The sequence below is a fragment of the Anabrus simplex genome, chromosome 1, assembly GCF_040414725.1.
Source record: "Anabrus simplex isolate iqAnaSimp1 chromosome 1, ASM4041472v1, whole genome shotgun sequence".
NCBI classification, from domain to species: Eukaryota; Metazoa; Arthropoda; class Insecta; order Orthoptera; family Tettigoniidae; genus Anabrus; species Anabrus simplex.
Window position 1 is genome coordinate 1,570,887,571 of NC_090265.1, and position 483,317 is coordinate 1,571,370,887.

At 39.0% G+C, this 483,317-nt stretch overlaps 1 protein-coding gene across 1 annotated transcript; it reads right to left on the reverse strand.

The window, feature by feature from the left end:
• Nucleotides 1–114,642: 114,642 nt before the first annotated feature.
• On the reverse strand, nt 114,643–435,830 carry bora (aurora kinase A activator-like protein bora). Its single transcript, XM_067153480.2, has 8 exons — nt 435,279–435,830; nt 363,018–363,154; nt 342,792–342,973; nt 267,711–267,796; nt 214,424–214,486; nt 171,621–171,692; nt 145,996–146,268; nt 114,643–117,556 (listed from the first exon to the last, which is right to left on the reverse strand). Exons 1-8 carry the CDS (start codon nt 435,669–435,671, stop codon nt 117,419–117,421), a joined length of 1,344 nt encoding a protein of 447 aa, XP_067009581.1. The 5' UTR covers nt 435,672–435,830; the 3' UTR covers nt 114,643–117,418.
• Between the last annotated feature and the right edge of the window lie 47,487 nt (nt 435,831–483,317).

Below are 483,317 nucleotides of genomic sequence, written 5' to 3' on the forward strand. Positions count from 1 at the left end.
AGAGTCTTAACATTTGAATACAATAGGAATCCATGATTAACTTGGAACGAATACATTTCAAATGCATTGCAGAACAGAGCAATGTCAAGCGAATTGCTTAAAAAACAAGTAAAAATTATTGAAAATCTTACTTGAAAAACTGATCTCGAGGAGACTAGAAGCAAATTGCTGTTGCGGCGTAGAAGAAAGGAAGTTATAGAAATTACGGCAGAAGATTTCATGATAAGTTATAATTTTGGAATCCAGAAATACAACGAAGTGCTTGAATTATACACGAGAAAATTTTCATCAACAGGCCAGACGCCGTACAGTGATTATTTCTCCTATCAGTTCCACCGATTTCAAGACTTAGACTCAGCACAAAGCGAATTAGAGGCCATAAAGTCTATCCAGAGGCAGTTTCCACCTGAGGTGCAAGGATTGTTGGCGGCCTCAAATGTAGAAACTCCAGTCGGCATGGAAAACACGTTAAGGCAGATTTACACGACAATATATTCGATAAATAGGAATCCATGGAATACTAGCCAAGAGGAGACAATAAACGCTATTATTCCTGAGGATATGAATCATAGAGAAAATAAGAAGTCGGGGAATTACAAGAAAGAGGGCAGAAGAGGTGCAGTTATCAATATAGTGGAAACCCAAGTGGAGGATATGGGCAAAATGTTAATAGATATAATCCACATTATAGAATTAATCCACGATACAGAGGAAATAGAAACTAACAATACCACAGAAATAAGACACGGTTCAGCGACAGACGAGGACAATAATTATAGGAGAAATGAAAAAAACCGAAGGTATATCCAAGAGTTACGAGAAGAGAGATGAAATAAAAAATAGTTGGGAAGAAGCTATCAGAGACAAAGATATAAATGGAGATATCGAGGGAGCAGAAAGCCTGGAACTGCAGAGTTACAAACGTAGAAACGCAGAAGAGGGAAGGTTAAACCCAGATACTCCAGAATTTACAAAAAGTTCAGAGTTATCTGAGAGAGAAAAAACGCCGATTTCAAATTGAGGAATGGCGATATTGTAAATAACGAAAGAAATGAGAACTCGGACAAAATTCAGTTGGATTATCGCACAAGTAGATCATTGGGATATTCAACCGGATGATCCAGTTGAGGATAATATTCATGGCGAAGAAAGATCAAAATTCAGGTACCAGTGATAATAGTAACAGTGGCTGACGTTAAGTTACATTGCTTTGGTAGATTCTGGAGCTAGCATCAGTGTAATAGCGTATGTACTTTTTCAAGAGCTGAGTAAGAAAATTTATGTACCGACAATACCCGTATCTGGAGTGAAAATTAGGGGAATAAGTCGGTAGAATGTAAAATGCAAGCATATCTGACTATCATGATCGGAAAGCATAAATTTGAGCATCCTTTCATGATTGTGAAAAAATATATAATACAATATTTTCGGAATAGATTTCATGCTAGCAACACGGATGACTGTATACATGGAGAAACGAGAAGTTCTATTTCCAGTGATAAGAGAGTGATGGAATACAATCAATAGAAACAATCCAACTCAGTAACACCATAGATGAGAATGAACATCTAAAGATAGAGGGAAAGGAAGTTTATATTATGACCAAAGAAAGTCAGGAGCCGGATAAAGTTGACTATAGTCAAGAGATGGATTTAGAATTAATCGAAAGAATCGAGAAAATAATTACTGTCGAGGAAGAAGGGGACTCTGAAATTTGGAAGAGTATTGTTGAAGTATCGTCTGTGGAAAAACAAAAATTATGAGATTTTAGAGAAATATATGGAAGTATTTAAGAATAAACCAGGACAAATACACAATTTTAAGTATAAACTGTTAGTCAACGACTGGACACCTTATAAAGAGAAGATACACGACGTCCCAGAAAAAGATTCTTCTGAAGTGAAGAAAATTATTGATGAAATGTTAGCCGATGGGATAATTACAAAGACAACCACTCCATATTTAAACCCACTCGTCATAGTAAAGAAAAGTAATGGGAGTCTGAGGCCGTGCCTTGATGCAAGAAGGCTTAACGAAAAGCAAATCCCAGAATACAACCAGGTACCAAGGATTAAAGAGATTTAGAGGCATGCGATACTTCTCTAGTATGATTGTACCTCATCATTTCATCACATCGTATTGGAGGAAAAGTCAAGGTTATTAACAGGATTTATGTTTAATAACCAGACATGCGTACTGCAGTTTACCATTCGGTCAGCCTTAGGGTACGAACATATCGAAGATGCATCGCAGCTCGCGGTCGGTGCCTCCATGTCACCTCCTGGTAACACAAACACAGTTTTAAATGGAACAGTTCATGTCAAAGATGCTCGCTTCCACTCACCATCGCGATTCACCAGGAGGTCTAGCGCGATTACAAGAAAGTTTGTGTTCTCATCGCTGTAGAACTGGCGGCATCGATGTAGCTTGCTCCTGATTGGCTTATCCGAATTGAGATCACGTGATATATCCCCCGTTCTACTGTGCCGTTGATCTGGGTGTTCACAGAGCCCGCGTGTGTATTCGTGTGGTAGTTATTGTACTTCACAGTATCAATTTTTGATTCCACATTGTTGTATATGTATTGGAACGTCTCAGGAAGACATTCTCATATGAATGGAATCTGTCCGCGTGGTGTTTCAGTTCTTCAAATAAGTTGAGATATTCCCCCAACGCCTGCCTTCTTTTATTTATAAGATGAGCATTCCACTGGCGGGTTTACTGATTTGAAAGTAGCCACCATCGTGTGCTTATGCTTATCTCCACTGTCCTCTATACTTGTAAAAGCTCAGATCTAAACATAAGCGGAGATTTAAACATAATGTCCACTCACTGTAAACACATCTCGGAAAAGCTGAAAGGTAAACCTCCCCGGTGTTAACCCTCCATCGACCGCGACGTAAACCGCGAGCTGCGATGCATCTTCGGTATGTTCGTACCCTTAGACAGAAATTTAACAACTGAAGTGAAGGAATTCGTGAACTGTTATGTCGATGAATTGGTATTTGTGCGACATTCGAGTGAGAAATTGGAAAAATTATTAAGTAACTTACAGAGAACCAGATTTAAGATTAATTTGGCAAAGTCTAATTTCTGTCAAAATCAAGTACTTTTCGTTGGACATGTGATAGACGACGAGGGAATAAAGCCTAACCCGGTAAAGATAAATGTCATTAGTGAATTCCAACGTCCTTCGAAGGTAAAACATGTTACGCAATTCCTAGGAATGACCGGATTGTTTTCTGACCATTGTGAGGGTTATACCGAAGTAGCCGCACCGCTGCAGAATCTGTTAAAAGGTAAACAACACGTGAAAATGGAACGAAGAGACTGAGCAATTCTTTATCAATATGAAAGAGTTAATGAGGCAAAGCATGAACAAGTCATCAACATGAAAGAGTTAATGAGGCAAAGCATCAAACTAGGATACCCAGACTATGAGAAATAATTCGTTATCCATGCAGACGCATCGAACATTGGTGTTGGAGCATGCTTATCAGGAAGCAAAGGAAGATCAAAAACGGACGTATCTAGCATTTACTAGCAGAAATTTACGAAAACATGAGCAGCATTACACAACATAGCCAGAACTTGTTGCTATCGTACATGCGCTGCAGCAATGGAGACGAATCATTTACGGATATTCTGCGATCATCAGAACAGATCATAAGGCACTTACTTTCGGATTGAATGCAGTAATGGTAAGCGAGAGGGTAACCCGATGGATGTTGTTCACGACCAATTCAACATCAAAATTGAGCATTGCAGTGGTAAAGAGAATATCTTCGCAGATGCATTAAGTCGAAATCCGGCAGACCAAGAAAATATTTTACAAATTGTGTTAGATAATCAAGATGAGGAATTGTTAAAGAAGTTAGAAAATCAGGAAGAATTTCAAAAGTCGGATGAAAAATTAAAGTCCATTATTAATAAATTAACGGATGATGAAACGGAATCGTTATTAAAGAATGAGTACGAAATAGTGGGTGGCATACTGACAAAATATATGGATAAGAAAGAGGATAGTTGTACCACAAGAGCTGCAAGGAGGATTGATATGGCATGCACATATAATAACAGGTCATGCGTGAATTGATAAGGTAATAGGCAATTTAGCAGAAAATTCACCTGGACAGGACTGAGAAAATTGGTCACGAACACAGTAAAAACGTGTGACATATGCCAGCGTGTTAAACATAACAATTTCATTAGTAGCCACCAGCCTATTGCCATTTTACCATCAAAGGTCAGAAAAATCTTGCGATTGACATTTTTGGAAAGTTACCAACAACCAAGAAAGGAAGAAGAGATATATATTGGTAGTAATCGATGTCTTCTCAAAATACGTATCCCTACAGCCTATGCAACAGGCAAATACAAAGCAAGTTCTACGATGCTTAGTAAATAAAGTGATACCTGAAATCGGAAACCCCGACAAAATATGACAGACAGGGGAACGCAATTTTCATCTATAATGTTCCGTGAGCAGATGAGAGGTATGGACATAAAGCATATACCATGTTCAGTACCACATCCCTCAGCTAATCCAGTGGAGAGATAAATGAAAGAGATCGCATTTTTCTGTAGAATTTATTGTAGTCAGTGTCACTGGAGATGGATTGACGTACTAGAAACCGTAGAGGAAAGCTTAAATAACACAGTTAACGAATCAATCGCCCAGATTCCAAACGTGGTACAAAATAATAAATATCCACACAGAACATGGGATAATATACTCAGTATACCACTAAAAAAATAAGCCAAATGTTCAGGAAATCACTAGAATGGTCCAGGAAAGGTTATCAATCAGAGAAGAGACTTAAGGGTACGAAATAAATGATTCCGCGCACCATTTAAGAAGAACGACCTGGTATTGATTAGGAAAGCACCAATATCAAATGCACCAGCAAAGATATGCGCAAAATTCATTCATTTATAAGATGGACCATATAAAATTGAACAAACCTTTGGGAATAATGCATATCAGGTAGTGAATATGAACGGCAGATACAGAAATATACATAACGCAAGTAATATGAAGCCATATTTCCAAGAAAGCAAGACCGATGAGACGGAAAATAATTTGAAAATTATCAAAGATTGAATTCGGACAAAATGTAATGTTAAATCAGCTGATATGCATACATATCCTCAGAGAAACCAAATAACATCAGTAATGAAATAAGTATAATCGATATTATTCTATAGAGGAATAAAGATCTAATACTCAATGAAAGACAGAATTTACAGAAAATACAAAGACACATTTGTTAATCAAGTTTCGAAAGAGTAAATATATTGCAAGCAATATCTTTAATCCGTTTCAGAGAATAAAATGTGCCGTTTCCATTTTCGGACGTGTTCCATCAATAGGAAAATCGATGAAGGAATCTCGCGAAACCATTCAGTCAAAGATTACGTCACAGGTGGATCGCGTGTGAGAAGTGAAAGATAGAGTCGAGTTATTCCTTGTAAAGTAATTTTGTTAAATGCACAAACGCAGTATTTAAGGTTATGCATCATAACTTTTTGGAAGAGAATTGATCAATGTAAAGGAGTATTTACGTGCAGAAGAATGTTATGTCTCAATAGTTGCAATTAATATGAAGGAGGTTATGAATGATGAGAAAGATGAAATGGAATAAATTCAAGGTTTTATTAGGTAGTAACAAGATATATGAATTTATTTGAGTATGATAATGTGCGTCATGGTAATTATGAGACATATATATGGAAGGCAGATGCTAAATATGAATAATATTGGATCAGTTGGACGATGCAAACACAAGGAAGGAATTACATCGCGAGAGTGATATGAAATAAGGTATGAATGGTAAATATACATATATAGTTGAGATTTGAGAGGTGTGTTGTGTTAAATACAGCTGGTCTTATTAAAATTTATGAATCTTGTGACGTATGTGAAGTGTAAGGTATGGTAATACAATGTATAGTAGAAGCGATGCATATACATAGTACCGAGATATCATAACGTAGATACATATTGTATTACTTGCACATATGATATACTAGAGATAAATTTAACGAATGAATGCATATTGAGCTGAATAGCAGTATATTAAGAATTATTTAGATAGAATAGTGAGATAGATTATTTATATTTTGAGTGTTGTTTTATAATTCATGATATAATGTGAAATGAGGAGATAGTAAATTAGAACCCGTGATTTAAGAGGCAATAGGGATGGAAACCTTAGCACGTCAGTCATCATAATACAGTTCTTCGCCAATGAAGTGATATATTAACGAATTCAGATTTCGTGATTTTAAACTAAAATTATTAGTAAGAATTCCAAAGTCTTTTATTATGATGTAATTGTGATACAGTGATGCATGTGAATGACTAGTTTAATTTTTCAAAGATGATTATAGATATGGAAACTTGAGTTCATTTCAGACATGGAGAATTCATTATATCATATTTTGTTAATAAGGCAGCGCTGACTTAAATATTGAATTTCACGTATTATTATTGATTTTAAGTAACGATTGTGGAAGTTCATAATGATGCGAGTTCTCAATTCTTTCTTAGTTTAATAAATATGTTTTCTCATAATTTTATAATACAGTGAGTGATAATTTGTAGTAGTTGTAAGTAGATTAACTTAGTCTGTAAGGTGTTTATTATGCGATATACATTACAATTATGCGGGAAGTGATGAATTTACACTTCTATGCGATAGGATGGACACATTCATCGGTGATTATAGCGTACGGTCCCTGCGTTTTTATCTGAAATCACGTAAAGCCTAAGCGACAAGAAAAATTACATATTTTTATTTTTCAAAATCAAATCAAATCAAAATCTCTTTATTTGCAAATGAGGTGTGTACCTCGGTGGAAAATGGTACACTAAAATACATTAATGTCAAGCACTAAATTTTAAATTAACAGGAGACGAAGAAACTTTCCTAGAATACAATATTATACAATTTACGCTAATAATTTTTTCTATTAAACACACACATCATCCTTAATAAATTTATATTGTTTACAAAATTCTACTTATAATATCTTACAAACATAGTCAACTCATATACAGTACAGTACGGTATGTGAAATTACGTCTAATAATACTATACAACTGGTATAAGATTAAAATTAACATTGAATTTATTTACATATTTATATTTTACCCATTTTGGAACCTAAGTAGCATAACGACCTGCTGCGTCTTAACCAGAGCCCCTTTTGCCACCACTTTTCAGAGTTCCTAAGGGCCTTCACAGCTACCGTAGCGGTCCCAGGGCCCTCGAAGTCCCCACTGTACTTCACCCCTACAGGCAGTCCCCTACTTGGGCTGTCCAAACTCCTTAGACCAGGGGATGGAATTAATTTAATCACACACATTTATTATTTACAATATCCTGCACTGGTCGAATGCCATCTAACATTTAATTTATTATCTCTGTTGTTGTTTATTCTCTTCTTGAATATCTGTACAGATTTTGGAAAAGGATCAAACACTACCCCTGGTAAACTGTTCCACTCCTTCACGCCCTTCCCAATGAATGAAAATTTACCCCAATCGCTTCTGCTAAAATTCCTTCTAATTTTGTACTTGTGGTCAGTTCTACCAATATAATTATTTTCCAACCGAAGCCTCTCACGGATATCTCCCCATGCTTCTTCTCCTGTATAGGCTCTATATAATCCTATAAGTCTACTTTTCTCCCTTCTCTTACTTAAAGTTTCCCACCCAAGTTCCTTTAACATTTCTGATACACTACTCTTTCTCCTGAAATCCCCTGTTACAAACCTTGCTGCTTTCCTCTGCACACCATCTAGTTCTTTTATTAGGTATTCTTGGTGAGGATCCCAAACACTGTTTGCATATTCCAATAATGGACGAACCATACTTAAGTAACTTTTTTCTTTTAATTCTTTGTTGCATCCTTTAAGTAGCCTCATTATGACATGTAACGATCTGTATGCTTTCCCAACAACGTCATCAACATGACCCTTCCAGTGCAAATTACTTTCAAATCTCACACCTAAGTATTTGCACTTGCCATCTTTTGGGATAACTACCTCATCCAAAGTATATTCAAATTCAGTTTTAAAGCTCCTGTTTGTAAATGTTGTAACAGTTGATTTGCCTCCATTAATCTTCATATTATTTTCTTCAACCCATTCTTTTTTTTTGCTAGGTGCTTTACGTCGCACCGACACAGATAGGTCTTATGGCGACGAACAACCCATTCTTGGATACTGTCAAGGTCCCTTTGTAATTCTGAACAATCCTCAATGTTATTTATTTCCCTGTAAACAATTATATCATCTGCATACTGTACCGGGCGGTACACCTCTACTCTGTTTATTTAAAAGTTGCGCCAGTTGAAACTCCTCTTCTGGAGGAAGTCTGAACTTTATCTACACTATTAATCTACTAATTTCTCAGAAGATGTCACTACCTGGAAATTTTTGAGTTTGTGAACTGTGTCATTTTTGATGTGTTTTTGTTTCGCTTGAAGTAAGAAGTGTGAACTTTCTCTTCTAGAGGACACTACTGAAGATCAACAATAGTGCGACCTAGTGCGGAGTCAAAGAACTATTTTGTTGGAGAAATTTTTATTTCAAGAGTTTGTTCTTGGTTAAATTTCTTTCTGTCATTGTTTAAGTTGGCTGTATACCCCTCTTTTTCCCCTTATTTTGGATCTAGCCAATCCCGAATTTCTTTAATTAATTTTCCACCAATAATGTGTTTCTTCTTCCTCTATGTAGGGGTTTCTTTTCCCTAGCCAATAAAATTTTTGTGGGAGGGTGTTTTCTTTCCCCTAACGCCTAGAATCTTCCGTGAGAGGATATAAACTGCTGATTTTGGGGTCTCCGGGCCACTTCTGTTCCATCTTTCAGTGTATTAAGTACATAGCAGGAGGCGGGGAGCGCCTCTTTCCTCGGCGGCGGTCAACAATAAGGTAATGGCCGATTAATAAATTCTTTCTTTTCTTGCTCAGCAGTTTAACTTTCGGGGCGGGTTCTAAGCGTTCAACCATGTAATCTTTTCCTAAAATGTAAAAACAACTGGTATCTATTCTATTTTAAAACGACATATCGGGATAGAGAGTGCTTAACCCTCTCGAGCTCCCACTCACATCGTCTTAAGGTGAACTTATTTTCTCAACCAATTCTTCCGTAATGTAATGTAAATTGCTATTAAGTCACCTCTGTAGTATGGGATTAGCCCTTGTAATAACGGCCTAGTGCCAAAGTAGGTTTTAAAAAATCAAAGTGTATCAGGAGTGCGGTTAGCCTCCTCTCAAATTGTTATTTTAGAGGTCATGTAATCAACCTCCTTTTCATGTAATAGACCTCAGTAGGTTGGGTATTTTACCCCTGTGAATACGTCCTTAGAGGACAGCTTGAAGGTAGAGTTTGGTGTGGCCTTTGAGAGGCTTAAATTTTAAGAGCGGATCGCTCTTTTGAAAATGGAGTGTCATATGCCTCGTGGAGGCTTTTCTGTGTAATTCGGAGCCAGGGGCTCCTAGGGATGAATGGGGTTTTCCGCCCCTCTGTTAAAACTTGTGTTTGTGGTAAAACTGAGCTGATCGCTGAAGTCAGGGCGTGAAGCCCAAAACCTGTAAATATTGTAACTCCCCTTGTTTTGCTACATTGTACCTGCCATATCTGTTATTGCTTTGTTTTTGAAAAGAAAATATAACCTTGTTAAATTTTAAATTAATTTTACATGCACTATAATTTCGTAGCTTGAAACCCATTCACACCCGCACCTTCTTTTACGCATAACTACCGCTAAAACACGGTAACAAGTGGTAGCAGAGCATGGTTGAATGGGTCTCAATTTAGCCCCTTTTGACGGCTAAACATTGCTTTGATTCGAATTCTAACAATTGTCTCAGTTGCTGGAATTTTTTGAGTTTTTCAAAATTGTTCTGTTATCATGCCCGGCCCTCGCGATGTTCTCCTCCTTAACTATTTGCGCAAAGAGGAGTTGATATACGAGTTAACTATCAGAAATGTGCAATCTGGAGGCACGGTTGCAATCGACACCAACAAGCTTAGAGAGTCCCTTGATTTGCCCATTTCCATCCCCAATTTGGGAGAGAAAGAAATTGATGATTCTCTTTCCACGATCGTCGAGAATATTACTGGGCTAGCATCTGTAGTCAGCTTTTTTGATGAAAACGATCCGTCTCCTAATCAAATTAAGCGTGTGCAAGGCAGGCTGTATCACTTTGCAAATAGAGTTAATGATCTGTTGTCTCTAAAGGTGAATGACGTTCAGAGGAAGGACGCTAATACGCTCCTTGAAACTATTTCTGAATTGTCTAATAAGGTTACTCAATTGCTAACCGGCGAAGTTCCTCCCAAAACTGATCAACCCGCCACAGTGAACGTAGGTAGTGATGAAGAGCCTCCTCAGGGAGAAGTCAATAGGATAACCGTTGCTGCTCAAACTATCTCTGCCCCATCGAACAACGAATCTGAACGCCGTGCGTCATTGGGTAACATCCGCTCTGAATTAACTTCTTTGCCATTGAAACCTTTAACGACTATGTCACCTGGGTTCAGTAGCTTGCCTCATCCATTGGCAATGTTGCTTAGAGGTATCTCTAAGTTTTCCGTCAACACCACCAGTGATGTAATTTCATTTTTAAGATTTCTAGTGGAATTTCAGGATCATGCTCTTGTTTTTTCTCTTTCGCCATGTCAAATTTTGCAAATTATCTATCCGTATGCTATTGGTATTCTCTCTGATAAAATCGTAAGAGCCATTGCCGAGCAATCATCTATTGAGGATTTCCATGCCCATTTGCTAGCTAACTTCATCCCGGCTAGGGCCAGGTCCTCCCTGATTCAGAAATACTATTACCGTGTACAGCGCTTGGATGAAAACTTGGCTGATTTCATACAAGATATCAAATTCTACACTAGGGCGTTTGCTCTGCACTTTCCTGAAGATCAGATTGTGCAGGCTATTGTAGAAGGTATTTCACCATCCTACAGGTCATATTTGTGTTTCGCGGCGTGTCCGCAAACCTTCTCTGAACTTGAAGCATTGGCCGTCTCAGCGGAAGGAGTTAGATACGCCGATTCTTTGCGTGTCGCGAAAGAACCCCCGCCTTCCTTTAGTAACACTCGGCCTCCACCTCGCCGACCAGTCAATCTCCGTAAATGTTATGCTTGCGGGTCGCCTGACCATCTGCGCAACAAGTGTCCACGGATCAAGCCAAGTGGGACTAGGAATGGAGCTGGTTCATCACAAGGCTGCTTTAAATGTGGGGCTTTCTCACATATCGCCAAGAATTGCCCAAACTCAAATGGCACCCCCTCCTGCTCTGGTGCAAATTCCACCCATCCCAATAATAAAAAGTGACTAGCGGCTTCGGCTGAGTCGACTAATTCTGCTTTCCAAGGCTCAGCCCCGGGCAAAAGGGTCGAGAATTCAGGGAATGAGCAATCTTCAAATTCTTTTTTTGAATGCCCCAGAGAGTGTCTTAGGATTGCGGCGGATACCCCCGCACCTGTTCCTTTTCTTAGGATTGAGTTGAATAACGAGCCTATAACAGCTCTCTTAGATCCAGGCAGCGTTTGTTCCATTATTTCGGCTGATTGGTATTCTAAATTGAAATCTGTTTGTAAACTCCCTGACTATGACTCACCTCCTGTTAAATATGTTTCGGCTAATTCATCTCCATTAGAAATTCTAGGTTCCTTACATGTCAAAATTCGTGTTTTTAAATTTACATGGAAAATCAAATTGTTTGTGGCCAAGCATTTGTCTTGCCCCATCATACTGGGAGCGGACTTCATGTCTCACACTGGTCTGGTGCTCGATCTTCAGAGTAAGTCGTGCACATTCAAATTTGCCTCTAATTGTAAAATCCCTCTATTAAAGTGTAATTCTGCATCATGTTCATCTATTTCGCCTACCCAGGATGAGATGTTGTTAGACCTTAGACATCTACCTGAGGAGCAGGCTGATAGTATTCGCAAATTGTGTCAGTCGTTTCCCGAGGTGTTCTCTGATACTCTTGGTGTTACTGACCTTATTGAATACAAAATTGAGGTCACGGATTCGATTCCTGTTCGCTTTCCACCGTATAGGCTATCTCCACCTAAAATGAAGGCTCTGAAAGAAATCATCGATCAGATGTTGAAGGACGGTATTATTAGGCCCTCTAAGTCAGCGTATTCTTCGCCTATTTTTCTAGTACCGAAACCTCAAGGAGGTTTCAGGCCTGTCATTGATTACAGGGCTCTCAATCGGAAGGTGGTGTTACAATCTGTGCCCCTTCCCGACCTTCATTCTTGTTTTTCATGGTTTCGTAAGGCCAAGTTCTTCACCATCTTGGACTTAAATCAGGCCTATAATCAAATTCCCCTTGCCGAAGAGTCTAAACACCTTACAGCGTTTGCCACGGACTGGAATTTATACGAATACAACCGCGTGCCTTTCGGGCTCCCCACGGGGGCAGCTGTGCTCACTAGGCTACTAGATAGGGTCTTTTCCGACATCAAATTTGAGTACTTATATCACTACTTAGATGATGTCGTCGTATTTTCAAAGACCTTTGAAGAACATCTAGATCATCTGCGAGAAGTTCTCGATCGCCTTCGTAAGGCTGGGTTAACTGTTAAGTTGTCCAAGGTTGCCTTTGCTAAGCCCTCTATGTCATTCCTAGGGCATATTGTGTCACCCGATGGAGTAGCAGTCGATCATTCTAGAACACAGGCCATCCGTGATTTTAAACCTCCCAAGGACATCAAAGGTATCGCCAGGTTCATTGGTATGGTGAATTTCTTCAGGAAGTTCATTCCTAACTTTGCTAATAGAGCGGCGCCCTTAAACCTTCTTCGTAGGAAAGGCATCAAATTCGAGTGGGGACCTTCTCAACAAGCCGCTTTTGAAGATCTGAAATTAGCTCTCTGTAATGCCCCTGTACTTGCTATGCCTGATTTCTCGAAGAAATTCATCGTCCAAACCGACGCATCGTCGTCAGCAGTAGCTGCAGTTCTTCTTCAAGAGACTGAACTAGGGAGGCGACCCATCGCCTATGCGTCTAGGACATTGTCAGCTCAAGAAGCAAAGTACTCCATATATGAGCTTGAAGGTTTGGCAGTCATATTCGCCTTAGAAAAGTTCCGTCTCTATCTGGAACACGTCAAATTCGATCTGGAGACAGATAATCAAGCCTTAAGCTGGGTCTTAGGTAGGCCGCGTCGTACAGGTCGTATAGCCCGTTGGGCCATCCGTATTTCTGCCTTCCAATTCGATGTACGGCATATCAGAGGTACTGAAAATGTTGTTGCCGATGGACTCAGCCGTATGTTTCATAACGACGTAGAGACCCACGAACCGGTCGACAGTTCATCACCTTCCGAGTCCATACTATCTGGTGTTAATGCCATCTTAACAGATGCTCCCATGCTTTTTAGGGATATTGAGAAATACCAACGTGAAGATCCGACGCTGGCTCCGATAATGGAAACCCTTTCTTCTGGGGAACATGCTGTCCCTTATGTTCTGAGGAATGGTGTTCTATGTTGCCCTTCGAGGCATGATAAGTTGATGAAAGTTGTTGTTCCAGCGGTTCTTGTGCCTATGATCTTCAAGTATTATCATGAGACCCCATTAGGAGGGCACCTGGGTATCTTTAAAACTCGTGAAAAGATTCGTGAAATGTTCATCTGGAAAGGTATGGACGGTGAAATTCGGGAACTTGTAAAAGCTTGTAAATCTTGTTTGATCAGTAAACCCACCATGTCCACTAAAGTAGGCCTTTTGTCTTCTCATCAAGCGTCGCGCCCCATGGAACGCCTGTATATTGATTATGTAGGACCCTTCCCCCAGTCGAAGGGAAATGCCAACAAATTCATCTTTGTATGTGTAGATGGTTTTACCAGATTTTCTTGGTTATTTCCGACTAAGCTGGCTACCGCTCAGTCCACCATTACTTGCCTAAATTCTATTTTCGCTTCTTTTGGTCCGTGCCAATACATTGTATCTGATAATGCTAAGGCTTTTACATCTAATTTATTTCGTAAATTCTGTTTTGACTTGTCCATCTCTCATGTAACTACTTCCGCTTATTACCCTCAACCATCTCTGGCTGAACGGGTTAACCGTAATCTCAGGTCCGCACTTATTGCCTATCATCATGAAGATCATTCTAGGTGGGACACGTCCCTGCATTGGTTAGCTTTTGCTTTGAATTCGGCGGTCCATGAATCACACAAATTTACTCCAGCTTCTTTAATGTTCAAGTTTGTTCCCAACTCGCCGCTCTCTAACCTCTGGTCTCTGAATGACATTCTACCCGAGATAATAGATCCGGACAACATTAAAGATCTTTGGAAGAAGGCTAAAGCCAATCTTAAAGTGTCTCATGAAAAGGTTAGGGAAAGGTATGATCGTGGACGGAGACCCACCCCTTTGAAGGTAGGCGACCAGGTTATGGTCAAAAATTTTGTTCCCGCGGGCAAGCTTGCCCCCAGATTTCATGGGCCTTGTATCATTCTCGATTTTCTTACGCCGGTTACCTTATTGCTAAGTAATCCAGCCACCGAGAGGATATTTAGAGTTCACCTGTCCCAGGTGAAACCGGTGTAATTTCTGTGTTAACTTGCTTCATAGTATTTTGAAAGGATATGAAGGTTATATTTTTTTTGAGTTTCACTTTTAAGGCATTCTGCCCCTTCTGTAATATTTTGGTTTTAGATGTAAGCCTTGTGTAAAACCTGCCCCGACCCGTTAAACTGCCATCCTGTTCTTGCCACGGCCATTACCACGCTCCCGTCTCCTGCTCCACCTTACACTGTGGCTTCATAATAGTAAATGCCATGGATATCTACACGCCGCTGGCCCCTCAACCTCTCCACAAGCCTGTACCCTCAAAGAAGATGATAGTCCAACACAATTCTGCCGCCTAGCTTTAATGTTCCAGCGCCCCCGCAGCCGCGCAGCGCTGTGCAGCGACTGGGGAGGGGGATGGGCCCCCTCCTCTCCAGCGAGGACGACATGTGCACGGCGAGCCGGAGCTCTCCTCCCGGCCAAGGCTGATGTGCGGCGCACGACCTGCTACATGCCCGCAGCCTGTATCTGTTCACCGCGGGCGCGGCGTACTTCAACACCTCTGCTCCCCTCATAGTGCGGGCGAGCGGTATCTCAGGGTACTTGAGGGGTCCGAGCGGCCTCCGTTGGACGCAAGCTGCAACGGCCGGTCTGGCCATCCGACTCAATCTACATCAACTACATGGACAGTCACCATAAGTAATGATTACACTTGGGAATTCAACACCATATTTGGTGGACATTGCCAAATTTTTCATCACCTTCAAGTATTAAAAGTTTATCTTCAGAAATTCAACTTCTAAAAACAGAAAGACTTTACTTCACCTGCAACAACAAATTGGGAAACTGAATCGCACAACATTCTGAAAATCTTGTAATCTATTTTCATATTCACTTTATAACTTGGAACTTGTTTCAAACTGATTTCATGTGTCACCCCTGGAGGAACTTTTGGGGGGGGGAGGTCTGTACCGGGCGGTACACCTCTACTCTGTTTATTTAAAAGTTGCGCCAGTTGAAACTCCTCTTCTGGAGGAAGTCTGAACTTTATCTACACTATTAATCTACTAATTTCTCAGAAGATGTCACTACCTGGAAATTTTTGAGTTTGTGAACTGTGTCATTTTTGATGTGTTTTTGTTTCGCTTGAAGTAAGAAGTGTGAACTTTCTCTTCTAGAGGACACTACTGAAGATCAACAATAGTGCGACCTAGTGCGGAGTCAAAGAACTATTTTGTTGGAGAAATTTTTATTTCAAGAGTTTGTTCTTGGTTAAATTTCTTTCTGTCATTGTTTAAGTTGGCTGTATACCCCTCTTTTTCCCCTTATTTTGGATCTAGCCAATCCCGAATTTCTTTAATTAATTTTCCACCAATAATGTGTTTCTTCTTCCTCTATGTAGGGGTTTCTTTTCCCTAGCCAATAAAATTTTTGTGGGAGGGTGTTTTCTTTCCCCTAACGCCTAGAATCTTCCGTGAGAGGATATAAACTGCTGATTTTGGGGTCTCCGGGCCACTTCTGTTCCATCTTTCAGTGTATTAAGTACATAGCAGGAGGCGGGGAGCGCCTCTTTCCTCGGCGGCGGTCAACAATAAGGTAATGGCCGATTAATAAAATCTTTCTTTTCTTGCTCAGCAGTTTAACTTTCGGGGCGGGTTCTAAGCGTTCAACCATGTAATCTTTTCCTAAAATGTAAAAACAACTGGTATCTATTCTATTTTAAAACGACATATCGGGATAGAGAGTGCTTAACCCTCTCGAGCTCCCACTCACATCGTCTTAAGGTGAACTTATTTTCTCAACCAATTCTTCCGTAATGTAATGTAAATTGCTATTAAGTCACCTCTGTAGTATGGGATTAGCCCTTGTAATAACGGCCTAGTGCCAAAGTAGGTTTTAAAAAATCAAAGTGTATCAGGAGTGCGGTTAGCCTCCTCTCAAATTGTTATTTTAGAGGTCATGTAATCAACCTCCTTTTCATGTAATAGACCTCAGTAGGTTGGGTATTTTACCCCTGTGAATACGTCCTTAGAGGACAGCTTGAAGGTAGAGTTTGGTGTGGCCTTTGAGAGGCTTAAATTTTAAGAGCGGATCGCTCTTTTGAAAATGGAGTGTCATATGCCTCGTGGAGGCTTTTCTGTGTAATTCGGAGCCAGGGGCTCCTAGGGATGAATGGGGTTTTCCGCCCCTCTGTTAAAACTTGTGTTTGTGGTAAAACTGAGCTGATCGCTGAAGTCAGGGCGTGAAGCCCAAAACCTGTAAATATTGTAACTCCCCTTGTTTTGCTACATTGTACCTGCCATATCTGTTATTGCTTTGTTTTTGAAAAGAAAATATAACCTTGTTAAATTTTAAATTAATTTTACATGCACTATAATTTCGTAGCTTGAAACCCATTCACACCCGCACCTTCTTTTACGCATAACTACCGCTAAAACACGGTAACACATACAATCTTATTTTCGATGTTATATTGTTCCCTAAGTCATTTGCGTATATTAAGAAAAGTAACGGACCGATTATACTACCCTGTGCAATTCCCTTCCAGACTTTCTCTTCCTGTGATATATTATTTCCTACTTTGACTTTCTGAACCCTTGAATTTAGAAATGTTCTTATCCAACGTATAACCCTTACGTCCAATCCTATTTCCTCCAATTTCTTTAATAATATTCCATGTTCCACTCTATCAAAGGCTTTGGAAAGATCTATGGCTATGCAATCTAACTGGCCTCCTGAATCTAACTGATCTGATATGTCCCGCTGAAATCCCACCAGTTTTGCCTCGCAAGAAAATTTCTTTCTAAATCCATACTGGCTCCTCATGAACCAATTTTTATCATCACATATCACTCTGATGTACTTTGCTATTAAACTCTCCAGTATTTTACAAACTATACTGGTCAGGCTGATTGGTCTGTAGTTCTCTGGTTTCCTTTTATCACCCTTTCCTTTATAAATTGGTATTATTATAGATTCCTTCCATTCCTTTGGTATTACACTATTATTTATGACAGTCAAAGAGAAATTTTAAATAAGGCACTATATACCACCCCATTGTCTTTAATACCTCCCCAGTAATTTGATCACTTCCTGCTGCTTTTCCTTGCTGAAGCAGTTGGATTTCTCTGAAAATATCTTCATTTGTGAATGAGAAGCTTCTTGTTTCCCTCTGTGTTTCTCCCTCTCTATCTTCTGTTACGGTTTCCAAGTCCTGACAATCTTCTACTGAATCTCGGAATTCCCTACTAAAGAGGTTTGCTTTCTCAGTATCTGTTAAATAGTGTTCACCCCCTTCTGCCACCATTGTAGGAATTTGGATTCCTTTTCCTTTTTGAATCCTAATATATGAATACAGCTTTTTCCATTTCCCTTTGTGGTCATTACCCTCTTGAAGAATGCCATTCATATAATTCTCTTTGCTTCCTTTTTCACTCTATTCAGTTCTCTCATTAGTTGTTTTCTAGTTTCTCTATTCTCCCTACCTTCTTTGATTTTCCTGTTTACTATTCTACATTTTCTTTTTAATTTTCTTATTTCCCTTTGTAATAAACAGGGCCTGAGGTCATTTTACCCTTCTTAACAGGTACAAATCTCTTCTCTCCTTCCCAAATGATTCCTTTAAATTTAGCCCAAAGTGTATGCACATTATTCCCTTCACTTATCCAACAACTGAATTGTGATTTAAGGTAAGTCCCAAATTCATCAACTTTAGTTTTTCTGTATAATTTCTTGTCTTTTGTGACCCTCTTATTAAACATTTTTGGTACGAGTCCTACATCCATTATTACAGCCTTATGGTGACCTATTCCTTCAATTACCTCAGTTTTATCAACAATTTCCCATGGTTTAACCAAGAATACATCTAGCAAGTTATTGAGACGAGTTGGTTCTTGTACTACTTGTGTAAATCCTCCCTTCCAAATTAACTTATTTGCCAGTTTCTGTCCATGGGCTTCACTTGCAGCTCCATTCCATTCAACTTCAGGCAAGTTTAGATCTCCCCCAATTATTACCGTATCATTATTGTTTTTATGAGTATAATCTATTATTTTCTCAAATATTTCCATATCTCTTTCCTCTCTTCCAGGCCTATATGTTCCTATAATTCCCACCTCCTTCATATTATCACAAACTAATTTTATCCCTAATATTTCATCCCTTTCATCAGTAAACCATTCATGCGAACAATAAGTTTCCTTCACCAGAATAAATACCCCTCCTTTTTTATCTCCTCGGTCTCTACGATAGACTGTATACCCTTCTGGAAATACTTCTGTATTACCCACCCCTTCTCTCAACCACGATTCCACTCCTATCACCACATCCGTCTCATAAGATTCCATCAATGTACCGAATTTTAATTGTTTATTTACTACACTCTGACAGTTTACCAAGAGCAATCTCAGACCTCCTTCCTCCCGAAAACTTGACTGTTGCAATTGGGTAACGTTTGACTCATGAGTTGAGAACTTCCCTGGAACCCAGATCCTTGTACATAGATCTTGATTTAAGGGTCTGGGTCTTCTGGCAAGTTTCCCTGTATGTGCCACTTTAGTGGTATGGGTTTTCTTAAGTACCGATTAGTTTGCAAATCTCTGTTGATAATTGTAGCAATTTGTCTACAGAGAGTTGCTTTTCCATTACCATTTAGATGTGACCCATGTCTAGTGAACATTTGCCTGCCAAGACCTAAAGTATCTACTACATAGACATTTCTAAAACTCTTACATAATCTCTTAATTTTTATATTTACATCATGTACAGCTTTGTTCACACATGAGTCCTCTAAAAGGTCATACCTGGGTGGCACATTTACTACAATTTTTTTTGAGTAAGGTAGTTTGGAAATCTTACCTCTGAGAGTCGTAATTAGTTCCTCACCTTCATTTGCAGCAATGTCATTTGTACCACTCACAATCACCACATAATTGTCCTTCTCTAACACAGGATCACAACTTGGAAGGACGTCTTCAGTTTTGGCACCTGGTTTTATTAGTCCTAAAACCTCAGTCTCTGGATTCTGCAGCTCATCCTTGATGCCTTCTGCCATACCCCGCCCTTGACTGTCTGCGTAGAGATGAATCTTTGGCGATCTTGACTTTCGGTTGGTTTTCTTACCTCCACTGGATTTAAAATTATTTGGAAAACTTGGTGTGTCTTCTTCTGGAACTTGCTGCAATAACTGAAATCTATTTTGGCATTGCAAAGAGTTTTTTCCCGGTTTTAAGTTGTACGTAGTTTCTCCCATATGTTTAACATTAGGCCTAAAATGGCCACGCGTCACTTCCGTCCACGGCGATCTTTCTTCTCCAATGTCTTCTTTATCTTCCAGTTTCTTTATTCTGTCTTTTAAGCATTCTTTTGCATACTTCAGAGCGCATAAGTCCTCTTGTAGCACTCCTAAAATCTTAATTATAGTTTCGTAAGTCTCTCTTTCTTGTTATTCTGCCTCACTATCAGTTTGTTTACACTCGGGACACAGCCACTCACTTTCTTCAATATCAGTCCTATTTACAATATTTGCACAACGAAAATGGTACCATTCATCACACTTACGACACAGAATCCCATTTTTTGATGAGTTACCCTGAGATTACATCTGATTGTCGGGAATGTATAGCTGTGTCGTACCTGGAAGCGGGAAGGGCTCAACCATAAGTAAAATGTTTTGTTACCAGGCGAGTTGGCCACGCGGTTAAGGCCGCGCAGCTGTGGGCTTGCATCCGGGAGAAAGTGGGTTCGAACCCCACTGTCGGCAGCCCTGCAGATGGTTTTCCGTGGTTTCCCATTTTCACACCAGACATATGCCGGGGTTGTACCGTAATTACGGCCACGGCCGCTTCCTTCCCATTCCTAGGCCTATGCCCAGTACCAATAAGATACAAAACGAAGTTTGAGGCATAGATCGCGACTGGGAAATGCCTAAATGCAAACAGCCTTCAACTGGAAACAGCCTCTTGACACTAATGGTAAGAGACAAAATTTATAAGCAATAAAATTCAAAATACAGAAAATAAGGGTTTATTCAAATCATGAGACAAAGGTAGACGGGAAGGGAATTAATTCAAATAAAAAAAGGATAAAGAACGCATGCATACATACATGATCAGTCCCGACCGAACTGTAGGAACGACATTATTTCTTGAGCATCAGGTCACAAAGAACCATATTTAAATATTAAGCGGGATCACTCAATTAAGTACAGTACCTTTAAAATGGTGCAGTATTTACATATCTCAAATGGCGCACCAGATCAAATGACAGGTCGTTCTTTCCAACGAGTATATTCCATATTATTTCCACTCAACAACGCCCACAAACCACCCTCATTAATAACAATAACCCCTCCTACCCCCACGCATCAAGGAGAAGACCCAGAGTTTAAAAAAGTCGTAGGATTCCAGTACGATATAAAAGAGAAATGACTCTGAACCAAGGAGATAATATATTACAAAGGGGAAAATCCCAGTCATGCACATAGCCTAAATGAACGAAAGATAAAATAATCCGACCAAAAAGGTAGACGAGGAGGCAAGATAGGTGTAAAAGCACCATACGAAAATGCATAAATAAAATAATGCAACAAGATCAAAATACAAATTCAACTGATTGATACGTCCTTGTTACACTCCCCTCTCATACTAACACCCCTGCACACATTCAGACACAGCCAGATTCGGCAAACAATACAAGCAGCAGTGTCAATTAAATGACGAATTCAAATTCATATAACATGACCCCAAGGTCAAAAACGAGGTCTCATTTATTCCAGAAGTTGCGTACGCAGGTCAAACGAATTTAGCAGTGGGATCAGAGAAATCCTGCACTCATGCACAAACCCATCAAGGTTCGCACTTTGTACGGCACGAGTGGAAGCTCGCGCCGACACAAAGGCCAAACAGTCATCAGATGGCGAATTACATAAATATGCAGCGCGTGTACACAGTAGTAATATGAGACCCTACCATCAAACATATCATAATCCCAACAATCACAAGGAAATATATGCAGTCCATTCATACTGCAGAGCGAACAACACATATCACCTATATATCGTTGAACAAATATTACGAAAAAACACCCATACCTGGAGTATATTAACGGTCAAAGAAAGGAGAAGGATGGTAGTACAGGGTAAGTTTGAAGCATTTAAAAATTTTCTGTATATCAAAAACGCTACTCCGATATGCGTGGAGTCCATAACATCTCGTTGGAAAGATACGACCATCAGTGCCCAACATAGAGTTAGCTGCCTTCTCTAATATATTCATGGAAGTTATTAAGTCGTCCAAAGTGAGCAAAGTTAGCAATAGCCGAACTGTAATAATTGGGAATTAGCCGTGCAGACACGGCTCATTTTCGTGGTGTTTATGGTTTTATTACCCTTATGCGTCTGCACGGAAGGTAGGCACATCCGTCTATAACTAAATAATGGAAAGAAAAATGTTTGCTTACCTTTGTATTGTGAGACAAGAAATGTTAATTTCTGATTGTCGAAGTGTTGTGAGTGGTACTAGTTATTCTGCAATACTGTTAAATGTATCGCAATCGTTCATGTAAAAATTGTCCAAATAGTTTCTGCTATGTTTGTGGGGAATTCACTTTGAAATCACAATGTCGATAAATCACAGACAAGGAAAAATGCATAATACTTATATCTTGGCTTAAAGTAGGTGATCAAGATAAAAATTGGGCACCACACGTGTGTTGTGTAACGTGTTACGTGAAATTAACAGAATAGTTGCGGGGGAAAAATAACAGTATAGCTGAGACGGGCTACGCGTACCCAGCGGCATTCGAAGATTTCGGCAAACGTTTGATATCCCTGGCCTCTTACTTGCCTAGTAGGGGTTGATTTATGACTGCAGTGGGCTTTAAAACGGAAGTTCGCATTCCCCTTCAGAAATCCTCACAGTTCTGTTGCCAATGCACCTCTTGTTAAATAGACGTCAGTCTCTCTTTTCAGCTCAGACAATTCACACTTGCTTTGTTCGCTGTTTGAAAATTTTGGATTATTTCTTTACTTCGTTAATTAATATTTGTGAAGTGTGTTGTTTTTCACTTCGCTTCACGCAGTAATGTGGAGGCCCGTGGGAATCACCTGGAAATTATCGCATCAGAAAATCCTGAATTAAATCTGCCAGTGCAGGCAAACGATCCCCAACCGAGCACCGGTAACAGTGATATTCGACCGAGTAGTACTGGTTCCGTGTCCGCGAGTGATACTCAGCCGAGCAGCAGTGGTTCCGCGCCCGCGAGTGATATTCAGCCGAGCAGCAGTGGTTCCGTGTCCGCGAGTGATACTCAGCCGTGTAGCAGTGGTTCCGTGCCCACGATTGATATTCAGCCCAGCAGCAGTGGTTCCGCGCCCGCGAGTGATACTCAGCCGGGTAGTAGTCGTTCCGCGGAGAAAAGAAAGGGGACTAAAACTTTAAGTAAGCAAAGTCAACGGCTGGTATGTAACGCATACGAATACGTCATGAAGAACAACGTTCGCAAGGGTTATATTTCTGAGACAGCTAAAATGTTGAAACTTAACAGGAAAACTGTAAGTAAAATAGTAAAGAGGGGACCTACAACTCCGAAAAAGTGTGGCAATAATAGGGTTATCTTTAATAAAATTGATTATTTTTGCTATGACTTGGTGAGACGCGAGGTATATGCATTCTTTACTCAAGGTAAGTCACCAACCGTACAGGAAGTGTTAAAAGATCCGAAGAATGTGTGTGGCTTTCCTTATGAAAAACTACTCTACGACAGCTGTTGAAAAAACTTGGGTTTTGTTTCCGTATTCTGAAGAAAAAACAGATTGTAATGAAATCTGCTAGAATAGTAGCTTGGCGATGTAAATTCATAGACCGTCTCCGGAAGTTGCGTTCCGAGGGATGCAGAGTTGTCTATCTAGATGAAACTTGGTACGATACTCATTACATTGTGAACAAAGGGTGGGATGATGGACCTTGTAATTGCATACTGAAAGCACCAACATCGCGAGGCAAGCGTATTATGGTATTGCATGCTGGAGGCAGTGAGGGCTGGGTTGAGAATTGCCTTTTTTATCGCCTAAAACATTGGAGACTGCAAAGCTGATAGCCATGACGAAATGACAGCTCAAGTTTTCGAAAACTGGTTTAGGTCTCATTTTCTTGGGAACCTACCACGTGACAGAAAGTGTGTAATCGTGATGGAAAACGCAAGCTATCATTCGCGACAGCTGATTAGGTTTCCTTCCATGAACACTAATATTAAGGACATTATTAAATTTATGGAGTACAATAACATTCCCGTGCCAAAACCTGTACCCATCAAGGCAGTTATGTTGCAGGAAATCAAATCAGCCAACATCAGTAAAAGGTACGCTGTAGAGGAGATCGCAGCCTCACGTGGACACGAAGTTTTGCGACTCCCTCCATATCACTGTATTTTAAACCCCATAGAAATTATCTGGTTTCAGCTGAAGACGTATGTCAGGAAAAATAATGTTACGCCAACTTTGAGTGCTAGTGTGTATCAACTTCTTCGTGAAGGAGCTGGAACGATCGGTCCAGAGAGGTGGTCTGCTTGTATTCGAAGCACCATTAAGACAGAAGTGTAGTAGATGAAACAAGCCACGGATAGCAACCAAGATAGATTTGTAATTCACCTAGCAGACAATGACGAGGACAACGAATAGAGGTAAGATAAATACTGCATTTGTTTTAAAAGTAGCTAAGTTTGCTGGCTATGTTTTATCCGAACTACATACTCCGATATCTATTTTATTATTATTATTATTATTATTATTATTATTATTATTATTATTATTATTATATTATTATTATTAGCGTATTCTCCCAGTAATGGAAGACGTTAAGCAAACAACTCAATCAAGTTTTCTTTGGGTTCTTCTTGTTCTTCCAATAGGCTTTCATTCCCTCTGATAAGGCTTGTTTACTTTCTTCCGACCATTTCGGTCTGCACTGTTTTTGCTTTGGTTGCTCTGATGTAACTTGACACTTGTTGGCTTGTGTCTGAAGGTGTCTCTTTCTAAAATGTCTGTTGCACATATGTTTGCGTTTTTGAGGTCCTTTCGAAATTCGTCCAGCCAAGGTGTTGAATTCTTAAGTGAGCTAATATAATTTAATATTTTTTTTGACAGTCGATTTTCTGGTAATCTTGTGAGGTGTCCAAAGAATTTAATTCGTCTTTTCTTAATGTCAACTTCAATGTTTGAAACTTTTTCTGTTGTTTTGATTGATTGTAGCCTGTTACCATCTTGGGTATATCTTGCTCCTAGGATTTTCCTGATGATCTTCCTCTCTTGTTTTTTTATTTCTTCTAATTCTTGTTTACTGTTAAGTGACAATGTTTCACTTGCGTAAAGTACTGTTGGTTTTGATGACTGTGTTGTAATGCCGACTTTTTGGCTGTCTTGACATGCATTTTTTGTTGTAGATGTCTTGAACTAACCCTAATGCCTTCTTGACTTTTTGGAGACGGTTTTGCTGTGAGATCTTCTCAAGGCCTGTCGGTTCGATGAATTCTCCGACGTATTTAAAGTACGAGACCCGGTCGATTTTACCGTGTTTTGTTCTCAGGCTCGTGATATCTGTCTTTGAACAGAAGAATTTAGTTTGCTCAAATGAAATCTGTAGTCCCACTTTTTCTGCAGATTCCTTAAGTATCTCAAGCTTCTTGATGGCAGTCTCCTCATCCTCTGTTAAAATCGCCAGATCGTCCGCAAATGCGGGGTATGGTACGTAGAGGTTGTTTTTGGGAAAGCCCAATCGGATCGGTTTCCAAGATTCACGTTTCTTGAGTTCCTTCTCCAGTACTTCCATAACCTTGTCTAGGACGACGTTGAACAGAATAGGAGAGAGTCCATCACCTTGTCTCACACCTGTTTGAATGTCGAAGGGTTCTGAAATTTCTCCCATAAATTTTACTTTAGATTTTGTGCCCATTAGTGTTTGTTTTATGAGTTCTAGGGTTTTGGGATCTAGTCCTCTCTCTTCTAGAATTTGGAATAGTGAGGGTCTGTCTATCGAATCATATGCCTTTTTGAAATCTACAAATGTGCATACTGTAGGCTTTTGTCTGAGGGCTCGTAGTTTAAGTATGGTTTTGAGGTTGAAAATTTGTTCTGGGCATGAGCTGTTTGGTCTGAATCCTGCTTGAAATTCTGATAATTTGGGTTCTAATTGTTGGTGTGTTCTATGCAAGGGACAGGCTGATAGTATTTTGTATGTGACTGATACAAGTGAGATTCTTCTGTAATTGTTTACGTCTAACTTGCTGCCTTTTTTATGTAGTGGATGGATTAGAGCAATCTTCCAGTCATCCGGGAGCTTTTCGGTTTGCCAAATGTTTTGGATTATTTGTGTAATTTCTCTGAGTGAATTTGGGCCTAAATTTTTCCGAAGTTCAGCTACAATTCCGTCTTCCCCTGATGCTTTGTTGTCTTTAAGTTTCTTGATATGTGAATAAATTTCTTCTTGAGTTGGTGGTGACGAATTTTCCGGTATGATTTCTGGTTGTACTTTCGGGAATCTCTTTTTGGGTTCTGGAAAATTTAAAAGCTGTGAAAAATATGTAGCTAATTCTTGGCAGTTTTCCTTATTTATCAAGGCTAATTTACCATCTTGCTTCCGAAAGCAAAGGTTCTGTGGGAAATATCCTTTAATTTGGTTCGCAAAGGTCTTGTAGAAATCGTGCTTGTTGTAATTTTTGAAGTTGTCTTCAATTGACTTCAGTTGGACATTGGCGTATTTCCGTTTATTTTGTCTTAAAATCTTGGATACATGCTTGCGAACTTCGAAGAATTTCTTCTGTGTTTCTTCTGATTTGTTACAATTACAGTTTTGAAATGCCTTTTTCCTTTCTTCTAGTGCGTTCTCACATTCTTGATTCCACCAAGGATGTTTTGGTTTCTTGCGAAGTGGGATTAGGTCCTTCGCCGTTTCGATGATTTTAGTCTGGAAATTCTCCCAGCTCTCTGCAGGTCGTTTTTCCCATTCTTCTGAAATTTTGGAGTCCTTGATTTTGTGTAGATCAAATTTTGGAATCACCGATGTTTTCCTGTTGAATTTCCCTTTGGGTGTGAATTTAATTTTGATTCTGCTTAAATAATGATCCGAATCGATGTTAGCACCTCTGCGCACTTGCACATCATGAATTTCCTTTTGGTAATCATATGATATTACCACACGATCAATCTGAAATTCTCCTAAATGATGGATGCGTAATCGCCAAGTTTTTTGCTTTTTGGGATTCTTCCGGAGTGATGTTGACATAATTTTGAGGTTATTTTGTTGGCATAACTCAATGAGGCGTGTGCCAATTTTATTGGTGAATTCGTGGCCTGGATAGTCTCCCACTGTCGTCCTGTATTTGTATTCCCTGCCAAGCTGTGCATTGAAATCACCGAGTAGAATTTTCACATCATTTTTAGGGATTTTTGCCATTTCTGTTGCAAGTTCTTCCCAGAATCTTTGTTTTTTCAGGCTCCTTTTTATTGTCTCCATTTGTTGGTGCATGCACATTAATAAAGGTGTATTTTTTGTTCGTATGCCTGATTCTTAAGATCATAAGCCTATTGTTGATGGGTTTCACCTCTATTACTGAATCCAAAACTTTTTTTCTACACAGAAGGCCATTCCTAACAATGCTGCTCCTTTACCAATTTTCTTGTTTGTTCCACATTTGAAGATCCTATAATTATTGTAATCCATCGTTTCTGAATCGGTGAAGCGTGTTTCTTGTAGGGCCAGAATTTGGATTTTCTGCTTTGTAAGTTCTGTTGTGAGATTGTGCAGTTTTCCTGTTTGAATCAGTGTCTGAATGTTGAATGTGCCAATGAAAGTGTGAGTCTTTCGTGGAAGTTTATCAGAGCACTCCGACTTGCTCTCTCGTATTCGCCCAAGCTCCCCAGAATCCGAATGCTTGGTTGCCACTTTAGAGTGGGTGGATTGTCCACCTGGGGTAATTTTGTCTTTACTTGTACGAGTCATGTCTGCTTGTAAGCAATCTTCTAGCTTTCCCTAGTGGTGTAGAACCAGGGATTGTTAGTACCTGGAGCATATTTACAGCCGCACCTCTGGTGATCAGACGCAGACCACTTGCCGCTTACTACAAGTCAGACACGAAGTGAATGTGATTCGGTTCTTCCGCCCTCTCTGCCATTGGGATATGTCCTCTTCTGCCGTCGAGGCCGTTGACCATTTTTCTGTTTACCTCAGTTGATCTGCGGGTGCTTATTTGGCTAAGCCTTATTCACACCTGTCCTGCATATCTACAGGAGCTTCCCCTATCAGCCATATGGGACGCGCCGTGTCGGGGTTGAGGGCCCCCACCCCAGTGTCTTACGCAGGGTTATGCCTAGCTCCTACTCATTTCAGAACCAGACCCCCACGTAAGCTGACCGGGCACGGCGATATTTATTATTATTATTATTATTATTATTATTATTATTATTATTATTATTATTAATCTGCTTACCCTCCAAGGTTAGTTTTTCCCTCTGACTCAGAGAAATCCTACCTCTACCGCCTCAAGGGCAGTGTCCTGGAGCGTGAGACATTTGGTCGGGGGATACTACCGGGGAGAATGACCAGTACCTCGCCCAGGCGGTCTCACCTGCTATGCTGAACAGAGGCCTTGGTGGGGAATGGGAAGATTGGAAAGGATAGGCAAGGAAGAGGGAAGGAAGTGGCTATGGCCTTAAGTTAGGTACTATTCCGGCATTTGCCTGGAGGAGAAGAGGGAAAACACGGAAAACCACTTCCAGGACGGCTGAAGTGGGAATCGAATCCACCTCTACTCAGTTGACCTCCCGAGGCGAGTGGACCCTCTTTCAGCCCTCGTACCACTTTTCAAATTTCGTGGCAGAGCTGCGAATCGAACCCGGGCCTTCGGATGTGGCAGCTAATCACACTAACCACTACACCACAGAGGCGGACAATTATTATTATTATTATTATTATTATTATTATTATTATTATTATTATCGCAGTCCCTAGTTCGTGATTTTACTTTTACTTTGCCAGGCGAGTTGGCCGTGCGGTTAGGGGCGCGTAGCTGTGAGCTTGCATCGGGGAGATAATGGGATCAAGCTCTCAAGCTCCACTGTCGGCAGCTCTGCAGATGGTTCACCGTGGTTTCCCAATTTCACACCAGGCAAATGCTGGGGAAGTACCTTAATAAAGGCCACGGGCACTTCCTTCCCACTCCTAGACCTTTCCTAGCCCATAGTCGCCGTAACACCTATCTGTGTCGGTGCGACATAAAACATATTGTAAAAAATTGTTGCACTTTTCATTTTTTTACTGAAAGCGAGACACTGATATTAGCAGCATAAAAGTAATATTTTAATGGGCCTACTTTGGTATCAATTTAAGTTTAGTCTTTGTCGAGTTTATTTGCCAATGCCTTCTTCCTGTTTTTTCTTTCTTTCTTTCTTTCTTTCTTTCTTTCTTTCTTTCTTTCTTTCTTTCAACATCTGCGACCACCGCACGGGTTAAGCACGAAACAAATTATTCTGCGATATTAGTTTGTCCTGTGGTTGATTATCAAGTTTATATATTTATATTTTGACTTTAGAATAAATTAACATGTTTAAATGATCGACGCAAAATATGACAACTTTGCTTTTGACAGAGCTCACTTGCCTTTCAATCGACACGCGCCTCTTGTGTCCAGAGGAAAGGAGCCGACTGTCAACTCTCATTATCACTAGGGCGGGCAGACTGACAACCCTCATTATTACCAGGGTGGGCCAAGTTTTGAGATCAGAAGATACCGCTTGGGTATGCGTTGAGCGTCAGGACTATATGTCTTTTGCTGTTCCAGTTATTTAGGGACAGCATACCAGTCATCTGGAAAATTGTTACTTCTGTACTACCAAAATAGAGGGATTTTCAAGGAAAACTAAAGGTAACATTGTGTATCCTAATCTGCCATCAGCCACATTGTTGTATACAGGCTGAAGATGCCCAAATAGTGGGAGGAGCATGTACCTGATCAGTCTGCATAAAATCATGTAGATTAAAACCACAGTAAACGTGGAAAGTATTGAATAGGTGGTTTTATTAAATTATCCTTGAGATTTTATGCCCAATTCCAGAGGAAAACTAACAATCAGAATCCTCTGACTACCCTTCAACTTTCGCTGATTCTACCTACATTCCCAAACACCATAAAACACATCATCTGATACAGCAGGCAGAACTTAATGATCTAGTTAGGGCTTTAGGTCTTTCCAAGCAACATGCTGGACTATTAGGTTCTAGATTACAAGTATGGAACTTATTAGCAAGAGATACCAAGATTTCAGTGTTCAGAAAACAAAATGATAAGCTGAGGGTACTGGTTTTGCTATGGAAAATTCTGTCTTCGCGTGCAAAAATGTGATCAGGCTGATGGATGATTTAGATATTGAATACAATCCAGAAGAATGGAGACTGTCCATCAATTCATCAAAACTAAGGTTAAAAGAAGTTTTATTACACAATGGCAATACAAAACCGTCCATTCCATTGGTTCATTCTAATGCTAAGAAAGAAACTTATGAAGAACTGTAACTAATTTCGAATGCAGTAAATGTTAGTGAACATCGCTGGGCAATTTGTGGTGATTAGAAAGTAACAGCTTTGTTGCTAGGATTACAAGGATTGTTTACTAAGTTTTGTTGTTTTTTATGTTTGTGGGACAGTCAATCAACAGCACAGCATTATATGGTGAAGGACTGGCCTATCAGAAAAGATTTATATTCTTGGTGAACATAATATTAAGTATCCTCCAGTAGTACAATGTAAAAAGTACTTCTTCCGCCTCTGCATATAAAACTAGGGCGTATTAAAATTTTTGTGAAAGCTGTAGATAAGAGTGGAGAAGCCTTCCAGTACTTAAAGACTTCGTTCACTAAAATCAGTGATGCTAGATTAAAATATGTCATATTAATTTCTTGGTCCACAAATTCGAAAACGTTTGAAGGACAGCATTTTTGAGAAAAAGTTTAACCCCAAGGAATTATGATAATGGAAATCTTTTGCATCGGTTGCTGTCAAATGACTTTTAGGGAATCACAAGGAAGAAAATTACCGCCAATTAATAGAGACGTTACTAAGAAACTACAGAGAAATGGGCTGCCGTATGTTGCTGAAGATCCACTGCTTACATTCACATTTGGACTTTTTTCCTGAGAACTTGGGGCTGTAAGTGATGAGCAGGGAGAGCGATTTTACCAAGACATCGCTACAATGGAGCAACGGTATCAGGGAAGATGGGATCCTCCGATGATGGGCGATTAATAGTGGTTTTTACAGAGGGAAGACTCCAGTTCACATAAGAGAAAAAATAAGGTATTTTCTCTATTTTAATTCATGAAGAGTAGTTTTTATAAGTCTTAATAGCTGGTCAATTATTAATATACCGGTTCTATCATATCTAAGCTACCCTTGAAAATTTTCATACAAAAATGAAAACAAAGTAATTGTTAATAGATCAAAAATCCTGATTTATTCAATGTATCAAGTTTATCCTATAAGACACAAACGTGACATATTACGAACTTTTCTCTGTCATTTTCATGTTCAGCGCATGCAGATTAAGGTCAGCCTATTTTATTAATGTTGTGGGGAAAATGTTCAAATTTGTTGAGTACGGTAGTGATTTATTTAAAAGTCTGCATTGTCAATACAATGACCATTATGGTCAAGCTTTTAGATATTGCCTTCGAATGTCGACGACAGAACTTCCTAGTGCACATAGTGAGAAAACTATATCAAGGATAATAGATTGCATTCAATATAATCGCTGAAGGACGTAAATATCGCTAACAGAATAAATAGCGCATGCTTAATCGCTCATAGTAACGGATGCATCAGTGATAGGGTTCTCACTGTAACATAAGTATAATATACAGTTTAATATAGGAATTTTCAACGGACAGAAAAAACCTGTCATAACGGGGTTCTTGTTATAGTGGACTTACACTGTATTTCTAATTTGGTGGTACTCTTTTAAATATAGTGTGACCTTTCGGGCATCTCGACTTCAGTGTTCAAGTCGAAAATGTTATGCCTCGGCTGGTGTCACGCGGAGATGCAAAAGATTCCACTCAAGGGACGTGCATGTTCGTCGAGCCTGGTCATAGTATCGCACCGTTTATTCTTTTAGGATCTAACTGACGTATGAAGATGCGTGTGAATTAATTACTTAAACTAAACCATTATAATATAAACTTATCCTGTTAATGAAATATTAGAGAATAATACTTTTCTTGGAGGGATCTTATATAAACTACAAAATTAACTGGAGAAGCAACACACATGGATGTCTAGTAGTAATCGAAAACCATAATTAATTGCAAGCTATCCAAAATCTCTGACTTTTGTTGGTTATAACCTTTACAATGTCAAACTTTTATCGTACCATCAAACATATTGGTTGCATCATTTATCCTAAATTCCAATAAATAGAAAGAAAAACCAACATACAAATTGCTGAAGGCTTAATTCAAGTTATAAGTTCATTTTCACTTCATCTGTCTTCCGGTCAATGAAATAAATCGTATTCACTTGACACTCATATTCACTGACCTCAAAATATATGTCTCAGTATCCCGTTATTTCTTTAAAATCATCATCAAACTCATTAAACTCTAGTAAAACAACTTAGACACACCAATAACCTGTTCGTAGCGCTATCGCTCATATCAACATGTGATCACGAAATATAGGACAACGTTATGATCCTTCCAAAAGCTAAGGTTGCATAATAAAATTAATGAAATCAGTCTCCTTTGGAATCCTGCAACAGCTGCACCTAGACAACAAATTCCTGAAAATACAGTTATCACAAATAATTATAATAATTCAAAATATCCGATGACTCTGCGACCTCGGGTGTTCTCCATGAAAGAAGCCTGCAAAATCTACTTTCAACACTGAGCACCAACTTCGTAATCTATTAGAAGAATATTGGCAGGAAGATCAATCACTACTCATAAGTAATATCTACACATCTCATTTGTGACATGGCTCACATCTGCATAGTGTCATCTATTAGCAAAGATCCTATCTCATCCTTTCATATTTGTGCGTAATTAACCTGTATTCAATCTCAAATTATGGCATCTTTGACGATCATCATACAAGCAACTTCAGTACTCCTCGAAAACATTATCACAAAGTTCACATCCGTGCCTAAGTACTCATCATTCATTACCATCATTAAATTCATGTGCATGTCGAAACACCAATCTTTTCTTCAAATAATATGTCACAGCGACTTTCTAAAAGTGCATCATTCTATTAAATGTGTAAACCCAATGAATTATTCTCCATCAAACCATACAACATTAATCATTCATATTATTCGACGATCCTATTACAAAACCTCTATCATCTTACACGCATGTCATGCTCAACGAATTCTCACTTCATCCTTTAAATACTCAAGCACATTATTTCTCGAAGACTATTAATCCTTGCACATCTATTAAATCAATACCAACGCGATAATATTACTATCACATTCGCGAAGATTACCTAATACGAAAATACGATCGTAGATGACCCTAATCCACGCACATGTTAATCACTTCATGATTACCTTCAAATAATATATATCTGAGCAATAAATCTCACACTGAGGTTCGTTTACAATGATATTATTATAGTGAATGCAGAGTCCATGCCTAAAATTTTCCTGCATAATATCTACTATTGGCCGCTTAGATTCCCGTAATATAGCATACGGTGGATCATAATTTCTAGGATTATTTATAGTAAAATCACAACATTCCCTACTCATTATGAAGTAGTGATCGACGACCATACGGTAGCATTCAGGTTGTCTGTCTATGCATATCACATTTTTGACACCACGAAATTATTCTACTCTACCTTAAGCAACTACATAGCAGGGTAAATGTAAGACATTTATTTTGGGTACTTATCGGGCTGTTGACTTCGGGAAGACGACATCTCTCATTTCTCGGTCTTAATTTTATCCATTGTCATCCATCTCAACACTCTCCAGATCCGTCAGGACCACTCCTTTGGATTAGATCCTCATAATTGGCTTTATATAAATTCCTTTCGTGTTGCTCGACATCGTAGTACCTGAAAATTGTAAGATTAGTACAATGTTGTATACATAAATACCGTTCACAATCTTTTTAGTTAACACTCGCCTCAATATTTTGGGAGAGAATAAGATATATATTTTCACTTTACCATAAGTTACTCGTATTGCTTGTACAATAATCTCGTAATCATGGTCAGCTTTTATCCAATTCTTTCCTAAACGTGTGCGATAATTCTAAAGCTTTTAGAATCCTTTCTCAATTATCTATATATTGTTATTTTTGAAACAAAATCCAATACTAGACTGCAATAATAAAAGTCGGCTTACATTTGAAGACTCTTCCAAATTCTATAGCCTCCCAAGTGATTTTGACGTTAAATACATAACCTCTTTGATGCAGAATGCTCTTAAAATCATTGACATCGGCAAAGGAATTCATTTAACAATCCGTCACCTTCATAGTTTGACGTACCAGTCCACTATCTCATGAGTTTCGATTCTCGAATTACATCGTACTAGATAGATAAGGTATGACCACCGTATGTAGACTGAACTTAGCCCATTTGATCCAACTGATTCCATGGCCTCCGCCGCTACACATTTCCGTCGTTGATGTTTCACGCCATTTATTTACATTTGTTCATCTTTTGCCTGAAGAAACGGCAATGTTTATTCAATACTATCTCATCGTACTATGACATTCCATTACCGACCGTAATTTTATAAGATACCACGGGGTTCTGGGCTTATTAATTCACTGGTACCTTCAATCCGTTATCTGTAATTTGTTCAGTTAAGCGAGTTACTGACGTATGACAAGTGGACGTATGATTTCATTAACTTCACATTTCTATAAACTTCCAATGTTCTCTTTAATTCTAATCCAGCATTCATTGGAAGGTTATAATGGGAATGAAGTTACCGTACATTAAATGGGCAGTGCTGCCCAGAAACAGCAGCTTTGCTCATATAGCATCACCATTGTGCCGTTCCATTTTCCTGATTGTCAGTACACGGAGTTAATATGTTATGATTTACCGAGAATAAAGTTAAGAAATACGTATTTTAATCGTCAGAAGAATTCAAGTCATATAGTTCAAGCGCAACTCGAATCATAGTGACCGTGACCAAGACAAAGTGTATCTTCCGAAGTTGTTAGCATCAACACAGAGAACCAAAAAAAAGAATGATTTTCAGAAGACCGGCTAGAAAAACGGCAGATTCGATTTCAGGAAGAAATAAATTATTTTTGAAGTAAAACGACAAATGTATCGGCAGAAAACCGAAGGGATATCAAAGATACACTTCCACACAAGACTGAAAACAGATAAAATATATAATAGAAATCATCTTGACCGTTTGAAGGGAGAAGAGGGAGACTTTAAACGGACCTGACTTGCATAAATAAAGCAAAGGTTTCGTTAGGAAGCATATTTTAAAATACGCAGTTGTATAAGATAAAATACCATTGAATGAAACGAGATAAAGAAACGTCAGACATTTTGGTAGTCTGTATAATAACTTACACATAGACGTTATATTAGCGAATATAAAACAAGGCAGTAGTACGAGAAGGCTTTGCATCTGACAAAATGTTGTTATTAATATTCTCTTTGAATCTGTGTTTCCTGAATCAACACCTCCTAGATAATAATGCCTCACAACTGTTCCGCATGTCTACCGTGACGTCACTACCGGGAGGCAAGCTTGAACCTTCTCAGTGTTAAGAAAGCAATGAGTGTGGCCATGTGTCGGTGCAATTATGTAGACGTGTTTTAATTATTTTAATTGTCCCAGTTGCGAATCGTTGTGTACAATGGTGCTAAAGTGTTGTGTGCCCAACTGCAAGGGAAATTACGATAATGATAACAAAGTCCATGTGTTTAAGTTCCCGAAAAATGAGGTTATGCAGCAGAGATGGTTACGTGCAATTTCAAGACAAGATTACAGAGTTACTAAATACTCGGTGGTGAGTAACTGTTACTTTTACATTCTCACATAATCATAATGCTCATAGGCCCATTAGGTATTAAACTACACGCAGCAACTGGTGATATGTAGGTATGTTTACTCTCGTAAGATATGAGGTTATGTTAGCTTACAATCAAGGGATACATTATTATTATTACCCGAATTAGATTTATTATACACACTAAAATACATGCCTACATATGTAGGCCTATTCACTCTGTAAATGCATGAAGTTGGCTCACAGTGGTATCTTATTTTATAGGTATGCCACAGACATTTCAAAGCCAGTGATGTCTTGTGGGAAGTAACTGCTACTGATTCAAAGACAGGAAAAACTGTATCTGCTCCTCTTCCAAGTCCACGACTGTCAAAGAATGCAGTCCCCTGTATCTTTTCCAACTGTCCATCATATTTATCTTCACATTCTACCAGTTCAAGAGAAGAACCGGACAAAAAGAGAAGTAGAATAGAGAGGGAATCAATAAACAGAGCAATTGAAGATAGTATCAACAGTCATGCCTCATACACAGATAGAATTTCAGTGCACAATCTAACACAACTGAAAAGTAAAATAAACATGTTGATGTTACCTGATGGTTGGTGTACTGTTATGAAGGAAATGCAAGTAATTTTTCTGTACACGGATACATTAAAGCAACCACATTGCATAGCATATATAATAATTGAAGAGGACATGACCTCAAAAGTGTATTCTAAAGGGGTTTTATTGCAGTGTAAATTTTCTAATGTAGACAAAATTACCAACACAAGTGAAGTACATTCTTTAGTTACAAAATTCCATAGGTACATTACAGGGAATGAGTGTAACAGTGTGCAGAAAGATACAACAAATAAGTTAATTCTAGACCTAGTGGGTGAATTGATCACTGAGGAAGATGACCCCCACGTTTAATTTAATAAAATCACAGTTAAAACTTTCCTTAGTTCCTAAGCACAAAAGGGAGTATGATAATGATTTTCTTGTTATTTGTTCAATCTTCCAACTGATTTCTCCTCATGCTTATAAATTTATGAGACATAGAATTAATTTAATTTTGCAACATGTTGATAATTTGAAAAGAGTATGTTCCAGTCTGAATGGTAGCCCAATATTAGAACAGAACCCTACATATTTTCTGGAATATATAAAACAGAAAGTTCAAGGTTTTCAACAAAATGACAAATTTGTAACATTGATGGTAGATGAAATTCACATTAAACCATACATGGACTTCAAGGGAGGGAACATTGTAGGCTCATGTGCTAACACTACCAATGTTGCAACATCAGCACATGTATTTATGATCCAGAGCATTTTATCATCAAAGAAGTAAGTAGTTCATATTCTCCCTGTGTCCAAGTTAACAGGTGATGATTTACACAGTATCATGTCAAAGGTTATTGTTGGTTTGGAATCTATGGGATTTAATGTTCTGGCTGTTGTGACTGATAATAATGCTCTCAACACCAAAGCAATGTCAAAATTTTCAAATCCTCCTCAACTTAAAACTGAGTATTGTAATCCTGGAAATCCTAACAAGTCTCTTTTTTTATCTCATTGACACTGTGCATTTATTTAAATGCATCAGAAATAATTGGCTCAACCAGAAAACTAATGGTTTGGAATTTGTGTATCCTGACTTTGATGATTTTTCTAAAGTTAAACTTGCATCTTTCAAAGCTATAAGGGACTCGTTTGAGGCTGAAGGGAATGACCTTGTAAAGCATGGGTATGGTTTGACTGTCAAAGCTCTATCCCTTCAGGTTTTGAAAGACAAAATGTGAAATATGTGTGTCAGTTGTTTAATGACCATATAGTAAATTCTTTACTAGTTGTAGGAGAAAAGCACAATTTAACATCATATGAGGGCACAGCTGAATTTGTAAAAGTAATCACTACCTGGTGGCAGATTGTTAGTGTAAAGACCCCTTTCAAAGGTGTAAGACTTAATGATAAATTTCAACAGCCTCTCTCCAACAAACCTGGTGATGAACGGAAGGGTTTTTTAATGAAGTTTGTTCAGTGGTTAGATCACTGGGATAATCTAGGTCTGAAATGTGGCTAATTGTCTAGTCAAACGCATAGGGCTCTTACTCAAACAACTCGCTGCCTTATACAGCTAACAGAGTTTTGTTCTGAAGTACTGAAATGGTCATACTTTTTCCTGGAAAGTTTCAGACTGATGCATTAGAGGCACAGTTTGGTGAATACGGGCAACTTGCAGGTGGCCAATACCATGTCTCTGTTAGACAGGTGTTTGAAATTGAGAAAAAAAATAAGAATCTTGAATGCAATTGAACTGCCCATTTCTAATGGTAGGAAAATTGTTGTAAATGATATTGTTGATGAAGATATACTGTTAGATCATGATTATTGTGCAGTTTCCTCATTTCAAACATTTACAGGCGAGCTCAATGTAACAGACTCAGATCTTGACAGCACATCTGGTGTTGCAAGTGTTTTAACATACATAGCAGGTTATTGTTGTCATTCTCTTCTCAAGAAATTAAATTGTAATTACTGTGCAGATTTCTTAGTTTTTAAAGATGTTACTGTTAGAAATAATCATCATAATGTTATTGACAGCCTCAATAGGGGCAATTTGAAATATCCTGCAGAAACAGCTGTACACTTAGTTACATACACATATGTCATCATAAAAAAAGATGTTGAGGCCAGAAAGTGAGAGAAAATTCCTTAGCTTAAATAACCATAAGAAGTATGTAAGTGATGTGACCCTGCAAATTGTTCTCTCAGCTGATGAATGTATAGACGACAGGAATGAATGTAGGGAGCACACTTCAGAATATTTGTATTACAACATTATTTGGAAGTGTACAACTATTCTAATAAATAACTACTGCAGGAACAAAACTAATGAATCCACAAAACATTGTACAAATTCAAGAAAGTCTGTAATTTTCTCAAAATAGGTGTCTACAGTACTCTTGTAATAGGCAAAAGTATCGAAGTCATTTTGCATTACTAGCATGCTTGATATATGATGATGTATATCTTATTAACTTTAATGCCAATATGTTATAATTTGGACCTAGGCCTACCTACAGACCAGGTGAATGTTATGCTCCTCTTCCTTAACAATATTAACTCAGTGTCTTTCTAAATTTCCCCAAAATGGAAGGTTGTAAATAAATGTGAAGTTAGTGTATCATATTTTTGTAGTACAGTCTACATGTTAGGCCTAAACTAATTTTATTCGTTCTCTTTTTATTTTAAAATCATTTACTGTCTATTCAGTGCCTATTTCAATTGAAATATGTTTGTGAATTTCAGTTCTGTGCCAGCCTGGAGTAAGTTAACATTGTAAATGCTGCCGTGATTTAAAACAGTGTGTTGTTTATCTTTAATGACAGAGTCTCTACGATACGGTAATAACGGCAATATAATTCAATGTCCTCTAAAATTTAAACTTCATTTGTTGGTAAATACGTTATTCCACAAGCTAAAAGTATTAAAATCATGTTTGTGTGTAACCATGCTTTGCGTTTCTTTGGATTGCGATCGCCTCCGTAGCGTTACGTCACAGCGCTGTTGTGAGGCCTTATTATCTAGGAGGTGTTGCCTGAATGCGCAAGAATCCAACGTAATGGACCTGTAAATCGAGAATGTGGTTGACGATCGAAGGAGACCAGCCGACATCACCGGCAGATGAGAGCTCGTTTCCCGCAAAGGAAATCCTAGATGACTGAGCCCAGAACCAAAGGAGGGCCAGTGGAGCTGACGATGTGGCAGAACCAACACCAATCCCGGCAGACGAATACAGAATAAAAAGTTCTCGAAACGTTATCAATTTTTTCTTTTTTCTTTGTAGAATGTAGTTGATGAATATTTTATTTGGAAAGGAATTGGTCGTTATATCTTGGTGATATGATTCAATACCGTGTATTTCCACGCGAGTGATCCATAAGTGACGTATTTAGGAAGGTGATATGTAGTCTTCAGCATAAATAAACTATATCCTAAGATAGGGAAGTGAGCATATAACAGTGAAGTGTTACGTTGGCAATATTCAGTTATGATATACCTTGCAATTGATAGGAATTTATGATGAGAATAGAATGTGTTACATAATAATATCGAGTCGTAGGATATCAAGTTCATAAAGATTGATCATTTATTGCCACTAATAAATCAAAAGAGACTGAATATGGATGCATATGGATGAATAAGGTACATATTGGTAGAAATGAGAGATAGTTATTGATCCGTGAAATTATGTTTTGGTTATGTGAGAAGTGAATTGAATTCCGCGTTACGTTGAATTTAATAAGAAATACCGGAATATGATGCGGTATAGACATATAAAAAGAAATATGAGGAAGGAAGTGTGAAATGATGGAATGTTATATGAAGGAAAGAATCGATGAATTATGATAAATGAGAGGAGATATGAGAAAGGATTTTCATATATGAATGAATAAAGAGGAGTTAATTAACGCAGATGTGGATCAATGGTAGACTGTGTGGTAATATTGATGTTTATGAAATAAATAATCCATATCGCATGGCAAATGCCAACTTGGTATTGAACTTACGAGCTAATGATAGGTATTGTTCATCAAAATTAAATCCAATAACCCACGATCATCAATCATATGGCAATTTGAATGATAAATATATATTTATGTGGTTTAAGCTGATTGTAGCTAATATAACAGGTTGTTAGTGGAATATACAATCGTAATGTCTTAATAAGATTCTGTGACTAATGAGGACTTCGAAATTTCATCCATGGTATTCCTTATCAACCTATGCTAAAATGATTGAAATTTATGAGATGATAAACTATCATTGCAATCTGACAATGAAGCTACCGTGTATATTTAGAGCAATTTCACTTATTTCCAGAATAGATATTGAATGTATATGTATTGATGATTATAATAATTTAGAAAATATTATATGCTATATAGCCAGTGGATGCTACTCATGATTGAAACTGTTGTTATTCTGTATATGTCTAATATATGAAGGCAGATCAAAGCAATCGTTCTTAATATCAAAACATTTTGTTCACGTCATGATACGGTATCTTATCATTACAATATTAATGTCATAATTTTTGGTTTTTAATATTTTAATTTCTTAATAACTTAGTACCTCATCATCGGAAGGCTAGTTCTTGAATATGTGAGAGACAATTTTGTGCTATGAAAGATTAATTTCGTTTAAGAAGTTACAATCTACGAAGACTTATATGATGATAATTATGTAATTTTATAGTGATACGTTGAGGATAAACTGAGATAACTATTTTTCATTCCAATGAATATTATGACAGTTTGTATGATAGGATGATGTTATTGAACAGATACATTTAAAAAATATTTAAATTTCAACAGCAATTTCGAACCTCAATTAAATATTTAATTTATCCATCATATTTAAATTTTCGAACAAATGATAGTTACTAAGATTAACTTATTATTATTATTATTATTATTATTATTATTATTATTATTATTATTATTATTATTATTACGATAGATTTTAGTATAGTACGTAAATTAAGATTTTGGCAATGCGAATATATTTTTGCTAAAACTGCAATAGACTTATGATAGCAAAATCCGTCGAATTCATCTAGCATTAACAGAAGCGTTACGTCGGATAATCCGCCCTGAATTCACATTAACATTTTTTTACTATTTGCTACAAATCCTGAGATGCTCATCGACCCTAACCGTGGATTTTTCTTGAACGCTAGGAGACTTGGACTGGGAATGGCCGAACCATGCAGCATTTCACCAGTCATTCACATGCTAAACATAATGTGTTGGGTATTCGAATTGTAGAGTACTTGCGTTAATCATTGACATCAAGCTGCAGAAATAGAAATCTCCCTGCTTGTGAATTATTTTTGGTGCTCATGCAACCCTTTTATTTCCCTCTGCATATTATTGCTTTCAGACAATGATCCAGACCAATATTGTATTATCACATCAGACACGTTTGGTTGAACATGATTACAATTTATCTTGTTACGTCACATCCCTGTCGTTCAGATTTCACATAAAATTGAAGATCACAATGTCAACAGTTATGTAAAACTACAAGGTTTCTTGCATATCTTTCATCTTGATTTTCTTCTTAATAGCAGCTTTAAGGAGGGGCTTTGCTACGACATTCTGTAAATGTGATCCCATGATTTTCACACTTTTGTAATTATTTTTTTAGTACAGCCTAAGTGCTCGACAAGCGAGGACGTGTTGAGTAGACGATCCCGGTAGTAAAAGAGGGGAGTGCCGGAGGGGAGTGTAAGAAAGAAGTGAGGACTTTTAAGATGATTGGTGTTGAACAATACAGGGCAGTAATTGGAAGATGGCTGGGGAGAAAGAAGAAAGACGAGTAGTAGGGCTATAGTGATTCTAACGCAATTTCAAGGTCATCCGGTCTCTCGAGCCAATGAGAGGCCCCGCAAGGGGTCACGTGTGTGCTCTTAGCTAATGGGAGAGCAGCGCAGCAGGGAATGCTGAGGATGGGGGCGTGGTTTGGTGTTTCCCGCCATTCTGAAAGATGGTGGCTTGGGCGTTGGCTGGTCACGTGAGTGCTCTAAGCGAATGGGAGAGCAGTGCAGGAGGGATTGGTGTGTTTGGGGGTGTGATGTGGCGTTCGCTCCATGCTGGAGACGAGGTGGGGTTGGGGCTGTTGCTAGGGCGCTGGCTCCCCCCGAGACGCTATCTTGAACTGAAGCTATGATTTACTTTGTTGACTGTCGATGCTCTGCTATTGATTGCATTGTGATAAGATAGAGTGCACCAATAGAGATTGTCTGTAACAACCGCTGGAATGCGAGTGTGTTAGACTTGAGTTCTAAAAGATGATTAAGTTGACACGATACTGTGCTAGAGAGTGGTGTGCTTTGCCATGCCAGGAACGTTGCTTGTTTATGTCCAAGGTTTTAAAGTTCATGGAAACAGATTTGTGTTTAAGGAACTGGCTGTGTTGGATTGCACCACGTTGTGGACACCAAAAGTTAGCACTTTCGTCTTTGATGCTCCGTTTCCCTATCACATGCAGACTGATGAGGATAAACGGCAGACACAATGGATTAGAAATAATTTTGGACTGCGGTGGGAAGAAGAAGGTATTCCTTACTACTTCCTAGATATGATTATGAATTCTTATTTATCCGGAGCGGCCGTAGTGGTTGTGAAAAGAAGGAATGGCTGCGCAAGTATGTATCACCAACTTGTGAACTACTTGATCTACACGAACTAGGATGTCCGTCATTACAAACACATGTTCAAAATAGAGAACAACGTTGATACGATTAGGAAATCCTTTCTCCATGTGTGTTTGTTTTTTGATTGGTTATGCTGCAAAGCATGCCGGGAGGTAAGAAACATGTGTAAAACACCGTGGTCTAGTGTCAATGATAGCAGTGAGAAGGATACACCTGTGCATTGAACATCGCAGTATGTCTATTTCATTTTTATCTGACACCGGATGTGGCATAAACAGTATTGAAAAGGCAATTGTAAAGTTCTTCGCATGTAAGAAAAAACTGGACACATTTACTGAGGACGAGTTGAATGTTTTACCAAAGGCATTTCTACTGTATGTAGCTGCGAATGCTGTCAAGGAGATCTGGAAGCAGGTGCCGCGTGCTTGGACACAAGATCCTGTTTTATCGGAGCTTCAACCTTGCAGTGTGTAAGAGCATCACCATCAAGTGAGTTTAGCCAAGATACAGTCGGTGAGGCAGTGTCGTACATGTCAACTAATCAAACTGTATCACGGACATAAAAGTAAGTCGACTACATTTGTTAACAACTGTCATGGTTGTAAAGAAGGAGAGAGTAACTCAGAAAGTGCGAAAAAGGAAGACGATGTGTGTTGGGACAATGGTGAAGAAGCGTGCTGGGCGTGGTCATTGATAGAGTGATTGCTCTTCTTCCTTTTGAGCTTCATCTACCCTCTTACCAATACTGTGGGCCTGGAACCTGACTAAACGTTCGCCTGGCACGTGGGGATCCTGTTATTAATATGTTGGATGCTGCTTGCAAGGAACATGACTTGGCCTATCGTGTTAGTAAACGAAACAACAAACCTGAACTGAGACGTGTCGCTGACGAGATTCTGCTTCGTAAGGCTATGCATGCAACGAGTGACGTCACCTAATGCATCGGTTGCAGAGAAGATGGCTGCATTGGTTGTCGCTGGTGCTATGAAAGGAAAACTGATGATAGGTGGTGGTATTAGGAGTCGAAGAGGAAGGCAGATGAGAAAATCCATGTAATAAAACTTTTAAAATGTTAATCTCATGTACACGTGCAGAAATAAAGATGCTTTTAAAACATCATGGTTGTTATTTAATATATCCTAAATGTAGTTAGGAAAAGGAATAGGTTTGTTGTAATAGGTAAATAAAACAATATTATTTTAAAACTTATACTGACAAGATGATAAGAGTATACAAAGTATATAATCGCAAATAGACACCATCATTATTTACAGAGATTATAGTGTGCAAAGTACATAAAATAGATACATCATTATTTACAAGCAAATAATTTAGGAACTATTATAACCCCATGGCAATCTGGTAGAACGAACGCCCTTTGCTTTTCTTACTGAACGAGAATTGGCTGTTTGATACGGCGTGTACATTTTAGGTGCTAAGCCAATAAACTCCGTCATGAGATTGCTACCACATTCATCTTTCATGAGACCTATTACTTTTTTATTAAGTGGCTGAATGTGAAATGGATTGTCAATACCGTAGGAAGACGTGTCAAAGTGTTCAGAATGGGTTCGCATTACATCGTAAACGTTGGTATTGCGAATGCAGTAAATGAAACTGACCGTGTCCATGTAGAGTAGAGAGACATCATCAAAGTGTTGTTTTGCAAATCCGTAATGAAAGTCATACATTTTTAATTTTGAGTAATCAAGGATAGCCAAACCTAAATAAATTTGCTTTGTATAGAGCAGTTCTGTTTTACCCATTTCAACGGTGAGGAGATCGCGGTCAGCTTTGTGGGTTTGAAAATTGGGTTTCGCAATGTACCGACGTGCACCGTATCGGCCTCCCCACTGATTGACTAATCGAATGTCACGATGCTTGCGGATATTTTCCATACTTTTGCCGTGTATACAGTTATTCATCAACTTGAAAAAATTAACCTCAAATTCGGTAGTAGCTCGTTGACGATGTTCCGTATTCAAGTCCATATACGGCTTAAGCCATGCTTGTTGAGTAAACCTAACGATGCGATGAATTTTCACTAATTGTAGACCATAGGTTAAACATTGAATCAGACTTTGTATGTGAATGACGTACCGCTTTTTAGGGTACAGTGTGGCTAATAGCTTTTTGTGCTTGGATTCACTGTTTGGAGGAATCATTTGCTCAACACAAAATGGCAAGTCAGAATGAGCATTGTGTAATGTAGATGGTTGGATAGGTCGACCTCTAAGACATAACCACGGGTAGGTTCACTAGCAGCGGCATGAAGGTCAAAACGTTGAATTTCGCTCTTTGTTAACCAGGCAAAATTTTTGCACGGTAGAGGCTGAGACATTGCATATCCGTACAGATTATTTACGTCATAGTACATGATGTAAGAATCGATTCTCTCTGGATCATAATTATCTAGGTACGGATTATTAGCCGTAGCATGTCTGGTAACAAGAGAGACTAGTCCTCCCCGAATGCCACGTTCAAAGAACAAGAGCATGTCTACATCGGTAAGGAGATCTAATTCAACACCCGTGTAAAAAAGCATAGCATCCCACGAAAGACTTGGACTTGTGTAGTAGTGACATGGATCTAAATGGTAAATAGACAAACACATCTTACGGAACTTCTCAAACACGTCCGTAAGTAGAAGGGTGTCTACTTTTAAATACAAGTCGGCATACTCACCTAGTGATTTTATGCCGAACTTGTTCCACACGTTACAGGCGTGTGTATACACTTTATCCGATATAACACTGGTATGTGTGGTACTGGATGATGTAGACTGCTGATCATCTAGCGATGGAGTACTGCTTTTATTCAAAACACAAGTAAAGGCAGACTGAGGAGGTATTTGATGTTCATCTAGTCTTGACCAATTGTCAACATAACTGTATGGGAAAATTCCTTTCCGAATACAGAGTTGAAAGTGTTCAGAATGAGGGAAATACTGTCTGATGTAATGTAACTCGTCGCTAGGAAGACCTTTGACGAGGGCGTCAAGAGAGGAACTCATAAATTTGTAAGAGTCTAGAAAGCGAATGCTAATGTCCCCTACGCGTCTTGTAAAGCTAATAAACCGCTCATGGTTTTGAGCGATCACATTAAACTGACCACATTGTAGATTAGCAAATTCACGTATGATGAAGTGTGAGTCGTAGCCGGAGAGGTAGTGAAAGAAACATGGAATGAACTTTGCTGCTCGATACGTACTGTTGCACGACTAATGAGCCGGTCCTCGGTAACGGCCTGTAAAATGACAGTGGTCTCTTACCTTAATCTGAGTAGGCGTAATAGGTTGCTTACAGATGTGACATTGATTTGTTTCATCATGAGCTACTAAATTATCCAATACCATTTCAATAGGAACCGGAGTTTCTAAAATTGTATGGACATGGTTGGCTAGATCCTCGAGTTCCTTTAGCAACCATGCGGTGCAGTTAGGTCCTCTAAACACATTACAAAATGATAGTGAGGTATCGTAAGAACAAACGACATGATAGGCCACCGAAAAAGGTGAATGCTTTTGAATCAGATCTGTATAAGGCCGGGAGGGATCTGGCTGACACCGTTCAATAGGAAGTGTTAAGGATTCAAAATCAGCATAGATCACAAAAGGAACCGGATCCTGTCGGTGATTATTACGAAATTTCATCTTTGCTGCCTCACCTTCGGGGAAAACGAGTTTTACAGCGGGTTGAGTTACACAATCAATCAGGTGATTGCTTAACCTTGTCTGAGAAGAAAATTATTGTAAACAGCGTTCACATATGCACTTCTTTGTGGCGGCTTTAGAGAGTTGCGAACCTAGCAAGCGGAAAAGGTTTGTTATAAGAATAATGGCTGCTGTCATCGTTAGAAATGTACAAGAGTTGAATATGATGCTGCTTATGATTGGTAGCTACATGCAAGGGTCCAACGATATGTTCTCCCTCTAAACCGAATACTTGGAATGAAAAATTTGGGTTATTTGTATCGAATTTAGCAATGGCGGACACATCCATAGGGAAGGTTACGTCAGCAAAATTTAAGATGTGGAGTAATTTATTAAACGTTTCCTCATGTTTTGTTGGTCTGTGGCTATCCTTAGTGACCGGATTTAATGCGGCAGCGATGCACCAAAGGAAACAAAAATCACCGTCATTCTGAATATTGATGACAGCTTTTTTATTTTTTATTGATAAAGGAAGTGCAATAAACCGTGAACCAGAATTCAGTGTATCGTATCGACAGGTATTCTGTTGAAGGTGTAAAATACTTTCTAACGATTTACCGCTAGTCCCTTCCTGAAATTTATAAAACTTAGAAAGCAACGCGTCTACGATATGTTTGCGAAACCATTCCGCAATACTATCAGATCGCAAGAGCTTTTTCATTTTTGTAACTAACCCCTCAGCGCCGACCTCTATACGTGGTATAGACCCCCTTTTCTTCCGTAGCCGCCGACCTCTATACGTGGTATAGACCCATACATGGTTTCGCATTTACGGCTATAGCGCCAAGAGTTTTGGTGTTATGGATATGCAAATTGTTTTGTTTCCAAGAAGACATTTTCGGGTTTATCAGTGTTCTAAATAAGAATTGAAAATCGTTAAAGTGTAGTTGCTTTTTCAAGGATAAATATTTGTCAATTATGTCTGAGCACCAATCCCTGCTTTTTTAATAGTCCGTTTGCTTCATTCTTTCCCACAGAATAAAATAAAGAAATGATGATCTGAGAAGTTCGTCTTTTCGTGTGATGTTCTTTGCTCTAATTTTGTATTAAGAGTGCGGTTTGTTTATTATATTTGTCTTCATTTCTCAGCATGTAGTCTTTTCGTAACTCTCCACGAGTGCTCTGTGTAGGCATCAGTTAGTGCTGCTTTCTGTCATACGACACGAGAAGCACTTGTGCATGGTATATATCTCGTTTGAAAGACGATGTATCGACCTTTTAATCTGAAATATGTATCGAGTTGGTTTGATTCGTCATAAGTGTTATTCCCCTCATTCAGTTTCGTCCTGACACTTTCGGTCCCGCTGCAGCTTCATCAGCTTCTGTGACGCACCACGCTCAATGGCTAGCTCCTGCTGAGAGTAACGTGCTTGAAATATTGTATAATTCAAATGAAAGTTTGGTCGGAAGTAGTAGTGGCAATATTAGCAGTAGTGATAATGAAACAGATGATGTGGCTGTGGCCGATGCAGTGGTAAATGATGAGAGTGACGATGAGGAGGAACCAGTACTTGGAAATTTCGTGTAGGAGACTATAGATACGCATGCAGGTCAAAGGGAAGTTTTCAACAGTGAATTATGATTCCTAGATTCTCCAATAATATTCAGACAAGTCACAGGGACAAACATTGAGCAGTTATCTTATCAGTATCAGCTGATGGAAGGTTTGTTTACGTAATACAAAATACGCTTCTCGGGCGGGAAACGAAATATTCAAGGCCGGCGCGCATCAGATAATACAGTTCCAAGGTTGCAGGAAATACGTTTTATCAGGAAATTAGCACCCAAGAGTGAGAAATCCAAACCTCAAAGACGTTGTATCGCGTGTTCAAAACACGGTGAAAAGAAGACATCGGTGTACTGCTGCCAGAAGTGTGCCTTGGGTCTCTGTCTCGAAGAGTGGTTCGAACTCTATCACACGGAACTGAATTACTAAGGAAATGTGAAACAATTATGTAATTATATTCATGTACATAGTTCTACCATAAGGAATTCCAAATTTCGTGAATATCGGGCTACTCTTATACTAGTAGTAACGCTTTAAGTGAATCAATGTATTTCAGTCGCGCGTAGTTGAAATCTCATCCGGTTGCGGGGTAGGAAGCTCTTTAAACGGCTGCGACGCTGAAGGGTTAAATAAAAGGTTTCATGTACTTCATTGTCGCCTTTGTATAATACAAACGTACAAGCCAATTCTCCGTTTAGTTTAATAGCAGCGTGTAAACCCAACCATGCCAACACTTTACTGAGAAATACATTATAACACAAATGCAAAAATGATAGGGTCTACGATATTGTGGGAGTTTTTTATAACACCACTTGCAATACGGGTTGAAAAGCAAGTGCTGACATCTTCCCAGTAACCATATGTCATGGTAATAAAGGATTATACTTCTAGTTTTTATGTCTAGGGAGGGTTAGAAAATATATAAACATTTGCAGTAAGAAAAAAGACAAAACACTGATAGTCTTACACTATAATATTACAATAACTATTCTAAGTGTCTTATATTAAACTATACACTATTATAGACCTTGTACGGGTCTTATAGTAAGAGCATGAATATGCTAAACAATTTAAACAATTGTTCCCTCTGTAAAGCGGAGCATACAAGCGCCGTTTTGAATGCCGAGATACTCCAAAGAAATGTTGCGACTGTTGATATCCACAATAGTGCTGTCCGATAACGTGTTAAAGCGAGCTGGAAGAAACACCACGAAGGAGTCACAACAGCAGAGTATACGGGGTTCGTAACGTGTGTTGAGCTTCTGCAAAGATGTGACAGGAAACGGTTGATTGACCAGCAGGTCTCTCAACCTCTTCGTTTCCAACCCTGCAGACTGCCCGAGATTATTTAATTCAATGATAGGATCCATGTTATACTAAAAAACAAGAAAACTCGAGTTATGTCATGAAGATCCTATGGTTATCATGCATAAGAATAAATCTGCTTATACGACTTGCTCCCGTGTTTACTAGGTGAGATCAGAGAGAGAACTGATAGCGATGGTTGTCTTCGAGTGATATTTATACCTGGTACACAAGGAAAACCCGTAGAACAATAGGTTACTAAAGAGTTGTTAATACAAAAATAACCAACCATCATCGTATGGTATCAGTTACCGTGTGCAGACATTTCTCAACTGTGTGATTTTGTCGCATGCACACACCAAATGTGTTACCAGAGATCTTTTACATGCCGACATCGTACGACATGGTGTGTCGAATAGTTGTATGCTATAACCTCTACCGGATTTGAACATATAATTATATCATCAGGTAGTTGACACACAATAAGGAACCGGTTATAAAACCGGAAAGGCATTTGCAAAAATATCATTTCGAAGTTGAATAATATTATCAGTGTGCCTCTTGAAGTTGAGGTACTGCGCAGCATCAATATGACTAGGTCGAAACAGAGGAAGGTATTCTTCAGGTGAATTTCTAGTAGAACCCGACCGTGGAACCTGAAGCAATGACCAGGGCAAATCATCCTACTCAAACCTCCAGAGTCCTTCTTTGCAACAACTGCACCAATACTGCAAATCTAACAGTTGCTGTAGAAAGTCGTTATAGAGACCAACTTCAGTCTCTGAAATTTTGTTTAACAGGTGTATTTGTGACACACATTTCACACAAATATATTGCGGAATGCGTGTCGCCTTTTCAATATAATAATCTGTTGTAAGTCGTGTTTCACCTAGTCGCGGACCGGCACCGGTGGAATGCAAAAACGATACTTCGATGATGTTTGAATCGTTTTAAAAATATCATATTTCATGTCTCTCTTTAGTAAGACATGCTGATATTTCTGTTGGTCTACAGGATTCATTTTGTGTACTTACGCAGGTAGTTAGCTGAGCACTAGTAATGAAGCATGGGTACTAGTAGTACTGATGGTGAAGAACTGTCGTTTGCTTGCTAATCTTATATAGTAACTAGAAGCCTTGGGAAAACTGCTTTTACTATTTACTTTTCTTTGACAACGCCCTAAAACACCCTTGACGAATAATATAAAATAAACACCAACAGCAATAGAGGTATCAGTGATCCAGCATAGTACGGTATCGTACAGTTCTCAATCAGTATGGCTGAATTTCAACTCTGAAGCAACAACATCGAGAGGAAGTAGAAGGTATTTTTACTCACGGATACCTTTAAAAGAAATAACTCAAAATTTATTTTCATGGAAACTCTGTATGCAAAGCAATATTGCTGCTGAAAGAACTGATTTGTATTGTTACGAATCTTTAGAGGAATATTCAGAAAATGTACTGCATCGTACTAACGAAAATGTTCATCATAAATTTCTATGTCCTGATGCAACAGTTCAAGTATTTTATTGTGTGGATTGTGTCTCTCCTGACAAATACAAGCATATAAAATTAACACGGTGGTTTTCGAAGAAGCATATATATTGTTGTACATGTCAGTATTCACTCATAATACCGAACTGCATCATGTCTGCTTGTACTTCAACTAATCAACGGTGGCGGGCTGCATTTAAGTATCTAAACATTACCGGTAATTTAGACCTGACGCTAAATGTATTCTTTGCAGCACGAGAATCCGTAACTGGGAACAGTCCCAGACGGAATCAACAACTTGCAATAAACGAAAGAGAGCTAGCTGCTCTACATCACTACAGGTGAAAAAACATCGTGGAAATCCCGGTGTGAAACGTGTGATTTTGTATGATAATATTACATATAATTTATTTAAACAGGTGATTAATTCAGACAAACATGATATTATTTATCCACAGTTACCTGATACAGCAAAGCAAAACACAGAATTGATAACGAAATTTTATTTAGATTGTATTCTAGATGATATGTATTATTGTTTGCCCTTACGATCTGTCTGAAAACCCAAAATAATGTAGAGAGGTTTTTCTGTGAAGCGTGATGTTTTTACAGCCCAACTGTGTTTGTCTGTTGTCGGTAGCACAGGATACTCGTGCAGTTCCCAACTTCGAAAGCGTGTAGGTATTGGAGTATCATTTTTTACAATTTTAAGCAGTCGAATTTTTTCTCGATCGGATAGTGTTACTTGAGGAATCCTCCACAGAATACGATGTAGTGTAATTTTTGAATCAACAGGTGCGGTTGCTGCTTTAAGAGCATTGTAATCACTCCGATCACGGATTAAAATCAGTTCCTGTTTTGCATTGATGATGATACGTTTATAATCTTCGGCAAAGCCTAGAATGTGTTTTAATGGTAAAATTCCTGCAAACGTACCATCCGCATTACTCATCCAGTCGTTAGTAGCATTAGGGCACCACCCTACCATACGTAACGTTTTAATTTCTTCACTGCCAAACGAAGGGTAGAGTTTCATTGCACTTGTGATGCCAACATTCTTTGTATTATCTACTTCGACATTATTTACTTCAAAGCGTGTCTCCGAAAAGAGAAAAGCAAGAGCGTTGTTATTTAGTTTTGAAGTGCTTGTGCCACTTCCATCTGCCTTTTCTATGCGACCTTCGATGTAGAGGTAACTTTCATGCGGTAGAGTGTATACATCCTGCTGGTTGATAACCATGCGAATTTCATCATTGTTATTAAGTCCAAACGTAAAAGGCTGATAGGAATGAAGCTCACTTCGCACTACGCCTTCCTGGGTTAATGCTGAGCTTATAATGTCTAGCATTTCTTCCATGTTGTTTTCGTAGGGTATAGCCTAAGTCTAGGAGAATCTTTTTATGCACACGTGTTAACTTAATGGCTCCACGTAAACAAGTGTTGCGCTTCATCGATGCACACCGTGTTTTGTAGATTTGCTTCATACTGGTTTGAGGTGAAGTTTATAGCTGACGTGGGTGTGTGGATCTAAATTAATAAGCTGGTTGCGTTTATTCACAAGGCGAAGGGTAATGTCACTGATGCGTGTTACCGTCACTGGATGATAGAGCACCACGGATGGCTTCTCACGTATATTGTAGCCACCTTCTTCTGTGATAACAAAGTCGTGCAGGGCGTGTGAAATCCGTTGATTGCTGTACACGTCTGTAATAATGTTACAGATAATAGTCACGTGATGATCATCCAACAGTGTTGTCGGTTGGTCAGACCCGTGGCGGACGTTCGGTGCTAGTTCCCTTGACGAAAATCCAAGCAACGGCCCAATCGAGTCGGGTTGTGATTTAAAGTCGATCTTAAACGAGGATTCGATAACACACTTGTGTGTGACGTTGCTTGCTGTAAGAGAGAACTTGCGCTTCTTAGTAATAAAGTTCTCGAGACCAAACTTCTGAATCAATATATATTCAATATGTTCACGAATATCGTCTACCGAGTATGTGCCTGGAGGTAGAGATAGCACGTGATCGTCGTAATAAAACTTGTTTGACCCCTCTCGAACGTTATAGATTTTATTGTAGCCTTCAAACGAAACTAGTCCAAGTTCGTGTGGCCGATGTCCAAGTTCAATCGGTGGGTTGAAGTACACAGTAGTTTCAGGTCCTTCCCCACGAACGGTAAACGTTCTTGCAACACCGGACATCACTCCTACACTGATAATCCTCGTCTTCTGTCTGTGCTTCATATAGGAACATTAAGCATAGTCGACCACACATGCGCGTATTCCATTGTTGTACACGGTTTATATTGTAAACAATAACAGCACTGCTTCCGAAGTATTCAACGAGCTCCGCCGGTGGAGGTAAATTTCCATAACTATCGAAATACCACACCTTAGTTCCGCGTTTAACGTAGGCTACGTAATGAGTTCCCAAACCATCACTGTCATCCAAATTAATCACGGCACTATCGCAGTCACGTGGGTGTGTCGGTAACTGGTCTCGCATAAACCCACCACGAAGATAGGGAATTTTTAATTGTTTAGCAAACGCGGCAACATCCTCATGGGTCAGAGCCCGATTTGGCAGTGCTTTCAGTAGGCGTTTTTTGGTGACATGTAGACGCCAAGCCCTTTTTGTATGGAGCCAGCTTCATCTGTACTCCTTTGCTTTGCAATGCAATTGCCTCCATAGTTTTATTATGTCGTTCACTCTCCTTCAGCTGCTGTTTTGCTTCTTCTACGGCCTTAACTGTTCTTGCTACAGCACTAGCTCCACCGAGGAGGGAACCTAATGCAGCTAGTCCAGCAAACAGTGCTGGTAAAAATCCTCCACGTTTCGGTATAGGAATAACTCGTGCACGCTTGTGAAACACTGTTTTGCTCCTAGGGCTAACTCTTGCTCCTGCTGCTCGTAGTGCCTTGGTGATGGCTAACCGGGGATTGGTTTCTCCTCGATAGGCTTGTCGCGCTCCTTTTACTGCTGCTTTCCACCCCACTGCCTTTGTTTTCCCCTTCATGACGTTAGGATTAACTTTGTTTCAACATCCTGCACACCTTCACTCGACAACACCAACTAACCAACTAATACTTACCTCTTTCGTTTATCTATCCTGTTACTGCTGAATACTCTAGAATTTTTTTGGTTTGAATTCAATGCGGTCGGAATTGCTTACATCCATTTTTTCCATATGCAACGCAAGCCTTTTATCCAAGTATTGTTTGGTAATGACATCCAAAGGATTTTTAGGATCAGTTAGGTCAGTTAGTCTCAGCTTGTTCATATATATTGTACCATATTGAATTGTTCCCAGTTTACTCAATTCAAAAGCTAGGTACTGTTTTGTACATACGTCTTGTTCATTAGCAGTATCAGCAACTTGTATCAACGTTATTGTTTGCCGAATAGCCTTGCTCAGTTAGGGTTGGCACTATTCGATGTAAACTATTTACTCTACTATCCACATAATCCTTTCTAGCTGCGTCCGTGTCGTTTGTTGGGGGAGCCAATCGTATTACTCGACGTTCCTTCATGTCATAGTTATTGTCTTTTGTTGTTACTACAGCATTTGCTTCCAGGTACGCTTTCGTGCATACGTCTTGAGGATTTACAGGATCAGCCACGTTCGTGATTCGTTTCTTTTGGGCTTCATACTCTCCTTTTATTCGCCTTAAACGGTAATAGTCTATGTATTTCTTTGAACACGCATCTGAAGGGTGTGTAGGCTCATGTATATTAGTTAAACGCTTTCCTTTAAAATCGCAATCTAGGTATGTAGTGCGTGGTAATGCAACTGCATCTACATAGCGTTTGTTCGCCGGATCAGTGTCTTGCTTAGGATCCTCAACGACCTGTAACACACGTTTTCTTTTCGCTGAGCGTGTTCTTCCAAACGCATCCATACTGTTACTGCTAAACCAGTGACTCGTCCGTCGCTATATATTAGTTTCCTCTTTACCTCTTAAATCAGTCAACATGAAGATTATTAAGCAACGAGACACATTGCCTGTGAGCAACGTAGTGTCTCATCTCCTACCTAGCTCTGATACAGCCTCGCTACGTCGTCACGGAAAATTGTTTCCTTCTACCATTCGATGCATTATCGCTGGGCCATCAGGCTGTGGAAAGACCAACCTCCTACTCACCCTCATTACCTCCCCTAACGGGGTACGATTTCAAAATACTTACATTTTTGCAAAGTCGCTCTATCAACCACTGTATGTCTTTTTACAACTTGTTATGCAGGATCTTGCAAGTATGAGCTATTTTCCGTTCCATGCACGCGAGCAAGTCGTTTCACCGGATGATGTACTTCCCGATTCTCTTATGATCTTTGACGATGTGGCTACTGAACAGCAAGACGTCATTCGACCCTACTTTAGTATGGGGAGACACAAAACGTAGACTTTTTATTTATGTCAAACCTATTCCCGTATACCCAAGTAGTTGATACGTGACAACGCTAATATGATTGCGCTTTTCCGCAAAGATGAGGTTAATATGCGTCACGTGTATGACGATCATGTTAACACAGACATGACTTTTAACGATTTTAAACACCTGTGTGCCACGTGTTGGTCATCACAGCGTTACGGCTTTTTAGTTATCGATAAAGAAAGTGATGTTGATCACGGTCGGTATCGCAAAGGGTTTGACCATTTTATACGTATTTAAGCATGCGGGTAGGTTCTGCGGACCGCACTCGACCTGCATCCGACATCATGTCAACGTCCAACAAAGCGGTTAAGCAACGTATTATCCGTGTACGAAACAATATTCGGCATAAATTTAAAGAACTTAAACGTGTTCAAGCAGACACCGATTTATTTTTCAAAACACAACTCGGTACGCCGTTGCAAGAACTGTTAAAATCTACGTCTTCACCAAAAGCACTCACAAGTTCTGTTACTACACAAACATCTCAATTCGAGGAGTAGCAGGATAAAGAAGAGGACGATGTCTTTACACCGCCAAAGAAGCTTAAGCAGGTTAAGTTTATACCTACAGACATTATTGCAGAAACACCTACCAAACAGCAGGAAATAACCTTGTCTGATCTTGTCTACACCAGAATACCACAGTCAGTTAAAGCAATTTCTTCAAAGCACCTACAATTCACTCACCGCTCCCTACTTAGAGAAACTATTTACAAAAAAACCGATACTACCTATGGTATTCGCTATGAGGAGGATCGTTTTCGTATCGGTAATGCTGATATTAAGATTGATGACAGCAGTCTAGTCGTAAAGAATGTAACCTACAAACCTACCAAGGGCCTCCTCGAACTTCTGTTTTCACGACTACCTGACCCCGATATCATTTCTGGTGTTGATTTACAGAAATATAGATCTATTCTTGTTGCTACAGAAGCTTTTCGACGTAATTACGAGCGTTCAGAAGCTGTCAATGCTAACAAGAGTTATAAGTATCGAGAAATTATTTCTAAACTGTTTCCTACACGTCACTTTTCTGCACGAGGTCTCCGTTTTACCTATAAGCCCCTGTTACCACACGTAGATGTGATGTACTGGAACGATCCTAACCGACTTGTAGAACGTTTACAACTATTAAAAGCCTCTAAACACGCTCATCATACGGGACACGACACAGAGATTCTAGAAATAGAAGAGGAATTACGTCACGCGGGCATTATCGAGTAATGGCTTCTCGAAGCAAGATCTCACCTATAAAGTTTAGCATCGCTCACGAGTTACATAAACGGGCTCACCGCAGCTACCGTCGCAGACGTGTTATCGCCCGTGGAAAGGATGATCTATGGCAAGCTGATCTTGTTGAAATGATTTCTTACGCCCGCAACAATAACGGCTACAAGTATCTACTCACCGTCATCGATGTGTACTCCAAGTTTGCCTTTGCCGAACCCGTTCGCTCTAAAACAGGTACTCTCGTCACAGAAGCTTTCCAGCGTATCATTCAACGGTCACAGCGTCGCCCGCGTCTTCTTCAAACAGATCAAGGTAAGGAGTTTTACAACAAGGTGTCTTCTTCTTACCTCAAAACACTTGGCATTCATCATTATTCCACCTACAGCAACCTCAAAGCGAGTGTAGTAGAACAATTCAATCGCACACTCAAAACACTCATGTGGCGAGAATTTACCTCTCAAGGCACGTGTCGTTGGATCGGAATCCTACCTAAGCTAGTGTCCAGGTACAACGATACACCTCATCGTACCATCGGCACAAAGCCTTTCTTGTTATCAAGAATACACCTCGCTTAGATGCCATTTATCGTGTTATCAAAATAGCCGACCAACGACGTCTTCGTTTTCAAAAAGGTGATTTTGTCCGCATCAGCAAACACAAATCCGTCTTCGCCAAAGGATACACCCCGAACTGGAGCACAGAAATTTTTCAAATCAACAGAATCAAGCTCACCAACCCGGTCACCTATTTACTCAATGATCTTAGTGGACAGTCCATCGAGGGAGGTTTCTATGCCGAAGAGTTGCAGAAAACCAAGTACCCTAATCATTATTTAGTAGAACGTGTTCTCCGTCGGCGTGGTAATAAACTGTACGTCAAATGGCTCGGTTTTAATAACACTTTCAATTCCTGGATCAATAAAGAAGATGTACTTTAATATTTTTTCTATAGTAGCCTGTTAAGGAACGAACAGCCAACGCCCAACCATGGCCTCGGCTCAAGATGACGTCTTAGCCGGAAACCGACAGCCAACGCTCACCCAAGGCTTCAGTTCAAGATGGCATCTTGGCGGAAGCCAGCGCCATAGCAACAGCCCCACCCCCACGTCGTCTCCAGCATGGAGCGAACGCCACATCACACCCCCAACCACACCAATCCCACCTGCACTGCTCTCCCATTCGCTTAGAGCAGTCACGTGACCAGACAACGCCCAAGCCACCATCCTTCAGCATGGCGGGAAACACCAAACCACGCCCCCATCCTCAGCATTCCCTGCTGCGCTGCTCTCCCATTAGCTAAGAGCACTCACGCGACCCACTGCGGGGCCTCTCATTCGCTCGGGAGACCGGATGACCTTGAAATTGCGTTAGAATCACTATAGCCCTACTAGTAAGACGTGAAATTAGGAGGGTGTAGTATTGGGAATAAGGGGAGATGATGCTGACAGCGGCGGTGATCATAGTAATGTTATGGATCGGAGGAGTTGAATTGAACCCCAGGCCTAACTCCAGCGGGACGCGGAGCTAATCAAAAGAGTTGTTAAAGAGGTGATTGAAGATGTGTGCATATTTGAGCAATTTAAAAATTTGATTTAAGAGCAAACGAAAAAGTTCGAGAAAATGAAGAAATGGCTTCGAGAGAAGGCAAATGACACAACAGCCAAAGTGAGAAACAACTCCAAAGAAGTGGCATCATTAAGGGAGAAAATAAGAACATTAGAAGAGGAAACACTGAAGCTGAAATCAGAAATAGAAATCAGTACACAAAATCAGAAAGAAATATCTATTTATATATGGTGGCCCGAGGAGAAGAGGGAGGACAAACTGCTTACAATTTATAAAGTGGTGGAAAATTAATTTCAGAGAAGTAGACATAGACGATGTGGCGAGAATAGGGAAAGTAAGAGGAAATAGGCTGCTTAAAGTGCAACTGTTTTCCACGTTGATGGCCGATATAGTGATGGGAAATGCGGGTAATATACAGAGGGAAAAAATATGGATCAGGCGACTCAAGGGAAGTGAAGGGATCAGGAATGCTAAAATTCTTAAGAAGCATATGATTCGGACCAGACACCAAGATTTGGGTGCTTTTATCAGGGGACAGGAACTTGTAGTGACACATGGCTGCTGGAAAAGGATTTGGACCGTGACCAAATTAATGGACCTGGAGGAAAAGATGACACAGGAGGAAGATAAGGAGATAAGTATGGGGAAGAGAGTGCTAGAAATGTAAGTTATACACAGCAGTGTTGGAAAAGACGGACAAGATGATAAGGAAAATACCAAGGAAAACAGAAAAAGACAGAGAGTTGAGCCTAGTGAAAGTGTGATCTTGAATAGTGAAAAGAGCAGAGCGGTGGAAAATGGGGTGTGAATAGCAAGGTTTAGGGATACAGCTACGGGCACAGCAAGTGAAGAGGGATATCAGAGATGTGAATGCCATGTCGTACGGGATGTGCAGAGTGAAAAGGACAACGCAGAAGTACCCAGGCAGAGAACCGAACTGTGTTTGAGCAGAGGAAGCAAGTCGGTATTAGGAAGGAACAAGAGCTTAAGGGACCTGTGGGGAATAAAAAGAAATGATCAGGGTATTGAAACAAAAACAAGTAGTTGTAGTTAATGTTTTGGAGGAGAGATTATAGTGGATATAATGGTGTGATTATAGTGGATAAACGGTATTTGGTATGTAAGTGATCGGTGGATTATGGTGAAAGTAGGATGAGGTGATGATAAATTGTTGGTGAAATGTGCTCCGAAGGTGTGTTTAGATTGGCACGTCGATGGTAATTGTGATTTGGAAGTAATGGTGAGTTGATGTTATTAGTATGGAGGGAATATGGTTTGAAGGAGTGATTATGATGAAATTGTTGGTGAAATGTGTTCTGGAGGCGTGTTTGAGAGAGCGTGCAGAAGCATAGAGTTAGTATATTATACACTAGAGGTAGCATTGTCGCTGCAGTCGCGTGCGAAGTTGAACGAGCGCGCTGTTTGGCAAAAGCTGGATTGTTTGGCACTGTCACTACTGGAGCTTCCCGATAAATTGAAGTGTATACTTCTCTGAAGGAAAATGCCAGTCTCCTGTGCAGCTTATGGCTGCATAGAGAGGTTCACAAGGGGCAGTGGCGTATCATTTTACAGGTTATGTTTCCTTGAATTTCATTTCCATGCGTATAAAATAGTACATTGCGGACACTTATTGTCATGTGAATTGTCCTACTTGGGCTTACTTCGCGAATGATTCCCCTGTCGGCGTGAATGAGATTCTTTGGATCTTTCTTTGAAGACAGAAATTAAAGTTTTAGAAAATATAAGGGATGCCATTTTCCTTTCACTGAATGGCCATGCCTATGAAAGCGAATATGCAGAAAAATCATGTACATGTTACCGAGCGAGTGGCTGCAGGCACGTAGCTGTCAGCTTGAACCCCACTGTCGGCAGCCCTGAAGATGGTTTACAATTTTTACACCTTAATTAAGGTCACAGTCGTTTGCTTCCCACTCCTAGCCCTTTCCTATCCCATCGTCGCCATAAGGCCCATCTGTTTCGGTGCGATGTAAAGTAAATTGTAAGAATTATTGTATTTTTTTAGTTCTCTTCAATAAGATAATTTACCACTTTCCCCTTTCCATTAGCAGAAATCATTTTACAAGTTAAAATCTTAAATCAAATCATACATTTTAGGAAAAGCTAAATAAAAACTCCATAATAGGCTGAAACCGCAAGCGAGTGTCATATTTCCACTTCTAATCGCATTTAGAAAACATCGATAATAATAATAATAATAATAATAATAATAATAATAATAATAATAATAATAATAATAATAATAATAATATCCTACGGGAGTTTTTTCATGTGCCGGTAAATTTATCTACAAGAGGCTGACATATTTGAGCATCTTCAAGTATAACCGTACTGTGTCTGGCTCGAACCTGCCAACTTGGCTCAGAAAGCCAGCGTCTAAACCGGCGATGACAATATTTTGTCTACTTTACCCCAAAATCTCGCCAACGCTTTTAGGCCTAAAAACTCTCTCATCCGCTTCGTACGAGAGAGGACATTTTCGGTCATTAGGCAGAATTATAGCAGTCCTGGCCATTTACACAAAAGATAGCGAAATATACGTGCCCTCCTTCTAAACGTACCGTAAGTTGTTAGAAGACTTAATATGAACAGCAAATTGACTTTGTATTACTTAACTGCAACTGAACACCGTCCTCTTTTATCACGCATTTCTGTTGAATTTATGCTTTTGGGGCTTTCTTTTTTACTGGAGAGAAGCACGCAAGTATACTGTAGTATCTGAGAATGTTAACATGTAAGAAATTTAAACCGTATCTATATCCACACAGTTTTAAAAGTCCCCAATGTACATTGATGAGTACGGCGGAGTGAGCTTTTTGCCAAACAGCTGCGATTTCAACATGCTCCGCTCGCAACAGTGATTCGCTCGTAGACGGTGGCGCCAATGCTACCTCTAGTGTCTTATTTACTAACTCTATTTGCAGAAGGTTTATGGAGGTAGGTGTTTGTGTTTTGAGTATAATGGATATGATGAAATTGTTGGTGAAATGTGTTCAAGAGATGTGTTTATGGTTAGAGAAATAATGAGAATGAGGCAGAACTGATGGTTTATGGACGTAAGTGTTGATATTTTGAGTAAGCGGTATTTGGTAAGTGTCGGTGGTTTATGGTGAAAGTATAGATGAAATTAGTTTGGGAAGTATAATGGAATTGTTGCTATGGTGAAAGTATTGGTGAAATGTGTTTTAGAGGTGTGTTCATTGTGAGAGAGAGGGTGAGGATGAGGTGGAGTTGGAGGTACATATTATTGAGTCGGTAAATGTTGGAGAGAGTATGTTAGTGATATAATGTTATCTGTATGGAGGGAATCCGTTGAAATGTTTATGGAGGAATGGTGGTGCAGAATTTAAGTGCTGAGAGGGAGGAGATTTGATAAGTGATGCTTGTCTGTAGGAAGTGTGATTGTGTTTATTTTATTGAGTTGGTAATAACAAACTGAATGTGGAGAATGGCTGGATATTTAAATGAGATTAAGCATGGTGAGATATGATGACTGTAATCGAGTGTAGTAGTGTAAGGAATAAATTGCAACATAAGCGGCTGGTGATGAAAGACTTGACTCAGCTAGACAGAGTGGGTCAAGTGAGGAATGAAATGTGCAAAATGTTGCGTGACGACACAGGAGGCACAAGAAGGTCGTTGACATTGGACATGCCATGCGGGGACGGAAGATGACTACTGTGGTAACTTGCATCTTGGGGGTCACGTTTCCGGAGTATCCGAAGGACCTCATGGCATGTCCAAGGAGAATCGTGTTTCCTTGTCCTTTATTAATATTATTATTATTGTTATTGTTATTTTGTTTTGTTTATTTACCCTGTTTTTGATCGTTTATACCCATTGCATGCCAAGGCCTATGGATCACTAATAAGGGTTGATCAAGGCCGTATGGCGGTGCATATGGGGAATGATTGCCCTTTATTTTCAGTTTATTTTATTTGGATGTTTTTTATTTTGTGTCATTTAGGCTATACAAAATTTGAACCATTTATTAGGTGGAAATGTGTGAGGTTCTGTAAATGTAAATCTAATCTAAAAAATCTAGTTATTTTTAAGGTAATAAACCTGAATAATGTTTGTAATGATTATAAGTTAACTAGTTATTCTAGCTTAAAGTAATGGAATTCTGTTACGTTTACAAAGAGGTCCATTGTATTTGTGACAGATTTTGTAGAGAAAAATGTGTTGTATTTAGATCGTTTGTAGAGAAAGAAAAGAGACAAGTGTGTGGTATTTGGGCCGTTTTGTGGAGAAAGAAAAGCGAAAAATGTGTTGCATTTGGACATGTAACTATGGCTAAATAGTAAAGGGTTGTCATTATTGTTAGGTGATATTCTGTTTTAAAATACTAGCATTCACAAAAGAATTTCATGTACAGAGTGCACTGATGGTTTTCAGAAGTCCCAGAGTCACTTTACTGACAGGCATGGTTATCTTAAGTTGAACTTCCAATGTATCTATATAAAAAATATACATGTCACTATACCACACGTCCCTTCAGCAACTTGAGGTATTCCAAAGTTTACATATAAACAACCTAGATGTATTTTGTTTTTAAAAAGTTGATATGCATATAACATTTCAAAAATCTATTTACATTATTCCAAAATTGCTTCAACCATTTTAATTACGTCCACCAAAAAGTATGTATTACACGTTACTTCCACAATCTGTCAATAATCCATGTCCCATTCACTTTCTTGAAAGAAAGCGTCCACTACCTCCTTCATGGTAAGATTTGGAATAAGTTGATCTGGTGTCAGTTTTCACTCTAGTCAGAGGATCGAAGTCGCCCAACTTGACCACTGGTTATTGCTGATGATGCGGTTGCCGACACGGCCGTTTGGCAACAGCCTCCGTACAAGTTCAGTCTAAACCTGGTCACCAAGCAACTTGCAGCGCAGCCCATCTGTATCTTGAACCAACAAGTAAGAGGCAGAGAAGAAAGGGGCAGTCTAGCAAGACTGCCACCACCTGGACATTTGGCCACTGGATTGCGGTGCCAGATTGTAGCGCCCAAGTCATACAGTGTGCCCCTCAACTAGGCACGTCAGGTTGAAGCAATAATCGCACCGACTGCAAAATAAACCAACACGCAGCAGACAGAGGAATACTTGAGGCAAAGCCACTCTGCCGGACTAAAAGATCTTGAAGAGACCAAAACAGGTCAAGGGAGGATTTTCATAATTTTCTTTGTTTAATTTGCTAACTCACCCAACCGGTGGTTCAAGGAACTTCGTGTAGAGACCCCCTCCCACACCAGGGACTTGGAGCGCACAGACCCCGAGGCAAGTACTATTCATACATTTTAAATAAGATAAAGATGTGTGTATATATCAATACAGGAGTTTACCCGAATGCACAAATGTTAGGGGAAATAATTCCAATTAGTGACCCTAGAACTAAAACCTACCTAACCTTCTTATCATACTAAACTCGTTACATTAAGAGAAACAACTGCTTAAGGAGGATACCTAAGTATTTATACACAACAATTACAATTCCTATTACTAAATTACTCTAATAACTTATGACTAGGATACAGAGATGATATGTATGTGCTGGCCAACATTTATCTTACAACTAAATCTAAATGGTCACAAGAAACGGAATTTACTCACCAGAACTTCCGGTATTTTGACCTGTGAACCCCTGCGGGTGGGGGACTCACATGTAGGTAGCGCCCGCGGTATTCCCTGCCTGTCATAAAAGGCGACGAAAAGGGTCGACCTAGGCGCGGGGATGGATTTCTGTTTGATATCAAGTGATATAGATGTTGTTTCCCACATACATACATACATACATACATACATACATTATCATTATAGACTGTTATGCCTTTCAGCGTTCAGTCTGCAAGCCTCTGTGAATTTACTAAACGTCGCCACAATCCTCGATTTGCAACTAGTGTTGTGGCCTCATTTAGTTCTATACCTCTTATCTTTAAATCGTTAGAAACCGAGTCTAACCATCGTCGTCTTGGTCTACCTCTACTTCTCTTACCCTCCATAGCAGAGTCCATTATTCTCCTAGGTAACCTATCCTCCTCCATTCGCCTCACATGACCCCACCACCGAAGCCGGTTTATGCGTACAGCTTCATCCATCGAGTTCATTCCTAAATTAGCCTTTATTTCTTCATTCCGAGTGCCCTCCTGCCATTGTTCCCACCTGTTTGTACCAGCAATCATTCTTGCTACTTTCATGTCTGTTACTTCTAACTTATGAATAAGATATCTTGAGTCCACCCAGCTTTCGCTCCCGTAAAGCAAAGTTGGTCTGAAAACAGACCGATGTAAAGATAGTTTCGTCTGAGAGCTGACTTCCTTCTTACAGAATACAGTCGATCGCAGCTGCGAGCTCACTGCATTAGCTTTACGGCACCTTGATTCAATCTCACTTACTATATTACCATCCTGGGAGAACACACAACCTAAATACTTGAAATTATCGACCTGTTCTAGCTTTGTATCACCAATCTGACATTCAATTCTGTTCAATTTCTTACCTACTGACATCAATTTAGTCTTCGATGGGCTAATTTTCATACCATACTCATTGCACCTATTTTCAAGTTCCACGATATTAGACTGTAGGCTTTCGGCACAATCTGCCATTAAGACCAAGTCGTCAGCATAGGCCAGACTGCTTACTACATTTCCACCTAATTGAATCCCTCCCTGCCATTTTATACCTTTCAGCAGATGATCCATGTAAACTACAAACAGCAAAGGTGAAAGATTACAGCCTTGTCTAACCCCTGTAAGTACCCTGAACCAAGAACTCATTCTGCCATCAATTCTCACTGAAGCCCAATTGTCAACATAAATGCCTTTGATTGCTTTTAATAATCTGCCTTTAATTCCATAGTCCCCCAGTATGGCGAACATCTTTTCCCTCGGTACCCTGTCATATGCTTTCTCTAGATCTACGAAACATAAACACAACTGCCTATTCCTCTCGTAGCACATTTCAATTACCTGGCGCACACTGAAAATCTGATCCTGACAGCCTCTCTGTGGTCTGAAACCACGCTGGTTTTCATCCAACTTCCTTTCAACGACTGATCGCACCCTCCCTTCCAAGATGCCAGTGAATACTTTGCCTGGTATACTAATCAGTGAGATACCTCGATAGTTGTTGCAATCCTTCCTGTTCCCTTGCTTATAGATAGGTGCAATTACTGCTTTTGCCCAATCTGAAGGTACCTTACCAACACTCCACGCTAATTTTACTACTCTATGAAGCCATTTCATCCCTGCCTTCCCACTATACTTCACCATTTCAGGTCTAATTTCATCTATTCCTGCTGCTTTATGACAATGGAGTTTATTTACCATCCTTTCCACTTCCTCAAGCATAATTTCACCAACATCATTTTCCTCCTCCCCTTGAGCTTCGCTGTTCACAACACCACCAGGATGATTTCCTTTTACATTGAGAAGATGTTCAAAATATTCCCTCCACCTCTCCAGTGATTCCCTGGGATCTATTATGAGTTCACCTGAACTACTCAAAACACTGTTCATTTCCTTTTTCCCTCCCTTCCTAAGATTCTTTATTACTGTCCAGAAAGGTTTCCCTGCTGCTTGACCTAGCCTTTCCAGGTTGTTACCAAAATCTTCCCATGACTTCTTTTTGGATTCAACAATTATTTGTTTCGCTCTGTTTCTTTCATCTACATACAACTCCCTATCTGCCTCGGCCCTTGTTTGGAGCCATTTCTTATAAGCCTTCTTTTTACGTTTACAAGCTGCTCTCACTTCATCATTCCACCAAGATGTTCGCCTTTTCCCGTCTTTACACACAGTTGTTCCAAGGCATTCCCTAGCTGTTTCTACTACAGCATCCCTATATGCCACCCATTCACTTTCTATATCCTGAACCTGCTTAATGTCTACTGTTCGTAACTTCTCACTAATCATATCCATGTACTTCCGTCTAATTTCCTCGTCCTGGAGATTTTCTACCCTTATTCGTTTGCAGACAGATTTCACTTTCTCTACCTTAGGCCTAGAGATACTTAGTTCACTACAGATCAGATAGTGGTCTGTATCATCGAAAAATCCCCGGAAAACTCGTACATTCCTAACAGATTTCCTGAATTCGAAGTCTGTTAAGATATAGTCTATTATGGATCTGGTACCCCTAGCCTCCCATGTGTAGCAGTGAATAGCCTTATGCTTGAAGAATGTATTTGTAACAGCTAAACCCATACTAGCACAGAAGTCCAGCAAACGCTTCCCATTCCCATTAGCTTCCATATCTTCCCCACATTTACCAATCACCCTTTCGTATCCTTCAGTTCTATTCCCAACTCTCGCATTTAAATCGCCCATTAGCACTATTCTATCCTTGCTGTTTACCCTGACTACGATGTCACTCAATGCTTCATAAAACTTGTCAACTTCATCCTCATCTGCACCCTCACATGGTGAATACACGGACACAATTCTAGTCCTAATTCCTCCAACAGACAAATCTACCCACATCATTCGCTCATTTACGTGCCTAACAGAAACTATGTTCCGTGCAATGGTATTCCTGATAAAGAGCCCTACCCCAGACTCTGCCCTTCCCTTTCTAACACCCGTCAAGTACACTTTATAATCTCCTATCTCTTCCTCGTTATCTCCCCTTACCCGAATATCACTTACTCCTAGCACATCCAGATGCATCCTCTTTGCTGACTCAGCCAGTTCTACTTTCTTTCTTCCATAAGCCCCATTAATATTGATAGCTCCCCATCGAATTCCATTTCGTTCGCCAAGTTGTTTCCAAGGAGTCCCTCGCCTGTCAAATGGGAGTGGGACTCCGTTACTCCCATAGGTCCGAGGCTTGTTTAAAATGTTCTGAGGGAACAAAAAATACTTGTCCTGAATGAGTAAATTTATAATACCAATATAATTGGTCCGTTATTGGACATTATAAATTTTCCAGCTAACTCATTCCTGGTTGCCAGCTTTTCGCCCCAGTGTGCTAATTGGGCTCATCAGTTGGTACATAGCACACTCACCAAGACGCATGGCTGGTGCATACAGTGGAAGCCACTGCATAGGATACTTGGAGCCACCGGCAGTGCCAATGCACTATGAGAGACTTTGTCTCATTACCAAAAATTGATGCCTGCTTGGACATCAGATGATATAGATGTTGATTCCCATAGGGAACCTGAAATATTTATCCTGAATGGGTAAATAATACCAATATAAATGGTCCGTTATATTATACGAGGATAGGGGCAAAAGGCATGGCAACTATTTTTTTCTTGTAGATATGTGAACGGATCACAAACGTATATGTGTCGTGTGGAAGTTCTGCTGGCATAGTGTGTATGCAGAACAACAGATGGCTCTGTGATAGCTGGTAGTAGCGCAGCGAGGGCTGAGAAATCAGTCAATTGGTGAGTGTCGTGCGAGATGGAAGTAACCCGTGTTGAGCTGCGCGCTTACATCAAAATAGCCGTTCTCCGAGGCAGAAATGCGATGGAATATCACAGTGAATTAGTGGAAGCCCTTGGAAATAATGCCCTACCGTACCGTACAGTAGGACGGTCGGTGAGAAAGTTTCAGCAAGGACGTGTGTCAACCAGTGACGAGCAACGTTCGGGACGACCTGTCAGTGTGCAGACCGACGTGGCAAATGCCGTCATCGAGCAGCTCTTGGATGAAGACAGACGATGGAAAGGTGTTAGAAAGGGCAAGTAGAATCGAGAAACGCACCATCCACAGGATATTGCGTAATGAGCTGCAACTGCGCAAAATCGCATCGCGGTGGGTACCGCATGCATTGACGGATGTTCAAAGGTGGGTGCGCTATGCGATATGTTCCAACCACCTTGAACGCTGTCAACAGGGCGGCGATCAATTGTTGTCACGAATAATCACCATGGATCAATTTTGGGCCAGGACATACGAACCAGAACTGAAACGTCAGTCCGCGGAGTGGCGACATGCTGTATCACCAAGGAGGCAGAAGGTCTTTCAGAATCCTTCCCCAGACAAATTGAAGGATATAGTCGCGTATGACGTCAGGGTGTCATTGTTTCCCACTTCATTCCACATGGCAGGATAGTGACCGCACAGAACTGCAGGGACTTCCTGGTGCGACAGGTGCGACGTGGCGATCGGGAGAAACGTCCGGATCTTGCGGACAGTACAATAATCCTGCATCACAACGCAAAACCACATAAAGCAGAGTGTGTAGGGCAGCTACTGCTTCGTTGGGGATGGGAAGAATTGAAGCACCCACCGTACTCTCCCGACATTTCGCCCTGTGACTTTGATCTCATTCGAAGGATTAAGGAACCACTACATGGTAGGCGGTTTGCAACACGAGAGGACATTGCTAACGCTGTGCACCAACAGGTGACCCGAATCACACATGGTGTGGCAAATGCTGAGGCAGATGATATTCAGCGCCTCCCACATCGTTGGCAGCGTGTGGTGTCAGTACCAGGGGACTACTCTGACGGTCTTTATGTCCAGGTTTGTCATGTCAATTTTATGTGTACTGTGTTGTCATTCTTTTGCACCCGGAAGGCCATATTGCCCTTTATACTACCGTAATAAATTAGTGTGTTACGATATTTCAGTGCTATTCATTGTCCACACATGTAGTTAACACCTTGTTCTTTCGTATGTATACACTGCTGGAAAAATTAATAGCATCTCTGTGAATTTTCTCCTCATATCAAACTATTTCATGTTTCAGTGTGACAGGTCATTACAAAGTAATACAATCTATATATTGCACCCACCCCTACCCATAAAGGCTCCGGCTTGAGATCAACAGGGTCGTTCACGGGTGAAAGAATTACAGTAATTGCCCAACGAAATATCATAAAAGAAATTATATAAATGCGGAACGAACACCCGGGTTCGAACCGACCCTCACTACGATACTAGTTGCCGTGCTGATGGAACAGAACCATCGCCTACGCTAATTATACACATGTCACATAAAACAACTCACAGAACCACATATTATATACACTGAATACGTGAGGCACCCCATTCATCATGTTAGCACTGTGAGATACCAATGCCTGCGTGTAGAATCGAATTGACGACTCCTGAGATGGGAAGAGGGTACTGAAATCCCTAGCTACATTATACTCAAATAAGCACAGTAATAATCTGCATATACCAGTATCAGACATCGTGTCATTTATCATCGAGTACATCATTCTGGTGTGTGGAATATTTCTACTCATTAGCGGACTCATTCAGGACCTTACATTCTCAACAAAGTGCTCCCTCACTAGAGGCAAGTCACACACAAAAAAACAGGTCAAACGTCTCCACCCTCTTACCACGGGTGGTCAACGGCCTTGCCCTTGACAAGCATAACAAATCGTTTCTTTAAATGAACCCCGTTCCGAGGTACGTAAACTGAGGCATATTCCTCATTAATAACATCGCACCGGCTTCCAATTAATTACCTCAATTCCACAAATATTTCTCATAGCCTACCCATGACTTCAAACATCACACCTATCTTATAACACAACACCGGTTTCCTGATACTTATATCTGCACGATTGCCACTATTATTATTATTAGTATTATTATTATTCCTCCCATCTTTACCCTGTCTTCCTATGTGATTTAGCTGGTAATTAGATCATACTGAATCGTCACACGGAGCTTCATCATAATTATAAGGTAATTAAATATCCAAACGGCAATGAATTTCATAATCGAACCCTAATTAATTTCTGACTAACACATAATTAATTTCCAATTGATTCATAACACGAAAATGAATTAAATATTCACACAGTAATCAACTCAATTAATTATTCACACGATAATTACTCCATTAAAAATACACGATTAATTATCCACACGATAATTACCTCATCCTCAGGTTGTACTTAAATTGTGACAAACCTGCCAACTTAAATTGTAACACTCCCTATCTAAATATTTCAATGGAGGCCTGGGGCGTCAGTTCCATAGTCATATCTCGTAGTTCTGGGTCGTCACGGAGTAAAATCACACTAGTTACCAGCCATGCATTATCAACGCTGGACTAACTACAAACTAACTTGAATTACCCTAGACTACTAAAAATTGGTCACCTGACGCATCAATTGATCACAAGTTTCCCCAAGGAAAATGAATAAGTCTATCTACTACTGCATGCAAACTTATCTGATCAGAGCTTTATTTACAACTAATCACTCAGATCTGTTATTAATTAAATAAAATAAGAAATAGAAGCTACGTGCATCATGACAGCACATGTACATTAAATTAAGTTACAATCTCTATCATTATAGCGTCAAGTTATGATCAATGGTTCCCGCCCCGTCTAATCATGTCATATTAAATATGATTACTCATCTCTATCACGTGATGACACCTTTGTCAGCTCGGGAAGTTCATCCTGGTTTTACTGCTGATTCATTGGCACCCAGATGATCATTGGTTGTCCCATTCCACCTTCAGGCGGGAAATCCATTGTTCCTGGTTGATGAAGCCGCTAGCAGTAGTCCTGTGTACACAACACGACACTTATTTATTACACAATCCGATCAATTGCGTTCAACGTGAACGTCGAGCCACGGTTTCAGATAGTAATTCGTAGTCCACGGTTCTGTATCGAACTCTGTGCGCCTCTCTGCCGCAATACTTTCGTGACTACAAAACACAGTCGTGCTGTAATAATAGTAATAATAATAATAATAATAATAATAATAATAATAATAATAATAATAATAATAATATAATAATAATACAATTCGCACCGAAGGTTCGCTACACGTCACAGTTTTAAAAGTTAATCATTGGCATCACGTCTATGAAAGAAATTATAATATTTGCATGAAATTCACTATTTCATTTCAAATTTGAGCTTAAAGTCACATAAACAAAGAAATAACGGGAAATTAGCTAAACATAGCTCCTCCCTTGGCAGCTGAGAATCCCGAATGAAAAGCTTCCCTTACTGCAGTCGTTTTTACAAGGAGGCGATTCCCCCTTCCCCAAATCTGTATATTGCCTATCCACGGCACATAGAGGTGTAATTGTACGACTATCAGGTGACCAGTATTCGCCTGATGTGGTCAAGACATATACATTCAATTATCCTTCTTTGGATCTCCTTTAATTAATTAATGTTTGTCCTGCTTCCCCCTCTCTACTAGGATGAACTCCCGTGTCGAGGATGTGTGGATCAGGAAACGACTCCAGAATTCAAATTTGATTAATTTTTTCATCGTAGATAATTTGGCTAGTCCGAATTAAAGACGGCTCCCTTATTTCGTTTCGAAAAATGTTGTTTCCCCTCATTCTCTGAGTCTTGAGGAAGGGATGTCTTCTCTCGAGTTACGTCACGCTGAATCCCCAATCGTAGCCCCTCCTGGTTCTAGATGGGCTTGCCTTCTGCTGCGGGCCCCCGCTGCATGAAGAAATGTATTGCGCAATAGGTCGCAAACAAAGAAATCCTGTAAAATAACTTTAAAAGACTCAATTTGTCTGTCTTAATGATGCGGATATTAATTAATTTCGGTCTCCCTTCCTTTAAATAACATTGCGTCCATAATTTCAAGGATCAGTATTAACCAAAGGTCCTTGGATCATGCCTCTGTCGGGTGCAATATTTTCTGAAAGCTTGTTTAATTTCCTCTCTAATGCAAGGTAACAAATTTATTTGTTGCCCTACACATTGCAGTCTGTGTAGCATGTCTTAATTGAAGGGAAAAAAACAAAATTGTACACATCAGTATTTACTTCCTTATCTCAGCTCTATTACTTGGTGGGACAGCCTTTTGACCTCAAAAATTCTTGACACCTCCTTGGCATGGAATCTACTAGATTTTGGAGAGTTTCAATGGGTAATCCATGATACCAGATATTAACAATAGCCTTAATCAATCGTCCATGTTTGTTTACAATGAGCTGCAAACTGAGGTGAATTTATTTTCCATATTTCAGCTCAGAGTTACTATTTACACAGAGAAAGTAGCTTCATCTATCATTTGACATCAATCGGATAGGCTGGAAAACAAACAGAATACATTTCTCTGACCAGCTAACCGCGACAATTAACTTATAAATATTCTGTGTAAAAATGATAATAACCAGAACCAGCTATTTGCTTCTTAATCTATAAAACATATGACTACGAGATCCAACATCGAGATAATTATTTATCCCCACATCAAGATTTTAAAGACCTTTAAATACCCAGTGCATCGTTCTTAGGTGATATTGAAAAAAAGTTTGTTTTCTACATCATTTATTTGCTAGTGAATTTTTTACCTTGCAACTTTTGAATAATTTAAAAGACTTTTGAATACCCAGTGCATCTTTCTTATACGATATTGAACTTTCGTCATCTGAAAAAGTTTGTTTTCTACGTTCTCTTGTTATTTGCCAGTGACTTTGCACCTTTTGACGACAGGCTGAAGATGACCCTGACTAGAGGTAGAAACTGGTCACAATTGTGATTGACTTATAAATGTAACCTTGAATTAATAAGTTTTCTTGTATTGAATAGTTGGAACCACAATATATTATTAATTTAATTGTAATCTCAGTTCAAATTAGGACCAAATGCAATTATTATAATTCAATCCAGTGTTGCTATGCAACTGAAGTGTTTTTAGATTGTATTTTATCCATTCTAGGAACAAACCTATGCCACGTTATTGTTATTTCTATTGGCATGTCGGTGTATAATTCTTTTCTTACTTCGAGATAATGCTATATTTGCATATATCTTAAAAATGATTCCCTTCAAATGTTTGAAATCTACATTTCATTGAATTATGTGATTTGGTATAAGGGAAAAATCTCTTTCATTTTAACCCGTGATGGGTCGCGTCCGGTGGTTTCAAACATTTCTGTTTATTTTGATCAATCCTTCCGCGAACACTGTTTATTATACTTCCTACCACTCAGTACCTTTCAATGGAACTCATCCACACTTCTGTCACACCGCTGTTATCGTGACTAGCTGGCTATCCGATCGTTTCGTTCGCACGCGACTCCTCGCGGTACCTGTGTCCGTTCTATTCAACCATACGCGACTCATGGCGTACACTTATTCATAATCAATACAACAGATGATACAAAACATTCCTCGACATAGACATAATAAAGAACTCGGAAGAAATTGAGAAAGCAAGGAATCTAATACAGAAGACAGAACTGAAGATGAAAGGCCTAGAAGTGGGAAGTGGGAAGGTACAGCCCCAGTGTTTGCCTGGTGTGGAAATGGGAAACCACGGAAAACCATCTTCAGGGCTGCCGACAGAGAGGTTCGAACCGACTATCTCCCGGATGCAAACTCACAGTTGCGTGACCCTAACTGCACGGCCAACTAGCCCGGTAACAGTTTTTCTGCCTTGTGCAGTTGTAAGGGTCGGTGCTAAATTGCGCCCAACCAAGAAGAGCGGAAGTGAGCAGAAACAAAGGGTAGGTGTGCTGGAGGGTTATTGGGGATAAGATAATGCAGGTCGTATCGATGAGGATTTTGAACAAAGCTGGCCGAGAGCTTTTGAAAAAGAAACGAACCTTCGTAAAGACGAGATTTGGCATATAATAAATTGTCTTTCCCGGTCCCAGATTCGAAGACAGAACTCAGGATGAATTACGTCGCTCGGTTTTACGTAAGAGGATTTGAGAGTATAATAATAAATTCGTGGGAATTAAGTAATAGAATTTTTTTGATAGAATGTAATATATGTTCTTGTATAAGTGATTTAAGATTTCACTACCAACCACTATAGAAAGACGCAAGAGTGTTTACTTTCCTCCGTATATAGCTGGCGCCAGTAAGGCTATCCGGCCATAAAACAGTGTCAAATCCACATATCATAGCACTCACAGGTGCGGAAACAGCGGTATAATAATACCGTAATAATAATAATAATAATAATAATAATAACAATAATAATAATAATACGTACGTCCTGTAGCTCAGGCGAAAGATTACAGCCTTGTCTAACACCCGTAAGTACCCTGAACCAAGAACTCATTCTACGATCAATTCTCACTGAAGCCCAATTGTCAACATAAATGCCTTTGATCGCTTTTAAAAAATCTACCTTTTATTCCATAGTCCCCCAGTATGGTGAACATCTTTTCCCTCGGTACCCTGTCATATGCTTTCTCTAGATCTACGAAACGTAAACACACCTGCCTATTCCTCCCGTAACATTTTTCAATTACCTGGCGCATACTGAATATCTGATCCTGACAGCCTCTCTGTGGTCTGAAACCACACTGGTTTTCATCCAACTTCCTCTCAACGACTGATCGCACCCTCCCTTCCAAGATGCCAGTGAATACTTTGCATGGTATAATAATCAATGAGATACCTCGAGAATTGTTGCAATCCTTCCTGTTCCCTTGCTTATAGATAGGTGCAATTACTGCTTTTGTCCAATCTGAAGGTACCTTACCAACACTCCATGCAAATTTTACTACTCTGTGAAGCCATTTTATCCCTGCCTTCCCACTATACTTCACCATTTCAGGTCTAATTTCATCTATTCCTGCTGCCTTATGACAATGGAGTTTATTTAGCATCCTTTCCACTTCTTCAACCATAATTTCACCAACATCATTTTCCTCCTTCCCATGAGCTTGGCTGTTTACAACACCACCAGGATGATTTCCTTTTACATTGAGAAGATGTTCAAAATATTCCCTCCACCTCTCCAGTGATTCCCTGGGATCTATTATGAGTTCACCTGAATTACTCAAAACACTGTTCATTTCCTTTTTCCTCTCTTCCTAAGATTCTTTATTACTGTCCAGAAAGGTTTCCCTGCTGCTTGACCTAGCCTTTCCAGGTTGTTACTAAAATCTTCCCATGACTTCTTTTTGGATTCAACAACTATTTGCTTCGCTCTGTTTCTTTCATCTACGTACAAATCCCTGTCTGCCTCGGCCCTTGTTTGGAGCCATTGCTAATAAGCCTTCTTTTTACGTTTACAAGCTGCTCTCACTTCATCGTTCCACCAAGATGTTCGCCTTTTCCCATCTTTACACACAGTTGTTCCTAGGCATTACATTGCTGTTTCTACTACAGCATCCCTGTATGCCACCCATTCACTTTCTATATCCAGAACCTGCTTACTGTCTACTGTTCGAAACTTCTCACTAATCATATCCATGTACTTCTGTCTAATTTCTTCGCCCTGGGAATTTTCTATCCCTATTCGTTTGCAGACAGATTTCACTTTCTCCACCCTAGGACTAGACGTACTCAGTTCACTACAGATCAGATAGTGGTCTGTATCGTCGAAAAATCCGCGGAAAACTCGTACATTCCTAACAGATTTCCTAAATTCGAAGTCTGGTAAGATATAGTCTACTAGCAAGATACCCGTGCTTCGCTACGGTATTATACTGAAATTTATAATTGAATGCTTATTGTTTTAGATATATAATCCGCCGAAATTCGCGATCTGGCTCGTTCTCTGTGAGAATCCACCAAAATTCCCGATCTATTATTTTACGGCACGTTTCCTCCCATTTTTAAATCTTCCTTTCCAGCAATCTATTTCGTACTTCCCGGGTTAGGCTCAGGTATTCCTCCAGGTCAGTTGGGTCCGTAAATCTTTGCCACCTTTTCCTATAATATTTTTAATACGGATATAATCCTTCAGGAGATCCGGCGTGCTGTCATACTGGGTGCCTTGGCGGCACTGAACCCGCGACCGGACTGCATTCTTAGTCATTACCCGTCCAGGAGCCGTTTCCATCGCGGTCCGCAATTTGACGACGGTCCGGAATATTATTATTATTATTATTATTATTATTATTATTATTATTATTATTATTATTATTATTATTATTACTATTATGTGTTGCTGGAATGGCTGATGACAGGGAAAACCGGAGTATCCGGAGAAAAACCTGCCCCGCCTCCGTTTTGTCCAGCACGAATGCCACATGGAGTGACCGGGATTTGAACCACGGAACCCAGCTGTGAGAGGCCGTCGCGCTGCCGCCTGAGCAACGGAGGATCCTTATAAGTACATTAAGAACAGTAAAATCAGTTGGTCTCACCTCCTTCTACACCCCACCGCCGTTAAGTTTATTTACAGCCACCCCCCCCCCGAAAAAGAATTAAAAGGATGCTTGTTTCTTTATGTTTAAGGGAGATTCCAAACACCAATGTTCATGCCTATTACCTTCAGTTTTGAGATATAAGTATCCACATAAAAATAATTTACTTTTTTTCACTTCATTTCACAATAATCTCTCCTCCCCCTAAATGAATTTTCCCGCAAATAATACTTGTTTCTTTAATAGTAAAGGATCTTCTAAATACCAATTATCACGACTCTAACTTCTTCAGTTTTTGATTTATGTGTCCTCATGAAAGGAATTCAACTCCTTTACACTCCCGCCCTCCAAGATGGTTTTCCCACCAAAACGCCTTATTCTTTGTTTTTAAAGGAGATCCAAATACGAATTTTCACGTCTGTAACAACTTTAGTATTAGATGTATGTATTCTCATACAATTAAGTCAACTAATGTTTCAATTCTTTCACCCCCCCCCCCCACTTCATTGGATTTTTCGAGAATACGTGTTTCTTTACTTTTAGAGCAGATTGCAAATATCAAATTTCACGTCTGTAACATCTTCATTTTTTAGATATCAGTAGCCTAATTAAAAGAATTCATCACCATTTTCAGTCACTTTTACCCCCCCCCCCGCCCTCCACCCAAGTGGTATTTCCGAAAACTAAAAATACACTTTTCTTTATGTTTAATAGAGATAAAAATACCATTTTTCATTTCTGTAACATGTTAAGTTTTTTAGATATCCGTAAAAATTCTCATTTTAAAATTTCACCCCTTTTGGTTTCCCCTTAAGTAGAGTTTCCAAAAACAAATAACCTATATTTCTTTACATTTACAGGAGATTTACACCCACTTTTTACGTCTGTAACATTTTACGATTCCAAGATATTCTGTAGATATAGTCTTTCAAAAAATTCACCCCAATTTGTCTCTCCTGTTTAACCGCCATTAATTGGCTTTTCCAAAAACTAAAAAATATGTGTTTCTTTATTTTTAAAGGAGATCCCATATGCGAATTATCAGTTCTGTAATATCTTTCGTTTCTGAGATATGTGTATCCTCATTAAAGGCATTCAACCTATTTTTCACCCTTTTACACCCCTCCTATTAGGACTTACTGGAAACAAAAAAATACGTGTTCCTTTCTTTTTAGAGGAGATTCTAACCACCAATTTTTACATCTGTAAATTTTAAAGTTTTAAGATGTAGACACACTCATTTAAAAAAAATCACCCCCGTTTTCACCCCCCAATATTTGGATTTTCAAAAACGAAAAAATACGTGTTGCTTTACTTTTAAAGTAGATCCAAAATACCAATTTTCAGGTCTGTAATATCTTCAGGTTCTGAAATATAAGTATCCTCATGAAAGGCATTCAACCCATTATTCACCCTTTTACACCCTTCCTATTGGATTTTCCGAAAACAAAAGAATACGTGTTTCTTTATTTTTAAAGGAGATTCTAAATACCAATTTTTACATCTATAAACTTAAAAAGTTTTGAGATATAGATACACTCATTTAAAAAAAATCACCCCCTTTTCACCCCCGATTAATTGTATTTTCCACAAACTAAAAATACGTGTTTATTTATTTTTAAAGGAGATCCCAAACACCAATTTTCAGGTCTGTAATATCTTCAGGTTCTGAAATATAAGTAGACTCATGAAATGCATTCGACCCCTTTTTCAACCTTTTCCACCCTTCCTATTAGGATTTTCCGAAAACAAAATATACGTGTTTCTTTATCTTTAATGGAGAGTCTAAATACCTATTTTTACACCTATAACCTTTAAAAGTTTTGAGATATAGATACACTAATTTTAAAAATTCACCCCCTTTTCACCCTCCCATTAATTAGATTTTCCGAAAACAAAAAAATACGTGTTTCTTTATTTTTAAAAGAGATCAAAAGTACCAATTTTCAGGTCTGTAATATCTTCAGTTTCTGAGATATAAGTACCGGTATCCTGATTAAAGGCATTCAACACATTTTCCCCCATTTTCACCCTTTTTCACCCCTATTGGGATTTTCTGAAAACAAAAAAATACGTGTTTCCTTATTTTCAAAGAAGATTCTAAATACCAATTTTTACATTTGTAAACTTTTAAAGTTTTGAGATATAGGTGCACTCATTTTAAAACTTCACCCACCCTTTTCACCCCCTTAGCAAGGGAATATCCAAAAATCCTCTCTTAGCGAGCACCTACATCTTAATATGAATGTATCCCCAAAATTTCGTTTCATTATGTCCAGTAGTTTTGGCTCGGCGATGATGAATCAGTCAGTCAGTCAGGACAAGCTATTTTATATATATATAGATAGATTATGGATCTGGTACCTCTAGCCTCCCATGTGTAGCGGTGAATAGCCTTATGCTTGAAGAATGTATTCATAACAGCTAAACACATACTAGCACAGAAGTCCAACAAACGCTTCCCATTCCCATTAGCTTTCATATCTTCCCCACATTTACCAATCACCCTTTCGTATCCTTCAGTTCTATTCCCAACTCTCGCATTGAAATCGCCCATTAGCACTATTCTATCCTTGCTATTGACCCTGACCACGATGTCACTCATTGCTTCATAAAACTTGTCAACTTCATCCTCATCTGCACCCTCACATGGTAAATACACGGACACAATTCTAGTCCTAATTCCTCCAACTGACAAATCTACCCACATCATTCGCTCATGTACGTGCCTAACAAAAACTATATTGCGTGCAATGGTATTCCTGATAAAGAACCCTACCCCAGACTGCCCTTCCTTTCCTAACACCCGTCAAGTACACTTTATAATCCCCTATTTCTTCCTCGTTATATCCCCTTACCCGAATATGACTTACTCCTAGCACATCCAGATGGATCCTCTTTGTTGACTCAGCCAGTTCTACTTTCTTTCTTCCATAAGCCCCATTAATATTGATAGCTCCCCATCGAATTCCATTTCGTTCGCCAAGTTGTTTCCAAGGAGTCCCTCGCCTGTCAAACGGGAGTGGGACTCCGTTACTCCCATAGGTCCGATGCTTGCTTAAAATGTTCTGAGCTCGGTAAATTCATGAAGCAGGATGCTACCCTACTTACACATAGTCCAAGTGAGGATCTCTCATCTAATGGGTTATGTACCACCGGTGAATTGTATAAGTTAGTCCTAGCCGCCTGAGCACAAGGAGGGCCAGGACTCAGAATATGTCCGAGATGCCCACACACATTCCACAGCAACTAGTATTCCGACCCTCAGGACCACTTACTAGGCCACTCAGCCGTTGCCCATGGTTCACGAACTAGGACGTGACTACAGTAACCCACAAACATTTCATTTGTTATGAAAAATATTCAATTAATCAATTGCATCATTAGGATAATAATTAAATTGAAAGGAAATATTAATTATATCTTTGATTAGCATAACTCTCAATTCATTTCCGAATGTTTTCTTTAAAAATCACGCAGTCTGAATTATTATACAAATATCCTTAATTCATCGATATTTTTGTGGAATGACTTGCTAAAGTTACTACTCCCTATTCCTTCCAAAATTTAGGCACCCATCCTCTTAGTCTATAATACTTACGTATTAAAAATATAATAATCATGAAACACCTTTCAAAATATGAAATAATCTATATCTCATTTCTAACTAAAGTAGTTCTTAATTAGCCTTATTGACTTCCTCTCAATATGCGTTTAACCTTTAACGTAGCCTAAATTATCATCGCAAGTTTATCTATGTGACTCCTCTAAATTTTTGTTATGTTAGCTCGATATTATCTATGTTATTCAATATACAGCTATACTCTCATTTCATCTTTCATTACGTGCATTAACACAATATGACATTTGCTATAAGAATTTCTTTACAACACAGCTGTATTTGACATAGCAGAAAACATTTATTCTCATATATGCATATGGGTTTACCATGCATACATTGTCTTATGTTATTCCCTCGAGGTATCTCTTTCAATGTACTTGCTTCACATAATTGATCAATATTCTGAATACAAACATTTATCAACCCTCCTTACGTCTTCATTGCAACATATCTTCCTAATACTCACTACAATCGCTTCACGTAATACCATTCTCATCTATATATCGCTCAATCAATTCAATTATATCAACAACATAATCACTTTTCCTTATATCATAACCTCTTCATAAATAATACAATTAATAAAACGTATAAAACTTCGTTGCAACTATGTTCACTTATTTGGAACATATTTCTTCTCATAGAATAATGTTTAACTTCTAGAACTTCGTAATTCCATCTGATGACGTAATTTGACAAGGAATAACTCATATAAATTATAATTCTTCTCTATATCATCACATAATGACGTTAACTTAGCATGATTGGCTTCACAAAACCCATTAATGAAATCTAATGGACGCAAATACTCTCATCCTGCTGTGTATAATCTACATTCCTTCTCGCAAACATTCATATGTCAACATATGCTTAGAAAAATTAAATGTCGTATGGCTTTTTTTAGTGCCGGGATATCCCAGGACGGGTTCGGCTCGCTAGGTGCAGGTCTTTCTATTTGACACGTGTAGGCGAACTGCGCGTCGTGATGAGGATGGAATGATGATGCCAACACATACACCCAGCCCCCGTGCCGTTGGAATCAACCAATTAAGGTTAAAATCCCTGACCCGGCCGGGAAGCGAACCCGGGACCGTCTGAACCGAAGGCCAGTACGCTGACCGTTCAGTCAACGAGTCGGACATATGCTTAGTAAGATATAAACATGTCACTTCACCTAATCACTTCTTTTTTTAAATACTTCACACTTGTTGTAAAATATAGCAGATAATTATGTCTAACCCAAATAAGAACCAATATTTAGCAAACTTAGCTTGCCATTCAGCGAGTACGGGGCTTCTGTAGTTCTCCGTGTCACATCTCTGGTCCTTGGCCGGCTGTGGTCTACGGGACGGCTGGAGTATTCACCCTCATCAGGTCTGGTCTGCTGGCTGGTTCATGTTCATCTCCAGGTTGGTCCACTTCGAAATTAGCACGGCATATTGTACCAGGAAGGCAATGGCCTGGCACATCATTTTTCTAAGTCATTATTTATTAAAGCACTGCTCAGCTTTAGCGTCTGAAACAGCTGTACGCACGAAAGTTCCGGACTCCGCTGCTTGCTGCAGGGGTGAGAGACACAGCGCGAGAGGGGAACAGGCTGAGTGACGTAATCACCACATGTTCTCGACTCCCCCTATGGAATACTCTGGAAACATTTCCGTAACATTTGCATGGCTTAAGATACAGAAATGAGAGCTACACCAATGTGAAGCCCAGAGTTCGAAAGGATAATAGCCGAAATTTGGGGTTAATCAATCCAGTAACTTTGAAGATATTAAAGATAGAACTTTCTCGTACGAAACCACTTTTCTGTTGCTTGGTGCAGCGAGCCAGCCCACAGCGGGGTATATAAGGTCAACGACTTGACAGGTATACTCAAGTAGAAATCCACAACTCAACCATGGGAGAAGATTATGCTGCTGCATCGCGTTACGCGAAGTTAAAATGAATCGTGTCGTAATACTTAGAATTTCGTCGTGCGAGACCGCGATACTTTGAAATTTCAACCGCGTCGTGAACGGATGAAATATTTTAAAGTACCGGTACTTCAAATTTGAACTTCGTGTTACAATACCAAGTTCTACCAAGTTGCGAACTGGTGATTTTGAAGGTGTATTCAGGTTGAATTTAATACAAGTGCTATACTTGTCAATTTTCAGCGCATTGTAGAATGAACTATTTTTAATCTATGCGCGACTGTTGAAAGACTCATGAATTTTGAGACGTTTCGACGCGTGTTTCGTCTGTAAATATGATTTTGAACTGTTCAAGGTGTTATGCCAATCAAATACTCAGTGATGAGTAAGATTAAATGTGGTCAATTTTCACGTATTTTGTGAATGTTTGAACACGATCATTAGAAAAGAGACTGAACCTTCTGAACATTTTATGTCAATAATAGGAAATATGGAATCTTGTTAGGCTAATTTACACAGAAAATCTACTTAAGAAGTGAATTCTAGAATTTTACAGACTGTCGCATACATCGTGTGAACTGAATTTACGCATGATTTTCCATTGACTGTGACCCTAATATTCATGCTGAACTTACTACGTGATTTTTGAATATTCTGAGCTGTGTCCAGTGTTCAATTCCATGTTATACGACTGTGCATTTAGAATTCGCAACTTAAGAAGTGATTTCATTTTATCGTAAATATTTTCCACAGAGGCCTGACTTGTGTTTCAGACTGTGCTAAAAGACTGTGTTGTTTTGAGTCACATGTTAACTGCTGCGTTATAAAGTGCAAGTATGAACTATGCTTTCAAACTCAGCTAAGTGTAAAGTGCAACTAATTACTATTAACTGACAGTGCTACGTCTTGTATTATCGTGCCAGTTGAATTTTCCCTTGTGTCCATTCTCTCTGACAAACACCGGAAATCTTGGCAAAATGTCGAAACCTCGTATTACTTCAAACATCGAATCCAGTGTTGTACAGGCTACATAATTGGAGATACGTGGTAACATCGAGGGATAATATGTCGTAACATCGAGGAATAATATGTGGTTCGCCGCCGTTGGTCCTGAGTTCGACCTGAGATTGATCGTCGCGGGAGTTCCAGCTGTCAGGCTGCGGAGCCGCATTTCAACCATTTCTGTCGATGTATTCAGGTGATATAAGTGCATATTGCAATCTTTCTTGGGTGAATAATCTCATCATATTGCACTAAAACATTAATTGACATATTGCCAAGGCACTCTATCAACCATAATACACTAGTGCTACGTTAGTCAAGTGCAAGTGCCTAATGCATAAAAATATTTTGGTCGTGTGAATTTCAATTCTACTACCTATTGAAATTGTAGGAAGTAAATTAACAGAGCTGTAAGTCTATTTATATCTATTTAAAAAGACTTTAGATTTAAAATCATGCTTAATCTATTTAAAAAGATTTTAGGATTTCTGAAGCAAGTGTAATTTGAAATCATATTTAATCTATAACGACTTAGACAGACTTTAGGATTGCACAGAAGTGATTTCAAGATTTAATATTTCATTTGAACTTTGAGATCTTAGTCAGTCGGTGAAGTAATTTAAACTTAAGTTTTATGAACAGTGTTTATTTTGAATTTTATTTATATTGAATTCGTGAGTGAAAATTTAATTGGACTTTAGGTTTTATTTAACTGAAGTTATTGAGAACAATCATTCATTTTGGACATTTTACAAACATCAAGTGGATATATGCAACGAAGATTATATTTTGTTCAATCTTAACAGCATTTAAAATTCTGCAATTTGATTTCAATCTGAACATGTTAATGGAAGATTTACTTTTAAGACATTCTTTAGTATTTGAATGAATTATGGAAGCAGGGTGATATTTCTTCATTAATAAATGTATCAGAAAAATGTTAATACCATCTACTATTCGCCCTGCCAAGCTTCCTTCTCTGTACCTGCTCCAGAAAGACCATACACTACCTGACATCCTTCGTATGCTCTTGTGCCTAATAACTTTTCCTGGTACAATATCCTTCTTCATTCTTGAGCTAATGTTAAAATCAAATAATTCCAACGAGTTAATGTTCATTTTGGAGCCTCTTAAAATTATAATCTCTCATCAGTATCCCTATATTTTTCTTATTAATCTGATCAATCAAATATTTAACACTTGCATCATATTTTTTCTCTTCCCTAAGCTCTGCTTTTAATGAGCTTCGACGTGTCGAATTGCTTCGTATCGGTCCAACCGGTGAATGTATTTGATTCAAAATGTCTTATTTCACGCCGCGATTCCTCTCTTCGTCGTTGAATAAATAACGTGTATTGCACCGTATTTTCTTGTTTAACACGGGTACCGGTAATATTTGCGTAATTCGTCTATCTTAGCAATTAGTCTTCCTTTCTGTCGCAGCTAAATTGATGTATATCCGTTCTCTGTCTCATCAGATTAGTAAGTGTAATAATAATATCTTATATTTTACGTGTTTTCTTGAAACAATTCACTTGATACTGTTCTGTTCTCTCCTCACAGCCTTTTAAAATTGTATGATCCTACTTGGCCTTGGCTCCTGTGAACTTCTAACTTATGGTTCTTTTCTTATGATTTCGGCCTGTATGGTCCATACCTCCACTTTGACACCATTTTGGAACACGTCAGAAAATTGCAATGGGCACAATTGTAATCTTCTTATCCTGTGAAGCCTTGGTTTTGATAATCTGTTCCGCAAACGTGATATATATTGTTCAAACTTTTTATGAAGAAGATCCATTTCAGTGTCAGACATGGATTTTTTTTTTGCTAGTTGCTTTACGTCGCACCGACTCAGATAGGTCTTATGGCGACGATGGGACAGGATAGGGCTAGGAGTGGGAAGGAATCGGCCGTGGCCTTAATTAAGGTACAGCCCCAGCATTTGCCTGGTGTGAAAATGGGAAACCACGGAAAACCATTTTCAGGGCTGCCGATAGTGGGGTTCGAACCTATTATCGGCCGAATACTGGATACTGGCCGCAATTAAGGGACTGCAGCTATCGAGCTCGGTGGATTATTTTTAAAGTACAACATGACACAATTACTTTTAGACGAATGTTTTAATCTTTCAAAGTGATTTTGGTATGTATACACATTTTATTCAATATTTTTGTGCAGTAATTTTTACGAAACCACATTATCAATACCATTAAGTGTAATTTGTTGAGATTTCTCAGGCCAGTGTACGTTTTAAGATAGAACAAGGCTGATGATGCCCAATAAAAAGTGGGCAAAACATGCACCTTAAAAATTCTAGTAATGTCTATGTGTATTTGACCACACAGTAGTGGAATAAATTGTATTGAATAGGTGGTATTATAAATTAAACCTTGTGTGAACTTGGTGATAAGCGGTATGTTCCAGCTGTCAGCGGAAAGATGGTGTGGAATGACATTAGTAGACGAATAAGTTGAGTGGCCTCTTTAAAGGTAGGAAAGATCACAATATGAAGATAAAGTTGGAATTCAAGGGGACAAACTGGGGCAAATATACATTTATAGGAAGGGGAGTTAGGGATTGGAATAACTTACAAAGGGAGATGTTCAATAAATTTCCAATTTCTTTGAAATAATTTAAGAAAAGGCTAGAAAACAACAGATAGGGAATCTGCCACCTGAGCGATTGCCCTAAATGCAGATCAGTATTGATTGATTGGTATTAATTTTTAATATCGTCATAATTCATTGATTTAATATAATGTAAAGATTTATTTCAACCGTTCACATGGACTCACCCTAGGATAATTATTTGTAAATTGGATTGTATTTCACGGACATGTTGTTATCATTGTTCAAAATGTGCCATTGTTAAATATCAATACCGCCGTTATCATCAACTTCTTTCCCTTCAACAATGTAATGTTGCGCCTCCACAATACAAAAGGATGTAAATAAACCAGCCATCCCATATTTAATCTTATCATTTGTAGATAAGGAATCCTTTTATAACCCCTGATTTAGATTAAATTGCTCCCATTGCACGAGACACCTGTCTGTCTCAAGTATTATTCTGATTTTAGTGGTGATTACACTAGCCTGCAAAAGAAACCTTTTTGTGTGCGGTAAAAACGAAAATGGGTGGTTTTAATGAATTTCTTAACGCAGAATTCGAGAAAAAAATAATTTTGGCGTATCACGTCTGGTTTAGTGGCAATTTTACAAAATGTTATTTTTTTCTTACGTAAAATTGTTGATACTTAGTATTGATTAAATCTGACATATTAATGTAAATTTCAGCTTGCAAAACGTAATCATATTTTAATGCATTAAATACACATAAAGGCTGCTTTGTAGGCAAGTATATGGTTTGTATTATATTTTTAATGTATATTGAAATTCATGAAACTGAAGCATAAAGCGCCTATTTAGTTTCGGCTGTACAGTTGCTTTTAAATTAATATAACCGTACCTTGAATAAAAAGTACACGGTTAAAATACATAGTTTTGTTATTTACATTATGTGCAGGTTACATTCACACCTGCGACTCTTTCCGTTTTCCGAGGAATTTCCGGGTTTTTGAAGTTCTTGAATGATCTCTAGAAGGGTCGTCCCGTGCAATCGACCAACAGTAATCGGCCATCATATTCACATCCCAGCGTCCCTGATAGCGTCGTTCTGCATCTCTGAGATCCTGGTGAAACCTTTCACCTTGTTCTTCACTGACAGCTCCTAAATTTGGAGGGAAATGTTCCAGATGCGAAGCTAAGATGAAGCTTAAGACTCATATTACAACCGGTGTTCCTTAAACTTTACCAACATTTTCATTACAATTTCTTTGTATTGAGGGTCCTTAATGTTGCCAAGGAATATATTCACTACATCTTTGAATGCGTTCCATGCTTCCTTCTCAATTTTGGTCATCCTATCGGTGAAATTGTTATCATTCGTCAGTTTACGAATCTGTGGTCCATCAAATACGCCTTTTTTGATTTTTCATCTGATAATAAGGAAAATTTAGTGGATAAATATTCGAAGCATAGGATACTTTTATCTAATGCCTTGACATACTGTTTCATCAATCCTAATTTGATGTGCAAGGGTGGAATTAGAATTTTTTTACGGCCAATAAGACTTACATTCAAGACATGTTTGGATCCTGGTTGTAGTTGTTTCCTTTCTGGCCAATTCACTGTATCCCAATGTTTACCCCGTGCCCTGCTATCCCATTCACATAGTAAACAGGGAAATTTTGTGTAGCCTTTTTGTTGTCCCAGCAACAATCCATTGATCTTCAAATCACCGCAAATTTGTCACCCATGCTCGTGATATTTAATTTTTTCAAGCACCAACTGTAAGGTCCCGTATGTTTTACACATTTTTGTGGAGTGTGCAAGTGGTACGGATGCCATGACATTTGTATTATGAAGCAAAACAGCCTTTAAACTTCTTTTGGAAGAGTAAAAACAGACGCCAGGTACTAGGCTCATACTCTTTCTCTCCCAATTGACGTAGATGAGTTGAAACATCCGTACAAAGTACAAATTCCTCTTCTTGAGTATAATACTTTCGGAATTCTTTGTCACGATTTCGGTACCAGGAAAATGTAACACCGTGTGCCAACATATTTTTTCGCGCAATTTTGAACCTAGTAATTCACTTTTTTCTTTGGTTAGTTCTAAGTCCCTTATCAGATCATCCTACATACCTCGCGGTCTATTGCGTATCTGGGGGAGTTTGTTATGAATTTACCAGGAACCCACGAACTACAAAATTAAAATTTAGACAGCAATAAATCTATAATAAAATGCAAACAATAACAAATCAAATCACATAGTTGTATTCTAAAAATGTTGCCCCAGAACATCTGTCAACATTACATCTTACGAATTCATCCAGACACTAAAACACCGAATTGCGTCAAAACTAGACGTGATAGGAAAAAATAGCATCATTTTCGGAATCAGGGCAGCGATTTCCATAAGAATTACACATTTTCTATTTTACCGCAAAATCATGTTGGCTATTGTTATCTGTCGTGAGAACCTACCCTTATGAGATCTGAATCTTATGTGTTGCCAGAGCTAGGATATATTTTCATGGTTATTCGCCAACCCTACCTGTATAATTAGAGCTGTGGTTGCGCATGGTTACTATTAGTGCAACATTATTTGGTCGCAATTCGACGCCCGATTTCACCACATTTGTTACATTTTTATGACCAAATTTGGGGCAACTTTAAGGGCCATTTTTTGCATTTGTAACGCCCAGTGGTGGGCACTTTAAAGACCTTTATTTACAATTTTAACCCCCAACTGTGCGGTTTGATCATGACAGAATAGGTTATATTATTTGAAGGGAATTACTTACAATGGCTAATAATAATAATAATAATAATAATAATAATAATAATAATAATAATAATAATAATAATAATAATAATAATAATAATAAATATTGGCAAATAAGCGAGGAGATTTTGGCTAAGAGTAACGAGAAAATTTAGTCCAAACATATGACTTGGTGAATTATTTATGTTGTTGTCATCCGGATTGGGAATGTCCAATGCCGTTGGTTATTAGGAATTCTATAGATTGAGCTGGAATATCTTTTGCATACCATTATTGATAATGAACTTAATTAATATTACGAAACTAATTATAGCGCAAATTAAAGTTATGTTGGAAGACTTGGCAAACAAGATGAAGAAGAGTCCAGAACAAAGAGAAAAACAATTAGAACAAGCTCGGAAGAGTCAGGAAGAGGCTCAGAGAAAACAGGAAGAGGCTCAGAGAAAACAATTAGAAGAAGCTCCGAAAAGGCAGGAGGAAGCACAAGAACAAATACATGGGACCGAAAGAAATTGTAAGCAGTAGCCAAGAACAAGCACAAAAATTAGAAGAAGTCGCAAGGAAACAACAAGAAGAAGCCCAAAGGAAACTGGAAGAGATTGTAATGAACAACCAATAGCTCAAGAACAAGCATAAAAACAACAAGAAGAAACGATTAAAATAGTCATGACAGAGATGCAGAAAATTCACTCCGATAGTGGAACGACTGCCATGGAAATGAAAGATGATGTCGTAAATTTGAAGAATGAAGGAACAACAGCAATCAATGTCAACAATTAAGATATTAATGGGAATATGAACACGTTACGAGAGGAGCTAGTACAGAACATTCAGGTGATCAAGGGTCAAGTGAATCAAGATATAGATAACCTCAAACAGGGAATGAACTTACTACAGGAGCGGAGTCTTGAACAATGGAAAGGATGCCAAGAACAAATATTCAAAATAACCAAGCATGTAGAGATTACTAACTTGTCAGTTCAAACGCAGATGATCATAACAAGGGATCAAATAAGCGATAAAGTTGAACTGTTAACCGATGAAGCAGAACAATATAGATCGAAGATGTTAGAGAAGACCCACTAAACCTAGATATTTAAACCATACACAAAGAACTACAGGGAGTTAAGATTGCAAATGAGTCAACTAAATCATTAATCTCAATGTTAGGGCAATGACAGAAGATGAGCGAAGGCTTGGTAGCTGAAAGAATATCAACATCCACAATTGTCAATGACATTAACTTAAATGGGAATGAGAACTGGACAATCAGTACTCCAATTGGAACTCTAAATCATTAACATAATTAAAACTTATGATGATAGACCAAAGAAATTTACAAGAGGCATTGGTCTGACTCCCAAAGGATTCATTGGAGAGATGAAAGCGTACTTTATGGAAAATAAAATACAGGAGGAAAGGGAATTAAGAATCGTAGAGAAATATCTGGAGGGAAATTCTAACACTTGGTTTTACGTTTTCCGCTTTACATTCGTTGACTTTAACGAGTATAAAACAGCTTTCCTGAAAAAATTTGGGGACTATATACGCAGCAAGATCTACGTCTAGAATTATACTCTAGGAAATACTAAGAAACAATGTTAGGTTTTGGTCCACCCAATCAATACGCGTCACTTTACAAGTGAACGATTTAATTAAAGACATATTAAAAATATTTAGGGACATGTTTCGTCAGTTAACGTAAGAAATGAGTTAAGGTTTTAATTATAGATTTAACTGGATTTCATGCTAAACATTTTAAGACATGTCATGAATTTTAAGGTTGCCTATTTTCCGAAAAAGCTGAAGATGACGCAAGTCCGCGTCGAAACTAGTCCTGTGAAATTTAATATGTTGTAACTGAATAACAGCATTAAAATTGTATTGAATAGGTGGAAATATCAAGTTTATTTATTGTAGTACATGTTCCGTCAGTCATAAAATCACGTGGTAGATTACAAAACTCAAATCAGAAACTGAACAAAATGTAAAATAGAAGAACTCAATATCTTTTAAAGGCTATTTGGGGAATGCAAATACATAAATATATATGAGGGATTGTCGGCAAGAACCCCAGTAGTCAGAAAATCCCAATTGTGGGAAAACGAGAAAAACCGCATATCTTCGTCCCATAAATAGCTTATTTGTTTTTGTTTTGTCTAAATACTCTGTAGGCATCAGGAATGTTATCAGAACTCACTGAGTGATACCAAATTATATTATCTGGGCGTAAAGAAGGAAAATATATTGGACTAGTGTTTTTTTTTTTTTTTGCAGAATTCAATACAACACTAAGATAATGCCTAATAATATTTATATACCATATGAATATAAATAATTATTTATTAAATAAGGAGGAGGAAAATGTGATATAAAGCATACAATGACAACTCAAAACATTAATCATCACATCCATCAGTATTGTCATCATCGTCTGTTTCATAGTCACAACTTGTTGTAGGTACGTCCACTAATACAGCTGTGCCAAAGATGCTTGAGTAGTACTCTTTGCTTGCAGGATTTGCAAGGTATTCAGCAAATTTTAATATGTCCTTAGCCTTCGCAGGTTTCACTGCATGAGGGGATGTGAAAGCTCCTGGTAAGTTGATTGTATCAGGAGTTTTGAACTTTGGATCTGTGATGATGTGGTGACGGCTCCAAGGACCACGATACGTTTGTTGCAAACATACAGTTTTATATTGTGAAGTCACGCCGCATAGATCGAACACCCTGAAGCCTGAATGCTGGCTTTATTTTATTACAAAACAAACTGTCAGTTACTTTTTAAAAAATCATTGAAATCATGGTGGGTGAATATCTCCAGACCAAATGGAGATAGACGCGTTCGGGCCTTCAGAATCCTTTCATCCCAGTCATCAGGAAGTTCGGCGACGGTAGTCTTCCTGCGTTGAGCAGAAATAAGTGAAAAGTCCTGGTAGTTTGGTAGGTAGCTATGACCACGAACGGGAAAAAGTATGTAACCCTTTTAAAAAGTTTGAGAATGTGCATTTCACAGAAGAGGAAGTAAATCACTGTTTTATTTTTGTTTTGCTCAGGACAGGTGTCACCTATTAAAACCAGCTCATCTGTTAACTCGGAGTGTGGGATGCTATTTATGAAATGTAGCAGAATTGAGATAACCTCATTGGACCATTTGTGTCCATATTAACGTAAAACCTTGGCTTATGAGTGTTTTGTCGTGGGTTGACCAGAGCGCTCTCGCAGCACATGCCTGAAGCACCACTGACTAGTGGTGTTCTCGCTAGGAATGCTGAACACAACAAGATGGCACCTATAACGCATTTTTCGATTTTTTTTTTTTTTTTTTTTTTTTTTTTTTTTTTTTTTTTTTTTTTTTTTTTTACTAGTGGGGTTCTTGCCGGCAACCCCTCATATACACTACTAACACAATTGACCTCACTTCTTGCAAAAAAACTTTTGTCTTCAATGTTAGAAATGAAATTAAGTGGAAACTGAAAAGCCTGCCATTACATTACGTACGGAATCAACGTCCATTGTTGCTGTCCATATTTGAAATGGAAGTAGCCTACCATTTTTAAAGTATTGAGAAAACATAGGAGAACAAAGTACATATATTAGACGTACCGTAGCTTAAAACTCTTGCAAACAATCTTACAGCCAAGTTAAATATGAACGATTTTACTCGAAAAACGTAACCGTTGTTAGAATCTGGTAGTTTCAGTGTGTCGACTGGGAAGATCGAAATTCTGGCCTCGGAAATGTATTGTACTAAATCCATGTCAGAACAATTAAAAGAATAGACTTGTAGAAAATTAATTCAAAATTTAGCTAATTTGGTAGAAGAAATCTGAAGCCTTACGAGACCACCTGTCGTACGGCAAAGACCAGCGCTGCATGACCACCGTATTCGTGGCTTAAATTCTATGAATAACCCTTTTAGAAAGAGGCAAGGTCGTAAATGACTTCCCCACAGCTGGTTTAAAACCTCGCTTCTCGCCACGCTTATTATGATATTACATCAATAGTTAAGAAACTGCTTATGGAAACTCAGAATTCAAGATATGACATGACTGGAGTTGTACGAACGCAGCAAGATTATACTGCCTTTTGTTTCTATACTACCGTACTCACTCTTGCTTCGGATGAGAATGAGACCACATGGGAACGTCGAGCTTTGATATACAGTATTTACATTCATAACCACCGTGTTCCACGTACGCATATCATCGCCGAGTACACGACAGAACGAGTTGCGAACTGTCGTATGGTCAGATTGCTGGAATTCTAATATTAAAGAAAATTATTAACTGCGATTCTTCAAATATTGCACCTGAAACAATTTCTCGATTGCGTCTGTTTTATGTTAAATAATAATATTTTTCAGTTCTAGATGAACGCGAAAGTTTTCTTAATTTGTGTGTGCAACATCAAGATGGAGTAGACATGTGAGGCATAAGGACAACGCCCAGGATAGATTATAACACATCACCAGACCACGGTGGTGGCCGGTTCATCAAAAAGACAAGTCCTTGCTTCATTATTTAATTTCTAGTATTCTCTTTCAGGTAGTGCGGTTCCTCTTCGAAATTCACGACAAAAGTTTATCTTGCAAAACCTAGTCCCACAATAGATTTAATACAAATGCCAGTTCAGAAACGAGGCTCTGGCAACGCTGTAACGGCATGCACTTTGTTTCGTCCATGGCACAAATAAAGCCAATACATAGAACATAATAGTGGATACAGTAACATCGTCTCTATCCTATACGGTACAAGGAAACACAATACAGTACAGTAGGTAGGCTACACTGAATTGCCCATTACGCTACGCACAATAATTCCATAGTGTACATGTGACGTCCAGTCTTATCTTCACAGATCCAGTACGTACATTTACGAACAACATTCACTTCACAGCAGATGTTCAAAGCGACCACCTTGCATTTGCAAACACTTCGCCACTCGCTGGAGCATACTTTGCCGGACCCTATGCAACACACCTGTATCCACCATTGCCGATGTAGCATGCATGCGAGCTATTATGACTTGTACATCCATGGGTGGAGTGCTATAAACATGTTCCTTTAAGTGTCCCCACAAATAAAAATCTAATCCGGGGAACGTGGAGGCCAGAACATTGGACCTCGATGACCAATCCATTTCCCTGGAAACGCTTCATTTAACAAGTTACGCACAGTCATTCCAAAGTGTGGCGGTAAACCGTCATGCCGAAACCATAGCTGTCGCCGAACACCAAATGGAACGTTTTCTAAAGCCCAGAAACGTACGATAGTAGGGCGCATTCAATTTGTCCAGCAATAGGTAAGGGCCTAAAAGTACTCCTCCCATGATTCCAGCCACAGGTTTATGCCAAACCGTGCCTGAAAGCCACGTTCACAGGTGATGTGTGGGTTGTGGTCAGACCAATAATGGCTGTTGTGATGGTTGAAAATACCTTCCTGAGTGAAGCTACATTCATCACTCCATATCATATTCTTTATAAAATGTTTGTTATCTTCAACTTGTTGCAAAAGCCATTTCTCAGAACTGTACTTGTTGAATGCGGTCTTCTGGCCGCTGGTTCTGAGTTAAACGTGTAATGATATGGATGCAGTTTTACGTTGTGCAACACGTCAACAACCAATGTTTGAGATACCTGGAACTGCCTTGCAATATCACTGGTACTTCACTGAGATGATTGGTGAACGGCGTCAAGAATGTTGTCCTCTGTTCGTGGAGTACGTCTAGTCCTTGGACGACCTCTGTCCACTACTTGTGGACGAAGATTACAGTTTTTTAAAATTTATTTATAAATATCATTTTTTTTTCTTTTATGACAATTGAATACCGGTTTCCCGCAGGCGTTGCTCAAGGCGACGAAAAACATTCTTACCGGGATGGCGCCTTTGAGGGTACCGTGCTGCATACTTACGAGTAGCAGCAGAAGCTTGGTTATCGGATGCACCCAACACTAAAAGCGTATCGATGTATTCGCCGTTTGTGTACTCCATCAGGAAGCTGCACTACATGCACTTGACAGGACCAGTTATGGTTGTGCACTGCGTGGTTAGTCGACTCATGCATTCAGTTGAATGGATCACACTGTCATGTGTTCGACTATTGTCATGTGACAACAGGATGTCATGCTTACAAACGCAGTTACACGACAGGAACTAGGGACCTGATGTCACACACACAATAGAGAAAAAATAACCTGGTCTAGATTCGAGCTGTAGCTCCATGGTGCATGTGGGTTTGATAACCCAATCGTCTACTCAGTGAGCTGCGATGGGGGGTACGGTAGAGCGGGATGATGCACGTTTCTCTATTATATTCCGATGCGCTGCAGGATGTGACAGTGTTGTCAGCTTCTTGTTTTCAACTTGTTTTCCAACAGCACCAGATCCAATCTGGCTATAGAATCTTTTATCTTGCAATGGGATGAGGAATCATATGCTGACCTCCAAGTGCGGCATTTTTTGTTCACCCTGTATATTTTTGTAATAGTGAGCAGAACATGTAGAATATTTAGAAATATGAAATTGATATCGTGTCATAGAGTGAAGTCAAAGTATCCAGGGATCTTCTTTCAATAACCCAAAGCCACGCGAGATTTCAATAATTTAATTGTACAATTCATAGTATTGAATTTCTGGAAATCATTCATCAATATATATGAATTTTAATGATGTTACATTGGTCAGACTAATTAGGATTTTTGAGATGATAGTTATTCATCGTAAAATTACTTGATTTTGTGCCTGTGTTGCTGTGTAGAGCAGGAATTTTATTTCAGTGTAGTCCAGCAGAATTATGGTAGAATAGTACGGTAATTTTATTACTGGAGGAGCGAAGACAGTGTTAGCTACGTGTTTATTGTGAATCTACGTGTCATTGTGAAGCTACATGTTTATTATGAGTCCACATATTTATTGAGATAGAGAGGAATTTGTTGAATATAGAATCTTCGCATATGAAAACGAGTAGGTCATTTACAGTAATGAATTAATATGAAGGCGACAGAATATAGCAATCTTCGATATGAATCACAAAATACAGTAGGTATTAGAAGCCATATATCATGTTCTGCTCTTGTTATTTCTTCTAGGTACATTTCTACGGGAACCTGACCATATCCTGTGACCAGCATCATTATTGTAGTATTGTGCATTTGCATGATGATTTCTTACAGCTATTCATGATGGAGTGATCCACAATCATCGATCCAGTGTGCCTATGCAACTGAAGTGTATTTTGGGAAAGTATTTTATCCACTCTAGGAACAAGCCTATGCCATGTTATTGTTATTTCTATTTGCATGTTGGTGTATAATTCTTTTCTTACTCTGAGATGATGATATATTTGCATTTCATATCTTCAAAATGAATCCTTTCAATTTCATGATATCTACATTTCATTGAATTATGTGATTCGGTATAAAGGAAAAATCTCTTTCATATTTTAATGAATATCTAGACGTTGCTGCCATTGATGTAATGTTAATTTATATTTGTTTTAATTGGAAACAACCTGAAGGTGAGTACTAACATTGACGTGAGGATATTTTTCTTTTGAACCGCGGGTGAAGGAAACAATAATTCACCAAATCATACAACCCATATATTTATGTTTCAAGTCGTATATTTATATAGTCATTTAAGTCATGATTTCTAATGGCATTTAATGTCTTTTTTCTTATAAGGTTTCTAAATATTCGTTTTTAATATTGTCATAATTCATTGATTTTATATAATGTAAAAATTTATTTAAAACCTTCACATGGACTCACCCTAGGATAATTATTTGTAAATTGGATTGTATTTCACGGACATGTTATTGTTTAAAGTAGGCCATTGTTAAAAATCAATACCGCCATTATCGTCAACTTCTTTCTCTTCATCAATGTAATGTTGCGCCTCCACAACAATGCAAAAGGATGTAAATAAACCAGCCATCCCATATTAAATCTTATCATTTGTAGATAGGGAATCCTTTCATATCCCTTCATTTAGATTAAATTGCTCCCATTGCACGAGACGCCTATCTGTCTCAGGTATTATTCTGATTTTAGCGGTGATTATCTATTGTGAGAACCTACCCTTATGAGATCTGAATCTTATGTTTTGCCGGAGCTGAAAATGAAAAAAATGAAAACCTACAACCTGTTTTCCAGTCATTTGACCGGGTCAGGGATGTAATGAATGAAGCATATGTAGGCTGTTAGTACGATGGGGTCGCCACTCCCAAAGTGATATTAATGACTGATAGATGCTATGAAATGATAATGGAGAGTGATGCTGGAATGAAAGATGACAGGGAAAACCGGAGTACCCGGAGAAAAACCTGTCCCGCCTCCGCTTTGTCCAGCACAAATCTCACATGGAGTGACCAGGATTTGAACCACGGTATCCAGCGGTGAGAGGCCGACGCGCTGCCGTCTGAGCCACGGAGGCTCCTTTGCCGGAGCTATGATATGATATTTTCATGGTTATGCGCCAACCCTACTTGTATAATTAGAGCTGTTTGATGACATCCTATTTTGACGATAATTTGATTATATTTAAGATGTACATATTAATTGTGATGATAACCAAGTTTGCTAAGATGCTGTCATATGATTAATATTGGTTGTGCATGATTACTATTAGTGTAATATTATTTGGTCCCATTTCGACGCCCAATTTCACCACATTTGTTACATACTTGATGCCCAAATTTGGGGCAACTTTAAGGGCCATTTTGTTGCATTTGTAATGACCAGTGGTGGGCACTTTAACCTCTTAGCATGAAAGCCTGAGTATACTCGGGGTTTTATATATTTATATAAAATAAAATCCCGAGTATACTCGGTTTATAACATGTAATATACTTGGGAATGTCGCTCATTGGTCGGTACCTAATTTAAAAGCCCGAATATACCGTACTCGTTTCTTGTTGTTTCTCAATATTTCCACCAGATGTTTATGAAATTATTACTTTAGGGTCCTATTTTTGCCAACAGATGTCTCTGACTCAACCGTAGTGGATGCCGGTGACTCAGGCAGTTCGTTTTCGCAGCTTTCCAGCGATGTAGCATTGTGTGTTGATCCTTGTTTTAAGGCATTTCACACAGCCACAAACATTTGAACAGTATTGAGTGTCATGTTGTATTACTTGCCATCTGTTTAGTGCTGTGTTATTTATTTTAGAACCCATAAAAAATATCACGAGTATACTCAGGATTTTAAAGCAGGAAATTTTCGGTGGCTTATATTTCATTGTTAAGTTCGAAAAATGTATTTTTATTGTTACCACTGTCATTAGTTTTCAATAAATAGCCCATTTTAACAATAAAAAAATTAGGTAAAAAAAGATCACAATTTTGTAAATAATTGGTATGTTAAGAGGTTAAAGACCTTTTGTTACACTATATATACGACTTGAACTGTCTCTTGGTTCTTCCTTTCCATTACTTATAAATTATTATTTATACATATACTGTATATATAGAGCACTTTCGTGTCCTGTTGTCCTCTGCTGTGTGGAAACCAAAGCCATCTGAAGTACCTTATCCTAGCACAGCACATGTTTTGAGACCTCAGTTTGAGTCGTATGCCACTTGGAGGTGTCAATTAGTCTCTAGCCTATCACGGTGTTATATGCCTGCTTTCAGTGATATTATATGTAATTAATTAGCCTTTACCATTGCTTGCACAAAGGTAATTCAGTACTCCAAGTTATGGAAAGGAAGAACCAAGAGACAATTCACGTCATATATAGGAAGACGGGACATGAAAAGGAACAATAGGATAAAAATAACTGGACAGCATCGGAAGAAGCAGGAGTGAGGTGCTTGGTATGGATAATACCTCATCAGATAGGTGACAAACCTCAGTACCAATATTACGACTTGTGCACCAGCCTGTGAGTGACCAAACATGATTTACTTGTACGTCTTTTCTTGAGATTAAAATATGACTAAAATAAGTATTCCAACGGATGAAACTTCTTACATTTATCAAGCTGTAAATGTATGTGGAAAATCTTTGAGAGAAAATAATGCAAGTAGATAATGTATTCCTATATTTTTAATTAAAATTTTAACAACAGTAAACTGTATACAATGTTTTGTCATTCATAAAATTCATATATAAACAATAGTACTGTCAATCAATGCAAGAATTTTAGCAATGAAAGAGCAGGTGGCGTTGATGAATAGAATACACTTTTAGGTATCATGTTTATGGGTTGCTACCAGTAGTATCAATTCATCTTTTCAGCAATTCATGCTCTAACCTATGTTAATTAATTGCCAGCAAAATGGATATAAAAATAATGAGATTCAATATAGATGAGAAATTAGAAACATTCTACAAAGGTTATATCAAGTTCCAGAGATTCGGTATCAAAAGAAAAAGGCTACCATACCTCCAAAAATAAAAAGTCCTTGTTAATGCAGTCATATTATTGTCATCATCATACCCCAGCTCCAATCCATTTGTATGTATGTAGTATGTATGCATACTGATTATTTTTCTATACAAATGTACAAAGAGGTATACTTTGTACATAATGGCTAATCTCAGGAACTACTGGACTGATTCTAAAAATTCCTTTACTATTGTAAATATACATTATCCCTGAGGGACATGGGCTGTATTTTATTTTCAAAACAATTTCAGCAGGGGGGTGTGGGGTGGGCACGGGGGCAGATATAAAATAATACGCTAATATAGGAGAAATATCAAATTTGTTGTACAAGGGCGAGGCAAAGCTCATTTTAAGCCCCTTGATGCAAAGAATAAAACTTGGTAAGTTACAAGACACTAGAATCATTCCGTATTGACAGTTTTCACTTTACAAAGGTAAAATTAAGTGTATCCTCCTAATTCAATAATATACAATTCCATCATTAGATGGAGTAATCAAATTCAAACATATTTCGACTCGTTTGAGCCATCTTCAGAGAAAGAGGGGGGGGGGGGGGTTTGAAGTAATTTACATAATACAAGCTAAAAATGTGCCAAAAATCATATTGAAGAAATAAAAGAGAGACATGGCAGGAATAAAAACAGCACAATATACAATATTTACTTCATCATATGGAGCAATAAACAACTTGCTGCGATAAAATTCAGTGAAAACAGGGGTTAATAACATATAATTGAATCTAAAAACTGTGTTAACCTAAGAAGAAAAGAAAAGATAACAAATGATACAGATGGAAACGAACAATAAGTGCACATAGCAAAGCTGCGGACCTCTTAGTCTACAAAATTTTGGTTTTATAACTATTGAAAACAGGATAAAATCACTGTGTCGAAAATTCAGGCCGAAAGTCTGCCTTAGTAGAAACACCATCACATCGAATGGCTAGGAGGGGAGCGGGAGCAAAAAAGTTTGAGAAACCAAGCCTAAGATAACGTGCAGGCGAAATGCTGTAAAGTAAGAGAATGCCTGAAGGAAGAACCACTGATCAACCTCATCGAAAGGAATTCCTATATTAAGGGATGTATTCACTACAAGCACACAGGCCCCAAGTCAGAGGAATTAACCATATGCAGTTAAAATTCCTGGAATGGCTGGGAATCAAACTTGGGGCCCTCTGAACCACAGGCTAGAAGCACTGACCATTCACACATGGAGCCCAATGATCGTATAAAATCCGAGCAAGTTGGCCGTGCGGTTAGGGGCGCGCAGCTGTGAGTTTGCATTCAGAAGATATTGGGCTCGAATCCCACCATCGGCAGGCCTGAAAAGGATTTTCTGTGGTTTCCCATTTTCACAGTAGGCAAATAGTGGGGCTGTATTTTAATTAAGGCTACGGCCGCTAGCTTTCCAATCCTATCCCTTACCCATCCTTCCATTGCCGGAAACCTTTAATGTGTTAGTGAAATGTTAAAGTAATTTTAAAATGCAGTAACAGAGAAAGCCAGATAAGATTTTTTTAAGCTCGGCCAGAGGGAACAAGAATTGGTGACCTATGTTTAACTGCATAGATTCGTCACTCATGTAGCCCAAGATCTTTGAGATTGTCATGATTTGACCTTATGAATAGCTGAGCTTGCTCACTTCCCAGTGTGAACACTAGGAAGCTTTCACCAGCCAATTGGCAACACCATCACATCATGTTTAGGCTGACAATTATCACATCACCCTCTAGAACCGTCCCCACGCGCATACAAGCTGCGGTCTTTCAGGCTACCTTGTCTTTGGATCACCGAATTTCCGAGAGTGTGTGTGTAAAGTCAGGCAATTCAACCGCTAAGGTAATGGCCACCTGTCTTATTTTTCTGTAGCTTCCGCAGACTTACATGAGGTGAAGGTTCCAATTTCTAACTATGTAACCTACTGGTTAAAAAAAAATATAAACCCTCTTTCGGCTAATGTAAAATATAATAAAATCTTAAACTGTAAATCAGGGATAGACAGTACGTTACCCTTCAACTTAGTTTGAGGTGACTATGATTTTGTAACTTTTTCTCTTTCCTGTAAAGTGTTAAATTAACCTCCATTCTAGTCACCTCAGTAGCTTGGGATTAGCCTCTGCATCATCGGGCAGAGAGCCCAATTAGGGTTTTTAATTTTCTAGGAGTGCAAGTGTACGCCTCCATTCATTTTGTGTTTGGGCCAGTTATTTAACCTGTTCTTCTTTCCACAAAGGCCCAGTAGTTTGGGTAATAGATACCCATGTGTACAAATTGTAAATGTTCGGTTGGGCCTAGAGAGGCCGGAAGGTGTTAGATGTTGTGTAATATTGCCTTGAGTAGTCAGTAAGAAATTGGGAGCGCAGTCTCCTTGGTTAATGTTGGAGAGCATGAAAGCTCTTTTCTGAGTTTGTGAATTTCCTGTAATAGTGAGGGGTGCCTCTGGAAAGCTATAGATTTGTAACCTTGGGAGCAAAGTGCTCTTAAATTTGGGAGATTTCTGTCCTTGTCTAAATAATAACACTTTTGCGAAATTGTAAATTTGTAAACTAGGGGCTTGAAGCCCAAAAATGTCAAATTCCCTATTCTGGGGTTTTCTAATTTAACATCCCAATTTGCCATTGTTATTTCACTAAGTGAAAAGTTGTTAAGTTTGTTTCTGAAAAGAAAAGTTTTAACTTAATCTTTGATATAGTAGTTAGACCCATTTAAGCCCACACCTTCTTTCACCTCTTTCTGCTCCACGGAATCTTCGTAACAAGTGGTAGCAGAGCGTGGTTGAATGGGTCTAGATTAAGCCCTGTTTATGGCTAAAAGTAGGATCTGTTTCGAACTCTAAGAATTTTCTCGGTCGCTGGAAATTTTTCTAAATTATTAACTTTTCTGTCAACATGTCTGGTCCTCGCGGAGTCCTCACCCCAGGGTACTTGCACAAGGAGGAATTGATCTATGAACTCCTCATTAGAGAGGTCCAATCTGGAGGCACAGTTGTGGCAGATATTGCCAAACTTAAAGAGTCATTAGAACTGCCTATTTCTATCCCAGTCTTTGGGGAAAAAGAAACTGATGAGGCTCTATCCACTATCACAGACAATACCACTGAGCTAGCATCTGTAGTGAGTTTTTTTGAAGTACACAATCCATCTGCTAATCAACTTAAGAGAGTACAGGCTAGACTGTTTCATTTTTATAACAGGGCTAGGGACCTCTGTCAAATTAAAAGTGGACCATGCTAAGGAGGCTAGTAATTTGGTTCAACATCTCTCAGATAGGCCTATGTCAAATAGAGTTAGTCAATTGCTGACTGTGGCAGCTGCTCCCAAAACCGACCAAGTTCCTTTGATAAACATGGCTACGGAGGAGGATTCGTGCAAAGCGGTAGAAAGTAGGAAATCTGTGGCAACTCAACAAACTTCGGCCCCATTGGGAAAAGAGTCTGATCATCCTAGACAAATTCCACCTTTCTTTCTAAATAATGTTGTGTTAGAGACCTCTCAACCTTCTATGCCATCACCAATTATGTCACCCGGTTTCAGTAGTTTGCCTCATCCATTGGCTATGTTGCTTAAGGGAATTTCTAAATTTTCAGTAAACTCCACTAAAGAAGTCATTTCATTTCTCAGGTTCTTAGTTGAATTTCAAGATCACACACTAGTGTTTTCCCTCTCTCATTCTCAAATACTTCAAATTATGTATCCATATTCTACAGGCGTCCTATCGGACAAAGCTATAGCGGATAGATCATCCATAGAAGACTTCCATGCCCACCTCCTGGCAAATTTCATTCCGGCTCGAGCCATGTCATCTTTGATACAAAAGTTTTATTTCAGAGTGCAGCGATTGGATGAGAATCTTGCAGACTTAATCCAAGACATTACATTTTACACCAGGGTCTTTGCACTCCATTTTTCTGAAGACCAGATAGAGCAAACTATTGTCGAAGGTATCTCTCCTCCCTATAGGTCTTACCTATGTTTCGCGTCTCATCTTCAAACCTTTTCAGAGTTAGAGGCTATGGCTGTATCAGCCAAAGGAGTAAGGTATGCCGACACCTTACGAGTTGCTAAGGAGCCCCCTCCGTCTTCTAATAGTTCTCAGCCTCCACATCGCCAAACTTTCACCACCCGCAAATGTTATGCTTGTGGTTCAACGGAACATTTGCTCAATAAATGCTTATTGATAAAATTGAGTGAGACAAAGAATGGAGCAGGGTCATTTCAAGGTTGTTTTAAATGTGGCTCATTTACTCACCTTGCTAAGAAATGCATTAATGTCAATAGCACCCCCTCCTACTCAACTTCTGGTTCAACCTCCGTGAACTAGTGACTAGTGTCATCGGCTGAGTCGGTATGTTCATCTTCCCAAGGCTCAGCCCCTATTGAACCCAGTAAAAGCTCTGGTAAGGGTGAGGTTATTTCTAATCTATAATTTGTAAGCCCCAAAGAACGCCTCAGAATTGCGCCAGAGACCCTCCACATGTGCCATTCCTTAAAATTGAAGTGAATAATGAACCCGTCACTGCTCTATTAGACTCAGGGAGCGTGTGTTCTATAACCTCGGAAGAATGGTACTCTAAATTAAAAACTGTTTGTAAGTTTCAGGACTATTGTTCCTCTTCTGTTAAATGCGTTTCGGCTAACTCTTCTACATTAGAAATTTTAGGTTTCACTTTTGTTAAAATTCATATTTCGAAGTTTACTTGGAAGGTGAAGTTATTTGTTGGTAAACACTGTAATATTGGGGGCCGATTTCATGTCTTCTACTTGTTTGGTGCTCGACATTCAGACCAAGTCGTGCACCTTCAAATTTGCTAATAATTGTAAGATTCCTCTTTTAAAATGTAATTCTGCATCATGTTCTTCTGTTTCGCCTACCGAGGATGAGATGTTGTTAGATCTTAGGCATCTACCTGAGGAGCAGGCTGAAAGTATTCGTAAATTGTGTCAGTCCTTTCGTGATGTATTTTCTGATACTCTTGGTGTTATTGACCTTATCGAATATAAGATTGAGGTTACGGATTCAATTCCAGTTAGGTTTCCACTTTATCGACTGTCCCCACCTAAAATGCAGGCTCTTAAGGAGATCATCGATCAAATGTTGAAGGATGGTATAATTCGACCTTCCAAGTCGGCAGATTCATCGCCCATTTTTCTTGTGCCGAAACCACAAGGTGGCTTCAGGCCTGTAATTGATTACAGGGCTTTGAACCGTAAGGTGTTGTTACAATATGTGCCCCTTCCTGATCTTCACTCTTGTTTATCATGGTTTCAGAAAGCCAAGTTCTTCAATCTTAATCAGGCGTACAACCAGATACCTCTAGCTGAAGAATCGAAACATTTAACAGCTTTTACCACGGATTGGAACTTGTATGAGTACAACCGCATGCCTCTCGTGCTCCCCATGGGGGCAGCTGCTCTTACTAGACTGCTAGATAGGGTCTTCTCGGACATCAAATTTGAATACCTGTACCTATACCTCGATGATGTCATCGTATTTTCTGAGACCTTTGAAGGACACCTAAATCATCTAAAGGAAGTACTCAGTTGCCTTCGTAAGCCTGGGTTGACTGTGAAGTTATCCAAGGTAGCTTTTGCTAAGCCTTCCATGCCATTCTTAGGGCATACTGTGTCATCCGATGGTGTTTCCATTGAACATTCCAGAACACAGGCCATCCGTGATTTCAAACCTCCTAAGGATATCAAAGGTATTGCCAGGTTTATAGGTATGTTGAATTTCTTCAGGAAATTTATTCCTAACTTCACCAACAGAGCGGCGACCTTGAACTTACTACTTAGGAAAGTGTCAAATTTGAACGGGGGCCATCCCAGCAAGCTGCTTTTGAAGATCTGAAATTAGCTCTTTGTAATGCCCCTGTATTAGCAATACCAGATTTTTCGAAGAAATTCATTGTCCAAACCGACGCCTCATCATTGGCAGTTGCTGCTGTCCTTCTTCAGGAAACGGAACTCGGAAGGCGACCCATTGCCTATGCTTCTAGGACATTACTGGCTCAAGAGGCCAAATATTCCATCTATGAACTTGAGGGTTTGGCAGTTTTGTTTGCACTAGAGAAGTTCCGCCTCTATCTGGAACATGTCAAATTCGACCTAGAAACAGATAACCAAGCCTTACATTGGTTATTAGCTTGGCCTCGTCGTACTGGCCGTACAGCCCGCTAGGCCATCAGGATTTCTGCTTTCCAATTTGATGTGAGGCATATCAGAGGATCTGAAAATGTTGTTGCGGATGGACTAAGCCGCATGTTTTCTCATGAAGTGGAGACGACTGAACTGGTAGATAGTTCTTCTCTTCCCATGTCTGTACCTTTGGGTATTAATGCTATTCTAACCGATGCCCCTATGTTATTTCAGGATATTGAAAAATATCAACGTCTTATTTGAATACTACCTTTGCTTATTTTGGTCCATGTCAATATATAGTTTCTGAGAATGCTAAGGCATTCACATCTAACTTATTCCGTAAATTTTGTTTTGACGTGTCTATCTCATACGTTCAGCTTATTACCCTCAAACGTCTCTGGCTGAGCAGGTCAATCATAATCTCCGATCGACTTTAATTGCATTCCATCATAAAGATAATTCCAGTTGGGATACTTCCCTGCATTGATTGGCTTTTGCTTTAAATTCGGCGGTTCATGAGTCACACAAGTTCACTCCAGCATTTCTCATGTTTAGGTTTGTACCTAACACACCGCTCTCTAATCTTTAGTCACTTAATGATATCTTACCAGAGACAATAGATCCCAATGATAAGAGATCTATGGAAGAAGGCTAAACACAACTTAAAGGTTTCCCATGAAAAGGTTAGAGAAAGATATGATCGTGGACGTGGGTCCACCAATTTAAGAGTCGGAGATCAAGTCATGGTTAAAAATTTTGTTCCTGCGGGCAAGATTGCCCCCAGATTTCATGGGCCATGCTTTATTTTAGATTTTCTAACACCGGTTACATTATTGGTCAGTAACCCAGCCATGGAGAGGATATTTAGGGTTCACCTCTCTCAGGTGAAACCTGTATAAATTCAGGGTTGTTTTTAATTTGCCACTAAACATTGGCAGGAGTCGAAGGTTATCTTTCTTTTTAAGAAGCGTCGTACTGCTTAAAATTTATGTAATTTAATAGGGTGGCCTTCTGCCCTCACTATAAGAAGTATGTAGTGAGATTTCTTCTGTAAAACCTTCTCCCCTGAATATTCCTGTTGTCTACTCCCAGGTGGCAATTACCTAGCTCCCGTCTCCTTCATCCACCCATTGGTGTCACACACTCACAATCTACGCTGCCTGTCCCTCTGCCTCCAACAAATAAAAATTGTACTCGCATGCTCCAGCAAAACAATCTCTGTCGCACAGATATGATTGTTTCAGTACCCCCTCAGCCGTCGGCAGCCATGCCTCAACATCTGGCGAGCGATACCAGAGTGGGGAATGTGCCCACTCCACTCTAGTGAAGACTCCTTCTGAACGGCGCGCTGGAGCTCCATCTTTCCGGCAAGGCCTGAGGTGCAGTAAATCTACCGTCAACCCATCTGGGGACTGATCATGTACATCTAATCTGCGGCGAGCATCACGATGACTACCCCTCTCACAGTAGTGGGAGAGGTGTATCTGAGGGAACTTGGGGGGTCTGGGCGACCTCACCTGGGTATCAGCAGCGACAGCAGGTTTTGCCGTCAAACTTAATCAGCATATAATTAACTTCTACAATCACAAGAAGACTTCAGATATGGTTTTCCAAATTAATTTTCTAACAAAGACATTTAGCAAGATATCTTTCATCTATAAAATTTCAATGTGAAAATTTTCTCTTTTCAAATTTCTTCTGTGTCACCCCAAGGAAGGACCTTTGGGGGGGGGAGGTCTGTACCGGGAGGTACACCTCAACTCCGCACATTCAAAAGAAGTGCCTTAAAGAACTCTACCTATCAAACAAAACGTGAAACTGCTACTGCATGACAGTGGGACATTAATCAGAAGATGTCACTACTGAATAACTGAGAAGCTTGTCATTTCTAAGTTTCCTAAACTGATTGGATTTGTTTTGTTTTGGTGTACATCAAGAAGTTCAAACTTTTCTCCATAGATGTCTCTACAAAACTGAGGTCACGCACTCTGGTGCAAAGTGGAATAATTTGTTATTGAAAGAAATTTTGTGTTTATAGGTTTTCTCAAGTAAATTAACTTTCATTTATTTTTTATATATATTTCCAGGTTTCCAACACTTCTTTCTCTTCCTGCCAGCTTTGGTGTCTGGCCAATCAAAATTTTTCTGTAATTATTTTTCAGCCTATCACAGGCTTCTTGTTGGTTTTTGGGTGTAACTTTTGATTCTGCCAATAAAATTGAGAGGGTGTGTCCACATTAGTCCAGAACCCTCTAGAACCATCCCCTCGCGTATATAAGCTGCGGTCTTTCAGGCTACCTTGTCTTTGGATCACCGAATTTCTGAGTGTGTGTGTTAAGCCAGGCAGTTCAACCGCCAAGGTAATGGCCACCTGTCTTATTTTTCTGTAACTACCTCCGCAGACTAACTTTAATAATAATGCTATTTGCTTTACGTCCCACTAACTACTTTTTCGGTCTTCGGAGAGCTGAGGTGCTGGAATTTAGTCCCGCAGGAGTTCTTTTACGTACCAGTAAATCTACCGACACGAGGCTGACGTATTTGAGCACCTTCAAATACCACCGGACTGAGCCAGGATCGAACCTGCCAAGTTGGGGTCAGAAGGCCAGCGCCTCAACCGTCTGAGCCACTCAGCCCGGCAATTTCTAACTATGTAACCTCCTGTTTTTAAAAAATGTAAACCCTCTTTTGGCTAATGTAAAATTTCATAAAATCTTAAACTGTAAATCGGGGATAGAGAGTACGTTACCCTCTCGAGTTCCCCTTTAACTTAGTTTGAGGTGACTACGATTTTGTAACCCTTTCCCTTTTCTGTAAAGTGTTAAATTTACCTCCATTCTAGTCACCTCAGTAGCTTGGGATTAGCCTCTGCATCATCGGGCAGAGAGCCCAATTAGGGTTTTTAATTTTCTAGGAGTGCAAGTGTACGCCTCCATTCATTTTGTGTTTGGGCCAGTTATTTAACCTGTTCTTCTTTCCACAAAGGCCCAGTAGTTTGGGTAATAGATACCCCTGTGTACAAATTGTAAATGTTCGGGGCCTAGAGAGGCCGGAAGGTGTTAGATGTTGTGTAATATTGCCTTGAGTAGTCAGTAAGAAATTGGGAGCGCAGTCTCCTTGGTTAATGTTGGAGAGCATGAAAGCTCTTTTCTGAGTTTGTGAATTTCCTGTAATAGTGAGGGGTGCCTCTGGAAGGCTATAGATTTGTAACCTTGGGAGCAAAGTGCTCTTGAATTTGGGAGATTTCTGTCCTTGTCTAAATAATACCACTTTTGCGAAATTGTAAATGTGTAGACTAGGGGCTTGAAGCCCAAAATTGTTAAATTCCCAATTCTGGGGTTGTCTAATTTAATATCCAAATTTGTTATTGTTATTAGACTAAGTGAAAAGTGGTTAAGTTTGTTTTTGAAAAGAAAAGTTTTAACTTAATCTTTGATATAGTAGTTAGACTCATTTAAGCCCACACCTTCTTTCACCTCTCTGCATTCCACAGATATTCCGGAACAAAAAGAATGAAAATTGCACGCGTAAAGGGAAGTGTTGTGCCATGTTACGAGTCAGTTAATAAATAGTCACCGCTTGATTGTTGACGAGGCGTATGTTTGAGTTTGCTGTGTGTTCCAGCTATCACAATGGCATACCGTAAGAGGTAAGATTCGCCTTATAATTTTATGATTTAGAAATAATTAACCTCTTGTAGGAAATCCAGAAAGTAAATTCATCAGAGTTTGAATGTAGCATGATTCCTTTTACAATTAGTAACTCATAGGTGAGTGAGATCCACATATTCCTGGCGTTGCATATTCGCAATGCTAGGCGGATCCATTGAAAATCACTTCCTTATGTACCAATTTGGTATTGAAGGGTTTGTTATTGACATAACAACCCTTCGTTGCTGTGCATGCAATCCAAACTCATATACCAGTTTTGTAATGCAGATTATTAGGCTATAATTATTATTATTATAATTATTATAAGTATTGTAGGAAATTTTATCTCATATATAGGAGGAAATCATAGTTGAATAGCGCCATTTATTCGATTCACATTTATTTCACGAGCCTGACATCATCAGAAATTCTCGAGGAGGTAGAGAAGCGAGATGAAGGAGTAGATACTATTTATATAGAACCTCCAGAGCTTACACCACTTTCGAATGAAGACTCGGCAGATGAGGACGAGGGAGGGTTTATTGACAACCTGAGTCATAGGCAGCTTGCTGGGGGAGCTGAAGTTGTTCTTTCCAACCAAGAAAGACTGGAGGAAGATTGCAATGATGAGTGTGATATTGTCCCGCCTAATTATAGTATTGCTTCTGCAGCTGCTCATTGTGTTTCTAATCGAAATCCATTCATACCTCAAGTTACACAAAACTGGACTGTAACAGACTTTTCACCACCTTCCGGTATCTTTCCTGATAGTGACTTTGCGAAGTACAGTGACTTTTCCTCTGTTGAACTATTAGAACTGTTCTTTGATGATGATTTATTTGATTACATACTGCAGGAAATATGAAATTATGCATTATTCAAGAACTGTTCAGATCCACTTGTAACCAAGAATGAACTGAAGTGCTTTTTTGGAATACTCGTAATGTCAGGTTATAATGTGCTACCTGGTGTGAGATATTACTGGGATTCGTGTGGCGATATAAAAAATATTTATATAACTAATTCAATGAGGCGGAACAGGTTTATTCAGATAATGAAATTTTTGCATTTTGCCGATAAAAATGACCTTGACCCAAATGACAAGTTGTGGAATTTGAAACCTCTTCTCAAGAAAATAAAAGAAAATTTTATGAAGCACTTCGTTCCCACCCGACAAATAAATTTTGACGAATCTATGATAGCATATTATGGAAGACGCTCATATAAACAATTCATAAGAGGCAAGCCCATCAGGTTCGGCTACAAAGCATGGTGCCTAAATACACAGGGAGGATACCTAATCAATTTTGATATATATCACGGTAAAGGTCCAGGGTCTCATTATAATATTAGTAAACACGTTGGAAAATCTGCATCTGAGATGATTCACTTGATAAATGAATTTCCCGACAATATCAAGTGGCTACGTTTTGATTTCTACTTTGACGACTTGTTTATGAGCATGAACTTGCTTTCGTATCTGAAGTCATGTGTGTACACAGGCACTGGAACTGTAAGAGAGAACAGAGTCCCAAAGGAATGCAATCTAATTTCTACAAAGGAAATAAAAGGAAAAGATAGAGGCACATACGATTATAAAGTAAGCAATGATGACTTGATAATTGCTCGCTGGCACGACAACAATGCTGTAACTGTTGCTTTTACAGTTCACCCTGTCTTCCCACTAGATCTGGTCAAGAGGTTTTCCAGGGCAGATGAGTCATCATGGTAGAAATCCCTGCACTATTTGGAATTTATAATACATTTATACGAGGAACAGATCTCATGGACGAGAACGTCAACAGATTCCGCGTGGTGATTAGGAGCAAAAAATGGTGGTGGGCAACTTTTTCCTGGATTTTAGACGTCAGCCTGCAAAATGCTTGGTACCTCAGCAACATGTCCCAGCCTAAAATGACGCAGCTCCAGTTCAAGCGGGAAGTGGTGCAATACTACATCAAATCCTACGGCACGGAGCCCAGGGGAGCGGGGCGCTCATCGCTCTCGCGCGCGGGGGAAGGTCGCATACACGAAGTTGTACGGTATGACGGGCGAGACCACCTTTTGATGTATATCCCAGACAATAAAAGAAGATGGTGTGCATATGAGAAATGCTCTAGCATAGTCCATACAGTGTATGTAAAGTGTGACGCTGGGCTCTGCATAAGTTGCTTCATTCTGTTCCACACAAAGGGACATACAGATCACTGAGCCTTCAGAGAAACCCACAGCAAAATGTCTTATTGTATATAAACTATTTTATTTTGTCTCTTAGTAAATAATCAACTCAACAATAACTTATATCTTCTTCTCCACACTCACTGTCCTCTTATTTTCATTATTTTCTCAAAGAAAACAACACATGTGTTGGTACCTTGCAGACTACTACTGAAGCACCTAAGCATATATGCAACACCCTATATTTTCGAAACTAAACATGTTTGCTTCAAAATAATGGAACTTCCTTGAATAATACCCTATCCTAAGAAGGTTTATTAAGAAAAATTGAACATTTCAAAAAATAAAAAATTCGGGCATTCGAGGGTTAAACATGCATTATTTGAAATATTCAGGTTCACCCATAATGTAATAAAGATTTCTTCCATTTTTCTAAGTATAATACTACCAGAGGTATGTAGTCAGATGGTAAAATACCGTACAATCCCGAATACCACCCGCCACCGAATAAAACCCACACCCTAAATATGAAACGGCAAAATACAAAAAAAAAAAAAAAAAAAAAATTAAAAAACTTACATACATATTTAATTTTCTTCAAATATACCACAAATATAAATTCAAACAGTTTACAATTAATAAATCATCACAAAAATCGTAAATAAAATCAGTCCAATCCTCACCGTTGTCTTCTGAAGTTTCACCACAGGAACTTCTGTCGCTGGCAGCTGGCATCATTCACAAAATTTAATAGTCGTCCTCACTACCGTCTACTGAATTTGAAATTTCACATTTCTTAAAGCTTTTGGACACTAGATCGTTGGGAATGCGCGCTCATGCGGTCTTGATCCAGCTGCAAATTAGTTCCACTTCAGGCCTCTTCACTCGTCCGGTTGGTGTTAACGCGTGATCACAACTGTTTCATTGCAGTTTTGAAAGGTCGGTTCACTCACACATCCAACGGCTGTAGAATAGAAGTGAGTCCTCCAAGAATTATCACAAGATCGTTTTTTTTTTTTCCCTCATCATATCTTTTACGGCATCAGTTGCACGTCCTCGGTAACTGTCCAACACAAGCATGTTTCGTTTTTGTAACAAAGCTCCAGGCCGACGTTGCCAAACACACTTCACCCACTCCTCAACTAATGCACTGACCATCCAGCCGGACTCATGTGTTCTAACAATAACACCGGACGGCAAGTTTCCTTTCGGAAGTGTTTTCCTTTTCAGAACCACATATGGAGGGAGTTTGGTTCTATCCGCTAATACGCACAACATTATCGTGCATCGTTGCTTTTCGTTACTACCTGTTCTGATGGTTACATTTTTAGAACCCTTCATATCCACTGTATTTTCCAATGGCATTTCAAAATAAGCAGGTGTCTGGTCAGCATTCCCAATTTGCGACAACAAATAAGAATTTTGCTTCTTCAAATTAATAATGTGATGCTGAAATGCCGTTAATTTTTCTTCATATGCCCCAGGGAGACGTTGTGAAACAGACGTACATCTCCAAATGCACAATCCCTTTCTCCAATAAAATTTTCGGATCCATCCGCGGCCTGCAGTAAAACCCTGTGTTTTGAGTTCTTTTGAGATCTCTAGTGCTTTCAACTGACACATTTCACTAGAAACACCATATCCTAACTCACGTTTCTCTATCACTAATTTGTGGAGTCGTTCTTCAATTTCCAGGAACACTGCACTCTGCCCGCAGAACGCTCTGCGATCGCAGTAACTTTTTAGAAGTTTTTCCTTCTTCTTCTTCTTCTTCTGCCAATCACGAATACACGATTCATCAATATTGTACTTTCTGCCAACGGCATGGATTTCTGTATATTTCAGCTTCGCTTACAACTTCAAGTTTCTCATGCACAGTAAATAACCGCAAATGCCATTTTGAGTCCATCGCTTACTATCCACACAGCACTTTCACGGGACAGGTAACGGAACTCGAATGTGAGCGAGGTAGACATCCATAACCAATAGCCTCGACTCTCGCAAAGTACGATATCCCACAAGATCAGCTATTCGCGCACCCAACATGCCAGCAACACTTGTGAAACAAATGAAGATCGAGCATCCACAGCAGCAGCTTTCATATTTACCGCATACTTACCCATATTCTTTGATTTACCGTATTTCATTACAATAGATTTCGCATTTACATGCCGCTGTAACTGTACTGAGAAAAACATCGATCTTGTTTTCTAGAACGCAACTAAAACTACAATAAGACCTGAATGCCCATTTACATGTGGTAAATTGAGTACAGTAACCATATTCAAATCTATTTCAATACTCCATGTAAACGTAGTAAATATTTACAAGAATGAACGGCTTGAATACGACCTGCACCCAAGATTTAGAGCCAATATTTTGGGGAAAAAATTGTGGGTGGTATTTGGGATTATACAGCAATTGGTTTCTTTCTCTTCTTCTAAAGGGTGAAATTTGGTTGTCATTAAGTTATCTTATTTGTATGTCTTCTAATTTCATTTTACAAGTTTTCTTTTTAATATGTTTAGCGATTTTGAATATTTCCCTCTCTTTGTATACTTTGTGAGGAGCATGATTTTCACTGGAGGAAAATCGCTTCGGAAAACTCGAATGGGGGTGTGTTGAAAAATACTACATTTAAAAATATCCATTTCATAAATTGAGGTGTGCAGCCAAATAAGGATCTATGTTACATCCAGCATGGTTGAAATTATTAACCTGTAAATTCTGAAAAGCCATAGCATGTCTGACATCAAGGCAAGTCTACAAGTAAGTGTTATTTGATACAACCTACTCATCTATCACAAGAATATAATAACAGAAGTTTAGGGAAGACACTACTTTTTTTTTATGGTAACATGTTACTTATTTTCTTCGTTTGATTATTAACACAGATTGTAGTTTAACCGGGAGATGTTAGAATGAGTTGATTTACAGTTTATAAGTAGATCTGTAACCATATGACGGTGCATAATATAATTTTATAGATAATAGATCTTAGATTTTTATGCAATTTATATAACCACTGAAAAAAAGAGAATTTATGCTCTCGAAACATGTATGGACGTTATGTAGTAATAAACATTTAAAATATAATTTTAATTATTGACTACGGTGATGGTATATGTATGTGTGATTTTAATCATAACAAGGTATCTATTCAAATCCCAGCTGGCCATGTGTCCTACGGTCAGTTTTGATACTTCTGGTGGTATTTGATATTAAACATGCATTGATAGCTTGGATGTTGCGGCATTGCATGAATTTTGGCAGCAGATGTGACGAGTACCTGCTGCTGCTTTCTTTTTAAAGGTGGAACTTCTGATTTGGTGAGTAGGCTGGGAATGGGGCTAATAAGGAAAGCTTGGGTTGTTGGCCTATCTCCACTATGGTACATACTAACTAAAAGATTCAGCGTAGATCCTATTGCTAAACTGTAAGCCACACTACCATAGTCGATCTGGGAAAGGACCATAACCATGTAAAAACATAGCAGCACTGCATGGTCAACCCTCCATGAAGAGCTGCTGGGAACTTAAACATGACACCATCTGAGTCTGGATGACGCAGTGTTGCTTTGCAGTCTATTGATGTATGTCTATCGACTATCGTGCATTTCAGTAACACTTGTTTGTTCCATATTTTGTCAAATTACTTGACAGAAATTGTTAATTTCCTCATCTGCTGAACCTTTGTTTGATATTAAATTACCATATTATTTAAATTTCCAGTATATGCACATACACACACACTCATTTGCAAAAAATTATACACCATGAAAGAGCCATCCCATGGGCATGAAAATGGGTACAAACACAGGACATGGTAGTATAAAGAAAACATCAAAATATTGCACCATATGATTTTCAAGGTAACAAACACTTGCAGGATGCTTTAGTATGGTGTTGGACAACCCTTACCATGGAGATAGATGGTTCTCGGGATGCTTTAGTATGGTGTTGGACAACCCTTACCATGGAGATAGATGGTTCTTGCTAAACAGGAAAGCAACTTGTAGAATGCACAAGTGTACACAAGACTCCTTCTCTTCTACCAACTAAATTTTGAACAACATGTATTACTTCTTCTGAGTGTATACAATATCAACAGTATTTTTTATCTTCTACCTTTGTTCCATAAATTTCCTTGGAGTGGCCAATCCATACTAGGCTTTCAGAGTAAACACCATATTTTGTAAACTGGACCATATATTCACTATGGGTGTAAAGTGAAAGAGCCATAGATTGCTCAACTAAAATGTTATAAAACATTTAGTGATCTGCAGTGCAGAAGTGAATTGTTTACCAGCAGTAGGCCTACTGACCAGAGGAGAACATGGCCTTCCAAAGAAAAAAAACTACTAGCTATGTCTGTCGAACCAATTTATAAAAAGACCATCTTGTAAACAAAGAATTCAGCTACATGATTTGCAAGGTAACAAACACTTGCAGGATGCATTAGTATGGTGTTGGTGTTGGACCACCCTTACCATGGATTAGATGGTTCTTGCTAAACAGGGAAACAACTTGCAGAATGCACAAGTGTACACAAGACTCCTTTTCTTCTACTAACTAAATTTTGAACAACATGTATTACTGAGTGTATACAATATCAACAGCATTCTTTATCTTCTACCTTTGTTCCATAAATTTCCTTGGAGTGGCCATTCCATACTAGGCTTTCAGAGTAAACACCATATTTTGTAAACTGGACCATATATTCACTATGGGTGTAAAGTGAAAGAGCTATAGATTGCTCAACTAAAATGTTATAAAACATTTAGTGATCTGCAGCGTAGAAGTGTACTGTTTACCAGCAGTAGGCCTACTGACCAGAGGAGAACCTGGCCTTCCAAAGTAACCAATTTATACAAATAAGATATTGTCATCTCAAAAAATGGACCATCTTGTAAACAAAAAATTCAGCTATATGATTTCAAATTCCTGAACTTCTTTTCAGTCAAGTATAACCCAACCAAGGCGAGTGGATCCACAGAAAAAATGTGAACTAGTGCTGTGATGTTGGCGCGGCGCACGGAACTACCGTATAGTCAGGTTCAACGACATAGAATAACATGGAGATGCTGAAGCGCTGCCTGGCTGAAGCTAACAGAACGATTCTCCGCCATGTTTCCAGTGATCACACAAGCTAGGGGGCGTGGCTGTCGAATGACTAAAGATGTGAAAAATGCGCATTATAGAATCAAATGGAAATTCTAAGTTCCCATGGAGGGAATTAGATTCTTTTCCACCAATAGAGCATATCAAAAATCAGATCAAAAATTAAATTTTTGATCTGATTATAGAATCAATGGAACAAAATTAAAGACCATTAGATCATAGGTCCAGTTAGATGATCTGCTTCAACACTTTTCTTTGATATGCTGCATTTGTTCGGAAAACTTCAGAACTTTGAGACTGATTTAGCTAAACCCCTGTGAATCTGTTTAACTGAAATAGCAGGCACATGATATATATGTAGTTTGAATAAAGAAGAATAAAATGGGTAGTTTTATTTCTGTCCTAACAGTCTAGTTAAGTTCTGTTATCGGCTAGTGATGGAGCGCGAAGTGAATAAAGTAATAAGAAGTACTATCACAAGCAGACTCAAAAGAATGATTTCACAATTATTACTTTAAACACGTAACCACAATCGCATACAACCCGTGCAGGGCCCGTGTTCGCGGCTATATCGCCGCTAATGGATACCTGCCTTAAGGTCTGAGTATTGTAGTCGCTCTTGGTTAATGCTCCAGTTGTTCTCCTTGGCTGACTGCACTGCGATGACATCATACTTGTTACTAGTGGTGCTGTGTTGTGCAGGACTCCACTCACCTTGGTCGGGTAATAATTATAGTTTGAAACCTTGCTCTCAATTCAATGGAAATCTTTGCTGTAATATCTCAGATTTTGGAATTATGGGAACTGCCAATCAGGACTGAAACTGATTCATGGCTGAAACAATGTTATAAGAAAGCCAAAACTGATAAAAATACAAGTGGTGGCATATAATAGCACAGTAGGGGTGAAGTGATTGCAAGGTCCTTTCGAATGGTTGAAAACAATAAACATACACATTTTCCAACAAGGCTTCATAAATCACCAAAATGTTTTTCTTAATAATACATCAACGTATCCCGCCACTATAAAATAATATGATATGATCGTATAAACCAATATGGTTTTAAACCGAACATGACAGTCGCAAAAACCTTTTGACTGTGCCTAGTAACTAAAATATTATACAAGAAGAAAGCTCCATACCTAACCATCCTTAAACAGGAAAGAGTTTGATCGTCCTGATGTACAATGGTATCAGAAGAAATTTTTATAACCTATATGTATAGTCACCAAATATTAAAGGAAAAAATATATTTCTTTAAAAACTCACAATAATTTTAATGGAAATCCAATGTATGTTGTGTTCTTCCAACCCTCCTTTTTATTGAATAAATATTACTCCTTGAATCATGAAACATATGCAAGCCTACGCGTCAGTAATTTGAAAGACGTTAATAGATTCTACACAAGACTGAAAGTTGAAAACATTATTTCAACAAATATATTGCTGGTTCGTTAGGCATTATTAAGACGATGCATTTCAGTTTTCCATTATTTGAGATAATGTAGCAAACATTTAATAAGGATAATCATTATTTCAAATTGTCTTCTCTCAGAGAAATGCTCATTTTCATATCTTTTAGCCGTGTTATTATCTGTAGTCTTTGATAATATACCTTAAATGTATCTGGATCTACCATGCACCTGTAGACCTTGCTGAAATTGGCATCTCCATCTGTATTAAAAATACTGAATAATCAACTTGAAGTTGAATTTCAAACTCATCCTCTCCAAATATCTCGTGTTAAAATAGTGATCTTACTTAACCCTCCCCTCAAATTCATGGCACGTGACATGTCTCACAATATTTGGGAATATTTAATATTTCATTCATAGGAATCATATTCATCCCACTGAAAATTGAATGATTTGCACATTTCTTGCAGAAAGGAATATATTATTTAGAACATCTCTATGATCAGTATTCCTAATGTGAGATAGGTCAAGCATCATGAGCTAATATATCCCTTGTCTATGGAAGATATGGAGTTGGTGCTCATGTTCAAGTTGTCTTCTTCATGGAATAACTTTCTTCTCCGGATGTATGACGAATTGAGGCTACTGACTTCATCTCCCTCAGACTGATCCTGAAAGAAAAAAAATTAATAAACATCCTAGAACTGTTAGAAAATATAAACTTTTAACTAAATTTCTCCTTTCCAATTTACTGTTAACAAGGTTTATTTATAGTTTGAAGAGTCAGTTATTCAGAGAAGAGACTACTTTTATGGTCTAGGGCAGAGTTTTCCAACCTTCTCCATTTCAGTGTCCCTAGAAATATTTAACTAAACCTTGGCTGCCTGGAACATAATATAATTTAGAGCAAAATATAAAATAGGTAGTATTGTATACTAAGCGAGTTAAACTGCAATTCATATATTCTTCAATAACATTTTGGAAGAGCTTTTACCCTCTTCCTCTGTGATCCACGTGACGATACCATGGCGGGGAGGCATGCGTGTCCCAATGTAGCAGATAGCCGAACTCTAGGTGCAACTATGTAGGAAGGGTATCTGTCGAGAGACCGACTAACAAAGGGTTCATCGAAGCGGGGTAACAGCCTTTCGGAAGTTGAACAAGGGTGGCAGTCTGGATGGTTAACTGACATGACCTTGTCATAATATTTAACATGGTATAGCTGTGTTAATACTGCTATATAGCTGAAAACAGTGGGGAACTACAGCCGTAACTAACTCCCGAGGATATCCAGCTCCCTCTGTATGAATGAATGAATGATGTATTGCGAAGCAATCGCCAAATCGTCAAAACTCATCATAACCCCTCAGCGGCACTGCATCTGAACTCTGCGGCAGTTGCTTTCTTAGTGAAAGTTGAATAGCTTTGCCAAACCTCGGATAACATAATCGCCATTCATATTCTCCACGTTTCTATGAGCTTCCAGAATGTTCTTCCACCCCTTCAAATGTGTGTCATTCCTCCCCACCCCACCCCTCCGCTTTGTCCTCCTCTCTCCAATACATATAAATACTGCATTATGTCTTCAGCTCGTCGAGACGTTCTTCAGCCTGTTGGAGGGAGAGAGAGAGAGAGAGAGAGAGAGAGAATGACTTCCCTGGTGCTTGTCTCCAGTATCTGTACATAATTTGTATATCAGGATTATGTCTTGGCGGGTGAAGCACGAGGTATGAATATTTTTCACGCTTTGTAATTAATCCCTATGGGGACTCCAAGTGATGATTATGATAATGGTGCTTGTTGTTTGAAGGGGCCTAACATCGAGGTTATCGGCCCCTAATGGTACGAAATGAGACGAAATGGAATGACAAATTAAAAGTCCAAAATCCTCCACTGACCAGAATTCAAAACGTGAGGATGAAGAATGAATGGATTGATGGATATGAATTTAAAACAATCAGTGGAACCAGTCCGACTCGTTGGCTGAGCGGTCAGCATACTGGCCTTCGGTTCAGAGGGTCCCGGGTTCGATTCCTGGCCGGATCGGGGATTTTAACCTTAATTGGTTAATTCCAATGGCACAGGGGCTGGGTGTATGTGTTGTCTTCATCATCATTTCATCCTCATCACGATGCGCAGGTCGCCTACGGGCATCAACTAGAAAGACATGCACCTGGCGAGCCAAACCCGTTCTGGGATATCCCGGCACTAAAAGCCATACGACATTTCATTTCAGTGGAACCGACCCGCAATGTCTCGCATTCACAGAAACCGATGTGAAACAATAGTATCACTGACCAAGGGACTGCGTCTATAGCATAATAATGAATTGATGATGCTTTTAGTCTAAATGGGTCCAAAATCCAAGTCGTCGGCCCCTCATAATGGTACTTATCGCCAGGAAAGTAGAACCATGGTATTTGTCATGTTGCGATACTAATCAAAAGTAGCGTAGACTCGCAGTATTCCACATAGTATGGTACTATTCACAGGTAATGAAATTCGCACATGGAATACAGACCTATGGTGTTTCGCACATTGCGGCGCCATTTACAGGCAATGCAAAAATATGGTGTTCATCACATACGTGTACTAACCACAGGGACCCGCACTATCCCGTGGTGTTCCTCATATAGTGGGTACTAATCATAGGCAAGCCAGAAGCATGGTGTCGCTCCCAAAGTGTTACCAATCACAGGTTCTGTAGAAGCCGGCAACGCACTCCGTTGCTACTAATCCCAAACCTATTTGGTACCTAACATAAAGGTACTACACGCAAGTAAAAGCGACCCATGGTGTTCCCTGCGTGGTGGTACTAATCACAAGTAGTTTCATGGTTCTAAAACAATCATCCTTTGGTCGCCCCTTACGACAGGCAGGGGATACTGTGGGTGTATTCTTCATCTGCATCCCCCACCCACAGGGCGTTGGACTCAAGTGATCCTATTTTTATCCACTCTGAAAGAGTGCTAATCAATAGAATTCCTTGTCGAAGGTGATATGATCATGTTCAGCAGTTGAAAGTGAAATTCCTACTATTGCCCTAATAGATTCTGGAGCTTCTATCTCCCTAATTAGTGATACCCTTATCAACAATTTAACACAGTTATATCTCAATTTGCAACTTGCACCTACAACTACTCAATGTATCCCACTCTCTAATAATACCTTAAAAATTGGAGTCATTCAGCTTACTGTTAAGCTTAACCAGTTCTCCTGGTAACATAAGTTCCAAGTTATACACAACCTTCCTTTCTCTGAATTTTTTTCATTATACTGAATTAATTTGTAACTCTGTGGCCTCTTCAATTTCTTTCAACTTTCAACCTGAAATTCACATACCATTGGTTAATAAGTTTGATTATCCAACCTCTGACCAGTATTGTAATTTGTATTAAGTTCTTTATGGTACTCTAGTATAATCAAAAGATCAATCAATTATTCACTACCTTTTCTGATGTTATTTCAACCAAATTAGGTACGGTTTGTGATTATACTGCTCATATTGATCTCTCAATACCATTCCTTTTAGCTCTCCTCTCTTATCATCTAAGTCCCCCTCGGATGCAGGTTATGAATAAACTGATGTTTATTAGATGTTATTAGATTCCACCACTGTACCTTCTAAATCTAATTACACATCTCCTACTTTCATTATGGATAAACCAGATGGATCCTCCTGTTTCTTAATTGTTTATAGAAAGGTTAATGCTAAAATTGTGTATGATTCATAACCTATTACTAAATTGCAAAATGCTTTTCATCGTTTCTCTAATGCCAAATACTTTTTCAGTTTGGATTTAAATTCTGCCTACCATCAAATCACATTAAATGACGAAAATCGAAAAGTAACAGCTTTTATTGCACTAACTGGCATATATGAATTTACAAAAGTCCCCATTGAACTAAGCCTTGGATCCTAGATCATACAATGTCTCGTAGATAATCTATTTGCTCACAGTAAATTTAGTAAATTTAAATTCATTTGTCTGTATATCATTCACCTTCTGTACGATGCAAGAGTAATGGACTAGTATCACTTGGAATTAATTCTCTAACCTATACGTAAATAATAGAAATATTGAGCTTGATTATTATTATTATTATTATTATTATTATTATTATTATTATTATTATTATTATTATTACTTGTGAGGTGTGGCTATAAAGTTTTTTACATCTTGTAGTATTAATATTTATTATTATTATTTATGTAATTGTGTACAGACTTTATTTGGTATAAATCATGATGGTATTATTTGTGGTTAAGTTATGAAACATCTGCTGTATGTTTATTAATATGAGTTTACTTAATGTAAGAACACATACTTAATAATATATAATTATTTATTACCTGTAAATATGATGTATAAATCCAGCATAATGTTGTGCAACACACTGTAATAGTCCAGAACAACACATCTTGCCACTGGAATTGTGTAGAAAATTCCTTTCATTGTAAATAAGCTATTGGAGACTCTCGAAATTATGAGAAAACATGTTGTGTCATATTCTTCTAGAAGGAATAGTGCGGTAGATTTAAGCTCTGTCTGCTTTGCCTGCTTTTTGAACTTACTGCAGTAAGTAAATGTAATTTTTGAAAATAGTCCCTTAACCCCAAAACTGTACCATATGTATATATCTTAACAATAAGTAATTTTAGAATAGTGGTATCATGTTTATTTATTGACATCCTTGTTTAATTTTAACTTCAGTAGGATTTATTCTGTACAGTCGCTATTAAGTAGGTTCTCTAGCAGCTGAAGATGACCTATTTACAGGTCGAAACAGGTACTGTCTTCTTATGTAAATAATATTGACACTATGTAAAATAAAGTATCGATTAGGTGGAGAGCTCATCCTTCATACTTTTACTGGGTTTTCAAATTGTCAACTGGTAATTTCTGAATATCATGAATTAGGTTTTGTACAGACTTTTTTCATCCACTTTACCCCATAACAGGGACATTGACCAATAATTTTAATAATAATAGTAATGTTACTTGCTTTACATCCCACTAGCTACTTTTGCGGTTTTTGGAAACACAAGGCGCCAGAATTTTGTCCCGCAGGAGTTCTTTTACAAGCCAGTAAATCTACTGACACAAGACTGACGTATTTGAACACTTTCAAACACAGTTGAACCTGACTTATACGTATATCAAGGGGAAGAGAAAAGAATACAGAGTGTTTACAAATGAATATCGGAGTTTTAACGCCTTATAATATTGAATACATTAAACTTACAGTTATACATTATATGTCAAATGAAAGAGCAACTCAAACAGTTTTGTTTATTGGCACCAGTGCGCATGTACGCGCAATGGTTTCGCCGCAATCCGCTAGACAGCGGTAGTAGCAAAGATGGCGACTAGTGAACAGAAAGCTTTTTGTGTTTTGCAGTTTGCAAATACAGAATCTGTAGTTACTGTGCAATGTGCGTTCCGCATTATGTTCGGTTGTGATCCTCCAAGTGATAATAATATTCGCAGATGGTATCATAAGTTTGAAGACACCGGTTGCCTTTGTAAAGGGAAGAGCAAGGGACGACCAAGATTAAGTGAAGAGACTGTTGAGCGAGTGAGAGAGTCATTCACTCGTAGCCCAAAGAAATCAGTCCGGAAGGCTAGTCGTGAATTACAACTTCCTGCATCGACCGTTTGGAAAGTTGTAAGAAAACGCTTACAGCTACGTCCTTACCGTTAACAGTTATTACAGGCTCTAAAGCCGGCAGACCACAGATTACGTGCCAACTTTGCAAACGACATGTTGTTACATGATTATGAGTTTATGAATCGTGTTGTTTTCAGTGATGAATCGGTCTTTCACCTTAGTGGACATGTAACCACTCATAATGTGCGCATCTGGGGCTCAGAAAATCCTCACGAGTTGGTACAAATGCAACGAGATTCCCCTAAAGTGAATGTTTTTGTGCCGTATCCCGGCGTAAGGTTTATGGGCCTTTCTTTTATGGTGAACGTACTGTAACTGGTACTTCTTACCTCGATACACTAAAGCAATGGCTCTTCCCTCAGTTGGAAGAAAATGAGAAAATGAGCCAGAGAACTTAATTTTCCATCAAGATGGTGCGCCACCTCACTGGCATAACGACGTACTACTACCGCTGTCTAGCGGATTGCGGCGAAACCATTACACGTACATGCGCACTGGTGCCAACAAACAAAACTGTTTGAGTTGCTCTTTCATTTGACATATAATGTATAACTGTAAGTTTAACGTATTCAATATTATAAGGCGTTAAAACTCCGATATTCATTTGTAAACACCCTGTACTTGTAACTCAGAATTCCTCCTCTATGAACCATGTGACCTTGCCACGGTGGGGAGGCTTGCGTGTCCCAATGACGCAGATAGTCGAGCTGCAGGTGCAACCATATTGGGTGGGTATCTGTTGAGAGACCAGACTAACGAATGGTTCATCGAAAGGGCAGTAGCAGCCTTTTGGAAGTTGCAAGGGCGGCAGTCTGGATGATTGACTGATATGGCCTTGTAATAATACTCAACATGGCTTAGCTGTGTTGACACTGCTACACGGCTGAAAGCAACGGGAAAATACAGCCGTAACTAACTCCCGAGGACATGCAGCTCTCTCTGTATGAATGATGTACTGATGATGGCTTCCTCTCAGGTAAAATATTCCGGAGGTAAACGAGTCCCCCATTCGGATCTCCGGGTGGGGACTACACGAGAGGGGGCGATCATCAGGAAGATGGATACTGACATTCTGCAAGTCGGAGCGTGGAATGTTAGTAGTTTGAATCGTTGTGGTAGGTTAGAGAATCTGAAAAGGGAGATGGATAGACTAAAATTAGATGTAGTTGGTATAAGTGAAGTACGTTGGCAGGAAGAACAGGTCAGATGACTACCGAATTAAGAACACGAAATCAAACAAGGGAAATGCAGGAGTTGGTTTAATAATGAATAAGAAAATAGGGCAGCGGGTAAGCTACTATGACCAGCATAGTGAAAGAATTATTGTTGTCAAGATAGACACCAAACCAGTGCCCACCACAATAGTGCAGGTCTATATGCCTACTAGTTCAGCAGATGACGAGGAAATTGAAAGAATATATGAAGAGATAGAACATTTAATACAATATGTAAAAGGTGACGAGAATCTAATTGTGATGGGAGACTGGAATGCAGTGGTAGGCCAAGGAGGAGAAGGTAATACAGTAGGAGAATTCGGACTGAGACAAAGGAACGAAAGATGCAGTCGGCTGGTTGAATTCCGCACTGATAATAATTTAGTCCTTGCCAATACTTGGTTCAAACGACGGCTGTATATCTGGACGAAACCTGGAGACACTGTAAGATATTAAATAGACTTCATTATAATTAGGCAGAGATTCAGAAACCAGGTGCTGGATTGCAAAACTTTCCCAGGAGCAGACGTGGACTCTGACCACAACTTGTTGGTCATGAAAAGCCATCTGAAGTTGAAGAAACTGAAGAAAGAAAAGAATGCAAAAAGATGGGATCTAGACAAGTTGAAAGAAAAGAGTGTGAGGGATTGTTTCAAGGAACATGTGGCACAAGGGCTAAATGAAAAGGCCGAAGGAAACACAATAGAGGAAGAGTTGATAGTCTAAGAAAAATGAAGTCAGTAGGGCTGCTGAAGAGATGTTAGGAAGGAAGAAAAGATCAAGTAAGAATCAGTGGATAACTCAGGAGATACTACGACCTGATTAATGAACGACGAAAATACAAGAATGCTAGAAATGAAGAGGGCAGAAAAGAATACATGCGACTAAAGAATCAAGTGGATAGAAAGTACAAAGTAGCTAAGGAAGAATGGCTGAAGGAGAAGTGCAAGGATGTCGAAGGTTGTATGGTCCCGGGAAAGGTAGATGCTGCATACAGGAAAATCAAGGAAACCTTTGAAGAAAGGAAATCTAGGTGTATGAATATTAAGAGCTCAGATGGAAAGCCACTTCTAGGGAAGGAAGACAAAGCAGAAATATGGCAAGAACATATCCAACAGTTGTATCAAGGTAAAGATGTAGATAATTTGGTTCTGGAACAAGAAGAGGCTGTTGATGCTGATGAAATGGGAGACCCAATTTTGAGGTCAGAGTTTGACAGCAGATGTGGTAGCAGGTAGGGACGCTCTTCGGAGGCAGCCCTACCCAGGGAGTGGCGCCCCTGCCTATGTGAGTCCCAGAGCACACTGACCCGGTGTGTAACATCTGGTATGGATCCCAGCTCAGGGTTACGAGTGAAGACCTCAACGGCATCTACGGCGGAGAAGGTGGACTTCGGTATGGCGGAGATGGCGGAAGGGGCATACCTGTAGCGTCTGTACTCCAGAGGAGCGGCTACGAAAGGCGTCTGTCTCCATGTTAGGGGCGGCCTAATTTTGAACCTGGCAGTAGGTATAAAATGCCTTTGGGTGTGGCGAGCCCATCGTAACAATAGCCTATATGGACAAAGCAGATATGGTGCCTCGGAAAAGGTTAGGGCGTCCCCTGCTAAAAGCGACGCGCAGCTCTTCAGGTGCTGGGGGAACTGTGAAAAATCGGCAACCAGCACCAAACGACATCAAAATTGCAACAGTTAATGTACTGACACTGACGGGAAAGACAGAAGAACTGGTTGACTTCATGATAGAAAAAGATATAGCCATACTTGGACTGTGTGAGACCAAGAAGAGGGGTACAGGGGAGATCCCTCTGAGAGAAGGATACAGGCTGTATTACAGCGGAGGACCTGAAGCAAAAAATGGAGTGGCCATCATACTTAGAAGAGAAATCCAAGAATATCTGGAATATACAAAGTACTTCAGCGATAGGATGATGATGATGATGATGATGATGAGACTCCAGTTTGAAAATGGCGTGAAAGATCTATTTCAGTTGTATGCCCCACAAACTGGTTGCATAGATGAACATCTAGAGGACTTCTTAGAGGAAGTGGAGAGACAGACAGAAGATAAGAAAGTACTATTGATGGGAGATCTAAATGCACAAGTTGGAATGGAAAGACAAGGAAAGGAAGATGTTGTAGGGCCCTTTGGATATGGAAATGTAAATCCAGAAGGCGAGTTGTTGGTGGATTTTTGTATGAGGAATCAAATGATTGTTGGAAACACCTGGTTTAGGAAGAAGAACAGTCAGAAGATTACAAGGTATGGCTGGGGAGACAGACGAACAAAGACCATGATTGATTATATAATCATAGAGAAAGAACACCGGAAGAACCTTGTAGATGTAACAGCCATGCCTGAAGAAGCCTTTGGTGGAGATCATAGAGTTGTGATAGGAAAATTGAAAGTTGGAAAGACTGAAAAACCCCAATTAAGAAGAGAGAAAAGCATACAAGAAGAATTTCAAAGGGAAATAATACCCTTGGTACCCAAGACAGAGGTGGGGAATGTTGAAGAGGAATGGAAAAGATTTAAGGAAGCACTGGTTGGATGTGCAGAAAAGGTGTGTGGTAGAACATCAGGAAATGTGAAAGACAAAGAAACACACTGGTGGAATGATAGGGTAAAGATTAAAGTGAAGGAAAAGAAAATAGCATGGAAAGCATGGAAAACATCTAAGACTGAAGAAAGTAGAAGAAAATATGTGGAGGCAAAGAATTTGGCCAAGAAAGTAGTGGAGGAAGAAAAGAGGAAAAGCTGGGCCTTATTCACACAGACATTGCGAGGTGATATGCAGGACAGCAAGAAATTACTGTATGGTATCTTAAGAAACAAAAAGAGAGATCAAGTAAACACCAGATTTGTGAAGGATGAAGGTGGCATAATTTTAACAAAGTCAGCAGAAATAAGAAATAGATGGAGAATTTTCAGAAGCTGCTGAACATAAGAACGGATGACAGTCATTCAATGGACGACCACGAAAGGCAATTAGTTGACGAAGAAATGGATAAAGAAATTACAATGAATGAAATTGAAAAGGCAGTAAGAAAGATGAAGAATGGAAAAACTGCTGGAATAGATGAAATTTCAGTGGAGATGATAAAGGCAGCTGGAGCTTTAGGCCTGCAGTGGACATATCGGGTTCTCAGGAATGTCTGGGAAAATAAGGAGGTCTCTGAGGATTGGCAAAAAGGAATAATCATCCCAATTTTCAAGAAAGGTGATAAAGTTTTGAAGAACTACAGGGGAATTACTCTAATATCCCATGTTGCTAAGATAATGGAAAGGATACTGGAAAGTAGAATAAGGTTGAGGGTTGAGAAGCAGATACAGGAAAATCAGTTTGGTTTCAGAAGTGGAAGGTCAACAATAGAGCCCATTTTCATTATGAGACAACTAATGGAAAAGCATTGGGAGTACAGGAATGATATGGTGATGACATTCATTGATATTGAAAAGGCATATGACAGTGTCCCTAGGACGAAAGTTTGGGACAGTCTGGTGCAAAAAGGAATTGGACAGGGATTAATAAAAATGATCATGGCATTGTATAAGGAATGTTGTAGTTGCGTTCAAACACAAGTTGGCAGGACAAGTTGGTTCAAAATAACTAGTGGGCTGAGACAGGGAAGTGTTCTATCACCAATCCTGTTTACAATAGTAATGGATGACATCATGAGAACAGCAAAAGCAGCATATGGAGGAAGGGAAATGAACATGATGTTATTTGCAGATGATATTGTGATTTGGGGAGAAGATGACAGGAAGGTTCAAGAACAGTTGAATGTGGTGAATGGGAAGATTGAAGAATGTGGATTGAAAATAAGTGTAGAAAAGAGTAAAACTCTTGTTATGACTAGAGGGGAGAAAGAAGGGAAAGGTCAGATTAGACTTGCAGACAAGCCCCTGGAAGTAGTGGAAATGTTTAAATACCTGGGGAGTGAATTAATGGAGAATGCTCGACTGGATGCTGAGATTAGTAAAAGGATTCAAGCTGGAAGTTGTTTCTATCATAGTGTAAGAAATATGTTATGGGACAAGGATGTGCCAATGGAAGCAAAGGATACTATGTACAAGATGTATTACGTACCCATAACAACTTACGGAGCACAAACTTGGACAATGCCAAAGAAGGATGAGAGTCGAATACAGGCAGCCGAAATGAAATTCTTGAGGAGTATGATACAGAAGAGTAGAAGAGACAAAATAAGGAATGAGAAAATCTGGGAAGAAATTGGAGTGGAAAAAATGAATGATAGAATAGAGAAGAGCCGACTAAGATGGTTTGGGCACATAAAGCGAATGAGCGACGAAAGAATGCCAAAAAGGGTGATGGAAATGCAAATCCAAGGAAGGAGAGGCCGTGGACGACCACGATTGAGATGGCAGGATACCATCCAACGCAGCATTATAGAAAGAAACCTGGACTGGGACACAGTGTTGGAGGAGGAGTGGTGGAAAGACCGAAGCAAGTGCAGAGGAACCATATTTGCCCCTACCCGGCTACAGCTGGATAAAGGGAAATGATGATGATGATGATGATGATGATGATGATGATGATGAGTTTGACAGAGCTGTGAGAGACCTAAATAGAAACAAGGCGCCTGGAATTGATGACATTCCTTCTGAATTACTGACTGCCTTATGAGAAAGCAGCATGGCAAGGTTATTCCATTTAGTGTGCAAGATGTATAAGACAAGAGAAGTCCCATCTGATTTTTGGCAGAATGTTGTTATGCCTATTCCCAAGAAAGCCGGTGCTGACAGGTGTGAAAACTACCGCACCATTAGTTTAGTATCTCATGCCTGCAAAATTTTAACACGTATTATTTGCAGAAGAATGGAAAAACAAGTTGAAGCTGAGTTGGGAGAAGATCAATTTGGCTTCAGAAGAAATGTAGGAACACGTGAAGCAATCCTGACTTTACGACTGATCTTAGAGGATCGAATCAAGAAGGACAAGCCCACGTACATGACATTCGTAGATCTAGAAAAGACATTCGATAATGTTGATTGGACCAAGCTATTTACAATTCTGAAGGTGATTAGGATCAGATACCGAGAATGAAGAATTATCTACAATCTGTATAAAAATCAGTCTGCAGTGATAAGAACAACTTTTACAAACAGGAGCTTTAAAACTGAATTTGAATATACTTTGGATGAGGTAGTTATCCCAAAAGAAGGCAAGTGCAAATACTTAGGTGTGAGATTTGAAAGTAATTTGCACTGGAAGGGTCATATTGATGACATTGTTGGGAAAGCATACAGTTCATTACATGTCATAATGAGGCTACTTAAAGGATGCAACAAAGAATTAAAATAAAAAAGTTACTCGAGTATGGTTCGTCCATTATTGGAATATGCAAACAGTGTTTGGGATCCTCACCAAGAATACCTAATAAAAGAAATAGATAGTGTGCAGAGGAAAGCAGCAAGATTTGTAACAGGGGATTTCAGGAGAAAGAGTAGTGTATCAGAAATGTTAAAGGAACTTGGGTGGGAAACTTTAAGTAAGAGAAGGGAGAAAACTAGACTTACAGGATTATATAGAGCCTATACAGGAGAAGAAGCATGGGGAGATATCCGTGAGAGGCTTCAGTTGGAAAATAATTATATCGGCAGGACTGACCACAAATATAAAATTAGAAGGAATTTTAGCAGAAGCGATTGGGGTAAATTTTCATTCATTGGGAAGGGTGTGAAGGAGTGGAACAGTTTACCAGCGGTAGTGTTTGATCCTTTTCCAAAATCTGTACAGATATTCAAGAAGAGAATAAACAGCAACAGAGAAAATAAATGAAGTGTTAGAGGGCATTCGACCGGTGCAGGTTATTGTAAATAAAAAAAATGTGTGTGAATAAATTAATTCCATCCCCTGGTCTAAGGAGTTTGGACAGCCAAAGTAGGAGACTGCCTGTAGGGGTGAAGTACAGTGGGGACTTCGAGGGCCCTGGGACCGCTACGGTAGCTGTGAAGGCCCTTCAGGAACTCTGAAAAGTGGTGGCAAAAGGGGCTCTGGTTAAGACGCAGCAGGTCGTTATGCTACTTAGGATCCAGAACGGGTAAAAAAAAAAAAAAAGTAAATAAATAAATGCAATGTAAATATTAATGTTATACCAGTTTTATAGTATCATTTGAAGCAATTCCACATACTGTATATCAGTTGACTATATTTGTAAGTAGTACAGGAGATATTATAATTAGAATTTTGTAAACAATATAAATTTATTAAGGATGAGCTGTGTGTTAATAGAAAACATTGTTAGCGTAAACTGTATAATATTGTATTATAGGAAAAATTTTCTTCTCTTGGTAATTTAATATTTAGTGCTTGACAATAATGTATTTTAGTGTACCATTTGCCACCGAGGTAGACACCTCATTTGCAAATAAAGAGATTTTGATTTTGATTTGAAGAACCGAGGGCTTTGATAAAGAAGCAGCAATCCAGAAAGGAGTGAGGCAAGGCTGCAGTTTGTCCCCCCTCCTCTTCAATGTTTACATAGAACAGGCAGTAAAGGAAATCAAAGAGGAATTTGGAAAGGGAATCATAATCCAAGGAGAGGAAATCAAAACCTTGAGATTTGCCTATGATATTGTTATTTTATCTGAGACTGCAGAAGATCTCGAGAAGCTGCTGAATGGTATGGATGAAGTCTTTGGTAAGGAGTACAAGATGAAAATAATTAAGTCCAAAACAAAAGTAATGGTGTGCATTCGAATGAAGGCAGGTGATGCAGGAAATATTAGATTAGGAAATGAAGTCTTAAAGGAAGTAGATGAATATTGTTACTTGGGTAGTAAAATAACAAATGATTGCAGAAGTAAGGAGGACATAAAATGCAAACTAGCACAAGCAAGGAAGAGCTTTCTTAAGAAAAGAAATTTGCTCACTTCAAACATTGATATAGGAATTAGAAAGATGTTTTTGAAGACTTTCGTGTGGAGCGTGGCATGGTATGGAAGTGAAACATGGACGATAACTAGCTCAGAAAGAAAGAGAATAGAAGCTTTTGAAATATGGTGTTACAGAAGAATGCTGAAGGTGAGATGGATTGATCGAATCACGAATGGAGAGATACTGAATCGAATTGGCGAGAGGAGATCGATTTGGCTAAATTTGACAAGAAGAAGAGATAAAATGATAGGACACATCTTAAGACACCCAGGTCTTGAGCAGTTGGTTTTTAAAGGAAGTGTAGGTGGTAAGAACAGTAGGGGTAGACCAAGGTTTGAATATGACAAGCAGATTAGAGCAGATGTAGGATGCAGTAGTTACGTAGAAGTGAAAAGGTTAGCACAGGATAGGGTAGCATGGAGGGCTGCATCAAACTGGTCTATGGACTGATGACTCAAACAACAACTCAGAATTACTTAGAAATCAGACTTGCACAATACATCACATATTTACTGAGAAACCAATGGAATAGACCTACATGTGTAAATCCTTGCAAATAATAAATACATTAAGACAGAAAATATTATTTTGAACTTGGTCCAGCCTTAAAGAAATCAGACAGTTTGGCTCGTTTCACTTTTCTTGCATTAATTTCAAAGCATTTTCACTACAACGTTTTGCATTGATGTAACGCCTACACACATCAATTACACTTAACACTTCACTCAGTTCAGGTGTTTCAAGATTCAAGTCGTTATCTCATTCTCCATCACTGTCACTATTGCTTGTAGCTGGTCCATCACCACCGCGTTTTTGGCTTACATCAGCAGTAATCTCTTCATCCGGCAGTTCTCCACATACAGCCAGATTAACATCGAAATGCACAAAAGTATCGAATATTACACCCTCCGTTAGCATTAGCACATTGCCAGACAAAACTTCATCCTCATAATCATCATTAGAGGCAGCCTCTTCTAGTAAGACACCAGCTTTGCGGAAACAGTTGCTGATTGCACTTCCAGGCAGCCGAAATAAAGTCCATGGCTTTAGCAAATTAATGAAGAGAAGTTCAATTTCCTGCATCACTCAGTGTTGCAGCATTTTCCATAATGCACTTTGAAATTTGCAACGATGCTGAAATCAAGTGGCTGTAGAACACTGGTACAGTTAGGAGGGAAAAATTCCACTCAGACATTCTCCAGAACGATTTGAGGTGGATGTGGAGCACATCGATCCATAAGAAGAAGGATCTTTTTCTGTTTCTTTTTCATTTTAATGTCCAGCATTTTCAACCATTGATCCATTATAAGTGTAGTCATCCAAGAATTTCTGTTGGATTCATATTCCATAGGATTTGTTTTCGCACCCTTAAAAGACATCGGATTCTTCGATTTTCCTATCACAAGTGGAGGAAGTTTGTCAGATCAATCTGCATTGTTGGTAAGAAGTACTGTTACACAAATTTTACTTTTCATCCCTCCATGGCATGAGTCAACTTTTTCAGCTAATGTTTTATTAGGAAGGAGATTGTAGAATAGGCCGGTCTCATCACAACGGTAGATGTTTGGAGGCTGATAATCGTTTACGATACCCGGCAGAACCTCTCCTTTCCAGTGTTGCACCGTGACGTTGCCCACAGCTTTTGAGTCACCGGAAATTTTTCTCCCTGTGATTCCATGATGATATTTAAATCCTTTGCAGCCATCCTGATGAAGCCTTGAAATCAGCAGTGATACTCATTATTTTAGCTAAATCTATCGCCTTTGCCTTCAGCATGTCGCCACTAATTCGTAGAGCTGCAGCCTACTTTTGCTGGAACCATGTGAATAGTGCTTTCTCCAAATCTACATACCTTCCTTCTTACTGACGGCTGTGCTTTGTTAATTTTGAGCCCAGTTTTAAGAACTCATCCAAAATAGCGTTTCTTTTACTGATGACTGTACATAGCGTGGTATAAGCAATCCCTAAGTCTGAAGCAATTTCAGTTTTTGTTTTGTGTGGATTAGTGTCCACTTCTCATATAAATTTTACTTTTTAATCTAGGGTATAACTTTTCCTTTTCCTGTACTCCATAACTAATCAAAAGCAACTGAATGACAAAACTACTGTTCAACAGAAAACACAAGATACCGGCATCGTGGACATTTTACTTCTCCGTTGTTCCCACGAAAGAAATTCTCATATACAAACAAATTTACTGTATTATCTTTTGTTTCTGCATTGCTTGTAATGTATCTTTGGTGGCATTGTGAGAACATCTTATACTAAAAGGATGTGGGGTAATAAGCTTACTTTTGACAACATACCTTATAGGTTCTGGGAAAAGGAGATTGTCGTTTTGTTTCCCCATTAAATTTGGGGTTATATAATTCTACTCTTGAAATAAAACAATAAATTAATTTGATAGAACAAAATTTATTCTTGAAATAATTTCAATAAGAATAGTAAAAACTGCTGTGATAAAACAGATGAGAATATAAAATTATGACATTGCAACTAAAAGAAACTTGGCATAAAATTTGAATTCTTCTTGACCGGACATTTAACAATTATACACAAAATGTATCCCTCACTGGTTCACTTGACTGTACCTTCAACTCTTTGAATGTAATTACGACGTATTCCTTTGAATTGGTGTTTTGCTATAGGTGTCTCCAGCCTAATTTGGTGATGTATCCTTTTTGTTTCACTGACGACTAAGTATCAATTTGACTGCTTCTTCTCCATCCAGATGACTAACTACTATCATCTCATTACAGCACTTATTGGCAAGTGTCTCCATCCATATGACTTCTTGGCAAGCCTATCCTTCTATGACTTCATGGCAAGCCTTTCCTTCCATCTGCACTGACCGACCAACTGTGGCCTCACTCTCCCCATGACCACTGACTAATGACTGACTGAGGCCTTTCCATCCTTTTGACTGACTCTATACGACACTGGACCAGCTTATATAGACATTAGTTGACACACCTACGCAATCTCCAGAAATAACTACGATAGTCCCACCCTGCTCCAAATGTTACATACAATGGTGAAATTGCCCAGGGCAGCCCTTTAACTACAATCATACAAGCGATCATCATTGCATAATTGAACTGAATAATAATAATAATAATAATAATAATAATAATAATAATAATAATAATAATAATAATAATAATAATAATATTGTAACCGTATGAATGTAAGATCCCCAAATTTTTAGGTTAGGAAATTTTCGGAATATAGTTCGTAATATTGAAATCATGTAAATAATGTAATTTCATTTATTTATATGTAAAAATATAATATTACAAGAAGAATTTGTAGTAGGGAATTTTGTATATATATATATATATAACTTTAATTCATGTAAGAGTCTGCACTTGGCATGGCAGTGTAGGTTGCTCAAGAACTGTGCAACATGGAAAACAGTGGCTATATCGGGAAAGACGGTTAAAGTCAGTTGAAAGTTTTGCAACAAAGTGGCTTGGAAACCCATGGTACGGCAGGTAGTATAGGCTGAAGATTGGAGTGGATCAATGCGAATGTATGAGTGGACGTTCTATATCACATCAGACACACGATAGCCAATACAAGGGCTTTGTTTTAAGCGAGGTTGGGTTGACTGAGTGACGCGTGAAGATGTGCCTGTGAGAGCGTTGCTACCAGTAAACTTTTCAGGACGCTATAACCACGTGTAGCAGGCCTATATAAGTATGTACGCGTGCGGCAAGTCATTCTGATTCTGATTATGCGTTTTTCTCTTTCGGACCGGTGCGCGGGAGCTACATATTTTGCGCAGTTTCCATGCGGTCTTCCATTGTTCGTGAGTATCTTTTACGGAGTGAACATGGTATAATCACAGATGCTAACGAGTTTCCGGCTTTGCGGTGGACGTTCTGTAAAAGACGCTACTAAGTGTTGCCTATACTACAATTCTTCTATAAGATAATGTACAGTGGATGTGGTGGTGCATATGGAATCTACATTATAATTGTATGCCCTCGCGGACCAATTTAGTAGAGCTTGAACAGCTCTACATTTCTTGAGAAAGGAATTCATCGTCGGCCGAGCATGCAGTTTCAGTTGGAGAAATGTGAGGCGTCACACTAACCTGTGCAGCAATCGGGAAGGATTCAAGACGTTGATGAAGAAGTGTGTAAATAAGGTTAGGGATGCGCTTCGTAAAGAAGGTTGCATCCGTACGTGGAGAAAGTCGTCGTACTTTTCTTCTGTAACAGTAGAGAGTGTAGTGGGACTCTTACCTGGAGGTAAGTTAAGAAATGTATACATAGTGAAAATAATTTTCTTGATGGTTTTTAGTGTGTATATTTGCCTTTGTAAGTGACAAATGAGTAGGTCTCAACAAGTTATGATTTTGTTGGTGGTAGTAGTGTATATATTTGCCTTTGTAAATGGCAAACACGAGTAGATCTCGTCAAGTAATTATTTTGTTGGTTTTAGTTGTCTGTATATTTGCCCTTTGTAAACGGCGAACAGGTGTTGGTCTCATCAAGTGGTGATTATTGTGGTATTTGTTATATATTTTTTATTATTTTGGGAGTAAACTCATGGAATGAAACTTGCACTAAGTCTTTTATCAGTAGAGTATGGATGAACCTGGCATGCTACCCAAATTTAATTTCAGGGGTTAAACAGCAACAGGTAAGGTTATAAAGTAAGTCTGGAGCTTTGTCAGCCTGATGACCGTCGCCTTGAGAGAGGGAGTTTCTCGTTGCTCTACAGAGTTAATTATTCCTGCAATTGTTTTGCGGGTGGCGCCCATTCTTGTTATTTACACTTATTTTAGTCACCGTTTATTCATTTGATTATTTCAATAGCTTGCAGATGTTACATGCAAGCGATCATCATTGAATAATAATAATAATAATAATAATAATAATAATAATAATAATAATAATAATAATAATAATAATAATAATAATAATAATAATAATAATAATAATAATAATAATAATAATAATAATAATAATAATAATAATAATAATAATAATAATAATAATAATAATAATAATAATAATAATAATAATGCACCATTTCACTGTTCTCCAAAAGATACAACCGGAACAAAAATGGAGTCTAAATTATCAAAACGACGATTTTTTTTAAACACCTGACAATATTACAAACTGAGGTAGTAATATTTTCGTCAAGCGCTTGGCGAAAGAACGGAACATAGAAGAAGAATGATGTATGAAGATTGTTACGAGTTATTATTATGAAAATTTTAACATTCACTACTCAACTTGCTTATAAGAAGAACGTCACAGTCGACTACCAGAAGGAGATAATATCATCACATCGGAATTCTATTCCCAAGACCGAAAGAAATATTTGTTCATGGCTGTTCCCTACAGTATTAGCGGTATAAATTATTTCACTCCGCGAAATTAAATTGCTCTGGAAAATATAAAAGATTCCACTGTGATGTGTCACACTACACTCCTTAGACGACGTATTAGCCGATATCACCAATTTAGAACAGCTAAAGGATTGTATAATCGGCAAGAACATTGAGAAAGGGAAATATATTTATAAAGAAGGAATCCTCACATTTTGAGTGGAATAATTACCTTTGCCTATCCCAGACTGTTAAAATATTTTTGATATCAACTCTTCCAAGAACAAGTTTATTTATCATAGGCAAATAGTAACAGAAAATAGCCATAAGATGACGACATTGACTGAAACGATGTATTATTCTGTTCCAATTGCTCAAGCTACTACCATGATGCACTAAGAAGATGAAGGCGAGACTGCCCATATGAAAGCAGCGCAGGATGACGTTGCCGGCCTATGATGACCAGTAACCAGATGAAAGCAGCAGGATGACGTTGCCGGCCCATGATGACCAGTAACCAGATGAAACGGTCCCGAATGTTCCCAAACACCTAAGGGAAATGCAAGGAGCTATGTCCGCATGTCCAGCCACCCGGACATGAGACGATTATGGGAGTTGCAGAGCAAAGATAAGTTCACTTTAAGTCCAATGTACAAGTAAGAATTTATTCATTCTCTTTTTATTAAAGTGCTATTCTAGTTAGTGTCAGTGCGATAATTATAAACGAGTAGATGATTACCAAAGTTAGGTTAAAGGATGTTAGGTATTCATCAAGCCTAGACGTCAAATCCACATATAGGGTACAGTCATCCAGTGATAATAAAGCCTTCGTTCGTAATGCTGTCAGTGTAATGTGAGAGGAGGTTAATATTTAATTTATTGGTGAATTTCATATGACGTTGAGATAGAAGTTAGGCATACGTGAGAACTTATGTTACCGAATGATCGTAGAAAGGAGATCGTATGTATGAAGTGCTTACTATATATAAGGATGTGGTAATATCTTTTGGAATTATGAAAGGATTAAAACTATGACAGAGTAGATAAGTTCATGAACCATGACGACGGTAAGAAATACGTCGAGTCAGAATGTGATAATGCATATACTGTGAAGTGAAATGTGATATTTATTTGAAATGTGAAATGAGGGTTATTTAATGTGAGTAATGATATGAGATACGGTAATTAATGTTGGTGATAGGTATCGTTCTTTGTGAATATGGTCATGGTTGTGTTGTTATGGAAATAATGTTTCAAGTTATGTATTTTTGAAGTAATTAGTGAATTTATTCTGTCTTCAGTCGACTATTTATCCATGAGTAAGCCATGAATAGGATAGAATGCGATCTAAGTGCCGTCCGTATCTTGACATTTATATTAAAGATCACCAAATGATTCATAATGAGGAGGATGAAATTAAATTAGCTGACATCCGTGTGTATATCTTCTAATAATAAGATTTTTCTCACATGTTAGGCAGACTTTGAAGTTTATTTTAAGGCAGTACCCAATATCACTGGTGACTTAACTGCACAAATAAGAGTCATTAATTTGAAGTAGAGTCTTTTCACAAGGTAGACCACAAAATTATCGTATATTTTGGTGGAATTATGATTACATACATTTGATAATATATAAGGATGTGGTAACAGCATGGATACGCACTTGAATTTATGAATGATCTCAAGTTAAGAGAATAATTTGCCTAATTTTCTAGATGTAATGTTTGATCATGATCTTTTTAAGAGTATACACTGGCTTAAAGGGGGGTTATAGATGCTTATGCAAGATGAAGCGTCAAGAAACATGAGCATAACTTGAAAATACGATATCTGTCAAATATTATGAATGTTATGAGGATATTTTCCCAGGTTAATTTGGTTGTGTATCTGGACACAAAGAATGTGGATCAAGAGAAGTTAACACATGTCCATAAATTAACGTAAATGAGACGAGAGAAACAGAACATTTGAATTTAATTTTTTGAGATTTCAGTTAGGAAAGATGTGATTCCAATTTTTTAAAAATAGATATATGACCAAATATGAAACTGCGTCCTACATTTTTCTAGGACAATCCTCAATCTACAATACTGTACATAGTATGTTGTGATGTAAATTTTCATTTTCTTTCATTAGATGCATCTAATATACTAATTATCTAATATTTTAATTATCTGATATTGTTATTATCCAATACTTTTATTATCTGATACCTTTATTTAACTTATTTCTTTTCTTTTCAACTAGATATTTTCCAGACAAATAATTCTTCAATTAAGACCTTTTAAGGTCATGATTATTTGTTTTTCGAGCATCCTAATTGGATATTTCATTTCTTTCTAAAGAATTTAACTTAATGTTACCAGAAATTAACTCTAAGATAAATGCATAGTTCGACACTCGTTACCTTTTATTCCAAAGAGAGACTATGATGATCTTGCTACTGATTGAACTTAGTTTATAATAAATGAAATATGTCAAAAATCAACCCTTCTTTTAATGACTTTTAAAGTAGTTCCTTAGCTGTAAGCACTTATATTTTTGGCGATCTGATAAGGTATAGGGAATTCTAGCTAAGAAAACGAGTAGGAGACGTCCTTCTGTGTGAGTTAGATACGTATTTCCCCGAGTATAAATCGGTGTTCTTTCCTCTCAGTCGGAACTCATATAGCCCGTAAAAGACGAAATGACAATTATTATCATAATTTGAGCTAGCCTGGATCTCGTGCGTCCTTACCTGGATGCAGGAACGGCGCAATAATAATAATAATAATAATAATAATAATAATAATAATAATAATAATAATACAGGTATCACCTTGTAATGGGATTTCAACCGTTACAATTGTGAATGTCTAAAACGACAAAGGTAGAGGAGGAACCAGATAGAGAGAGAAGGGGTCTCGCCCGGTTGGCCTTTGTTAAGCCGCCAGTAAGTAAGGGTCATCAATGTCACTCAGCAAAACTATTTGTGTTCTGCTTCAGCACCGAAACCCGACCACTCTACTTCCGCCTATGCCAACAAAGAGGACACTTCGTAAATACAAAAGTTTCTTTTAAAAAAGCACGGGCTCATTACAATTACGCAAAACTCGGTTATATTTCAAGGAGATGACTTCAATCAATCAATCAATCAATCAATCAATCAATCAATCAATCAATCAATCAATCAATCTATCAATCAATCAATCAACCACTACTGATCTGCATTTAGGGCAGTCACTCAGGTGGCAGATTCCCTATCTTTTGTTTTCCTAGCCTTTTCTTAAAAGATCGCAAAGAAATTAGAAAATTATTGAACATCTCCCTTGGTAAGTTATTCCAATCCCTAACCCCCCTTCCTATAAATGAATATTTGCCCCAATTTGTCCTCTTGAATTCCTTTATCTTCACATAGTGATCTTTCCTACTTTTAAAGACACCACTCAAACTTATTCGTCTACTGATGTCCTCCCATGCCATCTCTCCACTGACAGCATGGAACATACCACTTAATCGAACAGCTCGTCTCCTTTCTCCCAAGTCTTCCCAGCCCAAACTTTGCAACATTTTTGTAACACTACTCTTTTGTCGGAAATCACCCAGAACAAATCAAGCTGCTTTTCTTTGGATTTTTTCCAGTTCTTGAATCAAGTAATCCTGGTGAGGGTCCCATATACTGGAACCATACTCTAGTTGGGGTCTTACCAGAGACTTACATGCCTTCTCCTTTACATCCTTACTACAACCCCTAAATACCCTTATAACCATGTGCAGAGATCTGTGCCCTTTATTAACAATCATATTTATGTGATTACCTTTTCTTATATTAATACCTAGGTACTTACAATGATCCCCAAAAGGAACTTTCACCCCATCAATGCACTAATTAAAACTGAGAGGACTTTTCCTATTTGTTACACTCACAGCCTGTCTTTTAACCCCGTTTATCATCATACCATTGCCTGCTGTCCATCTCACAACACTATCGTGGTCATCCTGCAGTCGCTCACAATCTTGTAACTTATTTATTACTCTGTACAGAAAAACATCATCTGCAAACAGCCTTATCTCCGATTGCACTTTTTTACACATATCATTGATATATATAAGAAAATATAAAGATCCAACAACACTGCCTTGAGGAATTCCCCTCTTAATTATTATAGGGTCAGATAAAGCTTCACCTACTCTAATTCTTTGAGTTCTATTTTCTAGAAATATAGCCACCCATTCAGTCACTCGTTTTTCTAGTCCAATACTACTAATTTTTGCCAGTAGTCTTCCATGATCTACCCTATCAAATGCCTTAGATAGGTCAAACGCAATACAGTCCATTTGGCCTTCTGAATCTAGGATATCTGCTATATCTTGCTGAAATCCTACAAGCTGAGCTTCAGTCGAATAACCTTTCCTAAACCCAAACTGCCTTCTGTCAAACCAGTCATTAATTTCACAAACATGTCTAACAATCAGAAAGAATGCTTTCGCAAAGCTAACATGCAATGCATGTCAAACTGACTGGCCTGTAATTTTCAGCTTTATGTCTATCACCCTTTCCTTTATACACAGGGGCTACTATAGCAACTCTCCATTCATTTGGTATAGTTCCTTCAACCAAACAATAATCAAATAAGTATTTCAGATATGGTACTATATCCCAATCCATTGTCTTTAGTATATCCCCCGAAACCTTATCAATTCCAGCTGCTTTTCTAGTTTTCTACTTTTGCATCTTACTGTAAATGTCATTGTTATCATAGGTAAATTTTAATACTTCTTTAGTATTACTCACCTCCCCTATCTGCACATTATCCTTTTAACCAACAATCTTTACATACTGCTGACTGAATACTTCTGCCTTTTGAAGATCCTCGCATACACACTCCCCTCGTTCATTAATGATTCCTGGAATATCCTTCTTTGAACCTGTTTCTGAACTTAAAGTACTTAATACGTATAACAGCGAATTACGTATAGACGGATTACATATAAATAAGGTTTAATGAACATGCTTTTAAATTACATTTTGTCGGGACCAAAAGGAAATTACATACAAATACGAATTACGCAGAACAGAGTTACGTATAAAGCAGGTTCCATTGTACCTCCGGACTGAGCCAGAATTTTACCTCCCAAGTTGGGGTCAGCAGGCCAGCGCCTCAACTGTCAGCCAGGCACCAATAATTTTGTATGTACGTGATATTGTACAGTCAATTTTCCAATATTTAAATTAAAGTACATTTCTCATGCAGATATATACAAAGCAAAATTCAGTAAAATGTTGTTGTAATGAACACTAATGTAACAAAATATTCAGAATTGTGAAATTATTTTTAGGCCCCTTCCCTTTTCCCTATTTAACGTGTGTCAAGATATTTAATTTTAACAAATTTCAAGCTTCAGTATAACGAATGAATATTTAGCCCTTTTGCCTACATTTAAGTTTTATTTTGCAAAATATAATTGAAATTCATCCTGTTTTACTCGTCAGGCATTTTACACAACATATTCCTATGTAGCTAACACCAGAGAGCAGTCACATTATAACACAGTAATGTTGGCTACTGAGAGTATGATTCGAAGCAGTGTATCGATTCATTCAACTGTCCGAGTGAATCGAGTTGCAGTAACAGCGAACTCACGGCATATGATTCAGATGACTGACAGCAGAGAATGTTAAGTGGCACGTGCGTGGATCAATGAGACACAACACACACGGTTCATTATTGGAACACTGGACATTGTCGGGAATCTGAACTTCCATTGCAGGCGAGACACTGAGACTACTGTACGCTATAATGCACTCTCGCTCTCACCTCATTCGAAAATAATACCCACTTGCATTCATTATCATCTTATTACAGGGAGGTTTAAGTAATCGTTGGATTTATTTTCAGTGTTAAAATGGTAGGGGCTGCCTGGCTGAGGCGGTAAAGGTGTGTTCGGTTCGCTCGGAAGGACGTAGGTTCAAATCCCCGTCAGGAAGTCGTAAAATTTAAGAAACGAGATTTCCACTTCCGGAGGTGCATAAGCCCTGAGGTTCACTCAGCCTACACCAAAAATGAGTACCAGGTTAATTCCTGGGGGCAAAGGCAGCCGGGCGTAGAGCCAACCACTCTACCCCATCACGTGCCAAGGTTAACATTGGTGGAAGCCTTTACCTTCCACTCCTCCACGGGCCTTCATGGTCTGTACAGAGGTGACTTTGCTTTGCTTTTTTTTTGTTAAAATGGTAGCTAAAACATAATTACAAAGTAGCTAGTAAGTGCAATAGGTAGACTATTAGGTTTTTCTATTTATTACTTTAATGAATCTTATTATTATAAATTAGTCAACATTTGCCAATTTATTCAACTCAGCTCTCTATACTGAGAGTCATCTCAAGACCTAAGTGGTCCCTTTGATGTTAACCAGATTTCTGGTCAGTGAAGAAATTTCCGTAGCGGTAAATAGTTCCTATGATTGTTGCTTGTTGCTGCAGTCAGGAGAATACTTCAGTTTGGTTAGATATTCTGGTGAACTGACTTGACCAATTAAAAATTTTTGCACTTTAAAAATATGGAAAATATTTCACAAGTTGTATGATATTCGGGTTCGTTACCACTTCTTATATTTCATACGTAGATGGCTGTGAATAGTTATTGTTCTCGGTACTGTATGTAACAAAATAAATAATTATTTAACATGAGTATGGTATCTTATTGCATTGTGTATTTTAAAGCTTTGTTCGAGTTCATTCCATTGCTGTATAGTTCGCATAATTTTTACGGCGCTGAAGATGGATCCAAGAAAACTGTTGGCAGTACTGGCTGCAATAGCATGCTCAATATTCATAATGGCTGCCAGCTGTGAGCAACACGTGGGTGATGCTGTGACGCTTGAGTTGCAAGTGAAATATTAAAGCTAATGAAAAAGGGAAGAGGGCGGGAATTAAGTAGGAAGTCTAAACAAATTGTTATGAACATTTACAGTAGCCTACGATATGAGAATCCACTGTGGATTGTGGAAGAAGTGGTGAAAACACTGCGCAGCTGACCAGGGTTTCTACGTACAGTGTTTACAAGGTTCGCGCGGGATTTAAAGGAATTTGTTTGTTTTCTTGTGGTACCATATCGTATATGCTGGCCTGTGGTGGTTTATATATGTCGTGAGGGTTTATGATGATACGTCTAAAGCCGCTGAAAATTTAGTTTTAAGAAAATGTCTGAATTATGTAAACAAGCAATCGAGGCGATAATGAAAGTGAAATAAAACGTAACTCAACTAAGCTGCATGCCAGATTTATGTGACAGAGAACGTTTGTTCGTTTGACTGTTCGTTAGTAGGCATTTGTGTCAGTTCAGTTCGAACTATGCACTCGCCGTATAGGATCCTTAACGTACTTGAAATAATAATAATAATAATAATAATAATAATAATAACAATAATAATAATAATAATAATAATAATAATAATAATAATAATAATTTGTACTCTATTTTCGTAACTGCCCTCTGTCTGCAGAAATGTTATCATGAGGGGATCATGAGTTCGCTTTTACCTTCCGAATGAAGAAAATACTATATTTACAACATTCCTGGAAACACTGTATTTTGCAGTCCCACTCAGAGGTGGGTTTTCAGCTTGTTGAACTGTGAAAAACTGCCACTGACACTCATACGAGAGAGGAATCATATACTTATGTCATCATACTTTTCGTTGTAAGTCCCCATGTGCCTCACACAAATTGCATTATGAAATAAAAGTAAACCTTGCTTCTGTTGCCTTGGTATTCACCAGTAATCTGTAGGTTTTACAATGTCAATAAAGGAATAAATAGGTATGGTATGTAATCGATGTACAACTATATGAAAGGAAGCGACTTCTTTTGATACTACTCTATTTGAGAATGTAGTACTTGTAAGTTAGATGCAAGACGTCAATAATAAGCTGGCTGTGGCGGAGAAGGAGAACAGACACGGGAAGGGGGAACAGGGGACGTGCTCACATGTGGAAGGATACTTTTCCTCAGCTCTTGAGTTGACTTTCAGTATAGCTTACCCTATGATAATGAGTCATACTCATGACCACTCAAAATGATCTGTTTTATATTGGGGAGAACCACTCAATATTCTCTCAGTTCATACATTGCATCATTGCATAGGCCTAAGACTTAAATCACCGAATCATGAGATCACCAGTGTAACGTGGATAGTGAGTATGTCAGCCGACTGACTCAATTTAACTAAACAGATGTTGAATCAGAAAATTGTGAATCCAGTGATTTTCTAAGTTCTTTGAAATCATTTAAGAAAAGACTGGGCAAACAACTGATACGAATATGCCACTTGGGCTACAGCCCTAAATGCAGATCTCTGAGGATGTGTGTACAGATATGTTTTAATCTAATTCTATATACTCTGTGGGGGAAGACTTTGTGACATCAAAACTTGATGCGAAGAGGTGACGGCATGGGAATTCTGAATCTGAAAGCTGGATGATGCACAGGAAAGTAGTTCATAGAATAATGACAGCACCGAGCACTGAATGCTGTTGCTGCTGTTTGTAGGTACATACTACACAGATGTAATAGGAATGGTGACTCTATTGTGTAGTGAATCGGATCACTGTATCGATTCAGTCATGAATGGAATCAAATGAATCTATTCAGTAACATGGATGGAATCAAATGAATTGATTTAGTAAAATGAATCTAATATCACATCACCACAACACAGGTGAAACTAACCAATTACAAATTTCAGGGGAAGGTAAGCAAACCACATAACAATTCTGATCAGCGGGTTTCCTACTCAAGAACATGTGAAGATTAAGATGCGTTTTGTAAAACAGACTACAGCATTATGTAGGTTTAATTTCTTGTGAATAAAACATGAATTAAAGCCATTTTCCTGTGTAATATTGTCTCAGGGAGACATTGTCAACATTTAAAAAAAAAGCTATTTGTTCGGGGCATCGACCTATAGAGATCTTTTGCACCTACTTGCACCATATGATATGAACCTGCGTGTAATTGGAATTGCGGAAGTGTAGAGTGTTGAATGTGAGGAAAGGAGCGTTAAGGATGGCGCAAACACCAAGTCCCGAGGCCAGGGATATTAATAATTTACAATTAAAAACCCCTGACCCGGCCAGGAATTGAACCCGGGGCCACCGAGTGACAGGCCTTCTACACCGCGGGGCCGGACTTAACGTCAACATGCTTGAAGCAATGCAGATGTTTCAGTGCTGCACGGAGATCACTGAAAGAAGAAGTCATTACAAATCGCTTTAGAAAAGCTTGAGTGGTTTAAGCAGAAGACTACATCTCAGAAAGCGAAGTGTTGGATGATGCAGAAAAAGAGGAAAACAGGAAGATTTTGTGTGAAAAGTTGGATATGCCAACAAATGTGAATCTTGCCGACTATGTCAACATGGGACTGTGATGTGTCAAAAGAAAACATTGATGATGAAATTGTAGTAGATATTACGAGTGATAGAATCCATGTGATGATGAGGTGGAAGAGGAAGAAGATGTGCATCAGTGTTCTACAGAATCTGGCTCTTGTGGAGGCAACAATCATGGCATGTAGTCTTCAAGATCTTCTTCTGACGTGAAGTGCTGTGCCAGAATCTGTCTTAAATTCATCTTGAATGTTCTTTTGTGTCTGAAGAAAATCAGACTTTAAAAAAACCTGTACCAGAACAACATATATCCTAACTATCCTATCATCTAATAAATATTAAGCCTCTTTTATCGGTAAATTTATACTGAAGTAATGTAGATCCTGAAATGGAAATAACAACAGGTGAATTCTTAAGAACTGACTTTGACTTTTTCAGTATAACAAAATTTCACAATAACAAATTAATTTCTGAGGACCCCAAAAGTTTGTTTTACTGGTATTTTAATGTATTTTCCCTATACTGTACAAGAAAAAATTAACCCCTACCAGAGGTTATTACTTTATGCTGGTACATGAATTAATTATGAAATAAGAAAAATACAATACCTGAGTAAAAGTGTGATATGGTTTCAACGCAGCTTCTACATGACTTGGTACTGTACGAAGAAGGCTGAGGTTGGTTTGAGACCAAGTATGGGCACCACTGTCTGATGGAATCTCCTCGCTATAGCTATGCCAGTAACTAGGGCTTTCATGATAGCGACGGCTCTTGGAAACAGCACTTACAATAGGAGAAACTCCTATTGGTGACAGCATATTGGAGCAGAGTCGTAATGGTGTCCCAGAGGTGCGAGTCAGCTTCAGTACAGGAGTACGGTACTGTAGCAAACAAGATCAATTATCATGACAGAAAAATTCTTGTAGAGTTTTCACTGACCAAGCAAATGGTACTATAGTCAAATTCTAAGTATAAAAATGAATATCTATTATGAAATATCTATTTTTCTTCTGTAAAAAAATAAAATTGCATAGGGAATGACATGCCATAGGGTAATTAATTATGTCTTTTTTTTTTTACAATATTTAGTTTTTTTTGTAAAATGGTATCAATGAAGATATAAAATAACAGCCTTTTCATAATAGGCTTTATGCACTTCAGCTTAGCATTCAAAAGGGCTAACATGATCAGCTGCCATTTTATTATACTTAAACATTTAACAAGACTGTAAATGAAAAAAAAAAAAAAAAATATTCCCTTCCAACAAGAAGCTTTTTATCTCAAATTAACTGTTACACCAGTGATAACAATAGCATATACAGTGTACAGACAGAGCTCTGTGTGACAACGCAATACAGTAAATATTCCATGTGATTGAGAGTTAAGTGATATGTTCTCGAAAATAAGATGTTAGTGTTAAATTTTCTTTTGCGATGAATTTAAATGTAAAGGATGAAATCAAGTGCACAGGAAAGCTTTAACTTGGAAGGTAGGAGAAGATGAAGCTTTAGAAAAAGGCACATCATCACAGGATGTCAAAGCAAAACGGTTGACAATAAAGAACTATGTCACTGAGGCTGCTGAAGAAGTACTGGGAGATCCATCAATCTCTGCCACACAATCCTGGATCACAGTATATTCTCTCCAAGATCAAGGAAAGGAGGAGATTGAAATAGGTGAATACAGGTGAAGGGAGAATGGCATACAGAAGGCTCAAAATTAAATAGATCAAGAATGTAGAAATGCCAAAGAAAAATGGCTACATTTAAAATGTGAAGAAGTCAAAGAACTGGAAAGACAAGGAAAGAGCAGTTTGGCATTTACCAAAAAGAACACTAACCACAGCGTTGCATGACAACCAAGGCTCAATTATCGCTCATGAAAAACTAATAAAAAACCTCTGGGAAATGTACATTAAAACTCTGTAAAATAAAGAATTTGAGTATTTGCACACAATGAGTCACATACAAGTTTAGTTACACCTTTAACTGCGACTAAAAATGAATTTGAGTTGGCAATGAGGACACTAATGACACTAATTAATGGGAAAGCTCCAGGCATCAATAACCTCCCTACTGAACTATTTAAATCAGCTGGTGATAAAATCAATGAAAAACTCTATGACCTAACTTGAACAGTCTTCAAAAAGGGCATTTGGCTATCTGAATTTTGGAACTCCATCACTATCCCCTTAGATTGTAGTATGTGCAGAACAATTAGTTTCGTTCCTCATATATCCAAAATCATGCTCCAAATCACAAAGAAAAGACTAGAATGGGCGGTCTGTGGCTACATCCAAGAAACACCGTTTGGTTTCCATTAAGGAGTTGGTACCCAAGATGCTATTGGCAGTCTAGAATTCTTAGAGAACATGTGATGAGTAGGAGATGAAATCTGTATGTATGCTTCAATAACTATTCAAAGGCATTCAATAGAGTTTCCTGGTATAAATTATTCCCATTATTGAGGAATATATGAGTGGAAGGACAGCTCATCTCACTCTACAAGTCAAAGTGCAGCTGTAAGTTTGAGAGAAGGTCCTACAAATCCAGTCACTATCAGAAAAGGAGAAAGACAAGGATGTCCTCTCTCCCCAATTCATTTTAATACTTTTGGCAAGTTGATGACGGGGGAAGCTCTAGAAGGCACAAGTTTAGGAGTAAAAATCTTTTAAAATTTAATTCATTAAGTTAGTAGCACTCGGCAAATAACCTCACTCCTTGTGGGTGGGGTTAACTTCCAATAAGTAACCAGGGGAACCTGACCCCTAGCGCGTCCCCAGGTGGCAGATAGGGGGCCCTTACAGTATGTAGGGCTGGTTTGAAATAACCAATACAACCCACGGACCAACAGGTAGCCCAATTCCTGGGGGCTTTAGAATACTGGGACACCCTCTCTCCAGGGGTTATAAATATGGAGGGTCCTTGTCCTGGGTCAAGGGTGAAGACCTCAACGGCATCTATGGTGGAGAAGATGGACTTGGGTACGGTGGAGATGGCGGAAGAGGCAACCCATCCTTCTGGGTGCGTACAGATGGAACCTACTGCCTTGTAGGACGAGGAAGGCATCCTCAAAGGCTAAGGGAGTAAACCCTGAAAGAGAAAATCCTCTTATGCGTTAGGCCTAGCAAGTCAGCAGGAGAGTATTGAGTACAGTCGCTTTCAATAAGAAAAAGAGACTCTGAAAGAAAATTATAGACCGCACTGACACGTCCTCTCAGACAATTGTAAAGTATGATGACCGTAAGGCTAATGATATACAATGTTCTGAAAGGTAACCCAAAATAAATAAGAGATTCAAATACCGAATTGGAACTATGAACATTCTATTATTAACTGGAAAGGTAGAAGAACTCCTAGACATGATGGATAGAATAAAAATATCAATACTGGGATTAAGTGAGACCAAATGGAAAGCGATTGGAAGTAAGACACTTCGTGGAGGATACAAATTATACTGGAGTGGACAGGAGAAGGTAGTGAAAAATGGTGCTGGATTCTTAATTAACATAGGGACTGATGCTACAGCTGAAGTTATCTGCAAAAGTGACAGAATCATTAAAATGTTAATGAAACTGGAGAAGACAAAGAGAAATTTTGGCAAGACCTAGAAGATACAGTTAATGAGGAAAACATTATTATTATTGGAGATCTAAATGCGCAAGTTGGGGTAGACAGACTGGGGTACGAGAACATCATTGGTCCACATGGATATGGACAAAGGGACCCAGAAGGAGAACAACTATTAGATCTGTGCAGAAGAAATGATCTTATAATCAAAAATACATTCTTCAAAAAAAGAGAGACAGTCACAGAGTAACAAAGTACAGTTGGGATGGCCATTATAGAACATTGATTGACTACATAATCACGAATAAAGATGGTGGTAGATACATCACAGATGTAAAGGTCATCCCTAGTGAAAGCATGGATACTAACCACAGATTGCTGGTAGTAGACTTCAAACATAAGACTAATGAAATGCAGAAAATTATGAAAAACCAAGGGTTAAAACTTGGAAGTTGCAAGTCCAAATAAAGGAAGAATACAAACTAAGGATTCAACAGAGTCTCCCGAAGGTTGAAGTGACCAACGTTAATGAAGAGTGGAAAGCTTTCAAAGACACCTTTGTGGAAGAAGCCAAAAACCTACGTGGAGTTACAAGTTCCATCAAAAGAAAAAAGGAGACACCAGGGTGGAACGATAGAGTGAAAAAACAGCGGTGAAAGAAACCAAATAAAGAAGGCACTGGACAAGGAAAAACAAAAACAGGGACAAGAATGCAATGAACAAGAAATACAGACTCCAAGGAGTATACAGGAACAAGAAACTTGCTGTAAAGAACATTGTAAGGGAAGAAAAAAAAGAGAAGAAATGGAATGAGTTTGCAGACAAACTGGAAGAGGACAGCAGAGGAAATATGAAATTGCTATACAGAGTAGTGAAAAACAAGCGAAGAGATCAAGAGACAACAAAAGCAATAAACATGAGGATGGAACTCTGGCACAAGAAGAGGGAGAAATTAAACAGGAACTCAAGATCTATTTTGAAAAGTTGCTGAATGGAGATACAGAAAACATAACAACGGATAGAGGAGAGCCAAGTCGAGGAACCACAACTTGAGGTTGAAAATGCACTCAAGAGCATGAAGAAAGGAAACGCAGTGGGCGTAGATGAACCAAGTGCAGATATGCTGAAAGTGGCAGGAATTCCAGGAATCCAATGGCTCTACAGACTACTCAACAAGATTTGGGAGGAAAATACTATTCCTGAGGACTGGAAGATGGGCATCATTGTACCTCTGTTCAACAAAGGAAACTGACGAAAATGTACTAATTATTGTGGTATTACACTACTGTCTTATGTCCTGAAAATATTGGAAAAAATAATAGATACCAGAATCAGAGATATTGTTGAACCAATTTTGGAAGAAGAGCAGTATGGTTTCAGACCAAGAAAGTCAACTACAGACCTTATATTTGCAATTAGGATGCTAATGGAAAAATACTGGGAGAAGAACAAGCCTTTATTTCTAATATTTTTGGACACTGAGAAAACCTACGACAGTGTACCAAGGGAAAGAATATGGCAATGCGTGAAAGAACTTCAAGTTCGAGACAGCCTCATAGACAAAGTGAAAATGTTGTATAGTGGGAATAGAAGTTGTATTCAAGTAGGACATGGTTTGTCGGACTGGCTTGAAACAAAAAGAGGAGTACAGGAGGCAGCTCATTGTCACCACTTCTATTTATCGTCGTGATGGATGTAGTAATGAAATCTATTAAAAGGAAAGAACGTGGAGATATCAACGCCTTCATATTTGCAGATGATGATGTGATCTGGAGTGACTCAGAAGAGGAATTGGGAGAGAGAATGCAAAGCTGCCGGAGTACATGTGAGTTGTTGGCATCTCTGTATTATACATCCTTCTTCAAACAATTCTTGCATACCTTTGCATGATAAATATGCTTTACTCAACTCATGGTGCTATTTCCCAGAATGACATTTTACACACTCTCCTACCAACAATATGACCTCTTTTGAACTACAATTTCAATAGATCACTGGTAAACAAGCAACAAGAGTTAAGCCCTCAACCACAACATTTTACCCAATTACAATCCACTTCCATCATGTGATGCTGCCACAAGTCACAAGTCTATATATGTGGACTTATGAGAATGCAGAATTAACCTTTTAATTAGCTCTGCATAGTAAAACTATTGAGACATTAAGACATTTATCATGATACCTTCACAGTGCATTTTAAATATTTTGAGAGAAATTCAGCCTTTTCAATACTATAAACAATGTATTTACTTGTTAAAATACAATTAAAATCTACTGCGACAAGTTTCGTCCCTTCCTCCGGGACATCCTCAGCCACTTATTACATGAACATCATTCCAAAAGCACATAAAGTTAAAATGTGTCATAGTGCGATGCTGAGTGTATCTAAAAACATATCACAATAAAATAGGTTATCTCTCATTAAAAGTCTTTAGAGATGAGGTCTTAATATTGTTGAACAGTCAAAAGAGCCCATGCAGGCCAAACAGTATTAGCACAATTTACAAAGTGAAGTACAATTAGTTGTGAAAAAACTTGTATCCTTAAAAAACAGGTATGCTTGTTGAGAATATGTATGTTCTTAAGTGAACAATAAATTACATTTTATGTAGCGGTTTTTTCATTAAAGGCTATTTCACAATAAAAAAGCATAGTCTTGATGTTGGAGGACAGTCCTTACAAGCTTGTGGTTATATGATTAATTAAACATTTTCAAAGTTACAGCAGAGTGCTTCCAGATAACAATATGCTGTATATTTCTGTAAGTAGAACTGGGAGGAACTCCTCTCAAAGAATTTGAAGATCCTTGAAAAATCAAACTGATGAAAAAAGTATGTTGAATGTGCTAATGATAGATGCTACTGCAGATTGTTTTGATGCTCATGAAAACATATATAAATACAATGATTTTATTATTATTATTGATTATATACAGTCGTATCAGCACATACTTTATTAAAACATAAGGTCCATCATCGGTGTTAAAATTTAAATTTAATTTCACATAAGTGTGTCGTCAAAATGAGTTTAAAATTGTAGCCCTGTTGACATCAACAGTTGATGTATGCTGTATCATGATAGTATGGTAAGTATTGCTGCATATAGGTCGATGAATTGCTTCCAGTGAATTCTATAGCTCAAGAGATTCTGCACCTTCTGTCAAGAGATTATTTATTTTGTACAACATTGGCGCAGAGGGTATATATAGCTTGCTCGAAGTCCAAATGTAATATAGTTTATAATGGTGCAGAAAAAGATGTATACAGGCTGGATATAAGTAGCTTCTTGTGGTATATAAAGTTCTGCATATGGTGAGAGGTGGAATTCTCAGTTTAAGATGGAATCAGATGGAACCTGATGATGAGAAAAGAAAGTTGAAGGTAACGCGAGGCTCTTGAAAGGAAAAGAAAAGGGAGGAAAACCAAGGAAAAGAGTACTCACCTTGCGCAGCAATATGATCGGCTTGAACGGTGGTGTGCAACTGGAATGGGGATGTGTTGGAAATGACAAGGAAGGTAGGAGGGGAGGAAGATAGGTGACGGGAGGAGCTACCAGGTAGAGCGGGTAGCATGGGGTAAAGGTGCGAAGAGAGGGAGGGGGTTAGGGGATTGACTTAATGCAGGGCCGAAGGATGTGGGACTGATGGTAATTGTTTCGATGAAAAACCTTTAATTAACATTAGAAACCATTTTTTATCAGCTAAATTACTTTTTCTGAGAAAAGCAATAAATAAAATTGGATTTCTCCATGAATTCGTTGATGTTATTGGCATTAAAGTACTGGTCTAGGTGTATGTAGTATTTTTTCATTATGTTGAGTGAAGGACCTTTGTTTGTTATTTCCACGACGTCCATGTCCTGTTCAATATTCGTAAAATTATGATTGTAATCAATCTTGTGTTGGCCGAAAGCTGAAAATTTATTATATTTGATAACATTGATATGTTCATGGTATCTTATATTAAAATTTCACCCTGTCTGCCCTACATATGAAATATTATTGCAGGAAATACATTTGAGCCTGTAAACACCCGATTTTGAGAAACTGCTGACCTTGTTGATATGTGACATGTTATATAAAATGTGCATACTGTTATTATTGGTTTTGAAGGCTATTTTATTATTTATTTATTTATTTACATAGTTTACGCCCACATTGGAGCACTTAAATCAAACCCAAATACATTTACGTTAACAAAGAATTAACTGAAGATTTAGCTTGCATCATCTTCTTCCTTTCCCAAAACCTCTTCATTCTGGTTGACCTGGCTGCCCTTTCTTCATCAGATATGACATATTGTTTGTGTTGTACAGTTTTTAATGACAATCTTATTTGTTTGTTCTTGAGAATCCTTTTTTCTTCTCTATTTTCAATTTGCTTCATTGTAATATTCAGCTCTTCTAAATCATTCTGAACTTCCTTAAACCAATTATTTTTTGTTTTTCTTTTCCAAAAGTAATTAAATAGTTGTTTTATTATCCTATTATCATTTAATCTAGAAAGATGACAGAAAAAGGCAATTCTTCTTTTTCTCATCGTATCTATTATAGATTCACTTTCCCTATAAACCACTGCATTAGGCAATAATCTCCATTGTCCATCCACCTGATGTTTTTTTTAATGATTGTTCTGAGTATCCTAATGTCAACCTTTTGCAGTGTATCAGTTGTGGCTTTGGTGTTCAATTTAAATAGTGTTTCACAAGCATAAGTCGCTTCAGGTTTAATGACGGAACAGTAATGTTGAAGTTTAGCATTTATTGAAAGAGATTTTTTTCTTGTACATTGGCCATGTAATTCGTTGTGCTTTTTTTTAACTTAAATGTTCTGCTTTCTATTGATGATTTTTCATTGGTGTTCCAAGTTATAATTTCACCAAGATATTTAAACTTATTCACAAATTTAATTTGTTTGGTATTGGCTAAGGTAATGGTTGGTGCTGTAACAGGGAAGGTTGGCATTATTTCTGTTTTTTCATATGAAATTTGCAATCCAACTTTTCTTGCTATGTTATCAAGTTCTTCTATTTGCAATTTAGCTTCTTCCATATCATTAGCAAGTAGTGCAAGATCATCAGCGAATGCTAAACAATTTAGTCTTATTTTTCTGCCAATATTGATGTTAGTCTGACAGATCTTATTCCATTCCCGCATGATTTTTTCCAACACACAATTAAACAATAATGGTGAGAGTCCATCTCCCTGCCGAAGTCCAGTATTAATGTCAAATGGCTTTGAGAGTTCATTTCTAAATCTGACTTTAGATTTCATGTTCTTAAGGGTAATTCCAATATAGTGAATAAGTTTTGGATGTAAACCAAATTCTTTTAGGATATTCAATAATGACTCACGATGGATTTATCAGCCCTTTTAAAATCAACAAAAGTGATAACTAACTTTTTGTTTCTAACCCTATGATGCTTCATAATCCACTTTAAACTGATAATTTGATCTGGACAACTTCTCCCTGGACAAAAGCCTCCTTGGTATTCTCCAAGTTCACAGTCAAGTTGTTCTTGAATTCTCATGTATAATAACTTCGAAAATTTTTTGTAAGTGATATCCAGCAATGACATCCCCCGATAATTGTTGGGATCTGATCTATCACCTTTTTTATGTAAAGGGTGTATTATCGCCATATTCCACTCTTTGGGCATTTTTTCAGTATTCCAAATGTCTATGAGGTATTTATGTAAATTCTGAATGGTTTGTGTATTAGCATTCTTCCATATTTCTGCAGTTAGTTGATTCTCCCCTGAAGCTCTGTAATTTTTAAGTGAATCGATGGCTTTCAACACTTCATTGTTATCTGGTAGTATAACCTTTTCTATTGGTGTTTTATTTTTTGAATGAAGGTCATACTCTAGGTATTGTGTTGGTTCTTCGCTATTAAGTAATTCTTGAAAGTAGTGAGCTAAAATTTCTGCATTCTCTTGGTTACTATGTGCCAGTTTTCCATTTGTATTTCTCATCATAAGTGTTGGTGGAGTATAGTTTGATTGGTATCGTCGAAACGTTTTATAAAAATCCCTTGTCTTATGTTGTATGAATGCTTCATCTATGCGTTTAATGATTCTTTGTGATAAGTTCTCTTAACCCTTCTGATTTTTTTGGCTGTTTGTTTTCTAGCATTATTTAGTTCTTCACGGGACTTTTCTGTTCTCTTTTGTTGATCATTCAACCATGCTTTGTACCTGTTTTGAATCGCTGTGTCACACTCCACATTCCACCAAGCATGTTTCTTTCGTTTTTTAACAGGAGCAATTTCTTCAGCTATGGTTTTTAAGTTTTCAATTACCGTCCCCAAATTGTCACTTAGAGGAGTTTTAGACCTTTCAAAATACAGTTTATTATTAATTAAATAACTAGGGTCGTACTTCTTCCTCCTACTGGATTTGGATATTTTGTTCTTCTTTTTTTGGCGTTAATTTTATTTTAATCTTGGAAATATAATGATCTGAATCTATGTCTACCCCACGGAGTACTTTCACATTATAAATTTCTTTGTGATAATTCTTGTCCATGGCCACAGGGTTAATCTGTAACTCCCCCAATTTAATATTAGGGCATTTCCAAGTCATTAGTTTGTGTGGTCTTCTTTTAAACCTTGTAGATTCCAAAATTAATCCATGATCTATACAAAGATCAATTAATCTTTGACCATTTTTATTTGTAAATTTATGTGCTGGCCATTTACCCACTACTGCAAGAAATCGTTTTTCTTTTCCTATTTTAGCATTAAAGTCACCAAGTAAAATTTTAATATGTGTATCAGAGATACCTGAAATCAACTGGTCCAATTCTTCCCGAAATTTTTCTGTTTCTTCCTTTTCTTTGTTATTTTTGTCATTCGTTGGGGCATGGACATTTATCAATGTGTATGTTTTATTCTCTACTTTAACTGTTAGGAGTGCCTTTCTTGGGGAGGTCGAAGAAAAAGCTTCAATTGAATCTAATATGCTGTTATGGACCAAGAATCCTACTCCAAATTGAGGAACATTCTTCATCACTCTTTTCCCTGGAGGACCTTTGTAAAGGCGATATCCTCCTGATTCTAATGGGCCCTGATCTGTATTGCGCAATTCTTGAAGAGCTGTTATTACTATCTTATGCTGGTCCAATACATCTGTTAAATGTTTTAACTTGCCAACTTTCATAATTGAATTGATATTTAATGTTGCAAAAAATGAAAATTGTCCTGGTTTATTGAATTTCAGTCTTTTCTTAACCGTATGTGTCTGCATGTCATCTGTTCGGCTTCTTGATCTTCTACGTGACACCCCACCGTATCCAAGTGGTGTCTTTGTTTGGACCTGCTGATTTTGTATGTCCAAACCGGTGGTTTTATTTGTGAGAAGACTAATCATATTTTGCTGATTATCTGATCAATGATCAATGTTTCTGACCGTAGTCAGGGTTTACCATTCCAGATGTGATCTGGAAGGATGATTAATGAATGATGAATTTGTGGAGTGAAAAAAATGGAAGGGATCCGACACTTCGAAAAATGAAGATATCGGCCATAGGAAGACAAGGGCCATGAAGTGCGTGAAAATGAAAGACTCCCTAGCCCTCGCAAACCTAATGGCGTAGGGGTCGGAAAAGAACAAGAGTTGACCAAGAGAGGTCAGATAGGATAGATGAAAGTGAGGAGCCCGGCACAAGTAAGTGGAAGCAATACCAGGACTCAGCTAAGGGCCCCGTGGTCGCCAACCCACACTCCAAAGTTCAGAGCCTGTGGGGCCCCTTTTAGTCGCCTCTTACGACAGGCAGGGGATACCGTGGGTGTTATTCTACTGCCCCCACTGCTATTTTAACATCCTTCTTCTTAAAAATATTAGTAATCTTGTGAATTTCATTGTTAAAAGTGAAGGTAGGGAAAGATTCATATTTAGGTATTTCTTTCTTGAGTGTTGTTTTACGGCAAAGTTTATGTTTATTAATTATGCTTTCTATGAAATGGCTACTGAAGCCGTTGAATTTTGCTATACTGCGGATTATGTTCAGTTCATTGGATAGATCCTTCTCGGTCATGGGTATGTTGAACGCTCGATGAACTAAGCTACTATATGTGATTCTTTTATCGGATTGGGGGTGCGCTGAGTCTTGACGAATAGTAGTATCGAATTCAGTGAGTTTCCCGAATATTTTATGTTATTTTATGTTAAAGAATCTGAGTGACTTGTGATAGTTAAATCTAGGAAATTTATCTTTTGGTGTATTTCTGATTCTAATATGAATATAATATGGGAATTTATACTATTGAGCCCAAGAATGGTAGTGGAAGCGTCAGCTGATTTTTCATCCATGATTGCGAAGACATCATCAACATATCTAGCCCAGAAGTGAATGTTTTCAAATTTATTGTCAATTCTGTTGTGTTCAAGGAAATTGAGGTATATTTCTGCTAAAATACCTGAGGCCGGCGAACCCATTGCCAGACCATCCTGTTGGTAGCAAAAATAACACTGCCGTCCGCTATGACAGTTGAAGAGTGGTGGTGATGGTGGTTATTGTTTTAAGAGGAAGTACAACATGGCAACCATCCTCTCTTAATACTAATCAGAGGGGAAAAAATGGATGGGGTCCAACACTTCAAAAAAAAAAAATGGTGGTATCAGCCAAAGAAAGATAAGAGCCATGAAGGGCGCAAAAATGACTTCCTAGGCCTTGGAAACCTAATACCATCGAGGTCAGAAAGGAGTAAGAGTTAACCAAGAGTGGTAGGATAGGATGGATGAAAGTAAGGAGCTTGGCACAAGTAAGTGGAAGCAATGCCAAGAGACTCAACTAAGGGCCCTGTGGTCACCAATCCACACTCTACAGTCTAAGAAAGATGGTGATGTGAAAAGGACTGCTCATGAAGCTGCTCGTGCCTGTTTTGGAACAATGAAGCTAGAAAGGTCACAGATCAACAAAGATATAAGGCTTTGGAGCAATGACGTAAAAGTTGCACTTCCTTTAATATCATGAGTTTCTTGATGACAAAACACTACTTCACTGGAACATTACACAAGACTGAGCTAGGTACAAACCCACTGACTTGATCTCAGAAGGACAGTGCTCTACCGCCTGAATTACTCAGCCTGGCAGTGAATGAACATACGTGAAGAAGCTACTTTTAGAAAACACACTAAGAAATTCCTCACCCTATCTCAAATACCCACCACCCACAACACAATACTGTAGAAGGGCCTCTGCTGAAATCTCAAATATCTGAGGCATTGAAAGAAGCTTTGATCACATAGATGTAGACAAAATCAAGACTGCTTTGAAGCAAATGTAGTCAGGCAACACCGATGGCCTACAAAACCTTGCAGCAGAGCTGTGGTGTTGTCAAAGAGGGATGCCAAATAATCTTTTCAGTCACTTTACAAGAAATCATGTCCCAAGCGCACAATATCCACTCACAAAGGAGTTTCACAGTCAGTTTCCAAATCTTGTGATTGGAGTAAGTTCGTGCACACTTCTTGACATCCAGCACTGATAGAGTTTCCGCACACTCTCCTCGAATGATTTATCAAAACATCCACAAGGGTTGAAATACTGATGTCAATCCACCACAAATCACTACCAAATCTGTTTTTCAAGGTTTCCATTAATTTCTTAGGGTCTTCCATCAGGTGGCCATGACAACTGTCCAACATAGGAAGGCTGGGCATTGACGCAGGAATCCCGCTCAATTTCCTCAAACTATTCGTATCCAGTCGTTTATGATGAAAGACGTGTCAATCCACCCATGGATATCCCTTGTGGAAATTTTACTTTCAGCACTGTTTTATGTTTCAGAACAATGTATGGTGCAAGCATTCTGCCATCAGCTTTTACAGCAAACAGTGCAGTACATCGTTATTTTTCGCTTCCAGTAGTTCATATAATAACACTCAATGTCCCTTTCCTATCAAATGTTCGACTCTCTGGCATGTTGAAACTAACTGGCATCTGATCTGCATTTCCTATCTGGGAAAGCAAATATTTCTTTACTTTCCACTTCTCTCATCACAAAGCTCATGAAAATCAATTAGACCTACTTTTTGGTTGAAATCATTTGGCATTCCTTGGCATAATGATGTTCAGTTCTCTTCCGAAAATGAATCATCCAACCTTGGCTAACCTTAAAATCCGAGACACTGATCCCATGTGTTGCAGCTATTTCTCGTCCATTAAAACACAGCATTTTGTGAGAAATGGCACATCCATTGCTGTGTAACAAAACTGCATATTTATGCAGATCCTCACTTACTTGTGAAAACTTCCTTTGTGAGACTTGTTGGTTTCTGTTCTTCCAGTAGCGTAAGTTGCACTTGGATACTGACTACTTACAGCTCAATGCCCTATTTCCATGTGTTTTGGTGTAACTGATGCAGTATGCAAATACTATGACAAAACAGGAGGTTATATGAAGAAAGAAAAGAAGGAGGAAATCCTAAAAGTGGTGAGTATACTGAAAAATTACTTCACTGTGCAGAAAAAGGCTCAAAAATCAAAAAACAATGATGAAAACCTGCCATCAATGGAGGTTAAGGGAACGCAAACAGAGAGCTTACAAGAGAAGAACGACATCTGCGTAGCAGGACAAGTGGCGCCATCCAGTGACCAAGAACAAGAGTTAACAAGAGGCACCAAGCACACGCTGCCACCTACTGGAGAAACAGATGATCTGAAGACCGAGCTACATCGAACACTAGAATACAAAATTACCGAAAAAATCAACAATCAAATGAGAGCAATGATAGAAGACATCACACACAATATAAAAAATATGATTGAAGAGGAAATGGCAGCTACAAAGCAGCAGAACCCTGTACCACCAGAATTTGTAAGAATAAATAAGAACGACATCACACGAGAGAGAATCAACCGTCTCACGGAGGAGAGTAGTGGAAGGGGAAACCACTCCACCTGGGAGCAAGAACAACAGCCGTATGCAGAAGTATTGCATCAACACCAAGAACAAAATCAGACAATGGATGAAGAAGAGGAAAAATGGACAAGACAAACCCACAAAAGGCACAGACGCCCGGAAAGACAGCAACAAACCATGAACGGTACAGGAGCAAAGGACGATGACTTACAAGCAGAAGAAAAGAGGGCCTGGCTGTATGTGGGAAGACTAAAACAGGAGACAACTAAAGACGCCGTAAAAAGCTTCCTAGCCAAAAAAGGAATCACAGAGAACGTTACTTGCGAAGAAAGAGAAACAAGATACAGCACCAAAGCTTTCAAGGTAGGAATACAGTACCTTTCAAATTCCTAGAAAGTGCAAACAAGAGGGAATTCTGGCCAACAGGAGTAACAGTTAGACGCTACCGTTTTATTCGGTCTTTTCGAAGGGAAACGGGGACATCACTTGAATAAAACAACTCAGAAGCTCTCGGAAATTACAAGACTTGGAGAAATCGATGGGAGAAGAAGCATGAAAATAATGTTATGGAACGTAGAAGGATTAAAGAGCGCAGCATGCATAGCTCCACCAGACTTTCTTGAAGGATATGACACAGCTATATTCATGGAAACCTTTCTCACAGATCATTGGCAGCACCCGGAATACTATAGCATACACCTGCTAGAAAAACAAGGGGAAAGAGGAAGACCCCAACGAGGAATAACGGTCCTTCTTAAACCGTGGATAACACCAATTGTATCAACATCAGAGCAGAACCACTACATTCTAACAGAGACAAAATACATCACAATATTAGCAACCTACTTTCAGCCAAATGCAATGGCTATAGATATAATAGACGAATTGACAAATAACACAGAGCAAGAAAGACATCCCTCTAGTTATTGCAGGGGATTTAAATTGTCGGTTGGACATACCAAATCACAAAACAAAATTAGTAATAGATTCACTGCAAGAAGAAGGTTTCATCCTGCTACATGACACTAATATCCCTACATATATTTGGCACAATGGAAAAAACACTATAGACATCGCCCTCATAAGAGGAGAATTAAAAGGGGATATCAACCCACTTTGGAACCCGAACCACATACCAATAAGAAAACACATTCCAATGAGCATCAACATACAAAGTGACTGGAAGGAAAAGAACAAACAAGAAAGGAGACCACTCTCAAGGAGATTGGATGTTAGAAAAGTGGAAGACAGCCAAGAACAGATGGAACAAATCAAAACACTAATCGACAACTCAAATGTAGAGGAAGCAGTGCATGAACTGAAGAAACTCTTAACACAAGCAGCCAGCCCCAGGAAAGTGCGAAGAGCAAAAGCATGGTTCGATCAAGAGTGTTTCCTATTAAGGAAGCTCTACACCAACTAAAATCAGACGTCGAGAATCATACACTCCTTCAGACATACACCGAGGAAAGAAGATGCTACAAAACACTAATACGGGAGAAGAAAACAGCATACAGGGAAGAAGAAGGAAAAAGAATAGTTGAGGAAGCCAGAAGAGACCCATGCATAGCAATCCACCCTCGAAAGCAGGCACAGACCCACTATATCAGCATGGAGGAATGGAAGAGACATTTCAAAGACACCCTCAACAAAGAAGGAAGAGAAGGAACACCGGAAACCAACCAAGTGCATACAACGCATGAGACGGCAGCATGGTCTCCACTTACTACAACTGAGGTTTAAAACATTATTGAATTCACAAAAAAGAAAAAAGCTGGAGGACCGGATATGATATACAATGAATACCTGAAAGACACGGCTCATCTACTAGGTCCTATTTGGACGAAACTTTATAATAAATGCATAGAAACAGCCAAAATCCCAGATAAGTGGAGTCAATTAATAGTAAAGGTAATTTTCAAATGGAAAGGAGACCCAAAGGACACAAATAAATACAGAGGAATAGCCCTGGAAAACAATCCTTTTAAGGTACTCACAAAACTAATCACAGAAAGAATAAGGGACACAGTAGAAGACCACCTCCCAGAATCTCAATTCGGGTTTAGGAGAGGAAGATCCACTCTTGCAGCGGTGGAACGACTGCTAAATAACATATGGGAAGCCATCGAAAGGAAGGAAAAATACTATACAATCTTTATAGACTTCACAAAAGCCTTTGATCTCCTGGACCGAGCATTAGTACAAAGGAAGCTCGAGGAAACTCTAGGAAGAGACAGCGTCTGAACAAGAATCATAAACTCCATAAATGAATGGAACAAGATACGGACCTCGGACAGCCTAGACCTTTCAGAACCAATAGTTCAAACAAATGGTGTACTCCAAGGGGACCCACTAAGACCTCTGCCGTTCATCCTGGCAGCGAAGGACATTAAGGAAATTGCACAAAATTAAGATGTAGCAGCATACGCCTATGCGGATGATATTGTGATTGGTTCAAAAAGCTTCAAGAAACTGCAGAACACTATAAACGAAGTGGGAAAATGGTGTATTGAACACAAGTTCGAAATTAACACCGAGGAAACAGAAATGATGGTGTTCAGATCAGGAGGGCAAATACCAAAATCGACAAGAATCAACCTAGAAGGGAAAATAATATCTATCACCAAAGAATACAAATATCTAGGGATAACACTCCAGCCGTCTGCGAAATGCTTCACTACGCACACAATAGAGAAAGCAACACAAGCAATTAGAGCGATGAACGAAATAAGCTTCATCAGAGCACTAAATCTTGACACAGCAATGGCGCTCTTCAAATCGAAAATCATTCCAATACTTACATATGGGACTGAAATTATATGGACACACCTGAATGTAAAGAACTTAGCAACACTGGAAAGAGTTAAAGCAACATACATCAAAAGAGCAATCGGAGTGGCAAAAACAACAAGATCCAGATTAGTCTACCTTCTTGCGCGGGAAACCTTCCTCATAGAGGATTTAACGGCATCGGAGAACCTACTAAGAACACTAATAAGGAAAAGAGAAGAAGTTCCCATGGAATTCTATGAAACTGGGGCCATGATCGACCATACATGGACAGCAGCAAATTTTGAGACGAGGCATGTGTTTACAAGACTTGCAGTACATGGATTCCACCATGTCATTTGCGAAAACCCAACATACCACGAACCGTCAAACTCATGCAAGTGTACATTATGTGGACATTTATGTGAACGATATCACTTAGAATTCTGCAACAAGAGGACTAGATCAATCAGAGACTATGCGACCAATGGTGCAAGTGTTATAACACCTTTCACTAATGTATGGCTCTTTTGCTGCAATAAATGTTTTAAATATTTGCTCACTGTGGATTAACATACAATTCTGAGATCACAGAACATGCGTGTACCCGAAACACTCATAAAAATCATAAAATACATTTCTATACTAGACTGGTGTCATTGGTCAGGTCTGCTGATTCACTCACTGAACGAGCCCAGTGGTACTTCCTAAAGCAGGAAGTTTCAAAGTATTTGGAATGGCAGGTTTTGCAATAGGAAGACTGCGACTTGATATCTTTATTTCAAAACACATTGACAAAGTGGGTGTGTCAAACATGCAAACATTTATTTTTTTTCTGCACTTTGAACCAAAAGATATTTTGGCATGTCAATTATGCAAAGGTGTTAATTATGCAAGAAAATACAGTAATAGGTCTTGACATAAGCATAGAAAGTCCTGGAGATGTGAAATATCAGATGTATAAATACAAAAAATATATTAAGTGGCTGTACTGCAGAACATAAATCTATATACATAGAAGTGAATGTTGGTATATTTGACGTTAACAGACTCAAAAATTCCTGCACAGATATAGCTGAAAATTTCCCAATTTGTTCTTATTATTTCTGAGAGTGTTTGGGAAGTGGTTTGAATGAAATAGGATAGGTAGTTTTATTATGATGAGTAATTTTATATAATTAATTTAATTACAAAGCCGCACCAAGATTGGATCAAACTTGATGGACAGACTGTCGCCAGGTGACAATGGCTTATGCTTTATCATGATAGTACGGTACGAATTGCTGCATATAGCTCAATGGGAAGATGTCGCCATGGTTTTCTTTTCTTTTTTTTTTTTTTTGCAATTTGCTTTACGTCGTGACGATGGGACAGGAAAGGCCTATAAATGGGAAGGAAGCAGCCCGTGGACTTAATGGAAAACACCATGTTTTTTGAGCCAAACTTAGTACAAATATGACTTGCTACGTGGAATGACATAGTGTGGAAGTAAGACATCCCTACCTCCTGTAGGGGAGAGGTGAAATGTAAAAATAATAAAAAATGACCGATATTAGTGCCATATTCATAGTTTTCAGGGTCGCTGAGATGAATAAGTGACCACCAGATGTCATTTTTTTTTTTTTTTGCTAGGGGCTTTACGTCGCACCGACACAGATAGGTCTTACGGCGACGATGGGATAGGAAAGGCCTAGGAGTTGGAAGGATGCGGCCGTGGCCTGAATTAAGGTACAGCCCCAGCATTTGCCTGGTGTGAAAATGGGAAACCACGGAAAACCATCTTCAGGGCTGCCGATAGTGGGACTCGAACCTACTATCTCCCGGATGCAAGCTCACAGCCGCAGATGTCATTTTAACTCCAAGTTTAGCCACATTGGCATGGGGGTGAAAGATGGTGGTGGTGGTGGTGATTGTTTTAAGAGGAAGTACAACAAGGCAACCAACCTCTATTAACGAAGCAGACGGAAAATGGAAGAGATCTGACACTTCGACAAATGAAGGTAATGGCCAAAGAAAGAACAAGAGTCGTCTAAGTGAGGTCGGATAGGATAGATGAAAGTGAGGAGCCTGACAAAAGTAAGTTGAAGCAAAAGCAGGACTCAGCTAAGGGCCCCATGGTCGCTAACCCATGCTCCAAAGTTAAGAGCCCCGGAACCCTTTTAGTCGCTTCTTATGACAGGAAGGGGATACCGTGGGTGTTATTCTACTGCCTGCACCCACAGAGGAACATGGGAGTGAGAAGGGGTGCAAAAGAAAATATACAAAATGACAGATTACAGCAGAATGTGTGTATGTTCCAGCAAAGCTCTCAACTAAACTTGATACACATTGTATATAATCTCTGTGAAAAAATGTAAAATGGCGGCATGTGTGTGTAATTGTGTCTCATGTTAAGGAATCTGTAATTTAAGTGCAATAAACGTGTGCAGAATCATAGTTTAATATCAGTGCGTTCTTGTAATGTGTATTCAATTTTCCATACTGCAATAATTACTAACTCTCTTACATAATGGCGACCGTGACAGGACGGGAAAAATTAAAGAAAGAAAGATCGCATGTGAGACGCATGTTTACGCGGGCTATCGGCCAAGTGAAACAAAATCTACAGGAAAATATCGTAGATAAAGTGGAATTGGAGTCGTCGTTCAACATATTGGAAGATAAGGCAAATAGTCTCTTCAAACTGGATGAAGAAATCCGTGAATCTTGGTTATGTGAGAACAAAGCAGAAGAGGAAGCCTACCAGAAAGACTACGATGACGCAGAAGCCTACAGAGATGAGTATATTATCATCAAAACAAGGTATGAAAATGTTATTCAAGTTCATTCTGTAGCTGCAGACCAGGTCTACGAGATAAATAGTGCCATAGTACAGTCACCTAACAGAAATTTCCGTCTGCCGAAACTGGAGCTGACGAAATTCGACGGAAATGTAAAGAACTGGCTTGGATTTTGGGGTCAGTTTAATAAAATTGATGCCGACAAATCTTTAGACGACGATGATAAATTTCAGTATCTTTTGCAATCGATGGTACCAGGTTCGAAAGCTAGGGAGCTGGTGGAAAGTTTCCCTCCATCAGGCGCCAATTATCGTCATGCTATTGAACAGTTAAAAATCTCGCTTTGCAAAGGATGAACTCCTTATTGAAATTTATGTACGTGAGCTTTTGTCCCTTGTTTTAAATCAAGCTACTAGGGGGGAAAGTATGGCACTAAGCACTTTACATGATAAACTGGAAACTCAGCTGCGAGCTTTGGAAACCTTAGGAGTTACCCGGGAGAAATATGCTGCCATGTTATACCCTTTAGTGGAATCTTCATTGCCAGAAGATGTAATGTTAGCCTGGGAAAGAGCACGAAACAACAGGAGTGAAGCAGATGATCAGGATATTCTAGCTAGCCTACTGGCATTTTTGAGGTTAGAAGTTGAAAGTGAAGAACGCTTTGCGCTCGCTAGATCTGGTTTCAGCTTAAGTTTTGATGCTAAGCGTTCTGCGTCAAAGATAGATAAAGTACCCACTGCTGCATGTATTTTAGCGAGTGATAGTAAGTGTTCTACTAAGGATGCATGTCTATGGTGTGATAAATCATCTCATACTTCTGTAGAGTGTTTTAGTGCCAAGAAGTTAACGTTAGAGGCCAGGAAGAATTTACTAAAGCAAAAGGCAAGATGTTACTTGTGTCTTAGAGCAGGGCACAATGCTAAGAAATGTAAATGTTTTGTGAAATGTTTGATCTGTGATAAGCGCCATGTTACAATAATGTGTCCACAGTTGTGTACGGAAGTAAGACAAGTGTCCAACAATACACACAGGGATTCACAAACCAACGGAACAGACAGTTTGCTATCTCAGCAGGGAGGACAGACATTGCTACAGACACTTATCGTAACTATAGTCACTGGTAGGACGACACGCTTGGCAAGGGTTCTTCTAGATTCCGGCTCACAGAGATCATACATTGTGGATCACATACCCAGAGAACTCAATCTGAAATGTTTAGGGGAAGAGACATTAAGTCATAACCTTTTTGGTGGAGGCGAATTAAGGGAGCGGGAACATAAGGTCTACGATATCAAATTACGAAGTTTAGACCAGAAATTTGAGTGTTGTGACGGTATTAGATCAAAGTAAAATATGTAATTTTGTTCCTCGACTGAAAAATCAGAAAATATTTCCACAGTTGAAAGAGGCAAACATCACACTCACAGATCAAGGTTACAATGCACCCGACGTTGAAATCCTATTAGGAGCAGATGTCCTCGGTAAACTTTGGACTGGCAATACCATGAAAATTGATGATGATATTATGGCAATTGAGACACGGTTAGGATGGACCATCATGGGATGCAGGAAGAATATAAAAGGTGGACAAGTGGTTGGGCTCACCAATGTGAATTTCAGTTTGCGGGATCTGTGGGAACTAGATGTCATAGGAATTCAAGACCAGGCAGAGCTGAAATCTAAGATGCGAAAAGAAGAAGAGATTTCAGAATTGTTGCAGCTATCTACAGCTGAAGACAACAGATATGAAGTCTGCTTGCCATGGAAGAAAGGACATCCTGAGTTAACAGATAATCGGACCACAGCTGAGAAAAGACTACTGTCGGTGACAAGACATCTTTCCAGAATTGATAAGCTTAATGAATATCATGAAGTTTTTGAAAATTGGTTGAAGGATGGCATCATTGAGATAGTTCCAGACGCAGAAGACAGCAGGTCAGGATACTTTCTCCCACATCATGCAGTGATCAAGGAATCTAGTGAGACAACAAAGATACGCCCAGTATTTGATGCCTCTTCTCGAGATACTCGAGGCAACTCGCTGAATTCGTGCTTGGAAACAGGACCAAATTTAATAGAATTGATTCCGAGTCTACTACTTCAGTTTAGAAAGAATGCAATTGGAGTTACTGCAGACATAGCCAGAGCATTTCTACAGATCAGCGTGGCACATGAGGATCGACAGTTTTTGAAATTTCTCTGGTGGAAAAGCTGTGACTCGCGGGAAGTGATAACATTAAGACATTGTAGGGTGGTATTCGGAGTTGCGCCAAGTCCTTTCTTGCTAAGTGCTACTCTGCGCCATCACTTGGAACAGGCACAAGAGGAAGTGAAGGAAACAGCTGAAAAACTGAAGAAATCGTTCTACGTTGATAATTGCGTTACAAGTGTTGATTCTGAGCAGGAGTTGAGAAAATTCATCAAAGAAGCAAAGGAACTGATGTCCACTGCCAAATTTGAGCTCCGAGGATGGACTAGCACACAACTTCATAAGGATGCGGAAAAGACTGGAAGCAGTACAGTATCATTGCTGGGACTACTATGGGAAACTAATGCGGATGAGATCTTCTGTGATGTCGATACTATAGGGCTCACCAGTAACCGAATTACAAAACGTATGCTGCTGTCCATCGCTCAGAAAGTCTTTGATCCTCTCGGTTTTGCTAGTCCAACGATGTTAGTGCCGAAATTACTCCTACAGGAAACATGGAGATTAAATACCACTTGGGATGAAGAATTGCCGACAGAGATATTGGGCAAATTTCTGGCATGGCTGAGAAATATGCATTGGCTTGGGAAATGTCGGGTAAAACAAAGATTAGCAGAGGACACGATCAAGCCAGAAACAGTTAGCCTACATGTTTTCAGTGATGCCAGTAAGAAAGCATACGCTGCTTGTGCTTTCTTGCGTACAGAGCATGATGGGAAGGCAACCGTGCGTCTCGCACAGGCCAAAGCAAGAGTGGCACCTTTAAAGGACTGGTCTATCCCTCGACTTGAACTGATAGCAGCCCTTATTGCGTCGAGGTTGTGCCGTGAAGTGAAGAAGAGCTTAGGAATAGAAGGATGCAAGACATATTGCTGGAGTGATTCGTCGGTCGTTCTTGCATGGATAAGGAGAGAAGATGATTGGAATGTCTTTGTCAGTAATAGATGCAGAGAGATCAGACAAAACACTTCTCCAGATGAATGGTATTACATTCCTGGTGCTCTCAACCCGGCCGACTTGCCTTCCAGGGGGTGCGATGCAAAGGTTTTGTTCCTCAACCGATGGTGGGAAGGTCCTGCATGGCTTCAGGAAGAGAAAGGACAGTGGCCACAATTAGAGATACTTGCTCCAGAACAAGATGTGAATAAAGAAAGAAAGAAGACGACTTTGTGCACTGTTTCCAGCGGCAACTCAAGATTCAGTGATGATCTCCATTATTTTTCCAGTTATGTGAAGATTCTAAGAATGATTGCTTGGATACTGAGATTTCGACATAATTGTGCCAGTTCGAGCAAGAGGACAGGAGAACTTCACTATGAAGAAGTAGAGAAAGCTGAAATAACGTTGTTACAATGCATCCAGTTAGAGCACTTCAGAGATGATGAATCCAAAATCCCGAAGGCACTCCAGACATTCAAAGATCAACATGGGCTGATTAGAGTCAGAACAAGATTATTGCTTAGCGATGAACCAGACGAATTCAAGCACCCAATACTCCTACCACAGGAAGACATCATAATCCATCGAATGGTATTTGAGAAACACTGTCAAATGCAGCATGCTGGATGCCAGATAATGATCGCCAACATCAGGGAAAGGTTCTGGATTATTGGCATCAAGAGATTAGTACGGAACATAGTGAGGAAATGTGTAATTTGTAGACGATATCAAAGCAAATCAGTGGAACCCCCTTCTGCACCATTACCGAAAGACCGCGTTAAATGTGCAGCAGCATTTGAAGTGACTGGCATTGATATGGCAGGTCTCTTATACCTGAGTTCGGGAGATAAGGTATGGATTGTACTATTCACGTGCGCTGTCTACCGAGCAGTGCACCTTGAGCTTGCCAAGTCCCTATCCACAGAATGCTTCATGATGGCCTTGAGAAGATTTATTGCCAGACGAGGAAGAGTACAGGTCATATACACTGACAACGGCACCAACTTTGTAGGTGCGAGCAGCAGCCTGAAACAACTGAATTGGCAGGAAATAATTGCTATGTCCTGCATACAGAAAATCAAGTGGATCTTCAACCCTCCGGCCGCACCATGGTGGGGGGGATGGTGGGAGAGATTAATCCGCATGGTAAAAGAACTCCTGCGAAGAATCCTAGGCAGAAAGGTTGTAAGTTTTGAAGAGTTGGAAACCATACTGTGTGACTGTGAAGCCACATTAAACTCTAGACCATTGACCTTCATAGAAGACACGGCAGAGACACTGAACCAATTGACTCCAGCTATGTTTGTGCAAGGTCTACCAAGAAATGATGTCGTAGACTTGGATGAAATGGATGCCCGCAGCCTGAACAGAAGGCTGAGATATCTTCAGAAGCTCCGAGATGACTTCCGTCAGCGTTTCCGCAATGAATATTTGGCCATGCTGGTCCATCAGAGGGTGCAGAAGCCGGGAACTCTACAGGTGGGAGAGATTGTGCTGATCGAGTCAGATGGGGTGAAGAAATTCAACTGGCCCCTCGGTCTGGTGTTAGAAACCTACCCAGGAGCAGATGGCAACGTAAGAGTGGCAAGAGTAAGGACTGCTCATGGTGAAAGGATTAGGCCACTTCAGCAGCTTTATCCTTTGGAGGTGTGTGCAACAATGAAGCCACTGCTTGTGGAACCTGATTCTTCATTGAATGTCCAGCCAAAAGATTCCGAGGTGTCTGAGGTTGGAGGGAAGATATGTACAACTACAAGATCAGGGCGTTGTGTGAAAATACCTGACAGACTGAACTTGTGAGGAAACTGGAAAAGGTTGCAATTTTGTGTTACTTTTAAAATTGCAAGGTGGAAGGATGTATATAATCTCTGTGAAAAAATGTAAAATGGCGGCATGTGTGTGTAATTGTGTCTCATGTTAAGGAATCTGTAATTTAAGTGCAATAAACGTGTGCAGAATCATAGTTTAATATCAGTGCGTTCTTGTAATGTGTATTCAATTTTCCATACTGCAATAATTACTAACTCTCTTACACACATGACTTACTGTCTGAAAAAATGACCGTGTGGGCAAGACACCACTAGTGAACTTAGGGGAGGGAGTGCCATGTAAATTAAATGAAAACGATCGATACTGGTGTCCAATAAATAGTTTTCAGGACTGCTGAGAAGAATAGTGACTCTTTGGATGTTGTTCAAGTAAAAGTTCAGCCCCCATCGGCATGGGGGCAAGAAATGCTAAAGAGTAAAATGTCCAAACTGACCGAGAATATTTTTTCGCACTTATCCACTTTATTGTAACTGGCCACAAGATACAATGCAGCATATCTACTTCTACACCGGTCAATCAATCGCAACAATCATATTGACATCTCAGTTCTCAACAATACCAAATAGCGACTGTAACTATACAGGCCAAAGAGATGACCCACCATTGTCTCGCCAGGAGAGAGATGGTCCATAGATAATATGACCACAAAAATGGCTCCCAAATTAGCTATGAAACTCCATTCTAAGAGCAATCAGCTATGTTTCTAGAAGGCCATGGCGAGTGCACATCTTGCGCTCGTTGAAGAATATTTTATTGCGTATGGGTCTATGTGTGTGAGCAACTGAATGTAGATTTAGCACTGTAAGAAGAATCAAGTGTTTCACCGATCACCATGGGAGTTGGCACATATATGTATTTTTTTCAAGGAGAAGGTTTTTATACTATCCACTTTGTTGTAACTCACCACACAACTTGTGCTCCTTATTGTTCATTCATGTGAATTATTAATTTAAAAGTGTACATAGTTCATCATGAATTTCTATCAATAAAAATAATGGTATCTCATCAGTATGAGCTATCTTTCATTTTTCCACAATTTTCTTCAATGAATTATAGAAACTAGATTATGTATAGATCATCCATTTTTATATGTGCAGAGGTAAATAAATATACACAGGCAGGACAACATCTGCCAGGTTTTGCTAGCACATTATATGAAAAAGGAGGCAAAATGAATAATACATTTAAGACCAAAATTATTAAGATAATACTAAGTTTACCTTCCTGTTAAGTAACCCAGCTTTCTCTTCAGTGGGCAGAATGAATACTTACACTGCTACTAGGGTTGTTCACCGTGGAAGAAAAGAGACTGCTCTGTAGAGGACTATTTACCATTTGTTCCTCCTACAAAAAGAAAAATGCATGTAACACAAATTAAACTGTTTAACAAAAATGGACATTTTAAGAAACTTTCTAAATACACAAAGTAAAACTAAACTGACACTGTATCAACAAGATTAGGTACGTTCTAACAAAAATTTACACTGGTATGCAACAAACAAATTATTCATAATTCCCCGATCCTCCAAGATAATTAAAAAATAGAAGATGAGAATTCGACGATGAGAAAAGTGAAGAGATTTGGGGCCACTGGCATACAGCAGAAAGAAGTACAAATTATTTATGCCAGAGGAACCAACTGGTAATAGAAAACACAAAGTTTATGACAAAAATAGATTGTCAAATATGAATGGGAAAGGTTATTTAAAAAACGGGTAACATTATAGCCAAGTTTAAGAAATCGTTCAGTGAATCACAGAGTAGTAGTAGTAGTAGTAGTAGTAGTAGTGCTGGGCTGAGTGGCTCAGACGGTTAAGGCACTGGCCTTCTAACCCCAACTTGGCAGGTTTGATCCTGGCTCAGTCCGGTGGTATTTGAAGGTGTTCAAATATGTCAGCCTCGTGTCAGTAGATTTACTGGCACGTAGAAAAACTCCTGCAGGACTAAATTCCGGCACCTCGGCGTCTCCGAAAACCGTAAAAGAGTAGTTAGTGGGACGTAAAACAAATAACATTATTATTAGTAGTAGTAGCAGTAGCAGCAATAGTAGTAGTAGTAAATATGAAATTAAGTGGGATTATACAATTACCAGTAATAATAATAATAATAATAATAATAATAATAATAATAATAATAATAATAATAATAATAATAATATTTGCTTAACATTCCACTGACTACTTTTACAGTTTCAGGAGACACCAAGATGCCAGAATTTAGTCCCGCAGGAGTTCTTTTACATGCCAGTAAATCTACCAACATGAGGGTGGTGTATTTGAGCACCTTCAAATACCACCGGACTGAGCCAGGATTGAATCTGCTAAGTTGGGATAAGAAGACCAACGCCTCAACCACCTGAGCCACTCAGCCCGGCATTATCAGAAATAACAGAGTGAAAATTGAAAGGTCAGAAGGTACAGGAAGAATTTTACAGAGACTAAAACAAGGAAGGAGGTTGCAAATGTTAAAAATAATGGAGTAATTCTTAGAGTGAATTTGTCATTAGTGCAGAGTAAAAAGAAAAAAAAGTATGACAGGAAGTGACACAATGTTGGAATGTCAGAGAGATAAGGTAGAAATTGGAGAAAATGGAAAACAATGAAGAATATAGGACCAGGACCACTGAAGCAGAAATAATATGTAAGAATGTAGGGTAACTTCAGAAATGAAAAACTTGGGAATTGCTCACTCAGGAAAGAGATGTTCCAAATTGGGAAATGACATTTTTACACGTAATTATAAAAAAGAGTGAAAATATTACCACTAGATATCTGAAAGACCAATAACAGCAACACTAGCAGGAAAAAAAAAAAAAACCTCAGACAGAAACATTATTTTGATGATTTGTTACATACAAGGGCATACAGTTATCAAGCAGAAAAAGAAGTGGCAATTAAAAAGATAAAAAAAAAAAGGAGAAATCTGTGGACAGACTGTTCAAAAGTGTATGGAAAGAGAAACAGAACCAAGAAGATTGGTAAAAGGGCATCATACTACCTGTTTTCAAGAAAGGAGATATAGGAGTTTGGGAGGGGAAGGTGGGGTCCAGGAGAGAGAGAGAGAGAGAGAGAGAGAGAGAGAGAGAAGAAGAAGGAAAGGAAATCTGTCGGGACAGAGGAGAGAAGGAGGGAACATAGTGAAAGAGTGGAGAAGTACTGGTAAGACAGGAGGGCAATGAGAGCAAGAAAATCGTGAAGTATCTTCACGTAGTCCACAGCTGGCAAGACTGAAGAAAGAAGAATTAAAGAGCTATCACAATTATACAGTATCTCACATTAACAAAATCTTGGAAAGGATCCAAGAATAAAATCGGCAAAAGTTTTGGGAAAGTCTGATTCAGAAAGATGAAAAGAAACAACAAAAAATGGTACATGGAAATATTTTACTTGGTGTAGTTGCGTGAAGACACAAGTAGGCAAAACAGGAGATTAAAAAAAATAAAGCTAGCAGTCAGTCAGTATACATATTTTTCATAAGAAACATCAGCTCACATACTGTAAGTGACCAAAAGGACCCTTAATAATACAGGAATGCCAGTACACATACTGTAAATTTTATTACAATTTGAAAATAGTCATTTATTTATTTACTTATTTACTTCACTACACAGTGTATATTCTAGATCTTATTTTAAGGGCTTTTTTTAGTGCATTACTTGGATTCTTTTTGAAATAATAAACATTACTCAATGATAACACATACACAGATATAGCACTATCATCATATATTACACTGTATATTGAGAAGTTTTTCACATCAAAGATTCTTTAAAACAAAATTAAAATAACAAAGTACTATTGCATGCTTTCATGTCTTTTTCGTACCCTACTAAAAAATTGCATATACCGGTATTTACCGAACTTTATAGTCCTAAATTGAAATCTGTGTTAAATATAGACTTTATTGTCACTACCTTATTCCTTTTCATTACTTACAAAAAACAACATAAAGTCACAAGGCCTGAATTGAAACAGAGTAACATATAACTTGGCAGATTCAGGAATTGAACCAGCCAGACAACGCTTAAATTCAACTTCATTATAGACTGTTATGCCTTCAAGTGTTCAGTCAGCAAGCCTCTGTGATTTTATTAAACTTTGCCATAATCCTCTACATCTAACAAACTCTGTCGCCTCGTTTATTTCTATACCAATTGTCAGCATAAACACCTTTGACTGCTTTTAATAATCTACCCTTAAGTCTGTAGTCCCCCAGTATGGCAAGCATTTTTTCCCCCCTCAGTGCTCTGTCACATGTCGTTTCTATAGAACTCAACGTTAGCCCCTGACAGGACGTACTCGGGCTCCACCTGGATTCCACGGCCGAACCCTTACGGAGCACGACGAAGATTTCCGAACGAGGCACTGGCTTTAAGTTGAGAATGCAAAAGAACGAACTGTAGGAGATCTGCAGAACGAACGAATGAACTGAACTATAGTAGTGTTTATGAGGTACACTACAAATACATACGAAGAGAACCGGGCAGTGACGATTTCGTGTTGACAGAGGGAAAGTGTATTTCTTGTACGAGTGGACTGAGAAGAAAATTACGTGTGTATATTTTCGAATATCTACTTGTGCATAGTGTTCGTTACTGTACCTGTGGGATTAGTGTATTTCGTTTGGTGTGCCCAACTATAGTGTTTATTTAGTTTTTCTTCAGTTTAGGTAAGCCTACTTACATAGCGTTATAATGAGCAATGTTAAGCAATACTCGTGTTCTGAATGTGGTAAAAGCCATGAGTATAATAAAAATCTTAAGAAACATGTTTCTAAAGCCCATCCAGAGAAACTAGATGAAATTGTGCCTTGTTTAAAGGGCGAGACATCTCTTCTGCACCAGTGTAAATTTTGTGATAAACAATTCACGCACAGTTATAATTTAAAACAGCACGAGCATCAGTGCCACACAAACTTAATTGGAGGACCTGAGACAGAGGATAAACAATTTCCTTCTTTCTCAAGCTTCCTAGAGTGGAAACATCACATTGAAAGCGAAACATGTTCACAGTATGTAAAGAAAAGGGGTTCTTACACTGCAACAGATAACACAAAGAGACATTACTATGTGTGTCATCGATCAGGCTTTTTTGTATCTGAAAGTAAAGGCATCAGGCACTTGAAGCTTCAGGGGAGCAACAAAGTTGATGAGATCTGTCCAGCAAGTATTTGACTAATTGAACACGAAAATGGAATGTGTGAAGTAAAATATGTTCCCACTCGCAGATGTCATCAAAATGATGAAAGCCATCTTGCCCTCACAGATGTAGAGAGAAAAACATTAGCAACAGATACTGTATTGCCAACCAGATTCCCTTTCAAGCCATTCTGGACAAAATTTGCAAATCTGTGACAGACTCAAAGCTTGAAAGAATTCATTTAATCACAAAACAAGATTTGTATAATATTGAGCGTAGTTTTAACTTGAACTCTAAATCTGTCAGACATCAGGAGGATGGTACAAGTGCTGAGGCCTGGGTCAATGAAGTTAATTCAGGTGACAGTCCCTGTGTATTATTCTATAAACCTCAGGGGACCACCAGTGAAAAGCATCCAAACCTCAGAAGTGATTACTTTATTTTAATTATTATGAACAGTGCTCAGAGTGAAATATTAAAGAAATATGGTAGTGATTGTATATGCAGTGATGGAACACATGGGCTTAATAGCTACGGGTTTTAGTTAATAACGCTTTTAGTTCTGGATGACTTGAGACAGGGTTTTCCTTGTGCATTTCTGATTTCCAATAGAAGTGACCAGGAAATATTGTCTCTATTTTTCACCTACATTAAGAATGAGGTTGGTTGTGTATCCCCAAATGTCTTCATGTCCGATTTGGCATAAGCCTTCTACAATGCTTGGAATGCAGTCATGGGACCTGCAACCATGAGATTATTCTGCTCATGGCATGTTGACAGAGCATGGAGGAAGAATATTCAGACCAAAGTAAATGGAAAGGAAAAACAAGGAAATGTTTATAAAATACTGTGAACAATAATGCAAGAGACAGATTCAGTTGCTTTTGAAAGAATGCTTCCTGCTATAATAAGTAATTTAATGGATGATCCTGACATCCATGAGTTTGCTGTATACTTCCAAAATAACTACAAAAGAAATGTAAGATCCTGGGCGTATTGTTACTGCCTTAATAGTGGACTTAATACAAATATGCACACTGAGAGGATGAATGGTGCAATTAAGTACATATACTTGCATGAGAAAAGCGTGAAGAGATTAGATAAGGCGATATATGCATTACTGTGCTTTGTGAGAGACAAGCTCTTTGATAGGTTAATTGTGCTGAATAAGGGAAAACTGACAAGTAAGATGAAGGACATAGGACGGAGATATAAATGTAGCCTTGAGGTCAACAAAGACTTGATAATTAAAGAAGAGCACAAAAAGAAAGAATGAGTGGGATCTTAAGAATATTTGTTCAATTAATACTAGATGGACCTGGCTGTTCCGGCGCCTGTCTTATCACCATTTCTACTCCTGGTGTTGTACTGGTGCGGTAATGGTGGGATCCCTCCCAAAGACCAAGCAACACATCAACGGGAACAATTTTTCACACAAGACTGTATCAAGTATCTAGGATGTTCCTTCTCAATTAAGCAGCAGCCTAAAACTATGAAACAGCTTAATATTGTACTCTTGTCAATTCCTTGACGTTACATGAGACCCAAAGTCACGACGCTAACAGTTTCATTCACAACGTTCTTGACCAGTCTACCTACAACAATCGGCTTTTAAAATCTCCACTTGTGCATGACAACACATTTAAATATTAGTTACGTCAAGAACATGAAAATGAAAATCGTGGGTCAAATAAGCCCCAGTTTTAATATCACCCTTTCTCAAGACTTATGATAAAAAAGAAGATCCGTTTCATTTTATTTTTATTTTTGAACATTTTAAGTTAACCAGAATAGAACTGCCAAGTTAAAACACATTTAATTTAAATTTATATTTTCAATCTTGACCAACCTACAAGCAACAATCAGTTCAAATCTCCACTTATTGTTGACGACACATCCTGTCACCAGACACGGTACGTCAAGAGCTTAATATGATATCGGGGTCACATAAACCCTGATATGTAATCCTCTTTACCGAAAAGAAGATCCATTTTAGTTTTGGACATTTTTCATATTAGATAGATTAGGACCAAAAAACTTAACTGTATTAACTTATGTTACCCATCTTAAGAGTTCATTAATGTTTGTATATAATGTATATATTGTATATAGTGTATATATTGGTATGTTTATATTGGTTAAATAATGTTACCTCTACTACAGTGGTAACACCAAACAAGGCACAAACACAGTTAAAAGGGGAAGGTAAGAGTACAATACACAATATAAGAAAACACTACACACTTGGAAAAACAGTAACTAGCCTTTACGCGGATCTCCAACAAAACAAGTACGTAACTATCAGTAGGGCCAACTAGTGAACGACAAAACGGGAAGATGGAAGGGCTGGGAACCTACCAAAGGCATGGACATGGCTTAGATAGCGGATTCCGAAATGAATCACCGTGATCCTTAGTTTTTAAAATATTATTTACAAGATAATTCTACATATACATTCCAAGTTATGAGCTATAAGTTCAGTGATATACATAGGTTATTCGTAGCAGTGTAAATTCAAATTACAAATCAACTGTACATCTAGTTACCAATGCAGTAGTACAATGCAATTTACAGGTTATCCAAAATCTAGCGTACCTAAAGTGATACAGAACTATCAGAGGCAAACCCCAAGGGAAATACTATTAAACTACAATATACATATTTTAGTGAAACAAAACGGGAATCCCTCGGAAACGAACAGGTAAGTCCAGCAGAAAAACTAAGGCGTAATAAGTAATTAATTTGGTGAATCTAGGCGAGGTTAAGGCAGACTCCTGTATGAAAAGCAAATCGGAACATTACGGAAATTTTAGCAGGAACGGAATTCAAGAGTGCTTACCCGAGGAGAGCGCCATCCCGAAAACCGGGGGATGTCAACCAGATAGGCTGCTCGCAGACAGATAGAACAAAGCCGACAGAATTCAGGATACAGAATTCATTCGAACACTGCCTCGCTCACTATATATAGGAATTACTGGCCTTGGAGGCAACCAATCAGCGTACACGTGTTCCCTATCGCCACCTAGATTCACCAATTACAACCTTACTTTCGATCGAGAACTTTGACTAACATTCTAGAATACGCATGATCGCGAGTCGTATTTTTCCACAATAGACAGAACACGCTTTCTAGAACACATACCAACAAAGTAACACACCCTGTACAAAAGTTATGTAACTCTCTAGATCTTTCCAGGAACTATAGACAGAATTCTACTATTTACAAATGCCTATGTTACAATGTTACAACATTATACAGTACAGGTTAGGTCAATAAAAATAAAACATCATATTGTATTTTACAAACAAAGACTTCAAAAAAAAAAAAAAATACATTCCACTCGCATTACATATTTCACTTGTAACAAATAAGGTCCGAAACCTTGACCTAAAGGTTGTTTACAGGCTGAAGATGCCCAAAATAATGGGTGAAACATGTACCTGACCAAATAAGTCTATATAAAATCATGTAGATAATAACCACATTATTGATCCCCAAAAGGAACTTTCACCCCATCAACGCAGTAATTAAAACTGAGAGGACTTTTCCTATTTGTGAGACTCACAACCTGACATTTAACCCCGTTTATCAACATACCATTGCCTGCTGTCCATCTCACAACATTTTCGAGGTCATGTTGCAATTGCTCACAATCTTGAAACTTATTTATCACTCTATAGAGAATAACATCATCCGCAAAAAGCCTTACCTCCGATTCCACTCCTTTACATATATCATTTATATATATATAAGAAAACATAAAGGTCCGATAATACTGCCTTGAGGAATTCCCCTCTTAATTATTACAGGGTCAGATAAAGCTTCACCTACTCTAATTCTCTGAGATCTATTTTCTAGAAATATAGCAACACATTCGGTCACTCTTCTGTCTAGTCCAATTGCACTCATTTTTGCCAGTAGTCTCCCATGATCCACCCTATCAAATGCTTTAGACAGGTCAATCGCGATACAGTCAATTTGACCTCCAGAATCCAAGATATTTGCTATATTTTGCTGGAATCCTACAAGTTGAGCTTCAGTGGAATAACCTTTCCTAAAACCGAATTGCCTTCTATCGAACCAGTTATTAATTTCACAAACATGTCTAATATAATCAGAAAGAATGCCTTCCCAAAGCTTACATACAATGCATGTCAAACTTACTGGCCTGTAATTTTCAGCTTTATGTCTATCACCCTTTCCTTTATACACAGGGGCTACAATAGCAACTCTCCATTCATCTGGTATAGCTCCTCCGACCAAACAATAATCAAATAAGTACTTCAGATATGGTACTATATCCCAACCCATTGTCTTTAGTATATCCCCAGAAATCTGATCAATTCCAGCCTCGTTTCTAGTTTTCAACTTTTGTATCTTACTGTAAATGTCATTGTTATCATATGTAAATTTTATTACTTCTTTGGCCTTAGTCTCCTCCTCTATCTCGACATTATCCTTGTAACCAACAACCTTTACATACTGCTGACTGAATACTTCTGCCTTTTGAAGATCCTCACATACACACTCCCCCTATTCATTAATTATTCCTGGAATGTCCTTCTTGGAACCTGTTTCTGCCTTAAAATACCTATACATACCCTTCCATATTTCACTAAAATTTGTATGACTGCCAATTATGCTTGGCATCATGTTATCCTTAGCTGCCTTCTTTGCTAGATTCAATTTTCTAGTAAGTTCCTTCAATTTCTCCTTACTTCCACAGCCATTTCTAACTCTATTTCTTTCCAGTCTGCACCTCCTTCTTAGTCTCTTTATTTCTCTATTATAATAAGGTGGGTCTTTACCATTCCTTACCACCCTTAAAGGTACAAACCTGCTTTCGCATTCCTCAACAATTTCTTTAAACCCATCCCAGAGACTGTTTACATTTTTATTTATCGTTTTCCACCGATCATAGTTATTTTTTAGAAACTGCCTCATGCCTGCTTTATCAGCCATATGGTACTGCCTAATAGTCCTACTTTTAAGACCTTCCTTTCTATCGCATTTATTTTTAACTACCACAAAAACAGCTTCATGATCACTAATACAGTACCATCTATTACTCCAGTTTCCCTATAGAGCTCATCTGGTTTTATCAGCACTACATGCAGGATATTTTTCCCTCTGGTTGGTTCCATCACTTTCTGAATCAGCTGTCCTTCCCATATTAACTTATTTGCCATTTTTTGGTCATGCTTCCTGTCATTCGCATTTCCTTCCCAACTGACATCTGGCAAATTCAGATCTCCCGCTACAATCACATTTCTTTCCAAGTCGTTTGCCACATTGCTGACTATCCTATCAAATAATTCTGAATCCTCGTCAGTGCTACCCTTTCCCGATCTGTACACTCCAAATATATCAAGTTGCCTATTATCTTTAGAAATGAGCCTTACACCTAGAATTTCATGTGTCTCATCTTTAACTTTTTCGTAGCTTACAAATTCTTCTTTCACCAGAATGAACACTCCCCCTCCCGCCATTCCTATCCTATTTCTACGATACACACTCCAGTGCCGTGAGAAAATTTCTGCATCCATTATATCATTGCTCAGCCATGATTCAACTCATATTACAATATCTGGTAAATATATATCTATTAAATTACTTAATTCTATTCCTTTCTTTACAATACTTCTACAGTTCAACACTAACAATTTTATGTCATCCCTACTTGATTTCCAGTTCCCTGTTCCCTTATCACCGCTCCCTAGGCCATCCCGTTTCCCTGAATATACCTCCCTCTTACCCTTCCAAACAAATTTCCTAACTTATACGTACCACTGCGGTTTAAATGAAGGCCATCTGAACGCAGATCCCTATCTCCTACGCACCCATTAGGATCTAGAAATTTCACTCCCAGTTTCCCACATACCCACTCCATAGTCTCATTTAAATCCCCAATCACCCTCCAGTCAGTATCCCTCCTACACAGTATTCCACTAATAACAATCTCCGCTTTCTTAAACTTCACCCGTGGTGCCTTTTCCAGATCCCACACATCTCCAACTATGTTGGTACTTATATTAGCTTGCCTTATATTTTTGGTACCAACGTGAAACACTACCACATTCTCTTTCCCCTCCTCCCTCTCTTCTACTTTCCTCAACATCTGCCTCAACCTAATTCCTGGATAACATTCTACACTCGTTCCCTTTCCTCCACACACTTTCCCCACGTGCCTAACGATGGAATCCCCATGACCAGAACCTCAACCCTACCCACTTCATTTGATCCCCTCCCCTCCTGGTCAGCCCTGTCTTTCCTGATAGCTGCAGAAGCTACTTCCTCCTCCCTTTTCTCTTTCCCATGACCCTGTTCCACCTGTTTTTTCCTATCCTCTACTCTACATTTCTCTTTCCTACCTTTTCCCTTCCTCCTACTTCCACACATCTCACCAACAGTTCCCTGTCCCTCATCTTCCCTCTGTTGTTCTACCTGGAGTGACTCGTACCAATTTTGCAGACACCTGTCCTGAATTCTGATCCTGAATAGAGCCCTTAGCCCGCTATCTCCTTCCCCTTAGAACATTTAGACCACCTGTCTTCTACAACTCCCCGCTTTCCTTCCCCTCCCTCTTGTACACCTACTGTAACCTGTACATTGTTTGAGGGAGTCCTATCTTCCTTCCTGTCTTCTGTGAGAATCCTAATTATCTTCCTCAAACTTTCCAACTCCTCCCTCATACCCCTCAATGCCTCGCCACACCCACAGTTCGTACACTCGCGCTCCTTAGCCATTCTTTACAGAAAAAATGAAATTAAAAATAAAATAATTTGCAAAAAATAAATGAACGGAGGGATATATTGTCTGGGATAGTACACAACAATAAGGTAATTAATATACGACTACACTACAATACTACTTAGTCGTGCTCTATTTTTTTATCCTACAACCCCTAACAGGATAAAAACTGCTGTTAATTACTGAATATCAAATGTAGTACACAAGAACTACACAATTCCAAACTGCAATTAAGCCTATCCTAATTACAACAACAGTATTTTAGTACTAGTTTCTACGGATACCTCTACTACACCAGTACTACACAAATATTTTACAATAATAAAATAAGCACACTAAATTCTAATAGGATATTTACTCGTATACTACTGTATAGTACAATACAGTAATTTTTAAACTACTTTCAGACGTATCCTAATTACAATACCGGTACCGTATGTCACTACTAAGCACAAACAGAAATGAAATTTGCAAGAACTACTCTACTCAAAGATTACCAACGAAGCTAAATGCTTAGACAAATTATTATTAGTATTACGGTCTAATACACACGAAAGATAACACACAAATATAACAGGCAAGATACGGCACTATCTAAATGTACTGTATCTATACTACAATGTATCTACACTACCGGTACACTACACTGAGTTTATTTAAATGCTTAAGTAGCGAAAGGATTGCCGTACACGAAGAAAAACACAAATATAACTGGCTAGATACTATCTGATATATTATACCTTATCTTCACTACAATTCTACTGAAATGTGGTTATGTGATGATTACAGCTGGTGGATTACTATTATTTTCCCTACTCCACAGGACGGAGAATAAAAGTGTCCTTAATTAGGCCTACTGAAAAATACTAGGTTGTCTACAATAATTTCTCAAATATTTCTATCAAAACTACTCCTACTACTTCAGGGACTTGAACTGCAATTACTGGCATATATGAACTTTATTATTATTATTATTATTATTATTAGCTTTTGAGGTTATAGTAGGTTATTGTTCATTACTTGAAAGTGCTTTAGCTGATGTATGTTGTGATGGTAGGTTATTACTCCTTATTTGAAAGTGCTGCAACTCATGGACTTTTGTAATAGTACATTACTGTTCATTACTTGAAAGTGCTTTAGCTGATGTATGTTGTGATGGTAGGTTACTGTTCCTTATTTGAAAGTGCTGTAACTTATGGACTTTTGTAATAGTAGGTTACTGTTCATTACTTGAAAATGCTTTAACTGATGTATGTTGTCATAGTAGGTTACTGTTCCTTAGGTATTTGAAAGTGCTGTAACTGATTGAGTAAGTTATTATTGTGATATTAGGTTATGGTTCATTATTTAATGGTACGTTGTAATTGATGGACTGTTGAGGTGATAGTAGGTTAATGTTCATCACTTTTTAGTGCAATGTAGGCTATCTGATGGACTTCAAAATCAAATCAAAATCTCTTTATTTGCAAATGAGGTGTCTACCTCGGTGGCAAATGGTACACTAAAATACATTATTTCAAGCACTAAATATTAAATTAACAAGAGAAGAAAATTTTTCCTATAATACAATATTATACAATTTACGCTAACAATGTTTTCTATTAAACACACAGCTCATCCTTAATAAATTTATATTGTTTACAAAATTCTAATTATAATATCTCCTGTACTACTTACAAATATAGTCAACTGATATACAGTATGTGGAATTGCTTCAAATGATACTATAAAACTGGTATAACATTAATATTTACATTGCATTTATTTATTTACTATTTTTTTTTTTACCCGTTCTGGATCCTAAGTAGCATAACGACCTGCTGCGTCTTAACCAGAGCCCCTTTTGCCACCACTTTTCAGAGTTCCTGAAAGGCCTTCACAGCTACCGTAGCGGTCCCAGGGCCCTCGAAGTCCCCACTGTACTTCACCCCTACAGGCAGTCCCCTACTTTGGCTGTCCAAACTCCTTAGACCAGGGGATGGAATTAATTTATTCACACACATTTTTTTTAAATTTACAATAACCTGCACCGGTCGAATGCCCTCTAACACTTCATTTATTTTCTCTGTTGCTGTTTATTCTCTTCTTGAATATCTGTACAGATTTTGGAAAAGGATCAAACACTACCCCTGGTAAACTGTTCCACTCCTTCACACCCTTCCCAATGAATGAAAATTTACCCCAATCGCTTCTGCTAAAATTCCTTCTAATTTTATATTTGTGGTCAGTCCTGCCGATATAATTATTTTCCAACTGAAGCCTCTCACGGATATCTCCCCATGCTTCTTCTCCTGTATAGGCTCTATATAATCCTGTAAGTCTAGTTTTCTCCCTTCTCTTACTTAAAGTTTCCCACCCAAGTTCCTTTAACATTTCTGATACACTACTCTTTCTCCTGAAATCCCCTGTTACAAATCTTGCTGCTTTCCTCTGCACACTATCTATTTCTTTTATTAGGTATTCTTGGTGAGGATCCCAAACACTGTTTGCATATTCCAATAATGGACGAACCATACTCAAGTAACTTTTTTCTTTTAATTCTTTGTTGCATCCTTTAAGTAGCCTCATTATGACATGTAATGATCTGTATGCCTTCCCAACAATGTCATCAATATGACTCTTCCAGTGCAAATTACTTTCAAATCTCACACCTAAGTATTTGCACTTGCCATCTTTTGGGATAACTACCTCATCCAAAGTATATTCAAATTCAGTTTTAAAGCTCCTGTTTGTAAAAGTTGCAACAGTTGATTTGCCTCCATTAACCTTCATATTATTTTCTTCAACCCATTGTTGGATACTTTCAAGGTCCCTTTGTAATTCTGAACAATCCTCAATGTTGTTTATTTCTCTATAAACAATTATGTCATCTGCATACAATCTTATTTTTGATGTTATATTGTTCCCTAAATCATTTGCGTATATTAAGAAAAGTAACGGACCGATTATACTACCCTGTGCAATTCCCTTCCAAACTTTCTCTTCCTGCGATACATTATTTCCTACTTTGACTTTCTGAACCCTTGAATTTAGAAATGCTTTTATCCAACGTGTAACCCTTACGTCCAATCCTATTCCCTCCAATTTCTTTAATAATATTCCATGTTCCACTCTATCAAAGGCTTTGGAAAGATCTATGGCTATGCAATCTAACTGACCTCCTGAATCCAACTGATCTGATATGTTCTGCTGAAATCCCACCAGTTGTGCCTCACAAGAAAATTTCTTTCTAAATCCATACTGGCTCCTCATGAACCAATTTTTATCATCACATATCCCTCTGATGTACTTCGATATTAAACTCTCCAGAATTTTACAAACTATACTGGTCAGGCTGATTGGTCTGTAGTTCTCTGGTTTCCTTTTATCACCCTTTCCTTTATAAATTGGTATTATTATAGATTCCTTCCATTCCTTTGGTATTACACTATTATTTATGACATAGTCAAAGAGAAATTTTAAATAAGGCACTATGTACCACCCCATTGTCTTTAATACCTCCCCAGTAATTTGATCACTTCCTGCAGCTTTTCCTTGCTGAAGCAGTTGGATTTCTCTGAAAATATCTTCGTTTGTGAATGAGAAGCTTCTTGTTTCCCTCTGTCTCTCTCCCTCTCTATCTTCTGTTTCGGTTTCCAACTCTTGACAATCATCTACTGAATCTCTAAATTCCCTACTAAATAGGTTTGCTTTCTCAGTATCTGTTAAATAGTGTTCACCCCCTTCTCCCACCATTGTAGGAATTTGGACTCCTTTTCCTTTTTGATTCCTGATATATGAATACAGCTTTTTCCATTTCCCTTTGTGGTCATTACCCTCTTGAAGTATGCCATTCATATAATTCTCTTTTGCTTCCTTTTTCACTCTATTCAGTTCCCTCATTAGCTGTTTTCTAGTTTCTCTATTCTCCCTAGCCTCTTTGATTTTCCTGTTTACTATTCTACATTTTCTTTTTAATTTTCTTATTTCCCTTGTATAATAAACAGGGTCTGAGGTCATTTTACCCTTCTTAACAGGTACAAATCTCTTCTCTCCTTCCCAAATAATTCCTTTAAATTTAGCCCAAAGTGTATCCACGTTACTCCCTTCACTTATCCAACAACTGAATTGTGATTTAAGGTAAGTCCCAAATTCATCAACTTTAGTATTTCTGTACAATTTCTTGTCTTGTGTAACCCTCTTATTAAGCCTTTTTGGTACGAGTCCTACATCCATTATTACAGCCTTATGGTCTCCTATTCCTTCAATTACCTCAGTTTTATCAACAATTTCCCATGGTTTAACCAAGAATACATCTAGTAAGTTATTGAGACGAGTCGGTTCTTGTACTACTTGTGTAAATTCTCCCTCCCAAATTAACTTATTTGCCAGTTTCTGTTCATGGGCTTCACTTGCAGCTCCTTTCCATTCAACTTCAGGCAAATTTAGATCTCCCCCAATTATTACCATATCATTATTATTGTTTTTATGAGTATAATCTATTATTTTTTCAAAGATTTCCATGTCTCTTTCCTCTCTTCCAGGCCTGTATGTTCCTATAATTCCCACCTCCTTCATATTATCACAAACTAATTTTATCCCTAATATTTCATCCCTTTCATCGGTAAACCATTCATGTGAACAGTAATTTTCCTTCACCAGAATAAACACCCCCCCCCTCCCTTTTTATCTCCTCGGTCTCTACGATAGACTGTGTACCCTTCTGGAAATACTTCTCTATTACCCACCCCTTCTTTCAACCACGATTCCACTCCTATCACCACATCAGTCTCATAAGATTCCATCAATGTACCGAATTTTAATTGTTTATTTACTACACTTTGACAGTTTACCAAGAGCAATCTCAGACCCCCTTCCTCCCTAAAACTTGACTGTTGCAATTGGGTAACTTGAAATTCCTTACTATCCTGAGTTTCTTTTTCTAGTTGACTGAGCCAGCTTGAAGTACAGCTGGCTCTTTCTACTAGTTTTCCTGGTCAGTATTATAACTCAAGGGAGTTGCCTGTTTTACAGTACATATCTTAAGATTAATAAAATCTAGAACAATATTTGCTATCTTTCGTTTACCTGAATTGTTTAGATGGAGGCCATGTTTTGTATAACAGTATCTCTCAAAACTGCTGCATTCAATAAGCTGAGTATTCCGAAAATGTTTACAAATTTTAACAATATCTGTATTGACCTTGTCCACTTCAATGTTCACACACGAGTCTCTACTCAAATCATGCCTGTGGGGCACGTTCACTACAAAAACGTTGGTGTGGGTCAGCTTCCCTAGTGTATGTTTAAGTTGTGATCTTACATTCTTGGCGTCGTCGCGAGCTACGTCGTTCGTCCCACCGATGATAAGCACTGCATCGCCGCTCCCGAAGTTCCTAGTTGCTGCTTCTACGTTTTCCACAACACTGCTGATAGAAGCTCCTGGATATATTTCTCCGGTTGCTGCTATATTCTCGTCGTTAATAACTCCCGCAATTCCCCTTCCTTGGCTATCACCAAACACAGCTACCTTCGCTGATTTAGGCCTAACTGGGTCTTGAATCTGAATTCTAGGCCTAAATTTTAAACTCGGCACGGCAACGGATCGCGATGATTTGGTTTCACGCGCGCGATCACTTTCTTCCATGATTAGATTATTTAGGGCAGAAAACCTATTTCTAATGTTTATTTCCGGAAATTCAGTTGTAGATTTCTTCTTAGCCGGCCATCCACGAACTACTTGACACCACGTGCTCGAGTTTGTTACTTGTACCGGTATATCACTCGAAGAATGGTCAGTCCCAAATTCTAGCGATCGCAGTCTTTCTTTTAATTCTTGATTTTCAACTTTAAGAGTCTCATTGTCCTTTTTTAGAATGTTTATAATTTCTAATGCACTTTTATATTCCTCATCGACTGTTTTCGGTGCTTCGTCAACGCCGTCCCCAACAACAACATTCCGAACACACTGCTCACAAATCCAGTCAACATTTTCATTAGTTTTTACGTCTCTAGGGCAATTTCCGCACTTATAATGCCACCATCGATCACATGAATCACACAACATTCCATTTTTCACTAATTTTCGACATTTTCCGCACTTTTCGTCACATTTTACGGTTAATTTACTCGGAGAATAAAACACTACGTCGTCATTACCGGGCGCCATTTTGAAAAAAAAAATAGTAGGCTATTGTTCATTACTTGAAAGTGCTATGACTGATGGAAGTTGTTGTGATGGAAGGTTATTGTCCATTATTTACCAGTACAACATAGCTGATAGGCTGTTGTTTTCATACTTGGTTATTGCTTTCATTCAAAAGTGTTAAAAGTGATGGATTGTTCTGCTGTGTCAAGGAAAAAGGCCGTATTTGTAGGAAAAAACATTGAGTTTTTGGTAATGTTACAATTGTGTCATTGTGTCATTGTTCTGCATCATAATACCACCTTAACCCTCCGTTACACGCGCCACGCAGTGAGAGTCCACAATTTATTATTCTTTGGTATCACAGGCCAAAAATGCAAGGCAGAACGGGCTGCCTTCTTGTAGCTTCCTTCTGCAACAATACAAACGCTGTGACGGTGTGAGAATGTCTGAGTAATCACCGAGCTGTTGATTACAGAAGTTCATATTGTCAACTGCAGACTTGCGGAGTCTGAGTCCGCAAGCGTGTATTGGTGACTTGTTAATCTTACTCACTCTTTTGGTAGGTCATCCATTCTTCCGTTGCTGTTTATTATAAAATTATGTATACTTTTATTACTTACAAGTGTAGTAGTGGGCTCATTTTGATATATTTTCTACTTGTGATTATTTACAGTGGGATAAACACAGTATTACAAAATGAGCTATGAATAATTATTTTGCGTCCTCTTTCCAGTTTGTTGGTTCGATTTATTCCGAGAGTTATGTATCAAATCGAGCAGTGGCTGGATGACGATGAAGTTGGTGCAAGTGATGATAGTGATCGGGGCGTCTAGACGATAGTGATCGTAATTCTAAGAGAAAACAGTCCACGGGTGAAGAGGACGGGACTGAAAGTCAGCAGTATGAAATGTATGTTGAAAGGACTGGACGCAGTGGAATCATCGGCCAGTAATTGATTCGTAATAGAAGGGTCAGGCAACCTGAACATAATATTATAAAACACTTCAAATCAAAATCAAATCAAAATCTCTTTATTTGCAAATGAGGTGTCTACCTCGGTGGCAAATGGTACACTAAAGTACATTATTGTCAAGCACTAAATATTAAATTAACAAGAGAAGAAAATTTTCCTGTAATACAATATTATACAATTTACACTGACAATATTTTCTATTAAACACACAGCTCATCCTTAATAAATTTATATTGTTTACAAAATTCTACTTATAATATCTCCTGTACTACTTACAAATATAGTCAACTGATATACAGTATGTGGAATTATTTCAAATGATACTATACAACTGGTATAACATTAATATTTACATTGCATTTATTTATTTACTTTTTTTTTTTTTTACCCGTTCTGGATCCTAAGTAGCATAACGACCTGCTGCGTCTTAACCAGAGCCCCTTTTGCCACCACTTTTCAGAGTTCCTGAAGGGCCTTCACAGCTACTGTAGCGGTCCCAGGGCCCTCGAAGTCCCCACTGTACTTCACCCCTACAGGCAGTCCCCTACTTGGGCTGTCCAAACTCTTTAGACCAGGGGATGGAATTAATTTATTCAAACACATTTTTTTATTTACAATAACCTGCACTGGTCTAATGCCCTCTAACACTTCATTTATTTTCTCTGTTGCTGTTTATTCTCTTCTTGAATATCTGTACAGATTTTGGAAAAGGATCAAACCCTACCCCTGGTAAACTGTTCCACTCCCCCTTCCCAATGAATGAAAATTTACCCCAATCGCTTCTGCTAAGATTCCTTCTAATTTTGTATTTGTGGTCAGTCCTGCCGATATAATTATTTTCCAACTGAAGCCTCTCACGGATATCTCCCCATGCTTCTTCTCCTGTATAGGCTCTATATAAATCTATAAGTCTAGTTTTCTCCCTTCTCTTACTTAAAGTTTCCCACCCAAGTTCCTTTAACATTTCTGATACACTACTCTTTCTCCTGAAATCCCTTGTTACAAATCTTGCTGCTTTCCTCTGCACACTATCTATTTCCTTTATTAGGTATTCTTGGTGAGGATCCCAAACACTGTTTGCATATTCTAATAATGGAAGAACCATACTCAAGTAACTTTTTTCTTTTAATTCTTTGTTGCATCCTTTAAGTAGCCTCATTATGACATGTAACGATCTGTATGCTTTCCCAACAATGTCATCAATATGACCCTTCTAGTGTAAATTACTTTCAAATCTCACACCTAAGTATTTGCACTTGCCATCTTTTGGGATAACTACCTCATCCAAAGTATATTCAAATTCAGTTTTAAAGCTCCTGTTTGTAAAAGTTGCAACAGTTGATTTGCCTCCATTAACCTTCATATTATTTTCTTTAACCCATTGTTGGATACTTTCAAGGTCCCTTTGTAATTCTGAACAATCCTCAATGTTGTTTATTTCCCTATAAACAATTATGTCATCTGCATACAATCTTATTTTTGATGTTATATTGTTCCCTAAATCATTTGCGTATATTAAGAAAAGTAACGGACCGATTATACTACCCTGTGCAATTCCCTTCCAAACTTGTCCCGAGGGAACTTCATAGCGACCAAGGCAGAAACTTTGAGTCCAGGTTGATGCAAGAGGTTCTGCAAAGCTTAGGAGTGCAGAAGACAAGTATGACGCCTCTCCACCCTCAGTCAGATGGTATGGTGGAGCGTTTTGTGAAAACCGTCGAAGAGCACCTCAGGAAGGTGGTTTCGGCACACCAGAAGGACTGGGACGAGAGGGTCCCCTTCTTCTTGATGGCCTATCGAGCGTCCACCCATGAGACGACAGGGGCATGATCCAAGGACCCCTGGTCAATACTGGTCTTTGAAATTACAGACGCAATGATCTTTGAGGGAATAAAACCAAAACTAATTAATATCCATATGCAATAAAACCAAAACTAATTAATATCCATATCATTAAGACAGGTAAAATGAGTCTTTTAAATTTATTCCACAGGATTTCATTGTGATCTATTGCGCAATACCTTCCTTTGTGTAGCGGGAATATGCAGCAGAAGCCAAGCCTACCTAGACTCGGGCGGGGTTGCAATCGGGGATTCACCATGACGTAACTCAAGAGAAGAAATCCCTTCCTCACGACGAGGAGAATGAGGGGAAGCAAATTTTTCGAAGCGAAATATGGACACCGAATCGACAGAAGAAGTTCGTGACCAAGACATCGGCCACTGTCAATGCCTCTTGATTCGGGATGGCGTAGACTTACGGCCACTTTGTGAAGTAGTCCATAGCCAGGAGTAGGTAACTGTTCCTGGCGTCAGATTTGGGGAATGGTCCAGCGACATCAATGGCGATCGTCTCGAATGGTGCTCCAACGTTGTACTGCACCATTTGGCCCCTACTCCTGGTACGTGGACTCCGGCTCACCGTGCAGGTGTCACACAGCTGGCACATCCTCTCAACATCGTTCCTCAAGTGCACCCAGTAGTAACGCTGTCGGGCACGATCTAGTGTCTTATTCACACCCAAGTGGCCGGCAGTAGCGGCCGCATGCAACTCGGTCAACACCTCTTTTCTCGTGCTCCTGGGGATTATCAGCTGTGCAATGTGCTTCTTTCTGTTGGTTGATTCCCACGTGCGGGTAAGTACCCCGTCACTAACCATGAAAGACGACCACTGGGCCCAGTACGCCTTATAGGTTGGACTGCGTTCGGCGATGTCTTTCCATTCCGGCCTCTGCCCCGACTCTACTTCTCGTAAGATCAGCCCGATGTCGTCGTCCTTCAGCTGCTCCCTCCTGAGGGCGTCTCAATCCCATCCTTCGGCGGCAGTGGCCCTCACGGCCCGGACGTCCATGATGCCTGCCTGTCTCTCCACTTTCTGGCAGTGTGTACAGTTCGCAGGGCACGGTCTTCTCGATAGAGCGTCGGCGTTGCAGTGCTTCTTTCCTTGTCGGTGCTGGGTGGTGAAGTCGTACCCCTTGCACCCAGCGAGCTGTCTGACCTTCCAGGTTTCTGAAGCTTAGGAGCCAGGTCAATGCGGAGTGGTTGGTGCGCAGGCGGAAAGGTGCCCATACATATACTTGTGGAAGTGCTCCAAGGTCTTCACGATGGCCAGCAATACCGACGCGTCACGCAGTAATTTCTCTCAGCTTTTGACAACGCCTTGCTGAAATAGGCGATCACCTTCTCCTGGCCGTCTTGCGATTGTGACAGTACCCCACCAATTCCCACGTCGCTGGCGTCAGTATCGACGATGAACTTCTCCCCAGATTTGGGATATCCGAGGATTGGTGCAGAACACGGCGACTCCTTCAGCTTCCGGAAGGCAGCCTCCGCCTCGCTTGACCATTGGAAAGACCTCCTCTCCTCGGTGAGCCGTGTAAGAGGCTTTGAGATGTCTGCGTACCCAGCTATAAATCTGCGGTAATACGTGCAAAGGCCGAGATAACTCCTTAGTTCTCTCTTGTCCTTCGGCGCCAGCCAGTCCCTGACAGCTTCTAACTTCTCCCGATTCGTGGCCCAGGTAGCGGACCTCCTTCTGGAACAGCTGGCATTTTCCGGGATTTAACTTTAGGTGAGCCCCACGTAGCCTCTCGAACACTTTCCGCAGGTTCTCCACGTGCTCTTTGAACGTGCGTACCACAATAATGATGTCGTCCAGGTACACGAGGCAAGCGTTGTGAGTTAGCCCTCTCAGCACGGCTTCCATCAGTCCCTTGAAAGTTGCCGGCGCGTTGCAGAGGCTGAAGGGCATCACGGTGAACTGGTAGAACTCTTGGCCGGTTGAGAACGCTGTCTTCCCCTTGTCTTCCAGATGGAGCGCTACTTGCCAGTATCCAGACTTCAGGTCCAAAGTCGAAAAACACTGGGCTCCAGATAATGTGTCCAGGGTGTCATCTATCTGCGGTAACGGAGTTCATCGTTCTTTTTCTTCACCAGGACGAGTGACGATGATCACGGGCTGTTCGACTACTCAATGACCCCCCACTGCTTCATGTCATGTAGCATCTGGTCGATTTCCACCTTCTTCGCCAGGGGTACTCTACGAGGTGGCTGTCGGATTGGAGCAGCATCGCCGGTGTTAATGCGATGGTACACTCTGTCCATCTTTCCGTAGTCACTTCCGGTAGCAGTGAAAATGTCCTGAAACTCATGGATTAGTTCCTTAACCTCCCTGAGCCGTCTCGCCTCTAAATGTTTCCGGGCGTCGGATATAATTTTCCGGAGCTTATCCAATCCTTCGCCTCCTTCCAGGGTCTGTGCATCTTCGTCGTCCACTGGTACGACGCACGTGACTGGTTCACAAGTGCCAAGCTCGGTCCCACTAGGTACCCTCTGCTCCCGTGACGTCGAATTCAATATTCCTACTGGCACGCAGCCTCATGCCGGAACGAGCGTCCTGGCCAGGTAGAGTCCTTGATCGGTGGTTGGCGAACCGGGTTCCACGAGCACGCTGTCCCCCTGTATGGGTTCCTCTAACCGTGCCATAACCATCACCTCACTGTTGGCCGGTATCACTTCGTAGCTGGCCAACGTTAACCGCACTACTCGAGGTTGAGTCCCTGCGCGTCTAGGCATTACCTCTTGTTTGACGAGCCACAATACACATCGTCCCACGTCGACAGTCGCCTCATATTTCCGTAGCGCGTCTAGGCCCAGGTTGACCTCATCCGTGATGGCGGCGACGAAGGCCCAGACTTGTAGGCGTCGTTGTCCCAGCGTCAGCTGAAGTAGCGCTTCCTTCAAGATGGGGATGGTTCGCAGCAGATAAGGGCGGTGGGGTTCCCTCTCTGGCTGTCCCTCAGTGATGTCCGGCCTGACGATGGTCAATGCCACCCCCGTGTCTATCGTGACTCGGCACGGCCTGTCTCCGAGCCACCCGTCGGCGATCAAGCTGTTGTTGCTTCGCTCGGTGACCACATTTAGCGTGAAACGAGGGGACGGTAGTGACGGTGCCGACGAGCCCCTCTCCTCGTCGGCCCTTACTTGTTTCCCTGATCAGGGGCCGCCTCCATACGGCAGTTCCTCCGCAGGTGGCCACGCTCGCCGCAATTCCAACAGGTGATCTCGTTGGTGCGTCGGCGTACGTCGTTCTTCCGTAATGGCGCGGGTCTCTGGCGCATCCTCACTTCTCACGGCTTGTATTCTTGGTGTTTCCTTCACTGCCTCCATCCTCAGGGCTAACGTCAGGGCCTCTCTGAGGTGATGCTCCCCACTGAGCATCAGCTTTTGACGGATCTCAGCGTCGCGAAGCCCATTAATGAATGTATAGGCTGCCTCCTGCTGAATGTGGTCCAGAGGCAGCCCATCCAGAGCCTTGTGGGCTAGCTGCTCCACATCTTGTGCAAATTCTTGCAGTGTCTCATTAGTGTTAAAAATTAAATAATTGAAAAGGAGGTTCAACCTATTCAATACTTAAAAGAAAGAAATGCAGTAATCACATTCCTATTTAAATGGGACCGGTTTCGACCTTAGTCCAGGTCATCATCAGCCGTAAAAACATGTACAATGTTTATGAATATTGGAGGTCAGTTTCACACTCTGATAGGCACAAAGACACGACACCACATTCTGTCATGCACAAAGTCACAACACTATCAAATAATATACGAAGGTCAAAAATAACTTGAAGTCGCAGACGAATAGATTTGTAGTAGAAAGCCACCAGCTCCTGGTGATCAGCGCAGCACATTCAAGGTCATGCGCTGCGGTCGAACGCCAAACTAGAGTGGAGAATGTTTTGAAGGTCCAGAATTTGTCACGGTTGCGGGAAGTTAAGTACGTATATAAAAATATACGATGCAAATCAGTATAATTGAATGAGTACTTGTACTCCTGCTAAGTTCTTGGAAAACAGTTGACTTGAAAAAACAATTGTAGAGAGAAGAAAAAAATGTAGTAAAAAGCGCAATATCGGAAAACAAATGAAAACTTATATGCACAGTGCGCTATTTTTTAAATGAAAAATTTTTAGGTTATGACTGAAGTAGTCGAAGTTGGCGCAAGACAAGAGTTAAAATTTGAAAGAGGAGAACCGAAATGAAGGTCGTGTTTTTTTTTTTTTTAATAGAGAAGGAAGAATAAATTAAACGAGGAAGAGTGATAGTGAAATAAGAGAAAGAATAAAAGAAATTGAAGTTAGATGGTAATGAGGAAGGATAAGATAGCGAAATGAAGGAGGGGTAGTTTAGGGTGGGTTAGGAGGGTGGGTTATTGGAGGTAGAAAATATGGGTGGGAACTATGTAAGGCATGGAAAATAGAATTGGGGTTTTGGAATTTGGAATTTTTGAGAAGAAGAATTAGGAAGTCAAAAAGGATATTGGGTTTTTCAGAAATATCGTTTAAATTGAAATTAGGTTTGAAGTACTGGTCAAGGTGGATAAAGCAATTTTCAGTAATGTTTAAGAGGGGGCCTTTGTTAATGATTTTAAGTATATTTATGTCATTGTCAATACTGGTGAAACTATGCTTGGAGTCTTGTATGTGCTGTCCTATGGCAGAGAATCTGTTGTATTTAATGGCGTTGACATGTTCAGAGTACCTGATATTGAAGTTGCGGCCAGTTTGTCCGACGTAGGAGGAATTGCAGTTGTTGCATTTAAATCTGTATACACCAGATTTAGAAAAAGCATTAGACTTATTTAGAGATTTAGAGTTGTGTAAGATATCAAGACTTCTATTGTTAGTTCTAAAAGAAATTTTCATATTATGTTTTTTAAAAATATTAGTACCGGGCGAGTTGGCTGTGCGCGTAGAGGCGCGCGGCTGTGAGCTTGCATCCGGGAGATAGTAGGTTCGAATCCCACTATCGGCAGCCCTGAAGATGGTTTTCCGTGGTTTCCCATTTTCACACCAGGCAAATGCTGGGGCTGTACCTTAATTAAGGCCACGGCCGCTTCCTTCCAACTCCTAGGCCTTTCCTATCCCATCGTCGCCATAAGACTTATCTGTGTCGGTGCGACGTAAAGCCCCTAGCAAAAAAAAAAAAAAAAAAAAAAAATTAGTTATTTTATAAGCATCCTGAGTGAAAGTGAAGGTGGAAAAAGCAGTTGGTTTAATTGTGTCTTTAGATAAAGTGGTTTTTGGACGGTGTTTGAATTTGTTGATGATGCAGGAGTACAAATACTCATTCAATTATACTGATTTGCATCGTATATTTTTATATACATACTTAACTTCCCGCAACCGTGACAAATTCTGGACCTTCAAAACATTCTCCACTCTACTTTGGCGTTCGACCGCAGCGCATGACCTTGAATGTGCTGCGCTGATCACCAGGAGCTGGCGGCTTTCTACTACAAATCTATTCGTCTGCGACTTCAAGTTATTTTTGACCTTCGTATATTATTTGATAGTGTTGTGACTTTGTGCATGACAGAATGTGGTGTCGTGTCTTTGTGCCTATCAGAGTGTGAAACTGACCTCCAATATTCATAAACATTGTACATGTTTTTACGGCTGATGATGACCTGGACTAAGGTCGAAACCGGTCCCATTTAAATAGGAATGTGATTACTGCATTTCTTTCTTTTAAGTACTGAATAGGTTGAACCTCCTTTTCAATTATTTAATTTTTAACATCAATAATTTCAATACGCAACAATGAAATTTTTATCTTTAAATGCACAAGCTAACCAAGCTAAACAAAAAGCCTTCTCTTACATGGGCCTTAAGGTCAAGATTGCTAAATTAGGAAAAGACATCGACTTCCTGAAACAATGCATATCCTACAACCTTACCCCCAAATTTCTTCAAAGTTGTACCAGAAAAAACATTTCTTCTCCTCACATGTTAAAAACCCAAAAAATAACCAACAAAATTTGGTTAAAAAACGAAATTCGTTTCTTATACAAGAAAAAATCATTTTTAAACAACAGATTATACGAAACACATCTAGAAATTGCTAATCTTCTCCCGACTGCACAATGGAACCTCTTCCTAACTCAAGTAGACAATTCTTTGAATTTCGCGAAGTCACAGAGATTGACGTGAAATGCGAGGTATTATCAATTACATCATCTGCTGTAGGACCTGATGAAATACCCATACTCATAATACAACACATCATTGACATTATTCTTCCTGCCATTACTCATATATACAACACGTGCCTCACAAGTGGCCACTTTCCAAAAATGTGGAAAAATGCCATTATAAATCCTGTTCCCAAAACTTCCTCACCTGTACTTATAACAGATTATCGACCTGTTTGCATACTTTCATCTCTCTCCAAGCCTCTTGAACGCATAGTACACGTGCAATTAACCGACTATTTAAATAAATACAAACTACTTGACCCTTTACAATCGGGTTTCAAAAAGGGACACAGTACGGCCACTGCCCTGCTGAAAGTTACAGACGACATGAGACGCGCTATGGACGAAAGGCAGGTGACGTTACTTACACTTCTTGATTTTAGCAGCGCTTTTGACACAGTAAATATAGACGTACTGGTTGCTAAATTGAAATCGCTTCACCTTGGACAGACAGCCCTAGAATTCTTTCTCTCATATCTTACGGAACGAAAACAACGCGTAATTATTCAGAATAGGTCATCCGAATGGGTAATGAAATTTTCAGAAGTACCACAAGGCCCTGTACTTGGACCACTTCTCTTTGTTATCTATATTAACGATATATCGACACGGCTAAGACACTGTAAATACCACTTGTATGCTGACGATCTGCAGATCTATTACCATTCCAAAATTTCAGACATCAATCAAGCAATAGGTTATATGAACTCTGACTTAAATAATATCTGTGCATACGCTCATGAAAACTGTATTTTAATTAATCCATCAAAATCTAAAGCTATTATTGTTGGGCAAACGAAACAAATCAGTGCGGCAAAAAACAAAAACATTCCTCCACTAACTTTATCTGGTAAAATTATTCCGTACGAAAACTCGGTAAGAAATCTTGGGGTAATTATAAACGAGAATCTTAACTGGGGAGAGCACATTACAAATATCTGTAGAAAAGTGTACGCGTCCCTTCACCCACTAAAATATCATCAAAATATGCTGCCACTAAACATGAGAATTAGGCTTATAAATACTCTTATCCTCCCTATATTTTCCTACTGTGACGTAGTACTAATTGATGCCACGAGAGAACAACTAAACCGATTACAACGTGCTATGAATTCGTGTATTAGATTTATCTTTTCCTTACACTATGATGTTCATGTTACCCCTTATTATCGACAACTTTCCCTTCTAAAATTTGAACAATATAGAAACCTCCATGTGGCAGTATTAATCTTTCGAGTATTAAAAGAGAATATCCCATACTACTTATCTTCACAACTCAATTTCCTATCCTCTTTCCACCAGCATAATACACGCTCTGGCAGTACACTTGCTATCCCTCTCAGCAGGTCAGCAGCATTCAGCCGTTCCTTTGTTGCAAATGGAGCTAGAATATGGAATTCTCTCCCCCACAACATTAGAGCCATACAATCCTTAAATTCCTTCAAGTTGTCTTGCCGTGAGCATCTCCTCGATATGTGCCGCCAGGCTGAATGAATCTGGCAGAGTGAATGTGTGTATGAATGTACGTTTACTGTGCTTAGGGTATTTAGTGTCAATCAACTTTTAATTTGTAACAATAGTTTAAGACGTGACTAAGAATATTTATAGAGTTTATGTTATTATGTTTCATATTTTGTTTCTAGTTTGTAATGGTAGTTTTAAGATAAGATTATGAATATTGCTCTCAGATGTACTATGTTAATGAAGTGTGGTTAAGTGTAAGAGAGGACCATGAGTCCTAACTTCGCCACTACAAATAAAGGCAAATATTATAATAATAATAATAATAATAATAATAATAATAATAATAATAATAATAATAATAATAATAATAATAATAATAATAATAATAATAATAATAAATTATTTCATGTACTGTCAATCAAACAACAAACCCTAGAGAAAAAACTCAAAATTCTTAAGAACAACTCTTCTTCACATAAATTCCAGTTTAAGAACCGTAACACACCCTCCAAAACTATTGAACATTTCCATCCTCCCATCGTAAATCTATCTAAAACAACTCTGAGTGATGATGAAAACTCAATTCTTTCGAAGGGCTTCAAACACAATTGGCCCAATCTCTACACTTTCAATGTAGCCACCAATTTAATTATTGAATCTGAAATAGTCATTAATAAAATGCCAATAGATGAACAAGATGAAATCAGATATGAAGTAAAAAAGGAAACTTGAAAAAATCTTCATTAACAATAACAAAAACACTTCTCTTATTAATAATAATAATAATAATAATAATAATAATAATAATAATAATAATAATAATAATAATAATAATAATAATAATATTAATTTAATTAAAGATAATAAAACCATTTCAGATCTTAAAAAGAAAATCAATGACAATAATCTCATTATCACCAAATCTGATAAAGGCAACACTACTGTCATAATGGATAAAACTGACTTAGATAAAACCAAAAACTTTTTCAGTGACCCTTCTTTTTCTATAATAAAAAATGACCCAACCACAAAAATCCAACGCCTACTCAAACATACTTTAAAAAACACTTCCTTTCTCCTCACAGATCAAGAAAAAACTAAACTAATAAACATGAACCCTGGACTACCCACTGCCAAAGCCCTCCCTAAAATTCACAAAACTAACATTCCTATCCGTCCAATTATCAATTACAGACCCAGTCCCCTATACAACACTTCTAAATTCATCCAAACATTTTTACTAAAAAATTATCAATTTTTATCCAACAAATCTATCAAAAACACTTCTGATCTAATCAACAAATTAAAGAATTTTGAAATCCAACCAAATTTTTCTCTCCATTTGTTTGACATTGTCAACATGTACCCGAGTATTCCAATTCCAAAATTATTCCCCATTATAAACAACAACCTAAACAAATTCAGTAACCTAAGTAAACTTGAAATTCAAGACTTCATGTCTATTTTAAAATTAGTTCTCAACAATAATTATTTTACCTTTGACAACACCATTTATCAACAAGATGGCTTGGCTATGGGCTCACCTGCTTCTGGCATTCTTGCTGAAATTTACCTCGACTTCTTAGAAAACACAAAAATTAATAATAATAATAATTTCTCCAACATCCTCTTTTGGGCGAGATATGTCGATGACACATTAGTAATATTAAATGAGGAATCAACCAACGCAGCCTCTACACTTCTTCATCTCAACAACTTAGACTCTAACATTAAATTCACCCTCGAATCAGAACACAACCAAACTCTTAATTTTCTAGACCTAACTATTACTAGATATCCTTCTCCTTTATCTTACAAAATTTTCAGAAAACCAACCCAAACAGCAACTACAATAAGACAAGATTCTTCGCACCCCCAAGCTCATAAACGTGCTACTTATAACAGCTTAATTTTTCGTGCCTTCAACACCCCTATGTCCAAAAAAGATTTAAATAATAAATTAAACACCATCCGCAACATTGCTAAATTTAATGGCTTTAACAACTCCTTCATTAACCGCATCATCAACAAATTCAAACACCGTCCAAAAACCACTTTATCTAAAGACACAATTAAACCAACTGCTTTTTCCACCTTCACTTTCACTCAGGATGCTTATAAAATAACTAATATTTTTACAAAACATAATATGAAAATTTCTTTTAGAACTAACAATAGAAGTCTTGATATCTTACACAACTCTAAATCTCTAAATAAGTCTAATGCTTTTTCTAAATCTGGTGTATACAGATTTAAATGCAACAACTGCAATTCCTCCTACGTCGGACAAACTGGCCGCAACTTCAATATCAGGTACTCTGAACATGTCAACGCCATTAAATACAACAGATTCTCTGCCATAGGACAGCACATACAAGACTCCAAGCATAGTTTCACCAGTATTGACAATGACATAAATATACTTAAAATCATTAACAAAGGCCCCCTCTTAAACATTACTGAAAATTGCTTTATCCACCTTGACCAGTACTTCAACCCTAATTTCAATTTAAACGACATTTCTGAAAAACCCAATATCCTTTTTGACTTCCTAATTCTTCTTCTCAAAAATTCCAAATTCCAAAACCCCAATTCTATTTTCCATGCCTTACATAGTTCCCACCCACATTTTCTACCTCCAATAACCCACCCTCCTAACCCACCCTAAACTACCCCTCCTTCATTTCGCTATCTTATCCTTCCTCATTACCATCTAACTTCAATTTCTTTTATTCTTTCTCTTATTTCACTATCACTCTTCCTCGTTTAATTTATTCTTCCTTCTCTATTAAAAAAAAAAAAAACACGACCTTCATTTCGGTTCTCCTCTTTCAAATTTTAACTCTTGTCTTGCGCCAACTTCGACTACTTCAATCATAACCTAAAAATTTTTCATTTAAAAAATTGCGCACTGTGCATATAAGTTTTCATTTGTTTTCCGATATTGCGCTTTTTTCTACATTTTTTTCTTCTCTCTACAATTGTTTTTTCAAGTCAACTGTTTTCCAAGAACTTAGCAGGAGTACAAGTACTCATTCAATTATACTGATTTGCATCGTATATTTTTATATACGTACTTAACTTCCCGCAACCGTGACAAATTCTGGACCTTCAAAACATTCTCCACTCTACTTTGGCGTTCGACCGCAGCGCATGACCTTGAATGTGCTGCGCTGATCACCAGGAGCTGGCGGCTTTCTACTACAAATCTATTCGTCTGCGACTTCAAGTTATTTTTGACCTTCGTATATTATTTGATAGTGTTGTGACTTTGTGCATGACAGAATGTGGTGTCGTGTCTTTGTGCCTATCAGAGTGTGAAACTGACCTCCAATATTCATAAACATTGTACATGTTTTTACGGCTGATGATGACCTGGACTAAGGTCGAAACCGGTCCCATTTAAATAGGAATGTGATTACTGCATTTCTTTCTTTTAAGTATTGAATAGGTTGAACCTCCTTTTCAATTATTTAATTTTTAACATCAATAATTTCAATACGGAACAATGAAATTTTTATCTTTAAGTGTCTCATTAGCGCACTGGGTCCTGTTCCTTAGCTGGACTCGGTACGCGGCTGCCAACTGGTGGTCACTGTATCGGCTGTCGAGCACTCTAACGATCTCGTTGTAAGTGGCACCCAGCTGAACGCTGTGTAGTACTTCCACTGCTGGTCCTTGCTGTCCGGCGATTAGGTACTCGGCCCTTTCCTCCGATGTCCAACCGTTGTGCCCGCACATGGTCTCGAATTGGGCCCGTAAGGTCCGCCAAGATGTTGTCCATCGAAGCGCGGGGGTTTTACTTTCCTGGCGCTGGAGCCGCTGTCGCTGCAGGTGGCCCTAGCACAAGTCTCCATGGCTGTCACTCTCGTATGCAGGGCACTTACTTCTTCTTTCAGGTCTCGAACACCTGACTCCACAACCTGCGGTATTTCTTTGATCTGTTTTCCAACCAGTTCCTGTACGTCCTGCATAATGTCACTCTTTTATTTTCTTTCGAGAGAGTGCATTTTGTGTTCTAATTTACCTTGTCCACCCTGAAGTTCATTTAATTCCAGTTTCAGTTCGCTCTTGATTTTGTCCTGTTTGGATGAGCGTTTGGTGAACTTACTGAGGAGAGCCTGAAACTGTTCGCTATGCATTTTACGATTCACTAGGAATTCCTAGTTACGAAATTACTGCTACCAGTCGATCCCGATTCTGATACCAGTTGTAACGAGTTGGCAGGGTAGTATGATCAATTAACACTAGACTGGTAGCTTCAATACTAATATTTATTAGCTACGCAGTAAACTACACAAGACTACACACAACTTTTGCTCATAACACAGACTTATGCAGTTCGTGCACTCTCTCTCCCTTCGTTTCTCACTTGTTCTCACACTATACAATTTTATACTCACATACAATGTCCCGCGTCGCATGGCTACACAGTCTCTCCTTCGCCAACAGTCCGCACTGTAGCACACTAGTCCGATAATCATGGCAGTTCACATACTTCACTACACTGGCAGTCGCTCACGACTGAACCACACCAACTTCTAACTCAGTCTAACTCTCACTAACTCCAGGCAGGTTGTTCCTCTCTTATATACCTGCGCTGGCTCTTCGAGAATCGTCCGGATGCTGGATGGATCCAGGAACATCGCGAGATGGAACACTCCAGATTAATCGTGAAGTCATTTCCATACTCTTCTGCTACAGGACCGTGAGCGGAAGCGAGTGGGACTTGCCTAGCATTAAGCGCTGCTAGTGATTGGCGCAGTTGAAGCATAAGGGGTGGGTCTATACGGTGCCGGGCCGGGCCCACTGCCAGTTGACATGGCGGATGCTATGACCATTACAATAATGTATGATTCTCTATGTTGTTTATGTAACATGTTGTGACTATAACTAGCGTCGGCGATAGGTCTAATTCAACTGAGGGTTGGTTCAAACCCGGTGTTTGTTCAACATTTGTATAGTTTCTTTAATGGTATTTCGTTGGGAATAAATTGTGTGTTTTTAGTACAGGGATCGCTCAGACTTGTTGCATGAATGTTAATTTCATTTGTTAATAATGTCATATAGCCTCAGTGTTTATGGTAAAGATTTAAACTGTGAATCGAGGCGATTGTACACATTAACCGTCAACTGGCATTGTGGGGTCTTTAAAGACACCAGTGACTTTGTACAACCCTGGCGCTCCCTCCGTATTCCGTTCTGGCTATTGCCGTTCATTGTAGCTGTTACTTAGTGCAAGGTCAATTGCTATCTGGAGTTGTAGCATTTAGTAAATATTGGTTTTCTCAGAAACTTGATTTAAATATTGGGTGGTGCAGTTTATGACCCCACAACGGTGTTTGTGTCATGAAGTTTGTCGTGACTTAAAATGTTGTAAGTGTTCATATTTCATTCAAAGTGTGTGTTTGGTACTTTTTCTTCCTATAAGCCTTGCTATGGCTTCCACATCTCGCCCTGGCATGTCAGTGTGTGATCCTAGAATCGCAGTGTTTTAGAGGAAGATACCGAAGGAAGTGACGACAGCGATCTCTCAGATGAAAATGATCCAGATTAGAATTCCGAGCACGACACGAATTCAGAACAAGAAGAAGGTGGGGAAGACGAAGAGGGAAGTTTCACGGACCTAGACATCCATAACCAGCCGTCATCTTTCTCTGGTAGGAACAGAAGTGGTCAGCTACCAAACCCAACAGGTAAGTGAGACGTGAAAGTCAGAACATTATTGTCAAACTTCCAACTATTAAGCGGCTGTGAAAATGATGTAAATAACTGTGAAACTCAAAAGTTTTATGAGTTTTGTATGTTATAATATTTAAATGTATCTTTGAATTTGATTTGGAGCAATGAACATTTAAAATTTGTTTCCATTTAAGTTTAATACACGGGAGTGAGATTTTCTTTTAAAATCAGTGACGGTAAAACAATTGTGCATTATATCACAATCTATAATCAGTAAAGATATTAATTTCTCATTGTAGGTAATGCCAAAGGTATAAGAAAATATAATTTTACATGTATTTATTTTTGAAACTTAAATAAAGGGTGTTTGTGGTCATACATTCTATGGTATCATTTTCGACCACACAACCCCATTTACGCACCAAAGTTTTCACAACGCCAGTCGAGGGTTAATGGGTCTTAGAATACTTTGTGACGCGGCAAGTGTTTACATTTCCGAAGTATGAGAGAAGTGCCATGGCGAGAAATTGTATAAGGATATTCATAGGAAAGTTCGATTAGCCATGATATTTGAAGGGCATCAGGTACTTTCTGCGTAAGTACAAGGCATCTAAGATGCATACAGTACAGTAATCCAATGAATAAAGCAGTTCCACATGGGAGCCAGCATAGATTTCTCCTCGCTTTTGAATTGCGTTTTTTTCCTTTCTTTCGTTGCGTGAGGTTATGTTTGTCAGTGAGTTATCCAAGTGCATTATTTGAATACTGTAAATGCACCTTCTTGGATACATTTTGAAAATAGTTTTTTTTTTTCATGGCATTTGAAAGGTTTAAATTATGAATCAAGGATAACTGCATGCAATAACGGGCTTTAGAATATTTTGTAATGCGGCAAGGGTTGGCACTTCTGAATTACGAATTGGCGGATAATTCAAAATCACATAATTCGAAGTCCGATTTTTTAGTCCCAATGACTTCGAATTAATGAGGTTTTACTGTATTGTTCATTTTACATATCTAATTGTAATATGTAGCCATACGATAAATAATAAATGTATTACTTTGGATCTGGGATGCACAAATACAACACTGCAGTGAGTAAAGATACTGAACAGAACTGTTGCATGTAAATGATAGCGATCTAGAGGTTATGATCCAAACAAATCAAATGGCAGTGGCAGGTTAGGTTATGATCTGGGCTAACCAAATGGAAGTGAAACAGATTAGATTAAGTGCATTAGTAAAGCGGCCCATACGCCGCTACATTTGCAATCTCCCAATTAAGACAGCAGGTTTTAGTCCAGGATTCAATTACTTGATTTATTCGGTCCAGGGAACATTATTTCTTTCAATATCACCATGTGCCATGTTGGGATTAGTGAAGCCTGGTTACCAAATCAGCAACACTACTGGTAGAATGGGGCATCTTGTTTTTGTAATTATTGTTAGATTCTTTTGTTGTATGTAGTCTGTGAAATTCTAAAAGTTATTCATTAATTTTTCTAGATGTTGCCTCTGATCACTGTAGACTGTAGAAGCTGTAGCTGGGAAGAAAATAAACATTCTGTGCAATGAAACTACTGACAGAATGCAGTGCTGTGTTTTTTAAATTATTTTCCAAGTTCCAGCCAAATCCTGCGAACTGCTCCCATGCTGTCCTGGATGCACTGCAAACCTACAATGTACCGTATGATGCTGTGAAAGTCATTGTCAATGACAGTGCTCCATATATCCATATATGACCCTCTCTTACGGAACAATGTGAGCATTGTTTTTTTTTTTTTACAATTTGCTTTACATCCCACCAACACAGATAGGTCTTGTGGTGACTATGGGATAGGAAAGGGCTGGAAGTGGGAAGGAAGTGACCCTGGAAGGAAACCACGGAATACCATCTTCAGGGCTGCCGACAGTGGAGTTCGAACCCACTATCACCCAAATGCAAGCTGATAGCTACGTGACCCAAACCACACAGCCATTTACTCGGTATGAGTGGTTACAGGGGATCATTTTAAGCATGTAGAGTGCTGGGAACATAAGCTTAGCTTAGTTGGTAATTGTTGGGTCACAGTGCTGTCTGATTTAAATCATGTGGTAACAATGGTGAAGTCTACATTTTTGAATACATGAAATTGTAAGTGTTTACACTTCTTAAAATCTCAGTGTGGGGATTCAAAGGAGGCAAAGATTTTTCTTTCACCTGTTCTTACTTGGTGGAACAGTTGGTTTGATGCTGTCTTCTACTGAAATAGGTATTTTCAACCCCACCCCCTCCTCCTGCAGGATCGTGCATGTGAACTGCGTTGCACATGTGGATTTGGCCCAGTTTCATGAACAGACACCCTTCCTGATGCCAACCCTATATGGAGGGATATAATCACTATTGCCTCTTTCTGTGGTGGTTGGCAGAGTACAGTGCTGTCTGAATATGAAGAGAAAAGTGTTGAGACAAACGCAAACACCCAATCCCCGAGCCAGAAGAATTAATCACACTCAATTAAAATCCCCAACCCAGCCGGGAATCGATACCGGGACCCTCTGAACTGATCATTCAGTCAACAAGTCAGACTAAGTACTTTCAACACAATGTCACATTTTTCAAGTCGTCCGATATGAAAGATATCAACAACTATGGCAGTAAGTACCTAAAGGAGCTTACTGACAGGGAGGTGAATGGACTTCATTCACATATAGTCTTTGTCAGCGATCATGCAGTTGAGATGGTTGAACTACTTACTGAACTTGAGCAATCTCAGTATCCAACCTCCCATTTGCTGAACCCAGAACTTCATAACCTTGAGGTAATTTTTTCTGCAATTTTTGATGGGGATTTTTCTTCAGGAACTAACAATGCCATGATCAAGCTCAGTCCTTTAGAGAAAGCTGCATGCAAAGACATTTTCATTCAAGTGGCTCATTCTTCAAAACGCAAGCTACAGACTTTGAAAGTCAAAGTCGCTAACCGCAATAATTTTGTCACTATTTCTCAAGCTCTGTATCCTAAATATATTATATTGAATAATGGGAAAGCCGAGCTTGAGAAACTGTTTAGTGCATCAATTCTTTCACAAAAGGAAATGTAATCTGGTTACAGTTCCCTCATAGATGCAATTCAAAATCAACTGAAGAAAGGTGGAAGAAGTGACATCATGCTTGCATTAACTGCAGTACAGTCAGAGTTCTCTGCATTTGCTAAATATTGTTTGGATTTACTGTGGACACCAACAAACAATTTCAACATATCCCAATTTAATACAGTGGTTAGAGACAGAAAGTTTGCATCTTGAAGGAAGTCAATTCCGAACTTATTACTATGCTTTAATTTGCAAAAAGTTATTTTTCTTAAGGATTGAGCATTCTGATTTGTTGTGGACCTTAATAATGTTGACTGTGGGCAAGTTTTATTTAAACACCCAAATTTTCAGAAAATGTACACTAATTTTCAAAACATTGATGCTAATTTTGATAAAAATACATACTAACTTTTCCAGTCCCCGTGAATATGTAATTGTGCTAGTTATGAGTCTTCGTTATTATGAGTATAGATAGATAGTGACATAGGATCTTCGTAAAATGAATTGAGATAATAGTATCATCAAAATGATAGGAATGATTATGGTATTATGGTGGATATTGTGTAGGATCTTTGTGAGCAATAAGTGAGGTAATAGAGTAACTGAAATGAAGGTAATGATGTATGAAAAATGAATATAGTATTGAATCTTCCAAGTGAGCCACATGTCATAATATTGAACGCTTCCCGCGTCCAGGTACGACGCACCTATAAATTCCCGACAGTCGGATGTAATCTCAGGGTATCTCATCAAATAAGAAAAATATTTAATTTTTCTTGTAGGTTAGGCTTTATATGAATTCAGAGAAAAACATAGCGACCACACGCGATAACCACCAATGAATGTCTCCATCCTATCGCATAGAAGTATAAATTCATCACTTGCCGCATAATTGTAACGCATATCGCATAATAAACACCTTACAAACTAAGTTAATCTACTCACAACTACTACAAATTATCACTCACTGTATTATAAAATTATGAGAAAACATATTTATTAAACTAAAGAAATCTAAGAAAGAATTGAGAACTCGTATCATTATGAACTTCCACAATAGTTACTTAAAATCAATAATAATTCGTGAAATTCAATATTTAAGTCAGCGCTGGCTTACAAAACAAAATAATAAGATATAATTAAATCTCCATTTCTGAAATGAATTCAAGTTTCCATAACTATAATCATCTTTGAAAAATTAAACCAGTCATTCATACGCATCACTGTATCACAATTACATCATAATATAAAAAAAATATTTGGAATTCCTCCAAATAATTTTTACAGTTTAAAATCACGAAATCTGAATTCGTTAATGTATCACTTCATTGGGGAAGAACTGTATTATGATGACTGACGTGCTAAGGTTTCCATCCCTATTGCCTCTTAAATCACGGGTCCTAATTTACTATCTCTTCATTTAAAATTATATCATGAATTATAAAACAACACTCAAAATATAAAATAATCTATCTCACTATTCTAAATAATTCTTAATTTAATGCTATTCGGCTCAATATGCATTCATTCGTTAAATTTTTCTCTAATATATCATACGTGCAAGTAATTCAATAAGTATCTATGTTATGATTTCTCGGTACTATGTATAGTACGCGAACCTTTCCTTGAGCCCTAGTTCCCATTCAGTACTATGGAGCTCAGGGCTCAAGAAAAGGTTTGTGTACTATATATGCGTCACTTCTTATATTATCTTAACATATCTTACACTTCACATAAGTTACGAGAATACGTCAGAAGATTCATATATTTTAATATTAACAGCTGTATTTGATACTACATCACCACTCAAATCTCAAATATATACGAATATTCACCATTCATACCTTATTTCAAGTCACTCCCGCAATGTATTTCTTTCCTTGTGCTTGCATCGTCTAACTGATCCAATATTATTCATATTTAGCATCTACCATCCATATATATGTCTCATAATTACCACAACGCACGTTATCATACTCAAATCAATTCATATATCTTCTTACTACCTTATAAAACCTTCAATTAATTCCATTTCATCTTTCTCAATATCTATTCTCATCATTCATAACCTCCTTCATATTAATTGCAACTACTGAGACATAACATTCTTCTGTACGTAAATACTCCTTTACAATGATCAATTCTCTTCCAAAAAATATGATGCTTAACCTTAAATACCGCGTTTGTGCATTTAACAACACTACTTTACAAGGAATAACTCGACTCTATCTTTCACTTCTCACACGCGATCCACCTGTGACGTAATCTTTGACTGAATGGTTTCGCGAGATTCATAAATATTATTCTCCATATGATCATCTTTGCAATCAGCCGTTAGATAACTTTTCTTCCTACTCGTATTCTCAACTACCTCGTTAATCCACTTATTTCATACAGTCATACTCCACGAGATATCTATCTAATTTTACAGTAACTTAGCAGCTTAAATGTAACGCACTTTACTTCAATGTTTCACTTGCACTCTTAAATATTTCACAGTTAGAATACTTTATTCTAATGCATATGCCTAGCCAAATTAAGAATTATATTAACTATAGTAAACACTTAGCTCGTCTTTCATCATATCGGCCGTCAGTTGCTGTCCTACTGCTCGTCACATCGCTGGTTCATTGGCCATGGTTCAAGTTTCGGCTGGACTCCTCACCTCATCGTAGGTAGGTTCAGCTGGGCGAATTCCTCATCTCATCTTAGGTAGGTTCGGCTGTTCGGATGATATCTCACTCCAGGTTGGTCCATCTGGATGCTTAGCAAGTCATCTTCTTCTCGGAATAACTGCCAATAAAATCAAATATTGTCGAGAAGTAAATGTTCATTTTAGATTCTCCTGAAAATAATATTTCCTTTAAACTATTCTCTTACTCTTCTCTTGTGCTCTAATTGACCAATTCTCTAAGTCTGCGTAAGATCTTTCGTATTGTCTCACGAAAATCTTCAATTTTAAATTATTTACTTTCTAAAATATTATTCCTTCCTCGATTTTCCTATTGATGGAGTAATTCTCTCCTATCCTCTTCTTTTCTTACAGCTTCCAAATTATGATTTCCGAAGTATCGCTGATCTTGTGCCTCGGGTCTATCACTGTATGTATTTAAATAAATTCTCATATATTTTGCTGAATATATATTCTCCACAGTGTTTCTGCAGGTATTCTGCCTTCTCTTGAATTATAATCGCTTTTCTTCAAATCTTCTACCGTAATTTTTAGAATTTCCTTTCTTCTACGCCGCAACAGCAATTTGCTTCTAGTCTCCTCGAGATCAGTTTTTCAATAATCTATTCTATTTTACTTGTTTTTTTGAAACAATTCGCTTGACATTGCTCTGTTCTGCACCGCCTTTGAAATGTATTCGTTCCAGGCTAATCATGGACTCCTATTATATCCAAATCTTACGACTTTCTTGTATACTCTCTTGGGTCTGAGTGGTCTATACCTTTCCTAGGCGCCATTTTGGAACACGTCTGAAAATGCAACGGGCACAATATTATGCCCCGTAGGATGAAGCTGCGATGTGATAATATGTGTGTCCTGAGAGGAATGTATAACCAGTTCAACATCATCAAAGAGCCTCCGATATCTTAACCTGCCTGAATTACTATGGAATATATATGATGAGGTGTGGAAGATATCCAGAGGATATTATTGGACTAAGCATGAAAATTATCCCACTGCATGCTTTATATGCACGAGTAGAACGATCCTTTAAAGGAAAACGAACTGTGAAAACCAGGGAGCACCTCAGATCATCTGAAGCAAGTTTATGACTTTAGATTAAAATTCTTTGTGTAAAATGGGAAGTATATCTTCAATTCTGGAGGATGACTTCATGTCTATTTTCATGTTGATTTGTTGTGTCCTGTGTGTGCATGCATCTTGTGGTTTATTTGCTTTCTTTTTCAGACCTGGCTGCTGTTGGTGTTATTTTATTATTCCTTATTTGCTTTTCTAGCAATTCCATTTATACGATACAGTACTGGCTTACATGTTTCATTCATCATTGTTGCTGTACGTCATAGAATCATGGTGTTGTGTTGTTTATATTTGGGTCACAATCTCCTTCATATTCAGAAAGCCTGTTAGACCTAATTTCCATGCACTATTTCACTTACCACAGGAGGAATTAAGAAAGAAGAAATAACGGATCTTATGAACTTTACGGATAATTTCAGTGTGCAGAAATAGAGCATAACCAGAGTTTCATTTTTTTAAAATTTGTTTTATGTCGCACCGACACAGGTAGGTCTTATGACGATGATAGGATAGGAGTGGGAAGGAAGCAGCCTTGGCTTTAATTAAGGTATAGCCCCAGCATTTGCTTGGTGTGAAAATAGAAAACCATCTTCAGAGCTGCCAACAGTGGGGTTCGAACCCACTATCTCCCAGGTGCAAGCTCACAGCTGCACACCCCTGAACACACAGCCAACTCGCCCAGTAACCAGAAATGAAATATAAAGCAATCATAAAACATGACAATTCTACAATGAGACTGTAGTTTACTATACAGCTCTAACTCCCTAAACTGCAAGACAAGATAGAGACCAGTAAGAAGAAATGGTATGGATACACAGTGAGAATGAAAGAGGATAGAGTTCCAAGCAAGTATTTATGGAGAAAAATAATAGGAGGAAGACAATGGGAAAGGCCCAGAAAGAGGTGGATGGATATGGTAAAGGAGAGTGTTCAGGAGAGAGGAATAAAATTAGAAGTTGTAAAATTACAGTCTTATATTTTATACACTAAAATAACTAGTACTAGTTTCGACCCTCATCAGGGCCATCCTCAGCTAGACACATGTATAAAACTCAAAAGCTTTAAAATAGTCTATAGAAAAATTAATATAGAAAACATATCACAGTTCTGTCACTGTCCATACTGTTATGATAGGTGAACTGGACTTGGTCTTGCTGTTGCACTAGATGAGTATTAACCCCTCAAGCCAGCAACTTAATCCTGAGCTGCTCACTTCCTAGGCGGTATTTAAATTGAAGCTCAACAGAGATTTAGACACCATCAAGTTAAAAAAATTCATAATGTTAAATATACAAAACATAATGTAATGAAAAGTTTTAGGACTACTTTTACCAACCATGCGGTCAAGGGCGTGCGGCTGTGAGCTTGCAACCGGGGGATAGTGGGTTCAAATCCCACTGTTGGCAGCCTTTTAGATGGTTTTCTGTGGTTTCCCCATTTTCATACCAGACAAATGCTGGGGCTGTACCTTAATTAAGGCCACAACCGCTTCCTTCCAACTCCTAGGCCTCTCCTGTCCCATCGTCACCATAAGACCTGTGTCGGTGCGACGTAAAGTCACTAGCAAAAAGCTACTTTTCAAGATTTGCAAAAATATATAACTTGGATATATTGCACATTTGGTACCTATTTATTTCAGGCATATTTACGAAATAAGAAGAAATATTTTCACTGGAAATGCAGGCAGTCCGAAAATGTTCATGTATAATTACCAGGAATGGCTGAATTAAAAAAAAAGTTTTTAAGGCCCCATGTGTATATATCCCATGTAGAATAGTCAATAAAATGTAAATATTGCAAGATGATGAATTTTGACGACTACATTGTAATCAAAATTAACTTTCAACCTATTAGGTCGTGTTCCATACACACAGTATGTTTTGAAGAGATAAGTACAGAACAAAAACTGCCAACCAAACACCAGTGGTATCACAACCCACACCCTCCCGATTTAACGTCGGTTGCACTACCAATTGAGCTATGGTGGCCTAGGTCATATTTGTTCTGTTGGAAAGCATCTAAGCTACAGATCTGGCACTACCATCATCACACGGCTGAGTGCGTGCAAGTCAAAATTTTAATAATACTGTAATAATGTTATCTGCTTTACGTCCCATTAACTACTTACGGTCTTCGGAGACGCCGAGGTGCCGGAATTTAGTCCCGCAGGAGTTCTTTTCACGTGCCAGTAAATCTACCGACACGAGGCTGTAGTATTTGAGCACCTTTAAATACCACCGGACTGAGCCAGGATCGAACCTGCCAAGTTGGGGTTAGAAGGCACGCGCCTTAACCGTCTGAGCCACTCAGCCAGGCAGTCAAAATTTTGTCACAATTGCAAAATATCTTCATAATGACCATTCCATTAAAGAAGGTCCCACACTTACAGCTATCACGAGAATTTATGTATGTTTTTCTACAAAGAAGTACTACGAGTCTCATAAATTTTGAGATATGCTAATGAGTTTTTCAAGAACACAGGTAATACGAAACATTTTACCCTCATGTTTACTGATCATGGTGTATAAGTGTATACAAAGACTTCTTAGATAAACATTATGACAAACTCTCACAGTTTGCATAAGATTTTTAAGTTTGCAGTTAGCAATTGTTTTAAAGCCCCCCTTTTTTACGTCCTCCCCCTTAGCCAATATTTTCTAAGTAGTCAAGTATGTTTTTAAGATCATGTTGAAATGACTATGTCTTTGCACATTGAATGTTTTACCTAAACAAAAATATCTGTAGTTGATGATGTTTATAATAAAACAAAACATATACTACTACTGATTTGTGAACTTACTGAAAGCACACAACATACTGTATCGATAAGGTGGAACAATAATTACTTTCAATTTGTTAAATCATTCACACCAGTTTTTGATTTATGGCAAAGTCCTGCCAACCTCGTTAGGTGTTACTGACTACTATTCTAGACTTAATGAATTAAATGAGTCTGAACTTGATATGGAATCAAGATAGTCTGAAGAAAGTTTCCTTCGATTTTATTAAGCCTAGCATTATACAATTGATCTTTAGGAGCTATCAGCTTCCTTTTGTTACTTACCGACACAGTGCTAGATGCAGCAAGTCGCCATTGAGGAGAAAAGGGTCTAAAATCCTCTATTTCCTGAAAAATAAAAAGTTGATAAATAAGCTTCACCAGCTCTACCACGATCTTCATACAATATACAGGATGATGAGGGTAGGCGTACAGTATTTTAATAGGATGTGTAGAGTTATTTTAATAGTCTGTGAAGAAAAATAAATCTCACAACATGCTATTTATGTTTTACCTAGTCATATTAAGTTTCTCTATAGACAAGCCAAATATTTGAACATCTAATGTGTTTGGAATGCACGTAGTAGGAAACATCAGCTACGTCATACTGTCTTTGTGTCGTTGAGTTTTTAAAATACAGTAGCGAAGTGCAGGGGTTGTTAAACCTGCTTACTATCGCAGCCCAAATCATGCGGCTGTGTTTTTACCTGAACAATTGGGAAGTAGGAGAGGAGACAACTTACTGTACTGAAAAACCAGTCTAGTGTATGCTGTGAGAAGTACACGTAATCCTTCCTGAGATATCCACTCTTGATGAGACAAATTTCAAAGACTGTAGTTGCATCCATACTTTTCAACATCATTTGAAGGATAGAGAGTTACTATGAAAGTTATACCAAATATTTGTAATAGAAGGCTTATTACTGGAGAGTAAATACCAGTAGGTAAAATGATGACTGATGACTGTAAGCTCGACCCACTTAATAAGGAAGGAAGAAAGAAAGAAAGAAAGAAAGAAAGAAAGAAAGAAAGAAAGAAAGAAAAAGGATGTGGAAGGCAATCAAGGGAACTAGTGAAAGCAACATACAGTATAAGAATTGTTTCAGTTATGTCCAGACTCCAGTGTTTATAATGGTTATGGATGAAATTCTAAAGGAAACAAAGGGAAAATATGGAAGGGATATAAAAATATTGTTTGCAGATGACATAGTGATCTGGGGAGTCAACAATATGGAAGTGCAAATCCAACTACAGGCTTTAAATTACAATACTGAGAAATATGATATGAAAATCAGTGTGGAGAAGAGCAAACCAATGGTGATAACAAGAAGAGAAAGAGAAGGGAAAGGAATCATTTAGTATCAGGAGCCAAAACCTTGAGGTTGTTGAATACTTCAAATATTTGGGAAGTGAAATAATGCAAGATGCAAAGGTGGATAAAGAGATCATCGGAAGGGTACCAGCAGGAAATACAGTCTACCAGAATGTAAGGAACCCGGGGTGAAATAGAGAAGTTTCTATGAAATGTAAAGAGTTAAGGTACATGATGTACTATATACCCCTATATTAACGTATGCATCAGAGACTTGGAATATGACAGCAAGAAATGAGAGTAAAATTCAGGCCAGTGAGATGAAGTTCTTGAGGAGTATGGTAGGGAAGACAAGGAGAGAGAGAGAGAGAGACAGAGAGAGAGAGTAAGAAATGTTAAGTCAGAAAAACTGAGTGATAAGATGGAGAAGAATAAATTGAGATGGTTGGACATGTTATGAGGATGGAGGAGGGAAGGATACCAAAACAAGTGTTGGAGGCAAAGACAGAAGGATAGAGGGCAAGGGGGAGGCCAAGAGCAAGAGGGATGGACTCTAGTCAAAACCACTAAAAGGAAAAAGAAAACTGGACTGGAATATAATTACTGAGGAGGACTGGCGGAAGGAAAGACAAGGGTGGAGAAGTGCAGAAACACCCCGACCTGGCAGAAGCAGAGGGGCATTTAAAATTAAAATTAATAATAATAATAATAATAATAATAATAATAATAATAATAATAATAATAATAATAATAATAATAATAACAATAACAATAATAATGGTTCATGGTGTGGGTTACTGTAGTCAGGCCCTAGTTCGTGAACCATGGGCAACGGCTGAGTGGCCTAGTAAGTGGTACTGAGAGTTGGGATACCAGTTGCTACGGAATGGGATTGGGCATCTTGGACATATTCTGAGTCATGGCCCTCCTTGTGCTCGAACAGCAAGGACTATACAATCCATCGCTGGTCCCTAACCTGTTACAGAAGAGATCCTCACTTGGACTATGTGTAAGTAGGATAGGATCCTGCTTCATGAATATACTAAGCTCAAAACATTTTTAGCACTCCCATTTAAAAGGCGAGGGACTCCTTGAAAACAACTTGGCGAATGAAATGGAATTTGATGGGGAGCTATCAATATTAATGGGTCTTGTGGAAGAAAGAAAGTAGAACTGGCTGAGCCAGCAAAGAGCATGCATTTGGATGTGCTACGAGTAAATGCTATTCGGGTAAGGGGAGATATTGAGGAAGAGATAGATTATAAAATGTACTTGACGGGTGTTATGAGCGAATGATGTGGTTAGATTTGGCAGCTGGAGGAATTAGGACGAGAATTGTCTCAGTGTATTCAGCATGTGAGGGTGCAGGTGAGGATGAAGACGACATGTTTTATGAAGCATTGAGTGACATCGTAGTCAGGGTCAACAGCAAGGATAGGCTAGTGCTAATGGGTGATTTCAATGCGAGAGTTGGAAATAGAACTGATGGATACGAAAGGGTGATTGGTAAATGTGGGGAAGATATGGAAGCTAATGGGAATGGGAAGCGTTTGCTGGACTTCTGTGCTAGTATGGGTTTAGCTGTTACGAATACATTCTTCAAGCATAAGGCTATTCACCGCTACACATGGGAGGCTAGGGGCACCAGATCCATAATAGACTATATCTTAACGGACTTTGAATTCAGGAAATCTGTTAGGAATGTACGAGTTTTTCGCGGATTTTTCGATGATACAGACCACTACCTGATCTGTAGTGAACTAAGTATCTCTAGGCCTAAGGTAGAGAAAGTGAAATCTGTCTGCAAACGAATAAGAGTAGAAAATCTCCAGGACGAGGAAATTAGACAGAAGTACATGGATATGATTAGTGAGAAGTTTCGAACAGTAGACAGTAAGCAGGTTCAGGATATAGAAAGAGAATGGGTGGAATACAGGGATGCTGTAGTAGAAACAGCAAGGGAATGCCTAGGAACAACTGTGTGTAAAGATGGGAAAAGGCGAACATCTTGGTGGAATGATGAAGTGAGAGCAGCCTGTAAAAGTAAAAAGAAGGCTTATCAGAAATGGCTCCAAACAAGGGCTGATACAGACAGGAAGTTGTACGTAGATGAAAAAAACAGAGTGAAACAAATAGTTGTTGAATCGGAAAAGAAATTGTGGGAAGATTTTGGTAATAACCCTGGAGAGGCCAGGTCAAGCACCAGGGAAACCTTTCTGGACAGTGATAAAGAATCTTAGGAAGGGAGGGACTAAGGAAATTAATAGTGTTTTGGGTAATTCTGTAAGTGAAGTTGATACTTCTGACACGAATAAAGAAAGATCACTGGACAGATGAAGGGAATATTTTGAAAATCATCTCAACGTAAAAGGAAATCTTCCTGGTGGTGTTGCAAACAACCAAGCTCATGGGGAGGAAGAAAATGGTGAAATTGCGCTTGAGGAAGTGGAAAGGATGGCAAATAAACTCCATTGTCATAAAGCAGCAGGAACAGATAAAATTAGACCTGAAATGGTGAATTATAGTGGGATGACAGCAATGAAATGGCTTCATAGAGCAGTAAGATTAGCAAGGAGTATTGGTAAGGTACCTTCAGATTGGAAAAAAAGCAGTAATTGCACCAATCTATAAGCAAGGGAACAGGAAGAATTGCAGCACTATCGAGGAATCTCATTGATTAGTATACCAGGCAAAGTATTCACTGGCATCCTGGAAGGGAGGTGCGATCAGTGGTTGAGAGGAAGTTGGATGAAAATCAGTGTGTTTTCAGACCACAGAGGGGCTGTCAGGATCAAGATATTCAGTATGCAACAGGCAATTGAAAAATGTTAGGAGAGGAATAGACAGTTATGTTTATGTTTCGTAGATCTAGAGAAAGCATACGACGGGGTACCGAGGGATAAGATGTTTGCCATACTGCAGAACTATTAAAATCAATCAAAGGCATTTATGTTGACAATTGGGCTGCGGTGAGAATTGATGGTAGAATGAGTTCTTTGTTCAGGGTACTTACAGGGGTTAGACAAGGTTGTAATCCTTTGCTATTCGTAGTTTACACGGATCATCTGCTGAAAGGTATAGAGTGGCAGGGAGGGATTCAGTTAGGTGGAAATGTAGTAAGTAGTCTGGCCTATGCTGACGACTTGGTCTTGATGGCAGATTGTGCTGAAAGCCTGCAATCTAATATCTTGAAACTTGAAAATAGGTGCAATGAGTATGGTATGAAGATTAGCCTTTCAATGTGCTGAAAGCCTGCCATCTAATATCTTGGAACTTGAAAATAGGTGCAATGAGTATGGTATGAAAATCAGCCTTTCAAAGACTAAATCGGATGTCAGTAGGTAAGAAATTCAACAGAACTGAATGTCAGATTGGTGATACAAAGCCGGAACAATTAAATAATTTTAAGCACTTAGGTTGTGTGTTCTCCCAGGATGGTAATATAGTAAGTGAGATTGAATCAAGGTGTAGTAAAGCTAATGGAACAAGCTTGCAGTTGCGATCGACAGTGTTCTGTAAGAAGGAAGTCAGCTGCTGGACGAAACTATCTTTACATCGGTCTGTTTTCAGACCAACTTTGCTGGGCTGAGTGGCTCAGACGATTGATGCGCTGACCTTCTGACCCCAACTTGGCAGGTTCGATCCTGGCTCAGTCTGGTGGTATTTGAAGGTGCTCAAATATGTCAGCTTTGTGTTGGTAAATTTACTGGCACGTAAAAGAACTGTGGGACTAAATTCTGGCACCGTGGCATCTCCGAAAACTGTCAGTAGTTTGTGAGACATAAAGCAAATAACATTATTATTATTATTATTATTATTATTATTATTATTATTATTATTATTAGACCAACTTTGCTTTACGGGAGTGAGAGCTGGGTGGACTCAGGATATCTTATTCATAAGTTAGAAGTAACAGACGTGAAAGTAGCGAGAATGATTGCTGGTACAAACAGGTGGGAACAATGGCAGGAGGATACTCGGAATGAGGTGCTAAATGCTAAGTTAGGAATGAACTCGATGGATGAAGCTATACGCATGAACTGGCTTCGGTAGTGGGGTCATGTGAGGCAAATGGAGGACGATAGGTTACCTAGGAGAATAATGGACTCTGTTACGGATGTTAAGAGAAGTAGAGGGAGACCAAGATGACGATGGTTAGGCTAAGTTTCTAATGATTTGAAGATAAGAGGTATAGAACTAAATGAGCCCACAGCACTAATTGCAAATAGAAGATTGTGGCAACATTTAGTAACATCACAGAGGCTTGCAGACTGAACGCTGAAAGGCGTAATGGTCTATAATGATGTGTATGTATAATAATAATAATAATAATAATAATAATAATAATAATAATAATAATAATAATAATAATAATAATAATAATAATAAGCCTCAGCTGGCAGGACCTACTGTTTACAGTGCACTATGTCTTCTGGTATAGGCTAGAGCAATTTTGTTACTTTCATTGATCTGTCTCTGTCTTATCCTTGGCTTTGACAATATGAAAGTGACTGAGATATGAGCGAATCTAGTAATGCCAATCCTTCTGCAGCCAGTCCCTGCTATGAATGGTGTGAAAATGTTGCTCATAGGGTTGGTTGGTGCATGTATTTCAGTGGGCTTAGCAGACTGATATGTAATAGCAACTTCTGGCTCAGTGAGGAAAGCAATGGGAACTACCTCACTCCTCATTTCCCCAGTACGCCTCTTCGGTGATGCCTAAGCCATCTATGACAGCTGATGGCAGAGCTGTTGAGGATCCAACCAGCCTTAGGGCTGAAGATTGAACATACATATAATAATTTTTATTATTTTACATTTTATGGCTTACACTGGACCACTCTAGTCGATTATACAGAAGATTTTTAGCTTTTCTATCAGCCCTAAATTTATTCATTCTGAGAGATGTTGCCTTATTTTCTTCAACTGAAAACACCCTTCCATTACATCTTTTTTTAAGCTTTGTCTATAGTCTGGTGTGTCTCTCTCTTGATGTACTTTAATTTTTTCTGTTTTGTTTTTAAGATAATCTATTATCATTAGGATTTCTTTAATATTTTCCTTAATTTCCATAATCCATTTAATTTTAGTTACTGTTCCATAATTTTTCTATTATCCTCTGGCTAATTCTGATGTCAGTGTCCAAAGAATGATATATGTGTTTTCTGAATTGTGGTCAATATCAGTTCAATTTCCTTATAAACTGCTTTATTTGATGCTATTTTTCATTGTCCATTAACGTGACATTGTTTATTTATGGATGATCTAATTATTATTCTGTCTAATTATTTTGCCCACTTCAGTTGTGTAAGTAATATTAAAAATGGTTTCACTAGCATAACTTATTTCAGGCTGTGAGATTGTTTTATAGTGTATTAATTTTGCTGCTATTGATAAGCTTTTTTTTTTTTTTTTTTTTTTTTTGTACGTAGTCTTGGTAATATAATTTGCTTTGTTCAATTTATTTTATTATGCCAAGCTTGTTTCTCATTAAGTTTATAACTTGTAATTTCTCCTAAATACTTAAATTATCAAGAATGTTGATTTCTTGTCCATCAATTGTTATTTCATTTACAAGTGGTGGATTAGTTAACATGATCTCAGTTTTTTTCAAAGGATATTCTAAGACCTATTTATCCTGCTATTTCTTGTAGAGATTTAATTCGGTGTCGAGTTTCTTGAATATTGCTGGGCAATAGAATAAGGTCATCAGCAAATTCAAAACAGTTTAAATTTCAATTTTGTTTGGAACTTCCAATTATTATGTTCTTTGAGTTGACCTTGTACCATTCCCTCAGTATATACAGTAGAACCTCGATAATTCGAAATCGGTTAATTCAAAATCCCGCCTAATTCGAAGAAGGCAAAAGATGGCAAGTGCAAATACTTAGGTGTGAGATTTGAAAGTAATTTGCACTGGAAGGGTCATATTGATGACATTGTTAGGAAAGCATACAGATCATTACATGTCATAATGAGGCTACTTAAAGGATGCAACAAAGAATTAAAAGAAAAAAGTTACTTGAGTATGGTTCGTCCATTATTGGAATATGCAAACAGTGTTTGGGATCCTCGCCAAGAATACCTAATAAAAGAAATAGATAGTGTGCAGAGGAAAGCAGCAAGATTTGTAACAAGGGATTTCAGGAGAAAGAGTAGTGTATCAGAAATGTTAAAGGAACTTGGGTGGGAAACTTTAAGTAAGAGAAGGGAGAAAACTAGACTTACAGGATTATATAGAGCCTATACAGGAGAAGAAGCATGGGGAGATATCCGTGAGAGGCTTCAGTTGGAAAATAATTATATCGGCAGGACTGACCACAAATATAAAATTAGAAGGAATTTTAGCAGAAGCGATTGGGGTAAATTTTCATTCATTGGGAAGGGTGTGAAGGAGTGGAACAGTTTACCAGAGGTAGTGTTTGATCCTTTTCCAAAATCTGTACAGATATTCAAGAAGAGAATAAACAGCAACAGAGAAAATAAATGAAGTGTTAGAGGGCATTCGACCAGTGCAGGTTATTGTAAATAAAAAAAAAAATGTGTGTGAATAAATGAATTCCATCCCCTGGTCTAAGGAGTTTGGACAGCCAAAGTAGGGGACTATCTGTAGGGGTGAAGTACAGTGGGGACTTCGAGGGCCCTGGGACCGCTACAGTAGCTGTGAAGGCCCTTCAGGAACTCTGAAAAGTGGTGGCAAAAGGGGCTCTGGTTAAGACGCAGCAGGTCGTTATACTACTTAGGATCCAGAATGGGTAAAAAAAAAAAAAAAAAAAAAAAAAGTAAATAAATAAATGCAATGTAAATATTAATCTTATACCAGTTGTATAGTATCATTTGAAGTAATTCCACATACTGTATATCAGTTGACTATATTTGTAAGTAGTACAGGAGATATTATAAGTAGAATTTTGTAAACAATATAAATTTATTAAGGATGAGCTATGTGTTTAATAGAAAACATTGTTAGCGTAAATTGTATAATATTGTAATATAGGAAAATTTTCCTCTCTTGTTAATTTAATATTTAGTGCTTGACAATAATGTATTTTAGTGAACCATTTGCCACCGAGGTAGACACCTCATTTGCAGATAACGAGATTTTGAGAAGGTCTCGTTCCCGGAAACATGAGATACAGTTTTGCATGTTATTTAAATTGTTTAATTCGAAATACGGGTAATTCGTAATTCGAAGTACAATGTCGGCCCCATTACCGAAATTTAGACTTTTAATTCGAAAATGCCTTTACATTTTAAAACAGTAGAGTAATTTCAACTCGAATTTATCCGCGTCATAACAGAACGCGTGTTCCGGAACATGGAGTGGTACCGTAGCTTTCCGCATTTACACTCACTTCGGTGGATCTACAGTGCGCTTCATGATTACTAAGTTGAATGAAATCGGAATTCTTCTGTATTCAAACTTTTAAGGAACGCCGTAATATCACGCAACGGGCAGTGTGCGGGAAAACAGAATCCGCGAACACTGGCGATTCCGACAGTTGACGGAAAAAAACCCAACGTGGCTCATATAATAAATTCGTAGGCACCGAACAATATTGTCATTACCGATAAAACTGCATTACTTTATTTTAATGCGAGTCCAAACGATCATATGGTTTTAAAGGAGAAAGTGCCAGCCGGAGAATCGTACAAGTGTGAGGGATGGGGGTCATTGTAGTGCGTTGCAATCGTTGCCTACGCTATGATACAAGGCCTTGAAATGCACTCGTGGCAACGGGTCGCTTCCTAGTTCACCATTCAGCCGCTAGGATCGCGGTCTTGCCCCCTTGTATTCGCATGGCCGTATATGTCAATAAGTAAAGTATATCCTAAATAAAAAGAACTGAATGTTTTTGCGAGTATTGACAGTACTTTATTTATAGAACGGTGCGGCATTGGCTTGGATATGTCATTGAAGTTTCAAAACTTTCCTTCTGAGGGGCATCTTAACAAGTTTCAAAACTTTCTCTCTTCATCAATCATCAATCAATACTGATCTGCATTTAGGGCAGTCGCCCAGGTGGCAGATTCCCTATCTGTTGCTTTCCTAGCCTTATCCGAAATGATTTCAAAGAAATTGGAAATTTATTGAACATCTCCCTTGGTAAGTTATTCCAATCCCTAAATCCCCTTCCTATAAATGAATATTTGCCCCAGTTTGTTCTTGAATTCCAACTTTATCTTCATATTGTGATCTTTCCTACTTTTATAGACGCCATTCAAACCTATTCGTCTACTAATGTCATTCCACGCCATCTCTCCGCTGACAGCTCAGAACATACCACTTAGTCGAGCAGCTCTTCTTCTTTCTCTCAATTCTTCCCAACCCAAACATTGCAACATTTTTGTAACGCTACTCTTTTGTCGGAAATCACCCAGAACAAATCGAGCTGCTTTTCTTTGGATTTTTTCCAGTTCTTGAATCAGGTAATCCTGGTGAGGGTCCCATACACTGGAACCATACTCTAGTTGGGGTCTTACCAGAGACTTATATGCACTCTCCTTTACATCCTTACTACAACCCCTAAACACCCTCATAACCATGTGCAGAGATCGGTACCCTTTATTTACAATCCCATTTATGTGATTACCCCAGTGAAGATCTTTCCTTATATTAACACCTAGATACTTACAATGATCCCCAAAAGGAACTTTCATCCCATCAACGCAGTAATTAAAACTGAGAGGACTTTTCCTATTTGTGAAACTCACAACCTGACTTTTAGCCCCGTTTATCAACATACCATTGCCTGCTGTCCATCTCACAATATTTTCGAGGTCACGTTGCAGTTGCTCACAATCTTGTAACTTATTTATCACTCTATAGAGAATAACATCATCCGCAAAAAGCCTTACCTCCGATTCCACTCCTTTACTCATATCATTTATATATATAAGAAAACATAAAGGTCCGATAACATTGCCCTGAGGAACTCCCCTCTCAACTATTACAGGGTCAGACAAAGCTTCACCTACTCTAACTCTCTGAGATCTATTTTCTAGAAATATAGCAACCCATTCAGTCACTCTTTTGTCTAGTCCAATTGCACTCATTTTTGCCAGTAGTCTCCCATGATCCACCCTATCAAATGCTTTAGACATGTCGATCGCGATACAGTCCATTTGACCTCCAGAATCCAAGATATCTGCTATATCTTGCTGGAATCCTACAAGTTGAGCTTCAGTGGAATAACCTTTCCTAAAACCGAATTGCCTTCTATCGAACCAGTTATTAATTTCACAAACATGTCTAATATAATCAGAAAGAATGCCTTCCCAAAGCTTACATACAATGCATGTCAAACTTACTGGCCTGTAATTTTCAGCTTTATGTCTATCACCCTTTCCTTTATACACAGGAGCTACTATAGCAACTCTCCATTCATCTGGTATAGCTCCTTCGGTCAAACAATAATCAAATAAGTACTTCAGATATGGTACTATATCCCAACCCATTGTCTTTAGTATATCCCCAGAAATCTGATCAATTCCGGCCGCTTTTCTAGTTTTCAACTTTTGTATCTTATTGTAAATGTCATTGTTATCATATGTAAATTTTATTACTTCTTTGGCCTTAGTCTCTTCCTCTATCTCGACATTATCCTTGTAACCAACAATCTTTACATACTGCTGACTGAATACTTCTGCCTTTTGAAGATCCTCACATACACACTCCCCTTGTTCATTAATTATTCCTGGAATGTCCTTCTTGGAACCTGTTTCTGCCTTAAAATACCTATACATACCCTTCCATTTTTCACTAAAATTTGTATGACTGCCAATTATGCTTGCCATCATGTTATCCTTAGCTGCCTTCTTTGCTAGATTCAATTTTCTAGTAAGTTCCTTCAATTTCTCCTTACTTCCACAGCCATTTCTAACTCTATTTCTTTCCAGTCTGCACCTCCTTCTTAGTCTCTTTATTTCTCTATTATAATAAGGTGGGTCTTTACCATTCCTTACCACCCTTAAAGGTACAAACCTGTTTTCACATTCCTCAACAATTTCTTTAAACCCATCCCAGAGTCTGTTTACATTCTTATTTACCGTTTTCCACCGATCATAGTTACTTTTTAGAAACTGCCTCATACCTACTTTATCAGCCATATGGTACTGCCTAACAGTCCTACTTTTAAGACCTTCCTTTCTTCTACTTGTGTGGCTCAAAGCAATGTTGTCTAACAGAGGTCTCAGAAATGTCCATAATAGAAAAAGAGGTGGTTTGTCGCCTTTACACTTTCCACACTTAATTTCACTATTGAACATGTCTTTCGAAAAAATTAACTTACACATTTTAGTAACTCTCTTCGGGACAAGTACTGCGTAGCGGAAGTGACAAATTCCGTCGTTCACTGCAGAAGTGCCACAGACGATGATTTTCGGTATCTGAGGGCTCCTCGATCTTGAAAACGAATAAGACACAATGCTGGACTTTGAGTAGCTGGAGAACAGATATGTTCTAAACAGCCTTTACAGTCTGTTTTTTCTTTTGCCACACGAACCATAATGTCATTGTATTCCGCTTGGCGTCTTAGGTAGCTGAAGAAGAGCTTGATGTCATAGCTCGTTAGGTTCCTCGTCAATGCATAATGCAAATGTATACTTATGAGGTATTTTACGCAGGCCACAGTGGACTGGGTAGTCAAGATCTATGCCTGATACATTTCTCTCATGATTTTTTTTACTTTCTCTGAATGCATTTTAAGTTTCTTAATATATGACACAAAATCATTAATTAACCAACTGAGGAGTTCATCTTCAGTACTAAAATATGCTTTTTTTTTTGCTAGTGACTTTACATCGCACCGGCACAGATAGGTATTATGGCGACGATGGGATAGGAAAGGCCTAGGAGTTGGAAGGAAGCGGCCGTGGCCTTAATTAAGGTACAGCCCCAGCATTTGCCTGGTGTCAAAATGGGAAACCACGGAAAACCATCTTCAGGCTTGCCGACAGTGGGATTCGAACCCACTATCTCCCGGATGCAAGCTCACAGCCGCGCGCCCCTACCCATACGACCAACTCGCCCGGTTAAAAGATGGTCGTTTGTTCTCGTTCCTGAATATGTCGCATGTGAGGTGTTGCAGACGTTATGCGCATTAAACAATTTAATAAAATGCTCCATAAAACAAATGGCTTTTTTTAAACTGTATTTTATGCTCTCGGGACAAAACCACCTCCATACTTTTCAAACCTTGTTTCAGGGGAAAATACAATATTTTTAGCTCTTGCTACATTCATTTTCGTGAAATTTGTTGGGCAAATTATTTTCCTCGTTGGGTTCCTAATTTAAGATTTCCGAGTTTGAAGATACCTCTCAAATGATTGCCGGTTACGGTAGCATAGTTTAAAAAAAGTCCAGTGACAAATTTTCGGATCGCCCGATTCTTATGACGTAACTCGGATCAAAACTTAGAAACAGAGGCTTACTTCGACCAGCTTGAAGTCGTACCTCATGCGTAATACTTCCTCTGTATAATGTTTCGAACATTGAACATTCACTGGAAACTTGTGAAACGAAATTCCACTACCTTTAATTTTTCGTGAATAAACCATGGCTGGAACTGTGAATGCTTAACATCAGACAAATACTTAATACATTCACAACCAACTCAGTTAATGAACACGTTTAAAGGCGCGAGCCTGGTAGACAGGGGGCAAGATAGCGATCCTAGCGGCCCGGCGTTGAACTTCAGTGTAACCACTTCCATAGCGTTTTACGGGCTCTATTTCCAGGCCTTGTATTATGACGTAGGCAACGGTTGCAATGCACACGGAAGCTAGAAACTTCAACCCCTCGTCATAGGAAAGATCGATAAGCCACAATGTTATGGGCGTCGGGCACTTTCCATGCCAGTACAAAGCATCTAAAAATGCAAACAGTACAGAAATCCAAAAAATAATGCATCTGTACAGGGGAACCAGCATAATTTATCCTCGTCTTTGAATTGTGTGATATTTTTTCTTTCGTTGCGTGAGGTTATGTTTGCCAGTGAGATATCCAAGTGCATTATTTGAATACTGTAAATGCACCTTCTTGGATACATTTTGGAAATAGTTCCTTTTTCATGGCGTTTGAAAGGTATAAACTGTGAATCAAGGTTAACTGCATGCAGTAACGGGCCTTAGAATATTTTGTAACGCAGCGAGGGTTGGTATTCTGAATTGCGAATTGGCGGTTAATTCGAAATCACGTAATTCGAAGTCCGATTTTTGAGTCCCAACGACTTTGAATTAACGAGGTTTTACTGTATTCTAATTCACAATGAAATAGTAAAGGTGATAAACAGTCTCTGTGTCTTAAACCTGTTTTAAACAAAAATGATTCAGAAACTTATTCTCTAAACTTCACCTTCAATTCAGTAAGTTCTATCAATTTAATTAATTCTGGCTGGAGTCCAAAATTCCTTAAAATTTTTAAAATTGAAGGTCTATGTATATAGGATGGGCCAAATTAAACTGGTCCAGAAAATATTTACAATAGGACTGACGCAGGATTGACCTTTGGTAATGAACACCACAGAAGATGCTGGAAATGGCCTCATCTGAAGAAATGAAAAACTGAGAATCCAAAAGTCCTGACTCCCCTTGAATGGTAGCGAGAACACATAGCTATAATGCAAGTCAAGTTCCTTACACAGAGATGTCCTGCAATCCAGAGACCATGTGATGAGAAGAGATGATGTACTTTACTGTGCTACGAGTCATTAAAAATTGTCACAAATCATCTAAAGTTAAAAACTTCATGGCCGTTCCGTATTGAACTTTCAGAAAGCAGACTGGGTTGCTTATGCCAAGTCTACTGATGCCAACATCAGTTGGATTAAACCTGTCCCAGAGAACTACATGAGGTTTGTTGGCTTAATAAAATCAGCAGCAAAAACCTGTATTCCTAGAGGATTCCGTAAAGACTATATACCGGGATGGAGTGAAGAGTCCAGACTGAGTAAGGAATTCGAAGAAAATAGCAGTCACGAGAAAGCAACAGATTTACTACAATCACTTGATCTTGCTAGAAAAGAGAGGTGGGTAAAGACTGTAAAAGACATGAATTTCACCCATTCTAGCAGAAAAGCAGGGTCACTTATTCGGAAATTAGATTCTACATCCATACCACCAAAGCAACATTCCCCAATCAAGGTAGAAGCAATAGCAAATCACCTCATTTCCACCTCTAAAACAACAAGGAATAAATGGGTTAAAACTGAGCTTAAACAGGCAAAACGAGAAACACAACTGAATGCGACCTATTCACAACCTTTCACATCACAAGAGATTGATGAGGGATTAAAATCACTCTGAAATGGCAAAGCTGCAGGACTAGATGGAATCTACCCAGAACTACGAAAAAGCTGTGGTCCAGCTACAAGATGGCTCGCTGCATTCTTCAGCTCCATACTTCAGTCAGGAAGACTTTCCCCAATCTTCAAGAAGTCAAAAATGATTGTCCTTCTGAAACCAGGAAAGGATCTAACTCTCCCACAAAGCTATCGACCTACAGCTCTACTCTGCGTCACCTACAAGTTATTAGAAAGACTGATACTAAACCGAATAACACCAGCCATCGAAGCATTCCTTCCAGTTGAATAAGCAGGATTTCGACCCGGCCGTAACTGCAGTGACCAAGTATTGTCCTTGACCACATATCTGGACGTTGGTTTTGAGAAGCAATTGAAAAGCGTCTCTTAGATCTTACAGCTGCATATGACACAGTCTGGAGGGAAGGTCTTATGCTTAAACTGATTGAAGCTGTTCCTTGCTTAAAAATTACTACACTAATTGACAGAATGTTAAGCAACCGACTATTTCAAGTTCACTCAGAACACAACAGAAGCAAATTCCACAAAGCCAACAATGGTCTGCCTCAAGGGTCGGTTCTATCTCCTACTCTCTTCAACTTATACATCCACAACCTGCCTGAAACAGTGTCCCGAAAGTTCATATATGCGGATGATATTTGCCTTACAATTCAACGACCCAACTTCGCAGAAGCTGAAATAGTTCTTAACCGAGACCTTGAACTGTCGGATGACTACTTTCAAAGATGGTATCTTCATCCCAACCCACAGAAAACAGTGACATCTACATTCCATCTGAACAACGCAGAAGCAAACTACCATCCAAGAGTATTCTTCAAGGGTCATGAATTACAATATTGTGCCAATCCCAGTTACTTAGAAGTACCATTGGACAGGTCTCTTACATACAAAAATCACCTGCAGAAAACCACCAACAAACTAAAAAGTCGTAATAACATTCTCCAACGACTGGCTGGAACTTCTTGGGGAGCGGATGGAAACACATTAAGGACAACATCTCTGGCCTTGGTCTATTCTGCAGCAGAATACTGCTCTGGTGTCTGGCTTAACAGTGCTCACACAAAGCTAGTAGATTCACAACTTCGTCAAACCGTGCGGATCATAACTGGTACACTTCGTGCTACACTGACCCAATGGTTACAGGTTCTCGGCAATATACTACCTCCACATATCAGGAGACAGAAGGCCCTTTTTCAGCTATGGACCAGAATGCTGAAGAATGAACATCTACCTGTTCATGAGGACATCAGACAGAAATGCACACACCTTAAGTCTCGCCAGCCTGCTTGGAAGACTGCCGTGAAGATAACATCCAGCAAATTCAACCCCACCTCTAAATGGTTAACAGTGGTCTTTATCCCCACCACGGGCAATAGTGGATATTAATAACCCATCCACAAGCTGGCAGGCTTCGATCTGCCATGCTGCACCTGGAGTAGACTAAATCGCATGAGATGTGGAGTAGGTAGAACAGCATCTACTTTACACACCTGGGGCTGGTCAGTTTCTCCATACTGTGATTGTGGGGAGGTTCGACAAACAATGAAACATGTAGTACAGGAATGTCCACTCTGTGCTTTCACTGGCACCATGGAAGACCTCAACTCAGCAACACCCGAAGCAGTGAAGTGGGTGGCGGGTTTGGACATTCGCATTTAGTAAGATGTACATCACTTGCACTCAATGTGTATATATGAACTATCAGAGTTGATAGGTGGATAGTGATGTAAATATATTGTGTTTTCTTCTTGTTCTTTCAAACTTTGTAAATTGCTTTCTTTGACTGTATAGATATGTTAATTTGTATTTACCTTGTACTCATCTTTCTCTGGTTGTGTAAATAGTTTATAGGTTGTCATTATTCATCATATACCAAATAATAATAATTGAACTGAGAATCACAAAAGTAATTTAATATAATGGAATCCACCTTTTCAACAGATACAAAACCATTGCACATAAATTATATTACAACATTATTATTATAAAGGTACCGGTTTTGACATGTTTTCAATGTCATCATCAGCCTTACGTAAAACCAAGCAAGAGAATAAATTCACATATAGCAACAATACACACTTACTATGTAAAATTCGAATAATGACACATTAAAAAAATAGTTCATATAAAATATCTGAGGATTGCTATGCAATGGTGGCGTGATAGTCTTGTACTGTTTTGGTACATGAGTTGGGGCACTTTCTGTAAAGTTGTGCTTTGGTATGATAAAACTTTATGAACACATTAAAATCTTGATAAGTATCTTATTCATAGAGAAATACAACACTGCGGAATAATCTGAGAACTGTTGGTGGCATGGTCTTCTTATCTTAAAAGTTGTACTATGTGCATCGGAAGGTGGTTTTCAGTGTACATGTACGTCCTAGGATGATATGTAGGGCCGAGGTTCCTCAGTTCAAGCGAAGCGTGAAACCTAGAGAAAACGGAGAGCTGATTTTAATATGGAGTTGTGTAAAGGGCAAGTCAAATGAAGCAAAGACAGAAAGTTAAAGTGTGAGAACTCACCTTGCCGCGGCATGCCAGGAAGCTTACTCTATGGAGAGGAGTTGACAACTGGAGCAGGTTTGTGGGTAAAGGTAATTGGGAGAGGGGAGGAAAGGAAGGGAGGGGCTTGGAGAGGAAACACCTACGGGGGAGGTGTTGGGGGCGGGTCTGGAGGGCTATGCGGTGGAGACGTATAGCAAGGTAGGGTGTTATCTAATGCGTGGAAGATCAAAAGGTTTCTCACAAACTTAACATCTTTAAGAACCGTAATAAGAAAGTCGTAAAGAACCTTGGGTTTCTCAGAAATTTCATTTTAAATTGGGGTTGAAAAACTGATCGAGGTGGATGAAACAATTTTGGGTGACATCTAGGAGAGGGCCTTTTCCTAAGGTTCTGAGAATCTCCAAGTCTTGGTCTACGGTGGTAAAAGTATGTTTCGTGTCATGCATATGTTCGCCCACTGCCGAAAACCTATTGTATTTAATAGCATTGACGTGTTCTATGTACCTGATTTAGAAGTTTCGTCTAGTCTGCCCTATGTACGTGGAATTGCAGTTATTGCAACTAAACCGGTATACCTCTGACCTTGCAGCATACGGAGGAAGAGAAATGAACATGATGTTATTTGCAGATGATATTGTGATTTGGGGAGAAGACGACAGGAAGGTTCAAGAACAACTGAATGTGGTGAATGGGAAGATTGAAGAATGTGGATTGAAAATAAGTGTAGAAAAGAGTAAAACTCTTGTTATGACTAGAGGGGAGAAAGAAGGGAAAGGTCAGATTAGACTTGCAGACAAGCCCCTGGAAGTAGTGGAAATGTTTAAATACCTGGGGAGTGAATTAATGGAGAATGCTCGACTGGATGCTGAGATTAGTAAAAGGATTCAAGCTGGAAGTTGTTTCTATCATAGTGTAAGAAATATGTTATGGGACAAAGATGTGCCAATGGAAGCAAAGGATACTATGTACAAGATGTATTACGTACCCATAACAACTTACGGAGCACAAACTTGGACAATGACAAAGAAGGATGAGAGTCGAATACAGGCAGCCGAAATGAAATTCTTGAGGAGTATGATACAGAAGAGCAGACGAGACAAAATAAGGAATGAGAAAATCCGGGAAGAAATTGGAGTGGAAAAAATGAATGAAGAATAGAGAAGAGCCGACTAAGATGGTTTGGGCACATAAAGCGAATGAGCGACGAAAGAATGCCAAAAAAGGTGATGGAAATGCAAATCCAAGGAAGGAGAGGCCGTGGACGACCACGATTGAGATGGAAGGATACCATCCAACGCAGCATTACAGAAAGAAACCTGGACTGGGACACAGTGTTGGAGGAGGAGTGTTGGAAAGACCGAAGAAAGTGGAGAGGAACCATATTTGCCCCTACCCGGCTACAGCTGGATAAAGGGAAATGATGATGATGATGATGATGATGATGACCTCTGACTTTAAGAAGGTGTTATTTTTGTTTATTGTGTTAGAGTTATGTATTATTTCAACATTTCTATTGTTAGTACGAAAGGATATCTTGACATTATGCTTATTAAAGATGTTGGTGACACTGTAAACGTTTTCGTTGAAGTGAAGGTAGAATATGTGATAGAGTTGGGTTTTTCTTTTTCTAAATTTGTATTTAGTCGATGCTTGAATTTATTTGTTATTCTTTCTATGAAACAGTAGTTATATCCATTGCATTTGGCAATGGAACGGATGGTGTCTAATTCTTTCTTTAAGTTTATTTTTGAAATTGGTATTTTAAATGCGCAGAGGACCATACTGTTATAAGTAGCACATTTTTGTGTGTGAGGATGTGTGGAATCCTGTCTTATGGTTGTAGCAGTTTGTGTGGGTTTTATATATATATATATATATATATATATATCTTGTATGTTAGGGAGGATGGGAGCCTGCTTATTGTGGGGTCTAGAAAGTTAATTTGTTTGTTGGATTCCGACTCGAGGGTGAATTTAATATCTGGATCTATTTTGTTGAGACTGTCAAGAGTAGAGGTAGCACTAGTAGTTCTATCGTCTAGAACTACCAAAGTATCATCAACGTATCTAGACCAAAATAGAACATTAGAAAAAAGTCTCATCGTTGTCAATTAATGTACATGTTGTAAGAAATCTAGATATATTTCCGCTAAGATCCCCGAAGCCAGTGACCCCATTGCCAGTCCATCCTGTTGATATATGATGCTGTCAAAGATAAAGAAGTTATTATTGATTACTAATTTCAGGACCTTCATGAAGTCTTGGATCTCAAGTTTGCTTAGGGAACTGTATGTATTTAGATTTCTTTCAATGATGGGAATTAATATTTTGGTGTTAATACTTGGATACATTTTAGTAATGTCGAATGAGTGGATGGAATAATGGAGTTGTATTTCCAAGTTATCTAATTTCTTGATCAGCTCTATAGTGTGTTTTTCAGATTTATTTGACAAAACCTGCAGTTGTTCTAAATGACACATCAAAACTGCAATGGTTGATGCCGAACTATGTCGTCACTCCTACAGCAGCCAAATGTTCCTGAGTTGATCTGGGAGTGGGCATCCCTATCTGCATAGACAAGCGACTTGATTTGTAATTTATGTTTGTTCAATGTAATATTTGGTAATGCTTTTATGTTGTCACAAATAAACTATAGAAATTCCCTGGTGTCGAAGGAAATGAATGGTTGACTAAACATTCAACAAAATCCAACAAATTTCCAATGCCAGAAAAGTTCCACCAAAGCTTCCTTGTGCCCATCTACAATCAAAAGAGTGATATCCAAGAATGTGGGAATTACTGAGGCACTATTAAAGGGTAGAGAATGGTCCACCCATTCAATACCATAAGCTTGTATATTGTCTTATAAAACTGGGACTAGTTTCAACCCCATATAAATTGGGTCATCTTCAGCCATGCTACAATTGGAAGAATCAAGAATCTTAATTTGCCATTGACCATATACAATGAAATAGGCTTCGTCAACTGATAATAATTTAGTACTTAATATTACTAAGGCTAAACGAACATACACATTTTATTAAAACTTAATAACTAACATTATGCATTTCTAAGAATTCAGAGGTATTGCCGTATAAAATGGATTTTTTAATAACCAATCATACATTTTTCTTTTAAAATTACTTAAAGGAGTGGACCGTGCAGAATGTGGCAATTTATTACATAATCTTAAACAACTGATTTTATGTGAGTGAGCAGTTTTTGATAGCCTGTGAATACTGGGATGTCAATGTCTGCTTTGCTACAAGTATCATGAAGGTGAATGTTTTCCCTAGTACTGAATTAATTTATGTTGTTTTCAACATATGTCAAAGATATATAAATATACAAATTTATAATTGTCAATATTTTAAGCTTAATGAAGAGCGGTCGACAATGGTCAATTGCACCAGCCCTACACATTGTTCGGACAACCTTTTTCTGTATTGGTTTTTTTCTTTTTCTTTTTTGCTAGTTGCTTTACGTCGTACCGACACGGATAGGTCTTTATGGTGACGATGGGACGGGAAAGGCCTAGGAGTGGGAAGGAACCGGCCATGACCTTAATTAAGGTACAGCCCCAGCATTTGCCTGGTGTGAAAATGGGAAACCACGGAAAACCATTTTCAGGGCTGCCGACAGTGGGGTTTGAACCTACTATTTCCCGAATATTGGATACTGACCGCACTTAAGCGACTGCAGCTATCGAGCTTGGTTTTCTGTATTAGAAGAATAGTATATACATAAGAAGAATGCCCCCATAATAACAGTCCATAAGTAATGTGTAATAATTTCGTATGGCTATTTCTAGCCGGGTGCAGCCCTTGTATGGCAGACCCTCCGATAAGGGTGGGCGGCACCTGCCATGTGTAGGTGACTGCGTGTTACTGTGGTGGAGGATAGTGTTATGTGTGGTATGCGAGTTGCAGGGATGTTTGGGACAGCACAAACACCCAGCCCCGAACCACAGGAATTAACCAATGAAGGTTAAAATCCCCAACCCGGCCGGGAATCAAACCCAGGACCCTCTGAACCGAAGGCCAGTACGCTGACCATTCAGGCAACGAGTCAGACATAAGTAATGTGTGACTGCAAGAGACCAAAGTATGCCCTCCTAAGGTAGTCACTGCTAACTAAATCCCTCAATTTCCATATCAAATAGGACACTTGTGATATTATTTTTACAAACATGATCAATGTGTGTTTCCCAGTTCAATTTGGCATCAATATAAAACTCAAAAGTTTGACTGACTGACTTTCAATATCTTTGGATAATCCTAGGGTGAGAAACTGAGTTTTATCCTGATTGCAAAAATGCCTATTGGATGAAAACCAATGCATTGCAGTTGCAAGAGCTTCCTGTGGCATCTGATGCAAACGTGAGATGCTCTGGTGTTTTGTAATTAACGTTGTATCGTCCGCATAGGATATAAGAGCATGACATTTGACATTTTGCGGTAAATCATTGATTGCCAGAATGAATAATAATAGACTGAGGGCAGAGTCCTGTGGCACATCAGTTGTAACTTTCTTCATAGTGGAATACCTATTTTTAATTGAGACAAACTGATATCTGTTATTTAAGTATGACTTAATTATGTTCAGTGAGGGATACTTGACACCATACATCTCAAGCTTTGCAAGTAAAATTTCATGATTAATACAATCAAAAGCTTTGCTTGTTTTCAAAAGCTGTTAATATCTGATTAACAATTTCAAGAACAGCAGTAGTAGTACATTTACCTTGTCGAAACCTTAACTGACAGTCTGATAGGAGATTGAAAGTTTCAAAATAGTTGCTAAGTTGATTGTACAAAAGTGATTCAAATATTTTAGAAATTTTTGGAACAATTGAGACTGCACCATAGTTCTAAAGAAATTCTTTGTCCCCACTTTTAAATACTGGAATAACTTTAGAAATATTAAGTAGATCAGGAAAAACTCCAAACTCTAAACACTTATTAAAAATAAAAGCTAGAGGTTCAGAAATGAAATGTATAATTTTTTTATGATGTAAATAGATAACCAATAACAATTCATACTCTTGATAATTTTAAGCTAACTTTAATTACTTCATTAGATGTGATTTCAACCCAATGGAAAGTGTTTCAGCAGGGGGGTTGATTGTGAAGAAAGTCACTCGCAGTTGTACCTGTTGCCTTAATTTGATCTTCGATTTCCTTTACAGAGTTCAAGAAATAATTAATCAGTTCTTCCGGATCGAGAAATGTGTCTTGAGTTCGAGTAAGGATGTTTTCTTGTACTATAACATCCCATGCCGCCTTGCATTTGTTGTGTGCATTCTCAATATATTTTTCACAAGCTGAAGTTTTGGCATGGATAAGTTTTCTTTTATGTAACTTTTTACAATTAAGATAAGCTTTATACATGCCATTCTGCTCAGTTCCTCCTTGACAAGAGCTTTTATAAATTCTATACAGCAAAAGAATTCTTTCTCTATACTGAGTCAATTCATCAATATACCAGTTCACCTTCTTGCTTTTAAGTTTACCATTATGACTAAATTTTACCAGTGGTGAACATAAATTCCACAATTCAACCAATGTATCTAAAAAGTTTCCAAATACAGTTTCAATATCATTTTCTCCCATTTGAAATTCACATAAAAAGATCCAGTTAATTTGTTTCAGATTTTCAATAAATATGTTAATACCAATCAATCAATACTGATCTGCATTTAGGGCAGTCGCCCAGGTGGCAAATTCCCTATCTGTTGTTTTCCTAGCCTTTTCTTAATGATTTCAAAGAAATTGGAAATTTATTGAACATTTCCCTTGGTAAGTTATTCCAATCCCTAACTCCCCTTCCTATAAATGAATATTTGCCCCAATTTGTCCTTTTGAATTCCAACTTTATCTTCATATTGTGATCTTTCCTACTTTTAAAGACGCCACTCAAACTTATTCGTTTCCTAATGTCATTCCACGCCATCTCTCCGCTGACAGCTCGGAACATACCACTTAAATAAATAACACTCGTTTGTTTTTATTGTTCTCCCACCTATTCAATACAATACAATCTTAAAAGTTAGGACTTTGTCCTTATCAAAATATTAACATAAAATTAATACATTGGATGGTACACGTTTCGCCTATCAATAGTAGGCATCATCAGCCATTTTTTACCTTAGGAATAGATCAGGTACCTGATTGGGAATGACTTATAAATACTGTTAAAAACTATGTCTTGTACATACCTACCAACTTTCAAAAAGAAAAATCCAGAAGATTCTAAAACGGAAAAATTTTAACAACGCGCGCATTCGTCGCAAAGTCTTGAGAAATAGTGAAAAAGGACAGCAAGCGGGGAGATTACAAACAATACTAATACAAGTAGAATACAAGTTATGATCACCTCTGAAATTAAATACTTCCACAAAGTTACATCTTGATGAGTGCTCATCTGTTTTCACTTAACACTGGGAACAGTTCACAAAGTACACAAAACAGTGTTTTTTTGCAATTTAAACTTGTGGGTCACAATATGAATGTCACAGTCAAAATTAAAATAAACATGTACACTTATTTACAAAATTCTGTCAAGTTCACAGTATGCAGGCTATTATCCATCACAGGTTGGAGAGGACAGATGGAGATGAGTTGCTTTCTTTGCTTTCTTCAGAAATTCTGGAGAAAAACTACTCGAGTAACATGGACCAGTACTTCTGGTTTTCAAAACAGAATTAGAATCCAGAATTTCATTTGACACTTAGGACCTAAACTGATTCTGGTTCTTTTTCACCAAGCTGAACACACGTTCACACTCAGCATTGCTGTGCGGTAGAGTCAGAACAGAAAGTATTAGCCTGGATATCCTATCATATTTAGGAACACCATCAGCTCCACGAATGTTCATCAAGCGAGCCCATTTGGTGTCATCTGTCAGATTCTCACTCTCAACAGTAGCACAGTCATCAATCTGAAGAGTTACAAATTGGTTCTGAAGCACATTCATTGCATCCTCAAACGACTCACTGTCCTTTCTCGGCAGCAATGATGGAAATCTTTCTATAAAGAATTGTACAGAAGAAAACTGGGCATCTTCAATTTTCAAAACATCTGCAACCTTTGCATGTTTCAGTACTTCATCATTGAGAGGGAACTTGTTAATAATATAATCGCACGCTGTGCAGAAGTAACCCCTGGCAGATGAAAAGAATGCTGATTTATCTCTATCATTAAGTTTCTTCACCAAGTTCATTGTCTCAACGCCAATGACTAGCTCATCATTGTCTCTCTGATTCTCAATAGAATGGCATGGAACTTTTAATAAAAGAGAACTTTTGATCACTTTTGGTTTAACAAATCTGGAAAGCAGCTGCTTTAACAGGTTCTTTTTTTTTTTTTTTTTTTTTTTTTTTTTTTTTTTTTTTGCTATTTGCTTAACGTTGCACCGATACGGATAGGTCTTATGGTGACGATGGGATGGGAAAGGCCTAGGAAGTGGAAGGAAGCGGCCGTGGCCTTAATTAAGGTACAGCCCCGGCATTTGCCTGGTGTGAAAATGGGAAACCACGGAAAACCATCTTCAGGGCTGCCGACAGTGGGGCTCAAACCCATGATCTCCCGATTACTGGATACTGGCCGCACTTAAGCGACTGCAGCTATCGAGCTCGGTGCTTTAACAGGTTCGTCATTAATTCTAGTAGTTTATGAATGTGAGGGGAAGCACTCTTAAGTGTAGAATTAAGATTCTCAAATAAAGGAATGACAGCATACAGGAAGGCACATCATGCCTTATTTAAGCCTGATGACAGAACCATAAAAAAATTTTCTTCATGATTTTGAATAATGTTCTTATTCTTTAGCACAGGAGTGTCAGATTTTGAGACACATGCAAATCTTTTGGGAGCGACCAATTCTGATGTCACAGTAGCTTTCCTCTTTTCATGATCTTTGAAACTACCAGGCTCGGCTTTTGGGATCGTAAATGATGTTAAGCTAGTAGTTGATGCACAATGAGCATTAACAAGCACCTCATCTTTAAAGAAACCCTGTAGTGGATCCCATTGCTCCAACAGCCTCTGCAGACACCTTCCTACCGATAGCCATCTTGTGCAAACATGTTTCAGTATCTTCTTAGTTTCCTTGTTGTGAAGCTCTTGGAATTTCTTAAGGCGTTCCTTCCTCTTACAACTCTTTTCTAAATAATAAAAAATTTCAACTAATAACTCATCAACTTTAACAGGCAAACTGCTTGCACCTTTCTCAGCAGCCAAGTTAATCAAATGGCATGAGCAACCAAGTACAAAGACAGATGACTGTGCTTCCCTTAAAACAGCAGCAACTCCATTCTTTTTTCCAATCATGACTGGAGCATTGTCGGAACAGAACGCTACACAATTTTGAATTGGTATTTTGTAACTCTCTCATTGTGAAATTATCAAATTACCAATATTATGTCCCGTTGAATCACCCACCAAGGCTGGGACAGACAACACTGAGCTAACAATCTTTTCCTGCTTTCCCACAAAACAGGTGACGACCACAGGGTAAAGCTTCGCATTACTATTATTACTCTCATCTGTAGCTAAAGAAAATGGTTCACGTTGCATATAACCAACGAGTTCACTTCTTGAATTTGTAGCCATTTCTTTTAAAATGTGCGTGGTTTTCGTACGACCACAGCCATATTTTTTTGCAATTTCTGAACCAGGAAACATTTTCCTAAACAGAGCACCAGCATGATAGGCAGCAGCTAAAGGGATATTATGTTCAATTAAAAATGAAGTGAACAAGCATTCCGGTCTTACTATATCAAGGTCAGCTCCAGAAGATGTAAAAAACAAATTAATTTTCTGATGGCTATCCTTAAATTTTGTATTGGAGACGTGTTTAACAGACATAATGTGATTTACTAATTCTGTTCTACCTCCGTGAGAAACGTTTATATCACACGAGCACATGGTACAGAATGCGAATGTTTCGCCTTTTCGTGATCGTATAAACCAGTGGTTCCCAACCTTTTGTGGCCCATCGCCCCTTTCTGGAGGTTGGCTAATACCTATCGCCCCCTTTTCATTTTCATTGTGTGCCTAATTTTAATTTGAACTAAAGTGTAAATAATAAAGCAGTTTTATTATTTTAAACAATTTTAGTACTGTATATAAAAACAACCACAGCAGTTTTATCCTGTCACTCTTAAATATAATAGAAAATATTAAAATGTACATTTGTTACAGATCTTTTAAGAACAAAGAAGTGAAATAATTATTACGGTATCTAAGATAATTGACGAATATTTAAAAAAAAAAAAAAAAAAGGAGTACATGTTTTCATTTTTAAATTGGAATCTGGAAAAGTTGAGAAAGTTGACAGTTAAAATTTGAAAAAATAAATGAAAATTTGAAAACTTTGTTATTGTTTTATTTTACCATTTCAATGGCTACCTTGTCCTTGGTGGATTGCAGTTAAAGCTTGAATATCCGGCTTTATGTTCGTCAAGTTCAGGCGCAAGTCTCCTTTGAGGCAAATGTCCAACTTATTTCTTTGTTTGGTGAGGAGCTGGACAACAGAACTAAATTCTTTTTCAACTAAATATGTTGACGGGAACGAGATGAGAAGTGGTTCAGTTTTTCCCCACAGTTATGGATAAGTGTCCCATAAGCTTCACCCAGGCTAACTCATAACCGCTCTGCTTGAAAATGATTTTTGCCTCACAGTCATACTTCAGATCTAGAAACTCCGTCTGCAAAGAGTTATCAAGCTTATCCACAGCTTCAAACGAGAATGGATCTAGAATCCAATCCGGAATTTGTAACTTGGTCAAATCTTCAAATCTTGATTCCATGTCAGTTTTTAACTGGTCAAGGTGATCAGTAAAAATTAGGATTTTGTCTTCTGGGAGTTCAGGTGTCTAGTTATCTGACACTGAACACTTTTTAAGGGTCGGAAACTGAATAAGCTCTTTACGGCCAATATTTACCTTGTAAATATCAACTTGGCGATGAATGATGAAATAATTCCTTTGGCCTTGATAAGGTTCATCTAGTTTCCTTGAAGCCTTATATTGACTCCGTTCAATTTTTCAAAAATATCTGTAAGGTACGCAAGTTACAACTTGCGTTGCTTCAAATTCTCACTTAAGACAGGATCAGACGTGTCGAGAAACTCAGTAACCGTATCAAATAATTCGAAGAAACGGCGCAAACAGTTTCCTTTGGAGAGCCACCTCATGGCCGTATGTAGAAGCAAGCGTTCGAATTCCTCATCATTTTCATGGCAAAGTTGTCGGAACAGATGGTCATTGAGGGAATTAGCTTTGATATTGTTGACACCAGTAATAACCAGTTGTAGGGTTTCATGCAGGACACCACTCAACTTTTTCGCAGCTAAATGTTGATGATGAATGACACAGTGAATAATGATGACCTCTGGCACTTCTTTCGTAAGGTGGGTTAGAAACCCAGCATGACGACCTGACATGGCAGGAGCACCGTCTGTTGCACACGCGCTCACGTTTGTTAGGGGAATCTCTTTTTCCTTAAAATAATCTTGCACCACTTTAAAAATTGACGATCCCTTCGTATCAGTGATCAAAGTTCTAGCAAACAACATTTCCTCGGTAATTTCCTTTTGTTCATTGATAAACCTCACATAAGATAATAAAATTGCTTTGTTATCAATCACAGTTGATTCATCAATCTGCAAGGCAAATTTACTTTTTTTCAACAAACTGGTAAGTTTGGATTCAACGTCCGTGGCCATTTCGTCAATTCGCCTGGAAACAGTATTGCTGCTCAAAGGAACTGATTGACTTATCTTATTACTAGGGCCTCCGCTTAGCATGATTTCAACAATTTTTTTTGGTAGCCTGTAAAACAAGAGTTTTGCCAATGGTGTGAGGTTTACCACATTTAGCGATCAATAAAGACACCTTGTAAGAAGCAAGAAGACCTTTGTCAAGATCAGTTGCTCGTTTTTTAAATAATTCACTCACATTAGGCCGTTTGCCAGTTTTAGCTTTGAGGTGTTGAAAATAACTAAGTTCTTTACTCACTTTATCACTGTGCACTCTTGATAAATGATCTTTCATTCGCAAAGGCTTCATGGCTTCATTACTATTAAATGTTTTATCGCACAAAAGACAATGTGGAAACTGCACACTTTGCAGTGACGCAATAAAGCCAAATTTTAAATATTCAGCTGAGTACATATGACACTTCTTCTTCTTTGAATCCATTGTGCATGAACTTCTACACTTCAAAACAAATGCACAAAAACAGAAAAGCCACGCACAAAAACTTATGGTGAAGCACACAAAGGCTAGTTAAGACTGAAGACGAATGTACTGTAAGGCCATCTACACACAGAGCTACTCATTAGTAATTGATTGGTAACTGAAGTTTCCGGCCGATTACTTGAGTGTCACTTCCTGTGTATTTCAATGGAAAGCCACACACGGCGCTACCAGTTAGTAATCTGTTAGTAACTAGTTTGTAATCAGTTCCAGGTGTCTCGCGGAGCCAGTCACCAGCGAGTTTAGTTTCTCAGTTCCCAGTGAACAAGTGCCTTTTTACAATGGCGAGCGAACTAGTTTTCAACATAAAGTTAGTGGGAGAAATTAAAAAAACACCCCGTACAATTGTACGCTGAAGGATCACGCAAGAAAGGACATTACGGAGAAAGAATAGAATTATTTTCTAAATTTTTTATTTTTTTGTAAAAATAAAGATCACTTTTTGAGCTCGATAGCTGCAGTCGCTTAAGTGCGGCCGGTATCCAGTATTCGGGATACAGTCGGTGCAAACCCCACTGTCGGCAGCCCTGAAAATGGTTTTCCGGTTTCCCATTTTCACACCAGGCAAATGCTGGGGCTGTACCTTATTTAAGGCCACAGACGCTTCCCTCCCACTCCTAGCCCTTCCCTGTCCCATCGTCGCCATAAGACCTATCTGTGTCAGTGCGTCGTAAAGCAAATAGCAAAAAAAAAAGTTCACTTTTCTTACCTTTCTTCAGAACTCACACATTCCCTCATATTTGCATTTCGCTGTCGAATGGCAGGCGCAATAAGCTGCACCAAGTCCATATAACTGAACCGAAAGCCAGTATGCTGACCATTCAGCCAACGAGTCGGACACCCGGCAAATTCTACTGTACATTACTATTTTAATTTTCCCCCTTTGAATACTCACCGCCCCCACATCGCCCCCCACTTATTTATTGCCCCCCTGATAACCCAAATCGCCCACTTGGGGGCGATCGCCCCCAGGTTGGGAACCACTGGTATAAACCAAGGAAATTCAGTAGAATATGCCTCCCTAAAAGATTGATAATATCGTTTCTTAGTTGAACTCATTATGAACACCACTAGAAATACTAAATCTTTTACAAATTCGCTACACAATTTCACCAGTTTCAGAACAACCGCCAATGCTACTCATAACCTCATACCCACACGCCACACACAAACAAAGCCTTTCAACTGTTACGAAGCACTACGCAGTTACTAAAACGTTATATATAAATCCACAGCCTGCTACTCTTCACTGATTTATTTCCTTCTAAAACACAGCCTGCTACTTGTTTGGGAATATCTCAGAGAATGAAGTAGCAGTTCAGCAGTTGAGGTCGAACAGGCGACAAAATCACGACGATAATCGATAATGTGATTATCGATACCGTACATTTACCGGTTGAATTTCAACTACTATCGAAAGTCAAACAAATCCGATTTTGACGCAGAAAGCGAAAAAGAAGCGTGGATATTTAAAATCTGTACAAAAACGTTGTTCATCCGTATAACCGTAAAACACACTCAAAATCTGTACATTTTACGGAAAAACCGGAAAACATGGCAGGTATGCTTGTAAAATGGATTAGAGATCATTAAACAACTATTACAATATAAAATGTGGTATACTATTACTTAACAATATTTGTGTTAATATTTGAGTCTAAAAACATGACAATTATTTGAAGATTACAACATGGGTAGTTGGTTCTTGATATTGAAAGATGTTACAATAAAGATAAAAATCAGAAAGTACGTTCCATTTAATTGTCAAATGGTGTGTAGTTAAAAACTTGAGGAAAGTTGAGCATTGGTAATGGTTGTTGGTTCTTGAAGTTAATAAGAATTGGTTTTCATTTAGATGCTTATAAATTTGAAGAATTTTCATATGGCCTGGTTCTTTTTAAGATGATATTAGTTGGAATGCTGGTACCGTAGGCTATATTGAAGTTTGTGTAGACGTCATTTGGCCATCTTCTTCAATATAGTATTTGTTGGAAGAGTTTGTGATAGGTGTGGCTCTTTGTTGTTGAACGTGTTGAGGTGAGCATACTAGTTGAAAGGGAATGTTGCTGTCAATCGGTGGGTAGGCGATTCCCTTTGACCCCTGAGATGTTAACTTATGTTGAGGGCTTTAGAGCAAATGGCAGTCGCCAACTATCCACAAGTTTTTAACTATTCGCCTTTTGACAATTAAATGGAATGTACTTTCTGATTTTTATCTTTATTGCAACATTTTTTAATATCAAGAACCAACCACCTATGTTGTAATCTTCAAATAATTGTCAAGTTTTTAGACTCAAATATTAACACAAATATGTTAAGAAATAGTATACCACTTTTTATATTGTAATAGTTGTTTAATGATCTCTAATCCATTTTACAACACATAGTTTTTAACAGTATTCATAAGTCATTCCCAATCAGGTACCTGATCTATTCCTAAGGTAAAAAATGGACTTTACGTAGCCTGGGCAAGCTGGCCCACAAAACACTGTCTTCCTTGTTGGAGAACTACTGATGGTAACCGACAAGTACAAATATCTTGGATTAGTCATTACAACTGATGGTATTATTGATGCAGATGTCAAGCACCACATCAGTGCTGGTTGGATAAATGGCGGTCTTTTACTGGTGTTCTATGTGATAAGCGGATGTCAGTCAAATTACATGCCAAAGTGTACAAAACCACTGTCCGGCCTGCCCTCATTTACAGCTCCAAATGTTGGGCGAGGCAGAAAAAGCATGACCAGTAAATGCAAATCACAGTGATGCAGATGTTGTGATGGTCGGCGGGAGCCACTATGTATGACAAAGTGCGCAATGAGCAAATGCGAAGATTTTAAGTTGTGCTCATCAGCAACAAAATGGAGTAAAAGCAGTTCCACTGGTATGATCATGTCAGAAGAAGAAATAAACACCATTTAGTACAGTAAGCCCTTGCCATCGAAGAGCCGAAGATAGGAACAGGGCATCCTAAGGCAACATGGAAACAAACTGCTCAGGCCTCCGTAAGGAAAAGTGAAGCGCCAATAAATCTGGTACAAGAACATCGGGCATACTCTCCCCGAGTCAAATGAGCTAACCCTGAGTGAGCTTGGGAGGACCCATTTTATGGTACATATATGGCCAGAAAAGAAGAATTAGAAGAAAGGGAAAAAAAGACCTGAAAATTTTGTATTAAAAAAAAAGGAGAGAGCTAAAAGGCCAGAAATTACCAAAAACTTTTAAAACATAGAAAATGACCAAAAAAAAAAGGCCTAAAACCTTTGCATTTCTGTAATTAGAAACTCTATACGGGATTTATATCTTAGTGGGCATTTCACGGGAGACACAGAAAAATAAATGACATGTCATAAAAAACCGCACCCTGGTTATTACTGTAGACTTGTTTTGTTTTCTGTAGCATGCGTTTATTAATTTTAGAGTAATAATCTGTTAAGCACAACTTCTCCAAGGTCTAAATCCTCCCTGATCTTCTTCTATTGTTCTAGTTGATCTTTAATCCTTCCATATAAGATGGAGAAAATCTTGCATGTGCAGTCGAAGACAGATAACACTGATATGGATTTCAAAAATTTTTTTTCTGCTACAAGGGAAAATATTACAGATTCTTGTTAACTGATGTGCCCTGAATACATATCTGTGTTCAGATTTTCTGTATCACATAAAATTTTCTATTAATTTTGAAAAGAAAATTGAAAACAAAATGGCAAAGTTCATTTACGTAAAAAAACATATAATTTTATAAGACAATATACCTGAAATGGCTGATCAGTTATTGAGGGATGTAGAATCCAATTCTGTATTCAGAGTTTCTCTATTGTGCCCCATTTTATGTAATTTATAGAAATAAGAACAACAAAATTTAAGATTTTAAGAATAATTTCAATAACGACAAATTAGGCATATTTTAAACGTGTTTTAATACCGCAGTATTAAATTTGAGTGTATAAAATTAACTATAAAACATTGAATTATATTAATAAAAAGTACTTGCAGCTATTCAGATGTTCAATTTGTTGGTTGAAATGTTGCGCCGTTCTGTTGCCTTGTAGTGACTTTGAGATGTACTCCTCTTTAAGCACCAGCAATAACCCACTAATTGCTTCCTTCCATCTCCCCTAGTATCTTATTTCCATCATTTTAATCTCTTGAAAAAATCTTTCACCCTGCTCCTCACTCAATGGACCAAGATTTTTAGGGATGTAGTCAATATGGTTGTATAGAAAATGTTCATACTCGTGTTACAACCTAGAGATTTGAAATTAGCTACCCTTTCCTCAGCGTTTTTCTTGTAATTTTCATATTTTCTGTTATTTAGAAAGTTTTCTGTCAAGCTTTTAAATTAACGTCATGCATATTTTTCTGCTTCATTCATTGACTGAAAATATGGATCCCTCATTAGATCACGTATCTCTGATCTATCAGTCAGGGATAAGTGGTTCATACAACACATTTCTTACCCCAAGTGTCTGTGCAATATTAAGGAAGAAAACAATTATAGGATAATTTGTTCATAATTTTTAATTTCATTTGTTTTATAGGCTTTAATTTCTGCTTCACTTTTTTTCCTTAATTTCAGTTTTAAATAAGGAATTACATTGTTTCGCTGCCAAGGCCACAAATAAATTGCTTCATAACTCCAAGCTTAATATGGAGTGGGGGAAAAAGTACTTTCTCTTCAGGGATAAGTGGCTCATACAACAGATTTCTTACCACAAGTGTCCTTGTAATATTAAGCATGAAAAACATTACAGGATACTTTGTTCATAATTTTTAATTTCATTTGTTTTATAAGATTTTAGTGATTCCTTTCTGTCTCAATTACGAACTTTATTGCAATACTAGTATAATTAATGTAAAGATATATATATATCAATTTCAGTATTTAGACATTTTTATAAATTTGAAAATGATGTTTTTAAAAAACTGGACATGATGAAACTAAACTACATACAGGCTTTGTAACTACCCATTGGGGCGGAACTGAAAAATATAACTGTTTTTTCTGTAGCAAAATGGTTGCACATCAGTGTTATCCTCTATAATTATTCGGGTTACTTTTATCTTTTTTTTTTTTTTTTTTTTTTTTGTGAAGAGGGTGTATTAAGGGCGTTGTCTAATGTTCCGGAAACTGTTCAGTAATTCAGATGTTTACTAAAACTATGTGTAAGGAAATCCGAACAGTGTTTCTTGAATGTTTCCATGTGAACTGCTAAAACTTTAAACTCTTCTTCTGAAAAATCATGGATTTTGAACTGTAACCCTTTCCTTCTTATCGGCTATCAAAGTCATGTGGCACTGGATGCCGGCTCCACTACCTGCCCCGCTGACACTGCTGACACTCTGCCGTTGGCTGTCCATATTCATGGAACAGTTGTAGAGCTAACATCACTGTAGTCAATTGGTTCATAATGGAGACATTTACTTACACCAAATTAACTGCTTTATGGAGCAGCTGGAGAATGTGCACATGCAGTGAGAGAGCTTCATAAATGATACCGGAACCGCTGTATTTCCAATAGCCGAACGCTTATTGTTGTGCACCAAAGGCTCCAGGAACAAGACTTGCTTCATCCTCGGATCGAGGGTCGTGGATCGCATCATGATCCAGCTGACCTTTGGTGGGAAGAAGAAATTTTATGACTTGTTGAAGACAGACCAACAATAAGAACAGGAGCTTGGCAAAGCAAGGAGATCCATCTAACTGGACTGTTCACCATACAAAATGTGAACAGCTATTGTACCCATACCACTACCACAGAGTTTGGCATACCCAAGAAGCAGATTATATAACAAGAGCTGAATTCTGTACCTAGTTTGTGCAACAATATGAATGTAATGCAAACATTCCACAAAACATGTTCGATACCAATGAGGCACCCTTTACCCAGGAGGGTATCATTCATTTTCACAATGCCCACATAACAGAAGGAAATTCTCATGCCATTCACCAAGAAATTTCTCGCACAGGATTTCTATAAATCTTTGGGCCAGGATCTTGGGAGATCAGCTTCTTGGACCATTGGAGTTGCCTCGACAACTAACTGGCTCTAGTTATCTCCGTTTTCAGTAGTCTCCTCTGCCAGAGCTTCTGGACGAGATTCCACTACAGATATGTCAGTAGATGTACTTCTTGCACGATGGGGCACTTCGTCAAGTCAGTATGAACATTTGTATATTTTTAGATCGCTGTTTTCCGAATCGGTCGGTTGGTCGGTATGGTCCCATCAGCTGCCAATTGAGGTCCCCTGATTTCAATCCACTAGACTTTTATTTCTGGACGCACCTCAAAGACTTGGTGCACCAAGTGGAAATTGCTACTGAAGCAACTCTACGACAACGTATTGAGGATGCTGTCAAAACTGTGAGAGCTGACATGAAGGTGTGGAGGCGGGTGAGGGCTTTGTAGTGTCACCATTTGGAAGTTTGTTGTCGATCTAACAGATGACGTTTCGACGTTCCAGTAATTTCGGTGACATGTCCAGAGTCATGACATTAATAATTCGGACTTGTTAACAGTTCACTATATTCTTTTTGCATAGTCCGACAAGTTAACAGCTACAAAGATTGGATATGATGGACAACATTTACTTTAATAATAATAATAATAATAATAATAATAATAATAATCATCATCATCATCATCATCATCATCATCATCATCATCAATGTCTAAAGGCAATGCCTTGTCGATTCAACCATTGTCTTCTGTCTTCAGCTTGTCGTTTCATCTCACAGTAGGAACTACATCCAAAGTTTTGCATGAATACTTGAAGGAATTGCTTCCTAGGTCGACCTCGTCCCTTCTTTCCTAAGATTACCTTCTAGTAGATTGGTTAGAAAGGAATTATGATGCACTGTGTGACCAATGAATTTAGCTAGTTGTATCCACAATGACGCACACAAAATGCTGTCAACTTGTGTACACGGATTTATTTACAATTATTTACAAATTAAATGCATATAACCTAAGTCACTGCCGTTACAACAAAACACTTCACTCAGTAAACATCAACAAGCCGCCATTATAACAATTGCCTATCACTAAGTACATGCCAAAATGAGACTGAAACCTTAAAACACAGTTGAAACAGTTGAATGTTGACGGCACAGCATGTCAGTTCAACACAACACGGAGTCACAAATATACTTCCTTTTAAGTCAAAACTCCACTAAACAATAACTCGTCTAACATCAAGACCATCTCTTTATATATGTGCCTGGCCAGACTTCTAGAAAGATACATTACCAAAATACCTTTATATTACCAATATAAATGCCAACGGCCGTAGTCGTGTTGAAACATCAGATCCCGTGAGATTTCCGAAGTCAAGCAACATTGGACGTGGTCAAGATTTGGATGGGTTGCCATGCGCTGTTGGTGGGGGGGGGGGGTAAAGGAATGGAGGAGCGGAAAGGAACTGGCCACCCTACCGTACGTAAACTCTGGCTCAGGCACACCTCTGCGGAGGTTCGGACCTGCCTTCGGGCAGAATACACCCTTACCTTACCAATATAAATGGTCCGTTAATGGACATTATAAATTTTCCAGCTAAATTATTATAAATTTACTCATTCGGGACAAATATTTCAGGTTCCCTAGGGAAACAACATCTTTATCAACAAAGTGTTCAATAAATTTCCAATTTCTTTGAAATTATTTAAGAAAGGCTAGGAAAACAACAGGTAGAGAATCTGCCACCTGGGTGACTGCCCCAAATGCAGATCAGTATTGACTGATTGACTGAAAATACCGTCTCGTAAATTCTCGAGTGCCTAACAACATGGTTATAATGTATAGAATATTCTACCATCACCTTGTCTGATCTAGACCATTCTGGACACAGTGTGTTTCACCATTCTGTAGCGGATTACACATCGTATACAGGTGTTAATAAATTATATGATATTAATTTTCAGGTATTTATATTAACTGAACTCATATAAATATTTATGTACAGCACACGTTTCATGACATAACCTCACAAACAACACGATCGTATTGTATGCACATGTTGTTGCTTGAGTCATCAGTACATAGACTGGTTTGATGCAGCTCTCCATGCCACCCTATCCTGTGCTAACCTTTTCATTTCTACGTAACTATTGCATCCTACATCTGCTCTAATCTGCTTGTCATATTCATACCTTGGTCTACCCCTACCGTTCTTACCACCTACACTTCCTTCAAAAACCAACTGAACAAGTCCTGGGTGTCTTAAGATGTGTCCTATCATTCTATCTCTTCTTCTCGTCAAATTTAGCCAAATCGATCTTCTCTCACCAATTCGATTCAGTATCTCTTCATTCGTGATTCGATCTATCCATCTCACCTTCAGCATTCTTCTTTAACACCACATTTCAAAAGCTTCTATTCTCTTTCTTTCTGAGCTAGTTATCGTCCATGTTTCACTTCCATACAATGCCACGCTCCACACGAAAGTCTTCAAAAACATCTTTCTAATTCCGATATCAATGTTTGAAGTGAGCAAATTTCTTTTCTTAAGAAAGCTCTTCCTTGCTTGTGCTAGTCTGCATTTTATGTCCTCCTTACTTCTGCCATCGTTAGTTATTTTACTACCCAAGTAACAATATTCATCTACTTCCTTTAAGACTTCGTTTCCTAATCTAATATTTCCTACATCACCTGCCTTCGTTCGACTGCACTCCATTATTTTTGTTTTGGACTTGTTTATTTTCATCTTGTACTCCTTACCCAAGACTTCGTCCATACCATTCAGCAACTTCTCGAGATCTTCTGCAGTCTCACATAAAATAACAATATCATCGGCAAATCTCAAGGTTTTGATTTCCTCTCCTTGGACTGTGATTCCCTTTCCAAATTTCTCTTTGATTTCCTTTACTGCCTGTTCTATGTAAACATTGAAAAGGAGGGGGGACAAACTGCAGCCTTGCCTCACTCCTTTCTGGATTGCTGCTTCTTTTTCAAAGCCCTCGATTCTTATTACTGCTGACTGACTTTTATACAGATTGTAGATAATTCTTCGCTCTCGGTATCTGATCCCTATCATCTTCAGAATCATAAAGAGCTTGGTCCAATCAACATTATCAAATGCCTTTTCTAGATCTACGAATGCCATGTACGTGGGCGTGTCCTTCTTGATTCGATCCTCTAAGATCAGTCGTAAAGTCAGGATTGCTTCACGTGTTCCTACATTTCTTCTGAAGCCAAATTGATCTTCTCCCAACTCAGCTTCAACTTGTTTTACTATTCTTCTGTAAATAATACGTGTTAAAATTTTGCAGGCATGAGATACTAAACTAATGGTGCGGTAGTTTTCACACCTGTCAGCACCGGCTTTCTTGGGAATAGGTATAACAACATTCTGCCGAAAATCGGATGGGACTTCTCCTGTCTCATACATCTTGCACACTAAATGAAATAACTTTGCCATGCTGGTTTCTCCTAAGGCAGTCAGTAATTCAGAGGGAATATCATCAATTCCAGGTGCCTTGTTCCTATTTAGGTCACTCACAGCTCTGTCAAACTCTGGCCTCAAAATTGGGTCTGCCATTTCATCAGCATCAACAGCCTCTTCATGTTCCAGAACCAAATTATCAACATCTTTACCTTGATACAACTGTTGGATATGCTCCTGCCATCTTTCTGCTTTGTCTTCTTTCCCTAGAAGTGGATTTCCATCTGAGCTCTTAATATTCATGCACCTAGATTTCCTTTCTCCAAAGGTTTCCTTGATTTTCCTGTATGCAGCATCTACCTTTCCCAGGACCATACAGCCTTCGACATCCTTGCACTTCTCCTTCAGCCATTCTTCCTTAGCTACCTTGCACTTTCTATCCACTTGATTCTTTAATCGCCTGTATTATTTTCTGCCCTCTTCATTTCTAGCATTCTTGTATTTTCGTCGTTCATCAATCAGGTCTAGTATCTCCTGAGTTATCCACTGATTCTTAGTTGATCTTTCCTTCCTTCCTAACAATTCTTCAGCAGCCCTACTGACTTCATTTTTCATGACTCTCCACTCTTCCTCTATCGTGTTTCCTTCAGCCTTTTCATTTAGTCCTTGTGCAACATGTTCCTTGAAACAATCCCTCACACTCTCTTCTTTCAACTTGTCTAGATCCCATCTTTTTGCATTCCTTCCTTTCTTCAATTTCTTCAACTTCAGATGGCATTTCATGACCAACAAGTTGTGGTCAGAGTCCACGTCTGCTCCTGGGAAAGTTTTGCAATCCAACACCTGGTTTCTGAATCTCTGCCTAATCATAATGAAGTCTATTTGATACCTCCCAGTGTCTCCAGGTCTCGTCCACGTATACAGCCGTCGATTGTGGTGTTTGAACCAAGTATTGGCAAGGACTAAATTATGATCAGTGCAGAATTCAACCAGCCGACTTCCTCTTTCGTTCCTTTTTCCCAATCCAAATTCTCCTACTGTATTACCTTCTCTTCCTTGGCCTACCACTGCATTCCAGTCTCCCATCACAATTAGATTCTCATCACCTTTTACATATTGTATTAAATCTTCTATCTCCTCATACATTCTTTCAATTTCTTCATCATCCGCTGAACTAGTAGGCATATAGACCTGCACTATTGTGGTGGGCATTGGTTTGGTGTCTATCTTGACGACAATAATTCTTTCACTATGCTGGTCGTAGTAGCTTACCCGCTGCCCTATTTTCTTATTCATTATTAAACCAACTCCTGCATTTCCTCTGTTTGATTTTGTGTTGATAATTAGATAGTCACCTAACCAAAAATCCTGTTCTTCCTGCCAACGTACTTCACTTATACCAACTACATCTAACTTTAGCCTATCCATCTCCCTTTTCAGATTCTCTAACCTACCACAACGATTCAAACTTCTAACATTCCACGCTCCGACTTGCAGAATGTCAGTATCCATCTTCCTGATGATCGCCCCCTCTCGTGTAGTCCCCACCCGGAGATCCGAATGGGGGACTAGTTTACCTCCGGAATATTTTACCCGGGAGGAAGCCATCATCAGTACATCATTCATACAGAGAGAGCTGCATGTCCTCGGGAGGTAGTTACGGCTGTAGTTTCCTGTTGCTTTCAGCCGTGTAGCAGTATCAACACAGCTAAGCCATGTGAGTATTATTACAAGGCCGTATCAGTCAATCATCTAGACCGCCGCCCTTGCAACTACCGAAAGGCTGCTACCCCCCTTTCGATGAACCATTCGTTAGTCTGGTCTCTCAACAGATACCCATCCGATATGGTTGCACCTGCGGCTCGGCTATCTGCATCATTGGGACACGCAAGCCTCCCCACCGCGGCAAGGTCACATGGTTCGCAGAGGAGGTGTATGCACATATGATGTAATAATAATAATAATAATAATAATAATAATAATAATAATAATAATAATAATAAATGGATGTAAACACTTCATAGCCATACATTACAAGTAATAATTATAACAATAATAAATTGCATACAAGGTATTCTCAAAATTATTGCTGAATAGAGCAGAAACATCACTTGACAAGCAACTGGGTGAGTATCAAACTGGATTTCGAAAAGGTAGATTTATTCAGAACAAAAATTTAACTTAAAATCCATAATTCGCCATAGGATATAGAATTCAAAAGACATTGTTGTGACTTTTATAGATTTTAAAAAGGCCTTTGACTTGGTTGATAGAGAAACCATAGATAAAACAATTCGTGAATTTGGAGTGAAAACTAAATTGGCAAACCTAATACGTGAAACCCTTATGGATACAATTTCAAAGGTGAAATTTATGGGTGAGATTTCGAAACCTATTAAGATAAATACAGGGGTACGGCAAGGTGACGGTCTGTCACCCCTTCTATTCAACTGTGTTCTAGAGAAAATTGTAAGAATTTGGAATGTAAAGCTTAAAGAACATAATATTTTGCTGGTAACTTTGGGAAGAAAAAACAAAGGCTTTGAAATAAATTGCCTAGCATTTGCACATGATTTTGCTATATTGACCGAAAACCTAACAAGTGCAACAACACAAATCAATCTCTTGGAAGAAATAGTCAACAAGACAGGTTTGAGAATCTCGGCAGGAAAAAACAAAATTTATTACAAACATCAAGAATGCTCCAAAATTTTTGGCAACAGATACTGGTCCAGTAGAAAGTGTAACAAAATTCAAATATCTGGGAGAAATAATTCAAGAAAATGGTTTAGACAAATCTGCAGTAGAAGAAAGGGTACACAAGATGGAAAGAGCATATGGTATCACAAAGAATTTTTATAACAAAAAGTGTCTATCTAAAAATCTTAAAATAAGGCACTACACTAAAGTGGTGAAACCGGAATGCTTATATGCAAGTGAATGCTTGGTCCTAAACGATATATTAGATAAACTTGAGGTACTAGAAAGAAGAATCATGAGAAAAATCTTAGGCCCTATGAAAACAACAGAAGTATGGAAATTAAGATCTAATGATGAAATATACAGGAACATAGAAAACATAACAGAAACCATAAGAAAAAGGAGATTGCAATTTTTTGGACATATTTACAGAATGGATGATTCCAGATTAACAAAAAGCATTTTCAAGTACCTTTGGGACAAAAAGGCAACAACTAGCTGGATTCAAGAAGTAAAGAAAGATTTAGAAAGAAATAATATAAGAGAAGAAGAAACTATGGACAGAGAAATATTTAGAAAGAGGGTAGTAAGTATGGAAGGATTCCAAGGAAGATTGAACAAGAAGCCTGGCGCGAAGTGGTCCGAGGACAGAAGGAAACAGCATAGTGAAAGGATGAAAGAATATTGGAAGGAGCAGAAGAGAAAACAACAAAGTATGAAGAACTGAATTGAAATTGGCACGTGGTTGTTAACAGGCCTCATCAGAATGAATAATAATAATAATAATAATAATAATAATAATAATAATAATAATAATAATTTGAGCTCGATACTTGCATTATTTTCTCATGGGTGAGGGAATACTGTTTTCAGGTTATATAAGTTTATCCCACTTGCGCTAATATCTCCCCTATAAACGGAAAAAATTTCCACAGTCTGTCACACTTGTCGACTTTGCCTTGGTCATAGATAGTATCTTCTCTCTTCCTTGATGTCGCCAGATGTGCTATCCTCTTCTTGACCGGATCATGCCGTGTCAGGGGTCGGAGTTGCCTCGCCACCAGCCTCTAGTCAATGCATTTTCCTCATGACCAGACTGAGCTGTGTCATCAGTAGACTCTCCTACAGGTGGACCCGTGGTAGTACTAGGCTTACCCTGTATGCGCAGCGGTTGAGTGACTCACCGCAACTCCAATGCATGGACCTTGACAGGAGGGTTGGTCTTTAGTAAGTAGACCCCCATGGTCCACCTCGATGGGACCAACCCACTTAGGTGCGAGACTTGCGTGAAATCTTATTACTGACTGGGTGGTTATTTCGCAGTACTTATTGGCCTGGTAGAAAGATCTGGGTCTCTCGGACATCTTGAGCCTTGGCCTGGGTAAGGGATCTCTACTCGGTCAAGGCTTGCTTCTCCTTGATGTTCTGCTGCCACTATGCCAGGGAAACAGCTGCATCATCTTGACAAGAAGCGGGTGGTGGACGAATCTCCCAATCCTCGGTGCCGTATAGCTGTCGACCATGAAACAGCTCTGCTGGGGAATAGCCAGCGACATGGTTGATGCATCGTCGCAGGGCAAAGAGTGACTGCAGTATCTGATGGTCCCACAGTCAATGTTCTTTGTCTATCAGGTGGACCATTAGCATTCTTTTCAGCTCCTGATTCCGTCGTTTTGTTGGATGGCCCTTGGGTTGTAGATCAGGGTGGTCCAGTGCTCACACCCCATTCTGACATCAATTACTGCCACTTTCTTGACGTGAGCCGACTCCCGTTGTCAGACAGAATGCACCGTGGATAACCGTAGTGGCTGAATATCTCATCTTGTAGAAGGCTGGTGATTAATCCCGTCGTGGCTTCACGTTACAATGAACAATGCTTTATTATAAACCACCTATTCAATACATTAAAATGTTATTACATTTAGAGTTTCACCATTAATATAAAGTTATAAGCAGGACATGTTCCACTCCCTTATAGAGCATCATCTACGAATCTAGAATCTCAAGGTTGGTTTATGTTTACAACCAATGACTTAAAAACTATTCGTACATTTTACAATCTTAAACTTATTTTGTAAACATTTGAGAGCAAACTTATTCTACCATAATTTTAAATGAATGTATTTTTATTAACTCATCCACTGTTAAGTTCTAGTTAGTAAAGCATGCTACCAATGACTCTGCCTTCTATGATATTAGTAAAATAAGTCGTGTGCTGTCTGGGGATCACCACTACTTGCAGGTGTGTCGGAGAGGTGCGACCTGTACATTAATAGTCCTCCGTCACCCAGAAGTTCTGGTAGCACATCTTGAATTCCCTCGGGATGAATCTACTATCGGTGTTCTATCTCCTAATCCACTGTGACATGGTCCTACAGGGTTTATCTTGTTCTTGCCACTGTTTGATTACTCCTAGATCAAGTTCCTTCTTGATGGTCATAAGGACAGATTCCTTAGGCTCACTTTGGTATTTTCGTGGGAATTCCCCCTAGACAACGGTGCTCCTAGCTTCAGGTTCTATCGCCAGGTGCCTAGATAAGCTGTCAGCTCTTATGTTCGTTGGTCCTGGGACTTGACACACATCAAAATCAAATTCTGCAATTCACAGAGCTCATCACAGCAATTTAGATTTTGAGCCAGAGACCAAGTTCAACCATTTGAGAGCGGTATTATCGGTGTAGAGCTGGAACTTCCTTTCTTCCAAGTAGTCTCTGAATTTGCCCATGGCCCCCACCATGGCTAAGGCTTCCTTAAAAAAAAAAAGATGAACTCTTCTCAGAAGAACTCTTAAGGTTTCACTTTACTTTGTCCTGCCTGCTGGCTCCTCAGAAATGTGTGCGCGTGTGTTTTACATTCAGGAATCATTCAAGAAGAACACTTTCGCACTGCAAGATGTGTGGTTAAGGTTATTTTTAATTTGTATAACTTTTGTTTTCTCAACGATTCATTTGTTTCCTATATTCGTCCCTGTTTTTATCTCCTTGTAAGATGTGTATTGTTTAATGTAACGCCTTGTGTAACATAAATGCCTACATGCTTGCCTGTTTCCCATTTTGGCTGATGATGACGCAAACACAGCGTCGAAACTAGTTCCAAGTACAAATACATGTTATAAATAAAATATAACTTTTTGTATTGAAAAGGTGGACCGTTTTAAGTTTTTCCTATCATCCTTCTCAGTTCAATACGGACAAAAAATGAAATTCTTAGGTTTAAATGTAGCTTTGTTCAGTAGGAGGTAGCTTCCTGCTGGCATACTAGATGATGTCCCCTCCGCTGCCGTTCCTCTCTTGGAATAACACTGTTCCTAACTGTAAGGCGGAGTCGCTGGCGTCCATCTGCAGGCACATCTTCCGTTGAGGGTCAGGATGGGCTAGACCAGGAGCGTAGCATATCGCAGGCTTAATGCCTTTGAATGCTGCCTCTTCCTTTCTGGCCCATCGGAACGGCCAGTTGTTATGGAGTAGATTGGTGAGTGGTATTGCCTTGTCTTCAAAGTGTGGTACAAAGCTGCTATACCATACACACAAGCCAAGGAACTGACGTACTTGCCGCTTAGTCCGTGGGCGTTCAGCTTCTTCGATAGCTCGATTCTTCTCCCATTGCCTTTTTAAGCTTTCATATGTTAGGACATGGCCAAGATATTCTATGCGGGACTGGGCAAAGTGGGACTTCTCCAGCTGGCAACTAAGTCCATGAATCTTCAGTCGTTCCAGTACTTTCCTCAGATGTACTAGGTGTTCTTGAAAATTCTCGCTGTGAATTAAAATGTCGTTGAGATACACTTGGAAAAATTCTCCAACATATCCATCGGTCACATGAAGGTGGCAGGAGCATTCTTCAATCCCAAAGGCATTACTGCAAACTGGTACATTCCTCTCGGTGTCATGAAGGCAGTCCAGTGGTTTAGAACTTTACTTGACCTACACTTGCCAGTATCCAGAGTTGAGATCCAGTGTGCTGAAAACCCTAGACCCACTTCAGCGAGTCTTTCAGGTCAGGCATGGGTTATGCATCACTAACGGTCTTCTCGTTCAACCTGTGGAAGTCCACACATAGCAAGTAATCATTTTCATTATGAACCCGTATTGAAATTCAATATACAATGTTAAAATTACAAGTATTTATTTATACACCCACCTATTCAAGTCCACACATTCTTCTTCTTCTTCTTCTTCTTCTTCTTCTTCTTCTTCTTCTTCCTTTCTTCTTCTTCTTCTTCTTCTTCTTCCTCTTCTTCTTCAGTATGACAATAGGTGAAGCCCAACATGATGGCATATTTTGGTCTCTTCTAGTCACACATTACTTATAGGCTGTTATTACGAGGGCATTCTTCTTAGGTATATAATACTCTTGTAATACAGAAAAAGGTAGTCCGAACAATGTACAGGGCTGGTGCAATTGACCATTGTTGACCTCTCTTCATTAAGCTTAAAATACTGACAATTATAAATTTGTATATTTAAATATCTTTGACATATGAAGGGGTTAAAGGTATAGTGGTGTAAGTCACTTTATCATCGTTTTTAGGAAATGAGCATAATGCGAAAGGTATTGTAGTTAATTCAGTAGACAAGTTTTTGTGATGGTATTGTTTTAGAGGTACTACGTAGGTCCAAACTTAGGGATTAGGCTTGATTTGAAATTTTTTTTGCTCAAAAGTTGTACCTCATGCACTAACCAAAGTCACTTGCACCACTGTGCCTTACCAAAGCCTGTGACATACACCACTGTATGACCTAAAACCAAAGACTTACACCACTATGGACATCAACAAAATGATGTAAAGTTGACTTGCACTTCTCAAACACATTTTTATTGAACATTACACAAAGTATAAGAATAATACAAACAATTTAATTTTTTATCACGAATGGAGTCTTAATGTTTTTAACATGGCAATACGGATTCAGTCTATTTCATCAGGATATGTGGTTTCCACAATTTCCAGAGGTCCAACATCTACAAGCTCCTCACCTTCTTCAATAGTGGTTCGCAGGGAAACGAAGAATTCATGTTTCACTGGTGGAATGTATGGCAGAAGATCAAGCATATCTTTCTTTTTAGCCTCGGTAACAGGCCTTCCCCTTGGGTACAAAACATCTTGAGAAACGTTGGCCAGAGAATGTCGCCTACCGGGCTTTGCTGCCTTTAGATTTAGTTTAGAAAATGGGATATCCTCATTCACAGTTTCTTTGTAGAAGAGAGTGTAAGGTTGATCTTTCAAAATTCGTATCCATTGAATTTTCAACCAATTAACAGCAATGTTGTTCTCATTTTTCTTTCGTCGCGTGATACAACTTTCCAACTTTGCAACAGATTTGAAATCCTCTCGGCTCATTTTCGTCACCATGAATGGATTGTTCCTTCGGCACTTCATTATGATACTGTACCAGTCGTCTGCAGTATAAATGGACTTGTTCTTTGCGTACGATTCAATTGATCCAAATTCAGCGTCGTTGGGTAGAAAAGAGTGGCCACTTACCATAAATTTGTGATCGATAATTTCTGCATTGCTTTGAGGGCCCTGTATGTACTTCATGAGGTACAAGGAAAACTTAATATTACGGTTTTGGCCCGTGCATGCGTCACTGTACAACACTATGTGCCTAGCAGATGACGCTCTTGCTGCAAGATGTTTGACGATACAGGAACCAATCTCTTGAGACCCACGAGAAGCGATCGTTTCATCCCAGCAGAACATGAAGCCTAAACCTGTTCCAAGTGCATGGCAGCCAAGGTTATAACAATACATATTCCGCTTATAGTAAGCCACGGACGTCGTCAGAACAGGAAATGGCAAAGCCTTTTCGAGGTCGAATGTCAGACCATAGAAAGATTCGTCTTCCCGTGCTTTCACTTTGTCCCGATCTCTAGCCTCTCTCACCTTTTCGGCATTTCTGAGGTGTAATTCTTTTTCAGCCTTCAGCTTTGTAGATTCGTCTTCATCTTCACACACTTCAATCTTCTTGTCAAGCACATCGCATCTGGTGCACGTATCTTTAAGAGGCCGGTGGAAATGCAAGTTGAACTCATTGCTAAAGGTTCGACGGTAGATGGCTTCAGAAACAGGAATATCACCTTTTTCCGTGCACTTTTCTTTGTACAGTTCATACATTGTACGTACATTCATGTCAGGAGGAAGGTATTTCCTGTTAGGGTTCTCTGATCTACTGTAGTGCGATTGATACGATGGGAAAGATGCTATGTGGTCACGCACACCATTCATGGCAGCCTCCGGTGTTTTATTTTTGGGGGGATGGCGTCCTCGGCCATCACTTCCTGGTTGTTGACCCTCTCGTACTTTTTGTATTGCCCTTGTCATTCGCCCATCCGAAACTTGGAGTGTTTGTAAGAAAAAACGCTTGCACACAGTAACGCTATTGCCTCTGACTTGGAATCTGAAGCTGTTTGAAACAGACTTTGCATTTCTCGTTGAATTTCGTGGGCGTCTTACATTAGGTTTCTGTTGCACAATCAAACCACATAAAAATACGTTTTGTTCAGAAAAACTGCTTAGCTTCCAAAAGGTGTCGAAAATTTCTCGCCTCGCCACTTCAGGTACGTTCTCCACACACTTTTTTTTACATTTACAATCAAAGTTCTGATACAGCTTACCGGCCACTTCTTTTCCTCTAGAGGACACGTACGGGAGCCCTGAATTTCGTGCTCGCTTTCGCTTTTGAGCTTTACTTTCGTGTTTTTGTCTTTTCCTCGTTCTCGGGTGAGCGTTTTCTCGATTCTCAGAAGTTCCAGCAGTAGGAAATTCGCTGGAATGGTTGCGCTGGCGTCCGCCGTCTACCTCTTCATCTCCTTCTGATTCTGAAACAACAAACATCTTGTTACACTTACTACCGAAATAAAAAACTGCAGGGGAAGCTTCGATTCAGCATTCAAAATTACGTGAAAAACGATACTCAACACGACCATTTTCAATAATCACAGAAAATTCACTAAAAACATCACTCTTCATGCATTTTTCTCCATTTTTCCTTTCTTTTTTTCCGAACCGATTACAAAGGTGTATTATTCAGGGAATAGTAGACCAAAAGGACCTAAGGCATAATCTAATGTAAGTACTTGCTAAAAACGTTGCAACAAAATAGGTTAGTAGGTGAGTAACTGAGAGGTTAGAAGGTGAATAGTACTTACCATCATCTGTTTCTGATGTGTTTTCTCCTTGTTCACGCTCCCATTCATCACTGGACTCCAGCTCATCCAACGGATCACTTAAACTTATTTCAGAATCCATCGTTTCTTTGAGTATTCACGCATGCATTCAACACTCGATGAAAATCGCGGAACAATTACAACCACACTGGTGTAAGTCTGACTCACACCACTTCAGTTATCAGCAAAACAGATGATCCATTACCAGTCTAACTTGTGCTGCCATCTAACGACGAAATGAGTGAAGCTCTGACTTACTCCACTTTTTCTATGAACAGTTTTTTATTTCTACATTGCCTCTCTGTGCCTAAGTCAACTTCTACCGAAAATTGACTTACACCACTTTGACTTTAACCCCTTCATATGTTAAAAACAACATAAATTAATTCAGTACTAGGGAAAACATTCACCTTCATGATACTCGGGGCAAAGCAGACATCGACATCCCAATTCACAGGCTGTCAAAAACTGCTCACTCACATAAAATCAGTTGTTTAAGATTATTTAATAAATTACCAAATTCTGCACGGTCAACTCCTTTAAGTAATTTGAAAAGAAAAATGTATGATTGGTTAATAGAAAATCCATTTTATACGACAATACCTCTGAATTCTTAGAAATGCATAATGTTAGTTATTAAGTTTTAATAAAAGGTGTATGTTCATTTAGCCTTAGTAATATTAAGTACTAAATTATTATCGGTTGACGAAGCCTATTTCATTGTATATGGTCAATGGCAAATAACGATTCTTGATTCTTGGTGTACAGGGTTCGATGAGATCATGCCCTTCCATCTCTTGAATCTTCTGGATGATGAAGTTGCGCTTATCCAGGTTGATTGGATATGGACGTTGCTTGATGGGCGAGGAAGCGCTGCATTCAATGGTTTGTGTTACAATGGTACTCCGTCTTATTTTATAGGTGATGACTTCCGGAAAGTCCTTTAAGGTGTGTCTCAGCTCCTCTTCTTCACTCGGTCAAAGATGCGTTAACTGGATATCTCCCAGGTCTACGTCGACTTCCACATCCTTGCAAGTCCAGAGATTTCCATCGTGCTAGGCGACCCTCAGGTCTGTCTTTTCCCCCAAAGACTTCAAGAGCTCCATAGTCTAGGATCACCTTGTATTCCACCAGAAAGTCATTGACCTAATATGATGTCAGGTATCAGGTTCTGTATCACTGCAATGTCAATTGCAATAGGTAAGGTTAGTCTGTCCATGGATGGAATAGGTTACCCTGTCCGCTGCTCCCACTACACTTCCAAGGTGGTGACACTTCATAGGCAGTAGTAATCTGGCAACAGTCCCATTGACAAATTAATAGCTTGCTTGGCTGTCGAGTATGGCTGAAAAATTCTCGTTGCTAATCCTTAAGATGATAGCTGGGCGGGGTTGGCCTATTCTACTCACTATCTGACCAATCCCTCTCCTACTTGACCAGGGTTGCTCATCTGTCAGATCTTAAGGCACCTACCTGTTCTCGGTACCATCCCCCTTTAATCCAGAATGGGACGGACCTAGTTTCTCCGACGTCAGGGTTGGACACTTGTTCTTCAGGTGTCCCGCTCTTCCACACTGGTAGCACTTCTTAACTGCACTGGTCTCTTCCGTAGCTTTGCTCTTGTGTCCTCTTCCAGTTGGGCGATGATTCTGTGTAGACCATCAAAGGATCTCGGTTGTGATACTCTCACTAGGGGTCGAATCTTTTCGTGGAGTAGCTCTGTGATGTCTGGCAAAATCACGTTTTTGCTTCCTTCCAGGTGCAGACGCTTGAAGAGTTTGTACTTCTGTGGGACGAAGGTGCTAGCTCTCATGTCAGTGGGCTGTGCCTGAGTCAGTAGCTTCCTTTTCATGGAGCTCTTCACCCCTTCGGAATTAAACCTAGTGAGGAATTCACCCTTGAAGTCCGTCCGGTTTAAATTTAAAACCTTCAAGTTATTCCACCAAGTAGTGCCTTGTCCCTTTAATCGCAGTGTGATGAGTTGCACGAAGATGTCCTCTGGTAGGTTAGTCCTTCCTAACAGACAGACCGATCCCTCGCTGAAGCTAGTCGGGTTCCCTTCCAGTTGCCCGTGGAATTCTGGAAGGCACTCTATAATCAATCACCTTCGGGTCTAGGTGTCCTGTATTGCCGGTTGGGTTTGAGGGGGTTAGAGGTGTGGCGGTAAGTCCTGTCTGAGTTAATCTATTTTCTACTGCGTGAAGGATGCTTTCCGTTATATTCTGTACATCTCCCTTATTGGTCGAAATCCGGTTTTCTAACCTTCCTTCAACAGCAGAAATATGGCTCCCGAAATATCCCTCGACGGCAGAGATACGGCTTTCCAAATTTCCCCTTCAACCTGTTTTATGCCGGAAACCTGGATTTTCACCTCCTCCCTGAGGTTCAAGATATCCCCTTCCAGCCGGCTTACTCTATTACTGATCTGGTAAACTTCGTTTTCATGGAGCTCTTCACCCCTTCGGAATTAAACCTAGTGAGGAATTCCCCCTCGAAGTTCGTCCAGTTTAAATTTAGAACCTGATGTCCGATATCTGCTGTATTAATCGATTGGTGACATCATTATTGTGCAATGAAATTTTAGATTCTAGGCCCTGTTCAACTTTGTAAACCTGCATGTAGATTCGTGATATTTGTCTGGTTAAAACTGAGTTAGCTTGAGAAATTTTGTCATTTACTTTCGAAATTTGATTTGCAAACTGTCCTGTTAGGCCTGAATTGACGTCTGAAATTTTGTCATTTAAGCCGGAATTGACGTCGAAATTTCGTCATTTACTTTTGAATTTTGACAGCAAGTTTGTCATTCTATTCTGTGGAATTAACTCGTGAATCAACGTCTGAGATTTTATCATTGAGTGCCTGCATCATGGTCATTAAGTTAGAACACATTTTGGGAATATTTACCTCATCTTTCGATGTTTTGTTGGAATCTCTGTTGGCTTCGATGAAAAACTTTTCGGGATCTCCTTCTTCCACGAGATCTTCCCGTAACCGCGCCTGTAGCGATTCCTTCTTATGGTTCGTCGGGAGATTCCTCTTGGTAAGTTCGTCTGTCAGCTGTTTCACCGACATATTTTCTAGTATCACTTTCATTTTTATCATTTCACACTTACACTCGTCCTGTCATGGCCGCCAGTTGTTGTATCCACAATGATGCACACAAAATGCTGTCAACTTGTGTACATGGATTTATTTACAATTATTTACAAATTAAATGCACATAACCTAAATCACTGCCGTCACAACAAAACACTTCACTCCGTAAACATCCCCCAATAAGCCGCCATTATAACAATTGCTTATCACTACATACATAGCACTTAGAGATTGCAACTTTAAACACAGTTGAAACAATTGACTGCTGATGGCACAGCATGTCAGTTTAACACAACACAAGGTCACAAATATACTTCCTGTTAGGTCATAACTCCACTAAACAATAACTCGTCTACCATCAAGACCACCTCTTTATATGTGTGCCTGGCCAAGATTCTAGAGAGATACGTTACCAAAATACCTTCTCGTAAATTCTCGAGTGCCTAACAACAAGGTTACAATGTATAGAATATTCTACCATCACCTTGTCTGATCTAGAGTCATTCTGGATGTTACAGTGTGTTTCACAATTCTGTAGCGGATTACACATCACATACAGGTATTAATAAATTATATAATATTAATTTACAGGTATTTACATTAACTGAACTCATATAAATATTTATGTACAGCACACGTTTCATGACATAACTTCACAAACAACACGATCGCATCATATGTACATATGATGTAATAATAATTATTATTCTAATACTAAATGGATGTAAACACTTCATAGTCATACATTACAAGTAATAATAATAGCAATAATAATCATAACCATATAATAATAATAATAATAATAATAATAATAATAATAATAATAATAATAATAATAATAATAATAATAATAATAATAATAATAATAATAATATAATTTCAGCTCGATACTTGCATTATTTACCCATGGGTAAGAGAACATTGTTTTCAAGTTATATCACTTGATCACACTTGCGTCAAGCTGTTCTTCTATGTACTGTTATCATCAGCTGTTTCTTCTTCTGTATTTATCGCAGGATACTTTCGATAGTTCCTTTTTCAGTCCAACTGACTTTTAGCATTCACCTCCAGACCCACATCTCAAACGCTTCAAGCCATTTCCTATCCTGTTCTTGGATTATCCAAGATTCACATCCATATAAGAGTACACTCCACACAAATGACATCACAAAACTTTTCCTAATCTCAATATCTAGATGTATATTGGTCAGAAGATGTCTTTTGTTGCTGAATGCTTGTTTGGCAAGCACTATTCTTCTTCTTAACTCTTTGCTGCAATGGTTATCATTTGTGATTAGACTTCTGAGGTAAGGGAAACTGGTGACTTGTTCAACTACTTTGTTAGCAAGCTTATGTTGGTGTGATTTCTCTCAGGATGTTTACTTACAACTAATGTATTTTTGTCTTCCTCACGTTATTGTTTAAGTATAAATATACTACATTTGATGACAGTATATTCAGCATCTTGGATAATTCCTTTTCAAAGTACAACCACTGCTACATCACCTGCAAATAATAACAGTCGAATAATAATAATAATAATAATAATAATAATAATAATAATAATAATAATAATAATAATAATAATAATGTTCTTTGTTTACGTACAACTAACTTCTTTTACATTTTTGGAGATGCCGATGTGCTGGAATTTTGTCCCACAGGTTTTCTTGAACGTGCCATTTCTACCTACCAACAGGAAGCTGACCTATTTCAGCATCTTCAAATACCATCGGACTGAACCACGATTAAGTCTGCAAAGTTGGGGCCAATCATCTCAGCGACTTTTATTTTGATATGTTTAATAAGCACTGCAAAAACAGCAGAAAGTTATAATGCTTTACTTTACTATCACACATGTTATTTTGGTTTGTAAGCATAAACTGTAGGTATGTTCAGTTTATTTTGTTTTATAACATGCCCATTCATTATTAATTTGAAACAAAACGTTTTATGTGCTTCGACAATTCACGTCCGATACTACTTATTTGTATATCCTATCCCAGGCATTTTTTCGTTGACGTAAGGAAGTTTTGTTTACTTACACATCAACATGAATTTACCTTATCCTTCTTCCTTTATGCACTGAAAAATAGGGACAGAATCATATTTCAGGTCCCGGAGCGCCTAGCCCAAATTACGTTCAAATAGTTATAATACCAAACGCTCGTACAGACCCCACAGAGACACAGATTGTCAGGCCATTTCCACACTCACAAGAGCACGGGGCTGACGACCACAGATGTCCCAATCCCCTAAAGGAGGTAACATGAAAAGAACCTGCATTAACACCAGCTATTTGATATATCTCCAGTGTCTGAAACAAATGATCAAGGGTGTCTGAGGCCATTAAAAGAAACAAAATACTAACAATTTATCAACAAACACAAAACCAGTCTGGCAAGAATGTTGCATAAAATGGTGTGCCCTAATAACAACAGCCTTCAGCTGTTATCATAGAACAAATTCCCTGAACGAACACTAAACCAGTTTGGCAAGAATTTTATGTAACATGACTTGCCCCAGTAGCATCAGCTTTCAGCTGTTATTGTAGAACAGATGCCCTGAATAAACAACACAAAACCATTTTGGCAAGAATGGTGCAAAGCATGGTTGTAATCAAAGCAAATCTATTCATTCACAACAAGGTGTATTACCTACTATAAAAACATCATATTCCTTTGCTCACAAAAGTAACTTCTGAGGCTTACTAAAAGTTCAATAGATATTGATCTGTCACATTGTTTTCGATTGCTACAAGATATATTTGCACTCATACCTGTAACATCCTGTACACATGCCAGTAAATAAGAAAATTATGCTTACCATAAATGAATTGCAGTATTTTTCTATAGTAGAATCAACCGTCATGGGTACTCCTGATGGAAGAGAAAGTTCAGTCTGAGTCCATGCTGAAATGAACAATAATATGTTACCAGTGTGCTATTTATATATAACAAGATGTAAAATTATTCTTAAAAAAAAAATAAAAATATATATATATATATATATATATATATATAAAGTTGGCAAGAAAGTTGGATGTTGCATCATCTGAATGCTTATATTTGCAATGCAAATCTGCAAGCCTTGCCTCATCTTCTGGAGTGGTTGCTGCAAGGCAAATATTATCCAATTACAAATACATTCATTGTGCCTTAGGGAGATATCCCAGAAAACCTAAGTTGGTTTCTAGGCTGGATAAAAGAGGAGGCATTACTGAAGGCAAGGTGTAGGGTATTGAGCCAAAGAGTGTGAGCCATGAAGGCATTGTAATAGCAGTATCATGAACAATCCCTTTGGGATACCAGGCCACACTCCATTGTATACAGACTGTCCCACCACATTGGGGCTCCATGGTAGATCTACAGCTAATACGAAGCTGCTTCTTAGGACATCGTCTCTCTACGAAGGTTGGTGATCCAAAAGAGTAGGGATTTACCACAGTTGATTAATCTCATATTCACTGTTCTGTGCTGACACCAATATCATACATTAACCTCGAAAGAAAATAATTCTGGTTCCACCTTATTCAATATTAATTAGATTTTTAAAATCTTGAATTTATTATTAATACTATTAGCATTTACAAATTGCACATATTTTTGGCACGTTTTGTCCTTAACATAGGACTTATTCAACCAATATAAAATGACAAAATAATAGATACATGATTAAGAAAAATGTTTAAAATAACAGATATTACACACAAACAATTCCATACTACTGTAGGTGTTCATTACATTAAAAACATACACATTATCTATTATGCTCTTATGTTAAGGCTCAGCAGAAACTTCTGAACTCTTTGGTCCAAATTTAATATCTACAGATAAATGCCAACAGGGAACAACGTAAATATTATTATTCTGCTGCTTTTTACACACTCGTGGGGTCACAGGCACAACTCTGTTGTACATGTGGATTTGTCTCTGTTTTCTGGCCGGGTGTCTTTCCTGGTGCCAACCCCATGTGGAAGGATGTAATCACTATTGCATATTTCTGTGGTGGTTGGTAGTGAGGTGTGTTGTCTGAATATGAAAAGGAAAATGTTGGGACAGAGAAGAACACCCAGTCCCCAAGCCAGAAAAATTAATCAGACGCAATTAAAATCCCCGACTTGGCCGGGAATTGAACCTGGAACCTCTGAACCAAAGGCCTCAATGTTGACCATTCAGCCAAGGAGTCAGATAGAAAAATGCAAACATTATGTAGATAAAATTGATAGTACTTATAAAAGAAATTCCATATTGTCATCCTGATCTGTTTACTATCAACATCTTCATGTGTACACTGTTACAAAGCAGCATATGTAATGTCCGTTGTTTTAAACATTTTTTGAATCATGTATCAATTATTCTGTCATTATATATTGGCTGAAGAAGTCCTATATTAAGGACGAAACATGTCCCAAAAGAACGTGCAATTTGTAAATGTTAATAGTAGTAATATTAAGTTAAAGATTTTAAGAATTTGATTGGTATTGAATAAGGTGGAACCAAAATTATTTCCTTTTGAGGTTATTTTATGATTACTAGTGAAACAGTGGCTCAAAAGATTTCAGTAGAAATTTATCCATACCAGCAGTAAGAATCTTTAAGCCAGGGATTTCTCTGTCTCCCCACAGATTGCAGTCTTTCAAATTTCCCCTCGAAGATGAGATGGAGAAGTTCAAATCGTTCACCTCTCATGTGCCCGATATACCTAAGCTTTCGCTCCTTGATGGTTGCTAGAAGCTTGTTTTTCTTATGTAACAAGTTCAGTACTTCCTCATTGGTCTTCTTTTCTACTAGAGGTGTGTCGGTACTGGCGTACCGGTACGCGTCACCTATTCTCCGAATGGAGCAATGACAACCTGTTCCAGGATCCTCTTCTCTACCGGTCCACTGCTACTGTGACAGTGTTGCAATGCGACACGCAGTTTGCTGCTACCGGTCCACTGCTACTGTGTCAGTCTTGCGATGCGACTCGCAGTTTGCTGCTACCGGTCCACTGCTACTGTGACAGTCTTGCGCTGCGACTCGGAGTTTGCTGCTACCGGTCCACTGCTACTATGACAGTCTTCCGCTGCGACTCGCAGTTTGCTGCTGCCGGTCCACTGCTGTCTGCTACTGTGACCACACTGTGATGGTCTTGCGCTGCGACTCGCAGTTTGCTGTACCGGGAATAGAGGTCTGCATTGTCTCTGATTTTTACCGGCGAGTACCGCTCGCCTCTCTGGCTCTCGGGAGTATGCGGCCGAGCGTCCTGTGCAGCCGGTTGCGGGCTACCGATCATCAGCGACTGGCCGAGCACGCCAAACGCTCGGTCGGTCACCAGTAACCGGCGGGCTCAGTGCTAGCCAGCCAGCGAGCTGCGCTTCGCCAGACTCGAGATCATGGGCCACTACTTTACATTAATCCTCACCTATTTCTTTTACAAATGTCTTTCGTTTTTTACTATCAGTTCTATAACCTAAATATTACAATTGCATATCGTCGTTGCCGGGACGAAACCTCCTATGTATTAATATTTTTGGAGATATACGGACCCGCATCACATACGTTATGAAGAGCGAGAATGCCTTGACAACTGTCACACGATATTCCACCTTAGATGACACAACCTTACCGGGCAAAGTTCTAAGCTAAAATATTTCACATAGGAGGTTTCATCCCGGCAACGACGATATGTTACATTTGAAGTGTGTTAATATGTTGCAGACTATTGGATTTTCGTCTTTGAGGTGATAATGTATCTAATAATTGTAATGTTATGAACTGTAATGTCTTCATATAGTATTTTGTTCCGTTCGCTAGATAAACGGGGACACAGTAATAGTGGGCTATGTGTAGCCTATCTCCAGACTTGGCCACATATACACTGTACTAATATCAAATGCAGGATCAAGAAGAAATGCAGGATTGTTTTTAAACAAATACTCATCAATTTTCTTTTTACAAGCGTTAATTTACAAAGTGAATCATAACTATACAATTCGTTTTTCGTCATTGGTGCTGCCTGATGCACAGGATTCATTTGTGTTCTTGGAGCTACTACTACAGCTGGCGGTTTGCACTTCTTCCTGTGAAGTAAATGAAAGTAGAATCATACATTCATAGCGTTTGAGGAATGTTTCCTTTCTTGTGATTACGTGGTATGTTCAGAATACTTACGAAATTGTGATGGATTAATAAGAGATCATCCACCTTGTCTGATTCCAAGCACGATCTTTTGCTGGATAGCACGTGACAGGCCTGGTTAAAATTTCTCTCACTGGCAGCACTAGTGGCAGGAATGCAGAGAACTCTTCTGACTACTACCGACAGCCTTGGAAATAACTTTGCATGCGTTTTCCACCACTTCAAAATGTGGCATTCGGCACAGCTACAGTCAGATTTGGAGAGCGAAAGGTACCTGTTGATATCATTAGTAGTATTTGTGTGTCCATCTTCGTTGTCCTCATCCAAACTCCAGTCCACCTTGGACTTTTTTCATGGGAAGAACTTGGTCACTGTTTGCTTGAATGGGGCTCTAAAAATGAACAAAACATCCGTACTGCATTCATGTCACCTTCAAATATGTATAAAAGTTAGGATACTGGTTACTAGAAGCTATATTTCCAGTGAATTCCTATATATATTGCAAAAATTACATCAAAACGCATTGTGGAATATTTAGGTTGCGAAACCCTTCACATATATTGTACATTTTAGACGGCATAATTGCTGATCTAACGAAAGGTGGAAGATTAGACAAACAAACATTCATTTCGTTGTCATTAATGATTTCCCGGGCCGTACTTAAGGACATGATACCGTATAGGCTTTTGGGCTTATGCTTTATTTTCTTGACACAGCATAAGCCCAAAAGCCTATACAGAAACATCCGTTTACTATTTCTTTTCAGTGATTCGACCTTACCATTTACAGGCACATTTACGTGCACAATCATCGAACTTCAGCATACGCGACCTGCTTTTCTTCTGCTGTGACTTTCTTCAAATGACGTCGTGATGGCCATAGAACTGTGGCTTTGTAACGGATAGCCTCCAATTTGCACTTCTCTCTGTTGAAATATGCTGCTCTCGTTTTTATTTTCGTCATGCACTGAAAATGATAAACAGTATATACATAAATAAATTCCGTTAATTCAGCAGATTTATAAACGATCGTAACTTATAAAAATATTTCTTACATCGTTGTCACTCTCTTCTGGTTCACAATGATGTAACAGACGTGTGTACCAAGACAGCACATGTTCCAGCCTTGTTACACTTTCCAAATCCAAACTCGCTTCTTTAAAGGGGGTTAGAAAAGCGATAACTTCTCGTACGCACTGTTCATGGAAAGTTTCTAAGAGTTTCGATTGCCCGCTGGATTCTAATAGATCTCGAATTATCGTCAATTAAACTTATGATGGAATTGAGCATTAACAGTATACTGTTCCACCGCGTTACAGCTTCTTGCTTCATAGAGTGCAGCAGACGCCCCGAGTGACCCGATCTCTTCAAATAGCCTACTATAGCTCTTGCTGATAGCAGACACAACAGGATTTCAGGAGCTTCATCTTCTAAAAACGTCTCTTAACATGTATGACGAAGCGCAGTCATCAGGCAGTGATAAAAGCAAGGCAAACGGTCGTAAGATTCAAGTGCCTTCTTCATATTAGCTCCTTGGTCGGTGACAAAGTAACATTTTGTAAGATCATTCTTGTTAATTGCTAACTCAAGCAACCGCTCTTCGATTTCGTGCCGAATGTTCTCTCCTGTCTTAGGTATGTCTGCAAACTCAGTTGTTAGCAAAACAAGCGTTTCTAGCTGCCACTCATCATTAACATAATGCGATGTCAGAGTCAAAAAAATTTCTCTTCTTGTAGTTATCAGACCAGAGATCAGCGTCTAAAGCGCATAAGTTTCTTTATGGCACATATTAGCTTGGGCACCATTGTCGCCCGTATTTTTTTGGCCTTTTCTTTAATATGCCGTGATACCATGGTAGGGTGCGGAAGAACATCTTCTATTATTGACTTTGCCATAAGTGGTGCCAATATTGATGAGTTCCTGCGAATAATTCTTGAAGCCAATCTTACTACAAGTATTTAACAGTAGCAAATCTATTCCACTCATATCGACCAACTTATCAACACCAACTTTCTTTATGCTGCTTGGTACTGCACGTGTTCGGTGGAATTCTGATCCTCAGTTACTTTTGCAGCGCCAAATCATACCTGTTTTGCTTGGCTGGTAAGAAAGTACAGTATCACATGTGGCACACTGCACGAAGCCAGAAGAAGCCTGCGTGACAGGATCCACTAGAAGTGCAAACGATTTTCAAGCTTCACTCTTCGCCACCTCTTCCGACATATCTTTCTTCTTCAGGACTAACGAGCCGCTCCTAATTCTCTCCAGAATACTTCTCTTCATTTCTTGAATGCAGTGTTTACGACTTATACTTGGTTGATCCATAACGCTGTCTGAACTGCTCAAAGCCCAGTCACCAACTGGTTTTACACACGATGTCCAATGCATTCCGCACTGTAGAGCGCGCGGCGGTTTTACTGTCACCGACCGGGATTATGATTACGCTCGAGCGCCCGGCAGTGCTCAACAGTTCCACTGATCACCGAGAGGTGAAGGACGACCGGCCACATGGTGTATTAGACGGCCACAGCCTTATCGCAGCGTGGGCTTTTCCCAGCCGTCGAGCAGCGGCACGAAGTGGGCAATGCTCGAGTGGTTGTTTTCTTCCAAATGCAGAGCTCTAACCGGGAAGTGTTGTTACTGCTATTCGCAAACGGTCCAGTGACACAGCCGTCGGCGTCCCGTACCGTTAGGGAGGTTGTGACAAGAACAGGACGGAGTCATACCGGTATGGTGTTCAATATTTCATGCGAACGAAAAAAATCCACAGTAATCTATTTCAGCATTAAAACGTTTCTACAAATAATAATAATAATAATAATAATAATAATAATAATAATAATAATAATAATAATAATAATAATAAAGACAACAAAGCACCAGGAGAAGATGGAATAATCGCTGAAATGTTGAAAATTGGTGGTGACAAACTGGCCCAGAGTATTCAAAAAATCTTACAGGACATTTGGTTTTCTGAAGAAATTCCGGAGGATTGGAAATGTGCATTGATTCACCCACTTCACAAGAAAGGAGACAAATCAGATATTAACAACTACAGAGGAATTTCTCTCCTCTCACTCGTATATAAAATCATCTCTAAAGCTCTACTTAATAGATTAGAGAAACAAACAGACCACCTGATCGGAGATTATCAGGCTGGATTCCGAAAAGGGAGATCCTGCGCAGAACAAATCCTAAACCTAAAAACCATACTACAGAATCGCAAAACCAAACAAACAGTAATCACCTTTGTTGACTTCAAAAAAGCGTATGATTCCATAGATCGGCAGACCCTGTTCAACATACTAGAGGAATTTCAAGTCGACAGGAAAACGAGGGAATTGATTCAACAAACTCTGACCAACACAACATCAAAAGTTAAGTTCTTGGGAGAAATTTCTGAACCGTTCGAAATCAGAACTGGCGTCCGACAGGGAGATGGACTATCCCCACTACTATTCAATTTAGTTTTGGAAAAAGTGATTCGTGAATGGAGAAAAGAAACTAAAGGTATAAACATTGGCAGACTTCTTAAAGACAAAATTCACCTTGACTGCTTAGCTTTCGCAGATGACCTTGCGATCCTTTCGAACAACAGACAAGAAGCAATCCAATCCATAGAAAAGTTGAATGAAATAGCCGCAAAACCGGACTTCAAATTTCATTTGAAAAGACGCAGTTTATGGAAGGAACTAAATCAAGATTCGACAATCAACCATTAATCACCAACTGTGGAATAATTTCCCAAGTAGACAAATTCAAATATCTGGGTGAAATTATTCAGCCAGCAGGGTTAAATCAGGAAGCTAACAAAGAAAGAACTGCTAAACTGCAAATGGCTTACAAAATAACATGGAACAGATACAACAAAAGATGTATATCAAAAAATGCAAAATTACGACACTACAATACAGTCATCAAACCAGAGGCACTTTATGCATCTGAAACACTGATCATTGGCAGCAGGTCACAAATGAAAAGCATTGAGAAACAAGAGAGGAAAATTTTCAGAAAAATCCTAGGACCAAAGTTCGAAAATGGAATTTGGATGAAAAAGAAACCACACGAAATGTTTCAATTCACAGAAAAAATCACAGATACCATCAGAAAGAGACGACTAAAATTCTACGGACACCTACACAGAATGGATAACAACAGGCTGACAAAGAAAATTCTAAATCTAGCTCTAACCCTGAAAATCCGCAACAATTGGTTAGCAGAAATTCATGAAGATCTACAAGAAATGGGTATTGAGGACGAAACCATTCAAGATAAAATGAAATTTAGAAGCTTAGTAAACAAACATAAATTTGCAGAGAAACCAACAAGAAAAAATACAGGCTGGACAGAAACACGCAGAAAGGAACACAGTGAAAAAATAAAGAAATATTGGGAAGAAAAGAAGAAGAAACATTGTGCAAAATAAGTTCAAACGCGCTCCACAGCTGGGCACAACGAATCAAAAAAAAAATAATACATTATTGTGATTATTATTAATGACTGTTTTTCTTAACATAGTTAAAATATAGTTAAACGTCTCTTTTAATACTATAACTAATCATTTAATCTGGCGAATATGATCAATGAACATTTTAAATTCACAACACTGAATACTTTTTAAAACGTCAGATATTTCAAAATGATCATTGGCGATTTCTAAACAACATTATAGGTCATTTACATGTCAGAATCTTAGGGAAGAAATGCACACAAAATATTATCATTTTCCTAGTTGGGAAGTAACTGGGTAAAAGTAATCGGATTACTTGTAACGATTACATTAAAAAAATACTTGTAATCGTTACTTTTTCCAGAAAGTCTACTTGTAATTTACTTCTTGAAATAAAATTGTGCCGGGCGGAGTAGCTTTGTCGGTACAGCACTGGCCTTCTGACCCCAACTTGGCAGGTTCGATCCTGGCTCAGTCGGGTGATATTTGAAGGTGCTCAAATACTCCAGCCTCGTATCGGTACATTTAGAGGCACGTAAAGGAACTCATGCGGGACTAAATTTCGGCATCTCAGTGTCTCCAAAAATCGTAATAGTAGTTAGCGGGACGTAAAGCAAATAACATTATTATTAGCAGGTTTACTGGCAAGTTAAAGAACTCCTGTAGAACAAAATTCCGGCACCTCGGTGTCTCCAAAAACAGTAAATGTACTTATTGGGACATAAAACAAATAACATTATTATGTATGTATTTATTAATTGAAGATAAAAAATATTTTCGATTATTTCAACCTACCACTAGTGTGCTATTATCGAATCAGATAAGACAGGCGTGATCATGACATAAGCGAAGAACAGAGCAAATCGTGCGTTCCGCTGACTACGTAAACCTACTATGCTATGTTCCTCAGCTCCATCTGTGCTTGTACCGGTTGTCACTGGACCGGTAGCATGTCACCGCGAAGCCATGCTCCTCAGCTGGACCGGTCTGTCACTGGACCGGCAGCGTGTCACCGCGCTCTGCCATGCTCTTCAGCTCCATCTGTGGTTGGACCGGTTTGTCACTGGACCGGCAATGTGTCACTGGAGCAGTTGGAGCAGTGACAGATTATTTCTGGACCGTCATACCTCTACTTTCTACCCAGGATATTCAAGCATCCTTCTGTACAAGTACATGTCGAATGCTTCAGTCTGCCTTTCCAGCAAAGGACTGAGCATTTAGCTTTCAAAACCATACATACCAAAAATTAGCTGCAAGTTTAAACTGCAAGGTTCTGAAGTGAAAACCGGAATCCTGAAAACATAGTGGTATAACTATGTCAGATGTTAAAGAGTTATGTTTGGGCAGCCCTGGTAACACTGATTTACAAGGGGTAGATACCTGACATGATACTTCCCGTCTTCAGTACAGTTTCTGGCGCTGATTTCAAATCTAAAAACCATTTTGCTCTATCACATCAGTAGGGCCCGGATGTTTATGACCTAAAAATAATAGAAATAAGATCGAACCTGCCAAGTTGGGATCAGAAGGCCAGCGCCTCAACCGTCTGAGCCACTCAGCCCGGCGAAATACAAATTTATAATTTATCTTGGTAGGCGTGCTATTTACCAACTGATGAGCCCAACTTAGCACACTGGGGCGAAATGCTGGCAACCAGAAATGAGTTAGCTGGAAAATTTATGATGTCCAATAACAGACCAACTATATTGGTATTATATTAGGTATCAAGATATCGAAAATGATGTATTACTGTATGGTTTCCGTGAGGTAAGCTGAACGTGAAGATGTGAATATAAATCGTGACGTGATTAGTGTAAAAAGATTATTCATCATGGAATAGTGCGTTTTAAGAGTAATAAGTGCTATGAGTTAATTTTTTTAAAACTGTGCTTAACTGTGTATATAAGTGATCAAAAATGCAGTTGATTAGTTCTATTTATAATACCAATCTAAATGGTCCACTACTGGACATTATTGATTTGTTGATTTGATGATGTTGATTCCCATTTTTATCATCTGATGGCCAGGTAGGAATCAATTTCTGAAAATGAGACAAAGTCTCCCATAGTGCATTGGCACTGCCGGTGACTACAAGTAGCCTACGCAGTGGCCTCCACGGTATGCACGAGCCATGCATCTTGGTAGGTGTACTATTTACCAACTGATGAGCCCAACTTAGCACACTGGGGCAAAATGCTGGCAACCAGGAATAGTTAGCTGGAAAATTTATAACGTCCAGTAACGGACAAACTATATTGGTATTATAAATTTACTCATTCGGAACAAATATTTCAGATTCCTGATGTGAATCAACATCTTTGGCATCATCTTGATGCCTGCTGAAACATGTTTTATGATAATTTTATCATAATTGGTAATTGGACCAAGTGTTATGAAAATTCAATTTTTTATATTTTAATTTGTACGACACTATTTCAATACAGCAACTTTACATTGAATGACTGTTTGAAAATTGTAATAATTTGTTATACGCACACACAGAACCCTGTGATCGAACATATATGCATATATTATATAAACAATAGTGTATTTATGACAAGGTTGTAAGGAAGTGTCCTGACAATCAAATGTATGTGCGGATATTGACAAATACAATGCCTGCTTTATAAAGCTATTTAAGGCTCGTCACATCTGAATCACTCTCCCTTCGTCTAGACAGAAATGACTCTGTTTGGGCTATCCTCTCTCATCAAGGAGATGAAAGCCAGTTTGGATTTATGTAATATTTGCTCTAAGACAGTAAACAGCGTTGGCGAAGCCATCAAGTGTGAATGCGGCAACAAATGGCAACACTTCCATTGTTACTGAAATGACTAAATGAGAATATAATATAGCCAAAAGAAAGAACTGCAAATTGACATGGCTATGTAATGATTGTAAACCAAAAATAACAACTGCCTTGGATTTTGACCAGAAAATAATAAGAAACCTGTCCGATCATATCCAAAATATATTGGAAAGCATGAAATCTAGCCTAGAAGAAATTCACAATGCTCTAGGCAAAGAGATTGATTCCATTCATAATCAAACAATGTAAAAAAAAAAAAAAAAAAAAACTCCAATTCCGCTGGTGGGTAGTACCAGTACCCTCACACGTGTCAACGACTCTAGGGGAGCAGTTTCACATGACCCTCCGGGAATTATTGTAGGGAAAAAGGAAGAGTCTCTCAGAGATCAGGAAAAAAGAAAGAGTAGAGAAATAGATACAGTTTCGAAATTAAGGAAATTTTATCATCAGGAAAATATTTCCAGCTTAGATAAAGTTTCATCCGGCAGTAGTAGGAAGTTGATTTCATCTCACCAGATTGAAACACATGATGACATGATAATAACAACTCATCCAGGCCGGAGGTCTTCAATCGTAAATGCAGATCATTAATTCAATCTCCAATAGTTATAGGAACGAAACGATCCTCATCTAAGGATGATGACAAATCAAAGGATCAAGAAATTAGAGCTGCACCGAAGAGAGCTTGGTCATACATAGGACGACTAACTCAGAGCGCTTCCTAAGAAAAGTTAGAATGCCATCTAAGGAAATTGAATATAACAGAGAGCACAGAATGTGAACAGCTGCAGAAAAAAGGTTCAAGGAAAGCTTTAAAGTCAGATTCCCTCTAAAAGGTCTTAATAAGATAACTGTCCCAAGCCTCTGGCCGGAAGGGGTCTTAATCAGACAATTTTGTATTTTTCAACAGCACAGACAAGTGGCAAGGTTCGAGGATTATGGAAAGTAGAAGGGGTAAAAAGCACTCTGGATTTAGCCCTAAGAAATTTTGTTGATGATCAAGACATACTAATCATGACAGAAATCCCAGCAACTAATATGATCGAACTTCCAGGCTTCTACTCTGAGCAGATCTTCGCAACATAAGGTCCACGAGGAAGACCAATGAGAGATCTAGCTTGCTTCTTCAAGCCTTCTGCTGGAAAACTGAATTGTGTATATAGAGACGTGAACTTCATGATAATTGAATCAGAGACATTAGTAATAATTGGACTATATATCGAGCCCCTAACTCCAAATCAGGACAAATTGGCTACAATAATGACAGCATTATCAAAGACAGATCCATTAAACAACACAATCATAGCAGGAGACTTAAAAAGCAGATTAGACAGGAACGATTATAGGAAAGAAGAGCCGATCCGAACAATGGACGAGGAAGGATTTACACTCGTCAATCGGGAATATGATAAGACATATTTCTCTCATAATGGAAGTAGTACGACTGATCAGATATTTTCTAAAGAAACCAGATTGCAACAAATGGATTACAGGGTCGCAGAGTATCCTTTGAAAAAACATTGTCTGGTCCTAGTGAGTTTCAAGGTAACAGATCAGTCAAGCGTAAATGATAAGATAAAATTCCGTGACCCTACGTCTCGGATTCTAAATAAAGATATTCTAAAACAAGACAAGAGCAGCCTGGATGATCTTCTTTTTGAGGCGCCTTCTTCTAGCGGAGGTTGGCGGTCCACATAGCCAGCTCCGAACGTGATGTTGCAGCATGGAAAGCATCTTCTGAAGTGCAGTTTTGCCATCTTCGTATGTCCTTCAACTTGAACTTCGTTGTCGTACACTTTGATCTCCCCCCCCGGAGATCCGAATGGGGGAATAGAAACTCTGAATAATAATTTTACGTTAAGCAGAGCCATGCCATATGAACTTAAAGGGATATCCTTCAGGATCTTTAATGCAGTGGCTTCCCGTTGCCTTCCGCATCCTAATGCCGTTGACCAGTTGTAGGTTCTTCCACCTTTTGGGACCATTTCCTGCCCCAAGGACAATAGAGTGCCCTAACCTCTACCCGCCCATCTACTCTCAGGGAGACTGTTGGCACTTGGTAGAGGGGATCTTCTTATACCGGAAGATACGCGGTCCCTTCATTCGTTAGCCGCCTGCATATAACAAAATTGTCATAAACAGTCGTTGCCCCTTCTCTACCACGGGGAGGTGAATGTCAGGATTTCACCGTCATTGAAACTGAGACCATAATGGATTTTCTCAGTTTCTCTGGATCTTCAGAGATCTAAGTAACATAATACTAAAGAAAATCTACATTCTGCGGCTTTTGCATTAGGAATCTTCCTTAAATCTGCAACCACAACAGTTGAAAAAAGATCACAGAATTGGTTCAACCAAGCTTGCAACTTGCAAATAAAACAGGTACTACATGCTCTACATGTAGCAAAAGCAAGTAACAAATCTGAAGATAGAGAAAAAAATATAAGGATCTCTTAATGAGTACGCAAAAGGCTTACATTGAATTGCAAGCTAGCAGATTGGTGTCGCAGGCAATGAAGGATCCTTATTTAGCTTTAAAACCTAGAAATTCACAAACTGATAGCATAATAGACATGAACATCTGGAAGGTTCATTTCAACAAGACCCTGAACCAACAAAATTCCTCATATGCCTACTCGAAAAAACCCAATGGAAAAGAGTACGGCGACTTTGCACTATTTACACAAAAGGAGGTGCACAAAACTATAATAAGCCTGAAAGATAGGAAAGCTGCAGGGCCAGATGGCATTTATAGCGAGCATCTAAAGACAGCCGTGGTCATCATCCTACCAGATCTCACAAATCTTACAAACCTATGTCTACAATTAGGGGACATAGTGGTCGCATGGAAAACTTCCATAATAAAGATGCTCTACAAAGGGAAAGGTAACTTACATGATCCTAACTCTTACTATTACTGGGGGATCGTGTTGGAGAACAACCTATTGAAGTTGTTAACAAAACAGTGTAATGGAAAGACTAAACAAGGAAATACACAAGAAAATTCCAGAAGAACAGTTTAGTTTTAGAAGAGGTAGAAATACTACACAGGCAATAAGTAATTTACTAGATGACATAGAAAATTCTATCAGGCTTCTGAAGGGAAAATTTCATGCTGTGTTCACTGACTTCACTAAGGCATTTAACACTGTAAACCGGAGCATCATCTCTTCTAAACTTGATACACTAATTGAGAAAAATAAAGTTCTCACTAACCTGGTTCATAACATGCTGAGGAGAAACACAATCATAATATCAGACAATATGACAACTTCAAAAGGGATTACTCAGACTAATGGCATGCTGCAAGGTGACCCTCTCAGCCTCTGTTGTTTAACGTCGCCACTTATGACGATGTTCAAGAGATGAGAGAATCATCGAAGAATGTGAGAATATACTTATATGCTGATGACATGTTAATAGGTTCAAAATACATCACTGAAGTGTAGAAAGCATTAAACACTCTGGAGGTCTGAACAATATCTAATCAACTAGAATTCAATGAAAGAAAGACTGAACACATGATATTTAGGAAAAGAGGGCGGGCTTCCCCTTGAGATGTATTGACTTTTAAGCATGAGCCATTGCGAGTTGTAAATAACTTCAAATAAATGAGGAAATAAACGAGCATCTGCCAGAGAACCAATTTGGGTTCAGAAAGGGACAATCTACCCTAAACGCTATTGAACTCCTGCTAAACCAAATCTGGGATGCCTTAGAAGACAACGAAAAATATTACACCATCTTCATAGATTTTACAACGGCTTTCAACCTGATAAACAGGAATCTAGTGATAGACAAGCTTAAGGAGATGCTAGGCACGAACAATATATGGGCCTATCTCATCACATCAATACTGCAATGGAACGAAGTACAAGTTTCGGATAACCCCACTCTATCAGATCCAATAGCTCAATCAAATAGGGTCCTACAGGGTGACCCACTGAGTCCTTTGCTGTTTATAGTTTCAACCGCAGATATCCTAAGAATTACCCAAAAGGAGGGAGTATTTTCTTGCGCGTATGCCGATGACATTGTAATTGGCTCAAGAGACATAACGAAACTAATGGAAACTGTAAATGACCTGCAAAACTGGTGCTCCGAAAACAAGCTGTTCATAAACATCTCAAAAACAGACACCATGATCTTCAAGAAAGGAGGAAGAGCACCCGCCTCAGCAGAGATATTCATTCGGGGTAAAAAATTAAAGATAGTACCAGACTTCAAATATTTAGGCATCACCCTGCAATCAAGCGCATATTGTTTCACCAAAACATGTCACAGAAAAGGCAATTCAAGCAACGATGGCAATGCATGAAATAAAAGACATTAGATCACTCAGTCTGGAGACAGCAATGTTGCTATTCAGAGTAAAAATTCTTCCAATAATGACTTATGGCATTGAAATTATCTTGTCACATTTAACTATGAGGAACGTATCAACCTTGGAAAGGGTGAAAGCGAACTATATAAAGAAGGTGATAGGTGTATCTAAAACGACATGATCTAGACTTGTATATCTCCTGGCAAAGGAATAATTTCTCGTAGAAGATCTCAAGACAAGTATGCCGCTACCGAACACCGGTGCATCAGAGAAACTGCTGGCAACAATGACAGAGAAGAGAGAAGAAGTCCATCCAGACTTCTATGGCACAGGGGCAATGATAGATCGCTCGTGGACAAAAGCTAAGACATGTCATTACAAGATTAGCAGTTCACGGTTTTCATCACCTACTCTGCAAATCAAAACACTTCCATGACCCAAGTATAGACTGTGAGTGCACACTATGTGGAAAAATGTGTGAACAGTACCACATTGAATTCTGTACAAGAAGAACAATGTCTATAAGTGATTATGCAAATATGTAACCCACCAATGTAATCTATATTCTCTGTTATGGCTATCTGGCTGCATTAAATATATTATTACATAACTTCAAATACCTTGGCTTAACCCTTCAGATGACAGCACATTCTTATAGAATACACATAAGAGCAATAACGGCAATAAAAGCAATGTATGACATTACATTTTTTACTAGATTATCTTTGAAGACCGCTATGACGCAAAAATAATTCCTATCCTAACTTATGGTATAGAGATTATTTGGGAAAAGTTGACAAAGAACGATCTTAGGACGTTGGAAAGGGTCAGGGCTTGCTATCTAAAGGCACAATTGTGCGTATCTAAATACACAAGATCAAGGCTCGTCTATGAACTCACCTTTTCTATGACATAGATGTTGATTCCCATAGGGAATCTGAAACATTTGTTCCAAATGAGTAAATTTATAATACCAAGGTAAATGGTATTGGTATTATAAATTTACTCATTTGGGACAAATATTTCAGGTTCCCTATGGGAATCAATATCTGTATCATCTGATGGCCAGGCAGGCATCAATTTTTGGTAATGAGACAAAGTCTCTCATAGTGCATTGACACTGCTGGTGGCTCCAAGTAGCCTACACAGTGGCCTCCACGGTATATACTAGCCATGTGTCTTGGTGGGTGTGCTATTTACCAACTGATGAGCCCAACTTAGCATACTGAGGTGAAACAGTGGCAACAAGGAATGAGTTAGCTGGAAAATTTATAATGTCCAATAACGGATCATTTATATCGGAACCTTTTCTAATTGAGACACTGAGAATAAAGTTCTCCCTACAATCAAGTGACAGCTAGAAGAGGTTAATGGAGGACAGGGAAGAGAAGAAGAAAGAAATCTGGTTAGAGTTTTACTCCACTGAGGCCATGGTGAACAAGACTTGGGCAGATACAATTCAAGTGCTGCGACACTTTGTGACCTCAGTGGCTGTACATGGATTCCATCACAGGGTTTGCAAGTTAAAGTTTTTCCACAACCCAAGTAACGTGCTTGTATGAACTCTGCGATAATCATTGTGATCATTATCATGTTAATTGTAAAAGACTAACTAAATCACGCATTGAATTCTGTGCACCTGATTATCTTTAATTAATGCACAATCTGTGCGCTATAATAATAATATTTATTATATTTTGAATTAATTTAATTACTCAATCCAACCTACACTCTGTACAGAATGAAATAAATGTCAATTTCAATGGGCGATCAGAAAGAATTACAATACCTAATTTTAAAGTTTTTAAATAGGAATGATTTTCTACTATCACACAACATTGACTCGTAATGGGAAAAAGACTGCTCAACATCGTGCTACTAAACAGTAAGCTGAATCACTCATCAGTTGCTACATTTTACAATGATGTACTTAGTTTTTTGGGGACATCATGCATTCACGTGACCTGCACTGAAGCTGCACCTTCCATGTTTAAAACCATCAGAAGTCTCAGGATATTATATCCCAAGGTAATACACGTCACATGTACAGCACATAGACTGAATACCTGAAGCAGTCCGGGCTGCTCTTCCTGAAGTAAACATTTTCAGCTATGCAGTGAAAAGAGTATTTCTGAAGGGCTCCATGTAGCAAGAAAAGGATTTTGCATACAGTTGATAATGTGTCGCTCCTGCCTTCACCAGTTCACACAAGATGGGGAACGTGGCTCGAAGCTGCTGCTTATTATGCCAATTATTTGGTGGTAGTAAAACAGATAGTTGAAGGCTTCAATTAATTTTTTTAAGTTGCTTTACGTCGCACCGACGCAGAGAGGTCTTATGGCGACGATGGGACAGGAAAGGGCTAGGAGTGGGAAGGAAGCGTCCGTGGCCTTAATTAAGGTACAGCCCCAGTATTTGCCTGGTGTGAAAATGGGAAACCACGGAAAACCATCTTCAGGGCTGCCGACAGTGGGGTTCGAACCTCAAGTTAATTTAGTTCATCAAAACTTACCTTAAATGTTTCCTGTCAGTCACCATTTTATGATTCTTAATTTGATTTACTAAAAAAACAGACTGTTCAATTTCAATAACAAGAACTTACATTGTCAGCCTATGACTGAACACATTAATTAACTCAACAGTGTACAGATATCAGATGAACTGCAACAGGAGACAACGGGAATATCACAACAAAAAGGCCTCCAGCTCAAAAAAACTGTTTTAACGATTAACGACCATCACTTCCCATTTTAAACCTTCATCATGTTTTTTTAGGAAAAACATTTTAACATGTACTTCATATTGTGTGTCTAATGTTTTTAGTGTATTATATATATATTTTACTGAGAATGACCCTACACCAGGTCAAAAAAGGTCTGTTTAAAATTTCATCTTAATTGGATGTAACGTTGAGTATTGACTAGGAGGATAATCAACACAATTTTGTACAATTTGTAAGAAGTTCAACCGACAATACGGATCTAATATGAGATTTATAGTTTGTAATGGTTCCACTACATACAGGTAAACTTACATGAATATTAGACCATAATTCACAGGACCAGGAAAATTTTCTGATGTGGAGAGTTTTCCAGTTCATAAAGGTTCCGCTAAATACAGTTTTTACTGTATTAGTGGAATTCCATAAGTCAATTGTGTTTTACTGGTATGGTTTTAATAATTTAATAATGTTATTTGCTTTACGTCCCACTAACTACTTTTACGGTTTTCGGAGATGCCGAGGTGCCGGAATTTAGTCCCGCAGGAGTTCTTTTACGTGCCCGTAAATCTACTGACACGAGGCTGACGTATTTGAGCACCTTCAAATACCACCGGGCTGAGCCAGGATCGAACCTGCCATATGGTATGATTTTAACAGCTGAATGTACAGTCATTCAAAAAGAGAATGAGCACATGGTATTGTATGTTTTTCAGCAACAACTGAACCTATTGATATAATGTTGTTGTCGGTATCCACAGGGTTCGTATCTACATGGAAGGTGAATTATATTTTGACAATGATTAAAATTAAGTCTGATAAGATGTTCATTTTAGAGTGATCGTGTAACTAAATGCCTCTACTACATAATACGGTTGAAATGCGTGGAGTAAGTGATGTCACAACATCAAGCTCTATTTTTCTTATAGTTATGAATTTCATTGGTTACGTATTGAAGTGGGATTACAGTAAAATTAAATTCCTTCAAGGTCCACCTATTCAATATAATGACGTCATTAGACAATTTTACTGTGTCAAGCTCTATTTCCGCCTCTTGCAAGTGCGTCCAGTTCAGACTAAAACCGCCATTCTTTAATTTTGTCTTCCATGTTTTAAAAGTATTCATATTCTCAATTGTTTTTAGACTGGACTGCTCCTTTAAGGGGTTCAATTACTAAAGAAATTAATTGGCAATCTAAGGCTGAACATGGAAATCAGCTGAAGGATACAACTTTGAAAATTCTTCTATTACAAAGTACAGAATCTATTAACACAAAAACATACCAAAGAAAACTAAAGAAATAATGAGCAGGGATATTATATACCTGTTATGGTATTTGCATCCAAAATTTGGAAAGTGACATACACTAAAAATCAAACACAAGTGGAAGAAATAAAATTTCTCAGAAGTACGTAGGTGCTTTGAAAAGTTCTCGGAATGTACTAGAATTAAGTATCTTACCTCGGTGGAACTGCTTTTATTTTTCAACATAGTCTCCCTGTAGACTAATGCATTTCCCATCTCGAATATGAGATTCCTCCAGACCTGCAAAATACCTCTCCCAATTCAGCTGTCAGTTCTTCCCTTGTAGAAAATCTCCGTCCACCGAGGAAAATTTTCAGATCTGGGAATAGATGAAAGTCTGATGGTGCCAAATCAGGTGAATAAGGTGGATGTGGCAACAATTCGTACCCCAGTTCATGAAGTTTCGCCATGGCAATAGCACTTGTGTGTAGCAGAGCGTTGTCCTGATGAAAGATGACCTTCTTTCCTTGCCAAACCAGGCCTTTTTTTGCATATCTTTTCCTGTAGTTGGTCTAGGAAGTTTGCATAGTATTGCCCCGTAATTGTTTGGCCAGTAGAAAGATAATCTATCAGCAGAATGCCTTTTGCATCCCAGAAAACTGAGGTCATGACCTTTCCGGCCGAACGCACTGCCTTTGCTTTCTTTGGTGGTGGTGAATCAGCATGTTTCCACTGCTTTGACTGCTGTTTTGTCTCTGGGGTATAGTAGTGGACCCAAGTTTCATCTGTAGTCACAAACCGGCGCAAAAAATCTTGTTGACTGCACTGAAAACGGGCCAGACTTTGTTCAGACATTTCCAATGTGGTGCGTTTATTGTCCAATGTCAAGAGCCGCGGCACCCATCTTGCGGATAATTTTTTCGTACCCAATTAATCGGTTGAAATATAATATACCCATTCAGAAGACATCCCTACAGCTTCAGCAATCTCCCGCACTTTCAGTCGACGATCCTCCATGACCATTTTATGCACTTTTGCGATAAATTCTGGGGTCATAACACTTTTTGGCCGTCCAATACGCGGATCATCATCCAAGGTCTCCCGACCAAATTTAAACTCGCTGGTCCACTTGGCAACAGTTGAAAATAAAGGAGCAGAGTCCCCCAGTGTGTTCTGAAAGTCGGCATGAATTTCCTTTGCTTTCATACCTATATTTACAAAGTATTTAATCACTGCTCGAATCTCAGTTTTTTCCATTGTCACAAATCACTACACGGGTACAACAACAAAGAGTCGTCACTACCACACACCTGCAGCTAGAACACTGACGCGCCACATGTTCACTCACAAAGGATGTGTGATTATTGCGCGGGAACCTTGTTGCTCTAGCACTGACATCTAGTGGTGATTCCGAGAACTTTTCAAACCGTCCTCCTATGTAACGGAAGACAAGGAGAGATTAAGAAAAGATGAAAAGAATTAAAAGTGAAAAGTTTGAATGACAAAGCAGAGAGAATGGATAATTTTAACAAGAAGGAATGTCAATACGAACTGAAAAATTAGAATTGAAAAGAAAGTTATCAAGGAATACCCAAATTAAGGTGGATGGACCTAGTGAGGAACAGCATCATATAATGGGACCTTGACTGGAATGTGGTGATGGCTGAAGAATGGTGGAAAGATAAAGCATCTGGATAAGGGAAAATAATGACAACACATGCAGTGTGAGGGTGAGCATATTGTTTAATCCATATGTGCCCACTGTCGACACTTGCCGACATGAATATCTTAATTATTATTTATTTTTATATTTTTGCTAGTTGCTTTACATCACACTGACACAAATACGTCTTGTGGCAACAATGGGATAGGAAAGTCCTGGAGTTCGAAGGAAACGGCCATGGCCTTAATTAAGGTACAGCCCCAGCATTTGCCTGGTGTGAAAATGGGAAACCATGGAAAACCATCTTCATGGCTGCCGACAGTGAGATTTGAACCCACTATCTCCCGTATGCAAGCCCACAGCCACTTGCCCCTGACCACACAGCCAACTCGCCCGGTTATCTACCTGAATATTGTCGATCATATATTGGTAAACAAAAAGAATATTTTTGACGTGCGTTGTTTACAGTTCCTTGTTTGACATTTGCTGTACAACACAAAAACAAGAGACACTCAGTTTTGAACCTTATTGCGTGGTTGTGTGTGAAATATTGTCCTGTATACAGCCAAGAGAATTATGCTTCCATCACAAGGAGGTAAACAAGGTTAATGAAGAACTTTTGAAACTTTTGAAAATATGTAGGCACTTCAAGAATGTAAAATATGTAGATATAAATAATTTGGGAAGAAGATTTTATACCTGGCATGGTCTGCACCTAAATAGGTTGGGAAAAAGGTATGTTGTAAATAGTACAATAGAGTTTGCTAATTCAATTCAAGATGAGGAATGTGTACCTGATCCCATTCCTCTAAAAAACTAGATAAAGTGACCGATATAGGTCGGTTTGTCATGCTAGAATCGAGGAATGGTATTAATACTCATGTTAGTCTATATAGGTTAGGCTCTTTTAAAACTGTATTGGTGAATAGTGTTAATGTGCAAGGTACACAGACTACGTTAGATTCTTATCAGATCACTAGAATCAATGAACCTGTAGAAACAAAAATATCTACTAGTAGGCCTCTTGTGAAAAATGACATCCAAGATACTAAGAAAGCACCAAGGTTAGTTGAACACTTTAGAGGATACTATCAAAATGTAAATGGACTTCGAAGCAAACTAACTGAACTTAAAATTTTTTCATGTTTAGCTGACTATGACTTCATGGTATTAACCGAAACAAACTTAAATGATGAAATAAGTGATGTGGAACTCGGACTTGAAACGTATTCAATTTTCAGATGTGATAGGTCTTCTTTAACGAGTACGAAGGCATCCCATGGGGGGGTAATGATCTGTATTAACAAGAGGTTTAAACCTACTCTGATACCGTGCATTAACACAGTTGAACAGTTGTTTGTGTCCCTGACTTTTAACACCACAAAATTAACCATTGGTGCTGTATACATTCCACCCAAGTCTCCTGTCCAAAAATATTTCGAACATTGCAGTGCTGTTGAAAAAATTATGTCAAATCTTGACAACCATTTATTGCTCATTGTTGGTGACTACAATATACCACATCTTAATTGGATAGTAAATGAAGAAACATCTTCTGGCTTTATGTCAGTAGGTAACCACACTATGCAGTCCAGTTTAGTTATAGACACTTTTTCTTATCTCTGTTTAAATCAGTTTAATGCTATCCCAAATTTTCTAAATCACTTTCTTGATTTGGTTTTCAGTAATTCCAGTTCCATTGAAGTAAAATCTAGTAATGAACGCATTGTCCCCCTCGATAGACACCACCCAGCATTAGAGATTTCTTTACCTATAAATGAGCTATACAATTCCTTGCCTGCTGATAGTTTTTATTTTGACTTTTTAAATGGTGACTATAATGAACTAAATTATTATCTGTCACAGTTCAGCTGGGAGGAGATGTTTCAAAATGTATCAATTGATAAAGCAGTAGAAATCTTCTATTCAGTACTACATTATGGCATGGAACTTTACATCCCTATATGGAATTTTAAGACTCCCAAATTCCCAAAGTGGTTTAATCATAAACTGAAGTCCCTGATTATTGAAAAGAAGAAAACACACAGGCGATACAAAATATCAGGTCTCAATAGTGATTATCAGCATTTCTCGAAATTAAGAAATGAATGCAAGTCTGAATCTAAATCTTGCTATACAATGTATGACTCCAACTGTGAACGAAGTATTACTTCCAATCCACAGAAATTCTGGCAATATCTAAGTTCTAAAAGGTCATGTAATAATATTCCTTCAACAATGCATCTTAATGAAGTTACAGCCGATACTGGAGAAAATACTGTCAGTCTTTTTGCTAACCACTTTTCATCCATTTATTCTTCTTATCAGAATGGTAGTAGTATGTCATATGATTATCCTTTCTCTGTCAATCTATCAGTTATAAACATTAGTAAGGCAGAAATTTACAACAAACTGATATCTCTGGAATTAAAGAAAACTGTCGGACCTGATGGTGTTTCAACGTACCTGCTCATTTATTTTATGTGAAGCACTCTTTTATCTGTTCAACTTATCATTAAACCAAGGCGCTTTTCCAGCGGAATGGAAGAAAGGATTTGTTAGTCCAGTTTTCAAAAATGGTGATAAAACTGACATAAAACAATACAGACCGGTTATAATTTCTTCTCATATTTCCAAAATTTTTGTCTCAATAATTCTTGACAAAATCACACCTCTCTTTAGAAACATCATCATTGATGAGCAACATGGATTCTTTTCAGGACGGTCAACCTGTAGCAATCTTCTTTTATTCTATCAGTTCCTCTTGGATGCAATAGAGAACCACTCCCAAGTGGACTGCATTTATACAGACTTCTCAAAAGCTTTTGACACTGTCGACCACGATATCTTGCTGCAAAAACTAACAGGCTATGGAATTAATGGGCCCTCTCCTCTCATGGTTTAAATCGTATCTTAAAAATCTCCTGCAGATTGTTAAAATAAGGAATCATTTTTCTGCACCTATTATTGTTACCAGTGGAGTTCCTCAAGGGTCTCACCTTGCGCCCTTACTTTTTACTCTCTACATAAACGACATTAAAAATATACTTAAGAATTCTGAATTGCTTTTGTTTGCTGACGAATATTTACATCATCTGGAAAAGTATTGCATTCAAAATGGGTTGAAATTTAATCACGAGAAATGTAAAATAATATCGTTTTTTAAAAACAAGAAGAAAATATCATTTCAGTACAAATTTAGTAATAACATTCTAACTCCTGTTTCACAAGTTAATGACCTTGGTGTTTTATTCAGTTATAACCTATCGTTTAATGAACATATTGAAAATATTTGTAAGAAAGTATTTCAAGGATTGGGTTGCATTACTAGATATTCTAGAGAATTTTCAAACTTAGCTACTTATCGATTGTTGTATGTGTCTATGGTACGCCCTATACTAGAATACTGTACACCTGTTTGGAACCCTTCTCATCAGACCTCTATCCATAGATTAGATTCAGTTCAACATAAATTTCTTCGTTTATATTCATTTAGAGCAGGATTCTCATATGATAATGTTGATTATACATCCTTACAACAGTCCTTAAATATGCATAGCCTGTCACAATGCCGTGAATTATTGGATACACTCTTCATTTTTAAATTGCTCCATTCCGTGGTGAATTGTTCACAACTCCTTGCAAAAATTAACGTACATGTACCAGACAGATGCACAAGGTTCAAGAATACATTGTCTACAAATTGGCATAGAACTAACTACGCATTCAATGGGCCAATTGAACGAATGTCAAGATCTCTAAACAAACTGGATATTGATATATTTAACTGCTCATTGTCAAAATTGAGAAATCACTTACTTTCCTGTGATTACTTGTAATATAACCTGTGTATATATCTGCACATACTTTTCTACTTATACTCCATTGAACCTTCTTTTTAGTGTGTTTTGTTTTGTTTATTCTTCTCTGTTATGTAAAATGGTATTACCGTTAATAAAGAATTAATTTAATAACAGTGAGTATTATATTGTTACTTTTATTAATAAAATTATACTATTCTGTTAAATGTAATAATGAAATGTGTCTTTGACAGATTTTAAATTTATTTGTGGCATACTGGTAATTGTTTTCCTCTAGCAGAACACAAAAGTTCCACGCTGACATGTCAACAATGGGCGCAAATGGGATTACCTCAGTAGTGATACAGAGTTTTCATTTACTCTTCTCAGATTGACCATTGAGAAGATCGTTAGTACCCGGGAGGAATCAGAAGACATCCTAGACCTAGATAATAATATATAAAACCATCTGAAAATTCTTTTCACAGTGAATGGGATAGCAATGGTAATGAGTCATGTGGGGATATAAACAATCTCTCTGGCAATCAGCTTCAGGCTGGCGCTGAACTAGTGTGTATAAAATTAGCTGAAAATGGCACAATCCATGTACATCATCAAGTTATTCCTCAATGATGGGCAACCAAAATGTACGAAACAAAAATCTATTAAGCAGGCAGGGCCAAACACAATCATGTGAAAGCAAAACCAAAACAACGTATGTGGGAAAAGAGTGATATTGTAAACAAGCCAAGCACAGAGTTTACTTGACCAAGCTTTCTAAAATATTAGTATTCTCCACCCCAATTGTTTGAACTGTTCTTTGACAATGAAGTACCCGACTATATCATTCAGAGCACAGTTCAGTATTCTGTTGAAAAAAGTAATATGTCATTTTTGTTGTACAAAATTGAACTTTGGCTATTCTTTGCAATAATGTTTTCATTTCGGTTACAATGTGATGGCAAGGAAACGAATGTACTGGGAAACCACGGAAGATGTACACCACGTTATATTCGTGTGTATTTTTGTGCAAACGGCAGGTTTAATTTCTATTACAGCATAGTAGGATAAAATAGTACTAATATTAATCTGTCTACGTGTTTAACTTTCTTGCGAATATCTAATTTAGGCCTAATTGGAATTTTCATTTCTATTTGTGCTTAGTAATAACCTAGGATACGTCTGAACGTAGTTTAAACATTATTGTAGTGTAGTATAGTAACTTATTAGAAATTAGAGTGCCGATTCTGTAATTTTGTGTAGTTTTGCGAATTTCGAACTTTAATGGTAATTTTCTTTTCTGTTTGTGCTTGGTAATAACCTGTTGTAATTAGAATATGTCTGAACGTAGTTTAAAATTATTGTAGTGAATTGTAGTATCTGTACTTAGTCTGAACGTAGTTAAAAATTATTGTAGAGTATTATAGTATCTTATTAGAAAATAGTGTGTTTATTCTATTACTGTGGAATATTTGTGTAGTATAGTACCGTTTCTGTGGTATCTGTAGTAACACTCTTATTAGAATTCTGTTATAGTAATTAGGGTAGACTTAACTGCAGTTAAGAATTGTATAATTCTTGTGTATTATTCTCTGTTTCCAGTAATTAACAGCCATTTTCATCCTGTTACCATGTTGTAGGAATAAAAAATTGTACAATTAAGTAGAATTGTAGTGTAGTAACCTATATTAATCAACTTATTGTCGTGTGATCTTTGTGAACTAACCTATTGTCGTAGCCACCAAATTAGGCGGGTCAGAGAAATTACACAGTTGCCAAGGATATGCAGCAACTGGCGAAGAAATGTCTAACTGAACAAATAATTTCGGAGTGCGAAGAAAGTTGTTCTCTCTCAAGCTCCTGATGTTACTTCATACAATGTTTCAAAACAAATTATACTACAAGCTTCAGAAAAGATTGCTGATTTCAGTGGTATAACTATTTTCCATATAAACCACTTTAAGTAATTATTAAAAATAAAATCTTGAACGAGTAAATTTAAATCCATAGGATCACGTATTGAAAATTTCAGTAAGCCGCCAAGCTTTTATTTCTTCTGCCAAAAATTTTTTTTTTATCTGAAACATATTTCCGTGAGTCTTATAATTTTCCTGGAAAATGGCCGGGAAAGCGATCATGTAAATGTCGCTAGCTGAGGCAGTTCGGGGCGTGCACACTAGCACAGGCTGCCGTAATTACTTTCGGATTACATATTAATCTGTATCAGTTTGATTACATTATAACTTTAAATATTTGAATACTGTATATTGCACTAAGTGATATAGAAAAAGAACTACTTTAAAGAATAGGTTTACAGTAATTTACAATGAAGTAAGAATCGGTTTCTAGCTTCAAGGCAGTCTAAGATTTCTTAGTCACTGTCATCACTCATCTCACTATCTGTCGAGTCGTCTTTTACACTGATGGTGATGAATGGCTCCATTCTTTCGTCCCTTACTATTTCCTTGGCCCAATCGTCTGTTTGAAGATTTTCCGCGCGATTGAAGCACTTTTCCCAGTCTGCAGTAGTCACTCGGTCTATGGCTTCTGACAACAGTTTTCCTACGTCCTTTATTTTGAATGTCTTGTTCCTCTCTGCCTCTTCTCTCTTGACTTGAGCCCAAATCAATTCACATTCACTATCCAGCCTTAACTGCACTTACGGTGCGAGCTCAACAGCTTCATGACAGGGAATGACTCGGGTAAGGTGGCCTGGAGCGGATGGGCTTCAGTTTGACAGCACTGCACGATCAGCGTTGCCAATCCGTGCCCGGAGGTAAGCGACTCTCGACCATATGTCGCTTTGCCGTTCCCATATCTGACAACAGCGCAGTTTTCCTCACCCGCCTAATTTGGTGGCCGCGACAGTATTTCTTTCCTTCCAATTTCATTTTGCACAGAATAAGTTATCTTATTTTTCCTTTTCTTTTCATTATTTAGTAAAGAATCGCTGAGGAGTACGAGTGCAGGAACTGAGGGTGTGGCCAGGCATTAGGGAGTATGAGGGAGGACTTGGAGAGCTTGAGGAAGATAACTGGGATTCTCTCACAGGACAGGAAGGAAAGTAGGCCTCCCTCAAACAATGTACAGGATACAGTAGGTGTAATAGAGGGATGGGAAGGAAAGGGGTATAGTACAAGGTGGTCAACTGTAGAAGTATTGTAAAGAAAGGAAAAGATTTCAGTAATTTAATAGATATTGTAATGGTTATAGCATCCGCCATGCCAACATGCTACGGGCTCGGCTCGTTACCGTATCCGGCCCACCCCCCTTACTTCAGCCACGCCAATCACGAGCAGCATTTAAGTTAAAATTGAAATAATTGATAAGGAGAATCCACCTATTCAATACCAAAGAATAAGAAATGTAGTGTATTACATTCTCATTTAATAATAATTAGAAATGGTACCGGTTTCGACCCTAGTCCAAGTCATCATCAGCCGATTAAGAAATGGAGAACAATGCATAGGATCAGTAGAAGAGGCAATATGAAAAGGAAATGAATGGGGGTAGACACTGTAAAACTTAGAAGAAGTAAAATACAAGTCATTCAAAAGAAAAACAGTACGCAATTCTCTTAGCGGCAGCAAGGCACACACAGCGCTAGGCAAAGTCCCACAATGATTACGAATAGCGGAGAACTGTTCAAAGCCAGTTATTTAAACACTGCCAGGCATAAAGTCACATCACAATCGAACACATACGAAGGTTCATATTCGTGTAGGAGTTGAAGACGAGCAGATTCATTGAAGCAACTTGCCAGCTCCCGGTGATCAGTGCGACACATTCAATATCAGGGCACTGTGGTTTCAAATGCCAAAGTAAAATGGAGAATAGCTTGACGATCCAGTTATTTTCTTTGGTTGCGGGAAAGTAAGTATATAGATAAATATAATAATTGAGTAAGTAACTGTGGTAGGCCAAGCCTCTCGCCTCTGCACGCAGTCCTGCAGCAGAGGACTACGGAAATGACTGGAAGATTAATCTGGAGTCTTCCATTTCGCGATGTTCCTGGATCCATCGAGCATCCGGACAATTCTAGAAGGGCCAGCACAGGTATATAAGAGAGAAACGACCTGCCTGGATGGAGCGAGAGTTAGACGGAGTGAGTGAGGAGTGAGATTTTTACTGCCGTGAGTTAGGGAAGAGCACAGTCAGTGATAGCCTGGACTGAGATGTTAGCCCAATGGAGTATCTGCCTGCTGGAGCTGAGGACTCGTTCCTGTTTCCCTGACGTTGTGCGTGTGACTCTCTTGGGGCCGGCTGCTGAAGAAGAACCTTGGGTGTTCTGGAACAGCGCGAAGGGAACAATGGGTGCCGACGTGTGCAGACTGCGAACGGAGTTCGACGGGTTGAGTGAACAGAGGATACTATCCCGATCTGCGAGAATCACGTGTAGGCTGTGGACCGTGACAGTGCTAACGAGTGTGACTGAGTGGCTGAGTGAGTGTAGTGTAAATAATCGATGACTCTGTGTGTGTGTGTCATTATAGATGGAACATGGGAAACTAAGAGAGAGAGAGAGAGAGAGCGAACCGTGTAAGTGTACTTGCTTAAGTTGTAAGCTCGGCAATCGTGTGTGTGTGTAAATCTGTAATTGTAGTGCTAAGTTAATAAATCTTAGAAGTAGGACGCTACCAGGTTCTGTACTCGTTTTATTCGTTTATTTACCCAGCCAACACGTTACAACTGGTGTCAGAAGTGGGATGGACAAGTGTGATAAACTAGTGGATAAACTCTTACGTAAAAACTGGTGTCAGAATCGAGCACCTGGGAGCGTATTTTGTAGTCTACAGGAATTTCTACTAGTGAAATGAATTCCGAACAGCTCCAGATTTTTTCTAAGCAAGTTTAGTGAACTTGAAAATAAAATTTTATCCTGTTACGGCGAACTCATTAGTGAACTGAGAACTGAGCGGAGATCAAACCCGGACCAATTGAAAACAGATTCAAGTGAACGGAAGAGCGAGCAGCTAAAGACAGAAAACGAAGTGCGCTCTCTCGAAACCGAGGTTGACAATAACGATGTGCAGGACGACAACGAAGTCGACGAGAAGCGGTCCGAAGAGATGCCCGCTGTTGTGTAGTCCAGAGTTCGAGGCCAAGTGGTGGAAGTGAGTGCCATGTGTGCGAAAACGATGGCTGTGAAGACGCGAATGAATCCTGCTAGCAGCGACAGCGGCTCCACCATTGTGAAGTTGGAAACTCCACGGGAAGACGGGATTACTTCCAAGAGAACATGCCGGAACCAGTTCAAGACTGGATCAACATCCAAGAAGAGTGCCAAATATCCGATCGCCGGACTATGTGTACAGAAGATGACAGTACAACGCAGCCCCCAGCCAAGTTCTACATACGAGGAAGTTGTGGGAGTGCTCGACGTGCGCTGCGGTGTTCAGCAACCGAGAGTCACCTACCGAGTCCAGTTGCAGGAGAGGACACAGCGCACCGATATAACGCCGCGGTAATTCGACGCAGAGATCGAGCGACCACGAGACGTGATTGTGGAAGAGTTATCCCGAGGTGACACCAAACTCGAGGCGGCTGATGCCTGTGATAAACTACTTGGCACTGAGATACGTCCAGGGAGGACGACCGGCAAGAAACAGAACTACGAAGATGCTCTGACGATGGCCTATGAGACAGAGGCAGTGACTGCAATGGCACGGCTGGAGGGACCCCTACTAGGAGATGGAGCAGCAATGGAAGACGAACCAATGATCAACGAATGAGGATGCCACCTGACCAGGACACTTGTTCCAGCACGAAGCTGCGTGCCAGTACGAACATCAAATTCCACACCCTGGAAGAAAAGGAAATAAGGAAATTCAGCAGGGCTAAATCTGGGACGAACAAACCAGTCCCGGGCATCACGCCAGAGGACTACGAAAGCGCTCAAGCCCTGAAAGTGGACGCGGGTGCGGAGGAAAGGAAAACCACCGAAGTTCTGGCTGCCACACGAAGACTTGCTGATCGTTATCAACGGGAACGAGGACACTGTCGACCAGACCCAGCGGATCCCCCATAGGAAGGTGGTGGCCAACTGAACAAACCGTATTGCAGCGTATCATGGAGCAGCTCGGGATGAGCAGCCTTAAGGAGGGGGCAATGCAATGGTTATAGCGTCCGCCATGCCAACTCGCTACGGGCCCGGCTCGTTACCGTATTCGGCCACCCCCTTACTTCAGCCGCGCCAATCACAAGCAGCACTTTAGTGCTAGGCCAGCCTCTCTTGCCTCCGCCTGCGGTCCCGCAGCAAAGGACTACGGAAATGATTGGAAGATTAATATGGAGTCTTCCATTTCGCGATGTTCCTGGATCCATCGAGCATCCGGACTATTCTAGAAGGGCCAGCGCAGGTATATAAGAGAGGAACGACCTGCCTGGAGGGAGTGAGAGACGGAGTGAGTGAGGAGTGAGATTGAGTTCGCTGGCGTGAGTTAGGGAAGAGCACAGTCAGTGATAGCCTGGGCTGAGATGTCAGCCTGATGGAATATCTGCCTGTTGGAGCCGAGGACTCGTTCCTGTTTCCCTGACGTCGTGTGTGTGAGTCTCTTGGGGCCAGCTGTTGGAGAAGAACCTTGGATGTTCTGGATCAGCGCGAAGGGAACACTGGGTGCCAACGTGTGCAAACTGCGGAGATCGACGGGTTGAGTGAACAGCGGATACTATCCCAACCTGCGAGACTGACATGTAGGATGCAGACCGTGACAGTGCTAATGAGTGTGACTGAGTGAGTGTAGTGTAAATAATCAGTGACTCTGTGTGTGCGTCATTGTAGTTGGAATATAGGAAACTAAAAGAGAGAGCGCGAACCGTGTAAGTGTACTTCCGTAAGTTGTAAGCTCGACAATCGCGCGCGCGCGTGTGTGTGTGTGCGTAAATCTATAATTGTAGTGCTAAGTTAATAAATCTTAGAAATAGGAAACTACCAGGTTCTGTACTCATTTATTTAGTTACTTACCCTGCCAACATGTTAAAAGATATACTTACCAGATATTGTAATAGGAGTTGAATCATGGCTGAGAAATGATAAAATGTATGCAGAAATTTTCTCACGGAACTGGAGGGAGTATCATAGAGATAGCATAGGAATGGTAGGAGGGGGAGTATTCATTCTGGCGAAAGAAGAATTTGTAAGGTACGAAAAAGTTAAAGATGACATAAGGCTCATCTCTAAATAGGCAACTTGATGTCTTCGGGGTGTACAGACCAGGAATGGGTACTGCAGATGCTGATTCAGAATTATTTGATAAGATAATCAGCTATGTGGGAGCGATAAGGAAAGGAACGTGATTGTAGCGGGTGATCAACTGGGAATGTAAATCGAACGACAGGAAGCATGACTAATAAATGGCAAATAAGTTAATATGGGAAGGGCACCTGATTCAGAAAGTGATGGAACCAACAAGAGGGAAGAATATTCTGGATGTGGTGCTGGTAAAACCAGATGAGCTCTATAGAGAAACCGAAGTAATAGATGGTATTAGTGATCATGAAGCTGTTTATGTGGTAATTGAAAATTAATGTGAAAGAAAGGAAGATTTTAAAATTAGGACTATTAGGCAGTACCATATGGCTGATTAAACATGCATGAGGGAGTTTTTCATAAGTAACTATAATCGGTGGAAAACGGTACACAAAAATGTAAACAGACTCTGGGATGGGTTTTAAGCAATTGTTGAGGAATGTGAAAATAAGTTTGTACCTTTAAAGGTAGTAAGGAATGGTAAAGATTCACTATATTCTAACAGAGAAGTAAAGAGACTAAGGAGGAGGTGCAGGTTGGAAAGAAATAGAGTTAGAAATGGCTGTGGAAGTATGGAGAAATTGAAGGAACTTACTAGGAAATTGAATCTAGCAAAGAAGTCAGATAAGGATAACATGATGGCAAGCATAATTGGCAGTCACACAAATTTTAGTGAAAAATGGAAGAGTATGTATAGGTTCTTTAAGACAGAAACAGGTTCCAAGAAGGACATTCCAGGAATCATTAATGAACAAGAGGAGTGTGTATGCAAGGATCTTCAAAAGGCAGAAGTATTCAGTCAGCAGAATGTAAAGATTGTTGGTTACAAGGATAAAGTCCAGATAGAGGAGGTGACTAATACTAAAGAAGTATTAAAATTTAGCTATGACAGCAATGACATTTACAGTAAGATACAAAAGTTGAAAACTAGAAAAGCAGCTGAAATTTGATAAGGTTTTGGGGGATATACTAAAGGCAATGGAGTAGTATAATAAGCGGGTTCGGCGGCGGCCGCCGCCGCACGCCTCCTCCTCCTCCGCCGCCGCCGCCGCCCGCGGGAAATTTGAATTTTGGCGGGAGATTTGAATTTGTAAACAAAGCCACGTGCTTTTTGACAGCTGTCATCGACAACAACGCATCGCTAACCTCACTGCTGCCATCTTGACGGGCCTAAACCTCACTAGTGCCAACTTAACCTAACTAGCATGAGGTAAACAAAGTCACGTGTTTTTTGACAGCCACGTGCTTTTTGACAGACAACAACGCATCGCTAACCTGAGTACTGCCATCTTGACGGACCTAAACCTCAGTAGTGCCAACTTAACCTCACTAGCGCGAGGTAAACAAAGCCACGTGTTTTTTGACAGCCACGTGCTTTTTGACAGATTTGTAAACAAAGCCACGTGCTTTTTGACAGACAACAACGCATCGCTAACCTCAGTACTGCCATCTTGACGGACCTAAACCTTAGTGGTACCAACTTAACCTAACTAGCGCGAGGTAAACAAAGCCACGTGCTTTTTGACAGCCACGTGCTTTTGAGAGATTTGTAAACAAAGCCACGTGCTTTCTGACAGACAACAACGCATCGCTAACCTCAGTACTGCCATCTTGAGAGGCCTAAACCTTAGTGGTACCAACTTAACCTAACTAGCGCGTGGTAAACAAAGCCACGTGCTTTTTGACAGCTGTCATCCGCCATCTTTAAACTACAGAGCACAGTGCTGCCCTCTTTCATCACCTGTCATCGGCAGTGCCGCCATCTTGGCGGGCCTAAACCTTAGTGCTACCAACTTAACCTCAAGATACCTTTGAAATGTGGTGGTGGCAAATTCCACGTGCTCTTGTTTGGAAACAAAGCCATGTGCTTTTTTTGACAGCTGTCATCCGCCATCTTTAATCAACAGAGCACCGTGCTGCTATCATGCGGGCAATTTCGTCAGCTGTCATCCGCCATCTTTAATCCACAGAACACCGTGCTGCCCTCTTTATGGCTACTACCTTAAGCACGTAGTAGCGGGCAATTTGAAAAGTTCAGTTAGCTATCACCCGCCATCTTTAATCAAGAGAGCACCGTGCTGCCATCTTTAGTTGAAATGTGGTGGCGGCAAATTGAAAAATTCCGCGTGCTCTTGTTTGGAAACAAACTCACGTGCTTTTTTGACAGCTACCATCCGCCATCTTTAATCAACAGAGCATAGTGCTGCCCTCTATGTGGTGGCGGCAAATTCTACGTGCTCTTGTTTGGTAAACATAGCCACGTGCTTTTTTGACAGCTACCATCCGCCATCTTTAATCAACAGAGCATAGTGCTGCCCTCTATGTGGTGGCGGCAAATTCCACGTGCTCTTGTTTGGTAAACATAGCCACGTGCTTTTTTGACAGCTACCATCCGCCATCTTTAATCACCGTGCTGCCCTCTTTGTGGTGGCGGCAAATTCCACGTGCTCTTGTTTGGTAAACATAGCCACGTGCTTTTTTGACAGCTACCATCCGCCATCTTTAATCACCGTGCTGCCCTCTTTGTGGTGGCGGCAAATTCCACGTGCTCTTGTTTGGTAAACATAGCCACGTGCTTTTTTGACAGCTGTCATCCGCCATCTTGAATCCAGAGAGCACCGTGCTGCTATCATGCGGGTAATTTCGTCAGCTGTCATACGCCATCTTTGAGCACCGTGCTGCACTCTATGTCGTGGCGACAAATTCTACGTACTCATGTTTGGAAACAAATTCTATGTGCTCTTCAGCTGTCATCCACCATCTTTAATCAAGAGAGCACCGTGCTGCCCTCTTTGTGGTGGCGGATAATTTGAAAAAAATTCAGCAGCCATCTTTAATCCAGAGAGAACAGTGCTGCCCTCTTTAGCTACTTACCTTTGAGGCGGTTAATTTGAAAAATTCAGCAGCTATCTTTAATCCAGAGAGAACAGCGCTGCCCTCTTTAGCTACTTACCTTTGACAAGCTGTCACCAGCCATCTTGCATCGCAAACCTCAGTGCTGCACTCTATGTGGTGGCGGATAATTTGAAAAAAATCTTTTTGAAAAGCAGCCATCTTTGTGCACCATGCTGCCATCTTTAGCTACCGCCATCTTACCTCGCTGCTGCACTCTTTGTGGTGGCGGCTAATTCGAACACGCATCGGGCAAGCTAAAGTAAGCACGTGCTGTTGTGATGACGTCATTGTGCATGTTTAAACCCGTTCGTTGACTAAAAGCTTCAGTCTTCGAGAAACAGTGATAGAGTGTAGAGTGCAAACATGACGAAAACATTAATAGTTGATGTGCAAGGCTTTAAAGTAAACGGAAACAAATTTGTGTTTAAAGAGGTGGCTGTGTTAGATTGCAGTGTGTTGTGGGCTCCAAAACTTGTTAGTTTAGTATTTAGTCCACCGTTCCCTTACTGTTTGCAAACAGATGAAGATAAAAAGCAGACTCAGTGGATTGAAAACAATTTAGGTTTGAAGTGGGAAGAAAAAGGAATACCTTATCGTTTTCTACCTTTAATGATGAATGCACATTTGTCAAGAGCGGATCTTGTTCTTTTAAAGGGTTGTGAAAAGAAAGAATGGTTGCGTGATTTTCTACCATCATCATGTGAAGTTATCGACATGCATGAATTGGGGTGCCCATCATTTAAAACTCTTCCGAAAGAGCATAGCAGAGAAACAAGTAAACAGTCTTTACAACATGTAGGTATGCTCTTTGATTGGTTGTGTCGCAGTGCATGCCGGGAAGTGAACAACATATGTAAAGTGCAGTGTCGAAATAACCTTAGTGTAAAAGAAACATTTGTAGAGTAAAGACATCATGTCATTTCTAACAGATACTAAGTGTAACGCAGTTGAAAAGGCGATCGTAAAGTTTTATGCATGCAAAAAGAAACTAAACACTTTTACTGAAGAAGAGTTAAATGCATTACCAAAGGCATTTTTGGTTAATGTAGCCGCGAATGCTGTAAAGAAGATTTGGGATAAGGTGCCTCGTGAGTGGACTCAAGATCCTGTTTTGTCAGAGCTTCAAACGTGTAGTTTACATCATGAACACATGAGTTTAGCTAGAAGACCTTCTGTGAGACAGTGTCGTACATGTCAACTAATTAAACTGTATCACGGACCTAAAACTAACGAGTTGTCTTCGCTTATAAACACTTATCATGGCTGTGGAGAGAGTAAACAAGGAAAAGGTGAAGAAACGTGCTGGGAGAAAGATGAGGAAGCATGTTGGGCGTGGACTCATCAATAAAGTGATTGATCTTCTTCAAATTGCCCGCCAAAATTCAAATTTCCCGCGGCGGAGGCGGAGGAGGAGGCGTGCGGCGGCGGCGGCCGCCGAACCCGCTTATTATACTACTCAATGGGTTGGGATATAGTACCATATATGAAGTACTTGTGTGATTATTGTTTTCATGAAGAAACTTTACCAAATGAATGGAGAGTTGCTAGAGTAGTGCCTGTATATAAAGGGTGATAGATATAGAGCTGAAAATTACAGGCCAGTCAGTTTGACATGCATCACATGTAAGCTTTGGGAAAGCATTCTTTCTGATTATATAAGACATGTTTGCAAAATTAATAACGGGTTTGATTGAAGGCAGTTTGGTTTTCGGAAAGGTTATTCCACTGAAGCCCAACTTGTAGGATTCCATCAAGATATAGCAGATATCCTGGATTCAGGAGGTCAATTGGACTGTATCGCGACTGACCTGTCTAAGGCATCTGACAGAGTAGATCATGGGAGACTACTAGCAAAAATGAGGGTAACAGGACTTGACAAAAGAGTGACTGAATGGGTGACTCTGTTTCTAGAAAATAGAACTCAGAGAATTAGAGTAGGTGAAGCTTTATCTGTCCCTGTAATAATTAAGAGGGGAATTCCTCATGGCAGTATTATTGGACCTTTAAGTTTTCTTATATATATCAATGATATGTGTAAAGAAGTGGAATCAGAGATAAGGCTTTTTGCAGATGTTATTCTGTACACAGTAATAAATAAGTTACAAGATTGTGAGCAACTGCAAAATGACCTTGATAATGTGAGATGGACAGTAAGCAATGGTATGATGATAAACAGGGTTAAAAGTCAGGTTGTGAGTTTCACAAATAGGAAAAGTCCTCTCAGTTTTAATTACTGCGTTGATGGGGTGAAAGTTTTCTTTGGGGATCATTGTAAATACCTAGGTATTAATATAAGGAAAGATCTTCATTGGGGTAATCACACAAATGGAATTGTAAATAAAGTTTACAGATCTCTGCACATGGTTATGAGAGTATTTAGGGGTTGTAGTAAGGATGTAAAGGAGAGAGCATATTTGTCTCTGGTGAGACCCCAACTAGAGTATGGTTCCAGTGTATGTGACCCTTACCAGGATTACTTGATTCAGGAACTGAAAAAAATCCAAAGAAAGGCAGCTTGATTTGTTCTCGGTGATTTCTGACAAAAGAGTAGCGTTACAAAAATGTTGCAAAGATTGGGCTGAGAAGACTTGGTAGAAAGAAGACGAGCTGCTCGACTAAGTTGTATGTTCCGAGCTGTCAGTGGAGAGATGGCATGGGAGGACATTAGTAGACGAATAAGTTTGAGTGGTGTCTTTAAAAGTAGGAAAGATCACAATATGAAGATAAAGTTGGAATTCAAGAGGACAAATTGGGGCAAATATTCATTTATAGGAAGGGGAGTTAGGGATTGGAATAACTTACCAAGGGAGATGGTCAATAAATTTCCAATTTCTTTGCAATCATTTAAGAAAAGGCTAGGAAAACAACAGATAGGGAAAATACCACCCTACTGCCCTAAATACAGATCAGTAGTGATTGATTGATTGATTGATTGATTGATTGATTGATTGATTGATTGATTGATTGATTGATTGAGAGGTAAGCAACATCAATGTTGCACTATCAGTTTTAAGAAATTCTCATTTATTTTTATTTTTGTAAATGAGACTGCAATGACAGTTTAGGACAAATTTGTCCCGTTTGGACTAATGAATGCTGGCTACGGTATCATCCTGGTGATATGCACCTTTCTGTGCGTGAGTCAATGGTCCCCTATTTTGCAAGACATGGCACCAAGCAACACGTTCATAGCAAACCGATACATTTTGGTTGTATATCTGTGCTCTATCGACTTGCCTTGGGTATCTAGTTCAAATAGTGGCTACAGGGAGGGGAATACCAGAATTAGGAGTAGGTGGCCCATTTGTTATGGACCTAATTTCAGAACTGCCAAATAGTACTCAACTCAACTTGTTCTTCGATAATTATTTTACATCTTTTCGGTTGTTAGAAAGGCCGCAGTAGAAAAGCCACAAAGGTGCAGGTAACATACGGCAGAATCGAGTGGAAAATACTCTACTTCCTGAGATTTATCTCAGTAAAAATAAGAAATGTGATATTTATGACCAGCTAACAGAACGTAACTCAGATATCACGCTCATACTCTACAATGATAATAATGCTGTTATGGTACCCTCATCTGTCTATGGTGTAGCGCCTGTAGGACATGCCAAAAGATGGAGTGATGCTGGAAAGAAGCCATCATCATCATCATTTCCCCCTTTCCAGCAGACACCACGTGGGAGAAAATATGGTTCCTCTCCACTTCATCCTGTCCCTCCACCATTCCTCATTCAACATTGTGCTCCTGTCCAGGTTCTGTTGTTCTACATTGTTCTTCACAGAATACATCCGCCGTAATCCTGGTCTTCCTCATGTAATTTAAATTGAAATTGGTGAATAAAACAATTTTCAGTAGTGTTTAGAAGGGCCCCTTGTTACTAACTTTAAGTATTTTTATGTCAATACTGGTGAAATTATGATTAGAGTCTTGTATGTGTTGTCCTATTGCAGAGAATCGTTGTATTTATGGTGTTGATGTGTTCAGAGTATCTGATATGTTGTTCTTCGTCGAAGAGAAAGTCCATTTATCTTCATAAAATTATTCATCCAGCCATGGTTAACCTTCAAATCTGAGACATTGATTCCATGTGCAGCGGCTATTTTTCGTCCTTATAAAATACAGCATTTTGTGAGAAAAGGTATATCCAACATTGCGTAACAAAATTATATATTTAAACAGATCCTCCTCTAGTTGCGGGAACTTGCCGCTTTTTGGTCCGCAAAATGTTTTGCGAGACTTGTTGGTCGCTTCAAGTACACTTCTCTGTTACTGCACGTTGCATATGGACACTTAATACTAGCGGCCCACTGCCCTGTTCCCATATGTTTCAGCGTACCTGATCACCACAAGTTTATATGATGCAGTATTACTCAAATACTCGCTCACTGTGGACTAACATACAATTCTGAGATGACAGAAATGCATGTCCCGTACCTCGATAGCTGCAGTCGCTTAAGTGCGGCCAGTATCCAGTAATAGGGAGATAGTGGGTTCGAACCCCACTGTCGGCAGCCCTGAAGATGGTTTTCCGTGGTTTCCCATTTTCACACCAGGCAAATGCTGGGGCTGTACCTTAATTAAGGCCACAGCCGCTTCCTTCCCATTCCTAGGCCCTTCCTATCCCATCGTCGCCATAAGACATATCTGTGTCGGTGCGACGTAAAGCAAATAGAAAAAAAATATATATATAACATGTTACTTGTCACTGATTGTATTGTTGCTGCAACTAGGAATCTACACTGAAGAAAATGGAAATTGCAACATCCAGAAGGAGTGGTGCTACATTGCTGCAATTTATTTATTCGTATCAGAAGCAATACATCATATAAATTGTTAGTTAAAAGAGAAATAATTAAATAGGCTAACTGGTAAAAAAACATACTAGAGGTACATTCAAAATAACAATTATACCATATCGGACCAGAATTTGGTAAGATCTCGACCATTTGGTGTGGCCTTCACTAAATCTTGCATGGTGCAAACGAGAGGGCAGGAGTTGCAACTAAGGAGGTGCGCCATGGTTTGTTCTTCTCTGCAGGCACAGAGGGTTGACTCTTCAGATAGACCCCACTTCTTCATATTGTTCTTAGATTGACTGACCCCAGACAGTAGCCTGTTCAGACTCTTCCATGTAGACCACGACTCTTCATAACTGGCTGGAAGAGTTTCAGAAGGATCCATCCATCCAATGAGATGAAGGTTTCTGGATCTCCAGGAAGTTAGTCTTGATGATTGAAGCGACTCCGAAAGGCACTCAATAGAATGAAGAAAACTTCTCCTCGATTTCAATCGTTGTTGAGCAGGTTGATAATCATGTAATGGATGTGTTTGCAAAATGTCTACTTTAGATTTTTCCTGTTTGGCAGCTACTTCACGTCTAATACCTGGGGGAGCAATGCCAGCCAAGCAATATACCTTATCACAAGATGTAGATCTTAGGCAACCAGTTATAAGCCGGCAAGCTTCATTTAAAGCAATATCCACCTGTTTAGCACGACATGATCTATACCAAACAGGGCATGCATATTCTGCTGCAGAGTAACTTAGTGCTAAAGCAGTAGTTCTCATTGTTTGAGCTTGCATTCCCCAGCTGGTACCGCATAACTTGCGAAGAATGGAATTTCGCGTAGATACTTTGCGTTTCGTGTTAAGACAATGTTGTTCATATGTGAGTGCACGATCCAGAGTCACCCCTAGATATTTAGGTGTTGAGCAATGATCCAAGAGAGCACCTTCCCAGAAAATCTTCAGTTTTCTTCTTGCCTGCATTTTCTTTAAGTGAAAAGTGCAAACTTGCGTCTTTGAGGTGTTAGGCTTTAGATGGTTTTCTCTGTAGTATGGACTCAGTTCATATAAGGCTTCCATTAGTCTCCGTTCAACACTCTCAAACTGATCACCCTGGGTGACAATAGCTCGATCATCTGCATAAATGAAGCTTTTTGTTCCTTTTGGCAAGGTTTGATCATTCGTGTAAATATTAAATAATATTGGAGACAAAACACTACCTTGGGGTAGGCCATTCCTGAGGTTCTTCCACCGACTATGTCGCCCTTGAAAATCTACAAAGAATCTTTGATTTTCAAGAAGACATCGAAGAGATTCAGTCAGCTTCTTGTCTTTTGTCATCTTATAAAGTTTACTCAACAGAATTTGGTGACTAACTGTGTCATAGGCCGCAGTTAGGTCGATGAAGACTGCTCCAGTTATTTTCCGATTTTCAAAACCATCTTCAATATATTGGGTCAAATGGAGGATTTGTGAAGGTGCAGTTCTTCCCTCTTCTAAAACTAGCTTGTTCTGGGATCAAAAGTGGTTCAACTATTTTTGTAAGCCTTACCAGAATCATTCGTTCTAAGATCTTGAATAAATGACAGAGCAAGGAAATTGGTCTGTAATTTTTAGGATCATGTGGATCTTTTCCTGGTTTGAGGAATGCTATAACTCTAGATTTCCTCCAAATTTTGGGTATTCTGCATGTTCGAATGCAATTGTTAAACAGATTTAGTACCCATTCTCTAGTAACAGGTCCAAAATTCTTGATTTGTTGAATACAGATTTCATCTACACCAGGAGCCTTTCCGTTTTTGCTGATGTTTATAGCCTCATTCAGTTCTGCCATGGTAAAGGGATTAGAAAGCATACTGGTCTCTGGTATGAATTTTGTCTTAGGAGCATCCACTTTTGTTTTAGAACTGGAGTTTACATACTTGCCAGAGTTGGTGAGCAATTTGGTTTGCAGATACATTGCAAACAGATGATGCTTTATTAGGATCATTACTGAGATGCCTGAGTAGCCTCCAGGCCTTCTGACTACTCCTATCCATGTTAACCTCTTCCATCAATTTTAACCACTGTTCTCGTTTAGTCTCTGAAATAGCAGAGAGAAGTTGTTGTCCGCTTGCAATAGTTTCAGCACTAAAAGGATCCCTTTCATACAAATTGAAGTAGTTTTTCAGTAGGGCAGATGTTTCCTGGCAAAGACCTTGTATGTAATTAGTTCTGCATCCTCTTGGAATGGCTTCTTTAGAACACAATCTAATGGCATCAATAAATTGGTCATATGCCTCTGGTACGGGACTGATCATACTCATCTTTTTATCTAAAGAGTAAGTGAAACATTCCCAGTTTACCTGTTTGAAATTATATCTTCTCTTAAAGTAAACACTCTGTAGTCTGACTGCTGCTAATATCTGGCACATTACGGGACGATGTTGCGTGTTAGGAATAGGAAGGCAGACAGATTTAACACACTGATGGGCAATCCGCTCACTCACAAAAATAAGGTCTGGATTATATCCACGTTTCCACCTTCCACTGTTGAAGGATGAAGGAAGTTTGTTATCATGAATGAGGGTCAGTTGGTGTAATTCTGCCCAATACATAACAGCTTCTCCATTATCATAATCATGTGGATAACCCCATATAATGCTGTGGCTGTTGAAATCACCCACGAAGATGGACACTTTCTGCAAATTCAGATTATCAGGTTGTCTGAATGAAAAGCTTACCCTTGGGGGTTTATAAATGGAAAAAATGATAGAGTTACTCAATTCTATTGCAATAATTTCTATGTCATTTTCATCTGTGATGGAGGTTGCAATAATCCTGATATCTGGTTTAGTGAAGATGGCACTTCCATATTGGCCATGAGGACGTTCAACTGCCAATCTCATTCCAGGGATTTTAGGACGTCGTTGATTAACATCCCTATGAGTTTCTTGTATACATAAAACATCACAGTTATGTTTTAGGCATATTTCATGTAAAAGTTCTTCTTTACAAGAAGACAGTCCTTCAATGTTAAGAGAAATAATTGTTAAATTGGGCTCTGATAAGAGCCTTTCCCTACTAGAATGAATCATTTCAGATAGTACTTTAATGATGCTTCTGGAATGCTGATGTTCAGTTCAGTAACGGAAATTCAATTCCGACTAATGCAATTGAACATGCAGGACGAGTGTTCGGTTGGGATTCGATGATTACACTTTCAGGTCCCTCTGACCGCAAGTTTGGACAACAACCAATACAGGACGTGCCCACCACGAGCTGCAATACATTGATGAATTCGTCAAGGCATGGAGTCAATAAGGCCCTGGATCGCTTCCTGAGGAATTGTGGCCCCATGCTTGCTGCACTGCATGGGCCAGTTGTTCCAGAGTTGTGGGTGGCTGAGGACGGTTGGCCAGTTGCCGACCCATTATGTCCCACACATGCTCAATAGGACTGAGGTCCGGGGATCTGGCGGGCCATTCTAAGATTGTGATGTCGTGGAGAACTTCTCTGGAGATGGGTGTAGTGTTAACCCGGGCATTGTCCTGCTGAAATATCCCATTAGCAATGTTCGCCATTATAGGGCAACCACTGGATTGAGAACCCTATCAACGTACTGTTGAGCAGTCGTAGTGCCCTCAACAAGCACTAATTGTGATTTCACATTAAAGCCAATAGCTCCCCAGACCATAATGCTTGGTGTTGGCCCTGTATGCCTCTCGACAATAAGAACTAGGCGGCCCCTCTCCCCACTACATCGGCGCACACGATTCTGGTGGTCACTGCGGGCAAGACAGAAGCGCGATTCATCACTAAAGACGACCCTATGCCATTCGTCGACCCACATCGATCTTTCTCGACACCAGGCCAGCCTTACACGTTGCTGTTGTTGGGTCAATGGAACACCTTCTGCAGGGACACGGGCTCATAAGCCAGCTGCACGCAGGCAATCACCAACTGTTTGTTGTGTAACGTGGGGTGCCACAGCTGCTCAAATTTGCGCTGCTGTTGCATGGGGTTCCATCCGGGCCACCCGAATGATGCGGCGATCCTCTCTCACAGTTGTCTGTCGTGCTGGGCCTGTGCCAGGTCTACGAGTGTGGGTACCTTCATTTGACCACTGCTGCCATATACGTTGTATCATAGATGCCTGTCGGCCAACACGTGCAGCGACAGTCCTTAGCGATAATCCAGCCTAACACAGCCCAATTATCCGAGCCCTCTCAAACGGTGACAGTTGTTGATAGCGTGCTCTTCTCTGTCGTCGAGGCATGTTTGACAGGGAACACTTCACTGCACAGACTGCAAGTCAACTATACTACACCAGAGTCCGTATACTGGAGTTGATTGCTCCGTGACCAATCACGTGGGGAGACCTGTAGCAACAATCCAATGGGTCTGAAGCTTTGATCGTTTACATACCTACATGGCATCGTTCTATATCTTGAAAATCAACACAAATGACCAATGCTTTCATGGTGTTGCAATTTCCATTTTCTTAAGTGTAACATCTTAACATCCAATTTGACATCCTTTGAAGTTAATACCCTTATAGGTTGCATTGATATGTTCATCGTATACATAGTAAAAATTTTAGCCATGTATGTGCTGTCTGGGCAGATGACGTTCCTCGATTGTTGCAGGACTGGACTTTTTAAATCAGAGCGGAACAAACCTCCCGTTATGTTTCTGCAAATGTTCCTCTTGTACTATAAAAATGAATGAAGAAAGAAAAGCTATTTTACCTAGTTAAAATGTATATTAAAATACTTTATGACATAAAATATTAGGACTTACATAAATTGATAAAGCAGAGGAAACCTATCCGCTCGCCGGCCAGCCACTAACAGAAAGTATACAACCCATGGAACCTGACCATTTAAGAGGAGAGGAAGGGGAGGGGGAGAGGTGGGGAGTGGGCCGGACAGTTATAATTAATGCTATCTATTATCCTTTTTCTTTCTCTTCACATATTGGTTAGCCAACTTAAATAACGGATTTTCTTCTGTAGCTATGAGCGAACACATGCACGAAAATAATCATTCATTCACCAACATCGAACAAGACATGAAACTAATACATTCAACAAACAAACGGAAATATATGGATGTCCTGGAGAAATAAGAAATTTACATAGATCAGAAACAAAATATTGACAACAATTTAAATGAACACATTAAGGAAGAAAATCCGTTATTTAAGTTGGCTAATGAATATGTGAAGAGAAAGAAAAAGGATAATAGATAGCATCAGTTATAACTGTCCGGCCCACTCCCCACCTCTCCCCCTCCTCTTTATCAATTTATGTTAAGTCCTAATATTTTATATCATAAAGTATTTTAATATACATTTTAACTAGGTAAAACAGCTTTTCTTTCTTTATTCTTTTTAATAGTACTAGAGTAGCATTTGCAGAAACATCATGGGAGGTTTGTTCCGCTCTGATTCAAAAAGTCCGGTCCTGCAACAATCGAGCAAGTGTCATCTGCACTGATGGCACATACATCGCGAAAATTTTTACTATGTATACAACAATGAACATATGAATGCAACCTATACGGGTATTAACTTCAAAGGATGTCAAATTGGACATTAAGATGTTAGATTCCTAGTGGCAGCAACAATACAAGCAGTGATAAGTAACATGTTATCAGTGGCTGACTCAGCTAATGGATCCATCCAGGGTGATGATACACGTTGTAAGAGTGTAAAGGATAGGAGGAATGAGTGGACTATTCAAGAGTGTTTTTAAATACGTTCCATGCCTTACGTGTTGGGTTACAACAGGCATTATTATAAAAAAAGCAAAGTGTACATATTGTGGTCTAGAGTTGAGATTATACAGGGCAATGCTTAATGTTAATATGGTAAGATGATGCATCTTGAGACTTGGGTAAGGTAGATTTTGATGTAAATATGCTGACGAAACATGTACGTATAAATTATTCAAATATTAATAATATATTGACAAGGTGGACCAAACAATCACTCGTTGTATATTGTTGTTATCATGGCTCTTTCCAAGCCCTCATGTGTTCAGTACAAATCATTGACTCTTAACTGAAAAAAATACAGTTATTGAAGAAATTTGACTAAATTGAGTAAACAGAGTAAAAAGTAAATCAGACATCGCTAAAGAATTTGGGATACCGGTGATTATGCTGTCAACAGGAAAATGAGTACGTGGACCAGAAAATCCAGACATTGATGAATGTATGAAACAGTGGTTCAAGCAAGCTAGAGGCAAAATAATTCATATCAGTGGGCCTGTACTTTGTGCAAAAGCAGAAGAGTTTGCTAGTCTTGGGGAAAATTAGTTTCAAGGTAAATACGGGGTGGCTCGATGGCTTTAAAGACAGAACTGAAATTTCTGTTCAAAAATGTTTGTGGGGAAAATGGATCCATTGATACGGTCGCTGGAAATTCATGGAAAAACAACTTGGTTCAAATAAGTAGTGATAAGAGATCAAAATGATATTTTTAATGTTGATGAAATGGGTTTGTTTTTTAAATGCACTTCAGACAAGACACTGGCATTTACTGGCGAGAAATGCAGTAGAGTAAAACTCAGTAAAGAGCAAGTTACACTTTTGTTAGGTGCTAATATGGACAGTTCCGTGAAACTACTGTTACCCATGATAGGCAAGTCACAGTGTTTCAAAAATGTGAAAACTAAACCTGTGGAGTACAAATCAAAGAAAAAAGCATGGATGACATGTGAGATTTTTGAAAAATGACTCTTAAAACTAGACAAACCATTTAAAAAATAACAAAGAACAATAATCCTATTTATTGACAACTGCAATGCACACAACTTGATTCCCTTTATGGAAAACATTAAGGTCATATTTTTCCCTCCAAACATGACTTCTGTAGTGCAACCTACGGATCAAGGCATCACTAAAAATTTCAAACACTTTTACAGAAGGTCGTTGGTGCAGAATATCCATTCTGGCACTTACTTAGACAAAAAGGACAAGGTCAACATCAATCTTCCTCAAGCTGCTAGACTGTGCAACAGTGCGTGGGATCAAGTGTCTCAGTCAACAATTTCAAACTGTTTTCAGAAGGTTGTAACGTTATTACATTAACAAAATATAACTCGAGATCTGACGTTACTTGAGAAATAGTATGTTTTAAAATACGTGTCGGTACGGCACAGCTAACTTTAATTCTTATATGGATTGGACATGGTTAATGTTTTCTTCTGCTAATTTTAAAATATGAGCTTATTTTGGCATATTGTCATCGTGTGAATTTGAAAGTTCACTTTGTGGCAGCCGCATGTGCTGTGTGTGACGGCTGAGCAAACTCGGACGACATCTGTTTGTGAACTAGATTACTCTCCTTGTGTATGGACTATCATCAGAGCACACAGCTATTCGCCAGACACTAACACTATTGCAAGTTGTCCACTAGCGCGGTCTACTTAGGAATGAGTCTGTCGGGCGTTGAGACTGATCGAGTGTAGACGCAGGAAGCTATGTCTCCACTTTACTCTTCCAAAATGAAAGACAACCCGACTGGAGTCGGATGAACCTGTTTTAAGTATCCCGTTTCGGGATTATTCAACTAATTTACGTCTATTTTTAAAATCTTAATTATGTAATTGTAGTGTTAAATTTTATTTGGTGTTGGTGATTACCAGCGCATGTGATAACATGGGTAAGATGTTATTGTTAGAGACGGGAAATTGCATATTTGCTTATTTTATTCCTGTGTTCAAAATGTAGGCTTTTGAAATATAAATCCATTTTGGGGTCCTTTAAGCTAGATTTCATTGGTTTTATTGTGCCTATAAATGCCTATTTTAGGAGTTCGAGCCTATTTTGAGTATATTTGCCTATTTTGAAGCTTTTTAATCTATTTTAAAGAAGCCTATTTTCTTCCAGTAACTGATGTGGTCGACAGAATTATCTTCTCATTTCTCAAAATCTGTTTACCCCACAAACAAAAATGGGAATTCTCGGAAGTCACCAGAAATAGTTCTTGGGGAATTTCCATAAGGGGAAACAAGGAACAATTAGACAACGTCGAACTACGTTGCACAACCCATACCCCTTATACCTCCTTCTGGATGTGAACTGTTGTGCGCGTATGCTTTATCTTCAGAACTATTGTGATTTATTGTGAAGAAGAAGTGTGTCTGTGGTAATATCCAAAGAAATATCACCGGGCGTGCTGCCTGTGCACTTAGGGGCGCGCAGCTGTGAGCTTTCATCTGGGAGATAGTGGGGTCGAGCCCCACTGTTGGCAGCCCTGATGATGGATGGTTTTCCGTGGTTTGCCATTTTCACACCAGGCAAATGCTGGGGCTATACCTTAATTAATGCCACGGTCGATTCCTTCCCACTCTTAGGCCTTTCCCATCCCATTGTCACCATAAGACGTATCTGCGTCGGCGTGACGCAAAAAAATTGTAACTGCAAAGAAAAATCGTCGAAGTCCTACTGGCTGAAGCAGTGGATCACAGGTGATCCCAAATTCACTGCGGATGGAACGGTTGTCTTCTGCCAAGCTTGATGTAAGGAGGTAAGTTTGTTTGTTCTTTTTATATATTTTTTTTTGTTGTGACTGAACTACGGTCGCTTTACATTGCAGCATATATAGGCCTATTAAATTACGTACTGTGAGTTTTGTCGCAATGCTGTATTAGTTGTGAACTTTCGATAATTTATATTGCTAAAATTGAAATAGTCATTTAATTACTGAACGAAGAGTTAGAACACTGGTGGTCTCTTGTCACAGAGTGGGTGAAAATTTAAAATCAGTATTTTAAACTCTGATTCATTTCCTGTGAAAATAGATATTTACAACTGAACTATTTTCTTTCTTTTTTTTTCTTTCTTAATCTGGAGGGTAGGTTTTTCCCTCGGACTCAGCGAAGAATCCCACCTCTACTGTCTCGAGGGCAATGTCCTGGAGCGTGAGACATTGGGTGGAAGACGAAACTGGTGAGGAGGACTAGTACCTCGCCCAGACAGCCTCACCTTCTATGCTGAACAGGGGCCTTGTGAAGGCATGGGAAGATTGGAAGGGACGGGCAATGAAGAGGGAAGGAAGTGGCCGTGTCCTTAAGTTATTGTAGGTAACATCCCGGCATTTCTCTGGAGGAAAAGTGGGAAACCACGGAAAACCACTTCGAGGATGGCTGAGGTGGGAATCAAACCCATCTCTACTCAATTGACCTCCCAAGGCCGAGTGGACCCCGTTCCAGCCCACGTGCCACTTTTCAAATGTCGTGGCAGAGCCGGGAATTGAACCCGGGCCTCCGTGGGTGGCGGCTAATCACTCTAACAGCTACACCAGAGAAGCGGACTACAACTGAAATTTAAGTTTTTTAAACTGTGAGTAACTTTCACTAGCGCTATGTGTAGGCTCTACTGAACACTATTACGCTTCCGCTAAGCCTTCGCGAAGCTTAAGATGAAGATCGTATGTGGTGCCGCTGGACAATGTCACAGAGGCCAGACATACAGGAAGGCACGGCTTGGACGACGTCAAAGCGTGTTTTACAAGTCTGCAAAGACTATCTTCACAAGATCAGGCCAGTAAAAGGACTGTTGGTCTGGATTGGTGAGGTCCGGTTAGTAACCGTTGTGCTGGTGGGGGGCAAGCAAAGAGAGTCTGGTGTGCGTGAGCTCTAGCATCCCATCTAGAGTCTTTGCTAAATTGTGACAAAAAGTAAGGTTATGGGCACATGCCACGACAGTTTCAAATCACGCGGTTTGCTAATTTTCAACGAGGGTAGCAGCCTTGTGGGCACACATGATGCAGGATCTATTGCAGGCAACAGAAAATAGTCTTCATGACAGCTGACCAAAGCTGGCGAATAGCAACATATAAAATGTTCACAAATCTGAGATTTATAGTGCCTCCGTTTTAATTTTTCTATGTAAGTAAGAATACTGCTAGGGGCAGCTTGGAGAGTCCCTAGCAAGCATACTGTATAGGAAGGATCTCTCCTCTACGCTACTCAGGAATCGTTTCACGTCATTTTTATTATTTTTTCACCCGGTGAACTCAACAGGAAACTGCCAGATTACAACTGAACATTTTTGAGGACACATTTCCATGTATATTATGAATTCTCTTGTTCCTACTTTAAAGTTTTGTACGTCTAGAAACATCACCTCTAATAGTCTTTTTCATTTTTATGAAACAAATGCAAGATTATACTAAAGCTGCGTTTACACTAGCAAAACACTCTCGCGAAACTTGCTTGGATGAAACTTACTCGCTTCGAGTGAAATTTCGCACTACCCTAAACAGAGCGCAATTCAGAGCGAAAAATAGCGCGAGTGGGGCGAGCCGTCTTCGACAAGCCTGAGCGCTTCTGTTTTTGTTTTGCAGCCAACATGGAAACTTGTTTTGTCCCTCCAGCCGCTGCAGCCGCGTTTTCCATCATATCAATGTCATTTTTTATCAAGAAAGGGATGAAGGAAAATCGGCGCCCTCGACGATGGTGGAGCAAACAATTATTCCTTGGAAAAAGCCAATATGGAAACAGCCTTATGAGAGAAACGGTACAGAAACCCATTGATGATACAATTAAGAACTTCATCCGCACGAGTACCCAAGATTTTGAACAACTCGTTTCACTAATCAGTCAAAAAGTTGAAAAACAAAACACAACCTTCAGAGAAGCAGTAACGATGAGAGAAAGGTTGGCTGTCACACTGCGTTTTTTAGCAACTGGTGATTCGTACACAAGTTTGCAATATTTATTTAAAATATCGAAGTGCACAATATCAAAACTCTTCCCAGAAGTTTGTGATGCGTTGATTGAAACACTTCAGGATTATGTGAAGGTAAGGATAATAATTAATAACATTTAAAACAGTAAATCGACTCTGTATTATATATTTTTAAAAAAAGTCAAATGAACAAATAGGAATCCTAATAATTAAAAATCACACAATATTAATTCAATTTTGAAATACATTTTGTATCCAAACCGCACCCATTTTTAAAACAGCGTTTGATATATTTGTTAATTGTTGTGGATCAATACAAAAAATGGGTGAAAATGTAAAATAAAGACAAAATAATGGAAGAAAAATATATCACAAACCAAGTAAAATTAGTCACAAGCGCAATAGACCATCTAAATATGACGAATCCAAATGTTCAGGGCTTGTGCCTTCTGAATGTGGTGTTGTCTGCCCACTAGTGGAAGTTCTTCACAATGACCCAAGAATGCTTCAAAATAGGTACCGGTAGGTTCAAAAAAGTAATGAAATGACACAATTTTGCATTATAAACCAATAGTAATACCTTACCTGATCCAGTAACTCTGTTCTTATTTCCTTTCGATCTTTCACTTCGATATGATCCCAGTAGCGCATTCATGTTTACTTTCACTGTAGAGATAGTGTCGCAGGTGAACAATGTAGTGGAAGTGGAAAATGTTTATTCAAGACTTTATTTGTAAAGTGTGGTAATATGTTTTATTTGTAACGACCTAACCTGTACTGTGTAATATTTGTAACACATGGTATTTGTAAATAGTAGTTTTCAGTACTGTACTTACTGGAAGTATCCAGAAATGTTACATGAATTTTTGAGCAGGGTGTGTTGTATTTTGTTAGTTATGTCTTCTAGAATATATTTTCTGACTGTTCTGGAAATGGAAGGTTCGCGAGCGTGTGTATTCGAGAATGTTATTTAAAGTTCGCGACTGTAGTAGGAACCTAGGTGGGCATAGGCGGACTCGTGCATTCTGATTGGCTACTCCAAGGCCAGGGTTTACCTATATATAGAGAGCGAGGCAGCGTTCGTAATAATTCGGTCTGTCTTGTCTTGGCCTGGTCTGCCTTAGTCTGTCTTGGTCTGTCTGAAGTTTTGCATTGTGTGCGACGCCTCGCTACTGGGATGGCCCACCTTCGGGTAAGCACTCTTGAATTCCGTTCCGGCTAAAATTTCTGTAATGTTAGGTTGCTATTTCGTATAGGAGTCTGCCCTAGCCTAACCTAGATTCGCCAAATTAATTATTTATGACGCCTTTGCTTTTCAGCTGGGCTTGCCCGTTTGTTTTCGAGGCATTCCCATTTATTGTTTCACTAAATATGTAGATTGTAGTTTAATATATTTACCTTGGGGTTTGCCTCTGGTAGTTCAGTGTCTCTTGATGTACGCTAGAGTTTTGGAGAGTACGTTTACTTCACTGTAAATTGCACTGTACAACTGGATTTGTAACTAGATGTATAGTTGGTTTGAAATTTTGAAATTGTACGAAGATATTATCAAAGAACCTCTAAGTTATGTGTATCAGAGAGAATATATTTCGTAAGTTGCAAGTTGGCGGATTTTGTTCGGAATGTATTCGTAAAATCCTTTTGTAAATAACATTTTTCAAATTAAAGGATCACGGTTGATTTATTTCGGAATCTGCAATCTAAGCCATGTCCATGCCCTCGGTAGGTCTTGCCTGTTTCCACCTTAATGGTTTATTGTCCACTAGTTGGCCCTACTGATATTTACGTATTATGTTGTTGGCGGAGATCCGCGTAGTCCAGCTGTTGTTTTGCTGAGTGTGTAGTGTTTTCTGAAATTGTGTAGTTGCTCTTTCTTCACCCCTTTATTGTGTTTAGTGCTTTGTTTTGTGTAACCACTGTAGTAGCGGTTACAGATAGGAAAGTTGAGTTAAGAACTAATTTCCTTCCACGCACCTTCTCTTTTATTGCGATTGAAATAGTTTTTGTTTTTCGGATTCCGCATAAAATCTCTATTTTTGTAGAGCTTGATAAGCTGCAAGCACTGTTCTTGATTCATCCCTCGCGCAACTACGGGGACCACATTTACACTGAGAGAAATTCGATGAGCGAAACCCTTTGATGCGCGGACAAAAACCGACTGACCTCCGGCTCGCAGCGAGGGCCCTCACTCCGCAATCACTCAGAGGTGAGGGAGCATCTACACTAGGTGCAATTTCCTCGCGAAATTATTTCGCAAGGAAATTGCGCTTAGTGTAAACGCAGCTTAAGGATTATTGCCAATTAGCTCACCTGTAGACATTTTAAAATATAGGAATATTGTAATTTAAGTCAAATTTTATTATTTTTTCAGATCAAATGTGAAAAGATACCATATAGATCAACGTAGAAATACTGCGATGCATTTGACACGAGTACAAAAAGCTCTGTCATCGTAGCTTTTCTACCTGTCTCCTGTAAACAGTGACCAACAACAATTTTCTATAGACTTGTGCACTGCAATGGTGAGAGCTAGTATCCCCCTGCATAAACTGGAGCATCTTCAAACTTCAACAAGCTGCCCGGAGCAATCACCGAGTTGGAAAAGAGTGGCTTTTGCCCCGGTGGTGTCATATAGGGTTGTGGAAGAAGTCAGAAGAAGTTTTGACTGAACCTCTGGGAAGGTAGCCGCTGTTAGCAAAAAGTTCCATAAGAGTCCTGCAGCAGAATCCATGATGGAAAGCGACGGTAAAAGTAGTCAGGGTGCTACAAGGTGAGGTAGATGAAGCAGTTGAACTAAAACCAGATGAAGTGGTTTCATTGAAGTTTTGCCCAATCACTTCCTGTGATGCTGAGAGAACATTGAAAAGTTGCTTGCTGTAAATTCCTTTTATAGTAATTGTGTGTGTTATTAAATTATAAGTATTTTTTCATGCCTATTTTGTTGCCTATTTTACATGTTAGTGCTTATTTACATGCCAATTTTGGCTAATTTAAGAGCCTATATGCCTGCCTATTTTAACTGTTTTTAGTGCCTATAATTCTCGTCTCTAGTTATCGTATATCTCTCCACTCCTGTAAGTATCTTATTTTATCTTATTTCAATTCGGACCAACAACATGAAATTCATAACCCTTGATGCACATTGTTTGACCGGTAACATTGTAATTCCTTTTTGCTTTTCCACATTTTATTTTACCTCTCCATTATTATTATTATTATTATTATTATTATTATTATTATTATTATTATGCCTCATTTGTGTTTTCTTGTATTATTTTGTTTGGTTCGCGTATTATTGCTATTAAATTTTCTTGTGCCTTGCAGATATGGTATTCCTTACTCCACTCTTGCGAGTTTTCGTCACTCCGTTATGGTTTATTCATACCAATTGCATTTAGTTAGATTAAGTAATTACCTTGTGTTGACCTATGCGCTGCGTAATCATTTCTGTCACCCTTTTCTTCTTAAGTTAAAATATTATTATTATTATTATTATTATTATTATTATTATTATTATTATTATTATTATTATTATTATTATTTGGTTTATTTTCCAGGTTGAACCGTGTTGTTGTTGTTCGTACATCACGTACGGTGTGACTGCTGCCTGGGAGACTGATTACCTCGAAGTGAGTAGGGGTATTTCAGTCACCTCGACAAAGAATACTAAAATGTATTTGAAACGTCAGCACACTGTATGTGATGTACAGACAAAGACAATATGGTTCAATCCGGAAAATAAACTAAATAGATCTTCACACCGTGGAAGCTTTACCTCTATTATTATTATCATTATTTTGGTGCTTAGAAAATATTTATTTTACAGGGATATATTATCCCTATAGTACTTAAAATTTATATAGGTGGATTATTACTATTTTTTATTAATTCAAATATGGTGAGATTTTATTTTTCCTTATTATGTTAAAATATTTCATTTACTTAAGATTTCATATTAGCTACAAAGGCGGTGACTTGGTAGTCAAGAGACACTTCCCGATCTTGATATCTTGACATTTTATTACAGTTAATATTCATTTTTATTATAGTTTTTCTGGTCTTGATGATATTTTGAAATATGTTTTATAGTTTACATTGTGGCTTGTATCGTTTTCTGCATTTATAGTTGTTTTGTCATATACTTATAGGTTAGTACACGTATTGTTTGTTTACGTTCATCGAATGGTTGCCATGTTATTTTATATCACGAATATTTTGAAGATTAACTAATACAATCTCCGTTTAGGACAATTGGCAGTCTTTAGGCCCTTATGAGTAAGAATTTTATCATCTCGTGACCATATTGTTTGTGGCTAAACAATCTAATCTGCTTACATACGATACCAACAATCTAGGTTAGGTGTTGCATTTGGACATTTGATTGGATATATATTGAATTTATATAACAAATCTTACAATATAATTAACTGGATGGAAGTACTGCGGTAGAACCTTTATGATATAGTACAGATTATTTTAATGATCTTCATCTGATTTTCCTCCGTTACATTACCAATGTACAACCTCCGTGATAACATTGTGGGGTACCCTCTATGACGGCTTTGTTGGTTGATTTCTGTACCACTGTCGTTGAACATATGACGATGTATGTATGTATGTATGTATGTATGTTTAGTCCTCAGCCCAAAGGTTGGTTGGATCCTCAACAGCTCCACCATCAGCTGTCATAGATGGCCTAGGCATCACTGAAGAGGTGTACTAGGGAAATGAGGAGTGAAGTAGTTTCCCGTTGCTTTTATAAGCATTATTATTATTCTGACACTTCACATCAGCTATTTACCTTTGTGTTAGCAGTGGAGAGAACCATCTGACTCAGTAAGATCTATCATTCAAAAACAGCATTATTACAGATTAACCAAACACTCCAAAGCATGGTCGATTCTCGGGAAGCATCAAGCACTTCAAGTGCTGTGCCTACATTTATTGAATGCAAGATATGTCACAGAAAGTTTACAAAGAGGGGCATTAACATACACATAGCAAGAGCTCACGAGCAACTATCTCAGGACTCATCATTGGTAGATAGTGAACAATTGCACGTTAATTTAGGAATTCCTCAGGCATCTCAAACTCTTCATACAAATTTATCAGCTAGACACAGTGCGAATTCTCCAAACCAGGCATTTGACAACATAAATTGTCAGTGTCCACACTGCGGATGTCATTACTCCAGTTCCCGTGGGGTCAAAATACACATCAGCAGAGCTCATCCTGATATTCACCGTCAAATTTTAGTTTCTAGAAATCAACAGAGGGTTGATCCCTCTCAAAATGTCGACACAATCGTTCAAGAAAGTGACCCTAATGCTAACACGGAAACTAAAGATGTCAACACACTACCGCATGAATTTAAGCAGAAAATGATGCAGTGGCGAAGTAGAATTTTAAACAATTTGACAGACGAGCAATTTGACCATGAGATTAACATTTGGTGTGAGTTCTTGGCCTCTGCGATTGATCTACTTCCTGGCCCCAAACATCCGTCACGGAAATACTACCAGTATAGGAAAAATAAACAAATCACAGACAATCAAAGGAAATATAAACAGACAACCAACCCTGAATGGGCAACAAGACGGGACCGAATAAAACACCGCGAAAAATACAAATATCAGCTTACCCAGTACCACTTTTACAATCAGCGTGGAAAGGCTATTAGATCTGTTTTAAATTCCAATGCTGAAAATTGTAAAATTCCTTCGGATGAAATATTTCATTATTTCTCTGAAATTCTCGGGCAACCTAATGACATGATTCGATCCGAATACCCATCTCATATAAGTGATATTGATAGGGAACACATTGACATTTTATTTAATGACACTATAAGCCCAGATGAAATCAGCTTTGCTGTTAATCATATAGCCGTAGACACATCACCCGGTCCAGACCACGTCCTCGTCACGAGTTATCAAAGACAGTATTGTAATCGACATAACATCTCACATTGCCACACGTATGTTGAAAACTGGGGTTGTACCTTCTATCTTCAAAAAGGCCAGGACTGTTCTAATTCATAAAGGTGGAGATACACTCAATATTAAGAACTGGAGACCTATCACAATCTGCTCAGTAATAAGGAGAATAATTGAGCGGGTCCTTGACAGGTGTCTTCGTGAACACGTTGTCTTAAACCCCAATCAACGAGGATTTACTACCTCCTCTGGAACGCATGTCAACACTGCGATACTCGACTCTCTTCTCCGTGAAGCCAAAAACAAACAAGCTAATCTGACTGCTATATTCTTAGATATCCAGAAAGCCTTTGACAACGTTGGTCATGCTCATTTAAATGAGACACTAAAGTCGTTATCAATTCCAACCAAACTTACGAATTTAATCATGAATTTGCAAACAGGAAATGTCACACAAATTCACACGCAGGGAAGCAAACAAAGACCTCTCTTGATAAGCAGGGGAGTTATGCAAGGTTCTCCTCTGTCGCCAATCCTGTTCAATCTCGCCATTAATCACATTCTGGATGACCTTAGCAAAACGTCGATACCTACCCAGTATGGCTTTCAGTTGAGTCCAGATCGTGAAGCTCTAACAGTATTAAGTTTTGCTGATGATGTAGTTATTGTTGGAAAAGATTCTGAGTCAGCTTTAGTACTTGCTCATGCGGCCATACATCAACTACAAGAAACTGGACTTAGCATCAATATTAGAAAATGTAAAGGAATATGCATCAAACATGGTCACCTATCAGAAGAAAATCTATTCACGGCAGATGAAAAACAGATACCATGTCTGAAGAAAGGAGAATCTATCAAATATTTGGGTGTACATTTTTCCAATGAAATTACTTTCCAGTCCGTCGAGGTCCTAAATAAGCTCAAAATCACCCTAGAGCTCCTCATTTCTTCACCCCTTTGGCATTCCGATCAAAAATTTGTAATCATAAACATTTCAATCTGTCCCAGTTTGGTATATAAATTTCAGACAGTACCACCACAAAAGCTTCCAGTCAAATTTACAAATGACGCCGATATTATGGTTAGGGGGGCATTAAAGGAAATTTTGCAACTTCCCATGGATGTCCCGAATGGTATGATATACGCTGAAATGAAATTTAAAGGTCTGGGTTTATTTTGTGTATCATGGGAAATATATCTGCAACATATTAATGCATGCAAAATTTTGAAATCTTCCAATAATAATTTTCTACATTCAACGAGAAACTTATGTCAAGAAATCAGCACAAGCCTCGCCACATTGAATGTAGCAGAAACAGAATCTATTCGAGACAAAAGACATGGTTTTGTAGATACAAAGAAAGTCCGACTCGAATTGAGAAGAAGAGCTTTTGACAACTGGAGCAAGAAAGAGCATAAAGGCAAAGGTGTAGTCCTATTTAAACAGTATACTCCAGCGAATACATGGATTCGTGATCATAAAGGATTGTCTTGCAGTGAATGGCGTGATGCAATAAAAATGAACGCCAATGTCTCTGCTGTGCGTACTGTACCAGGCAGATCCCAGGGCAACAGCCTCTGTCGGCGTTGCCACAGAGAGTTCGAAACTCTTTCACACGTTCTGGGAGCCTGTCCACATGGTGAATTACTACGCACCTCACGTCATAATGTAGCCAGATCAATGATAGCTAACGCTCTTGGAGGACAAGGTTATAATGTCTATGAAGAAGTACACGGTCTCTCCAACAGAGGAAGCAACCGACGCATTGACATTATTGCTTTTAAGCCATCCTGTTCTGAAGGTTTCATCATTGATCCAACAATTAGATTTGAGACCAACGAAAACCAGCCGGAAGAGGTCGATGCAGAAAAAAGAAGAATTTATGAAGAAATGGCGGACCTTCTACAAGCGAAAATATAAGCTCTCACCAATTTCTGTAATCGGTTTGATGTTAGGTGCTCGAGGAACCATACCTACATTTTTTGTCAACTTCTGCAATACCTTTGGGCTAAATAGAGATTTTATCTATAACATCGCCATTACCACACTCAAGAAGTCCATCATGATCTTCAAGAACCATGCTTGCGCACCTCAAATAAATGTTTGACATGCCTCACTCGACTGCCTACATTTAACATCATACGATCACATTATCTATTGTATCCACATCCATTATTGTTGTGAAGGTACTCTTTGTCTTTGGGCAACCTGCAGCTGTTGTAGGAAGATTGTATAATAATAAATAAATGAAGTACACTTAAGAAAATGGAAATTGCAACACCATGAGGGCATTGGTCGTTTGTGTTAATTTTCAAGATATGGAACGATGCCATGTAGGTATGTAAACGATCAAAGCTTCAGACCCATTGGATTGTTGCTACAGGTCTCCCCACGTGCTTGGTCGCGGAGGAATCAACTCCAGTATACAGACTCTGGTGTAGCGTAGTTGACTTGCAGTCTGTGCAGTGAAGTGATACCCCGTGAAACATGCCTCGACGACAGAGAAGAGCACGCTATCAACAACTGTCGCCGTTTGAGAGGGCTCGGATAATTGGGCTGTGTGAGGCTGGATTATCGCTAAGGACTGTCGCTGTATGAGTTGGCCAACAGGCATCTACGGTACACCATGTATGGCAGCAGTGGTTAAATGAAGGTACCCACACTTGTAGACCGGCACAGACCGAGCGCGACAAACAGCTGTGAGAGAGGATCGCCGCAACATTCGGATGGCCCGGATGGAACCCCATGCAACAGCAGCGCAAATTCGAGCAGCTGTGGCACCCCACGTTACACAACAAACAGTTGGTAATCGCCTGCATGCAGCTGGCTTACGAGCCCGTGTCCCTGCACAAGGAGTTCCATTGACCCAACAACAGCGACATGTAAGGCTGGCCTGGTGTCGAGAAAGATCGACGTGGGTCGACGAATGGCATAGGGTCGTTTTTAGTGATGAATCGCGCTTCTGTCTTACCTGCAGTGACCGCCAGAATCATGTGCGCCGATGTAGCGGGGAGAGGAGCCGCCCAGATCTTATTGTCGAGAGGCATACAGGGCCAACACCAAGCATTATGGTCTGGGGAGCTATTGGTTTTAATGTGAAATCACAATTAGTGCTTGTTGAGGGCACTATGACTGCTAGACAATACGTTGATAGGGTTCTCAATCCAGTGGTTGTCCCTATAATTAGAAATAGGAATGGATTTCCACCTATCACCTATCCTGTAGCATAATAAGTGAAAAAAGTATTGATAGGTGGAAATCCTTTCCTATTTCTAATTGTGTAGTTCGTCAATACGGAAATGAAGATTATAGATTACAATGTCCCTATAATGGCGAACATTGCTAATGGGACGTTTCAGCAGGACAATGCCCGGGTTAACACTACACGCATCTCCAGAGAAGCTCTCCACGACATCACAACCTTAGAATGGCCCACCAGATCCCCGGACCTCAGTCCTATTGAGCATGTGTGGGACATGATGGGTCGACAACTGGCCAACCGTCCTCAGCCACACACAACTCAGGAACAACTGACCCGTGCAGTGCAGCAAGCATGGGCCACAATTCCTCAGGAAGCGATCCAGGGCCTTATTGACTCCATGCCTCGACGAATTCATCAATGTATTTCTGCTCGAGGTGGGCACATCCTGTATTGATTGTTATCCAAACTTGCGGTCAAAGGGACCTGAAAGTGTAATCATCGAATCACAACCGAACACTCGTCCTGCATGTTCAACTGCAGCAATGTAGCACCACTCCTTCTGGGTGTTGCAATTTCCATGTTTTTCAGTGTATGTGTCTACGTATTGATTATTAATACTGGGACGTCGTAGATATTTTAAGGCTTGTTTATTTATGGTATATAGTTTAACTGAAATATTATAAGTAGAATATATAACTTAAAATCCATTATTTCATGAGGGTTTATGCCTTGCTTAGTGGAGTGTTTCATACACTTTATATCCTTATCTTATTTTCTCATTGTTGCATTATCTTGCCTCCATTTGTCCAATTACGTAACTATGTCACTGTTGTTCTTATCTTGCGCATCCTTCTTTTTTTGGCATGGCGTCGCTAATGTTGTTATTGTTTTGATCTTGGCGCGAGATCATGTTCGACTCTCTGTTACCGAACCGTCTTGATTTCTATTTTATTGGCCATGAGATTTAATTTTGTCGATTTACTAATCCATTGGATTTTATGTCTGATTTATCTGTGTTTGCTTTTTTTTCTTTTTTTAATTTAGGGCTGGTTGAGTGTTGATATATATATTTTGTTGGAACTGTTCTTCTGTTTTAATTTCATGTGACAATTATGGAACTATGGCTCAGAAACATATTTCGGGTGTGTCAAATCTCCACTAGGAATTGTCATAAGCTCCTCACGTTTACTCATCCTAGCTTTTTGTCCTACATTTAAATTTATTAAATTCAAGGGTTTTCAAACCTTGTTAAAGTTAAATTTAATGTAATGGTGCACCATTTCTATTATTTGTTAAGGGAGAAAATGTATTTTAAAACCCTCTATTTATGTTAGTTTCATAGATTTATTTATTTTGCAGAAGATTTTATTATATTATAACTATTTGTTTCCTTATATTTTAAAATTTTCATTTATTTACAAAAATTTATTGATATAAAGTTTTCTTTTAATGTAATGTTTTCAAAAACATAATTATAATTTTATTTTAAAGAAAACTGGTGTTATTCCTTTGATGACGTGGCTCAGCATTTCCTGAACGGGATCATAGCCTTTTTTTTTTATGGGTGTGGGCTTTCAGCGCAGATTTCCTTGCTTCCGCTTGTGGTTGGGCATGTTAAATTATCTGAGTGTATGTGTGTTCTATATTTTGATTTGTACTTCCCTCCTTTGTTGTTAATGTAGCCCTATGGTGTTTGTTGAGCGTAACGTCATTCTTTTTCTTCTTGGGTTGTGTTGCAGTGGTAGCCTGTCGCGTGGTTCCTTTGTTGTAACTATGCCCATCTGTTATTATTATAATGCTAAGCTCGGTCACCAAAGAATAGCACCTACCAAAACTTGAGTAGTACCTAAGGTATTGTAATCTGAGGTGAATTCTAGTAATTCTTTGGTAATTGTTTTGTTGTTTCATGTGATCCTCTTACCATGTCTGGGCGCGCTATCATTAATCCCCGTCTTCTGAGGAGTGCTGAACTTGCCTATGAGTTATCCATTAGAGGACCTGAAATTGGAGGGACCAATGCCGACAAGATTGAAAGGCTCTTGGAATCCACCCATCTACCCATTATCTACTTGATCTGGACTGGCAGTCAATTGGTGAGTCGATGACCCTCATTGTTAATTCAATGAAAGAATTAAGTGAAATAATAATAATAATAATAATAATAATAATAATAATAATAATAATAATAATAATCGTATGGCCTCAGCTACCGTGTGCAGACATTTCAATTTGACGCCATCTGGCTGTCTGCTCGTCAATTTCGACGTTCCGTTTTACTCTAGGCCCCCACTAGATGGCAGACCGAGTAAACCGAAACTCTCTTGGGCGTCTATGGCTGAGATTTAATTAATTTTGTCGGGTAAACACCAAATGTGTCACCAGAGATCTTTTACATGCCGACATCGTACGACATGGAGTGTCGAATGGACTTTTTTTCGCCCTTCAAAAATCCGACTACCTCTGCCGGGTTTGAACCCGCTATCTTGGGATCCGGAGGCCGACACTCTACCGCTGATCCACAGAGGCAGCTTATTAAGTGAAATAATCAATTCATTTGGGGACAGTACGCCATCATTGGCTCAACTGAAAAGAATCAAGGTTAGAACTGAACACTATTTGAACCGAATCAAGAATCTATTAATGTCAAATCTTGATCCAAATCTTCGAGAGATTTCTGAGTTGTTAACTAAAGCCATTGCCTTGATGTGTGATCTACTTGCTGTTGAGATGTTTGTTGGTGTCCAAGCTCTTACCCTGACGGATGCTGATACCCAGGCGAGTAGGGTCGAGTCTGTTAATTTATCCAACCCTTGCCCTTCCAGTACCTTGTCATCCCAAAATGGAAGTAAATGTCAAGGATGTGTACCATCTAACTCATTTGTAGTGCCTCCTCCTGTATTAGAATTGTTTAAAAACTTACCTGATTTCTCTGTAGTTTTGGATTGAGCTGTTAGAAGCCGCTAATGTTTTTGAATTAACCTCACTGAATATTTTCCGGGTCGGCTTCCCACACTCTCAAGGTATGTTAAAAGATGAGTTACATGATGCCACTGTAGAAGAAGTCACCGTGGAAGACTTTCATGACATGATTTTGAATAAGTATATCCCCTGGACTGCTCAGCAGTCTCTCATACAAAGCTGTTGTTTCAGGAGAAAATCGTTACATGAAAGGTTGTCGAATTACATTAAAGATGTAAAGTACTACTGTAAGATCTTCAGTCAATCCATCGCCTGAAGTTAATTTGGTCAATCATTTAGTAAGGGGAATGTCCCCACAGTACCGATTTTACAGGTGCTTCACACCCAGACATGACACCCTAAAAGAACTCAAAGCTGCTTGAGTTGAGGCAGAGAGTGTTTGTTATGAAGACTTGTGTCATGTGGTGGAAGTACCTTCACCTCTTCTCTATTGCTCTAGTGGTTCCCAGCTTTTCCCTCCTCTTGCTAAACCTGTTAAAAATTTTTATGAATGTGGCTCTAGGGATCATCTTCGGGACAAGTGTCCTAGCCTGAAACTGCCCACCAACTCTAATGCTAAACCCAATCCTAATTTTGCCTGTTTTATTTGTGGGTCTAAGTAACATGGTAAACGTTCTTGACCAAATAATTTCCAACCTCAGACAAATTTATCTCCAAATCAAAAAACAGATGACTACCGGATACTAAAGAAACTGTGTGTTCTTTCTGATTGCCAAATAATTTCATGAACCTTATTAACCCACCTAATGATGTATTGTGTCATGTTGATTGTCAATGTATTTCTGCCAATGTATGTGCTAATTTGCCTTTTATTGCATCTGAAATCAACGAGTCTGTGTCGGCTCTCATGGATTCTGGAAGCGTATATTCTTTGGTCAACATGTCTTGGTATGAAAAGAATAAGTTCCCTTGTAAACTTTCTGATCTTCAACTGGTAATTATGAACTGTATCACTGCCAATGGAGCTACTGTATCTGTCATGGGGTCTATTGTTGTCAAAATCAGAATTCTGAACTTCACTTGGAAAATTAAATTAATGGTGGTTAAGGAATTGTGTTGTAATGTTATTCTGGGTACTGATTTCGTGTCATATACAGGTTTAATAATTGACCTTCAAGAAAGTTATTTTTCAAGTTTTGTTCCAATTCTAAAATTCCATTGATTGGGAGACACATTGTTGCATCCAATTTAATTTGCTCCATTGAGACAACGGATAATGTTGATTCCTATAAAATTAATTTAGATCATTTATCTAGTGACCAAGCTGTACAAATTCGTGAACTTGGAAGAACTAATGTTCTCAAGTATAAAATTGATGTAACTGATAACATCCCTGTCAGATCTCCACCTTATCACTTAGCACCTCTCAGGTTGAAAATTCTGGAAGACGTTACATAGAGATGCTCAAGGATGGTGTTATTCGTCCATCCAACCTCAGCCTATTCTTCACCTATCTTTCTTGTGCCTAAGTCTAATGGTGGTTACTGTCCTATAGCTGATTACGGAGCCCTGAACCGTAAAATTGTCCTGCAATCAGTTCCATTACCTGACATCCATTCATGTTTTCCTTGGTTCCATGCAGCAAAATCTTACATGTCTCTGGATTTAAACAATGCGTACCTTCAAATTCCTCTTGCCAAAGGGTCATGTCACCTCACTGCCTTTGCAACTGACTGAAATCTGTACAAATTTTTTCGCGTGCCATTCGTGCTATCCACTGGTGCGGTTGTTCTTACCCGTCTTGTTGATTCGATCTTATCTGACATTAAATTCAAGTATGTGTACCATTATTTGGATGATCTTATAATTTACTCAGAAACCTTCCAGGAGCATATCCAACATATTAAGGAGGTTCTTAATCGCTTGCAGAAAGCTGGGCTAACCGTTAAAATTACTAGGGTGTCCTTTGCTAAGCCCCAGATGTCCTTTCTAGGCCACGTTCTCTCTCCTGAGGGAGTTGCTATTGATAAAAGTCGAACTCAAACTATTCATGACTTTCCTCCTCCAAAAGATCAGAAAGACATTGCCCGTTTCATTGGCATGGCTAATTTTTTTTGCAGTTTTGTGCCCAATTTTGCTGATATTGCTCCCCCTCTCAATGCGTTAAGACGCAAGGATGTTAAGTTTGTCTGGGACCAGCCTCAGAATGAAGCCTTTGAAAAATTAAAATTTGCCCTGTCAAATGCTCCTATTCTAGCCACTCCTGGAATTAATTGTACAAACTGATGCATCTTGTTCTGCTGTTGCTGGAGTTCTTCTTAAGGAATCTGAATTAGGCAGACATCCTATTGCTTACGCGTCTCGTGTTTTGAACTCATTAGAATCTAAGTACTCTGTGTACAAGCTTGAATGTTTGACGGTCATCTTTGCATTAAAGAAATTCCGAATATATATTGAACATAGTCCTTTTCTCTTGGAAACTGATAATATGGCCCTAAGTTGGGCACTGAACCGTCCACTTCAAACTGGTCGTCTAACTAGATGGGCAATTCGTATTTCAGCCTTCAAGTTTGAGGTGCGCCACATCAAAGAAACTGATAATGTCATTGCAGACTGTCTAAGTCGTATATTTGGTGACTCTCCTGTTGAAACTAAAGATACTCTAATTTCTGATCTTCCGAAACCTTGTTATTGTGTAATTGGCTGTGTGAATGCCATATTATCCGACTGTCCCTTGTTATAACAGGATATCAGTAAGCATCAGAGTGACGACCCTGAGTTAGGACTGATCATTAATGAAATCAAATCCCCTGTCAAACACTATTGTTTGCAATGGTGTATTGTGCTGTAAGGCACGTAATGATAAGAGGTGGACAATCGTCTGTCCTCAACTCTTGATCCCAGTGGTCTTTCAATACTATCACAATTCTGCTAATGGTGGACATCTTGGAGTCTTTAAAACTCATCAAAAAATTGGACATTTTTTATTTGGAAAGGTATGGATTTTCAAATCGCTGAAATGGTAAAATCTTGTCAAGTGTGTGCCATTAGCAAACACCAAGATTGGAGTGATAGCATCATCTGAAGCTACCAGGCCTATGGAAAGATTATTTGTAGATTTCATTGGACTGTTACCTCGTTTGAGGTGGGGCTCCAGATTCATACCTGTGTGTGTAGACAGATATTCCCATTTTTCCTGGACATTCTCAACTCGTTCAGCTAAAGTTCCTACTGTAATTAATTGTTTGAATTCCATCTTTTGTTCCTTTGGCCCTCTTAAGGTTTTGATAACGGATAATGCTATATATTCTCCCTTTAATTTATTCAGAAAATTCTGTTTTGATTTGTCTATTTCCCATGTCACTACATCACCCTACCATTCTGCTCCGTCCTATGCTGAGAGAGTGAATCGGAACCCTAAGTCTGCACTGATCACCTTCCATCACAAAATCACCAGAATTGGGATTTGTCCTTGCACTGGTCAACATTTGCATTAAATTCAGCTGTCCACGAATCTCATATGCAAACCCCTGCGTCTCTCGTGTTTGCCTTCACTCCATTTTCCCCTATATCTAATCTTCTGAAAGAGTGTGGGGGGAAAAAGGCTAAATATAGACTAAAAGTTTCATATGCTAAAGTTGAAAAACAATACAATAAGGGTTGTTGACCTACTGATCTGGCTGTTGGTGATGAGATCTTTGTTGAGGCTCATTACCAGAGTAAGGCAGTTGATAAATTTACCCGTAAGCTGGCTCCCTGATTTCATGGTCCTTGTACCATTCTTGAATTTTTGACCCCTGTTTCTGTCCTGGTGAATGACCCCCAGTCCAAAAGAATTCGAAGAGTTCACCTCAGTCAAGTGAAGCCCGTTTCGGCTGGTATTTAATGTAATACGTAAATGTAAAATCCATGTGTACCGGTTAATATGTATGTCATTTAATGTAAATTTTTCATGTGTATTACCTTAAAGGCTTAATTACTTCAATGTAAGTAAGAGAATGTTAAATACTCTTTAGCACATTTTGTGATATTTTATATGTCAGTACCTGTTATGGTAACCCTTGGCGAATTTAAAGTAACTTACTGTGCTGTGTGCACGATTTTCCCATGGAAAATTTAGAGATCATATCTGATGTCACTACAAGTGTATTACATTTACTAATTCCCCTTGAATTTTCTAAAACCTTATTATGTGAGGGTCTTGGAAACCAGTTTCTAGATTTACTGATTCCCTAATGTGTGTGACAGGACCATTTTGGTTTCTCATTGTATGTGAATTGTACTTGTTCCCTCGCTTGCTGCTTCCTTATTCCTGTTGCAGCTATCGTGTACACACTCTCCATCCTGAAGCTGCTACTACTAGAAGCATTGGAGAACTCGTACATCAAACTGGTGTCACTGGAGCTCATTATTTGGTGCTGGATGCTCGCAAGACATGCGACTGTTTTCCATCTGGTGCGTTGTGCGCTATGCTTACTGGCCATTTGTACACCGTCTCCCCTACACATTGTACAGTCCGCACTATACCTAGTGTTTGCACTTTCGATGACATCTACTGGGCAAGTAAAAATATTCCTAAATGTTATTTCTGGTTGCATGAAATGAAAGAACTCAACGTTGTGGACAGACATTTCTTGCCACTACTGTGATCCCTATATAATCGACTTTACCTTGTAAATTATACAAGGCACATTAGACACTACTATGTTCAGGGTTATGCGCTGTCAACTTCAAGTGCATGTTACTGAACTCCAAATACTAACCTAAAGACACCCTGGTGTCCTTCAGGCAGGGAGGATGTAACGTTATTACATTAACAAGATATAACTCGAGATCTGACTCCACTCGAGAAATAGTATGTTTTAAATATAAGTTGGTATGGCACAGCTAACTTTAATTCTTATATGGATTGGACATGGTTAAAGTTTTCTTCTGCTAATTTTAAAATATGAGCCTATTTTGGCATAAGGTCATATTGAGGAGGAAAATGAAAAAGCTGAAGAAATTACACCTACAGTTGAGAACTGGGTAGAAATTGATGCTGCAAATGTCCATTATGAGGACTTCCTGACTGTGGATGAAGATGTGGCGATGAGCAGCGAGCTGACTGATGCAGACATCATTGTTGTAACCAAGAACGAAAGTGCAACTGAAGACTGAAGTGAAGGAAACAGAACTTTCTGAAATGCCGGTCATAACAGCTACTCAAGCTTCAAACTATGTTCAGGAATTAAGGCAGCTTGTTTAGGGGCATAAAAATATAAGTGAAGACATTTTTAAGGCCCTTAATTCACTTGAAGACTTCACTAAGTTACCGATCAGTGTATTAAATCAAAAAATCAACAATGTCTCACATTTTTAAACAGCTATGAGAACGCTAGAAGTGAATGGTATGTATTGTTTATTTTCATGTTTTATTGTACTGAAATGTACTGTACAATTATTGTTGTGTTCAAAGCCCTGTAATTTTATACCACATACAGTAACTCATTACTGCCATTTGAGTTCAATAACATACATACATACATACATACATACATAATCATTATAGACCGTTATGCCTTTCAGCTTTCAGTCTGCAAGCCTCTGCGAATTTACTAAACGTCGTCACAATCCTCTACTTGACATTGTGCTGTGGCCTCATTTAGTTCTATACCTCTTATCTTTAAATCATTTGAAACTGAGTCTAACCATCATAATCTTGGTCTACCTCTACTTCTCTTACCCTCTATCAAAGAGGCCATTATTCTCCTAGGTAAGCTATCCTCCTCCATTCACCTCACATGACCCCACAACCGAAGCCAGTGTACGCAATCAGCTTCATCCATCGAGTTCATTCCTCACTTAGTCTTTATCTCCTCATTCTGAGCACCCTCCTGTCATTGCTCCCACCTGTTTGTACCAGCAATCATTCTCACTACTTTCATGTCTGTTACTTCTAACTTATGAATGAGATATCCTGAGTCCACCCAGCTTTCGCTCCCATAAAGCAAAGTTGGTCTGAAAACAGACCAATGTAGAGATAGTTTCATCCAGGAGCTGACTTCCTTCTTACAGAATACTGCTGATCGCAACTGCAAGCTCACTCCCATTAGCTTTACAACACCTTGATTCAATCTCACTTGCTATATTACTATCCTGGAAGAACACACATCCTAAATACGTGAAATTATCTACCTGTTCCAGTTTTGTATCACCAATCCAACATTCAATTCTGTTGAATTTCTTACTTCCTGACAGCAATTTAGTCTTCAGAAGACTAATTTTCATACCATACTCACTGCACATATTTTCAAGTTGCAAGATATTAGACTGCAGGTTTTCGACACAATCTGGTCTTAAGACCAAGTCGTCAGCATGCCAGACTGCTTACTACATTTCCACCTAACTGAATCCCTCCCTGCCACTTTATACCCTTCAGCAGATGATCCATGTAAACTACGAACAGCAAAGGTGAAAGATTACAGCCTTGTCTAACCCCTGTAAGTACCCTGAACAAAGAACTCATTCTACCATCAATTCTTACTGCAGCCCAATTGTCAACATAAATGCCTTTGATTGATTTTAATAATCTACCCTTAATTCCATAGTCACCCAATATGGCAAAAATATTTTCCCTCAGTACCCTGTCATATGTTTTCTCTAGATCAATGAAACATAAACACAACTGTCTATTCTTCTCATAACACTCTTCAATTACCTGGCACATACTGAAAATCAGATCCTGACAGCCCCTCAGTGGTCTGAAACCACACTGATTTTCATCCAACTTCCTCTCAACCACTTATCGCACCTTCCCTTCCAAGATGCCAGTGAATACTTTGCCTCGTATACTAATCAAATGAGATACCTCGATAGTGTTGCAATCCTTCCTGTTCCCTTGCTTAGAGATAGGTGCAATTACTGCTTTTGTCCAATCTGAAGGTACCTTATCAACACTCCATGCTAATCTTACTACTCTATGAAGCCATTTCATCCCTGCCTTCCCATTATACCTCACCATTTCAGGGCTAATTTCATCTATTCCTGCTGCTTTATGACAATGGAGTTTATTTACCAACCTTTCCACTTCCTCAAGCATAATTTCACCAATATCATTTTTCTCCTCTCCATGAGCTTGGCTGTTCGCAACACCACCAGAATGATTTCCTTTTACGTTGAAAAGATGTTAAAAATATTCCCTCCACCTGTCCAGTGATTCCCCTGGGATCTATTATGAGTTCACTCGCTTCCTAAGATTCTTTATTACTGTCCAGAAAGGTTTCCCTGTTACTTGACCTAGCCTTTCTAGGTTATTACCAAATCTTCCCACGACCTCTTTTTGGATTCAATAACTACCGTATTTACATGAATAATCCCCACATATTCTTTTAAAAGAATTTTAGGCACGAAATTGGGGCGTGGGTTTTATTTGTGTCATGGTTGGCAACACACTCCTGGCTCACTTAGTTTTCGATACTGGGTGTACAGTTATTATTTGTGTAACCGCAGATGGAAAACTGCCCTCATATGTTATATTTAAATGGAAAACAATTCAAACATTTAATTTAAACCTGCCTTTATATTTTTTTAAACGACTATTTTACACAGTAATAATCTCGCCATAAGACCTATCTGTGTCGGTGCGACGTAAAGCCCCTAGCAAAAAAACACAGTAATAATTAACTTCATAATTTATCCATGTCACGATAGAATGCATCTTCCAGAACGTGCAGGGGTAGCTTTCCACACTTTCACTCACTTCGGTGTATCGACAGTTTGTTTCATAGCTGCTAAGTTTGAGTGAAATTGTAATTCTTTTGTATTCAGCATTTTATGAACACCACAGTATAACCATAGCGTATCGAAGAGGAAGTGCGACATCTTCCCCATTTGCCCGTAAGAGAGCTCAAGAGGTTGGTGAGACACCCGCTTGATGGCAGCACAGGCGATTGTGATGTCAACAGAGACCCTTGGCCATTAGCCCGCGTTAAATTCGCCTTCAGATGTAGTAATTTTTATTGCTCATTATAGTCGCTGTCAGAGATGTTTTGACAGTTTGCATTATTAGGGTATTCACGATTGAGTGGTGTGAGAAGTGTTATGTTTTAAATACCTCGGTCTTTGTCGCTATTGTGCTATAAGGCAATGTATATCAGTGCGGGAGGAAACTACCACATCATCCCCTCGCGTTTTGTACCCGGCTGCGGATCTGGGTATGACCGAACGTCTTCAGGTAGGCATTTCTTTAGGCCCCGGTGTTTCACTGAAATGGGAGAAGGCTATCCATAGAAAAGACCGAAAATTAACTCATAACTGTTTCGTGTGTGACATTCATTTTTGCGATGATTTTCTAGTAAAAGTAGACTCATTTACGGTGAATGGTGAAAGAGTAGAGATACCAAGACAGCGCTGGAAATTAATACCAGAAGCATTTCCTCACATATTTCCTAATCTACCCAAGTATATTTCTATGGCAGTTAATAAACGCAACTCCCCCACGAATGGGCAATCCACACAAAGAGATTTCTCTAATAAAAGCCCTGAACAGATCGTAAATATCAGTGATAGTGATCAACCCGTATGCTCAGCAGTTGAAGATAGCTCTAATGTTGCAGATGCTAGGAAAACAATTGCGCTATTAACGAGGAGATTGGAGAATCAGAAACGTAATTTCATTCGAACGCAAAATCAACTTAATGTCACTAAAGCTAAGACACATTTGCTTGAAAGACATTTCTGATAGAACATCAAGCGGAAATTTCACTCAGTCAAAACAATTCGGTTCTCTCAGCAAAAAACAGAAAATTATAGTCGATACAATGTTAAAGAAATGTCAAACGAAAAGTAAGAAAGGAGTGAGATATAGTGATGAATTTCTTCTTGATGCACTTCTTTTAAAAATAAATTCTCCCAAGGGTTATCGGTACTGTTAAAATCATGACTTACTGCCTTTGCCTTCTGAATCCCACTTGAGAAATTTGGTGAAGGGCCTAAAATGTTCATACGGCATAAATGAGCATGCAACGCTGCCATAGCAGATTTTTTTAATGGAAAGGAGGAACATGAACACTTAGGGATGTTGATATTTGACGAGGTGAAGTTACGAGAAGAAATTTGCTTCAACACGGAATCGTTGCAAGTAAATGGTTTTGTTGATTTGGGGAAATTTACTGAAGATAAAAGCAAGAGTCAGGTGGCAAATCATGCTCTAGTTTTTATGTTTGTTCCTTATATATAACTGGATACAACCCATAGCGATATATGCTAGCCGGAACGCCACCCCTGGTGATATAATTGCAAACATTCTCATTCAAGTCATCATACAATTAGAGCAAGTAGATGTCCGAATCATTGGTTTCACATCGGATGGTAGCCAGTCGAATAAAAAGTTGTGGAAATGCTTAGGAATATCTGGTACCATAAAGAATGTGAAGTGTTATATTTTCAATCCAGCTGACTCAAACAGAAAATTATGGGCATTTTCAGACACGCCACATATATTTAAATGTCTAAGAAATCATTTTCATGACAAATGACAGGTTTATTATAATGGCAATATTGTTGATTATTCTTTCTACAGGAAAGTTTACAAATGTGACTCGTCTCCTGAATTTTCCGGATTGAAAGTTTGCTACAAACTGACCTCTGCCCACCTGGATCCTAATTCATTTCAGCGAATGAATGTAAGACTGGCATTTCAACTATTCAGTAGATCAGTCGCTAATGGTATAGCATTATATCGGGATATTAAAACACAGGCTTTAGAAAACAGTAAACAAACGGAAATTTTCACAAGCGATTTAAACTGTCTGATTGATGCATTAAATTCCTCTATTCCCACTCAAGCACTGTATAAAGGAACACAGGCACATGAAACTTTAATTAAATGGCAGAATGTTCTCAGAGATACTCAAAATTCATTCGCTTCACAAAGGACACTGGAGTCTTTAAGAGTTACCATGGAAAGTACCTTAGAAGTGTCTGAATATTTGTGGGAACACAATTATAGCTAAGTTTTGACAGGGAAATTTAATCAAGATCCCCTAGAACGCCATTTCGGTATCCTGCGATCACTAAGTTGTGATGATCATCCGTCCACTATTGACTTTCTACATTTACACACGTTGCAGTCTATTTAGGTACCGACTAAACTTGCCTTATCGTCTGGCGGAAACTGTGAGTACAGAGCTGTATCCCCATTGACGTCTCTTGATAATCAAATGCGTATTCTTGCAAGATAAATTGAAAGTAAAAATCGTGCAGTGAAGTCACAAGCTGTAGATGAAATCAGGGAAAAAGTTGTGAACATCGAAAATGACATTCAAATACCAGACTGGAAAAACAGTTTACCTGAGTTAAGTGATCAGAATTGTAGCAAAGAGTACTTAGTGTATCATTTAGCCGGATACATAGTGAGGAATATTTCAGAAGTGATTCAGTGTGATTTATGTCGTCCTTTCCTTTCCGGCAAACCGACTGATAATGTGCCTGCTTCCCCAACACTAATTAAAGATTACGGCTCAATGCAAAGCGCCACATATCTCACGTATGCGTTGGAAGGTGTTTATAATGTGTTGCTGTGAGTGGAAAATGTTGTTGCGGAAAAGCTATCGTGTATGGATAGTTTAAGGGGTGGCTTTCTTCGAGTGCTTGGATAAATTAGATGTTATTATAGAGAAGTCATTGCAGTTGGGGTGCTGTGAAGATCATGTGCTGTGTTTGCTACCAAAACTCATATTTCACTAATTGAAATGTCGATTCTTCTTCCGCACGAAGGAGATAAGAAGGGAGTGGGTTACTTCGAAGGCAGCGAAATCATCCAGGAAATATTCCAAAGTGTCCAGCAGATGAAATAATTTTCGAACGTAAGTTGCATGCTTGAGTTTCTTAGTAGATTTTGAAGTAGTAGTCCCGATAATGCCTCTGTTATCCTCGCGCTCAGTCATCACTGTGGATGGCAGTGCCATCTGTGCGGCGGTCCACGGTAACTCGTGAAAATGTCGCACTTCCTCTTCAATACGCTATGGTATAACTTAACAGGCAGTGTGTGAAGAAGCAGAATCCGTGAACACTGGCGATTCCCTTTTGGTGATGGTGACAGTTGACGAAAAAGCATGGCTCATAATTATAATAAATTCCTATGCAATGAACAATATTGTCAATGCCAACAAAACTGCATTGGTTTTTTAATGCCTAGCCCAAATGGACTTTTAAGGAGATGGGGTCACTGTACTGTGTTGCAATGTAGACGGAAGTGAAAGACTTTCCTCGTCATAGGAAAGTTTGATAAGCCAGGATGTTATGTTTTAATGACGTCGGGTACTTTCCGTGCAAATACAAGGCATCTACAAATTCATACAGTACAGTAATCCAATGAATGAAGTACCTGCACAGGGAAGCCAGCATAGATTTCTCGTCTTTTAATAACTTTTTTTTCTCTTTTATTTTGTTGCGTGAGGTTATGTTCATCAGTGAGTTATCCAAGTGCATTATTTGAATACTGTAAATGCACCTTGTTGGATACACTGAAAGGTTTAAACTGTGAATCAAAGTTCATTGCTGGCAGTAACAAGTATTAGAATAATGGATCCTAGAATATTTATTGACATGGCAAGGGTTAGCATTTCTGAAGTACGAGGTGGCGGTTAATTCAAAATCACGTAATTCGAAGTCATATTTTTGTGTCCCAACAACTTTGAATAAACGAGGTTTTACCATATCGCAAAACTATAACCCACGTTCACCGATGTGTCTTTTTCAACCGTTTACGTTGCATGAAAAAGAATTATCCACCATCGGTCGTGTTAATATCAACGTAAAGAAAAGACCGCGTGTGAAAAGTGTTTTAGACATGGAGTGTAACGAATGTGTAAGTAATTCAGGAGAGGATTCTAGTGATGCAAGACACAACAAATCTTTCGATCTACAGGAATCGAGCCTACTGCAAGATCAGATTAATGAAATACCTAGGCCTACTTGATAATTTTCATAGCAAATGTACTTTTATAGCCATAATAATGTATTTCTCAAATATGTTCAGACAAAGCAGCTGTATCCATAAATTTACACGTTCATATTTGTGTAAAAAGCACGTGGACCTCGCGGAGTGATATGAAATGTTTGTTTATGCCTATGTTACTCTTTCAATGGAAGGAATTTTAGTTCATTTAATGTTTTTTTTCAAAATGAGCCCTCCTAAAATTAGGGTGTGGGGATTATTCACGTAAGTACGGTGTTTGTTCCACTCTGTTTCTTTCGTCTACGTACAATTCCCTGTCTGGATCGGCCCCAGTTTGGAAACATTTCTTAATGTACCTATTTCCAAACCAGTTTGTCTTTTTTTGTTTCTAATTCGAATTTGGGTAAATCAAATTTTTATTGCAGTCTTTTAAGCTTCAAATTATCCACATTACACTATAATTTCATCGTTGCCGGGACAAAACCTCCTATGTGATAATATTTTTGGAGATATACTGACTCGCAGCACATACATTATGAAGAGCGAGAATGCCTTGACAATATTCACACAATACTGCACCTTAGATGACAGAACCTTACCGGCCAAAGTTGTAAGTTAAAATATTTCACATAGGAGGTTTTGTCCCGGCAGTAACGATTTGCTTCTTGCTTCAGACCTTATGTATAGAATATTCTATATTCTTTTGTACCCTATCCCATTCTAATACAGATACTGATTTTGTTATTTGCAGGAGAAAATCATATGCACTGTTATTTAGTTGAGGTTTTTTTTTTTTAATACAGAAATTTCATTTCATTTCTAAGCCATAATTGGTTGACCTTATTCTTTGCCCGACACTTGTAACATTGTAATTTTCCTCTTTTTTTTGTAAGGCCTTCAAAAAGTTTTGGAATTAACTTTTGTATCAGGCATTTCTTTAAGAAAAACGAAGTCCTTCAAGATTTTTTAATTTTAAAACTTACTAACACTACATCATGACAAGCCGCTAACAGGGACAGGCATGCCCACTTATGTGCCTCGGAATCTGGGAAACAATATGAGGTGTGGACAAAAATGTAATCATGCACATGGTAAGTGATTGTCCCATCAACAACAGGTACTACAGCCAACATGCAATAAAAATTAAATAAGACCTCTCACCATCAGTCATAGGAGGAGGTTCTGCTGCAGGTGGCTCTTCGCTCTCTTCTATAAAACTCATACTTATCACTTTTGGGGACTTCACAGGAGTACTGGAAGCTTCTTGAAATGCCCATGCTATTCTGCTTACAGCCTCACCAGGTGCCCAAGGGCTTTCCAAATTAATATTAGATGCAAAAAATCTGGAAATATAATAAAATGTGGCAAATATTTTTTCATTTAATGTGTTATAGCATCAAACTGTACAATTAACTAGGTATTTTCTCTCACTTAATAAGATTGGAAAATGCATCAGGACCATGAGTACCATAAATTTAGTACTGAAACCGTCCTTGGTACAAAAACATCCGAAGCTTCACATTTACAAAACATAAGAAAACAGTTTGGCATTGTACTGGGAGAAAATATGTAAAAGCTGACTATACTGGTTTGGACAAAGTTGTGAACAAAAGTAGGCAGAAATGGGCTACACAATGGAAGTAGTCAGATGGAGACCCTAGGGATGACCTAAGCGCCGGTTTGATATACCGTACTACAAAACATGACCTATACTCATGGCCCATGACTGAACTGAATGGAGCAAGAGAAGTCACACAGGAGATTCTATCATCAAGTGGAACAAATCCTAATGAACATCTTGATGTAAATGAAGGTATTTAAGTTGATGACCAGGTAACAGAGACAGTCAATTGTAGTAAGAGATCTCTGTTCAAAGTTAGTGTGATGCAAGACAATAATTTTGCACAGTTAATGGTCATGTACACATGAAAAGTCTTAAGCTCCCAACAAGGGTCTTGGATTTTTTTTTCCCACCAAAAATTAGATGAAAGGCTTCCCAGATGTTTGCTCTATAAACCAATATTTCATCTTAGGCTTGACACTAGACTCACCAGAGTGGGATGTGTCAGGCCCTATCCACTGATGCTGGGATGCATGCAGGTGACTTTATCAGAAGCCTCTTGGTAGAGGCTTAATCTAGTAACTGCATATGTGAGATAAATCTCCACAGTGGAATTACTGCCCACCTAGCAATTCCTAATGGAAAGTCTAAGTTCCCGATGAGGGATTTCAAAAATTAGATTTAAGGCTTTTCAGGCATTTGCTCTATAAACCAGCATTTTGTCTGAGATACACCTGCATACACCCCAGCGTCAGTGAGATCTTGACATAAGGAAGAGAGAGAATGGTCGAATTCCGTCATGTGGGCACTCATCACCACGACTTGTTACCACCTACATCTTGCAAGTGTGAATAACAATCACAGTTGCTCAAGGTGACATTGGTTCAATTCCTGTATTCTCAAGATATCAGTTGAATATTTAAGCTTTTAGTGTATTCTCATTATGTTACATGTGTCTTGTGACAGTGCTTTTTATGAGACATGTTTTTTAAGTAAATACTGTTTTGATATACAAAAAAGTAATGCAATTGTTTAAACAATTCTTTTTATACATGTAAGCCTGTACCTTAAACTACTTCTCAACGTAAGTTCCAAGCATATTAAGGCACTTGTCATATTGTGAAATCAGCTTCTGAATTCTAGCCTCATAGAGATATGCTGCCTGATGTGGCAGCCACTGCAGCATGGTCATTTTTAGGTCATCATCATTGCGGTGCTGACCTCCCAAAGGCTCTTTCAAATGCAGGAACAAGTGGTAGTCACTAGACGCTAAGTCACAACTATACGGAGGACGATCAAATTGTTCCCAACCAAATGAAGCGATGAGGTCTCGGGTTTGATTAGCTGTGTGAGGTTGCGCATTGTCATGAAGCAAAAGAATCCCCCTTATGAGTATGCCACACTGTTTGTTTTGGATTGCACGATGGAGTTCACAGGTGGAAGATAGGAAACTTAAAAGGGTCCACCTTTTCAATACAAAATTGTTATAGTTTATTACAACATATATTTACATTTGGAACTAGTTTCGACGCTGTTTGGCGTCATCTTCAGCCAAAATGTGGGAAATAGGCTAGCATGTAGACATTTATATTACACAAGGCGTTATATTAAACAATACACATCTTGCAAGGAGATAAAAACAGGAACAAATATAGAAACAAATGAATCGTTGAGAAAGCAAAAGTTTTACATATTAAAAATAACCTTAACCACACATCTTGTAGTGCGAAAATATTCGCCTTGAATGATTCCTGAATACAAAACGCACGCGCACACATTTCTGAAGAGCCAGCAGGCAGGAAAAAGTAAAGTGAAACCTTAAGAGTACTTCTGAGAAGAGTTCATCATTTTTTCAGTGTTCCGACTAACTAATGAAGTTTCCCTTGAGTTCCTGATAAATACACACAACAGGAAATTCTCCTTCACTCTCAACAATAGCTATAAAGACCAACGGTAAGTTTCATTTTAAATATTGTGCAGAGACGTGAAGGCATGATCTTGAGCATGATGTAACTTCTTCATTTAACCCAATTTTTTACACAAGGTGTTACATTCAACAATACACATCTTACGAGGAGATAAAAACAGGGACGAATATAGAAACAAATGAATCGTTGAGAAAGCAAAAGTTATAAGTCTTGGTATTTATTTGTATCACCCTGGTGTAAAAAATCTAGAAGCAACACACACTGCCTATCCCAAAAGACAGTGCACATGAGTTTGTGAGCTGAAATTGTTTCCTTGCACTTCGCTTTCTTAGGTGATGTTGAGTGTCTCCACTCCACATATTGCTGTTTTGATTCTGGCTTTACATAAGCCACCCAGGTTTCGTCACTGTTGGCAATTTGGCTTAGGAACGTATCACCTTCATTACTGTACCGCTCAAGGAAAATCAAAGCACTGCCTACGTGCTTAGTTTTGTGCACCTCTGTCAGCATCCTCGGAACCCAGCATGAGCACAACTTCCGATAATCTGAGCATCCCAGCACAATTTCATAAAGAACTCTCCTTGAAATTTCAGGTAACTCATAACTTAATGACGAAATCATAAAGCGTCTGTTTTCTCGAACCTTTGCATTAACTTTTTGCACAAGTCTTCGGTGATGCCAGACGGTTGCTCACTATGCTTCTCGTCATGGACATTAATACAGCCGTCTCTAAATGCTCTAACCCATTTTCTTATCATTCCTTCACTCATAGTGTGTTCTCCATACACTTCACTAATCTGCCGATGAATTTCAACAGCTTTCACACCTTTTGCATTTAGAAAACGAATCACAGCACATACTTCACACTTACAAAGACTAAATAACAATGAAAAATCTTCCACCTTTCTGATACTTATATTTGCATTTAAGCAAATCAATTAATCAAACACAGTACATGTTTCATTCTTTTTTAGAACATCTTCAGCTGTTTTACATTGCTTAGGTGAATTCACAACGTATTTATCTTTTTAAGAACATCTTAAACAGGTACTCTGTTTTTCTTAAATACTACGTAAATTTAAGATAAATGAAATTAAAAACAATGTGGATGGTTGAATGGGGTTGTGAAATGAGAGGGAAATGGATCTACTTATAGTTAGCCTATTAAAAAAAAACTATTTCTATTCATTTGAACAGATATAAAAATTGTTTCCAGCATTTTCATCACTAAAATATTCTGCTTGTCTTCTAATAAAAAGTTTTTGAAAAAATAACTTTCCTTTGTCACTGTTCTGAATATTGCTAGGTATTCTCTTCATTTACTCCCTCCAAGGTGGCTGCTGTTTGTTTTAAATTTACAAAATGTCTCTTGAATTCGGCTAGTTCAGGAACCTTGAAGCCGATTGCTGTTTTGCTACTAATAAAAGAGCCTCCCCATAAATTTTTGTGGTCAAAATCCACTCCTACTGTGCCCTTGGAGGAGCTATGGCTGAAGCAGCCAGAAGGCTCTTTTATTAGTAGCAAAACAGCAATCAGCTTCAAGGTTCCTGAACTAGCTGAATTCAAGAGACATTTTGTAAATTTAAAACAAACAGCAGCCACCTTGGAGGGAGTAAAGGAAGAAAATACCTATCAATATCCTGAACAGTGACAAAGGAAAGTTACTTTTTCAAAAACTTTTTATTAGAAGACAAGCAGAATATTTTAGTGATAAAAGTGCTGGAAACATTTTTTACATCTGTTCAAATGAATAGAAATAGTTTTTTTTGAATAGGCTAACTATAAGTAGATCCATTTCCTTCTCATTTCACAAACCCATTCAACCATCCACATTGTTTCTAATTTATTTTAATTTATTTTAAATTTACGTAGTATTTAAGAAAAACAAGGTACGTGCTTGAGATTCTCCTAAAAAGATAAATACTTAGTGAATTCACCTAAGCAATGTTAAACAGCTGAAGATGTTCTAAAAAGGAACAAAACATGTACCGTGTATGATTAATTGATTTGCTTAAATGCAAATATAAGTATCAAAATGGTGAAAGATATTTTATTGTTATTAAGTCTTTGTAAATAGGATTTGATACGGGAAATGAAGCTGATTTCTTGCAATACTTCACACTTGGTGGGACTGTTAATTGTTAAGAGACATTTTCAATACACACAAACATAAATATAGGCAAATACTTCCGTAATGGCATTTGTGGCTAACCTACAGATGTACGTACTGAGTGTGCATAATCTGAATGACGACCAAAGCATTGCAGGGGCCATATTTTAAAACAGTACTTACTTACAAAACATTCTTCGTACATTGGCAGTTTTGTTTACATATTTATCTAGTGCACCTAAGACAATGGATGGGAATTTTGAAGAAAAAAAAATCAAACTTCAATTTTAATGCAACATAGAAATTTAGATATGTATATTTTTATTATATCACGATTTGTATTGAAAGTTGGAACTAATATATCTCTTAAAAAGTGAAAGAAGAAGTTGGTTCATAAAACAAATTATTTTTTCATTGTTCAGAATTCAGATAGCCTCTGCAGTTTGAGAGAGAAAACTGAATGGATTCAGGATATTTCGTGGTTAGACTAGAAATACAGACACAGCAGTGGAATAACAATGGTAGAGGGAAATTTATGATAAAGATATATAGGTAAAATTACGAATGACCATGCTTGATGAATGTGGATGTGTGTGTGCATCAGCTTACATGGTGGGACAAGGTGATACAGAAGGATGAGAGATCACCTTGGAGACCACGTAAGATGAGGGAAACGAAAGAAACCCACAGCTCTAAGTTATAAAGCAGAGAAGTAGATTAAGCAGCATTGGCATTGAGCAGAAAACCGTAAAGGCTAGCTCACAAACTGAACCCAGGAATACAAAGCCATAAACAATAAAAACACATCAAAGCTTCTTATCATTGGCATCATGGTATTGTTCACATACAATACTCTTTGACAAACTATTCGAAAATATTCTCTCAAGAAGGCTTTCTAGTTTCAGTCATACAAATAGTGCAACACTCATTTACACATAGCTCTTCTGTTAAACACACACATGAAAACTTGAGTCATCAAACTACATACTTAAAAAAAAAGTAGGGGAACATGTTTTGTAACGTCTGGTATGTGAACGTTAATTTGGTAGTTGGGGTTCCAATGGTCGTAGCATACCTTAAGACCTTAGCTATACAGGGCATGTCAAATCGAAGTTATACTCCATCTGTAGGCATATCCATGCATTAAACTGTCAGGTGACCCCTCAAACAAAGTTAATAGTGGTGCGTCCGCGTGTCGTTGTGTTGAATAGGTGACACAATAAACCCTTTAGCATCCTACATTCAGTATCTTCAATACGAATTAACAATGATATTTATCACTTGCAAAACCTGCATATGGTGTCATCATAAGCCTAAAATTGTAACCAAGCAACAGAACATACTAAATTGTCTTTACAATGTACACAAATGACACAACACATGTTACAGAATTACATACTAAAGTTAAAATGATATGAAATATGTGACACTTGTTTTTTCTTACAACACGTTATAACACAACAGTCTTATATGGTTTTTATGCTATTAAGATCACTGGTAATAGAAACCAAGATGTGATTAAATGTAGGTTAAAAGTCTGATGTATTAAATAAAATCTTGATGAACGTGTCAAAATCGTGTTCTTCTAGTAAACATGAGACAGAACAGTTGTTGTTGGTGTCAAGCAGGTTCTTCAAATTCTTTGTATTACCGGCACATTATGAGGTGGTGGGATTATACAAGTAGGCCTTAGTTGTTTAGGCCTCTGTTATTCCTAGTCCAATAGGGATTGCAAAGCCTATAGGAAAAAGAAGCCTATTTAGATGGATGTAAATTTAAGATGGGGCAAGACAAACATGTAGTAAAATATATATATGGGGCTTACCTTGTGCAGCCTGCCTTGCAGCTTCTTGTGTTGAGAGGAGAAGTGAACTGCAGCGTGTGTGTTAGTACAAACTGGTCGGATCCATTGGGGAAGGTGGGAGGGTTGAGGATTATGAGGGGGAAGGGGAAGGTGTTTAAGGCGGGTAAGGAGGGCAGTGAGGTAGGGGCATGATGCGCAAGAGGGTATTATTCATAGCATAAAAGATCATACGCCTATATGAAAACTTGATGCTTTTAAGGACTCTAATTAAGAAGTCAAAGATGATGTTAGCTTTTTTCCGAAATTTCATTAAGATTTCAATTAGGGTTGAAAAACTGGTCCAAGTGAATAAAACATTTTTCTGTAGTGCTGAGGAGGGTGCCTAAGTTGTGTTTTGATTCATGAATTCGTTGACCCACTGCTGAAAACCTGTTATGTTTGATGGCACTGACATGTTCCATGTATCTAATTTTAAAGTTGCGTCCAGTCTGTCCGATGTCTGAGGATTCACAGCCATTGCATCTAAAACGGTACACACCTGACCTTGAGAAGATATTGGTTTTGTCAAATGACTTGGAATTGTGCATAATTTGCATGTTCCTGTTGTTAGTTCTATAGGAGATCCTAATGTTATGCTTCTTGAAGATATTTACAAATCTATATATGCCCTTGTTAAATGCGGAGGTGGAATAAGCGATGGTTTAAGTCTTTCTTTTTGTAATGCTGACTTTGATCGATGTTTGAATTTACTGATAGTTCATTCTATGAACGAATTGTTGTTTCCATTGGTTTTGGCTATAGCGCGGAAGATGTCCAATTCTTTATATAGGTTTTCCTTAGAAAGAGGTATTTTGAAAGCTCGATCAACCATGCTATTATAAGTGGCGCACTTATGTGCATGTGGGTGTAATGAGTCATTCCTAATAGTCGTTATTGTTTGCGTATATTTCTTATGCTAATGAAGATGTCAGTCTACTTATCATGAGGTCTAGGAAATTTGTTGTTTTGTTAGATTCAGATTCCAAAGTGAATTTGATATGAAGATCGATGTTGTTTAAGTTGTTTAGAGTGGAGGTTGCATAACGATTCTATCATCTAGGATAACCAAGGTATCATCTACATATCTGCCCAAAAGCATTTCTCAAAGGTATTGTTGTTGTTACCATATGTTTTAGAAAATCTATATATATCTCCGCCAAAATCCCCGAGGCTGGTGACCCCATGGCCAAACCGTCCTGTTGATAAATACAGTTGTCAAAGGTGAAAAAATTGTTGTTTACCACCAATTTTAACATGGTCATAAAATCTTGGACCTCAAGTTTGCTTAAACCGCTGTATGGGTTAAAGTTATTTAGAATGATGGTGAAAAGTTTTTTAGTATTAATACTAGGGTACATATTGGTGATATCAAATGAGTGAATGGAATGCTAGGGTTTTTTTATTTAGTTCCGTTTGGGCCTGCTATGGAGCACGTGGTTCTTATCTCTAGCAGCTTTCTTCTTTGACCAGTACTCCTTCATCCTTGCACTGTGAAAGTCTTTTCGCTCCTGGGTCCATTTCACACCTCCTCCCGGACGTACTGTTTTTTCTGTTAGTGACTGGAGAGAGTTTGATGTTCTGATCAACGTTCTGTACCTATTCCTGTCATAAATTTCACTGGGAGCAATGTCCAATTCTTGAAGGTCTTTTCTGACGAGTCTTGCCCACTTGGCATTAGTCGCTTTCCCTCTAGAGATGGTGTGGAAGATTCTGGAGGTGAGCCTCTGATTGTCCATTCTCATGATATGACCATAGAAGTTCAATCTCCTCTTCCTCATAGATGTTGTAATGCTCTCCAATTGTTGGTACAGTTCGTTGTTGTGCCTGATTCTGTACTTATTATTATTATTATTATTATTATTATTATTATTATTATTATTGATTTTATTTTTCAAAAGAAATCAAATAGTTGTTATTTACATATTTTACACCCACATTGGAGCACTTAATACATTTGAGTTAATTTCTTCTTTTTCTTCTCCCAGAACTTTCTCATCCTCTCAGACCTGGAAGCCCTTTGTGTGTCCGATATAGTATATTGTTTCCGTTCAACTGTTTTTAGTTTGAGACTTATGCTTTTGTTCTTCAAAATCCTCTTATCTTTTCTGTCTTTGATTTGTTGCCGAGTTATACCCAATTCTTCCAAATCATCCTGAACTTCTTTGAACCAATTATTATTGATTTTATTTTTCAAAAGAAATCAAATAGTTGTTTCAATATCCTGGTGTCTGGTAATCTTGATATGTGACAGAAAAAGGAAATTCTTCTTTTACGCATTGTAAATATTATCAATTCACATTCACGATAGACAATGTTGTTAGGCAACAATCTCCACTGTCCATCAACTTGGAGTTTTTTTATTAATAATTGTTCTAAGAATTCTTCTATCAGTTTTCTGTAATTTGTCTGTTGTAGATTTTACATTTAATTTGAATAAAGTTTCCCTAGCATATGATGCCTCTGGTTTAACTATGGAATTATAGTGTTTCAGCTTAGCATTTATCGAAAGAGAGGTTTTTTTTTAATAGGTTGGCCAGGTAAGTCTTCGTGCTTGCTTAAATTTAGTTGTTCTGTGTTCTATTGCTTCTTTTTCATTTGTGTTCCTGTGGTCCATGTTATTATTTCCCCAAGATATTTGAATTTCTGAAAAATTTTAATCTCTTTATTACTGTTCAGTTGAATAACTGGTAAATCAACTTTAAAAGTTGGCATCACTTCTGTTTTTTCAAATGAAATTTGCAATCCCATTTTTTTTGCTATAATTTCTAGTTGTTCAATTTGAAATTTAGCCTCTTCTATTGTATTTGCAAGTAATGCTAAATCAACCGCAAAAGCAAGGCAGTTGAGTTTAATATTTCTACCGATCTTGATAGTTCGTTGGCATTTCTTGTTCCATTCACACGTAACCTTCTCCAATGCACAATTAAATAACAATGGTGAAAGTCCGTCCCCTTGTTGAAGTCCAGTTCTTATAGTGAATGATACTGATAATTCACCTCTAAATTTAACTTTTGCCTTCATATTTTTAAAAGTCATATTAATGAGGTTAACAAGTTTTTGGTGTAAGCCAAATTCTTAAAGGCTTTTTAATACTGATTCACGATGAATACTCTTGTATGCTATTTTAAAATCTCGAACTCTTTGGTGCTTCATTATCCATTTTAAACTAATGATTTGATCTGGACAGTTTCTACCTGGTCGAAATCCTCCCTGATATTCTCCAAGTTCTTGGTCGAGTTGTTCTTGGATTCTTGTGTATATAATCTTGGATAAAATCTTGTATGTAATATCAAGCAAGGATATCCCCCGATAATTATTTGGATCGGAGCGATGACCTTTCTTATGCAGCGGGTGGATTATCGCTGCATTCCATTCCTCGGGAAGCTTCTCCGTGTTCCAAATATCAATGATGTATTTATGTAGGTTTTGAATAGTCTGATCATTAGCATTCTTCCATATTTCTGCTACTATTTGATTCTCTCCTGCTGCTTTGTAGTTTTTAAGTGCATTAATTGCTGTTTTCACTTCATTGTAAACTGGTAGTATAATCTTTTGTAATGGAGTTTTATTTTTTAGGTTAGGGTAAAATTCTAAATGTTCCACAGGATCCTCGCAATTAAGTAACTCTTTGAAGTATTCTGCAAGGATGTTAGCATTATCTTGATTATTGTGTGCCATTTTTCCATTTTTATTTCTTAACATACGTGTAGGAGGGGTAAACTTAGATTGATATTGCTTGAATGTTTTGTAATAGTCTCCTGTTTTATGTTGATTGAATGTTTCCTCTAAGTGTTAAGCATTTCCTTTTGATAATTTCTTTAGCGGTTTGCCTTCTGGCATTAATTAGTTCTTCTCGAGACTTTTCTGTTTTCCTCTGTTGATCATTTAACCATGCCTTGTGACTTGCTTGAATTACTTTGTCATATTCCCTGTTCCACCACGCATGTATCTTTCTCCTTAAATATATTTTATTATTTATTAAGTAACTAGGATCGTAATTTCTCTTTGCTTTGAGATGATTACGTTTGTGTTTCTTTTTTGGTGTTAACTTGATTTTTATTTTTGAGATATAATGATCCAAGTCAATGTCTACCCCACGGAGGACTCCGACATTATAAATTTCTTTATGATAATATTTATCCATAGCAATAGGATCAATCTGAAACTCTCCCAATTTTACGTTAGGGCATTTCCATGTCAAAAGTTTATGTGGTCGCCTCATGAATCTGGTGGTTTCCAAAATGAGTCCATGATCTGCACAAAGTTCAATTAATCTTTGGCCATTTTTGTTCGTTAATTTATGAGCTGGCCATTTTCCTACAACTGTGCGATACTTCTTTTCTCTGCCTATTTTAGCATTGAAATCTCTAAGTAAGATTTTTATATGCTCATCAGGGATCTTCGATAATATGTAATCAAGTTCTTCCCAAAAGTTTTTAACTTCTCCTCTATCTTTATTGTTTTTGTCTTTTGTTGGTGCATGGACATTTATTAAAGTAGAAGTTTTATTCCTTACTTTAACTGTTAGAAGTGCCATCCTCGAAGAGTTTGAAGAAAAATCTTAATTGAGTCTATTATGCTACTATGAACAAGAAATCCTACACCAATTCATATTTCATTAATCACCTTTCCAGATCATATCTGGAATTGTAAAGCCTGACCTCGGTCAGAAATGTTTTGATCGAAAGATCAGACAATCAATGCTAGGGTTTTATTTCAAATTTATCTAATTTCTCAATTAGTTCTAAGGTGTTCTTGAGAGATTTGTTTGATACAAATTTGTGGTTTTTCATAAGAAATTTCTGAATAAATTGAGCTAGTTTATACAGTGGGCTAGGTCTATAATCAATAATGGGGCAGATGGGGACATCGGCCTTGTGGATTTTGGGGAGAGCTTTGGCGGTGGGCAGACTGGGGTTCATATTAGTTAATTGTGTTTTTTCCTGTTCTGCGAATAAAAATTATGTGTTCTTAAGTGTTTGTTTCAAAAGGCGTTAGGACTGTTAAGTCCGTTGAGTCCGATCTTTTTTAATAATAATAATAATAATAATAATGCTACTTGCTTTACGTCCCACTAACAACTTTTACGGTTTTCGGAGACGCCGAGGTGCCGGAATTTTGTCCCGCAGGAGTTCTTTTACGTGCCAGTAAATCTACCGACACAAGGCTGACATATTTGAGCACCTTCAAATATCAGCGGACTGAGCCAGGATCGAACCTACCAAGTTGGGGTCAGAAGGCCAGTGCCGATCTTTTTTAAATATAGAAAAGGAGTCATTGTTGAAAAGGGTTTTTTAGTTTTGTCAATGTATTCATCTTTGTCCATGATGACAGTTGTATTTCCTTTGTCTGCCTTTGTAATTATAAGGTTATTGTCTTTGATTTTCTTTTTTTAGTTTGATAACGTTATCTCGTTCAGCAAAAGATGTTCTGCTAGTGTTACTATTAGCAGTTACTGTTTTACCTTTGGAAGTATGGATCTTATTTCATTTTCTTTTCACATTCAATCTTACTTCCTCTTGTAAATCTAGGGGTACCTTACTGATAGCTATTTCTGACTCTATGACTAAGTTGGTGGCTGAATTAATTTTATTTAACCCATCCGCTTACCTTATAAACATCAGTTCCGGATCTTTAAATTACTCTACCCTTTAAATGCTGGTGTTTATAAGGTCAATGCAAGACTGCGCTTAAATGATAATATCACTGCAACTACTGGCACAAACGTTGTCAAACTTTCATAGAAATACTTAAAAATGATCATTTCAATGGAATGTGCTACATTACAGTGAAAAATATGAACTATGCACTATAAACCCACATAGTAATTCTTACGGTGCATTGGAACCTTTACATTCGTAATATTTACATCTGCTTATTGACTCGTATTACTATCACTAAATGTAACAAAGGCTTTTCAGTCTGTCAAACACACAGCAAATACAATGTAAATTAAAACACTATAAACATATCTGTAAAACACACACTAACATATAAAAAATGACATGCTTCCTCAGATTCTATCAAATCACTTAAAAACAAGCTTATATATGTACAGTATTGTTTACGTAGCGTAAACTTGTCAATGATAGAGAGATTAGTGATAACATGAAACAGTAATGACAAAAAATAAAATATATACAATTATTAATATAATGAAAAACTTACGTATTTATCTAGACTGCCGATGTTAAGTCCGTTGTCACTAAACATTATTTCAGGACAGTCCTCTTAATGAAATTTTGGAAAAAACTAACATCCTCTTTGACTTCTTAATTTGAGTCTTTAAAAGCATCAAGCTTTCAAGTAGGCATACGATCTTTCATGGTATGGATAATACCCTCTTGAGTATCACGCCCCTACCTCACCACCCTCCTGACCCGTCTTAAACACCTTCCCCTTCCGCCTCATAACCCTCAACCCTCCCACCTTCCCCAACACATTTGACCAGTTTGTGCTAACACACACGCTGCAGTTCACTCCTCCTCTCAACACGACCAGCTGCATGGCACGCTGCACAAGGAAAACCCCATAAGCACTTAAGAAAGTGGAAATTGCAACACCATGAAACCATTGATCGTTGTGTTGATTTTCAAGATGTGCAATGATGCCACGTAGGTATGTAAACGATCAAAGTTTCAGACCCATTGGATGTTGCTACAGGTCTCCCCACGTGATTGGTCACGGAGGAATCAACTCCAGTATACGGACTCTGGTGTAGCGTAGTTGACTTGCAGTCTGTGCAGTGAAGTGTTCCCCGTCAAACATGCCTCGACGACAGAGAAGCGCATACTATCAACAATTGTCGCCGTTTGAGAGGGCTCGGATAATTGGGCTGTGTGAGGCTAGATTATCGCTAAGGACTGTCGCTGCACGTGTTGGCCGACAGGCGTCTATGGTACAACATGTATGGCAATAGTGGTCAAATGAAGGTACCCACATTCGTAGACCTGGCACAGGCCCAGCGTGACAGACAACTGTGAGAGAGGATCGCCGCATCATTCGGATGGCCCGGATGGAACCCCATGCAACAGCAGCGCAAACTCGAGCAGCTGTGGCACTCCACGTTACACAACAAACAGTTGGTGATCGCCTGCGTGCAGCTGGCTTACGAGCCTGTGTCCCTGCAGAAGGTGTTCCATTTACCCCACAACAACGACGTGTAAGGCTGGCCTGGTGTCGAGAAAGATCGACGTGGGTCGACGAATGCAACAGGGTCGTCTTTAGTGATGAATCGCGCTTCTATCTTTCCCACAGTGATTGCCGGAATCGTGTACGCCAATGTACCGGGGAGAGGGGCAGCCCAGATCTTATTGTCGAGAGGTGCACAGGGCCAACACCAAGCATTATGGTCTGGGGAGCTATTGGCTTTAATGTGAAATCACAATTATTGCATGTTGAGAGCACAATGACTGCTCGACAGTATGTTGATAGGGTACTCAATCCAGTGGTTGTCCCTATGATGGTGAACATTGCTAATGGGATGTTTCAGCAGGAAAATGCCCGAGTTCACACTGCAAGCATCTCCAGAGAAGCTCTCCACGACATCACAACCTTAGAATTTTTGGAAATGAGACATAGCTCTCATAGTGCATTGGCACTGCTGGTGGCTTCAAGTGCCTATGCAGTGACCTCCACGGTATGCACTAGCCTTGCATCTTGGGTGGTGTGCTAAGTCCCAACTGACGAGCCTAACTTAGCACACGAGGGCGAAACGCAGGCAACCAAGAATGAGTTAGCTGGAAAATTTCTAATGTCCAATAACGGACCATTATATTGGTATTATAAATTTACACATTCGGGACAAATATTTTAGGTTCCTTATGGGAATCAACATCCACATCATTTGATGGCCAGGCAGGCATCAATTTTTGGAAATGAGACATAGCTCTCATAGTTCATTGGCACTGCTGGTGGCTTCAAGTAGCCTATGCAGTGGCCTCCACGGTACGCACTAGCCTTACGTCTTGGGTGGAGTGCTAAGTCCCAACTGACGAGCCTAACTTAGCACACGAGGGCGAAACGCAGGCAACCAAGAATTAGCTGGAAAATTTATAATGTCCAATAACGGACCATTATATTGGTATTATAAATTTACTCATTCGGGACAAATATTTTAGGTTCCTTATGGGAATCCACATCATTCAATGTATTGCTGCTCGTGGTGGGCACATCCTCTATTGATTGTTGTCCAAACTTGCGGTCAGAGGACCTGAAAGTGTAATCATCGAAGCACAACCGAACACTCGTCCTGCATATTCAATTGCAGCAATGTAGCACCACTCCTTCTGGGTGTTGCAATTTCCATTTTCTTCAGTGTATATCTTACTACATGTTTGTCTTGCCCCATCTTAAATTTATATCCATCTAAATAGGATTCTTTTTCTTATAGGCTTTGCAATCCCTATTCAACTGGGAATAACAGCGGCCTAAACAACTAAGGCCTACTTATGTAATCCCACCACCTAATAAGGAGTAAGGAGAAATTGAAGGAACTTACTAGAAAATTGAATCTAGCAAAGAAGGCAGCTAAGGATAACATGATGGCAAGCATAATTGGCAGTCATACAAATTTTAGTGAAAAATGGAAGGGTATGTATAGGTATTTTAAGGCAGAAACAGGTTCCAAGAAGGACATTCCAGGAATAATTAATGAACAAGGGGAGTGTGTATGTGAGGATCTTCAAAAGGCAGAAGTATTCAGTCAGCAGTATGTAAAGATTGTTGGTTACAAGGATAATGTCGAGATAGAGGAAGAGACTAAGGCCAAAGAAGTAATAAAATTTACATATGATAACAATGACATTTACAATAAGATACAAAAGTTGAAAACTAGAAAAGCGGCTAGAATTGATCAGATTTCTGGGGATATACTAAAGACAATGGGTTGGAATGTAGTACCTTATCTGAAGTACTTATTTGATTATTGTTTGGTCGAAGGAGCTATACCAGATGAATGGAGAGTTGCTATAGTAGTCCCTGTGTATAAAGGAAAGGGTGATAGACATAAAGCTGAAAATTATAGGCCAGTAAGTTTCACATGCATTGTATGTAAGCTTTGGGAAGGCATTCTTTCTGATTATATTAGACATGTTTGTGAAATTAATAACTGGTTCGATAGAAGGCAATTCGGTTTTAGGAAAGGTTATTCCACTGAAGCTCAACTTGTAGGATTCCAGCAAGATATAGCAGATATCTTGGATTCTGGAGGTCAAATGGACTGTATCGCGATTGACATGTCTAAAGCATTTGATAGGGTGGATCATGGGAGACTACTGTCAAAAATGAGTGCAATTGGACTAGACAAAAGAGTGACTGAATGGGTTGCTATATTTCTAGAAAATAGATCTCAGAGAGTTAGAGTAGGTGAAGCTTTGTCTGACCCTGTAATAGTTGAGAGGGGAGTTCCTCAGGGCAGTGTTATCGGACCTTTATGTTTTCTTATATATATAAATGATATGAGTAAAGGAGTGGAATCGGAGGTAAGGCTTTTTGCGGATGATGTTATTCTCTATAGAGTGATAAATAAGTTACAAGATTGTGAGCAACTGCAACGTGACCTCGAAAATGTTGTGAGATGGACAGCAGGCAATGGTATGTTGATAAACGGGGCTAAAAGTCAGGTTGTGAGTTTCACAAATAGGAAAAGTCCTCTCAGTTTTAATTACTGCATTGATGGGTTGAAAGTTCCTTTTGGGGATCATTGTAAGTATCTAGGTGTTAATATAAGGAAAGATCTTCACTGGGGTAATCACATAAATGGGATTGTAAATAAAGGGTACCGATCTCTACACATGGTTATGAGGGTGTTTAGGGGTTGTAGTAAGGATGTAAAGGAGAGTGCATATAAGTCTCTGGTAAGACCCCAACTAGAGTATGGTTCCAGTGTATGGGACCCTCACCAGGATTACCTGATTCAAGAACTGGAAAAAATCCAAAGAAAAGCAGCTCGATTTGTTCTGGGTGATTTCCGACAAAAGAGCAGCGTTACAAAAATGTTGCAATGTTTGGGTTGGGAAGAATTGAGAGAAAGAAGAAGAGCTGCTCGACTAAGTGGTATGTTCCGAGCTGTCAGCGGAGAGATGGCGTGGAATGACATTAGTAGACGAATAGGTTTGAATGGCGTTTATAAAAGTAGGAAAGATCACGATATGAAGATAAAGTTGGAATTCAAGAGGACAAACTGGGGCAAATATTCATTTATAGGAAGGGGAGTTAGGGATTGGAATAACTTACCAAGGGAGATGTTCAATAAATTTCCAATTTCTTTGAAATCATTTCGGAAAAGGCTAGGAAAGCAACAGATAGGGAATCTGCCACCTGGGCGACTGCCCTAAATGCAGATCAGTATTGATTGATTGATAATGTGCCAGTAATACAACCAACAACAACTGTTCTTCCTAACGTTCACTAGAAGAACACGATTTTAACACATTCATCAAGATTTTATTTTGTATATCAGACTTTTAACCTATATTTAATCACATCTTGGTTTCCATTACCAGTGATCTTAATAGCACAAAAACCATATAAGACTATTACGCTATAACGCGTTGAAGTGCCACATATTTCATATCATTTTAACTTTAGTATGTAATTCTGTAAAATGTGTCATTTGTGTACATTGTAAAGACAGTTTAGTATATTCTTTTGCTTGGTTACAATTTTAGGCTGATGATAACACCATATACAGGTGTCAAAACCAGTACCTTAAATATGTTGTAAATAACAATCTTGTACAACACACATTGTTTTGAAAAGGTGGAACTTTAACCCAAATTTTAACAATGAGACAGGCCAGTTCACAAGGAGAGTTGGACAAGGTCATGGACGGATGACAACCCAACAGGATGACCGATATCTGACCATCCGTGCATTACAGCATTGTTCAGCAACTGCCAGAGAACTGCAACAAAACCATAGAAGGGTCACTGGAATCACGGTGTCTGACCAGCCAGTAAGTTCAGGTTAAGAGAAGTGTCCTTATGACCCAGACTTCCTGTTTGAGTGCCCCGTTTAACGCAGCGACATCGTGCAGCTCGCCTTCTTTTTGCGCATATCTACGTCAACTGGCAACTTCGCCAATGGAGACCTTTGTTGTTCACAGACGAGTCCAGATTTGCTGTGACACAGTGTGATGAACGTCAACATGTATGAGATGCCGTGGTGAGCAGTACATGCCAAATGTTGTCCTGGAAGGCCATCGATTCGGACAAGGTTCTGTGATGGTGTGGGGTGGCATCAGTATTGATGGCCGTATGGATCTTGTTGTAGTCCGTGGTAGTCTTACCGCTGTGAGGTACATTGAGCAGATACTGCTACAGCATACTGCTGCATACGATGTGGGCCCTGAATACGTACTCATACACGACAATACCAGGCATCATGTAGCGCGCATCACCAGAGCTGTCTTGCGAGAACTGGACATTCAAAAGATGGAATGGTCATCAGTCAGTCCTGACCTTAATCCCATCGAGCATGTGTGGGATAGGCTTTACAGAAGTGTTCGTGGACGTCCTGTTTCACCACAGGGTCTCATTGAAGAATGGGACCTAATACCGCAGCGTGACCTCCGTCGACTTATACGGAGCATGCCACGTAGGTGCCAAGCTGTAATAAATGCTCGTGGAGGACATACGTCATACTGAAGCTCTCCAACTGTGATAAAATACCACCCTGGAGAACTGTTATCACTTTGTTTTCGCCTATTTGGACATTTCTGTTTGTGATCTGGAAATGAACGCGAATCCATCAATGTTCTTTTGTATATTTCAACGGTAAAGAATAAAGGTTTAGTTGGTAATATACCTGGGTGTGAGGTATTGTTTTGTGGAGCATAGCATACGTTCAAAAACATGTTCTAATTTTTTTGAACTGTGTATATAAGGTCAATTCAGCTGGTTCTCTAGTTAACCCAATCAATGCTAAACTCGTAAATTTATGTTTCTGTGCAGCGCTCACGTTACTAAGCCCATAAGATTCTGTACAGTGAAAGATCAGTTCAAATGTTGTGCCAGAAGTTCAAGAAATATCTAAAGAAGAGATAGTTCGCTTTTCCTTGTATTTGCATTAGGATTTTGTTTTCTAGCAATGACAAAATATATACACACTAGAGTCCCATTAATCCAAACCCCGTTAATCCAAAAGTCCGGTTAATCCGAACTGAAATATTCAATTTTTTAAAAGAATCTCCTTATTGAAATGAAAGAACATATTATAGAATGAAGATTTACTTGCATTACTTGCATTTTATTAGTCATATTTTACTAGAATATCTTAATGTAAACATAATTACACATCATAAACCATCAATCACCGGTCGTTTATCTTTACAAAGTCTGTTAGTTTCTTTTGCCATTATGATTGGAACCTACTCTAAGATGCAGTGTTAAACCATGGTCTCATTAACATCAGAATCAGTGGGCGTAGCTGCGGAGTGTTGCTCGACGTAGCACACGGCAATTTCTAAGGCAGCCGCGGCATCTGAATGTGACACTAGTTGTTCACTGTGGTCTTCTTTGTCGTCACTCTGTTCCTCATCTACTCCAGATTCTTTCTCCCCATAGCTACAATTTCTTGATCTGTTTGTAATTGATGACAGTCAGCTTCCATCCACTAGCTAATGTCATTTTATTTGTCGTTTTCTCCTCTACGGGTTCTTAACTACCCTACTGTAATTTTATACAGTATTTTATTAATGTAACTGCTAAAGAATGGACATTTCAGATTACATTACTGTATTGTAGAAACTATTTTAATCAGACGGCTGAGGCACTGGCCTTTTCACCCCAACTTGGCAGGTTCGACCCTGGCTCAGTCCGGTGGTATTTGAAGGTGCTCAAATACGTCAGCCTCGTGTACGTAGATTTACTGGCACGTAAAAGAAATCCTGCAGGAGAAAATCCCGGCACCTACACGTCTCCGGACACCATAAAAGTACTTAGCGGAACGTAAAAACAATAAAATTATCATTAGAAAATATTTTCCGGTTAATCCGAAAATCAGATCAAAAATTAGATGTATGGCTTTTCAGGCATTTGCTCTATTAACCAGCGTTTCGTCTTAGGTCTGACACTAGACTCTTCAGAGTCTAATCCGAACAGACTCCGGTCCCAATTAGTTTGGATTAACGAGACTCTACTGTATATATATCTCCTGTTTGCAAACACAAAAATGGCTGCACCGCAAAGAGGAAATGCCTTGAGAGTGATGAAATCGAACAGCTTTTAGTTGATAGTGAATATGATGTTGGAGATGATGTGATTAAAAGTCTCAGTGAAGATCAGGACAATGACATCAATGAGGAAAATGAAGGTGAAAAACGTAGAAAGAAAGAAAGAAAGAAATATCATAATTTGCTTGGATTGCTGATCAGTTTACTCCAATACTACACACTTTTGGCTCACACAATTCAGGTACTGAAGACAATATATGACGTGATGATTCTCTGAAAATAGATTTCTTCTGTGTTTGTTCAGTTCTGCAATGGTACAGGTTATTGTGGAGGCTACCAACGAACATTACAAGGTCTTAACAGTTTACCCAACTTCTATGAATTGTAGACTTCAGAAGTGGAATGATGCAAATTTGAATGAAAATTTGCATGATTTTTGCATTTAAAATGATCATGACAAGCAGAAAAATGTTGTGCGTGTCAACCATTATGATGTATGGTTGTGTTTATACCATGCTTTGAATAATACCATTACCATTTATGGACTTTGAACCTTATCAACATTGTAAATTTATGCTTAAATTTGATTTATCTTAAAATGTCAGTTAAATAACTAGTAAAGCTATTTTTCAATAATTGCATATTCCTGGGATAAACCCAGCACAGAGGGAGCACATTTACATAAAAAACCTAGCATTGAAATAGCCACAAGGTGAAGAAGACCAGAACTATAAGCATAAAAGCAGTACGCAAATAAAGAGCCTATCATACCGATCAATTTTTTCTTGAATTTTTCTTTCAATCTCAGGATCAACAGGGTCATCAATCTGATTCTGAAACTCATCAATCCATGCAGGACGTAGACTAGCAAGGTCATCAATCGTCCAACTGAAGTGCTCTCGAGTCTCCTAGAAACACACAGAAATAATATTTTTTTAAATGAGACTGAATGTTGATACAATCCTATACAATCCAGCCCAACCAGAGGTCAGTATCAAGCCTGGATAAAGAGGAAGGATGCCTTTTTTTTTTTAAAATCAAAAGCAGTGTACTCCCTAGGGCCTTTTTAATAGGACATTTTTACAGACCACCTGAAAAATATAACCTAGATATGTGCTATTTACGTAATATTCATACACATTTAAGTCACTGGATGCTCCAAATTAAAGTGTAAATACTGCTCCAAATTGAAGTGTAAATACTGTCAAATTGCTAATTTAAATGATAAATCTCATTATTGTCCACATAATTGCATCAATTACATCGGAATTTAAATGTTTAGCTTGACTATCACGTAGTGTCATGTCTGCTCATCAATTTCGACGTTCTGTTTTACTCTAGGCCTACTAGATGGCAACCCTAATAAACCGAAACTATCTTGGGCGTCTATGGCTGTGATTTAATTAATTTAGTCAGGTAAACACCAAACGTGTCACCAGAGATCTTTTACATGCCAACACTGAATGACATGGAGTGTCAAAATGACTTTTTCCCGCCCTTCAAATATCCGACTACATCTGCCGGGTTTGAACCCGCTATCTTGAGATTCAGAGGTGGACACACTAATACTGATCCATAGTGTAATATTCTCTCTACTACTATGCAAGTTTCAGCGTAATTCTACATTCCTACCTTCTGCCGCCGCTTCTCTTTTGAACTGCTGTGCTCCTGCCTTTGCTATATACTGCCTTGCTTACCTGCTGCAGTTTCCACCCATGGACGTGACTGTGACGTCACTCTTCTGGAAAACACTGACTCTCTCTTACTTATGCTTCTAGATTTTTCCATTGTGCTATATAACCCAGGCTCCACCCCTCACAAGTCAGTCTCACATCGTTACAGAGTGGTACAGCACTAACGACCTGTGTGCTGTCATTTTATTATTCGGCCATTACCATCCTGGCCTATTTACATCGTGCAACTTGATGAAAATCATAATGCTATTTTGACTTTGGATTTTCACTTGGCTAGTGTCAGTATTAACATTCGAGATGCGAGATTTATCTTTTTCAACTTAAGTTTACTACCGGAACTATACTCTGGACAGGGGAACATTAACTGGAAATCACATATTTACGTGTTTGTGATACCTACTGGTTGTTCAACAATCTTATTTCTCAAACAAATACAGCTGCCCGGCAAAGAATCTCTACCTCGAAGTATCCACCTTTACTTGCCTCTCCCCCCCCCCCCCCCCCTTTCATTGTATTTCTATCATATCATTCCCCTTCTTTATATTTTTTTATGCAGTTCCTTCTCCACTTTGTATATTTTTACGATTCTGTAATTATATCTGTGTCATGTCTAAATTTATATTTACCCATCGAATGTATGAGGACGGTTTGAAAAGTTCTCGGAATCACCGCTAGATGTCAGTGCTAGAGCAACGAGGTTCCCGCGCAATAATCACACATCCTTTGAGAGTGAACATGTGGCGCGTCAGTGCTCTAGCTGCAGGAGTGTGGTAGTGACGACTCTTTGTTGTTGTACCCGTGTAGTGATTTGTGACAATGGAAAAAAACTGAGATTCGAGCAGTGATTAAATACTTTGTAAATATAGGTATGAAAGCAAAGGAAATTCATGCCGACTCTCAGAACACACTGGGGGACTCTGCTCCTTTATTTTCAACTGTTGCCAAGTGGACCAGCGAGTTTAAATTTGGTCAGGAGACCTTGGATGATGATCCGCATAGTGGACGGCCAAAAAGTGTTTGACCCCAGAATTTATCGCAAAAGTGCATAAAATGGTCATGGAGGATCGTCGACTGAAAGTGCGGGAGATTGCTGAAGCTGTAGGGATGTCTTCTGAACGGGTATATTATATTTCAACCGATTAATTGGGTATGAAAAAATTATCCGCAAGATGGGTGCCGCGGCTCTTGACATTGGACAATAAACGCACCACACTGGAAATGTCCGAACAAAGTCTGGCCCGTTTTCAGTGCAATCAACAAGATTTTTTGCGCCGGTTTGTGACTACAGATGAAACTTGGGTCCACTTCTATACCCCAGAGACAAAACAGCAGTCAAAGCAGTGGAAACATGCTGATTCACCACCACCAAAGAAAGCAAAGGCAGTGCGTTCGGCCGGAAAGGTCATGGCCTCAGTTTTCTGGGATGCAAAAGGCATTCTGCTGATAGATTATCTTCCTACTGGTCAAACAATTACGGGGCAATACTATGCAAACTTCCTAGACCAACTACAGGAAAAGATACGCGAAACAAGGCCTGGTTTGGCAAGGAAAAAAAGGTCATCTTTCATCAGGACAACGCTCCGCCACACACAAGTGTTATTGCCATGCAAAACTTCATGAACTGGGGTATGAATTGTTGCCACATCCACCTTATTACCTGATTTGGCACCATCAGACTTTCATCTATTCCCCAAGCTGAAAATTTTCCTCAGTGGACGGAGATTTTCTACAAGGGAAGAACTGACAGCCGAATTGGAGAGGTATTTTGCAGGTCTGGAGAAATCTCATTTTCGAGATGGGATCAAGGCATTGGAACATCGCTGGACCAAACGCATTAGTCTACAGGGAGACTATGTTGAAAAATAAAAGCAGTTCTACCGAGGTAAGATACTTAATTCTAGTACATTCCGAGAACTTTTCAAACCACCTACGTACTTCTACTATCTATGCGACATTTGTAAATTTGGCATATTCTTACTTCGTAACTATTGATTTCAGAGCTGTTCCTACTATTTTCATTGCTCACTTTATTATGTTGGTGTCCTAATCTTAACAAAAAGTTATCTATCTTGTTGAACATTAAATATATATTTATTTGTTCGGACAATATTCTGGTTCTCTATTGTAACCCTTTTCGTCACCTGTGGTGGAACAGCCAAGATTTCAAATAATCAAAATCGCAATTTGGTTTTGTAAAGTGTTCATTTATTGTTTAATTGGACCTTTCGAACTGCAAAATTAACTGAGTGCAAAATTATTTTGTGTGTTATGTGTATAAGATATCTGGTGTTATGTAATTATATGTTCTAGGAAATCATGAACATTTAAGGACTAAATTTTCTCAAGATCTTGATGCAAAACGTTAGGTTTTATAGAAGAATGTATTGTGTAATTGTGTCTTAAATATTGAACGCAAATTGTTAGGCAGCGTGTACTGCCAAGTGTCGTTTTCTCTGTGACAAAATAGTACTGCATAACGAAAAATTCTCGAACTTCCCCCCCGCGGAAATCTGGTGAATTGTAATTGGCCATAATAAGGTCTATTTTAACTGGTGAATATGGGTGTCTGGAGTAATGCGATTAGTCTCCTGTGCTCGCTCGATTTCTGGTTTAGGGCTCCTCACGAGAGCGAGGCAACTGTCCGCGTCTTTGAATACTGATCACCTTAGTGGCCAGACGCACTCTGCATCCGTCCTGTCTCGGATCTCTAGGCCCCTAGGTAAGCACTATCATCTTATGCTTGATTTAATTTAAATTCTTTCTCATGTTTGGGCCTTTGTTTGATTTAAATAACTTTGTGGTAATGTAACTTTAAAATTTGTGTATCAGAATTTCTCCCTAGACTTCCACATTCACCAGTTTTGGTTTTCTGAATGACTGTGCCTCATCAGACAGTAATAACATCTTGTTTTCAGAGGCAATTCTCTTTTCTTGTTCTGAATTTTGTAACCTATGAAAATTGCAATTGACATAAATTTATCTGCCTTTTATGTTCGCCTCCTGTAATCCAGGGTCAACTCCTGTGTTAAAGTTTTGTACATCCTACTATCCGAAGAGCTTGAGTATTTAATTGTTTGAATTTAATCATTTTATCTAAATGTTTTTCGTGTCAGTATGTTTTTCATTTCAGTGTTCTTAAGTTTTATTTTCTACATCATTTGTTATCCCTTATTTTTCTATTTGGTGTTGTACCTTAATTGTAAATATATTGTTTCAAGGGTTGACTGATGTGTGCCTCTCTTTCTCATGGCCTTGTTAGGATTCCTTTCACATTTCCACATCCTTCCATAGTTGCCATTTGGTAGACCTGTAAGTTAAAGTTTTCGCATCTCGAACAAGGTGTTAAATTTGGTTTTAATTTCGTATTATTTCATTATTATTATTATTATTATGATATGTAAGTGCCATAAGTGCTACACTTTTTATCCTCTGGGGCCCATCACCTTCTCTCTGCATATTTGTTTACTATGCCATTATTCTACTACGTACGCCATAGCCGCCATAACAGAGGCAGCTATGAAATTGCATGCGAGCACTTGATTCGGCCGTGTCGTCACAGACCTGTAAAAAGTTTTCGCATCTTGAATATGGTGTTAAATTTGGTTTAAATTTCATATTATTATTATTATTATTATTATTATTATTATTATTATTATTATTATGTGTAAGCACCGTAAGTGCTACACATTTTATCCTCTGGGGCTTATCACCTTCTCCCTGCATAGCTGTTTACTACACCATTATTCTACTATGTTCCCCATAGCCACCATAACAGAGACAGCTATGCAATTTCATACGAGCACTTGATTCGGCCATGTCGTCACAAACCTGTTTGGCACTCTACAGCAACCAAGTGATAAGCCCCGGTGTTACATGATTATGAACAAGCAGTGGAACACTAGAAGTTCAAAAATGCTCTCTTATATATTGTTCTTGAAAATTAACGCTAATATAGTGTTACAAATAAAACTCCATTTGTTTCATTACTTTATTTCAGGATGACCTAGTAACTGCACACACACACACACACACACACACACACACACACTCTCTCTCTCTCTCTCTCTCTCTCTCTCTCTCTCTCTTCTAATCAGTTATGAATAGCCACACTTACTAATTACTGTCTATTCACAAGTCCCTCTTATTTACGGCACAGTAGGTGGTCCAGCCCGTTGCTATCCTTACTTTCACTTCCCCACGCCCAGTTACGTCATACAGCAGCTGTGTGTGGACTGCTGGATCTGAACACAGGGCTATGGGTCACTCGACACACGATGACTGTTTGTTGGTTCGACTCCATAGACAGTTCAGTAATTCACACAGTCACATGCAGTGAACAACTACATAGCTTAGCAGTATTCAACAGCAGGACGATACTCACAAGAAGCGAACATTAACACAGGTCCATTTACCTTCACACTCGCGATAGCGGCTTCTCTCGCTGACTCACGCAGAAATACACAAACACACAGTACAGTCTTCCCTTCCGTCATCTCCAGTCCACCCACTCACTGGTCTTTCCGACACCACAACAGCAGCTCCTCTTTCAGACCTCGGTGGGACACTAGCGACATCCAACATCTCTGTCACCGTCAACCCAGCCACCGAACTAAAACACACAGTCTCACACTGACTCCACCACGAAGCCCAACTGTGACCGACTGTCCGCAGCTAGCCTCACTTTGTATAGCTCGAGTGATTTCAACCAGAATTTTCGTGAGGTGGCTAGAGGCAGAACAAACCCGTTGAATTTCCAAGAAACTCACAGGTAAGCCAGCCAAAGAGAATAATATACAGAAAGGCCAGCCCCACCCACAAGCCGGTTGGGAGATCCCAAGTCGTGCGAGTCACTAGCCCTTCCTGGAAGTACCGAAAGAGACTATCATGGGGCTGACATGTGACAATAGTTTAATTTTGTACTTAATGTTTACCTGTCTGACGTTTTTAATGACCTAACTGGAATAAATTAAAATTTTATCATTCATTTTTTACGTAGTATTCTCAGCCCGGTTACTCATTTCTTCCACTTGGCTGATAACCATTTCTGGGGAGAACACTGCACAAGCAAACAGTGAACATTATTGATTTAACAAAAGATTAGAAGAAAACTTACATTCCATAAGTGCCAACTTTTAGAAATCAAAAACAGGAAGATTTTTTCCTTGGAATTCACCACATATATTGCGCCACGGTCTACGTGAAAAGAGGGCAGGGAAAAGGCATACAGATCTACAGTTACAATGTGAATTGACCATTAAACTTAAAATCTTAAACTAAAAAAACATTAAATTGGTTACAAGAAAATGTACCTAATCACTCTCATTTATGACGCATACATATGAATAATAATACAGTCGAACCTCGATATCTCGAACCCCCATTACTCGAATTTTCAGTATCTCGAAGTAACTTAGATTTTCCGGCTGTTTGTCCTATTCTTCAAGTGTATTTATTTCTCTATTCTCGATATCCGGTTATATGAATTTCTCGATTTCTCGAAGCAAACATTTCCTCCCTTGAAGCAAAAAATACTCTGTAACTCGAATTTTGTGCAACATTAACTGTGCAATACAGCATTTGTGGTTTGTGAGCAACAGTTAACGAGTAAAGAAAGGGTTACAGTGAAGCTGGAAACTAATATGATGGGAACTGAAAAACTCAAACTTCTAGTGATCGGCAAAGCCCTGCTGTTTCTCGGGTGTCAATTAATTACCGGTCACGTACAAAAGCAAGCCCAGAAGTCGCGGATGACAAGCTCCAGTTACAAAATTCGGCTGCGTGGTATTGACAAGAAGTTTCAATGCGAAGGGACGAAAGGTTCGCAACAAACAGAAGAGAATAACAGATTTTTTTTTCCAAGCGTGTTAACGGAGCTATGTTTCTTGATTCACTAATGTATGTACTGTACCCTGTCTTCTAAAAAGTTGCTATATATATTTTGTATGGAATAAGGATACATTGTTACAACTTGGTTATTTACAAATATGTACAATTACAGGATAAAAAAAAAAGTTTCATCTATACACACACAACAAGTACGTAATAAAACAAACAATATTTGTACATCTGAGCTCATCAATATCTGCATTGCTGCTAAAGCTGAATGTCCAGTTTTGTTATCCAACTCACAGCTTCATCACTGGCCTCGTGAATGTCCTTTATTGTCCCACTGAATCTTCGGAATGGGCACTCTGTGACAATATGTTGAACGGTCTGAGGCACGGCAGAGCAGTCGCAATAAGGGTCGCTGATAATCTTCCACTTGTGTTTCCAGAAGTTGCATCTGCCATGTTGAGTTCTGATCCGATTAAGTGATGACCAAATTTTTCTGGGTAAGTTGAAACCAGGAGGTTGCACAACTGGGTCCGATATTAGACCTAATCTGTCAGGATTTGAAGTTGCCCACCCATCGCGCCAGGCAGTGTTAGTATGAAATTCATCTTGGGCTAGCCTCTTTCCTAGTAACCAAGAAGGGTTCCTAGATTTCAGCCTGAGATCTTCATGTAAGCAGTCTTGAAGCATTGATAGGAAAGGATTATCACAGCATTTAAGCCATTCTTTCTTCAGTGCCATTTGTCTTCGGAGATGAGGAGGTGGAATATTTGAAAGAACTGGTAACCAATCCAGAGGTGTGGATTGGATGGTTCCTGATATAGTCCTCATTGTATCGTTTAACTGAGTGTCTATCTTCTTTGTATGGGCACTGTTGAGTGATACTGGGCAGCAGTATTCGGCTACTGGGTATACTAACGCAAGTGCTGTAGTTCGGAGGGTGGATGCAGATGGGCCCCAGCTTGTTCATGTGAGTTTGTGCAGGATGTTATTGCGGGTTTTGATCTTGGCTGATGTTCTGCGTACATGTTCGCTGCAAGTTAAGGATCGATCCAAGGAAACGCCTAGATATTTTGGATGTGGATTGAACTATAATAAGTGTTATAACTAAAGTGATGCCGTAAATTAGAGTTTCTTTGTATACTTTTAAATACCGTTAAGCGAAATGTATTCAGTAAAAGCCCATAGACAGTGATGTAAAATACCCAGGTATTTATAAATCAGGGTAAATACCCAGTTGGTAAATACTCGGGTATTTTAGATTTTTCATTAAAAATCCTGTGTCGTGGTAAGCTGAACCTTAAAAAAGGGTACCGGTATGCAAACTATTCTACATTAACTTTTTAGAAATGTAACAACATTAGACAGTTTATAAAATTAAATTAGAATAGGGACTTAAAAACAGAATTAGAATTGGGAATTAGATCAGGAGATAAAATTCAATAGTTATAACCTGAAAAACTCAGAATTGAACTAGGCCTTTTGCAAACATTGAGATAAAAGTTGGGGGAAATTTATTCAGAGCATTGGCCAAGTTCTACAAAAGGTGTAATATACAGTTTTCAATAGAACAGTCTGTAATATCATTCATATATAAAATAATCAAATAACCAGAAAGACTAGTAAATAGAAAATTAACAGTTACACTAAAAAGTTCTAAACAATAGAGGCCTTACTTAATTTACGTTTAATGAAGCTTAACAAATGTATTAGGCTATTCATAATCATACGTAACGAATCTCTTTAGGCTTAGGCCTATATTCCAATTCATGAACTCAAATTTTAATAGACATTTTTAAAATATACCATGTTTTAATGTGTTTAATGTGCTATATATTTTTAGTGTCTTATGATGTGGCATATATATTTTAATGTGTTTATGTACTCATGTCCATGCTTAATCAATAGGTTTTAGTTTATTCTAACCATCACTACTTTTAATCAGAGCTATTTTAACGCAACATACTGCAATATATTTTACTTCCATTTTTTATCAGACATCCGGATGTCTTAAGTAACTTCTTTGTAATTTATCTAATGACTGTAAATTTGTGTGCTAGCTGATGATGGCCAAGATAGGTCGAAACCGGTACTAGTGTAGTAATTCATCCACAATAAATGTATTGATCGGTGGGACATTTTTCTTATCTATTACATATGTTAACAGCGTGCGAAACACATGGTAAGAAACTCATTCTTTCGTCCCGATTAAGTGAGTCGCTAGCGCTCGCTAGCCTCTCTTGCTTGTAGGCCGATTGCCATCCCAAATCCCCAGCCGTAAAGCACACATGCTGCTGTAGCAAGCAGGAAACATGATACACGAAGGTGGCGGACGATACACTCGCGAAATAAAGCATCAAATAAAACCTTGAAAATGAGGTTGGGTAAATTACACAAGCACATAAGAATTTATCCTTCATCCTAGGGGAAGAGTACTGAATGTACTGGAGGTTTTATTGGTCAAAAATAGGAAGAATTAAAAATAAATCGGAAGACGAGTTAAAAATCGGAAAGTTTCCAGGTAAATCGGAAGGGTTGGCAGATATGCATTACATATTGGTACTTAACGATTACAAAAAGTAAATAAATATAGAACATAAAATGATGCCTGTCCAGAATTTAACCAAATCCTGGGCACTAAGTGTTGCAGCCATCACCAGTGCACATGACATCCAGCAAACTGCAGTCTGTAGTCCATCTAGTGCACGTATTTGAATGGCTATTTGAGATCTTAAATTGCAAAGTCTTCTATGGTGCAGCTGAGAGAACACTTCCTGCAGTTCATGAAATTTTTTTTTTTTCTTGCCAGTTGTTTTACGTGGCACCAACACAGATAGGTCTTACGGCGACGATGGGACAGGAAAGGGCTAGGAGTGGGAAGGAAGCGGCCGTGGCCTTAATTAAGGTACAGCCCCAGCATTTGCCTGGTGTGAAAATGGGAAACCACGGAAAACCATATTCAGGGCTGCCGACAGTGGGGTTCGAACCTACTATCTCCCGAATACTGGATACTGGCCGCACTTAAGCAACTGTAGCTATTGAGATCGGTGTTCATGAAATGTACCACCGTTTTCACCACATTCACAAAGCCTGGATGAACTAGAGAAAGCACAAATTTTCATACTCGTTCTGGATCTACCAACACAAATACAAAGTCTGTCAGGTGATTTCAAGGTAGTCCAGTGTTCTTCATGACCTGGAGGGAGTTGTTCACATGGCAACATCCAACCTACAAGGTGAATGTTTCTTGTCCTCCATAATCTTAGCATTGCTGCCTGAGGCAATTCATTCAGGCTTTTAGTCATGTAAAGGAAACTCCTCCTGGACTTCAGCCATTGATGTGCAGGTTGACACCAGTATAACAAGGACAAATCTGAAGCAACTGCTTTGGATCTCTAGTTTCTGGCCACCACTTCTCTTCTGATATCAGGTGGAGCAATACCCACTACGCAGTATGCTTTATCACATGGTGTTGGTCTCGAACAGCCAGTGATAAATTGGCACATTTCATTGAGTGTCTACTTGATTGGCATAGCTGGATCTGAGGCAAACAGGGCAAACATTACTTGCAGCAAATTAGCAGAGAGCCAAGGCAGTAGTTCGCACCATCTTTGGTTTTGAACCCCAACAACTTCCATACACGATACTGTATAGGCTTTTGGGCTTATGCCGTGTCAAGAAAATAAGGTGAAATTCTTTACATTTTGCAGAGAACTGTGCTCTGCGTCCTCAGAAGAAATCTCGACTGTCCACGAGAAAGGCTTCTTAAACAATGACCCTTTAAAATTTAGACGTTATAATAGAAGTGGAAATGGTACATTCATTCGCCACCAGATGGCTCCCAGGATGTGGCACAACGCTAGCGTTCGAAGCGGAAGCTGACCGAACCATAGCGTTGTGCCTAACTATCAAAGATAGTTTCGTAAGTAGCCAAACTGAGGTATGTTATTCTCCTATTCATAAAATACCAGTACATGAAACATCAGGTCAGAAATCTCCACCAATAACGAGTGATACAAAAAGTAGTTGCTGAGAGGTAAACGGCATCCAAAAGAAGGATAGCAAGGGTAAATCTCTCAATTTATTGCAAGTGAATATCCAATGCATTAGAAATAAGTTGTTAGAATTGGAACACTTTTGCCAAACCGAGAAAGTTGATGTGATTTGTGTATCGGAGCATTGGCTTTCTGAAAATCAAGTAGAATATTTTGTGCCCCGTGGATATACTGTTGCAGATATGTTTTGTAGGAGTAAAAAGAAAAATGGAGGAGCTGGGATTTTAGTTAGAGAGTATTTAAAATTTGTAAAAATTGATTTAAGTCAATATTGTGTGGAATTACAGGGAGAATTTAGTTGTGTGAAGCTGGTTGATCAGAAATTGATAATTGTTAGTTTGTATAGATCTCCAAATGCCAATGCTTATGTATTTCTTAAGAATTTTGAATTAGTAATGGAAAAAAATTTGAAGTTTAAGGTCAAAGTTGCTGTTTGTGAGGATTTTAACATAGAGATGGCATATTCAGATGGGCAGATTTCTAGAAATTTTCTGAATTTACTAAGAACTCTAAACTTAACTTGCACAAACAAGCTACCCATACGTAATCATGCATGCTTGGATAATATCATTGTAAATTTTTCTAGAGATTTGTATGAACTTAGACTTGTTGCTGGGGGTTTTGCATATCATGACCCCTTGCTTATATCATTATATCTTAACCAGCCTGACATAATTTACAATGACAAACCTGTTCTGATGTGGGTGAAAAGTCAGGGTGATGATTATATTAACATATTTATTGAAAATCTGAAACAAACTAACTGGGGCTTTGTATTTGAATTTGAAATGGGAGAAAATGATATTGAAACTGTATTTGGAAATGTTTTATATAAATTGGTTGAATTGTGGCATTTATGTTCACCACTGGTAAAAATTAGTCATAATGGTAAACTTAAAAGCAAGAAGGTGAACTGGTATACTGATGAATTTACTCAGTATAGAAAAAGAATGCTTCTGCTATATAGAATTTATAAAAACTCTTGTCAAGAAGGAACCGAGCAGAGAGTGTATAAAGCTTATCTTAATTGTAAAAAGTTATATAAAAGAAAACTTATTCGTGCCAAAACTTTAGCTTGTGAAAAGTATATTGAGAATGCACCCAACAAATGCAAAGCGGCATGGGATGTTATAGTACAAGAAAACATTCCAACTCGAACTCAAGACATATTTCTCGATCCGGAAGAACTGAATAATTATTTCTTAAACTCTGTAAAAGAAATCGGAGATCAAATTAAAGCAAAAGGTACAGCTGCAAGTGACTTTTTTCACAATCAACCCCCCCCACCCCACCCCCTGCCGAAACACTTTCCATTGGGTTGAAATCACATCTGGTGAAGTAATTAAAGTTAGCTTAAAATTATCAAACTCTAAGAGTATGGATTTTTATTGGTTATCTAATTACATCATCAAAACAAAAATACATTTGATTTCTGAACTTCTAGCTTTTATTTTGAATAAGTGTTTAGAATTTGGAGTTTTTCCTGATCTACTTAAAATTTCTAAAGTTATTCCAGTATTTAAAAGTGGGGACAAAGAATTTCTTCAGAACTATCGTGCAGTCTCAATTGTCCCAATAATTTCTAAAATATTTGAATCACTTTTGTACAATCAACTTAGCAACTATTTTGAAACTTACAATCTCCTATCCGACTGTCAGTTTGGGTTTCGACAAGGTAAATGTACTACTACTGCTGTTCTTGAAATTGTTAATCAGATATTAACAGCTTTTGAAAACAAACAGGCGATCTCTTTGGTGTTACGTGATCTGAGTAAAGCTTTTGATTGTATTAATTATGAAATTTTACTTGCAAAGCTTGATATGTATGGTGTCTAGTATCCCTCGCTGAACATAATTAAGTCATACTTACATAACAGATATCAGTTTGTCTCAATTAAAAATAGGTATTCCACTTTGAAGAAAGTTACAACCGGTGTGCCACAGGGCTCTGTCCTCGGTCCATTTTTATTCATTCTGGCAGTCAATGATTTACCGCAAAATGTCAAATGTCATGCTCTTATATTGTACGCGGATGATACAACGTAAATTACAAAACACCAGAGCATCTCAGGTTTGCATCGGATGTAAGATATTGAAAGTCAGTCAGTCAAACTTTTGGGTTTTCATATTGATGCCAAATTGAACTGGGAAACACACACTGATCATGTTTGTAAAAAAATGTCACGAGTGGCCTATTTGATATGGAAACTGAGGGATTTAGTTAGTAGTGACTACCTAAGGATGGCATATTTTGGTCTCCTCCAGTCACACATTACTTATGGACTGTTATCATGGGGGCATTCTTGTTATGTACATAATATTCATCTAATACAGAAAAAGGTTGTCCGAACAATGCGTAGGGCTGGTGCAACTGACCATTGTCGACCTCTCTTCATTAAGCTTAAAATTATAAATCTGTATATTTATATATCTTTGACATATGTTAAAAACAACATAAATTAATTCAGTACTAGGGAAAACATTCACCTTCATGAAGTAAAGCAGACATTGACATCCCAATTCACAGGCTGTCAAAAACTGCTCACTCACATAAAATCAGTTGTTTAAGATTATTTAATTAATTACCACATTCTGCACGGTCCACTCCTTTAAGTAATTTTAAAAGAAAAATGTATGATTGGTTAATAGAAAATCCATTTCATAATACCTCTGAATTCTTAGAAATGCATAATGTTAGTATTAAGTTTTAATAAAAAGTGTATGTTCATTTAGTCTTAGTAATATTAAGTACTAAATTATTATCAGGTGACGAAGCCTATTTCATTGTATATGGTCAATGGCAAATAAAGGTTCTTGATTCTATGTTTTTTCCAAAGTTGTCTTGGTTTCCCATTCTGCAACTGTTGGTGTTCAATGCAGTATACTGAGATGTTACAATGCGTTGAGGTTGTATTGGAATCATTATTAAGATGTCCAAGTAATCTCCAAGCTTTCTTGACAGCTCCTGACCATGTCTGAGCAACACTCAAGACAGTAAGATGAATGGTTGGTTATGTGGTCTAGAGAAAATTATGGATGCCAAACTGGTATTCCTGATAAACTTTAAGAAATGCCTAAACCAGTAAAATATAGTGCTATAAGCAAGTCCTGAACCCCTTCTACTGATGAAAGGCATAGGCAAGTTCCCCCAAATTAAAACAGGAATTTCATCTGGTTAAGAAGCAGGCACAAAGTCAACCACCCTGTCTCAGGTAAAGAGTAACTTTAAAAATCCCGAAGTTAAATGCTAGATGGATTAAAGAGAACACAGAAATGAAATACTGTTTAAAGTTACAACTTAAATGAGTTTTTGGAATGCAGGTAACTTTTATCAACCTCGAAATCCAAAGTAGGATAACAGCAGAAATATCTACTGAAGCATCTAGCTATATACTGAAATTAAGATACAATGTTTACAATATAGTAACTACCAGCTGAGGAATTTTATTTATCACCACAAGTGTCTAGAGTTGGTAAAATTATGAAGCAACTGTATCACAGGCAGAGATGGTAGAGTTTTGCATGCACAATAAATTTAATATTAAAACCTTCATCTTTGGTCCGCATTGAATGGGGAATAACATACAATAAAGAAGAGTGCAATTGATTCACATTTTTCAATACAAAGTATGTTGCTAATTCAAAATCACAACATTATTTATTTGGTACCGGTTTCGATGTCTTGGACACCATCATCAGCCAAAATAGGACAAATGAACAAAGATATACACTTCAACACTTCTTTATTGTATGTTATTCACAATAAATGCAAAATATGGTCAAATACTGTAAAAGTATTTGTATCTGTTGTTTAAAAGACAATAACACATATCATTGTGGTTTTTAACCTGCAATAAAATGCAAAATTGAGTATAAAATGCATGTGCTCTTTTGCAACATAAGAGTGAAATTACATTTTTATGAGACATTCTTGTGTACAAGAAGGAAGTAGCCATGATGAGTATGTTTGCTGTCTTTAAATTTTAAATTAAAAGGCACTGAGCAAATTGGTCATGCAGGTTAGGGTCTTAGGGTTGCGTAGCTGTAAACTTACATTTGGCAGATGGTGGGTTTAAATCCCCCTGTCAGTAGCCCTGAAGATGGTTTTCTGTGGTTTCCCCATTTTCACACCACGTAACCTGGATAGGTGCGCTCTTTGATGTAATGTGAGAGGTGGCGTGGGGTACTTTCTGACCACTATGATTGAACTTGTTCTAATTACAAAATTACTTATTTTTATGTATCAGATATTGATGTATTAGGTTTATGAACTCAGTAGCATGACATGTTATAAAAAATAAATGTTTATATCATATAATTATTAGCCTCACAGCTATGAATATTATAAAAGTAAAAACTTGTCATGCACAGGAATTATCTTTATTAAACACCTTACCTTGATTCAGCTGACAGGCTCAACTACATCATATTACTACTGCATTATATTCCTGGGTGATGAGGAGTGATTCTTACAAAATAAATACACTACTGAAAATAATTCTCTTCTTCAAGACAATCCATAAAATCGTGATAATTTGTTTGTGAGTATAATTTCCTGTGACTCTTTCAGTTGCCAGCTTCGTAAAGTTTACAGTGAGTTGCACCATATTATCATTTGTGAAAAAAAAATGCCCCAGGTTTCTTCACGTGATGATTCACTTCTTGCTGCGAGTATCACTCCCGGTAAATGGGTGCAATGTCGTGGGTTCAAGTACATGAGTTTTAGGAGGAGAAATGTTTGTCTGTTTTGTAACACCATCCTTTCCTGTTATGGTCAAAAACTGTTAATCAATCAATCAATCAATCAATCAATCAATCAATCAATCAATCAATCAATCAATCAATCACTACTGATCTGCATTTAGGGCAGTCTCCCAGGTGGCAGATTCCCTATCTGTTGTTTTCCTAGCCTTTTCCTAAATGATTGCAAAGAAATTGGACATTTATTGAACATCTCCCTTGGTAAGTTATTCCTATACCTCACTCCCCTTTCTATAAAAGAATATGTGCCCCAATTTGTCCTCTTGAATTCCAACTTTATCTTCATATTGTGATCTTTCCTACTTTTAAAGACACCATCCAAACTTATTCGTCTACTGATGTCCTCCCACGCCATCTCTCTACTGGTTAAGGTAAATCATCATCACTAATATTTACTATTTCTTCATTAGCACTCTGTCCTGTATCACTGTTAGAGTCTACTACTTCTAATTCATCCTCACTCTCACTACAAACTCTTCCTCTTCCACTGTCTGTAAATGAGATAATGCCCTTGCCTCATACTCTTCATAACTCATTTCAGCAATAAGGAATTGACTGAATGAATTCCTAACATTATTACTCAAGTAACTCATTGGGTACACTGGACACTGTTCCTGTTGTACTTCCGAGGAACGGGACTGGTGGGGCGAGGCATAACGAGTCACTTTATTACATTACATTAATTTGTATTGAAATGGTGAATCAAAATAACCAACAAATTGTTAGTATATCACTTTATTATACCGCTTGACAATAATCCCTCTTTCTAACAATGAAGACCCTTCACTACAATGCCACTGACCTCATACAAAAGGCAAGGAATGTGGGGAGAGGTATGTGGCAGCCAAGGTCTGTAAGTTGCAAGCACAATTTAACAAAATAAATTTACATCAGGTCACAAATTTACCCTGCGCCACCACTCCCAGGTTAATTAAAGCCACCGTTTCTACCTTCCCATCCTTGCATCACCAGAGACCTTTGATGTATATCTCCTTTTTCCTAGTGGTTTAACGTCACACCAACACATCGAAAGTTTTCAGCATCTCAAGGGTGGGAAAGGATAAAGATTCGGAAGGTAGCAGCCATAGAGTTAATTAAGGCACAGCTCCAGCATTTGCCTGATGTGAAAGTGGAAAACCATGGAAAACCATCTTCAGGGCTGCCAATGGTAAGATTCGAACCCACCATCTCCCGAATGTAAGTTCACAGCTATGTGACCCTAAACGCACAGCCAACTCACTCGGTCCTTTGATGTGCTAGTGCAACATTAAACCACTAGCAACAAAAAAAAAAAAAAAAAATCAAAAGACTGGAACTGTTAAATTTGTTGTTTGTTAAACTTTCAGCAAGGCCTCAAATGACATAAGTTCACATTTTGAACTGCAATGTTGTCACTAAATGTCAGGCTAAAAAGGTACATGGAAAGTAAAATTGATATAATTTGTGTTAAACTGTAAATGGGTGTGTTCAAATGATAAAATAAAATTACTGATTGCCTTGAATACTTGTATAAGTTTATTAATGTTTACAACTTCACTTCAATTCTTTAACAAAGCTTCTTTAGTTATTTTGAATTTCAATGGAAAATCTAGAATATCCAGCAGCTGATATGTTTAACATCCAATACAGTACTTTATTAAAAAACACCACTTCCATCATATAATGCTAATGGCTACAATTAATAATGTTAGAAATTGCTAAATTCTTAGTTTTAAATTGCTAAAATATACCATCTCTAATCATAGGCCAAAAGGAAGGCCTAATATTCAATATAGTATAACTATGATTCTTCACGCACACAATAAATAGGAAACCCAAATACAAGAGAAAGTATTTTCAAGACAAATATTGTTCTAGAAATTACAAAATTTACAACATATTAAACTATCAACAAAATCTCAAAAAAAACATTTAAAATATAAAATAATTTCCAATATTATTTTAAAAAGATACTTTGTGAATTAAAACAATAATGTTTAAAAATTCTCTCTTCACCTGACAATATTAATATTGGGTAAAGAATGTACAGGCACGACTAGAGGTTTCCAAACTAAGACATGGAGCATTTCTCAGGATAAAAGTTCATCACGGAGCACTTATACGATTCTATTATTTGAAAATGGAAGGTATACATCCAGATTTATATTAAGACATTTTTTACATGCCTTATTTCATTTTAAAATTTAATTTTCTCTTCTAATTTCACTAAATACATTTAGGATGACACATTTTAAAAAGAACACAAAGTAAGCATACTCACAGATCTAGCAATGTAACCGTACGAATGTACGATCCCCAAATTTTTAGGTTAGGAAATTTTCGTAATATAGTTTGTAATATTGAAGTCATGTAAATCATGTAATTTTGTTCATTTATGTGTAAAAACATAATATTATAAGAAGAATTTGTAGTAGGGAATTTTGTACATATGTAACTTTAATTTGTGTAAGTGCCTGCACATGGCATGGTTGCTCAAGACTTGTGCAACACGGAAAACAGTAGCTATATTGGGAAAGACACCTGAAGTCAGTTGAATGTGTTGCAACAAAGTGGCTTGGAAACCTGGGGTACGGCAGGTAGTATAGGCTGAAGATTGGAGTGGATCAATGTGGATATACGTGAGTGGACGTTCTATGTCACATCAGACACTCAACAGCCAATACGAGGGCTTTGTTTTAAGCGAGATTGGGTTGATTGAATGACGTGTCAAGAAGTGCCTGTGAGAGCGTTGCTACCAGTAAACTTTTCGGGACGCTATAACCACGTGTGGCAAGCCTATATAAGTATGTACGCGTGTGCGGCAATTCATTCTGATTCTGATTGTGTTTCTCATTTGGAACGGTGCGCGGGAGCTACATACTTTGCGCAGTTTCCTATGCGATCTTCTATTGTTCGTGAGTATCTTTTACGGAGTGAGCATGGTATAATCACAGATGCTAACGAGTTTCCGGCTTTGCGGTGGACATTCTGTAAAAGATGGTACCAAGTGTTTGTTTCTAAAACTCTGTATAATAATCATACAATAATTCTTATGTAAGACATTGTACAGGGGATGTGGTGGTGCATACTGAATCTACATTATAATTATATGCCCTCGCGGATCATTTTGTAGAGCTTCAAGAGCTCTACATTTCTTGATAAAGGAATTCATCGTCGTCCGAGCATGCTGTTTCAGTTGGAGAAAAGTGAGGCGTCACACTAACCTGTGCGTCATTCGGGAAGCACTCAAGACGTCAATGAAGTGTGTAAATAAGGTTAGGGACGCTCTTCGTAAAGCAGGTTGCATCCGTATGTAGAGAAAGTCGTCGTACTTTCTTTACCAGACTAGGTCTAAGGTCTAAGATGAAATGCTGGTTTCGTCTAAGGTCTAAGATGAAATTCTGGTTAATAGAGCAAAGGCCTGAAAAGCCTTACATCTGATCTGTATTTGACAAGCTCTATTGGTAAAAAATATCTAATTCCCTCCATGGGAACTTAGAATTTTCCATTCGGAATTGCTAGGCAGGCAATAATTCCATTGTGGAGATTTATCTCCCGTATGCAGTTATCAGACTGTGCCTCTTATAATGGGCTTCTGATAAGTTCACCTGCGTACACCCCAGTGTCAGTGGGTAGGGTCTGGCACATCCCACTCTGATGAGTCTAGTGTCAGACCTAAGATGAAACGCTGGTTAATAGAGCAAACACCTGAAAAGCCTTACATCTGATCTGTTTTTTACAAGCTATAAATTCAAATCCTAACCAAGTCGTGTGGCATTTGGCCAGTTTTCATAGCTTTGGTGTTATTGGGTATTAAAGAGGCATTAATAGCTTGGATGTTGTGGCATTTAATGAATTTTGGCAGCGTACGTGACGAGTATCTGCTGCTGCCTTCTTTGCAAAGATGGAACTCTTGGTTCAGCAAGCAAACTGGGTAGAACATTAATTTCGTTTACTAGTCCAAGTTTTGTCTTCTTTTGTTCTTAATTAAGTTACATCAATATGGAAAAATTTAATTAAATTTATTAATATTGTAAACAGGCTGGGTAGTACGGAAAGCTTGGGTGGCCACCTTAACTCCACTATGGTGTACACTATCTAAAAGGTTCAGCACAGTCCTTGACTCTGAACCGTATACCACACTACATAGTCCATTTGGAATAGAACTGTAGCCATGTAAAAAAGAAAATAGCAGCACCGCACGGTCAGCCCCTTACAAAGTGCCGCTGAGAAACTTATGTATGCTAAGTCTCTTCATGCAGGCAACCTTCAACTGCCAGATGTGAGGCTGCCACATCAGTTGCTTATCAAAATGTACACCCAGGAGCCTGCAGATGTCTACCAATGGTAGGACACTGTTTCAAAAGCAGAGCTCTGGTTCAGGATGCACATATCAACATCTACTGAAGTGTACAACTGAGGTTTTCACCACTGAAAATCGAAAACAATGTTGTAGGGCCCATCTGCCAACTCGATTAATAAATTGCTGTAGCTATCCCTCGGCAACCGCCATCCTTCCAGAATTGAAATGTAGAGCTAAATCATCTACATACAATGATAGAATGATTGCAGACTCAGCAGTGGCAACTATGCTGTTGGCAGAGATTGCGAATAACATGACACCCTGTACAGATCCCTATGGTACTTCATTTTCATGTACGTTACACTGAGCATATGCATTCCCTACATGGACTCGAAAGAACCAGAGGGACATGAAATTCTCAATAAAAGTTAGTAAATTTACCCAGAAAGTCCACTGGTGTAGGGTGGAAATAACTCCATGCTGTCAAGTAGTCACTTTCCAGTCAAAGAACAAGACGAATAAGTTCTCCCTCCGAAGACAGGCTTCCTGAATGATGCTCTCAAATCTAACCAGATGATCATGGCAGACAAATAAGAGTAAGAACCACACAGGTAGTCAGGACACATCTCTCTTCCAAGGCTCATACTAGTTGTTGGTTTCATCCGGCTGAGTGGCTCACGCGATTGAGGCACTGGCCTTCTGACCCCAACTTGGCAGGTTCGAACCTGGCTCAGTCTGCAGGTATTTGAAGGTGCTCAAATACGTCAGAATCATGTCAGCAGATTTACTGGCACGTAAAAGAACTTCTGCGGGACAAAATTATGGCACCTCAGCGTCTACGAAAACCGTAAAAGTAGTTAGTGGAACGTAATGCAAGCAGCATTATTATTAGTTGTTGGCTCACCATCTTTTCAAATAGATTACAGAGGTCATTTGTAGGGCATATTTGCCTTGGATCTTTACCTGGCTTGGGAAATGGTTAAAATTTTCTGGCTTGGGAACTGGTGTTAGAATTCTCTCAAGCACCAAACTCTCCCTCCATATTCTGTTGAATAAAGTGAGGATTTCAGTGAGACATCAGTCACTTAAATGTTTAAAATATCTGATCATGGATTATTTTTTGTGCTATTTATGTTATGTCGCACCAACACAGATAGGTCTTATGGCGACGATGAGTAGGAAAGGCCTAGGAATGGGACGGAAGCGGCCGTGGCCTTGATTAAGGAACAGCCCCAGTATTTGCCTGATATGAAAATGGGAAACCACGGGAAACCATATTCAGGGCTGCCAACAGTGGGGTTCGAACCCACTATCTCCCGGATACAAGCTCACAGCCGCGCATTGCTAACTGCATGGCCAACTCGCCCGGTGTTATGGATTTTGTCCAGCCCAGGAGCATTGTCTCTGAACAGCACTAGTGCATTCCATAATTTCCATTCCGTGAAACGCACATTATAGGAAAATCAAGCACTGGAGGTGAGAGGTGATGAGTCTCTGCTTCGTGATTATTACTTAGAAATGCAGGGTCATATCTCCAAGAGCTAGACATACCTGTGGAGTGTGACGTGATGTGTGATCTGCAATAACCAAAAAAATCGTAACTCTATCTCCATTAATGGAGATTCTGCGGACTAAAGGAATCTTTGGACTCTGACAATATGGAGAAATTCTGTCCACACTTGTATGCCATCATGGAAGAGACATACTTTATCCAAGTAGTTTTCTTTCTTTTTAGTTGGTTTACGTCGCACCGACACAGATAGGTTTTATGGCGACGATGGGATAGGAAAGGCCTAGGAATTGAAAGTAAGTGGCTGTGGCCTTCATTAAGTTACTGCCCCAACATTTGACTGGTTTGAAAATGGGAAACCACGGAAAACCATCTTCAGGGCTGCCGACAGTAGGATTCGAACCCACTATCTCCCGGATGCAAGCTCACAGCCACGTGCCCCTGACCGCACGGCCAACTCGCCCGGTAGTAGCTTTCTTACTCTCACAAATCAAGAAACGGACTTTAGCGCTGAGGCACTTAAATGTATTATGGTTGATTTTTGTAGGATTCCGACAATAATGCTTAAAAGCCTGTTGGCAGTCGCGTATGTCCGTTGTAATTTCATCGGTCCACCATGGGACCTGTTTTCGGCGAGGTATGAGGAGGAAGGTACTCTTTCTTCTGCAGCAACCAGAATTCCAGTTGTAATGGAACAAACATGGTTGTCAACAGACCCCAGCACCTCATCGGCCATCACTGTGCATTTTGAAAACTCGCGCCAATTAGTCCACCAAAATAATCGTGTACTTGCTACTGTAACACAGAAATTAGCGCACGGTGTCACAAGGTGATATTCTTTTTTTGCTAGGGGATTTGCGTCGCACCGACACAGATAGTTCTTATGGTGACGATGGGATAGGAAAGTCCTAGGAGTTGGAAGGAAGCGGCCGTAGCCTTCATTAATGTACAGCCCCAGCATTTGCCTAGTGTGAAAATGGGAAACCATGGAAAACCATCTTCAGGGCTGCCGATAGTGGGATTCGAACCCAGTATCTCCCCGATGCAAGCCCACAGCCGTGCGCCTCTAATTGCACAGCCAACTTGCCCGGTGAACGTGATATCCATGTGGGAGAATGTGCCATGTGCACTGCTGAAGTTTGTAGGTTCCCCTGTATTGAGCACACAAATCAAACTGGTGGGTCAATCGCTCAAGAATTCTCCCCCTAGTACAGGAAGACAGAGAACCCCAGAGCGTATTAAGGATGTTCACAACTCCCAGAAAGAAGAAACGGCATTGAGTGATCAGATCTTGGAGTTCATATATGTTAAGGTTGTAATTTGGTGAAAAGTACACATTGCACACAGTTGTCATTACTGGCAATGGACTGCAAATGCAACTACATCCAGCAGAGCTTATAGCGACACGTCTTCACTGAGGATGTCGGAACGGACTAGGGTACAAATGCCTCAAGTCGCTCCATTGTCCACAGCTATTCTGGCCTTAGAATAAAGATTATATCCTCGCAGTCTATCATGTCCAGGTTTCAAACAAAATTCCTATAGACAGACTAAGGTGGTTGCTAAGATGGATATCAGTTGACGCAACTCCGCTAGGTAACAAATATAACTATTACAATGATGCAGTTCCATTGCGTAGATTATAAGCACAGCAAAATTATGACAATTGTTCATCCTCCTTTCATCTAGCTGTCTGCCATTTCCTGCCATCCTTGTCATAATCACCATCTCCATTGTCTACTCAGTAGAAGGTGACTTGGTGACTGATCATTCCATATATGGAGAAAACTCTGTTTTAGAATGGTGGGCCTTCTTCCTGGGTGAACTGGGTTGCTCATAAAGGGATCAAGCAAAAGGGTATTGTGGCCTCTCCCTCTTGTTCACTGTTTCCGTACTCTTGGGAGGAGATCCAATGGACAGTTTTCTGAGTTCTTTGGGAATGCAGTGAACTCCAATTGTGATAGAAAAGGCTTCTTCTCCACCAATTTTGAGGAACACTGGGGCTTCTCCTCCTCATTGATGATATGCCCATTAATAGGAGGGCTGGAAGTTTCCAACCCTACTTGGAAAAGTCTATCCATCTGCCCTCCTGTGGGAGGACTTCCCAGGCAACGTTGCCAATAACACACTTGTTAACTTCACAGGAGGTATGGATACCTTCCTGGGATCTCCAGTTGGTTTACTATATCTTGTAGATAGCTGAAACTTATCAATGCTTGTGGTGTGTACTGTAACTGGTACAAAACACTGTGGGGAGATCTGTACTTGTGCGACCTTTCTAGCAGCCATGGATCTGAACTTTCTCTGGACATCTGGATAAGAAACCTTATCGAAAGTTTTAATTTCCTGGATCTCCTACTCCTCTCTGAACGTGGGACATTCCACTGGATCATGCACATCTGTGCAGTTCATGCACACAGGTGGTGGTGTGCACTGGACACCAGCGTGCTCGCATTTGCCAGACATCTTACAGGTCATCAGACCTTGACATCGTAATGAGGTGTGGCCAAATTTCTGGCTGTTATAACACCCCACTGGAGATGGTATGTAGTCATATCCAGATGGTACTTTGCCATCTTTATTCATTCAAGCAGGTACTAGGCTTCAAAGGTCAGGATGAAAGCGCCTGTATCATGCGGCTTATCACCGACACACCTCTTTAACCTCCTCACGTCTGCAAAGCCCTTGCATGACAAGTTTCTCATCATGTTGTCATCGGAAAGCTTAACCAAATCTCTGTGAAATATAACTCCTTTGCAGGAGTTCACAGATTAGCGCTTCTTGATGTTAACTTCAACCTTTCCGAACAAATTGGCTTTAAGTAGCCATCTAGACTGTTCAGCCGTAGATGTCTTGATAAGTACGGATCAATCACAAAGCTTATGCATCTTAACAACTTCAACACCAACAATTTCTTTCACTGAATTACTGATTAGGAAAGGACTCATCTAGAAAACTTTTTCCATTGACCCTGAAAACAACCATGAATCGAGATAGCCGTTTGTAACTTTCATAATCGACAGTTACTGGAGTATACTTTTTATGCTTCCTAACTTTTATGGGTCCTGCTTTCAGGATGCCTCCCTTTGAAGAAGAAACAGATAGAGGGGGTTAACACCAATATCAATGGTCCATTATTGGACATTATAAATTTTCCAGCTAACTCATTCCTGGTTGCCAGCATTTTGCCCCCGTGTGCTAGGTTCCCTTTGGAAATCAACACCTATATCATCTGATGGCTAAGCAGGCATCAATTTTTGGTAGTGAGACAAAGTCTCTCATATTGCATTGGCACTGCCGGTGGCTTCCAGTACCTACGCAGTGGCCTCCACGACATGCACTAGCCATGCGTCTTGGTAGGTGTGCTAGGTACCAACTGACGAGCCCAACCTAGCACACGGGGGCGAAACGCTGGCAACCAGGAATGAATTAGCTGGAAAATTTATAATGTCCAATAACGGACCATTTATATTGGTATTATAAATTTACTCATTCGGGACAAATATTGCAGATTTCCTATGGGAATCAACACCTATATCATCAGATAGCGGAGGTTCCATTTTCGGTCCCACAAGCAGCCAGGGAAGAAATTAGTCATCCTTCAACAAAGCCCTGCAAGCCAAGATAAGGCTTAATGCTTCAGAGGGTGCCCAGTATCTGAAGGTGGGCCGCTAATGACTACTCTGCCAGTAGCCACGTATCACCTCGCCATAACTTAAAACTTGCGATTGGGGGAGGACGAAGCCTCTACACACACGCACTCACTCACGAACATACTACCCAAGACAGGAGGTTAGGACAGGAAAGGAAGAAACAGAAATGAAAAAATGAGCACAGAGGCCTGTCAGGCAACTCTGAGGACACCTTGTTAGTCTGGCTCTACTTTGAAGCTAATCCAGCTCAGGGTAACCTCAGGATCAGCAAGCACACAAGCCCCAACACAAATGTTAAGGTCATGGTGTCCCTAGAAGGAGCGTTCATATGAAATGAGGGCATATGACGCTTCTGACGGTGATTCATCTGTAGCATGGGGATGTTACGCCTTGAACAGACCCCTCGTGTCATTCAACAGGAGTAGGCTATGTGTCAACACCAGGTTTCAGCCTCTCTCTACCTCATTATCATCTCACATCCAGATACAAAAGTTGCCCATGGGCATTAACTAGAAAGAACTACACCGGGTCTCTCTGGAGGCCACACGACATCAATAAATCACCAATTCTGCCCAAAACTTTCTTTTCTTTTCAGAACCTTGCACATGCCATTAAAAATCAATTGCTACTCTGCCTTCAAGTGAGAGACTTCTATTATCAACTTTTTAAAAAATATCACATAATTATGCAAATTTCATTAGCTAACATTTGACGCATAACCAGTCTTCCATTTCAAAGAGCCGAGTCAAACTTCTGCTTCCACAGAATCACCTTATTTCTGTATGGTGGTGGTTGTGCTGATTATTGTTTTAAGAAGTACAACTGGGCAGCTGTCCTCTCTTAACACTAATTAGAAGAGAAAAAAGGAACAGGTCTAGCTTGTAAATATGGCACGAGTAACCTATACTATACTCATTACAAACATCCGTAGTGACAGAAGTAACAGATGCGTGTTCATTATCAAATTATTTCTTATGCAGTATTTATAATTATACTAAATGTTTAACTAAAGCATAATTGCCCTATCACTTTGAAACTTCACAACAGCACCTGAATTCACAAGAGTTACCATGGATGGAACAGAGATGCTTAATGTCAGAGTTTGGAATTTGCGGTAAGTGCATGCACGACAGCCATATTCACCCCTTGCACTGTTTACCCCAAATCCACACGACTTCTCATCAGGCGACCATAGAAAAGGGAAGGAGGAAAGGAAGAGGGTTCAAAAATGAACGATTCCCACGGCTTAGCAAACTTAATACCGCCAGGGTCAGAAGAGAACAAGAATTGACCAAGGGACGCTGGATAGGAAAGAGGGTGAAAAAGTAAAGGTGCATGTAAGCTATTCATGCAATCATAGCACTTTGAATAACCAGGTATTCACAAGTTGTGAATTGCCCAGGTGCGGTGTAAGAGCACTCTCCACCTCTGTCTATCCAGATACACTTCTTGGACTTGGCACCATTCCACATCTCTTCCTTCCAGGTCCTGCTTTATTTGGGAGATCCATCATATCCTTGGTCAGACTCTACATCTCTTGCCTTCCAGATCGTTTTCAAATCATTTTGAAACTCTATATTGTTCTATTTCTTTTACATGCCCAAACCATTTCAATCTTGATATGGCTGTGTGTTTGCTGAGATGCTATTTAATTTTAAAATTATTATTATTATTATTATTATTATTATTATTAGAGAAATTTCCTTGTAGACTAGTCTCAAATCATTCCTTCAATGCTCCTTAATATCTACAGTATTACCCCGTTCTCCCGTCATTTACATTTTTTGTTGGTTCCCTCAGATTTCCCTATAGAGAAAAAATTGAAGTAAAATGGCGTCGCAACTAACCTATAATGCTTCAAGTAACCACGGCATAATGACCAAACCGGACAGCAGGCACTTTACGACAACTCAAGGGCGAAACTGGCCAATTACGAATATAAGGGGAAGCTACATAAACCGCATGACAACTCTGATGAGCGGGTTGCCTACCCAACCTTTTTTTTTTTTTTTTTTAATATTAAATTAATTATGAAAAATATTATTAACATGGGAAGCCTCCGTGGCTAAGACGGCAGCGCGTCGGCCTCTCACCGCTGGATACTGTGGTTCAAATCCCAGTCACTCCATGTGAGATTTGTGCTGGACAAAGCGGAGGCGGGACAGGTTTTTCTCCAGGTACTCCGGTTTTCCCTGTCATCTTTCATTCCAGCAACACTCTCCATTCTCATTTCATAGCATCTATCATTCATTAATAAATCACTTTGGGAGTGGCGACCCCATCGTACTAACAGCCTATATCTGCTTCATTCATTACATCCCTGACCCGGTCAATGACTGGAAAACAGGTTGTAGGTTTTCATTTTCATTCATTTCATTATTAACATGGATGTGTTTTAGGACTGGGGTTATCTGAAATTAGCGTGAACAGTTTTGCGTGGACAAGAAACCAACACCATAACCAAGCATCCAGTGTATGCCATATGGTTGGAAGATCAATGCCATTTTGGTAAGACAGAGAGGCATGTTTTTGGAAAATGCACGTTAAGTGGTGAATATTCTTGACATTGAAAATTTCAGCGCATCTAATGGCTGGATTTAGGAAAAGGCATAACATTACCTATAAAACTGTCTGTGGGGAATCAAACGCAGTTAATGATGAAACTGTGGAAGAGTGTATCAATGGAAGATAGCAAGTGAATAAGAAGTTGTTACAATAATGAGATTTACAACTTGCAAAGATTGCAGGAGACTGACAAGCATGAATCCAGGAAAATTTTTAACTTAGAAGAAACTGGGCTGTTTTTCAGTGTTTTGCTCAGCAAGACTTCAGCGTTCAAAGGGGATAAATGCCATGGTGGGGAACACAGCTAAATGAGGTTCACAGAGATGTTGGGAGCCAATGCTGATGGGCTCTGAGAAGCTCCATTCCTTTGTGATAGGAAAATCTAAAAAGCCTTGTTGCCTCAAAAACATGCGATCATTACCAACTGCCTATGATGCCAACCATAAAACTTGGATGACCTCAGATCTTTTTAACAGCAGTTAGCTACTCTTGATTCAAAAATGGGTGTGCAAATAGGCAGATCCTTCTTTTCATCGACCGTTGTCCTGCACATCCTCTGGATGTTAATTTGAGGAACGTGCAGTTAGAAAATCTGCCTATTAAATGCACAAGCAAGCTGCAGCCTATGGATTTAGGAATTATACACTCCGTTAAGTTATTTTATTTGATACGATGAACCTGGTGCAGCATATTTTATTCCTTATGGATTCTAGAAAGAATCCATCATCATTTAAAGTTTCAATCTCGGAAATGCTTCACTTCACTGCAAAGTCTTGGAAAGCTGTGAAGCAGACTACGATCTCAAATTGTTTCTTGAAAGCAGGATTCTTCAAAGAACCATCCCAACTCTTGCCTGCTGGTTGAAGAAGAAGATGAAGAAGAAAGCCTGCTTCCTGATGTATGGAGAATGTTATAGTCAAACTGCACTACTGAAGACTTCCTTAGGGTGAATGATTCTGTGATAATTGTACAGGAAAGAAGAGTGGAGGAGTTGGTTGCAGAACAAACAGCCGAAGCTCCCAGCAGTAACAAAGAAGAAGATGCTAGTTGCTTTACGTCGCACCGACACAGATAGGTCTTATGGCGACGATGGGACAGGGAAGGGCTAGGAGTGGGAAGGAAGCGGCCGTGGCCTTAATTAAGGTACAGCCCCAGCATTTGCCTGGTGTGAAAATGGGAAACCACGAAAACCATTTTCAGGGCTGCCGACAGTGGGATTCGAACCTACTATCTCCTGAATACTGGATACTGCCCGCACTTAAGCGACTGCAGCTATCGAGCTCGGTAAGAAGAAGATGAGCACAGTGAATTGATGCCTACCAGTGTTGAGGCAAGTGCAGCAGTGGACACTTTAGGTAGATATCTGTCATCTCGAGAGGGTGGTGAAAGTAATTTTTGTATTCTTTATGAACTTGAAGAACAAACAGAGGACATTAGATAACAAATGTACACAGAGATTGATTCAGGACTATTTTGGTAGGAAGCAGTGAGTGTGTAGTTTTCCATCTGGAATAAGTGCAGGTTAATGTTGTAAATAGATACAATAGTAGTAATTAAAATGTTCCATCCAGAGAAAGAAAATTTATTTCATGTTAGATAATTCTATAGCCATTTTAAGAGAGATAAACAGATTAAAATAATATTTGGTAGAGCACAATATTTTAACTACCTTCAGGTACCCATCTTGTGGTCAATGGATGAGCAGAATTACAAAGGCGGTGTAGAGTCAACAGTTAATATACAATGGACCTTTATTTGAGATAAGTACTGTAATAGGATTAAGATTAAAATATTCTACAAATTAATAATATGAAGAATATATTGCAGCCGAATGGCCATTATGGTATACAGAATGTTATGATTTACAATATTCCAGTAATGAGTTTGTTCTCATTGTACATTTGTTGAAATGGTACAGTTCACCTTGCTTATTGCACAACACACACGGTACACTATGGAGACGGGTCGTGAAAACCTCAGTGCACACATAGTTGGTGGTGAAATCCATGTACCACTAGTCTGTTCAAGGCGCTTCTTAGGACGTTGCTTGGTCCTGTCTAACATCGATCCAACATGGCATCTGATGAGTAGAAGTCTGGGTCAATCTCTGTCCTTTTCCTTTGCCTGGTTAGGAGCAATTCCTTTTCCTGCTGTGTGGATGGGAGTGGCAGTCTGATTCTCAAATCTTTTATTAGAAATGTTTCTTTGGCTAGCTCATATGCTGCCTTGAGCGCGACATCTTGGAGATTCCTAGAATCCTTTTAAGGAATCTAGCCTTAACGTTTACTATGGTCTTTAAGCCGGTTACTGTTAGATTCTCCCAAATTCTAGCTCATAGGTTAGTACTGGAAGCACCTTGGTGTAGAACAGAGTCATATGGCTGTGGATATAGACAATCTAGTGGGTTCACTGATATTATATATGCTTCTTATTGCTGCCATAGACCTCTCCTTTATATGGTTTCTAATTGAGGTGGCTAAAGGTTGAAGTGTTATTCCGAGGTATTTAAATGATTTTACGATTTCTAATTTTTTTCTCGTCACATTGCACTCCGTCAATGTGTGAGATTCTTCCTCCCTTTTGGAAAACTATCCGCACCATCTTTCTAGTGTTGATTACTAGGCTGTTGTTTGTGTCATAGTCCAAGTTTAACCATTACTTCTTGGAGTTTGTCTCTGTTATTTGAATCTATGGCTATGTCATCTGCATACATATATAGTGCAACCGAAGTGTTGAGTGATGTTTATGATATCGGCAACGGCTATATTGAATAGCAAGGGGCTGAGTGGATCACCTTGCAACACTCCATTTGTTTGTATTATGGGGACCGAAGATGTCTTGCCATCTTGAACTGTGACTATGTTGTGTGGCAGGATGTTGTTTATCGTTATTGTCAACAGATTTTCTCATCCAATTATGCTTTCCAATTTACCAAGGAGTATTTCTGTTTAGAAGATCGAAAGCTTTCCTAAAGTCAACAAAAACAAGAAATTTCCCTTTTGGATGTCTCGTTGCATTCTGTATACCGTCTATGAGGTTTTGGATTGCATTGAGAGTTCCCCTACCTTTCATGAAGCTGAACTGCTGTTCGGGTATCGATCTTGCCGTTTCTAAAAAGAGTCTATTCTATATAATCTTGGTATATATCTTGAAGATGTTATTTTTAAGAGCAATGACCCTGTAGGCGTCAGGGTCCTCTCTGTTTCCCTTGCCTTTGTAGAGCATCCTTATATCAGCCTGTCTCCATATTTCCAGTATTTCTCCTGTTGTCATGCATATGTTGAATAGGGTGGACCATATATGTATCAATAGGTCACATGAGTCTTTCAAATTTTCGTTGAATATACTATCTGATCTGGTGCTTTTTTGTTTTCTGAGGCTTGAATTGCCATTCTGATTTCCTCCTGATCTATGAGAAAAGTTGTGTTATTTATATTCTTTTGGAGCGGGAGAGCCATCTCAAGATTTTGCTTGTTCAGAGTCTCAGAGAAGTGTTTTCCCAGGATGTTATTGGAAGTTCAGGAGTGTCACTCGTGGATCTTTTCTTGAGTGCTATAAAAGGATCTTTTAATGCTTCTTCTGCTTTCATTAGTGCCTGGACTTCTAAATACTTGGCTTTCGTTAGTTGAATCAGTTTCTTTGTTTGTTTTCCTCTTTTCTGCATACTCTGTAAATAGGGAGTTCTCAGTTGTTTGCCATGCTGTGTGGAGGAGTTGCAAAATTTCTTGTCTGAGTTTGTAACATTAGTTATCAAACCACGGTTTGGCTGTTCTTGGTGTCGACCAGATTTGTGCTTCCTTGAGGGTGCCTGGAACAATGTCTAGTGCCAAGTTCAGTAGACCTTCTTTTATCATTTGTGGGATTCCATCTAAATCATTTTTTCCTCTCTAGTATTTCTGGGCAAATGTTTCTTGTGATGTGCTGCTGTAGGCTCTTTTTGTGTATGAGGTTTTATTACCCTATCTTGATTTGAATGGCGACAGGTATATGTTTCCTCAGGATGGCAACTCGGTTTCTATACATTACCACACGGCTACTGATTGAGAGGCTGTCACCTTTGATGAAAACTAGATCTATAGTACTTCTGCCATTAGCAGCTATATAGGTTGCTTCATCCACCTGATTTATTAATTTGTAGTCTTCTTCCTGTAGTATATTGAGAATGAGTTCTGTCCTATAGTCCTGTTTATCCATTCGACAGTTGAAGTCACCTCCAAGAATCACTGTCGAGTCATTTTTAGCTCTTGTTATTGCATTCACTATAAGTTCAACTGCGTCATCCACATTCCTAGCTGGGCTTATGTAGAGACCTATAATAGTTAATCAGTCTGTCTTAATAAGTATCAGATTTTCTTCTGTATGGACTTGTTTTGGTGTACCTATGTTGTCTCCATAGAAGATGCTAACTCCTCCTTCCGGTCTGCCTTTCTGTTTGGGTGTGGCTAGGGTGTGCTTACTATAGAGATGTACCATACTTATGGGTTCCGTTAAGAAAGTTTCAGTGGCGATGATTATGTTGAATTTATTCCAAAATGCGTCGGATGTTGATGAAATAAGTTACTTTAGACCTTCCACGTTCCAAAGAGTAATATTAAAGTCCATTGCTTTGCTCTCGCAGTGTGACCTTATGCCTGCCTTACAAATATACGCCTGTTGTTTGTCTCCGAAATCGAAATGGCCGGATTATGATTCCTTTTGGCCAGAAGTTGGAGTCCTGTAGGGATTCGTGAAATTTAAAATCCACCCTTTGAAGGCTTTGTTTGTCCCCTTTGTTTGCAACGTTTTGCATTCGATATCTCCCTCATACCGTTTTCCTGGAGAAATTTAATTATTGACTTTGGTTCTGTGTCACTATGCAGCCTTCCCATATAAATCCATGCTTTTCTTGTGGCTGCCTGTATATGCATATCTGCTTCTTGTTTTGATCCAACTATCACGTTCTCTCGTGAATGGTTATTTCTAGATTCCCGTGCCTTTGTTATTCTTCTTTTTCTTCCCTGAGAGGTAGTCCATGACCTTGAATTGTCTTGATCCTCCTCCTCCTCGGTGCGCTCTTCCACGTCTTCCTTTCCTGCTTCTGTAGTTCTGAATGGGTCGTTTCCATCTTTTTGCTGTTGTTTGCAGTATTTAATTCCCGAGTTTCTTTTTGTTGTACTAGTGGAAGCTGCTGATCTGTCTCGCTGGTTTTTTTTTTTTTTTTTGCAGAATTTAATTCGTGATTTTCCTGTTGCTGAACTAGTGGAAGCTGCTGATCTGTCTCCCCATTTATTGGTGTATGGGCAAGTGGTTTTTCTTTGATTTTGGTCTGCTCATTCAAATGATTTAGCTGACTTTTTTGAAGTGCGGTTTGTTGAATTGATCCATTTAACTATTTCCCTAATGTGTTCTTTATCTCATTTCAGATTTTTCTTTCCAGACCGTTTTCCAAAAAGTCAATAATTACTTGTATTTTCCCGTCTAGTGTCTCTAAATATTGCTCATTTCATAGCCATTTCTTTAGCAACTGAGGCTTGCACTCACTGCAAAGCCAACTTAACTTGCAGTTTCTCCACTTGATGATGCTAAACTCTCCCCCGGTTGTGGCGCAACATTCTGAGTGCTGCCATCTGTTGCAGTTCTCGCATTCTACTGCATTCTCGTTATTTCTAACTTGTTTGTGACAGATGTCACACTCATATACACTGTGGTTGCTCTGTTCTGCTAGCGTTGTTGTCAGTCTCATTTCAGTTGTTAAGTCATGGCAGACGTGAGCGTACACAGCCACACTGTTGAGGAGCGATTAGTGGCGTGTGAGAGTGCATGAACGAGCACATATGGGGCAAACAATGACAGTGATAATGAGTGCATTTAGAGATCGCTTTGGCAAACCCCCGCCTCGTAAAGCTACTCTGCTTGATTGGGAGAAACGTGCGTTTGCTTCAGACAGTGTCAAAGACAGGCCGCATAGTGGACCTAAGAAGACACGGGAAGAAACGTGTGCTGCCATCGCTCAATCAATTGAGCAGTCTCCATTGAAATCAATTCGCAAAAGAGCAGCTGAACTTCAAAGTACCGCGGTCAACAATACATGACCACATTAAAAGAGATCTGAAAATGAAAGGATTTAGGCCGATGCATGTGAATGAATTATCTGACAATGACATGGAGCAACGAGTTGCAGTCTGCCGTGCTTTGTTGGCACAATTCCCAACTACCGTGTCTCCCTCAAGAGTGTTATTTTCTGATGAATGTGCGATATATAGCAGTTCACGTAGGAGGAATGTGGTTTTCTGGTCTAAGGAAAATCCTCATTATGTGCAAGAGTTGGAAAGGAACCCCTCTCATGTTATGGTATGGGCCGAGATATAATCACGTCACTTGTGCGGATCGTATTTTTTTCATGGTTATGTGAATGGAAAATCTTATTTGCATATGTTACAATCTTGGTTAATACCTCAGCTTCAAGACAAGGGAATCATGGGTCAGGTGTGGTTACAGCAGGATGGGGCTCCAGCACATTTTGCTATTCAGGTGCGCAAGTTCCTTGATGAACAATTTCAAGGCCGCTGGATTGGCCGTGGCTCATTAATATCTCCAGCCCCGTTGAAATGTCCACCACGAAGCCCGGACCTTACCACGCCAGACAACTCATTATGGGGAATAATCAAGTCCCATGTGGCTCAACGTCGGTACACGACTAATGAAGAATTGCGCCAAAGTGTTAAGGAAGACTTTCGTTCCATAACTCCTGAGATGCTCTGCAAGATGTCGATGAGGACTTGGAGACGGATAGAACTCTGTGTAAGGCATGATAGTGCACATACAGATTCCCTGGATTCATAGTTTTTATATGTAAGTACTCCACTATAATATGAAACGTATGAAACTAGTGGTACGGGGACTTCTCAGACACCCTCTAGGAGTTAATAAAAGAAATTATCTTCATTGGGGTAACAGTATTAATGGGGTTGGAGAGAAAGGATACAGGTCACTTCACATGGTTATGAGGGTATTTAAGTGTTATAGTAAAAATGTAAAGAAAAGAGCACACGAGTCTGTGGTAAGACACCAATTAGAGTATGTTTCCAGTGTATGGGACCCATCAGGATTACTTGATTCGAGAACTAGAAAAGATCCAAAGGAAAGTAGAAAATTTTTTTCTTGGTGATGTGCGATAAGAGTAGTGTTACAAGAATGTTTCAAACTTTCTGCTGGAAAGACTTGGGAGTAAAAAGACAACTAAAGGTGCGTTTTCCAAGGTGCGATTGTAGCCAAAACGGCGATTGTAACCGCACGGCGACAGCAATCTCCAGCTCCGAGCATGCGCAGTTTGAATTTTGTCTACGACTCGCGGCAATTGTGGCTTGAGCCGCCACACTGGTGCAGTGAGCAGTGCTGGTGGCCACAGTCGCTGTGACGGAAGTGACTATTGCTCAACACCTCCTCCGCAAGCATTCTCGTCTGTCAATCAAGGGCCGATAAAAGCCGAGCCGAGCACAGATGTAAACAGTCATGATATCTTGTCAAGATTACTGGGTATTATAAGAATGAATATACAGTGCAATATGTACTTTTAAATAATATGTAAATCCCACTCTGCGTTATCATTTTTATGCGTTTTTATTGATTCCTTCATTCCCTAGATTGAGTAGTAGTACGCTAGACAATTTTGCAACTACATAAATTAAATTATATCCGCTTCCACGAAATTATACCGATGGAATGGCACGTCTAAGTATGTAAATAATTACTATATTGGCGCAATTAATGTTGTGTCACTCAATTAAGTTGCGGGTTTGTTAAACTTGAAGTTTACCGGGCGAGTTGACCGTGCTGTTAGGGACGCGCAGCTGTGAGCTTGCATCCGTGAGATAGTGGGATCGAATCCCACTATCGGCAGTACTGAAGATAGTTTCCCGTGGTTTTCCATTTTTACACCAGGCAAATGCTGCGGCTGTACCTTAATGAGGCCACGGCCGCTTCCATCTAACTCCTAGGCCTTTCCTATGCTATCGTCGCCATAAGACCTATCTGTGTGGTGCGACGTAAAGGCACTAGCAAAAAAACTAGAAGTCTATTACGACCACAGATTTACTGATCGTTATGTCTTACTGTAAAAACATGTATTCAGCTGAGCTAAACACTGTTAAAATAAGATTTAAATGTCCGTACCTGAGAGTGAGTGCAAGTTTTTCAGCTGGGCTGATGGGCTTCATGTACCGATCGCACGACGTTTTCAAAATTTCACTTTTTATAAGTTCGAGAATATAACTAAACTAACACTCAGTCTGAAATACTTCCTCAACTTTGTCTCATCACTTAAAAGATGCCTTTTAATTAAAATGTTATAGCAACCTTCCTCATAGTGCGATGCAAATATACAGTTGACTTTCCTTCTTTTCGGGCCGAGATACCACATTAACAATATTTCTTCTTCCTTTCTTCTTTTCGTACTTTTTCTCCTTCTTCTTCTTCTTCTTCCAAAAATGTCAAGGAAAGCCCTGCCACTAACGAAATCGCCCGAGCTCTCGTCGATTTCTGACGGAATGAAATGCGCGACTGGCGGCTGGAATCGTGTCTAAGAAAACACCCCACGTGCCCGTCGCTTGCGCTTGCTGTCGCCGACGTACATGACGACCCCAGTCGTTGCGGCTCTGGCCGCCGTGGCTGCTACAGTCGCACCTTGGAAAACGCACCTTAAGCAGTATGTTCTGAGCTGTGAGTGGAGAGATAGCATGGAATGACATTAGTAGATGAATAAGACTGAGTAGAGCTTTTAAGGTACCAAAAAAAAAAAAAAACATAATATGAAGATATAGTTGGAATTCAAGAGGACAAATTAGGACAAATATTAATTTACAGGATGAGAAATAGGGACCAGAATAATTGATCAATGGAAATGTCTGATAAATTTCCTAGTTCTTTTAAGTCGTACACCATCAAGAATGGCCTCCCTCAAGGATCTGTCTTAGCCCCATTGTTCTTCAACCTATATACAAGTGATGTACCAGAAACAATGTCCCGTAAGTTCTGCTATGCTGATGACTCTGCCATAGCAATTCAAACTTGAAGAAGGAGAAGGAGAAGGAGAATAAATCCTGACACAGGATCTACAAAAACTAGAAAACTATATCAAACAATGGAGGCTTTGCCCAAACCCGTCAAAAACGGAGGTCCCAGCTTTTCACCTTAACAACAGAATCTCTAAACAAGAGCTGAAATTTACATTCTGCGGAAAAAGGGTGAGAAACAATGCTAACCCCAAATACCTGGGAGTTACTCTGGACCGCTCTCTGACTTACAGAAAACACCTCAAGAGTACTGCAGGAAAACTTAAGACCAGGAATAACATCATTCGCAAACTAGGTGGCACACCATGGGGTGCTGATGCAAGTACTCTTCGTATGGCAAGCCTTGCACTGGTTTCCTCTGTTGCCAAATACTGTGCACCGGTATGGTATATAAGTGCCCATGTCCACAGAGTGGATACTCAGCTCAATGAGACCTTAGGGATCGTAACGGGCACATTACGATCAACCCCAGTGCCATGGTTGCAGGTACTGGCAAGTATACCTCCTCCACAACTGAGAAGACAACAAGCTGCTGCCCAAACTTGGAAAACTTACATCTCTCCTGACATTCAACACCTTCCGATTCACTCAGTGCTGAGTAATCCACCAACCATGCGTCTGAAATCCAGGAAGCTTATTTGGGATGATAACATTATTAAGCAGCCAGGGCCTTTCAACATCAACAAAGTCTGGAAGGAAGGGTGGAGGGATTTCTCATCATCTCGTCAAATCCAATTAGATGATCCTTCCCAGCATGTTCCAGGAACTGATCTACCAAGAGCTACGTGGTGCCAACTAAACCGTGTACGAACTGGTCATGGTAGGTGCAAAGCAACGCTGCACAAATCATTAAATCTTTTAATCTAACAACCAGAAAATCTGGGCAATATAGATGGTTCATTGATTACATTTTATGAGGAACTGTTTTCTATAAAAATTGGTCACTGAAAATGGTCTTCTACCCACTTATATTTTACAGCAGTACTCTAGAATGAAACCAGCTGTTAGTGTATTATAGTAAAGATCGCTCATGACAAAATGTTTTAATACCTCTTCAAGGCTAGTTGTACGTCTTTAACAGCTGAATAAGATAGTACACTTAAAAAGGAAATTTCATCTGAAACTTGGTTTTATAATTAATTTTATGTATAGTTACAAACAGTTGACAACACAAGGAGATGTACATTTAAAAGATTGTATATAAAAAATATTTTTTAATGACATTTCTAGAACCTCATAAGGAGTGATTTAGTCTCTGTTTTTCAACTACATAAGTTTTACGGTATATACGCAATTGTAAATTGTAAATAATTGTAAATAACAAAACTTATTTTAGAAGGTTCTATTTATGTACATACATATGTTATAAATATTTTAATGTAGCTATCAAAATGTCCTGCAACAATTTCCTAGGCTGATGATGGCAAATAAAGTTGCCAAAACCAGTACCAAAATGACCACAAAAATGTGATGTTTTAATCATTTCACTATTTTGTAGTATTGAACAGGTGGAAAACCATACCTTTATCTTTGATTATAAATTTCGTTTCAATACAGACCAAAAATGAAATTTTTGACATTAAACGTACTTAATTATCAATTATCCTCTTAAAACAATCACCACCACCACCATCACCAATCGCATATACCACAGTCAACAACACCTCGTGAAATTCAGCTACACAAAATGGTAAACTAATTCAGACTACTACCTACCGTCATAAAAATTATGAAGGGTTAGTAGGTAAAACAAAACTCTGTCAAAAACCACCTACAGCCACATTTGCCTCGCAACACAATCTATCTCTATTACGATGAGGATCCTAACAGTCCATGTGGCTTTCAAGTGATTTCCATGTCCTGAGGGTATATATATGACAGCTCATATCTTTTGTCCTAGCACTTATTCTAGCAGCACAGGCAGTTGCACTTTACTAGTTCGTTCACATTTTTAGGAAGGTTTCATTTCCTCAAAGATGTACTACACAAGAAACTGAATAGCCATTAGGCTTATATGCTGAAGATTATACAGGCCTTTTGTTATGCAGATTGACCTAGAGCTATATAAAATTATTGATTAATGTACTGGTATAACTCCCTACCACACTGAAATGGAAAAGAACTATTACTCCACCTGTTATTGACAGAGGCACCTGCTTTTTGTAAAATTTTACAAATTTGGCTCAAAACGCAAAACTATTTACCTTTAAGCAAACTCACAAAAATATTGATGGAATTATGTGGAATCCTTGTTTAATCCAAGAAAAATACTAAAAGGTGATTTAGAAAACGATACTCTCAACTAGTAAAGCAAATTCCTATCCTACGAGAACTTTCAACATAAGAATATCTTCAACCATGCGCAGTGTTTAGGGATCCAGTTTGTAGTTCATATATAGCCGGTAAAGATATTTATGTAATTGCCATTCTTCTTTCCCTGGAATCAAAATATGGGCATTTTGTGTAAAGTGCAGTGAAGGCTTTATGGACACCAGTCAGTAACATTGATAATTAAAGGTCATTTTCAACATTAATGACTGCAGATCAGCTCTGCTTTCAAGTAATATGGAACTCATGGTATCTCTTCCTTTTACAGACTGATGTGTAAATTATACACGTGGGCTAGGCTCTACTTGTTAAAGTGACTAGACAAAATTTTTTCAAACGTCCATGCTTTAATATAATGTAATAAGGTACATGCACCAGTCATTGACACTGTACCAGTAATTTATATCTTTTCGTATTTTGAGCTATACTAAGCATTAGTCTCTCCTTGGCCACATTGAATTCAAGGGAAATTTTTCATTCTTTCTGAAGTCAGCTGTAATGATGAATGTATTCTTTTCATTCTTGATAAGAGAGGAAAAATTGTCAAAGTAGTGAAGGTGCATCAAGAGTAGTATTCTGCATATATCCAAAAGAAAAATCTACTGATCTACTGACAAAATCGCAATGAATCATTGACAAGTTTAAACTGTTATGTGCATCAGAAGGTTACACGTAAAGAATAGCATGATCACAATTTAACATTTAAACCACTGTAAGCTTCTTGGTGGGGATGTCAATTAATGGGTCATTCATGTGTTACATTGTTCCAGTCTTTGATATACCCCGCCAATCACTGGGACGTTACTTTCTAAAGAAGATAAGGACATAATAATGTACAAAAAGCCTTTTCATCGTATTTTATCTGTACCTGAAAATGCATTTCAATGTTATTTCTCTCCAGTGATTGACACCATGTCAATGATTGGCTCAGACAGCTGTCAATTATTAGTACCATTGTTTTAAATTACAGAATGAGGCCTAAACTTAATTTCTCAGCCAGTCTAATGGCACAGGCTGTTGAACGAATGACAGCAGGTATGCCAGTAACAGCAGCAGCCAAACAATTCAATGTTCCTCGAACAATACTTCTCTATAAAACATCTGGTAAGAGCCCAGAAGCACGCAGAATTGGACCAACCACCATTCTAACTGCTGAAGAAAAAGTAGTTGTGGTTGAGTGGTTGTTGTGAACTGCCAAATTACAGTGTCTGGTCATGAAATAGCAACTTCTAGACAGTGTTGAATATCTGATTAAAGAACTGAAATGAAATGGCGTATGGTTAATAGTGCTGGGAGTGTCCGAGGACAAGTTCAGCTCGCTAGATGCAGGTCTTTTGATCTGACGTCCGTAGGCGACCTGCGATCTGTGATGAGGATGAAACGAGGATGAAGACGACATACACCCAACCCCTGTGCCAGCGGAATTAACCAATTATGGTTAAAATTCCCGACCCAGCCAGGAATCGAACCTGGGATCCTTGTGACCAAAGGCCAGCATGCTAACCATTTAGCCATTGAGCCGGACATTAAAGAACTGAAGAGACCTAACCCTTTTACCAATGGCAGGCTAGGCAGAAAGTGGTATTCTTCCTTTCTCAAAAGACACATTGAACTAAGAGAATAACACAAAATCTCACTGCTTCAAGGGGAAATGTCACAGAAGCCCAATTACAGTGGCTCCAGAAAGTATTTGTCGCTCTGATAGAACACAATGCAAGATGATTTATTGAAGTAAAACTGTACATTCAGACAATGAACTATACATTGCTTATATGCATAAAGCATAGTAGCCACAAGGAAAAACAAAACAATGCACATTTGTCCCTGTTAACTGACAAAACAGACAACAACAAAACATTTCATGAAGTGGTCTCCAAAAAGTATTCGTCCGTGCCTTCGTGTTACTTTTGGAGTTCAGTACTTTGTTGGGCCACCTTTTTCTCTAATAACCTCTGCCAGTCATCGGGGCATGAAGTTCACCAACTTTTCAGTCGTGGTTCTTGTGATATTCTTCCACCCGTCCAACAATGCTGCCTGCAAACCATTTTTGTTGGAAATAGGTCTTTTTCGAATGTTTCATTCCAAAACATCCCACAAATGCTCCATAGGACTGAGGTCCGGTGATTGAGGTGGGGCCTGCATATAACGTGGTGTGTTACAAAGCAGCCACAGCCTGGTATTAAGAACCGAGTGTTTAGGGTCATCGTCCTGGGTGAAAACGCAGTCCACTATCAGGCCCATATCTTCTATACTTTTGACAAGATGGTCTTTCAGAATCTGAATATATCCACGGTGGTCCAAGATACCCTCAGTTGGATGTAAATCCCCAACACCAATCACATTCATGCACCCCCATGTATGAATGGAGCCCCCAGCATGTTTCTCAATAGCAGTCACCTTCCATTCTTCCATCTTACTGTTCTTTTGCCTCCAAACAGTCACTCTCCCATCCGACTTGGAAATATTAACTTTACTTTCATCTGTGAAGACGACCCTTTTCCAGAATTCAGAGTCCTCATTTTTGTTGCTTACTGCAACTGTACGCCTTTTCTTTCTATTCTCTTAATTAATATATGGCTTTCTACGCGCTGTTCATCCATGAAAGCCATCTGCATAGGGAACGTTCCTCACAGTTTTCTTTGAAACAGTATTTCCTAACTCATTTGCGACCTAAACTTTTAGTTTTGGGGCACTCAATTTTGGATCCTTGTAACTTGACGGACCACTAGTTGCTTTTCCTTCCCTGTCAAGATACGTGGATGGCCTTTTCAGGGAGCATTTTGGCATTTTTGTGTTTTAGTAAACCTGTATAGTTTGCTTCTTAGTGTTATAATTGGTCTGCAGAGAAGTTCTCTTATGTCTGTATAAGATTTACCTGCTTTAAATTGACGTACAGCAATCTGACATTCCTCCTCTGTAGTTTCCTTGTTTTACCGTCCCATTCTTCCCTACGCCTTGCACAAACAATAACACATTGCCTGTACCAAATGACGTCGATGTCTGCCTTGGATGGAATGCAGGCTAGCCTGCGATATTTTAATTAGTGCATGCGGACGAATACATACTGGAGAGTAGATGTTGCTGATATTTGTTTTTAATGAGAATAACTTACGATTATTGCTCTCCGTTGGCTTGTTCTTAACGAATATGAAAGCCGTACATTCTCAAACTTTAGATTATATTTATGTCGGTAAGGCACTATATATTTGGACGTCATAATGAAACTCACAACATTATATACAGTAGGTTAACAGACGAATACTTCTTGGAGCCACTCTATGCGCTTGGTTTTCTGACGTAAAGTATTAATCAACTGAGAACAATCTCCTTTACATCACAAATGATTAGACACACATATTTAATTCCAATGAGAGGGCTTTATTTCTACAACCCAAAGGAGACAGAGTTATCACTGTATCAGTTGTCATATTTTGTTTCTCTGTTCATCTACTGGTAGGCCTACTCCTTATGATTTGTTTAGAACTGCTACAGTTACAGGCCTATATCAAAACATCTGTTGATCTTATTTTCATGTTTTTTTTTATTTATTTGGTGGTAAATTAACCATTTTTCTTATATACTATAGTAATCATTAATCTTGCTAACATTCAGAATGACCAACAGTTATGAACCATATTATTTTTCTTATATTTAACATATATTATACCAGTGTCAATTATTAGTGCAGCAGAAGTCAATTAAAGGAACATGCAAGAAGCTGAACTGTCAATTACTGGTGCTTTCAGATTTTAAAAACATGTCATTACCTTATGTACATAAAAAATTACTTTCTTTAAGTTTAAATAATAATGTTCACACTCCAAGGAATATGTTGTATATATGCTAATTACAGTAAGTCTGTATTATTACCAGACACATTAAAAAGAAAAACAGAAACTGAAGTTCTAACAGTGTCCAAGACTGGTGCATGTACCTTATATGTTTTCAGCAGAAGTATAACTCATGTTTTTGTACACATGTAAAAATAAGAAATGTTTTACTGCAATTATGCTATCAACTATCTTTTGTGCCGGGCTGAGTGGCTCAGACAGTTGAGGCGCTGGCCTTCTGACCCCACTTGGCAGGTACGATCCTGGCTCAGTCCGGTGGTATTTGAAGGTGCTCAAATACAACAGCCTCGTGTCGGTAGATTTACTGGTGCGTAAAAGAACTCCTATAGGACTAAATTCTGGAACCTCTGCATCTTCGAAAACCATAAAAGTAGTTACTGGGACGTTAAACAAATAACAATATTATTATTACTATCTTTTCTTTAGCTTTTATTGCTAAAAAGTGAAATATAATTTAGCAAAATTATTGATGAAATAAAAATAAAAATAGCAAACAATATACTGATATAACTTTTTAAAATATGAAATTAGGCAAAAATGTTCACTACTAATAGATGCCTCTAGTTATTGAATAGGATTAGGTTATCACTAGTGAAAGGATTTTAAGGCGCAGCCCTTTTCCAAACATAGTACAGCTATTTTCATACAGTTAGGTCAATAATGTATTTGTGGACATAAAATGAAGTGAAATAAACACTAATTGCTGCACTTTTTTGTAAGATTACTACATTTTGCCACCTTTCCCTTTTATCTCATGCTTCAGCACCTCCCTTCCCACTTGCACCCCCACTGCATTTTAAAAAAATTAGTTTTCTCTCCCCTTGAATAGATTTTTAAAATTCTGTTTAATTAGATGGTGTATGGTAACCACTGCAATTAGCCTCTCGAGTATTGGCGAGTAAACCATGAAACTTACCGAAATCAGGAAATGCATGTAAGACACCAACCACCTAATGCATAATAAAATATCAATGCAAAGATACATGATAGGGTTAGCAAACCAATGGTAGCGTATTAACATGCTTTCAACAATCAAACGAGCCTCGGATTGAATGTAAAACCAATACCAAAAGTGACAAAGCCTTTGTGCAGATCTGTCAGGTATAATGGCCCAAATGGCTCCAACGATAGACAAATTGTTCAAAGAAAAATATAAGAATTGGGACTATTAATGTAGTCACCATCATCATAATTTCTTCGCTCCAGCAAGCCAGGTGCGGTTATGTACGAGCCTCCTCCAGTTTATCCTATTCATCCACAGATGCTGCTCATATATATGACGCCAGTTCACATCTCTAATTTCAAGGTCCTTCAATATCTGTTTTTCCCAAACATCACGAGGTCTTCCTCTTGGTCTCTTCCCAGGAACATTGTGGTCAAAGTATGTTCAAGGAGCCCTGTGAGGGTCCATTCTTTTCATGTGACCATAACATTGCAATCTCTTCACTTCTAGAGTCTCCAGCATGCTTCTTTCCAATCCAAGCTGTTGCCGGATATCCACATTCCTTATTTTATCCATTTTTGTTTTTTGTAGACAAGAACAGAGGAACTTAATTTCTGTTGCCTGAAGAAGACTCCTTGTTGGTCCAGTAAGTGGTGCTGCTTCCAGGCCATCAATATAGGTACTAGATATATTTTGTACAAGCTGATCTTGGAAACTAACGAAAATGTTTCATCCCAAAGTATTTGACGTACAGCGTGATAGAATTTGGAAGCTTTCTGTATTCTGTTGCTAATCTCTTGATGTATGGTATTGTCTGATGATTTAACACTACTGAAAGTTGTCTACAATATCCATCTCCTCATCTCCAATTCTTAGATGAACAGTTGGAAAGTTTCTACCCATCATCAAGCCAACAGTCTTCGTTTTGCTGATTTTGAGACCTAAGATAGTAAAAGCTTCATGTCAGAGATCTAGTCTAGTTTGTACTTCCGCTTCTGTCCCACCCCATACCATTACATCATCAGCAAAAACCAGGGCATTAGTTGTTGAATCCTTTCTTTTAATACCAACATAAATGGTCCATTATTGGACATTATAAATTTTCCAGCTAACTAATTCCTGGTTGCCAGCGTTTCACCCCTGTGTGCTAAGTTGGGCTCATCAGTTGGTACCTAGCACACCGACCAAGACGCATGGCTAGTGCATACCGTGGAGGCCACTGTGCAGGCTACTTGGAGCCACCGGCTTTAAATAATGAAGCTTATCAGGCAAAATCTAAGGCCTACTATTATATGGATATAAAAACCAAAATTGCAAAATTGGGCAAAGATATTCGTTTTTTAAACATTGCATGAAACACAACCTAACACCCAAATTCCTTAAAACTAACGTTTAAAAAAAAACACAATAATTCTTCCCAACATTTGAGAACCCAAATCCATGTAAATAAAATTTGGATAAAGAACGAAATTAGATCTTTCTTGAATAACCGGCTCTACGAGACACACCTGCCTACTCACCATCCACATTGATGACAATCCACGACGGTGACCTTACTGTCCTTCGAAATAGTCCCCTCCCATATCTATACACTGCTGAGATTGGCGATACATGTCCCAGAAACTTTGCAAGAAGGCTTCTTTTGGGATGGTGTTAAAAAGCCTTGTCACGTTTCATTGGATGTCAGGAATATCGTCAAATCTCTTTCCTTTCAAAGCGAGTTTGTTGCGTGACTTTTCGGCTCTGACTTTTTTCCGACAAGGGGATCCCGGAGAACACCATTCCATGCTTTGCCGTTTCATTTCAGGGTCGTACCTGAGACACCAAATTTCATCCTCAGTGACAATACAGTTCAAGAAATTTGGTGTTGCATCCGTCGTTTCGACAAGATCCTGTGAAGCCTCTAAACATGCATGTTTCTGATTGTCAGTCAAGTGATGTGGCACAAGACGAGAACAGATTTTCCTCTTCCCTAACTTCTGGGTACCGTAGAGTGGGGTAACTTCGGCCATACAGAGTAACTTCAGCCACTGACGAATAGCAACACTTATTTTCTCCTGCCTCTTATACTGAAAAAGATGAACCACTTGCAACAACTAAAATGGACATACAATAGAATGCTCTATCAACACTTGATAGTCCAAAGAGTGAGTGAAACAAATTGTTTTTTGCAGCCCCGACTATTGTCTTATCTGGTAACAACAGAAAACAAACTGTTCTCTAGCCCCAGCATTCGATTCTCCATTCCAGTGATTTATGGGGTCAAAATGTAAGTACGTCTGGTAACTAACCAACACAATTTGATGCATTTTATTCAAATAGGTTTTTCTGGGAATAGTTTTGTGATAAAAATTATCCTCTTCCAGGGTAACTTCGGCCATGCCAAGAACATACAGGAAAACATTACACAGCCATGGGTATTGTAATTACAATCCTGTTTACTTCCAGAAAGCTTTAGAAGAGATTAATAAAGGCACAATAACAATGAAAATGCTTAGAGAAGATCACAAGAAAAGAATTGGAATCTATCCACCTCCAGATAGCCCTACCACGTATTACTCCTCCTTTGAAGCTGGAGATAACAACAAGGAAGTTCATGACACACCAACATCCCCCGCTCCTCCACCTCCTCAAGTACGTGAACAAGAGAGAACGAATCATCACTACTACACCAGACTCAAGACCGTAAAAAAATGACAGGAGATACTGTTCCAGAGGAAAGCAGTTTTCAAAAACAATTGACAACTAGGAATTAGTAATATTTTCATCTGCAATAGTAATAGATGCCACGTTGTGAAATCTGGATTTATTAATTTCGACAATTACTTATAAATGTATAAATTTTTAATTTATAAATTTGCCTTTTTTTCATGAACTTTTTAAGAAAAGAATAATTTAGGACATATTCTCTATGGATTATTATACAAGTGTTTCCTTGACAACTGCTTTCAATTGTAGAAATAATTTCTCTTAAGTATTTCGTTTTTAATATTGTCAATCTCCTTATGTTAATTTTAAGGACACTTCCTCTAAAACACTGATACTTTGTCATTATATGAATGCTTCATCTAAACAGTGTTATGTGGCTGAAGATGTTGATAATATACAAAACATGTACCACTTTTAACCAATAAGTTGCCTTAAGCAATTTAGTGTATCGCCAAGGTGGAAAATAAAAAATACTTAGTTGTGAATAGGGACAGGAAAGACAGATATCAGTTGACATGGACAATACATATTTAATTGACGGCCCAGGTATTTTCTAATTTACAAGACAGTGTATTTTGAGGACAGTCTACAAGATTGCTTCTTTTCTGACCTCCTTTCTCTCCATACAATTGGGCTTTGTGATTTTCATACCTTTTATTTATTATCTTTTGTACCATTACAAATATTTATGGAATGCAACATGCAATTTCTAATATAATTTAATGCTTGTTCACTTAGGCTAAATAAAATAGTTTCTTCTTTGGGGAAAATGTGAATTTGACCACATACATCAGTTTCACTACAAATTGTTTTAATTTGTTTGTGATTGTTAATACTGGGTGTTCTGCAGATTTTTAAAAACATTCATGGTGGCCAAAGTAACACTACATCGAAGAAAACTTAAATTTCTTGCGTTATTTTTATGGCGGCCGAAGTTACCCCAAAGCATGAGGTAACTCTGGCCACTCTTTCCTAATTCTTACTGAGAAACAATTAGACTTATGTTCATATTTTAAAATGAAGAACAAACATGGCAGAACTTACATTATATTTTTCAGAAAATTATAGGGAATATTTCACATTTTAATTTTAAAAATATACAAGAAAGTGACCGAAGTTAACGATTTGTCGCACAGATTCCTGGTTAATCTGCAATTCATCCACTATCATGCGCATAGTTAATTGCCAAACATTCGTGATTAATGTCCTCATCTTCTCAATGTTTTCGTCACCGGTCTTCCGCTACGGGGGTTGTCAGAAACACTTGCCCGGCCTCCTCGAAAACAGGCGAACCACTCGTACACATACTTCAGGGACAGTGCTTGATCGTCATAAACACATACCAGCATTGCATACGTTTCTTTCGGTGTCTTGACAAGCTTAAAACAAAACTGTACATTGATCTTTTGGTCGTTCATGTTCCTGTTTGCCGTTCAGAACCAACGCACTAAACACGCACTGTGGCAAACAGGTCTTACACGGCACACACACGATCCTCAACTGAGCAACGTTGGGAGCAGGTGGTCAAAACCTGCTGCTACGCAGGTGCAGTGTTGTGTATTGCCAGTGTTGCCAGATCAGCCATTCTGACTTCACCGATCGTTATTGACACAAGGTTGTATATTCGCCATATTCGCTTTTCATTGAGGGTTACGATTTCTCCCAGATATTTAAATTTATGTACAATTTTGATTTCTTGGTTTCCTATGGCAATTTTGTTTACGAGTGGTGGGTCACTTAACATGATTGTTTTTTCAAAAGATATTTCAAGACCAATTTCCTGTGCTATTTCCTGTAATGATATAACTTGTCTGGTTTCCTGAACATTGTTGGGCAAGAGAGCAAGGTCATCAGCAAATCCTAGGCAGTTTAAACTTATATTGTCTTTGGGTCTTCCAATTTAGATGTTCTTTGGTTTACTCTTGTACCATTCCCTCATTATATATCCCAAGGCACAGATGAACAGCAGTGGTGCAAGCAATCCCCTTGTCTTAAACGTATTTTTATGATGAATGGCTCAAATTCCCCTTTGAACTTTGATATAGTGTTGCTTAAGGTGAGTTCTATCAATCTGATTAATTTTGGATGGAGCCCACAATTCCTTAAGATTTTTAACATTGAAGGTCTATGTGAAAAGAAAAGACTGACCTACTTGGAACGTTTTCCCCTGTGAATAACTTCTGGACCTGTAATGTACTTTTTGGCAATATAGAATAGCACACAGCACCTCGACCAATTCGAATATGAAACATGGTCAGTCTCGCATGAATACAAATATCTCATGTAATTCAGTATTTCCAAACTACTAAAATAACGCAGAGTTGCATACAGGCGTTAAAATGCTTGAGTAGTCTGTGACCATTATTTGTTTTCAGTGCTTTTACTCTACTGCCTTACCGTCATCTCTCTCTTCACAGTCTGTGCGCATGGGAAAGGGACATGGGTAAACACGGACACAACCGATCGTATGAAAAGTGCATGAACAAGTCGTAACTCCACAATGAACGGATGTTTGAAATAACACCCTCTCCTCCTTCAAGTGACTGTAGTATACATGCATTACACCTACCACTTCTTACACATCATCCATCAGGCCTTATACATCAGAGGTGACAAGAGGCTGCATTGTAGGTATGAGGGAATGTGGTCGTCCGATGTCAAATATTGCTGAAGCGGTCTGTCACTCAGAAGACACAGTTCAGTTTTGGATAAGAAGATACTAGGAAGAGGGAAAGGAGGGCTTTAAAACCCGCAGAAAATCAGCGCAACCAAAGAAAACAACTAGGGAACAAGACAGAGCTATTTTAGAAGCCACAAACAAAAATCCTTTCCTTCCAGCTACAGTGCTTACTAGAAACCTAGGCTAACCGGTGAGTGCATTAATAGTCCACCAGCATCTTCATGCTTCTGGCATCCATCCCCGAAGACCTGCCATAAAGGGACTCCTCACATCTGAGCAACGAGAATCATGCATGGCTTTCTGCCTGTATCTGTCTGTTATATGGTGTGATGAGAAGGCTATCACTGTGGCAACCCAACAAGACGCGATACTCTCCTCAACATGTTGTTGCTAAGGCACGGAGTGGAAGAATCAGCGTGGGCTTTTGGGAGTGGTTGAGCACAGTGGATTACGAGAGTGAGTGGAAGTCTCATATAGGAGGACTCCGAATATACTCAAGATTCTTTTTTTTTTTTTTTTTTTTAGAATTAGCTTTCCGTCGCACCCGACATAGAGAGGTCTTATGGCGACAATGGAATAGGAAAGGGCTAGGAGTGGGAAGGAAGCGGCCATGGCCTTAATTAAAGTACAGTCCCTGCATGTGCCTGGTGTGAAAATGGGAAACCACAGAAAACCATCTTCACGGCTGCTGACAGTGGGGTTCGAACCCACTATCTCCTAGATGCAAGCTCATGGCTGTGCATCCCTAACCGCATGGCCAACTTGCCCGGTATACTCAGATTCTAGAAGAGTGTATGCTTCTACTGTCTGAGCTCTCTACCCCATGGAGAACATGCCTACCATCCATATAGTCCACCAAAACATCAGTGTGCATACATCACACACCACCAGAACGTGGTTCTTAGAACACCCGGAAGTGCAGGCATTGGACTGGCCCGCTAAGTCACCTGATCTCAATCAGGTCATTTCCTAGGGAATGGACAGGTTCGACACTCGGGTTCAAATATTAAATTGACCTTGATTAAAACAACATTTGATATCATAAAAATCTTACTCTAATTTATTCAAATAAAAATTGAGAATATACCGTTGTGCCATTTCACTGTTTGCAGTGAAATTTGTTTGGAACGAAAATGGTGTCTAGGTTGTGAGAATGCCAATAGTAAAACATCAAAGTATTCATAAATGTGGAAAGAATAATGTTTTCATCAGGCACCTGAGGAGAATGAAATATAGAAGGCGGTGAAAAAGAAAGACTTCAGAATATTGTTAAAATTTATTATTGGAAAATAACATTCGACTTCTCTCGAGACCAACTAGTAGAACGCTACGCAAATCAAGTTCAGAAGAAGGATAGGCTTAAAGAAAGAAGACCAACGTTAAAGATTAAATAATAATAATTGCCCACGGGAACATCGCAAGACACCGGCGATAGAGGATTTATGCAATTCTGAAGAATAAAACTGTGCAGGCGGGTCGGAAAATTTCCACATTACCACGTCACGAGATCCCAGCAAGGCTATGTATCAGACGATAAAATTCAATCTTAAGAAGATAGCTAATAATAACAACAGTTATACAAGATATAGAAAACGATACACTGCAGTCAGACTGTAGCGTACTATACATTTGGAAAGACTCTAAAATGTTATAAAACATTTTAAGAAGCATTAATCACAAACTATTAATAGATAATAGCAGACTGTAGGACCGTAAGATGACAAAAATGACCACGTCGACGTACTTTTCTGTTCCAACTGCACCAGAAACCAGAGACATCATGGGCTAAAGAAGCAGAGGCAGGAGCTACCCTAGGCTATCGCAACACGAGCTGACAAATCCAGCCCATGACGACCAGTGAGGACCTAAGACCATCCCAGATGTTTCCCAGGACGAGAGGATGCCGTAAACCCAAACACAGCATGCCCTAGCCAGCTGGACATGGTATAACAACGATAGAAGCAGGAGGAAAGATAAGACATTAAAGTCTTTACCTTACGTGAGTAATACAAAGGCTATTTTGTTTTGAAAAGTGCCATTCTATATTCCATGTTTCTTTAGAGAAGGATACACGAAGTGCTATCTTAAAAAAAAATTTTTTTAGCAGTGATGTTAATTGGAAAGACAACCAGAGCATATCGTTAGAGGTTATTGGGTAATCTTCTACCATAAATGACGAATCCATTGATGTAGGAAGTGGTTAGCCAGTGATAATCTCTTTTTTTTTTCTTTTTCTTTTTTTTCAATACTGTCAATGTTGAATGAGATGAGGTTAATTTGGTTTCAATACAGATATGATACGACATGGTGGTGAATATTAGGCTTACGTCAGGGTATGTACTGTTAAGCTAAGATCGTATACAGGGTGTAATAACATTGTGGCAAGATAGGGAGATATTTTATGGAATTTTTAAAAGGACGGAGAACAGAATGGAATAATCAGATGGATGGCTAATGATGTCATGGTAACAGGCGTCAAGTTGAAATGAATTAATATGTTTGTTGTAATGTAGAGTGAAACATGAGATATGTAATGTGAAGTGAATGATTTATATGTGAAGGATGGTAGTAGATTATGATGAATAGTGATGGTGATGATTACTGTTGTCGAAAATGAAGATGTACATTATTTTAGCAACGATATTAAGTTAATCTATGTGATTTGAGGTTCTCAAATGCCTATTAATTCTTCAACAAGCCATATCTAGTACTAGATACGATCTAGACGACATTCCTATGTTGACACCTACAGTACCTATTGAATCATCAAATAATTCCGGATAGGAAGAGTAGCTCAAATGTAGCCTATGTCTATACGTCTTTTCCAACCACAAATATTCTTCGTTCGGATAAGGAAAGCTAGGAAACTTATTCAACTGCATTAATCGATATCACTGGTAACCTTTCTCTATGACTGAAGGCTAATAGTAATTGGTAGAGTCTTCTTACAAGCTAGATCACTTGATATCCATCAGAATCTAGTTAAATGATTGTCAGGTATGAATAATATCATAGCAACACGTTGCATATAATTACTATGTGGGCACCTAAATTGATTTTTTTTTTCCTTTCGAGATTAATAAATATTCTAAATGAACAATTTGAATAAATATAGGTCATAATATTTCGATCATATTATTTTTAAAGGGAGTAATGACTTATTGAAGTATCTATCTCTCCTTACGAGGTGAAACATAAGGAGCATTTCATGTAACCTTTGAGGAAAGATGATGATGATGTGACTTCAATTTTATTTTTTTGACTTATCTAACACAAGGACTTTGCGTTAGACACATTTGTATAGCTCCCAATCAGGAATGTAAAATATTGTAAATATATTTATTCCTTTTATTTAGTTGGAGATCTCTAACTTGAAAACATTTTTTTAAAAGATTAATTGATGAGACAAGCACTCAGTTCTCTATTCCTTAATTTCCTTTTTCATCATAAAGAATATCTAAACCACTTTCTGAGATTTTTCCCCTTATTTTTAACAAATAGTATTATATGAAATTTTTTCATTCTTTCAATGACTGCCTAGGTTAAGTATTTATTTTTAAGCAATAAGCAATAATTTAAGAATTATAGTAAGCTATATGGAAACTAACCAGATTACGAAATGGAGACGTCCGAACGTAGGTTAGGTTTGTCCGAGCATACCCTGGTGATCTTCTCTCAATGCAGAACCCATAACCCAGAAAATCTGATTTATCTAGAAATTGATATTGAAGTTGAGCTGGCCTGGATCTTAGGCGACTTGACCTGGACGTGGGAACGGCGCACCGTCTACGCATTAACACTTTATAGCACCTTGCTTCTCAACTATTCCTGCCAAATATTCACTTCTCAAAATTGACTTAGATAATCAGTTTCTTAGTCTTCACATTAATATTTCACTTTACAACACCTTAAGTTATCCTCTAGACTTTTAAGTCTCTAAATTAGTAGATAGCTCGGATATTGAATGCTTCTCTCTTGACTCCCTCGCTGTAGGACTCCTCGGCATTCTTCTCTGATGTGCCCAGGGCTCGACACAGAACTCTTCCTCTGGCTGACGCAGACTGAGGCTATGGTCGCTTTAAATGTTGTGTGAACTCTCTATGTACTGTCTTAGTGCTTCACCCTGTGGTACACAGATGACCAATACTCTACTGATCAACAGATCTGACCCCTCAATGAACGCTCTGTCTCCTGACAACTTTCTGCTCTAACTGCTCCCGAGTTACCCTTGTCACTCTCTTTTATCTCATCTCTGAGTTTCTAGAACATGGCATCCCCTATTACAATGTTCTCTACCATCACTGACATGTTAGCTTCCTATTGGTTACTTCAGCTGTGGACCCACCCATCTCCTGCACATACATGTGACTAGTAGTCTTTCACTCAAGCTTTCTAGAAGGAATTGTTGTATCATTAAGTGTGTTCATAGTTCACAGCGCACTTGCCTATGTGACTAAAAACATGATGGTTTTCCACTGGTCCACCCAATTTTAGCCTGTTTACTGCACGTTCTGACAAATATTCTGATTGCTTCACTCACTGGCTCACCGAATGTTTCAAGTTGAGACTAGTTTTGAGTAAGCCATTAAATATAATCCGTAATTCTGCACTTATTCACTGCACTGACATTTAATTTACACTTAATCACTTACTTCCACTGACTTTGCTAAATCTCCTTTTCTTATGTTATACTTAATCTAACCATAAATGTTAGGGATTTCTGACTGAGAGGTCATGGATCGAACCCCATATGATGCGCTCACTCCGTGATTCCCTGCGGACGGGTGTGCTGCGAATATGTGCTCGCGACACCTCCTCACCCAGGAAAAGAAGTGTATTGCGCCCTACGTCGTGATCACTTCTGTCAGTCTCCGCTCTTTCCGCTCTCTTACATTCTTGTTTTGTCTTTAATCCTTTGGCTACTGGGCGAGTTGGCTGTGCGGTTAGGAGCGCGCAGCTGTGAGATAGTGGGTTAGAATCCCACTGTCAGCAGCCCTGAAGATGGTTTTCCGTGTTTTTCCGATTTTCACACCTGGCAAAAGCTGGGACTGTACCTTAATTATGGCTACGGCCGTTTCCGTTCCATTCCTAGGCCGTCCCATCATCGACATAAAACCTATCTGTGTCACAGTGACGTAAAGTAACTAGAAAAAAAAATCCTTTGGCTACAAGATGTTTGTACTTTTTCTCTATATTCCTCTATCTCCAAAATACCTGATTCTGATTTTATATTATGAATACTAGGTCGAGTGCCAATCACTCTAGGTCTCTCAAAATGTACTACTATGTCATCGTCTGTTGACTCTGTCCTTACTAGACTTGCATTAATTATTTTTTGTTTGAAACAAATCTTAGCACAACATCCAGTAGCTGAATCCCAATATTTTCTTTCATATATGCTGACAAGATATGATTGCTACAATTGTCCATGGAATGATCTTATAGACGTTAAAATTGGAGTACATGTGGTTTGCATACATTTCTTTTTCTTTATCAATAATTACGTTTTCTACTTTTTCTACCTTCTTGCCTGCATGTCTGAGCAAACCGTGCAAGGGAGCTTCTTTTAAATTTATTTGTGTGTTTGAGTCATCAGTCCATAGACCAGTTTGATGCAGCCCTCCATGCCACCCTATCCTGTGCTAACCTTTTCATTTCTACGTAACTATTGCATCCTACATCTGCTCTGACCTGTTTGTCATATTCATACCTTGGTCTACCCCTACCGTTCTTACCACCTACACTTCCTTCTAAAACCAACTGAACAAGTCCTGGGTGTCTTAAGATGTGTCCTATCATTCTATCTCTTCTTCTTGTCAAATTTAGCCAAATCGATCTCCTCTCACCAATTCGATTCAGTATCTCTTCATTCGTGATTCGATCTATCCATCTCACCTTAAGCATTCTTCTGTAACACCACATTTCAAAAGCTTCTATTCTCTTTCTTTCTGAGCTAGTTATCGTCCATGTTTCACTTCCATACAATGCCACACTCCACACAAAAGTCTTCAAAAACATCTTTCTAATTCCGATATCAATGTTTGAAGAGAGCAAATTTCTTTTCTTAAGAAAGCTCTTCCTTGCTTGTGCTAGTCTGCATTTTATGTCCTCCTTATTTCTTCCATCGTTAGTTATTTTACTACCCAAGTAACAATATTCATCTACTTCCTTTAAGACTTCGTTTCCTAATCTAATATTTCCTACATCACCTGCCTTCGTTCGACTGCACTCCATTACTTTTGTTTTGGACTTATTTATTTTCATCTTGTAGTCCTTACCCAAAACTTCATCCATACCATTCAGCAACTTCTCGAGATCTTCTGCAGTCTCAGATAAAATAACAATATCATCGGCAAATCTCAAGGTTTTGATTTCCTCCCCATGGACTGTGATTCCCTTTCCAAATTTCTCTTTGATTTCCTTTACTACCTGTTCTATGTAAACATTGAAAAGGAGAGGGGACAAACTGCAGCCTTGCCTCACTCCTTTCTGGATTGCTGCTTCTTTTTCAAAGCCCTCGATTCTTATCACTGCAGACTGATTCTTATACAGGTTGTAGATAATTCTTCGTTCTCGGTATCTGATCCCTATCATCTTCAGAATCATAAATAGCTTGTTCCAATCAACATTATCGAATGCCTTTTCTAGATCTACGAATGCCATTTATTATACCTCCTAATTTTAAATCAATCACTACTCCAGTATATACAGCAATCATACTCTAACAAAACATCTGGTATCACATGCTTATGGAAGGAAGAGTGTAGAACTGGCTGAGTCAGCGAATGTGCTAGGAGTAAGTGATATTCGAGTAAGGGGAGACGAGGAACAGATAGGAGATTATAAAGTGTACATGACAGGTGTTAAAAAGGGCTGTTCATCAGGAATACTATTGTAGACAACATAGTTTCTGTTAGGCAAGTAAACGAGCGAATGATGTGGGTAGATTTGGCCGTTGGAGGAATCGGGACGAGAATTGTCTCAGTGTCATCATGTGAGGGTGCAGATGAGAATGATATTGACAAGTTTTATGAAGCATTGAGTGACATCGTAGTCAGGGTCAACAGCAAGGATAGGATAGTGCTAATGGGCGATTTCAATGCTAGAGTTGGAAATAGAACTGAAGGATACGAAAGGGTGTTTGGTAAATGTGGGGAAGATATGGAAGCTAAAAGAAATGGGAAGCATCTGCTGGACTTCTGTGCTAGTATAGGTTAACAGTTACGAATACATTCTTGAAGGATAAGGCTATTCACCGCTACACATGGGAGGCTAGGGATACCAGATCCATAATTGACTATATGACTATATCTTAACCGACTTTGAATTCAGAAAATCTGTTAGGAATGTAAGGGTTTTTCGTGGATTTTTCGATGAAACAGGCCCCTATCTGATCCGTAGAGAACTAAGTATCTCTAGGCCTAGGGCAGAGAAGGTGAAAACTGTCAGCAAACAAATACGGGTAGAAAATCTCCCGAATGAGGAAATTAGACATGGATATGATTAGTGAGAAGTTCCGAACAATGGACAGTAAGCAGGTTCCGGATATAGAAAGAGAAAGGGTGCCATACAGGGATGATGTAGTAGCAACAGCAAGGGAATGCCTAGGAACAACTGTGTGTAAAGATAGGAAAAAGCAAACATCTTGGTGGAATGATGAAGTGAGAGCAGCTTGTACACTTAAAAGGAAGGCTTGTCAGAAATGTCTCCAAACAAGGGCTGATGCAGGCAGTGAATTGTACATAGATGAAAGAAACAGAGCAAAACAAAACAAAACAACTTTTCAGACAGTAATAAAGAAACATAGGAAGGGAGGGAAAAAGGAAATGAACAGTGTTTTGGGTAATTCAGGTGAACTCATAATAGATCCCAGGGAATCACTGGACAGGTGGAGGGAATATTTTGATAATCCTCTCAATGTAAAAGGAAATCTTCATGGTAGTGTCGCGAACAACTAAGCTCATGGGGAGGAGGGAAATGTTGGTGAAATTACGTTTGAGGAAGTGGAAACGATAGTAAATAAACTCCATTGTCATAAAGCAGCAGGAAAAGATTAAATTAGACCTGAAATGGTGAAGTATAGTGGGAAGGCAGGGATGAAATGGCTTCATGGAGTGGTAAGATTATCATGGAAAGTTGTTAAGGTACTTTCAGATTGGACAAAAGCAGTAACTGAACCTATCTATAAGCAAGGGAACAGGAAGGATTGCAACATCTATCGAGGTATCTCATTGATTAGTATACCAGGCAAAGTAATCACTGACATCTTAGAAGGGAGGGTGCGATTAGTGGTTCAGAGGAAGTTGGATGAATACCAGTATAGTTTCAGACCACAGAGGGGCTGTCAGGATCAGATTTTCAGTATGCGCCAGGTAACTGAGAAATTCTGCGAGAGGAATAGACAGTTGTGTTTATGTTTCATGGATCTAGAGAAAGCATGACAGGGTACCGAGGGAAAAGGTTTTCACCATACTGGGGAACTATGGGATCAAGGGTAGATTTTTAAAATCAATGAAAGGCATTTATGTTGACAATTGGGCTGCAGTGAGAATTGATGGTAGAATGAGTTCTTGGTTCAGGGTACTTACAGGAGTTAGACAAGGCTGTAATCTTTCACCTTTATTGTTCATAGTTTACATGGATCATCTGTTGAAAGGTATCAAGTGGCAGGGAGGGAATCAGTTAGGTGGAAATGTAGTAAGTAGTCTGGCCTATGCTGACGACTTGGTTTTCATGACAGATTGTCTAATATCCTGCAACTTGAAATTAGGTGCAATGAGTATGGTATGAAAATTAGCCTTTCAGACTAAATTAATATCAGTAGGTAAGAAATTCAACAGAACTCTATGTCAGATTGGTGATACAAAGGTGGAACAGGTAGATAATTTCAAGTATTTGGGAAATGTGTTCTCCCAAGATGGTAATATAGTAAGTGAGATTGAATCAAGGTGCAGTAAAGCTAATGCAGTGAGCTCGCAGTTGCGATCAACAGTATTTTGTAAGAAGAAAGTTAACTCCCGGACGATCTTTACATCGGTCTGTTTTCAGACCGACTTTGCTTTACGGGACCGAAAGCTGAGTGGACTCATGATATTTTATTCATAAGTTAGAAGTAACAGACATGAAAGTAGCGAGAATGATCGCTGGTAGAAACAGGTAGGAAGAATGGCAGGAGGGTAGTCAGAATGAGGAGATAGAGGCTAAATTAGGAATGAACTTGATGGATGAAGCTGTACACATAAACCAGCTTTGGTGGTAGGGTCATGTGAGGCGAATGGAAGAGTAATAATAATGCTATTTGCTTTACGTCCCACTAACTACTTTTTCGGTCTTCGGAGACGCCGAGGTGCCAGAATCTAGTCCCGCAGGAGTTCTTTTACGCGCCAGTAAATCTACCGACATGAGGCTGACGTATTTGAGCACCTTCAAATACCACCGAACTGAGCCAGGATCGAACCTGCCAAGTTGGGGTCAGAGGGCCAGCGCCTCAACCGTCTGAGCCACTCAGCCCGGCTACGAATGGAAGAGGATAGGTTACCTAGGAGAATAATGGACTCTGTCATAGAGGGTAAGAGAAATAGAGGGAGACCAAGACGACAATGGTTAGACTCAGTTTCTAATGATTTTAAGATAAGAGGTGTAGAACTAAATGAGGCCACAGCACTAGTTGCAAATATAGGATTATGGCAACATTTAGTAAATTCACAGAGGCTTGCAGACTGAACGCTGAAAGGCATAATGGTCTATAATGATGTATGTATGTATGTATGTATGTTCTTATTTGCCTTTCGGTTAAGTATGCATATGATTGTTTTTCTGTGTCAACTACAATAAAATCCCTTTCAGCTCTAATGTGTACAAATTCTCTTGTGTTATTTTGTACTGGTATTAGGAAAGGAAGTATTTTGTAAACATTATAAGTCTTCTTGTCACTTAGAGACATCATTATTACATATAACAGCATATTTTTATTGATAAATGCATTTACATTTACAACCTTATACATTAAACGTTCTTGAGTTGTTCCCAGCTCAAATGGTAAGGTCATACCTTGTGGAAATTCATCCCTAAATTTTCTATAGCCTCTTACAATTTCTGTGGGGCTTAAAATCTGCACATGTATCATTCCTAACTGTGCATACATTATCCCAGATTGATCACACAGTTCTTCTCCAGGTTCCAAAAACCCCATATTGAAGTGAGAATTAATTCTTTGGGTCTAACCAAGTTCATCATATGCACGTTTATTTTCGGAACCAAACCACAGATCAAACAAAGTGTTCATTTCATATGACTTTAAACTCTGCAGCGTAATTTCAACAAGATCAAAGAACTAATGACATATACAAGCTGGACAAACAACCATATGTACAAAACAAAGGTGTCATCACTTTAAAAGGATTTTATACTGAAGTGCAATATTATCATGTACCATATTTTATTTATATTAATCTATGTAGGTGTTACAGTGTGTTTTAAAGTTGTTTCTAGTTATTATGTTTGCTTGATTTGACTCGGTGGCTGATGATGGCACAAGTTTAATGCCGAAACTAGTACCTCATGTGAACATGTAACTGATTCACATTAATAAATGTTTGTGTACTGAATAGGAGGACCGCTATTAATTTTCAATTATTGTAATCCCATTTCGATACGGATCATGAAATTTCTAAATATCAATGAAACGGCCTACCAGGTAAAGAGAAAAGCCTATCAATATATGGGTTTAAAGTCGCCAAATTAGGCAAAGATACTACCTTCTTGAAACAATGCATTATTCACAATTTAACACCTAACTTTCTGAAAGGAACCATCAAAAACATTGTTCCGCACTGCATTCCGTCCGGACACAACAAAAACGAAAAAAATTTGGTTGAAAAACGAACTTTGATTTTATATAAGAAAAAAATTGTCTTTAAATAATAAACTTTATGAACTCACCTTGAAGCAGCCAATCTGCTTCCTAGTATTCAATGGAATTTATTTCTAAATCAGATTAATAATAAACTTTTTGACATACTCTCACAAAAACAGCTTACATTAGAGAAGACATTAGCTGCATTAAAATTGAAAAGAACTGCATTAAAAAATCAGCCCAAAGAGGCCAGTTTACAAAGAAACTTAATTGAGAATTTCCACCCTCCAGTAGTCAATCTTTCGAACGTAATTTTAACTGAGGAAGAAACCACCATCTTAGCGAAAGCCCCAAAGCATAATTGGCCCAATATGAATAAAATAAACACTGCCACTAATTTGATTATTGAGTCGGAAGCTACAATCAATAAAATGCTGCTAGAAGATCAAGATGAAATTAGATTTGAAGTAAAAAGAAAATTAGATAAGATGTTAAATTCTAATAACGTAAACAAACGACCCCCCCCCCCAATAATTTTAATGCCAATAGTTTTACCTCTGAACATAAATCGCAGAACTCAAAAAGAAAATTAAAAATAACAATCTAATTATCACAAAAGCGGATAAAGGATATACTACAGTTATCATGGACAAAACTAATGACGTATCAAAAACCAAAGAATTCTTTAACAATAGCACGTTTACAATAATCAATAAAGATCCTACACTGCAAATACAGTGACAATTAAAACAAACATTAAAGAATATATCCTTCCTTTTTACAGATCAAGAAAAATCTAAACTATTAAATATGAACCCAGTCTTACCCACAGTTTAAGCCCTCCCTAAAATACATAAACATTCCTATCCAGCCCATTATTAACTTCAAACCCAGCCCTCTATATAACGTTTCTCAATTTAGTCAACGTTTTTTTAACAAAGAACTATCAATTTCTCTCTAAAAAATCCATCAAAAACACCACCGAACTAATTGAAAAAATGAAGTCATTTAATGTGCAGCCCAACCATACCCTTCATTCTTTTGACATAGTGAATATGTATCCAAGCATACCCATAACCAAACTCTCCTCCATTATTGAAAATAACTTAAACAGAGTTCTCTCAGCAAATTAGAATTATAGGATTTTATTTCTCTTCTGAAACTGGTCATCAACAATAACTTCTTTAAGTTTGATGAAATCATTTATCAACAAAATGGACTGGCCATGGGATCACCCGCATCGGGAATTCTAACGGACATACACTTTTCCAAACATTCTCATTTGGGCCAGGTATGTCGATGACACATTTGTCATAATGAATGAAGAAATCAAGAATGCGACCTCTACCCCGCAAGAACTAAAAAACATCGACCCCCCACATCAAATTTACGCTTGAGTCCGAAAATAATAAACTAATTAATTTTCTGGATTTAAATATTCTCAGACACCCTTTTGCACTTTCGTATAGAATTCTCAGAAAACTGACACAAACTGCCAATACTATTCGCCAAGATTCATACACCCCCAGACACACAAACGTGCAGCGTACAATAGCATGGTTCATCGTGCATTCACGATCCCTATGACTGAGAAAGACCTCAAAAACGAACTCAACACTACAAGGTCAAATCAAATTTAACGGTTACAACAGATAATCAATAAATTCAGACACCAGCCTAAGACTACTCTTCTTCTTCTTTAAGACGCCGTCTCCGAGCGGAGGTTGGCGATCCACGTAACTAGCTCTGATCTTGACAGCACAGAATGGAATGCCATTTCTGAAGTACAGCAGTGCCATCTTTGAAGGTCTTTCAGCCATGAATTTCTTCTTCTCCCAACAGATCTCTTCCCCTGTATCTTCCCTTCGATAATAAGCTGTAATAACTGATACCTCTCACCTCTCATGATATGTCCTAGATATTGCGTTTTCCTCTGTTTTATGGTGAGCAGTATTTCTTTTTGCTTTTTCATCCGACGAAGGACCTCGGCATTTGAGATTTTCATTACCCAGGATATCCGCAAGAGACGGCGGTGCAGGAACATTTCGAAGGCATCAATACGTTTTTCTATGATTGGATCCAGAGTCCAGCTTTCACATCCATATAGGAGAACAGAAAATATATAGCAGCGGATCATACGAATTCGTAGTTGGAGACTGAGATCTGACCTCGCAAAGAATTTCTTCATGGTAATGAATTGTTTCCTGGCCTGCTCAATTCTAGATATTATTTCCCGTTTGGAGTTACATTGGTCATCCAAAATGGTACCCAGATATTTGAGAGAAGACACTTGCTCAACTATTTTATCTTTTATTGTGAGATTTGTCCGAATTGTCTTCTTAGAGAACACCATCAGTTTCGTCTTTGAGGGGTTAACATATAATCCAAACTCTTCACTGTGCTGAACTAAGGAATTTATCATGCACTGAAGGGCAGGCATGTCATCAGCTATGACAACAGTATCATCTGCACATCTGATGTTGTTGATGATTTTCCCGTTAATTTTGATCCCACCATAGTCTTCCAATGTTTCTTTAAAGATTGCCTCTGAGTAAATGTTAAACAACAGAGGTGACAGTACACAAACCTGGCGGATGCCCTTCCTGATCGAAGCAGTTTCTGAAGTTCCTTGATCAGTTTTGACATTTGCAAACTGATTCCAGTACAGGTTACTGATTATACGTAAGTCACTGGAGTCAATACCTGTTGATCTCAGAATCTCTATCAACTTATTGTGCCTAACACAATCAAAAGCTTTTTTATAGTCTATAAAACAGGCATAGACATCAACATTCATATATCTGCACTTCTGTAACAACACATTTAACGAGAAGAGTGCCTCACGTGTACCAACGCCATTTCGGAAACCGAACTGATTCTGATCCATGTGGGATTCACATTTTTTAAGACTACTCTCACAAAAGAAAAATCTAAAACTACCATTTCATCTACTTTTACATTCAATGACGATGTCCATCAAATCACCAATCTCTTTCAAAAACATAACGTAAACATTTTCTTCAAAACTTCAGAAATTATACACAATTCAGCATCTGTCAATACCTCTAACAGATTTTCTAAATCAGGAATCTATAGATTCAAGTGTAATGACTGCTGTGCCTCTTACGTGGGACAAACAGGACGCAGCTTCACTACCAGATATTCAGAGCACGTCAACGCAGTAAGATATAACAAGTTTCCTGCTATACGCCAACATATTCACGACGCTAATCACGTAAGTTCACTGACATAGAACATGACTTCGAGATACTTCAAATAGCAAACAAAAGGCCAATTATGAATATTGTCGAAAATTGTTTCATTCATTGCGATCAATATTTCAGCCCTAACTATAATTTAAATTAAATTTCCGAGATATCTAATATTCTTTTTGATCTCTTAATTAAATGGTTAAAAAATATTAGACCACCTATGAACAACTCAATATTTAAAACCATACGTAATATATACCCTCATCAATTACCCCCACTACCACATCCCTCCGCTCCACCTTAGCTCTCTGCTAGTTGCGCCGCCTCTACCCCTCCCCTCTCCGCCTTGGCCCTTAAACTAATAATTCCATCCATCATTCCAGTTCCGTCCGCCGATCAAACAGGCTGCTCAAGGTGAGTTTGTTTCTCGTCATTTCTAGATGTTTCTTTTTAGTCTTTCCTTCTTCTTTTTAGCCTTTCCTTTATATTTTGCCTAATTCGGCTTTTAATTTCTTGTCTAGGTTTCAAAAACCCCATACTGAAGTGAGAATTAATTCTTTGGGTCTGAGCAAGTTCATCACATGCACGTTTATTTTCGGAATCAAACCACAGATCAAACAAAGTGTTAATATCATATGACTTTAAACTCTGCTGAGTAATTTCAACAAGATCAAAGAACTAGACATATACAAGCTGGACAAACCACCATATGTACAAAACAATGGTGTCATCATCATTTTAAAAGGATTTTATTTATAATGAAGTGCAATATTGTCATGTACCATATTTTATTTAATATTAATCTATGTAGGTGTTACAGTGTGATTTAAAGTTGTTTCTAGTTATTATGTTTGCTTGATTTGACTTGGTGGCAGATGATGGCACAAGTTTAGTGCCGAAACGAGTACCCCATGTGAACGACATGTGATTCACATTAATAAATGTTTGTGTATTGAACTGGAGGATCCCTATTAATTCATTTCAATTATTGTAATCCCATTTCAATACGGATCGTGAAATTTCTAAATATCACTTTCCACGTACCCCTCGTGATAACTGATTATACTGTCTTGTAGGTCTCTTCCCACAAGTTCATCTACCGACAAACAAAATTCATCTCCTATCACATGAAATTCAGGGGTGGATTTCCCTATATGCAATTTCACAGAACTCCTCGTATGGGATGTCCTCGTCACACTGGATAACCCTATTATCAGGTTTAGATAATGGACTTCTGTTTTGAGCACACCTTTTTCCTTAATTAAACTGACATCAGTTCCCGTATCATTGAGGAGATAGAAGGGTTCCTTATGCTTCATCGCTCTTTTCCCTAGCAGACTGATTTTTCTGGGTTGCTTTACTCCATGATTCATTACTTCATGGGTCGTTTACTTTCTGGGACCAACCTTTCGACCCGTTTTGGCGGTCCCCTTCTCATTTAACTCTTAGGCTTTTGGCCTTGCCTTGTTTCTGTCTCTGCTGGAGACCTTTGTTCCTTATCGCGGGCTTGAATTTTCACCTTCCTGGGATCTCTCTGACACTTAACTACTCTGTGACTCCTTGTGTCCTGAGGATTGAACCAACAGTTCTTTTGAAAGTGACCCTTTCGTCCACAAGTAAAACTTGCCCTTTCTCCCCACTGTCTTTGGCCTTCCCTACAGTAATGCTGGGTATGTCCCATCTTATTACAGTTACAGCATCTTATAAGCTCACAGAACTTTATCTCATGCTTTTCGCTTTGCATTCTCCCTCTTTTGTTCCTACAGTCTTTTTCGAGATGCTCTACCTTTTTATAATAACTACATATATTTTGTCTCGGTTCCCGCTTTACTGTTGTCTGGACTTTACAGTCATGGGTTCAATGTCCCTCTCTATAACAATCGTAACATATAACTATAATAGTTGCCTGTCTATTGGGTTTACGGGAAGGCATGGATGTCCTCTGATAGTGAGGTTCCGGCCTTGTTCTTACCTCTGTAAGTCTTCGCAATCGCATACCTGACAACTTTTAGAAATAAAAAATAGGATTTTTTTAATTCTTGGATTTCATCATGTACATAGTGCCACGGTCTCGATAAGAAAATGACAAGATAAAAGGCATACATGTTTACAGTTACAATGTGACTTGACCATTAAATTTAAAATCTTAAACTAAGAAAACATAAAAATGGTTACAAAAAATTGTACTTAATCATTCTTATTTATGACACACATACAAATAATAATATTTATATCGCACCGACATGCGGAATAAAATGCATAATAGTTTCCTTTATTAGCCTGAAATACGCAAAACTACCACATACAAAACAGATCAATATGTCTCATAGAGTATTATGACTTCGACAGGGGAAAAAGCACAGAACCCCAAGAAAAAACACCTGGCCTACACCTCCAACAAAACTATGCACCAAACGATGTTAAACAGCGTGCGAACCACACAATAACAAACTCATTCTTTCGTCCCGATTAATTAATGGAGTCAGTGGCCTTTCTCGCTTGTAGGATGATTTGCCGTTCTGAATTCCCACCTGTAAGGCACACTGCTATAGTAAGAGGGACACACGATACATGAAGGCAGACAGGCTATACACTCGCCAAATAAAGCATCAAATAAATACTGGTACGTTTAAAACCGAGGTTGCGTAAATTGCACAAGCACATAAGAATTTATCCCAGGTGAGAGTACTGACCGTACTGGAGGTTATATTGTTCAAAAATCGGAAGAAGTAAAATAAAGTCGGAATATGAGTTAAAAAACAATAACTTTCCGGGTAAATTGGAAGGGTTGGCAGGTATGCACTTGTGTCATGAGTTGCTGATTTCCTTGAGTGGAGATGACAACTGTTTCCTCCTCTCGAGCAATATCTACAGCTTGTTCTAAAGTCTGGGCATTTCTACCTTTGATTAAATTTTGGATTCTTTCGTCCTTAAGACCCTGGACAAAACTAGCCTTTATTAATTTTCTGATTAATCTCACCTGGTGTTCCTTAGCTACAGGCGTTTCCCCTTGTGTGGCCATGCTCCTTAATTCCTTGCCCATTCCATCAATTCTGTGGACTCATCATGCTTTCACTTCTGCCTTATCGAGCTGCGAACAACTGACACGCATAAAAGTCTACGGTTCGCTTTTCACTTAGTATTCATCTAGCACACCTCTAATGTCTTCCCATGTCTGAATATGTGACGTACTATCAATTGACTACGCGCTTCTTTTTAATCTCAGTTAAGATTAACTTGTAAAATAATTCATGGTCACCTGGTCTCAGTAGCCCCAATGCGATCTCTACATTCTCACAAAATTCTCTTAATCTATCAGGATGAGAGCCATCAAATTCTGCTGCTATATGTTTTAAAGCCTCTGCTACCAAAATATAATGGTAAGCATGCACTACTTCCTCATGTCCTACATTGATATTACTGGGAGCAGGACTATCGCTTCTATCTAACCCTTCCATTATGAACTAGGATTTTGACTCAACCTACTGTTGAATACAACGGGACTCTGAGCTGGGCTGCTTACTTCTTGAAATTCTTTCTAGATAATGCCTGCAAGTGTTTTGCTGCTGGATACTTCCTTTCTCTCACCATTGGTCTCATAGTACTCGAACCTTCTGGAACATGTACAATATTATATTAGATAGGTTATCACCAATTAATTAATTAATTAATTACCCCTAAATCTGACACCAAATTTTCTTTGCGTGCACCTGTCGTATCCTAGGGAATGGACAGGTTGGGCACTTGGGTTCAAATATCAGATTGACTTTGATTAAAACAACACTCTGACACCATAAAAATATAACTCTAATTTATTCAAATAAAAAACTAGAATATACATTCTATGCATTAACACTTTACAGCACCTTGCTTCTCAACTATTCCTGCTAAATATTCACTTCTCAAAATTGACTTAATCAGTTCGTTAGTCTTTGAATGCCTTTGAATCACACACATTAATATTTCACTTTACAACACCTTAAGTTATCCTCTAGTCTTTTAAGTCTCTAAATTAGTAGATACTTAGCTTGGATACTGAAAGCTTCTCTCGACTCCCTCGCTGTAAGACTCCTCTGGATTCTTCTCTGATGTGCTCGCGACTCGAACACCGAACTCTTTCTCTGGCTGGCGCAGACTGAGGCTATGGTCCCTTTAAACGTGTGAGCTCTCTACGTATTCTCTTAGCGCTTTACCCTGTGGTACATGGATGACCAACTCTCAACTGATCGACAGATCTGACCCCTCACTGAACGCTCTGTCTCCTGACTACTTCCTGCTCTAAGTGCTCCCGAGTGACCCTTGTCACTCCCTTTTACCTCTTCTCTGAGTTTCTAGAACATGGCATCACCTACTACAATGCTCTCTAACATCATTGACATGTTAGCTTCCTACTGGTTACTTCAGATGTCACCGCACTCATCTCCTGCACATACATGTGACTAGTAGTCTTCCGCTCAATCTTTCTAGAAGGAATTTTTGCACCACTACGTGTGTTCATAGTTCACAGCGCATTTGCCTAAGTGACCAAAAACATGCTTGTTTTCCAATGGTCCACCCAATATTAGCCTCAAACCGCGACCTTCTGGTCTGTTTACTGCAAGTTCTGACAAATATACTGATTGTTCACGATTGCTTCACTCACTGGCTCACTGAATGTTTCAAGGTGAGACTAGTTTTGAGTAATCTATTAAATATAATCTGTAACTCTGCGCTCATTCACCACAATGACATTTAATTTACACTTAATCACTCACTTCCACCAACTTTGCTATATCTTCTTTTCTTATACTCAATCTCACCATAATTGTGAAGGATTTCTGACTGGGAGGTCACGGATCGAACCCTGTTTGATGCGCTCACTCCGTAATTCCCGCGGACGTATTGCGAATCTACGCTCGCGACAATCCTATAGAACGTACATGGCCGTTGATGGATAAAGAGTGGGGAGGAGCCACAAGATTGGACAACTTATTTATTTTCTTACAAAATGTGCTCCTTTGTTTCTTTCAAGACAGTTTATTATGACATGAGGGAGCTCTCAAGAATCGTGTTCTTGAAGTCTGAAAGAGCATCAAGGGATGCTTCTCTGCTCTCCTCTATTCTCCAATACTCAAGGAGATTTTTTAGTTGGAAGGAAGCGTTCGTGGCCTTAATTAAGGTACAACCCCAGCATTTGCCTGGTGTGAAAATGGAAAACCATCTTCAGGGCTGCTGACATTGGGATTTGAACCCACTATCTCCCGGATGCAGATTGTTTTAAAGGAGAATTACAACGAGGCAACCATCTTCCGTACAACACTAATCAGAGAGAGGAAAAAATGGAAGGGATCCAACACCTTGAAAAATGAAGGTATTGGCCAAAGAAAGACAAGGGCCACAAAGGGTGTGAAAATGAAAGACTCCCTAGGCCTCGAGTGCTCTAACACCGTCGGGGTTGGAAAAGAATAAGAGTTGACCAAGGGAGGTTGGATAGGATAGATGAAAGTGAGGAGCCTGGCACAAGCAAGTGAAAGCAATGCCAGGACTCAACTAAGGGCCCTGTGGTCGCCAACCCACGCTCCAAAGTTCAGAGCCCCTGGAGCTCCTTTTCGTCACCTGTTACGACAGGCAGGGGATACCGTGGGTTTTATTCTACTGCCCCCACCCACAGTGCATTATTTATGATTATACTCTACTTCTCATTTAACAAAAATGCAATTATTTTCAAGGGCAGAAAGCATTCATTTTATTTATTTTCTTACAAAATGTGCTCCTTTGTTTCTTTCAAGACAGTTTATTATGATATGAGTATGAGAATATCTTATTTTTCTTTATTACAACTCACCTATCATTATGGATACTTCTTTATTTGTTTGTATAGTGAAGAATATTCTTCATTAGTCTGTAAATGGAAGCATTGTCCCGGTCTTTTATTTGTATATGTCATTTGTCCCATTTAATTTCTCTCTCATTTCCGCAAGTAACTTACCGGTATATTAAGAAAAAGGCATGGTATAATATTTCAGTAAGAGAGTAGGCTATGTCTTTAAATGAAATGGTTACCTTCTTTCATCTTAATTTCTTGTGTTCAAATCCATGCATATTTTAGTGCAAAATATATTAATTATTCTTTTGGCAGTGCTTACAAGAATATTAAAGTAGTTTAATTTTATATGGCCTATACTGATGAAAATAAAAGTCATTTTTTCTTACAACAGTTGAGCACGATGCTATTTGATAATGTAGTCATGGTCGAGACTGCTAACATTTCAGCCAGCCTTCGCACACAAGAATGACAAAGAAACTGGAGAATTTGACCCTCAATGAATTGACATATACAGTACATCTGTTACCTTCAATGACAGAGTGTGTGTAAACAGGTACTGGGTGGTTCTGAGGGCTGTAACCTACCGATTTCTTGTCTGAAATGAATATTTCTGACCATAACTTTTAAATTAACACCAGTGTACCATGAGTCACCGTTTGCAGTGTATACACCTAGGCACGATATAACCATCATTCGTTTCCTTCTTGTGGACAACATGATCACGCAGTGCACAAGTCTGCCAAATTGTCAACTTTGGAAATAGGGAGAAGATGATTGCTGTACATTGTTAGGTGCGGCGATTGACATAACCACTGGACTGGGATCAAGTAAAGGGGTTCTGGGAGCATAAACTGTGAAGCAGCTGTTAGGTCTCTAACATTATGAGGGCGACAGTGGCACATTCTATGTGGGCTAGTGGTGAAAACCTGAATTTATTAAGTATACTGGATAATGACAGAGCCATTGGTGTGGATTGGTTACATATGGCTGAGTAGGTAGTGCCTCGAGATCGAGACTGCAGTGAATTTGATGTGCTCGGGTTGGTAACAGAATATTTCTCGTGATTGCTGTAAAAGATGTCATATCCGATTTCATAAAATGATAAAAGTAAATTTACTTCTGGGGGCAGGCTGGTGGGATGCTAGCTATCGTAATTAACACATCTCTCCACTAAAAGGAATTCCATGTAACATTTGCATCATTTCTACTCCTTTATCATGCTTTAAACCTAGTGTAGTAGTCAAATTCCACCAAAGCAGGAGTTCTATGTTGTCTTCATAGATCAGGTTAAAGCTTTTCAACGCATAGACAGAACGATACTTCCAGCAAAACCAGGGAAGATAGAACTATACATAAATAACACTAATCTGATAAGAAATCTATTGAGTTACAACATTATCAATGACTCTGTCACTTAGTCAGAAGGAATCATACAAACAAGAGGTCAAAAGGAGACCCAACTTAACCTATTTCTCTTATAGGCCTACATCGTCACAGCTGACTTAGCACAAATATGCCTTCTTACATCATCATTGTATACTTGCACTGATGACATAGTGCTCAAATAAACAAACAGAAAAGACCTCCAAAGATAATCTCTTGACACACTGGGCTGACAAAAACAAACATGAAATAAAAAATATGTATGACAAAAACATTCCATGAACCTCCATAGGCATGAATGTGTGAACACTGCAACTTGCCATGCAACAGATACCAGTACCGTATCATCACTAATTGTACTGGTACAAAGAGAACAAACTAGATCAGAAACTATTATAACATATAACAGTCTTTTATTAAACACACACTTGTGCAGAATTCTTATATTATTATTGGACAAGAAGTTTAGCAGTGGAGGACAAGCGGACTGAAAAATATGAGTGTAATATTAAGCAAGTAGAAATAAAACTAGACTCTGTAATTCTTCCGCAAGCGGGCCGCGTATAGCACGGCTCACATGATGTCACAGACATTAAACAAACATGGCGCACCTCAGACGATGTAATAGATGTTACACGAATAACATGGCGTGGGTCGCTGACGTATGAACCAGCTATACAGAGCTGCCAACCTAAAAACATTTAGTAACAAGACCACTGGTCTGGATAGGTTAAGTTTGGTTCGTGACAAGACCATTGGGCTGGATTGGTTAGATCTGGCTAGTGACAAGACCACTGGGCTGGATTGGTTAGGTCCAGCTAGTGACAAGACAATTGGGCTGGGCGAAAGCAAAAGGGGTCTGGGGCCGTAAGCCCCCGGGTTAGAGCCACGAAGCGGCCCTTGGCTTCTAGTATCCTGCGTGACAACACCACTGGTCTGGATTGGTTAGGTTAAGTCTGGCTAGTGACAAAAAACATTGGGCAGGATAGGTTAGGTCCAGCTAGTGACAAGACCATTGGTCTGAGTTATAGGAAAGTCCCTCAATTTATATTCACCGACACACTTTTTGCAACAGAGATTGAATGATCAAAAACGTGCCTTAATTACGGCGGGGGATACAATTTCACCGAATGTGGTAACCCTGCGGCCGCTGATCATTCAACCTCTAGCAAGGAAAAAATTACATGGACTTCTTCACAGCCAATCACAGCTGATCGGAGCTGGCCAATAGGAATGAAGATAATGGTGGCAATTCTTTCTTTCATGCTGTTTCGCTTTCAATTCTCCGATATAAGAATAATCTTTGGGGCGGGATGGTGGGTTTCTAGCAAGTGTAGAGAAAGGATCTCTCCTCTCTGTTACTTCAGGTATTGTAAAACATTACTTTTCAATCATCATTTCTAATGATTCCCTACGGAAGCATCATCCTAGACTCGTATGGAAAATCATGGACATAAGTTAATATGTGTACCTCCAGTTTTGAACGGCTTAGAGGATACCAGTGTGATAAATGTCTAACAAACGAGCATCTAATTAGTCCCATTTAGTATTCTGCAGGGTTATCTACAAGAATGAACATTTTAGTACCTACCAAACAAAACACCTGCCACAACAGAAGAACCCTACCGCCAAACATATCCCGAAGCAGACTTTGACATAAATGTAAATATTATGTCTATCACAGACCCCAAAGACAAATTTCTGTAGATATGAGACCATAATATTATCTACTACATTTAGAGTTATGCAGTGCTGCTGCTATCATTTCCTTCGCTCCTATATCCATGCATTACATGAAATCATCCGAGACAGGGGAATTAAAAATAATATTATCATTAAAATACTAAACTAAAATACCATTACCTGAGATGGACTCAAAACGTTGGCGAATAAACTTGGACTAACTAAAGGTCTATCTAAATTCTTCCTCATAGTTTCTTCAAATGGATTTCGTATCACAGTGTTTTGCAATCTTGATGGCGGTGTCCTATGTAATGGCAGATTCGGCAATTTTACCGATCTGTAAGTACATCTAGGAGTAGACACATAGTCGTTCACTTGCTGTTCACACTTCTGCGAATAGATTTGTCCCTCGTAAATTTTTGGTAACCTCTGAATACTTTCCGGAGTTTCATAGCAATTAGGCTGTAGCTGAGACTGCACTGAACGTTTAGATATAGGTGATGTAAACAAACAATTTTCATTTGCTCTGTTATTTTCAGTGTTATCCTTCGAAGGACTAGTTCTTTCCATCATATTGAAGAAACTCAACCTATGCCATAAAAAAAATGTTTACGTAAAAGAAGAACGGATAACTGCTCACTTGAAAGTCCATAAAGATGTCATTTTACTCGACCCACATGAACATCATTTCCAACTGCACTCCTAAAGCTACTATCAATTCACCATCAGCTGTTTGCAGCCATTTTTAAATTACCGCTGCAACCGCTTCCACTTGAAGTTTTAATGGGCATGTTATGTCACCCAGTTCCAACACTTCTTGAAATGTTATGTTGGGCTCCTTGTAAGTTTCGCCCAGTCAATATTCTTAAGAGAGATATAAAACACCGTATAGATATGTGTATAAATGTAAATAAATAAACAAATGGGAGCACTGCATTATACACACGACAGAAAACACTGGGGATTTGGAAAAAGAGGTGCGCATTATAGACTACTTCTTCTCCTTCTTCAATTAACTCATGAGCGGTAACGGTATCGTATGCAAGGCACTAACCTCTACACATGAATGGCTGGTAGCTTGGGTAGGAGTAAGCCAACGAGCTAGAATAACATAGAGGGGCTGTATGCCTGTCAACAGCGCCCCCTGCTTGAACCATGGGGCAGCCATGTTAACGGTTGTCAAAACAAAGCGAATTGGCGTGAGAGCATTTGTTGAGGTGACAGGGAGATAGTGCATGCCAATTTAATTCCCTAAGTTTTAAGAAGTGAAAACATAGATTCTCGCTTTCAAGAATGCCAGCCGTAAGCTCAGCGTATGGTTGTTCTAATCGGAGTAATAAAATCAAGATATATCGTGCTTTAAGTAAGTATTACTGAATTATAGCCGAGATTCCTTTTTGTAGTTTCTGTTTGTAATTAAATCCATTTTATTGTTTACATAGCGAAAGTACGGATAGCCACGGTAATTATTTGTCGAATTTTGTTTCAGATTTCGTTTAAAGAACAAGGTATTAACGGAACAATGCGTTGTGAGGGCGAAAAGGGATAAATTATATCCCACTCAATTCAGTTGCTTATGCTCTGTACATTTCCAGCCCTATTTAATTTTCATTCACATTTATAAATAAAGGAAATGGAGCGGCCACCACCAAGAAAACGTAACCACAATAAAACACTTATTTCGTTCAAACGTACACTAAGTCTGGTAAATACAGTATTTCACTGCTATTTTTGAAATGTATACAGCCTTTATTGTAGATGTCTGTTGCCTTGGTTTTTAAAACTACGCCACACTTCATAATGGACAACTTTCAAGCTTACCTTTCAGTTAGTAATCCCAGTATGATATGGTAATGGGAGAAACATGAAATCCCTCCTATATTATAATAAATAATTACACTAAACGATTGTTGTGGTAAAGTATTCATGGACCACCTCTGTGGTGTACTGGTTAGCGTGAGCAGCTGCCACCCCTGGAAGCCCGGGTTCGATTCCCGGCTCCGTCACGAAATTTCAAAAGGGGCACGAGGGCTGGAACGGGATTCTATCAGCCTGGGGAGGTCAACTGAGTAGAAGTGGGTTCGACTCCCACCTCAGCCATCCTCGAAGTGATTTTCCGTGGTTTCCCAATTCTCATCCAGGCAAATGCCGGGATGGTACCTAACTTAAGGCCACGGCCGCTTCCTCCTCCCCCCACAAGGCCCCTGTTCAGCATAGCAGGTGCAGCCCTCCCTCACAGTTGTATCCCCCGACCAAATATCTCACGCTCCAGAACACTGTCCTTGAGGTGGTAGAGGTGGGATCTGTCGCTGAGTCCATGGGAAAAACCAACCTGGGAGGGTAAACAGATTAAGAAAGGAACACAGTACTCATGAGGATGCAATGATTTTAAAAATATGAACAGAATGAGGTTGTAACATATTGTAGGTCCCTATGATTTTAAGGCTTCCTGTCATAAATATTTATGTCCATCGTTTTTATTCTAATTTACGCTTAACCACAACAGCCAAGCAGGGTAACGCTCTTGTTCCGATTTCAAGGCCTATACGTATGTCACTGTGCGATGATTTCGAACTACCCTACAATCAACTGATCGTGATGTTGGCCTCGTGCCGCAATATGATGAAGAGGCGGTATTCGCTTTAATGCTTCAAGCTATCGGCAACGGTCTTTAATTCTCAACCCGTGATTCTAAAATGCGTATTTCTACATGTTTCGTCATTTAAAGGCCATGTCCCCTTGCTTGTGTGACCACAGGAAATATGGCGGACTTTCGTTCTATTAGCTTCACCCAGGCAGCGCTTCCGCCTCTCTATGTTATTCTAGCTCGTTGGAGTAAGCCGAATAGAAGATACCTGGCGTAGTAAGATGGCAGCGAGCGTACGGTGCAGTAGACCACGAGGAGCGCGCTTGCTTTGTTTATGCTTAGTTCAGTGACGCCAGGTCTTCTGATTATAGTTCCACGGGTGTTCTGTGCTGTTTTATTGCAATGCCCCACACATTTACAAAGGAATTAAGATGAAATACATCAATGAAAAATCACTACTTTAGATATTACACTCGCTAACCACATGTTACTTCTGCATGTTCATCAAATATAAACAAACAAGGGAGCCATGCTTGTACTACTACGATTAACACAAATACGAATTCCTAAATGAAAATAAGACAAGTACATATTATATTTAAACTATCAAAGTATATATGTGTGTGGCAGGTATAAATTGAGTACTACTTGGAAGAGGTACAACATTCTCTCCGTCAGTTCAAATTACAATATTTCCTAACATAACGTAATAGTATTGATTAGGTGGTAAACGAGTGACTGTCAGCATGCCTAAAATAAAAACATTTTCTGAAAGAGGAAGAATAGGACTTTGTATGAATAACAAGGAAAACTGAGTTTTTGTCTCAAAATACGAACGATTCAGTCATACCTCCCCTTAAGAATGCATAATTTCGTGGCATACATGTATACAATTTACAGCATTGTTTCCAGAAACGGTTTTTCACTCGTATTGTATTACCGATCGCTAATTGCATGTATTCTGCACCTAAGTTAATATGTGTGGCTTCTTCGCCGTCCAACGGTTTTCAATCACCGCAAGTCAGGCACGTAGGGCATTCCCTATTGAAAAAGTGAACTGAACAGGTGGACAACGAAAATCGGGGAGGTTTCACCTCAGGACGAGCCAATCGCCAGGAACTACCACACCACCCAGGGTGACTACATGGTCCTGCCAGTCTACTGGAACATACGTGAACACTATGTTTCCATTTTCTCCTCACTGTTCGACTACTACAACGGCTACTACTAGTACCACCACTACCACCATCACGGATCTCAGCCCATCAGTCGCAGTCGCCTACCACTCGGCGGTCATGTCGAGTTTTGCAGCGCCAGATTACCAGGCAATATTCATCCCAACGACGCCAGCTCCACAATGGAATGCCTCCAACATTCAGTTTAAATTTTCGAGTCTGCCACCAAGTTCTCCAGCACCCGAGGAACGAATCCAACAACACTCATCAGCAGTGGCACGAACTGATCCATCGCTACCCATAGACACCCCCGTTCAGGCTATTCCTCCTCCAATCACTACTGCCAACCCCACTTCCAATTTTCCCCAGCTTGCTTTCTCCGCTGTTTCCGGTACTCGACGCCCTATTACTCGCTCCCGTTTCCTCCAACCCGCCCAAGCAGGAACTCATTCCTTCTTACTTACTAGTCCTTCCTATGAATTCCATTCTCCCCACGCCATTTTCTCCACCCTATTACGTAACAACATGCGCCAAGAAGACGTAGCGGATATTCGCAAAATTACAAATGGAGTCATAATCCAGGTCAACGGAGACACTGCTGCCAACCTTCTCACCACGGCCATCGGCGCTCAACGTCTCGGATCCAACAACCCCCTTCAACCCCTCCCACAGCCATCTCTCAAAACTCCACCTCCCCCACCACGCTACAGCCTCCTTAGTTGCGTCATTCGCGGCGTCGACCCCTCTATTTCTGAAGACACAAATCATCTCCGAGCTCAACGCAGAAGGCATTCCGAATCAGGAACGCCACGGGTCCAACTCACATGGTCCGGATTCTTCTACCCACACCAGCAGAGATCGACCGGGTACTGGCCAGCAGAGTCTCGATTCACCGTCACCACCATAAAGTTGAACCTTCATGTGCACCGCCTCCCCAATCCATCAAGTGTGAGAGGTGCCTCACCTACAATCATCATCTCACCACGCACTGCACTGCCCAAAGACCATCATGTGGACACTGCAACCAACAACACGCTACGTTCCGATGCCCCAACACCCAACAACCACCCCAGTGTCATAACTGTGGAGGCACTCACCCCGTATACGCCCGCCGTTGTAGAAGCCGCCCTTCCCCTCCCCACAATCGCCCAGACCTGGTGGCCCCTATTAGAACCATAGACTCGCCCACATCGCCCAATCGCTCTCTGTTTTCACCACCCACCGTAGAAGATCTCATTCGTTTTGTCACTCTCTCCCAACTCAACATTCACCCCTACAATCGCTCCTTAGTCCTCCATCACCTACAGGCCGCAGCCAACCAAACCTTAAACCTCCTTTTCTCCACCACGCATTCCGGCTTAAATTCTCATTTCAGTTTCGCTCCTCTGGAAACAATGGTTGAACCTCCCGTACTCTCCCGTATATCTTCCAGGTCTCTAAGTGTTTTACAAGAACAATGTCCCATGGTTAAATATTTTCATCGTTCGCTGTCTGTCTTCATATCTGGTATCCCGGGCGTCGGATAATGGACAATCACTGAGGATTTGTAAAAGCTGTAAAATATGTTATTACAAAAAAAGCAAACGGTCTGAAACCCTTCCACTTTATTATGTATATACTTGTTGCTTGTATGTATGTTCTAAAAAAAAGAAAAGCAATAATAAATGAATAACTACAGTAGTAACATCCTTAGGCATAGGCAAAATTCCTCCCATCTCCTCCTTCTTCACATCCTTTACCCACATCCTTCTTCCATCACATCTCCCCAACCCGCCCGCATCTCTTGGCCAGAGAGAGGGCGTAACCCTCTAGGTGGCCCGCCCTACCCCTTCAGGGTGGGGAATGAAAACTTCTTAGATAGATAGATAATATTTGTCCTCGCCAGCCAGCGCCTCCTAGCGAACCAGGGAAGAACCGCCAGCCAGCGACATTCTACAGGCAGTGCATCCTAGCGGGATCACAGGTACCGCTACGCCTCGCCACTACAGGACTGGTAAGACGGGTAAGCTGCCTTTCACTCTCTCCGTCCAGAAAGGGCCCCTACACCGTAAGCCGGTGCGGCTCCCCAGTGGAGCTTAAAAACGCATTCGGACAGGTGGACGAAGCGGCATCTCGAGGGGTTTCACCCCAGGACTGTTTATTTGGTGTAGGGGCCTGCGGAGGGCAGCTAGGGGTGTCTCCCGGACCAAGTGGGCGCACCTAAGGGCCCTCAGGTGTGCGAACACCGCGTAGCACTACCTACTAGTAGACATTTGAATACAGTAACAAGGAGCGCAATAGTGCAACTGACAGTGACAGTAATAGTGTTCAGTGAATAAATTATTAATTTAAAGGACCAAAATCTGTTTGGACATGATGGCTACAACTACTGCAGTTACCAGTACCACCATCCCCACTACCACCACGCCCACTACCATCCTCCTTATAAACAGGCTCACAGCTGAGCGATGTGCCCAACAATTTCAACCACCAGATATCACCAACTACCAATAATCCCAGCCCCTACCCGTGAGCCTTCCCACCCAGTCTCCAAGCAACACCTTACCAGCCACTCAGACAACAGTGACCAGGAACCCAAAACTAAAACACCAGCGACGGAGAAAAAATCAACACCCGCCTCCTCCCCCAGACAATACCTCCCCAACCTAGATTCCCCCCTCTGGAACCCACGCCTTTCTGATCAAGGAACCAGCCCCTGAATTCAAAAAACCTCAAAAAATTCTTCTTTAAACTACTTCAGTTCAAATTTCAACGCGAAGAAATTGCTGATATACGCCCCACGAACAATGGGTTCATTCTGAAGCTCGTTCGGGAGGACGCCGCGCAACGGCTCGTGGGTTCGGCTCACCCGAACCCCTGAAAACCCTATCCCCACTCGCAATCAAAAACCAATCCCACCACCCCGTCACAGCTTATTTAGTTGTGTAATCCTTGGGGTGGACCCCCACATTCCTGACGAGGTTATAGTTCAGGAGCTCCACGAGGAAGGCATCCCCGTGCAGAAATCATTCCGAATAAAGAGCCACTCGGGGCCCACCTTCATGGTAAGAATTCTGCTCCCTACCTCCCAGGACGTAGACCGAGTACTGGCCCATGGGGTATCTATTTAGAGACACCACCATCGGGTGGAACCCTCCCGAGCAGCAGCCCCCCAACCCATCAGATGTGAGCGGTGCATATCGTACAATAATCATGACACAGCACACTGCACCTCCGTAAAACCAGTGTGCAGCCACTGTGCACAACAGCACTCCACCTCCCAATGCCCTAATACCCAGCTCCCACCGAAATGTAACACCTGCGGTGAACCCCACCCCACATACTCCCTCAAATGCAAAGTCCGTCCACAAACACCTGGAAACCGTCCTAAATTAGTAGCCCCATTCCGTACCATAGACTCCCCCACCCAACTAACTCAATCCCAATTACCCCCCCCCCCCCAACCGTTGAAGACATAATCCGATTCGTAACTATCTCCCTCATGAACATCCACCCATACCACCGACCACTGGTCCTAGCCCAACTGCAAGCAGCAGCCAACCAAACCCTAAACGCCCACTTTATAACCACCCACTCCGGATTGAACTTCATCCATCTCGAAACATTAGTATAAGCATAGCCCAGAACCCACCCCGGTGAACCCGGGCCCCAGCACGCGCATTAACCTCAACGAACTAGACCAACATTAACGATCATTCTACTATACCTTAGACCATGTACTAGGCTGGAATCCCCTCCACCACCCCACCCCCACCACCACGCCTACCCCCACCAGCTTTCCAGGCCCCACACCCGATGGCGGTAACCCATAAGAAAAATAAGCTGTGACATTCAACCCGCTACCCGAACTCCTATAACCCCATAGAAATCCCCAGTCACCAACCCCCCAACAAAAGCCCAATGAGCCCACGTCAAAACTCCTCCTCTCCACCAAACAGCTGATGTAATCAAAATATATATTCTAATATATGTCTCATATGTTTCAGAAGCAGTTTATCCTCATCAATCAAGACAAGAATGCACTATTTGTAAAATATCAGCCTCACATAAATACTGTAATTTAACACCATGTAAATAGTACAGCAGAAGCAACCTAAAACATATAATGTAAATATCGCAATTTCACTAAACAATACAAAACACTGTAAAAAGTTTTAAATATGGTAAAATTTTGTAAACACTCACAGTAAATCCCCTATGTAAAAAACACCTAACCAAATAGTGTAAAATGTTGTAAATATTGTAAAAATAATTAAGCAATCACTGCAAATATCCTAATAGCCCCCAATAAACTCAAAAAGAAGAAGAAACCGGGGACAAGGGATATATTTCCAATAACAAAACTGTAAAAGCCCTATTTTGTAAACAAATCATATCAATTCTCAAATCAACAACGCAGCAAGAAGAATGGAAGACGTAAAAAACAAATTTTAACATTGTAAAAAATCAAATTGTAAAACTGAAAAATTGTAAATTGTAAATATTCTGCATATACTGGAAAAAAATCAATAAATATTTAGCCAAGAGGTCGAAACCCCCTATCAACTCCTTCACTGAATCAAAGCCCATCACCTCCGCCCTCAAACACAATCAATCCTCTAAACCCGCCAAATCTCCTGGCCAGAGAGAAAGCGTTACCTTCTAGGAGGCCCGTCCCTCCGCTTCCGGGGAGAGAAATGAAAACGTTCACCTAGTCCTAATATTTGTCAAGACGTGGACTGCTCAAGTCTACACATCACATCTTCTTTTTTCGCTAGCCGGGTGACGCACACAACTCCAATTCGCACCTAGCCGGCCGCAAGAAAGCATATAGGCCTGACGCCAAGAAGGCAGTCGGCCTCCCTTATACCAGTATGTACACCTGCCTAGTCCATGACATTCATCCTTCAATTTCTGATCTCGAAACTGAAACAGCGTTAAGCAAATACGGCGTTTGCAGTGCTGGCAGGCTCCTCACAGGCGCGGAAACATCCAAAGATGTGCTCCTTCACATCTCCAAGCCTCGTAACTACCAGTACATCCTAAATAACCGAGCTCGATAGCTGCAGTCGCTTAAGTGCGGCCAGTATCCAGTATTCGGGAGATAGTAGGTTCGAACCCCACTGTCGGCAGCCCTGAAAATGGTTTTCCGTGGTTTCCCATTTTCACATCAGGCAAATGCTGGGGCTGTACCTTAATTAAGGCCACGGCTGCTTCCTTCCCACTCCTAGCCCTTTCCTGTCCCATCGTCGCCGCAAGACCTATCTGTGTAGGTGCGACGTAAAACAACTAGCAGAAAAAAATTCTAAATAACGGAGTATCGCTCCGTGGAAACCGCCATAGGACTGAACGCTCTCCGCAGCATATACTAGCGCAACTAATGGAAACCTCACCAACTCAACATGTGACAGCGCCACTGCAGGAACCACCGCAGCATCAGATGCCGCCCTCTCTCCCCTTCATCCCAACATCTGCAACTATCACCACCACCACCCCCACCTCCAATATTCAAATCTCCTCTCCCGCTCCCAGCACCGCCACGGTCACGACCCATCCACACTTACTCATGACTTCCTGCCTCCCCGTACCCCACACCCCACAACAACCTGCCCCACAACAAGAAACCCTACAACCACCTGGAGAGGAAACTAGTACTACTGCCACAGCAAGACCACCATCACCCTCATCAATACCGGACAACCACACCATCCATAGCTGCGTCATACGCGGAGTTGACCCCAGCATGAAACCAGAAGACATCGCCGAAGACTTACGGAGGACAGGAATTCCTGTTCAACGTGCCTTCAGGATCCGGAACGTAGATGGCTCCACCTTCTTAGTGCGTCACCACCTTCCGAGCTACGAAGAAGTTCAGCACTTAGTTGATCACGGACTACACCTGCACGGCCGCCACCACCGATTGGAAGACTCCCGTTCCCCTCTTCGAACTATAACCCGCCCCACCACATCCCGACGCCGCGAGGGGCTCGCACCACCGCAACTAACTAGTCCACGTCCTCGCTACCACTTACCTCCCCCTGGCTACCCACCAACCACACCACCTAACTCCGACTTCTCCATCAACTCCTCACCTCACTCATGAACTTCTCTTCACTGTTCCATATCCTTGCACTCCACATTAATCCGCACACATTTCCTAGACTTTAAACAACACTTTAACCATCGTATATACGTATATCACTGTATTGTACATTAAATGAATCAATAAATCAACCAATCAATCAATCAATCAATCACTAATCTGCATTTAGGGCAGTCGTCCAGGTGGCAAATTCCCTATCTGTTGTTTTCCTAGTCTTTTCTTAAATGATTGCAAAGAAATTGGAAATTTATTGAACACGTCCTTTGGTAAGTTATTATAATCCCAAACTCCCCTTCCTATAAACGAATATTTGCCCCAATTTGTCCACTTGAATTCCAACTTTATCTTCATAATGTGATCTTTCCTACTTTAAAAGACACCATCCAATCGTAAGATGCATATAAAATCCTAATGTAAAACCTCAACACCTCCCTTGCAACATCACAGCGTCTCTCCCTACCACCCTGGCAAACTCATTTAAACCCCACTCCTAGTGCACATCCCCTAAAATTCCCATTTTCTTAACCGAGATACCTCGTATTTCCTCCTCACAAAAATGTGCACATCGTTCTTTCCATCTTCTTCATTCAACACTCCTCACAGTTCTCATCACAAATCTGGCCTGGGAGAAAGCGCTACTGTCTAGGGGCCCGGCCCGCTCTTTGGGCGGGGAATGAAACACATTCTAAAAATATCTTATTTGTCAGCTATTATTATACACTCATTTTTATTGCTATCCCGGAGATTTACTGACCTCGGAATGACGTGTCGGTGTTCTCAATGTCCTTATGCTTTTAGTGAACATGACCCTATATTTTTAATTATTCCAATGCGCCATTAATTGCGATTTAAAATTGATTATATTATCATTACTTCTCCATAAGGAGAGCTCTACTGCGACGACTATGTCCTAACTCTGCCGTCAGGCACTTATTCTATAAACGATATTCATGAATACATTGAAAGTGTGTTGAATGAACAGTTTGGTGGTGAGAATTTAGTAACAATAATTACAAATTCTCCCTTTCACTAAACAGCATTACACATAAATGAGTTATTGAATTTTCTTTCAAGATTGATTTTGAATCACAACCTGATTTGATAGGACCGTTGCTCGGATTTTCATCAAGAGAACTAACACCGAACGTACGTCATGAGTCTGATCATCATATAACAATGACCATCACGTAAGCATTACTGGTAATATTATTATAGACTTGTATAGTAATCAACAACCTAGGCACGGCCAGCACAACGTTATCATTACAGAAGAATGTGCTTACAGTATTCGTGAGAAACGGACATTGACTGTAAAACACATCAGTAACATTACCCTTAGACTTGTAAATAAACATAAGAAGCTCATTAATTCAGATCGTCACACGTACGTAGCTTACACACTTCAGCTTAAATCAAAGGAAACAAATCAATAAAACACAGTGAACATCGAGGAGACATGTCATGTGTTTGCGTGGTGTTATCGATTTAACAGATCTGCATAGGCAGATTCTCGAAGACTTAGGTTATACGCTAATACAAACACAATATTGAAGAGATGCTAGACATCATGAACAGAGTAGAAACTCAAGAAGTTGTAGTACGAAGTAAGTTCCACTCTTATCAACCTTTTAGATTTGGACTTAATAACAGTGATGAAATTCGCATGATTATCATTCAGCGAGATGTATACACCTTACCTCATGAAAGTTACCTCTATATCGAAGGCTAAATAGATAAGGATGATGGGAGTGGCCCGAGCACATCTCAACTAAACTAGCTTTTCTCTTTTCGGAGGCACCTTATGAGGTAGTATTGAAATAGAAATATCGAAGGATGTTGCATATTACAGGTCCTATGAATACCTGCCCTTCTTTTAGTGTTGAAGAAATTATCGCAGGATGGTATCCAAAAGCTACCAACAACTGGATGATTAAAGATAATGGTACTTTTACAGGTACTGTATGTTATCATTGAAACATATTCTAGGCTTCGCTGAAGACTATAAAGTATTATAATCAATGCAAAAAAGCAAACTCTGATCCATGATCGTAGTGATTACAATGCTCCTATAACAGCAGCGGTACATGTAGACTCAAAAATTACCCCTCAACGTATCCTGAGGATGATTCCAGATATAATGTTATCTGATCGAAAAAAGCTTCGATTGCTCAAAATTTTAGAAAAAGATACGTCATTACCAATAAGGTTTCGATGTTGGGAGCTGCACGAGTATCCTATGTTACAACCTACAAACAAGCATAGATGGGCAGTAAAGACATCACGTTTCACTGAAGAACGTCTGTACATTATTTATGGAGTTCAAACGGATCGTAAATTCAAGTAAATTCAACCGTGAAAAAGATCGCTCTCAGATTGATCACTGCAAATTAAGAAATATCAGACTATACATGAACGGAGTTACTTACCCCTACGAAAACATGGATATTAATTTCGAGAAAAATAAATTTGGCTTGCTCTATGACATGTTTTGTAAATTTCAGTCATCATATTACCAGAAAAAGTATCGCCCCTATTATCTCCTGATGAATTTAAGAATAAAGCACGATTGTTGTTATAGACTGTTCCTATCATGAAGAATTTACAAAAGAATCTCCTGTCGATATTCTTCTAGAATTTGAGACATCTGAGACTATTCCTGCTCACACTGCAGCCTATTGTCTTATTATTCACGAGACTGATGTTACTTACCCTCCACCATCGAATATCGTCAAAGATTATAAAATAATATTTTTATTTCATTATAATTAGTGTGTTTGTTGTTCTACATCCAGGATCATGGGTCGGAAAGAGGAAAGCAGAGACGGTGAAGTAAAAAATGTTTTTGAGCAAATCTTGCATTGGACCTAATGATTCAGTAGTAAGTAAGGCTATTACAGCTTTCTATAAACATAAACGCTTACGCTGTATACCACAAAATTTGATTATGTACACTGACTGACAGAGCAAATGCAACACCAAGAAGGAGTGGTCAGAACTTTATGCCAATTGCAGGGTAGACTGACGTCACTGAGGTATGCTCATGATGTGAAATGCGCCGCTGTGCTGCGCACGTAGCGAACGATAAATGGGACACGGCGTTGGCGAATGGCCCACTTCGTACCGTGATTTCTCAGCCGACAGTCATTGTAGATCGTGTTGTCGTGTGCCACAGGACACGTGTATAGCTAAGAATGCCAGGCCGCCATCAACGGAGGCAATTCCAGCAGACAGACGACTTTACGAGGGGTATGGTGATCGGGCTGAGAAGGGCAGGTTGGTCGCTTCATCAAATCGCAGCCGATACCCATAGGGATGTGTCCACGGTGCAGCGCCTGTGGCGAAGATGGTTGGCGCAGGGACATGTGGCACGTGCGAGGGGTCCAGGCGCAGCCCGAGTGACGTCAGCACGCGAGGATCGGCGCATCCGCCGCCAAGCGGTGGCAGCCCCGCACGCCACGTCAACCACCATTCTTCAGCATGTGCAAGACACCCTGGCTGTTCCAATATCGACCAGAACAATTTCCCGTCGATTGTTTGAAGGAGGCCTGCACTCCCGGCGTCTGCTCAGAAGACTACCATTGACTCCACAGCATAGACGTGCACGCCTGGCATGGTGCCGGGCTAGAGCGACTTGGATGAGGGAATGGCGGAACGTTGTGTTCTCCGATGAGTCACGCTTCTGTTCTGTCAGTGATAGTCACCGCAGACGAGTGTGGCGTCGGAGAAAGGTCAAATCCGGCAGTAACTGTGGAGCGCCCTACGGCTAGACAACGCGCCATCATGGTTTGGGGCGTTATTGCGTATGATCCACGTCACCTCTAGTGCGTATTCAAGGCACGTTAAATGCTCACCGCTACGTGCAGCATGTGCTGCGGCCGGTGGCACTCCCGTACCTTCAGAAGCTGCCCAATGCTCTGTTTCAACAGGATAATGCCCGCCCACACACTGCTCGCATCTGCCAACAGGCTCTACGAGGTGTACAGATGCTTCCGTGGCCAGCGTACTCCCCGGATCTCTCACCAATCGAACACGTGTGGGATCTCATTGGACGCCGTTTGCAAACTCTGCCCCAGCCTCGTACGGACGACCAACTGTGGCAAATGGTTGACAGAGAATGGAGAACCATCCCTCAGGACACCACCCGCACTCTTATTGACTCTGTACCTCGACGTGTTTCTGCGTGCATCGCCGCTCGCGGTGGTCCTACATCCTACTGAGTCGATGCCGTGAGCATTGTGTAACCTGCATATCGGTTTGAAATAAACATCAATTATTCGTCCGTGCCGTCTCTGTTTTTCCCCAACTTTCATCCCTTTCGAACCACTCCTTCTTGGTGTTGCATTTGCTCTGTCAGTCAGTGTATTTACCACCTGCATTTCTCTCAACGTACGCTGCTTACGATATACATTTCGCTTGGGGGATGCTGCCTTTCCATTGTAAGATGCCATCAGAAGTAGCCGCATGCAGGCGTTGCCAGCAACACTACAAGGATCGAGGAACAAACAGTAATATCGATTGGGATAGATTAAGTCCAATGATTAAAGACTGCAGACTGCTTATGCATGAATTAAGCAATGCATTTTAAAACTATTTTCTTTTAAAGCTCTATCTCGGATGTGTTGATATATATGTGAAAAATTTAGAAAACGTATGTATTTATTTATTTATTTATTTATTTATTTATTTAGTTATTTTTTTATTTATTTATAATTTCATCAATGAACATATGCACAGCTACCTGTCGAAATTTTCTGCAACGTGCTACGAGTAAGTATTATTTATGTACCAGTTACATGTCTTGAAAATGTCGTCAGTATATATCAGGTAAGACATAACCTCTCTTGTTAGGTACTGAACCCTTGAACTTACCATTCCATCGTTGGTCGGCCACGGCTGCTACAGTAGAACAATTTAGAACTCTTAAATCCTGGGTCGTTGCGGGAATAAATTCGGTCACGATCTTAACCAAACGATGGGGTTCAGAAGAGAGCCTAACTACTTGAAATGAGGAGCAAAATGTGCTTACTAACTTTTATTAAATTGAAAGAGCACGATAACATCATTAATTTAATATGCATTCTTGCAAAAATTAACAAAATTAGGAATTATTGATTTTTGAATGTTCCAAACACAGTCACATTACATAACGTCAGTTCGTTTCTACAATGTCGAAGAGTTGCTTCGGAGAAGCTAATATGTTAGTGGACAGCGAAACTGAAAAACTGAAAAAGGGAAGACCTGAAAACCGGGCACCTATTATTCCAAACGAGAACTGAGAGTTAATCCACACGATACGTGGAAAATCTGACTTTCAACAAGTAGAACGCCTGATTTTCTCTCAATTAAGGTTATCCACCAGTCGAATACCCTTAACGGATACGGAACACCCGCCGAATGGACCCTTAATCGAACCAAACTGACTATCAGTTGCTTTGAATAGGTTGCGAAATATTATGGGAAAGCATGGTGTTCACTACAAGTTAAAGGCATCATTCACAATTGAAATAAAATCCCACCATGTATTTGTCATTCATGACACCCTTAAGTGATAAGGTAATCCCGATGCTAAATGTGCATCACCCCAAACAGCTGTTCGGAAGGAACCAACAACAACAGGATCCGAGAGGATCTTACATTATGTCGTTCTAAAGGAACAAAACTGCGAAATGCAGGAAACAATTACTAATCATGCATTTAGAAGAAATGCCAAACACTGAAGATAATTAAAAAAAGTGGAAAGTCACTTGAAAAATATTATTATCGAACCGATTTTCAGGTTAGAAATGGGTTTGTTATGCTTAATAAAATTACCAGTCCACGCTAAAATTTACTACAACTTTAAGGAATTCTTTCCCTTGAAAAACAATGCTACCAGTACAGATCTCTCTATTTACTGTCTGTCCCAACACACTACTTGTAAAGTGATTACTTACTTACTTTAACTATGAATAAAAATGAAAGTACGACAAGATTGAAAATAAATATAAAATACTGGCTGACGAATCGAAACCGCATTCGCAACTCAAGTCTCACACTAATACACTGAGTGTCAATATGCACACTATCAAACGAAAACGGACGTCAAAACGAGAAAACAATAAAGTCCGTAAAAATTAAATTAACACCTCCAAGTCATTAAAGCTTAACACGCACGAAGAATCACAGTAAAAATATTAAATCTCCATCCGGCCGATACCCAACACTTGGACAACCCTCACTCGTTGATAGCAGTCCCGTTATCTCAATGGAGAGCTACGCATTGACCCTCTTCATAAATCATATCGTACTGTAGATGCTACCTTCATCCAGGCCGCTTCAACAAAAAAACAAAAGAAACATCTAAACTGAGACTTGAGTGTGTACAGCTACCATCCCAGACATATCGTCGGGCTCACTTGAAATCTGTACACCCCAACACTAATAATTATGTACATGATGCCTTCCAAATTCTATCGTCGTGCGTGACCCAGGACGTCTCATCATCAGTGACTCCAAGAATAACATGTGACGTCCTAAATCTATCGTCGGGCGTCAAAGTGGGTCGTACTACGCCTCCCTTAACATATCAGGCGAACTAGCAATTTCAAACACCTCCGACATTTAATACTAAATCTGGTCAGACGAATACCACACGATCGGAACCACGTCTCTTACTATCAAACGAATGCAAGTCAAAAAAATACAGTAAGTCTCTACCATTACAATACGTGACTCAAAAATAAATATACGTGACGAACGATTCTCCACCTCGAACACACTCTCAGCCTGTGCGCTGAAGTGTTAGGGAAGCAAATGAAAATTCCCAACACACGTTTACCATTTAGTGGATGCCTTCAGAATAATAATCATCACTACCGCATTCGAAATTCTCAAATCGCCTATCATCAATTCCAACTATTTTTATCAATGACCTATCCAGTGAACAAATTCAATACAACACCAACCGTGTGTCCAAAGTGCTCTTTCATCCTTGAGGTCGCTCATTATCTTATTATCCATACGGGCTTTACGTAACAAAATCACTGGATGTTTACTACCCAGACTTTAACATTTTACTAGAGTCGTTTTCACTTGGGATCTTTCTATAAATTTACGATGCTTCACACCATAGCCATCTCAAATTCGGATTGATTGCGGAAAACAATACAGCCTGCCTCAACACAGCCTGTTTCCTAAATACTTCCTCTTCAAAAATATAGCTTGTCTCAAACTCCTTCTCCTCGCTTTATTCCAGCGGTATCACTTCCATCTCTCTCGTCTCCACATACATATAAATTCGTCGCTCTCAATCCCTCTCCTTCAAGACCCTTTTTCATACTTCGATCCCCAGGTGAAAACGACAACCATTATTAAACATATCTCTTACTTTACTATTATTACGACTTTCGAACCTCGAGAGTCCAAGAGCAGCCAGCGACTTTTCGTATCATTGATATACACGATGTCTCAAAATTTCCTTCCCATTAATGACTGTGACTCTAACAAATTTCACCGAAATCATCTAAATATGCCTGCGATCCTTGTAAAAATTTACTGGTTAAATGCACTTTAACATAGAAAAATTTCCTTATCCCGCGGTAGACATTATTATTATTATTATTATTATTATTATTATTATTATTATTATTATTATTATTATTATTATTATCGACCAACATTTCTGAATTCAACTGACATCTGAGATTAAGATATTCGCCACGACAAATTTACACTTATAACATTCCAAAAATCCACGCTTTGCATGATATCTCATCGAACATTTAACACCAAAATTTTAAGCGTCGCATTTTACCGTTCTTGACATGAACTTTACACACTGAAAATTTCACACGCTGACCAAAAATTACAACTCCTTTCGCCTGATAATTACGAATATCAACCCGACAATCATCTTGAAAAATTTGTTGGGACAGAACAATAACTAACTAACTACAACATAATAAAAAAAAGACCTGCACAATGGTGACATTCCCAGCATTCTGGTTACATCGTCACCAGCTGACCTCGGGCTTAGCCGCTCATTTTCACAGATAACATTTTCATTTCCAAAATCTCACTCATACAAACACTACCCTTCATACACACGATATTAAAATTACCACATAAATCAGGCACTTTCTCTGTAATTTGCACCACGAACTTCCCTCGTTCTGCAGTCGACTACAACTGTCTGATGCGTTCCCAGAGTGGTTTCTCTCCGTTACTTCAATAAAAACAGGTGTTCAGCAGATAAAGGGAGCAGAACTACTCTGAATAGCTTCCCCCAACCCTCTTCACTTTCAAGCGTACATGAGATGATATAAATAAAACTTGCTGTGTATATTTCAACCAGCCTACACCTTCCTAGTTCGTCGGCAAACGTTCAGAACTTTTCCAATCACTTTCTCTTCTTAACCAAGTATATGGACCTTAGCCACGGACATGTATTTAATTATTTGTCGGTCAATCTGGCGCGAATTTCCAATGACGACGGGCACAAGCTCCCGCGGCTTCAAGTTCCAGATCGACACTGCAAAATCTACGGTGGGGGGGTTTCTTTTATAATCTCAGAAGGGACGCTATCCCCACTATGAGGCTTGATTGTGAAATCTGCCAATTTTGCGTCTAATAGACCGATTTTGATGAGACTTGTCCCAGAACTCCGGACAGGCTTGCACTTATGTTAGATGTTAATTTTATAATTTTTCTACACTCACAACAGGGGAAATAAATTATTTCTGCCCGTGCGTTTCGCGCGTTTTCTTCCTCCCCTGACCTTGGCACGTGTATCAGGTTCGCTGATCTGACGCTAACATGTACTTAGGCTTAACTGCATTTAAGTTTTTCCCTGGTGTCTCTGTCTTCACGGAGGGTGTACGAATAATTTTGCTTATTTATTTCCTTATTTACTATATTGCCAAAATCCCTCGTTGTATAGAGTTCCATGAATTTAAAGAATTGTCGGGCACTCGAGTTCCACCGAGGTGTCCCGGCAATTCACGAGCTTGCCGTGAGTGAGAACCTTCCCACGCGACATCGGGGCTCTTAGGAGCGCAACATGGCTGCCCTCAAACATAAAAGTACTTTCTTAATACCAAATAAATATTGGAGGAAAAAATATTTTTCTCCCCGTAGAATTATGGGTTCAGTACTCGGTAAGTAGCACAAACAGTTTTCCGTTCTAAACACAAAGACTTAGTCTTCAGGTAATATAACCTTCTTGTAGGCTACTGTAAGTCTCCAAGAGTTCAAATCTATAAGATCTAATGTTCAAATAAAAAATTAACTGTTCCAGACCTTAACAAACGAACAGCGCGTTACGAGTCAGCAACGGAACCATCTTGTTCCAAGTTCGGCTCCAAGCTCCCTTAAGCCGCTTTCGAACATTACGTCCCCTATAAATAAAGTACATGCATTAAGCCTTACACCATATACCTAGTCCCATGTGCAACCGCCATCTTGTTTCTAGTTCAGATCTGAGACCCCGAAATCGCCTTCCTATATTACACCCGTACCAATAAAGCGTACGTATTGAGCCTTATAGCCGCCATCTTGTTCCAAGTTCAGTTCCAAGCTCCCTTAAGTCGCTTTCCAACGTTACACCCCTATGAATAAAGCATACGTATTAAGCCCTATAGCCGCAATTGTTCAAAGTTCAGCTCCAAGCTGCCTTAAGTCGCTTTCCAATGTTACGCCCCTATAAATAAAGCATAAGTATTAAGCCTTATAGCCGCTATCTTGTTTCACGTTCAGCTCCAAACCCTTAGAGATTTTAGTTACGTTAACGCGTGGTCAGCGAAACGTTAGGTCTGCAGTTAGCCCGGGTATAGAACTTAAAGTCTAAAAGCATACGTATTAAGTCTTGTAGCAGCTATCGTGTTCCAAGTTCAGCTCCAAGTCCTGGGAGGTTAAGTTAGGTAAACACGTAATCAGCGTAACGTTAGGCCTGCAGTTAGCCCGGGTATCAAACTTGAAGTCTGTTAGGTTAAGCTTCTACTCTTATGCAGTTAGCCGATGTGTTGAACTTGAGTCTCTTAGGTTAAAGCTTGTACTCTTAGGCTTCAAACTAATGTCTGTACGGATAACGCCCTTAGGACTGGAGTCGAACCCGGAATCTGCGAGGTTAAGTCTAGACACATCATGCCTGTTAGGTCAAGCTGCCCCTCTTAACCATAATAACGATGGGTTTTTAGGGAAATCTCGCACTTTTTGGTATCGAACTTAGGTCAGTAATGTTAAGACCCTTAAGCCTAGGGTCAAAACCGAGGTCTGTAATGTTAACCCTAGTCACGTAGTCAGCGTAAGGTTATGTAAGGTTAAGAGCACTTTCTACGCCAACCTTTCTAGTAAGATCCTGTGAGGTTAAGCATGTACTCTTAGTCAGCACAGTCAATGAGATCGAGGCCTCGTCCAGGGCGCCTGTGATGGCGGTGGCCGCAGAACCCGTGAAAAGTACCTGCTGACGTAAATGTAAGGTAAGCAACTGACAGGGATTCTACCACCTGGGCAACCGCCCTAAATGTAGATCATTGATAATGGATCGATTGATTACATTAATTAATTAATAAATTGATTGATTGATTGATTGATTGATTAATTGATTGATTGATTGATTGATTGATTGATTGATTGATTGATTGATTGATTGATTGATTGATTGATTGATTGATTGATTGATTGATTGATTGATTGATTGATTGATTGATTGATTGAACAACATTACTTTTGTAACGCGCCTTAGAAAATAGGAAAACCACTGCGTGATTAGCAAAAGTCGATGTTGTCGGAGTAGTTTCATTAGCATTTGTAAGCTGTCCTTCGATGTGGAAGTAAATTTCATGTGGAAAGTTATAAATACCTTGTTGATTGATAACCATAAGAGTTTCATCGTTAATTTTCAAACATTGAGAAATACCTTATAAGAATGGCCTTCAATTCTTACTATACCCATCCCGGGCATATCAAGGCAACAATTCCATAATTCTGATTCACAAATAAATACATAAATGGAATTCCTGGATGAGAACCTTCCGAAATCACTTCCCGGGGATCGAAGTCTCATCCTCCCTACTTTCATTGCGTTAACGGCTAAAGCTGAAAACATACGGCAATGGAATGTTCGTAAGAGAAAAATAGGCACTACATAAAATATAACGAAAGTAAGGTTCTCTATAATGTAAGAGGAATACATTAATATTATAAAATTAGCTAATGTACCCGTGCTTCGATACGGGGTTCTCAGAAATACTGACTTAGTGGTTTTCCTAACTGAATTCAACATAGGTAATTACAAAAACGTTAGCAGGAATGTAGCGATTTCAAGTAATGTTATCATATAAAATACTCGATCAAATGAAAAACCGCACACTTTCTGACTTTCAACGAACAGTACTACGGTGCCGATCTAATAGTCTAAAGTTCCAGAGCTGGAATGACCAGGTCGCAGACTGCCGTGAACACTCCTCTGCCATTATTCCGTTAAATATGCACACTGCCCATTCCAATCAGTGCCTCAGAGTATGGACTGAATAGCTCGAATGCTATGATGAACCAGTGCGCTACGTACCGGTAGTATCAGAAAATTTATGAACCATAGGAATGACATGTTAAAGAAGAAAATTATTTAACTCCGCAGCTACTTCCCGCCAATATTCAGGCAGGCTGTTACACTCGGTACGACCGGGCGAGTTACCCGTGTGGTTAGAGCGTTGCCTACGTTATAATATAAGGCCTGGAAATAGAGCCTGTAAAACGCTATGGAAGTGGTTACACTGAAGTTCAACGCCGGGCTGCTAGGATCGCTATCTTGCCCCCTGTCTAACAGGCTCGCACCTTTAAACGTGTTCATTAACTGAGTTGGTTGTGAATGTATTATGTATTTGTCTGATGTTAAGCATTCGCAGTTCCAGTCATGGTTTATTCACGAGAAATTAAAGGTAGTGGAATTTCGTTTCACAAGTTTCCAGTGAATGTTCAATGTTCGAAACATTATACAGAGGAAGTATTACGCATGAGATACGACTTCAAGCTGATCGAAGTAGGCATCTGTTCCTAAGTTTTGATCCGAGTTACGTCATAAGAATCGGGCGATCCCAAAATTTGTCACTGGACTTTTTTTAAACTATGCTACCGTGACCAGCAATCATTTGAGAGGCATCTTCAAACTCAGAAATCTTAAATTAGGAAACCAACGAGGAAAATAATTTGCCCAACAAATTTCACGAAAATGAATGTAGCAAGAGCTAAACATATTGTATTTTCCCCTGAAACAATCTCTGGTTTGTAAAGTATGGGGGTGGTTTTGTCCCGAGAGCATAAAATACAGTTTAAAATAAGTCATTTCTTTTATGGAGCATTTTATTAATTTGTTCAATGCGCATAACGTCTGCAACAACTCACATGGGACATATTCAGGAACGAGAACAAACGACCATCTTTTAACCGGGCGAGTTGGTCGTACGGTTAGGGGCGCGCGGCTGTGAGCTTGAATCCGGGAGATAGTGGTTTCGAATCCCACTGTCGGCAACCCTGAAAATGGTTTTCCGTGGTTTCCCATTTTGACACCAGGCAAATGCTGGGGCTGTAGCTTAATTAAGGCCACTGCCGCTTCCTTCCAACTCCTAGGCCTTTCCTATCCCATCGTCGCCATAATACCTATCTGTGTCGGTGCGATGTAATGTCACTAGCAAAAAAAAGCATCTTTTAGTACTGAAGATGAACTCCTCAGTTGGTTAATTAATGATTTCCTGTCATATATTAAGAAACTTAAAATGCATTCAGAGAAAGTAAAAAGGAATCATAAGAGAAATGTATCAGGCATAGATCTTGACTACCGAGTAGACTGTGGCCTGCGTAAAATACCTCATAAGTATACATTTGCATTATGCATTGATGAGGAACCTAACGAGCTATGACATCGAGCTCTTCTTCAGCTACCTGAGACACCAAGCGGAAGACAATGACATTATGGTTCGTGTGGCAAAAGAAAAAACAAACTGTAAAGGCTGTTTAGAACATATCTGTTCTCCAGCTACTCAAAGTCCAACATTGTGTCTTATTCGTTTTCCAGACCGAGGAGCCCTCAGATACCGAAAATCGTCTGTGGCACTTCTGCAGCGAACGACGGAAATTGTCACTTCCGCTACGCAGTACTTGTCCCGAAGGGAGTTACTAAAATGTGTATGTTTATTTTTTCGAAAGACATGTTCAACAGTGAAATTAAGTGTGGAAAGTGTAAAGGCGACAAACCACCTCTTTTTCTACTATGAAAATTTCTGAGACCTCTGTTAGACAACATTGCTTTGAGCCACTCAAGTCGAAGAGAGAAAGTTTTGAAACTTGATAAGAAGCCCCTCAGAAGGAAAGTTTTGAAACTTCAATGACATATCCAAGCCAATGTAGCACCACAGAACACCAATATAAAACAGAAGTGCACAGTCCATGTTAGAGCTTGGAAACAAAGATGACCGAAGCGCTCCTAGTGGTCTGGATCCTAAATGATAGCACGGCCAGATGGATCCCTTGCTGCACTAGCGAGAGCTACGCATCAAGGTGGCCGTGGTTGTAGGTATGAGAATCTTGGCTTGCAAAGTACCTCCTGGTATGAGAACTTTCGTTTTTTTATATAGGATATTCCGCCTCCCCACACGTTTCTCAATATCTTAACATGTTGAATAACATGTAATAGTCTACATTTTTATCTCATAATGAATATGACGTGACTGAGCAATATGTTTTACTACTGGTTCATAAATTACTTTGTATTTTCAGACTTTCGTATACATAATGAAACGAAATTCAGTATGTTAAAATACTGAGAAACGCGTGGGGACGCAGGATATTCTAAATAACAAAACGAAAGTTTTCATGCCAGGAAGTACTCTGCAAGCTAAGATTCTCATACCTATCACCTTGGCCTGCTCACTAAATTCGGAAACCTACAAGCTGAAAAATAAACTTTGTCATTGGGAACAGTACCACAATGTCGCATACAATGACATTGTGTGTTCAGTTTAGAATGAGGAGCTTTGAGTGGATTGGATTCTGTGGGAGAAACACTAACATAACATTATCAAACAATAAAAACAAAATCATGATGACATTTGAAGTTTATTGAATTACAACTTAATTAATACAATGAAAACACTACAAACATTTTAAATGACAACAGGAAAAGCAGAGAAATGATAGGTACATGAAAGAAGACAATCAGTCATCAGCGATCTGCGTTTAGAGTTGTCGCTGAGATGGCAGTTCCATTACAATGTTTACCACCAATACAAGTCTTCAAATTGCCTAGGCCATCATCAGTTAATGAAGACTGCAGTACCATGGTTTCAGCAAAAGTACAAGCATCAGTAAAATACATATATCTTCACTATAGACGGTTATGCCCTTCACCGTTTACCCTACAATCCTCTGTGAATTAACCATGTCTCTTCAAAGCCCCCTTTTCGCAACTAGCTCTGTGGTTTCCTTTAGTTCTACACCTCTGACTTTTAAGTGTTGGTGGTGGTGATTATTGTTTTAAGAGGAAGTACAACTAGGCAACCATCCTCTACATAACACTAATCAGAGGGAAGAAATGGAAGGGACGCAACACTTTGAAAAGTGAAGATATCGGCCAAAGGAAGATAAAGGCCATGAAAATGAAAGACTTCCTAGGATTCGCAACCTAGTACCGTCAGAGTCGAAAAAAACAAAAGCTGACCAAGGAAGGTCTGATAAAATAGATGAAAGCGAGGTGCCTGACAAGTAATTGGACGCAATGCCAGTACTCAGCTAAGGGCCCCGTGGTCACCAACCCACGCTCCCATGTTTGGAGCCACTAGAGCCACTTTTAGTCGCCTCTTACGACAGGCAGGAGATACTGTGGGTGTTATTCAACCCCCCCCCCCTCCAAAGGTGAACCTGACCTTAAAATCCCCGAGAACTCTGTCTAATCATTGTTCTGAGTCCATTATTCTCCTAGGAATCATCTTCATCCATTAGTTCCTCCTGTGGGTGGGGGCAATAGAACAAAACCCACAATATCCCCTGTCATAAGAGGCGACTAAAAGGGGCCCTGGAATTGGGAGCGTGAGTTGGCGACCACGAGGCCCTTAGCTGAGTCCTAGCATTGCTTCCACTTACTTGTGCCAGGCTCCTCACAGTCTATCCTATCCAACTTCCCTTGGTCAACACTTGTTCTTTTCTAACTCAGATGGTATTACATATGGAGGTCTAGGGAGTATTTCATTTTCCTGCCCCTTGTGACCCTTTTCTTTCTTTGACAGGTTCCTTCATTTTTCGAAGTGTCGGATCCCAGGACCAATTGCTAGGCCACTCAACCTTTGCCCGTGGTTCACGAACTAGGATGTGACTACAGAAACCCACACCATGAACCCATACAGTATATACAGATAATATTTACAACCACACGTCTTAAAATTCCTCAGCCTACATATGACAATGTGTAACCTAATCAATGAAGGAGAAGCAGTATACAATAGGCTATACATACATACTGTAATGCTTACAACCTCACAAGTCTTCAAACCAAAATACCTAGGCCAACACATGGCATACAATCAACCAATGAAGAAAATATATTGGTGCCAGCAGATACGACAAGCAATCATACAGTCTATACAACTGCACAAGTCTTAAAACTACCTAAGCCTGCGTATAGCTAACCTGATAATAAATTCTAGCAAAATTAACATTGTTTACATACACAATTGTTACTGGCATTTGAATTTTTTTTAAACGTTTTTGTCATGTCCAGCTGAATACTTTTCCTCAACCAAATGTTTACACTCTTTTAAATGAGAAATGGAAGAGTTGCCTGCAAAATTACATTTTCAAGACAATGTTTCCTACAAAAGGAGTAAGCTGCCTGGAGAATAAACCTTTAAAGCTATTATCTAATGCTTCTGTATGACCATATTTGTCCAAAAATATATACAATGGGTCATGAATATGAAGCAGAAAATCTTTCAGTTGTTTACTGGCATACTGCAAGTTAGCTGGTGAACTGTTTTCTTTGAAATATGTAAATAAATGGCCGTCAGTCAAGTTAGGTAAATATAGATTTCCCTTGCACACATCACACTCATTGTTTATACCTAAAACTTTCAAAATATATCCTTCTACATATGTCACAGCTTGATTGTCCTCTAATAGTTCAAAGTGGGATTCACTGGTCTGACTTGAGACAGTAATTTATACCTTCACAATCAACAGAGCCAGTGCCACTTACGTACTCCTGGATTGTCATCATCAGCACTTTTAAAAACTGATATAAATTGCTAAGGGGAAAACAATTATCACTCTCACACTTACCCATATTCTTGAAGGGCAAAGCCATATTCTTTCCAATACAAGTTTTTAAAAGCATTACAAACTGGAAACATGTGGATTTGTGTTGGAAATGCCATGCTGTCATATGCAATATAATGTATTCTCTAAGGGCTCCTGACTGAGAGCTTTCATATTACCTAAAATACCTGAATCCTACTTTATTCTACCTATTCCAAAAAAAATTAATAGATCTTATAGTAATCTGCCACCCATCAATGAAACTGAATGTGCATGTCTTATCTCTACCAGTTTTAAGGTCTCTTATTTTCCAGGTACCTATCTCTTTTAGAATAGTGTTCCAAAACTCAATGTGTGGAGAATTTCCTGAAAGGGCACATCTATACATCTTACTTTCATGGGCATTCTGGTTACAACTGTTCAAAGAATCCAGAAGGTTGTCACTTGCTTCTACAAATTCTGCTGTGTATATAGCTTCTGAGGGCAACACTTTGAGTAGCTACAAATGTTTCACTTACAGCTGCCACAGTATGGCTTAACTGTGCAGCAGCAACTTTAACTGCTATCCTGGATGTTGAAATGTTGTTTTCTCAGTTTGGGCAAAAAGGACACATTTATAGGAAGGGGTGTTAGGGATTGCAATAACTTACCAAGGGAAATGTTCAATAAATTTCCAATTTCTTTGAAATCATTTAGGAAAAGGCTAGGAAAACAACAGATAGGGAATCTGCCACCTGGGCGACTGCCCTAAATGCAGATCGGTATTGATTGATTGATTAATTAATTTAAATCTTTTCCCTTGGTCTATATTGAATATTGAATGTATTTAAATGTTACCACCCTGTGATCATTAACCTCAATCTTATTTTCAATTAAGGCACTTCTGGAATTTTTCAGAAGGGGAACATGATAAATGACAACAATTGGTTCACTATTCACAAGAAAATGGAATGGACTGGGTCTATCTAAATTACCTTGACAATGCTTGCTGATTTCTCGAGCCATGGTCACAAATTGTGCAAACAACTTTCAACCCTTACTTATAACAAATTCAATCAGCTGTTGTAAGGCTACATTACATGCTGGTACTGAATTTGTGGTGAAATAATAGGCAGTTACACTATGTGTTTCCAAGTTCTGTGAATACCTCTTAACATGAAAACTAATGCCTGATTTGCTAGAGCAGATGGCCTTCCTAAAGGACCAAGATCTTCATACCCACATATACCTTGTTTATTAGCCTCATAATATAACCCCTTTTCTAATGACCTTTCATCAAATAGGAGGGCACATTATTTATCAATATCAGACATTTTGGAACCTCTACTTTCAGCACTTCAACTATGGATGGATTCAGACCAGTGTCATAAGGTATTTGAGATGGTAAAGAGTTCAAAGGCCTGACAGAGGGAAGATTATCGAGTAACCAAATATTGATATATGCAAGGCCCACATTTATAAATTGAAAGTGCCATAACCTTATCCTCATTCCACCACATACCAGACAGAGCTTTGTTAGCATTCTGTAACTGAGCACAGATATAAATGATTTACTGACAAAAAATGATAGGCCTACTCACCTTCACCCATAATAGTTTGTGTGTTTTCTCCAATCTCAACCACTTCAACATCACTTAATACTGACAGATCTAGATTACAAATCCTGTTTGTGAAATTACTGAAATTTCATTTAGGCCTACATTTCTATTTTATGCCATGCTAATACTTGACACAGGCATGTCCAAGTTACAGGGATTATAGGGGATACTTTCCAGATGTTTAATATGAAGATAAAGTTGGAATTCAAGAGAACAGATTGGGGAAAATATTAATTTATAGCACAAGGAGTAAGGGATTGGAATAAATTATCAAGGGAAATGTTATGTCCTGAAAATATCAAAGAAAAAGCCAGGTAAACAATTCATAGGTAATCTGCCACCTGGGCAACCACCCTAAATGCAGATCATTGATTGATTGAATAACATTATAATTTAATTGGTGCCTAGTGTGCCGTAGTTAATAAGGTCCCTCTCAAGAAAATGAACTTCACAAACATAAAACTAGAACAATTTACACCATCACTCACATGACACACATGCTTCCACTGCTTCAGATAATCCTTATTTATAAAAATGCTTATTCTTGATGTTGAGATTGCCAGTCATATCGACATAATAGCCACTTGTACATGCTGAAAACTTGCAGGAGTGCTTTAACCTCAAGGTGTTACCTCCCTGAAATAAAGAACATGGCGTTTATAAACAAAGTTTAAATACCGAAAACAAAGAAATGGAAGGAATGAAAAAGTATACTTTAATACACTATTTACAATTATATTTCCATAGCTTACCTTCGCTGTACTTAGCATCTTCGGGCAGAAAATAACAATGTTTTTGTTCTGGTTACATGTAGCTTACAATGAAATTGCAAAACTACAGAACGCAAACATACAGCAACACTTGGACATTGAGCGTACCGTATCTAAAAACTTGTTCCTTCTTCGTCGCAACTTCTCATAACCATACACAATTAAACAGTATTAAACAGTACAGAACTGAATCGCCATTTTTCATTTTACGAGCATAGGCCACGAGGCAAGCCAGCCAATTAAGACGCGCATAGGCCACGAGGCAAGTCAGCCAATCAAGACGCGACTCTACACCCTGCAGCGCTTCCAAGTGGTCTGGAGCTGAAATACGGCCTGTTGTACTTTTGTCGTATCTCACCTTCACCCCCATGTGTAGCACCACTCTATAAATAAAGTACTGTCAATACTCGCAAAAACATCCAGTTCTTTTTATTTAGGATATACTTTACTTATTGACATATACGGCCATGGGAATACAAGGGGGCAAGACCGCTATCCTAGCGGCTGAATCGTGAACTAGGAAGCAACCCGTTTCCACGAATGCATTTCAAGGCCTTGTATTATAGCGTAGGTAACGGGTTAGAGCCACACATCTGTGAGCTTGCATCCGGGAGAGAGTGGTTTCGAACCCTAATGCCGGCAGCCCTGAAGTTGGTATTCGGTGGTTTCCCATTTTCACACAAGGTAAGTGCTGGGGCTGTACATTAATTAAGACAAAGGCCTTCCTACACACCCATAGACCTTTCCTATCACATCGTCTCCATAAGACCTACCTGTGTCGGTGCGACGTCAAGCAAATTTAAAAAAATACTTAAAAAAATACTCGGTACGCAGCAGTAATCCTATCCGAGATGAATGGAAACAGAAGACACAAAGCACATAACAACAAACAATGGTCAATGTAATGTTATTGTTGATTAATTTTATGAGTTTTCTACACTGAAGGCCTTCACATTAGTTATCATTCGGCTTTCTAACATTAGGGCGTCTTATAAAATTATTTATATCGAAGACTGTACATCCTTATTCTCAGACTTTACACACCGATTTTCATTAAATTCTGTTTACCCATTTTCTCGCTACTCAGCGCTGACATGGACTTTGTAACAAAAATCAAAATTCATGAATATATCTGTGATTATAGACGGTGCGGTAACAATGTATAAGACATAATTGATCGGAAATTTAATAACTTACCGTACTACGTTACTACTGCTAACTTACTATATAACTAAAGTTATGTTAGTTATGTAGTATTTATCGATACGACCACTAATAACAAACATTTGAGAATTACATTTTAAGCCTTCTCCTAAACTACCATTTCCCTCAGCGCGAATAAAATTATTGATGGCCTAGATTATAGCGACTTGTTCCCGACTTTGCATATCAAAGTTCATTAAGAAACGACCACTAATAACATAAATATTTGAGAATTAAATTTTAGGCCTTCCCTAAACTACAATTTTTCTCCCCGTGAATACAATTATTTATAGCCTAGATTGTAGCGACTTCTTCCCCGTGTTTGTATACCGATTTCCATTAACATGCGACCACTGATAACATAAATATTTGAGAATTAAATATTAGGTATTCCCCTAAACTAGCATTTCACTCTACGTGAATACAGTTATTGATAGCCTAAATTATATCGACTTATTACGGCGATTTCGCATACCGATTTTCATTATGACATGAGCACTAATAACAAATATTTGAGAATTAAATTTCAGGCCTTCCCCTAAACTACCATTTCACTCAGCGTGAATAAAGTAATTTATAGCCTGATATTAGCGGTTCATCAACAGACTTTACATACCAATTTTCATTAAATTAGCTTCAACCGTTTTCTCGCGATGCGTGTACATACATACAGACAGATAGAAATTACGGAAAAGTAAAAAGTGTATTTCCTTGTTACTGTGGACATAACCGATACAGAAATACCATTCTTTTCAAATTCTGAGCAATGAACAGACAAAACTCTTATTTTATATATAGAGAAGAAGAATCTTTGTTAAGAATATTTACTAAACATTTTATTAAACTGATAGAATCCCACGATAAAGATATGAGATAATGCCATATTATTACATATAAACAAAGAAATAATCATCTGAAAAGCAATCATTTGTACACAGTATGCCTTAACGTCCTTTCAGTTTATTCACAGTTATGGTTGTCGCTCGGCATACTTTAAATCACTTTATTAACACGCACTGATGCTATGTACAGTATGCAAATTTATTTTATTTCTAAACATAGACACTCGATGGTATCTGTTATCTGAATGGACTGACCAGAAGTTTTGATGGCCTTTTTTTAAATGGATCATTTTTGTATTGCTAGTTGCTTTACGTCGCACCGACACACACAGGTCTTATGGCGACGATGGGACAGGGAAGGGCTAGGAGTGAGAAGGAAGCGGCCGTGGCGTTAATTAAGGTACAGCTCCAGCATTTGCCTGCTGTGAAAATGGGAAACCACGGAAAACCATTTTCAGGGCTGCCGACAGTAGGGTTCGAACCCACTATCTCCCGAATACTTGATACTGGGCGCACTTACGTGACTGCAGCTATCGAGCTCGGTAATCATATTATTAGTTAACATGTCATGGTTATGGAATTTATATGTATTTGCTAGTACACGTTTTTTAAGCACGATATCGCATCGCCACATATCAAACACATGGTATATTTGACCATGTCAATCATATATTACACTGAACACATACGCGTATCCTGGGTTCACCTAATCCTGTTGTATACAAAGTAAATCAACTAACGCTGGTATCTAACCCATCACCTTAAACACTTGGGGATAAAGAAATACATAAATATATTACATAGGAAAATATCAGACATATAGCAAACAATACATCTTGAAGATATGGCATAGTCAAGCCAAAAGGTATCAGGTTAAATCCATAGTTCCAACGAAGGTCGAACCTACGTTCTGCAACTTCCGAGGTAAACATCTGGAACTCCTATCACGAGCTAATTTGATACATAAAAATGGGGAGGATAACGTCCTTCGCAGAATCATAAAATTATCAACGCTACTTATAATGTATCATTAGCATGGAACTGATACTGCACTGGTGAATGAAAGAAAGCTTACAGGTAAATGTTAAGACTCTCGGAGACAACACAGTCCCTTTCGGACCGTGCGGACCCTTACATCGTAAATCAATCTTCCTTTAGTATTGAGCCATTGTCATGCCTCTTGGCAGCAAAGACAATTCCTATTCTTTCTTTTTTTCCTCCTTTTTTCTTTTTTTTCATCTTGGCTCGTTCCCAAGTACACGTTTATTTATAGGCTACCAATTCTTATTATTTATTATCCCGGCTACATATAGGGCTTAATTCAATACATCACGATAGCCGTTATAATTATTTCTTTGTCATTCCAGCATCTCAAATATTTCACAAGCCTCATCCTTCCCACACCACACCTCTGCATCTCAAATCCATTTAATTCATTTATAGAGAAGACTCTATTCTCACAGGTTATTTATCTGATTCAATTTCACTCGCGTATCTATATAAGTCAAATTATACCTCGATTTCAACGTCTTCAATGATCATTTATTATTATATGGGAATTATAAACTACCTGAATCACCCTGTGAAGCGAACACATAGTCTATATTCAAATTACTATGAAGATCCTTATCAGTTAGTAACATTAGTAAGAATTATAAATTTAACTGAAGTGCCGTTCTCCTTAAAATATGTGCTTCATACGCACTTAGAATTTATGGGATCTATGTACTAATTCATGCAAAAAAGCCCGCTAAAATATTAGTAATTATCCTTAAATCACAGAAGAAATTCAAATTAAATTAATAAAATAATCTTTCTCATTCACACGCATATAGTGTTCCCTACATGCAATATTATTAATGTCCGACTCGTTGGCTGAATGGTCAGCGCACTGGCCTTCGGTTCAGAGGGTCCTGGGTTCGATTTCCGGCTGAGTCGTGGATTTTAACGTTAATTGGTTAATTCCAATGGCTCGGGGGTTGGGTGTGTGTGGCGTATTTAACATTAGAAATCATCCTAGGTAGGGCCCTCATCTTCACAGACATGCAGGTCGCCTGATAGGTCGTCTACTAGAAAAAGAGCTGCACCGGGCCCCTCCAGAAGCCATACGCCATTATACGCCATTATTAATAATATTAATTACAACGTATTCTTATATATCTTTATTTATAAATAAAAAATTGATATTAGCATGCAAATCTCGTGGTTTAATATATTAAAAATGTACTTATCAGATAATGCCTTTGGTTCGCTGCCATCTCGAAGGTACTTATGGAATTTTAGACGTTCATGATGACAGCTCCACTCTTAAATAGTCCTTGGTTTTTCTTCCTCCTCACAACATCCATGGCCAGAATTGTGGTCTTCCGTTGTTGGAATCTCTAGGCGTTCCTTGAAGAGATGAATGCAGGCACTTTAGGCGAGATTCTCGTTTATTCCATTTCTTGGGTTCGATGATCACTCACGAACATAGAGGCAAAAATGGGAAATTTATTTAATAAACACTGTTGATCAATTTTCACAGAATCTACTGGTGATTAGATCCACTTATAACAAGGAATGGACTAACCCGAATAGTGATAAGTTTGTATAAATCATATTCATTTCCCCATTAATCACACAGTCTGACTATACTCCGCTCGGCTCTACTTCTAAATTAACGTTTTGGCAGATTTTGGCTCCGTCTGGTGTTTATGCACTGAAGCATAGGCATCCAACCCATCCCACGCTGCCATTCATATCGATTTATATCGGCAGAGCACGATCTCGAAACCCAGTTGCCAACTCTAATATTTACATTCGCCACGTGGTTAACCTATCTCGCTCAGCGTGAATGGTATTTGGTACGCTTCGCGATCTTGTGCATTTTCCTTCAGTAATTAGTGTGTTTTTCATATTGTTGGAGGGTTCTAGTGACTGAGATCAGTGGAGTGTTCCCTTTGTAGGCCATAACCTCCTTTCTGTGCCATCCATTAGCGGTGAGTGATGTTTTATTTCCTCATTCTCTTTTATTCTTAATAATATGTTCTCTTATTAGTGTCAGATGTTGTTAGTAAGTGTAGTTTTTGTGAATTTGTTTTCAATCCATATTCATTCGTTTGTCTGAGTATGGTATTACATTTTACAAGGGCTGTTTACCGCGGTCGTATTGCATCAGTTGTTCTCGCGGGCGTAGCGAGCTGGCAACAGAGGAAAGGCGATGCTCATTTGTTTTGCGAAACTTCAATTTATAAGTAAGGCCGTGCGGAGTATAATTGTTACCGCGAGTGTCCATGGACTATGCAAAGGTTCTTCTTATCTCGAACACCGTTCTTTTAATTTTACTAAGTGTCACTCACGGTTTTAATGCTTTTAAATCAACCACTATTAACTACTGAATATAATCGGCAGTCTCAGTGCTCCTAAAAACAACCTGATGCGTTTGCCTTTTCTGTGATGATTGCATCACAAGCCGTAACTGACTGACATCGATATTTAAAGTTACAAGATTGTGAACAACTGCAACGTGACCTCGATAATATTGTGAGATGGACAGCAGGCAATGGTATGTTGATAAACGGGGTTAAAAGTCAGGTTATGAGTTTAACAAATAGGAAAAGTCCTCGGAGTTTTAATTACTGCGTTGATGGAGTGAAAGTTCCTTTTGGGGATCATTGTAAGGATCTAAGTGTTCATATAAGGAAATATATTCTTTGGGGTAATCACATAAAAGGGATTTGAATAAAGAGTACAGATCTATGCACATGGATATGAGTCTGTTTAAGGGTTGTAGTAAGGATGTAAAGGAGAGGGCATATAAGTCTCTGGTAATACCTCAACTAGAGTATGGTTCCAGTGTATGGGACCCTCACCAGGATTACCCGACTCAAGAACTGGAAAACATCCAAAGAAATCAGCTCGATTTGTTCTGGGTGATTTCCGATAAAAGAGTAGCGTTACAAATATGTTGCAATGTTTGGGCTGGGAAGAAGAGCTTCTCGACTAAGTGGTATATTCCGAGCTGACAGCGGAGAGATGGCATGGAATGATATTAGTAGAAGTATAAGTTTGAGTGGCGTTTATAAAAGTAGGAAAGTTCACAATGGGATGATAAAGTTGGAATTCAAGAGGACAAACACGGGCATATATTCATTAATAAGACGGGGAGATAGGGATTGGAATAACTTACCAAGGGAGATGTTCAATAAATTTCCAATTTCTTTGAAATCATTTAGGAAAAGGCTAGGAAAAGAACAGATAGGGAATCTGTCACCTGGGCGACTGCCCTAAATGCAGACCAGTATTGATTGATTGATTGATTGATTGATTGATTGATTGATTGATTGATTGATTGATTGATTGATTGATTGATTGATTGATTGATTGATTGATTGATTGATAAAAGATTAAATGTTGAAATAAGACATCTATTCACCACCACTATAATTTATTTCGTACCACACGGTTCATTTCGCGATATATATACTGCACTGATAAGTTTTTCCTCGACACAGCACTTCAAACACTTATATCCATAGTCCATTACTAACACGTGAGTACTGCGGCTACACAAATTAAAATGGGGTACTGTATCTAAGTCCAGGTCTTATTTATAGTATCTGGGCTGAGTAGTCGGTGGGAGGTAGACCACGCCCCTGACCGAAATTGAGCTCCGGCAAACGGAATCTTACAGCTCATGACCCCTGTTTTATACTGATCTAATTCTGAATTAATACGATCAGCGGGTCATTCACAATTTCAAAAGCCTCTTATTAGAAATTCACGCGTCATGGTTCATCTCCCAAGAACTCCCACTTTCTTCCACACGTTGCCAGATCTCAGTAGTCATCTTTAGTCTGCGTACCACTATATGACATGCGTCATTACCGATCCACTATCAAAGTATTACGTTTACAATCATCAATTATTAGTTTTAAATACGTTGGTTCGAATGAGACCTGGCTCATATATTTCCATTGATAATCTCAGACAAAGGTGTTCTTCTTCCCCTTATTTTTAGTTTATGGCGAATTGGCACCAATGAATGCGGTGTTGAATCAGTAAGGATTTTTATTTACTGGGGTTAACGCACCTTAATTCAGCCCACTCTCTGACAACATACATTTCCATGCCAAGCGTCATCTCTCCTCCTCTCTCGCACGAAGTGAGGGCGCGATCTCAAGGTTCCGTAGTAATACGTTATCCTTTTCTCGATACAGCGCAGAAAACTGCTTCCTTCGAGCATGCGTATCGCAACTCGCATGCCGGTTCGGCAGATAGACTGAAAATTACGACATTATATGTCGCAGAATGTTGCGGAAAACAGCATATATGATTTACTAAACCTCCTAATATGCCTACGGCATAGTGATGAACGGTCACATCCTTCCTCCGCTCCGACTAAGAAAAATCACGCAACTAGTGATTTTTCTTATTCAATAATGTTGCGAATTAATCAGTTTCATAAAGTCTTAATCTTCCTTTCGAAGCGTGATGTTTTCTTGGAAATTTTATCTAAAGTCGATGCAGAAATTTGAGTTTCCAAATTTAAAATCTCACTCTTCTGGTCCTTGTTGATGAACTATGAGAGATACATTGTTCATTGTCCTAAATAGTATTCAAATGTGAGCAACGCTGGGTTGTTGTGTGACAAATACCAGTAATTTCAGCAATAAGCCAATAAACATCCAGATTCACATCCAGGTCACTTCAACGGGTGAGTAATACTATGAATAAGGTTAGGTTAGATAGAAGAGGAGGTAGCTTAGCTTTCTATCTGTAGTTGGCAAATTTGTGCATTTCACTTTTCTCTATTTTTATTACTACTGTATGCAAGTTACATACTTGTACTCTGTTTGATATATGAACTACAATTTATGTCATTGTTTCATTTTAGGAGGAGAGAACGCAAAAAATTTTCTAAACAGGAAAGAATTTTATTCTACGAATGTTCAGACTCTATGTGATATTGACTTACAAGTCACTGACATTGTTTCTCGATGGCCTGGTTCAGCACATGATTCTACTATATTCAACAATTATGTTCTAAGAGCTCGATTTGAGAGTGGTGATGTAATCGATGATGGTAATCTAATCATTGCAGACAGCGGCTACCCAAATAGCCCATATTTGATAACGCCACTAGATGCATCCGATTCACCTGAAGAATAATTGTTTAAGGAATCACACCTTCGGATCCGAAACTGTGTAGAAAAGAATTATAGTGTATGGAAAAGAAGATACCCAGTAGTCTCCATAGTCATACGACTTCACCATAACAAAGTTCTGAGTATAGCGGTAGCTACACCTGTAATGCTGCCTTAATAATGACATGAACTTACCAGTGTTGGAGCCACGTACTAAAAATGCAGCTCATGTTGTGAATAATGTACCTAAAGCTAGGGAAACTCAGAATTGCATTACCTCTGTAAGAAATGCAATTATTAATGACCATTTCAAAAAATTAAGGTAAATTCAAGGTTAAAAACATTTTTTATTGTCAAGAAGGTAATTTACACATATTACTTCATAAATACAAGGAATATCACCGATTATTTTTTAATATTTCTGTCTCTAATTTGAACTATTCCTTTACTAAACGATGTTCAGCTTAATTTTGCTGAATTTTCAGTATAAATTCATGTTGATCTTTCATTTTTTAAATTTTCAATTGGTTTTCATTTTAAAGAAGGGTAGTTTGTAACTCGACAAGTTCCAACTTTACTTCCGTCAGACGTCCCCACTTTTCAGTGGTAATTAATCGCCCACTACAGTCTTTGACTTCACCTGCAAGTATAATACCACTTGTTAAAAAGTGTTAATTTTACTAGTAGATAATGTTCATTATTATAAAACATGGGAAAACCTTGGCTGGCACATTGTGAGGAAGCAAAAACTGGAACAACATTTCCGCGTTCTGCATGTAATCATTAACAGTTTAAATAAAATTCCTGTGATTTTCTTAGTTAGTCTTGTGATTTGCCTTTTTGACATCAGAGAATTTTTTTATACCTAGAAAATAAATGTTTTCATCTTCCTTCAGAATTTACTTTAGTGCTTTGGAAACATTCGTTCCCACATACGTAAATATGAATATTAAGCCAGGAAATATTTTCGTGTGAATTGTCAGCTTATTATACATTTCCATCTGCAAACGATTTTTCAAGAAATAGGCAGGGATATAAATTACGTATGTCGTGAGTGTGTGAATTGTTATATGAAAACCAAACAAACCTAACGGTAGAAATAAGTAGCCCGGAGGCCTATATTATTTAACATTCATACATGTTCTTGTTTATGCAAGTGGTCACGGAAAAATAAAATTAAAAACTGATATTTACTTGTGAGAGATATAAACATGCTAACAGTACGTATTGAATCAGCAAAAACAGTTGGTTGAAAAAATATATTATTCCGATCATCATCCACGCACTTAAAAGACTTTAAATATTGCACACAGATTGCTGTATGTTTCAACTTAATATTTTTTTACATATTTCTAAAAAAATAAAATGCATCGTCTGGGTCACTGGGAACAGTACAACGATGTGGCTTGCATCAACATTGATGGCACAATTAAAAATGCCTCTTACATATGTAATTCTGAAACGGGTCAGAGTGTCAGTACTACGGTACAAATTTCAGGAAATTAACATCATTTTTAAAATGTTAATAATGCATTCCTGTACAATATTGCAGTTCTAATTTCCTTTGCCTTTGATATGTTCATGACAAATAAAACAATCCGTCTATGCATATGATTCACTTTACAGAACAATTGCTGACCTGATAAGTTGCTGTCTTTCACAGTCTTGCCACATTCTGCAATAGCATTACCACTGGATTCTGAAATATTAACGTATGAATTAGAGCAGCACAGTGAACGACATTTAGCTCTTTAAATATTCAGACACATATTTAATTACCAGCGTAACTCAATGAATCTCAGACATGGACCAGAAAATATATACGAAAGAGTGATACTCTATGGAAAAGAAGTTTCAAAATAAGGTAAGGTTGGGTGGAATACATGAAATCACCTACTTCTTCGAAATCTTCCGTTTTTATTAATCCGTTTACACACCAGGGTTGGTTTTTCCCTCAGACTCAGCGAAAGTCCCAACTCTACCGCCTCGAGGGTAGTGTCCTTCAGCGTGACACTTTGAGTCAAGGTATGAAACTAGTGAGTAGGACCAGTACCTCACCCAGGTGGCCCCATCTGCTATGCTGAACACTATATACAAGGAAGAGGAAGGAATCGACCGTGTCCATAATTTAGGTGCCATTCCAGCATTTGTCTAGAGGAGAAGATAAAGCTTCGCCTACTCTAATTCTATGAGTTCTATCTACCTGACAACCTATCGGTTGTCCTCACATTAAAGTATTTATACACTGCTGCCCCGATGTCGGCTTATCTATTATTCAACAGTTATATAATTCACTGCTCGCAAAGGGAACTAACATCAGAAACATTTACCGAATAAACAGGGACATAATTTCCTATAGCCTACTAAATGTCCTTAATGACAAAAGAAAATGGTTACACATAACCGGCAAAATGCAAGGAGGCGAATCATCTGCGCGGCCCAAAGATACAGATACTAATCCGATGCTACGCCGGGGTGATTAAAGAAGAAATATTAATGCCATGACAAGATTTTTAAAAAATACGTGTTGAAAACTGTAGTCACGCGATCCAAGGTTGAATGGGAAACAACAGATGCCATCTCTCTTTGTTCTCTTACGTTACATATTATCCAGTAGGGAATAGAACCGGATTCTTCAGACTTTCCCAAAATTCTACATTTAAAACCACCAGATTGAAATGTTGAAACATTCCCCTCAAACTATCCGCATAGTCTCTCACATATCTAGGTAAATTCTGTATTACCTTGTGCTAGTGGATCTTCCTCACGCAGGCCTTCCTTGCCTCACTAGATTACGTCGCACTCCCTGAACACTGGAACTATTAAGATAATACGGCCCAAAACCGCCCTGCTTTTAGAGTACCAGAAGGGGAAAATTCCAGAACCCTTTACAGATAGGCTGATTTCTATACACACGCCCGATTTTAACTGGCTAGAGAAAAATATTTCCAAGTTTTGATAGACTGATTACTGTCGAGGAGGAACCAGCTGAAGTGGTGGAACCTTTTGTACATTAAAAACCATCCGCAGAACCAGGTTGATAAACTTCAAAAATAAACATTAGTTAATGAGACACCTGACTGTAGAAGACAAAAACTTTATGGGAGTTCACAAGTTCAAGTTTGTTTGCATACATGGCCTTAGAGAAGGCTCGCAGTTTAACTAGCCGGGGAAGGTGTACCCTGGTACAAACCATTTCAAGTGTAAGTTATATGTATGAATGTCAGTGTTCAAAATTAAACAAAACATATCAAGCCACACTGAAGCTGTTGTATAAAGGTAAAGGAGATATTGAAGATCCGAATGCATACAGGGGCATAGCATTAGAATGTACAGCCTTCAAAATCCTAACGAGTCTCCTGAATAACCGCCTATACAAAATGATAGAGGAATTCATCCCTGAAGAGCAGTTCGGTTTCACCAAGGGAAAATCGACTTTACACGCTGTGAAATGTCTTATGGACGAAATTGAGGAAGCCTTGAGGAATCCGAGAGGAAAGATCCATGTGACTTTTGTGGACTATACCAATGCATTTGACCTCATAAGCAGATCCATAATAATAGGAAACCTGGTAGGGTACATAGGGGAAAATTACATCACAAGAATTATTAGGAATATTCTTGGGGATAACCTGGTACAGATAGACGACAGTGTTGACCGATCCAGACCGCCAGAACAGAAAAATGGCGTGCTGCAAGGAGATCCACTTAGCCCATTATTGTTCAATATAGCCACGTCAGATATCACCAAATACATCAAAGCGGACGTCAAAATACTGATCTATGCTGACGATATGGCTTTTATGTCACCCGAGATAACAAAAGTTCAAGAAGCCTTCGACCAACTGGAAAAGTGGGCCACCAGAAATGAACTGCAACTTAACGAAAAGAAACCGTGACAATGACGTTCAGGAAAGGAGGCAGACCAGTGATCACATACAAGAACGAGCCACTATCAATCGTCTCTTACTTTAAATACCTAGGGATCACCTTGCAGACATATGGTACTGTTTTCACGATACATGTCCAAGAAAGAATAACAGCTGCAACCTTAGCCATGACTGATATAAAAAAACTTCCACAGATCTCGCTGGCAACCGCAATGGAAATATTCAATTTGAAAATTACACTCGTAATAACATATGGTATGGCATTAATTTGGGAGTATCTTACCAAAAGCAATCTAGCAGATATAGAAAAAGTGAAAGCCAAATTCTTAAAAAAAGTTTTATGTGTATCAAAGTATACCCAATCGCGCCTGGTATATGTGCTGGCAAGAGAAACTTTTTCATAGAAGATCTCCGCCTACAACTGCAACTACCCTCTACACCGGTATACGAAAATTTACTCATTGACCTTCAGAGAAAAAGGGAAGAAATATGGCTGGATTTCTACTCTACAGACGCTATGTTAAATAGCGAATGGAAAAAGCCCGGTTATCAGCTTAGACAAGTAATGACGCGATTTGCTGTTCATGGATTTCACCACCGGTTATGTAGCAGAACCAACTACCATGAAGCAAACGATTCACAGTGCTTCTGCAAATTGTGTGGCAAGTCCTGTGAAAGGTACCACGCAATGTCATGCAGGAAAAGATTGGTGTCACTGACTAAATTCTGTCTCGATGAAAATGAGAACTAAAATTATTTTCTTTGCACATTGTGCGAATTTTTACTATTAAAATAAATAATGAAAATTTATTGCCTAAGTCATAATGCAGCAAACATTCTCTTCAACTGAAGTTTGTCCTCCCTCCTGTAAAATGAATAATATGTGACGTTACCTTTCACGAACAGCAGTGAACTTGTATTTTGTTTCTCCCTCTTTAATATTAATAAAAATTGCGAGGGATTGTGGAATATCTTACATGAGACACCTGAAGGGTCTGCACTCCATAAGTGTGTGGGATTCTTACCCCTAAAAACCACACACCCATTTTCCCACGATGTTTGTTTCTACCCCGGAACCGCTCTCGCATTACTTCAGGGTAATGTCATGCTTTTAATCATTCAGACTTCTTCTTCCTCCTTCTTCCTTCATTCATCTTTCACTGATGTTCAAAATGCTAATATCAATTTTTCTGTTGCAGGATACTTTCCACATATTCTGTCACCCTATCCCATGATTCCTGATTTCTCAGCATCACAAGCACAATATTATTTGGCGTCAGTACTACGAGTTCAGCTTCCACAATACTTTCTGTCAATCAATGATAACACACGAAGAAAGTATGTAGGAAGTTATCTATATCACGACAGTAAATGCATTTGGGACTGCTGGCTATGTTCAATTTATGCAAAAATTTACGGAAGAATCCATGCACTGTTAGAAGCAGAGTAATGTAGTAATTTACCTCACCATGAGTCCGTTCAATCCAATCATTTAAACATGGTATTATTCGCTTTGTCCATTTTTCTCTATGATCACTTTCTCGTCTCTGTTTCCAGCGCTCCATTCGAAGGCTACGGGCTAAATTCTTTGCGCGTTTCTGTCCGGGGTTCTCCTTGAGAACGCCAGATTTCCTGTCATTTAAATGCACGTAAGTCAATAGGCGCTACTCCAGCAATGGTGAGGATTGCAGGTTCGGATACCGTACGATATGCACATGCTATTCGCAACGCTGCGCTTCGTTGTATCGCAGCCATTATTCTCCTATACTTTCCTATCTTCAGTGATTCATCCCATACCTCGGAGCCATTCAGAAATACTGTTTGGACTGTTGACATCAGAAGTCGTCGTTTGCTGGATCTTGGGCCTTTGAAATTGCCCATCAGTTGACAAATTTCGGTCATATATTTCGCTGCCCTCTCGGTCACCCTACGGATATGATGTCAGAATGTGAGTTTGGTATCAAGGGTAATACCTAAATATTTAACAATCTTAGTTGTTTCAATGGCTACCTCTGCAACTTCAAACGATTCCTTTTCTTGTCAAAAGAACAATTTCCGTCTTATGATCAGCAAGTGTTAGTATGTGGTTATTTGTCCATTCCTTTACCCGTCGCATCACTTGATTCAGTTTAAGTAGCGCCAATTCCAGATCACGGGTTACTATCAAGACAGCCACATCGTCAGCATAACCTACAAGTGTTGTATCTTCAGGCATCTCTAGTCGCAGTGAGCAATCATAAGTAATATTCCAAACGTCTGGGCCAAGAATGGATCCTTGCACTGCACCAGCTGTAAACCGTTTAGTCTCTTGTCCACCATCTGTATTATACAGCAGTAAGCGATCCTTCAAATTGTCTTTCAATGTTCTCATGAGATACTCTGGATGCTTGAATGGTTCTTGAAGTGCTTCCTGCATGTCCGTCCAACTTACTGAGTTAAAAGCATTCTTCACAGCAAGGTCACAAGGAGCGTCACTTTACGGGAATAATGATTGCTCGTTTGTGCTCTTTTGGCAGTGTTCACTACTTCTAATACTGCATAAACTGTCGAATGTGCTCTCCAAAAGACATGCTGACGAGGTGACAAGTTCCCAGCTTGCTGAACTGCTGAAAGTATTCTGGGCTGTAGGAGCTTCTCTGAAACTTTTCCTGCAGTATCAAGCATACAAAGAGGTCTATACCAGACAGATTTCCCTTTGCTGATCTAAAACCCCCATGTATTATTCCATCGATTGCTAAAATACCTGCCATGACGCAATTGTATATTTCCAGCAGCAACTGTGCACAGAATTCTGCCGTTATCTTCAGTACTCGGTCTGGTATACCCTCTGGCCTTGGGGCTTTCTTATTTCTGGGAGAACTAATGGCTCCTTATAGTTCTTCTGTGGTGAAAAGCGGTATGTCGATTGGTTGCCTTACATCATCAGCAAAACCTTTCTGGATGATCAAGGAACAAGTTATACACTATTTCTTTCATGGTTTGCGGATCCATGAGTTGGATTTGATAGCCTCTCAAGTTTCTTCAAGACTAACTTATAGCGCAGTCCTAAGCCATTGCCGACCATCTGTCAGTTTTACTTTTCTTGATTGTATTTCGAAGTCCTTTCCTTGCTGATTTATATGCTGTCATGAGTGAGACATCTTCCTGGCAACCTCTAGCTCTCTGTGCTCTGCGCCTCAGTCGTAGACAACGTTTCCTCAACTCCGCAATTTCTTCACTCCACCAGTACGCTGGACGTTTACAATTTCGCGGATTCTTTCTAGCCATAGATGCATCACAAACTTGTTGAAGGAGCCACATGATGAGTTCGACACGTATTTTAGCCATTTCATTACATGTATAACAACAGCATTTTCTTGATATGTACTCCATTTCTCTTTATCTATACTGGCTGTATTTTATTGTTGATTCGGTAAATTGAGCGACATAGTCCTTAGCTGCGGATCTTCTTGGAGCACATCAAAAATGATGAATTAGTGGTCACGTCCCGTATGGTCCTCTGTCACTCGCCGTTCAGTGACCCTCGATGAAATGTTTCTGGTGCAACTGTAACGTCAAGTATTATTCCCCTAAAGCCTGTTCGGGGGAAGGTTGGCAGCATTAATAATCCAATAATAATCCAATAATAATAATAATAATAATAATAATAATAATAACAATAACAATAATAATAATAATAATAATAATAATAATAATAATAATAATAATAATAATGGAGTGAATGAAGCCCCCACTAGCGGTGAGGATAGGAAATTTGCCGGCTGCCGAAACTTGCAACACTCCTCTGGAGCAATGATCAATGACTGATACAAGAAATTAAATGTTAATGGAGTGTTTTTCTGGAATGAATTATCACAGGGAATACGGGAGTACCCGGAGAAAAACCTGTCTTGCCTCCGCTTTCTCCAGCACAAATCTCACATGGAGTGACCGGGATTTGAAGCATGATATCCAGTGGTGAGAGGCCGGCGCGATCCCACCAGAGCCACGGAGGCTTCATAATAATAATAATAATAATAATAATCATAATAATAATAATAATAATAATAATAATAATAATAATAATAATAATAATAATAATAATAATAATAATAATAATAATAATAATAATAATATTGTTTTGGTCACATACGGTAGCTGTCCGCCTACATTCGGGTGATAGTGGGTTCGAATCTCACTATCGGCAGATATGTACATTCTGTACCTGAGAACTAAATCAACGTAAGTCCCATTTTAGTCGTTTTAAGGGATATAGGAAAACCGTTGGTTGCAGAGCATTTTTGCTTCCTTATGACTTAAGCAATAAATGACCATCATTTTTCTTGATATATTCTGTGTAAGTTTGATCACTGAACACATTTATTAATATAATTTAAACTTAAAATTCTTCATTATTATTTTCTTGACATAAAAAATAAAATGACGGTGGACATACGGTTATATGGCTCTATGCTTCACAAAATGTGACGCGTTGTTTTAGCTCTCAGGTACAGATTCTTAACAAATGTATGTTGACCGTCTTTCCAAGCTGGTAAACACATGAGATTTCCATCAAGTCATAACGGTGTGCAAAAGAAAATAATAAAACATTTGTGTTTGGTACGGTATTTAAAGAATGTATTAGTCATGAAATCATCTCACCAGTTACATTCTTTGCTACATCGTTCGTTCTGGCCACAATTATCACAAAATTATTATTTAGTTTTCCTAGTTCATTCTCACCTTCCTTCACAACTTCCTTGGAGATGGACACTGATTTAATAATACCTGCTATTTTTTCTCCGGAAATACTCCACCCAGCTCAACAGCTATCACACTACTATCATGCCTATCTCAATACACAACTAATTGGTGTTCCTTCTTCTCTCCCTCTTCATAATTCTTCCAGGAATATTCCTCCCATTATTCTTCTGGACTTTCTTTTCATCTTCAGGGAAAACGGAATTCAAAAATCAAATTTATTCTTTACTTCAGTTTTCCAATCATAGCAAATTTAGGCCTACAATAATTATTTACCACTTCTGTCCACATTCTGTTTCAGTAGTATACTCTTCGTCTCCATCAGATTCACTTCCCTATAATTTTCTAAAAACTCCGACTGATTTCGTCCTTGTTCGCTATTTCAATCTTTAAATTAAGAAAATTCGTACTCATAACCCGGACGCCAAACTGATCACTCTTCCGTCTCAACCACGTTTAAACCAGACTCAACTACGTCTTCCTCATCACTTTCGTTTGCACTATAGACACGAAATTTTTCTTGAATCTACTACCTTCCAAACACTTATTTTGCCACACAAAACCATCAATATTCGAAAAAATTACTTCTGTCAAGGTACTCAAACAAACAGACCCATAATATCTTTCAAATTACTCCTGCTCATCGTATTCAAACGCTGATATTTTACCTGCGGTCGAGAAATGCTTAGTCAAGAAAACTAAAATAAATAGTCAGCCAATCCCTTTATTGGGATAAATTATTTATTTGTAGTTTTAAGTAGGTGGGTTCAAGACAACGGCATAATTTATATTTTAGCACTTTCGATATTTCAGCAATTACGTGCAGTTTTAATTTCTATTAGCTTATAGGAATAAAAACCCTTCTAATACGTATGTATTTTTAGCCACATTTCTGTTGTTTCAGTTGAGTTTTAACCACATTTCTGTTCTTTCAGTTAATCAATTTTTAATCAGGATCCGACTGAAGTTTAGTTATATGAAATATTCTTGTTTAATTTATCATTGCGTAATTATTGTGTGTCATGGAAAATACTGCGCCATTCCCGCGTCCAGGTCAAGTCGCATAAGATCCAGTCTAGCTCAATATAACATCAACTTCCAATTGGGTTCAAATTTATTGTCATGGGTTCGTACCGAGAGCGCACCATAGGGATATACTGCCGGATAAACATAACGTACGCAACGGATGTCTCCAGTTCGTTTCCGCAATATCTTCATATAATTCTTAACCACATTCACTTGAGATTGAATACTTATCCTAAAAAGTCACTGAAGGAGTATATAAGTTTTGATAATACTATTTTCCTAAATAAAAAAGAGTCTGGAAAATTGAGTCAAGTATTCTGATGTCAAGTTAAGAAATAATCAACTAACTTCGTATTTCATCAATCATTCTCAAAATATTCTTTAAATAGAGGCTTACAATTAAATTGAAGGAGAAACATGTTCACAATATTTACAAGTTTCGATTGGGAGCTAGAAAATGTTTCTGATGCAAATTATTTATGGTTGAACCAACTATAAACCAAAAGAAAAATCACGTTTCCCTATTTTATCAATCATACATAAACTGATTTTTAAAAATTTCACTTGATTTACATATATATCACGTAATAAATTCACAGTAAGTTAGTTTCATTTGCCAGTAGCTGTCCATATTCCATCATCAACAATATCGTTTGTTAAAAGAAAACATTTTCTCAATTATTTCAAAGTTCTCGACGTTGTTATTCACTTATATGGAAGAAAAGATAAATCATTAAGTCATCACTTCATTCGAAATAAAAATAATCGAAATGTCATAACTGTTGTTTACTGAAGTTGTTCATTAAAAATAAATATTAATTTCAAAAATTAATTTAAGTGCCAACACATTGTGATCTGCCATCATGCTATCCTTCACATCTGACAACTATTCAATGAATTTCTTCTAGACAGTAAGTAGTCTAGCTTGTAAGGAGTCTCTATCAGTCGCCATCAACCTTCAATTACGGATAATATTACTAGTGATATCATTCAATGTAACTAAATAAGCTTCATGACTTTCCTTATTTGAATGAAAATATTTGTGGTTAGAAATTCGTATTAATGCAGGTTACATTTGTGTTATCTTCCCTGCGTGGATGGATTTATATTTTATGATCTATAGGTATTAATTATCATAGGCACGTTATATAGATCGTAATTGGTACTATATGTGGCTTGCTGAAGAAATAACATACATCAGAGAAACAGATATAACTAATCCGTATCTCAAAATTGTGTCAATTGCCCTAATATCGTCGCTAAAATTACCTATCTCTTCACTCTCGACGAAACAATAATCATTACCATCATTACACTTCAGAATACTCGATTATTCTTCATATATAAATCATCCATTTCATATTACATATCTCATGTCTCACTCTGTATTACATTAAGCATAATAATTCATCTCAACTTGACGCATGTTAATATCTCATCATTAAGCATCCATCCAATGATTCCATTCTGTTTTCAATTTTCTTCAAACTCCATCAATTATCTTTATATGTCTTCCTAAGATGTTGCTATAACCTGTATACATATTATTTCAACTCAACTTAGCAGTATATGTCCTAATGTAAACCTAATATAAATCACAATGTCGTATCATATTTGCATTTAAGCTAACATCTTTTAATTCAACATTGACAACATTACGAACGCAAGGTTAGATTATCAATGGTTAAACACTTCCTCATCCAATGAACTTGTCATTCTGGTCAGATGACTACCTAATAAGCTTTAATATTGTTAATTCGGTTGACTTTCCGCATAACATCACTTCTTTGGATAACTTAGGTTAGCGCTTCACATGTATTTTTCGAGAAAATATAAAATGGCACTTTTCAAACCAAATATAATTTAAATTAATTGCCTACGATGAACTTAAATGACTTATCTT

Coding starts and splice junctions, on each gene's coding strand:
- bora (XM_067153480.2), bottom strand. CDS start 435,671: ATGATGGAAAGAACTAGTCCTTCGAAGGATAACACTGAAAATAACAGA. Junction 363,155..435,278: donor ACGTTTTGAGTCCATCTCAG/GTAATGGTATTT, acceptor GTGTGTTTCTAG/GAGACTCGAGAGCACTTCAG. Junction 171,693..214,423: donor CTGCATCTAGCACTGTGTCG/GTAAGTAACAAA, acceptor TTCTTTTTGTAG/GAGGAACAAATGGTAAATAG.